We start from the raw sequence: 576,716 nt of genomic DNA, 5'->3' as shown, positions 1-576,716 counted from the left end.
GGTTTGATGTTTCATGTGAAAAGTTTAAAAGGCACTCTTTTAACAATAGTAAAATGTATACTAAAGTACAAGTATAAGTTTTGTGATTGTTAAAGTATAAGTCTAAGTTGTATTAATGTACAAATAAAGTCGTTTGAGACATGAAAAATGTGTGCAGTGCAAGAATCAATAGATTAATTTACGTGATTCATGTCACAAATTGCTGTGAAACTGAATTGGAAAGCCTACAGCTTGTCAGTCTTCCTCATTCAAACTTCTTTTTTTTGTTAATCACATCTTGTATTCTCTGATTTATCATTTTACCCTTTGACAGCATCTGCACAAGTTTTGAGACATTTATGGAAGTCTTTGTCAAGTCACAGACACGCATCCAAAGAAGTGAAAAGTTCTGCTTACGTTTAACTCCTGTGTAAGTACAAAATGACAAAGTTCAAGCAGCTGCACAAAGGGAAATAGAAATGGAGTGTCCAGTTCACTGAGATCTGAGCACTTGAATGCAACTGAAGGCACAGCTCTTAATTAGTGACCTGAAAGAGGTGAATATTTGTAAAACCACTTATTTTACATTCCATCGTTTTTAATGATCTGACCCTTCTTGAAAGAAATATGCCTTCACTTTGAAATTAAAGAGTATTTGGTAGCACTTTATAATACGGCCCGCGTCTTACAGAGTAACTTCCCTTCTCTTACAGTGTAGTTTCCTCAACTGTGAAGGTAACTGTCGGACATGTACAAGTTATTTCGCGGAACCCGACGAGTACTTACACTTGTGTCTGACAGCGTAAGTGCGGTTGTCTTACAGTGTAGTTTGATGTGTCTTAATAGGTAATTTCCTAAAGTGTGGGGGTAACTTTCATAAATGTAGCATGACATTTTACAGACTCTTATGGGGTACTTACGTACGTGTTTACAGTGTAAGTTCTGAAGTCTTACACGGTAGTTTCCTGTGTTTTACCATATAGATACTTGTCAAGACAGTGTAATTTTCCTGAACATATGTGTTGCTCCCGTAGTCCCCGGCAATGAAGATCCACAGGATGGATTTTTATTAGATAGATTTTATTTTCGATTCCGAACAAGGTTCATGACGTCTCCTCAGCTTCAACTGCTCTCCGACACTCTCAATGTGTAGTTCAAAGACGCTCGTTTTTCTGTGAGGCATTCAATGACATTCAGTGCCTCCAGAAACAATAAAATAAAATAAAATAAAAACACAGGATATGAATTAAACAAATATGGGGTGCCTACGAACAGCAAAAAACATTAACAATGGTTCACCCACTCTCGAAATAGCAAAAACTGTTCATATCTCTCACATATGCTTTTACTGTACAACCTTGATGTGCCACTTCCTCCTAAGAATCACCATGGACCCCTACAGATTGTGTGACCAATGACAAACTGAAATACTGTAACGTACTGATTAAAATGTGTTTCACATAATAATGACAAGACATGCAGACGTGCAAAACATCTTTATTTAATGTCTTCATTTTTCAGATACACCAATTCACCTTTTAAAGTTACCCAGCCCTGAAGATCACCCCTGTCTTTCCTTACTGTCTAACTATCCGGTACTTCCACTGCAACTACCGAGTACTTATCCGGTACTTCCACTGCAACTACCGAGTACTTACCTGTAACTACTGCTCAACAACAGGGAACCGGGCCGTATTCTAAAGCGAACACTTGAGGGCTTCACTTACTGTGCAACTACCGAGTACTTACCTGTAACTACTGCTCAACGACAGGGAACCGGGCCGTATTCTAAAGCGAACACTTGTGTTCTTCACTTACTGTGCAACTACCGAGTACTTACCTGTAACTACTGCTCAACGACAGGGAACCGGGCCGTATTCTAAAGCGAACACTTGTGTTCTTCACTTACTGTGCAACTACCGAGTACTTACCTGTAACTACTGCTCAACAACAGGGAACCGGGCCGTATTCTAAAGCGAACACTTGTGTTCTTCACTTACTGTGCAACTACCGAGTACTTACCTGTAACTACTGCTCAACAACAGGGAACCGGGCCGTATTCTAAAGCGAACACTTGAGGGCTTCACTTACTGTGCAACTACCGAGTACTTACCTGTAACTACTGCTCAACAACAGGGAACCGGGCCGTATTCTAAAGCGAACACTTGTGTTCTTCACTTACTGTGCAACTACCGAGTACTTACCTGTAACTACTGCTCAACGACAGGGAACCGGGCCGTATTCTAAAGCGAACACTTGTGTTCTTCACTTACTGTGCAACTACCGAGTACTTACCTGTAACTACTGCTCAACAACAGGGAACCGGGCCGTATTCTAAAGCGAACACTTGAGGGCTTCACTTACTGTGCAACTACCGAGTACTTACCTGTAACTACTGCTCAACAACAGGGAACCGGGCCGTATTCTAAAGCGAACACTTGTGTTCTTCACTTACTGTGCAACTACCGAGTACTTACCTGTAACTACTGCTCAACGACAGGGAACCGGGCCGTATTCTAAAGCGAACACTTGTGTTCTTCACTTACTGTGCAACTACCGAGTACTTACCTGTAACTACTGCTCAACAACAGGGAACCGGGCCGTATTCTAAAGCGAACACTTGTGTTCTTCACTTACTGTGCAACTACCGAGTACTTACCTGTAACTACTGCTCAACAACAGGGAACCGGGCCGTATTCTAAAGTGAACACTTGTGGGCTTCACTTACTGTGCAACTACCGAGTACTTACCTGTAACTACTGCTCAACAACAGGGAACCGGGCCGTATTCTAAAGCAAACACTTGTGTTCTTCACTTACTGTGCAACTAACGAGTACTTACCTGTAACTACTGCTCAACAACAGGGAACCGGGCCGTATTCTAAAGCAAACACTTGTGTTCTTCACTTACTGTGCAACTACCGAGTACTTACCTGTAACTACTGCTCAACAACAGGGAAACGGGCCGTATTCTAAAGCAAACACTTGTGGGCTTCACTTACTGTGCAACTACCGAGTACTTACCTGTAACTACTGCTCAACGACAGGGAACCGGGCCGTATTCTGAAGCGAACACTTGTGGGCTTCACTTACTGTGCAACTACCGAGTACTTACCTGTAACTACTGCTCAACGACAGGGAACCGGGCCGTATTCTAAAGCGAACACTTGTTGGCTTCACTTACTATGCAACTACTGAGTACTATGCCAGTAACTACCTTCCCTACCTATGCAGGTACCGGGTACTTACACTCAAAGTACCCAAGACTTACCTGTACGGGTTCTGTGATATTGCTTCCATTATTAAAGACATTTTTTTTCAAAATAACCAATTCACAACTCAGAGTAAAATAATCAAAACATGATGCACTATTGATAACTTTTACTTTTAAGAAAAAATATTATATTTATTTAAACTAACAATTGGAAACTACTACAAAAGCTAAACCACTATATAAATAATATTCAACTACTATATATGAAAGTACTGCTAATTTTCACAAAAAACATTGTTGTGCCCAATTCAACAAAATAAAAGTGCCACACAAACTCCACTAAAACATAGAAAATTACAACTGCAACAATAGTTTTTCATTCACGTAGATAGTCTACTTCTTAGACCTTTTCTTTTTTGATTTCTGCTTTTTCTTCTTTTTTTTTCTTGGGCTTCTTCTTCTTGGCTCCTTCTTCTTCTTCCTTTCATCCTCTGATGAGAAAGATATTGACGACGATCTAGTTGAGATGTCTTTTGGTTTTGCTGTTGTGAGTAGAAAAAAACAATACATCTTAATTAATGTCATCAATGTATTACAGCTTGATCAATGACCACATCACATGTTTAAGGCTTACAAGTATGTGTGCTTCTGTTACATCCTGTAAAGGGATAGTTAAGGAAAAACACAGACACGCTGCTTCTTGAGTCATATCCAAAGTATCTTTATAATGACTTAAGTCAAATTTAAACTATACAGTCTGAGTGTTTCCTATGGATTGACATTTTACATCTGCTAAAATTTACATATACCGTACTGAAAATATCAATTTTAGTCATGTATAGCTGTCATAACCAAAGTAATATCAGCATTTTACCCATAAAATATAAACACAGAAGCATTAAACACATTTTCTTATCAAATATGTACTCATCAAATGCTTAACAGTCCACAGCAAAATTATAAGCATTGCTCAGAACGCTGCTTGTGCCGCCAAGCAGTCAGCAAGGAATCTACAATGAGTGTGACGTTCACTTTGACTCTGAAAGTTACTGCAGACACCAGTATCTTACTTTCCACGTTTCTCTTAAAAAACAGAAAACATAAATACTTCTACACATGCATTATCATGACGCTTCTTACCTGTAAAGGGGATAATAAAGGAAAAACACAGACACGCTGCTGATGAACGAAGCAGCACGTTTCTTTCCACAGTTCAGCTCAGACATGAGCAATCAAACCCCGATCATTGAACACACAAAAAAATAACTTTCAAAGAAATAAAATTGTAGAAACGGAAACACTGCAGAAAACATCATTAAATAGGAACCGAATGCATCTTTCCAAATTATCTCACACATTAAATTATGCTGAAACACAGATTATCCCTGTTTGGCTGAACACTGTGCTTGTTTGAATGGGAGACCAGAGTAAAACAAGACAGATAACTCAATCAACAGATCACGATGATTTTTACCTTAATCTTTTTCAACCTTTGATGAAGTGTTATTTTTAACCAGGTACTTTCATGAATTCAAGCAATTGAAGTTTCAACAAGTTTTTTTCTTTGAAAGTTGTTTCTGTGCTCAATGATGGGTGTTTGATTGTTTATGTCTGAGCTCAACTGTGGAGGGAAGCGCGCTGCTTCCGTTCATCCATGATTCCACCGGATATGACTCAAGGAGCAGCGTGTCTGTGTTTTTCCTTTATTATCCCCTTTACAGGTAAGAAACGTCATGATAATGCATGTGTAGAAGTATTTATGTTTTCTGTTTTTTAAGAGAAACGTGGAAAGTAAGATACTGGTGTCTGCAGTAACTTTCAGAGTCAAAGTGAACGTCACACTCATTGTAGATTCCTTGCTGACTGCTTGGCGGCACAAGCAGCGTTCTGAGCAATGCTTATAATTTTGCTGTGGACTGTTAAGCATTTGATGAGTACATATTTGATAAGAAAATGTGTTTAATGCTTCTGTGTTTATATTTTATGGGTAAAATGCTGATATTACTTTGGTTATGACAGCTATACATGACTAAAATTGATATTTTCAGTACGGTATATGTAAATTTTAGCAGATGTAAAATGTCAATCCATAGGAAACACTCAGACTGTATAGTTTAAATTTGACTTAAGTCATTATAAAGATACTTTGGATATGACTCAAGAAGCAGCGTGTCTGTGTTTTTCCTTAACTATCCCTTTACAGGATGTAACAGAAGCACACATACTTGTAAGCCTTAAACATGTGATGTGGTCATTGATCAAGCTGTAATACATTGATGACATTAATTAAGATGTATTGTTTTTTTCTACTCACAACAGCAAAACCAAAAGACATCTCAACTAGATCGTCGTCAATATCTTTCTCATCAGAGGATGAAAGGAAGAAGAAGAAGGAGCCAAGAAGAAGAAGCCCAAGAAAAAAAAAAGAAGAAAAAGCAGAAATCAAAAAAGAAAAGGTCTAAGAAGTAGACTATCTACGTGAATGAAAAACTATTGTTGCAGTTGTAATTTTCTATGTTTTAGTGGAGTTTGTGTGGCACTTTTATTTTGTTGAATTGGGCACAACAATGTTTTTTGTGAAAATTAGCAGTACTTTCATATATAGTAGTTGAATATTATTTATATAGTGGTTTAGCTTTTGTAGTAGTTTCCAATTGTTAGTTTAAATAAATATAATATTTTTTCTTAAAAGTAAAAGTTATCAATAGTGCATCATGTTTTGATTATTTTACTCTGAGTTGTGAATTGGTTATTTTGAAAAAAAATGTCTTTAATAATGGAAGCAATATCACAGAACCCGTACAGGTAAGTCTTGGGTACTTTGAGTGTAAGTACCCGGTACCTGCATAGGTAGGGAAGGTAGTTACTGGCATAGTACTCAGTAGTTGCATAGTAAGTGAAGCCAACAAGTGTTCGCTTTAGAATACGGCCCGGTTCCCTGTCGTTGAGCAGTAGTTACAGGTAAGTACTCGGTAGTTGCACAGTAAGTGAAGCCCACAAGTGTTCGCTTCAGAATACGGCCCGGTTCCCTGTCGTTGAGCAGTAGTTACAGGTAAGTACTCGGTAGTTGCACAGTAAGTGAAGCCCACAAGTGTTTGCTTTAGAATACGGCCCGTTTCCCTGTTGTTGAGCAGTAGTTACAGGTAAGTACTCGGTAGTTGCACAGTAAGTGAAGAACACAAGTGTTTGCTTTAGAATACGGCCCGGTTCCCTGTTGTTGAGCAGTAGTTACAGGTAAGTACTCGTTAGTTGCACAGTAAGTGAAGAACACAAGTGTTTGCTTTAGAATACGGCCCGGTTCCCTGTTGTTGAGCAGTAGTTACAGGTAAGTACTCGGTAGTTGCACAGTAAGTGAAGCCCACAAGTGTTCACTTTAGAATACGGCCCGGTTCCCTGTTGTTGAGCAGTAGTTACAGGTAAGTACTCGGTAGTTGCACAGTAAGTGAAGAACACAAGTGTTCGCTTTAGAATACGGCCCGGTTCCCTGTTGTTGAGCAGTAGTTACAGGTAAGTACTCGGTAGTTGCACAGTAAGTGAAGAACACAAGTGTTCGCTTTAGAATACGGCCCGGTTCCCTGTCGTTGAGCAGTAGTTACAGGTAAGTACTCGGTAGTTGCACAGTAAGTGAAGAACACAAGTGTTCGCTTTAGAATACGGCCCGGTTCCCTGTTGTTGAGCAGTAGTTACAGGTAAGTACTCGGTAGTTGCACAGTAAGTGAAGCCCTCAAGTGTTCGCTTTAGAATACGGCCCGGTTCCCTGTTGTTGAGCAGTAGTTACAGGTAAGTACTCGGTAGTTGCACAGTAAGTGAAGAACACAAGTGTTCGCTTTAGAATACGGCCCGGTTCCCTGTCGTTGAGCAGTAGTTACAGGTAAGTACTCGGTAGTTGCACAGTAAGTGAAGAACACAAGTGTTCGCTTTAGAATACGGCCCGGTTCCCTGTTGTTGAGCAGTAGTTACAGGTAAGTACTCGGTAGTTGCACAGTAAGTGAAGCCCTCAAGTGTTCGCTTTAGAATACGGCCCGGTTCCCTGTTGTTGAGCAGTAGTTACAGGTAAGTACTCGGTAGTTGCACAGTAAGTGAAGAACACAAGTGTTCGCTTTAGAATACGGCCCGGTTCCCTGTTGTTGAGCAGTAGTTACAGGTAAGTACTCGGTAGTTGCACAGTAAGTGAAGAACACAAGTGTTCGCTTTAGAATACGGCCCGGTTCCCTGTCGTTGAGCAGTAGTTACAGGTAAGTACTCGGTAGTTGCACAGTAAGTGAAGAACACAAGTGTTCGCTTTAGAATACGGCCCGGTTCCCTGTCGTTGAGCAGTAGTTACAGGTAAGTACTCGGTAGTTGCACAGTAAGTGAAGCCCTCAAGTGTTCGCTTTAGAATACGGCCCGGTTCCCTGTTGTTGAGCAGTAGTTACAGGTAAGTACTCGGTAGTTGCAGTGGAAGTACCGGATAAGTACTCGGTAGTTGCAGTGGAAGTACCGGATAGTTTGACAGTAAGGAAAGACAGGGGTGATCTTCAGGGCTGGGTAACTTTAAAAGGTGAATTGGTGTATCTGAAAAATGAAGACATTAAATAAAGATGTTTTGCACGTCTGCATGTCTTGTCATTATTATGTGAAACACATTTTAATCAGTACGTTACAGTATTTCAGTTTGTCATTGGTCACACAATCTGTAGGGGTCCATGGTGATTCTTAGGAGGAAGTGGCACATCAAGGTTGTACAGTAAAAGCATATGTGAGAGATATGAACAGTTTTTGCTATTTCGAGAGTGGGTGAACCATTGTTAATGTTTTTTGCTGTTCGTAGGCACCCCATATTTGTTTAATTCATATCCTGTGTTTTTATTTTATTTTATTTTATTGTTTCTGGAGGCACTGAATGTCATTGAATGCCTCACAGAAAAACGAGCGTCTTTGAACTACACATTGAGAGTGTCGGAGAGCAGTTGAAGCTGAGGAGACGTCATGAACCTTGTTCGGAATCGAAAATAAAATCTATCTATTAAAAATCCATCCTGTGGATCTTCATTGCCGGGGACTACGGGAGCAACACATATGTTCAGGAAAATTACACTGTCTTGACAAGTATCTATATGGTAAAACACAGGAAACTACCGTGTAAGACTTCAGAACTTACACTGTAAACACGTACGTAAGTACCCCATAAGAGCCTGTAAAATGTCATGCTACATTTATGAAAGTTACCCCCACACTTTAGGAAATTACCTATTAAGACACATCAAACTACACTGTAAGACAACCGCACTTACGCTGTCAGACACAAGTGTAAGTACTCGTCGGGTTCCGCGAAATAACTTGTACATGTCCGACAGTTACCTTCACAGTTGAGGAAACTACACTGTAAGAGAAGGGAAGTTACTCTGTAAGACGCGGGCCGTATTATAAAGTGCTACCGAGTATTTAAGTGCTTAAAAAAAGCTAAATAAGTGTCACCTTCATTTTATGAATGACAGCAATCAAAAGGTAAAAACTCAAGTGAACAGTTTTTATAGATTCATTCAATGAATTGACCTCGTTCAAGAGGTGACAATCCCTGTCAAGAGCAAAGTGTGTTTTTTTTTATTATTATTCTAACAATCATGCTTGACAAAGAGATACATTTCTTTATTCTAATTCATAATTTGAAGCACTTTTTATGTTATCTCCATTGGTTCGGACTCCTTGACACAGGAGATGAAACGAGACCCATTTACCTTTGTAGTTTTCCTTCACATGTATCAAAATCTGGATGAATTGAAGAGCTGCACCCATCTCCTGACCTGAATTACCCATCAGGCCTTGCTGGGGCTGGGTTCAGCACGTGATCAGCTCCCCGACGGCCCACACTAATCACGTCTGCTCAGCGAGCAGCAGGATCTGCCAGCAGATCGTCCCGGTGCCCTGCCTGCCGCCCTGACCTTTGTGACCTCGCTGGCTGCCCTTTGACCCCTCGCCACATGATAAGTGTCTGTGACCTCTGACCCGCATGGATAATTAAAGAGGCGCAACCTCGGGGAGATGGCATTGGAAATCTGTCGTCGATGATTAGTGTGTTCGTATGAGGTAAGGGGGCAGAGATGAAGGCACGGGACGTTGTCGCGGTCGTTAGAGTCGACGTGTTTGTTTGTTTTTCTTCCTTTACGCTCTCCGTTCTCAGTCAACATCAGCCACTTAACCAGATTAACCTCCAGCTGAGGAAAGAAAATCATTTGTTTTGGGTGTGTGGGTGGCATATGTCATTTGGTCTTTTCTTTCCTTTCCAGACTGAAACAGCTCATAAACCTGCTAGATTCCTCACAAAATGTTTCAGACGGATTCAAGCTGAAGTCTTGTACTTTTGTTGATGGCTGGAACCCTCAGTGTCGACTCCCCACGGCCAAAATCTGGAGCTCATCTCGTAGATAATTCATGACACAGATTTCCAAAAGCAGCAACATTTCAGGTCAGAAAATCTCACCATTTCTCTGAATAAAAGTAAAATGAAACCTGCGGTAGGAAAACCTTCAGTGAAGAGGGATGTCTGCTTCTAAACTCTATAAATGATTTCGACAACAGAGAACTTTATCAGTAAAATTTAAAGAAAAATATTATCTTTCTACCTAATTTTTTTTCTTGGTATGTATTTTAATATGCTGTTTAAATCAACACTTTAATTGCTTTCAGTGGTAGTTATTGCATTAAGTGATGATTGTGATTCAAGAAATAGATTTTTTTGTGCTTCTACCAACAAGTATTTTTGGCATTTTCTATTATCTTCTCTGTGTTAGAGCCTATTTGATTTCAAAAACCAAATTCATTTAGGATGATTCTGAGAAGTGTGTGGTGTACCCCATTATTCAGCTGGGTTTGACTTGGCCGGCCTTGGCCTGTATTGTCTTCCATTACACAGAGGATCTCACCTTGGCGCGGGTAGAGTCATCGCAGCAAAGCGACCCGAAACTCAAGCGAGGTCAATTGTTATCCGCTGTGTCGCTCTGCTGCCTGCGTCAGGCACCGGCCAATCGCTGGCCGCCTGTTGGCTGGCATCACTTTCTGGGTCGCCCTCAGCCTGCTGGAACCTCAGCCGAGCCGGGACCAGCGGGCACCATGGAAGTATCTGGTATGAGGTACAAATATGTCATGGAAACATGCAGGGGCCAGGCCAAACCCGGTAGAGTGGGGGTCAGCAGGGACCAGGGGAAAATGGCCTTACAGTGTGTGTTGGCTCACTGATGGACTGGCGAGCTGTCCCGGCTGGAGTCCGCCCTCTCCCAGAAGTGGCTGGGATTGACTCCAGCATCCCGCGACCCTGAAAAGGATAAGCAGTACAAAAAATATTGAATGAATATAAATGCTATTTATTTATTTACAGATTTTTTTTTAAATTTTTTTTTTACAAATTAAATTTAAAAATTTAAATAAAGTATTTCTATTCTTCTTAGCACTGTATAGACTAATACAATACACCAGTTACAACAATGTCCATAAAAAAAGCATTTTAAATGTTCTTTCAAGGAATTTGTTGCGTACAGACTCAGACTGTTTTTCACTTTGTGACCCCATGTTGTGCAATCTGATGTCTTTTAAAATGCCTCTATCTGCATGATGACTTCAGGACAGGACCAAGTTTAATAACAATAGAAAGTTCTCAATAACGCTAATTAAAGAAAATTTCAACAATTGGACATTGTTTTGAGAAACTACAAAAGGCTCAGTTATTTTTATACTTGTGTTGTTTAAAATATCAACCCCTACTCTTAGGACAATAGCTTATACTGACAAGACAGTCGAAATCACTCCTTTTTCAACATTGCCAGCTAATAATATCCAAGAAAGACACGTTTTCCACAGAATACCTGGAAAACATAAAATTCAATGAACTCCAGCAGTGTATTTTGTCTACAGTGAACATAATATAAGTGTGTGTATGTTTTACAACGAGGACATTGTCACTTGTTCTAGTTTAACGCACACAGTTTGTATCTTTATGATATTTTTTATTTTCATATTAATGTACAATAGATAATACTGAGGTGCAGTCGTGGACTGAATTGAGTGTTAATGACTTTGTGCATGCAAACATCCAAAACTCTTAACATTAGAAGCATAAATCAGAACAACTCTGCGTTTTCACCAGTTTCAGAATGACATGAGCAGCATCCATTCCAATGCTTTGGTTTAGATAAACTTTTGATCAGATCGTATTCACACATTTCATCGCTAACATACACGTGGAAGATTTTGCACCATCAACAGAAACTCGCAATGTTTCAGAGCCATTTTCAGATGGTAACGAACACGAAGCAGAAAAAAAGGCCAGGTTTATATTTATTCACATTATCCTGCAATGTGTGAATGTGGCCAGAGTAGCCTGCGAACAAAGGAAGCTGCCGCACACAGAGAGCGGAGGAGCAGCGGCGAGTGTCTCCTGCAGACCCTCGTGGCGCTCTGCACTTCACTGCTTCACATGGTAACCGTTGCTAAGGCTGGAAAACTTTATCCTGCTCCAGCAACGTCAGAGGGACGCCGGTGTCCCCGTCAGCTTCCCCCTTCGCAGTGGACTCGGGCGCAAATCTGAGTTTTATCCCTCGGCCTCTCTGTTGAGGACAACAAAGGCTTTTGATCAGTGTTGAATTTTTTATTTCTACTCCCCGCAAACACAGGATCTTAGGACTACACTTACATCGGTCTACATTTAGACTTTCTGTGCCGGGGTTCTGAAAGACGTCTGAGAGGAGCTGAGCTGCACTTAAAAGATGAAGCATAAGAAATTTGCTTCAGTCTGATTCACGAGGTTTTTAGATTCATGTGTTATGATGCTGTAGCGTCACTGTTTTTGATATTAACAGAAATAAGTTGTTCAAGTTTCGATGTACTTGTGATTTTTGTACATGATCATTTCAAGCACGAATGCTGTTGCCATGCTCATGAGCAAACCAAATCAGTTTTTTTCAATGATCATAATTTCACTTAACTCCTGTTTACTGGAAGACACGTTATTTGTGAAAAAGCTCCAGTGATCCTGACACCATCGTAAAAGATATTTGACTGTAAGTGGGTTAGGGTTAGTCCAGAAAGCAGCTCCAGCTCGGACTCACAGTCCTTATTGTTGAATGTATTCTGTGGAGGAGCTGGAAAGTAAGCAACGTTTATTCAAAAAGTGATTTTCACAGATAAAAATCCCAAAGTGTTGTACAGTGCAAGATAAAAAGACGTGCATATCATTTTATAAATCCTGGATTACTCTGGTGAAGTATTTAGCCAAACGCACATGTATGAAAGGACTCGCTGGATTGAAGGAGGATGCGGAGAGTTTATTACAGATTAATTTAAAATGTCTCTTAGAGAATTCAGAGAGAGCAGAGCTACACAGAAGTCTGCCTGTTCCAATTCTGAGGAGTCGACCTTCAGGGAATGTATTCACCAAAAGAAGCAAAGCATATGAAATTGGTGGAATTTAGTCAAGGATGTGTATGGAGTGTGTGAGGATGTTTTGTCTCTTTCAGGACGTGACGATGTGTCCTCAAGGATATGGTTAACGGCCCTCAGACTGCATGATTCTCGCCAAAGTTATAAAGTGGCTCAAACAGTCTTTCCTATGATAAACTAGGTGAAAGAGCTGAAAGTGTGGACAAGAGGTCAGACCAAGTTACATTTCACTTTGTAATAAAATACCAAAAATGATGTGTGAGCATTGAAATTTTAGAATTTAAAGTGCCTACAATGATGCAAAAATAAGTATTGGACACACAACTGGCGCTCCACCTCACAGCTTCCAGGACCTAAAAAGGACGTGCAGCTAACACCTTCAGCACCCTGTCTGAGGTCTGTCGACCACCTTTTCCACTCGTACCTACTCGGCTCGACTCACTTCATTTTTTCAGGATTTTCATTACGTATTGGCACCTGATACGAGACACTTTTTGAGTCTCTGCTCGGCCGTGGTTCCCCGTGAGCCGAGTCGAGCCGAAAATATGACGTTGGCAGACGCCGCCATCTTTAAAACACAGTCAGAAAAAGAATGATTTTTTTTTTTTGCCATGAGTCCAAGACCCTTACATTGGGCCTATAAACTTGCTGTGGTGAGATAGTTTGAAGTGGATACAGATGTGAGATTAATGGGTGACATGATGTGGTTCGAGGAGGATCTAAATTTGTGACCGTGTGTCACCAGGTTCACCTCGGCGAGCTATAATTCATCTGACATTTTCCCTTGTGCTTAATTGCCGCTCATTCTATAATAAGGCACATTGTACTCGTAATGGCAGGAAATGTCAAGTCAGCTTTTAAAGGGGAGGATCCTTGCAAATTGCTTTCCTTTTAGATGAAAATATACAGATGAGGCTCCGAGCGGTGCGACTGGTCGACACGTGATTTCCTCCCTGATTCGCCGGGGCAGAGGTTGAGCTACTGTAGCTTCAGTCATGGCATTTAACTCAAACCCCCGTCGGCACAAAACACATAATTTACCACGCGCTCTGATTTAAAGGTGAGGGCTGCTGACACATACTTAGATCAACAGATTGATCCATTTTCATGATGGACTTTTGCATTTGATGCTCTGCCCGAGCTTGGTGTCACCTTTTCAAGTATTTCCCAAAACTTTCGGGCAATTTGATTAACATGAGCAGAGACGTCGGCGCAGGGAAAGGACAAAGAAATTATGATAATAAACACCTGCAGAACCGGAGCTCAAGGCGTGTAAAAGATGTAATTAAAGACGGTTCCATTGTGCAGCGTGTGACACACGTCCGTGACAAAAGGTGGAAGTTGTGATTTTCTCAGTTTGTAAAGAACAGTGAGATCTTCAGTTTCCATGAAACACAATGAGAACAGTTCTTTCTTTGATTATCACACACTTCGGTCAGTGCTTTAGTTTGGAAAATGTAGAATTGAGAATCATTCCTTTGAGGATTGTTTTCAAAAATCATCACATTTTCATAATAAAATATAAAAAGGCAGTGATTTTAAAATGGATTTTGACAGTGTTTTTTTTTTAATTAGGTGTAGCCAATGAAAAGTTTTCCAAATGATAGCACCCCCCCCAACACACACACACACACACACACAAATACACAAAACTGCAAAATTGCATCACAGTGAAAAATAGCATCTTTTTAATACGGGGGAAGCTCTGATAGTGAAAGTGCTCATGAAAACATGTTACACTCGCTATAAAATAGATGTCTTTAAATAAATGCATAGTTGCTGTATGGAATGCTTCACGTAAATCCATTTTCATTTCATTTATAATTTGTCATTCACACCCTGAGAGCTGCTCAGGTGCAGGCAAAGGGCCACATGTGGCTCCTGGCATCTGCTCCAGGGTGTGCTCATGTTAATTAATTAAGGAATTAATTTATTACAGGAGTACAATGATTCAATATTTGTAGCTTAGTACTCTCCTCTGCAGTAACTGCATCAAACATTGGTAGTCTTCTAAGCTTCTTCTTGTTTTGTTGCTTCTCTTATTCCGGTTATTGTTAATGAACCTGTTTCCTGATTGGACAGCTGAACTTCAGTTACTTCTCCAAGCAACTAATTAGTCTCGGCCTGATTAAGTAATTCTGCTTCTTTTTAAGGAAGTAACTGTTCACAACAAAGTTAATCGTGAGTATAAATATCCTTTACGCTTCAGAATCAGTCAGAAAATGCACAAAGATCACATCGACTGCTGAAAAGCCACAAACAACACGACATACCGATGGATGACTTGGACTGTGAGAAGAATGAAGAAAGAAGAGAAAAAGAGGGTGAAAGGAGGAGGAAGGTAAATGACATTCGACTTCAAGGTCCACCTCGGCCACCTGATTGTTCCAAAATGAGTGCAATGCCCGAGCTAGCAGGGAAAAGAAAGAGAGAGAGAAAAATCAATACAGTGCAATTAAACACAAAGCAAGGCTCTGTGGAGCTGAGGGGAATTTGTTATTTATTAAATTCACTCCTCCGCCTCCTTTGCCCCGAAACCCCATAACTGGCTGCAGTCTTTAATGCATGAGTTGCCCCCTTTGCTCTGCCGTCCTCTCTTCAGGTAATCTGACCTTTGCGGTTCGGACAGGACTGAAACGATTGCGAGAGAAGACCGGGGAAGTCAGGAGTGTTCTCACTTATTGATCCAAGCTCTCCAATCAGAAGGCGGGCTGCAGTGGTTTTTGAAGAGAAAAGCTGAAACAGGTCTGGAATATTTTTCTGTTTTCTTTCTTTTTTTTTTTTCTGTTTTGTGGTCACACTGCAGATCAGAAAGGGCAAATCTGATGGTCTCACAACAAGGACGAGCTTCGGCCGTGTTTTCCTCTCTTTGTCCGTACACATAACTGCTGTTCACAGAGGTGTGTTTGGGCATGTGCAAGCAGATAGGAAATGGCAAATGCAACACAATTTGCATTTATAAAATAACCTTGGAGTAGTCATGTATTGACAAAAATGTAAAAAATGAAAATGTTATAGTTGTGGCTTTTTTCAATGTAATAACATCATGAATTGATAAAAGTGGAAAAAGATATTTGATTCATAACCATCATGACAGAAGCAGACTAAAAGCATCCTGTCGCCGACACTGTGAAAATTCATAAATAAAACCCCATTTCAGACAAATAAAAGCCATATATAGTTGATAGGATGATTGTCATATAGGCTACATCCACTGAGGATACAAAATCGGCAACACCCTCAGTTATGGTTGAAAAAAAAATCTTTCAATATTTGTTACATTATTGGCTTCATTACATTCAGAATAGTGAAAATACTACATTATCTGTTTTTACAAACCAGTTTTTGAGATCATTTAAATTGAGTCAATCTAACTGTTGTATGCTCTTTACACAAAAATAATCCTGAACAAATTGGATAAAATTCTTTGTGGTGGATTTGTTTAAAAAACTATGTAATTACTTAGAAGCTGTGAATTTTATACATTAACTGAAATTATTAAATTTTTTTATTTAATTCAACACAAGAAACAACATTTATCAATTCAACGAGGTTTCTGTAGATTCAAGATGTAAAAATTTGACTTTTTATTCAAAATTTTTTTAAACTTCTAATATTGATGAATTTTTTTATTTTAAATAAAACACAAGGAATAGCCTTAACATTATCTGTTTAGCACTGAAGTGATACCAAAGATTTGAATTACTTTTGTGAGAGGTAAATTCTCTGTTTCATGTTTTCCACACAGTCATGTTCCTGTTCTATCCTCCAGGTGTTTAAACTGAAACACTCCATCCAGGAAACTCGCTCTCATCTGCTCCAGATCTATCGGCTGCCACTGTTCATTGCTGCTTTCCACACGACTGATGCGTCTGTTTGTATTTGTGAGGAATTGGCCTGCAAACTGCTGCTGTATTAAAGTCAACAGTCAATGTTGGTCATGACGACAAAACAACCCAAACAAAATAAGAAAGACACCTTTAAGGCGAGTTGGTGGGACAGAATAATCCGCTGAGTGCTGCTTGTGACCACTGTGACCCTTCAATCTGTATTATCAGAGCCCAGAAAACGACTAACTGGGGTATCGAACACAGACTAATACTGATAGGAGACTCCAGAGAGCAGTCTCCATCTGCAGATGAAAAAAAAAAAAAAAGGGACAGAAGTGTACTCTTTACAGGGACTTAAAGGAATACTCCGAAGATTTTGGACCCACGCCCTTTCCCTGTTATTGACGAAGTAAGACAACCTCATAAATACCTTTTTTGTGTGCGTGCTTCTAGTGGCTGGATCCCAGCTGTTAGCATCGTAGTTATCTTAGCTCAATATGCTGGAGGTGATTAGGAGACAGAGCCGGACTGACGAAAGTGGACAAAATACTCCTTCCAGTGGTCCAGGGGACGGCGTATTAGCACGTGAAGTAAATCCGAATGGTTGTAAAACATTTTAAAAGACGTGTTTTCTTTTCAATCCGTTAAAAATAACGTTTTGATACACACAGACCTGCACAAGCATAGTGCTCCGCGGAAGGATATACCGGAGCACAGCAGTAGAAGCCATAGACTCAGCCGCTGTGCGCCGGCTTTCAGTGACTACTTTTCTAATTTGCAAGCGTAGAAGAAGAAGTCGTTGTTTATATTCTGCTGTGAGTGACCGAGCTGTGGACAATCACAAAAGTGATTGGCTACTGTTATAAAGCTATGACTTCGGTGTCCTGCTGAAAGCGCGCAAGCGTCTGGCTTGGCCTGCCGCGGCTTCCGTAGTTCAAGGTGCGCGCGCAGACGTGCACTGGGGAAGTATGAGAGAGCACTGTTTAGGCTCTTAAAATGTACTAAATGACCTCGTTAAGAATTAATTATGGACGTTACCCGCTCAGGACACTTGGATTACAGCGGACGAGCAGTATGAAGAAAAATAGGCACCTTTTTTGTGGACTTTATAGACCTTTTTCTTTCGGGCTCTAACGGTCCCTGTTATATGGAAGTTTGTTGACAACGAAAATACCCCTGGACCTCCGGCTGCATTTGAGACATCAAAAAGGTGCTCCAGAGTGTTGCTCAGCATGAGGGTGAGTAGAAAATGAGGCCAAATCATTTTTTGGGTGAAGTATTCCTTTAAGATACAGCTGCCTCTCCAATAACTGCCGGTCGTGGTCTGTTGATATGAGCACTGCACCCCTCACCACCAACTGTAGAGACCTTCTGGAGAACAAAACTGCAGCAGCCAAGTTGGAAGATGGTCTGTGGGCAATGGTTAGAACTAAATCAGCAGGCAACGAGGGAGAGGAGCTAGTTTTGGCTTCAGGATGAAGGCCCCTCCTTTCTCTACTGGGCCTTCTTCACATGATCTGAGAGGTTTATATTCCAGGCGAGGGCAGCTGAGATGTGGACATGAAGGAGCGTGAACCCTTTAACTCCTGGCTGTAGAAGTCATCTGAAGTCCAGGTTATGATATTCATCAAATCTCTCATTTATTTGCTGAACATACACACCTTTGTTGGTTTGGAAAAATCTGAAAATGTAGAAACTATTAGACTAAATGTGATAAAAAGTTCAATTCAAGGTTAGATCTGACAGTAACAAATGCTTTTACAAGGAAATCCCTTTGAATAATTAAAAAATGAATACAGATTCTTTCACACTTTTATAAATAATACCTTCACAAAATAGATAAAAGTGAGAAGATGAAAAGGAATTTCTTCAGAGATTCAATGAAAAATTGTCTTTATTTATGTTGCTTCTCCTTTCCTCTGATCATTCTGTGATTGACAAGCTTGCAGGAGCATCTCCCTCTCTCTACACACACACACACACACACACACTTCTGACCTCCATGAACATCATCTCCTGCACCCCCCCCCCCCCCCCCCCCCCCCCCCCCCCCCCCCCCCCTTCCCCCAAAACCCAGAGGAAATTAGAGGCCTTGTGTCGTTGTTTTCAATGGACCTTGTTTCTTTTCTTTTCTCCCTCCTTCCCTTCTTTCACCCGTCTCCCTCACTCTCTGCCCTCCGTCCGCCTCCGTCGGTGAATTTGATCCAGGGCCGGGATGCCGGAGCGGGGTGAGTAAATGAAATATTGATCCGCTGCTCCGTGGCCTTGCCTTCACCTTGTCCTGCGCGCTGAGTTACCGACTCTTCCGTTCTGCTTGTAATAGGAATTATTACAGGAGGCCGGGGCGAGTAATTACTTGGCATGGCGGTGAGGGCGCAGAGGAGGGGCCGTCGTATATTCCCTCTAAAGAAGTTATTTACCGCACTTGCTACCTTCAACCCGGCGCTGCCCCCTCCTTCCCCCCTGACCGCCCTCCTGCCGCAGCCATGTCTTTCTTAACCCTAATTCAATTCTCTTAGCCCTCATTAATCATACAAGGCATCATGGGAACTTCATCAAATACTCCAGAATCCTTCTCATTTTACCAGCGACGGCTGAGCCGTATTTGTCTTTACTTCCTTAATGGCACTTGTGTTGTGGAGTGCGTCTGTACCATTATGGAGTATATAATGAAAGCGTGCCGCACGTGGAACATATGGAGGACCTACCCTCTCCAGCAGATAGTACATCTTAAAAGGCTTATCCTCATTAAAAAAAAAAAAAAAAACCTCAACAAGAACACGAAAAAGAAAACATCTGTGCTAAAATCTCTTGAATTTGGAGTGCAGGTGCTTTCCGTTGTTGAAGAGTGTGCAACACAGCTGAAAAGGGGAACTTAGAGATGGAAAATAAAGCAAGAAAACATCTTAATGTTTTTATCAACAACAGCAAAAAGTTTCTAAATTTTTAGATTCAACTCATGTTTACTCAAAATTGTGAGATTTAATTTCATCATAAAAAACAGTGCTCACGGTGTTGGTTAAGCATTGTGTTATTTACAAACAGGATCAACTTGTTGCATGTGTATCACACACACACACACACACACACACACACACACAGATTTTCATAAATATGGGAGGGGTTTCTGCTAATAGGTTTATTGATAGCTGCGACCGCTGATCCGTTAGTCTGATAGCAACTTGTCTCATGTGTCTTGCTGTGTTTGTGCGCAGGTTGGCTTTTTTTTTTTTTTTGGTCTCTCACTTCTAATCACAACTCCCTTTTGGAACCTTCATCTGAATTGACGTGTCTTTTTTTTTTAACCACCACCCCTCCCCCCCTCCCCCAATTTCTGTCTGAGTTTCTTTAACTCTGTTTCTTTTTCAAGACGGAGCGCCGTAATTGGCTGCCTGCGCGTCTTTAAAATCCAAGCAATTTCGTTGTAACTTGTAACTTCGGTAACTCGTTGCGATGACATTAAAGACTATTCTGATTCTGATTCTGATGTCCAGTGTGATCTGAAACATCAGCTTTCAACATGTTTGAAAAAGAACGTGGAAATCCAATCAGCTTCTTTTTGAAGACACTGCTGTTATTACAATGAAGCATTCCCTCTCCTGCCCCCCCAACGACTTTTATCTGTGGAGTTTAATATCAGAAACTTTATGTGTTGCAAACCTTCTTAGGCCTGGCCATATTTTCTGAATCTCTACTGCTACTGTTGCTCATCTTTTCTTGTGGTCATATTCACATTTGTTTGCTACAAAGCTCTGATAATGTTTCATAACCATGACATTTTGAGCATTTGGGGGCTCCGTCCGTTCACTCTGTGGTGAACCCAGAAACTGGATGCACTATCTGTGAATAAAGAGTTTAGTTTCATGCAGCCTAAGCATAATGAATCTGTAATTTAGATTGAAGAGAAATTCATGCATGCACAGGTAAAACGCCACAAAATAAGTCAGAGAATGTAGCCGTGCTAAATTCTGGGGAGAAAACTGATGAGCTGACATGAATCACATGTGGTATACACTGACCTGTGTGTTATCCTCGGCATGTTGGCTACAACAAATCTCTTCATGTACATACATTTTACATTCTTCATGCAGAGCAACCGCCATCATTTCACGGAGAATGTGATCCAACCTTTCATTATGTGCAGCAGGTATGCATAATCACCCTGTGGAGATGGACTGTGACCCTGCTCCTGCAGAATGGATACCAGTCTGCTTTTAGGCATGTAGCAAGAGCATATTAGAATACAACCATGAAAAGCAGGAGCTTATAATGTTGAAAATAATCAATTCCTTTGATACCAACCAAGGTCTGATTCCCCAAGTCCAAAATGGACAAACCAACTGAAATGGAAGTAGATAGTGTTCAGTCTGGGGATGAAGAGATTACATTTGGTTCCCCAATAACCAAACTAGTCATCACTCCTAATGACAGCAGCTCGTTATTGTTCTGGGCTCTAGGAGTTGAATTTGATTTAAAAAAAAAAAAAAGGTTTCCAGGAGAAAATCTCAGTTTACAAAAGATTATGCTAAAAAGAAAATAATAAAAATCCAAAAACATTAGAATAAATCTCTTAATTTGTTTGAATTTAAATGATGTTGGGAAAAAAAAAACCCCATCAAGATTTACAACTTTTACTTCATTTAAAATTTCAGAACATTTTTCAGTAGCTATCCTGCAAATCAGAATTTCAACTGCAAAACAATTATGTGGTTTTGGGGTTTAGAATATAATATGCTGTCTGTTAGTTATCTATAGGAATACGCTCGGGCCTGTGGGTCCGTGCTCTGACTTCATTTTATCTGTATTTTTCCTTGAAACTCACAGATACAGACCAAACGGTGCAGTACCACCAGGAGTTGTGGGGAGCAGTGTTGAGAAGCCAATGAGAAACGGTGAAAGTCTTTGAAGTTCTGCCGTGAATACAATTCTGCCTCTTTTTTCTGAGATCAGCATCACCATTAGAGTTACCGCCCTACCATTAGTTTTCATTGACATCCTTCTTTTCTTTTGTATCTTAGATTTATCATGACTGAGCGCGCCACCTTCTGGTAAATTGTGGCCAAATGCAAAATCCAACACAAAAAACTCATAGAAATATGAAAATCTATTGACTTTTACACTTTTTTGAGTTGCCGATATCCATTTGTGTACATATATTCATTTGTGTAGCAAAATTAAACCATATCGTAAAACAACAATGCTAACCCCCACACCGAATCACTAGCTTTGAACATTCTGAAGCTTGTCTTTGATTCCAAACCTCTTCCCACCACATCTCCATTTATCTTCCAGCAGCATTAGAATCTAAAAAAACTGTGACAAAATGTACTCATGGATGAGATATAAGAACAAAACTTCCTCCAGTAGACTTCAAGGCTTTTGTTCCCGTGTGAGTGAGGATCCGGTGGCCAGGACACCTGCAGCAGTGACCTGCTGTTGAGCAGAGTTTGATGTATACCCGCACTGCTCCGCCGCGAAGCGGCCGTTTGTTTGCGTGATAGATCCACAGCGGTTGCGTCCTTGCCTTAGCGGTGGCCCGTCTGGTGCTGCCACGCTGGGTGATCTCCCACTGCATCAGAGTCCCACTGAAGGTCACCGCTGATGGGACGGAGGAGCGCCGAACGATCCATCGTGGGACGAGGAAAAGGGGCTTAACAAGGTTTCCGGGCTGAGGCGAGCAGGTGCACAGCGATCAGTTAAACAAAACCTTCGTTTGTGTGGGACGGAGAGTTACTGAACCTAGAGCTGGAGTCTTTCCTCTTCTCAACCAGTAAATTTGACCGAAAGCCTTGAAAACTTTTTGTCGTCAAGTCAATTCAACCTGAAAAATCCTCTTCTTTATGTCGCTTTAATGGATTGTCTGATTTTATTCGATACTTTTTTATTTTCATTTTTTTCTCTAAAATTTCAGGTTTATTGAAACACAACCAATAACAAAGAGTCCTGTGGTTTATATTTTCTTACATTGCATTGAGTAAAATTTTACTGCCTCCTTCACTTGCAACCAAAGGATGTCCCCTCTTATTACCGTTTTATCCTTTTCTTAGGTTATCTGAAAGCGTTAAGGGTGAAACCCACATGATTATTCACACTATTTCCCTCACACAGAGAACATTTTGGGTGAATATAGAACATCTGTTTTTTTTAAAATTGAACATTTTCAAAGAATGAGTCATAAAGATGAGCATTAAGCAGCATTTGTTGACTGGGGTTTGTTACAAACCAGTGTGGGTGACTCTATGCATCTGACGCACCAGAAAAAATGCATTCTGGTCCAGTTTTTTCACATTCAGACAGCGTTTGTTCGAGTGTAGTGTGAGAATGAGTACAAGAGTAGGTAGCAGAGACACAAGATTCATTGGCTGTGTTGAAAAAACCTCAATTTAAATTCCAAATGTTATGTGTAAGGTAAAAGCATGATGTAATAATTAGGATTTCGCATAAAATTCAATTTCATTCACAGACATTTTCATGTTTCTAGAAAAAAAAAACTTTTTGAAATGAAACGGCACAGAAAGATGGTATGAAAACTGCTTCACATTTGGTGATGTGATCAGAAAAAAACATGTGGAGGAACATTTTGCCACAGAATTGCATTATATTAGATTCACTGTTCATAAATCAGACGACTATAGGTATAAAAAGAGAGTCACAATCTCTTAGAAGTAAAAATTGACGGATAATACGTATATTCAAAAAATTGTGACAGAAGTTTTTTTTTTAACGCTCCTTGGATATTGACAACTTTCTGTTGCACAAGATGACATCAAATATTTCCATGAATTCAGTGAGAAATCTGGCTGTAGGATTTCCATTTCTGGCCAAACCTCTTTGGAAACATGGTAAAACAAACTCAACTTCCTCAAGATGTAATTTGGTCAGAAATGTTTTAAATGTAATAAAGGAAACCGACGAAGTCGACAGACACAATTCAGCAGCACATTAACTCACCGTGTGAAGGTGGAACGGCGGGTCTGAGCCACATGAACGCAGCTCCAGGGAAAGATTGGGCAAAATGAGAGGCAAGTGAGCAGGGAGGGAGGTCCAAGTGACCGAGAAACTCAAGAAACAAAAGAAAATTAATTGAGATGATGCACTGAAAGAATCAAAGACTCTCTGAAAAATCAAATGAGTTTTTGAGCTGCATTGATTTCTTGCCTTTGTTCTTTCCTCTCAGCAACTTGAGAATAAACTGATAAGGATATGGTACAAAAAAAAATACACAAATAAAAATGACCTGTCAGTGATTTATTTATATTTTAGTTCATTCACGACAGTGGAATTCTTTAAAAATCGTTTTCTGGCTGTCAAGTGAAGCCATTGTTAGTTGGATTGGAAATCCAGATTATACAGTCTGTTCTCGTCTTGTGTATGAGACATTCATCATCTTCTTGAACTGCACAAAAGAGTCAAAAGAAATTTATTGGAGGTTTTTTTTTTTTTTACAGTTTCACAACCATGAAATGTCCAATATTTTCCTTTTTCAAACTTCAACGAAGTGTTGGTGTAAAAATCTAAAAGTGAATCCAACTGGTAACAAGAAACAACACCAAAGTCCAAGCTGATTTTCTATACAAAAAAAAGTTTGTGATGTTCACACAGCTGATGCTCCAGACCAGGTTTGATGCTGCAGTGCTGCCACAATATGATCTGATTATTATAAATTAACAGCTTTTGGATATAGAGCTGTCAGGATTTCAGTCTGTCATGAGAAGATTATTGTGGGGGGGAAAAAACTCAATATTGACAGAAATTAAACAATAAATGTTCCAACTGTCGCAAATTGTATCCAATCCATCAAATTGAGCTTTATCTTTGCTTTGCTGTACTTTGACCTATTTCTGAATGTCTCATCTGAGACAACAGTTTTGGTGCCTTTGTCTTTACATCGATCGTGTTATGATTTGCTGGAAGGAAAACTCAAGATGTCAAACTGTCATTGGTGAAACAGGAAGAAATTAACACAAAATTCTCAAAGGCACAGGAGACTGATGCTGACAAACTGACGAGCAACCCACACAGACAATCAGCCAGAACATGCAGAACATGGACAACAAACACCACAGCCACCAGGTGAAGACGATCACACGCTCAGACACAGCTGAAAGACATCGGAGCAGAGAGCAGCAAACAGACAGAGGAGGGAAGCCAAAGAGCCTGCAGGCGAGCATGACCCCATTCTGATTCTGCTCAGTAACCAATATCCAGTCTGTTTAGCGGCAGTGTGAACGGTGCGATTCCGATTTGTGCACACGAGATCCAGGTCTTGATCGTACGTGGTGCCATGCGTGAGTATCTGATGTATTTCAATGCGGTCTCTGTCTGATCAGACTTCAGCCCCGCTGACGTCATGAATCTGCAGCACATTCTCAGTCTCTTTCTTTCTTCTTTCCCTTCATCATTTTCTCTGAATTATGTTCGTTTCTATTACACGACCTCTTGAAAATCTGCATACATGAGCTGACCAGTGTAGGATCCACATTTGCTTCCAGAAACACGCTTTCTTTGGGGCATGCCGTTCACTGTCTGGTCGTATCACGAAAAAGAATTGGATCCCAGCAATAAATTTGAACTGAGCATCAAGACCTGCAGTGTGAGTTTAGCCTTGGACTCTCAGATAAAACAAGAAACAAAACATGTACCAGGACAGACGGGACTTCTAGATTTATCCCAGTGTTCAAGCTTACCATAATGAATTGGGGATCCAAAAGAAACAGTAAAAAAACTACAACCAATATTGAGTTTGAGATGAAATTATTTGTTAAAAACCAGATTGTTATTGCCTGTCTGAAGCGACCTGTTCACCTGGCCAGCACACAGCAGATTTTTCCCTCAACTTTCAAGACTCCACAAACATCACATATACTGTAACGCTAACTTTCTCGTTCATGGAACTCACTCCGATCTGTGCCAAAACCCTTCAGGGGGATTTAAGGCTAAAGGTCAGGGAACAGGTTCATCGTACATACGTATGCTTTACATTTGTGGCAGATGGATATGTTGTCCAACTCCCAGCCCACCTTGCTGATCCCAGAAACTCCCACACAGGCCGGTTCCGTGTTTTAGGGTCACAGAGACTTGAAGCAGGTGTGTCTATTCCTGTATTTCTAACCCGATGAAGGAATACTGCTTATTAATATCACAGTTATTGTCAATACTGTAGAGTTTCCGTTGGTTCAAAATACCTTAACTTTAAGCAGGAATTTATTTTATACAAATATGCTGGTATAGGTAGATCTGTCTTTATATGGAAACTGTGTGAATAGTTTAGTAAATTTAAATGGTTTGCAAGTATTATTACATGACATGTGTTGAAGGGTGAGTTGAAACTCGAAGCTATATCACGACTGGTGGATAAGGTTAATTTTTGTCTGCATTACATCATCAAATTAAATGCATTATTCTATTTTTTTTGTCCTCTATCTACCCCTGACATCTGTTCATCTCTTAAAAACAACCTCCCTCAGTCACATACAGCCTGTTTCATTAAGCTAGAGCTTGTGTGGACGTACGTTTGGTCAAGCGATTGACATGCATGTCTGTATTCTACAGTTCCGTTCATGAATGTGAAGGAAAGGAAAGCCTTCGTCCTTCAAGTTTTTTGCTCGGCACATCTCAAAGTTAAAGTCTCGAACAGTTCTTGCATGCAGACCCTCAGGATCCCGATGGAGCCTTTCCAGCCCGGCACTCTCTAACAAGATCAGACCCAGCCCGTATAGATTCTATTACCCCACCACTCTATTACATTACATCTCCATTTACGAACCTTAAGCAGCTCCGAGCACGGCTGAGGCCTCGACCTTGTCAAAGAGGAGAAACTCTGACCAGATCGAGTCAAAGAGGGAGAGAGAGAAAGAGAGAGAGAGAATAGAAAAACCTCCGAGGCAAACTCAACTGTGGGAAGTGTTTGAGAAGATGAGGGAGAGCTGGAGGACAGAGGAGAGAGGAGGGGGAGCACAGGGAAAATAGAAAATCGATAAACCGGGGGAGCAGGAGGATGAAGATTGAAGGATGATGTGGATGGAACTTGGGGGCTGGGGAAGGAGGTGGCGTTTAAGATTGCGGAGTAGCTTGGGGCTCCGATGGCGATGGCCATCACTGCAAAACGCATCGACGGAGGAGACGTGAGACGCCGGGACAGGAGAGCTGCTCCCAGAGGAGGCCGGCTCGTCTCCGGAGACTCTGCTGAGGGTCGCAGCTTCTTTAACTTCACCACAGACACCAACCCAGCCGCCTTTCCTCTTATTGAGACCTGTCAATTTTCTTTTTGTCTGATTTCAAACACGCCTGCGTGACTTGCCGCCGTGACACTCTATCAGCCTCATTGTTTCCAAGACGGAGGAGGACAATCACTTTGTGAGAGATTTATGTTTTCAAGGTGAGAGTGTGCCACAAAGAAAATAAGTTAATCTGTCAGTCTTCAGAGTCTGACGTCCTTGGCCATTGTGGTCACTTCACCAACAAACCAGGAAAGGAAAAAAAAAAAAAAAAAAAACATTTTGTCCTGAAAATCTATTATTGATTCATTTCACCGGGATTCTTTCATCCATAACGGGGCCATGAATACCAGGAAACAATCTTTGTTTTACTGTGGGGCAGAAGGTCACAGGACTAAATACAGAAAAGCAAACATTAGCTGTCAGTAAGTGCGACGTCTCGTAAAGGCTTCACTTCTCCAACCGTTTCATGTTTTGTTGGTCTGGAAAAAATATGTAACAGCAGAAGGTTTTGAAAATGAAAGCCTTTTTTTTCAACCAATGCATACAAAGACAAAGAGCTGAAAAATCCACAAAATTCTTCTTGGATGTTTAGGTGCCACATTTTTATCCAACAATTTTTATAGTTTGTCAAAATTTACAGTAAAGTGTGTGAATGACTGGTTAACCCTCTCACCTTAAAGCCAGAGATTCAGGGGTTTAGGTAAGGGTCAGGTTTTTTTTCTGTGTGGGGTTTGCATGCAAAAATAACTAACGTTATGTCTGCTAACTTAATGCCGAATGGTAAACGTTAAAAAAGAAAATAACATAAAGGCTTACAGAATTTAGCACTGGGATTGTTAAGATTTTCAAATGATTAAACACTGTAGGAAGAATGTACAAGTAAACATCCTTTATACAATGTTAGAGGCATGTAGTTATTTCTATAACTCAGGGAACAATTGGTAAACAGTTTAACAGTTTATCTGGTGAACAGATAAAGAATCACTGCTGCAGGGTAACAGTACAACAGCAGCAAACAGCTGAAGGTTCGCTGTGAGTGGGACACAGACCCGGCTGGACCCAAGTGATCCGGAGAAACTCAGATTCACCCGAGTCCATGCGATGAATCAGGTTTAGCAGCACAACTTCAGAGTCCCGTGTCTCCTTCTCCTCCCATTCATTAAAGTGTATTTTAAACCAGCTGTGCCTTATTTCAATCATTTTCACTCTGTGTGGGTGGGTGTAAAAGTTTAATTTGGCCCAAGTGTTTCTGTACTCCTGTATTCTGACCAGATTTCACGTTTCCCTGTGATCGTTGTTTTTTTTTTTTTGTTTTTTGTTTTTTTTGTCTGTTTTTCTTTTGCCTGTTTTCCCATATTTGCATTATGGCTGTTTAGTTTGCCTTGCTTACGTATGGTTTTTATACTTGATAAACATCATTTTATGAAGTCTTTTTTTTTTGTTTTGCTCCAGGAATGTAACCCCTGACAGTTTAAGAGTCTGGAGATCAGGGGTGATTGGAGAGGGATTCATCCTTTCATTTAATTAATAGAGCTATTCACTAAATCACAAAATTCATTGATTTCAAGTAAAAGATAAATTTTCAGTCAGTGTCACATTATTGTGAATCAGTGGTAGTAGGCGTCTTTGTAAGATACTTTTCAGACCACCAGGGATATTTCAGGGGTTCCTATGCTTCACTAGTACTGACTTTACTGTAAATGAACTCCAGTCATTGTACTATTGAGGTGGGAATCAAGCCTGATCAGCTTTCTCCACTGAACAGCTACTGTGGCAAACAACCCAGAGCTGTTCCAACCATTCAGATGCAAAGTAAGTCACAGAGACCCCGTTGGACAGAGAACAGTGGGGAGACTTATGAATTATTCTCCATTTGTCAGAATGAGTGATCGTAAATCGGAGGCATCCATCGGTGATGGTGATGCATTTCCCCTCCCTCCATCCGCACCGTGATTATAACTCTCATTTGGCTCTCATATTACATCAGTGGAGAGCTTGCCAGCGCTCAGGGCGTGCATTACTTATAAACTAATGTACCCAGATACACTTTCACCATGCCCTAATGCTGCCTGCTGCTCTGTAATACGGCCATTATTTGCCAGCATGCTGGTGATCTCTCATCATGTTTGGTAACAGAGGAATATTCTTCCAAATAAACACTTGCATGTGGATGCACTTCGTTTGTATTTCCTCCCCTCCCCTCCACCCCTACACACACGCACACACACACACGCTCCTGTTTGCCTGTTTCTGAGAAAGACCTAATGAATATTTCCCTTTGAGTGAAGGAGTGTAAAACAAACACCAGGCTGGATCTCCTCTCCCTTTGCGTGTTTCCTCGGAGGGAGAATGTGAGATGCATTCAAAAGGCTGCGAGACACGAGAGTACAGACAATGGTGAGTGACGTTCTCGCCTTTCACCAAATCTCCAAATCTCCCTCAGTCCTACAACACCCAGAACACCGCTGGCAGGGAACAGGACCTAGGTTCTATGTCACAGTGGTTTTTTTTGTCTAATTTAAAATAAATAATGCAGGTGATTGTGGCATTGTGACGGTTGTTTGATGATGAAAATCACAACTGAAAGCAAAGCGGGATATTTTTCTGGCTTTCAACAACCTCAACAGATGCAGTAGTGTTTACAGTTTGGGATCAAACCTCTTTGCTTTGTTTTGGTGCTCCATAATACAGTAAACAGATGAAAGCTGTCCAGCAGTTTCGTTTTTCTTTCTTTTTTTTTTTAATTTATGTTCGGTTTGATGCAAATTTTCCACAGTATTCCAGTTTGAGGGTGGCACAGTGTGTAGTGGTTAGCACTGTCATGTTTCCTCAGGTTAATGTTCAGTTACAGAGCTGGCATGCCCCCCAGATGGATGCTGTGGTGAGTTCAGGTGTCGGGTGCAACAGCAAGACTATTACTTTTTCTCTTTGATTTCAGCAGGCCAGTTAGTGGTGCGTTCAGGGTCTTTTATTACAATGGAGCAGTGTGTAATGAGTTTTGGTGTATAGACTTGGTACAGTTTGTAACTTTAGCATTATTTATATAACTATAAGGCAATTAAAATGTTTTTTTTTTCTGTGGTGAGTTTAGGTCTGATATCAGAGATGGAATTATGTGCCTGATATAACACTTTGTACATAGTTTAAGTGTCTGTCATCTGAATGGGGCAGTCGGCTGTGTCCATGTCTCCAATGACAGCAGCCCTCTGTGATGTTTTCAGTTTTCTGCTAAAACAACTGCTCCCATAAAGTTAGAGGTCTTTGAAACACCAGCGGGAAAGCATGTGGTGCGTTCTTCAGGAGTCTCCTACCACAATCGGAGACAAGTTTTACGAACAGCAGGGGGAGTCTCATGCCAAAATTGATGGTTACACATTTTTCTAATTTACATTTCATCTTGCTGATTATGATTTCTGGGTGTTGATGAAATTTACTTACAGTTGTTCCCATCTATCAATAGGTGATCTTCAGTATTTCTTTCACAGTGGTAAAGATGTTGCATGTATGTGACGGCTCTTCCCTGTTCACAGGATCATACTTAAATCTAGATCAGCAAAATAAGAGTGCAGGTTACATCAGGAGACACCAGATGAGGAGAAGGAACCCTGATAGAGTTTTGAATGCATTAAAAAAAAAATAATTCACTTTAGTTCCCCAAAAAATTAATTTTGATGTTGTTGCTTTCTCCTTGTATTCTGTTTGACTCATAACAAGAAAACGGTGCCAGAAAACGTATGAAGAAGCAGGACGTCAAGATGTGAGCATGGCTCTGCAGGAAGAGTGCTGACTTAGAAGAAATATGAAAGTAAGTGGTATCTGTGTTGACGAGAGCTTCATGCTGTGAGATACATATGAAAGGTAATTTTTTTTAGCGGGTCGGTGAAAACTCTCCACCACTGACTGCCTGGGTCTGTCGGGTGGATGGTCGGTGCAGCAGGCCTCCCCGTGGTCACGCCCGGTGCGTCGACTCTGATCAAAAGGGGTGCCAGAGGGCAGATTACCCACAGAGAGCGTGCTCGGGTCTGGGTTTCTGCCGGGCACAGATGGCACACAGCGAAGCTGGAGGCCCCGGGAAGGATCTGGTGAGGAAAATCAGAGGGATGCAGGAATGGTGGTGCTGCTGTCTGGGGAGAGGAGCCCCCTGGCCACTGACAGTCCATCCAAATGGAGGCAATTTTACAGCCCCTCAAGGGAACGGCATTGCAAATGTACCCATTCCCTCCTTCCTACTTGCGTGCCTCCATCTCGTCCATCTGATGTATGAATGAAGCCGAGCAGGAGCGAGGTGGGGGTGATGTGGTGGAGAGGCAGGCAATCTCTATGTGTCCTTTGAAGCTTGTCTTATGGCTTTTCTCTGTCAGGTCTGTCTCAAGGGACGTGGGGGGGAATCTCGCTCTTCAAGGCATCTGCACTCTGAAAATCCAAGGCTGGGTTCAAGCATCCATCCTAAAAAGTTCGTGCACCACAACACGACCCATGACATTCAAACTGCACTCAGTACAGAGACCGTGACATAGAAACAAGGCACAGCGACATGAATCCACACTATTTACTGTGAACCTTGGGTATAAATGTTATTCAAGGCTGGACGGGAGCGGGCAGCTGTTTCTGCACATGGAAATATGTGAAAGGAAGACTGTTGCCAGCAAAGATTTCACAATACAACAAAATCGTTTAACGGGATATTTTCTTGATAAAGCTACTGAATGTGGCACAACCTAAAACACATCACGCTCAAAGGCCCAAGCGTGCATCCTTTGCGCCCCCTGGCACTGTCACGCATTGCCTGTGATCCGTGATGTGGTTGTTAATCAATACATCCAGTAGGGGGCAGTGCTCAATGTTAGGAAATACATTTTGAATTGAAGCATAGATGAAACAGCTTCAGATCTGATAAAATAAGCCGTTGTGTCTCTTATGGCGTTTAGTCTGGGAGGATAACTCACTATTGTCATTGACGTTACAGTTTCTTTATCCTGATGTCCAGCTGAGGTCATCTTGATTTGTTTGTTTTCACACACACATTCACACATTCTTTCCTTGAAGTGATTCTTATCTGTGTTGTTCCTCCATGGTATGTTGTGTCTTTGTTCCTGTCTCTGGTCACACAAGTGCTGTTTTACACAACACTGCCCCCACAGGTCATCAGTGGTATTACTCCATATGTTTTATATCCTTAAACTTCCTGAAAAACTCCTAAATTATACACATAATGAACACAGAAGGCTTCGTCCATATCATCGGAGTTTTTTTTTTGCATCTATTGTATGCAAGTTGCTTGCCACGTCTCTGCAACATCGCATGGCGGTCGGGGACAGTGCCTCTGGAACAGCAGACTGTGTTCCAACTATAGGGGGATCACACTTCTCAGCCTCCCTGGGAAAGTCTACTCCAGGGTGCTGGAGAGGAGGATTCGACCGATAGTAGAACCTCGGATTCAGGAGGAGCAATGCGGTTTTGTGTCCTGGTTGCGGAACACTGGACCAGCTCTATACCCTCCACAGGGTGCTCGAGGGTTCGTGGGAGTTCGCCCAACCAGTCCACATGTGTTTTGTGGACTTGGAGAAGGCGTTTGACCACGTCCCTCGTGGTGTCTTGTGGGGGATGCTCCGGTCATACAGTCTCTGTATGACCGGAGCAGGAGTCTGGTCCGCATTGCCGGCAGTAAGTCGGACCTGTTCCCGGTGCATGTTGGACTCCGGCAGGGCTGCCCTTTGTCACCGGTTCTGTTTATAATCTTTATGGACAGAATTTCTAGGTGCAGCCAGGGGCCGGAGGGGGTCCGGGTCGGGGACCACAGGATTTCATCTCTGCTTTTTGCAGATGATGTTGTCCTGTTGGCTTCATCGAACCCGGACCTACAGCATGCACTGGGCGGTTCGCAGCCGAGTGTGAAGCGACAGGAATGAGGATCAGCACCTCCAAATCCAAGGCCATGGTATTCCACCGGAAGAAGATGGCTTGCCCCCTCCAGGTCGGTGGAGAGACTCTGGTCCAAGTGGAGGAGTTTAAGTATCTTGGGGTCTTGTTCACGAGTGGGGGACGGATGGAGCGTGGGATTGACAGGCAGATCGGTGCAGCGGCAGCAGTGATGCGGTCATTGTATCGATCCGTTGTGGTGAAGAAGGAGCTGAGCCAAAAGGCGAAGCTCTCGATTTACCGGTCAATCTACGTTCCCACCCTCACCTATGGTCATGAGCTTTGGGTCATGACCGAAAGGACAAGATTCCGGATACAAGCGGCTGAAATGAGCTTCCTCCGTAGGGTGGCTGGGCACTCCCTTAGAGATAGGGTGAGGAGCTCAGTCACCAGGGAGGAGCTCGGAGTAGAGCCGCTACTCCTCCACATCGAGAGGGACCAGCTGAGGTGGTTCGGGCACCTGGATAGGATGCCTCCTGAACGCCTCCCTAGGGAGGTGTTCTGGCCATGTCCCACCGGGAGGAGACCCCGGGGAAGACCCAGGACACGCTGGAGAGACCATTTCTCCCGACAGCTGCCCCCGCGACCCAGCCACGGATAAGTGGAAAATGGATGGATGGATGGATGGAAGTTTTTATTGTAATATTTTTGCTGCATTTTTATCCCTTTTGAAGCAGTTCCATAGAGCAGGTTTTAATCACCCTTTAATGTGATTTTGATCCTAATTTGAAGTTTAACTATAAAATCCAGAATGCAGGGTGTGTCTGTGAACCCCCACTTCATCTGTGGAATGAAGGTTTTTTTCTGTTTGGAGTTTATTCCTCTGTGGTTATGGGTTCTAACAACATACTCCTTTCCCAAACATGCACTTTACTACAAACTAGTGTTTGTAAAATGACTCGTGAGTGTGAATGTGTGATCGTCTCTTCCAGGCTGAGCTGCATCACTGCACCGCTCAATCAATACTGTTAAATGTTTCAGACAGCACCGATCAGTGTGTTTGATTGTACAAACCTGATTCCTTCTGACTCCATTTAGACATTCTGGTGACTTACAGGTGAGAAAATGATCTGCAGTCAGTTTCACCACTGGACGCAGACAAGACAGAGCAAGACAAGAATCTCAAGCTGATAAATAAGAGTTAAACTGGAGCACTCGAATGATAAAAATTAAAGTGTTTGATAGTTTTTTTTTTTCCTAAATTGAGAATCTATTTCCTGTTTTGTTCTATTCTTATTAGAGGTCTGATCAATTCAGAGACTCTCCTGTATTTTATTTGGCTCTGTAATAAAAAACCTGCTCGTGACTGTTTTCCTAAATAAACTGTCAGGTGTTGCTGTCTTATCAATGTTTTCTTTTTTCATACCTTGTTTATGTTTCATGCCTCTCATTTCCTTTTTTCTTGCCAGGAAATACTCCCCATCACCTCTCCACTCATTTCAGGTGTGTGTCCTGTCATGTTGTCCTCTGTGCTGATTTCTCCTCAAGTGTGATCAGCTGTGTAACGTCAATCCTGACTCGATTCAGTATGAATGTTCGGTGCAGCTTCCTCCTTTCAAACTTCCTTGTTGCAGTTTGTGAACATCTCTTTTGACTCTCTCCATCAGCGGATCACGTCTTGGATCCTCCCTCTCTGAACCGTTCTTGTATTTCCATACTTTTCCCCACACTGTGAACAAACTAGATCATTCTACCTCTCATGTGTTCAAAGTGTCTCTGAACAGGTCAAGAACAAGCAATTAAGCAAAAGAGCTGAAGTCTTTGTACACAACAAATATCCAGTTTAATTCACCAATTCATGTCAGGGAGAATTACAGCATAGAAAAGGGATCTTCAGCGTATTTTCCCATGTGAGCGACTGTAACACAATGAAATTTCCAGAGAGCTACTCACGATTTATTGAAATTGCTAATATCCAAAAAGAACAAGTTGCTTGTTTTTCAATTAGAAAAAAAAACCATTAATACAGATTAGTATCTATTAGCATTAATTAGTATTAATCATGTATTAAGTTAGATTCACATAATTGTGCTATTGTGTTCCTAAATATCCTTAAAACCTTTTCAGTACTTGTGCAAAGTGTGTAGAAAACTGAATAGCATACTCAAGTATTTGACAATTGTACTCTTACATATGTTAAACCTTTTGATTATTTCTAAAGTTGCGATATGGAAAAATACTGCATCAAAAGTAAAAAAAAATACACCTCTATGTGCATTTTAATCCTTTTTGTGTTTTATTAGTTTTATTTGTAGCAGATCACACATTATTGATTGACAACAAGATGACAAACAATTGTTTCCATCTAATCAAAATCACAGAGATTCCAATGTAATTTTGATTGGATGGAAATTTGGACCAGTTTAGTGAAAAACTCATCAAATTTGTGTTTTATGATTCACCCCCTGGTGAACTACTGGTAGCTCAAGAGAAGCACGACTCCTGGTATAAAGAAATATGAATAATGCTATGAAAAATCATGTTTGATCTGCAGTAATTCCTTTTATTGTAGCAATGACTCATGCAGGTAACCTCAAGGAAGATACGTTTTTTAAGTTTTTTTTTTGTTGTTGTCTTAAAATCCTGTAAATCAATGTAACACAATAGTAATCCAAGCCATAAACAAAAGAGTAACATGAGCTAACATCCTGACAAAAGTTGAAGGATCCAGTTCTTCAAGAGATAGTTTGTTTTGTTTATATTTCACACACAAATCTTTGTATTCACAGAAATATTAGCCAAATACAATATTAAACCATCCGTCATAACTGGTGACAGCCCAGCCTGAACGATCCACAGCGGTTTCTAACCCGAGAACCTGGGGCCCCTTCGGGGACCAGCAGAGATCACTGGGGGATCTGAGGATTCTCAGCACCGGGGCTGTCAAAGTTTAAACACGTCAAAGACAATCTTAATAAGACATTTTCTAGAATTTAAAGCAGACTCGGGAAATTGTTTATTGCTTTTTTCACCCAATCATCAATCAGAGATGGTTCCATGCTGTTCTTCGAGGCAAGCCAGGGGTTCTGAGGAGAAAATGACAAACGCCTCTGCAACATGTCATACGTATATTTTCCTCTTGATAACTGAATGTTCTGGCTCGTCATTGTCCTTCATCACTCGTAATATGCAAAAATACTGATATAATTTGGAAGTACTCAATAAAATATCAGTCAACAGTCTTGCTTTAGTTTTTATTTTTTGCTACATTTTTTTTTTAATCTGTGGTGCGAGTAGACTTGTGCTGAGGCAGCTCTCTTGTAGAATGCTGAATCCCATCAGTTCGATGTATATAAATAAACATTTTTACAAACTGGGCCTCTATGAGCTGTTTTCTGTATATTGATATAACTGTTTCACTATTACTTAGCATTTGCATTAAAGCACTACTTTGAAAAATATAAAATAAGAATTATAAAAATTGTTTTTTTTAACATTAGTATTAAGTTTTTGCTGTACACACTCAGGGTAGATCAGTGAAAAATGGTTGATCTCTCGTTTGTGAAAACTTCACTGTGAAGTCAAATGCAGGTGGACACACATTTTTATTGATATAAAAAAGCAGCGTTCTTTTAAAAAAAAAGGCAATAAGGAGTTTCCCAGGTCTCCTGTAGATTCTCAGAGGTACTTTATTTTGTTTTCTTTGACATGTGTAAACATAATTTTGACAACCTCAGAGAAGATCAAGTCTCAGATTGTCTGTCAGATCTCTGGCGCCCCCTCTACAACTACAGGTCTCTGTGCTTAAATAATGAATGGAGTTTCTGAGGGAGCTCGTGCTGCGTTAAGGTTGTGATAAAGAGTAGAAATGCCCTCTCTGAAATGTTGAGTAGTATGTCAGCAGAATCAGCAGGAAGGTTGCAGATCATCAAAACAAAACAAAACGAAAGGCCCGAGGTTTAAAGTCCTCCGAGCAGACCTGACAAGCGTATATGCCTGAGCTCAGGTCTTTTCTGCAGAGGTCTCCAGTCAAAAGCCTATCTTTAGCCTGCTGCGTGATTGTGGCAGAGCTCTGTGGGCCTTGTTTAGTCCCCCAGTGCAGAACTAATGTGCTTCAGATCAATAGTGGCTCAGAGGCATCGGCTGAGATGAAGTCTGTGCGGCAGCAACAGGAACACCACCCCAGAGCTGGCTTCACCTCATCTACAGAGACAGACACAGGGCGGGGTGAGGGCTCCACACTCTCGCTGTTTAATCTGAGTTTAAAAAGCTTCAATAAAACTGAGTGAGGCGTGGCTGCAGAGACGTACCGGGAATACCGGCGCGGTTTTTATTTGCTCCGCCGGTCTTCACTGTGACATATATTCTCCAAAGTGTCTCCTGTGATTGTCTTTTCTTCTTTCAAATTCTGCAAGGCAGTTCATGTACGTTATTCTTCAAGCTTCATCAGGGCTAAATAGCCTTATCTGGGCGCGCCTCGTGCTTTGTGTACGGCGTGTCAGAGCCGATTGTTTTCCGAGGACATCACAGGCAGATAGACAGATACTGCCGCATGCCGACTCCCTGTCAATTCTCCGAGCGGCAGCATGTGCGTTCGCTCTGTGTTATCAGGTAGGAGATTGATTTCTGTGTCCATCTTGTTTGCCCTTCCCTTTGTGTTTCAAAGCTCAATTTGGAGAGGCCTATGATGTATTGACGCGCGCGCCGTGAATTACCCTGCTAAAAGATGCAAGCGCACAGAACGCCTCGCAGAAACGGATAGGTTCTGTCCTTCCATTTGTGACGGCGGCCCGCTTGCCGTTCAGGGCACGTCCTCATTGTGAGGCGGCGTGTGATGTCTCGCAGAGATGAGGCTAATGTTTGGCAGCCCAACGTCTGACTGCGGCTGCACCAACAAGATCAAGCCGCACCGAAATGGGATGTCAATGGTGACTAATATGAAGAAACTATTCGCCTCGTGGCGAAGCTTTCTTTCTTTCTTTCTTTCTTTTTTTTTTTATTCGCAAACACATTCATCACTGGGCAGCACAATAAGCCAACAAACATCATCACTCTCTACAGCCGAAACCTGCACACACACACACACACACACACACACACACACACACACACACACACACACACACACACACTACATCCACTCTCTCGCTATAAACCTGGGCCTTTACTTCATTACCTCGACAGGCCGTTAGTAGGCCTCAATGCTGCACATCTAATTAAGAAACTTGCTTAATTAAAAAAGAGGCAATAAGCCTTTAATGGTGACTAAAAATAATGAGTATGTCACTGAGGGACCCAATAATGACCAAATGAAATACTCGTGCTGCAGAGGAATCAGTCTAAAGGGGGGCCGGTCTGTCGTGCATTCGACCGCCGTCCTCCTCGACCGCGGCCGGTCCTCCAAAACCCTCACGCCGCCGCTATTGTTGTTTGGTCAGGAGGACAAATGAGACAGTTAGAGGCTGTAATAGATGTGGCTGTAAAAGCAGCCATGGCTGTATTAGCTCTGCTCCCTCAGCCATCAAGAGCCGAGCCGAGCCGAGTATCAGCCACTAAAGGCCTTGAGGAGAGAGAGCGCGTCTGCAGCATACAGAGGAGCGCCCAGCTAAATGCCAGCGGGCCACAGTCATTTATCTCCACATAATGTTTGGAGACTATTATTATGCTCATTCATTCGCTGCAATATACAGAATGGAGGGTTCAGGGGTGTCAGATAGCACGGATGCGGGCAATTGTTGGGGGGTTTCATGCTAATTGACAAACATTTGACCCTGATCCCTCGGAGTGAGGAAAAAAGACTTGCGTGTTTGGTGATGACAGACATCTACGTTCATATTTTAATCTCCAGCAGCCTGAAATTGAGTGATCCTGTAAAGATGGACAATAAAACAAATCCAACATCCAGTCAAAGTGTGTGGCTGCAGCCTGGCGAGGATTGTCCTCTCTTCCGTCATCCAGAAAATCATGAAAATCATTCATCATGATCAGATGGTTTCTACACACGATCCATGATGACAAAGAGATTTCCCAACATTTCAAAAGAAAAAAAAACTGTGTTGACGCTGCAGCGACATATTTAACACTTTTCAAGTTGAATTTTGGATTGAAATGTACCTTCTTTTTTTTCTACTGGAGATCAATGTTAAATTATTAGCTCAATTATATTTAACTGGCACGAGGCAACACACACATTGGTTTGATTGACATATTTTAAATATCTGGATTCATCAGAACATTGCTCAGATAGTGCTGATACATGCGAACATATATTGTATGTAAGTTATTGCTTTATCTGTTTTGTAGCTTTAGACCTGTAATGTCCAGTTTCAAGCTTCAAATTTGCAAAAGGAGTCTCCCACTCGGAGATTTCACTGATATGTCAGATATTCAGAAAATTAATCAAATTTTCTTGCTTAAAAAATATTTGCATTTGTATTACTTGTCATCGTCTTGCTGAATTGGTAATTACAAAATTAATTGGTGGTTGCAAAATGAGAACATACTTATGTTGGTTCGCACGTTAATTTGTGTACGACCCTTTGTACAAGTAAGTCTCCAAAGAAAAATAAAAGAAGTTCCAGAAGAAGTAAAAGTGTACACCAGGGATGTGTAAAAATAAGACATTGCAGTTTTTTGGATTTGGAGTCGTGGTTTTTGCATTCATGTTGCTGGCTTGTGCATTTTAGGTTTGGAGGTCTCTTTTGATATTTTATATTGCAGGTTTTTGTGAAATTTTTTTGTTATTGTTTTTGTACTTTAAGTGTTAAGTGATTTATGCTCAAGATTTTGTGATTGCGCACCAAGTTTCTTTTTGTTTTTGTGAAGTTAAGTTTTCGGTAACACTTTACTTTTAGCACCCGGTATACCGGTATAACACATTATAAGTAGTTATAAACACTCCTACATTATCACAGTGCTTTATAACTCATTAAACAGCACTATACAGCATAGGATTAGGGTTAGGGTTAGGTCCTGGCATTGTGATCATCTATGAATGTTTATAACTATAGCTACACGTGTTATAATGGCATTATAATGCTTTATAAATGTACTTATAATGTGTTATACAGGGGGGCTTCAATTAAAGTGTTACCAAGTTTTCATGCAGCAGGCTTTTGGATTTGCATCATGAGATTTTCATTTTTGTTGCTTTTTTAAATTTCTGCAGCCAGAGAAACGCTAAACCACCTCTTATAGCAGGTCTGATAGCTGTATAATAGTCTCTTTTTCACGTTTTAACTTCTTTTCAGGTTTTTTTTTTTTTTTTTTTTAGCAATGAGCTATGATCTAAATACTGTACTTGTAATGTACTAGCTTAAGTGTACAAGTTGTGTCCTAGTTTGCAAGACTGTGGAAAAAGGACTGAATTATTTTGTGATAAAAAAAAAGTCTTTATTGATTTTGATTCCGATCCTCGAGGTATCTATTGGTTTCTGATGTCCCACACAGTGAGGCACGTGTACGATAATAAGAAAAAAAATTAAAATTGTTGTAATTCAGGTGAATCTGAAATTGATCTTTTAGACTTTATTATTTGTATGAATAGTTTAAATGCAACACATTCACATTCCACCTTCTTTACCTCGTCATTTATGTTTCTCACTGAGAAACAGCCAGATATCCAGTAATTCTTGAAAATTCATCACTGCTAAAGCAGAAGTTTAATACTTTCAACCGAGACATGTAACATTATCATTTAATGAGTTGAACTGGACAGAAGAAAAAGAGACACGATTGAAGGAGTTAAACAGTTAAAGGTCATCTTTTCACCCTTTGTGAGGAAGTTATTTGGTGAAGTGCGCCTTTAAGGAGACCCATCATAACTTTGAAGAAGGCCATAACTTGAGCAGTGTGCGGCGTGCAATATAAATACCCACGGCGTGGCTCGGAAATGCATGTAAATACCTTCATGAATGCTAATGGCACATTTACAATACAAAGCAGCGCGCTGAGGAAGGTGAAGGAGCTGGAGCGCCGTGCATTCGCTACATAACAGATGGCTACACGGGGCTGTAAATTTCCTCACACAAGGCTGGAAAACTCTGGCATGACGTGACCCAGCTGGTGAGCGGAGTGGGAAGAGGTGAGATGGAGGAGGATGAAGTCAAGGATGAGTGTGCTTCCGGCACATTGCGGGCCCCGCCGTGATTGGCGCGCTCCTGTTCAGCAGCATTGTTTGATGATGCAGTGAAGCGATAATCAATGACCGTCTGTCAATGTGAGGGACATTATTTCTGAGGGTGGAGAGGTGGGGTGAGGGGGGTGAGGGGGTGGGGGGGCACAGCAGCGGTCAGGGGTAGTGCTGGGTGGGCGACGGTCACGGCACAGGTCAAAGCGTTTCATGCATAAGAAGCGCACGGCAGTTGTTTCTTTTAAAAGTGAGACCTTGAAATTGTGATGAAAGTGAGTGCAGTCAGTCACATCATAATTACAGACGCCGGAGAAGAAAAGCCCGAAGAATTTACCTTGTTACATTCCCTGTCAGAAGAATACTCCTCAGCCACACAGCTCGCCGTTTCTTATTTCATCCAAAGGCGCCTCCGCAGCACTTTATTGTGCGCCACTGTTTCCAAGTTGATTCAATGAAGAAAAATGAGATGAGACACATTCATTCCCGCAGGACAGGACAAAAGCTCACCTGAGTTGAATCGCTGTCTGAAGCCTCAATGCAGAGAGAGATGGGCGAAGAAAAAAAAAAGAAAAGAAAATCCTCATGCATCAAGGTTGTTTTTTTCCCACTCACGTAAAACGGGCTTGTCACTCATTAAACTGATCACATTGAGTTTCTGTGTGTGCAGAGCACTGGCAGCGTTTACTGAAAATCTGAAGTATGGCTTCGCTTGATCCCTCTCCAAACTTCAGTCTAAAACATTTACTGGCAAGAATGCGCTTCGACGTAAAACTCTTAACAATCTCAAGTAAATATTCACTTTTAATGTATCTGAAAGCTGGAAGAGAACACGGTCGAATACTTTCACGCCCGATCTCCCTGACGCCTCTCAAGGGAAAAGGCATTGTTTTTGCATTTTAATTTCAGAAAAGTTTCGCATTTACATGGCAATGTTTTGAAAAAGTTTCCAATGACATGGCAGGAGTTTAACATTTAGTTTAGTTGAACTTATGGGTAAAAATACAGTGTGATCACGGATATGATTCAATATTCAACCAGTAAGCATGTTTTAAGGTGTGGCAAACAGCTAAAAAAGAATATTTCCATGATAGAAACTTGCCTCTAAAAGGCAAAAGGTCAACGGTGAAGCCAACGTATGGCACGCCTGTGAGCATGTGGTTAGGACCTGTGTTCATGTTCCCCTCCCTCCTCCCTCCTCCGCCGGCTCCGTCTGCCTCTGTGATAAACAGCCAGCTTTAACGCGGCGCTCTCGGCGTCTGATGAGCGCACGGACAATGTAGCGTTAATGGGTTTGTGAGTGCTGTTTTAATTTCCCATGCGGAGGCTGGGGGGAGCCCATCCTCCTGACCCTGGCGTGTGTCGGACAGCCCTTCCAGAGCTCAGCGGAGAAAAACGGCCTTATTAGCCCAGTTCATTAAAATCATTAATAGTCATGAAATGAGAGGCACCAGAGTCCAAAAGGCTTAATGCTCTATCCATATTAATTAGACGCCCACAAATCTGAAGTGAGGGGAAACCAGGGCTGCTTCAGTTCCTGATGCAAACACACACACACACACACACACACACACACACACACACACACTAAAGCAACCTGCCTACTGTGGCGTAACCTCCTCACACCCTCCCTTCGTCTGACTGTCACCGCCGCTACCCTCCTGTTACTGCTCGCGATTAAATTCCGTTTTAATTAAAACTGATCACATTAAGAAACTGATGTGGTTAATTAACTGGACTCTGGTGGAAGCGCCTTCCTCTACATGTGACGGCTGCATTGTAAAACACTTCCTGCTGAGGGGAGGGGCGCAGCGGGTGACACCGGCACCCCGCCGTCTCCCGCTTCAAATTCACAGCTAAAAGTCATCGGTGCTTACAACTCATTTATACTGCATTTCTGCCTTAATTCAAGGGAAGAGACTCGGCAGTGTGACTTCAGGTGCTCTTTTGTTTCAGGAATTTCCTGAATGTGAGCATCTTTAACCCTTTGTAGGAAAACAGACATTTTTAACTTTTGGAAGCTGAGGAAAGGAACACTCTGAATTATTTCTCACAGTTATGAATATGAAATATGTGTACATTATTTTTTTTTTTATTTCTGACAGCTTTTGAAAATAAATATTATCTTTTCTTCTCCTTGCTTTCTTCAAACTGACTCGTTCCTTGATTAATGTCGTCAGAATGTTTCTTGTATTCTCTTCTGCTCCATTCTATCAAAGGAATGGGTTGTTTAAATTCCATCAACAGTCCTTATTTTATATCATATACAGTCCAGTTTTATTGTTTTTATCACATTAGCAGTGATGTTTATGGATTCAGTTTGGCTTTTCTTTCTTTGGCTTTCTGAGGGTATTCTAATTTTCTTTAATTTTCAGTTTGAAAAAACATAGATGTGAGGTTGATATATGACCTGAAATCATCTCTATAAGGGACAGATAGATAAGATAAATAAGAAATATAAGATACTTCATCCTTATCGGTGTGCCAACATAATTATACACTTTATTTATTTGCAATAATTTAGTTTCGACGGGGATCCAGATTTGATGGTATGTCAAAGGAAAGATCAGGATGCCCTTCTTGAAACAACAGGAACTAGCAGAGAATCTCAATGGGAAAAAAAAGAGAGCCAACACTACAAAGGACATACATAAGTCTTTACTGATCATCAGTTTCAACATTACACCTTTTAGTTTGACGATCTCCAGTTTGAGTGGCTTCAGAGTGACTCCACAGTGAGATGTTTCCCAGTCAGAGAAAGCACAGATTCATGTGGTCTGCGACAACATCACAAACACAAGAAAACACAAGAAAACAGAGTTTTCTATGATGCCTCTTGCACATCTTCTCTACAGTCCTACATATTGCAGTTTAGAGACTTTGCTGCTGCACCTGTTTGAAGTGTACGAAACCTTGAAATTTCATCAGGAAGTATGCGGCGCACGCCTCCAGTTTATGGGGCCTGAAGACTGCAGAGCATGTGGGTTGTTTATAGGGCCTTTGAATATGGAGTTTGAAGCCTGTGCCTCTTTCCGGGAGCGTCTGGATGTGAGGAGACGTCCCGTTAATTAACCAGAGACATGTGGTTTCCCGTTCAGGAACACATGAGGTTATAAACCTATAGACACTCAGAATAAACATAATTAATACATCAGGGTTGCTTTCAGGAGAAAATATAGATAACAAGGAAACTCTTATCACTACAGTGAGAGCACTGTGCTGCATGAGAAACATAGCACTTTCAAAATAAGTCCTCTGCATCTGTTGCTCATGTTTCCTCTTCTTTGTGTTGATGCCTTTTTGAAGACTCTGCCATCTTGGTGTCTCTTCTTTTCTGTCCTTCCTCTTTGTTCTTCTTCCTCTTCATCAGTCTTTTGTTTTTGAAAACAAAAGTTATTGAAATAAAAAGCTGTACATTGTGGGTCGTGAAGTAGTAAACACAAAGACCACTTCTGATTGCTGTGATCTGCTGGTGTGTCATTTTTACTGTAGAATTATCAACAGAGTTACAGTAAGTAAAGCTTCAGCAGCTCATTTTTCACACACAAAAAAAAAACCCGCTGAGGCTGACCAGAAAAGAAAATCAAGGACATTTTCAGCTCAAACACCAATTTTCATCATCATGCATTAAAAAATGAGAAGATAAAAAAGAAGAACTATTTTGACAATGTTTATAGCAAACATGTGGAGCCAAGGACAGGTTCAGAAACAAAACAATCAAAATGTCAATCAATCAAAATGGCTTTAATTTGAGTTTTGACACTACTCTTTTTTCTCCCATCATCAATATCAATTTTACTATTTACTTAAACTCATATTCACTGGAGAACAAGTGTCTCAGTAAGCCAGAATCAGTTCAGTCTTTGTGACGGCGACATGAATTATCATGAGTGTGAGTTTTAGAAAACATTTGACCACAACACAGAACGTGTGGTAATAACATGATCACTCCTCTGAACCTCTGAGACTGATCCTCAACCTGCTAATGTGCCACAGCGACACTGTACTAATGGAAACAATCAGAAATTACGTGGGAGTTAATTCTTCACTGGAAAACATTTACAAAAGCCACCAGAGCCGGGACGCCTTTCTTTGTCAGAAATCAAGGCTGATTCCTGCACAATATCAATATCGTAGGAAAATGTTGACCAGCTGGGGAAAATAATGATTATTTCCTCGGCAAAACTCTTCTGAAATTCCTTCCTGTGTTCTTTATGTCTCTCATTCTTGATGGTTTTCACCTCCTCTCTTCTTCTGATGATGCCTTTTCGCATGCTTTCTCCTCTCGATCCTCTCGTCTCTCTGTCCTGTCCTTCCTCCTCTTTGTTCTTCTCTGCTCTTCATCACTGGCCCCCTGTCTTCCTCGCCGGCCTCCCGACCACACGACGCTCTTGCTCACAGTTAGAAGTTATGGTTTGTGGCTTGTGAGCTGACAGCACTACAGCAGAGGGCGAGATAAGGCTGTGACCTCTCTGGCCAGAGAGGATGAGATGAATACATTTACTCCCTGTGTGATGGGAAGCTGGGGCAGGAGGGGTGGAGGAAGGGAGGGGAGGGGGGAGTGGGGGGGGGGGGGGGGGGGGGGGGGAGCTGTCCCCTGATACTCCCACCTCCACCCGCTCCCACCCCCTCAACTAAATCTGCTATATCTGTAACAAGGGCTTCAGACAGGAGGGAAGGAGGGAGGCAGGGGAGGTGGGGGAAGGGGGAAGGGTGGGGGGGTGGGGGGTGGGGGGGTGGTGCAGGGCTGGGTAAATATATATGAGTGTGTATCGTCTCGTCTTTTTCCCCAAGGCCTGATATTGGATGATGTTCCAAAATCAAGGCCTCCTGCCACGAGGCCACAATTCATCACCCACAGTATAAGTGTGTGTGTGTGTGTGTGTGTGTGTGTGTGTGTGTGTGTGTGTGTGTGTGTGTGTGTGTGTGTGTGTGTACAGTGCATACATGGTGATGGTTTTTACAGTCTGCTAACAGCTCTCTATCAGACATCAGTAAATTCATTATATTGTCTTCTCTCATTTCAATTGATGCACATTCCTACAAATCCCGTCAAACCAGGAGATGTTTTTCATACAAATCAATGATTTACTTGAAGATTTACTTGAAGATGAAAAGAAAATAACATGCCTTCCTTTTTCTTTTTTTCCTTCTGTTGTGTGTTGTCTGCTTTAATTTTGTGTGTCCACAATTTTCCCTCTGATTAACAGGAATAACCCAATAAAGCTGTTGCTCCATATAATTAAAACTGAGGACGTTTCACCATGCCTTACCAAACTACATTTGGAAACCATGTAACTCACATTCAGTAATGTTTGTTTTTGAGTCATGCAGAGGGTAAACACAAATTTGAACAAAATAAAGCTAAGAAAGCCACCTGTGGCCCTTCCTGAGAACAAACCCAGATCTGATAAATACTATCAAATCAAACTGTCTCCAGACCATCATCTTGAGGGTCCATCATCATTACAGTTCACTGCTGAGAGTCCAGAAAGTTTCTTCATGTACATAAACAATCCAATATGAAGAAGATGAATCACGTGGTAATTTGGTGGCAATGTGTGTGACGTCTGTGTTTATTTTAATCTGACTGAAAAAATATTATCGAACCTAAGAGAAACTTTTATCAAATGTCTTCAAGGAGAAAACCTCACATTGAATAACAGATTATGAAACAAGTCACTCTTTCTGCTTTCTGAGTGAAGAATACAGTTATTCGAAAAGGAACCACTCTCGTCAGGACGTGGTCGACCTCGTCAAAACTCAGGATGAAATCAAAGCTCCAAATCACTTTATGATTCATCCAAGAATAAATGTGATTTTCTTAGAGAAGTCTACACTTAATTTAACAATAAGCTTTTCTTACTGGTGAAGGTATGAAAATCAAAGGTGGTCATTTTGATTTCATGTGCCTTAGAGGTTGATAATATGGTGATTATTTATTTCGATCATGCAGTGCGTCCATGTAAACCTACCCACATCCATGATGTTTCCCCTCTAACGTATTCTGATTTTCTTAATAATTCACCATTGACGTTTGAAGTCACCACTGCATTGACTTGTGGGTAACCTGAGACAGATACGGAGTAAATAATGCAGATGTGATGCTTTATAATATAACTCACATGACTATTGATTTTCATATCAAATAGAAATGAATAAACATTAACGGCTGCCTGGAAGAGAAGACGAACTGCTTGAAACCCAGCGGGAGAAAACGCTGAGTTCAGTCATGCGAAGCATCATCAGTTGGTCGTAAATGGACTTAAACATGCAAAAGTGCTGCTTTGATCCCTTCAGAGTGTCTTTGTGTGTTTGTGTTTCTGTCTGGGTCGTGTGTGTGTCCACCAAGGGCATCATTTATCCACCAGCCCGGAGGCAAAAACAACCTGCTGCCAGTATTGATGGTTCCTCCTGCAGTACCTGTGTGGATTGGGTTCAGAGGTCACCAGTCACAGGCAATCAGGAGTAAATGGAGCCTGTGTAACACTAGACAAACGGCTAAGAGCTTTAGAACAAAGCCAAGGCCGCCGTCCTGTGCGCATGTATGTGTGTGTGTGTGTGTGTCTGTATATTACCTTTATTTTGCTCAACCTTAGCTGCTGTAACAGGATTAATTCTTGTTTATTTCGGAGCGTCTGACCTTGCTGATGATCCCTTTATCCTTAGCTCTCCTCAGGATTGCAAACCTCACAAAAAAGAAAAGAAAAAAAAAAAGTTGCCTCGTTTTTATTTTTAACTGAATGAAATGACTGCTGGGTGAGCCACTCGGCAGCCAAAAACACATTCCCAATCCTTTTATCCCGGTGGTAAGGTTTAACACTCAGCTCTTACAGTGAGCCTCGTCCCCTGTTCATCCGCAGGCTAATCCAACGCTCCTTCATTGTCTTATTGACTCTCTGAGCCTAAACGCTGAGATTCATAACAGCATGTGGGAAGCGTTGCGAGGCAAAGCCGCCGAATTCGATGTCTTGGAGCGGGATGAGTTGAGGCGGGGCTCACTGGAGGAGGAAGACACATATCAAAGCGGTTTTAAAGGCACTGATCCGCCGTGCCTTAACTCACTCTTACATCATCATAAAGCATCATCCAATTTACCAGCACTGTCAGAGAGGAACCATAACACATCTGCATAATGCAGCGTCTTCACTATGTTAATTCACCCTCAACTCAGCCGTGGACGAGGAGCCCTCTTTCTGTGTTTGGACTTATTCTGCCTCTCTCGCTCCGTCTATAGTGTGCATGAGTGCATTACGCCGTGCTAGCATGGTGATGACTGTGAAAGATTATGGAGGTAAATGAGGCTCTCCAAAGCCCTCCAAGCCCTCCGTGCAGCGGTGTGATAGTCGGTGATACCGCGGGGTATCGCAGGAGGAGCAATAGAAGCACATTACTGCTGAAATCACATTGCTCTCCTCCACTGAGGGGTGTAAGTTACCGGGGGAAATGGATGGAGCACACAGGACGAGGGGAGAGAAAGGAGGGCGGTGAAGGTGGAGGGGGGTGAGGTTCAGCCTCTCCACAATTTGCATTGACACATGTGATCTCTTTTTAATTTTCCTGTCTGCGTGAAATATGGAAGATGACTTGATTAAATTCTGCCTGGGCGGGGTTCGGTCGCGTGCTGACTGACTGCACGTCCACCTCTGATGTGGAGGCAACTTCAATGGGGCTGAAAGAGGGGAGAAGACGCTCCTTCAGACCCTCTGACACTGTTTTATGACATCGATTTGCAGCTTTAAAAGGAGTGCAGGGAACACTGCGAGATGTGAGATGCTATCGCTGCTTGCTGTGCCGGTGGCTCGGCTCAGAAAATTGTCAGTCTGACCGCCACTTTGGCTCAGACCCAATTTGTTGTTTGACATTGTGAAGAAGCATTCAAGGCACTGCAAGTTTAAAACCTGATGACGCTTCCGAAATCGCCACACTGAGCTTATTACGTTTAGTTTTTCAGGAACTGGGTCATAAAGCATAACTTGAATTGCGGTGACACTTCGTTCATGTTGCCCACACTTTTAATTCCAGCAACTTTAATGATTTCCAGATGTTCCCGCAAAGTTTTCAGGTCCAATTTCTCATCCATTCCGTTAATGTCTCTATATCAGCCAGTTTGCATGGCAGAAAAATTAATGCAGACAGTTCTCATCCTCTGGGAATCGTTCTTATGATTTAAACAGTTCTATGGGATAACAGGAACTGGCACATCCTTATAAATATCTTGATGAATGCACAACTTTTCAGGTCTTATTTCAGTCTTCAGTCTGATTAGAAACATAAAAGCAAACAAAGTGTGCAAAGGATTACTATTGCAACAACACATCATCAGTAGGGTAAAACTAACCTGTCTCACGTCGACGGTCTAAACCAGCTCACGTTCCCTATTAGTGGGTGAACAATCCAACGCTTGGTGAATTCTGCTTCACAGTGATAGGAAGAGCCGACATCGAAGGATCAAAAAACGACGTCGCTGTGCTTCAGCTGCATTTTGATTTAATTGCAAATGATCAGCTCCCGTCATGCTAACCTAGTAAGCTGTAAACATGGGAAATCTGCGGGACATTTCAGTCTGATTGAATGACACCAGTCACTAAGGTCATGGAGATTTAACAGGTCGAAAAACACAATATTTTACTCTTTTTTTTTTAGGTGCAATCACATTAACTTCAAACAGTTAAAAATCGAATCTGCCAGTCTGTTGATGCACATTTTAATACATGTAACGACAGAGGGAGAATGTTTTGAATTAAGTAGTAATGTAATTCTGTGTGACTTTCAGGAACAACTTTTTGTTATTTTTGGAATTTTTGATTCGACCAGTACATTGAAAGCATGTAAAGCTTTGTAATTTTGACATGTCTTTGCAGAGACTGACCCCTGGTGGGCTAAAGGCAAATCAGACAAAAGCGAGAGGTGGAGAAATGACTTGAACTGTCTAGTTTTTAGCTACAGAATATAGCAGTATGTCCATATTTACAGAGTAATGTTCAGGAATATTATTGATCCTGTTTTTTCTTTTTTTCTTTTTTGCACACTTTTGTTGTGCTGATTTTGATTTGTTTCTATCATTGTCTTGTGAAGAGTCCCAACAAAGTTGGAACAAAGCCCTAATGAAATGCTGAACACATGATGATGGGGATGTTTTTCTTTCCCTTCACGTGACAGCCAATGACACAGTAAAAAAAAAAAAAAAGAAACAAACAAATACAACTCACAGTAAGGAACAAAATTCAGTAAAAAGATAAAAAATCAATAAATAGTAACAACAATTAAGAAAGCTGAAATCATGGAAACTGAATGAATAAAAGGGTCAAAGTAGAGTTTTAGATCATATCAGAGCTAATCTTCTTTATCGGACACACGACTTGTCATCACAATGTCCAGAACAAGATCATAATAAATAACAAATAATAAAAAAAATCAATAATAATTGTTGGGAAATGGCAGATATGATTTGGCTCCTTTTTCATTGGTGCACTCCACACCCTCAGCTCTGCTGCTCATCCCACAAATGCAGGTTTCTTACAAATACGTCGCCATTCAAAAGGCAACTGAATCGCCTTATACAATTTCTTGCAAATGGTCATTATTACAATCATCCAAAAACAAAAAATGAAGCCAAAGTAAGAGAATCTCATGGAACAGCAAACCCCTTTGATGCAAGTTTAGTTGTAGTTGTTTAGTTGTGGCTGAGGAACAACACAGACACAAACTCTTCCAAAAATATTGACGACTTCAAAGTACTTTGATAGGTTAAACTCAAAGCAGAAATGCTTGTGAACTGAAGAGTTTTACCACCATCTGCTGGAAACCAAGGTTACTTACATGTGTGGTGGTTTAATCCTGTTTTCTGGAAGTGACAATAACTTTGTGTTAATATTGATGCTTCTTTAGCGGCAACTGAACTTCACCAAGGGGCTCCTACATGTAACTTTCATTAAAATGGTTCAATGAAATTAAACAATTTTTGGTCTCCATACATTAGATTAGAAGTTTTTCCTCTCCATAGCCTTCTCAGGAGAAAACGTTCTTTCGTCTGTGTTCAGTTTTAGTCCTGAATCTGTAGAAAGCAGGATGTTAGCACTGAACATTAAACTGAACTGCACCCATCTGACCTGCTTCATGATGTTCAGCTGCTGCGGAAGCTGACAGCTGATTGAAAACAGGCCTCCTCTGTGATTTCAGAAGCCTCATCAGATCTTCAGATCACTCGGTTTTCCACATCATGAAACCTCCGCTCACTTGTTCACAGGATGAATTGGTTCATGAAAATGAACCAGACGAGTATAAAACAATAAGATGTTCTATTTAAAGCTCATCATGAATGAAAGTCTCCTTTCTACAAGGTAATAAGCTCCACTTTCTTCATCCTCTTCTTCCTCTATCCTGTTTTTCCTTGTTATCTTTTTCTCCCCACCCTCTTCTTCCTCATCATTTCTCCTCCTGTGTATTTCTCCATCTCCCTCTTCCTGTCTCTTCCTGCACCTCCTTCTTCTCCTCCTTGTCTGCTTACTGATCCACCTCTTGCATTTCTTCCATTGTCATTGTCTTCACTTCTTTCTTCTCCTTTTCTTCCATCATTTCCTCTTAATCTCCGTTCTCTGTTGGCCTCCTCCATTGTCTCTTCGACTTCCTCCTTCCTCTTCCTAATCCTCCTTTCTCTTCCTTACTTCCCTGTCATTGTTCTCATTAACCACTTCTGTCTCCCCTCTTCTCATTCTTCTCCATCTCCACCTATTTCTTTTCCTTTTTTGTTTATGTTTACTAGAATAAGCACTGAATTCGCACTGTGGGATGAACAGAATGTCAGTTAAAAGCACTTGATGGTTTGGAAGGATTTGGAAATCCTCAGATTTTACAGCTCCCTTTATTTCATTGAACCAACCAGAGGCAGCAAAGTAACCCGGCATGCTGATACCTCTCCCATGTCTGGCCACACACACTGCTCTTTTCTTAATGGGCTTCATGCGATGGCGCACAAACAGATCAATGTCCTGCATGAATTGTCCTGTTTTCCATGTGAATCTTGAACACAAGGGGTGTCAAACCTGTGGCCCACAATCCAAACTGGTCCACCAGATTGTTTTGATGATGAGGACTCAGACATCATGCTGTTAATGAAGAAACTCATTTTATTACCAAACACCAGGTGAAATCAAAATGGCAAAAATTCAAAAATCCAAGTCTTTCTTAAGGGAAAAAGTGAGCATAAGGCAATGGAACATGAAGACAGAGACAGGAAGACTGAGGCACTGACATACAGGAGAACAGCCACACAAAATCACAGAAACACTGACAGACTGACAGCAAAAGCACAATTTATACCGCAGACAACAATGACACAATCAGGCACAGGTGAAAGACATCAGCAATCAAGCAGGAGAGAAGGAAATCAAGGAGCCTGAGATGAGAGACAGAGTCAGACTCCAACAAAAACCACAAGACAGATCATGAACACAGACACAAATAGCTTAGTCCGGTCAAAGCAAGCAAAATTATGTGAGCCTCAAATTTATGCAGGGATGTTCAGTCTGCATAATTCCATGCAGACAACAGGCCATTGCCATAATTTGTAGACTAATGTGAGGCTATGGCTCGGTCAGCAGAGTGCAGAAGTAGTTTAAAAGCAGAGTGAAATCCATTTACCATCAAGAAGCTTTTCAGATTGCACTTTTCATAAGAAATTTTGACTTTTTCTTACAGCATTTGTAAAAAAATGCTTTAAATATGAATATTTTTTGGGAAAGCACTTGGATTTCTTGGCACTAATACAGAAATAAAACCTTGGAGTTGGTATTTATGTGATAATATGCAGCGATTTTACTACTTCAGTCCAGTCACAAGTGAATCTGGCTGACTGTGGTCTTCATTTCTGCTGAAATGAGTTTGGCAGTCCTGCTAAATTCAGCTGAAATAACATCAGTTAGTTTCAGGAAGATGATTTATAAACTGTACGTCAGAACTTCCCCAAAGAAATGGATTTATTTCTGAACTGATCACAGCAAGATGAAGCAGCAACACAACAGCTGAGATGAAATAGCATGCAGGCAGCTCTTATAAGGAGAAAGTAAAATTTGTCTGAGACTCGTGAATCACATGAACATCTTTCATTGCTGCTGCAAGGAACTTTTTTTTTGTTCAAGATTAATGTGGCACTTCTCCTCCAGGAGTTTAGTGAAATAAAGTGTGCGAGTAAAAGGTAAGGAAGGAAGGTAGCAAATATTAAGATTATTGAAAAATTAAGCAAAGATCAATTACACAGAAATATTCTGGGGGGGGATAAATAACGAATAAATAAACATTGTTTCTTTTTGTGTCAACACTTTACTACCAGAGGAATCAGAGTTACATTGATGCATTATTTCCAGAAGGGCAATTCACAACTTTAAAAATGATGTGGTTGGTTCACTCTTTAAAAAAAAAAAAATCCACACAGAAATCTCCCACTTGTGGGTAAAGCAGTTTCCCCTTCTTTGTAAGCCAGAGACACCCTCTTGGGGAAATTCCTTCAGCATCTACCCATCCTATTTTTAGAAAGCCACATCAGGCCGCCCCAGGGTGCTGACAGGGTTTTGCTAAAGTGCCCACAGTGAACCTGCTAGCAGTCCAAAGTCCACTGCCCCATGGTTCATTCAACTAATATCTTAAGATATAGTGAACATAAGTAGACAGATTAAACCATATTAACTTAGGAGAAATGCCAATATAAGTAAAACAACAACAAGAAGAACAACAATAACAATAGTAATTGATTGATGCTTTACAAATATCAATACTTGAATGTAAATGTTTTCAGTCCTGCCTTTAATCACACAATACATAACTATCTTTGAAAAAAAAAACATAAGAGTCGTAGTTATTGCAGTTCAAATGTGATGAAAACAGTTCGACGTCGTTTCCCCTTTAAAACAGTTTTTGTTGCAGCCCTGTCCGGAGCCGAGGAAGAGGAGGAGGATCAGGAGGGGGAGAGATCTCAGTGTGACAAACATCCACCGGGAGCAGAGGACAAGCGTGTTTTCTGCACAGACAGAGGCAGAATCGGACTGAACCCGGGTGACAGCATGTAGTCTGAGCTGCGCTGAGACTCTCACCGACGCATCTCTGCAGACATAAACAAAAACACGCAGGTAAGCCCGCTCTCGGCTCCTGAAGCAGAAACGAAGAGCTCCTTCCCTCCATCCCTGCATGAGGTTTTTTTTTTTTTTTTTTTTTTTTTTTTTGGTCATGTTGAGAGGTGAACTTTGTTCTGTGAATGTGTTTCATATGAGAGAGGCAGACAGAGAGGCAGGCAGGACGGACGTGCGGCTGAATTTTCAGCACCAAGGACAGCGCACCGGAGGCTCGGCGCAGACGATGTGCCAGTGACACAGCAGAAAGCTGCGCTGCCTCCTCATGCAAGGCAAAGATCAGTCTGTCCGCGTGCGTCGTCAAAGCTTCAACCGTATCCACTGCATTTCTTTCATGCAGCAGCTTAATTTTCTATTCCTGATTAACAGACGCCACTGTTAGGCTCCTATCAGACACCAGCATGTCTGGAACTAATGTCAGTCAGAGAAGCAGCAAAGAACCCCATAAAATGGCTTTATTGCTTTACAAATGCATGTCATTTGATGGAAATTACTTTTGAAAGTCAATTATTTATTTTGCAGAAATAATATACACAGATCATTGATAACCTCTTGACTAACATTGTGTGCCCTCCATATTCAAAAAACTGCAAAGCTCTGCGTATTCTGATATCTTCAGAAACTGCAAAGCTCTGTGTATTCTGGCATCTTTCAATAACATTCTGCAGCAGATCAAGCTGCAGTACCTTGTCTGTTAGATCAGGCCAGCTTTCACTTATTAACTGCATCAGTGGACTCCTGCTAGGACATGGGACCACAGCATACAAGAGTTTTTGTAATGATTTACCGGTATTGATAAACACTGAGAATGAGACCATGCCACAGGAGCAGGAAGCATCACAGTTTGGACTTTTTGAAATATTCTCAAATCAAGTCACTTGTCCATTGTCTCCTTCATTCTGCTCCTTAATTGCTGCCAGATATTTCACCAACCGTATCTACTGTATCCACTGTATCAGTGTTGTAACCATTGTTTCCATTAACAGTGGTCATAGTGTAGTAACTATTTACAGTCACTTTCTGCTTTTGTTTGTTTCTTTAAAATTAACTGATGTGAGGCCCCAAAAACACTGTGATAAATCAGGCGAGACAACAGGATTAGGAAAGCTTTTCTAATGAATCCAGTGAGAAAATTGACTTATTTTAAAATCATTTTTTACCTTATAGCTTCTGCAGTTTTACAATTTCTCAGAGATTTTTTTCTTAACATTATGTTGTGATACTCCAGACTTCCTGTAAAATGTTACAAAAGTAAAGAGACAGATCTTAGAATATTCTTACTATCACTCATTTGTTGAATTTCTCCGTCAACATTTTTTAAGGAGTTCCCTGTAAAGAATCAAGACTGTCACCTCACAGTGAGACAATCCCAGTTTGATTCAGTCGTGTTTGTGTCTCCACACTGTGAATATTTAAATTTTTTTTTCAAAATTAAAGGGAAAAATAAAAACATGCATGCCAGTGACTCCAGCTTGCCCGTGGTTATGAGCATGTTTGTGTGTCCGACTGATTATGTGATTTTTATAGGATGTAACCTGTTGTCGACAGGACTTAACCTCCCTGTGAACCCAACATAAAAAAAGCAGATATAGAAGACGACTCTGTTTCTCTTTTTTTTTAATCTTTCAAATTACTCCTCTTGTCGTCTGGTTTTAAAAATGAGTCTCAGATGTGCTGAGAAAATCAGGTTCACTCTGCAAATTGATGGAAAAACTGTGGTGCTGTTTTACAGGAGAACAAAATGGCGGCTGCAGAAACCTTCGTCTTCACCCTGTGCATCGCCTCTGTCTTCTCCACCAGACTTGGTTGCCCTGAAGTCTGTGTCTGCTCTAATAAATTTGGACGCTATTCAGCTGAATGTGCCAACAAACTCATAGTGGAAATCCCCGATGGCTTCCCTCCCAACGTCACCACCCTGAGCCTCACCGCCAATAAGATCCGTCTCATACCACCGGGGAGCTTTGATAATGTCACCAGAGTGACTTCCCTTTGGTTAGGTCACAATGAAATCCTGTCCATCGAACAAGGGGCCCTCGCACCTCTGATTCATCTGCGTAACCTAGACATCAGTCATAATAAAATCATAGACTTTCCTTGGGACGACCTGCAAAACCTCACCGCATTGCATCTGTTAAAGATGAACAACAATGAGATGGTGAACCTGCCGAGGGATGCCTTCGCCAACCTGAAAGATCTGAGGTCCCTGCGAATCAACAATAACAGATTTACGACCATCGCCAAAGGCACATTTGATGGTTTGATGTCTTTGTCGCATCTGCAGATTTACAACAATCCTTTTGCGTGCACCTGCGCCCTCGACTGGCTCCGAGACTGGATATCAACGACCACCATCTCAGTCCCAGAGAGGAGTCTGATCACCTGTGAATATCCTGAGAGACTCAAAGGGGAAATGATTGAGAACCTGCCTGATTCTGAGTGTCTGAGTCCGAACGTCACAATCAGAACGGAACCAAACATTCAGGACACGTATTTGTATGAGGGCAGTGAATTGGTCTTGACTTGTGAATTTAATGGAAACCCTAAGCCTCTGGTCATGTGGAACATTCACAGCAAAAGACAGAAACAAGAGTTGGCTTTGGGCTTCACCGATGATGAGCCTGGGGAATCAAACAAGAACTCTTCAACATCCCATAACTCTGTAAAAGTCTTCAATAATGGGACTCTTATTCTTTTGAACCTCAGGAAGGAAGATAGTGGCAGATACAGCTGCTCTGCCACCAATGAGTTAGGTCGAGCTGAGGACTTGGTATCAGTGGACGTGCTGGCCTCACCAGAACCAACAACTCATAGCATAATGACCACTACACCACCTTACATGCAAGCAAATCCATCAAAACACCACACAACGGACAGATTATCCTTTATAGATTTAGTGCGTCTCATTGATCTAAAGAGAAAAGACACCACCACAGACAAAATCCCCACTAACCCTGCAACTGCAGCCATCAGTTACGACTCTGAGGCGGTGACTGGGTCTCCATCGTCCTACAGTCAGTGTGGGGTGACAGCTAAAACCCGATACATTTCCAGCCATGTCTTCAATGGGAGTCTGGACGACATCAAGCAGTACACATTCGACTTTGGCGTCATCGCATTGAGTGTGTCAGAAACAGAAGCGACAGTGCGACTCAACCCCCTCCTCATGCCCAGAGACAGGAGCAGCAACCAGTATGATGATGATGTTGATGATGGTGAAAGTGATATACCTTCATCAGAGAGCAAAGAGCAAGGCGATGACTTGGATTTCTCAAAGAAGGTGCATTCAAACGGACTGTATCTGTGCGTCACTGCTGACCGCAAACACTCGGCCGTGCAGTGGTCGAGGATTAAAGAGGGCGTCAACACGTACACGTTCAGCGGTTTACGACCTGGCACCAACTACTCGCTGTGCCTGAACTACAGAGGCGAGGACTGCGAGGTCCAGGTGCTGTTCATCACCAAAAGGAGGGTACCCAACCTCCTCATCATCGTCTCGGTCAGCATCTGCCTCCTCACCGTGTCCACGGTGCCGCTGCTCGGCGCTACATGCTTCCACCTGGTGTACAAATACCGCAGCAAAACCTACAAGCTCATCCTGAAGGCCAAAGACCAGTACCACATGGAGAGGACTCTGGCCGCGAACTTCAACGTCCACGCGCCTCACACCGAGTCCCAGAGGAAGATCAACGGCAGCCAGCTGGACGAGGAGGACGAGGGCGAGGAAGAGGGGGAGTCGGAGAGTGTGGACGGGGAGAAAGAGGCTGATACAGAAGAGAGCCTGGTGACTGAGTCGTTTTCCTTGTCTCAGTGCAGAGGGAACGTGGACGACTGCGAGATGGGATCCGAGTACAGTGACCGGTTGCCTCTGGGAGCCGAAGCCATCAATATCACAAGCAACTTCAAATATCCAAATCAGTAGCTGGTGACTGTCGTGTTACCATAGATGTTTTCAGTTTGTGCCAGTGCTTTACATTCTTTTCAGAAATGCTGCTTCTCTGCACGATGATCCGACAACAATGAAGGTAAACTCACTCGCAATCTGAGCTGCAACATTTAGCAGCTAGCTAGCTAGCTATTCTGGTTGTCAACAGATATTTTTCATTTGTTGTGTTCCGCTCACATATTTCTGCATAGGTTTTAATTAGTTTCAGAAACCAGGCTTTTTAATGTTACGAAATTAGCAACTACTAACAATGCCCGTCTTTTAGTCTGCACTAACATGAATCTTAAGCTTTGTGTGATCAAGTGCAGCCTCATTTGTTGTGCGAAGGACCCAAAAACAGTTTTTTTTTTTTTTCTGTGAGCTACAGATGGATCCAGTTCTGCAAGAAAACACTAGTGGTGATAGACAATCATGGGTCGTCAGCCCCAAATATATATTTTTTAATTTATTTATCAGGTGTAATACTTTCAATGAGAGAAGTCTTATAATGAATGCCTTAAATCTCCAAATTCTGGATGAAATCATTTAATGATCTGGCCATGTTGTTTCGTTCATGCCCCAACTCAGCCACATCGGTAAACATTCTTCTGTCATTTCAGGGAAATTAAGAAAGAGGTGAAAGAACAATAACAACAACAACAAAAAAACCTCGGTGATAATATATCAAGGAGGCATCATCTCTCAAATTAAATGGATTTTACCTAAATGGCTCATTGTCACCATTACAGCGGTGTTGACATGATCTGTCACATTTAACTCGTCACATCACTGCTAAAGGGGTTGACACATGTTTGGGAGTGACTTGCATTCGGTGTCTTTCAAAAGGAGACTTAAGCGCGTGGACATGGAGAGATTTCAATCAAACGGTAGATCTTCAGGCTGTGAAAATGACCAGTTAAGCCAAAGTTACAATTGAACTTAGTGAAAGCAGCAGCAGGGCACCTCTCTTCCACTTTCCACTTATTTAATCACAGTTATGCATGCTTTAAAATCCTGCTAAATCCTGCAAATGCAAGCCTGATGGGATAAAGATAACAATAAGCTGATAATGCTACAGTGAAAAGGCTCAATTTGTCATTCAGCCAATTCTCTGCCGGTAGCTGATGTTGCACTCCCAGCTTCAGCTTTAGGGGGATGTGTGTAGGAACCAATAACAATACCTGTTGATAGCATAATAAATTTAACCATTTGAAATGTAATAAAACACAATAACTTCTCAATGAAGTAATAAAAAAGAGTGTTGCGTCATGTGTGTCCTCTATGAATGATTATGATGACAATAGTATACACGATATCTTATTTTGACTAATAAACTGCTCAAAAAAATGTAAAAAACAGTCAAAGAAAAACAGTCCAAGTTACATACATTTTTCATTTATTGCTAATTATATTGATTCATATATGTTATTATAGTATTGATAAGTGACTAAGCTACAGGCGTAATTATTTCTAAAATTTCCAAAATGATTGGTTATTGGTTGCTACAGACGTGGAACTCAGAAACATCCCATCATCTGGTTACATGATGAGCCCAGAATATGCTATTAATAAATGTTCCTACATTGGTTCATTAAAAATTCATTGGTGCATTCTCTTTTGGGGAATGAGAGAGTAAGTCGATTAAACTTGAAAGCATTGTTTGCTGCTTTAAACACAGTGGCGCTATGAAAACAATTTGATCTCTCAATCTTACCCTGAAGTTTGTACCAATGTCCATGTATTGATCAGCACTGAATAAATATAGCAATAATTTTGTTTTTTTTCAGACTTTTTCAAACCAAATTTTTGAAGACTGAACTGAAAATGCATTTTTAAGAGAGGATGTATGACATCTGATATAAAAATGAAGACATAAGGAATTGAATGACCACTAAGACAGCCCACTCCACCAACCAAGCAACTGAATCACTTATTGAAAGATTTTTGGGGAAAATGAATGTAAACTTGTTATGGTTGAAAATGTTAAGATTTCCTTTCTATGCTCTTTCTGTGCTCTTCCAAGTCAGAGGGAAAACAATGAATATAATTTATTTTCATTTTTATTTGAGATTAAAATGTCAAATATTCAATGTCTCTATTACATGGAAAATTACATGGAAAGAAATTCTTCCTGAAGATCTGTAAAAGGTTACAACAGCCTTTCTCCGTGTGTTGATGCATTAATGACTAAAACTGTTTAGATGCATTGTTCACATACTGTAACTTGCTGTAGTTTTATATGAACGATGCGTCAAATATGTTGCGAAAGAGGCAAAAAAGAAGAAATGCATTCGTCGCCTAACATGGTCACAAAGGAAACAGGCATCGGCAACACGTTCAAACAAATGTGCTTGTGTCCTGTGAAGTGATTAGAAACGACTAGATGTAATAGGCACGAGAAAACACAAATGTGCTGCTTTCTGAACTACTGAAGTGAATTTGTGCATTTGTATTAAGAATGCAGTGGCTTTAAAACTCTGTTGTGTTGTTTAAAGAGAAAAATGTGAAATTGTGCCCCTGCAGCTCAGAGCTACTTGTCCGGTTCATTTCTTATGCGGCGACTACAGTACCGAATCGTAGCAAATAAGTGTTTAAAATAAACACTGTTGTGGTGGTAACATGTTGAATATGAACTCAGCGAGTCCTGCTGTATTTCCCAGAGCACTGTGTTAGCAGACCCGCATGCTGCCCGTTGTAGTGAGTCGCAGTATGTCGTGACTGTTAAAAAATCACTGTGGGTCTGTGTTTCCTGCTGTTCCTGTTTCCTCTGTTTTATATCGCAAATTGCAAAGGGAATAGTATGTTTTTAACAAAATTGTGTCAATATTGTAGCTGTCCTAATCCTCCGTGTGCCTAAATAAAGTCTGAACAGAGGAAAACTTGGTTGTCTTATGTGAGTCAAGCATTAAATATTATTAATATAGTATAATATTAATAATACCCTGTAAGCTATAAAATAACTCCACAGTTTAAAAACTAAAACTAAAAGCCTCTTCCATGAAGGGAGCTGGGAACAAATAGGAGTCAACACTCGCCACTTCCGCCCAAGGCGACGATGACCTCTGACCCCTGATCGACACCCTGCTCCAGTTCTGATGCTGTCATCGATCGTCCGTGTCGATTTGCATCGTGCACATCAATATGAAATAGGCAGAAAAACCCACAGATGATTGCACACTGCTGGATTCCATTTAACATGGCACAAGAGAAATTCACATTTTAAACAGCTGCAGCTGATGTAGCGATTCAGGTGTCTTTTGTTGCCTCCAGGTTGTTGTTAAAGTTTAAATTCTTCCTCAATGTGTCATTTTTGTGGATTGTGATGGAGGAGAAATACTGATACCAAGTAATTTAACATAGCACTGCATTACTGTTGGATATTGTGGCTATAACAAAATCAGTTAAATGTTAACTATGGTACATTTCCACTGACCTACTTATTGTAGATATTTGAAAACTGTCATGGAGCCGCTATCTCTTGTTAGATCCATCTTCCAACTGACTGCTGGCTTTAGCATTGGCAGAATCTGAATTTTTTGTCTCCAGTAAAGACCGTCTTTGTGTTTTGCTGAGCTCCTAATTTACACGACAACATTTTCAAGTGAAAATGGAAATATTTCACTGCGTTTTAGGGGTTTAAACAACAACTTCTTCAAAATGCTCTGACTCCATTGGAGACAGAGGAAAAACACAATTTTCCTGGAATGCTGCTGCTGCACACCGCAGTTGCAGTAAATAGTTTCTGCACATGCAGACAAAATGACAATAACAACAACGGCAGCCTCCAGAGTGGCATCATGTACGCGTTCATATACATGTACTGTTCTCTGCATGCATGCATGATTCCAGATTATGACGCACTACAGCTCTACAATACACAACCTGCATTTAGAGAGACAGCAAACAGGAAGCCAAAAATTACTTTACAAACTTGCTATTTATGTAGAAACTACTTTACTAGATTTATAAACATATAGTAGGACTAATAACTAGTTACTTCTGTTTACCAGACATCAAGGATCTATTTTGAAAATTGATATAATTTTCCAGGTATAGGCAGCAATCATGACAATAATGACTCAGTTCATATTGGCGCCGAGAGAAATAACTCACGTGAGACAAAAAACAGAAAACTTCTTTTTATTAGATAAAACAGTAGTTGACAAAGTTTGTTTTTTTTTCTGTGCATCATTATATTCAACAGTATATTCCGCAATTTCCTAATTAAAGTCATACTGTAAGTTAAGGCCACGGATGTCTTACATGCAAACAGAAAACTGGGAAATCGTCAGAGTTCACAGAGATGAGCATTCGTAGCACAGGTGGCATCTGAGATTTTTGTCATTTGCAGTAAATAAATCCTGTAATGAACACAGATAATATGCATTCAGCAAATTTCACCCTTATGTCAAACTTTCTGGATGAATTTGTTTTTTTATTATAACGATTATTACAGCAATTCATAACTTTTTTTTGTTTTGTTTTGATTAGTCGAAATATTACAGCCAACACTCTTTCTCACACACACACACACACACACACACACAGAAACAAAAAACTTAATGAGGGCATTAATTTGTGTTAATATGGTTTTCTTTGACTTGCGAAAATCCCACACCTCTCATCGGGTATTCCAATCACGTACACACACATCGGACACTGTGCAGAACTGCAGGACACTGAGGATGTCTCCTCCAGATTTCATGTTTTCACTGAAGAAATCATTCCACCTGAACAACAACAGAAGACTTTAAAGACACAAATTAATGTCACGTTTTCAAAGAGTTAAAGTCCGGTTTGGTTTTGGAAAAGATCCTGATTTGGTTTGATTTGATTCAGCTTCTTCTTTCCAATCAGTTTTTACCTCTAGGAAGGTTCATGATCGCTCTCAGCAAACACTTGTGTGGATTATTGGAATTCTATAAATGGTTGAAGGGAAAAGGAATGGATTAATATTGATCAGTTTTCAGGACGGTCAGGGACAGAGGGTTACAAGTTGGTTCAGTTGAAGAAAACTCATGGGTCTCATTTGTTTTAAATTTTACTCTTCTGTAGACTACTCATTTTCCCTGATTAGAAATCTTCAGAAATGTCTTTCATTGTTTTGAAATGAGAAAATCTTCATGTTACTGCATCACTGACCTCCCTCTCACCCCTGATGGAAGACACACGACGGGATTCACATTCTACATTAAATAATACTGATCTTTTGTCATTTCATCTTTGTTTTTTCAACTGTTACCTGAGGACCTAGTTTGTTTAACAAAGCCTATTAAAAGTTCAAAAAACACCTTTACATCATTTGTTGTAACGTACTGAACACGGATGCTGACATCTGTCTCCTCACTGAAGTCAAACTTCTCTCTGTTGACTCTAAGTCCTCTGTGAAATCCACCCATCCACTCTATTCTCCTCCAAACAGAAACACAAAAGTTTGAAAACTCAGGATGTTTCCATGTTTTCCTCTGCAACCACTTCAAGTTATATCGTGTATGTTTTGTTTTTTGCAGATAATTGATAGTTTTACATTCACACCCCAAAATAATCACTGAGCAGCATTTATAAATGAACGTTGGTCAGATGCTTAGTCACATCAGGATCTTTCCCAAACCCAACATCATAATGTGAAGCAATAGAACAATGCACTTTTGTCTGGAGGACTCTACCAGCGGCGTGGATCGGGGGGCTCAGTCGGTTTTCTCCTGGCTCGTCGGGGCCTCGGCGGCCTGCTCTGGCTCCGCCGCCGGCTGGTCGGCCTCCTTCCTGCTGCCTTTCTTGGAGCTTCGGCTGGGAGTGCCGTTCAGGACGCTCTCGGCGGCCTGCATGGTCTGGAAGTGTTTCCTGGAGCCCAGCAGCGAGGGGTTGTTCACCAGCGTGTAGAGCAGCTGCCAGCGAGCGCGAACCCTCCGACTGCGGCTCTCCTTGCTGGGCCTGTTCTCCTGAGCCCCTGAAAGCATGAAGGAGGAGCAGGCTGAGGGCAGAACGAGACAGCGAGCTGAGGAGCCGAAGGGCCACACACACACACACACACTGCATGTACAGCACACATGTGGATGTTACTGAATTTCATTGAAGCTCTCCAGGTGGTGGGTGACAGTTGAATAAGGATCAGATCATCTGACAGCAACACTCAAAAGTAAAGCTCAACGCAAAAGAAAACAAATGAACAATACTGCTTCAAAGTTCAAAATTCAAAAAATTTCCAAATGAAAGTCATTTGAAAAAAGTACAAAAATTACTAAGATTTACTTTAAAAACAAGTCTCAACAATTTGCAGTCCGAATTTTTATGTAAATTTATTTGTACATTGCAAATCACAGTAACGTCTCATAATCAAGTAAAATGTACTTAACCACTTAATGTGTCAATTGGTGAAAGTAATGAGTAAGTTTTATCGAATTATACTGATGTTCTAATTTTATTTTATTCATACTAATTAAGTTAAATGCAAAAATTTGGACTAGTAAGATTTACTCTGAAAAAAAAAGTCTCATAATTAATGTGTTCATTCATGTTCTGGACCACCAGGCCCATGCAGAAATTCTAATGAGCTCCAAAAACTTATGAATTTAGTGTTGTGCGCAGGAACTGAAAAACATGTAAATGTTGCAAGGAAATCTTCAATAAAATGTACTCATTGAATAAAGTTAATTTAGATACATCAAAATAATAATAATAATAATGATAATAGATTTTGTTTATAATTCACTTTACATTTGATCCCAAATCTCAAAGTACTACAAAAGAAAAATTAATCCTGACATATACTTTATAATGAAATCTAAAATAAATTATCATAATTTAATCATGTATCATGTTTCATCATGTATGTACTGTATCCCAAAGCTAATTTTTTCACTGCTGGTTGAATTCATTGTTTTGTTTTGTTTTGTTTTTTTATTTTAAATAATTTACTATCTAAAGTACTGAATAATCAATCAATACTTTTATTTTTCTCATTCTTTTATAATACACTGTCTAGATGTTCTGCTGTATGTATTATCTGTGCAGGACGTTTGGCCCTGACTTCAACACCATGTGACCGTGCACAGGATCAGTGGTGTAAAAGCTGGATAGATATTTTCATCCACATCATGATTTGCACTCTGAAATTAATCCATAAAATGTGTCAATTTTAACCTGAAAAAAATGGCAATTTCTTACTTCCTGGTGCACTTCGAGAGAAATCACTTTCAAAGTTTGCTGAAATGTTTGTGGAGTAAGGTGTGAATGTGAATACATGGCATAAATGTGGCTGATCACAGGCGCTACCTGCTTCTGCATCCCTTATTTTCTGTCCCAACCGGCCGCCCTCGATCATGATGTCCAGCAGCAGGCCGCAGAACGCCTTCATCACCGGGTGAGTCTGACTCACTTCCACCTTCAAGAAGTGTGTGTAGTAGCGGTACGCTAGACGGAGTCAAACATCACACAATCAATGATTTAATCATCAAGAAGCTTAACTCGCTGATACAATCACATCCTGGTGATTCCATTATCTTCCAGTCTGCAGCACTTCTTATTTCATTAAAGCTGAAGGATGCTTACCCGGGTCGAACGACTCTGCGGTGCGATGCAGCAGACTGATGTCGATCCGGCCCAGGTGGATGATGTTGTACAGAGCGGTTATCACCATCCTCCAGATCGCCACAACCAGCCCCACCACGATGTTGACGAGGAACAGCAGGTAGGTGAGGAGGAAGAGGCTCTCCCTGAAAATAACAACACGCATCATTCTTATTACTTCTGACAGCTGCAGCCACAAAACTTCAGAAATGGTGTTAGAGACTTTAGTTCAACTTCAATATTCAACTTCTAATGCCCAGTAACTTTTGTGTCCCATTCTCATGTACTTCTGCTTGACAGATAAATTGTTGTCTTGTAAAATTTGAATTTCTTTAAAAAAATATCTTTTAAAAAAAGAAAAGAAATGAAAACATGATTCCAGCATCACTTACCAAGGATAAAATCACATTTTTGCATTCCAGTAGAACAGAGTGTTTTATTTGGTACGTTTGTCCTGACTGATGCATACTCTGTACCCCTTATGAAAGAAAATATCACAACAACACACACAGCCAAACACTTGAATGAAAGAGCTGAAATAAAGCAACACACCTGTTATTTAAGTCTCTGGTACCAGCGTCCTTTTTGATGAAAGCAAATTTTGCCGTCACATGTTGAAGCACCGTAACCAGAATCAGGGTGACCCAGGCCGGCCTGAGGCACACAGAAACAAACAAACCAGAAACATTCATATATTTAGGTATACAAATTACAAATTGAAGTGATCGATGTCGTCAGCTCTCACCATGCCTTTCCTGCTATTTCAAAGACCATGAGGTTACGACCGTAAAACACCGGGATGATGATCAGAAACACCAGAAATAAGAAGCAGATGAAATATACGACGGTCTGGATAGCCATTCCTGTAAAGAGAGAACTCTGCAAGTCATGAACAGGAACACATTTAAGATCTTATATTGAGTCTGTTTTAATATGAAGGATAAACTGTGCTGTCCAGCTCCAAGTCAGTAAGTTATTTAAAAACCAAACTGGAAAAAATAAACATGTTGTATTATTTTTGAATATATATTAGTGGTATCTGAAAAAGTAAATCTTTAAAAGCAGCACCCACATATACCATTTTCTTTTGGGAAGTTTCACCGTTGAATCTGAGTAAAAATCCCAAATACTATGTAAGTTGTGATCAGCTATAAACAACACATTTCCGGTGATGCATCAGTAGACAGCTGAAGTCAACATGAATCATTTGATGTTTTGGTGGAAGTGTTTTTTTTATGCATTTTCTATACCTACACATTGACTTACAGGTCCATCGACATGAATCTCCAGTTCTGGGTATTTATGCTTTAAAACAGGTGTTTGTCCATGAATACACGATAAACTGGAGGAAGTGTGTTTTTCAAATAAAGTTCTTTTGAAATGATTGTCTTCCTTAGTTCTTTGAGCTTTACCGAGGCAGACAATGGCAGCCTGGTATCCTGCCAAACCCATCCAACACACCACGCCCGGTTTGGACGGACGAATCGTCTTCTGGCTGTTATAGATGTTGTAGATGTCTCCCTTATACAGTCCTCTCAGGTTTGATCTGAAAAGGATTCAAACCAGAGATGCATCAGATAGAGAGAAACTGAGCAGGACATTAAAAGAAGAATAATGACTTTTAACTCCACTGCTACTTTTAATTCCTGACGCAGATGAAAACATTGTGGCTTTATTGTGCATACCTGTGGAGAACCATGGACCTCATGAGCATCACGATACTGACCAGACAGGACAGGGTCATCGCACACAGGTAGCACACTAACACACAACATGACGCAAAAGGAAAATTACAGGAGATTCAAACATTCACATTCAGATTCTAGTAAAATGTCACAAAAAAAAAAAAAAAAAAGAAGAGACCGACCTTCCAGCAACCAAGTGTAGAAAATCACAATGTTGACCACCTCCATCCTGTCGTCTGACAGGACGATGCCGAAGCCCAGCAGCAGGAAAGCAATGTTTTCATCAATACCAGCACGAACGATGTGCAGGGTGGGAATGACCAGCACGACTAACAACAGGGCGGTCTGCAGGGACGGATGAGGAACTCGCATCATCAGATAGCAAGAACAACTGGACCAAATGTTTTTTAGACTGATCTGAAAGATCTGAAAGAAAACTTGCATGATATATGGCCACGCTGGTCACAAAAGCTGACACTGCCAGCTTCAGTGGAAAACGGAACACTGAAACACACAGCGCAACGTCACCGACTTATGATCACTGACTTACCGGCAATTAAAGTTTATGGGCGTGAGGACACTCACCTTTTTCAGGTGTGTAAATGTAACTTTTGGGCACTTCCAGTATTCTTTCTAACAGCGTTGGTTTGTCTGCGGCTGAAGAGCTACGGCATACAAACAGAGAGAAAATAAGAACGCAAACAGACAAACTAAAATCACAGCTCCAATTCATCAAAGAAAACCCAAAAGAAGGAAAAAGTGATCCACGTTTAATAAAATACCACCTTGCTTAAATCTGAGACTTGTGTTTGAGTCGAGACTTTAAATGAAGGATCTACATGGCTTAAAGTGTGAAATAGTAAAGACAGAATGTCAACACATCCAGGTTTCACCGTTTTTTTCTGTTTTTAAACGGACCTTCGAGTTTCTTTTGCCCTTCATCAGTTCACTTCCTCATCCATATGAGCCATTATGATTCAATGAAGCCTGAAAGTGTCTCAACACCATTAAACTAGAAATAAAAACCACCTCTACATTTGTAGAAATGTTTCTAAATCTATACATTTTCTTAACAGATTTCAATAAAAAACATTGCATTGGAATGTTTACCTCTGTGTTAAAACTGATTATGTCAGTTAAGCTGAAAGTGACTTATACGTGACAAATTAGCAGCAATGGATGTATGTTTGGCATCGGACATCTACTGTCTCTTGAACTCTTAAAAAAAACTGAAGGAAAATACATCAATCAGGTTCTCTGACTGGCCATAAGGAAATATTTCAAATCAATGCAGCATGTTATAACCTCCTTTAATTATCATTTACCAATTATTAGTTTCAAATGAACACTTTTTTAGATGAAAAATGAAAATCAAAGTTAAAAAACATATTTATTTAATATATTCATATAATATAGAAGCATTTTTTGCTTATTTAAATACTGGAATTTTTATTTACTTGTGACACGAATAGCTTTAATACGCAAAACAATGCGATTTATACATGTACGTAGCAGAGGAAAATAACTTCCGTTTTACTACTAGAGTTTATTCAATGTGTACAACTGAGACAAAACTACCAAAATGAGAGCGTTGTTGTCACAGACCTGAAATATTTTCAACACATTAAAGCTACTGGGCACGACTGTAATTAGCAGCGGAGGTGAGGATTAGGTTCAGCTGCTGACCAGCGTCACGTCTTACGCAAGCAAGCTGTTTCCTGCAGTGTGGAGTCAAAATGTTGTTTTTTTTCTTTGTTCCTAATAAATATTCTGGTGATATCCGTATTTCTGCATGTCATCTCCTCTCACCTGCTGGCTGAAGACTTTTTCTTCAGAAGTGACTTGACATAGTCAGTGTAGTAGGAGCTGTCAAGATCCTGGGAGGCAAAGCATGTTGTGGTGTTACAAACATACAGAGTATTGTGTTGAAACGTGGCATAAAAACATGAAATTATTGATCATCTGTAGCAATAATTAGATATGATTTAACAGAGATTGAAAGAAAAAAAAAAACAGAGAGCATTTTTTTGAGGAAAATGTTTTTTCTTGCTATACTGAGGAAAGATTGAATAAGCCTCCTGTTAAAATGCTTGAAAAGAAAAAAAAAATAGTGCAGTCATCATAATCTCCTCTGGGACGCTGAGTTAAACCCACACAAGCCGCTTAGTCTAATCACAGCTATGTTTTACATGCTTGAAATTCATGTTTCTCACTTGAGCTGCAGCAGAAACAAGCCTCACGTTACTAATTAAGTGATGGCATTCAAACACATAAACATCAGTCTGACATGACATTATGACCACTGACGGCTCTGAATGTGTCTTTATCCTGGTATTTGTTGGGGGATGGATTATATTAAGCAGCCAGCAAACACTTTCTCCTTCAAGTATGTGTAGGTGAAAGGAAATGAGCGCGTAAAACAAGGTCTGAATAGTGAAGAAAGGGTCTAATCATCTTCAAAACTGCAGCTTCTGTCAGGCATCACAAGTCTGCAGTGGAAGTGGGCCCCAGGAAGGAACGTTTGGGTCCCATCTGAGAATTTGAAAGTTTTAAAGGATCTGTTTTAAACATCGTGGTGTCAAACTCTCAGAGGTCAAGTGGAGTGCAGGACCTAATCAGCCAGGGGCTGAAAAAACAAACTCGACATATTGAGTCAAAGGTAGTTTTTTTATTTCATTTGAAGAGTCAAATTAGCTTTTAAAAACTAATTCAGTCATTTCATTTATTTTCCCAAAAAGATGAAAATTATTAATACATTCCAGTGTTAGATTTGATTTGTTTGTAGCCACTTTTGTGTGTCAGCGTACATTCAGGCAAATCTCCATAAGAAGACAAACCCAGATAACCTGACACGACACCATGTTCGGTCTTAATGTTGTGGCTGATGGTCGTATTGAAAGGACAAATCAAACGGTGAAATCAGATTTCCTCACCTCGTCAGTTTTGGGTCCTTTGACAAACAGCAGAGGAAACTGGACACAGAGATAAGCGAGGCAGGCCATCTGAGGCAGACTGGCAAGCAGAGCGTAGAACTTATAGATCTGTGAAAACACCAGAAAAATACCAGTGTTTGCAAAAAAAGAAAGAAAGAAAGAAGTGTTTCATTTCATTTTGGAGAATAATCTAACAATTCTTTATGAAACTTAAAATATTTTTAAAAATTGAACAAGAAAAAAGTATTCTCGAAGGATAAAATCCAGCTGATCCATTTTCTATCTTTTTTTGCCTGCCAACAATTAAACGTGAATATACAATACCAATTACCCTTTTTTTAAAAACAGTGCTTGAAATACATCCTGTTTTAATACTAAGCTTTAAAACTATTAAATAATTGTGATAAAGTTGCAAATCCTTGTGACCACACTTTAGAAAAGGCTACAATCGAGCTAATACAATCATTTTTGTAGATTAATGTACAATGTTATTGAAGGCATTCTGTTATTGTATTGTATTCTTCTTTCCTTATATCATCTGTTTGCTCAGTTGGTTTCATAACCATATGTTTTTTACACTACAGACCAAGCAAATAGAAGCAAGAATCACATTTTACATACAAACACATTCAGGTAAATCGAACGTATTCAATATATCAGAGAAGTACAGCACAATTTCATACGATCTGCATAACTCATACAATTATCATAAAAATAGGATTTCTTCCAGGGCGTTTTGAAAAAAATACTGTAATAAATTGGTTGATAATCTCTTGTAATGAGCATTATGAATGTGTAGAAGGTGTTTTACCTCTGGAGTCTTGGGACAGTCGAACTTCTGCCACACCAGGACCCCGAAGTGACTGAAGGAGAGCAGCGTCCCGAACACGTACCCTGCTTTGTGCTGCAGAGTGCTGCAGACCAACAGAGGATAATACAGGACTGGATAGTAGAAAATGCCAATTATCTTCATGAACTCTGGCAAACAAGAGAGAAACAAAGAGAAAAGGGAAGCATCAGGCACTCATTTAACTTTTAGTAATCCATACTGACAAAATGCAAAGAGACAGCTGCCCCAGAAAAGGTTCTGAACTGTGTTTGTGGATCATTTTCTACTTAACATTAAACCAATGAAGCCTAAACATAAATGTACCGATCAGCTTCATAGACATATAGACATTTAAATAAAACTTTTCATGATTCTAACATTCTGTATGTACAGAAAAATAAAGGATCTAATAAGTATCTGAATGTTCAAAAAACATTACTATATATACAGGCTTTTAGGATTCAACAACACCAATACCTTCACACGTTTTAACCTTTTAGTGAAATTGACCATATATGGTCATATGTTTTTGTTCTTTTGTTAATGACATTAACACCATATAGTGTGCAAGATGACACAACGAGATGGTGACAGCTTTTTCAACACATCCAGAGCGAATTTAATTCCGTGTACAATTTTTTTCTTTCAATAAACTGTAAACGACAAAGTAATTTTACTAACGATTTGACGGTGTTTGAATCTTGAAATGGCCTCTAGCATTACCCAACACCCACCCCATTTACGGCAGAGAGAGTCTTTACCTTTAATGTCTGGCGACGTGTCTTTGGAGAACGGCAGAGGATCCGGAGCGATCACCAGCACCGCCAGCTTGCTGAACATCAGTCCAAACACGGCCATCACCAGGCCTTTCTTCTGGGTCTGGTCCAGAAAGTTTGCTGGACTACGATCAAAGGACAGCAATAGGCTTTAGAACATAAACACAAATCTGCCCTGTTTTCTCTCTTTTTTTTTTTAATCGTCTTCACCTGAAGATGCTGGAGGATCCTCTGGTGAAGCCCTGACACAGTTTATTTTTCCTGGTGAGAACGGCGAGGACCAGCACGACCACCAGCTACAAGGAAACAACGCCGGGACTTCTGTTATTTCTCAAACCACGAGGCATTACCACATCATAATAGTAGTTTTTTAACATCACATCAAAGATTACATAGAGACGTTTCCTCCAGACTATTTATCCAGTTGAAAAAAAAAACACATTGTTGTGGAATTATGGGAATTCACAGTGATACTTAAAAACAGGATAGTATGTGAGAATTGTTACTAGTTATCTCTTTTAAAAGTTGTGGAGTTTCAAAAGTATATAAACAGTATTATTGGAGAGAGTCGCTGTGACACATTAGCAAAGCTGTCAGGAATGTGTTTTTCAGTTTAATGTCTGATTCACTCATTGAGTTCAGCTGCAGTTGGAAGATCGATGTTTTGAGACAAACGTCTGAATTCTTGACAAAAAGAAGAAGCAGCAAGAACGCTGCTGAAACAACATGCAGGGAAGCTATTTGTATTTCAGGTTGCTGATGCAGCACAAATTCTGTGGATCCATGCTAACAGCGAGATAACAGGTTGTTCATGACAGGACAGCAATACTAAATATTGCTTTTTCTTCATTACACAAGAGCTCAGTGCAACAGAAACACAGCTGCAAATCAGTAGAGAACACAGCTTTGGAAAACAGAAGATTAAAGCAAACAGGACAAAAGGAGAGACAGCAGCTCTGCAGCTCTCCAACAATCTGTTGCTTCTGTGTTTGTAACTTTCTTAGAATTCCTTGATGTGAACTGTTTTCACAGGAATATGTAACATCACATCATCCAAGTCACAACTATTTTACAATTTATAAAAAGGTAAGCTATGAAGAAACTTGGAGGAAAATGACACAAACTCAATGTAAATGAGGTCTGCATTGTCAGTGTATCCTCATGATCTCAATTTAACTATAGGCTATGATGCATCGTAACCAAAGAGCAGAATTCAAATACACAAAAACATGAATATTTAAAAGAAATAAGCAAAAGAACAAGCAAACTAGCTTCCACAATAAGAACAAAAATTTTCTGAAACTCTGCTATACTGTGCATGTTATAGTAAATATTTGTTCTGCATAAGCAGGAGTAGATGGACAATAACAACAATGGCCGCCTCCAGAGTGTCATGACTCCTGGTCCATGTTCTCCTGGGATTTGGTAGTTTAAGGTTGTTGAGTCACTCATAATAGAAACCCAGCTTCACTGTCTGTCCGTACAGATGTAGTAGAAGTGTATATCCTGTGGTTTCATTATAAAAACAAACACCAGTGCCGACTATTGTCCTGACGTGCGAGCCACACCGCTTTCAATGTTTCTTCCTTGGAAACAGACTTCATTTTCAAAATGTTGCCCTGTGAACATGAACACTTTTCTGAAATGAAAACACAAAAAGTTTGTGTTTTCACTTGAAATGTTGAGAAAATGGGGCCTGATTAAACAAGGTGGTTTAAATTTAGGGTAAGAGAAAGAGTACTGTTATTTGAAAGAATAAATCTACGTCATCCACGTCGGTGTTAGTTTTTATTTAGAACAGTATAACATGTATTTTCACCTGATACTGAACAGCTCTAACAGAAACGATCTTTGTTGTTGTTGTTATTCCTCGCCAGCTTCAGCCTTTACATTTAACTAAAAGTCAACATCAGTGGAATGCAGGTCAGTTTTTTCCAGCATATCCTCTTCACCGGCTGTGTTCACTCTGGATAAATACTCATTTTAATGAGGTTCGCCTTCAGTTTGTCCAATTACAAGTGAGGCCTCTGCAGCGCAGCGCGTCCTCCTGGCCTACTTTCCTTCTTCAACCAATGATATGAAACAGCGAAGGAGAGCTGTGTCGCTGCTGCTGATCAGACATAACAAGACGGTGCAGCGTTACACAAAGCTTTCTGTTCTCCGACTTCATGAGTCACATCCAGTTTCAGGCTCCTTCAGTTAATCGACGGCACAGAATCATGAGATCTAAATCAGCTTTGACAAGACGTTCACCAAACAGATGTGTATGGCAGTAACGGCCGTTCAGCTTGGTGATGACTGACATTCAAGCTAATGCTAATTTGAGAAAAAAAAAATGTAAAAGGCTGAGTTTTTCTTGTAGTTTTGTCTTGTTTTTCTTTGGGTTCTTGTCTGGTTTCTGAAAGCTTATAGTTTTGTGGGTGGAATTGTTTGATCCAGGGTTTCCTGAACCCTGCTTATCTGACCGTGAGATTTAATAACCTGTGTTCACTGATCTGTTTCTGTTAGCAGTTAGCAGTCTGATCGTGTCAACAACACCACACGCTTAATGCTACATGAAAACTTCAAGCTGGAAAACGACATGAGAGATGGTAGCTTCTGTAAATTTCCTTTTCACAACTAAAACACAGCAGACATTTTTTGTCAAGTTTAAAGAAAAACAATATTTTCCGTGGGTAATTTCTACTATCACCATATTATGTCTTTTGACTCATCACTCTGCAGATTTTACTTACTGTAGTTCTCCACAATTAACAAAACATGCATTTCTGTTACAGGTGCTGACAGACTTTCTGAGGATACTCACAGAAATGGACAGCATGCATATGTTGAAGAGGTTGTCATCTGCCACGGGGTCACATGGTAAAATCACTCTGTGATGAAACGAAAAACAAAACAATCAATTACATGTTTGGAGCTAACCAGCAAGAACATTTCCATTTATATGGGAAAGAGAATATTGCTGATTCACAGTGAATGGTGATGTGTATATGTGTGTGCTAATGTACAGTATGTGTGTGCTTATAAGCAGCTGCATAGACATCTATGTCTGTGCACGTGCGTATTTGTGCACATGCCTGCTGTATGTATGCACAGCTATGCATGTGCACATGCCTATGAATGTGTTTGGGTTCTTATGATTGTGCACAACAACAGATCTCGTGTGTTTGTGTTTGTGTGCACCTGTGATTTGCACAACTATAAATGTGTGTGTGCATTTTACTTGACAGAAGAGTTCCAAACAAATTGATTAAATTAATTGACCATACATTTTTTGAATTTTTGCAATTTTGATGATTGTAGGATTTAAGCTTCAAATTGTTCATCAGATATATCTCAGACAAATAATCAATCCGGTCCCATTCATGACCTCTTAGTGAATCGATACTCACTCTTTAGGTGGCTGCGTTGGCTCTGCGTTGTTTGAGTACCAGTCTGAATAATCATAGTAGGAATACTCAAAGGGCTCGAACTCAGTCTTGCTCTGATTCATCTCAGCTGCTGAAACAGGTCAATTCCAGGGAAAAAAAAAAAAAGACACACAGTCCAGAGGGCCCCTGCTGATGCTCCTCCAGGTCCTCAGGACGCCGCGCTCAGCTCAGCCGTCTGCTGGTGCTGCGACACTTCGGGAAAGATTGGCCCAAACACCGCCACACATTCCAGCCCAGAAAGAGCTCAGCACAGCAGATTAGGAGCTGCAGGGAGGGAGGGAGAAACAGACACGAACCTGAAAAACTGAAGGACTGACAAACAGCTAAAACAAGTGAGAAGTGTTTCATAGTAAGTAGTTTAATGGCAGTAACAAGAGCTAAAGAAATGGAAAAGATATATTTAGTAAACAGTCGATGGCAACAATGACTGAATCCAGAAAAATGGAAAACAAATAATTAAAAAAAAAGTGAAACCGCTTTAACAATCACGAAAGGTTTGGCAAACATTTCATATTCACATTTTTAGTTATTCTTGGTATTTTAACATCATTAGCCACTTTTAGTCGAGCTATTTTGACTCTAATTGTTTGAAAAGTTTTTGCCACTTTTATTGTTTCAGCCTTTTTTTCTTTTTCATGATTTGCACTGTTTTACATTGTATATTTTTTGGTTTGTTTGTGTGTTTTGCTTTGCTTTGCTTTGCATTGCTTTGCAATGTTTTGGCAATTGTAGCTGATTTTGTCTTGCAGTCCTCGCTCTTTTAGTTGTTCTGGCTAATTTTGGCTTTTTGTTTTTTTCGTTTTGGTTTAGCCAATTTTAGCTGTTTTGGGTCAAATTTAGATTTCTACCTATTGAAACAACCACTGCACCCGGTCTGTCTGCATTATGGCCTCAGCTTTGATTGTGCAACCATCCATCATAATGTAGTGTAATGCTGGGAGTGTTCCTGCATCCCTGAGTCGATTCTCATTCAGATTAGGTAACTTTGCAACGTGGCTTCAACCTGTTTGCCTCCCTCCGCCTGTTACTCAACAGACTAATCTTATAATAAGATGGAAATCTTTCCTCCCAACAAAGGCCACCTTTGTGCGAAATAAAAAAGCTTAGGAGAGGCTATAATGAGAATGCTGACACGTGAGGTGAAGTTTTTATAGTTTAAAACTTCAATTGGAGGAAGAGTGGAGTTACTCTTCAGATGAACTTTACCTGAACTTTATCAACCTGACCCCAAACATTTGGATGTTTCTGCTTTATGCAGAACATTCACAGCGGAAATCTCACACTTTACTGTGAAATCTGGTGAATATCCTGCATTGAGTTCAAAGTTTCTTAAGCCGGTTCGGTGAGCTCGTTCATATGACAGAGGCCGCAGAGGGCTTGTTGATCTGATCCCCGGATTTTCCGACCTTGTGGGCGTCCGATGGGGCCTGGCACGGGACCCGCGACACTCATCTGGTGCTGTTTCAACACAGAAAGGCCTCCGCTGATGTGCTGGAACCTTGTTAAAAGTTCAGTGTTATGGAGCTCAGTTCAAGTCTTTGAACTATCCTTAAGAGGTGGGACCTTTTCTTTCAGGCTCCTTTACCTTTTTAATTGGAGTGCTAATGTTTGATTAGTCCTTTAAAAGGTTAAAAATGTCAATTTTTGAGTCTTTTTCCCCTTTTTTATTTATCTCTGATGGCTCTGTTTTCATTGAGTCAGAGGTCTCTTATCATTCGGATGTGTACTTTGGGGCACATGAAGAACCTCCAGTGCGAAATGTCTCATTTCATCCTCTGTCGTATCATTTGTTTGGAAAACTGTTACAGACAAACATATTGAATTGTGCTTCTGAGATATTTGGCTTTAACAAACGACCACCTTTAGAATAAACAACTTAAATGAAATTAGATTGTCATAAGTTTAAATCTATAACTGACATCATGAAAACTTGACGTCCATTCCGTACACTTTATAATCATGTGGATAGTCGAGCGCCATTTTGTTCTTGAAGAAGTTTTAGAAAGGTCTTTAATGGGCTCAACGTTTCTGATCTCAGCAGCAATTTCAACATATCAGAGAAGGTTCCAGTCTTACCTAAAGTTTGCTGAATGTTACTAACAAGCAGAAAAAGCCTCTTGTGCATACATAATGGGAATTTTGTCTTCACTCTTCAAAGTTGCTCATTAATCAGTTGTAAAATAATCTGAATTGCATTATTGCTGAGATTTACAAATAAAGCTTCCTTTCCTCACAGTGATTTTGGGCCAATCACCGTGTAAAAAAAAAAAAAAAAAAAAAAAAACTTTAACATGTAAAACTATACTAAAACACACTTATTCCAGAATTACTGCTAAATATAACAGAATAGATTAGTTACAAGACGTTTGAAGCAGCATTTTCATAACTTAACATCTCCCAATGTATAGCATGAATGTTTGATGCATCATTTGTTTTTAGAAATATGATGACTTTCCCCATAAAGGCTCGAGTAAAGTGTACATTTACCACCTCTGCTCATTACTTGTTTGCAGAAAAAACAAAACACTTTTATTCAAAGAACGAACTTAACTCCAGTTTATTACTTATTACTCATTCCCATTAACTTTCACCACACAAGGACTCAGTGAACAGAAGAGGGTGCTGTGTGGCAGCTCTATTTAATCTCATTTTAATCCACAAATATTTACATCCTCACGCAGGAACTCCGGTGAAACTTTTTCTTTTTTTTTTTACTTTATCAAGGCATGAAAACATGAAAACAATAGTCAGGGTTCAACTACCACCAAACAATAAACATCTCAACATTTTCACAAGAAAGATGGTAAAATACAAAAATAGTGACATCCTGAAGGGTGGAAAGTGGCTGGAAATCAGCAAATGAAAGTCTACGTATGATACAAAGAGACAGCGAGAACAGGACTGCATCTTCTCTCCATGATGTGGAAACAACAAGTAATAAAGTGACCTTTACAAAAATAACAGCACACAGAATCTCTGATCATGCAAAGCAAACACCGCCTGAAATGACGTGATGGAGGGGAGGGCGGGGTGGGGGTGGGGCCCAGTCAGTTTTTGAACATGTCACACAGCAGTTTCTCCATGGGAGTGTTTCCGATGGTCCTGTGGAAGAACAGCAGCTCTATTCGCTCCGAGTTGACGAATCGCAGCGACGGGAGGAGAAGCAGCAGCTTCCCGAACCTGGACGGGGAAAAAAGGAAAACATGAGAAACTCCCCAGGGGAAAAAGAAGGAGAGAACCTCACATCACTTCATCTTACTTAGTTCTTTAGTGGGGATTTTTCCTTGTCAGTCACCTGAAGTGCTTCACATAAACATTAAGATTTTGGAGTATTACATTGTAAATTGTGCACCAGAAAGCCTGCAACAGCTCTTTTTTTTATCATGTAATCAAACTTTTTGGGAAAGCTGAGGAAGAATGCTGTAAACTGTGACGCCCCCTGCTGGTGTTGAACCACCATGACACATACAATCCTAATTCCAGTGGTCTTGATGTCAAAGCAAAATTAAGTAAAACATAAACAAATAGCAAAAACGCAATAATTATTTGTGATAATTCTTGCACAATGAATTTTAAATTGTGTTTGTGTTGTGTTGAGTGTTTTGGAATCTTTAAGGATTGGAAAGTGGTTACCTGGCTGGCTGACTGGGGTAATGCGAGCGGATGTGCTGTCCCAGCATGACTTGGGACTGATCCTGCAGGTTCTCCACTTGTTCTGGATCCTTCAAACCGCGAGTCTCTGTGGAGGAGAAGGAAGACTGTGAAATATCTGAAACCTCCTCTGCATATTCATCTGAACAACAGCTCACATATAAAGCTGATTACTTGAGAAAATGAAGATTTATTGTGTTTTATGTCAAATTCAATCCGTTACTCTTAACAGGTGGACTTTGGAAATCACAAAAAAAAAAAAAAAACAAAAAAAAAAAAACCCGTGGGGTACAAGATGAATTCAAACTGAGGTTTTAAAGGTTTTTAACTAGTAAACATGACAGATTCTGAGAAAAAGTGAAAATGAGAAAACATTAATTGTTTCATTTCTCACTGTCACTCATCAATCTTCTTTACTGCTTGTCCTATTCAGTGACGGATTGTTTAATTTATTTTAAATATTTTTGTGAAAAAAATGAAGCTCTGCACAGTGAAACTATCATAAACCTGAAGATATAATTCAAATGCAAGATGTTTAATATCAAGGAATATTACTATTATCAGGCATCAAGTAATAATAGTTGTGTGACCATGACAACACACATGTAAACATGTTTTTCAGGTTTTGTTCAAAAAAACATGTTGATATTTAAATCCTATATTTTTTTGATTATATAATGTATTGACAAATTATACTGATATTAAAAATAAGATGTATGTTTTTTTTTTCTTTTAACTGTTATTACTGAAAAAGTCTTTGTTTTAACGATGAGCTTGTATAAGGGACCAGTGTAATTTGTATGTTGATTTAATACATTTGTTACTTCATCAAAATTGCTGATTTTTTTGTTTTAATTCTATGTATGTGTTGAATTAGAATTTAAGGAACAATTTTCACAAAGCATATTTAAAAAAGTTAAGCTTTTTTTTTTTTTTTAAATATATACTGCTGTCATTTAAATATACTTGCTTGCCTCCAGATGGCGCTACAGGAAAGATCATGAAGTGTTCAAAGTGCTTCTCCTCTGAGGAACACTACCATCACAGTTGGGATGAGGTTTTTAACGTGACAGACTGAGACCGCCGGAGGCTTTTCTGACCTGGTTTGAAGAGCACGATGGCCTTGAGGCAGGCGAACTCGGTGGGGTCGACGGCGAGGGCCTTGAAGCGGCTGAAGACCTCCTGCAGGAGGCGCAGGTCCAGGCTGGTGTAGCTGGTCTTGCCCTGCATGCCGGGGCAGAGGTCGGGCAGGGAGAGCAGCGGGGAGCCGTCCAGAGGCAGAGACCACTGGATGGCACAGAGCAGGAAGAGCTCGCTCCACGCCTCCTCCAGCAGGATCACCTGAGGAGCAGCGACACGGCCCGGCTCAAAACCACAGCACACACACCACTAGTACAACCGCTGGCCAGTCAACAACACTCAGCAAAAACAATCCTGAACTTCATTTTATTCAGTGGCACCTTTTTCTAGTTTGATTTGAACATGTAATCAGCAAATACGAGATGAAACTGTTACTTTAGCTGACAAGGATTTCAGTGTTGAATATTTGATTTGTCCAGTGTGATAATTACATTTTAGATTTTCAACGTCATTTGTCAAAAATGAGAGAGAAATAGTTAATAGTTTAGTAATGTATTATATTTGTGTGTGTGTGTGTGTGTGTGTGTGTGTGTGTGTGTGTGTGAATGCACATTTCTTTAAATATATAAATCAATCATCTACAATTCAACAACAGATAACAGGCATTTTGTTTCAGTTTGTAAAACAAATATTAAATCAACTTAGAATTTTTAAGTTTAACTTACATTTGTATATATGACACAGAAAAATTAAGACTAAATGAAAAAATAAATTTAAATAAATTTTTCTTTTTTTTTCATTTTACCACTAAAAAAACTCATAATATTTGAACAGGAGCAGCTAGCTTTTTATACTATGGGAAGAAGAATATCTTGGAATCTTAAATAATCTCACAAAAAGTCCAAATTCTAAAATCAAAATAAGACATGAGTTTAAAGCAAATTACAAAATGTATCTATAAAATCAAGAAATATCTAAAATATATCCATTTGCCCTCATTTATCATCTGCTGTTCAAACTCTCCTTTTTGTTTTTCACCTTTTTTAAAACAATATTTCCAAATTTTTTAAGCTTTTGTAGAAACAAGTAAATGTTAGTTCATTGTTAATTTACTTATCTAATAACAATTAACTGCCAATATTGTTGAATAGCTGGAATTATTTTTACCGCAATGATGCACATATCAAACTCAAACATGCAGCGAAGACGGTCCTTTAGAGAAAGTTAGGGGTAAAAAAAGTAGCATCACTCTTGGATCTGTTTAAAAGAAAGTGAATCTGAGTCAGAATGTTGACCTGGTCTCTGAAGGGCAGGTTGGAAAACACCGGCAGGTTTTTGGCCCACTTCACCGACATGAAGAGCAGCCTGGCCGACGTCTCGTACACGTTCTCCGAGCTGGACGGGTACAGAGCCATGTGGTACTCCGAGGACGCTCGCTCCGGCTCGTTGCTGGTCACGTCGATGTTTTCATCAACTGGAAAAGGAAAGAAACGCGTTTAAAATCAACCTGTATTTCAGGTTATGGTCAGTCCTTGTGCTTTCAGACTAAATTATTTATAGTTTATGGCCATAAGGGCCTCATATGAACCCCAGGGGGGCTGATGATCCGGTGTGACTAATGCACTAATGTGTCTGCAGGAGGGACGCCGCCCCGCTCCTCCTCACCGTCCTCGGGCTCCAGCTTGGCGCAGGTCTCGGCCGTCATGAGGCTGGCCATGAAGCGGTGGTTGTTCTGGGGACTGACGCAGCGCTGCGGGGCCACGGACGAGGTGATGGACATGGACGAGGTGATGTGGGGCCACGTGATGACGGAGCCGTTGGAGGATGAGGAGGAGGAGGAGGAGGAGGAGGATGAGGAGGAGGAGGAGGAAGAGGAGGTGGGCTCCCGCGTGGTGGCCAGGTGCTCCTTGTCGGGGTCGACGTCGATGGCGTCCAGGCGGACCTGAGCCGTGCTGCGGGGCTGCCGCTCGTTCTGGACAGCTGTGGCAGGAAAAACAGCCCGGTTCTGACTTTAGTCTTGCGTATTTTCATGCCGGACTGGACGACTTGTCGACACTCACCGTCTTTATTCATGCCGGCCTGCAGACACTTCTTCAGCCGACACGCCTGACACTGGTTACGGTGAGCTTTGTCCACTGGACACATGCCCGTCCCGGCCTGACACCTGTTAAACCACAGATGAGCTTTTAACGTGGGAATCCACTCAAAACTAGAACCATAAGACCTCCTGGTCATTACAGCAGGTTTGTGTCAGGCCTAAGAGCACTAAGGAACAGTACAAACATTTAGATTAAGCACAAATGTTTTCTTTAGTACTATTTGGAACATTCTGAATATAAATCTTTTATTATTCATAAAGCAAAAACAACCAAAAGATTTTGATAAATGTATTTTCATGGTGAGTTTTGTGTGAGACCAACATCAATTCTTTCTGTTTTGCTTTCTTTGGATCATAAAATCTGTCTTTAAATTGATTTGAAAGTGATTCTATGATTATCAATATCTACTACTGCCCTGAAAGAGTTAGTTAAGGTAAAAAAATAAAACCCTCTCCCTACCAGTTGAATTTCCCCTGATTTCCCATAATGCCCCTGCAGCCAGTCCACTTTTAACGGGCTTGATGAATGAACAATAACTCTCAGCATGCGTGCTTTCTCTTGCCTGTAAATGAGCCTCCTCCTCACACTGCGTTTGAAAAAGCCGCTGCAGCCGTTGCAGGCGTAGATGCCGTAGTGTTTCCCGCTGCTGGTGTCGCCGCACACTTTGCAGACCAGCGACGGGCTCAGGGCTTTTCCCGGGCCGGGACTCTTGGCTGCGAGTCAAAGCACAGACACACAGTGGGAGAGGTCAGTCGGTTAGTGTCCTGCGTTTGGGCCGGTATTGTCTTTGTGCGAGTGGCTGCCATCTGCGGCGGCGGCTCCGTCTGCGTGCCGCTCGGCACAATGGCACCACGCACCACACAATATTGCACCAGCCGCTTGGGCCTGAAAATCTCTTTTAGTGGATGATTATGAAATCATAACAAAATAAAAATGGCTGGAGGCAGATTAACAACTTAAATAAACAATGCAAAGATGCTGTAATTAATCTGAATAAACCCATTAATTATGAATAAACTCAATAGAGAATACCAGTGTAGAAGTATTTACTTCTCAAAGTGGAACTGTGGCTGCTCCTGGACCTCTTACCTCCTCTGCTGTCATCAGTCCCGCCGCTGCCCGACGACTCGGTGGGGGAAGACGAAGGAACCATGGGGATCTTCGCCAGGTGATCCTCCATCATTCTTTGCAGAAAGCCTCCCCTCGATGAACGGATCTGAGACTCTGCGGTGAAGTTGTGCTCCTCTTCTGCCAAGCTGTAGAGCGACGGCGTCCGGGATGAGATGCTTTTTGTGTGTGGAGGGCCTCTGGTGGTCCCCGGCGGACAGATGGCAGGTTGAGCCTCTACTGTGCCTCGGCCTCTGGTGTGGAGATGCAGATGGGTTGGGGTCCTGCCATGCGCTCAAGCTGACACTTGTTGCACTGGAGGTTGTGCGTGTGTGAGTGTGTGTGTGTGTGTGTGTGTTGGTCCTCTCTGCAGCCGTCGGGGTCCGTCACTGTCTGTGGGTCCTCCTCGGCAGCAGGTCCTCAAAAGGGAGCGCGGGGGGTGGATGGAGGGGGAGGATTAGTCCCAAGCGCTGTGTAAGCAGCATGCCTATTTGTCATCCTCTTAATCTTTACTGTTCATCTACTGGATCAATCAGTCACATTGCCAGAACGCTGGTGCCGCTCAGGCGTGGATCTTCACCAACGTCTGGAAAACAAAAACAAGAATAAACCCGGCGAAGCTCTGAAGTGGAGGAGCTGTAACTTTAACCCGGTTTCCCCTCCAGCTCCGTCTCCTCGTGCCTCCTCTCTCTCCATCACTCAACACTCTTCCTCACTAGCTGCATTTAAAGGGGTGATTACACGAAGCAGACTTTATTATATTTACCATTAATTTCTTCTTCTTTTTCTTCCTTACTCCTGAGTTCCAGCTCTGTTTCCCCTGCTTGTATATTTGATCTGTGTGATTGCCTCCCATTCATAATGACTTCCAGTGTTTGCTCGGGAGCTGCCTATTAACTCCCATTTCCCCCCTTTTTTTTTGGACAAACTGGAGATCATCATCTTCCCCCACTCGACTGCAGAAAGGGAAAAAAGGGTCACAGAGAGAATAATAGAGATTTGAATGACGTGACGTTTCGACAGCCACAAATTCACCTGATTCATAAGAGGGGGCACTCATTTATTATTAAAAAGCTAAAATGATCATAGATGTGGCATTTACACAGGCAGGCTTAAAGGGGAAGCGCTGCCATGCAGGAGCTTTGTAAACAGGTTTAAATAGTTGACAAATGTCAGATAATTTAGGAATAAATGACAAGTTGTGGACATTATTATCACATAAAGAGGAGTGAATGTCACAAGGAAAAGCTTAACTTGTAGCAGCTATACTTTTCACTCTATACAGTTATGTCATTGTACCGTAACTTTACTAGTTTGATATTTTAATTTCATTTTACATATTTATATATCTCCCCATACATAGTTCATACTGCAGATGAGCAGCATCCACCCTTGTCCGCACAGGATACTTCTGACTTAATGTGAAAATTACAATCAGAGATTTTCCCCTGACAATTAGCACTTTTTTGTGTAATTTAAATTAAATAAAATATTTCTTCAAAAAACAACTGATTTAAAGAAGAAATAGCTAAACAACAAATAAATGAACATGCACTTACAACAGAGGGAGCAGAAAATGTTTTAAAAACATGTGTACTGATAAAGTTTCGGGCCAGAAGAGATCACTCAGTTGTTTATTTCTTCATCAAAAAGATTTGATTTTAAATTTAAGAATAGAGGAAAAGATCTACACTTACTCTTTGCACGTCATGTACTATTATGCAATATTTGACATAAAATGAATATTTTCAGGAAATGAATGTGTGCTTTAATGTTGTACTTCAGGGAGAAGAAGGACACCCTGTGGCTCAGCTTGACACTGTGGGTCGGAGCTGGCAGGTTGAAAGATTATGATTGTTTACAGTCTCAGTCTGATGCAGACAGAGATTGTCTTTTTCATGTTATGTCTTGAACATAAGCAAGTATAAACTTTCATAATTCACATCTTAATAGAATAGAGGAAAAATAAATGGTAGAGAAAAGAACTCACTGTGAGAATTCTTTCGAGAAAGCGGAGGTTGAGTCTTATGCTGTCCTGTACTTACAGCATCCACACTTTTCCAGGAACAGGAAGAAAAAGATTTCCTCTCAGTTCTTCATCTTTCATCATCTGATTTTCAAACAAAGAATACAATTTCTAATAGCAACTGAAATAATTAGGTTTTATGATCAGAATTGATGTATTTCTCATATTGAAATGATCAGTCTATAATTCTATCACTGATACTATTTGACTGACACTACAAACAGAAACTGAAGGGCCTTTAATCACAGTTTCCCATTTCTGTTTTGGAAATTCTTCAGAAGCTACCAGGCTCTGGCTCCACATAAATATTTGAATATTGAAGAGAAATACTTAATGATTTACAGTGAGCTCTAAATGTGTGAATGACCATAACCTGCAACACCGCAGACTGAAGCATCAAGAAATATCACCTTTCATATGGATCAGCCAGTGGAACACTTGGGATGTGCAATAAATACCACTGCAAAAACATAACGGGTCTGTGTAAGTCTAAAGTGGGCAGTTAAGCCAGATGTTTCAGGACAAGTGGATTCTTTCTTATTCTTATCTTATTCAAATATTGATGTAATAGTCTACAAAAATCTATAAATAGCCACATTTGATATACTGAATCAATTAGCTCCTGATGAAAATCAGTCAGTAATCATCACTGGGTGTCCAAAAACCTTCATTTAGATTTGTTACCCAAAAAAGAAAATCAACAACTAGAATTTGGCTCTCAGAGAGCGCAGACCTCCGCCACAGGTCAAATCAGTCACCAAGCCGCGCCGCATGCCGCACGCCCCCCTGTCGGCGGGCCTGCCCAACTATGTGAAAGACTCCCTATCTCTCAATGATGAAGAATCCTTTAAAAAAATCCTGTATCCAGACAGTGATCCGGATCATCACCAAAATGTAATGGATTCTAAGTTAGCCCAAGACCAACGTTTCCACAAAGTTTCATTGCAATCCGTCCATTACTTTTTCCGTAATGTTGCTAACAAACCAACAAACCAACCAACCAACAAACCCACCTTGATTCCATAACCCCCTGGCAGAGGCAATTAACTCATTTTCATGGTTGGTCTGTAAAATACAAAGACTGTTTGTTCAAAACAGCTAATCATCAATCATAATCATGACACAGTGAGAAATACTTTACTGTCATTATTTTATTGGAATTATCTGAAAAGGTTTCACTCAAAACTTCTAACTGAATTCAAGTTTAATCACCTGAACTTTAACATTAGTAAGGCTACTGCTAAGTGATTATCTGTATTCCAACCCTTTATTTTAGTTTTTAATGGACTGATTTAATTTTATTTCTCTGGAATACGCCATGCATTGCCAGAAACTGTTGTGATGTATCCACATTACAACTTCTATAAACGCATCTTGAAAAAAAATAAATCTAACTTCACTCTAAATTTGACTATTTTAACAGAAGAATCAAACCCCTCAAAAAGATGTGATCAGATAGAATAACCTTTCTTCTACACTTTTAAATCCTGACACTGAGTTTAACAGATTTTACTGTCACTTTTAGACACACCAATGCTTTCAAGCTGAGTATATTTTCAAACAAAGCATCAAACTATTTAATGTTCATGTTCCACTAACAAACATCAGTGTGCTAAAGAAGCTAATCCGCAGTTCCTGACATTTTTCTTTACAGCCTTTCTGTTCATACATGACTGAGAGGCAACTTTATCTTACCTCAAGAAAACAAGTCAAACTATCAAACAGAACTTTGTGTAGTTAAAAAAAAATTATAAAAACCACAATAACTCACCTTTCAGCTCAACCAAACTTCTCCTTCACTCTTGATGCAGGAACTTTTTTTCTTAGTGCTAAAGCTAGCTTCCTTTATGCTACCTAGCACCTATTGAATTATTTAAATAAAACTGTTTTCTTTTTTTTTAGAAAACAAAGTAGCTGCTGCAAGAAAATATGTAGTCTAATCAGCAATAAAACCAAGTTTAGGCCATCATATGAACAAATTCCCTATTACTTTTAACATTTACAAATATTTAACACGAGGAAACACTTTCCTGATTTTAAATTCTTTATATTTTACCTCACTGTGAACCTAGTTTCTTTTTGAAGTGTTTTTTAACATAGATAAAGCTGAAGCAGGTGCAGCTATTACTAAATAAACTGGCTTAAAAAGTAACAAATGGTTTTTGAGCAGGTCAGTAAACTACTTTCTACTTACTTGAGCTGTTTTGATAAGAATTATTTACTTACTATGCAATGATTACATACTTTAAGTCCTCTCTTCACCTCTGAGATTAAAAATGTTCAGTAAAACAGATGGCAAAGAGGAATAAAGGCAAACAAACAGAAATATCTTTACAGATAGTAACAGTAACAGACCGTTTTTAGTTTTGGTGGATGCAAATAAATTAAAAAGCCCCCATACTTTTTAACTTATTACCTTTAAACTCCTATTTTCTTGCACTGCTGGTGGACCTCTGTGAAAGCCAACATGATTTAAGAGTGTCTCTGTTGTTACTGTAAATACAGCTGAGCATAACTTCCATCATTTGTCTTCTAACCACAGTTGACCGGTTTAAGTGAATGATTTTAATCTGAAGAGGACGCAAGCTGTCTGCTCGTGTCTCTGACATCTGTGGCTGGCATCTGCACTCGCTGGCTGTTTTTTGTTTGTTTGCTGTTTGTTCTGGAGCTGACGCTCACCAATAACTGCACCACAGCCTGATCTTAGACTGACTGCACATATCAACATGTCTGCCGAACTTCATCTGCTGCAGACACTATTCCTTCATTTCATTCGCTGATTTACATAATGTTTAGAATTCTTTTTTTTTTCTTCTTTTTGTTGTATAGTTTAATTAAACACATATTTTCCTTTCTTTATGAACAATGTTCTGTTTTTATGTTTCATCTCAGTGGAAGGGGCTGGATCGGATCTCAGTTGACTGTGAGTGAAGGCAGTTTACACTCTGGACATGTGGACAGTCCACAACTGGGAAAACACAGAAAGACAGATGATCACACGTTCACGTTCACATCTAGAAACAATTCATTGTCAGAAATTAACCTCAAAAACATGTCGAAGTACTTCACAAGACTACCCCCAAAAAACCATGCACAGGGAGGATAGGCAAACTCCACAGAAAGTTAAACTTGGGATCACTTATCTGTGTGTGTGTGTGTGTGTGTATGTGTGTTATCTACTACTCCACCATGGGGCCCATTCATCCGTTCATTTCTATTAGTTTTTTCTTCCATGAAAGTTTTATTATTGGATCATGTCTGCTGTTATTTTTTAAGAAAATTGTGGGGTTAAAAACTGAAGACAACATTGCTTAAATTCTTGAGTTTATGCCACAAAATTAAAAATATTAAACATCAAGCTGGGGTAACACAAGACCGACAACAAGAAGTAATCACTGGATGCATTAGATCAGAGAAGCATTGAGTTATGAAATACCAGTGGCAAATTTTTTACCAACTTTCTGAAAAGAAAGAATACAACAGCAATGATTTATGAAAGCCAAGTTATGCACAATGTTTATTTCATTTGCAATAACAATTAAGAAGGAAATGTGTTTAAATGGAGGAGGCCTTTGAGGGCCCATTGTATTTTTTACATGGATGGTTTATTAGGGGAAAAGTTGACATGGACCTTTCGTTCAGGTTTTGTAAAGATAAAGTCATGGGGATACGGTGCTGTAGTGGAGAGCACTCACACCTCATCATGGGAAAGTCCCTGGTTTGAATCTGGGTTCAGCTTAAGAGACTTTCTGTGTAGAGTTTTCATGTTCTACATGCATGTTTCATAAAAGATGCATTTCAAGCTGACTGGTGAGTGTTCACTGCCTGAAGTGTGTGTGTGTGTGTGTGTGTGTGTGTGTGTGTGTGTGTGTGTGTGTGTGTGTGTGTGTGTGTGTGTGTCTGTGTGTCTGTGTGTCTGTGTGTGTGTGTGTGTCCTGCAACTTTTAGTTGGATATAGCATATTAGAATATATTTGAAATAAACATTCAGTTTTATCAATTGATTTATTACATTCATTAAAATTGCTTGTAATGATAACTGTTGTATCTTTTTTCCATCAGAAATATCTCGTCTTTTAGCTTCTTCTCAAATTACTGTATAATGTATATATTACACTGTGGTTATTTATCAAATCATTAACATAAAAGATATTTACTTTTGTAGGTCAAACTATTGTATTTGCCCCTTTAATCTCCTGGTTGTGTCACCTCTAAATCTCTAAACATGTGTCCACCATGTCGGTTAAACTCCAAGTTGAAAATTTGCTCAGAGAGCAAAATTTATGTCGACGTCAGCGTGTTTCTGGCTCCACAATAACAAGGCCTGGCCACAATTGGGAAAAACAAAGTGGAGAGCAGTTAAGTAGATTAGAGTTTGACCACATTTTGTCTGCCTGGGCACGAGCTGCCTGTCAGCATGGGAGTTTAAAGAGGGGGGGAAGAAACACAATTAGCTCAAAAGATTAAAAGAGCACTGAAGACACACTTCTTGTGGGCATCTTTAGCCATATGGTGCCTACTCTCTTCATCCTTGGCCACCAAACTGTTGACCTTTGTAAGATTTAGCAGTTAATTAGTCGTCTGAGGTCAGCAGTCTGCAGGTCTTCTGCATGGATTCACCCGGTTACATCCCCAAGACTGACACTAAGTCACTGTGTGAAGTTCACGTCCACCCACCTGCTGCAACACTCATTACTGGTGCAGAGGAGGGCTGCAACACTGAGAAAAATGCACGAACGCGTGTCTGAATTGGAATTTATGTCATTCTGACTTGGTTTTCTTCATTTCCGTGGTCTAATTGGCAGATTTCTTTACTCACGACTCTTTTTCAGGCAATAATTTAAATATTTCACCACTCCCACTCTATTCTAATTCATAGCCTGTCACTATTGTCTGATGTGTTCTATTTATTTCTGTTATGCTTGGTTAGAGCTCTTGTTGGGAGAAGATCTGGGATTGAGTCTGGAGGCTCTCTGGGTGCAGTTTGCACATTCTCCCCATGTGTGGGTCAAAAAATATTGCAGTTATGCCTGCTTTGTTATTGATGTTATTGTCATATTTTCATTATCTTGCATTTTTGCATTTTTAGACTGTGCTGCCTGTTTAAAGGAAGTCCTGAAACATTATTTGTTTGTTTAGTTTTAAAATGTATAACTATAAATTTCATTTTCAAAGCAGCTTCTTGGCTAATTTGATTTGTTTGTTTTTTTTTATCAATCCTTATGTGTGCAGTGTCTCTGTTGAATGAACAAATGAATGCAATAAATGCCATAAAGTAACATACTCAAATCAAACATGAGGCATTAATGTGTTTTCTGAAATGTTTCCATATTCTATAAGTTTACATTTGATGCAGTATTAAAGATTTGTCTCCAAAATGTAAAGTTTTTAAAATGACCTTTCACCAAAGAGTAACACTCAAAAAACAGATCGTATTTCACAGCACAAACTCAACCTATGAGACACTTCAATAAATAAAATCATTTTTTTCATAGGTCAAGAACGAGCTTTGAACAACAGCCTTTGGACTGGGAGACTGTCACCCCTCATGTTCTGTTTTGGGACAATCGGTCGCTGGTTTCAGGTTCCTTGACCTCATCTTGGTTGCTGTTCTCTGCCCCGCTGTCCTTCACCTCTGCCTGAGTGTGATTGCCATCACCTGTACGCTTTGGGCTGTTCTCGTCTGCTGTGGTCGTCGGTCCATCGGCAGTGTTTCTGTGACTCTATTCTCCTGTGCTTCAGTGCTTCTGTGTCTCAGCATCTTTTTATGGAAATCGCTGTCTTGAACAGATGGGCTTAGGTTTTCTGATCTTTAGTTTCTCTTTTTGCCAATGAAATTCATTTTTCAAGCTAACATGGCAGTGTCAGACATCTTTAGTCCACATCCCCCGACTAAAACATGACAGAAGACGATCTGATCCGCCACATTTGCACGACATGGTTGAAAAGATTTTCTTACTTATGTTTACAATTAACCTCCGTCTCAACCATTCTTTACTTGGGGAGATCTGGAACCGATCCCAGCTGACCATGTGCGAAAGACAGAGATCAGATTGGAGAGTCCACTCAGGAACTAAGCTATCCTGAAACATGTCTTTGGACAGCTGGTCGACACTGGAGGACTTGCAGAAAACCTACATAAACACAGTAGAGCAGACTTAAATCTGACATCTTGTTGAGTCTGGTAACTACTACACCCGATCTAAGCAGTCAGTTTGCAGTAACGTCCAAAAAGTATTGATGACACTTATTCCATATATTGACATGAAACTCAGCATTGAGCTCAGGTGCCTCCTGAGAGGATGCTTTCAGTGACAGGAACAGGGGCTCTGGTCAGTGTAGACAGATGACTGACTGAAAAAAAAACCCCGTTCCTTAATGCTCTTCACCTCAGACTGGGGTGAAGGTTCATTTCCATCACAACAGCGACGTAGCCACAAAGCCAAGATATCGAAGGAGCGGTAACTGCGAATGTCGTTGAGTGTCCCAGCCAGAGTCCAGACTTGAATATGAGTGAACATCTCTGGAAAGCTTGGGAAATGTCAGTGTGCCAACACTTTCCATCCAACCTGATCAAGTGTGAGAGGTGCTGCAAGCAGGAATGGACCAAACTGCTCAAAGATGCCGAGCTAGTGGCAGAATTCTCAGAAAAGATTGCTGTCAAGGGTGCATCAACAAAGCATTGAGCGAAGGCTGTGATCAGACAAAAGTTTCATCACACTGTTAATGTCCTTCAGTCAAGAAAACATCTCTTAAATCAGATGAGTTGCTTCACCATCCTTCATATTTTATGCATGTTTAATGTCCTTTTAATGTGCTGCTGAGTTCTTTTTAATATATTATGAGCAAAGAAGCTGGTGAGAGCTTGTCTTATTGCTTTATTACTTATTCAAATCAATATTCTCAGTGTGCAGTGAGGTTAGAAGTGAAAAAAAACCCCTCCTGATTAAAATGAGTAGTAATGACAAAAGTAGTGATAGAAGAAGTTTGATGTTGAAGTTTTTAGGGCTTTGAAATCATTTTCCTGCAGATTTGCTTCATGATTTTAACCAAACAATTGTTGCCATTCAGTCCACGCAGATGCTTTTAGTCCACACAGCTAAAAAAAACAAAAGCTGAACACAAACCTGCTATTTCTAATATAATTTATTATTCTTTGTTTGGTTTCAAATATGTTTAAATATTTCTAAATGATTTGGGCGTAATTTATTAGGTCTGCTTGGAAATCAGATGTCTGTCCTGCACATTGTCTTTCCTAAATTATCTCCTGATTACAATTTCCATTTTCCTGTGTTCAGTTGTCTCCATTGTTACATTCGATACACAAAGTGAGCAGCATCTTTTCAAACACACTTTTAACACTTAAATATGGCAAGACATTTTCTTATTGAAATACTGTAATAACAATAATAGTAATAAGCTCTCAGCTCTCAGTGACACAGTCAAGTTTTAGGTAAAGACTTGCTTACATGAGCAGGCCATAGATTATGCCAAGACAAATAGATTAGCATGGGAGCAGTCTAATATTAGGATTCAAAGAATGATTAGAGGAGATGCGTTATGTAACGACATTAATGAGTCTCTCCTGTGCCTCATATGTGACAATGAAAACACACCCAATGATCAACAGTCCCTTTGTTTCTTTGCTGTTACATTCAAACTTTCAGGCAACAAATATTCACACAGAATCTGCAGGGTTTCACCTTTTCAATGGAAAAAAAAGAAAAATATAACCTTAATTTAATTCATAGGATTTCACAAGGTATGTAAAAGCTGTTTATCTTTTTTGTTTGTTTTGAATACTAAGAAAAAATTAAATGATTAACAATGATCAATTTATTGTTGCTCTATGTATTTATGCATTCAAAGCATCAATTTGTCTCTTAAAATCGTCCAGTCCTCTCAAGTGGAGTTTGTAGTTGACATTTTTTTTTTTTTTATCACAGCTTTCACAGACTGTCATATTTAATTAACAGTATCATAATGCGTGTGTGGTGTATGTGCAAACAAACACACACACAAACACACACCTGGATGTTGTTGATGTCTGAAAAAAGCCCCTCCTTTCCACATCTATAGTTCACGCAATGCAACACACACTTGATTACATCATCACCCTAAAGTAACCCCCACTGGCCTATGAAAGAGGATAACACACACACACACACACACACACACACACACACACACACACACACACACACACACACACACACCTCCCAATGTTTTTAATGTTCATAATGTTGTGTGTTTTCCCTTAAATCAAATGAAAATCACTTGTCCCCCATGAGTGTAGCAGATTCTCTGTCTTCAGGTTCCACAAACAGAGGAACCGTGGAGCGCCTGACACACACACACAGACATATGTGAGAGGAGTGTGACCACGGATCATGAAGGAAATTCAAGGAGGAGGTAACTGAAGGGAGGAGGGGCGACGGGTGGGGGTTTAAATCTGATCTCTCCAGTGCTGACGGTGGCAGTGTGTCATGTCCTCACATCAGACCTGCGCCTCTGTGTGTGTGTGTGTGTGTGTGTGTGTGTGTGTGTGTGTGTGTGTGTGTGTGTGTGTGTGTGTGTGTGTGTGTGTGTGTGTGTGTGTGTGTGTATGTTTGTGTGTGTTATATAACAGTGTGATAAAGCTGCCTTTGGGCTCTGACTGTGGCTGCTGAGCCTCTTACCTGTGTGTCAGGTGGAAAGCTCTGACAGATCTTTTTCAACACATCAATCATCTCGGCAGATGGACACTTCAGCACGAAGCAGGCAGTACAGCTCACACTGAGGCCTGTTGTGGCATAAAAAATAGAATGAATATACTCAGTTTCTTTTGGTTAGTTTAAAACCACGACAATAATGCTCACTGCTGGTGCATCTGCTTCAGTTTTAACTGTGAATGAGGGGACCCAGGTTCAAATCCCATTAGTGAACGGGATAGAAAATCAGCAAAAAATAGAGGGAGCAAGCTTTAACGACTTATTATTGTGATGATTATCAAAAATATAAAGGGAGCAGCTGGTTAGACACTTTTTTTGTTTTAAACACAAAAATGACTGAAGCTGTAGCAATGGCAAGGTCATAAAAAGTATTAGTTTTAATTGCATTCTATTCAAAAATCTTTCATCTTTTCATAACCAAGATTAATTAAAACATTAACAAACAGGTAAATCCTAAGTAAATAATGATAATAACAATTCTTATTACGATTATTATATATTTTCGTTATGCTTCCTTCTTTACATCCTTGAGAGTCGAGTCCAAACAATAGTCCTGAGGCACTAAAGGGTAGCTGTTACTTTCGACTTGATTGACAGAACCCTCCGTAGTAAGTGTGCTGTTCCAAGGAGGGCTGTCTTCTGGACTTCTTGGATGTTGATGTTGCCAGCGATCTTGTCGGTGTATTTCTCTATTCCCTTCTTCACAAGTCCAAGAGCCCCGATGACCACTGGTATTGTTGTGGTCTTTGTTCCCCACATCCGATTGATCTCAATTTCCAAGTCCTTGTATTTCGACAGCTTTTCCGTTACCTTGACAGAGGTGTTGCTTTCAGATGGTATGGCCATGTCTATGAGGCTGCCTTCCTTCTTCATTTTATGCTTGATGATGATAGAGGGACAATATTATTATTATTATTATTATTATTATAAATAAATGAAGTTATATTTCTCTTTAAGCAAGCTTCATTTTTCTATATATTTTTTTTCAGTGATGATCACAGGCCAGGGATTTTGTATAGAGGGTTTTCTTGACGCGTCATTAGGCGCGTCATCGACCCGGAAATCGCGATCTTGGAGGTACTCTGTATCAAAACAAAGCAAGAGTCCTAAGGAATAACCAGAGCGTTATCAAGAAAAATGGTCAATTATTGCCGTGTCATTGGTTTTACCAATAGGTCAGACGTATAGACGTCGCCCTACGACAGACTGGCGACCTGTCCGGGGCATACCTCGCCTTCGCCCACAGCAGCTGGGATCGGCTCCAGCCACCCGCAACCCCGATAAGCGGCAGAAAATGAATGAATGAATGAATGAATGAATGGACTTCCAAAAGTTATAAAAAAAAACCTGGGTGAGGAATGCCAAAAACTATCAGAGGAACGGAGGCGCTTGTGGTTAGCAACGCTTAACCAAGATCTACGAGGGGAAAATCTGAACAACATCGGAATTTGTTCGGCACATTTCTTGTCAGGTAAGTGAAACAGAGTGCAACAGTTTAAGCTCATTAATGACTTCATATGTTACTTTGATCATTCATAAACGTTTAGCTTCTACAGAAACTTGAATTTTTCTGTCCCTAGCCTTAAAGCTAGGGTCGATGATCTTGGAAAACTAGCACGCAGCACGAATGTAGCATCTCCCCAAGGCTCCGCCCAGCTCCCACCCCATTGGAGGAGCTCCCGTTGGGAGCGAACGCACTGGACGCGGAAGTGCCGCGCGCGAGTTTGTGATCGCCTCCAATGTTATTAACCTTTCTGACTGCCCGCACACAACGCGCATAGGAGCGCAGCGCGCCCGCTCCGCTTCCTTCTATTTTTCACGCGAGCGCCGAGAGCGCCTTGGCAACATGCGCGCGCACTGAACCGGGGCCAGTGCACGCCATTGAAATGAACGCACAGGGGGCTGGTAGAACGGCGAAGGGATTTGATTGGTTTCTTGAGAGCGGTCCGCGCGATACGATTGGTCGGAGTTTTTACACTCCTGTGGCCGCTACAGTTGTCAGATTTTTTCCACACTTTTTTCCGTCCACATAATGTATTGACTTCTCCCAGGGGGCAAGGAGCATTTCACTCAGTATGACAAAAAGTGCTTTTGGACAACATCGTCTGCCCTAACTTTAAGAGACGTATTACTCCTGAAAAAAACAGTTTGTGCTAGATTTTTAAAGTATTTTATGTAAAAAAAAAAAAAAAAAAAAAAACATATTTCAGCTATCACACTATTTGTAGCCATCAGCTTGGTAATATTTGCGTTTTAATCAATTATTTAGAACCCCAACCCCTACAAAAGAGCTGGTCCCCAGTGAGGGTCCAGGAGGTGGGAGCCAACTCCTGCCGATCTTTACCACCAATAAACCGTAGCTTCTCAAAATATCGGGCTTTCTCTTGTAATCCAAGGCCTTCCCGATATTCCTGTGCTTCTTCAGTCCGTTTTGACGAGCTTTCAACATGGCTGAACGCACTCAATAACACACAGTCGCGACTACTGTCAGTATGATTGTTTACACTGAGTATCTCCAGTATGGCGGCGCAGCGAGGGTACCGCCCAAGTCGTGACGTCGACGTAATCTATACATCCCTGATGGATTATTTTTTACTATTTGGTCAGTAAATGTCTTTAAATATGAATAAAGCAGAACAGCGACCTCTCATACATTAAGATGGAAACTAACTTGAATAACTAAACCTAAAACACCATTTGTCTCTACATTACAGTTGAACATTGAACCTTTTAAAGTAGAAGATATATCTCTTCTCTGTAATAAACACATGTGTAATCAACCTTTCCTCCCATCTTCATTTGTGATCAAACTATTCTGCTTCATCACAAACAAACTTAGAAAAAAGTCACTTGATATTAACAGAATTGATGACCAGTTTTTTATTGTTATTAATTCACTTCAGATATGTCAAAAAAAAACAAAAAACAAAGTACAGATATATACAAAAGAAAAGAAATGTATTTATAAACATATGAATAGATGTGTATATGAATATATCCAGCTTTAAACACACACACACACAGCTGTTTCGGCGGCTGTGCGGCCTGTGGTGGACCGTGCATCCAGCTCTGTCTGTCCGTCCTGACCTAGATCTCTGACAGTAAACAGCTGCTTCCTAAAGCGACGTGGCGCTGCCATCAGCAGAACGGCGCCGGGAGATAAATGTCAGATTGGACCTCGGCTGAGCCTCTTGATGCAGCTCAGGGTCCTGAGGTTCGTCTCGGAGCTCCACACACACTTTGCATGCAAACTGCTGCTGCTGTTTTCACCTGCCTCACACTGTTTGCATTCAGGGCACACAGTAGGTAGAAAACATCTTCAGTCAATGCTTTTGAGTTACTGAAACGTAACACAGCAGTGAAGGTGAAATCTGTTGTGTCCAAAACTGAACTCTGAAATCATTTTGATTAAGAGACACCAAAACCCACATTGAACTAGCTCCCTCCTGAGTTTACTGCATTATTTTTGGGCGTAGTGATGAGTTTTAAGACACTTGTGCTCAGGGAGAACATGCAAAGTGCACTGTGCAAGAACTCAAAACATTGAGAAAACTCCAACAGGAACAAAGAGTTGGGCTGGTCAAACACTCACGGGATGTGATGGAAGGTACAAGAACAGACAAACCGGAACCATCAGACACAAATTGGAGCTGAAGTCCAGTAAACTCATAACTCACAATACGTTTTTACAAAATCTGTATTGTTGCACTAAATCAGACCACAACGAGTCTGGAAGTGCATTAATATTGTTTTTGTGTTAAATCTTTCTGAAAGTGAAAAATTCTCTGCTATGCCACAACATTATGATCACTCAAAGGTGAGCAGTGATCATGGCTCATGTTGGTTTATGGGATACATCAGGTGGAAAGAGAACATTTTGTCCTCGGTGTTCTTGAGTTAATTGCATAAATAGTGAATATTTGCACTTCTGAGATGTTGGAAAGAACCAAGTTGAGATGGCATGAAGATCGAGTTAGAAACCCTCTAAACCTGAAGCTCTTGGGTGACATTCGTCAGTAAAAACAAGGAAAAGAGGTCAACCAGTTTCAAGTTTAATTGATGCATGGTGAAACTAAAGGTCGATCGAACAGACGAACAGACGAATTACTGTCACTCAGACTGCTGTGGAAATCAATTCTGCATCTGATGGAAAAGGTCGCAATTACAGTCAGTCACAGTTTCATTCTCATAGAGGAACAAACACAATGTGAGACAGCTGGTCCTGTTGTTATAGCAGTAAATATGTAAAAAATGGCCAAAAATTTAAATCAACAAGATTTTAGAGGCGATTGTTCTTTACAAAGTTGCAGACATACAGAAAAATGTGAAAAATAAAGAAACAACATGCATATTTACAATACAGAACCTGGTGTTAATGTTTTATTTGTACATTTATTCATATATACCTTGTAAATATAGGTGCTTGAGAGGTAAAGATTTTAAACCTTTCCCATATCTTGTTCATTTTTGTTGTCATTGTTTTCCTGGAAGCAGTTATCAGTTTGCTGCAGTATCTTAATGCTTTATTTGCCTTCATACTGAGCCTTTGCAGCTAATTCCAATTTTAAAACAAGTCCATCTTCCTGACTTGCGTTTGATTTGGTCATGAGGTATAAATAATGCGTTTGATATCACAGACATTTAAATCCGCAGTTCAACGGTGAATCAACTTAAGAAGATTTAAATAATCCTTTTCAATGTCAGCTATTGTCAAAGAGTAGGATTACACGTTACAGGTATTCTGTTATTTACCTTGTGCTGCTGCAGCAGGTGAATCGCGTATCATGTAAAATTTGTTTTATTATCACATAAAACTGAGATAAGATCATTTGTGTAGTTGGCAAAATTAAACCAATATTCAACAACAAAAAAAAAAAGATCAAATCATGTTTGAATTTTTTTCTGTGGGTTATTTGCTGTTTCTCTGCAAACTTACAAAGTAAATACACAGTACAGTTGAATTTAAAATAGCTGTTGCCCCTATACTTCCCTGAAGTTCTCAGATGGACAAAGGAAAATGATGAATGCCTCTCTGTGCCTTTCAATATAAAGTTTGCATGTTCTTCCAGCTGTGGCTCAGTTGGTAGAGGGTGTTGTCTCTGAGTGAGAAGTATGCAGGTTCAATTCCTTATCTACCCACATGTTGAAGTGTCCTTGAGCGAGAAACTCGTGGCAGCCACCTCCATTGGTGTGTGAGTATGATTAACCACTTTGGAGACTGCTCAAGTGTTAAAAAAAGCTCAATATACTGTCAGTGAAATCCAATAACTATTCCTATGCATGTTTTTCCTTCCAGTACCCCGACGACCCATCAGCATCAATTGGTGAGTCTATATTGCATGTAAATGTGAACATGTGTGGAGATTAGGAACAAACTCCAATGGCTCTAACGAAAGTTCAGGATATTGATGTCTAGCTTTATTACATGGAAAAAGATTGAAATCAAACTGTGGAAGTTTCCTCTGTTCCTCAGTGATAACTTCACGAATTACTCTTCAACCAACAGTGAGGGTGTACCTTTGATGCTTTTTTCTAAATTTCATTTTTGCCTTCAAAGAGTAAAACAGACTAATTAGAAACCTGTGTGGCAGATGGCTATCCGTCATTAAAAGGCCTAATTTACCTGCTGCTGCTGCTGCTGCTGCAGAAGCGGCTGCGGTCATGTTGGATTAGGCCAGATGACTTTAAACGAGATTAGGGCCCCTGTAGAAACACAGAGGAAACAGGAAGATTACAGCAAATGAGGTAACTGAAATGAGCATTGTTACAGTTCTGTAACACAGTGCTGCTGCTCTGTTTTAACAGATGGAGGTTCTTGGTGCTTCCTGAGATCATTAAAATTAAATCACTGTAAATGTTGAGAGGTGAGTAAATAATGCACACAGATGTGAGATATCCTAAAGATTATATAAATTGCTATAGTTTTGGTGATAATGTGTATGTTTTTCTGGGCGGTATAACAAAAAAAAAGCCCCGTCCTCATGTGGGTGTGTGTCACAAGTGTCTATAGCACGTTCATCAACAATGGCGTCCACTCGGCTTCGGTGGAGGCCTGACGCCCCCCCTGACCCCTCCGAGCTCATCTACTGACTGCTGACACAGGCATTACTCACCAGTTTTAAAGCGGCTCTTTTAGCCGACAGGCTCGTTAAGATTTTTGGGGAAGGGGGGCGTCTCCTGTGAGCGGAGTGCAAAGGGTCAGGACACGGGGCAGCTGGGATTATCACCGAACCGCCATCTGCCACCCAAATGCTGCAGTAATCAGAGTGAGGAAATCAATTGCCTGAGTAAATATCATAGACACATCAGCTCATTTAACCCAGCAAATTAAAGTGCGGGCCAGTTTAGAGAGCGTTTCACTGATCAGTGTCCTGATTGCAAATCAACCTGTTGAAACATTTCAGATATGATCAGTCGCTTACCTCTTTTTCTTCAGCATTTGATATCCTGTTGGAAATCTGTGTTTGCTTTTGAAAATTATAAACAGACTGAATGTATGTATTTTGAGAAAAAAAGCTTTGATATCCAATAGTTCAGATTATTAATAATGCTCAAAATGTGGAGGCTGGCTATCGTCTGAAAGCAAAAATAATGTATTAAAATTGTTATTTTTATACTTCAGGGACAAGATTAGGTAAATTGTTTTTGTTTGTTTTTTTTTTACCTATACACATCCAGGTGTTCAATCATTTTAAATTTTGTGCAATGTTTGTGGTTTTATTGGCACAACAAATCTTATCTGTGATCATTAAACTTGTTACAATAATAGCTTCGGCATTGCTTTGAAAAAAAATCCATCTGTCTTGATGAAAAACTCTCCTAGGTTTTTAATAGGAAATGAAACAAATTACAAACACCTTCCCTTCTTTAGTACTTCAGAGGCGTAATAGCAGAAACCCACAACTTCTCTTCTCTCTGAACACTTGGACCAGCACTTAATAGTGAAATCTGCTGCTTAATTTAAAGATTTCTAAACACATACTGTATATAGACACTCAAATGCATGGTCACATAAAAATGAGAATTTCAGGTGTCGTGGTAAAATGAAATAGTATAGTGTCTTTTAGTGTTCTTTCTGTGAACAGTTAAAACCAAATATCTTTCCTTTAGCACTAACACTTAGCTTCATTACACATTGTTTTTGAGGAACTCACAATACTCATACTGCTGTCCAGTTTTTGCGGAGTTGTGGATCTCAATAATGCTTGCATTGTCTTCCAAGGTTGTTTTCCTCTAAACTGCTCAGCACCTGCTCTGGGCTTCTTGGCAAGTCGGCTCTCTCCTATGAGAGACTCCTGTAGTTCGAATAAACTCCAAAAAGACCATTCGTTGAAGATTCTTTTTACCCAAAGCTGTCAGCGGTACATCATAGAATTTCCATGACACAGGTAAGTAGCTCAAATCACACAGTCTGTTAAGAAAGTGGGTATTTGTTGAGAGAACTCGAGGTCTTTCCTTGGAAACTGAGAGCCTCTGCACAACAGACAGAGGTCAGTAATCTATTACATCAAAAACCAGAGAGGAAAAGAGTCTGGCCAAAGACTCGGGGGCTTGTCAGTCGTAAATATGACAAAGAAGGTGGGTAAATTCAGCACTGTTTAGGTACATATACCACCATCTCAGCCATCCGTGCGTCCATCTGAGCCTTGGAGAAAATCCCAGCTAGCGATGGGCAAATGCAGGGTACAAACTGGACAGGTCCGATTAGGCGAGCAAGATTATATGAGTCACAAGCTGCATTTTTCCATAATACTAAATAGGACAGAAATCAGTAAAACTAGTAGTAGTAAATTTCCACACCCTTTAAGCTGACCAATATCATAAAATATGGTCAGATTTTTCAGAGGACGCAGATGCTGCTCCATATGAGTAATGCGAACAACATGCAGCCGCTAATCCAAACAGATGTCTCACCCGGCACACTTTTCCCGCCTTTAACCAATGCATCATATTGTTATCTAATCGGCTCAGTCGTGATTAAAATGATATCCACATCCTCTCTTTTGAAACATATTACCTTCTAACATTCAAACTGCCAACTGTCTTAATCCTCAGAAGACAATTAATTTGCGTATTACACGGGAACTTCTGCTCTTAATTCTGCGATGCTGTGCTATAATCTGCTCACACAGCAGCTCTGTTGTATGAGCTGAATGGTTACAAAAAAAAAAAAAACAATGCTACACAAGATATTGAACTTGCTGCCCTGAGGTCAGCGCAGGGCTCATTTATTGTCCTGTTGTTGGGTGTGATGCTGCTGAGGCGCGTCAGTGGAGGATAAGCCGCCACCGGCACATGTCAGGGAGTGAGAGTGTGGACCGGAGCGTGCCGGACAGGCTGAGCGTCATGGAGCTCAGAGCTGCTGACACACGACCGAGCACGCCGCACGCCGAGGCGGCGGCAGCGTGTCTTCTACGACATGATCCACACCCACACGCCCCGAAGGTTTTCTGCACGTGACACAGTGACATGTAAACTGATGACAGAGTGAAATGAGTCACAGTAAAGTCAGTAGCCACGCGACAGGAAGGCCATCAGGAAATACAGTTTACATATTAGTGTATAAACACAGTCTACAACAATGCAGTGAACAAGGTGGTTCACGTCAAAGTAGCATCCAAATGAATGGCAGTGTGTGAGGTCTCCCAGCAGAAAACCGCCAAAAACATCAAACTTCCTTCTATTCTTACTGCAGGGGTATCCCATGCTGGTTCTCCGGGGCCTGTTCACCTGCTTCAACCTACCTGGTGGTAATTAGCAGCCTCTTACTGGCGTTATTAGGAGTTTGGTGTTGACATAATCAGAATATTCTGGTGTGTTATCAAGGAGACATCTAAAACACAGACATGAGTCCTCAGTGCGTCCACAGTACACCTTGGTGAAATGTGTTCCCCACTTAAGAAGCATGTATGCACTTGACCATCTAGTTCATCTAAAAGAACAAAAAAATCAAAAAACCAGATCATCATATTCCATTGCCTTGTGCTCATATTTATGCAGCAACCAGAGGTTACTGCATAAAGGACACTCAGAAGCTGTTGTTTAACAAACTGGAATATAAAGCAATACACATTAGAAACATATTGTTAAAAGATAAGATTGGAGGTGAAGGTGACAACACCCCTCCATCTGAGTCCAGGGAGGCAGACTCTGTTAACACTGAATCAGTTTGACCACCATTTTTCTGAATTCCAGCAGTGTGCCTGTTGGATTGAAATACACAGGCTGACCTTCAGTGCATATGAGGATCACGTGACCCAGTCACCAGCTGGCCGCTTTCTCTTCTTTAGCCCACTTTGCAGAGAAACTGACTACTACCCAAAGGAGCTGCAATTTCAGAGACGTCTGATACCTGTTAACAGGGAGTATTGTTACTTCTGTTTGGTCATGTGGAATTGTTGATATTTCTGTGAGATGACTGTCTTGTATCTGGGGCTATATAAATTAAATTGAACAGAAAAGCATTTCTGGTCAGTCTGTCAACCCTTGATGACCCACCCATCCTCTTGTTCCTTTTCAGGGGAGCAGGGGGCTGGAGCCAGTCCCAGCTTGATATGGGCAAGGGCAGGGTGCAACCCGGACAGTTCATTGTAAGGACAACAAGTCACACCTAGGCTAAGGGCAATTTACAGTCACCAGTTAACCTCACCTGCATGCTTGTGGACTGTGGGAGGAAGCCACAGTAACTTGAGGGAGCCCACACTCATCAATGGGAGAACTCCACAAAGAAGGGCCAGGCCAATTTTTGAACCTTGTTGTTGTGAGGCAGGAGCGCTAATCACTGCGTCACTGTGTGGCCTTGGACTTATTAAAAAAAATAAAAAATTCAGCTTTCCAAAGTCATTGAATTAAAATGGGATGCAGTATGATTAGAATATTCAAGTACTGAGGGAAATGTTCCTGAAACAAGTCACTTCCTCCTCCTGAGTCCTGCACAGGGTTGATACATCCTATTTGCAATTCAATCCTTTTATTAATTCCCCTTACAAAGAAGTGCACACAAACACTGGAGAGCCACTCTCCCAAACAGCACGCCACTCTCCAGACTGAACTCTGCAGCCTGTCAGCCCACCGACTGCCCTAACCTGCTGTCGCTTCTGTAGAGCCTCACTCCTCCTGGAGCAGCTGCCTTTTAAACCCAGCCAGCTACTGGAGAGAGAGGGGAGCAGTAATCACTGGTTATTAGTCACAGGTGTTCCCCCTTCCCTTTCTCCAGCGACTTTGGGAAGGTCTGCTTCATGACCTCTCCTCCACAGCTGAGCTTAAACAACGCCCCACCACCACGATTCCCTTTTCTCATCAATAAGCTATGTTTTAGTTTTAAAGTAATCACTACTTCACATGGCCGATTTTGTTTTGTTTTAATAAATTTCGCATTTTTTAAGAGATAAAACTGATTTATTTTGAGCATCGACAGTGATGGCCCGCCTGGCGAAGCGTGTCTGGGACAACTCCATGCTAACCACCAACACCAAGATAAGAGTCTACCAGGCCTGCGTACTGAGCACTCTCTTATACGGCAGCGAAACATGGACCCTCTACTCCTGTCAGGAACGTCGGCTGAATGCTTTCCACCAGCGCTGCCTTCGCAGACTACTGGGCATCAGCTGGCAAGACCGTGTCTCCAATATTGACGTCCTGGCCAGAGCAGAAGTTCCCAGTATGTTTGCCATCCTGACCCAGAGACGTTTGCGATGGCTTGGCCACGTCACCCGAATGAACAACGGCCGCATCCCAAAAGACCTACTGTACGGGGAACTGGCTACTGGAAACAGGTCAAAGGGACGACCAGCTCTCAGGTTCATGGATGTCTGCAAGCGTGACCTTAAAGCTGGAGGCTTCAACCCTTCTGACCTGGAGTCAGCCACGTCTGAACGCTCTGATTGGCGGACCACCAGCAAGGATGTCATCAGAAAAGCAGAGGAGAGAAGAGACACCCGCTGGGGAGAGAAGAGACACCGCAGACAGCGGAAACCATTGACATCTCAACCACACCGCGAAGAGTTCATCTGCAGTGGCTGCGGCAGGATCTGCGGATCCCGTATTGGCCTCTACAGCCACGCCCGGCGCTGCAGCTCCCTGACTGTAAATCCACGGCACAAAACCCCCCCCATGATCTCTCGAGATCGATGGAGCCAACAATGACTTGTACCAACATCTTGCACAAAATGTTTTTATCCTCCATTGTCCTCGATGTAAGTAAAATCCAAATTTTTTTATCCTGGGTTTCCCCTTCGTTTTGACATGCTCATCAGCATCAATAAACTTTACGGGTCCTCTACATAGTGAAACAGCAGATGTCAACATGGTACAAAGAATTTTGGCCTCCTACTGTGAAGGAGTGTTCACAGATAAAGTGACACTGATTTCTATCTTAAAGCTAGGGTTGGCGATCTTGGAAAACTAACATGTAGCATGAATGTAGCATCTCCCCAAGGCTCCGCCTAGCTCCGCCCAGCACCCACCCCATTGGAGGAGCTCCCGTTGGGAGCGGAGACGCAGAGACGTTCGCGGCGCTTCTGCGTCAAGTGCGTTCCTGGCGTAACCTGTCCTCAGCGCTTCGTTTCTTCGTTTTTCTTTATTTGAACTACGCCAAGTTATGGCGCACTCAACGGTAAGTAAACCCCCAAACATTCTTCTCCGCCATTCTGCAACGACGCTCCATCCTTCTACGCGTGCACTGAACCAGGGTCAGTGCACGCCATTGACATGTACGCTCAGGGGGCAGGCCGAACGGCAAAGGGATTTGATTGGTTTAAACAAAGGTGTCCCGGCAAGACTATTGGTTGCTGTTTTTCCCGTTTTACTCCTGCTGTAGATAGCGGATATTTTCCAAACTACTTTAAAAACACGCTATGAATTGCTTCCCATCATTTTAACCAGTATTTAAAAAAATGTATCTCATTCAGATCGCCAACCCGAGCTTTAAGTCTTTGTTTTTGCCCAGACTAAGATCTGTGAACCACTAAAAATGAGCAGTGTCCTGCCAGTTGACTGATACAGCTGCAAAGATTTCTGTATCCATCACAGTTTGTTACACTCACTTGAACTTCAACACATCAAAGAAACGGACAAACCTCCCACCCAACGACAGGCCCCATGACAGAGAAACGATCAGTGTTCGATAGAACATACTGTCGCAAAATCACCATTTTATATCACCAAAGTATTTCCCCTCTGCTCTCCTCTTTATGTTCTCCTTATCAAAAATATTTGCATGATTTCAGTATGTATGTAGTTTTAGGGGAGCTTCACAAAGAATAATGCTATAAGTGACATCTGGAAACAGGAGTATTTTAGTTGACATTTTGTTGGCTATGGACCTTGTTTGCACGAGGATGAACAACTTGAAGCTGTATTTTGTCCATTTTGTTTTCTTGGGCTCCACATGGAAATATAGACACCTCCATTTAGGTGGAGTTGGACGTGTTGGGGTAGAACTTGTCAAACATATTAGAGCATTACAGCAAAACTCTCTAAAAAAAAAAAAAAAAAATATATATATATATATATATATATATATATATATATATATATATATATTAAAAAAAACAACTGATATAATGGGTCAAAAACTCAAAATTTCAGGTGCTATAAAGAAAAATATCTTCTAATAAAGTCTACGGTCAAACAGCAGCTGAGAAAATGCCTCTTTCTACAATGAAAGCAGCAAGTGAGTGTGTGTTATTTTGCATGTGTTTCAGACTCAATCCTCAGTGTGTCCATTCAAGCTTCCACAGTGTGTGCGTGCAATATCACGTGTGTGTCCATTTTCACATGCATAAAGCTTCAGTGGATCAGGCCCGGCGTTGTAACTGGCTAAATCAATGTAATCAGACATGCAGCTGAACTGAACTGCCGCTGAATCATTTGTGTCAAGCCAAAGTTAAACCACAGGGAGGGAATAACACGCTATTAAATTATCTTGTTCACCTTCAAGACCGAAACCTGTTTTCCTGTCTTCAGCTGATGTCCTGGGTAGGCTTGCAGCCAGTCCGTGTAATCAGGACGGGAACTCGAGCTGTCCCTCACCAGGTCGCCGTGGCCCCACTCATTATCTTATCTCCCATTGTAACCTGCTGTAATTCCCCCTCTCATGATTGATGATGTCGCTGTCTGATTACACCAAGACAAAACCCCCCTAAGATCACCTTTCGCTCCTGTGGCCAACTCCACGAGCTCCACGAGGTCTGCTGGGGGGGCCGGCGAGCTGCGCGGCCATGCCGAGCTGCTGTCACATGCAGGTGACGGTTTGCATTATTTCTCAGCAAAAATCAGCATCATGGGGCAAACTCAATATCTAATTATAGTATATCATGTTTGCACTGTTATCAGAAGTTGCATTCTATTAGGAAAGACAATTCAGGGGTTGGTGTTGGACTTTGCTCATGTTTGATTGATTTGAGCAATTTTCTTGATGCACCAAACTGAGCAAAGCGCTTGTGATAAGAAGCGCCGCCTGGTGCGGCACATAAAGAAGTAAGAAAGCCACGGCATAAAACATTTAGAGCGAAGGCTCCTCTGCTTCAGATCATGTCCCAGGCCCGCCGTGGACAAATCAGATAGGTAACCTGTGCTCTTTTTAAGAGAGACAGTGAGCCTCATCTCTCCGTGCGGCAGGTGGAGACAGATGCCTCATTATCCATGCCACGGGGGACAAAACATGCCTGGGACCTGAGGGCCCCCCTGCCGGCGTTTAGTTTCCAGCGCGCTGACACAAGGCGGCCTTGGACCATCGCCGGGACGCGCTCATCTCTGACCTCAGCGAGCGCAGGTCGCTCGCAGAGTCACATTAAACTTTCAGAGGACCCAAAGGTCCCCGTCAGGAGTGTTAACAGCAGCATTGTCCCGGCTCCCCCCTGACTCAAAGGGCCAAGTGTAACAAGGCACCCCCTCCTATGGTCAGGACCGCCCCCCCGCCGGGCCCACAGATACAGTGACACCCTTCAAATCCATCTCCTTTTCAGTCAGACAGAGAGGCAGAGATACAAGATTCAAGAGCGTGTGCTTTATTTTTCCTCATGTTTCTTTGTTTCACTGCTCAGGCTCAGAGGATTCCCACTGCTGGTCGTATTAAAGGAGCAACCCACATCTCACCAGACAACCTGCCGACTGCGTCCTTGAGATCACTACGTTTCAACATTTTGGAGTTTCACATTTTACCTTCAACTACAACAGATTAAAAAAAAAAAGCCACTTTTGTGTGTTAAATGAGTAAATGCTTAGAATTAAAATGGCTCATTGTCATTAGACCATGGTTTGAATCCTGGAATAATCCCTGGAAAAACTCCACAACAGGTCAAACACTTAAATTCACATTTAGAGGACATTACAGGCTCTCATTACTGTCATGTATGTTTGGATGGGAAATAGAGCCACCATATCACCTGCTGCTTCTTCTTTGTGTCCGACTGAGTGTAGACTACCTGCTACAACGACGCCAGTTTTTTTTTCTTAATTCAAACTTTCTTTGATTAAAAAAAAAAAAAAAAACGTTCAAAAGATTCAAATTAGTTTGTGATCTGAGAATCAACTGAAATCCCCTTTGCCTCATTATTGTGTATGGGGGGAAAGCCTGTCTGTTGCTTCTTAGTTTGCAAGATTTCTACAGCTTTCAGTATCTAACGCATTCACCCTCACAGTCCTGTTTGGACACTTAATGCTGCTTTGCTCACATAAACGACGACTCGCTCATCTCACGGCTCAGTGTCGTTATATGTCTGCTCCTCTTAACAGTACAGCCAGTAAATGAGAAACAGCATACAATTGCACTGATTTAACGTTTTATCACAATTTATCAACCTGTCGACCAGATTGGATTCTCCAGCAGGCCACTTTTGGTCCACGGACCACATGTTTGACATCATTCAAATGAAAATCTTGTGCCTATGTGAGTGTTTTTATGAGAATTGGGCCTAATTCACCAACAAAAACATCACACCGGTGACATATGTTGAAGGTGTCCCTGGTCCATTGAATCTCGGACCCCCCACAGTTAAAATACGATCTCGTTTGGGATTTACGGACGTCATATTCGGTGGACACAATGAAAACACCTGCTGCAGATTTGATGACCTCACTTCAACATGCTGCAGTTTGGCAGCCAGAAGCACAACAGAGCGTGAAGAGAAGAAACAAATCACTCGGTTATTAATCAGTGTGTGTTGTTTGTTACTGCCTTCATGCAAACACCTGATTTATGGATAATACATCCATCCATCCATTTTCTATAATTATAATATTATTATCCATCCATCTCTCCATCAATTTTTTATACCACCTTATCCAGTTCAGGGTCACAGAACGGTTGCGCTGATCCCAGTTCACTCATCCAAAGGCAGAGAACACCCCAGACGATTCACCAGCCCATCACGGGGCAAACACAGTAGCACAAAGTCGCACTTCACATCGACGAGCTATTTAAGATGACCAACTCCTCATACATCTGTGTTCTCGTGCCGTCTCTGGACCACTCAGAAAGTCCTGGCTGGATTTGAACCAACACATCCAGATGAGACAGGAAAGCCTACAAATGAATTGTTTATAAACACATGCACAAGCACAAAATGAAATGTAACACCATGATGGTGGAGGAAGTAAAAGAATCCGAAGAAAAAAGAAAAATGCCACATGAGAGAGGATAGGTCATAAGGTCAAAGTCTGAGGTCCAACACGTAAAACTGTGTTTTAGAGTCCACAAACAAAATTCATGGGGATCCAGCTGAGAAACGGCTTACAGATGTAGTAAATCACATTGCATGTTGCTCATTAATTCATCTGCGAGTACAGAAACTCCCCTCTGAAGCCAAACATGCTGCATCAATAGCGTCTTTTTTGTGCATCTTTCAAGTGCGATCCTCAGTGCCTCTTTGATGACACAAATCTTCATTTGCCCAAAGTAGATCAGGTGCATTAAAAGGCATTTGACTTTAGTTTTTGATCAACATCTGTCAATGCAAATAAAAGAGGTTAGTTGTATCTTCCTCTGTAGATATGAAGTAAATGCAAACCTACTGGGTTAGGAAGTAACGTTGAGATGTGATTTGAGATCCTGCAGCATTTCTTAACCGTTAACTGAAGAAACTGCAGAAACTGGTCATTTACTGCCAGCTTACGTCCTTTTTGAATTCTTTCTATAGCCTACTCACGTTAAAACCCGGGTTACGGTTAGCTTCCTTTCTCATCATTACAGTTCATCAAGTTGTACTTATACACTGTTTTCTGATCCAATTGTCTGTAGAACAGCTCAGAATCTAACACTAACCCTAATCCGAGTACCATTTCATGGTTAAGGCTTCAGACTAACTTCATGTCATTACACTGTAATGGAGCAATCTAAAAATAAAAAGATGTTTCCACATCAATGCATTTTTAGTAAATAGCAAAAAGAACCCTTTGCTTTTCTATTTCCTCTCTGTATTGACTGTTTTTGAATGACATTTTTTTTTTTTTTTTTTACAGAGTAACCAAGGGTGGAATAAATTTATCTCAAACTCTAAACAACACAGTCACTCAAAATGTGTGTGGATCTGAATAATGAGAGTTTTGCTTTTAGTGCAAATGTGGTCACTTCTGAATATCATCACGCTACTTTGGATTTTATTATTAAATAGCTGTCATACTTAGAATTTTTAAAAATATATTTAAGTTCCTGCAATAACAGATACTTGTATGTTCATTTTCATTAAACATGACCGATTCAGAGGTTTTAGGAATAGCATGACATTCATCTAACGTGAACAGACATCTGGAGTAAAACTCAGCTTTGAAATGAATTAAAGCACAAACAAGCACATTTTTTTAACCATTTATTGAAAAATAGTAACACATAATAAAATAAACTTTCATTACAAATTTAAGGGGTTTCAACACATAATCCTCTTTATAAGACAATAGCCTGTCAAGCCTTTCATGAATTATAATAGTCTTTATTCAGAGCATCAGCAAAATGATTTAAATAGTTGTGTGTGTGTGTGTGTGTGTGTGTGTGTGTGTGTGTGTGTGTGTGTGTGTGTGTGTGTGTGTGTGTGTGTGTGTGTGTGTGTGTCAATGATAATTTGAAAATGAGGGCATCAGCACTGCTCCAGTGCAACCTCCTTTGGGCTCAGTTCAAGCAGTGTAAAAAGCATGTTGTCCATTCACATTGACAAAACGGACAATTTGCTGCCATCTAGTGGCTCAGTTTGTAATCTCCCCCAACAGAGTTCAAAACCTGAAAGCCCAGGAACTGGAATGTTTCATGTTATTAAAATGATTGTTTTAGAAATAAAATGATCTTTTAACATTTTAACAGGAACAATAAGCTCCTCCTCCAGTTTCATTTGCTGTCCTTGTCGTCTTTGTTGGCGCGCCGCAGCACCAAGTAAACTAAAATAACAGCATTGATAAAGAACTGGCTGAAACCGATGGAGGAAATGCCATGATTCACGTACAGGTAGCCACCGATGGTCGGTCCGACTGTCCGGAGAAGAGACTGGACAGACGCACACAGTCCGAGCATCGTGCCTGTGTGTGAACGCAGAGAGACAACTGGATGAAACTCAACTCTCACAGTCTGACTGGACTCAATCTTTAACCGTTTTAACACACATCCGTAGATGTAGTGAGATAAACATTGTTCTGGTCAAATGTTTATGTTTATGAATCATTAAAGGTAAAAGAGAAAAGTCTTAATAACAAAATATCTGAGCATATAGTGATATAGATGGTAGATCTTTTTAAACATTTATCAAATAGAGATAAGTGAATAAAATACACATAAACTGTCTTTTTAAACCCTGTGAACTCCAAGTTCTCATGTATATACCGTAAATGTAATGCTAATGGAATAAAATATTCCAAAAAGGTGTATGCATTAAATGCATATTTACTGTATAAATCTAGATATCATATTAAATTTTTATACAATAGTTTCCTACTCTAATCGAGTTGTATGAATGCAAATTAATATCAGCTCTCCACATAAATATCAAATTATTACACTTTATGTTGGAATGCTTTGTTTTGATCACAATCTGACATTAACTGTCATGTATGGGGACTGGTTGGAGAAAAGCGGGACATTCTCACCTGTGTCCGAGGACGGGACGCTCTTGGTGAGCATGCTGTCAGTAATGACACCAAACAGGCTCAGGGAAAACATCATGGGGACGACGATCACACAGAACTGGGCCACGTTCTCCATGAAAATCTGCACAAGAAGAGAAATGAGAAAAGTAACTGGGTCAGTGTGCAGGAAGGCTTGAGTTCCTGTTGCTGTTTTGTTCTTTCAGCACTTTGTAAGCGTTACTGGAAGAGAAACGTTAAACAGCTCTGCTAAGCTGTTGCTTGTACATTTGAATTTTTGCTGAAATACCGTGTTTATCTGTGCAGGTTTTCCTTCTTGCAATGTTGTGATGAATCAAATAACTAAAAGCTGTTTTTTACTGAGGAAGTGACTCGGTGTGTTTCAGTTTTGGCTCCCAGTCCCCGAGGCAAGTGAAACGCAACACCAGAAAATTCACAACAATGAAAATGCAACAAATAAAACAAAAGTATGAAATGCAGCATTCATGCAATAGCTACAAAAATTACCGTACCAACCCATAAGCCATGAAGAAACAGTGAGTTCTTCTTTGGTGGATTGTATAACCAAGGATTTATTTCTTCCACCAAAATATTTGTTTAAATTCATGCCGTACATTTTTCCATTCATGTTGTGTTGATTTGTGTCAGCCACCGTTCATAACACACAGTCAGATCTGCAGTTGAATCCTGGTCAGTATTTGCATGTTCTCCCTGTGCTCTGGCTTCTTCTCACAAACCCTGAAAATGCTTGTGTGCTTCACTGTCCAATTTGAGCCGTATGGAATCACCACTTTTTAATATGATACACACTAATGAATGTAAAGGCCATTTAAGCTAATGCAAATGAAAATGACACACTGTGTATTTTACATCACTTGACAATTCTTGTCCAGTTTTGAGGTGAAATAATGATATTATGGGTATTTTTTTTACTGCAGCCAAATATCAAATATCTGGTGAAGCCAAACAGTATGTGAGGCTTGAATAAAAAAAAATACATTCTCACATTTTCTGTAATTAGTATTTGAGATATTCTATGTTTTAATCAAATTTATTAGTAGTCTATTATTGATTTTACTTCCTTTTGAGCTTCCTGACAGCGCTGATACAATGTGGTTTTTGCTTTTTTGCTTCTCTCAACAAAAACAAATGTGTATTGTAACTGTGCAAAATAAGAGAAAAACTACATCTTTAAGCTTATATCTGAGATGAAATGCAGTAACTAAACACACACAACAAGATGTAGAAAACAATGTTCTGCACCGCAACTTTGACTGTATCAGCAAAAAAGTGTATCCTTTCAAGGACAAGGGGAAGTCACATGGTAGAAATTTGAAACAAAAAAAAAAAAAACTATCTTACTATCTGAGCCACTCCCACCAAACAAGCAACTCCGATGGACAGAAGCAGCAGCGAATGCTCGGAGAATCTCGCCGTGAGCGGACCGATGACTCCTCCCTGAACGACCTGCACAGAGAGTCGGCTGTCAGGAGCAGCTGTGGCGTCAAGCGTCTTCTAAAAGCATCTCACTCTCACCATCTGCGTGATGCCAAAGTAGGCGAGCAGGTAGCCGTTCTGTTCAGGGAGCAGCTTGAAGAAGTCCAGAGCAATGATTGAGAACATCACCTGGAAAATGACTTTTAAAAAGCAGCAGGATTCCCATTAGAGCGACGCAATTCTCCACACAAACATTCACATCACTGAGCTCACTTTCACTGAGAATAATTGATTAAGAGTTCCTGGATGTACAGAAAGCCTGAGGGACATGGCATTTTGAAAAACATAAACTCTCATGTCCAAGGAGACAAATTGTACAGAATCACACAGACCAAACATGTCTGAAATGGGAAGTTCTGAGTAAGAAAGTTAAGGAATTTCCGACAACATGAATCTTTCAAACAGTAGGTCTGTTTTAAAGTGCAGTGGACTCTATGCACAACTTCCTGAACTTCAGGAGGCTCCTTGTTTCCTGTCTTTCATGATAGGACGAGCTGATTAATCAAGGTGTCCCTGACCTCTGTAACCACAACAGTAATGGTCAAACACACCTGCATTAATCAGCTCATCCTATCATGAAAGACAGGAGACAAGTTCAGTAGTGGTTGAGTTGTGCATAGAGCCCATATGTCACATTATTTATTTTCAAGTAAAAATAACTACTGTGATGTAGCAGATCAGTTAATAAGCTAACTAGCTACCTACAGCGTTATCTGTCTTGTAATACCACTTTATACCACAGGAAGGTGCAGTGAGGCTTTTTGTCCTGCCACTCCAAAGAAAAAGCAACAGGTAACAAGTCAGTGCTGAAAGTTTGAGTCTTTACTGCCACCTACTGGACAATAGTGACATTACCTGACACATACACACTGTACCTTTAAAATATTTGAGTCTTGCATTCGTATGTTTATCTTCAAAACTGCAAAGACTTTTAAATGAATCTGAAAATATCCATAAGCAAACTGTTTTTCACAATAACACTCACCTGATGGCAAACCTGAAACTATCTTGATCGTGAAAATTTTGGTCACTCTTGGAAACTTCCTCAGTCTTGTGATTTCTCCCAAGCTGAATATTGATTTCTTCTCATTTTCACCTGCAGCAAAATCAGAAATAATAAAACCGGTTAAGATCCTGAAATGAAGCCATGTAGTGACTGAGACTGAATGTTACTTTTTTCACAGATTGAAATAATCAATGAAATAATCAATGTATACCTCTTTCAGAATAATTAACAAAGTAAACACATTGTAATAATCCCACTTGGGGAAATTCCTTTTCTCTGCATTGACCCATCAGTGGGGGCAGGGACACATTACAAGGCTCAATCAGTTTTAAATCTTTAAAGGCCACTGGGCAAGTTTTCATCCTGAATCCTCAAAGAAATTCCACCCCTTTGCTTCAGTGGTGTAAGAATGATCAAAACCTCCGACACTGACAATAAGAAAAATGACAGTTTTTAAATATTTTGGGAACCTAAATTCCTGAAGATGCAGTTTGTCTTTTTTTTTTTTTTTTTTTTTTTTTTTTTAATATATATATATATATATCTGTTTGACCGGCTAAATGTTTGAAGAAAAACTGTAATGAGAGACTTTTGCTAACACTTGTGATCTGAATGTTCTGGAACTGTTCAATCTGTGATAGTAGTTTGCAACATTACTTTCTCGACACAAAGTCACATGCCTTAGTAAGGTTGTTGCACAAGACAATCTAAACAATGATGAATCGTGTATCCAGAGTTGGATCAATGGCCTCATTCGTATCGTTGCTGCCATCAAAGTGAAAGTTCAGAAGTTTTTTTCTTTTAGTAATGAAGCCATTTGTTCACTTACAGATAAAAACAAGGGATATGTCAGAGATCTCATGTACTCCAACACGTCTTTGTTAAAACAGGAATGTAGTTTTGACTGAAAAAGGTGGAGCTATAGTCACTGGTCAAACTGTACCTGATCCTATTGTTATGAAAGGTACGGACACATGGAGTCATCTTCTCAAAAGGACATGAAATCATTTGGAGAGTCATTTATGAAAAATATTCTTCTGACAACAACAATAAAGCATTGTAAAAATAAAATAAGGTTAAGAAGATAAATACATTCTTAAGGTGGGAAGGAGTTGTCAAAAACATTTAAATAAGGTGCTACAGAAAAAGAAAGCTAAATATTGATTCCAGTTGAGGACAGAAAGAAATCATGAAAATGTAAAGTCAAACGGAGCAGCAGAATTTGTAAAATATTTGTCTCTCTCCACTCCAGTAATGTTCACACGGTTGTTAAAGTTTGTGTTTTCCATACAGATTCATTCATTCATCCGCTGAAAACAGCGGGCGTAACAGACAGAAGTGCTCCTTACTTGCAGCGTTGCTTGTGGCAGACTCGACTTTAGTGGTTTTAGGGATGAAGAATAAGACCAGCAGCAAAGTGGCTGCGCTCCCTGCAGCACCACAATACGCAACAAACTCCTCCCTGAGAAACAGGCAGGTTAACTGTGTCAGCTGGGATAAACCTTTTCACACATTTCATTCATATGTTAGAAAAGATGATATAGAAAAATCCACTTTTTTCATTCTGTATAGATTCTGAAAGTCTTATTTTTTTGCTCCCACACATACACACTGTATGATCCTCACAGCGTCACTTACCCATAGAGTGTGTTTAGCTGTCCTCCTAAAGTGGAGCCAACGATCATACCAATCCCAAAACACATTCCCTGTTTGGCTAAAGCGTCAGCTTTTTTCTCAGGTTCTGAAAGGTCCGCAACAACCATCTGAGTCACTGCAAACAAGGAAAACACAAATCTTTTACTTTTGTGTGTGTGTGTGTGTGTGTGTGTGTGTGTGTGTGTGTGTGTGTGTGTGTGTGTGTCAAAAAATATCAGTGTAGCCATGTGAGAGAACATTTGGAACCAATAATTCAGATTTTCACATTCAGTTAATTTTGATTTGCTTTCTTTTTTTCTTTCAGGAAATTTGAGAAAAATTGCCTAGTTGTTAGTGCTGTCAATTTTAATCGCGATTAATCCATTGAGGTCTGCCAATTGGGTCAAAGAAAAGAACTAGAGGATAATAGTGTTTTTTCCTGACATTGGGACTGATTTATGAGGATTAGATTCTTCATTGCAATTAATCTCAGCTTTAAAAAAGTTCATTGCTGACAGTTCTCCATGAATTAATCACGATTAATTGCGATCAATGCGATTAAATTGCGATCAATGCGATTAAAACTGACAGCACTACTAGTTGTAGAAATTTCACCCACATACATAAAAAGAAAGGAGTATGAAATAAAAAACAGAATTATCTGGATTTGAGGTGCAGAAACATCTTGAGTTTCAAGGTGCCCACCAGGTATGACGTGCATGAAGAGAGTGGGGAGCTTGTGGATGAACAGCATGGCCGGATGGGTCGCGTTGGCCAGCAGCAGGAAGAAAGCGATGGTGGCAGAACACGCCAAGGTCAAAGCTGCACGTGCCCCGAAGAGATCCCCAAACCTGCAGACCAAGTGAAAGCCTGCAGTCAAACATACGAGCGTCACTCTAATTTGCATCGCCTACGGAGCAGAAACTCACCTTCCAAACAGAGGACCGCCGAACAGCTGAATGACACCCACTGTGGTTTGTAAATAACCGAACTGTAACGTGTCAAAGCCAAGTTTCTTTGCTAAATACTGAAGACAGACAGAAAGAACACACACAAATTAAACACTTTCAATAATAACCAAGCATTCAGGCTGAATCTATCAAGTTTATTTTTACTAATTTAATACACGTTAAATAGACGATTTTACAAAAGATGTTTATTATTATGTCCGCACAAGCAGTAAACATGCCACATGCAATACTTTGATTGAGAACTGTAATAACAGTATGATTTGAGATGAACAAGAGCTGACATGAAAGTATCTGTGCATTGATGGCTTCAAATAACAGTGCTCTTTCACTCCATCATAATGTATAGCATGTTTTTTCTCCCATATGTGCATCTAAAATTTCCACTAGCAGCATTTCTTTGTTTTTGTTTTGCTTCATTTTTAGTTGAATATTGTGCTAATTATTTCATACATATAGTCTGTCCAGGTATGAAAAAATGCCCCTGGAGTATGTCACAAGATGTCCAGGTCATGAAAAAGTTCTTAGCTCGCTTCAAGACACAAGAGAGCCGAGAGATGGTCCAGCAGCACCAGTCTGGGGATCTGCAGCGAACTCTCATTCAACCTGCAGCATCACCAGATAGAATCCACCAGGAGGATCAACATCAACAAAGCTGCTGGATGAGACAAGGCGTCAGGCCAGGCCTTGAAGTTCTAGCAGTAGGATTACAGGACCTCTCACTACACCTCTCCCTACCTCTCCATGTGTCATCCCCAAAAAGCCAGCTGTCAACTTTGAAAGGCTCAACTTGAAGCACATTAAAGACATAATGATCCCCACTTATCTGGACCAGTTCATGTAAATGGGGAACTGATCCACAGGAGATGAAGTTTTCACGGCACTTCATGCAGCCATGACTTGTCTAACCTAAGTCACGAAGCCATTTGTCGACTTCACTTTGCCATTCCACATCAATCATTTCAGACAGACTTGTGCTCAATGGCTTCATTGATGAAGAGCTTTCTCCCCAACTGGCCACACGTAGCAAAATTAGGACACCACACATCACCCACTTGGGTCTTGCACATAGGCACACCACAGAGTTGTGTGCTCAGGTTCTTCTTAAGGAAGCTCAGACAAGCTGAGCTCATTGGACCCCGGTGACTACCGACCAGTTGCCCTCATTTTCAGTACAACTCCGAGTCATGCCACCTGCAGAATTTTTCTGATGACTGGGCTGTTGTTGGGTGTTTTGGTGGGCGGGGAGGGGGGTTACAGAGCAGTGGTGGATAACTTCGTAGAGTGGGCTGGAACCAACCACCTGAGGCTGAATGTCAACAAAACCAGAGAGATGGTGATCGACTTCAGGAAAAAGAAGAAGTCTTGACAGCCACTGTGCATTCTTGGAGAGGATGTGGGGGAGGTGGAGGACTACAAGTACCTGGGCATCAAAATCAACAACAGGCTGGACTGGATATCCAACACTGACGCTGTGTACAAGAAGGGGATGCGCGACTGTACTTCCTGAAGAAACTGAGATACTTCAATGACTGCAGCAAGATGTTGGAGATGTTCTACCAGTCTGTGGTCGTCAGTGTACTTTTCTTCGCTGTGGTCTGCTGGGGGAGCAGCATTGGAGCCAGTGATTCCAACAGACTCAACAAACTGATCAGGAAAGCTGGCTCTGTGATTGGCTGCAAACTGGGCACTGTGGAGGTTGTGGTGGAGAGGAGGACACTGAACGAACTGCTTTTTACTGATGGATAACCCCGGTCACCCTCTCTACCACACACTGGACAGACCTCAGAGCTCCTTTTCCAACAGAATGTTAGCGCTCCGCTGTCACAAGGACAGATATAGGAAATCCTTTCTCCCACAGGCCATCACCCTGTACAATGACTCACACCTGGCTAACAGAGGAAACTCACAGCTGTGTGCTGCATAGGTTCTATTCTCCAGACAACACCCTTATTTATCCACATTCAAGCACTTGTTTTTCTTTTATCCTGCTCTGCACACACCTCTCTTCTTTTATTCAGCACATTTCTCATATCTTTAATCTCTTATTCCTTGGTTGTACTTATTGTATTTGTATGCGCAGGTGTCCTTATGTATACATATATCGGTGTTTGTTTCTGGTGCTTGCATATGGTGTTTGTATATGGTGTATGCATATGGGTATGTAAATATAAGTATATATAGTCTTCTCTGTATATGATTTTTCTGCATAAATCAAATATTTCTAGTTTGTTTGCTTTCCACTGATGCTGCTGCAATGACAGAACTTCCCAGTTTGGGATTAATAAAGTAACTCTCTACTCTAACTGCCATCTCAGTTTACCAGGCTTGTACTTTCTCTTTGTGGCTGTCTGGTAATGAAGCTGAACATTTCAGGAAAGAAATGACCTGAGTCAGGTAGTGAAAACAGCTCAAACGTCCAGCAGTTCCATCTACTGATTGCGCTTTACATTACTGCACACCTCGCGCTCTGAATGCGGCTCTTTGTTAATAATGAGGATTTTCTACAAAAGCACGTGCATTTAGTGAAACTGATCGTAATTGCAACCTTAAAACAACTCCACTGACCATAAAATATAAATGATCTTGCCATAAAATATTATACAAGTCTCTTCATAACATCGTGTGTTTCCCCTTTATCTGATGTTGGTGTGTTGCCTTCAAGGTTGGCACGGAAATTCCAGCTCCCAGCTCCCTGCTCTGACATAATACTCACCGGCGTCACGGCGAACTGTAGAAACATCCACGTGACGTCCAGAGCAGTGATGAGGTAAGTAACGCGAATCACCGTCCTCCTCCTCTGGGGGTCCATAGCCGAGGGACCCGGGGAGGAACCTCGCGAGGCTCCAGACGCTTCAGCTCTTCGGTCCATCTTTCTTTCTTTTTTTTAAGTAAACTTGCTGGACATCCGTGCGGAGACACGTTGACGTGGGCTCCTCACACACCAAGCACCTGATGAAGTCCAGCTGTCCCAGAGAGTCTCTGATATCCCTCAGCCCAGCTGAACTCTCACTCTCTCCCTGTTAGATAACCTCCAGCCGGCCGCCCTTTGGAACGGAGAGAGACGGAGAAGGAATGGGCGTGCCCGAGGGAGATTTAAACCGTCACTTTGTTAACAAACATTAACCAAAACAGCGGTGGGAGAACAAGTTTCCGGTTCGTACATTGTTCCCAGGAACAGGCGGTCCTAAACTTGACAGGATGATTCCTTGAAAGCAGTGAAAACAACGCGAGAGGACTTGAACGCCTCACAGAAGATCTGAGGGCAGAACGTCAAAAAGTTTGTACGGTGATGCGTTCATGTGCTCATATTAAGATGGGTTTTTTTGGGTGGTCTTCAACAAGGCTCCTGCATGTTTTAGACGTCTCCCTGCCTAATCACGTCTGAATATAATAATTATGTCACCAACAAGCTCATAAGAAAGGCCAATAAGAAGTCCTGCTCTGGAGCAATTAAGTTGTGGGTCAGAGATCAGTGAGTATAAAAGCAGCGCTTCCTGATCAACCAGTTCTCTTTTAAAAAAAAATGGCCTGCCCATTCTCAGAAGATCCTGTTGAGATTGGTACACAGATTCTGAGAGAAGCGCTAAGAACACAGAGAGTCTTTAGCGACAGATGCAATCCTTTCAATGTCTCCAATGACATCGTATTCAAAAGATACAGATTTTCATCGGACATTTGTCAACTGCTCAAGCCATATGTTGCACCTGTAATTCATCGCAGTTGGGTGCTCACTGTTCCTCAGACTGTGTGCATTGCACTGAGGTATTTTGCCAATGGCAGGCTAAAAAATCAATTAAAAAAAAAACATTTCTTATATAGGTTAAAATCACAAATAATGTCTTTATGGGCCTCACATCATCCTCTGTCCTTTATAACCTCACCCCCAAAAACATTAGTTGTATTGATTTAGCCTTTTGCAGTGACTGTGCTGATGGTGTCTTATAATCCTAAGTGGGATGGGTTGTAAAACAACACCCTAAATTTATTCATTCATTTATAGGTACTTTTTTGAATACCGTTGCAGATGCTGAAAACTTCAGCAAAAGCACATGTTGCAGAGCTATCCATAAAGTGGCGAGGGCCCTACAGGATGAATATATATTTTTGTCCAGTCGTCATCACACGGGTTTTCCGCAATAGCAGGCAAGATGATTTAGATGATATATGTGAAATACACATAATGTAGCCGTACATTAAATGCAGCATGTCTTTTTCACAGGGTTCCCCTGGGTAATAAGTGTCATCGATTGCACACACATACCTATCTGTGGAAGTCGGGCCAAATTTAATGTGGACTACTTAAATAGAACAGTTTCACAGCCTCAACATTCAAGTAATTCACATAATGCATAACTGTTTGCAATGCACAAACATTTAGCATTCAATTAGTTCAACGTCCTGTCTTGATTTCCTTTTTTGAAAAATATAACCATTTTAAGTCATAAACAGTCCACATATACAAAGAAGCACACACAACACTGTTAAACTATATTCAAGTCTTTTCTAATGTTAACCTCAAATGCTGGTGCAGATGACGTGACATCTGATGTTGGTCAGCAGTCTCATAGCAAAGTGGCCACATGACTCCCAGACCTTCAGGGAGTCTGCACTGTCCAATAAACATGAGCAGGGTGTGAACACTCCACGTTTAATATTTGAATCATGTTCATAATCTGTATTTTGTGGTACTCTTTGAGGTCTTTCCTTTTCTTCTTGTCAGTGGAGTGCTGTTAGGCCACAGGGGCGATGCCTGCTGCCAGCCCTTCATAAAGACCCCCTATCCTGACCCCGGTTCTGGGCCACAAACGAGGTTTAATGTGGTCCTTGGGTCAAGATAGAGATAACATTTGGGATCATTAAAGCACAGTTCAACTGCCTGAGAGGGCTGAGAGTGGTGCTTCACTTCATGTGTTGTCCTACACAATATTTCTGTTGTGAAGGAGAGGAACCTCCCCACCCACTGACCTCCCTCTCCCTTATGTGGTGGAGCCCATGTCCCTTGATCACCCTGTGCGGGTGGCTGTCAGAGATACAATAACACTGCAGTTTTTCAGTTAAACAAAATGTTTTATTTCTTTCAGTCGTTAGTATTTCAGTAACCGTTGCAGTTCCACCTCTCCCATTCCTGAAAAAGAGTACACAGTTTAGTTTCATTCAGGTGCAACTATTGAATTTTAATCTTGTGTTTAAGATGTGAAAAGTGCTTGAATTTGACCTACTAATTGTTTCACCATGCATGAAAATAAATAAGACTAAATCGTTGAATTACCATCTTTTCAAGTTCCAGTTTCTCCAGCTCCACCTTTGCTATTTTAATTTGTAGTTTTTTGTGTTCAATGTCGAGCTCTAACTTTCTTTTGTGGAGCCACCTCATTGTTATATCTCCGACCTGAAAAAAATGGAATACAGTGTTGATGCATGGTCACTTTTTAAGGCTTGTTTTAAACTAATGCCAATATCACACCAACCACCCTCACTGAATTTGAATTTAATTCTTCGGTTGTGGTGGGGGCCTCCGGGTGGGCCTCGGGCTCAGTAGGGCTTTCTTCTTCTCCTTCTTCTTCTTCTCCTTCTTCCTGTAAAATAAGCGTAGCCATTTATTATTTATAGGATGGAGAGCACTTGAGCACACTTAGTAAAACAAGCAGACCACCACCAAGAGTTAGGCAGCAAAAATACACCAGCAGCCACTGCATTATCCAGACTTCATCTGTGTCAAAACAGGTTTTTTTTTTCAAGTGCATGAACTCAGTTTTTCTTTCCCCTGTGAGCTGCAAACAACATTCAATTAAATTCCATCAATTTTATCCATAAAACTGAGATAGTGTGAAGAAATAAAGCCGTGTCACGGACCTCTTTGATGTATTTTTCTAATGTTGCGTTGTTTCCATCGTCATTTAGCTCAACTTTGGTTGGATCTGAAATGAAGAGGTTAATATTATTGGTCACACAGGGATTAACTGCAGAATTATGAATGTATGCAACACACAGCTGCTCATGGCATCATAGTGAGGAATCAATGTTCCAACACATAACATGGACAACACTGCTGTCCATTTCTATTGGAACACAACACAAAGTTACACATTAACAGTTAGCAATTTTCTGCCAGAATTCCTTAAAGGCTTTAGCTGCCAGCAGTGTTGCTTTTGGCCTGGATAACGGGTTTGAATTCATGCTTTTGAAGAATAATTGTTTGCGCCATCGTGAAGTAAGCTGCTCTGCAGGGATTCACCATGTCTGCGATTGGAGATCTTACAGAGACAGCTATCATAAAAGACTTCAACCTTTCTCATATTTCCTTTCATAACTCTCCAGCCATTCAAAATAATAGCCTGATGTTCATTTTAATGCCTTAATCACTTTGTTTTCATGTGCTTCGCAATCATAAACTTTGTTTAAACATAGTTCCTTGACTTGCTTGTAATCTGAGAAATTGGCTTGCCTGAATGGTGCAAAATAAACTTGCCTTACACCCAAAAAAGTTTGAAGATGCCAGGGTATAGTGAATCAGCGTCTTTTTTTGTTTAACTTTTCCACCTGAGTGAGTATATGTTGTATGAGAGCATTTATTTTTTATGCCTTTCACTTGAGTAAAAAGTAGTGGTGTCAAACAAATAAAATTTGCAATCAAAATAATCAGTTACTGTAGATTCATTTCAATTAAATATTCATTTTTAATCTATATTAATCACATTTAATTTTGCATGAGCAAACAGACTCAAGAAAGAAGGGAACATAAATGCACTTAACATGTTTATTAAACACTTTTAACAGTTCATGTGGGGGAAAAAAATCCCCTTTCCAGCCAGCAACAAAGGCAAAGTAAGTTGTTGATATTCTCCAAGAAGAGACTAGATCACTTATTTACAATGCTTGCCTGCAACATAGAACAGCCTCTCACATCGAACACTGGTTAAAGGAGTGTTGAGTTATTTGCAAGAAATGTTCAGCACATGCCTCTGCAAAGTGACCATCTTCATTATTCTCAATGTAAATGACTTTTCATGTGGCAGTAATCTGAAGTGCAGTAACAGTAATTTAAAGACAGTTACTGTGACTCATAGCAGTCCAATTGTTTTCTGTCCGGGGGCATGTTTGGCAACAGCTAAAGCCTTTTACTTTTTCCCCTTTTCAGTTTCACAGAGCCTGTGAATTTTTGATGTTCTATTTCTTGATGGAGCCTTGTACAATGCATCCTGAGAGGCAACTTTTACAGCCCACATCCTCCACAATATTAATGAGTCTGCAGTTTGTTGCCATCCACTTGGCAGTTCTCAATATTGTGGCCTTGTTACTTCTGCTCGACCTGAGCCAGGCACAAAACAAACCCCTCTGGTCCGTGTTGTAATTGGGAGACTGCAACATGAATCATCGCTGCTTGTTCTGTTTCAAATGTTATTTGTCCATTTCAGAGTTTAGTACCAGTGGCTTGAAGAGTGGTTAGAAATCAGACATGTCACCACTGCTTTGATGAGCTGGATGTGACGGTTCAGACACACTACAGGCTGAAACAAATAACAGACATGAGTGACTGTTATGACATGTTATCTGTGGCCTCATGGACTAATGATCCAACAGAATTATAAATAAATACAGATAAAGTTTTCATATGTTGCTATGTGGATGGGAGAGAATGTATAAGTATGTACATACTCATGTTTGCTATGTATAATCTGATGAATGCGTAAGAACAGGTGGAAAACCAGCTTTATAGCATAATACCACGTTTCAGTAAATGTGCTATTTTCAGTCGTGCTTTTAAATGTTTTCTCAGTAGATATGTTTCATATAATAAATTATTGGTCAATCAACCTTAAAGAGGATTTTTAAAATCCAAAGTCAATTTATGATTTCATACTCAATTTCCCACAGAACTGCATGAGAAGACGGTCCCTCGAGCTTCCATTCGGATTTTGCCTTTGCACCACGCTGTGGTTTGAAAAGCCAAAAGCGACACAATATTTTAGCATATCATTTCTCATTATTATGGTTTCGTTTTGTCAGTCTAATCAGTGCTTTGCGTCCCTCATACAGACACCACTGGCGTTTGTTTACACCGAGCCCTTCTGAACCGCTGAGCAGGCGCGACATCGAGGGTTGGGGTCAGTCAGCTGGTCCGAGGTAGACTTACTGGGGTGCTGATGTTCCATGAAGGTGGTTTGTGGAACGGAGGGCGACGCGTTAGCTGAAGTGCTATCAGAATCCGAGACAGATCTGTGCTTAGCGTTAATGTGATATTTCAAGCTGGAATTGCTTCGATGAAAAGAAAACTCCTTTCTGCAGTATATGCAAATTACTTTTTGTCGGTCTATGGTTCCGTCTGGGTTTCTCTTAAACTGAAATTTCCCACCGAGGGGTGCAACGAGCCGACTAGCGTCTTTCATGTTTTTTGTTTGTTGATTCTCGCGTCCAGATCGACTGGCCAATGCGCATGCACTACGGGAACTCCAAATGGACAAACTACCCAAAAAATGGTTGCTGCGGAGATTGAAACGATTTTGAGTTATTCTGTGCTGAAAGTTGGTTAATTACGTTCAAATTTCCAATGGAATTAGTCACTATGATAGATTGATTGGTGCTGAAACGGCAATTTTGACAACAAAGAAGCCCTGCTGGCGTTTATCTTATTTTATTTTGAAACGGTGTGGGCGGAAATACAGTCTTATTTTGAAATAGAGTCTCTCCTCCCGGATGTGCGCTCCATCCTTGTCTGTTGTCCGTCCGCACTGATTCAGTGTGACTGTCGGTGCGGGACCTCTGTTCGGGCTTTGGGTGTATTTCCTCCCTCGTGTTGCCATGTAGACATCTGAAGAAGGAGACGATGCAGATTTTGACTCCTCATGTGTTTTGGGCGCAGCGGCACGGAGAGATCCTGCTGCGAGTAGAGCTGAGCGACGCTAAGGTAGGACGACCACCGCGATCAGGGTCTTTTAAGCTCAACTTATCTCTTAATACTCATATAAACTGTGTAACAACAACCCCATTGTATTGTCTTCGTGTTTTCGTGCCGTGGGTGTAAAGTTCTAGGGCCAACTTTTGTCTCCGCTGTTGTAACAGCCTCGTTCACTTAGCTAGCTGTTAGCTTTATTGATGATGAAATGACCTCTAACATGGATCTGTTGGAAATAAAACTAAAAACATAACTCTATCACATCTTAGCATAGTGTTTTAACCATTAGGAAATGTGTGTTTCTCCCCAACTTAAGGGTAATCATGTGTAATTACGTAAGTCATAAATCAAGGGGTTTTGGTTTTACTGTAAATAAGATAAATTGTTTGAACTTTGACGAATTCAGTATGATCTGAATTTCTTTAGTGAGGTGGCTTTAAGTGAGAGCTGTAGCAGGTCTTCCTTGTTTGTGTTTCCTCACACTGCCGGTATCTTATGTGTCTCTTTTGGTTATTTTTGCACTTCTGATTATCTTTGTTCGCCTGTTCACCTTCTGTCAAAGCTTTCTTCATGTCTTTGTTGATGTTTTTTGTGGATTGTATCTCTTTGCTTCTCTTGCATTGCCACAAGTTGTCTTTTGTCATCACTAGTGGTTCTCTGTTATAATTATTTGTGTCTCTTCTTTATGTATGTGATTGTATTGCTCAGGTAGTTGATATTTTGCCTCTTTGCGAATATGCGGTTGTCCTTTATCTCCTCTGGTCTTGTTCTGGTTGTTTTTGATGTCTTTTATTGCGCCTGTGTTTGCAGTTCGTTTCTGCATTTTTGTGATTTTTTTTTTTTTTTTTTTGAATGGTAGTTCATTGTAAGTTTAGAGCTCTCATGATTGTGGTTGTTGTCTGTTTGGGTCTCTGGTTGTTATGTCTCTCCTATAAATGTTCTTTATCTCTTGTCTTGTTATTTCTTGTCTTCATGGCAGTTTAGATGTCTTTGTTCATTGTGGCCATTTGCGTCTCTTTGTGGTTTTCTCAATTTAGATGTAAGTCTCAATAAATCTACATCTGAGCAATAAGATGGGCTTTCTCTAGTGGGCTTTTTTACAAGAACTTTACAGCTTTCTTTCTTCATGAAGTGTTGTACACGCCTTCATACTTGATGAAAGAGATAAGAAAAGACAACATAACTGTTGTTTGAAAAAGAGTTAGATCAGCGTATCTGAACATTTGCTCTACAGCTCAACAGTACATTACATTTCACCAGCTGACTGTTTGTGTTGCTATCTTTAAATCCAGGTTTTCCTTCTTCTCAGCCCTCGCCGGCTGTGTCATCCTCATCCTGCACCTGTCGGACAAATGTCTTATCAAAGATTCATGATGGTTTATGGTAGTTCAGGTTCTTGTTCCGCCGCTGGAGAGGGAACGGCCTAATGGAAACCTGGCTGATGGCAACGGGGTCGCAACAGACTGAATTACTTTAAGAGAGGTGTAAGGTTAAACCTGGAGATGTTCTAGAGTTTAACACTCAAGCAGTCCTAAACAAACATGCACATTCTCAAGAAACTACACCAAGTAGTTGTTTTAGCAAGAAAAAAGACACTTTAAAAGGATCCAACTTTTCACATCATCAGTAGCAGCCAGTAATGCTGAATACCGGGAGAGTGGTCTGTCTTGCTCTTTACGTTGGATTTTCTGTCCACAGCAACTAATTTTCTTGTGTTACTTTGAGGTTAAGATTAGTTCTGTTCTGTTTTGTTTTCTCCCCCAGAATCTTGATATTAGCCTGCAAGAAAACAACACGCTTCAGTTCAGAGGTCAGTATTTTCCTTTTATAGAGATAATTACACAAAATATGTCTTGAATAAATATCTAATTGTCTTCAGTGGAGGAAAATAGAATGAAATAAACTCTGTTTATCGTATTTCTCCTACAGCACAGGGCCATGGTGCTAAAGGAGATAATGACTATGAGTTCAGTTTGGAGTTCCTGGAGCCCGTTAGACCGGAGGTAAATACTTTTTTTTTCCTGATCATTTTTCTTTGTTTCCTGTTGTTTATATCTTTTAATGATACTGATTTTCCTTCTGTGACTGATCTTTTCACATGAACGTTCATGCAGATGTAATTTTTTATTATATTTATTGACCTGCATCTCTTGGTGTCGTGTACTGCTGGAGGTTTTTCCAGTCTGCATCCATTAGCGTTGAAGATGACTTTAGCTTTTGACAGTTTAAAGAAAAAAGCCTCTTTCTGTGCCATCTAACGATTATCAAGTAGAGAAATGCTTAAGGATGGATGCAGCCTCTCAGAAACCGGCAGCTGAGTTTTCCCCTCATACATTTAATCCATTTAGGATGAGCCTTCATCTTCCTTTCAGCATCTGCAATCAGTGCTCGTCAGGAAGCTAACTCCTCCAACTTCCTGACTCAGCAACTAACTCTGCAAACGCACGACTCAATTCAAGCTGGAGCGGAGCACTTACTGCCACTTTACATCTCCTGCAACACACTGAAGTCAGCCATCATTCATATGCACGTATGAAGCAAATGCTTACATCGGAACTTAGTCCATTAACACAACATCTTCTGCTCCGTATAGATTGTTGAAGATTGTGATTGCTGTAAATGCCTAAATCACCGATAACCACCACAAAGCAGTGAAGTGCCATATTTGATTGTCTTTATCTTCACAGTTAACTAAGGCACATTTCCATTTTAATTAAAAAAAAAAAAACGTTTCTGACAATTGAATTCGGTGTGGAAGCAAACCCACAAAGCCAAACTGATCCATGACAGGAACTCCTTCATTCCTCCAGCTCTCAAACACAGCTGCCCCATCCCACAAAGCATGGAATTTCCATTAGATATTAATATTGTCTTCATCTGACTGTTTCCATGTGCTCATATGCCTCTCAGTGTTTTGTTTGTTGATGTTGTGTACTGCGCTGCACGCTCCAATTTCCTTGTCAACTAAATGCAAGTGAACTAATCTAGAAAAAGTCTATTCTGACCAAATGTGTTCATTGACTTTCCTGAAGCCTTCTCTTTGCGTGAAGTTGAGTTGAAGCCGATCTTGAGAGTTTGTTGAGAAGAGCCGTTACGTTCTCAGACTGAGCAGGATCACAGTGTTTCTGAATGAATGCTTTGAGTTCATGTCCAAATACTTGAGTTTAAGGTGATTGCACCTTGATCCAGTGGAGTAATTATGTAACTGTTTTTCCTTGCAAACCCTGCATGCTACTTTGTTTTCATTTTGTAGATTAAACATATCTCCGGCTCCCCTCTGCACTGTTTCTAAACTGCAATATTCTCAAGCTTTGTTGTCCAGACTACTCTCAGGTTCCTGGACGACCGCTATAGTTAGTGTAAATGGCAAATAGGAGGAGGGTTAGGCTAGGGTAGTGTCATTGAATTGTTTAACCAGTGAAACACATATGTCCTTTGTATTTACCAACTCATAATTTACGATCACGGTATTTTCTTTCCTCATTCTCCCTGTCCTCTTGTCATGTTCTTCTCCTCTGTTTCCAGATCAACCATAGGTCCACCCAGCGTCAGGTGGACATCAAAATCAGGAAGCAGGAGGAGCGGTGGTGGGACCGGCTGACGCTGCAGGAAAAGAAGCCTCTGTTTCTGGCTCCGGACTTTGACCGCTGGCTGGACGAGTCCGACGCTGAGATGGAGCTTCAGGCAAAGGCAAGAGCTCAAACAATCCCAACCCGGCAGGGAGACGGGGGGCGGCGGTTACGTCTGTCAACACTGATCTGGCTTGTTTTCTCAGTGTAAACAGGTTATGTTGGATTAGGATAACTTCAGTTTTTTACAGCCGGGTCGGTTTCACGCAGCGCTATGCAAAGCTGAGCCACCAACGAAGCGTTGCTCTGATGGAAAATCAGATAAACTGCCTGTCAGACAGGTTATATGTTGTGTGTTGCAGCATCCACGGTTTTTCTCTGCTCTGGCAGGTGAATTCTGAAAAGTCTGGTACTTTGACGCATTCCACAGCAGCGTTGATACGATTCAGAGTACAACAGTTTAAGATTTATTTATAACGAACTTTTCAGAAATTGATGAACTGAAGAAAAGAAAAGTCCCTCTTCGTCCTTATTTTGTGAAGCCAGAGCTTTTTCTTTCTGCTTTCTGTAATAATTTAAAATCAACATCAAAATGTTATAAATCATTCAGACTAAAAACCGATAAACCCCTCTGCTCATGGCTGCATCATTCTCTTGTGGGAATTTTTTTTTCTTTCAAAATACCAATCTCTTTTCAAAAAGTATTGTACTCTAAATATTGTGTATAGAATTATACAAGACGTCTTTTTCTTTATTCCATTTTTTTTCAATTAACTAACAAATGAACACATGAGATTTCTTCCCCTTTCTGAAGTACAAAGTACAGTAAAAGTGTCGACTGTCGATTGAAGTGAGAAGTGGTAAACTCCACGTTGTTCTTTCAGGAGGAGGAGAAGTTAAACAAGCTCTCCGTGGACATGAGAGTCCGTAAAGATCGTGAGTGGAAACCATTACCTCTCAAAATAAAGCACAGGAACCGAATGAGTTGATTCCATGAGTAGCTTTCCCCTGTTTTTTCAGACTATCTCGGACTGAAGAGGGGCTACCTGTTCATGTACAACCTGGTGCAGTTCCTGGGATTCTCCTGGATCTTCGTCAACATGACCGTTCGACTCTTCATCCTCGGTCAAGGTTCGTGCAACCAAAACGCCTTTTAAGGCGAAGAAAATCATCTGAAGAAACATGAAGCACGTCAGAGGAAACATTTGACTGATGCTAAATTTTACTTTGAGCTCTATTGCTTTCTTTCATGTGATATAATTTCATAATACGACATACGGTGCAATGGATGATTGGTTTCACTTGATCTCTTACAGCGTACATCTATATATCACCCAAAATTTAAAAAAGAGAGAGAGAGAGAGAGAGAGAATAACAACAAAATGTATCACCCAAAAGAGAATATAAATGAGAGAATATAGTCAAGAAAAAGAGTCCAGCAGGGTTTGGTTTTGTGAATGATGGCTGTGATTGAGAACGGCTCGCGTCGACTGATCACGTTTTGTCCGTCTCCCTTTGGCACAGACTCATTCTACGACACTTTCCACACCATGGCTGACATGATGTATTTCTGTCAGATGATGGCCGTGCTCGAGGTCATCAATCCCCTGCTGGGCCTGGTCAAGACCGGGTTCTTTCCTGCCATGATCCAGGTAAAAACCAAAACCCTTCTCATCTTACTTAGAGTTTGCGGATGCAATCAGACATCCACGAGAATCAACTTGAGGTGAATCATGGAGAGTTATGCCACACGCTGTCAGGAATTCACAAAATATCTAATATGCAAACTCAATGAAAGAACTATACAGGTATAGTTCCCCCTCCAACAAGGATCACACCAAAGATAGAAAACAAACTGACAAAAAAGAATCGACAGAGAAAGGTTTCTTATACAAATCTATAATTGTAAAATATAAACAAATTCTCTGCCTTGGCAGGTTACAGGAAGGAACGTCATTTTGTTCGTCATCTTCGGCAGCCTGGAGGAGATGCAGAACAAACCCGTGGTCTTCTTCGTGTTCTACCTGTGGAGCACCATCGAGATCTTCAGGTTTGCTCCGCCTCCGTGTGTCCGATCTCCGGGCGAGCGTGCCACTTCCTGCCGTGAACGCCGCGTCCCCTCCTTCCTGTCAGGTACCCGTTCTACATGCTGGCCTGCCTCGGCTCAGAGTGGAAGCTGCTGACGTGGCTGAGGTACAGCATCTGGATCCCCCTCTACCCCCTGGGGGTCATCGCTGAAGGTCAGTGCCTTCTCGGTTCCAGAGCAGACGGTTGGGTGCAGCCGGTCGTGTCGTCGTCGCTGAGCGGATGATGTCTGTTGTGTTTTTCCAGCGGTGGCGGTGATCCAGTCGCTGCCCGTCTTTGACGAGACCCGCCTGTTCAGCCTGCCTCTGCCCGCCATGCTGGGACACTCTCTAAGCTTCTCCTACACGCTGCAGATCTTCCTGGTCCTCATGTTTCTGGGTAAGAAAAGTCCACCATCGAAAAGTTGCATCTCGTTTTAATACTCAATTTTTGTTTTATCGAATCAATAAAAGCGTGAGTGTACCCGGACAGTGAATGATAATATTTCAGAAAACTTCATTTCTCCCTGTTCAGACAGAAACGTGAGCAGCTGAACACAGAGAAATTGGACTATTTTCACTTGTGGAAGCCTAAAACGACATCTGTAACACTGTGAAACAGTGAGGTTTTGGTGGCGCGAGGTTAATGCGTCAACTTCTTCTCTGCTGTCTGCCGACAGTTTGGTTTTCTAACTACTGAGGCGAAGCAAACCCAGCCTGACAATCTTTAATGATGAAAACATTCTTGAAGGGTTTTAACCTGAAGCTGTTTAGGAAGAATAAAGAGACATTCAGGCATGCACAAAACTCTGAAACACAATCCTAATTATGCATGCATCAAATGTCAGTGTGCTTTTTGAGGTCCAGTAAGTTAATTATTCAGCTTCTATCGATGGTTTTAAAATAATTAGCAAGAAAATCTAACGCAGTTATCAGGCTAATGAGGCAAGTTGGAGCGACATGAACCAACTGGACACTGGGTTTGTTCATCTGTATGTTCTTAAAAGAAACATGTTTGATGAGTGACTGAAGCTCTCCGTCCCCCTTCAGGACTCTTCATCAACTACCGACATCTGTACAAGCAGAGACGAAGACGATACCGCTCCAGGAAGAGGAAAGTCCACTAACCGACCCAGAGTTTCCCTCTGATTGCCTTTTACACACACACACACACACACACACACACACACACACACACACACACACACACACACACACACACACACGTTCATTTTTGTCCGCCGGATGAACTGAATCCTGTAAATCTTTCTGAGTCGGTGTTTAGCTTCAGTTCCATCAAATCCACTTTATTTAAACGGCGTTGAAAGACACCTCTCTGTCTCATCATCTGGTGTGTTAATTCTAGGGGTAGTCTGCGGTTGTTTTCTGAACACGCTTTTTTATCAACACGCTTTGCATTTCTTTTGCTTGTTTGCTCGAAGCACCTGAATGCACCACGAGAGGTTGGAGATGTTTCCTGTCGATGCTTGAAAATGCAACAAGACATAAACACACAGCGATACCGTAACATCAGGAGAAAGAACTGAGGGAGGAAATCTGTTATGCTGATGTGAGAAACTAAAGAGGTTAACAGCGATGCTGATAAGTTTAATTTCTCCCAATAACAGCTCCAGCTGATGGTTGGTTTGATGCTAACACACATCAAGATGTTTACAGCAACAACTGATTTTCATCTATATGTTTTGACTTCTGTTCTGTATATCAAATCTTCGTCGCTGCAGAAACACCTGTTGTCTCTGTAGCTGTACCATACACTAATGTTTACGGTTTATTTATCGCCGTGGCTCGTAGAAACACTGTCGTTTGAACCAGAATGTGAGCCAGAAGGAGAGTCTCCTGAACAAGGTCACACATTTCAGGATGGTATTGTTTCTTAGTTTTATCATGTGTGTTGTTACAGTTGGCTCCTGCAACCCGAAAGGGTAACTGTTAGAGTTAATCATATTACACTGAATTTATTCAATTTATCTGAAAGTCGCCTACCTATGGGAGGATCAGAGAGAGCAGGAAGTGGTTTTTTCCCCCACATGATGTCGTGGAGGGAAAATCTGGGATTCACCTGTGTGAACACACTTTCACTAAAGTGGAGCAAGATGACACTTTTTGCAGTTCGACAGCCTCACACACAGGCTATTGAGACACATGTTGCTGTCACAAACTGCTATAAATTGAATTTTGCATAACATGGGACCTTTAAATTTTACATACTGAGCCTGTAGTGTCATTTTCTTAAAAGGTCACAATTTCATCAGCTTCCCTTGTTGAACCCGACATGCAGGTTTAAAGTTACTCCTGGATACTTTATGAGGTCAGAAATGGAACCATTCATTGTTCTATGAAGGAAATCGGTGCTTAAGTTTAGTGTTAGTTTAATGTCCTGATGAGCCGCCCACATCCTGTTTTATTGGTTTTTAACTACACACATCCAAGCATGAGTGAGTTGACATTGTTCTTGTTTGTTTACCTTTTTCCCCAGTTTACCTGATTCCTCACTATTTAAAAGCCTGTCTTTGTTTTTTTATTTTTTTTTTATTTATTTACTTGTATAAACTGAAATAATTTCTTGCTTTGTTTTTTATTATTGTCTCTTTTGGGAGAGTTACACATGTGAGTACTTCTGTCTCTTTGTTGCATTGATTACTTTAAAATTGACTCTAAATTATGTTTTTATTCCTCATGATGTTCTAGAAACAATAAAAAAAAGAAAACCCATTTTAAAGAAGGAGCATCTTTTGTTGTTTGTTGTTTTGGTCTTTTGATAGTTTCCAGCATTTTAAGAGAAATGTAAAACTCATTCAAACTCAATGTACATTTAAAAAAAATGTGTGTTTAGTCAATTAATATTAATAATATTGTAAAGTGTCTTTGTTTCTCAGGAGCACTTGTAGAATTCACAGCAATAGTTTAATATTCGATTAAAATTTGTTCAATATTTTCTGCCACTAAACTGTTTACTGATGAAAGCTTTAGGGACTAAAATCTAGAGTTTAGAAAACATTCATTTTGATTAAATGAAGCCGTTTCCTCTGATCCGTCAATGTTTTGACAGATTTTAAGCATATTTCAGAACATAACTCTGCCACCCTGAGTATATTTACACTGTGAAACACATTTTTCCTCTGAACACGAAGACAAAATCACATTTTATTCCTTGTTTAGAGAATAGGAGAACTTATTGAGTTGTGTGAGTTTGTGATAGAGGAAAACACGGCTGCAAAGATCCCAAAAGTACTCAGATTACTTACTTAAGTATGAAAACATAAGATCCTCCAGTATGAAGAGTTTGATGATTCATGTTGAAGTAGAATATACAATTTTGAAATGCCTTCGGGCACAAAAGCAACGGGTAGTTGCGCTCACACACACACACACACACACACACACACACACACACACACACACACACATACACAGAGCAAATTATTACTTTATTAATCCTGGGATATAATTTACAGTAAATAGAAAAACTATCAAAGAAATGTTCTACACATGTTAAGACGTCAGTAAAAGATGGAATCAGTACACAGAGAGGCTCTGTGCAGTTTGTTACTTTTGAACTTGATCTAAGCTCCAGAAGATTCAGAGTTACAGTGAAGGGCGGTGCAGAAGTCCAGTTCAATTCAAATTCAATAGTAGTCGTTTAAAGAAGGAAAAAGATTTGAATAGAATTTGGTGTCTATCTCAAAGTTATGATGGAAGTTAAATCCCGATCTGTGTCATTAATGATTAAACTGTTGAATCCACAAAAACTTAAAAAGACAGTGTGTGCTTCAGAAGTATTTTTGCTTTATTTCTACTTCAAAGCTATTAAAAAAAAATCACTGATGTGTGTTGAAAATGATTAAATCACGGTTGTCTCATGCTGACAAACTAAGAAACTATGTTTTACTTTTAACTCCAGATGCCTCAAGAAAAAGCTTGTGGATCATTGATCATGGAGGGAGCAAGAGAATCTTATATGCTTTGTTCTTGAGGACATTTCTGAGACGTTTACCTTTTAATAAAACTAAAACGTTTAACCCAGTTCTTCCACTTTTTTTCTTTACACAAGTATCTCTACTTTTACTACTTTTTTACTTGAGTATTTTTTTCCACGTGCACAATATGATGCTTCAAGTTCAATTATAATCTGTATTGTTACTAATAATAATGGATTATCTACAGCAAACTATTGTTAGAGTCGTTATTTGTGAAAGGAACACTATTGGAATTAAAAGTGCAGTGTCTACTCTGCACACAACACATCCCGAAATTGAAAAGTATGTCATAAAATTATTATTATTATTACTTTTTTTTTTTTTTTTGTAGTGTAGTGACTCCTCCCTGACCGCCTCGTTCGGAGGGTTTCTGTGTTCTCTCTCCGCGCGGCTCGTGTGAATGTTGGCGTATTGATAACAGCGCTATGTGTGAGCGGGAAGGTGAGAGGTGTTTCTCCCATAATCCTCTTAGCGGCATTATGCTGATCCGCGCTCGAGCCCCGACATGCGGCGCGCCCTTGTAGCTCCGCGAAAACCGGAGTCAGCATCTCTGCGTGTCTCGCGCACAGCTGGAGGCAAACGGACGCACGGCGGCGCGCGCGCGGAGAGAGAGAGAGATAGAGGGAGCGCGCGGAGGAGCACACCGCCGCAGCTACAGGTAACCCGCGCCGCCACTTCACTCATTTCATCACCTTTTGGAACATTTTTCACTTCGTTAAATCATTTTTTAATGTCAACATTCACGAGCTTTCCTCTCATCCTTCACCGCCTTCACTTTCTCCACCATCAAATCTCACCCGGCTCGTTTCACTCGTGAATTCAATGTTTGTTAAAACAAGGAGAAAAAAAAAAATTAAAACCCTTAATTGCTTAATAAATTATTTTTTAATACCATAGACCGTGCGTGCTTTTCAGCACGCTCCTCCGTGGGCGCGCTCTTGCTGAAATAAGTGTTTATATAAAAAAAAAAAAAAAAAAAACATAAATCGCTTGATTTTCATGTTTTCATGGGTTTTCTTTCCTTTTGCTGCATGTTTGACGTTTTTTCAGTGGTCTCCTATTTTGTGCAAAGCCTGAGTGATTATGTAGCCATAGTAACAGGTGGCTGTCTGCATCCTCCATCACACACACACAGAACACACACACACACACACTTCTTAGACTGGAAGTATGCACACACAGAGGATGGTAACGCACATTTGTGATGATGCCTTTTGATTTAAATGTGCTTGTATTCTGTGTTTTTCAGGCTGGCGTGGGTTGAAGCCGTCCGCTGTGAAGCATGAAAGCCTCTCCGTGCGCGCGTCTCTTCTCCGTCAGGGGCGTCCTCCTGCCACATAGCAGCACGGGCTCCATCGGGGAATAGCAATGCATCTGACATAACTTGGAGCTTTCCAGGGTCGAGACAATGAACGTGCACTCGCCTCCGAGGAGGAGACTCCGGCGCGGCCGCGTCGCCTTCTTCATCTCAGGTGTGCTGCTGTGCTTCGTCTACACGCTGTCTCTGAGGGCCAGGCTGTCGGAGCCGCCAGCCTCCGCCCAGACTGGCAACGGCGGCAGCATGGAGGTCAACATCCGGGAGGTGATGGCTACCAATGAAACGCAGGAGGAGGCGGAGGTGGGGGTGGAGGTGGAGGTGGAGGTCTCACCTCAGAGCACCAGACCTCCTCTTGTGATAATCGTCAACAGGACGGACATCGAGCAGTGCATCTATGTGGATCCCCAGCCTCCCAAACCGCCTCCGACGCCCCCTCCTCCAACCACCCGCGCCCCTCCGCCGCCCCCGCACAGGAAGGGCGAGTACCCTCAGGACCTGTTCTCGGTGGAGCAGCGGCAGCAGGGCTGGGTGGTCCTGCACGTTCTGGGCATGACCTACATGTTCGTGGCCCTGGCCATCGTCTGCGACGAGTTCTTCGTGCCGGCGCTGGAGGTCATCACCAACAAGCTGGAGATCTCCGACGACGTGGCCGGGGCCACCTTCATGGCGGCCGGCGGCTCGGCGCCCGAGCTCTTCACCTCGCTGATCGGCGTCTTCATCTCCCACAGCAACGTGGGCATCGGCACCATCGTGGGCTCGGCGGTCTTCAACATCCTGTTCGTGATCGGCATGTGCGCCATCTTCTCCAGGGAGATGCTGCACCTCACCTGGTGGCCCCTGTTCAGGGACGTGACCTTCTACATCCTGGACCTCATCATGCTCATCATCTTCTTCCTGGACAACGTGATCCTGTGGTGGGAGAGCGTCATGCTGGTGCTGGGCTACGTCAGCTACGTGGGCTTCATGAAGTTCAACAGTCAGATCGAGCAGGTGGTCAAGACGCAGATCAACAAGCACATGAGTATCGTCAAGGTGTGGACGGCAGAGGAGCCCGAGAAGGTCAGTCAGCTTCCTGGTCGGACACAAATAAGCTGTTCGCAGACTGAAGATGTCGGTTGTTTTGAGCCCTGTTTCTTCAGCGGGGCTTGATAAAGCGGGCGTCATGGTGTCGTGGCTTGAGCTCGAGATCAACAAGACCATGGTTCAAATCTGGACTTCCGATGTGGAGTTCAGGCAACAGTATATCAGAAATTCATTTGCATCAGAAATATAAAAACATTTGCAGCATAATACTGCCAAATGCTGCCTGAGCTGCAGTAAATGAGAAGTTTTCATGTATTTTGCTTTCAGGCTCTGCATGTTAACACATCTGGTGAGTCAGATGGAGCCCTGCTGCACAACAGGCTTCTTTATTTCCATATCACACCAAATCTGAAAGCAAAAGAAAAGATCAAAAACAAGAAGCCAGCATGTGGTCCACTTTTATCTCCTTATAATTTCACCCAAATGAGAAAGAACACCTAACATGATCTCCCTCAACGTATGTTCATCGCAACACACTTTGTAACTGCAGTTCTTGATTCTATTGCATGTGCGATTAAAATCGAGCGGCCCGAGTGGAGTTTGCATGTTCTCCTATGCGTGCACTGAAGAGTTCTGGAAACAGCCACAGTCATCCTAGTCACAGGAAGCTTCCTCCCTCTGTTCTCGTCCGTCTGTTCCTGTCTACCAAAACACTGTAATTATGCCTCGACTGCCGAGCGCCGGCCTCCGCACATCTTTGTTTTGTTTTCCTTCCATCGATCTGCCAGTGTGTTCAGACTCCAGACCCAGTGAGGTTCCCCGTGGAGGCATTTTTGTCTTGCTTGTTAGTCATTCAGGCTGACTGACGTCTTGGAGATGTTCTTTTTTTTTGTTTTTTTTTTGTTTTTTTTTGTTCATTAGCCATGTGATGAACTGGAGCCCTTTCAAAGTTTTAAAAACCTGCTTTTTGTCCACGATAATACACTCCACGACACACATGTATTCACTCACAAAGTCAATAACAGAAAATTAAGAGTAAAAAAAAATGATTTAACTCGTAAAATACTCTATTCACTGTAATAGTGTGATTTAATGTGTTAGTTGAAAGGTTTAATGTAACAACTAAGGCTGAGATGTAACACGATCGGTTTTATCTAACGTTTAGAAATGTAACGTGAAAGTTAAAAAGATTTTTTAAAGTAATCCAAGTAAAAATTTAACTGTACCATCATTGTTAAAAAGTAATATAAAAGGTTAAAAATTGAACATAACCATTGTAAAATGGTCAAAAATGTAATTTAACAGGTGAAAATGTCATGTGACAGGTAAAAATTGTAACTACAAGTACAAGCACCAACAAATAATATTGTAGCGTTACGACACTGAAGCAAATACTGGGAACTACTTTTTCTTTTGAGATCACTACGCCCAGACGCCATATTTAGTAAGTAGTTCCGTCTTAGCAATCTTCACGTAAACAACTCAATCTGGTAATTTTGCATTAATATTTCACAGCGTAGTGAATGTGCGGATTATAACGTGTCCACCAAAGTGTTTTGGGGTTGTTGGATTTTGTATTTGATGAGTTTGATGAGGGGAACCAAAAATACCATTCACCTCCATTGTGTCTGTCCCGAAAACCTTCCCCGACTCGCCTCTGAATAAACAACAGCTCGCCCTCACAAAAAAAGTAAGTATGCTGTTCGAAATGACTAAGGAATTGCGCTAAATGGGTCAATTTGCCAAAATGTTGACGTATCCCTACAGGTGAGCTATTCCAGAGAGCTTTAAGATGGCACAGCTTTTAAACTTTACATTGTTAAAAAGTGTGTAGTAGTGGGTGAAAAATTAACATATCAGCATTTAATGAGACAGTAAATAAAAAAAAAATGTGACAGAAGGAAAAATGTCAAATTTTGATCATCCAACTTGTCAAAAATGCAATACAATGACTAAATAAAGTTTAATTTAATGGGAAAAAGCTATATTATTGTTGAAATATGTAATTTAAAGGTCAAAAAGATGTAAAAGGACAACCAAAATGTGTAAATAAAATCTACTGCTAAATAATGCAGTGTAACAGGTTGAAATGGAACGTTACCGTTAAATAACGCAGTGAAGTTTAATGTGTTGTAACAGTAATTTAACCGCTAAAAATTGTATCGATGATCAAGTATAAGGTACAGCTCAGCTGAAGAGCTGTATCATGACACATTTTTTTTAAATTTGTGTGAGAAATATGTGTTAACACCACATGAACACAGGCGGCATCCAGATGTTTAAACAGTGCAGATGTTGCGTCTGCATGCGGTGCGTTTTCCATCCTTTCATCTCCACACAGTTGTGACTCAGACGCGCTGAAAGAGGGACATTGATTTGTGGGTCTGAGCAGGTGACAGCCTGTATTTGTGTGATATCCTTTGATGGCAGTGAACAGAAAGGACTCCAGGTGTGGCACACAGCGCTCAACCGATGGAAATGTCACTCTGAAATACCACTGTACACACACACACACACACGCACACACACACACACACCTCATCTCATTCACAGTTATTTCAAATGAGAAACAAGGGAATAATTTAAAACACCCGTTTCTCTCAGACTGAATGTCTCTCTGACGGATGTCTGTAATCAACATGCAGGGCTGTGTTTCTGCATCACGAGCGCCACGAACTCGTCGTCCACTTCACCTGAAGCATGTCTGCAATCTGCATGTGTGAGTGGAAGAAGGGCAGAATAATTAGTCTGAATCATCAACATCCGCAAACCCATACTTAATGTTAATTCACCACAATCCAGTGCCTCTCCAAAACATCTTTCACCGTTCATTCATGTGTCTTCTCTATCCATCTCAAGAACAAGGTATAAGATGGAGAGAGAGGTCCAAACAGAAACGCAGATACCATCAACGAGTCACCAATAAGTCTGAAAGAAAACCAAATCACCTCGTGATAATTAGTACATGAAGACATTAATATTAACTTTCCGGCTCCCTTAATGTTTTGTTTCATTTTCCTGCTCAGTGAATCGGTGGAAGAGTGTGAGCGTTTAGGCGACAGATGTGAGGAGCAGCTTTATGCAGTGGTAGTAACCAATAAAGACACATCAGGATGAACTTCACCTTGAGTTTTGGGTACTTGGGTTTGAATCCCAGCATTAACCACAGACACTACACAAGTGTTGTAGTAATCTGGGTTTCATTCAAAACAGGCCTGCCAAACTCATTTCAGCTGCGGTTCACACAGAGCCCCCCTTTCATCTGAGCTGTGTTTACATGGTCACTTTAGATTGATGCAGATCCGATCGTTCTGTTTACATGAACACTGAACTGGTTTGAAGGCACCAGTAACACACTCAGTTCAGTCAGAGGATCAATCCCATTTTGTTTGGAGGAAGATTTACCCAGAAGTACTGAAGTCAGTTTTCCTCTGCATTGATCGGCTCGACATTTCTTTCCTCAGAACAGCTCGAGCGAAGCATCGTAAACATGATAAAGCTATGACAAGGCAACCACTCATTCCCTTCAGGGTTTAAGATTAGTCATATGCTTTTTGCTGATAGTGAGAAACTGGTGCAGGAGGTACTGTTAACTAGATTACTGGATTACACTGGGGCTTCTGATCAGGACCACCGGTGTGAAACCAGCACTGCACTTATTCACCTGGCAACAACAAGCAATCAAAAGCTTTTTATCTGCTGTTATTGTGATTGATAAATATACTGGGAAAGTCCTCATAATGGTTTGTTCGTGATAATTTTATGGGAAAAAGGCAAACAGATTATATTACGATTGAGAGGTGGTTGACATTGGTGTTTATTGAGTAATAAATTTTAAAAAATCAATTATGATTCCTCCCACAGATCCAGTGATGCTTCCATGTTTAGTGATGTGAAATTTGCTTCTTGGAGCTCCTCAAAAAAATCACATTTTCCCAGTAGGAAGTGAATTTAACAACATTCAGATTAATTTATTATTCTAAGAAGCCAGATTGTTCTTTCCCAGTTAATCCATCCGGAACCCACCATCATATAATCCCAGAGGTTGCTCCTTTTCCATCAACATCACAGAAATAACGTTTGCGCCCACTATCGTTCCAGGACAGTGAAGCACCTCCTCCTCCTCCTCCACCTCCCCCTCCAGCTGCTGCTCCGGCCTCCTCCGCTGCTCCTGCAGCTCCTCCACCAAAACCTGAAGAAAAACCCAAACCAGAAGCCTCACAGCCTCCCGGCACGCCTCAGCGCGGCAAAGCACCGGATCCAGAGGACAAATCAAGACTCAGGGTATGAAAATGAAGACACACACCCAGAAACACACACTGGGGCACTCTGCTTGATGAAAGCTGGACAAAAGAGTTTTTCTCAGGTCCAGAGTTCACATTTTTTGCTACACCTTGCAGACCAGCAGGTCTGAACACTCCCAAGTGCCCTTGGTCAAGACTGAACTGTCTATTTCTCTCAGTGCTGAAAGTGACTGGAATGTAAAGCATGTGAAGAATACTATTCTTATTTCTATTCTGTTTTGTTGATTCTCAATGCAATTTGAATCACATAAACTGGAATCATTTCTTGGAAGATGTTTATTTAAGTAGCTTCACTGGTTCTTTTACGTTTTTCATTGTGGTCATTCAAGGCCACATGAGGTTCAGAGGAGGCCAATTGTGAATGACCTTGATTCTAAGAGGCTGAATTATTGATTTTCCTCAGCAGTGAGAGAAATAACAGGACCGCACAGTAAACGGGAGGCGATATTGTGGCGTGAATCTCTTCCTCCATCAAAAGAAAAGAGACCTCTCTCAGTCTTCTTTGTCCATAATGTGAACATTGCGTGAAAACACAGCTGAATCTGGATGTTATGCTCTAGGATGGAAGGCAGTGTGAATAGAAAAAAAAAAAAAAAACTTAAGTGAGTCCAAGCTTTCTCAAAATAAGGAATACATTTGTTTGGCCACATCAAAAATAGCAAGACAAGAATGATCAGTCAATCAAACTCCCCCCCCAAAAAATGTCTTCTGCAGAGAGAAAACCAAGAGGTTAATAAAGCAAAAGAAAACAACGGCTCTCCTCACTGCCTCGCCTCTCATATGCCACACACACACGCACGCACGCACACACACTCCCAGAATGCAGCAATCACACCCACTTTATCCTGCAGCTTCAATCAGCCTGACTGACTACAGGTGTGACTTAAATCCAGCGATCTCCAAGGAAAACAGATCTGAAAACATTTCACCAAAAGAGAAAATATCCACACCCAAATACATTTTTAAATTAAACCATACACAGTCACCAAACATATTCACACCAGCACTGATTTAAGTGCCAGAGCAGGGGTCTGCAACCTGTGGCTCTGAAGCCACATGTGGCTCTTTCGTTCCTCTGCCGTGGCTCCACGGAGCTTTCAGAACATGAAATGTGGATCAACTTTGAACTTATTTTTATTATCGCACCACAGTGCTATTCAGAATGATTCACCTGTCTTCATTTGAAAGGGATTCAAAAAAGGTGCAAGTAAAATTGGAAAAAAAATTAGCTAAAACCACAAGAGATGGAGGGAAAAAATGATCGAACAGTTTAAAAAACCTGAAATGTCTAAAATTTCTTTGAGAAGAAAATGAATAACATTTGGAAAAAAATATGTCAAAATAGGTGAATTAGTTAAAACAGCTGAAGTGTTAAAATTGCCAACAAAAATAGCTTGAAAATAGAAACAAAATTGTTAAAATCAGATACAAAAATAGGTTAAATCTAATGAAATATTCACTATAGTGAACTGCAGTTAAAACTTAATAAATGCAATGAAAGACATAGTTTTTGTATTCACATCAAAACATTATTCAAAACTTAATAAGCTGCATTAGCCTCATTTTAAAGGTTAAATGTGTTTTACGTCTCCAGACCAATTTGACTTGGCGGAAAGTGACAAATATGGCTCTTTTGGTCGTGAAGGCTGCAGAGCCCTGTGCTAGAGGAATGTGCACCTTCCTCTAGCCTGGCATCTATGCCCTCATGACACTGAACCCGAGGAGGCACATCTTTTGTGTTACCTGATAGCAAGAAACTTAAATGATTACCAAAAATGGATCATAGCATTAATGTTTAGCACATAAGGATCCTTAAGTCCAAAAAGCCAGAGTTCCGCTTCTGGAGTTTCTTGTGTGTCACCTGAAAGTGGGAAGACGGTGTGTGATCAGGTGTCCGCCGGCCTGCAGGTGCGTCCAGTCCTGCAGCGAGGCGGCAGCTCCGCCTCCCTCCACAACACCTCGCTGCGGAGCACCATCTTCCAGCTGATGATCCACACCCTGGACCCCCTGGGAGAAGGTAACCAGCGTATTTCTGCACTGAGATCAGTGCTTCTGGAGCACTGTTGATCGTAACAATGAGTAAATGCCGTCAATTAAATCTTCCCAGTAATTTATTAGCAATAAAAAAATCATTGACGAGGTGGTTTCTGACACTAGTGGCTTCCAACCTTGAGTTCCTGGACCCCTTCAGGGGCTGCCAGAGATCACAGAGGGGCACCAGGACTTTTCCTGCCCTGACGTTATCAAGTTATATTTGCACATGTCCACCAGCTTTTGGCTTCTCTATAATGTTTGCTGCTGTTTGAGGTATTCACAGTGTAAACAGTAAATATTGCATGAATCATAAATTGTCTTGTTACATTCATCCAGTGAAATTTCAGAGTGTTTTTGTCCCTTTCTTCAGTAAACTGATAGAGACAGTGTCTCATGTTATCGCTGCATCGCGAAATGAATCCAAAGAAAGGTCGAAGCTGAAAAGGCTTAAAATTAATCAAATTATTACTTAATATGTGGAACGAGCAAGATTTTTCAATTTAGGAACCTGTTCATTTGAGATATAAAATGCAGGAAAGGCAGGTTTATTTCTTTCACCAGTTGAGGAATCGATGAAATGCTCGGTGGAGCAGAGCGTGATTCAGCTCTGTTCTCTCCTCTGAGTCAGCGTGGCGCGATGAAACCACATCGACCTTCAGCTCGTCCTTCCACTCACCGGGCCACCTCACTCTCTCTCTCTCTCTCCACACACTCCCTCTCCCTCTTGCTCCCTCACATGTACTCACACACACTCACACAGACACACACTCGCTCTGCCGCTCTCCCTCTCTCTCTCTCTCTCTGATCCTTAATCAGCTTTTCAAAACAGGCTAATAAAAGCTGGATAAGATCCAGTGTCTCTCGCAGTCCCAGCTCTTCATCATCGCTGCTGCATCGACCCTTTAAACTTCAACAGACTCTTCTTGTTGGTGTCTTTGTGCTCGAGGTTCCAGCGATTATGATGCTGAGTAAACGCTGAGTTGAGTAACACACCAGCCGTTCCTCTACATGTCCTCTGTTCTAACACACGAGTTCACAACAGGTGTTTTCTGCAGAGCCTGGTGATTCATTAGTGAGATTCATTAAGGAGGAGACGGTTAAACCTTGCAGGGCGACGGCCCTCTGGGACAGATATGAGCCAACAGCGTCCCAACTGACAGATCTGAGCATCTCAAGCAAAACGGATCATTTTCAAACTTGATGGTTTGTTTTGGTTTTCAGTTCCTTTGATTGTAGTTCAGCACAATACTTCAATTTTTTTGTTTTGTTTTTTAGACCAAGATTTTTTAAAATAAAATGATATATCTATCAACAGCTGGTACAGTGAGCAGGGCAGAGACAGAAAACAGCTTTGCAGACTTTTTCATTCACAACAAAACTCATAGCGAGCTCACGGAAACCTTCTGTAATTCTAACAGTGCATTAGCTGTGTGCATGTCAGTGGAAAAGGTGTTTGGGATTCAGTAACCTGTTATTTCCGACACGGCTCTATAAAATGAGATGTGCTGGACTCCACGATTCAACATCTTTGGTCTACAAGACAAAGTGAAGATTTGATTTTGCAGATTTTAAGTTCAACATGAAAATACCTGGTATTTGACCTAATTAAGATCATAATAGTGTATTTGTTGTTTGTATGTAACCTCTGAAGGTAAAACCGGTGATTTTACTAAAAACCACCACAAAAGTCTGATGGCCAAAGGGTTGAAATAGTCTCTGTGGTTCTTCCCTCCTAGAAGCAGCTCTTAGAGAGAACATTAAAACTCCCGGTCCGAGGAAAGCCAGGAGAGGTAAGAGGCAGCAGGCCTGGCTGCTCGCATGTGTTTTTGTGATCTGTGGTTGGAGATTCAGATTTTATTTGGCATTAATTCATCACAGCTCAGATTCTTAATTTACACATCTTAAGCTATCTGCTGTAAACGTCTGGAGGTACCACAGGGCTCCTTCTGAGGTTCTCTGTAGTTCAGGAATCACTTTATGGTGCTGTTAGTAAGTGTGATGATGTGAGATCTGAACAGACGTCCTCGGTTCGGTGTGAAGTTCATGAGTAAAGAAAGGGATTATTGTAGAGCGATGTTAGTCAAAGAAACTCTCAGCATCAGATATCTTCTGTCCATCTCTGCCAATCAGAGACCTCTTTTAATGGCGATGTGAGAGGCGAAGGGCTGCTGCAGAGGAAAGGTAAGATGAGTGAACTGTGGCAGCGTTTTGTGGCGTTCAGTCCGGTTCTGACTTGATATGTGGTGGTGATCTCTACGTTCAGTGGCTGTTTGTATTTGGAATGGCAGCATGCTGTTGTGTCACAATCTGTGATTACTGGGTTGTTTGTGTGCACTTCTGTTCTTTTATATATATATATATCTTTCACACATGGCTGTGCACAGCCTCAGATCAAACAAAGCAAAATACTGTAAATTCGAGCACGTCTCAGTGCACCACCATGAAACGGAGCAGGGAGAAGGAAATCTTACGATACCTGCCCCTTTCTTAAACCTAAACACACGGATAGATTGCTCAGATTTCACACAATGTTCATGACGTTTTGAATTTCATAAACAGACTGAGATCCCACTCTGTTTGAGAAAGATTAAAATTGCAACTTATCTTAGTCAAGATTCAGAACTTCCAAACTCTAAATAGTGTTACTTAGTTACATGTAAAAAAAAAAAAAGCACTAAAAAGTAGCAGATTATTTGCAGATGTTTTGCATTCGTTTAAATGATCTCTATGTTTAGGATTAGTATTGCAACAACACATCATCAGTAGGATAAAACTAACCTGTCTCACGACGGTCTGAACCCAGCTCGCGTTCCCTATTAGCGGGTGAACAATCCAACGCTTGGTGAATTCTGCTTCACAACGATAGGAAGAGCCGACATCGAAGGATCAAAAAGCGACGTCGCTGTGAACGCTTGGCCGTGTTGCACTAATTGTGCACAGCTGTGTTGAAGTCATGTTGCAGAGACACGTCAGCTGAGCCGTCAGCACAGTCTGATTCTCTCAGCTCAGCTGCAGTTACAGCAGTCAGTCGGCGGAAGATTGAAGTTGATACGTCTCACAAGTAAGAGAAGCATCAACAGCAGAAGGGTTGAGATAAAGTATCAACCTGCAGGCCTCGGCTACACGACAGTGTTTCAAGTGAAAATGCATCAGTTTTGTTTCAGAAGTGTTTCAGACGAGGGGCCACAGACAGCTCTCAGAAATACAAGTTAATGCATCTGGAGTGTAAAAACAGGAATTTAGTGATATAGTAGCCATTAAGACCTATTAAGATTTGGCCCGATAGAGAAAGCAGCTCTGCAACTGTGTTTCTAATGCCATAACAGTAATCAGTTACCTTGAAAGCTGAGCTCCGATCATGTTACTTAAAATAGATCATTTAAAAAAACTGAACTTGACCAAACTAAACTATCATCTCTACCACTCATGTGTGTGTCATGTTGAAAAAAGATATTGAAAATCAAAGAAAAGGCTTGTTGGTTGCAAAGAAAATGCCATTCTTTGGATCATGATTACAATGTTAAAAAAATCAAGAAAATAAGGACTCAAATCAACAATGCCTAATTTATTTCTCTGTTAATTTAAAATTGTTGACGTTTTTGCCGAGCCAATGAAAAAGAACTCGCTTCACCTAAAAAAACTAGAAAATTAGAAAATTTTCACAGTTTTCTCACTTCTGTGCTTTGTTGTTTCTGCTGCAGAACAGCCAGCATGTGTTTGTGTTCATGTCATGAGTCCAAAAACCAAAAACCTTTGGGTGGCATCACAGTTATATAAGCATCAATTGTCTTAATTGCAGCAAAAAACAAAGTAAAACCTCTGAATGAGCCGGTGACGGGAGCACAACAGGGCAAGTCACTTCACCACAGCGCCGAAGGTGAGTCGTATGTAAATACTGAACATTCCTCCAGCCGTTCGTCTAAAATACTCACCTCAGCTCGACCGCTGGTGCGCAAGTGTCTCAGCCCAACCCAACCCGAGGCGAGAGGAGGAGAAAGATGACTGTTCAGTTGTGGGTCAAGTCGTGATACTGAGTTTGAGGGAACCATGTTCAAATCCAGGTTTCAGAAGGAAGAAAATCTGAAACTTTGCTTTTTTCACTGATGTTAAAGTTGCGATAAATGAAGTAAAGATAATCTGTGTCTTTCCTGAGAATTATTCCCTCACATTTAGACAGAGGGTTTGTGGGTCACTGGTTTTTCTGATGCTAATCAGAGACGGCTTTGAGGTTTGAAGGACGTCGCCCTCCACAATCAGCAGAGACTCTCAGTCCGAGTGTTGGTACGTCACCGTGCCGTAACGAGGTGCTTCAGAGCTGGAGGTGCGCGGCCGAGAGGGGCCGAGAGGGGCCGAGAGGGGCCGCGGGGAGCCTGGAGAGGCCTCCAACAACCCCAATCAATCAGCCCCGAGGATTAGCATGCAGATGGGACGATGTGTGTGTGCGTGCGCTCCAATCAGCCGCTCCGACACTTCAACCCGCACCACATGATAAACACCGACCTCAGAGAAAATGAAGATATTCAAGTTAATGCCAGTTTGTAAACGTTAATGTCAATTTGCCTTGAGCTGGGGTCAGCTGGGATCAAACACGGAGTCGGATGAAGCTGCGTAGAATATGGATGAATGGATGATTCACTCTAACCACAGACGCTTCATGATGTTCTCCGAGTTGTTTGACGATACTCAACACTGCAAATAATGTCACATTTCAATTCTTAGCAGGTTTATGTGTGTTAGATTCTTCTTTATCTTCTTCATCCACAGCAGAAAACTCATGAATTCATATCATGTCACAGACACAGGAACGCTGTGTGACGCCCCTCTTTCAAGAAGCAGACCGTTTTTCTTCATCTTCTTCCTCTGTCTTCCTTCAGATGCCGATAACAAACCAAAGTCCGAACAGCCCCCCTCTGCTGCCGCTGCCTCCTCCGGTGGACCAGCGGGGGGCGCCGCTCCCGAGCCGTCCACCTCGCAGCCTCCAAACACTGAAGAGACGCCTCAGAAGACGTCCGAGCAGCCGGAGGAGTCAAAGGTACGAGGATGATGATGCTGAAGACGACTGGAGCTCTGTGGGCTGAATGCAGAGGGATGAGGGACGGGAGGGGGGCGGGGCTCCGGACCCTCACCCCCTGCTGCAGGTCCTTCCTGTCCTCCTGCGTTGGTCCCAGCTCTGACTGACAGAGGTCGAGCGCCGGGTGGCCTTCATTCTTCTGAAGTACCGCCTCTTTCTTGTTTCTAATGTGAGGACTGAGCTGTGGACGGACCACCCACCACACCTCAACAGATTTACCTCATGAAGGTGCTCCGGCGTCTGCTTCCTGCTCAGACTCTACAGTAAACTCCCTTTTAATCACAACTTGACATCTGGGAAACAAGAGGCCCGGCGAGCCGCTGGCGGCCAGGTTAATGTGTTCATGGCCGTGAATAAATTAGCCCAAGATTCATGTTTCCGCTTCCGCACCCCAGAGAGACGAAGCGTGCAAAGCAGAGTGACGGCAGACGTAACGTCCTCAGACAGAAAGCAGCTGAATGGAGTCACGTCTCCTTTCTCACCTCCTTTATGTGGTGCATAGTTCAAACTGTGTGAAATGAAGCTCTGCTTTACAGATTATTGAACTTTAGGAGAAAATAATGAGCAACACAATGTTCAGTTATAAGATTTGATCTCAAGATATTTTGTTTCTTTACGAAAACTAATGCAACAAAAATACTTAAATGATACCATAAAACTATAATGTTAACAAACAAAAAACAAACATGTTTACGGAAATTAATTAATTAATAGTTGAATAATGTTTAATCAATCAAAGTCATAATACATCTTGAATTTACCTTCACCGCATCATTGATGCAAATTAAATTGATTCAAAACAATGTATAAAATATTAAAACAAGCCTTTTTTAATTCCTGCAGGCGGCAGCAGACGGGGCATCGGAGGGCTCGGGGGGCAGCAGTGACGGCGAGGGCAGCGAGGAGGAGAGCAGCGACTCCGGCGGGAGCGACGACGACGAAGAGGACGACGCTGAGAACAAGGAGGAAGAGGAGAAGGAGGAGGAAGAGGAGGAGAATGAGCCCCTGTCTCTGGAGTGGCCCGAAACCAGGCGGAAGCAGGCCACCTACCTGTTCCTGCTGCCCATCGTGTTCCCGCTGTGGCTCACGCTGCCCGACGTGCGCAACCTGGTCGGTGCAACACGCCGTCGCCATGACAACCGGCTCCTCTTCCATCGTCCAGACCAACAGCCTGTTTGTGTTTTCAGGCGTCCAGGAGATACTTCGCCGTCACCTTCGTCGGCTCCATCTTGTGGATCGGAGTGTTCTCCTACCTGATGGTGTGGTGGGCCCATCAGGTGGGGGAGGGGCTCCTCACACACCTTGACTCATGACCTTGTTGTTTACATGTCAATACTTAAATGTAAAGAAGCCCGCTGAGGAGTTTCTGTGGACTCCTGCAGGTGGGGGAGACGGTGGGCATCTCGGAGGAGATCATGGGTCTGACCATCCTGGCGGCCGGGACGTCCATCCCCGACCTGATCACCAGCGTCATCGTGGCCCGGAAGGGCCTGGGAGACATGGCCGTGTCCAGCTCGGTGGGAAGCAACATCTTCGACATCACGGTGGGGTGAGTGTCCGTCTTCACGGAGAGGAAACGCTCCAAATGCTCCTTCAAACCCTCTTGCTCTTCCTCCTCGCTACGGTTCAGGCTTCCCGTCCCCTGGCTCATGTACATGCTGTTCCACAACGGGGAGCCGGTGGCCGTCAGCTCCAACGGCCTGTTCTGCGCCATCGTGCTGCTCTTCCTCATGCTGCTCTTCGTCATCATCTCCATCGCCGCCTGCCGCTGGAAGATGAGCCGCATGCTGGGCCTCACCATGTTCGTACTGTACTTCGTGTTCCTGGTCCTCAGCGTGCTGCTGGAGGATCGCATCCTCACCTGCCCCGTCTCCATCTGAGGCACCGCTGCGTCCGCACACAGGAGGACACACACACACCCCCGGAGCTACGTTTCACCTCGCGTCTGTACGGCAGCTGGATTATTACTCAAGATTTTCAGGTTTCCTCAACAGGATTAAATTATGTACTGAAGAAATATATCGGAAAATTATTTTAAACGAAAGATTTGAACATAAAAAAAAAGATACGTTTTTAGTGAATGAAGTAATTTTTAAATTACTGCTTAAAGATAGCTATGAATTTCTAAGCTTAATTTGTAACTTTTGGTTTACGGCTCATTTGTAACTCAACTGATTTCTGACTATAAGTCATTCCAAAACCTTTATAAGTGAAAAAAGCCTTTATAAGTTAAACTTGTACAAACATTGACTGAAAAACTTAAGGATAAAAAAACAACAAATAAGCAGCAAAATGAGGTTGTAAATGTGACTAAGACTTTGATTAATAGCAGCCAAAATTAAAAAAAAACAAAACAAATCCGAACACTGTTGTGAGGAGGGACCGATGAAGCTGCTCTGTTTTCACTGTTTTACAGCAGCTTCTCATCACACGTTTTGTGGTGAAGATTTTCTTTAATAATAAGAGTAATGTGCTTATGGGACATCTGAGAGGTTAGTTTAATAGTTTAAAACTTCATAATAATCAATAATACATGGTAATTCAATAGTCAACTGCTAATAAAACAATGAAATGGGCCTAATTAGAGCCTTTTTCAGCTTTTTTTAAATCTATATGCATCACTAGGGAGTTGGCGGACCCTTACCCAGAGCAGGAGGGGGCTCGTCTGGACTTCAGCATTGATTCCTGTTAAAGTCTGCACATCAGTGAGAAAACAAACTGCAAATGAAACCTAGATAAAGTGATCCTGGTGAAGGATCCTGTGCTGAAATGTTTCCTGAGATGAGGTGTTTGTCTTCGCTGTAATGTTTCTCTGATCAGAGGCTTCAGTTAAAGATGTCTGGACCCACAAAAGTGTTGTTTTACGAACTGATGCTGGTCATTACGAAGGGTTTGAACTGTCTGTTCCAGGTCACTGGCGGCGGCTCCTCATCACGATGCAACTTCACTTCGTTCCTCAACTGTCTCCTCTGTATTTCACCAAACTAGTGTTTGATCAGTGAAAAGTTTTTATGTGGGAAAAAACAAAACAAATGTCATCATAGTTGTGTTGGAGAGTTGGAGAATTTGTGTATATGTCTGTGTGTGTGTGTGTGTGTATGTGTGTGTGTGTGTGTCTGTGTGGTTTTATGTGTGTGCATGTGTGTCTAGCTGTGGAGGAAACCCAGAGCGGCGTCACATTGGTCACGTTTCTGTCGTGTTTAAATGTGTTGGATTGAAGTGGATGCAAATATGGATTATTGATATGAGAGATATCAATACTTCAAATGGAACTCCATGCTGCAATAAATTATTTTTTTAACAGTGAAGCAGAGATGTGTGAAGTTTTATTGACAAACGGCTGGATTTCGTGGATCAGACTGATGTCTGATTCCCTACTGAAGCAAAATCAGTGAGCAGGAGGAAGATGCTCCAAAATAAAGAAACAACCACGATAAACCATAAACACACACAGTAGACGGGAGCCAGCCGTTTGCAAGGTTTGCTTCATTTAAAACCGCTAATGCGAACTATCAGCAGACAAATGCTAATGCTACTCCTGGAGGTAGAGGCTTACATGTAGCAGTAAGCAGGAGTTAAGTGAAACAGTAACTTTTAAGAGAACAATTAGCTCAGGGAACAGGAAGCAGATCTTCAATTGTAACAGGCTGAGCCATCTTTTAACAGTCATTAGTAAACAGGAGTTCAGTGAAACAGTAACAGCATCAAGAAACGAAGCTATCCTTTTGCTTGGTGGCGAGCATTTCACCGTCACGCCGTCAGATCATCAGGGATCGACTTGTTGGAAAACGTGTCGACACACGGACTCGTCCTTATATATAATTCTAATATTAAAATATTTATTACTTGTGTTGATTCAGTCTCCAAAGAGGAAACTCGTACTGACGTAGTTTTGGTTTTTAGAAGAAGAGTCGTGTGAAGCCAGTGGTCAGAGTGTACATGATTTTATTTACATGTCAACAGTCCTGTGGATCTGCTCGCGGCGCAGAACCTTTAATACATCTAAAAGAGCCTCTGCAATCACAAATAATCTGATAGAAAATGTGATTTGTACAAAGGCCGCGCTGCAACGTGCACGGCCCAGATTCTGCAAAATCTCTCAATCATTTTGTACAATTTTTTTTTCAAACACGACATTAATTCACAGATGAATGCTGATCCACCAGATCTTTCTCACATTACCTTTTTTTTTTTTTTTTTCCCCCAAGAACAAAGTGCAACTTGCTGACGTTTCCAGTTTTGGTTTCTTTTGCCTCAAAATCACAAACATGGCGGACACTCATGAGACCTTGGTCAGTTCAGGCCCTCTGTCCGCCATCGCGTCGGTGTTCGAGTCATATTCATATTTCTATAAATGTGAAAGTCACGAGTGGTGATACAAACACACACACACGCCGTTATCCTGTGAAAACTCAGTTCTGTGCAGACGGGAAAATCTCATACGGTCTCCACGATTCAACACATCCCTCCTCCATCATCATCTCCTTCCAGACGATGAATGTGTCCAAAAAAAAACAGATTTCAAAGCATCTTCAGCTTCATTTAACTCTAAATGAAAATTAAAGTTAAAATGAACTCTGGTGAAACAGACTAATTACCCTTAGTAGGTAACAATCGTACTTTTACACTAAAATACATGTGAAAAGCACATTTCATATATTTATAACCTTACATTGGCTCATAGTAGCACATATCGAGCCACTGATGTAAATCTGAGTTTAAGGTAGAAATGCTTCTTTGAGCTGCTTTTGGCAACAAGATCAATGATTTAAATTCAAATGTTTGCAGCTTTTCCGTCAGGAATCCTGTTTCGTCAAGTAGAAATAAGGTCGTATCACAACCAGACAAAATCTAAATATTCTTAATATTTATAGCAATGTATTTAAATACCAAATGATTATTATAACAGAAATCCAAAGTTTATGTAAATAAAGATTTTTTTTTTTAATTTTGATTTAGAGTGCTTCAAGTGTGTAAGACTGATCTAATCCCATGTCTGAGCAGTAGGTGGCAGTAGTGAGTCCCTTTTGGATTTTATTGAATATCACCTGTTTTGTCAGAATCTGCTGTGTCAATCTTCTGGTTTGGTGGTTTGACTGTGACAATTACGTATTATTCCGTTCAGGTTTTTCCAGACTACGAAACAACAAACCTCGTTGCCTTTTTACAGTCATGTTATTTTAGAGTCTTTCAGAAAAATGTGTTTGTGCGGTGATTTAAAGATTTGTTCCAAAGCTTCTTCATATGTAGGCCAAACTCTTCATAATCTCTTCTTTCTTAACCTCTCAACTGAGATAAAACCCCAAAACAAGAAGATCATATGTTTGTTCCAGTTTGAGTATAAAGATGAAAAACTAATTCTTTAATACTGCATTAGTTTCTAACAGAACAATGATTTAAAATTATATTGGGGAAAGAAACGGGTCAGCGGTCTTCAATTCACTTATTTTTACTTTTATCTGATTTAAAACACCAACAGCTACAACGAGCTTCAACAGAGGAGCAAGCCGAGGCTGATACTGGACAAGAAAAGATGACGCAACCAGTAAAATAATCCTTTTGAAGGTCTGAATTTTTACCGTCTGTAGCTGGTGGCAGTGGATATTCAAGCTCACATTTACTGTATTAAATGATGGAAGCACTTTCCAGAAAATACAAGAAGCAAGAAAAACCTAAATTGATCATTTCCCTCTGGGATTAATAAAGTGTTTCTACTCTGTTCTACATGAGCTGACACAGGTGTTTTTGTTCCAGAGTGGATTTTAACCTCTGGATACTTAAAAAATGAAGGAAATCCATGTTTGGGTCTTATATGTGTCCACACCCACCACTGTTTTAAAATCTTCTGCAAGTCGCTCATATTTGGTATTACTGATCCAACAAGTGATTCCTTTGACTTCCTGCTTCAGTCTTTTTCACATTTTGATGTTTTGAGTGAGAACAAACAGAAAGCTTTTAGTTTAAAGCGCACACTGAGCACTTACTGCTACTTTTCCACATGAGCAGCGACGTGGAGACGACCACAGGAGGAACATCACACACAACCGAAGGACGCGACAATAAATAAAGCTGAGTCTGTATAAATAGAGTTCAAGTTAAAATACCGCTAATATTAGTCTTCATATGATGTATGACAATATAAATGTTGCAATAAAAAAAAAAAAAAGAGAAATCCTCTGCTTTGTATTTACAGTATATTTGTATAGTTTTCACAGGATGTTCAGAGAGACGGGGGGATGAGGGTGGAGCGGGGTTGGTGGCCGGTCGTGTTTTCCGTCGTCTCTCTCAGAGATTAAAAGTCCGGGCTACATTGAGGCCGTCGCCGTTGCCTGTGCCTCCGTCCGGCTGCTGCTCGCCGTCGTCCCGGCAGTTTCCTGAGCTGCTCCGAAAGCCGCGGCGAGCGCCGCTTCACAGGTAAGGCTCTCCGAACGTCCTGCGACACTCCATGACCCCCGTGCTCGGCGGCCGGTCACAGTTGTGGGTCAGCTTCACCAGGTTCGGCGTGAGGCGGTCGTACGCTAACTTGTACTCGCGATCGAAGGCGTCTGAGGGAAGACGAGGAGGCGGACGTGTTATCGAGAATAAACTGTCCCAATTTCACACTCGAACTGTCTCTTCGTCTTTAAAGTCAGACCTCTTCGATGTGTTTGTCATAAACAAATTCTACACATAAAAACATGAGCAGAAGTATTCTGTGCCCTCGGGAACATTTGAGCCCATATTTATGAACGCAAACACACCAAACTGAGTGTGTTGATGCAGTGATGTTTTCCACACATTCTATGTGAGCTCTGCATGTCGACTTGGTGAGTCTCTCTCCTGTACGCTCTTCTCCTCTCTCTGCACACATTTTCTTTAAATCTTCTTTAAAATGTCAAAATTAGACAACATTGCATGCCAATGTATAAATACAATATTTTTAAAAAATTCAATAAACACAAAAAACTAAATGTGAAGAATTGTAAAAACAATATTCCAATAAGACATAAATCATTAAAATAAGAAGGTACGACTCACCAATGTCAATGTTGTCTTTTCCCAGAGCCACCAGGGAGAGGAAGAGGATGTCTCTGTACAGACTCCTGAGACGAAGAGTCAAACAAGCAGATTTTTTTTCATCATTTCCAAACAAAACTGCAATTTTCATGAAGAACAATAAAGTGAACTGCATTAAAGGTGCCGTAGGCAGGATTACCTAAGCAAGATGGCGATTTGAAACCCAGCACAGGCCCTCCTGTCCTGTTTTCTCTGACATCACGCCCTTACGCAAGTTAAGCCCCTCCCACAAGAACGTGCGCGCGAACGCGACACAATGCCTGCCGGTATCAAAACACTCAAGCACTCAACGGCTTTACGACGACGAGCAGGACGACTTTTGCAGCGATGTCCGACTCTGAGGTGAGTTTTCAATGCTATACCATAACTACAAGTTGTGCTCATGAGGGTTTATCCAGCTTCCTCATGTGCGTTCACGAGAAGCAGAGTTTTACAACCAATCGTGATGAAGGATGAAGCGCCGCCCTTCGACCAATCAGGATAGAGCCTCAGGGGCTCTTCTGATTGGTCAAAAATACCTGGCGTGGTCGAGAATCCTTTTCAGCTCAGAACAGAGACAGTTGGAAACCCTGCGCCCTCGCGGTAGTGCAATTATACTACACCGCTAAAGGATTATCAATGGATACTCTAACATTTAATCCAAAGAAAACACAGAAAAATTAGCACTGACTAGCAAAATCCTGCCTACGACATGTTTAACTAAGTATATTTTCAGTCAAAATGATAATGAATGGACAGACTGGTTGGATCAGAACCAAAACTGAGATTTAACATCTGATAATAGTTTAAAGTGTGGATTCCCACGCTGGGTGTTGCTAACCTTTGCCGTTTGACGCCGAGCGTCTGTCCCAGCAGCTGCAGCAGCTGCGCCATGGGTCTGCTCACGTCGTTCCTCTGGATGCTCCTCACCACGCCGTGCAGCAGCTCCTCGCTGAACGGCCGCTCCTCCTCCGGGACCGGCCGGGACAGGGGGTAGCCCACGTCTGAGGAGCAAACACACACCGGGGGGTCAGGCGCTGGGACCCGGTGGCCGCTTCAGACAGAGAACGAAGACAGGGAGGCGTGAGGATCATCTGAGGAGGACAGGCTCTCACTGATGGAAAGCACTTGGGGGGCTGGGTATCTGCACCGGCGTGCGCTCACTGTGATCCAGAGAACGACAGAAGAACCTCCTGATTTCCAATTAAAAACTAAATCTCTTCAAATCTGAGGAACATCTGGTGTATTGATGCTTTGGTGCTTATAATAATATAAATGGACATCTAATTCAGCTAAATCTACAATAAATATTGTGGAGTAACAGAAAAAATAGTATTTATTTTTAAATAAAACAGACTTGAATAAGTCATCGGATGACTGCATTGTATTTGATGCTTTACAAATAAAACTGAACTGAATGACAAAATGTTAAAATTTTGATGCTGTCAAACATTGTGGAAACGTGATGATATTTATAAAATTTGAATTAGTGACGATGAAACATATTCTGACTTCAGTGAAAACTAACAGAAGACTTAAAGAGAAGTTGCTCCTCATAAAAATACTCACAACGATAAAGTTATGCATGAGATATTAATAACCTGCAATAATGTTCTTGTGAATTATGTTTATTATTCAGCAAATTTACAGTTACATTCTTTTTTTTTTTTTTAAGAATTTTGGCTTCACAGGAAAAATGAAAGCCCCAAACATAAACCTAGGAAATAAAACTGGACTCTACTCTCATGCATGAAACAATTAAAAAAAATTTACTTAACATTTGCTCTATAACAATACTGGGAATGCGTGATGCTTCAGTGTGAAATCAGACATCTCTGCTGTCTTTTTGTGATTTAGTTTTCATCCTCTTCTGATATTTCAAATGACATTTTATTGTTTTTACTATTTTACTCATTTGCTCATCCCACAAATGCATGCTCTTGGTGACGTGGTTGGTGGTGGGTACCCAGCCCTTTAAGCACTGCAGCAACTTTCAACCTCCAGTTGCTCCATAACAACCACTGAATGTCCAGGAAACAGGGCGGAAGATGCAAACTCACATTCAAATACAGAGCGGAGCTGTATTTGAGACAACAAATACAAAAAAAAAAAAAAAAACAGCCGCTACGTTCAAAGTCTGGGTCAAAGTTCACACTGCACAGACAGACTCATTCCGACACGGTGAAACCATGAGAGGTGGAGGCCGACTTCAAACAGAAAACACTGCAGAGCACACAGAACAGGAGACACGACAGCGAGCGACGACATCTGAGAGAGGAGACTCACTCTCTAACAACAGAGTACAATTAAGCCCTGAAACACAAGAGAGCAGACAGAGTCTGTTAGCACGAGGATTACCCCAACTCCCGGGAGGAGCCGACCCGCCTTCCTCCATTCAATTAAAAAAAAAAAAAAAAAAATCAATGACGGGAGTCTGAGCGAAGCATCGGAGTCGGTTCATTCAGAGATCACAAATCCACTGCAGGTGTTTCCAGGATGAACTCGGAGTTTAACTGAGTTCTGACGACGACACTGAAAATGCTTCTGGGTTTTGTTTTCTGTATTTTTTTGATTATTCTGACAGATTTACTTGATGCAGAAGGAAATATTTGTTTTCCTTACAATGCAGTGCAAACGTCAACTGCACTTCCAAAAATAAATCCACATTTTAACGCGACACGTTTGCTAGAAGATGGACTGGAGTTACAGTATATTGATTTCCTATTTAAAAAACCAGTTTCTGTGTTTTGTGAGACCAAAAATGGTGGAAGAAGTCATCTTTAAACAATGGCTCCCTAATGTGAATATAAGTAACGTTATTTTCGTTCCATGACATTAAAAACCATTTCAGTTTTTTCCTGATGCCATTCTGAGTATCTTTAAAGTTCAACCCGCCTCTCCACCTCTGATCACATTAACACACGGAGTTTGGTCCCAGCGAGACTCACTGTATGTGTTCCACAGGATGTAGAGGGGCTGGATGGATTCCTGGTGCAGCTTCAGGTTGTCCCACAAGATCTGGATCAACACGTGTTTACTGTCCTCCGACATCCAGTCACGAGGGATCTGGTGGGAGGAGCGCAGCACGCGTCACACCTTAGGTTATATTAATATTATTAGAGCGAGGCGTCATTCTGTTGGTGACGTTTTGCTGTCGGACCTGCGAGTCTCTGTTGCAGTGCTCGGAGGTGAGGATGAGCCCCGGCAGGCTGCTGGGCAGGTCCAGACGTCTGAAGTACCACAGCAGGTTCCAGTAGATGATGGGGTGGTGGTCCACCATGTCGGCCTCCGTGATCACGGGGTCACCCTCGTTCTCCAGCAGGCTCTCCAGCTCCTTCCACAGCACCAGCGGGCTCAAGTAGGGGACCGTCACGGGCTCGGGGTTGTGGAGCCGCCACTCCATGCTCAGAGGGTCCTGGTGGGAGGGAGAGAAATGAAAGAGAGGGATCAGCGCACATTTATGCTTGCAGGAAAATTCTACAATTCACCTCAAGCCTGCAGCAGAACCGAGGTCGTCTCATCATGAGGTGAGAGATCCAGCAACTACACCACCGCGTAGCCAGAGGTGTCGGAATGAAGAAACAAGCGAAATGAAGCGGTGCTCGATTCATCAAATCTGATCAATCAGTCACTCAGAGCACCAAAGTTCACTTAACGCACCACACACTACAGCGGGGACAATAAGTATCTGATACACTGCTGATTCTGCAAGTTTTCCCCCTCAAGATAATTTTTACCTTAGTTACACTTCAACAGACATCCAGAAAAATCTCATGATGATTTTTAAATAATTGATTTGTATTTTAGGACAACAGGCAAGCAGCTTGTTGAGAGGTCAGGAACTGAAACTTCAAAACCAAAATGAAAGGAACTCAAGATGAGTGTGACTCTCGCTCACTGTGTTAAAAGGTGATGAATCCTCTCAAAATAAAAATAAAAGAGGACCTGGTCAATCCCGCAACCCCGAGAAGGACCAAGCGGTTAGATAATGGATGGATGGACGGCTGGACCTGGTCAATGACCTGCGGAGAGCTGAGTCCGCAGCGTCTCCTGTGTGGACGTACCGTGGCTTCATTCAGACGGCTGGGCAGACTCCCTGACGTCGGCACGCCGCAGCGGCTGAATCCTGGAGCTTCATCCAGAGGGTCAAAGGCGCTGATGCTGCGGGCCATGGGAGCCCCCAGGGACAGCGCCCCCTGCCGGCGGTCTGCAGGGATGTTGATGCCGTGAACCCTGGTGGATCGAACCCTGAGAACAGAGAACCAACACAGATGGTTTTATTAATGAAGCCCTGAGATCATAGTGAAGAAATCTGTGCTCTTAGCTGTTATCTGTACACAGAGCTTTGTCAGGGCCAGGTGCTGCAGCTCTGCTCGCGTTCCTCTTTTACAATGCAGATGTGGACTGTGTGTCTGTGTGTCGGGTGCAGCTTCATGAGGTTTCTACTTCAAAAGCATTGTGCATTCACACAAACTGAGAGCTGCATAAAGAGTAGCTGCAAAAAATAATTGTGTAATTCAGCCGCACATCCAAGCGCACATAGCGAGCAACACAAGAACCTTCTGGATGCTTTGTTTGTTTTTGTTTTTTTTCCAGTGAAATCTGGATCAGACTTTCAGCTGAAATCTGAGTGTGTCAGCTCAGATCAGTTGATTTTCAGTCTTCAGTTCAATATTCTTGCCTGAACCACATTATCCAAAAACAAAATGAAATGCCAGTAGCCAGAGACATCTGCACATCGGGCCGGTTTTCCTCTTAACCAGGGTTCTACAGCAGGTCATGTTTTATTTGGTTTAGTTCAAGTTTCAGGCTGGATGCGAATGTTGGCAAAACCTGAACTATACAATAACTTGCAAACACATTCTGAAAAATATTTGTTATAGTTTGAATGCATATTCTTTAACAAATACACTACAAAAAATACGACTCATTAGATGATAAAATACTTTGAAAGGACCTGACCATCTGTTTTTATATGTGTGTTTCGGCTGGAACCTTGATCCATGTGTTAAATTATTCAGACGTTTTGTGCTGAATGATTTTAAATCTGTCAAGTGTCTGCATGTAATCCTCACACAGGGTCATTTTCAACCAAGGTATACTAGAATGACATGTTGCATCGGCAAGTGAATTAAAGTCAGATTACAGGACGAATAGAGAAACAGGCTGCTGTTCTACATTATTGATGCCACGAGTTATTTTGGAAGTGGAACTGAAGTTACTGATCAGCCTCTTCTTCACTTAAAATTCATTGTGAAGATAAAGATAATAGGGAGAGGTCCCCTTCATGGCCTCAGCATTTAGCTGTCCTCTAATCTTAATAACCTGAGGGAGTTTTGTTTCACTGAAGCTACTGAAAGCTTCAGTATGGTGATGTGTGTTTTGCTAGGACTTTTCTTCCTTGTATTTATTGCATTAGGGACGATCGTTTAATTGCAGACTGAAGGTTTTGCTCCTCGTTACATTTCTTTTGCTGTCTAGCAGTACTCCAGGACATCACCATGAAGTTCTCACCCTCATTAAATGATACAGAACGAACATTTTCCAATGAATAAACAAAACTGTCACATTTCTCCTGTGTTTACCTTCCTGAACACTCCTGCACAGTGATCATGGGGGAGGGGGGTGAGACGGCTGTCGTGGGACACGGTGTGGACAAGGTGGACGTCCCCGTGTCCAAACCTGTGGAGGCGGAGTAGGAGGACGTCATCGCCTCGTCCACGGAGGGGCTGCCCTTCAGGAAAAGCCTGCGGGGAAGATGGAAAGACGGAGTATGGGAAGTGAGGAGAATCTTTTCCTGGACATAAAAGCACATCTTCACCAGAATCACATCAAGTTTTTCTCAAACCTATACCTAATTATTTGTCAAGTTGTTAAATGCCAATATGACAACTGACCCCAAAGGTAATAAGCCGGAGTGAAGTAACAAATTCCTGATTAAAGAAGACCACATAAAATAAAAATGAGAAAATATTTGTTGACAGTAGTTTTGGTTCATTAAGCTTCTTGTAAAACGTCTGATGATTCAGAATTTATTATGTTTTCAGACATGCATTCAATAAAGATGCTTATTTTAAACAATGTGAGGGAAAATGAAGTATTTTCCAGAAATGATACAAGAATGCATGTAATGAATCTACTACATCTTTAAAAAGAAGCGCTTTCAAAAGTTTTAACTCTTCAGAGTTTAAGTCCATCTTCAGTTCATCTTTAGAGCAGCTCGGCCTTTAAAGCAAACTTTAATTGTAAAATAGCAAAAACAAAATTCAAAGCACTTTCCACCAATAAACATGGAATATTGTTACAGAGCAGAATGAAAGCAAATAATAGAATAAAGTTGTGTTATATTATGTTAGTGAATTGACTAAAATGTTTCCAATCGTATGCTAATTAATCAATAGGTAGTAAAAATTAAATTGGGATTAAAAATTGATCTAATGATACATGAATCTGTATTAGAAGTGTTTGTGTCTCTTGTACCTGCCGGGACCTCGCATGTCTCTGATCTCCACGTTGAGGAAGGGCAGGAAGGGGTTTCCACAGAAGGGGCAGGTGGTGTTCAAGTTGGAGTCGTCCGCCGTCCAGCCGGCCATGATCTCCTCGTCGTACACCAGGCAGTCACAGGTCTTACAGCGAGAGCAGCTGGAGATCAGCAGCTGGAAATCAAACACATCCAGTTCAGCAGTGAGCCTATCGGCCTTCTTTCCAAAAATAAACAAATATTTATTATAGTAACAATATTTCAGTTCAAATAATGACTATAAAAGCGATATAGCATAGTGTTTCTGTTGTCTTTCTTGTGCTTCTACCTCCATGGCGTAGTTGTTGAAGATGCTGGTGTTGCTGGTGTAGCGAGAGGAGCCGAGGTCTGACTTGTCTGGCAGAGGGAAGCCGGGCGGGGAGAGGACGCATCCTGCAGGAGCGTGAAGAGGACGTTATCACAGCACATGGCCTCAACACACCACTTACACACACTCAGCAGCCACTCCATGCAGCGCGCTCGACAGGCCTACATGAGCCAGTTTAACAGCTCTGCTACTGATTCTGCTCTCGCCAAGATAAACAAGTGCTGCTTTGTTTAAGATCACCAGACAATGTTTAAATCACCTCCTGTTTGCAGTGATCTTCAACTACAATCACTCATACTTTTGGGGTGTTTTCCAACTGATGCAGCGTGTGTCAATGTGTGAATTAGTTTGCAAATTCCAAATTCAGCAAAAATGATCAGCGATCACACCGAGTGGAAGATTTCCACTGTGCGGTTTTGCATTTTAATGTTTCTCTGAAGAGACGGTTTTTTAAGCGCAGCACACGGCGAGGTCTCTCCAGCTGTCACACTGGTTGTTGAAGATGGTGAAGTCACATGTGCCGCCGGCCGAGCTCACCGGGGAGCAGAGACGCTGGCCTCCCCTGGCCGGAGCCCCCAGAGGGGCTGCGGAGGGGGCTCCGTCTGGGGCTCCTGCGGGGCCCCGGGGGGCCGACGGGGCCGTTCCTTTGTGGCGAGACTACTGAGCACTCCGACGCTCCACAGTCGTCCTCGTCCAGCAGGGAGGAGCAGTCTGGATCTCCGACGCTCAGGCGATCGCTGTGTCCGTCCTGCAGGGATACGCAACATGAAGCCAATGCGAAAACTGCAAAATGCAAAACTTTGAAAGTGGAAGGATTCAGTACCATCATCAGTTTCTCACTCTTTAACTTGAAACTGGGAAAAAGAACATTTATAACAAGAGAGTCCAAATAAACCGAACTACGATTTCAACCATGTTTTAGTGTTGACCCAGTAAATATATCACATCAAAGGCCAATTTTACTGTTATTTTTCTTTTTCTATTTGACAAGATACAAGATATTCTTTAGCTGTATATATATCACAAATATTCAATGCCCCACAACAATCTCTACAATTTGTATTGAACATGTTTTCACCAACAAGCTGTGACTGAAGACTTCATATTATTTTGGTGGCAAAAGTTTCTGATCATTAATGCCTCCCATGCTGGTCACGTTCTCTTCAGATTCTTTCCGATTTTAAAGCAAATAAAAGTGAAGTAGAAGGTTATGGAGGGATGGATCAGATGTGTAGATAGACTACTTGATTTGGCACAAACTCAACAACTGGATCATCAGGGATTTATCTAAGTTTCAAAATACAAGCTTTCTTCCTTAAACTATCTTTTTGGGGTCACCACTGATTCCAACAGGTCAGCTTCAGCTTCTTCCTGATTGGGACAGTATGACTTAAAATGACTCCTAACAACCACATTATTGTTATTTGTTAGTTTTCTAGAAGCATGACACAAACACTGCACAGTATTTGCTTTATGGACAGTCGCTCTCAAGTAAAATAATAATTTGGACCAAAGTGGCCACTAGATGGCAGCATTATTCACAACTTTGAGCTCAGTTTGGATTTGGGCCATTTTGGCCACTGAGACAGACTTGTTGCAGTGTTAAAATGTTCTCACATAATTCTCCTTAAAGAGGCTTTGGCCAACATAACGGCTCAATTCTGCAACGCATTAGGAAACACTGAGAAGGAAAAGCTCTTTCCTCTATTAAATTAGGAATTACATATTGAAACTTGGACCATTTCTGCTGAAATTAAAATCTGCTGTTTTAAGCACAAACAGGTGAAGAAACCTCGCGAGAAAACTTCTTATCCCTAGTTACTGTGTCAAATTTGTTCAGTGCATTTTTCAGGAACTTTCCAAGTTAATTTTCCTGGGGCGTCAGTCCTGTGAAAATAAAAAAAAAAAAACTGTTTTTGGAGGGGACACTGTACCTTTGTGGGTGTGGTGTACGTGGCCAGGCGTGAATACCAGCGGCTGGCCTTCTCCGCCACGCCCTTCCCAGCAGAGACCATGCTGGTTTTAAAGACGTCCAGAGTCGGCGTGAGCAGAGTGTCCAGGGCGAAGGAGGAAGAGGAGGGAGAGGGAGAGGCCAGGCTCATCCTGTCCGCTCTCTCCCTGTAGGGGCTGGGCCGGGGGCTGGGCCGGGGGCTCGGGCTGGGCGTCGTGCTGGAGCTCCGACAGGGAGGAGACGACCACAGGCGCTGGCGTGCGATGGGCTGGGAGGGCGACGGGGGCTGGAAGGTGCGGGAGCGTGGCATCCCGGCGCTCCTGAGGGGGGAGTTGTGGGGCAGGCTGGCTCTGCGGGGGGCAGACAGCGAGGAGGGGTGCAGCAGGAGGGGGCTGGCGGGGTCCTGCAGGTCCATGCTGGGCGTGCGGCTGCTCAGCGGGCTGCCCATGTGGTTCATGTAGAGCTCGATCTCTCGGGCCAGGTTCCTGCGGGCGCTGGCCGTGCTGGCCTCGTCGCCCTCTGCGTACTGATCCTCGCTCTGCTGCTGAGACTGCGACTCGGCTGCCAGGAGCGAGAGAGGGTCGAAGCCGGTTTCGATGCCCGTTCGCTTCACCGCCCCTCTGGGAGTCACACTGCTCACGCCGCCGTAGCTGGCGCTGCGTTCCACCGGCTTCTTATGAGATTTGTTGTAGGGCTTGACTTGAGTGGTTGGTTTGTCTAAATCCAAATCTTCTAAGTCAAAAATGGCGTCTGTGTTGCTCCTGTCTTCATCGCTGGAGTCCTGCCCCTCTGTCGTCTCCTCCTCCTCCTCTTCCTCCTCCTGCCTGGGATCCAGACTTCTGCCTGCTTTTCCAGTCACCTCCTCTAATCCACCGAGAGTCAGCGAGTGAGGCCTCTTACTCTTAGTGAAGTTGGCGCCGGAGAGGATCTTGGCGTCTGCGCCCAGGTGGCCTGCGATCTTCTCCGGGTCCGTTTCAGCCTGACTCATGCCCAGGCCGAGGACGGTGGTGCCGCTGCCGCTGCTGCCGACGGTGTCGCCGCTCAGCCGGCGGCCCCTCACGCCCTGCCAGTCGATGGCCGAGCCGCTGCTGGCGCTGCCCACCACCTCCTCCAGAGTGCTCTTATGTCTCCTCAGCAAGCTGTTGCTGCGGACCTCGCCAATCTCATCCAGGGAAGTGGTGAAGAGGAGGCCTGCGACGTGGCCTGGAACAAGGACAGAGGCCGGTCGCTCATCATCAGTTAAAATGTCAGATTGAGTCCAATTTTTGTGGGTGAAAACCAATTTGACGACCTCAGCTACAGAAGAGTTCAACAGGCACAAGCTGTCCCTGTGTGCTGTGGATTATCTCTGGATACTGCGATTCCTTCCTGCAGTCCAAAAAACACTCCTCTATGGTTAACTGGTGACCCTTAATTGTTCTTAACTGTGAACGTGAGTATTTGTGGCTGTGTCCACTGGTGATCTGTTGGCACTAGTCTACCGGTATCCTAAATTCACACAATATGTATGCTCTTTGCTTTGCTTTATCTTCAATGAGCGAATACTGTATATATTGTACATGTGTTTTTTTCTATCTCCATATCTATAGCTGTAATTTTGAAGCTCATTGACCTACAGAAACTATATAACATTACAGAAAAACTAAACTAAATTTTCAATACAAATTGTAAACAATGTTCCAAAGTATGTTAGATTTCATTACATTAGAAGTAAAAACCACACTTTCTTTATTTTCCTGTGGAATTTATAGAAAAAACTCACACATTGGCTGGCACACACAAGTTTCAAAAAAGATCCAAGAGTTCATATTTCTGCAACACTATTTTGCTCACTCTTACTTTGACACTGCTCATTTATGCCAAATTGTCTGGCAACTAAAAATTGAATGGAAGGGCGAAAAAAAAAAAAAAAAAAAACACCAAAAGGGTAAAATTACTTTACAAATATATAACAGTGAGGTTGGGTCACCTGTGCTGGCGGAGCTCCTTGGTTTACTGGCTCTATCTTCATACGGACAACTGCTGCGAACGATGCCGCGGGGCTTGAAAGACGCATTGATCTCCAAGTCCAGCTGAGGGAGGCAGTCCTTACTTCCCTTCGTGCTTTCTGTCTCCGACACTACAAACAGAAACTGCAATTTAAAACCAGCCTTCTTTTTTTAAACACACACAGCTTGAAACACAACACTGCTCTTAGACCAATTCACTGGAGGACAACACACAATTGGAAATGCTTTGATGTTCGAAACCAAAAGGAATGATTTGTCTCAGGAGCAGACGGAGAGATCAAGGCAGAGGAAAGGGAAATCCCATGTGGTGACAATGCTGCCAAGCCAGGGTTTGTCTTTTGAGCGGGTCCGCAGAAAAATCAGGTGTCAGACGAGACGGAATACTGACGGGAGCTGCAGTCGCTCTCCTTCTTGTCGTCTTTGTCCAGAGGGGCGTCCTGCGTGGCGGCGTCTCCTCTCCGAACCTCCTCTTTGGACAGGGAGTTGTAACCCAGATCTGACTGATCTCCTACGAAACAAAGAGAAAGGAACGACATGAATGAAATACAAGAAAAGGGATGCAAGTATGCTGAGATGCGGTGGTAAACCACAGGGTCTCACAGCTCGAAGACACTTTGAAAGTGGATATAAAGATCTCCTCTTTTCTCAACATTACTGCACTTCAAATAGTCCGGTGTTTTGTCAGAATGCAGATTGTTTTTTAACTGTTTATTCACTGAATCCAACCAAAAATATTCATCTCTTTTAAGAGATGTACACAGATCAGCCACAACATTATGACCCTCACAGGTGAAGGAATCATATGTTGCGCACCAAATGGGCATTTTGTCCTCAATGTAGATGCATGAGAAGCGAGAACTAACGCATAAGGTGATGTCTCAACGACTGGGTGACAGCCTCTGCAGAACTTCAGCTCCCATATGGTCTTCCATGCCTGCAGCTATCAGGTTAAAGTGAACCAGTCACAGGGCCAGGAGCAGCCGGGCCTCACTGGGGCATGCGTGTGGTGTGGTGAAACCCAGATCAGTCTAAAGTGCTGCAAAGTTAACTCAGTGTCAGCAAACACAGCAGCGTATCGGTCTAGGGGCTCATGTTCACCACATGTATGAGAGCATCATGGAACAAGGTGGTCTGGTCAGAAACGTCATGTTTTATTTTGACATCATGCGGATGGCTGGTTGTGTGGATAATCCAGGGGAAACAGAGCATCAGGACGCTCTATGGAGGGGAAGGGCAACCAGCAGAGGCATTGTGGTTCTTTGCTCTGCTCCTGAACAGTGGGACACCTGCATAAGCAGACCATCATTTCATGGAAACAATAATCCCTAAAGACAGTTGCAATAATGGTTCAGGAACGGTTTGACCAGGTACCTTGACTTAAGTCTTAAGTCTCTAGATCTAAATCCAGTTGACCATCAGTACAATAAGATGAGCAACAAAGATTGATCCATCAAGGCTTTACTTCATAACTGGCAGGATTTACAGGATCTGCTGCCAGCATCAAGAAATATACATCCACTCGTATACACACACCTCGATGGGTCAGGGCCGTTTTTGGCAGCAAAAGATCATCAGCACAGTATTCAGCAGCTGGTCATAATGTTACGGCTGATCAGCGTGAACGAAACGCACATCATGGTGTAAGGGTAAAAAAAAGCAGCTAGGCCTTTCATTCCTTTGATCTGCTCAGTCCTGGGAGGCACATAGTGAGGAGTGAGGAGACAGATAAAGGGCTGCTCGTCGGGGCAGGCACAGATCTACACTTACTGTATGAAAACAAACTGCGTTTTCACAGCTGCTAATGAATTTGACTGCTCTGACTTGAAGCAGACTCCTCCGTCTGCCTCTGGAACTTCACCGGTCTCCAGGCAACCAGCTGTCTGAAGATTTGCTCTCCTCTTTTATCCTTCCTATGAACCTCTCTGATCGTCATCTTTAAATAAACCATGAGGCTGCAACAGCTCGGCTCTCATACAGTATGAAGCCATGTGCGAATGGACGCAACGTGACTCAACTCGACCTCCAGCCTCTGCGATCAGTGACTTGCACGTCGAGGTCCCGCCCACCTGCAGACCCGCGAGCCGTGGCTACGCCTCAGAGAGTCTGCAGAGATCCCGCCAAGGTTCCGTCTCTCCTCCATGATTAAAATTATTTCAGTAATCAAAAAGAACGTGCCTCTGGGTAATTACTCGCCACAATTGACAATGACAAATCACTCAGCGGTGAGGCGGGTAGTGAGGGGTAAGAGTGAGATGAACAGGAGAGGAGAGGAGTGTGAGAGGAGCAGCGGACTGCGATGTTGCAGATAGAAAGATGGAGCAAAGAAAAGAACCGACATCACAGTGGTAGAGAGAAGCCCAAGAGAAGCAGGGTTGTGAATAACACATTACTGTAATGCCACTGGTTTTGGAAGTAAAAAAAAAAAAAACCAAAACAAAACTATTATATAATGAGCAGTAACAAGTAACCTAGCTTTAGTGGTAGCTGTTACTTTTGTAACAGTTGTGGAGCTGCTGTTGCTCAGTTTCAGCAAACTCTTGTTCTCTGGAGGAGAAATGCCTCATTATTCTGATAGATACATAAAAGTACCTGGAACGTGAGTAAAACTAACATTAAAATATGCCTTCTTTTTTTTCAGAAAGTGCTGACCTTCATGCTGGAGCAGTGATTAGTGCTCTTGTCTCACAGCAAGAAAGTACGTGGCCAAATACCAGACAGGCCTTCGCTGTGTGCACTTTGCATGTTCTGTGCATGTTGTGTGAGTGGATTTCCTCCTGCAGTGCAAAAACAAGCATGTGAGGTTAATTAGTGGCCATAAATTGCTTCTGGTGTGAGTGTGAGTGTGTGTGGCTGCGTGTCAATGTGTTGGCCCTGCAATGGACCGGCAAACTGTCCAGGGTGTACCCAGACATTGCCTGTAAGTAGTTGAGATTGACTCTTGAATGAGACGAGCGGTAGTGAGTGGAGGGCTAACATTCAGATTATAGAGCATCTTCCTCAAATTCACTGGTGTTGAACTTCGACTGCACTTCACAGCTACAGCAACACTTCAGTAGTGCTGGTGTGTGCACATTTTTATTACAAGCCCAGAACAATAAATCAAATACAATAGGCACTTGTCAAAGTAACTGATACTTTTTATAAGTTTTCAATAACAGGTGAAGTGAATTATGTCTTGATTGCGTTTTAACCCCAGTTCCCATCCCGCAGGAAAAAAAAAAAAAAAAAACTGGACCCCTCTCCAACAGTCGACAGCACAATAATGTCCAATAATGGAATACATTCGGTATTTTTCAGTGTAATTAAGCCAAGAACATAATAACTTTCCAGAGAGCTAAAACGATATTTCATCCAATATCAGAATATCATTTTGCCAATAATGTAATAAGTTGCTATATTATTGAAAAAGTATTAAAAAATCCTTTAAAAAAATGTTAGAGCTTCAGAAAAATAATGCAATAATACAGAAATAAAATGCATCTCCTATGATTATAAGCTGTTTTTTTAAGTTTTGTGCAGTCGGCTTAAAAATAGGCATAGTGGATAAGACAGTCTGAGGATTCAAACTCTAACACTACTTCATGTGAGAAGTGTTCTGCCATTTTATTACATTATTGGCTTTATTACAATTAGAATGCTCAACATGTTTACGTTACTGTTTACGCCCCAGTTGAAGGGAGCAATCAGACAGTTTCCTTTTAAGGTTTTTTTAATTTTCTGTAAGTTGCACAATGTGGCTCTGCTAAGAAACAGCTTGGATTTTATTTATCTGATCTATACTTGTGATGGAATTTGCTAAATAGCAGCATCTTCAATAAGACACATACAGCAATACTTTCAGTAACTTTCACAACACTGATGAGTGGTGTCAACAGGAGTGAAAACAAAAATGTACGACAGCGGGTAAGATGAGACACGACCAGAGAAAAGGTAGACGAGTCAGCTGATAGAAAGGTTTACCTGGATGGAGGGTGGCTTCTCTGAGCTCACAGCCCCCCCAGAGTGAGTGGGCCTGCAGGCCCCTGGCGCCCACGCCGCCGCCCCCACGGCCAACTGCATGCAAGGGCAACACAGGCAGGGCCAGAGTGAGGGGCAGGGTTAGGGACAGAGCACAGCAGAAACCACAGCCGCAACACCAGGGACGGGTGAGGCACGCACACAAACAAAAAAAAAAAAAAGAGGATGAAAGGAAGGTGGAAGAACAGGCAAAAAGGGGGGAAACGAGGAAGAGTCCGGTCGGTGAGTGGCAGACATGAAGAGGAAGAAGAAGGATAACAGATGTCACTGTGAGAAAAGAAAAGAGATGTAGAACAAGATGGCTGCTGGTGATGAGAGGCGAGGCCACGCAGCAGCTGGTGGAAGTGTACCTGTGCTAGATCTATCGTCAGTGGGGTCTACTCTGGCGAAGGGGCCCTGCTCGGCCGGGTTAGTGTCGGCAGAGCTATCCAGGCTGCCGTGACTCACGGCGTCCAGGTCGCTGCCATCTGCCCAAAAACAACAAGGCGTTAAAGGAGGCCGGAAGCCGCTCAGTTTGACCATTCTTTACCTTTAGGAGTCAGTAAAAACCAGCATGAGAAACACTTGCTGTGCCAATTCTGTTTTTTTAAACTAAAGGAACTGAAGTTGATTGCCTATTTTCCTGCAGGATATAAAGAAGCACATGGTGGGAATCAATGCAAAAACAGGGAGGAAGACATGTTTTCAGTTTGCATTTTGAAAATAAAGCCAAAATATTTAATAGGAGGACATAAAAACTGAAGCCAAAAAGTTTGGAGAAACTGAAATGTAGACAGTAAAGTCAAATTTAAACTTTGAATTTTACCTTCATTAATAGTACATTCATGTTTATCATTGTTACTACTGATCGTCAACATGTCCAGCCATTACTCCTATAGTGTGAAAAACGAATGAAAAAAAATTTTCCATTTTGTCTTGTTTTTATTGATATGTTCTTAAAATGTCATCCTGAAACTGGAATATGCAGATCAATCTTAATGTTTTTTTTCAAAATAGAACAAAGTATGTACATCTGTACACAAATTGCACAAAAAATATGCAGTATATATGAAAATTTACTGAATTTATTAATGATCTCTCTTGTTACATCTGTCCGATCACTTTCAGAAATGAACTAGGAAGTTTTAAAGTCAGCAGCAAATCCCAACAAAACAAAAAAATTTGTGTCATAAATAATCTAAAATGCATAGTGTAGAAATCCTGCAGCAGCATGTGTGTGTAGGCGGGAGTGTTTGAGAGCGTTTTACACGATCCTCATCGATCTCTGTCGGACTGAATCAGCACCAGTGAGGAAGACAAGGAGTCAGCTGGTTATGGGAGTATTTTTTAAAAAAAAAGCTGGGAATATTTTTAAAAAGCTGGGATTAGCAGGTTTTGGATTACCATGCGCTGGGTGTGCGGGTTATTGCTGACATGCAGGAGAATGAAATCCCACCTGTTGGGAGGGCAGGAATCTGTTTTCACCTCTAATGTGTGCTGGTAATTCATCACATTTCACTAGAAAATCTAATTTAGAAAACTTAAGTTATTCCTCTGATCCTGGACTGGAGCCATAAAAGACAATACTTGATCAGTATCTTAATCTCGATCAACATAACATTTTCCTCATCACTCAATAAAAGAAAATATGTAGGTTGATAGAGAGTAAAGGTAATCAAAGGATGGTATTGATTCACATCTGCAGACTTGAGCAATTTCTTTCAAAAATAATACTGTCGTTTCCACATCAGTGGCAAGAGAGCGCAGTAAGAGGCTATCTTTGCAATTTATTCATTGAAGAGATATATCAACAAAACCGTATTTAAGATGAAGAGGAGGTGAAATTGAAGTTAAATTTGACAGAAGGCTTCTTTACTTTCTTTAAACTCAACAATGCGAAGTGAAATCCTAACATTGTGGGTGGATAATGATTCTGATCCTGCTCTGTCAGACTGACAACTCCTCTGGGTTTAAATGCTTTAAAAATATGAATGACTTGTATTAGAGTTTTTTTTTTCTTTGCCATCTAAAGTCTCTTCAAATTGGAGGCTTTTCTGATTGAAGGACAAATTAGGGAGAAGAGAACTGCCGACTGAAACGGTGCCTCTGATTTGCTGTTTTGTCGTGATGCTGGTAAATGCGCTGCAGCTGAGCAGCTAATTAGCTGCGCGGCCTGCAGACGGGTGCAGTTCTCCTGGCAAATGTGCGTTTGGTGGCTAATCCAACAAGCTGCGGTGCAGAAGGAGACGTGTGTTTACGTTGGTAATTGAGACAGAAGGGACACTTAAGCAGGAAAGCTCAGGAGAGAGTGTGAGGATGTTGGATTTTGTTGCGGGCTACAAATCTGGATGCACTTTATTTACTGTGGAAGTGTCAAGGTCTCTACGTTAACTGAATGCAAAACCCCCAGGAGTGGATGTAAACACAGAAAAATGAGGATGCAAGTTCCCCTCTTAAATAAGATTAATGAAACCAAAGTTACACAACCTGGGGTCCGGGACCCCAAGAATTCCACGGGGGGTCTTTTCCTACTGAGGTGGTCCAAATTACATTTGCACACTTAAAAAAAAAACAAAGCATAATGAGGCACTTTCTGGAAACAATAATTAAATCCCAGCTTTGTGTCACTTGGCAAGATAATTCCAGACGACGATAGTTACCTGACAGAGGGCTCTGAGTGAGGGGGGCGTGGCGGCGAAGCGCCTGTTTGAACTGCGCCACGCCCAGAATGACGTTTCTCAGCTTCATCCACAGGAAGTATCCTCCTCTGGTGCTGGAGGGCCACGTGCTCTCCAACACCGCCTGGAGGAGGAGGATGGTGATGATGAAGGCAGGTCACAAAAACAGGTTGTAGCTCGATTTTCAAGGTATATTATATATTCAAAATATCTGGAATAACAACATGAAAGAACAGTGTGAGATTCAGTGTTTTCATATAATCTGCCTTCTCTTATAAAAACTTGATAACATTAAAAAACACATCACTTGTTCTGGGATCAATATAAAAATAAATGGTATTAAACTATTAAGCTTGAACTACAAGCGCAGTTTTGCTTGACTTCCTGTCTCAGCCTCCACGTTTACATGACCCCTAAAATCCAAATTGTCGCATTGCTCCAAGTAAAACTTGACTTCAAAAGTGTGTTTTAGCAACACACCCAGATAATGACAGAGTGGAGTTACTCCCGTATGCATTCAGGAGTATGAGACGAAATGACTTTGCCCAAGTGCTTAAGCCCTGCAACCTAATCCTGACTCGGAAGTCCGACAGAATGCAAAAAAAAGGCAACCGGGAGTTCAAACAGAAGAAGCCAGCTGAGTGATATCTCTACTGACATGATGAAAAATACTTGAGTTTGATTTTTAGATGCCTGAATGTTCAAAAGTAGCTAAACTAGCCCGCTGAGTGATCTCACAAACATGATATCAAGAACATCCTTTTTGGATGTTTAATATTCAGGAGAGAATGCGACTTAAAACTATATGAGACTCCCCAAAAGGTTATGAAGTACGGGCATCTATGAGCAGTAAAACATTCTTTTATTCTAAATACATATCTCAATCTTAGGAGTCTGACTATTCTGGGAATGCAGCTCCAACTTCACTCAATTCGCCTCTAACTCAGCATTTAAGTGAGTGCACTCACACTGAACCAAACCCATGTGAATAAAAACCATCAAAGACATTGAAGTGCAGCGGCGTTCACGCCACAGTCGCACACAGCATCCACAAAGCCAAAGTGAAGGAAAGAGGCGCCGCAGCTGTTGGTGGCCAAGTCACGTTCGACAGTCTCTGTCTGCCACGAAAATAAACCTCTGCAGCCCCCGTGAGAGAAGCACGATCGGTATGCCACTGAACAGGACGGAGGTTTATTGTGGTGGCGGAGGCTCGGAGGGGTCCGTGCCGGCTGAAATGAGGCTGCGCCTCCTGGAGATGTTATCAGCGGCGTCGTTAGGAAAATCACAGCGCATGAACGGTGCTCAAGCAAAGACGGGAACCGGATTTGGCGTAAGAGGAGACGTTTGGTTATTAGGCCAATTTCACCTAAAATAGCTCTATTTTAGGAATGACTCGTGCAATCGTCAAATAATTTATTTCACTGATGGCTTTCTTCCACAAAAAATTTAATACTTTTGACGATAACCTCTCTGAAAACTGCTGACATGTGGCAGCTCTGGTTCAATCAGTCCATGAATCGGATCATCTGATCTGCAGATTGCACCAAAGAACCAGAGCGAGAGTCTTTAAGACGGTCTCGGCTGGAACAAATCAGTCCGGATTGACAGAAGTAGAAACATTAGAATGAAGGAAACACAGGAGAAGACAGTGTGCCGCAGTCTCCCAGCAGTATGTCTTTACTGCTTTGTGCAACTGAGAGTTTTTGCTGGTGTTTTCACTCCTTTATAAAGTTTATAAGCTCTTGGTTGAGCTCTCAGAAGCTAAAAATAGCACCACAATAATCCCACAAGTATCATTCTCCCAGCGCAGCCTTGTTACTGAAGTTATGAAAGTTCTCTCACATAATACATGCCATAAAAAGTTCTAAAATGTGATTTTTGCAGTTAAAAAAACAATCAAGCAAACTGGAATCCAATACTATAGTTTCAAAAGAGAGACGTAAATATTGAGAGTCGCATTACCAAAACTGGAATCTATAGTTCTGTTAAAAAAAACAAAAAACAAACAAACAAAAACACACACACACACACACACACACACATACAGAGTGGAACACTGCTGTGTCGGTGGGAAGGAACAAAATCCCTGCAGCTAACACCTCCTAGGGTCACAGATTAGCACATAACAGACTTTAAGCTCAGCGACTCTCATCACCTGCTCACTCTGCGTTTATATTTATCATACAGGCGATAACAGGCACACGGTTTGCCAATTAACACACTAACAACCTCATGAAGTCAAAAACACTCCACGGCAAAAATAAATGTTACCCGCACTTTTTAACGAAAGTCCATTTAAAAATAAAGTGGTGCCAAAATTTAAATTAAACAGAAATTATGGACAATAGCTCATGTGAGACGAAATTGGGGAAAAAAACTGTGTCAAAGTAAAATATACAATAAACTAAATAAAACTGAATTCAAAGCAAAATATAAAATAGAAGGATTGAAAACAATGGAATATATACAGTATTAAATAAAATGCCTCAAAGTTAGAAAAATACAATGTCAATAAAAAAATGAATTCATGAAATGCAATTAAAGATGATGTGAGGAGGAAAAAAGGTGAAAATATCTCGTTGCTCCATTTACGTTGGAAAAAGCTGTTGCACAGAAATTTCATTATTAGAAAACCATGAATTTTCTCTTCTAAAGTGATAAAGTGATCCAAAATTGATAAAAGCACATGTAAATAAAAAGCTGTTGTAAAGATGAATACTTTTTAGTACACACTACTTTAGTACAGTAATACTGTTCAATGGTTGAACTTCTCAGCTGTTTCCTCATCACCTACAGTTTGACATCCACTCTACAGTCTTTCCTCACACAAGTGTCTCGTTCTGCTGGGTTTTTTTTTTTTCTTTTTTCCAGCATTCAAACACTCGAAGAAGCAGAATTTTAAAGCTGTGGCTGGCTCCTCATCCCACCAGGCTGATGTTTGACTGCTTCGATCAGGTGTCTGCCGATTGCACCCAGCATGCTCCTTGTTTCTGAGAATCTCGTGCTGAGAATAACAGGCCCCTTAATATAAAACTACCCCACTTTTTCTTCACCTATCCATCCATTTCTTGAGGGTAAAAAAAGAGTACCTTATATCTGGACTAATATAGAACTGAAAATCCAAATTTGAAATGATTAAGTATTTCTTGTTAGTTAATGAGGAATTAATGCACAGCTGTGTGTGAACACACTGATAATAAACAGCCCGAAAGGAAAAGAAACACCTGCGACCGTGTGGTGAAGCAGCTGCAGTGAACACACACTTTGTGCCCGAGCGGGATTCGTCCGCCCGGCTGCCTCCAGGCCGTCCACGTCCAAGATGAGACGAGACCGTCTCAGGTGTCGGCGTGGACCTGAGTCACCTTGACTGTGGCCTTGGCTCCTGACAGCCTGCGCCCACGTCAGCCAATTTACTCCTCCGCGGCCCCTGATTGCCAGATCAGGGACGGGCGGCGGCGATAACACAGTCACCACTCATCCTGACACCTGGGGGTGAGCTCGCACACACACTCCAGCAACCCCGGGGGCCCGCCACAAATGCGGCTGATGTTTTCTTTGTGTTCGAGAGCTGAATGTGTGTGGAGGCGTTACTGTGATGAAGTGTCTCTTCCTTGTAAGTATCAACCGAAGGGAAATGAATTCTGAGCTCCCGAGCACAGCGGTGTAATAACTCGGATGCTATTATTTAAACTCTACTGTGAATCATAAAGACAAGAAAGAAAACATGAAGGCCGCTTTTTATGTTTCATCTGTGCAGTGAGGATGTTCTAATCCAGGACGCACCTCTCAGTCTTTTGAGACTTTTCATTTTATCAGGTTTGAATGTCAGTCTGAGGTCATTCCAATGGATCCAGACTGCCTCACTTTAAGGTATACCGTCCTCTTCACTGCATTTCTATCAAATAATCTGGAAGTACCTGACTATAAAAAGAACAGAAATGCCAAAAAAAGTGAAAGACTCGTTGCCATCCTTGTGTAAAGAAATATAAACATGGACGTCGATGTGTTCATATGCTTAACACTTCAGCCCCTCAACTCCATCATTTGTGAACCCTCCACCCAACAACTGTTTCAGAGTGTAAAAAACTCATCCCGAAAGCACATTGAAACCCTGGTTCCAGCAGCCTGAACATAAAAGGTTCCTTCAAGAGTTACCAGAATTACTCAGCAGGGATTGCTCTTTAATTATTATTGACCCGCTCCCGTTCTCTTTCCTCCTCCCACTCCTGTGCTTCGCTGTCTGCAGCTGTAAAACTGCATATTTGGTGGGACACATAATACAATTAAACCAAACAACCACAAATCCTAAAGGCTTGGAACTATGTGTAAAATGCACACACACAAACAAACCAAAAATTCTATATTTTCTAATATTAGTAATGTTGTAGATGTATTATACACATTTTATTCCGCAGTTTTCTACAATGCAACTGCAAAACAGGTCTCTTCTATTCCATTCTGGGAAAACCCTTTGGCTAAATACCGTGTTAATTCAGCCAGAAGACGGATCATTTTTGATTGTGCTATGAGGTGTGATATTGCATTTATCTAAATTAGGCAAATGTGACCTGATTTTCAAATCACTCCAAAACATGTTGATCTCTTTTTCTTGTTACTTTTTTATTTTTGATAACTTCTGCCAGCAGGTTCAAACCAGACACACTGTTGCTGTAAGGTAAGAATACTAAGGCATGTAATGTAATCTTGTTTTTTTTTCTATTCAAAGATTAACTGAACACTGCGTACCACGGATTTAAAAGCAGGTGGTTCAAAAATGCATATTTCCATCGGGATTCAGTCCTGGGAACAAAGGGGACACAGTAATTCTGTGTTTTCCAGCAGAAACACGTCATCCGTGCGGCACTCGGTCTGAATATTCATTCATCACTGTTGATGGGAAAAGAGCATCCCGGTGGACAGTCCTCCCGGAGACGTGTTTGGCTGTCATAGGTGTGCTCATGCATTAGTCAAACTTGTTGCAGAATCAGCAGAATATTCATGATGCACAGAAAAAAAAAAACATCCTGGTTTCTAGACTCGTATATTTTTATTAGTGCTGCTGTGAGACACCGCACTATCTTATCTTATCCACATCTAAATGTCAGGCGGCTCTTTATGCACATGAACGAGGGTGTAAATTTGCAGGTTTTATCAGGCACAAATGACAATACTTAGACATTTTATCATAAGCGGGCACTGTACCTTGTTGTAGTAGCCATATGTGATGGCGTTGGGGTGGACTCCGGCCTTCTTCATCTCAAACAGGACCCTGACAGCCAGGACAGGCTGACCGTACTGTCCGCACAGCTGCATCAGTACCCGGTAACACACCTGGCACACACACACACACACACACACACACACACACACACACATGTTGGTTTGTTCAGGCAGAAAAACTGCAGTCTCTAAAAATAGAGGTGGTGTTTGAGCAGGGGTGGGGGCGTTTTGTGCATTTACCTCATCAGGTGGCTGCAGCTTCTTCGCCTGCATCTTCCGGAGGACGTCGTACGCCGTGCGGAGCGCCCGCACTTTGGAGTGGCACACCTTCACGTACGCCGGCAGGCAGATGAACCACAGGCCGTAGCAGTGGCGGAGCAGACACTTGGACCACAGCTGAGGGATGGACGAGTACTTCTTGGCAATCTTCTGAGCCGATTTGATCTCCTTCGCAAGCAAAGGCGGTTTGGAGGACAAAAACATGTCACGCTCAAGGACGTGTAAGACCCCCAGAGGAAATGATATGAATGTGCATAAAACTGTCTGTCCCATCACCATTGCCTCAGAGAACTGGATCCATTTTCTTACAGTCATTAAAAGAAACTATAAAAGTTCTGGCTGCTTTTCCATAATGTGTGAATCCCTAAAGCATCTTTATGAAATGTTTGCCTAATGGGCAACTGCGATATTTACAACCAGCAAATACTGAAATTTTTGGTCTGAAACTTTTATAATAATCAGTGAGGCCAGTTTCTTCAAAATGCATTAAAATATATTAAAATAAAACACTGACAGACATTATATTTAAGATCATAAAGATGTTAAACAAAGCCAATGGAACACTGAACAGACATAAAAATAACAGTTTCAGAAGAGTTGATCGAACAGTGAGCAACATACGCTACTGTAAACAAGTCTAAGCCCTGATTTCAATGATCTGACAGTTTCAGTTTGTTCCATAAGTGGAGAGCAGAGAAACTGAAGGCTGCTTCAACGCAAAGCAAGGTCTTTGACCCTGAACTCTGTGTAAACCTGTTTCACATGATTTACGGTCTGAATCCTTTATAAGCTGCATTACAGACATATTTAAGCCCGAGAGACCATGTAGTGTTTTACAGAAAGAATTTAACAGTCTATCCTTTCACAGACAGGAGGTCAGTGCAGCGACTGAAGCACTGGTGACTTGCTCTCCTCTCTCTTGGTGTTGGTTTGGACTCTGACAGCAGCTTTCTGGATGAGAAGTTGCTGCCTGATGGGTTTTTCACTCAGGCTAACAAAAGAAATTGTTCCAACAGTCCAGCCTGCTGAACACGACAATGGTTGATTTCGTAAGTTCAGGGCATTTACTAGAGAATGGAGTCCTGGCAAAGAGGCAGAACCTCCAACACTAGAGGATGGATTAAAAACCATTTATAAAATCCACACAATGGAGAAACTAACCTTTTCTATTCAAATGTTCCTCTTTATAAGGAACTGTTCTGAAGGGTATTTAATGGGCCAGATTTTACTTTTTAAGACTTCATAACATCAGCGATATAAAACAGTAAAACCATCACGTTTTACTGCTTCACAATAAAATCTGTGAGTAAAATAGTAAAACTGACCAGAATCACATGAATCTCACGATTTACAACTTAAAAAAATGCCTGAATTAAATTCACTCCTCAGTGGATTTATAAATCTAAAGTAAGGATACTGTGCTTGAATTTTGCCACATGTTGGGAAAGTGGCGATTTTAAAACGCAAAGAAGAAAACATCACTTTTTAAAGCAGAATTGTCATGTTTTAACATCATTTACATTCATTCTGAAAATCCTACACAAGCAGCGCTAATCTCAACTTTGTGACTGTCTTTATTTCTATATTGAAAAGAAATAGAGTAGTTCCCAAATATGACATCTGTCTGAAGAAAGATTAAGAAAATATGGGTCAAAATAAACTGTTTACATTATTTTACCCAGATTTGGTCCACGTTAATGGATAGTGCTCTCTCCAATTAACGCTGAAACTCATCTATTATAGATAAATGAGTGTTATGTGAACGGTGCTGGGATTTTTATGTGGTTGAGGGATCAGATTGTCCTGTTCACATGAAGACTGAATGAAGTGATCAGATTAATGTGTGGGGAAGGCTGGTTGTGACAAACACACATGATACCACATTCAGCTTTACCCAAAAACTTGCCAATATACAAAATGGATTTTACTTTTGGATCTGGTTAAAGAACTCACTGTTAACTTTAAATCCATCGAGCCTTATAAAGTATTTCAAAGTACTTCAATATGTTCAAGAGCAGCATTGTCGCCAGCTTCAACCAGCTGTGCTTTTCTACCATCTTTTTATCTCCTGGAAGAAGCTTTTCATTGGAACGTTACATGACAGATATATACACACAGTTCTGACTGTGTTTTACAGGGTTACAACACTTCGTTAAATCCACTGGAACAGAGGATAATCTAATAATTTCAATCAGATCAGTGTTTAATTGGATCATTTTTATCCATGAAGCTCTGCACATGTACTCTTCTAAAAATGTGAGAAATGTACTGAAATTATCTCGTAAACCTGGAACGTGAATGGTTTCCCCTATAAAAGATCAACTTTTTGTCTGGCACTCTGAACTGTTCTCATTTAAGACATCAATAAATACAGAAAAAGGTTTCAAGAACATAATAAAACAATCACAGCTCCTCCACACAAACGAGCCACGAACGTCTCCTCCCTCCACACACACACACACACACTCCAACGGCTTTATGTGCCAGAGGTGTCCTAGAAAATGATGACTGTCCAAGAACTCAAAAATACAACACTATATGCACGGTAATTATAAACTGCATATGTCTCACAGTGCATTTACCAATAACAGAGCCTATTTTAATAGAATACACATGGAGTTGTGTAACGTTGTGTTTTCAAACCGTTCAAGTGGTCTGACATCAGTTCCACTGTGGTCTGAAAGGCCCGAGGGGGCTGTTCTGTGATTTACTGCACTGCTGACCTGCTTGGTGCGTCTGAACATGGGGGCCGGGCTGGTGGGGCAGCTGTGCCTGGCGGCAAGGCGGGACGAGGGAGTCCGCAGGCCCTCCAAGGGGTCGAACAGGTCAAGACTCAACACTGGGAAACCATCATACCTGAGGAGGAACACACAGTCTGACTCCCTGTTCTTCTACCAATACAGCAAGAAAACACCTTAGAAAAATAAACACATCTTAAACAGGTTGTAAATTTGATCATGTAACTTTGTCCGGAGTCAAAAATCACTGCAGAAAAGACAGAAAATCTATAAAAACACTGACTTCATTCAAGGTTATAGTAAAATGGCTTTTTTGTAATTAAATAGAAAAAGAACTAATAAAAATGATCTGTGAAGCTGCTGTTTTAATGGATTATCGTGATAGCTTAACTTAAGTGGTTATGGAAAATAAAATCTCTCAAGATAAATTATTCAGAGGGAATAGTGCAGAATACAAATAGCACATATTTAGACCAACGCAGCCCTGCAGTGAGGTTCAGTACAAGTCAGACTCCTGCTGGTCCTCAATCATGTGTTGCAAGAATAAATGAGACAACTTTTCACTCAATGTATTATTTAAATTGTTCCATTTTCTCCCTGCTGTTCGATCAGAGTTGGCATCCACTGAGTCCTGTGCAGAATTCCAGACGAAACAAAAACGGCATAATACCGCAGCAAAATACATATTTTCCAACTAAAGGATTTTACTTTATCGACAATTTCCACATGTTTAGTTATTCGAGAAGTGATTTGTTTTGTGTTTGGTCATTTTCAGCAAGAAGTACAGTGAAAGAGCAGCATTAAAAATATATTTGGAATATGTCTGCATTCTTCTGGACCATAAGAAACACAATCTTGTGTTTATTATATATTGCATTTCATTCTTAAATTTATAAATGAAAGTGCAACCAAAACTCATGCATATGAGTTCAAAACATAAAGAGACATGCTGATTAACGCTGCTTTTTAATATCTGTGTTAAATTCTTCATTTTTGCAGGAACGTAGCTGCAACATGAAGCAGATTCTTTCCCACTCAGTTTCACATGCTCAGCGGTGCATCGGTTAGAAGAGTCCTTGAAGGTCTTTAGAGTTGACTTATACACTCCTGTTCTGCAGTCACACAGCGACTTAAATGAAAAGGAGTTGCTACAAGAACGCCATAGTTGAAAGTGGAACTACAAAAAAAAGATCCAACTTTCTGTGACAAGCAGAGATGAAAGCTAAATTTCATTATTTCTTTCTTCAAATCAATTCTGAGTTGCTTTCATTTTTTTTATCCTAAATTACAAACGCATCATTGGGCTAAAAAAATCTCTTTAAACATTTTAGATGGGTTCTTTCTGTGTGGAGTTTGTATGTTTCTATTGAGTCCGTGTGGATTTAGTTTTGCCCTCCAGTTCTAAAAAAAACCCTGCATGGATGTAGACAACAGATTTGACTTATTTCATGAATTTTATCTTAATAAAGATTTTACTTTATTTATTCTCCTTTTAATGCCATCTGTAATCCCTCTGTTCTAATGTATTTCATAATCTTAATCACTTAGAACTTTTAATTGCTTTGTTTTAATGTCTTTCTTAAATTACCTCCGCCAAGGAGGTAATGGACGGATTGCAATGAAACTTTGTGGAAAGGTGGGTCTTGGGCTAACTTAGAATCCATTACATTTTGGTGATGATCCGGATCACTGTCTGGATCCAGGAATTTTTTAAAGGATTCTTTATCATTGAGAGATAGGGCAGTCTTTGACATAGTTGGGCATAACTCAACAATACATGACAAGGGGGCTTAGCAAAAAATTACAGTGTAAGTTCTTCATTGACTCTAAGAGAAATCAGCTGCTGATCCAGATCACGGAAGTATTACGGATACCAGGATCCAGAACAGGCAAAAATAGGGGGATTCCGGAGTGTCAGTCACTGTGAGGAAACACATTGAGATATGAACATGCAACAAACAGCTTTCTCCCATATATTGTTTATGTTGGGGAGAAATAAAATGTTTTTTAGTATATATGGAGTTCTTATTGTTGTTGGTGAGTTATTTGTGCTGTGGCGGAGGTCTGTGCTCTCTGAGTGCCAAATTCTAGTTTCTGTGTAAAACATTGTGAATTGCCTTGTATTTGAATGGTGTTCTATAAATACATTTGCTTTGCCTTGCATGTGACTCTGATTTGGATAGAAGTATAGAAAATAGATAATGGATTCTCTCTAAAAAATTTTTTTTTCTGAAATAAAGTTCTAATCATCACAACACCAAATTTACAATGGCAAGAAGTCATTCATTTGACCCATATATTTGTATAAACTGTAATTGGCTGTGAAGTCGCCCTAAAGCTACTTAATAAGTTACATAATTCAGGCTGACATGTTCATTTGCATTACATTAGTATTATTGCACTTTTACTTTCTTTTTGTTTTTTTACTTACGTCATAATGATTGGCGAAATACAATCTCGAAAACAGAAAAGCAGAAAAGCTCATTATCAACGCTCTGGGCTCCATGAGTGCAGATTTTACCTGTAGCACAGTGGATATTCCTCCCCCTCGGGCAGGAGCGGCAGCTCTGGGGGTGTGATGAAGACTGTGTGCTCACTGCGCTGGGATTCATCAATTTCTATCAGCCGGGACTCCTCCGGCCTGTCGCCGTCCACCTGCAGAGCGGAGCGCACAGACATGAGGGGAGACGTCTGCGTGGTGTTACTGTGACCCTTCATCTGTCACACTGATGGAAACAAGGAGGATCCTGCCGGGCGGGTGAGAACCTGCACACACCTCTGGACATTACAGCCCCTCTGATAAATGCCTCCGTGTAGGGAAAGCCGGGCGTAGGGCAGACGACGGCTGATTTACTTCTGGAAATGTTTTGTGTAATTCTAAAACAGCTTTGTAGCTGTCATCCTGAGAGCTGGATTCCTGCAGAATGAGTGTCTGCAGGAGGTGAGGGAGGATGACAGCAGGTGACCTACATTTCCCCCGTGAACAAGGCTTGCCTTTTCTTTCTTTTCTCTTTTCTTGTTCTAGCTCTCTGCAGCCTCCTGCAGTCCCTGCACACAAAGGTAAGACCGAGTATCTGTGTATTTCAGTTCCATTTCCCTCCGTGCTCTGCAGCTTTCTCCTGAATAACATGTGAAATGACACTGCTTTGAGACAATATATTAGAAGCAAACAAAAAACTAAGAATTTTCTGTCATATTCAGAGGGGTTGCACTGTTTCTGCCAAATTCCTGCATTACATGACGCCCCTCACCCCTAGTTTTGACTCGAGCTGCATTTTTCTAGGACACAACAGGACGCGATCACATCCATTGTGCCTGACATGGACGAAGGGAAGATGAATAGATTTGAATAAAAAGGCCAATTAGCCCATCTGAGATGAATCATGGGCAACATCTGTCATTCCCTCCACGAGACTGTAGGACATCCAAACAGTAGAAGATGCTATCACTGCCCACACCCCACAAGCATGTAGAGGCACTGTACTTTCATGACAGCAATCAAACTCCAGCTAGGTGGATAACTATCTGCTTTATTTATACACCGTCAATCAGCCACACGTCACACTGCATCATTCCATCAGTGTGTGTTTGATACACTGCACATAGGAGCTTGTAATCAGCTCAGCGGGAGCATTAAATTACTGTACAGCTCAGTCGCCACGAGCTGGTCTGCTGCTATAAAGCTTCACCCCACAAATTACGGCTGATTGTTGGTGAGGAGATGCCAAGAAAAGACTGAAAGACACCCAGGTGGAGAAGTGAGATGGCGTCACCCATCAATTCAAGCGACATTTAGAGTTACTGCAAAGATTTTATAATAGCAAAGCTCGGGAAACAGTTAAAATTTGCAGTCAATTCGCTCGAGGTCTGGGTGTAATGGTGTGTGTGTGTGTGTGTGTGTGTGTGTGTGTGTGTGTGTGTGTGTGTGTGTGTATACACACATATATATATAATATACATATATATGTATATATAAAAAAACAACAACAGTCATGGAGGATGGTGTCATGAATCAAGTAGAGCTTAATGACAAGCTTTAGTGCTATGGGCAACGGTTTCATCCCTGTTGGATGGCAGAGAGTTGAATCCCTTGGTTTAAGTCCATAATTCAGTCTAGTTAGTCTGATGTTAATTAAAGTTTGATAGCAGCCTCAGTCAGATAGAAAGAGGGGAAGCCTCCTCTCGGCTGCACACTGAAGAAAGCTTTCATTATTCCTCTTTGTCTAATAAGGCTCCACTCGAGTCCGACCGAAACTTCTGTGAAGTCTCTCTGAGAGCATTTTAAAGTGCGAGGTTGGAAGTTAACAAGATAAAAGACGAGCGGCAGCTTCAAGCACGACATCTCAGCAATCATCCCGCCGGTGGGTTGGTGATAACAGACGCAGAAACTCAGTCGGAGGGGTTCAGGTATCTAATCAGGAAGCCATCCTGGCTGAGGAAAAAGGGGACAGACACCGAACAGACTGCAGGGATGACACAGCCCAAGAAAGCTACAGCTGCAAAAAGTAGACAGGTTTGTGTTTTTTCTTAATTTTGCCATTTAAATCAACGTTATCGAAATAATACTTGACATTCATCTCATCCTGTCCATGTGTCCATGTGCACACCTATGTGTGTGTGTGTGTGTGTGTGTGTGTGTGTGTGTGTGATAGATTGTGTGAAGCATATTCAGAATGCTCATGTGATTAAGTTGGCCATAAACTGTCAGTAAAGTCCATTGGGAACACTATCTTTTTTTTTTTTTTTTTGTAGATAAGTTGCTCTCCTTTAATTTTGTCAATGTTGAATTCTTCCAGACGTTTAAGGGAAGACTTTGGAGAGTTGTGCCACAAAGACAAGAGAACGTTTTTGGGGTCCTGTGTACAATATTTCTTATTTTGGAATTCTTTGAAAGGTGAAACGACGACTTTGCTTTTAATTTATGATTTCTTTTGACTTGGTCACACCACAGAAACCTGTTATCTACGGCTTTCTTATTGAGTTGATTTACAGGCATTAAGCCCAACAGTCTCCAATGATTCTGCTCGTTTTCTATCCATTTAAGATAAAACATTCCAATCATTCAAACCTTCAATTCAAAGTCTCAGATGTGGACCTCAACCAATAAACTGCACCAATAAATAACACCCAAAGCTGATTTAAGGGAACCACTTGCAAACTCTTATCTCTGAAGTGTCGTGCACAGACAAACTAACATGTGGTTTATTCCTGTGGATGTTCAAGCGAGGGCACTTTGCTGCCTTCGCTCTCTGCTCCACAGAGACTAAAGACAGCTGTGATGATGAAGGAGCGATCTGTCTGACAAGCAGACTTTCTGTCAGTTCAGACAGAAAAAAAACCACAGGACAGGTGAGACGAGATGAGCGCATCTGGTCTGTTTCCCCTGAAAGGACACTGAGATAATGTGGATCACTTCGTGGGAGGCTCCCGCTGAATGACTGCTGATCGGCTTCAAAAGAGAAAACCGCTGTGATTTTATCTGTTGCTCTCAGCGACCAACTGTACACTTAGTATGTTCCACCAAAACTTCAGAATGAATGTTTTAACCAACCTATTAACACCTAAGACACTCAAATGAAGCATCAATTTACACCGAATTGTGACTGATGGCAGCAAACGTTTGGATTGCTAAAACATTATGAAATCAACTATGATTAATAATAAAAAATTGTAAATAAGGCGAAACGACAGTCCTGCTGAAATGAAAAGTACTGCCAATCAAATATTACTGGTAATGATTTATTTATTTAAAAAAAAAATCCCAGTTGTTCCTACTCAGTGTTTCACTTTTATTATTTATGATTTTACAACTTTTAATTGGTTAAATTAACATGAATACTTACGGTTACTGAGTCTTTTAAATCCTGCCAAAGTTGTATTTAATTAGTTTTAGTTTTGACTGCAAACTTCTTTACCTCAGGGATCGATACAGTTTAACCTTATTGTTCTATAATGGATGGGGGTGTGTGCGTGTGTGCGTGTGTGTGTGTGTGTGTGTGTGTGTGTACGCTGAGTGGTGCAGTGAGCAGATAATGTAATCCAGCGACAACAGGAGGATTTAATCGCCAGTAGAAATGACGCACAGAGAGTTGGAGAAGACCTGGGAAGACAGCGAGGGACGGGATATAGACGCTGGCCTCTTGACTCACTCCCACTATGTCTCAATTACAGCCAGAACACACACAAACACTTAGACAGTGAGGACAGCCAAGTCTATTTCAGAAGTTATTAGGAGTGACACCTGCACAGGCCGGAGACCTGCGGACGTGACTCTGGGAAACGAGGGGCTGCTTGGACTTTCAGACTGCAAACACACAGAGGTTAACCTTCACAAACACGAGCTGACAGACGAGCACAGCACTGTGAGCGCGGTCGGGTCAATCTACTCAAAATGCTCCCAGCGGAGCGAAGAAGATACACCGACGGCCCCTCAGCCACTTCATATTGTCACAGTGGAAGCCGCGATCCCAGGGGACGCACAAAGAAAAACACCAATATCAAGCTGCGTTAGTGCTCCGGGAACCAGCGAGGCGCTGAAAATCCTTACTCGCCAGGCTCATAAATAATTGAGGGCAGAGATCTTTGCAGAAAAACTGCGCTCATGGATTTTCGAGGAAACTACTTTCAGTATCTCTGGGCAAGCTGCTGTGGCAGCACATTCAGTGTTGGTCACGAATATTGAAAAATTCATTAGCAATAAAGGAAGTTTTGCAAAACAGATATGGTTGGGATCATAAAGGACTAATCTTAATTAAAAAACATTGAGTGGGATGGAAAACATTTGGAAGTTGAATCGAGGCTGCCAGGATGAAGGATGCTTTGTTGGCACAGTAGTGGTTTCTGGGTAACGCCGAGTCTTGTGCAGTCGTTTTTGTAATTGTGGTTGTATTCAGGAAACCGGGCATCATGCACAAATCCCTCAGCTGGAAAGAAGCCCAGCACAGGTGAGAATAACGGCCGACTTACCTTCCCTCCTTTGTCTGCACTCCGCTCTGAACTGTAAAGCTGCTCACAAACGGAGGCAGAAGGGGGAGAAAGAGAGAGAGAGAGAGAGAGAGAGAGAGAGAGAGAGAAGCAGAGTTTGGAAGCAGGAAGGAAAGACGCAGGTTCAGCTGAAGACAAGAGGAGAGCCAACGCTACTGATACCAAATAAAAACATGCGCAAAAAGTAGAAATATTTGATAGATTGTTTGTTAGCATAGTTCCTGGCAATAAATGCTACGTCGTTGGACAGTCTGTTACTTCCATTTTAAACGGTGCCACATTTTTTTAAATAAAAAACACTGATTTGTGGAATTAGCAGCAGGAAGTGCAGTTATCATCCAAAAACAAAAAAAAAAATTCTTGAACAGCTTACTCTGCAGCAGTGTCACGTTTTGAGCTTTTGGTACCTTTTTATCATATACCAGCGCAACCACGCCGGCAGGCTCTGGTGGAACGCTATCTGAAGAAGGCCATCCCACAGCAGTGTGTGAGGAGGCTGCTGAGCAGCATGTCAGGCTGTGTTTGATTCATCCACAGACTGCTGAGGCTTCTGTTTGATCAATGCATACATAGTCAGATTGCTGATACGTCTTATTTCTTCAAACAAGCAAACAGCAAAGACAAGCTGTTCGGCACTGGGAAAGAAGATTTTGACATGTATCTCTGCTGCACATCCCACAAATGCATGTTCTTTACAGGCACGGTGCTATAGGAGAAATAAACATGCCTTTCAATAATGTGACATTGTATATATATAAAAAAAAAAAAGCTAACCTATCAAACAAAAAGTTAGTTTAAACCACAACATAAGCATCTGCCCACTCAGAAAAAAAAAAACAACAAACAAAAAACAAACAGAAAACTGAGAAGACCACAAAGGAAAACCTTACTTTGTCCACACAGTCGTCGAAGAAAGCCAGGCTGGCGTCTTTGTCGCTGACGAAGGAGCACTCCTCGATGAAGCGGATGAACATCTGCGTCTTGGTCATGAGTGTGTAGAACTTCTGGTGTGAGCGATCGCGGCTCTTCAGGAACCCTGAGGAGGGAAAGAGTCTGCCTTGAAGGAGAGATAGTAGAAAATGTAGGGAGCGAGGCCGAGCTGAAACCACCATAACAGATCGAGGCTAAAATAAACTTTATTGATCACACTCTGCTGAAAAGGTCACAATACCTCTGGTATAACAAATAACAGGATTTAGTGAACGACGACACATTAAGAGGAGAATAATAGAAAAATGTGTCCGAAGATCAGCATTTTGAGAACTTTTACCTCCCAGTTTTTTTTTTGTTTTTTTTTTTGTTCTTGGCAGTACACCTGCACACTGTGGGAAGAAACCTTTCATCTTTAAGAATGGACTATAAATCTTAAATGAACATAGATAAGAATCTAGAATTATAGATTCATTGCTTTCAAATTTATCTGAAGTTTCAGTTTATTCAAATAATTTACATATTTTGACCAGTGTTTATTTTCAGTCTCACTGATTCATTATATTTGTTGAAAAGTGACCGTTTGTAGGATAGATTAATGTGTGGAAGCGCTTCCTCTTGTTGATACATGATTATTTCACACTGTCTGTATCTTTTCACGTTCACTGAAACATCAAAAAGTCAGGAGTGGAATTTGCAGCCTTCCTCCGAAGTCGTGTCATTTTGTGGTTAAAGAATCCATTACTCAAGAAAAAGACCTTCATGTCCAACTGCCTTCTCCTTCCATTTGTCTTGGTTTGGATAATGGATGCCACACTGTAATTAGTATAATGGCCAATTTGGGATGTTCAACAGCATGCTGAAAAGCTTCCTTAATAGATGCTGAAAGCAGCTTAACTGAGTAATAAGCTGCTGCTGTTACGAGGCTGAGAGCAGGACGGAAGGAGCGCTGCCTCACAGGATGGACGGCCGGGCCAAAATAACTTCCTGCAGCTGATGAATATTTTAATCCTGACACTGGTTTTGGCCACTTGTTGTGACCCTGAGCAGCAGCGCCGGCGGGTTTGGACCAAAACTCCTGTCAGTGTCTTCACTGTGTTGCATTTTCAGCTCTGTTTCAGAGCAGGAGCTGAATTCCACTACGATCCGAAACACACAAGATCCCGAAGGGACATTCTTAATCGAGAGTTAACGATTCGTCCATTTGTCTACCCCTCACGTGGTCATAAAAATAGCACTAAAACATAATAGATACGTACTTTGCTCCATTTTATTTCCCTCTAAAAAGCATTTAAATACAAACTGTTTTTTTTTTTTCTTTGCTTTGCACACTGGTCCTCTGACAGACTGAGGAGTGATTTATCAAACATTAACAATGAATATTGTGATGGACTGCTGACTTGTCCAGGTTGTATCCTGAATTGAGCCGCTGTAAGCTGGGATTGGCTCCAGTGACCCACAACCCTGCACAGTAATGACGAGACAGACGGGTAAAGATGCATGAATCTTTAGATCTTTGTTTTTTTTTGTCTGCGTTTTATCACACACTTTGTGACACTCACATCTACCAAGTGGGTGGAAATCTTAGAAAGTGCAGCTTCATCTGATTGGTCAATTATGTTGCACAGATACTGCATGGAAGCATAAATTACTGCAGCTCATCGGTGTGTGTGTGCGTGTCCATGTTTCCTAATGGGAACTGTTAGAACGTCACAAGATCGAAATCATAAATTACAATTGAGAGGATAAAAGACGCAATAAATGTTAAACATCAATTAAAATGCTGCTGCAATGGTACATTATCACCCACAAGTCAAGGTATGTATAGGCTCCGTTAGGTGCCGCTTCTTTGGATAAATTAGCAAAGATGATTGATTTTGCTTCAGTGCATATTCGGTTTGCTGTGACCGTAAGCAGCTGTCATCTAATAATTCCACAACATAAAAAGCTACAGCCTGTGTAAAAGTGTTTTTTTTTTTTTTTTTAATGGCTTCACTTAATAAAAATCTATGTGCCAGGCTGCATGTGAAACTGTGAAAGTGACAGATGTTTAGGTAAAAAGCACATTAATCATCCATCCATCCATCCATCCGTGAGACCTGCTCATCCTACTTAGAGAATCAAAGTCAACTCCAGCTGAGTGTCGGGGACACCTTGAGCACGTTTCCAGTCCCACACAGAAAGAGAGACATTTCAACTGTATGAAGAAGGAGAACAGCCTGACTACAACTACACACAGAGAGGCCGAGAGCCCAGAACAGGCTTTTATGGTTGAGAGGCGCGTGTGCTAAACACTACGCTGCTGTGCAGCCAGTCATAATATTCATACGAGGGAGAAAAATAAAGAGGGGAAAAATGAGAGTTTAATATATCAGGGTGGGGAAAAAAATGAGTTGGGTAATACATGTAATTTTTTATCATTATGGAAATCACATCTAAAATGAGCCGCGGGTCCACAGATGACACACGAGTCATTATGTAATGTGCTGCACTTGTTCCTGTTCGCAGTATCATATAACTCGAACTGAACTCGACCTTGGCTTCGACGATCCCCCAGCAGAGCGGCCGTGAAATCACCACAACTCCCCTCAGCTCCCCTCTGATGAGAACCAGCTTTCGGCTCCCATCCAGAGGCCGGTTTGGGGCCCCTGTGGCCATTTTTTATCGGCTGCGGTGGTAACCGTGTCAGCTTCAGCAGGCAAACATCCCTGAACCTCCAGCCTCAGCATCACCTCCAACACCAGCATTCCCACCCAAACAGTTTCTGAGTGTATTTACTCAGAGGTGGGGACAGACACTTATGAAACCTCATGTATTAAACATCTCCATCTGTTTTCGAGGTTGGCCAGCTGTAAAGATAACACAGTGTTAGTTTATATATTCAGAAAGTCATTAGTGCTCATCATGCGCTGTGACTGTACCACTGCAGCAGCACTGAACCAGCCACAGTCTCATTAACAGTGATGAAAAGGTGAAAATATTCAACTTTTCTGAACATTCTGGTCAAATTAGCTCCCTTTGAAAATTGTGTAGTGGGAAATGGACTTTCAATCACTGCTGTTTTACTTTCATAGCTAAATGAGATCTACTCGAGAGCATCGCAGATGGTTTGGTGCAGTGGTTTGCCCTGTCCTCTCAGAGCCAGGAGCACTGTATTTGGGGCAGTTGTATTATGGATTTTGCACATTTTGTTCTCCATATTTTTTCACTCCCAAAAAAAAATCCAAAGAGAGTTTTGTCAAAGGTAAATGCATGTTTTGAGCATGTGTTTGGTTATTTGGCTGTCTGTGTTTGCCCTGATTGACCTTTCAGCCACCCATGCTCTGTGTACTTTGCCTTTTTGCTCAATGTCAGCTGGGAAATCGTCCAGCTGCCACGTCCCTAACATGAAGAAAAGTGGGCACTGAAGATAGATGGAACAAGCTTTCCTGGTTACTTTCCATCTTTCCAAACACAATATCAGAATATCATTTTTAAATCCTTTTTGACAACTTTGATTACTTGAAAGATTTGTTTATTTTAACTGAGGCTGTCAATGTTGGGTGGACAGAATGATGAACAGATTAAATAAACAAAAGGAGATTTTCATGATCAGGATTTGAGTGAACATGTTCTCCATAAAACATATTTTACATCAGTCTTTTAAACATTCTCCCAGAGAGAAAGTTCAGTTTTATCCTGAAAAATAGTCATTAACATCATGTACTTGTGGAAACCTTTTCAAAACCGACTCAAGCTTCTTTATTGACACACTGTTTGTTGACCAAATACATAACCTCCTATGAGCCAGTAATTACACGGTAATTACTGTCATTTTTGTTGTATTTACAGGAAAGCACAAAAAAATTCCCACTCAATAGGCCTGGTCTTTCTGAAGAGGGCTATCTGGTGTTGGAACATGATGTGACTTTGCTCAAAGCTTGTGCAATTATGTAAACACTTCAGTGCGACTCATCTCCGAGAAACAATTCTCTCTGAGGGACAAGTTGGCTCATTGCACTGAAGTGGACTTGTGATGGTTCCTTTGTGAGGACTTTGAAGAGTCTACTGGGTAAAAGGGCCGCTGACTTAACTCATTCAATCTATTTCCTTTACCACTCTGCCTCCAGTTTGAGGACCTACAAGTGGCGGCAGCAGTCTTTTTACCTTGCAGGTCAAAGAGCGAGCTGGCGTCGGTGGCTTTCTCAGATGGCGCCTGTGTGATGGGGCGAAGGAACAAGCGGTAGCCTTTCAAAATGGCCGCCATGAAGCGCAGGAAAGCTTCCTGGATCTCCAGCTCCAGCGTGTGGAGGCTCTTTCCACAGCTCAGCTCGGAGGAATCGCTCATGCTCAGCTCCAGCAGCCCGTCAGGACGGCACTGACCTGAGGACAGAAAGATATGCGTTTTAGCAGCTACTGCTTCGAGATATACAGCAGGTTAACGAAGAGGTCACGAGTAAACAGGAAAAAGAAATGGAACATTATGAAATAGAATATTAGTGCTTTTTTAACTCAAGGGGGACATTACTTGGTGAAAATGAATTAGATGTAGAGTAAAATAGCATTGGATAATAAATAAATAGTCTTCATGCCTGCAAATTAAAGTTTGTACGTCCACCTGCTGTACTTTGTACAGTTACCTTGCTAACCTAGTTAAATTAGTTAGCTACAAAAAGCAGCAAAATTCTGATTCAAGTTGAAGCTTATATCGGTGACGACAGCATCATTTGTCATATTCCTTCAGATTTCTATACGACAGATTTGTTAGCTGGTTTTGTGGAGGTTCCCAACTGAAAACCTTTAACATTCCCGACTGCATGAAAGCATCAGATCATAACTCTAAACTGTGGTCTTTGTAGAAAAATCTGCTTTGTTAGCATTTTAAGAAAGTCTTAAAGCTCGGGTTGGCGATCTTGGAAAACTTGCATGTAGCACGAATGTAGCATCTCCCCAAGGCTCCGCCTAGCTCCCACCCCATTGGAGGAGCTCCGTTGGGAGCGGAGACGCGGAGACGCGGAAACGTTCGCGGCGCGCGCGGTGCGCGCGACACTTCCGGGTCCAGTGCGTTCCTGGCGTAACCTGTCCTCAGTGCTTTGTTTCTTCGTTTTTCTTTATTTGCACTACGCCAAGTTATGGCGCACTCACCGGTAAGTAAAGCCCCAAACATCCTTCTCCGCCATTCTGCAACGACGCTCCGTCCTTCTACGCGCGCACTGAACCAGGGTCAGTGCACGCCATTGACATGTACGCGCAGGGGGCAGGTCGAACGGCGAAGGGATTTGATTGGTTTAAAAAAAGGTGTCCCGTCAAGACGATTGGTTGCTGTTTTTCCCGTTTTACTCCTGCTGTAGATAGCGGATATTTTCCAAACTACTTTAAGAACACGCCATGAATTGCTTCCCATCGGGTCATAAAGATCATTTTAACCAGTATTTAAAAAAATGTATCTCATTCAAATCGCCAACCCTAGCTTTAATGATCAAAAAACATGTATTGAAAGGCCTTCAACGATTACAAAAAGCTTGCTGTTCTTCAAGCATTTGCATTGCGAATGATGATTACATAATTAAACCCAATGATTGCAGGTGATTTCCAGTGCAGTCTGAGAGGGTTTAAACATCTACTTAAAAACTCTGGCATGAAAATCAATATTCAGCACTTCTGGAAGTCACTTGCTAGATTTTCAACTTCACTGAATCAGAAAATCCATTCATTCAGTTTTTACAGCTCAATACGCAGCAGGTTTCACGGTCTCTCTGAGCGCAGAGCTCCACAGTGGGGTAGGTGGATAATTAGGGAATTATGATATGGTGGGACTATTGTTGGCTTTCAGGTTGTTAAATGAAGAACACAACAAGGCGGACTGAATGTAGAGCATACTGGAAAGATGATGGGGTCAAAAACCAGAATAGAAGAATTCAGCATCAGACAGAGGCACTTAATATAGGGATTTGTCTTTAGTTGATTATTTCTCTCGTTTAACACTGTTTCCATATGAATCTCATACTGTTGGAATGTTAAATGCTGCTAGATCTTGCCTGATAATGATAAACAGACTGTTGTGCTGTCACTCTGGTGAAAAGAAAAAAAAATACTGGCAATTCAAAAACTAATCAATTCAGTGCAGATAAAGTGCAGTGTGTGGAAAACCACAAAGCCACAACAAAGAAACCATTTTTCTCTGCTTGGTTTTTGTGCTTTTCATCATGTTTGAGAAAACATGACAAGAAAAACGCAGGAATGACAATAATACAGTGCCACGTGAGAGAAAATCTTGTCAGAGTTCATTCAGCTGAGTTGAAAACAAAGACAGCAACTGAGGCGAATGTTTACGTGACGCTTGTCAAGAAAATTCACAAATAAAAACAGCAAAGGAAAAAAAGCCTCACCATCAACCAGCTGCTGGTATAGATTGTTGAGGACATTCATGAGGTTTTTGCAGGCTTTCTTTGGCAGGATCTTCCACGTGAGGGCTCGCTTATCTTCGTTGCTGGAAAAGCAGAAGCATGCGCTGAGTTAGGAAGGACCTGTACGGCCAAAACCAACACGAGCAGCAGTGGGTGCCGGAGGACGAGGACCACCCCGATGCCGAACGGCTGTTAATGAGGCCAGAAATGATGTGAACCACAACTGACCTAACCTGACGGGGCAAAGCCTGCATACAAGGCTGACGTTGCAAAAAAAAAGTATAACCACCCAGTTTTAGGAAATGGGCCTCTCTTTAAACTCTCTAAACTTAGAACTCATTCCCTGGCACCTATGTGGTTTGGTAAAAAAAAGAAGAAGAAAAAACATTGTATGAAGGACACAATATTGAACTTGTATCCTTAAGTGCTGTGCAGAACTGAACTAACACAATATGTTCACCACAAGGACGGGATTTTTCTGTAAAACTCTGAAAACTGTCATCTACAGAAACTCCAAAAAAAAAAAAAAAAAAGCTCCAAGGTCTGCTCACTGGAAAATGGTGTTTGTGTCCAGATCCACGCAGCTCACGTCGGGCGGTGGGTCGTAGAGATCAAAGTAGCGAGAGTCGACTCCGACGATGAACGGACACGGGGCGCTCAGCACGTCGGCCAGCGCCAGGGGGCACAGAGGGATGTACGGACACGGCCAGTGGAACGGAAAAATCATCTGAGGAGGATGAAGAGGAGGAACATGAAGAGTGAGACCAAAAAGAAAACAAGAAACTGACCTTTAAAGATGGAGCTGCAGTGTGTTTTCTTTTGCTGCTTTAGAAGGGGGTCAGAGCAGTATCAGTACGATGACGACAGATTTAGTGTAGCTGAGTGAAGATAACACAGCTGAAAGTGAAAAGGACATTTACCCCAGAGCTGTTTGCCATAAATTTAACTGAACATTTTTCTTTTCTTTGGTGCGAAAATAAGATTAAAAAATAGACTTTGAAAAACAAACATAAATCCTCAAGGAACGAGTGATGAATAGAATAGAAAGTGCGCTTGAAATGTTTTATGTACAGTAACAAATCATCAACGCACTCAGATTTGTCTTCGTCTTTGTCATTTTCACTTTTTTAACTTAAGCCTTTTTTTTGTACCATCTTGTTCATCACCTTCACTGATTTTTTCATCATGTTCTTTTCTTCTTGTCTTTCTGCTGTCTTATTCATTATTTTGAACATCATCTTTATTCATCACAACCTAGTTGTCTTGTTCATCGTCTACTTATTTGTCATCTTGTTAGTATTTGTCTTTGTCATCCTGGTCGTCGTCGTCGTCTTCATTATTTTCTTTGATGGCTTTTTTGTAATTTTGATGCTCTTCCACATCTTCATCTTTGTGATTTGTGTCATATTCTTCATCCTGTTCATCACCTTCTTCCTCATTTTCGACATTGTCTTCATGTTGATTTTTAGATTGTTTTTCTCTATCTTGCTGTACCTTTTGTATCTGTGTTGTGGTTTTTATTCATTAATTTATTTTGTGCCATCCGTCTGGTCCAGCTGAAATCCCCCCCCTCAACTGACGTTTGCAAGTTGCTCGCTCAGTTTGCTGTGAACACATGTAAGCAAGAATCCAGCACAGTTAAGTGCAAGCCATGGTTGGTGTAACTTACTGAAACCAGAGCCTCTGTGACACTGGTGAGCACAGCTGGTCGTAACGAGTGAACGAGGATCTTGTGTTCAGTGACGGCAAACACCAGCAGGGTGACGGCGTTCTCTGGTCCGAGGTTCTGGAGCAGCGTGGAAAATCGCCCACCGCTATGGAAAACATAATGAAACAGGAAAACATTCTGAAAAGCTGATGATAATACGATGGTTGTGTTTTCCCCATGTTTATGGAGAAAAAAATTGAATTTGTCGCAATGCCAGCAGCAAACAGATGTCGTTTTAAAATGTTATTGAGCTGTCATTGTTTATTTATTGCACGTTAAAAACTGTCAGATGATGACAAATTCTCTGACTCTTAAAACCTTTCAAACAACCACGAGCTCCGACAAGCAACCAAAGAAAAATCTGAAAATTAAGGTAATTTACCCATTTAAAGCAGAGTTGTCGATAAAAACACATCAAAGTTGTAGCAGTTGAATTTTCCACAGTTCAAAATGTCATTGTACGACGGCAGCACAGGGGAGCTCACAAAGTTAAGACAGGATTTTGAGGAGCAAGAACAGCTTCCGATACAACTGGAAACCTGTTCATGCAAAGGAAAAGGTCAAAGTCTTCTCTTTAAGTTTAAAGGAGCTGCAGATAGAAGTTGTTCAGTGAATTTTCCAGCTGTTTTCATTGAATTTACAACACAGAGGTTGTTGACAGTTCGTTCAAGAGTTCAGCATCACCTCTTCCTCACTGCGGTTCCCTCTTATGAACCTTAAACAGACCTTAGAGACTAAACCTATTCCCTTAACAGACCTCCCACTCACTTACAGGGACAGAAGGAGTTATTGTCTTCCAATAGGGAGCATGTATGTACATTAATTTCAACACCACTGAAAACTCTTTAAGAAAACTTCTCCAGCATAAAGAAATGGTTCCAAGAAAAACAGGCTGAAGCGTTTGAAGCTGCCCTCTCATTACTTTGCCCTGAGGATCATTAAAAATCTGAGAGCAGATCTCAAACTTGCTTTGCATGCACGACCAAAATATCCCAGAATTTGAAGTGATCTGCAAGAAAGAGAGGTTACAAAATTCTGAACCCTGAACTGGATGCAAAGATCATCTGCAAGCTGTGATATGGGCCGAATGCCGGAATCACTGTTTATTTCCTTCAGCTGTTTGACATCATCCAATAAGAGTCACTGATCTGAAACATTGGAAAACGGCTGCTGGGGTTGTGTGCTTACTTTTTTTCGCAATTCAAAAGTCAACAGAATATGTCATTTTCCCAGAGGTGGTCAAACTTTCACAGACAGCTGTCGTCCTTCAAAACAGAGATTTCACTGAGTAAAGTGGGCTCCACAGCTGCTCTTACCTCAGTGGTAAAGGAGAAGACACCGGCTGGCTCAACATCAGGCTGTCATGAGGGGAGAGCTGAGAAAAAAAAAAAGAAAAAAGCTGGAAGGTGAGATAAAACCAACCGAGCAAAAAAAACGCCAGCAATGAATCATTTAAGTGTCCATCAATAATGGAGGACAAAGACCACCGCAGGCACTCACAAGACATCTTTGGAAAACTACACTGCTTTCTGAAAAATGGCTGACACCCACTTCTGACTGAATGCAACAAAAATCACTGAGTGGTTAAACTGTACCGATTAACTCACCTGCACCAGGATGCGAGGCCGCTGAGAGGAAGGGAAGGGAACTTTGTGCATAAAGTGAGAGATGTGCCTGAGAAGAAGAAGAAGAAGAAGAACAAGGAATTGAGTCTAAAAATAACAGCGGAGGGCAGATGGATAAATCGTAAAAGTAGCATTCTTGAGTTGTGAGCAGCTCTGAGCTTGAATGCTAATAAATAGTACATGACCGACATGATTGAAAGTAAAGTCCCAATCTGAAAGGAGTGAACTCTGGTCCTGTATTTTACTTTTATGCACTTTTTTTGTCATTTGTTTGAAATTTGTGTTTCTCAAGGTCAAAATAAAAACGCAAGAATGCATCAAACTCTTGATAAAAAATATGTGGGCCATAGGGAGGAACACCAGGTGCTGTTTCTGCTTCTCAGGAATAACATAATATCCACTTTGATTTAGGAAATGCAGGGGTGCTAAAACTGTAGGAGGATGAGAAGCCCTGAAAGAGCTTCAAACACACAGCTACTCTCATGCATTTTTTATCTCACGCGGCATGGTAATTTATGGCTGAACGCCTAATTTTTTAGTCTGTTTTAAAGTACACGATAGAATGGTTTACTGCTGTTGAGATCCTTCGGCAATAAAAACCATAAGTCTTCTATTGCTAGTAACGGGTTTTTAATTTAAAACTGGTAGATCAGGGGTGTCAAACACACAGCAATTTTAATGATACCTTCTAGAGTAAAAAAAAAAAAGTGAAATGCATGAATAATATTCATGGTTTTGTTCTACATGTGTTATTTATATTGCTGTCTTTAGGTTAGATCATGTTCGGTGTGTTGATGCTTCAGCACATCAACGTTAAGAACAATACGTTCACTTGTTGCTTAATACATCCAACCCAACGATAAAGAAGTTCATTTTTCACCTTTCAAAGATAGCAGTATCATGGCTGATTGGTGTGTATCTGGGAAGAATATTAACGTTCAATTCCGAATTGTACCAAGCAAGTTGGGCGTTGACAGGGTGGATGACATGAAGGAAAACTCACTTCTCGATGGGCAGGGCGTGAGGGCCGGAGATGGAGTAGCGATAGAGGAATGTGAGGAACTTGCGGAAAGCGTCAAAGAAGGGCCAGTGGGAGAGCAGGCAGATGCACTTGTTGGTGTGAACCGAGCGCGTCTCAGCGGCGCTCTTTGCTGTGCTGGTGCTTGAGTTGGTGCTGGCAGCTGTTGCGGTGGGAGCAGCGGGCTTCTGAGGATCTGGGCTGAGCAGACCCAGCTGGGAGAGCTGCTGATCGGTCAGGCACTCCAGTGGGAAGGGCTCGTAGAACTGAATGGCAGCACCGTAAACCTACAACAGGAGGCAGAATGCAGAGCTGAAAAAAAAACGCTCTTAACATCACGTCTGCAGTGAACCCAAATGACTCACACACACTGCACAAAAACAGAAGTGTAACATTGTATGAGTTTCATAGAGAGTTTTGGTTTGAATGAGCTTTTGGCAATCAATAAATCTTGTCCAAATAGTTCTTGCTCAGAGAGAAAAAAGACAACAATATCTATAATGGTAACAACAACAGGTAGCGCTAATGTTGATACTGATAAAGAGGCTAAATCGGAGAGAGTGTTTCAGGAGGCAGTGAATCATGAAGCTTTTCAAAAACCTGGCTCTTCAAAACATTTCTGTCATTTCTCTTTCATTTCTCATTTATGGACAGAAGGCTTTGTGTGTATCGACATGCCTATCAAATGTCAGGAATGATCCTTCAGGACAGTGTCATGAAAACAGCTTGTTATTAATACAATCAGATGCTTCATAAACGTAATTAACAGCTTCTATTCACAAGCAAATCAGTTAAACTCATTTCCATCTACTTATTTTGAGAGAGGAATGTTTGGGATCGTAACTGAAACCTCTCGTCCTCGTCAAACAATTTTCCAGATGATCTGGCCGACTCTCGATGAAAAGGAGACAGACAGCTCAGAAACCTCTCTGCTTGGCTCAGTAACTTCCCTGCACTCTTAAACTAAAGGAAACGTCAATAAACATTGAAATAAAGTGGGCAAGTGTAGTGCACTGTTGTTTATCTTTTATTGAATATCAATGTTGTGAGTGCAAACCGGGGACAAAACAAACGGCGGTTCAGATGAGCCGGTGCCAAACAAATCCTCTCCACTCGCTGGAAAAGTGAAGAGTTTCCCAGATTCATGCTCAGATCAAAGGTAACTGACTTACTGACTCCACAGCCTTGAATGTTTTTAACATTTTCCTCTGAGATGGACTGGTGCTACCCATGACTGTTTTTGTTTTTGCTGATGAGTGAAATGAGGATTCCTCCGTGTGTGTCCATGTGCGTTGTGTTCTGCAACAGGCCTGACTCATAACAGTGCTTTTCCTTTTCGGTGAACACTGCTTATTCAATTTCCTGACAATTATGACTTGAAAAGCGTTACACCTGTGACATCCCTCAAGCTGTGGAGATACCAAGAAAAACAACTCATTACTTGGAAAAATTTGATACCGGTCTGAATTTAAACGGCTTTCCGTTTAGGGCTGAAAAAGCAGAGTGAATTTATATTCAGGGGTTGATATTCAGAGTTCTGCATAACAACACCACGGGGGAATCAGAGACAAAAGGAACAAGTCGGGTCTGATCTGCAAAGACCTGACTGAGCCAGTCAAACATCACATCTGCACAATGAACATTGAATTGCTTTTTGTTCAATTGCTGCATGTCCGATTCTTTAGATGGTAGTAAGCATGACAAGATATGAAAAGAGCAGGCACAAGAACAGGCCTGAGAGTGACGACGTTGTTTTATACTTGAACCAATACAGTCTCTCTTATGCTATAACTGTCTTGGTAGGGGCTGTAATAATAATGTGAAGATCGCTGTAATACTGAAGCGTTGCAGTGATACATGAGCTGTTACGGCGCCATGTGGGTCAGTGTGATAACATTTTCAATTCATTAAGTTCAGCAAAATTTAAATCAGTTAGTGGGAGAAAGATGCTCTACATAATGGATTTTAGCACCTCTTGTGAGAAACACATTAAAGCACTAATGACAACAAGAGGAAGCTACAACAGCAGCAGACTTCTCCTTTAAAGTATGTCTTGTAAAGTTTATTTCAGCCTACTAATGCATCACAGGTATTGTGGATACACGTGCTGCAAGTTAGTCGCAGAATAATAAACAAAAACATTCAACTGCAGAATATTTACCGAGCATACGGGACAGGTATGATCTGTTGTCTGTGTTTTCAATCTTCACATCCAAAAAATATTTGCCCATCTTATAAATGTATTTGCATGAGACTGAATGTCTAGCTTTTGTGATTTTTTTTTTTCCATTTTTTCCATGATTGTTCAGATTGGAAATCGGTTGCGTTGCCATGGCTACAGGTTTTTCAAGGGGCGCCTCTAACAGCTGCGGCTGCTTCTCATTAATCCTCATCAGGATTACTGAGGCGCGTCTCCTCCAGCAAACAGGAGTTTATTGAAATAGTGACAGTTAAGACAACAGCTTTGACTAATGCTGGACAGTTGGCTTGTGAATACGATGGAATAAAAAGCAAATGTGGAGCTCTCAAATTGTTTTCATGAAAAACAAATTCCACAACTACCAAGCATATTGAAACTTCAGCAGTTGTAACAAAATTAACGATACTAATTTCTTGATATGAATTAGTTACTAGAGTGCTGTTGCCAAATGGGTGGTGTACAGTAACATGTCACTTTATTATAGATATTACTGCAGAGGCTGCTGGTTGTGGATTGGGAATAATGGTGTCTTATTAATATAGAGTCACAGTGTGGAAGTTCACGCAGGTCAACAAGTAACTCCTCATGTGAACATGACGTCTGCAGACTGCCAGAGTCCTGCCGAGTCTCCCTCTGACCTTGGCCAGTAAAAGACAAGTCAGCATACAACATGTGCTCGCCAGATATTCTGCACGCATTACAGCAAGCCCTCCACACGCGCACACACACATAAAAAGTGGAGTCAGCATCAGCAGGAGGAGCAGCTTGGTTTGGCACCAGCGATCGCTGATGGGCTGACCTTGTTTGATGGAGCCTGCTGATATTAAACATCAATGTTATTTCTTTTCAGTTACGATGGTGTTTTACCACGCTGCTCACTAATGTGTTTCAACACGTATCTCATTCCAACCAAGCCCACGAACAAGGGCATCAGGGTGCTTTTGTTCTTGAAATGTATGAAGCGCACACATGCTTCAGCTAAAACTGTGCTATTCTGATCGCATGATAGCTGGTATGTTTATAGAGTTTACAGTTATTTTTTTCACCGTCCTCCTGTGAAGATTTTCCTCTGGCTTGTAATGTGCAGCAATCAATGGCCCTATAGCAAACAGGATCAACCAATCAGGCGACTTGGCACAACAGTGATTCAACTGTGTCTCAGCAGAACTATAGATCAGGATTCATATGAAGCACGGCCTCAACAAACAAATCAATCCTGAAATGAAGGAAGAATTGAACTTCCTTGCTGTCTGTCATAATGACGGACAGTCACAAGAATCTCATCTTAATATTTCTGTTAAATGTCTTTGACTTTTTAAAATAATAAGGAGACACAGAAGCATTGTATCAACACAACAAAAATATTTTTTTTCCCCAACATATCACCAACATGGAAAATAAATTGTCATAGTAGCATGAAAACAAGTAGAAATATGAAATTAATTGCAATGACATGGCCGTGCAATGGTTAACATTCACCTTTTAAATCTTTTTAAAGTTCATCCACCTTCCTCCCACAATCTAAAGACCTACCACCTTTCCAAATTGCCAGTGTATATGAGTGATTGTCTGCCTGTAGCCAGGTCTGCAGTGCGTTAGCATATAGCTGTGAGTTTCTAAGTCTTGCTGCGTTGTTTTGTTTGTGTTGTCTCAGCAGGACAGATGGCAAACTCAAACATAATGAAGCTTGTATGCAGTAATGTGTTTACATCCCGCTACATTGTATGCAGCTTAATCAAGCATTGACCCTTTAGGGTGCTCACTGAAATATACCAAAGTGAAAATCTCATCCAAAAGATGCTATTGAAAACTATTTTGAGACTGTTTTTATATTTGGGATACATGTCATGCATGAATATTCAAATGTATGTTGAGTTTCTCATTAGTAGTGTAAATGTGTCAGATTGACTTACTGTTTCTGACACAGGGATAATGTTTACAGTGACCAGCCACACTATCATGATTTATATTGAAGCATCAGTCAGGTACACTGACTGGGAGTGAGAAACCTAAAGGCTGTGACGGCAGCACTTGTGGTATCTTGAACAATGGATATTTGTGAATTTCCCCAAAATGTCAGAAACCATCCAAAAGCAGAAGGAAGTGATGAAGTTACTAAATATGGCTAATGAAAGGTTAAAGGTAATTATGCCTCTGGAAGTGAAACATGACATTTGGATGTGAAAATAGACCTTGAAAGTATTGTGTATGTGTACTGTATGTCCATGGCTGAGAGTGTGTCTGAGAGAGAACAGACTTTGTCTGGGAAAAACCCATAAACCTCTGTTATTTTGTTTAACTATAAAAGAAACGAGTGTGTTGTTAACATGATGTTAATGTATTTAATTTTTAGGGATTAATCATAAAAAAAAAAAAAAATGCCTGCTTTAAAGGGATACTTCAACATTTTGGCAAATTGGCCTATTTTGCGCAATTCCTTAGTCATTTCGAACAGCATACTTACTTTCTTGTGAGGGCGAGCTATTGTTTATCCAGAGGTGAGTCAGGGAAGGTTTTCGGGACGGACACAATGGAAGTGAATGGTATTTTTGGTTCCCCTCGTCAAACTCATCAAATACACAATCCAACAACCCCAAAACACTTTGGTGGACACGTTATAATCCGCACATTCACTACGCTGTGAAATATTAATGCAAAATTACGAGATTGAGTTGTTTATGTGAAGATTGCTAAGACAGAAATACTTACTAAATATGGCGTCTGGGCGTAGTGATTTCAAAAGAAGAAAAGTAGTTCCCAGTATTTGCTTCAGTGTCATAACGCTAAAATATTATTTGTTGGTGTTCCACAGCGTGGTGAATGTGCAGATTATAACATGTCCACCAAAGTGTTTTGGGGTTGTTGGATTTTGTATTTGATGAGTTTGATGAAGGGAACCAAAAATACCATTCACTTCCATTGTGTCCATCCCGAAAAACTTCCCCGACTCACTTCTGAATAAACAATAGCTCGCCCTCACAAAAAAACGTAAGTATGCTGTTTGAAATGACTAAAGAATTGCGCTAAATGGTCCAATTTGCCAAAATGTTGAAGTATCCCTTTAAGACAGGAAACATCAGCTATGGAGCTGCAAGGTTTTTGCCAGACAATGGAAACAAGCCTGACCTACTTTCCTTCTGGCATGCAGCACGTTGTGGTTTTCCTTGTGCCCCACAGTGGTACGTTACTCTGTGGTCATGTCAGCTGTGAATATGGCAGTTACAGTTCGGTGCTGAGGTCTAACAGTCGCCGGCAGCGTCTCACATCCCCTGCTGAGATGAAAGTCAGTCGTCTGGATTAGTGAGAAGGAATGAAAGTGGGCCTCTCACCTTCTCTCCCGAGGCTCCGGTGAGGACGAACGTGGAGAAAACGGGGAGGGAGTATTTGGTGTTAGCCGGCCAGCACTCGATGGTGGCTCCCATCGGCAGGCAGAAGAGAGGGACAGACTCCGGCAGAGGGAAGGACTCATAGTCCTCCTCTGGATATCTGCTGAATAAACCTACCAGAAGCAAAGTAAACAAAAGATTCAATTTAGAGTGCAGCTGAGGGGGGGTCTTCACTCCTCCCACCACCAATTAAAAGCTAATACAGGTGTGAAATCCTCTTCCAAATAAGCTCAAAATGAAACAAAGCAAGTTGTGTTCGCCATAATCCGAATAATAATGATGCCCAACTTGATTAAGCTGGTGTCTCTTGAATTAGCTGGCTTCTTATTGAGCCATCAGTCATTCGTAGGTGCCTGTTAGTGTCAGCGGACACAAACTACAGTGAATAATGATGTAATATTGTTGGCTTAGTGCCACATCCAACACTGACTGTAGGTTTAGTCGGTTAATAAGGAGTAAACAAACAACTTTTCATTAACATCAATGACTTACAAAATCAAATCCATTCACCTGTAAGCAAAATTCAAATTGAAACATGAAAAAAGCTCTGATTTGGCACGTTTTCTTTTAAGACATTAGAGAAGCCAGATATGAAGTTCAATTGCTCATTTCACAAATGCAAGCTTCTTACAAATGCATCAGATTTATTCATCAAACAAATACTCTACCAAACACAAATTCTCCACATTTTTTAGCACAGTTTAAAATACATACAATACAAATTTATTCTCTTTTATCACGTGGGAGATCAACTGTGACGCACAACAGAAACATATATTTTGATAACCACATGATCATAATTATCATAATTGGATCTTACACGTTTCATGATGTGGCTAATATCCAGATTGCAAAAACATCTTGCTCTTTGGCTGATTGATTAGCATTTCTTCGTGAGCTAGCTGCTGATCATTTCAAACATCCTCTCTGAATATATTGCTCCATACTTTGAGGAAGTATAGGAGAAACATCACATTGGCTTCTTTGTTATCTTATCTGTTTTATTGACATAATAGATGTTGAAGATGGTTGTATAAACCTTAACAGCTTCAACTGTATTCTATTCACTTATTCTGCGATTTACATATAAAGTTATACATAGTTTCTATTTTCATGTGGGTGGTATTAGAATAAAAAATACTGAAACAAAAAGTTAAAGAAATACTTTCTAATGTTCTGACTCAAAGCAGGTTTCATGGGTTTAATTTAAGCTGTGAATGTAAACGATCTTTAAAAAGCTAAAAATTTCAACATCTTAGGACGATTGCACATTTCATTTGCACTTCATACAACACAGACTGTGAGTTTTTCTGAAGCAAAGCCAACTGACACTGCGTGCCGTCCCTGAGCACTGCTCAAAAAAACATGTAAAAAGTGAAAGTCTCACACCCAGAAGTGTCCTTGAACACCTCTGAACAGACACACAGATGTGGCACTTGCTGCTGCAGTTCACGCTGAGAGACACCAAACAGTGTGGTGAGTCACTGCAGAACAGAGTGGTGCAGTGGATCGCCCTGTCACTTCATAGCAGGGAAGAGTCTGATCTCCCTGTGCCTGTAGGGCTTCCTCTCAAAAACTTTACAGCAACTAAACAATGAAAACTTCCTATTTGGTTTACAATAATTTTACAAAACAAGATTAACCTGAAAACTATTAAGGAAAATAACTTCAATTTCAAAATTATGCTTTGTTTTTCTCCTCATCTACTTGTTAACCTAAAACTTCCCATGAGATTTTGTGGGGGATTTAAGAGAACTGTTAGAAAACAAACTTCATTTCTGTGTGCTGACTCATCCAAAGCTTTAACAGATAGGATCTTTCCATTCACAGTCTGCTGCACGTTCAACAAAACCTCACTCAGCCTGTCTGAGGCAGAGCCAGCACCGATATCAGCAAGTGACAATCTACAGGTAGATTTAGTGTAAAATAACCCTTATATCACCTTGGAAACTCTACAATCAATGTAAGCCCTTTAACGTGGAATTAGACGTGCATGCAGAGGATTATCTCATCAACCCGCTTCTGAGGAGACTACAGGCTTGAACTTGTGAGCTTGAGCTGAAGCAGAAAGTCCTCATGCAGAATCCCCTCCTCTCTGGAGACAATTCAACCAAACCACTTCACTGCAAATACAAAAACAGCGTCTGTGTTTGATGCAATAAATATTCATGACCACAAGATAAACTGTGAGTAAAAACAGTCCAAGCTACTGCTCAGCGGAGTGCAGGTAACTTCTGAACTTGTCCAAAACAGTATTCTCCTTAGTTTCTCTGTCCCATAAATGCAATAATTATCAGCAGAAGAGAGGAAGGAAAGAAGGCATTCACAGAGAATGTGTAACTTGATATCTCCGAGGTTCACTCAGTATCTCGACTAGTGGTTATGGGATTAGGAGGGTTTACCTGCTTTGTAGGCTATTGTGTTGGTTTTGGCCACAGACTTCTTGTAACACAGGTAGACAGAGGAGCCCCACTGGGAAGGAGAGCAAAAAGGGACAAGTTGTGAATTCAGAGCATTTTGTTTTTTGTAACATCGACAGGAGAAGACACTAAAATCATTCAAAATTTACCCCACACACACATCATTCAAATATTTCATGTTGTACAACCTGACCTCAAGTTTTAGTATTATTGACCTCACTGCTGTCGTGCTGTTTCTAAGAGTTTTTCTTTTACACATCACACAGAAGTAAGTTTTTTGTTTCATTTTGTTTTATTGCAATTGCTGGGATTTATGTTGTCATTTTTTGGAAAGCACTTCTGCTAATAAGTTTAGTATTTGTTGTATGTATATGTTGTTAATACACAATTTATAGTTTTGGCTGGAATAAAAAAAAGTCAATAATCAATTGTTATTAAAATGCTAAACAAATAATTTGCAACAATGAAATAAAATACCAAAAGGAACTGCTTAATGTAACTCTGGTACACCAAGACAATTACAGTAATTTGGTTTAGTTTTAATATTGTGTGGCATTTCTCTTAAGCAGTTTAGTGTTACATTGATTCTCATATTTTTTAACTTCTATACATTGTGTGCTACAAATTAATGTGATTATTTATCTCAAAAACAAAGGCTTAATATTTTTTTTTGAAAATTTTAGTATACATATTGTGATATGGCGTATTAATTTTTTTTTTAAAACACAAAAAAGTCAGTGAATTTAACTCATAAGTCTTTCTCCATCTCCCATAAATTTGTTTCTTTTTTTTAATGCAACCCTAAAGAATGACAATTAAACATGATCATGTCAAATACTTTTATTCAGATCAAAAAATATTATTTTGCTGCATATTAGAAATCTGAAGATCCAACTTGAAATCAATCAATCAAAAGGTATAAAGAGTAGTTTTTATCTGGAGGTGGTCAGCCTGAGGTCATCTGAACAGAACGGGCTGATGGTTCCTCAAACTCGTTTTAAAGCTAGGGTAGACGATGTTGTCCAAAAGCACTTTTTGTCATACTGAGTGAAATGCTCCTTGCCCCCTGGGAGAAGTCAATACATTATGTGGACGGAAAAAGGTGCGGGAAAAATCTGACAACTGTAGCGGCCACAGGACAGTAAAAACTCCGACCAATCGTAAGGCGCGGACCGCTCTTAAACCAATCAAATCCCTTCGCCGTTCTACCAGCCCCCTGCACGTACATTTCAATGGCGTGCACTGGCCCTGGTTCAGTGCGCGCGCGTGTTGCCAAGGCGCTCGCAGCTCGCATGAAAAATAGAAGGAAGCGGAGCGGGCGCGCTGCGCTCCTATGCGCGTTGTGTGCGGGCAGTCAGAAAGGTTAATAACATTGGAGGCGATCACAAACTCCGTGCGCGCGGCGCTTCCACATCCAGTGCGTTCGCTCCCAATGGGAGCTCCTCCAATGGGGTGGGAGCTAAGCGGAGCCTTGGGGAGATGCTACATTCGTGCTACATGCTAGTTTTCCAAGATCGCCGACCCTAGCTTTAAATGCACCGTGCCTCTCCTTCAGAACAAACTTCGGTAACACTTTACTTGAAGCCCCTCTTTATAACACATTATAAGTAGTTATAAACACTAATACATGATCACAATGCTTTATAACTCACTATACAGCAGTATACAGCATAGGATTAAGGTTAGGGTTAGGGTTAGGGTTAGGGTTAGGGTTTGGTCCTGGCATTGTGATCATCTATGAATGTTTACAACTATAGCTACACATGTTATAATGGCATTATAATGCTTTATGAATGTACTTATAATGTGTTATGCAGGGGGGCTTCAAGTAAAGTGTTACCCAAACTTCCTTTAGACCCGGGCTCTCTGGGTGCTTTCAAAAAGCATCTAAAAACATTAAAGCATTCCAGTCCAAACTGACTGAGCATTATCTTGGCTGTATTGGGTATTATGTGCTTCTTTATATGATCTCTTATTGTATCTTTATATTTCTGATCTTTACATGATTCTCTACTACTGTGAAGTACTTTGTGACGACTGTTCTGTGAAAAGGGCTATACAAATAAATTTTCCTTAGTTACTAGCACCTTGTAAAATAAATGAAACCATCCAAATAATACTTTTTTTCCACATCAAGAATATTTTTCCTCCTAAAAACTGAAAAACCTTTTTGTGCTGTTAATTCAGTCATTTTCAATTGAACCTTTTCAGACTGTTGATTATCTGAATCATGATTTTTTTTGAAGAACTAGACAGTACTAAACCGTGGCTTCATTTCAAAGATGATCTATCCTTAAGGTGTGTTTCCACCAGAACCGACGCAAATTTTTCCAGCGACAAGATTACAAACAAGGTAAATGTAATTACGCGATTCAACATTCAGCGGCGAGTGTTTCCAGCGAAAATTCGCTGGCCGCTTGACTTGAAATAATTGAACTTTTCAAGCAAATTCGCATGTTGTAACGCCATGACAGCCTATCAGCGTTCTCCTGATAGCCCTCCTCCAGGGCTTGGAGTGACGAGATGCCCCAGCGAGGGTTTTTTTGCAAATTTGTACCAGCGATAAAACTCGAGCGTCTAGCGCTGCGCAATTTCATTTGTCGCACGAATGAATTCGTGTTCACCACTTCTGGTGGAAACACAGTATTATAGTCTTATCACCTGTGGAAACTCTGATCTTGTGTGTTAAGTTGTGTGTGTGGAAAAAAGTTGGCAGAACACAAGAATCAACAATAAACAATCTGGGTTGACTAATGCTGGGCGGACACTGTGCGATTTTAGAAATCTGACTGTCGGAGAAATGCTCCCACTGCACGATTGGGTTCGTCACTCGTACTCTATCTGACCCGACAACATGTGCACTCATACTGTACGACTGCTGTCGGTCAAGATTATTGACAACCACGGCGTCAGTCGGCGTGTGACGGCACGACGTGCTTGAGTGTAAACAACGAAAAACCAAGGTTCCGTGTTCCTATGACAACCACAGCGTGCATGACAACAAGACGGCGAGCAGGCAGCAAGTTGTTGCAGTTGTGTGCGCTGTCTTCTGTGCTGAAACTGAAAAAAAAAGACAAGGATTTGGGTATGTGAATGGCTGAGGAGACGAGGTTGTTATGGGATGTCCATCCTTCATCAGGAGCTTGAGGTAACGTTAATGTAAACTATATATTGTTTTACTGTAGCTATGATAGTTTCACGTTAGCATTAGCAATTAGCATTAGCGTTGAGCCGCACTGAGTCAGCCAATGTTCCTTTAAACACTATACTACCTCGGCGAATTCCTCATCTGTAGCCGATAACGTTATGATGAATATAGTTAGCTCCACCGGCGTCTTCTGCGCAGGTGCGAACGTAGAATCGTGACGTAACACCACTCACACTGTGCGGGCTACGGCGAAAATTTCTGACATGCCAGAAGTTTGATCGGGAGGTCGCAGCATTATCGTTAGAACGTAGCAGCAATTAATCCTTCCTCGTGAGTGTTCTCACACTGTACGGCTCACGACCTCCCGACCTGACGTCCCGACGCTACGATGTTGCCACGATGACGCAGCGTGGTCTGCGACGTCAAAATCGTGGTGAAATCCCCTCGAAATCGCACACTGTCCGCCCGGCATGAAGGACATAAGATTGATTTTAGTTATTCACACAGTTGGAGCATGTTAAATGACTTATATGAGGTGAGATTTGAGTTGTAACAGCACTGTATCAACGAGATTACAGCACTGTTTTATTTGAGACATAGTTTTCCATCAATTGGTTCAAACCCATTCGTAGCGACTGAGCCTTTCGCTGCACTGAAGGATTTGCATAAACTGACTAAACTACCAGCATGCTGAGTGAAGCGGTTATGCCTCTGAGAGAGAAAACCTGATTTTAGGCAGCTCAATTTAGGGATGAGTTATTAAAATAATTTTCAAAACTTCTAATTTAGTCAGATTGAAAAATTAGTGCAGTGAAATCTACTGTGAGAGGCTCCTATTTTCCTCCAGCTCTGATGGAATGTGCAGCCACACATTCCAAAGAGAGGGCTGCCTGTTGGAGGAAATGGCAAATGTAGCCCAAGCTGACACAGCAGCGACTTCTACAGTAATTCAATGCGCGTGTGTGTGTGTGTGTGTGTGTGTGTGTGTGTGCGCACGCACGTAGTTGGGTGGCTGAGAGGGGGACACAAAAAGACATTAAGAGAATAACACAAAAAAGTAGAAAGAGCATGAAAACTGTCAGAATAGGAAGACAAACAATGGAGCTGAGACCACGAGGCCAGAGACACTCTGCTTTCCTCTTTGAAAAGAAGCAACATGAAAAAAAATTAAAACATACATGCGGCACTAAGAGACCACCGGAGGGCTTTTAGGATTGGCTTTCATAATTGGATGCACGAGTCAGTTTGAGCTCCTCACCTGGAGGCAGGGGCCTCTGTTTTAGCTGCTGAAAACCACAATTATAAATAATTATTTTTAAAGCAAGGGGGTTAAAAAGCCTTGAATAAGTCTCTTTTTTCTTTATCTGGTCTCGCGTTCCTCATCATTTCAGTACAAAAGAAAACAGAGAAACTGCAGTGAGATCAAGGCTGAGATTTTTTTTTTTTTTTTTTAATTCCTTAACAATAGTGAAGTGTGGCAGCTCCATTCGTCACTGTCAGACAAGGCTCCCTCACTCCTCTGAGCTCAGGCACAGCTCGCGATGCTGATTTCATCCTGCTCTTGTGATTACAACAAAGAGGTAACAAACTAGCCACTGATTACTATTACTAAATTAGTAACAAAGTCAATGTCAGAATAACTTAAGTTTCAGTGAGATTGTTACTTTTGTCAAACATGCAAAAATTTGCAGACTTGCAGTTTTTCTTTAAGTGTGAGTATGACCTGCTATCTTAAGTCTCACTATTCTTTTAAACTCCTGTTTACTGGTGAGATTGCCAAAGGTGCTTTAATGTATTTTAATCTACATCCTACTGACGTGGAAGCAGAAGTTGCTTTCTTTGTTTTTTGCAGCTGATTGACTCATCTCCCTTTGAGCAAGGCTCACTGGACGACTTGTAAATTATGACAATAAACCAAACGTAGAAGGGCTTTTGTTTGTTCGTTCCTCACCATGCTGCTGTTCAGGTTCTTCTCCACCTTGCAGAAAGTGTGCGGCGGCGTCTCTCCCTTGCTCGGGATGATGATGCAGATGTCGGTGACGGCCAGGGCGGCGTGCGGCTGGCTCTCGGGAGCCCGGCGGTAGGTGACGTAGATGCGCTGAGAGGAATTACCGCTGATGTTGGCAGGCCGGCCGGCGGGTGTGGTCTGGATGAGGTGGCAGCCCTGCTTCAGTCGCTCCTTCCACTCGTACAGCACGCTGCAGGAAGAGGCAGACGGCGCTGATTACCGTGCAGGATGATGGTATCACATCTGACAATCAAAGTCTTCAGTCAGTGTAAACGCTCAAAGTGTAAATGCTTTGTTACTGTGTTCAAACAGCTTTTTTTTAAAATCCAATAGTATTTCCTTCAATTTTTTTAACATATTTATTTTCACTTTTTGAGGCATTAATAAATTCTCCCATGACTGTAACCTTGTGTGAACAATCAAAATTGATGTCACACTAAAAAGTTGGGTTGTTTCAGAGCAGGACCTTCTTGATGATGGGGCCTTGATGAGTAGAGATAGCACGTTCCCTCCGTCCCCCCATAGTTTCCTCCCACAATCCACACACATGCTAGTTACGTTAATTCACCATCTTTGGGCTCGGAGCCGTTCGATATGGAATTTGCATGGTTTTCAGGAGATACTGCATTCCTCCCAGTTGTGATCAGCCTCAGGTACCCCAGACAGGTGCAGAGGAAAGCTGTATGAATGGCTTCAGTGTTACACTTGTGGTTTGGCTGCATTGTGCAAGTCCCCATCAGGTAATAGTTGCATGGCAGCTCATCTTGAGGGAGTCAAAAGTTTCCTCCTACAGTCCAAAAACAAGTATGTGAGGTTAAGTGGTGACTCTAAAATGCTCCTAGGTGTGAATATGAGTGGGTGCACTAGTCCGTCTCCATGTGTTTGCCCTGTGATGGACCGGTAATCTGTCCAGGGTCTATCAGGATAAATTCGTATAGAAGATAAATGAATGGATAATGGCACTGACCTCACAGCATTTGCATCTGCTTACCTTTAGTGACTGTAAATCCATCAGCAAGCTAGTAGAATACGTTCAACCTGAATACAACATACCGAGATGCAAAGAGCTAACCTTCAGAGGAGCAAAAGACTGTGACTTAAAGTTTTTAATCGCTCATAATGACACACATTTTTGAGGAAATGTTTAAAATACTTAAGTCTGAAATGTGCTTTGAAAAGTTTTGACTCTTTCGACCATGTATCTGTTTAGTGTACTCTACCGGTCTTGACGTTTTTCTTCACCAGAAACATCTCTGAAGACGACATATGTCGGAGTCGGCTTTTAAAAACAGCACACTATAAATGTGTTTTTTTTTATTTATACAAACAATGCATTTTTTTAAAATCAGGAAAAACATTATAAATGTTTTTTTCATTAAATACAGCATAGTTACATTTTTTTTCTGTGCACTCTGCCTGTTTTCTATTCATTCGTCCACCCAGAGGACAATGAGTTCAATGTACATTTGCTTCCTTTTGAAATACACTCTTTCTCTTTATTGTAAGAAACGCAGTCACTTGAGGGCAACATAGTATATGACAAATATTCATTTCTACTTTCCCTTACACACTTCACACAGGTGAGCATAAGTACAGTATACTGTAGGCTATTATTTATTAACCCAGTGCAACATTAGAATTAAGCAGAAGGGGACTGTGATTCAAGCCACTTAAAAGCAGAGTACTCAGCGGTGGTTGCAGTAATTTTCAACGTGCCACTTTGCCTTTCCATTATCCATCATTTCTGTTTTAAGTGAACTCAAGAGCATTTTGTGGCAATATCTGACAGCTGAAAAAGAACACAATTTCAAGTGGCTGTGGGATGTAGTATATACTTCTTTCCCTGTTTGTCATTCTGGCGCTCATTACGCTGGTGATTTCTCTCTGCTGCTGGTACACCAGAGGCAATTTTTTTTTCTGTCACTGCAGTTCCCCAACTGCAGCTGACATTTGTCGTTTTATTGACAGAACCAGCAATTCTGGAGAATTTCAAAGCGGCTTTTGTGTTTGCTAAATTAGACCTTGAATAGACTTCTCTAAACAGAGTTGTGTAAGGAGGTCAGAGATTTGCACGGTATTTCATTTCTGAAGAGCTGGTCTTCATTCTAGCTGGAGGCCTACCGCGAATACAAAATAACATGTCAAAACACTCAAGGACATGAAGATGTTATACCAACAACACTCAGGGAGCAAGTTGCCAGGAGGGATTGAATCCAGGATGTCCCCTACTCAGGCCAACAATTGTTTTTGTTTGTTGTTGTTTTTTTGTTTTTGTTTTTTTTTGTTCTTTCATAAATGAAATCTTTCTTTATTTTCACATTCAAAAATGTTGTAGATACACATGTACTGACTGGATCCAATGACACCATGAATCATCTGCCTTTTTGAAAAAGGTACAGAAGTTCTGGCCTATGGCTCCCTGTAGCAACTAATAACAATTATGAATACAGCAAAGCCAAAAAAATAATAAACTAGTGACATTTTTTTTACAACCATGTGATTGAGACAATGTTACAGAGTTTGTATCCTTGATGAATGAAGATGACAACTATCCCAACCACAATGTCTACTTTTTGTAATAAAACTGCATAAAATCAACAAAAAAAGTTTATACGTCCAAGAAGTGCTGCTCTGCTTATGTATTATTGCATTATTGGTTGCAGTTATTACATTTTGAAAAAAGTCTGCAATGTAAACTAATTCATTTTTTGTTAATAGTACACTTTTAACAGAGAATAATCACAAACTGCTTCACAAAGAGACATAATGCTAATTCAATCATGTAGTAACTTATTACAATTTTGACTGAATGTTATCATGAGAAAAAAACATACATTATTACTTGACTGGTAAGTTATTCTATAATAAGCGTTATTGCACTGAAAAAGGCCCAAGTTATTAAAATTAAATTGACACAAGACAAGACGGCAAACCTTCAATTATAATTGTTCCACGCAGGTGAAACAAAAAGGTATAAAACAGATGTAAAGTGATGAATATGCCTGTTCACTTAGACACACACACACACAAACACATCTTTCCATTAGTTGTGGAGAGTGCTGCATGCTGAGCTCTCAGCACACGGAAGCTGCTGATACGGTCTGAGCAGAGAGTCTATGTAAGTGCCTGATAAGCAGCGAGCTCTGTAGTGTCAGGGGCCAGCACCAGCCTCCTTAGCACTGTCACCACTCGCCTCTGCCAGGCGAAGACTGAACAAACGCTATTGGATTTGCATGGCTCAAAGGATGCTGCTGAGGACGACACCTGTAAAGGCGCTTCACTTTCACTTTTTGTCACTAAATCACAACGGGTAAACGGCTGCAAGGGAGACAGAAAACTGCTGTGCCCCGAGGATTTTCAGGCACAGCGGAGCACTTTCTCAAAGTCACGAACACTTCAGCTCTTCTGGGCTACTTTTCATGCTTTACCTTACCCACATGAACAGGAAAGAGCCGAGAGGGTTTCACACTATTGAGAAGGCTGCCAGTTATAGAAGCAACAACATCCACGATGCAGAGCTTCAACTCGTTGTTAATCTAAGGCAAACAATGGCAGCAAAACCAAGCTGTTCTACAGGTACAACAACAACACTGCAGTCAATAACATTTATGCAGGCTCAAGACTGTGCACTTTCTCTGCATCTCGCCTAAGCATGAAGACCATGAGGATGACACTCGTGGCATTTTTTAAAATAGCTCAACAACTCTTGCATGAATTTCTTTGAAAACTGCTCCACACATTGTTGTCTCCCACAGGATGAACTGTTTGAACTAGTTTCATCATCCATCTATTCAATCGTTTTTTTCTTTTTTTGCTGGAGCTTTTTCTTTCCATTTTCCAAAGCAGAAGGACACTGTGCCAGGGCTCACTGTACTCAAGGCCTTAACACACATAATGGATTGGATGTATGTGGTGATTTTTTTTTTTTCAAAGAAAGAATTTTTTTTTCTCACTTGTTTGGTCAAAGCTGTTTTTGTGACATGTATTCATATCAAGCACACATTGTAAGACAGACTTATAGCTTTGATGGTAGTATTGGCCATAAAATTGCCTGCTCTCCAATCCCAAGGTTCAAACCTCATGTTCACTTCTCCAGTAGCAAAAGTATTTCCATAGCATTTTAACCCTACTTAGTGTCCTGGGGACCTGAAACTAGAGTAATATCTTTACCTGACAACTGTAGATGATCTGCAACACGTACTGGTGACAAGCAAATGTAATTACATTTCTTAAAATGTGTGCAATAAAAGGTGATACATAACATATTATTTCTCCAAACTTGTACTGCCTTTAGTGAACAATCATATTTGGAGTATGTTAAGTTAAGGTCAAGATTTAGGATTTAGGGTTAGGAATCGGTCGCCTCTGTGGTATAAAATGCTAAACTTTTTCAAGAACAAGGTTTTTTTGGTTTAATACAAGGAGCAAAATAAAATCACTGCAGCTTCAGCATTACATTAGGCAGCCTCTTAATGTTTTTTTTTATTGCTATTTTTCAACAAGTGGTACTTGTAATCCAACAGGTTTTTCAAACTATCCTAAAACACGGAGCAGCAGCAAAGATGAACCTTCAGTCTCTGTTTAATGAGTGGAGCTCCTATTCTTTGTCTCTACCTATTGAAATGAGATGTACCCAGAATCTCCTGTGGGGCCTTCAAGGATATCAATCAGCAGAAATCCCAGCAACAAAAAGAATAAACTAGAGGATTAACTAAAATAATCTGTTTATCAGTGATGGAAAGCATTTTTTTTTTTTTGAATGTACAGTGATTTTCAAGCACCAGTTTTCAACCTATGTTATTTGCAAAAATGTTCTAGGTCATAAATATTTAAAGAAAGCACAAAAAATCTGCTGAATCCACCGAAGAATAGTATCAGCAGGCCACGACGACAAGTAAACCTTAAATATTATCTGCTAAAGATAGTGCTGCTGCTGCTGCTGCTGCCGCTGCCGCTGCTACCCCACTTCATTACACTGAGAGGACATCCAAAGCACTCCTGAGAATAACTCTCCAAGGCTTTAAAAGATTTGATTTAACAAAATCATATTGACTGGGCAAGGAAGCGTTTTCTATTCATGTTGATGGGGGCTCAAGATCAAGTCTTCTAGTACTCACCCCAGGTCAGTGAGTGGCGGCTTGTCACGGCCTCGCCTGTAGCAAAGGAATATCTGAGGTGCCATGAGGCCGCCATTGTTGAGGTCAGCCGACTGGCCCGTTGGTGTCGTCTCAATGCACGTGAACCCAGGCGGCACCTCCTCGCCCATCGACCGGATCACCAGCGCCACGTCGGTGATGGGCGCCTTGGGCTTGGCCGTCTTGTGGCAGACATCATCAAAGTGGATCTCCTGGTCCAACGGCTTGGACGGGTCCGTCAGACCGGCCACCACAAAGTAGTCGGCTACACGAGGGCCTTTGTCCTCCATCATTTCCCATCCCCGCCAACTGCCTTCAGAGAGGAGATAGGGAGACAGGACAGAGAGACAGGTAGGGGAGATTAGTTTTTGTTGTGGTAGTAGGTAAGTACAGACAGTTCTTCTGTCCTTGCATTGGCAGAACAATAAAAAAAATTAAAAAAAAAATCTGAAAGTTATAAATCTTCCTAAGGGGAGGCCAGGAGAAGGGCATGTGCAAACGGAGGGCAATATGTGAGGAGGAGAAGAGGGTATGTGCTTTGGTACCAAACAATTTGCAGTTTTAGGTACATCAATGAAGGTCTTCGACCAGAGTGCCTTCAGGTCAAGCGTCCAGCCGCTGGTTGGCCGTCCTGGCTCAAGGACACAGGAGGCTTTGGAGAGCACAGATCGGTGTTGGTATTAAAGAGTTTGAACCTTTCCCCGACTCTCAAGAGTGAAGGAGCGCAGTTAAAGCCTGGCTGGCTTCACAGACCTGAGCATGCATTTTAAAAAGGCGTTCACACTCACCCTCAATTACAGGCCACAGCCACATGAAAAACCTCAGCTTAACAGCTTTGTGTTATCACGGAGACTACTAAGGTGAGCCATCAAAGCCAAAACAATAGTTTTCTTAAGCTATCCGGTGAAGAGTGTGTTCTGACTGCACTACATAATCTTCCTGAAGACACACCAAAGCGAACACATACCAATAAAACACAGGTTAAGTGGCATTTAATGGAAAGAAGAATGAAAACAGGTCTTATTTTAACAATAATCAAGATGTCGTCAGGATCAAGTGGCAATCCTTTGAAAACTTGAAACAAGGTCCGAAATGACAAAGACAAAAGAACATGTTTCTGAGGACAGAAGAATGTCTGAGTCTGCCTGCTGCCTTTTGAATTTTCAGAGCAACGTCGATTCAGCTCTTCACATTAAACTGCTCTGGAACAATCGCCCTGTCAATCTCAGCAAAATAAATTAATTGGAACCAGTGAGGTTGGCAAATCAGACAAAACAACTTCACTTGCATTTGGACCAACATTATAAGAACAAACTGAATAAATGAAATAAGATTAAACTGTGACTGCAGGCATTCTGAATAAAAATGGTTTCTGAAGCTTTGTTGGAGTTTGCGGTTTGGTTTTGATGAAAGTATAACAAAAATGTAAATAGAGGCAAACAGGAGGGCAATGAATGATGTTCTTCATTACTTTATTAAATTTAAAAAAACGATAACTCATCACATATTGACAATAATTAAGACGTCAACAAAATCAACTGGTACTCACTTGGATGCTACCATTGAAACTACTTAAACCAAAGGCCTGATATGATTAATGAGGCACTACATTGTATATTTAAGTTTAGCTCAAAACTAAACTACTTGAGACTTGTTGAACACAGTATCTTGTTTATCTTACAGTGTAAGCCAAGCTTTCAGACACGAGCGTGTCTCTGAGGGTTAAAATAAAATGTTGTCCTCCTCTACCGATAAGTCATGAAGCAGCAGAAGAGCTCACTGGGTTTAATCAAAAGTTGGGAAATGTGCACATACTCAGCATATATACAGAACTGTGTTTAACTTTTCACACGAAATCAAAAATCCCCTTGCTGGCGTCAAACTCAGTGACCATTTCTCACTGGATAGCCTTTTTATTACAAACAGATTTTGTGATTCAAACATTTTTACTCAGCTTAATTGTGAGTAACTCAACCAGACAAGGCCAGTGATTCCAGCTGCATGCAGTAAGAGGGCGTGGGAAGAGAGCTTTAATTAGAGGGGTGTGTTGGCTTGTCTTAATGCACTTGCCCAAGGGGAAAGGGTTAAAAAACTCTGTCCGATGCTGTGCAAGTTAAACTTCAGCTGCCATCACATCTTCAGAGCACACGGTTCCTTTTACTCACCTCATCAAGAGTGACGGGGTTTGAGTCCCAAAAAAAAGATTAAAAGTGACAGCTACTTTCTCGATTGTGACCTCTGTAAGTGATTCACCATTCTCTGACAGTCGTTTTCTGATTTTAGCTCTCATGAGGACATTTTGACCTATTATCTGGCAAAAGACATTATTTGGCAATGTCTATGTATTTTCTTCAAAACTCAGACAGCAACAATACAGCGTCGACAGCTGAGCATAAATGAAGGCAGGGTACACCCTAGACCCGTCGCCAGCCCACCACAGGGCAAGCATGATGGGACAGGACCACACACTTACAATGAAAACCTACGGGCAGCTTAGTGTCACCAATTAACCTGAAATGTTTTTGAAACGTGGACGGAAACCAGGGCAGCTGAGGAAAACCAGAAATAAAAGAATATCCTGAAAAACAGGATAGCATTTGCGTTTCTCAGTTTCATGGGCCACATGGAGGTATAGTGGTTAAGTTCTCCGACCTTACAGCAATATGTTGAATATGGGCCAAGCCTTTCTGCACGGAGTTTTATATTTCCCATTGTAAAACTGTACAGAAAACGGTCTTTAAAATTCTTCAATTCAGATCAACGAGGGTGTTTTAAATGATTCCTGGTCTGCATGCTGCAACATAAAAAAAAAAAAACGGCTCAATTATATTTGACATCAAGTTATGTGGATTAAGAATTTAGTCATTTATGCTGCAGGCAGTAGCAGATGGAACAGTGTTCTCTTCATTAGGGAGACCAGATCTTTCTCTCTCTTCTTTTTTAATCCAATAAGTGGTTGTGAGTGGTAAGCTGTTTGGGCTCAACATTTGGTAAGAAAAAGATGGATGTTTATTAACATAATGAAATGATCTTCGCAGGGTTAATGAGACTCATTAACACACAAACACAGAGCAATGTGCCATTCTTTCTTTGACTGTCACTTCCAGCTTTTGACAGATGGTGAGAAAATGCTGGTTCACTGTGTTCTGGCTCCTTCACTCAGATTACAAATGCATCCCACCTCATCAATTCTTCACCATGAGAAAGCAGTGAGGAGACAGTCACAGTGCACCGAGTTGATTTTATGTGACAATCTATGTCTGGTCCGCGTTGATAAAACAAAACCTCAAGTTCTCATTCATTCACTTATCATCACAGCTTTGCGACCTGATCCTGAGTGTTTTCTACAGTTCATGCTCTGGAGAGCAAGTCTGTAGGAGGTTTAAATTTTGGTACATTTGTGCAGTTGAAGTCTGATGGAAATATGAACACAGAACAGACCAAAGAGTTTAAAGCAAATTATACAGAACAGAAGTATCTAGTAACTGACGCACAGAGCAGAGAAGTGGTAAATATCTCATCACAACAATCTGGCATCCATATGCTGCATTTAGCTCACAGTAGTGTTGTTATAATTGTGTCAAAGAAAATTTGCCACAAACACTGTCCAGCATGGGCTCTGTTCACAGCACAAACTGGATCTGGGTGCTAACTTCTTTTCTTTTCTTTTCTTTCATTTGGTCCAGACCATGAACTGCACTCAAGCGTTAACATTCTCTCTCTCTCTCTCTCTCTCTCTTAGGGTGGACTCAGAACCTCTGAGGGAAACACATCTGCACAACACACTCACTCTGACACCCCAGTCCAAGTTCAACGGCCAGACCAACACACACACAGCTGACCAAAAAATGCCCCTGGGGCACTCCTTATTGCAAAACATGAGTGTAACACTCACAGCACAGGATGTGGGACATGTGCTAACTTTTCTATATAGATTGGGGAATTGAACACAATGAAAAATAACCAGGTTATTCATTTAGTTTTAAGAATAACAAATGGATAACTTGGAGGTTTAAAAACTGTGCGTCTGTACACATAAAACATGTATTTGAAAAAATTGTTTCGATAATCTGTATCTGCATCTTGGTAGAGTCTGTGCTAGTAAAGGTCCCACAAAACACTGGCACACAAGTATTGAAAGTTTTGATGACTTCTCCACATTATAGCAGCGTCCAATATGTCAAATGTTGAAGGTCTGATGCTAGAAATTCCACAGCAACCACAAAGCAAACCAGACATAACTTTTTTAAGACTTCATTCCAGGCCAGAGAACTTCACAAGTGTGAATGTAGCTGCAAGTACGTGCAACACGAAAACAGGGTGAGACGCTTCACAACTTCAGTATATGTGCTTTGATCAATGTGAAGTCCACATTTATCACAGCCACATATAGAGAGCCAAATTGTGACAGAGCACTTCTTTCAAAATAGTGTGTCTTAAATACCACTGCTCATTATAGTTTAAAAAAATTTAATTTCATCTTGATTTGTTGCTGTGCTCAGACACTATTTACAATTTATACAACTGATGTATAAATCTACTTCAAGCAAGTTTTTGAAGCACATAAGCTATGATAACAATAAAGTAATTTCTTCTGGGAATTGGCTCACCGTCTACAAGGAAAAGCTGTCGAGGCTGCTCGTGGCCCGCAGGCCACCGATTGTCAACGTCGGGTGTAAAAGCAGCAGGTAATTGCAACTACCCAAAGTAAGCTCAGTCGTAATTCATTCTCATTCAAGGAGAATGCTGACTGCTCAGAACACTAGAGGACCATAACATGGGTCTGGAAGGAAGGGTGGAACAGCACAGGGTGTCGGCCAGTGCAGCAGCTATCTTGTTTCTTGCAAACGAAGGCTGCTTTATTGCACCGGGGGGATTTCGCATGAGACTTGGCTGACATAAACAGACGTGGGTATCGTTTCATGGTGCGCACAGCAAGTATACGCCTCGCTTATGACAAATGTAAAACGGAAAAAAAAAAAAAAAACAGACGGTGACCTAATTTATTTCAGTGCCTTGGATGCGGAGCTGCGGAGGGCTGTGCGGCGTCACCTCCCCATTCAGACGATGACAGAGGCACATGACGGGCCAAAGAATGATACTCATCCTGACCATGTCGTTGGACGGCTAAAAATACAAACCACACCGACCACAGCAGGATCACGACACACGAGTTACATAAGGATTGCATCTATAAGCACTGCAGAGGTGGGACAATCCTGGACGCCCCCTGAAATCAAACAATCTCTCTTATTTCCACCTTTCTCTACCTGCAAGCATTTTCTAGCAACAAAAAAAAAAAAAAAAATACAGACACATTATGACTGCAAGGAAAAAATGAATTTCTACTCTCGCAGTTAATGCCCACTAATCCCACAGTGAATGTTCTTGTAAAGGTAACTGCGAGATTTTGGAAGCAGATTCAGATCCATAATACATACTGTACTTCATACAAAAACAAGACAGATGGGAATAGTTTTATTGCCAATTCTAGCACAAGTTTTTATCTCAGCAGAATGAACAGAGATGCATTAAAGTGCTGAGAAGGCATAACAGTGAGAAACACCCTTCCACTGCAAGCCAATGGAAATTTTCATGTAAAAATCATCAGTGGATTCCCTTCCAAAAGCTGCGTCCCAAAGATCCAGATTTGTGACTCACGCCGCACACTGAACATAAAAAAATATTATTTACATCACAGCTTAAGTGGTCAGATATCGTAATTCATTGGCTGCTCTACTTCCTGCCCTGGCAGACTGACCAGAAAGAGAAAGCTGGACTTGGATTGGAAGTAAACGCCCAGAGAGAGAAGACAAACTGAATTCCTTTTTAAATGCCATTAGAGCCCATTACAGTGGTCCTGAAGCACTACAGAATTAACTCATATGTTGCTGAATTATTTATGATGTGGCTCCATTCATCACAAATGCTCAAAGAGATCTTTTCCACAAAACTTTCAGGACCATCTGTCTTTGTCAAACTGAGATCAACATTTGACCACTAAATGCTTTAAACAGAAACAGGAAAAAACATGACGTTGCACAACAGCTTCGCTGTGACAGTTTATTTGTAAATATCAGCAAGTAATCATCCAGACTCGAATCTGAAATGTGCTCACAAACCAAGTGGAAGTCTATGTGAGTGGTGGTTTCTGTGTATGCTGGTCAATCGGCCAAAGTCAATGGGGTCAAACTGAGCTTCCCAGAGAAGGCCAAAGCCACTCAGGCTGCAACGCTGACCAGGGAGAGAAATCACTGGTCCAAAGTAATCTGTTTTTCTTTGAAGAGCATCTAGACTACAAATCGTCTGCCTATTATGGGTAAGTCTGTCATTAAAAAAACCCATATTGTGCTAACAGCTCAGCTAAACTGCCACAGCAACAATATGATATGATACGATATGAGCACATCAATAAGAAAGCCATGACTGACTAGAACAACACAACACCAGAGTTACTTCAATGTGTTCTTTTTATGAGCATCAAATCAGTAAAAGTAACCACCACATTTTAATACTAGAGTACATCACGCGTTTTTTTACATGGATCATCTAATTTCTCAACAGAAGAATAACAAAAGAATTATAATCATCTCAAAAGGAATGGAGAACTAATAGGCATAACAATTTATACATCTTTTTTGAATCACTTTTTTCAAAGAATCATAATGGGAAGTGAACTCAGAGCACAGGGAGACAATGCAAACTTCACATGGAAAGGTAACAAACCGAGAATCAGGGCCATTAATGCTGTGAGGAAGAGAGTGTTAACCACTGCAGCACAAAAATCTTTCTACATTGCAGAGACCTCTGCCAGGGGGACTGCAGTACTGATGTTTAGTTGTTTGTTGCATTTGTGTGGGCTGTCAGTAAAGGTACCTCATACTATGACTCTGATTATCTGGCTTTGGAGGTTGACTGTTGCGTCTTCACACTAATTGTACAGGATAGAGAGCAGTGTGGGAGCCAGAGGAAGCGCCACAGGCCCAGAAATTTTAAACTTGGACACATAAAGGGCTTGGTGCCAGAGTCGCAGACAAGAGCTTCACAGTGACTTATTACCGCAGTAGGAGCCCAGGGAGGAGCTCGATAAGATGTCCAGAACCAACAGGCCTCCACTCACTTCCACAAGGGTTTTGTTAAAGTAAACGTGACAGGGGAAACTATTTCCAGCTGTCCCGACTTCACAGGAATTGTGGCCAATGAAATTCACTAAAGAGGTACTCAGCTTGAGGCCCCGTCGGGCCGGTCACCCCTCTCGGGTCCAGCTGCACCGACACTCGGCTCAGAGACAGCCACAGCAGGGCAGACACGTGGAGGAGGTGAAAAGGAATGTGCTCAAGAACATAAACACAACCCAGTAGGAAGTCAAGCATCTGCTTGTAGTTATCCCAGAGGGGTGGGCGTTCGTTCCTTGGTCTTTGGCCAGCATCGGGGTCATGTAACATTTGGGGGAAAGACGACCTTTGTGAGAAATCAGCTTTTGCATGGAAAACTGAAATCCCTACACCTGACTTGTTTTTTAAACTCCCCAGGAAAAACAATAAGAGACACTTGACTCAAACTCCTCTGATGCCTGTGAGAGAAATGCTGATCCTGACATAGCGTTGGCCCTCTTTTACACAAAGTTTTCAAGTGAAAACTGTAAACGTGCATTTTGGCTGAAAATGTGACTACGGTGTTGGGAGGCTCTAAAATGGAGGTTTTTTTGAAAACCGCTTGTAGAGTGCAACATTTCTTAAAATGCTTATATCTTCATCTGCACAAGGAAAACTCAGCCTTTCTGAATTGTGCAGTATCAAACATGAACAATGCAGTGAGTCAAAAGACTTTCTGTTCTGGTATGAATCGATCAAGAATAGAGTTCTGCTGATGCTGCTCCCTGAATTTAACAGCGCTCCTTTTTAAACAATTGCTTTGAGTTAGCCAACAAGCTAAACATGCTTGAGTGTTTTCATTGTATTCTTTGAGTGCATGTGTGTGCATGGCTACATGACAAAAAAACACCACCAACCAGTGGCCTACCATGCAAACTACAGCATGTTCATCATTTCATGCATTCCCGGGAGGACAGTGCTCGTATGCGTCGCCATCTAAAACCATAACTCTTCTGAAACAAAACCAAAAACCAGCAGAAAATTCTTGTGTCAACAGGGCCAAATTCTTCACAGTCATCCAAAGCTCAAAGAACGAAACCCAACAAATGGACAGTGGTCTAGTGGTTAGCACTCTTGCCTCATAATGAGAACATCAGTGGTTTGAGCCCATCCTGGTTTGGGGCAGTTCTGGTCAGAGTTTGCATGTTCTCACCATGTGTATTTCCAAAAACAAACATTTGAATTGAACTGTGTGTCTGTAAGTCTGTGTTTGCTCTATGATGAACTGGTGACTGGTCCAGGATGTACATGGCTTTCAGTAACAGTAAGCTGAGATCGACTTGCAACCCTACCTTGCATAAAGTGGAACAGAAGAAGGATGTACGACTTGAGTCAAGTATGACTAAGACTTTGACTATGTAGCTGGTATGTGATGATACATGTTGATGCAAAACATTTCTTTTGATTTAGCAGAGGAAATTATTCACCAAACAACAATTTCTTTGCAATTTATCCTGTTTATGAACCGATGCTCTTTGATGAAGACTGCTTAGTTTTCAAGGTAAAACCAATAAAAAATATGTCTCAAAAAACTGACACTGACTAAATTTAAGAGCATATGTTAGAGGAAATGGATTTGGGAAACAGCCATCTCAATGCACAGACCTTTTACGTCTTATTCTTCTCTCTCTCCATTTCGTCTCTTGAGGATTGCAGCAGACTCTGCTCTGACCTTATAAATAACGATAGTGACAGGACTGTCTCTACCAGTTATTAAAAACACAATATAAAAGTGCCCCAGCTTTGAAAAATGTGAAACAACAATCATGCCAACAAATAAACATCAAGGTTGGTTTATTCCCCAAAAAAAAAAAAAAAAAAGCAAAGGTTTAACTGTGGCTGCCATACTGAATCTGCAATAACCCTCCTCTGGACCGAGGACTGTGGCTTTACCCACAAACACTCTCTGCTTCCCTCCACATGAGCAAAGTGGCTATGAAACAGATAATAAAAGCAAAGGAAAGATCAAGGGGGTAGAAAATGGAAGTAACAGTGTCAAGGTTAGCAATTTGGGCCCCTGCAGAGACTAACCTGCACGGTATGAATATGCTAATGGGCCTGTACACTGCATCAGTGTGAATTGCATGCATTGGGGAGCATATCAAGTGCCTGAAGAAAAAAAAATCTAAATATATAAAAACTTTCTGCAAAGTCTTGACCTAAATTTCAGAGGATGTTTTTGAAATGCAGCACAAGTTTAATGCAACCTTTCTGTCTGGTCGGGCCTGAGCAGAGGACCGCGGTGTGTTTGTTATGGATAATTAAGCACACATCATGATGGATGAGGACTCAGCAGTGTGAGACACAGCAGACAAGCTTTACCTGCTGGCAGCTCATACCATTAACCTCACTATTTGATTATATCCGGAATATATAAATAAATAAAAGGGCAAATGAATTGGAGAGCATCTCCAAGCAGGCGGGTGCAGGTCAATGCAAACAAAAGTGAGGCTGGGCCTGGTTCTCTTTGGTAAAGGAGGCACAGCTAACAAGTACAAATGCATGGGCCAACAATAAGTCCGCCTTGACTTGAGAAAAGTATTGTACAACTTAATGACTTACAATCTAAAAAATGTGGTACGTCAATATAAAAATATGCATTATAAATGGATATAAGCACTTTCTGAAAAAAAAAAATAATAATAATCACAAAAAGAAGAAACGGAAACAAAAAACCAGAGCTGACAAATTATTAATTTTCTTAATGGCAATTACTCACGCAATTTATGTTGTTAATCGCAATTAATCACATTTTGAATTGCATGTTTATATTTGTGATCTTTTGCATTTCAAGGCAGTTTTAAGCCCATAAATTCATCAGTTCCTCCAAGAAGTGGCAACGCTGCAATTTCAACAATCAATTTAAATTCAACCAATCTCCACGAATTCTGCACGACTTTGTAATATTGTCCGATCATCTGCAACTTAACAAAATTCAGTCGACGTCAGCAGTCACCTCTGATAAAGGTAAGCTAGTGTTCATGCATCACCAGTATTGGAGATACAGGCTCCAATAAATACAACTTGCAGTTCAACATCATTCAGGCTGTTTACTTCAAGATTAATGAGGCACTCCTCCTTGAGTAAACTAGCAACTTTTGAGACAACTCCAGCCAGCAGTTAGCTCAATGAGCAAGAAAGATGTACAGTTGATACACAGGTTCACGACTGCAAACAAAAGTAACGCATGATAAGTCCACTGTAATCTCATAACATAATTATAAAATGTGTAGTATCACTGCTTGAGGCTTGATGAGTTCCCAAATAACAGAAGACAGAGTGAAAACTGGTGACATTCGCTGTAGTTTTCAATTAAATAATCCGTTTCATTGAACTTATTTTTTTAATATATTCATTTGTTTCATTTGTTTGATATTTTTTTATGTTTGGTATTGTGAAAACTCGCAATAAGGAGTGACTGATGCAATCTGTCAATTTTCCTTCTTTCTTTCTTTCTTTTTTTTTTTTTTTTAATGAACATCTGTTCAAGTTTCCGGAATCATGACATCCCAATGAAGCCTAAAGGAAAGTCATCATTGCCAAAACTGTGTGATGAGTCTGTTGTGTGCTTAATGGCTCCAGTCAGAGAGAAGAAGCACTCTTCACAGTTTCCACAGCTCTGTCAAATCACATCAACTCAACACACTTGGATAACTTGGATAACTCATGTTATTCTATACTAAGAATTTGTTTTTATAACTACAGCAAGTCTAGTGAACATAACCTCAACAGAGGCAAAGTGGAAGCAGAGCACATCGATTCTGTTGTGCAAGCAAGAACAATCCTGTTACTTCACTAAAATTCAAGACGTAATACACAAGTACTGCAACATTCCTACTTAAACTTGTTACCTCCACCAGGAGGTTATGTAATCACGTCAGTTTGTTGGTTGGTTGGTTGGTTGGTCGGTTTGTTAGCAAGATCACGGAAAAAGTAATGGACGGATTGCAATGAAACTTTGTGGAAAGGTGGGTCTTGGGCTAACTTAGAATCCATTAAAATTTGGTGATGATCTGGATCACTGTCTGGATCCAGGAATTTTTTAAAGGATTCTTTATCATTGAGAGATAGGGCAGTCTTTGATATGGTTGGGCAGGCCCACTGACAGGGGGCGACAAACGCCTGGTTCACACAGGACACGCTGCTTCCGACGCGGAAGTGGGAAGCGCCGCGCACCGACTGTCAGATCGGCGCCCCTGTTAACCTATCCGACGGTTCATACAAGAGGTGCGGGACAGCGCCGCGTGCATAGCAGCTCGCACTTCCGCCTCCACGCGCGGCGTGTCCTGTGTGAACCAGGCGTTTGTCCCACCCTGTCAGCGGGCCTGCCCAACTATGTGAAAGACTCCCTATCTCTCAATGATAAAGAATCCTTTAAAAAATTCCTGGATCCAGGCAGTGATCCGGATCATCACCAAAATTTAATGGATTCTAAGTTAGCCCAAGACCCACCTTTCCACAAAGTTTCATTGCAATCCGTCAATTACTTTTTCCGTAATGTTGCTAACAGACCAACCAACAATCCAACAAACCGACGTGATTACATAACCTCCATGGCGGAGGTAACTAGGAAAAGCACATGAAGCTCAACATGAAGCACATGAAAATTGAAAGATGACTGAAAATGTCAATCCAATGACCAACATGCCTCCTGCAACACTGTACCAGAATCATGTAAATATGACAAAATGAAACATCAATTACATTGTTTCAAAGCACATTTTAATAGACCAAGAAAACTAAAGCTTTAATTCTAAGTTGTTATAAAAGGGCATTTCACCTTCTATCTGTTGTGACTGTTTAAAGGTGCATTAAGGAGTTTTTCAACCTTAAAAATACTTATTTTCCACCATAAATATGTTACACATTTTTAATGATGTGTACAATGTGCCCTGACATATTCATTACAAGTACCTCTAACAGCGCTAAATTGTCACTTGAAAGTCACAGTGCCGGTCCGGCACCAGAATTTTTTTCGGGGTAATTTGAAAGGAATGACGTAATGCGCGCTCCGGCTGGTTAAGTTTCGTTTTGTCCGCCATTACTCCGCCAGATGCTTAGTGAGCAAGAACTGAGCAGGATCTTCCAGAAAGTAAGAAAAGACTGGCTTCTAGCACTGCCACAACTCCAGCACAGACTCCACCAGGTAAAAGAAACTTAAATTTTACTTGAGCGCTACAAAAAGAGCGAGGAAGGAGATCCCCTCTTCCGTGCACGCGAGCCACAGGCACGAGTTTTTCACTAAGCTGCATTATGCCCAAGGCCTGCAGGGGGCGCTGTTTTGCATAAAACGTGCTAACTCCTTAATGCACCTTTAATGAGATATATTTTGTTTAAAAAAAAAAAAAGTGCCACGTCAAAATGTCCCAAATTACACAGTTCGTCTCTTCCAGCCCAAACAATCATCCTTAAATAACTGAAATTTCACACAGGATTTCTGCAAAGATTACACAATCCTGTAAGTCTACCAAAGCAGTGAAGATCAAAGCATGGTCACATATTTACAGACTCCAAATAGATTACATAACCAACATCCAGATCAATGTTTAGAATGACTATTTATTAATGTGATTTGTGACTGGCATCAATCTACTGTTCGTAGTTTGGACAAAACAGACAGGAATGTGAAAAGTGCCAAATGCGGTACACTTTAAATTAAAATCCATTGCATGGCTACTTGTTCAGCCACCTCTACCTTGCAGAGACGATCTCGGAATCAGCAAGGTACATCAATTATCAAGATGGACGAGAGATTATGCTTTCTTTCAGGCAGCCAAGTTTGTATCTTCCACCATATTTTCTTGGTATTTAAAAATAAGATTCTTTTTAAAATTAAAACCAATTTCTCACTTTTGAAGTTGACTTTTATGATGATAAAATACCTAAATACTGTAGCTGCAAACATGTTGACAAGGTAGTGGATGTTGAATTTAAAACCAATTTAAAACCCATCAGTGTTTTCTGTAATGAATAAATAAAACCTTTGCATAACCCACAAATGTGCCATGAGCCATGATCAGTGACAACAGGAGCTGGTTCAATTAGGTGTTCAGCTCTTTTAATGAGTTGAGTTCATATTTTGAGGCAGTTTCCTCCAACCGTTTGTTCTGATATCTTTTTCAGCACTTGATGTTCCACTTGCTGAATTCCTCACTGCAGTCTGCTTTTAGCAGGAGAGACCTAGATATCAGTTGAACCCATTTGTGGAGCAAAATCTGCACACTTTATCTTGCATTGACTGATTTTGCACATAATCTCAGAGACACCTTAACAAGAGGGAGCCACACTTTAAAGCCTGCAATGGGGGACAAAAACAGCTGCAGGATGGAAAAATATTTTTTCTAAAACTGTTCACAGCGATTTGTCAATGGGTGGATATTAAGGTAAATTTGAGAATTAAACATAGCCTTTAGTCTTCTACAAGAAATTAGAAAGGATTTTGTATTAATTCAGGGAAATGCAAATGTAACGCCACGTAGGAATGAAAGACCTGGTCTTCAAGGAAACGTGATCTTACCGACTCACCTCATCTCCCGGCCTGATCTGTTAATTCCCTGGTTGGCAGCAAACTATTCTGCAAGCTGCAGCTTTACACACAAAAGTGATTTGTATAACCACGCCCATTAGTATCCCTCCTCTCATTCACAGCTGTTAAACTGTGGAGTATGGCAGTTTTGATTTAGCAATGTCTTTGGTCTCTCCTCTGATAAGCACCCACTTCATTTCGAATGATTGGTAATGACAAAGACTGTGGGGAATAATCCTTTACCCTTGTGAACCCAGCGGACCACACATTGGTAACAGTGATGTGAGAGTAAGACAATTACAACCTTCAGCAGTGGGTGTTTTGACATGTGGCAAGCCCACAGGGAACACAGTCTTAGTTAAAAGTAAGAAACTCAAAGTTTCCTCAAAGTGGAACAGAGCGGAAAATCAGATTTAAATGTAAATTAGCAGAGAGAAAATGCTTGTGTACATGGGCCTTGCCATATGTCTCGAAAACTGCTGAACACATGGGGTGTTTGTGGTGAGAATTGGAAATATTTCACCACTTTTTGTCCTTTCCGATTCAAGGTCCACAAAGGTTCACTGTCCTGTGATCACTTCATATTATAACAACAAAATATAAACCCTCGAGCCTCCCATTCAGCTAAAATTACTAAAATACCATCAATCACATATGTTTTCTTTACCTTTTACCTCATGTTCTTTTAAGTTCATGCTCTCCTTTCAGCCAATTCTTTATTTAAGTACTCTATATTTTCTTGTGAAATGGAAAGAACAGCACCATCGTAGCTGTACAGTAACACAATGCAACACTGCAAAGGTCAACCTGAGGTGCCAAATCAGTCCCGACTCATGGAGACATGGACTCCATGAGACGTCTGATGGTGTCTGGTGTAATCTGGAAACAAGAGGTTAACAGCAGATGTTTGAAGTTCTGCAACTTGCAATGTGGGGCCTAAATGAATCAGTCTTGTATCCAGCACATCACACAGATACTTGGTTGGATTGAAGTCTACACGGTTTCGAGGGCAAGTGAACACTCAAGTTAATTTTTGAGTTTCATGAAGCATTCTTAAACCACTTCTGCTTACTGGCAGAACACAACAGCCAACTAAAAAAGGTCATTCTTCTGTTTTTAATGACAGGTGTTCATGATTCCTGAGAGTGTTGAAGGGAGCGTCAAAGTAATATTCACATGGATGGCAGGACCAAAGGTTTCATGAAGGAACATATTCTAAATCAGCACAATGCCTGCAATAGCAACCAGCAATAATATCTGCAGCAGTTTGAGCCAAAGTGGCCTGACTGCTGGATTGGACTTCACACACCATGATTTGTGCTCCAAGTGCATCAGTGAGACTTGGCTGCTCAGGACCCCTTAGCCACTTCCCTGCTTTTCCTTGTTTGGACCACTGACTGGATAGATACAAAGTGGGAGCGTCTCACAAGAGTTGCAGTTTTGGAGAGGCTCTCACTCAGGAAAACAGTCATCACAATGCGGACCTTGCCAAACTCGCTCATATGTTTACGCTTGTCCATTTTTCCTGCTTCTAACACATCCACTTTGACGTCAGAGTGGCCCGCTGCTGCCCAATAGATCTTCCCTGCTGAAAGAACCATGATAACAAGATAATCAGTGCGATTCACTTCACTTCATTACCAGTCACAATATTATGGCCTCTCAAGCATGTCACACTCTTAAAACATTACTGAAACTGCTCTGATCCTTCTGACAGTACCAGACCTCATTTTTTTTAGTTCACACTTAGTGTTGTTCAAGATGTGATCAGCACCCAAATTCATTTTGTTGAACACCAGATGCCACCCACCAACAGAGGAGGCATCCTGCCTTTCTCCCAGCAGACAATACTCTGAGCTTACAGCTAATTAGTGTTTGTGGATGGTACTCCCTGGGAACGTGTTTCCTATTCTCACTCGTGCAACGTGCACACCTGTAGCACTTCCCTTTCACTTGTATAACATTACCTTTCAGCTGCATTAAAAAAAAAAAGACGAGAAAGCTGTGCGCTAACCTCCAGATTTTTCCATTCATTTGTGTCAGTTTCTTGAAGGGTCGCCAAATTCAATGAACCTTTCTCCTAATTGGTTTCACCTTTTAAAAATAAAGGAAGAAAACAAAAAGAACCTCAACAAGGTTAATTATAAACATGTTGTCCCAAACTGACAGAAGTACAAAGAGCTTGTGGATAGTTTCATCATGTGGGTTGCCTTCATTTCAGCGTGACAAAGCCTTTGTCATACTTCCTCAATGGCCATAGATGTCCACTTAGATATACTTAAAAGGCAAAACTAAAACAGTTCAACCTTCGTGACAACAGTTCTGACGAGAGGCCTGGTCTGTTTGTTCGTTTTTATTACATTTTTTCATAAACAATGTAAGCTCACGCACAGAAATAATTCAGGAGAAGGGATGAGCATTCTTTTTTTTGTAACATAAATAACGTGAATTTAGTCTGTTCAAACAAGGACTGGGCAACATGGCCATAAACAGATATTACAAACTTTTGAAAACCTCGATCTGATTATTGACTACAGACCTGTTACTACTGTCACATCTTTATATGAGATGACTAATGAGGCTCAACACTGTGACCACCGCTGAGTGTGAGATGCAAAACTATCATTTTTAAACCATGAGGACAGATATCTGGGAGGTCTGGAAGTGTCTATAAACATGTCATAATCAGGTCATAATATTGGGATAGTATCAATATATCATACAGCTTATGTAGGAACATTACCAAACGTATTCTGTGAATAGGTTAAAATAGAATTAAAATTAATACACTAAACATGACTTGTTGTAAGTTCATGATTTATTCATTATTTACATCTAGAGAGCAAATCTGAAACTCCAAAAGCTGTTGCTATGCCATATTTTGTTGTATCTGTATCATATCTGTAAAAACAGCTTCAGGGAAGTTTAACAACAGATTTATTTTGCCATGCCAAACAGAGAGGGAGAGAAACCTAGCTCCTCTCTGGGCCCACCATGTTGCATCAGTCAATAGAGCTGCAGAAATCACTGGGGACATTGAGAGGACAATTTCAAGGCTCAAACAGGCGGGAAATAGACCAGAATGTAAAAGAGCATGACCGTCATTTATTTTCAGCAGTTACATCTCTCGCTCTGTTGCTCTTCTCTTCCTTGTCACTATCTCTATCACTGCCTCGACGTGTAACAACGAGCTACAGCGGACTTCAATGTGATGACACTGAATGACATTATGGGAAAATGTAGGCCATCATGACTAATTCATCCATCCTTTATACAGGCTTTATACAAGTTACGATCTCAGGGATTGGGAGCCAATCCAACGTGACTGTATGCTGGGGGGGGGCAGCTGGAAAAAAGACTTTTCAATATCTGATTGTATAACTACTTTCCAACTATTTCATAGTATGAAAAATACATACACACAAACAGAACACACTCAACACTATTCACCCATTTGTTTCACCTCTCTTTCCCACCCACGCTCCAATCATGCCCTCCCATTAGGTGACATCCCATATCTCAGGAAATATGATTAACATGAAGGGAAACTGATGGCAGCTTTTATGAAAAATATAACTGTGTGTGTGTGTGTGTGTGTGTGTGTGTGTGTGTGTGTGTGTGTGTGTGTGTGTGTGTGTGTGTGAATGTGGGGACAGAGATTCTCATGGCGTTTCTGCTACAGGCTGATTAATACTGGCAGACGAGACAGTCAGGAGGAAGAACATTTAAACTGTCAAAAAAGAGCTGAAGGGTTGCCATATGTAGACAGTACTCAGAGGATCCCCTGAGTCCCAACTTCATCTTTTCTAATTACAAAGATGACATTGTCTTTCAGCCAGGCTGAGAAAGCATCTGCAGTCGCCAGTCAATGACTTCCAGGATAGAGGAAATCTTCTCCTCACTTCAAAGCATTATGATTGGCAGATGGGGTTTGCTGGAAGCCCACAGGTGACAATTAGGGGACAGGCCTCGCTAATAAACTTCAATAAGCTGAGAAAGAACCTCAAAAGGTAAAACCAGAATGTATAGAACGTAGGACATGACCAAGACATACGTAGGTAGACAACAGGTAGACAGCAGGAAAAGTGGATTCAAATCAGGGTGAATTTCACAGAGTTAAGAAGTGCTCTATGTGATACTTTTAGTTGGACCAGAGAATAACTTGATTGTACTTATTTCAAGTGTGAAAACAGGCATACTCGGAAGATGAGCATGAGATACTGTCATAACCAGACTCAAGACCAACAGAAAGCATGCAAGATGCCTAAATCACAACAAATTTCTAAACAGAAGCAAAAACAAATTAAGCTTGTGTACATGTATGTTAATCCCATGTTACCCCAGCAGAACACTTTGTTCGCAGAGTGTTGGCTTGCTGGAGGTTTCTAGACTTTCTAAAAGTAGAATGAGAGGCAGAGCTTTCAGCCATCAGGCTCAACTCATGTGGACTCAGTTCCTACTTTTAGTTAAGGAGGATAACACCATCTGTACTTTTAAAGTTAGGGTTGACACTTTTCTATTTGATAAAGTTTCCATTTAGGGCTATTTCAGGGCAAATTGCAGCAGTTTTGAATCAAGCTGCTATAGGTTTAGACCACTAGGAGACCTTAACCACACTCTTCTCTCCTCTTTCATACTCCATATATTCATATGTCACCATTACATGTCAGTACATGTCAGTAACTGTCTCCTGTGGTCTGTGCCCCTCCTCTCTGTTCCATTCTCACAGTAAAAGTGGAAGTTTGTGGAAGATATGAACCTCTCGTCCCCATCAAGTGTGTGGTGACTGGATTAGTTTGCCTTCTTATGACAACTTGTTTGTTTGTTGTTCTCTGCCAGGTTTTGCTGAGGCTTCTTCTTAAAAGAGAGTTTTATCTTTCCACCGTCGCCTCTGTTTGAGTGTGGAGAATAGTTGGTTTTTGTTTTTTGTTTTTTTTTGCAAAAGTACCTTGAGATTAATGTGTTGTTCTTGATGCTATATAAATAAAACTGAACTGAAATGAGAGCACAACTGAGCTGTACCTCAGGGAATTGTGTAGCTTTCTGGGGTGCACTGGGTGTTTGACATTTCATGCTGGAGGGAAACAAGTAAACTCTTAGAGCAGAACAGATCTGAAAGGACCCAAGTTCCGACTCAAAACTCAGGTCCCCTCAGCGTGATGTGAGAGAGCAAATACCATTCCATTATTAAGCACTTCACTTTAATGTGCACCTTTGCTACAAGTGTGTTGTCCCACAGACTCAGAGCGACTCCAGCTTATAATACCCTCGATTATGAGATGTACTTCAGAGCAATGTAAAACACAAGCAGTAGCCTCCAGCCATGACATCAAAACAAAGCAGCCTGAGAGAAACACTTTATAGTGCCATCACACCTCAGCTGAAGTTTCATCACAAAATAACTCCTGGGAGGTAATGAACTTGGCAGCATTTCAATTCTTCACTCTGCAAACACTGTTTGAGCTATGAGAGTGGGTTAATTCAATATTTTAGGGAAATCCATCATTTCTAGTTCAAAACTGCTGAAATCCGTGCAAATAAAGAATAGAACATCCGCAACAGACTGCAATCTCCCACCTTTTAGAGCAGTCGCTTGCAGTTACTGACACCGCTGTGAAGAGTTTTCCCCGCTTCATTCGACAGATTGCGCAAAATGGGAAAAGCATGTCCCATGTGTCAGGTTTTAAAACAATCACTGCCAGAGCATTTGGTGATGAACGCAGACGGACAGCAGGCTTTAACCTTGGTGTCAAGATAAGAGGAGCTGGGGTTACCTAGAGGCTTCCATCAGCTAAGCAGACGCCGTCCACCTCCCAGTCTGTCCCTTTGATCTCTACCTCGCTGCAGTAAATCCTGCACAGACATCTATCCAATCCGTCCAATGCCATTTGGCTCTGTTTTGGACCATGGCACGACTTGTTTTTTTGTTATCTAGCACTCCAGAGCAGCACCGTGATGCCCTCTGAGCAGGAGCAGACATGGCAACAAGAGGGATCGCAAACACCTTGTTGATAAAGTGCTCGGCAACAGAATCTAAAATCTCAGCGAACTGAATGAATGAGCCAAAAAAAAAAAGTAAAACAATGAGCCAGCAGAAGATTTATGGGTTTATAGTGGCTACCTTTCTGGTATGTGGAGCTGAGGTTTCCTAATGACAGGCTTGAGGGTATTTTTGTCACATGAATGATTTGACCAGACTTGCCTGGTCTGTGTGACACCACTAAAAGGGGGATTTCTTTGGTGGGGAAGAAAGCCTCCAGAATGTGAATCCTGATAGGAGCTGTCACCACTGCCGCTTCCCCTGTCTGACGTCTGCTGACAGGACTCGCGATGCCAGCTCTGCTCCTGCAGCTCGGTTTGCACACCTTATGCTGACACAAATGCCTCAGACAGATACAGACATTGCAAAGCATTTGCACAATATCACTGTGTGCATGACCCAAACTTAACACATTAGTAAGACCTGCGAGGGTGCATGCTCTCCCTAGGATAAACTCCGTCTCTCCGGCTGACAAGCACCGTGTATTCCAGTCTGTACTGTGTGTAAAGCAGATAAAACTGCAGTTTTTAATGCAAGGTTAAATGAGACACTGATGCAAAAAAAAAAGAAAAAGTACAAGCTGATCCACCTGGAGCACGGCATGTGCACAGAGGGGGAAGACTGGTCGCGTTTTGGGGTTATTTTTAGCCCTGAGCCGCACGGGAGACATATAACAGGACGACCTGGGGTTTAATGGTCACCGTTTTTATGATTGCAAACAACCTGTGGCACGCACGCACGCGCTCCCTCGCGCATAAACGCGCGGTCACGCACACGCTCGGCATCTGTAATGAAAGAGCGCAGAAAGCAGTGAGCGGCTCGAAATGTACCCGAAGCTGTCATTTATAGAGACACGACAAAAACACACACACACACACACACACGCAAAAACAACTGTAAACAGGCGAGTGTCGCTGACAGGACGGACCGCTAGCAGGTTATATCGCGGTAGTTAGCAGCCTGGCAGCTGTTCCGTAAATCCCCCCTCCGGGTCTTTGTAACGGCTCATCATCTCTTTACTCACCCCCGTTTGTGAACGTTGAAATTAGTCCTCACGCTCAACTTCGCCCCGTCGTGGCATAACGATGAGCTGAGAGCGGTGCTGTTCAGGTGCTTTGGGAAAATGTTTCTGGGAATTAAAAAAAAAAATGTCTCTCTCGCTCCCTTTCTCTCTCTACCCCTCTCTCTCCCGGAGCGTCACCGTTAACCGTCCAACCGAGCGAGGCTGCGTCTCCTTCTGTCAGTCAGTGCGCCGAGCCGGCTGTCCGCTCCGCCGCCATCTTGGTTGTGATGGGAATCCGCGGACACGCGGGCGGGTGGACACACACACACACACACACGCACACACACACACACACACACACACACACACACACACACACACACACACACACACACACACACACACGGGTTCGTGTTTCTGTCACTTCAGGGGACATTTCTTTGACTTTCATTTATTCCCCGCAGACTCCATAAACACACCGGTCAGCCTGACCCCAGTGACTCAGCCTGGAGGGGAAACACATTTCACATTATTATGCATTATGAGTGCAGATTTTTTTTTTCCTGGATTATAATGGGCTGGACAAATTTTCTTTTTTCTCCCTCTCTTTTTTTTTTTTACTTTGGAGTAAGAGAGCAAAATAAATGTATGTAGACAGCAAACTCAAACCAAAGGTTCTGCCATAATATTGTTTTATATGTTTTTTGTGTCATTGTTGTTGCTTATGTTGGCTAATGTTTTTTTTTGTTTGTTTGTTTTTTGGAGCTTTCATGGTTACTACTCCACATACTAAGAATTCCATGAGTTCAAATCCATACTGGGTTTGGATCTCATCCAACTACTATGCCACTATATCTTGTACAGTCAAAAAACTCTCGGTTCATCACAGGGCAAACACAGAGGGCACTACTGCACCAGTGTGTGTCCCTGGGCCAGCACGATTGACTCTCCACAGGTGTGAATGGAAGTGTGTCAGATAAGGCTGTACCCATGTATTCTTCCCCAGTCAGTTAGGTTTTACTTCTGAACTGGATAAAGATGTACACAGGATGGACGGATGAAAGATGGATGGATGCTTTTAATGATGCTCTCTCAGGACTGTGTGAAGGACAGGTGAAGAAGAGGACTGGATGAAGACGAGTGTCACAGAGGGATTCCCAGCTGGGTTTGAGGAGAATAGCTGCAGAACAGTCGTGACTCATGAGAGCATTATGTTGTTTGGTTTGGAGATGGCAGCACTGACCAAAAGACAGGAGGCTGAACCTTTGGAGCCAGAGCAGAGGACATTGGGGGTTTTTTTGTTTTTTTTTGAAGAATGAATTCTTTATGTTCAGTGCACAGTGCATGTAGAACAGTTCAGCGGGGAACAATGGGTTAAATTTGACACCTACATTTTCTAAAATTGATCACCCAGTCTTCTCATGTTCGACAATCACACTGATTATTTTCTGAAAGATTGGTCAATCTCACAAGAGCCAATCAAGAGATATTCCAGGAATAATTACTGTCACATGTTATTCATAGAAATGGAAACCCCCTTTATGACCATATAGATGAGTAGCTTTGATTTTGGCAAAATGAGCAAATTGCAAAGCACAAAATGATGCAGTCCCCGCTAAGTGACTGTCTCTGCAGCATATTACTGCGAAAAACAAACAGTTACACATTTACATCACAGCAGGCCCTCACAGCAGGAAGAAACTCAAATAATCTACCTGATGCTGACAGTGTTCAGATTTGAATTACCTCAGAATTATCTACTCATTCTCACATGAGGCACTTTTTTTATTAAGTGGCCTAATTGTGGCCTTAATTAAAGCAACAAGCTAACATTAATGCACAGGATATTTGATTATAATGGCAGGGAGATACAGATTTAGTTACCCTGCTGTCTTCTATTTTGAAATCACCTCATACTCTCTTCATACTTTGCCGATGAAGCCCGTGTCCCGTGGCTGGAGATAAACAGTCCTGAACTGTATTTTATTAAAATTTTGGAAAGTGCTAAAATTGTTCTTTTTTTTACACCTGTGTAAATGCTTAAATCCTGTGTCCATTTTTCAGTCGTAATACTTTTTGAGTTACATAAAAAAACATTAATTCAAAAGCAGCCTGCTGTTGAGGATAACATTATCTCTCACTGCTGCTTTCAGACCAAATGCATCAGAGTGAATTGTTAATGCAGGACTGTCTACAAAACAGAGCAGCATGCAGACCTGCAGAGTGGGTAAATACTCATACTACTTACTGCACTACAAAGTAACACAATAGTTTCGTCCCAGAGTCAGAGTCAGAGACAGATCGGGGAGCTGTGGAAGATTTTCCAGTCAACATAATGCATTTTTTCTTCTTGCAAATGATGGAAAATCAGGCACATTGAGCACATTGTGACTCGCTTCCTGTTTCCTTCTCATTCTATATCCTCTTTCTGCTAAAATTGTTGAGTATCTCACAGGCGTTGCTCTTTACTATCAAGCCTGTGTCTGCTCTGTGTCTCGGTGTTTTTAAACCATAAAACTGCGCAGTTTGAACAGATCTTGGAGACCCTGGTTTTGAGTGGTCATGTTCTTCCTGCATGGGTTTCTTCTCGGAAGTCTTCTTCCTGTGATCCACACACACATATATATGTATATATATATATATATATATATATATATATACACACACACACACATATATATACATACATATATAAATACATACATATACCTATATATATATGTATATATGTGTGTGTGTATATATATATATATATATATATATATATATATATATATATATATGTATGCTAAGTTAACCGGTGACTCTGGATTGCCTGCAGGAGTGAATGCATGGGCGGCTCTCGCTGCCTTTGCCCTGTGATGGATGATGTCCTGTCCACAGCGGGCTCTGCCTTCCCGCTCAGTCAGCTGGGATCAATTCCTGAAGTGACTCTAATGAGGATAAAACTGATATGTAAGATGGACGGGTGGTTGCTACAGGATCACTAAGAGCTGAGGCATTGTTGAGGAGCTGTTTAAAGGAATTTGCTTGGCATATTTTACGTTTCTGCAGCCACACATCTGAATCTAGTCAAGGTGCCATCACACTATGCAAGATATCTAATAATGAGTCATGCTTTGTAGTTAGGTGTGTCGGAGCAGGAAGATGTTGAAAACATGCAGAACAATCATCCTCAAGGACCACGATTCAGCAAGGATGAAGTAACTGCAGAGCTCTGAGCTTTATCTCCTTTCAGTGGGCAGCTTCATATGCTGTCCTCGTTTTCAGTGCCACACTGTGTAGGTGGACTTGGACTGTAAAACACATCAGTGTGTTTTGTTTGTACTGCTGTGAACTGGTTTGATTGGTTTTTTTTTTTTCTCTTGTCTTGCTCCCGGGACCTGCTCATTCTCCATGCGGTCAAAAACTTTTATGTGAATTTAAAAGGAGTACGAGCTGGCACACACTCCTAAGAGCCATCAAGTCCTGATCGGTAGTGAACAGCCTCATTGATTTTAAGTGACACCGTTCCTGTGGGTCATCTGCCAGTGGCTGATTTTTCAGGATGAATGGACCCACTCCCAGCTTTACTTGTTCAAAGGAAGAATATATGATGAAACAGTTTGAAAGAACTGGGTGGTGAGTAGGTGTTAGCTCTGTTTGGTGGGGGTGGAAGCTGGGAAAATATTCCCACTCAGTCATGCAGAGTCATGAATCCTTCAAAACTAGATGTCACCTTTCATTCCCACATTCACCAAAATTGCCAAGCATCTTTTGTAAAAAAAAAAAAAAATATTTTGAATGTTCATGTTTTTTTTTTCTGTCTGTCTAGTTGTTCAGTTGTGGTTGCCACATAATTCCTACTTTTTACTTTGTTTGAAAGTATGGAAAAGCTGTTTGCTGTATTAATTACAAAAGCCCATACAGACAAGGCTGAAAATTTTTCTGAAAATTAACAATACAAGCAATGGATAAAACAAAATACAAAGACTGCTTTGTTCACTGCTTTGTTCAGTTGTCTACAAAGCTTGGTTTAGACTTCAGTGTTGTAATTCTTTCCCTTTTTCTCTCTTCATACATATATACATCACCACATTGCTCCACCAATATTATGCACAGGTCTCTCTCTGTTTTTCAGGATCTCTGAAAGGGTATGAGCTGTGTCTTCTGTCCCTATCAAGTTTGCAGAGAGTAGATCAGCCTGCTGTCTGACATTTCCTGCTGATTGTTGATTGTTGTTCTGTCCGGTCCTCTTCTGTCTCACAATCCTCTCACAACATCCAGCGCAGAAGGAAAGCCTCCATCTCTGAGTCTGGATCTGTGAAGACACATTTTCCTTATCACTCTGTTGATCAAGTGTGGGCCAGAGAACTTGGTCTTCCCAGTGACAAAATATGGTGGTTGACTGTCTGGGACAATTTAGATAAAATATGAAGGAGCCTTGATCATAAACTCACTCACTTCAAACTCACTCATAGAATTTATCAAACACCAAGAAAATGACAACTGATGAAACTCATACACTCTCTTGTTTGTGATGTATGCTCTCTGGGTTATATGGGATCTTTCTTACATATGAACTGGGATTTTCAAGATGTGGCAGCTTTTGGAAATAAGCTTCCACTATATCAGCTCTACTGGAGGTGGACATACCATGTTCTCCTAGAACACTGCTTCTGAATGATACCTTGCCACTGAACCTGTCCTGTGCTATAACATACACTTAAACTGCAGCTAAAACAATGTGCTGGAAGCTTATTTAGTGAAATAACGCAATGTTACATCTGAACAGTGCACATTAAAATAGGTGGATAAGAATTTTTTTTTTTCCATATGCGAACTCTCTAGGTCACATTGTTAAAAGGATTTCATACAGTTGTTTTCTCTTGACCTGAAACATTTATCCAATGTCAATTAAATGAGCAGTTTGTTATAAATAATTAAAGTTCAATATCGATTTTTAAATATTACAAGCAGCTAAAATTGCATTTTTGATCATCTTCTTATTCCTGCATGTGTGTGGAATCAAACGACCGTTTTAAATATGTTGATGGTTGTGTGAAAAAGTTCAAATACGCAGAAATAATCCAATTTATTTTTGTTTCTCTGCTGCCATCTGCTGTTCACTCGTGCAAGACACAATCTACACTGAGGAGATTATAAAATGTAACTTTTTGATAAAGGCATAGTCAGCCTTTAAATGTCAATTCATGGGGAGCACATACACTGAAAGTGTGTTTTTAGTTCGATTTCAGGATCAGTGGTTGTTTTTGAAAAATTTTTTCATTTCTTTCGTGCAGTGAGCGAGGAGGAGTCACGCGACCTTCCAAGCTGTGGCAGCTGGAGAGGCACGTGCCCTTTTCAGTCAGGTGAGCTGGTGAGGAGAGGAAACAGTGACGTCATCTCGAGTAACAGGCAGCGGCTGAACAGGTAAATAAATCAAACAGATAAAGGTTGAGTTGTTGGCTGTAAACCCTCTTTTCCGCAGTTATTGTCAGCTAAGTACAAATACAAAATGAAATTGAATAAAATTTGTACTTTTTTGGAGTTTTTTTTCGCCAATCAAGGAGCAATGAAATATCACTTATGTGACTTTGTATGTGACTGTAACTGCACAACTTGAATGTTATTCAAACCTCCTGATTCTGCATTTTTGTGATCTGCAAGTTTATTTTTTAAGAGACAAATATATCCAGTTCAAAAATGAATACATTTCAGTACCTATTTTAAATGTTACATAGATTTTTACCAATCCTTGAGTACAAATTCAGCACTGTAATTGTAATAGCATTTGAAAACCGTTTTAAATACTCTTTGCACCTCTGTTCAACATATTTCATTCAATTTTTTGTTGGGGGTGGATAAAAGAAAAACAACTACAATAATGACATGTCAACCACAAAAAAATATGAAAATCCTGGCTTTTGTGGCTGCTCCCTGGCAGGGTTGCTGCTGCAGATCATGTGATCTGCATGTTTGATATGCATGTTTTTCAACAGCTGTCTTACAAGATGCTCCAGAAAATTCAAAGTCTAGTTAGTGGTACAGTAATCACAGAAAAGAATAGAACTGATGCACAGGTAGTTAATGTTTCAGGGTCTATGGTAAATCAGCACAGGATTACACAACAGTTCTTTCAACGTTAACTTTTTTCTTTTCCAAGTAGATGGTGCCACCAGGGAGTAACTTGAAAATTTCATCAGCAGTGCAGATAATAGATGGGACACAACAGGCTGCTGCTACAATACAGGAGTAGTTGATGGTTCTAGTGCTGATTAACAGTGCGTCCCTGCAGGTACCAGCCTGCCATGAGTGAGAAATAAACAATATGAGATTAAATATAAAGTATAGGAACAGGATTAATAATTGATGGTGGATAATACTGAGGTCATGATGTACTTTACATGATCATTAGGATGTGCTGGTTGTTTCCTTTTAAGCTTTGATTGATCACTCACATTTCCAATATGTCTTCCTTCTGAATGCATTTATCAGTTGCATCTTATTAATTGTTACTTAATAATTCAGAAGTCCACCAGATATAAAGTAGTACTAAACTAAACTAAATATCAACAGCAGTATCATGGTTGCTTGGATGCTACCAACAAATAATTTAAATAAACAATTGGTTTGGTCAGTTAGTGAAAAGTGGGTTTATGAAAAAGTCTAATTAAGCAGGTCTCATGGATGTGTGACCCAAGGTCGGAGGGGCTCCGACTCAGCAATAACGATGTTTTTTATTTTGGTCATATTAGTGCTTGGATTTTTACACAGAATACTCAGTGTCGCTGAGGACATGCATCCTGACTGGGTTTCGCAGCCGTGTATGTCCTTGTCACCGTGGTTCACGCTTCAGCTGTAAGACAAGCCGTGTGTGCAGATGCACGGTTACTGGAAATTCTTCCCTCTGCTATTGATTTTCGGTGGGGTTTGCAAATGTTTACACGACTAGTAAGAGACATACAAGCTTTTCCAAACGATCCCCTCCGCGTCTCTCCCTTCCTCCACCTCCTCGTCTGTGCATTAGAGGTCAGGAGACAGGCAGGATATGAGCCGTCCGATAAGCTGCAGACAGACAGACAGAGAGGCTGTTGGACGTTCAATCCGTCAAAATTCAACAATCCCGAGGGGGGAAATCTATTTCATACAGTTGGAGCAGCTGTGAATCTGCTTAAATGCCTCCAAAAAATTTCATCAACACTTAAAGTAGTTATATATGATGCTTAAAATAATCAAATCCATTAATCGATTCTTAGTCCAGAGACCCACAAGAAGAGGAGCCAACCACAGAGCTACTCTGCCGGTTTGTCCCCTGGTAGAATTATGAAAGACCAGGTCAGACCGCTGCACTGCCTTTAATCACACTGCTGTGGGAGAACATTTGCTGGGAAAGGAGGCCGACCTTATTTAATATGGGCCGGCTGTGCTGGCTGCACAATACTACTTCAATTATTTGTAATTTTCCCCCTCTTTAGGTCTGTCTCAGCTGTGTCGTTGGAGCATCGCTGCTACACCTCTTTTTACACATTCATTTTGGCAAAAGTTACATGGAGAGTTATTTGGAAAAAAAGCCACTCTGCAGTTCACGAGAGAAACTGATTCATATACTAATGACAAGAGGCAGCAACAGAACAGCTGAGATAAACCACCATTCAGAAAATGGCAGACACAGTGGAAAAAAATTAAATCTGTGAATAATCCTCAAGTTTCGGTGAATAATTATTTCATTAAAATAACAACAGCTATAGTCATGAAAACATAATAATTTTCTAGAAATGCAAGTTATTGTGACTCTGTTTAAGTAAAAACAGTTAATTTTATTGATCAGTGAATGAAGTGAAGTGCGCTATAACTTAAAGCTGGGTGTTTCTTTATAATGAGCCTCTGTATTTGTAGGAGTCGTTTCTGTTTTCCCTGAGTGCCTGTGATCCGGCAACATGTGGCAGTAATACGGAGTAATTCTGTTATCGTGTTGGAGTTTTGTCCTCTTCATCCTCTTAATATTGATCCAGAAGCATGATGGAGTGTCAAACAGGGCTGACTCACATCCGGCTTTCCCAACACACACACACACACACACACACACACACACACAAAAGCTAATAAACTTCACAATATCGGTTAACAGAACATGTAACATGCACTGATGTATTGTGACATTTACATTTGAAAAATGTGCATTATCATGTCACAAATTTACTATTTGTGAGCATTTGAGAAGCACAAAAAAAAACCCAACATATCAAGACTAAAACAAGAGCCTTTGTCTTTTTTTCTGAACTGGGCGTTGGATGGAAGTGTGCAGCTGAGGTCTGATCCTCTGATGGAGACATCCTGCTGCCTCATGTTGGATGTATATAGGATGATAAAAAAAAAAAAGACATTACCGTGCTTTCAGAACTAGCTTGTTTAGCATTTTTAAATCATTTCTGAATACATTTTCAACTATTAGGAATCGAATGTGCTGATTTTTGTCGAAAAGGTTCTTCACCAGCATCACTTCAAGGCTTTTTCAGTACTTCAGAATCACTTGGGAACTTGGCAAGAACAAGAGACAAGGCGATGAGATATTGAACCATCATACCTTTGGATAGTGACACAGCCAACTGAGCCAGATCATTAATTATTCTGATTGTGGGGTGCAAACTATTCTCTTTATTTCATTTAATTTAACTTGTCTCGAGTGGGGTTCAAACCAACTGATTTACCCTCAAGGTCACCGCAATAATCTTGTTAGCATTTCTTCAAAAAAGGGGGAAAAAAAAGTCTGAAACAAATCTGAAATATTCCTTTAGGGAGTCGAATGTAATAGTTCCTGAAACGTACTTTAGCTACTTATTATACCTGAAAGCCTTTTCAGTGCAATGTCAAACTTTGCAACTTCTAAATCAGTGTTTGCCAAACATCACGAGGAGGCCTAAAACCCTGGTTCTGACTTGCCAAAATAAGACTTGCAGATGTCAAGAAATCCATAAAAAGACATTTCCTTTAATCTTGAAAGTGTTGATTGTTTTTATTTTAACAGCTCCTGCCTGTGTGTACGGTGGGTGTGTCCTCAAGTGTTTGTCTTCTCTGCAATCTTTGCACAAATCAGCTGGAGAAGCAGTCCTGATGTTTTTTTTATTATTATTATTTATTTAAATATCAGCATATCTGTGAGGACTCCTCGAGAAAAAAGATAGAGAACCATCAGCTTGTAGTTTCTTCACAGATGGAGTTTGTTTCAGGTCCCAGTACAGATGAGGCTAATAGAGAAGACAACCTATCAACCCCACGCTTCTTTTATCTGCCACTGCAGGAACGTACAGACATGTACATACTGGGTAGACGTCAGTATATGCTATACCTTCACCCATGCGTGTGTGTGTGAGACCTGTCTTAGGTTACGCTCTTTCCAATGCGACGGAGAGGAGAAACCTCTCTGGATGCACCTAACTTGCGGGAAACAGAGCGGCTGCAGGCATAAATAAACCTCCCCCGAGGAAAGAGGATCCAGCGGCTCGCATGTCGGCAGCAGATGAATATCCAGGCCTGTCTGCGTCTTAATGGCTACAAAGCGCCGAGCATTTGATACACGCAAACATCTTAATATGTGAAAGAGCTACTCTGAATAAAAAGGAGAATAGCTTCCACGGAAGCACAACTAATCAACTCATTAATTTTTAATTTCTTTCTATAATTATTTTTTCAGTGATCAAGAAGCTGATAAGATAAGATAAGATAAGATAAGATAAGATAAGATAAGATAAGCCTTTATTTATCTCACAGTGGAGTAATACAGTGTTGTCAGCAGCACTACAGAGAGATTTAAACATACTAAATGGAAGAATATAAAAAGCAAACATAAGTATTAAAAAAATCAAATATGAAAAAATAGTGCAAGCAAAACATATTAAAAAAAACACACACACACACACATTAAGAAACTGCAAGTCCGTGTAGAAAAATCATTTTGAAAGTCAGAAATCTGATGCCGTTTTCACTGAATACGCCTTAATCCTTTAGCTTGTTTTTATCTCAAATCAGCACTGCTTAAAGACAATAAAAAGCAACAAAAGCATTCTTCAATCGAAAACATGAGAATGTATTTGTCTCTACTTGTGACTTCAAAGTTCATTATATCTCATCTGATCACAAGTTCATCCCTAAAACTGGTTCTAATGTCTTTGTTTTTTTCTTCTTAGGGTTAGTTTGAGACAGCCTAATCACAGTTATTTAGGAAATCAGTGTAAATAAAATGAAGAATGTTCACATCAAAATACCACTCGAGATGGTGCAATCACTGCAGACCAGTGGCGTCATTAGGCCTAATGTAGGGGGCTGAAGCACACTCTCACACTGCGCCACTGTGCGGCCCGCCGGAACAATCACGCCAGTTAGAATTGGGAGTAATTAGTTTGTTTAACTTATGCATACACTACTTTCATTAATTTATTATCAATTTATTTGGAATTTTTGACACCCCTGCTGCAGACTGCAGAATAGAGTACAGCTTGTCAAATGCCACTGAGTGAGAATAAAAACGGTAAAATATCTACATAAAACAAAATAGAATAAAAGCTTGAGTGAACTAATTCCTCAAACTTCTCAAAATATGCAGGATTCAGGTTGCTAAATGACATAAAGAAATATAAAACTGGAAGAAAGAGGGTGTGTTTATGTATGTGAGCTGTAATGAATCCCTGAAAGTGAGACATTCATTCAGCTCAGAGCTGCTGGTCAGAGAGTTTTGATACTGATCAATGGAAACAGCTGAGACCACTGGAGCCAGAGACTCTCTGCTGATTCAATTTACCATCTCTGTAACTCGCATGATCGTACTGCCATCACTACACACACCCACGCGTACACACACACACATAGATATTGCATTGACTCACATTCATTTCCTGCAGTTTCTCCCCTATCTCTTGCCATAAATCTAAACTAATTCTCGCCATACTCTGACTTTTCAACCTGTTATTAACTCCAAAAACACATTCTGTTTATAGGAATCTCCTTTTGTTAACCTCATATTTTTATCTATGTGAGTCCTACCCAGAAAAAACAAAAACGCATTCCCCATGTCGATACTCAAACTTCAAAGTGTTTGTTAATCTGTAATCATTTGTCACATTAGAGAAAAAATATTATTTACCGCTCAGCCGCATTTGAATGATTAAAAAAGAATCCGGTAGTACATCAAATTAGCTTTGCTTAAGCAGACCCTGGTGTTTATTAGCTCTCAGGTTGTGGAGGCGCGTCCCTGAAAGTCAATAAAATTGAACCTGAAAAAGATTAGCTGTGTCTCAAATGTCAACAACTACCGGCTGAATATGAATCATCCAGCTGTGATGGAAACTGATTATAAATTCTATGATCCGAAAATGATCTTTGAGCTTTGAACATACGTATCATTGTTCAGCATCACTGACAGTATAAGGTGACGAAATACAATCTCTAGCGCCATGACCTTGACCCACGTAAAACCTTACATCTAATATAACACACAAATTTAGGTCAGACCCCACAGGTGGCTTACGCTCTTGGAATTTTGGACCCCATGAAGTAGTTAAAGAAGCTCACACATCCACACATTTCATGCTTTCATGCTAGCATTAACAAACCTGACTCAAACCATAACCTCATCTTCCATTAAACCTCAATCTTCAGCCTTGCAAACCAGTGTGGGACCATGCATCCAGGAGCCCACAAGGTAAACAAAGCCATAAACGTGTGGTATTGTTCCACTTTTCAGCCCTCACAAAGACAGAAACACAACACTCAGACAGGAAGATCAGAAATGATGGTGAACTCTGTCGAGAATGAATGGCTGCATTACAAGTAAACGCGTATAAGAGCCACAGGAGGCATTGTATATGAAAGTTTGATACAGACGAGCTAAAGATGCTTGATTTCACAGAGTTGAGTGTATCCACGCATCCACTCCTGACTGCAAACAAACCCACTCAGACAGTAACACGTGTAGTTCCACTCTATCCGACTACATTAATGTCAATGAAAACTGTTTTATCCTTCATATAAAAATACAAGCGGAGCGGCGTCTCCGTTCATTCAGAGCTGCATCAATTATTCATGAGCGCTCCAGTCGGCCGTGCTGCTCGGGGGGATCGATGCCTCTGTAATGTGGACTGATATGAGCCCCCGGTCGAGTCCTGGCTGCACTGGGTTAATGGGCCGACTGGATTTCATCCACCGGTGGTGGAACTTCCTGAGGAAAAGTCTGCACCACACCCTCATGAGTGATGTACATGACAGCAACACAGTACGTATGTGGGTAACAGAAACAAATGAAGGCACCACAGTGCCCTGACACTGAAATATCCACAGCATCCATGGCTCCAAGGAGGAGTTGTGGTTGAGGAGCATTTACACAGCAATACAGAGACTGTCCACTTCCATCTGGTCAAGCACATGTACGGGTGATCAGATTATCTTCAGTTTAGCTCCAGAGCATCCTGCCTGCAAGCATACAGCTCAAAGTGCTTCACCAGTTAAAACAAGCAAATGAAACCAGTGAAGACAATTTAAAAACAGAAAAACAGACTTGTTCATAAATATAAGCCAGTCTGGAGAGTCTAATTGGTGGCTCCTTTTCACATGGGTCGCCACAACAAATCATCGCAACTTGCATTGTAGATTTTATGCATCTTTATGCTGGAAGTCCCCCCTGCTGCAACCAGGTTTCAACCCTGAATCCCCACATCGTGGTCAGAACTTAACCCAACGCGCCACAACAATAGGGACTTAATAAAGCTAATACCATACTTAAGGAAATTAGAGTAAAAGTAAACTGCACAAAACTCTCTCAACAACAGTAATGAAAAGAAGAAGACTTCTGATAGAGGCAGTGACTTCTGGAGAAGGTTGCAGGTTGAATCTCCCATCTGTTGATGTTGATGTTTATAAGATTGATGATGATGATTATGAATGTGTTAAACATGGATAACTGAAGTCAAATGGTTGATGCTGGGAATGAAAAGCAACAAGTCGCCATAAAAAATTCATGCCCTGCCCTTGGTGTATTTTTCAATACATCTTGACGCCTCTGATCTGAGGCTCAAATCTAGAGTAAAAACATACAATACATGACTGACTAGTCAGACAAGAGTGTATAACAGGAAGGTATAAAGATGAATAACTGTATTAAGTGTATGATGCAACTGCTGAAGCTAAACAAAAACACATTCTTTTTTCAGGTAGAACAAACACAACAGGCCCAGTGAAACCTCTCTGACTGTAACTGTACCTAATCTTATAATGTAAGGTGGCTTAATCACACACACACACACGCACACACAATGGCAGCTAGTCCCTGAATAAGCCTGCAGCCTGCATTGCTCTAACCATAGCCATCAATAAAACGGTTTAAAGGCTGTGACTATAGACACGGCCCTGATCTGCTCATTATGACAGACTGAAAGACTAAAGGCTCATCAGTCCAACAGTCACTCACATAATTCAGCTCTGAACAAGATGAACACAAAGCCTGTAGTGCAGCTGGTGAAATGTAAAAGACAGTATTTTTTTTTTTGATATGTCAGCTTTTCCAGATGCTGTCTGTTATTGGCTTTGTAATGTGATTACACAATACTTCTACTTAGGGCTACTCCTACGAGGCAACAGTTTCCTCCTGTCAATCATTGATTCTCAGAAACTCCTCATTTACCGCACTCTCCATGAAACATTCAGCCTCTTCATTGAATGGTAGATCCAATTGATTTGACAGAATAATGGACTGAGAAAACACACACTCCGAGTGATTGTGAGCCTCTGCAGACGTCCCATTGACTGACGCTCATTTCCTGCAGACTTTACTGTAACCTTAAACATGTCTACCGCTTGCCAAGCCTCAACCTTGTTCCCACCTTGGAACTCGCAACATGTCTTAACTCAACATGTCTTAGACCAGAGGGTTTGAGAATTGACACTCATAATGTGAGTGTGGTTCAGATCTGCACAACAGGAATCATGACACACACATTTATCCTGTGTGTGTGAGATACAGAGATTTATGTCTACAAACCTTTGACTCCAGGGGGAAAAAGTCTTTTACCCACTTGTTTCCAGGGTTTGGAGTCAAATGAATTGATCTGGTTTCTTGCCAGAACATGTGGCGTTATCGTCCTGCCCGGCTGTGTGATAATGTGAAGAGCATTAAATATTCAGTTAAGAGGAAGCTGAGTGTCACTATATTATCTGGGATGTCAGGCATTTATTGATGACCAGCCTTTATCTGCTGGAGATGAAAGGGGCATGCAGAAACACACTCAGATACACCAGGGCACACACTCAACCGCTGGGAGTCATATTATTTGTTGGATAGATGTAGTCTATTTGTTTCATGAATTATAGATCTTCTAAAATGTCATCCAGAGTGAGTCCAACTCTCACGCTGTGTGCATGACTTCATATTGATAGATGAGTCCTTTCAGTCGGACTCGCAGGAAGTTTTAACTGGGAAACTTAAAGCTTCCTCAATCAATAAGTGGAGCTTTTTAAAATGTTTGGTTGTTTCCTACTCTGGACTGCATTGTTAATCAGATATGTGTAATTCCACCCAGTCTGCTAGTAAACTGGAGGAATAATCTGGAGGTTTTGGCGTCCTTCACTTATGACCTTAAACAGATTCATGCAATGTACTTTGATGCTTTGAGTTAAGCTACATGCCTGATGTAGTTAAAATTACTCACATCAGCTTCTCACAAATCGAATTACAAGCAGGAATAATTCACTTTGTGTATGAAAAAGCACTCTCCTGCTGCTCTCTTTTGTTTTTTGTTTTTTTTTTTTTGTCAGTGGATGTGTAAAAGGGGGATGTGAAATGAAGAAGAGGATGTGTGACCCCGCCCTCGCCTCACTGCCACCACCCCACCGTTCATTCATTCATTCATTCAGAGCCGGCCCAGGCTGAGAGGAAACTGCTGCCCCCTCGGGGACGTGGCATCATAATTATATAGGAAGCAGGAGAGTCTGCCGTCTGTTAGAGGAAAGAAAGGCTGCAGGCTGCTCACGCGTGCCTGCCAATGTGCGGTGAACAGCGGCTCATCACATGGACGTGGAGCTCTCGTTCTGACCATGTTTGGAAGGTAAGACAATATTTTGGAAAACTCTTCAAACACGGAGTCTAAATCAGCTGTGATGATAAGATTCCTGCTGCTTACAGCCTGTTCATGGGATTATTTTGTATTGTCAGTGACCATTTCTTGAAACTGATCTCAGATATATAAAACAAAAACTGAATATCTGGTGGTAAACTTTTTCTCCAAAGCATCAAAAGGTTTGTTACAAGTCGACTTGATGAGGCCTTATCAGACTCGCTTCAGTCCTGGGGATAAAATCAGCAGGACTTCAGCCTATAAGTGAATAACTGAATTCTTTTAGAGCTGGCTTGAAGAGATCATGAAAAGTTTGTGATAGGTTTTGTTGTTGGATGATTGAAGTGAATCTGGCGGTTTGGTGAATCACTGTGTATTTGTTGAGTTGTAGTTTTCTTAAAAAAACGTATCAGTAAAGTTCAAAACAAGGTTCAACAACAAAACAGATATTTCTGGAAGTTAACATTTCTCTTCTCAGAGCCTTTGAATGTATTTTCTTTTACCTTAAAACTTAAGAAAATGAGAAAGAGTAGTATTTACATCATGTCTTAATATATAAACTACAGTTTATAAGCAGTTAAATGAACTGACGTGAAAATTTAAAGATTTAAAAGACAAAACAGGAAGCAGTAGGCTTTGTCGCTGTAGATTAAAGGAATATCAGAATGAGTGTGGAGGAGTCTAAAACATTACCCATTCGGCAGTTGTTGAAACTCTGCATGCAGGCCTGACGACAAACATTTATCCTTCAGGTTTAACATAAAGTGTCTAAGAAATCCTGACATGATCCCATAATGAACTCAGTTGTTTTCCTTTGACTGGACTACAGGTGAAAAGTGCACACAGCCATGTCAGAGAAGAAACCGCGAGGCTCAGACACCCGTCCCAAAAGCGGCCTTCGCAGCTGGAGTGCAGACAGCTACATCTGGCGGGGGAAGAAGCGCTCCCGGAGCTCCCGCAACGGGTCGAGCCCCGGCGGTCTGGAAGCAGATGGGCCGGAGGAGCTGGGCGTGCGCTCCACTTCCTGCCCGAGGCGGCGCAGAGAGAGAAAGTGTAGCTGCAGCACTCTGGGGGACTCGTTGACTGCCGCAGATATCGATGTGGTGTGTCGGAAGGCCTTGTCTCGCCGCTCGCTGCGGCAGAAGTTCCAGGACGCCGTGGGCCAGTGTTTGCCGCTGCGCTCCCACCAACACCACCACCACCACCACCACCACTCCGCCGGCTCCTCGCGGCCCTTCTCCGTGCTCTTCTGGTCCAAACGCAAGATCCACGTGTCGGAGCTCATGCAGGACAAGTGTCCATTCTCACCCAAGTCCGAACTGGCCCGATGCTGGCACCTGATCAAGAACCAGACCACAAACCCAGGCGCCCTCAAGGACATGGAGGCTCCCCTCAAACCCAGTGTCTCTTCTTCTACCTCCACGCCACAGACGCCCCTCTCCTGGGACGATATCTGTTGCTCTCCCGGGCCTGGAGGCACCAGTCTGGAGGACTGGGACCCCTCTTGTCCCCACGGGGGAGGAGAGGGGAACTGTGGCCACACGGACTACATCCTGGTCCCAGATCTCCTCCAGATCAACAACAGCTCCTGCTACTGGGGCGTGCTGAACCGCTTCGAGGCCGAGGAGCTGCTGGAGGGCCAGCCCGAGGGGACCTTCCTGCTCCGGGACTCGGCCCAGGACGAGTTTCTCTTCTCGGTCAGCTTCCGCCGCTACAGCCGCTCCCTGCACGCGCGCATCGAGCAGAACGGGAAGCGTTTCAGCTTTGACGTGCGCGACCCGTGCATGTACCGGGACGCCAGCGTGACGGGCCTGCTGAGACACTACAGCGACCCGGCCACCTGCCTCTTCTTCGAGCCCCTCCTCTCCAAGCCGCTCGCCAGGAACTTCCCCTTCACCCTGCAGCACCTGTGCAGGGCTGTGATCTGCAGCTGCACCACCTACCAGGGCGTGGACACCCTGCCGCTGCCGCCGCAGCTCAGAGACTACCTCAGACAGTACCACATAAAGTGTGAAGGGGCCTGTGCCGTGTGACGGGCCCACACTGGCCCAGAGTAACTCTGGACAAACAAGGGCCGCTTCTTAGGACAAAGAGGCGAAAATACGGTCATTATTTTCAAGTACTTTGCTGCTGCTAGCCTTAAAGAGACAGAATGAGAGCCTCCATCAAGAATTTAAGACCGGACTTACAGGACTTTGAAGAGTAAAGAGGAAGATCTGGATTCACATGATGAAGACAAACAATTGCCTGCATCTGACATTAACATTATCTGAAGTCCACGAGACCTGCTGTTGTGTGAAATTAGAGACAGAAACAAATGCGGACAAAATAGATTATAATTAATTATCTGTAAAAACACGGTCTCCAGCCGTCCTGTGTCGTCTTCTGTTGACGTCTTTATAGCTCAACATTGTAAGTTCTATAGTTTCCATTTATTCTTGAATAAACCTGCAGTTTAACCAGTCCACAAATTCAAACCAGTTAAATCTCTAATGGATCACTCAGCGCCAGTAACCTCACCGGAAAGCTGAGTCACGTAAAGGACACTTTAAGCTGTAAAGGCGTGTCGTATTTCAGCAAGAAAAATTGGCGTTTTGATTTACTGACAAACGGAGATGTGAGGCTGGTCATCTGAGGCGCTGAGCGACGTTCATGAACCCAGGAGCTGCTCTGCGGCAGCACACTGCACCTGGAGCGTGTAGCTAAGACCAACTCAGAACTGGAGGGGTCAAATGCAAAGGAATTTTTCCCCCAAGAGGCATAATATAGTGTAAAGCCAGAGTCTGGCTTCACTGTGATGTGTTAGTGGATATGAGAATAGAGGGGGTGTCCAACTTTTTTTTTTTTTTTTAATAAAATTAATGAGTCAGAGTCTATTTAAGTTCTATGTGTTTTTCTTTTTATTCAAACACACAAAATGTTTTCAAGCACACACGATCATACAGCCAAGAAAAAGAAATATGCTTAAATAATGTCACCCTTTACTGTGTGCTCTACAGTTGGACAAGTAAATATTACACACTCACTAATAACAATTTATACTGAATTCATGTATTTATTAGAATTACTCAACTACATGCATTACTATTCAACAGCTCAAAAATTTAATGTGGCAGTGATCTTATTGTGTCTTGTCAATACTGTGGGTTTTTCAGTAAAATGTGTTTTTTCCCATTTAAAACAAATCATATTAGTAGGGCTATGAAAAAACATTTGAAAGCCAGAGTTATGGTTTTACATTCAGTTTTACATAAAAAGTCCTGGCACAGTGGTGTAGTAGTTCCCAACCCAAAATGAGACAGAATAACCCAGGTACTTCATGTTGCACAGCAGTTTTCTGTCAAGCCACAAGAGGGCAGCACAACAACATCACATACAGCATGAGTCTGCTCCTTGAGCAGTGGCTGTCACTGCAGGGCATTGCAACTCCCAACCATAGTCTGGATGCAGTTCCTGCAGCAGCTAGGATTCAAAACTTCATCAAACAGAGAACTGGAACTTTCTCTCCTTCGCCCATCTCTTTTCAGACTTCTCACATGCTTCTTCACCATAAAAAAAAGACCCTTGTAAATCAACATATTACTATAATTTGTGCCTAAAAGCTGTAGTACTTGCAGTAGTTGAGTCACCACACTATCTGCAAAGCTCCAAATCACTGTGACAGCCTCCTAAAGGCATATGATGAATTCACCACACTGATGCAAAAACCATATAAAAGCCATTTACACAGCCTCTGTAGTGTGACTGTTCCTCTCATCTTTTGGGCGGTTTCAATGGCACAGTGTGAGTCGTGCTTATCCGCGCCTGTTCAAAATGCAGCTGCGGGCTGTGTCACAGTTAGACAGGCTAATGGTATGGAAAATGCTGCTTTTGAAGTATCACTCTGAAAACAATTCTTCTCACTCAGCGCAAAGGACACCTCTAAATGCCAACAACACTGCGTGAGAGATAAGCACATGAAAAAGACCATTTCCTCTGCAACTGGGGGGATTCAGCTTGTTTGATTTTATGATTATTATTATTACTTTGTCATTCAGCTCCTCACTAAAACACAATGTGGTTTAAAAAGATGTACAGTTTTTATGAAGTAAAGTTGACATACAGAAACTGATGAGCGGAATACTTCAAATTGAAAAGGCAATGATAAAAGTACAAGTACTCCTAATTACAGTACTGTTGGTGTCTGTAATTCTCTGCTCTTTCACCTTGACATGCATTGGAAATGGTGTGTCGGATGTCTGACATCCACATGTCAATGCTCCGGACAGAGGAGCCACACATATTGATTTTCCAGAACCGCATACATAAAATATTAAAGAGGTCTTGTGCATCTGGTTAGAGAGCATCACTCTCCAGTAGCCACAAAGCTAAAATTCTGTGCTTTCTGAGACTCCATAGAAAAATATCATATTTTGTGGGGTAAGTGCAATGGACTTGAGGTCGAGTTTGATGAAATTAGCATTAAATAAATTGTTTTCAATAAATAATGAATGATTAAGAAATTGATTAAATAAGGAAGGATAGGTGGGCTGCATCTAAATTGCATTGAAGACACAATGCAATGTCATATCTGAATGAGAAATGAAAAAGAGACAAGAGGACTCCAAACCCGTTTCATATGTCTAAACTCCTGTTGCCACTAATTCATGAATATAACTGGAGTTCAGAGAAATTGAATTTAGACCCCCAGCTGTCAGCCAACAGAGTGCTTCCTGTTGCACTGATCAAATTCTCCACAGAGATGATGCTCAAACTGGCAAGAAGACACTGACAGTGGGAGAGATTCTTATGACAGCTGGGAATCCAAATATAGAGTATAGAGGAGTTTGCATGTTATCCCTGTGTGCGCATGTCGGTTTCCTCTGGGTACTCCGGTTTCCTCACACAGTCTAAAATCATGCATGAGACGTTGATTGATGACCCTAATTTGTCCATAGGTGTGTGAATGTGAGTGTGTGTATGTGTGTGTGTGTGTGTTTGTCTTGTTACAGACTGGCAACACGTCCAGTCTCCTGCTTTGCTTTCACTCAGAATCAACTAGGATTGGCTCCAACACCCTGCAACACTGTATGGGATTAGTCAGAATAGAAAATGGATGGATAATTGATGTAGTGCAAAGTAAAATATGGAGGCATAAGGTGAAGTGGAGTAAGCAGATGCATCTGTGCAAGTACAGTATGTTTGAATGACTGACTGGCTTTGGGGATAAAAATCAACACTTTAAATGAAAACAGAAAGCAGAGCATATCTCTTCAGAAACAGTTAAATGCATGGATTAAAGAGGCAGATTGTCAAATTTTAAGAAAAATCTTAACATTCTGAATGTGATGAACCTGAAACTTCAATCTTGACCTTTTTTTTTTTTGCTCTTTGATGGAATTATTGATGTTTAGACATCATGTAGATGAAAGCATTTTGAAAATGCTTAAACTTAAACCTATTTAAACTTATTTAATGAAAAAGCAACTATGGTCAACAAATAACAAAATAAAACAATTTGTTAACTCTTATTCAATTCAGGTTTTGTCTCCATTTTGCCCTCATCTCAGCCTGATAAATTGCTACATTTTAAGTACCATATATTTATTTTACTGCAAAAACTTATTTATATGTACCTTTCAATACCTTTTGCACCCCCTGTGTGTTCCACGAACCATTTGCACCTGTAACTTTCTCCACTGTGAGACTAATAAAGTCCATTCTATTCTATTCTGTTCTGTTCTATCATTTTAAACGACTTTCAAACATGGGCGGGACTTACGTGATTCCGTCATGACGTCGCTGGCGGGAGAAGTGACGCACGTTTCCTTGTTTTCAACGCAGCGCGGGAGATTCAGGGGAAACTCTCCTCGGGAGCGCTCAGCGGAGTAGTTGTAAGTTGTCAATTTATCTTCCTTAGCAAGACGTAACACCACCGAATATCTTCGTCCATTAAACGAAGCTTGCGGATTGAAGCGTTAAAAACTGTTTAACTGTTTGTATGTGAAGTTTGGAAACTTCTGACTTGCTGAATGGCCGTTCTGTTAGCCCTAGCTCAGCGCTTCAGCAGTGGAGGCAGCAATAAGTAGATTGAGCTGGGAGCTGTGTAGCTAACACATTTCCATCCTGAAATAATAAAAAGTCTAATTTCCTTCTCCTCAGTTGGGAGGTTTGTGAAAATGCCTTGTGAGAGGAAGACGATGCGTTATGGACACTCGGAGGGACACACAGAGGTCTGCTTCGACGACACAGGAAAGTAAGTCAAATATGAACATCTGATTTATCCTCAATCTGTGTCATCTAATGTTTACAGAAGGGTGACTTTTGTACTCGAGTTTCACTCAATGTATTTTTTTCTTGCAAGCAGGATCATTACACACTTAATTATACATTTCAACTGTTCTCACTGTATTAAAGCTTTTAATAAGCTTGGGATTCCGCAGTGTAAGTAATGCCTTCGAGGTGAAGTGATCATTGTAACATGACTTTTACTATTAACTCACATAAAGCAGTCCGCTTTCTCTGGCGTCATCTTTAAACTCCTGTGCCATAAAATACAATATATTTACTGTTGGTCTGGCAAATCTTTAGTTATTTATGTCTATAATGAGGTTTGTGAGACTTAAGTTGTAGTTACAGTTGCTTTTATAGATTAGCTATTTTAACATTTGTGATAAAGTGCAGCTAATTCAGACTAAAACACTATGAATTAACATAGAATTACATTTCATCATACTTGCAATGTAAGTGTGACTTTATACTGCCAGTTTCTTGAAGGACTCTGTAGTTGTTTGTGAAGAATAAATCACACAGAAAACTGAACCTCCAGCAGCCTCCCACCTCAGTCCAGGCTCTACCACTGGATGGAGTTTACATTTGATAACCATCTCTTAATTCTGACAGGCCATTATGTGCAGGTGAAAACAAGACTGAAACTCAGCAAATGCATTTTATCTTTTTTTTTTTAATAATGTATCTCAGTGATTCATTTGATTGGTCAAACGTGTTGGCAGCTTGATAAAGAATTCTACTTCTGCACAATTTTCCACAATTGTGATTTTCTCAAATTTTCCACAGGTTCATTGTTACCTGCGGGAATGACGGCGATGTTCGGATTTGGGAGAATCTGGATGATGATCCAAAGTTCATCACGGTCGGGGAGAAGGCGTACTCTCTGGCTCTCAAGGTCGCTCACCAGACTCTTTCTCTCAGATTATTGCCTTCTGTTCAGTTGTGATCAGTTCACTCGAGATGTGATGGATCACACTGAATAAAATACCATGTATCTGTTCCTCAGAACGGCAAACTGGTGACGGCGAGCTCCAACAACACGGTGCAGATCCACACGTTTCCTGATGGAGACCCAGACGGCATTCTGACCCGCTTCACGACCAACGCCACTCACGTCACGTTCAACAGCAGCGGCTCCAGAGTCGCCGCAGGATCCAGGTTAGAGAAAAGAAACGGATAAAAGATCTGTAACTGCTGCTGTCAGTAATTTAACAGACTGTGTGTTTCCATAATGGGTTCATACTTCCAGGCTTTTATTGGAGTTAAGCTTTATTTTTATATAAATAACCAACAGACAAGGTATTTAAACTTGCATTATCAATGATTGGTTTAAATGACCGAGAGCACCTTTCAACAGTGACGCTGGAGTCACTAAAATTGCTGCTTGTGCGATTAAATAAACAAATAAGAACAATTATAGTGGAAAAATACGATTAATATTTGAACAAGTTGGTTTCAATGTAATTTATTTATCAATAAAATTTACTCTGCCATGTCTGAAAGAAAAGGTTGGGAAAAAAAAAAAAAAAAAAGCACCCCCAAAAGGAACACAAAGACTTGAACTGTTTTTCTGAATGCGGAAAATAAGCACAGATTTTTATAACGTTGCAAATTTATTGCATTTTTGGCAACATAATGTTTTTATTACATTTAAAATTGCAATTATTATTCCATTATTGGCAGGTTTTTTTTTACTTAACGCTTAATTCTTTATTGGTCACTGCAATCATTAACGTGCTCCTTATGGTGAATAATGTAATTAAGAAATCTTAATATCGGATTTCGAGTTAAGTTTATTTAATGATCACAACAATAATCAATCACAGTATTTGTCAACATTCCAGTTGTTATGAGATTTGAATCTGGACTCGTGGGAAACGCAGACTTCAGATGATGTTACGTTTCCTCACAGCGTCCAGCAGACTGAACTCATTCATCCGTTCCTCCTCTGACTCGATGTCAGTTTCACTTCACTAAACGCGGCGTGTTCTCTCGCCCGGGGCGGGACCTGCGGGCTCCTGCGAGGCAACGGCGCGCACCTGTGGAGTGTGTGGGCGCCGTGACCTCGTCGGGATGTTCCCGTACCGGATGAGTGATGTTTCCATCTCAGAGATCCACTTTGGATCAGTTTATGATGAGTCCTGATTAGAGATAATCGTCTGTTTTCTCCCAGCATCGATTTGGCAGCAGCGGCTTGATCACAGGAATCAGAGCTCAGACCATGCAGCCGTATTGACGCTGATGTTTTCACACTGCTGTGATATTGATTGTTAAAACTTTGGCGTCTGCGGCCGTTTAGGGCGAATTTGATATCTGCATTCTGACCGACGTCACAGGAAATCGCAATTACTTTGTTTTCACCTGCTCATCGATCGGATAATTCGCTCCCGTGTTCCGGCACTGCTCTGTGAAGGTCGGCGTTCGTCTGCGCACGTCTGTCCTTAATGCTGCTCCCTGTTCTCCTGCAGCGACTTCATGGTGAAGGTGGTGGAGATGTCGGACAGCAGCCAGCAGAAGACGCTGCGGGGACACGAAGCCCCGGTTCTCAGTGTGACCTTCGACCCCAAAGATGAGTTCCTGGTGGGTGAAACCATTTTTCTAAGGCGTTCGAGGTTCAAGTGAGTTCTTGTGGAATTTTGGGAATTGGTATAATCTTCCTCAGAAAACAAGAATCTGAACTAAATGTGTGTTGTTCCCTTCTAATGAAATCTTACTTTGTTCCTTAAAACCAGATCTAGTTCATTGGTATTGATCAGTCTGTGATCACTCGATTCGAACTGAGGCCAAAATTCTCTTTATCTGAAAGGACGACAACTTCCTGCTGCAGTTTCTGAGCTGTCCACCAGCTGTAGCACTGCTTCAGTAAGATTAGACATATGATAGACCTCAAAATTAACAGTCTCAAATAAGAAACTCTTAACCCAGAGATCAGTGGCACAGCGTTGAAAACTAACCAAGCTAAGCTAAGTTCTTATTAATAGTTTCATTTTCATAATTTATTTCATTATTGGTATCGATCAGGCATCTGGACTAAATCAGGTTGACCTCTCATGTGAACTCGCCAGTATGTGATTGTTAGAATTGATAAAAAAAACATTAGTGAGACCGATGGTTCTCTGAGAATCGCAGGAATGTGATTTTCATTCAAACACACAACTCTGAAGACGGTAAAATGATCATCAATGATCCTAAAGTCCGAGTTTTTACATTCAGGAATATTGAATATTGATAGAAATTCACCTGTGCCTCCTCTCCCAGGCCTCGTCCAGCTGTGACGGCTCCGTGGTGGTGTGGAACATCGAGGATCAGGTACGTCCGTGTTTCCCAGTGTCGCTCCGGGAAATCCTAAAAACCAGACGTGAACGTTTTCTCCTCCGTTTTGCGTGGCGGCGTTCAGACCCAGGTGATCAGCTGGCCTCTGCTGCAGAAGACCAACGACGTCAGCAACGCCTCGTCTCTGTGCCGGTTAGCCTGGCAGCCGGGCGCCGCCAAGGTGAACGCCGACCCCGACCCCGCGTGTCGGATCGTCGCCGCGGTTCAACACTCGCTAAAACACCTTTACTGTTTTGGCAGCTTCTGGCGGTTCCTGTAGAAAGTAAGGTCCACCTGTACGAGCGCGGCTCCTGGGACCACGTGAGCACTCTGTCTGACGACCTGCTCACTCAGGTGAGGTCTGGCTTTAGTTCACCCTTCAGTGGCTAATGGGAAGACAATAACTCTTTTTTTCCCCTCCTGTTTCTTAACTGATGACAGTGTTTAGTCTGAGGATTTATGATGGTCAAGTTTTGGATGATTTCCAGACTCTTGTTGGAGATCTGATGAATTTAAACTGTTGCTATACCTGTTTGAAAATAACATAATTTCCTGTTCCTGTAGGAGAATATGTTTGGACGGGTTTGTAGATGAAGGTGCATCAAAGTGAAAAGTCCACAGATGTTTAATGACGGCTGGTTGAACCAGTTAGTGCAGGCTGAGAGTGGTGGGAGAGCGGATTCACCTCCTGATCTCAGCTGGAGTGTGTTAGAATAGAGACGATGTGGCATGGTTTGAAGATACTGAAGTTTTTCAACAGGAAAAGCATCATTCTGCTTTGGTGTGAAAGTTTTGCTATCCCAGAAGTGTGTTTGTCCTTTCTTAATCTTCTGACCCTCCACCCCAGCCCCTGAACGTGGTGGTCTGGTCCCCGTGTGGACGCTTCCTGGCCGCCGGCAGCGTCGGAGGCTTCCTGAACGTGTGGGACGTGAACAGCAAGCTGTGCATCGAGAGGTGAGAAACATGGCCGCCCGCAGGCGGGAACAAGCCTCTGAGGCCGAGTGACTCCGACTGGCCTCGTCATCAGCTATGTCTTCCTGGAAGGAACCACCTCAACAAAGAAAATCTAAAAGTTTAAGTTTAAAAGTGATCGAAGACACTGTTTCACCGCTCCGGCCCGCTGGAGATGAAACCTCCCTGAACATGGACGCTCCTCTCAGCTGCACGTTTGTCGTCTGTGCTGCAGGCAGAAGCATGAGAAAGGCTTCACGGTGTGCGGCTTGGCCTGGAGTCCGTCAGGAAGCCAGATCGCATACACGGACACGGAGGGCTGCCTGGGCATGCTGGACGGACTGGGAACGCCGCCCACAGACGCCGGCGCCACCAAGGTAACGCAGACTTCGCTCCCTCATGGAGCGCTGCACCGTTTTCTTGTTTCCTCATGGTTATGAAGGATGAACTGGAATCCATCACTTCCTGCTTCCTGCAGGCTCCGGTGAAGAAACCTGCTAAAGATTACGACGCTCTGTTTGACGACGATGATGACGGCGTCATGGACGAAGGCCTGAGCGACGGTGCCTCACCGGTGAAGAAAGCCGTCGCCGCGGACGACGAGGAGGACGACGACTTCCTGATGCCCGCCACCGGGCGTGTGAGGAACAGAGGAGCGTTCCTGGACGACGAGAACTCCATGGGTGAGTGAAACGAGGAGCTTCAGGACGCTGAAGCGTCGGCAGCAGCTGACGCCGTTCGCTCGCCACGCAGACACGGGATCGCTGAAGCTCGGCCAGGACAAATTTGGGGACGACGACGACGACGCCGGCAGCGCCGTGCTCGCCGCGGCCGCCCCGCTTTTGCCGCCGCGCCCCGTCTACGAGGGTCCCCTTCCCTCTGCTCCGCAGAAGGCCTTCCAGCCCGGCTCCACCCCCGCCCACCTCACACACCGCTTCATGGTAGGACTCGAACCCGGAACCCTCCCCCGAGTGTAGGAACCGCCTCAGACGTGCGCTAACGGCCGGGTCTGACTCAGATGTGGAACTCGGTGGGAATCGTGCGAGGCTACAACGACGAGCAGGACAACGCCATCGACGTGGAGTTCCACGACTCGGCCGTGCACCACGCCATGCACCTCACCAACTCGCTGGGCCACGCCCTGGCCGACCTGTCCCAGGAGGCCGTGCTGCTGGCGTGCCCGAGCACAGACGAGCTGGCCAGGTAACGACCTCGACGCCGCTCAGCTTACCAAACGCATCCATCTATTTTTTTGCACATAAGTTGTCGATGTGTGTGAGAATAATACTGAACTTCACACACGAGTATTGAAAGTAGCTTCATTAGCTTGCAGTAAATAAAAAATAGATAAAATAGATTTGACTGTTGTGTTTATTGCGTCACCCCCTCCCCCCAGTAAGCTGCAGTGCCTCCACTTCTCCTCGTGGGACACCAACAAGGAGTGGATGGTGGACCTGCCGCAGGGCGAGGACGCCCGGGCGCTGTGCCTGGGGCAGGGCTGGGCGGCGGTCGCCACCAGCTCGCTGATGCTCCGCCTCTTCTCCGTCGGAGGAGTCCAGAGGGAGATGTTCAGCCTGCCGGGGCCCGTGGTGTGCATGGCCGGGCACGGCGAGCAGCTGCTCATCGCTTACCACCGAGGTTTTATACGCACACACACACACACACACAAACAAAGGAGATCACTTTGTTTGGAACTGAAAACGCAGCTTTACTGTTTGGAACATATTTATTATGGAGTATTTTGATTCTTCTCCTTTTTCTCCTCCTCTATTTCAATTCTTCACTGAAACAACCTGAACTATTCGAATGAGGATTAGAAATGAGCCACATCGAATCAGATGTTTGTTTGTTTTTTTCCTGGTTGATGCTTGACGGAGCCTCTCATCAGTGTCTTGTTCCTCCAGCGACGGGCTTCGATGGCGAGCAGGTCCTGGGCGTCCAGCTGCTGCAGCTCAGTCGGAGGAAGAGGCAGATCATCAGCGGCGAGCCGCTCCCGCTCTCCCGCCGCTCCCACCTGTCCTGGCTGGGATTCACCGCAGAGGGTCCGGCTGAGCGGCCGCAACATTCACTGCTTTTTTTTTTATCATTATTATTTTAAACACACGTGTGAGAAGTCACACTCCTGGTGTTCGTCCTGCAGGCACGCCCTGCTACGTGGACTCGGACGGCGTGGTGCGGATGCTGAACCGCTCGCTGGGCAACACCTGGACGCCGGTGTGCAACACCAGGGACACGTGCAAGAGCAAGTCCGACCACTACTGGGTGGTGGGAGTGCACGAGAACCCTCAGCAGCTCCGGTAAGCTTCAAACCTCAGATATGTGTGTATTTAAACAGGAAATCTGATTTGTTTCATCCTGTTGACGTGTTGGATGAGTCCCTTTTTTTTATATATATATATTTTACTTAAAATTTTGTTTTAAAAACCTCAGATAAAACAAAAATTGACAAGTTTTGGAGCGATCTCTCTCTTCTGATAGTTTTTATTAACAAGAAATATAGAGAGTAGAACATTTTTGTTCTCTTGAAGCGTGAAACATGTAAGAGACGTGTAAAATCGTTCTTGTTTAAGACTGTAACTCAGGCTGCAATGCTTTAGAAGAGGGGGAAAAAAAAACAAATCAATTTTTGCTCCATCAGTTGTTTGGTCGAAAGATTTCAGGTTCAGCTGAATGAACTTATTGTCTTGTTGCTGTTCGTCGTTCAGGTGCATTCCCTGCAAAGGCTCCCGCTACCCCCCCACCCTGCCCAGACCCGCCGTGGCCATCCTGCCCTTCAAGCTGCCCCTCTGTCAGACCAGCACCGAGAAGGGCCAGATGGAGGTGAACAAACACACACTGTCAAGATATCAGCATGTTCTAGAAGGAAAAAATGTTATTAATTATAGAGTCAAATCTTTATCGCTTGTTATGTTGTGAGGGAAAAACATGTAGTTTCTTAAATTGGATCATGAAACAGTAAAAGCCCCCCCGCCCCTCATTCTCACCCCCTCAGGAGCAGTTCTGGCGCTCCGTCCTCTTCCACAACCACCACAGCTTCCTGTCGTCCAGCGGCTACGAGGTGGACGAGGAGGCCCGGAGTCAGTCGCAGAAGGAGCAGCAGGAGCTGCTCATGAAGATGTTCGCCGTAAGCCGGAGCGCCGTCCGTCTCTGCGTTGGGCGGCCGTTAGGAGGACCGCCCCTCTGACCGCTGTCCGCTGCTGTTCCTCCCCCAGCTGTCCTGTAAGCTGGAGCGGGAGTTCCGCTGCGTGGAGCTGGCCGAGCTGATGACGCACAACGTGGTGACGCTCGCCATCCGATACGCGTCCCGGTCCAGGCGCTTGGCCCTCGCCCAGCGGCTCAGCGAGCTCGCCCTGGAGAAGGCCAGTCAGATCCAGGAGGAAGAGGAAGAGGAGGAGGAGGAGGAGCAGAGCAGCAGCAGACAGACCTCCAGGTTTAAACAGTAAAACAGTGAAGTGTTGAAGCAGGACCTGAAAAACTTGTTCACACTTTTACTGTAAATCCGTTTGGCTTCCTGCGTTCGGACAGGAAGAGACAGACTGCTGGGTATTCAGGACATCGGCAGCAGGAGGAGGAGGAGGGAGAGGAGCGGGAGGAAGAGGAGCTCCGGGAGGAAGAGGAGCAGCAGGAGACGGAGGAGGCGGCAGAAACCAAACCAGGTCAGTTCCACTTCGTTCACTCATCTGAGAGCGAGAGGTCGACAGAAGCCGCTGAATCGTCTCTTTCGTCGTGTAGGTTTGAAACCGTTCGCTAAAGAAGCCGTTTCACCTGCGACTCTGTCTCTGACGCCAGGTGAGAAGTCTGTGAAACCCTTATATACACTGTCAATGGTCCCACCATGTTTCTCAGTGAAGAAAGCTGCTATTGGCTCGCAGGCTAGTGATGTCATCACCTCATTAGCATAATGCAATGAGTGTATTTTGTAATATTTTAATAAAGGAGAGCATAAAAGATACAAATTGAACTCAAACTTACAAAAGCGTTTTGAAATGATGAACAGATTCGATGAGGTTGATGAAGATCTTCCCATCATGCCTTGCAGGCGTCTGCAGAAACCTCATTGACTTGCCCTCATTTAACAGTCAGAATGAACGATTAGCTCATTTTGCTAAACTTTTAGGCTGACTCTTGTTCAGGTTTCTGGACTTTACTTCCTCCTCATCTTCTCATCAGACTGACGCGATCAATAGAAATCACGACCCTGTGCACGTGATGGGCCGTCACTTCTGATTCTTATGTCCAACTCATCCAGTCTTTCACATTAAAGGCAGAAATTCAGTTGATTATTTATCCCCAAATGAAAAAAAAAAAACAGGTTATGTATTCAATAAAGTGTGGTTTGGGTAATTTAAAAATGTTGGATTTGACTTCTGTAGTTCTCTGCACTGTCAGATAATCCAGAGATGTTTTAACGATGTGACATGTTTGTTTTCCAGTCGGCAAAGCGGGACGAGCGAACCCTTTCAAGGTGGGAAATTCTATTTTATTTCAGGAAATGGACTTGTCACATTTCTATTTTTTTTTTCTCTATAGATTTAGACAGTACTTCATTTAATCAAACACCTCCCCGCCCCGAAAGTATTTGGATGAGTAGAGTGTTTGATGTGCAGGTTCTTGGTTCGGGGAAACCTTCAGCCTCCTCCGGTCAGCCTCGGGTTACAAACATCCTGGACAGCATGACGGCCGGCAGGAAGTCCGCGGCGCTCGGCGGGTCTGCGGGGAAAAGCAGCAAAAACCCCGTCCTCAAACCGCTGGCCCCCCGGCCCAAGACCAAGGTACGGCCGTCCACAGCAGTCTCTGTTTTTGAACACGTCATATTGACAGTATGGTGAATCATACTGAGGCACGTGATCAATTATCGGCCCTTTTTGTGAGAATTAAAAAAAAAAAAAAAAGTAATGTCTGTGATAATAAAGAAGTTAATATGTTGGTAATCTCAAAAGTATTAAAACAAAGTTTGGCCTCTTTGATTACCAATAGTTGATATCAGCCCTGAAAAAAAACCATATCGGTCTATCTCCAGAATGGACCACATTTACCTCCTCTGTAGAATATGAAAAATTAAGTTTTCAGGCATGTTTATAGTAATTTGTGTCAAAACTTATTATAAAGTACAGGATAAATACGATACACATTATTGGAATAAGACTGAAAGCTGCAGATTTTAGTAGAGGTGAATGATGCAGGTATTACAGCCAAAACAATCTGATCTAGATCATCAGGTTTAGTTCGACACAAATTTTTTAAACCAGCAAATAAAGATGGAATTTTGATTTAATCAACCTAAATAAAACAAAGTTTACACATCATCAGCAAAAGAGAACATATTCCTTAAACATTCAGGTTTGTTTCTTGATGGTTTCACAAGGTTCGTTTTTGAAAAACAGGTTTTAAATGTACAACATGTTGTGAAATTGGCAGGAAGAACATGCAAACTCCACACAGAATTTTACCTTAAAGCCTGGAATCGAACCGGGCTTCATCTCGCTGTGAGACTGAGCGCTCTCCCCGTGTCTCTGCAGACTCAGTCCACCCTGCTGCAGCTGACCGGCTCAAACAAGACCAAGAAGAGTCAGGAGAGCGCCGAGCCGCAGGTCCCGCCTCCTGCGCCGCCCGCAGAAAACACTGAAAACCAGAGGTGAGTCACAGCAACAGCTTGTGTGTGTGTGTGTCTGTGTGTGTGTCTTTTAAACGTGGCCGTGTGTTTGCAGGCCGAAGACGGGCTTCCAGCTGTGGCTGGAGGAGAACAGGAAGAGCATCACGGCAGAGCAGCCGGACCTGGAGGAGATGGACGTCATCAAGGAGGCCATGGGGCGCTTCAGGGCGCTGTCCGCAGAGGAGCGGCTGGTAGGAGGACCGGAAAACCACACGTCCTCATAACACGTCCGTCTGTCTTAACGCTTAAAGGCAGTAGCTCTCTATTCAGACCTAACGTTCAACTTGAAAACCGCATAAAACACAAAGTAAAAACCTCAGGACCATGAAAATCCAGCAATGAGAAGGCGTCTGATGAATGTGTGGAGAAGCGATTTAAAAGAAGAGATTACTCCAGCTGGAGATTCTCAGGTGAAGAGTTCAAAGGTCAGATCAGCTTCAGAGGCAGGTCGGCTCAACTCAAGACAATCCATTTCAATAAGCTGAATCCAAATTCTTAAGATTAATTGTAAAACTCAAAGAAATCCACTCAGTCCAGGTATTTCAGACTTGGTTCTTATCGTGTCTTATCTTGTTTTTGTTTTGTTTTGTTTTTATGTTTTTTTTTTTAAGTCCTGCATGACACTGCAGGCCTCGCTCTCAGGTCCAGTTCATAAAACATGAAATCATCTGTTCCTGAACTGAGCTGTGAAATTCCGATTTTCTACAGCTGGTCAGCAACAGTAACATCCTCCACTGTAATGATCCCACCACGACCCTCGTCTTTTAACATCTGCTTCCCAGAGGATGGAAATCACTCAAACACACACACACACACACACACACACACACACACACACACACACACACACACACACACTCCTGCAGTGAAGTAACTGTGAGGGGAGAGTTTTTCTCCCATCACAGGGAACGCTGTGGCTCACACTGTCATAGAAAAGTACGTATTTGAAGTTTTCTGTTTTTCACACTGAAATAAACCTGATGTTGGTACATTTGATCTCGGTAAATCCCCCCCCAAAAAAAAAAAAACTAAGAAAAGCATCAGTTTAAGCTAACTACTTTTCAAGATTCAAGGCTTTCATCTTGGTGTGTTTCAGTGGAGTGTGCTTTGTGTTTTAGCTTTTCCCAAAATTTTCTCCCTGAAAATAACAAGAAATCAGGATAAAACATGCCTGTGTGTTGAACATTTGATTTTTCTAACACAGGTAACCCCCGTCAGCGGCTCGGTCAAAAAAAAAAAAAAAAAATCAGCTTTCTATAATCAATTTTTACTCAGCTGTTTTATACACACACACTCACTCACACACACACACACGAGCTGTGCTCGTTGGATGGGTGAATAAATGAGGGTGGTGGAGTCAGTAATGACCCGCCTCATCCTTTCATCCACCTGAGGGGGTCTGCGGCGGTCCGGTCCTGACCCCGCATACATCAAGACGCTCATCACAGTGCCGAGCGACAGAAAACAGAAGGGGGGAGGAGGAGGAGGGATGCCCGTTGCCTGGGAACCCACTGGAGTGTGTTCTTGCCAGTGAGGGCACAAAGCATTGATCTCATGATGACAATCAGACGGTGAGCCGTCACTTCGGTGGCAGAATGATTATGACTGGCTCTGCGTTTCGGGTCACTTTAAAGTCCAGATCAGAAATGATTTTCAACAGTGTACTTCAAATTAGGAGATTTCTGAGCTTTCATGGATGTAAAAAAAAAAAAAAAAAAAAGTAGCAACAGTTTTCGTATTTTCACATTCAGTCCCCTCAGTTTTTGATCTTATTATACAACAAAGTTAAATTCATTGAACTCAAGTGTTTTCCTCTTTCTGTGCCCAATAGAACACACACACACACACACACCTACCTGTTTCATGGGGTTCTTATTTCAATACAAAACTGCTATAATTATTATTTTCTGTCAAAGAAAACATCACATTGAAAAGTGTTAACATGTAAAAATAGACTCATCTCTTATTTAAAATACAATAAACAGCAAACCTCAGAAATTAATATGTACAAAGTGCAGCAGCAGCAGTCAGCAGTAGAGCGAGGCTGATGTTAAATTACAGGAACTTGATGCTGCATGACTGCTGGTTCCTCAGGTAGAAAACTAGAAACTTGGCCTGAAATGAGAAAAATCATCTTATATCCCTGACCAACCTCACAGTTGTGTCATTAAAGCGATGAGAAGTTGGAAAACTGTGTTTAACCTCCAAGAAGAGCAAAGTGTGTGCAGGTTTGAGTGTGTAGCTGTCTTAGCGTTGCTGTGTCTGTGCGTACGTACACGTTTGTAGATGTGTCTGTGTGTGTGCTGTTCTTTGCCTGTAGGTTGTATTTTTGTTGGTGTGTGTGTGTGCGCACGCACAAGCAGCTTCTGATGACATTATTCCGTCCAAATACAATAAAGCGAGGGGTGAATAGTGAGGCGTCGCCACTCGCACCGACTCAGATGGTGTTTGAGTGAATATGCATGGGGTTAATGACCGGCCGCTGGAGGTGAAGTGTGTGTGTGTGTGTGTGGTGTGTGTGGCCTGCGCACGGCTGTTGGTCCACTCACAGACCCGATGATTCATCCTGGCTCCATTACGTCCAGAAAAGCGCTTCCTTTTGTCTCGACTCAGAGAGAGAGAGGGGAAAAAAAATGAAAGCACGAGGAGGGGAAAGCGCCAGCGGGCCGAAGAGATGCAGCCTGTCAATAGTGATTATACATGACAGGATGCAATTTCAGCCACACGCCTGAGTGCGCACGCGTGTGTGTGTGTCTGTGTGTTGTGTGTTCAGTCATGGCCATGTAGGTGTTTGGAGCCTGAATAGAAGAACAATGCAATTTTTGTCTTTGGTAATTAACATGTGCGTCTCTTCTCCTTCCCGTTTCAGTCGTGGACGGAACGAGCGAAAGGCCAACCTGGAGACGCAGCAGATCTGAAGAAGAGGAAAAGATCAGAAACAGGAGGAGGAGGAGAAGGAGAAGAGGCGGAGAACGAAAAGACGGAAGAGGATGAGAATAACGCCAAGAAGAAGAAACCTCTCGATACGTCATCCAAACTGTCAGCCTTTGCGTTCAACAAAAACTAAACACATCCTGTTTCCTCTGGTGTTTCTGTTTTGAACATGTTTCTGTATTTTAGCAAGTTTAATAAATGCAATTGTTTGTTTATTTACATTTTTTTTTTCCAGAAAATAAAAGTTGAAAGTCAAGAGTCGATGAATCTTTTGCTTCATTCCAAACCCGTGGTCTGGGGCCCCTCCGCAGGGACGCAGAGAACGGGGCCAAAGCTTTGATCGCTCTGAGGTTGTCAAATTTTGATTTGCATGTGAACACTGGTGCTTTATTTTGAAGGTTTTTAAAGGTTGGAAAGGATTGGTGTGGTGTCCGTCGTTTGATGGAGATGTAGAAAAGTTAGTCCGACTGAAGCCGCAGGACTTGGAGCCTCCTTGAAACGATCACTGTTATCAGACTACAAGAGGAAACTGACAAAAGTCATGTGCGCAAAAACACAAACAGGAAGAACATGCAAACTCAAAGCCCCAACCAGGAGTGTTGCGCTGTGTTCACAGAATTTCAGTACTTAGTTACTCGCTTTTTAATGGCTTGGGGACGTGGCCCCGCCCCCCGGGTCCGTTCGGCCAATAGGAGCGCTCCCCGGATTATCCAGCAGGTATAAAGCGGGCGGATGCTGAGGCTGCGCGAGGAGCGCACCTCAGCGAGAAGAGCTGCGAGCAGCCGCGGAGATCAACAAGTGCTCGGCGGACAGAAGTGATGGAGCGCCCCAAACAGCCGCAACTCGCCTCCGGCGACAAGAAGGACGCCGGCGACGCCTCCTCCGTGCTCAACGGACACTTTGACGGGATGGTGAAGCGGCCGTCCGGCGGGGGCAGCGGCGGCGGCTCCGGCCGCCCCGCGGCTCCTCAGGTCCCGGGGCCGGCAGCGGCGGCGGAGCCCGGGTCGCACCGGGCCACCGCCGCCGTGATGGAGAGCTGGAAGGAGGAGCGGACCCGCAGCGTGGAGGACAACGAGATGAGCCTGCCGTCCCTGGCCGCTGCCTACACCACCATCCTGCGGGGGCTCGGCGAGGACCCGCAGCGGCAGGGGCTCCTGAAGACCCCCTGGAGGGCCGCCACCGCCATGCAGTTCTTCACCAAGGGCTACCAGGAGAAGATCATCGGTGAGTGTAAATCCACAAAGCCGCTCACAGCGGGACGCTGCGTGGATTTTCTCCCGCAGTCAACAGGTGGTCTGAAAGAGAAAACTACTCCTCAAACTCACTCCGCCGGCTCTTTCAGCTCCGACAAGTCACTTATTACACTTTTCACACACACAAATACAAATATTTAACGGATGACGTGATAAAAGTGCATTTCATAAACTTTTTTCTTTTCTATTTTGTTGCCACTTTTCACTTGAATTCCAGTGGGGAACTTGTACTTTTTAATACACTGCTTTTATTTTACTTGCATTACAATGTGACAGAATAATTGAGTCGTTGATCAACCAGTTCTTGTGAATTAGCTTCACCAGATGTTATTTTTAATATTACAAGCGCTGTTCTTCACTATCACTACACACCTCACACACACCTCTATCTCTTGACGTCCTTTGTGAATTGCAGTTTCAGGTTGGGCTGCTGTAATTGATAGTAATAAAAACGTGCTTGACAAGATGTGCAGGTCGAACCATTGAAACCAGACTGCAGTAGTCTTTCCTTGCCTGAGATCTATATGATTGAACGAATGAAGGTACATAAAGCTTTGAGCTGACAGGATTTTGCTTGATGATTTTTCTCAAATGTCAGAATCATACGTGTTAATTGTTTACACGGAATAAATAATTATTTTCTTAGCTCTTATAATCTTGTAATCTAAACTTGTTTTTTTTTTTAACAATCCTGTAGTTACATGTTTGTTGGTTTTTAGGTATTTGCACTATAAGGGCAATCAGTATAAGTAATCTACAATATACCAAATAAACCTCCAGATGTTCATAAAATTCACACCTATGTTTTGATCCAAATAGAAAAAAAACAGCTGTCATATAAAATAAATACAAAGCAGAGGTTATGAACATCAAAATCTTATTTCTGCTCGTTCATTTAAGCAAGTCCAGCTTTTGAAACTTTATTATGGCATTTCTTTACTTGTCATCTTTATTTGTTGTACTTTATTAGCTCTATAAATGCATGTTTCGGCAGACTGTGTTTCAGTGGTCCTCCTCCTCCCCGGTGTGTTTCTGGTTGTACCATACAGGACAAACCTGCAGCAACAGGGTTTGCGCAAATTCTCGCTCCTTCTGGTTGCAACACTCCGCCTCACGCTGGAGGCAGAACCGGGAGATCGACTTCGTCATTTACACTGAGGTGAAAGCAGGTCCACATGTTCAGCTTTCTCCACGCCTGCCGGAGTTGCTGGACTCGGGGATCTGCCCCCTTTCCAGATCTCCATCTGGAGGTAGTTTGGCTGTTTTGAGGGCCCTGGTGAAACCCTGACACCAAACAAGAGGAATGCAGGGCAGAAAAACGTGAGGGCTGCGACGAGAAGAGATGATTCATGTTTTTTTTTTTCAGCCTCTCTGTGAACATTGGTACAGCACGGCGACATCTGCCAGCAGCTCTTCTCAGCTCTGGATGGTGGATGTTCCAGATAATGACAGTTTATGCGAGTGCTGCCGTTCAGGCGGCGGCGGCGGTGGTGCTCCATCTTTCTGCTGATTGGCTGCTGGCCGGAGCCTCCCCTTCAATGGGGAAGAACAGAGGAGAAGACAAAAAACACATGTTGACTGAAAGCTGAAGCAGAGCTTCACTGCATGTTTGTGGAGCGTTAACAGTGTTGTGGAGCGTCACCGTGTTTGATCGACCTGCTCACATGCTGGCATGCGTGCAGGCCGGGGGCTTGGGTTTCATCACGACCTGAGCTCGCAATCCTCTTGCTTTTGTACACATGACCAACAACTCTGTATTGAAGAAAAGTTCTGGAGAGATTAAAGCGGCTTCATAATCTGTATTGTTACAAAATATGCTGAGTAGCTGGTGTGCACACAGCTTTCCCCAATTTATACCATTCAGGCCAAAAAAAAAATAATGTTTTAAATTCTGTAATCATGATAACAGCGTTAACATCATTAAAAATCAATATATTAATGAAAACAAAGGTAATGTGTTATTACTTTAGGCAGGCCCATAAAATATTGTGGCGTCTTGTAAGTATGGTCTCCATGATTTTTGATTTATTTTTGTTATTTTTGATATATACATATATATATATATATATATATATATATATATATATATATATATATATATATTTATTTATTTATTTATTTTTTTTTTTTTTGCTTTTCCTTGACCATGCTGGTGGATAAAAATGACCCTGTATATACTATATACTCTTCTAAAAAGACATCTTCGTTGATGTAAATTCTTTACTCTTTTTTTTAGTCACGTTTGTGGGTTCCATGCAGTCCTTTTCAACTTATTCTTGCCATTAATTTAAATATGCACGCACACCTCTCACATTGGGTAGAGACAAGAGCTGTTCTGGAGCTAATATTTACCTTCTGATGTATTTCTAACAAACCTGTTTTATTGGAGCAGCTCCAACATGATCTGCCACCAGAGAAGACAGCCGGGGCTTCTCTGACGCTGCGCGTCTTGATCGCCATGGAGTCCAAGACGCGGTTACGTAGAAGATAATGTCTTTTTAGAGGAGTAAAATGCATCCCAGAAGAATGTACAGGGTCATTTTCCTCCACCAACATGGTCAAGGAAAACGCTGTTTCCAGGTGTCTCTGACTGTATGGTGTATGAGGAGACCACTGGCAACTGAGGGTCTACTTGAGACAGTCTCTGTAGTGTTTCTTGGTGTCCCTCTGTCTCAGTGGACATTTCACCCTCATCAGTGACTTTACACAGGTAGGCATGCCCTACCCTACCCTTTATGGCTTCACTACCATGACTTGAGTGTTGGTGATGCCAGCCTGCACGATGGTCATGAAGCCATTATTGTGTAGTAGATGCCAAGTGAGTGTTGATGGAAGGAGTTCTTGGTGTCTGCAGTGCGTGACTCAGGAATCAGAACCAAACAGGAGAAGCCCTGCAAACGGTGATCTTTGTGCTCTTCCTTGGGTGCTTGGTGTTTTGAATGTTATGTTGTTTGCCTTCGGCAGTCCATCGTTGATGTCTTTGTCAATCCGACTATCTAATGAGATTCTACTCCAGGTGAGTGAACTGCTGAACTGATTTCAGTTCCGTTTTGCCAATGGTGGACATGAATGGAGGTACAGGTTGGTCTAAGACCTTTCTCTTTTTAAAGTGGACTTCTTTCCCAAAGACCTGAGCTCGCAATCCTACAATACAGGGTGGAATACACTGAAACATCCTGAATCAGAAATAAGGAAGACATCATCTGCAAAGAGGAGGTTCAGAGTAAGTTCCATCTTGATTTTCCTGAGGGCCTGTAGATGTTTTGAGGTGAACCAGTAACCGTCAAGATGGTACCTGATGCAAACGCCGCCTTCATCGCCAAAGTTTTCTGTGGCTGAAGAGGATTTTGAAGGGCGTTCACCAGAACACAACCTGGTTTTGACTCGCTGATGGTGAATGGCTCCATTCAGTTTAAATCCAATCACACCTGACCGTGCTGGTTTTCATGCAGCCTGAGGATCACATAAAAAAGTTTCTTTTCCAGGCTTGAGTGTGAAAAGATATCAGCTCTTTATCGATATGTTTTGGAAATGATCCGTTATCAATATGTTATTTCGATATAACTCATGCTAAAAGAAAAAAAAATACAGAAAGTTGCACACTGTCCTTCTTTCTGGGGAAAAAAAAAACTTCATTATTGATGAACTTTTTGGGACAGCTGAGTTCTCCCACGATCTGTCATTTTTTTTTGCTCAAAATATTGACTTTGAGCAGTTGGAAGAAGGTTCTTATGTTCCTGAAGTTCCATCACTGGGAGGTGGCCTTCCCTGAAGAGCAGTACCAACCTCTTGAGTGGTATTCTTGCAAGGATTTTTCTTGCAATGGAAAGCAGAGTGATCACCTGGTAGTTGGAGCAGTCTGACGTTTCCCTTTAGTTTAGGGTGATGATAACTGTATTGAAGAGATTTTGTGGATGTGATTGACTTTGGTGCTTTTTCAGTAATGTTTCATGTGGAAAATAAGTCGCACATACTTGTGCAACCTGGTGTCTTTAGCTGCTTATGCATAAAGATCTGTCAAAGGTTAATGAATGTAGTAATGAAAAATATACGAATCCTTTCTTTGTGTTTTTTCTCTAGGAATTATATTCCCTGATCTTGTGTATTAATGCTTTCTTCAACTTAGTCATTGCTATTGGAGACTGTGGAGGGATGAAGCCTTTGTGATAAAAACCTTTCAGTGAATCTTCAATAACAATCAAAGGTACATTATACATTTTCAATTTTAAACACTAGTTCACTACTCAGTATTCAAAAGTGATATTCAGTGTGTTCAATTCGAGGCACAATGTTTCAGTGACTGACAGCCGATTGCCAGCTGTTTGTGTGGTTGCTTCACAATATAAAACCCTCCGACCGTAATATAGCATTGGGCGTCAGGGAGTCGTCAGACTGAGCAAACGTCTTTTTAAATGAGCAGTTTTCTTGAGACTGAGCAGATATGAAAGAACCGCAAAGATTTAATATGATAGGTTGTGAGTCTGGGAAGGAGGGAGCTGCTTATAAATCAAACACACTGAGTGCATGTCAGTTTAAAGGCAGGAAGTACAGTAGTGACTCATAAACACACGCCGGGAGTCATGTCTGCATTTGTGTGTACATCGCTGCACAAATGCTTAAAGGGGCTGTATCATGCAAAATTCACTTTTTGTTTGTTTTAACCTTGTTATACAGTTATGTACTCACCAAAAACACCCCCAAAGGGTTTTTTTTCCTTCGTGCCTGCGTGTTTGAGCTTTGCTCGTTGTTGTGCTGCTCAGAGAGGCAGCCCCTTCCGCACCAGTGAAAACGCTCTGTTTCCCATGTTCACGTCACATGGAGAAGATGGCTCCCCTGAGCCCCCCCCCCCTCCCGCAGGCTCTCGGCAATCAGCGTTGCCGCTTTTTGTAACTCCGATTACAGAGATAAACTTTAACCATCGTCTGAAAGCAACAATCAAGCAAGAGCAAGAGTCTGAAGGGTCTGCGCTTGGTGAGTTTCTCACAGGAAAAGACGTTTTTGCGTGTCTTTGCGTGTAAAGAAGCTAGAGCTGAAGACCTAAAGCTTGGCAGCATATTTGTTTTGAAGCGCTGATTGGTTGAAGTACGCTGTCAGTCAAAGTCCACAGGGGGAGAGGCGGGATTTTCAGTGAAACAGAGCGTTTTCTCTTCCGGGTTTCAGAATTAGCCCCAGAAAATCTTTCATTTCACACAAAAGGACTTTAACTTAGCACCAAAAATAAACTATTACCATGTTAATGTCATTTCGATGGTTTGGACTAGCTAAAAAAGCATGGTACAGCCCCTTTAAGCCAGGTAACAATTCGTAAAATTAATACCATCAATGACTTTGTCCACACACACTCGTATGCTTGTAGTTTATGAAGCACACAAACCAGGTTACTCTCATAACACTTTATTTAACAACAAATTTAGTCCCCATGCCACAATGTGGTGCATTTTTATTTATTTGTTATATCTCATCTCACATGGTTTTATTCCCTCTGCCATTAAATAAAATGGCTTAGACTGTTATGACTCCCAAGCAATGTGTGATTTTTAACCTGTTTTTCATATCCTCTCTGTTTATAAAGAGGTTGTGTCCCTGAATAATATATATATGCACACACACACACACACACACACACACACACACACATACGTATATATATATATATATATATATATATATATATATATATATATATATATATATATATATATATATATATATATATATAGGAAAAACATACATGTTGAAAGTTGCAAATTGTCACAATTAGAGCCCACAGTTTATGGACAATTCAGTATATTTTGCACAAATTATCATAGTTTCAAAAAAATGGAAATTGTTAACTAGGATGCAAGCCTGAACAGGTTAGAAGATGGATGCGTTGATGGATAACGAAACACTCAACTTTGCATTAGCACAAAGGGAAGTTTTGGAGCTTCCCAGAAAATATGTCTCTCATGTCATGTTGTAGCTCGTCCCAGCTCAACTTCAAATTGGGCTGTATGTGGCTTTGACAGTCAGACCTGGTTTAGTTACTTACGTGATTGTTCCTGTCCAACATGTCAAAAGACACCCCTGTAAATCACTCAGACACAGACAAACACACACAGACGCAGTGCTGATGGTCCCGCTATCGCTCCCTGATAACCACCACACCTCGCTGTCACACACTGCAGGTCCGGGTCAGGCCTCTCCAGCTGCACTGTATTTAGACAAGCTTCATCATGTTCTCTTCAGTGTGTGTGTGTGTGTGTGTGTGTGTGTGTGTGTTCTCGTATTTCTATCCTTGTTGGGGCCAAATGTCCCCACAAGGATAGCAAAACGTGGAACGACGTGCCTTGTGGGGACCTTTTTCCGGTCCTAAGTAGGAGAAACAGTGTTTTCTTGACCATGTTGTTGTTACTGAAAAAAGTAAAAGTGCAAAAACATTTCTTTAGGGTTAGGCTTTGTTGTGGTGTGGGTTAGGGTTAGGGTAAGGGTCAGGGTTAGGGGCTAGACATGAATGGGAGTCAATGGACGGTCCCCACAAGGATAGAAATACGAGACTGTGTGTGTGTGTGTGTGTGTGTGTGTGTGTGTGTGTGTGTGTGTGTGTGTGTGTGTGTGTGTTTATCTGTGTCTAATGCTACTTTCTCTGTAAGAGTCTGTTATAAGAATTGATCTTGAATTCAGTGTAATTGAATGTCCTGAAATGATTGTTCTGTCACTAATTACAACATTTACAAAACTCATCATGCATCAAGCTGTCACTTCGGTTCTCGTCACAAAACCGCGATGAAATTCACACTGGGTTAAACGTATTAAAGAGTCTCTGTGTGAGACAGAATTAAAGCATCTTAAACACATTTTACAATTCAAAATGATTAAAAATTTAATTCCATTAAATTCAATACTTTTTTTGGTGTCTTTTTCAAAATTAAGGCTGACCCCAAAAATATTTTTAATTCTGAATATCAGTTTCTTTTAGCTCTGACCAAAAAAAAAAAAAAAAAAAAAAAAGAAATGTTGTTAAATTTACGATAAAATTATAACCAATTAGGTTCCAAGAATATATTTTTAGAGGCATAACTATGGTTTTGATTTTGCCCCCTTTGTGTAGTGTTTTAAAATAAGTCTTTATTCAAAGACTCAAATTTGTAATTGTATTCAAAATTGTAAATAGAAATGTAAAATCAACCAGTGTCATTTTTTTAACTTCTGATTTCCTGATCACCTTTTCATCGATAAACACTGTCAAAACAGATTGGAAAAAATGTTCACATCTTTAATTCCATAATGATGATGTTTAATGTTTTTTGACTACCACGCTGGGATTTTAAAATCTAATTTTCTTTTCAGAATTCTGGTCCCCTTATAATACAAATGCCGCTGATTGTGAGTTACAGCTGCGATTTCACGGCTTTCAGTGAACTCCTTTCATTTCTAAGTGAAATGTGTGGAGTTGCCAAAGTTCAGATTTTAGAGCATCGTCCTCCAACTCACTGATGCAACTTCAGATTAATGGTTAACTCAGTCATCTGGCTCATATGTTACTGAAATAACTCCACTTTTTTCTCCACACTAATCGACTCTTGCACAATACTGTTATTAACCTGTGTTTTTTTCTTTCTTTTTTGATTAGTTTTAGTGTGTAGAAATCATAAAGTAAGCTTCACATGCCTGTTCATAGTGTCTTGGAATCATCCAGTTTTTACTTTATTCATATTTTAAAGTTTGGTGGACACATATTCTTTGGAATATGTAGGTTTACTGGAAACATGAGACACCTCTGCAAATCTCTCAATGAGGTAAATAAATTATTGCCGTTTTTAAGAAGATGTCAAGATTTAAAAAAATGAATATGTGATATTCTTTATCTTAAAACAGATATTTCTACAATTAAATGTATCAAAAATAATGATGACCAACTGAATTAAATGCATAAACTATATTAAAAAGTCATGTATTTGTATGATAAGTGCAGAGGTTCGCTTATTATTTATAATAAAGTCCTTTACCGGAGTTCGTTTTCAGAAATTGTTTTTATTTCCAGTGTGTCCTGAAAAGAGTCTGGAATTTGGAGAAAAAAATGATGAAATCCTGCTTTCAACTACAGATTACTGCTTGGCATGTGACATACGCATTGTTTCAGTGTGAGTTTAAATCCTGATGTTTGAGATTTTGACATTTTTAGCTTTTAGAATCAATTTATTAGATGTATTTTGTTGTGTGTGATAAAATGCAAACATCCAAGTAATTCTTCAACTTTTTCCTCACATTTCTACATCACGGAAGAGGAGAAAAAGCAGTTTTATCAGTATGTTGATCTAAGTTCTTACTTTGCTCCTGATTGAGAAACTTCCAAACTGGATTACAGCTTTATTACAGTCTGATCCTTGAGGCAAACCTCATCCACAATCCAGTGTCCTGGTGCAGCTGAAAATGTGCACAATTCCAGGCGTAATAAATTCAGTAAACTGTATTTAGATAAATGAAGAAGTGAGAAAAGTTCTACTAAGAGAAGGTCGCTTCGCTAGGTGAGCCATTAAAAAAAGAAAAAGTTTTTTTTTATCTCATAACTGTTGAAGGGATTGTCGTAATGTTTTTTTCTGCGGATGTGCCACCATCAGGAGAAAGTATTTACTTAACCAAGTTACTGTGGACTAAGTCCAGGGGCCTACAGTTCACAGATCAATAATCTTAACTACTTTAGTGATTTGATTTTCTTTCAACACCACTAATGAAACCTCCAAACGTCTGCTGTAGGAGAAAAAAACTAGTAACAATTCTTCATTTTTTCCTGCCCACTGCCTGCTTTTTCAAACTTGTTTTAGGAACAAAAGAAAAACAAATATACAAAAGAAACAGAAAAAGAGCCCTTAAATAAACCCATGACCCACCTGCTTCAAAACATGGTGGCGGCACCATCATGCTGTCAGGCTGTCACTGATCCCGGAGATGCTAAATGTTTTTAAGAAACAAAACATAAACATGAAGATTACCAAAAATTTGGGAAAGCAATGTGTGTGCCGGATTGAGAAAACCCAACTTGAGATAAAGCGCATGAATAAACAACTGTTTTTTGATGCGATACGCATGTAGTATGATACAAGTACTTTCATCTGAAATGCTCAGAATGGACACTGTAGTGATGAAACATCTTTGTATCTGTTTTATACTTAAATTCAATGTGTTTTAATCTTCTGTCTCAAAATGGTCAGTGGGGCTAACAGTTCTATCGGTAGTTGTTTTTATTTGAACGTGATCACATCCATGAATGGAACCTAATTGGAGATTCGGTGCGTGGTGCTCACAGAGCTTGTGAGGCGTCAGGTGGCGGCGAGTGTTGAGCTGCTCGGTGGTCGTGAACAGCAGCTATCGGGTCAATCTAGGTGGAACATTTATCACAGCCAATGGACCTGAAATGAATGCTGATGGAGCTCCGTCTGAACATGAGGAGGGTAAAATCTTCATAAAGGAAAACCTGAACACCATGTTTAAAAACCACACACACGCACACTCGAAAAAATGTGAAAGAAAACAATAGAAAATAAAACCTGAATGTGTTTATGGGATAAAATTTTCATGATTGATTTGGTTTAACAAACCACACGTTTATAAAAGTAAAGGTAACAGGAAGATAATGTCTTCTGAAGATGTATTAAAACGGAGACTACCTGTCATCCGGTTTCCACTAAAGTTATAAAATCGAGTGAAGCAACAGGTCAGTGTGTGGTGTTGTTTCGGTGACCTCGCCCCTCCTCGCTCCTCCTCGTGATTCCTCTGCCTCCTGCAGATAGCCTGTCAGGAAATTAAAAACCTGCAGCGGTGAGAGTGCGAGGCGTCTACGTCGTGACAAACAGATAAAGCCGTTTATTGAACACCGGGCGACCAAAAAATGCAATAAAGCCACAGCAGGAAGGAGGAAGCCGGCCTATAATTAGACAGCGGTGTTTGCTGTGTAGGAACAGTGAAGTCCACGATTAAAAAGAGCAGGTCGAGGTGAGCCGGGGGTCCGACTGTTTGGTTTCCATCCGTCTGTCCTCCACCTCACAGGAAGAGCCAAATATGGACGGGTTAAACAAGGCGCATGAATGAGACGCTCCGATCCAGCCACTCATTCATTCATCGTCTCACTCTCAGGGTGACTGATCGCTGGTGACAACGGGCGGCCGCTCTGTTATAATTCACCTCTGTTAAACACACTTGGCTTTCGACCGCAGTTCGAATAAATCAGCTTTGAGGACAAAGTGTTTCCCTTTTACCTTTTGAATTAGTGCAGGGTTTACACTGAGATGCTCTGACTTCCGCTGAGAAGCTGAGTGTTTCAGTGGACTCAGCGAACTTTGGGTTACAAGCTTGCTTCCCTAACTGCTCTTTACACATTAAAAATATTTTCTGTATAAATACAAACTATTTTAATTTGCTTAATAACATTGCTAAAACATCAAGTTCTTGGCCTTTTACCCCCAAAATGAACTTTCTCCTTCTTTATTCTTAATCTGCGACTTCTCGTCATATTTCCCACCTCCATTGCTCTTGTCATGCTCACCACGACCACCAGAGGGCCCCGTAAACCTTTCTGTTCATGTCTCTCGTCCGCAGACGTGCTGAACGACGCCATATTCGACGAGGACCACGACGAGATGGTGATCGTCAAAGACATCGACATGTTTTCCATGTGTGAACATCACCTGGTTCCCATCTTCGGCAGGGTGAGACGACCACAGACGCACATCGGCACACACTCCCGGTGCTCTCACCAGGAAGTAGGGAGTAGCAGCTTCAGAATGAAAGCTTGTTTCAACAAAAGAACAGATCTAATGCAGACCTGTTGTACTCAACTGTTTCAGCTTTTAACTGTTTAACTCCGTGTGCCACAAATCATGTTCAGGTATGCTCTGTTTTTCTACTCAAAAGTGTTTTGGATGAATTTTATGATTTCAATCATCAGAAAAGCTCATAGAGACCTCTAAGAAACAGTTTGGTTTTTTTTTTTATGGTATTTTGCCATTAATATTTTATTCCTCTATCAGCACTCAATTGATGAATTTATCTTGAAAACTGTGTGAGAAGTAATCAATAATGTAGGTAACTTTTTTAAACAAGAAATGGTGAATTCTATTTTATTTAAGTGAGTTTTATTCCACTTTACAAGATATTTGATTCTATGTAATAGTAAATTGTAAGCATCCCTAAGTAAATGGACTAAATATATATAGCACTTTTCCTCTGCATTAACAGACCCCAAAGCGCTTTACACTGCATTATCACGTCTACCCATTCACACACACATTCACAGACCAGAGGAAGCGGCTGCCATGCAAGGTGCTCAGCCCGTCCACTGGGGGCAATTTAGGGTTCAGTGTCTTGCCCAAGGACCCTTCGACATGCAAACAGGGGGGAGACAGGAATCGAACTAACAACCTCCCAATTGTGAGACGACTGCTCTCCCCACTGAACCGCAGCCGCTGTCTCATAAAGGCTTAAAGGACTCACAAACTGGTAATTTTCTGAGTTCGCTGTCAGCTGGACAAAACAGAAAACTCAATCTTAAACTGGTGTTTTATCTTTTCAAATGAAAGCTGCTTTTTATTTTCAGGTGAGTTTCTGTTTGGTGCCCAGAAATGGTCAAAGACGTGCGAGCAGATGTGTATCTGAAAATCCACTCTGACGTCTGTGCTGCCGGTCAGAGCAACAGGCTGCTTCAGAAACAATCAGATTAGCTGTGATCTGTTTTTTTTTTTTTTTTTTTTTTTTTTTTTGGCTGTTGTTTCCAGGCTCCTCTTTGCTCCTTTGACATCATTACTGTCTGCTTCGGGGTCCGCAGCCTCCTCCCTCTCCCCTCGCTTTCCTCCGTCTTCGCCTGCAGGTGCTCGTCGTTTAAGACAATAGAGGCTGGCAGCTGATCCTTTTCCACCGGTGTAAATGGGCTCTGATGACAGCAGTGACTCACCACGCCTCCCTAAACCTCCCCCTCCCTCATCGTCCTCACTGTTTCCTCTCTTCCAGCCTCTGTGGACAGCTGTCTTTCTGCTGCACGTCTCCGTCCTCCTCATTTGTTGCAGGTAGCTGCAGCTGGCTGATCCGCTCTTTAAATGTCTTCTGCACAACGACACTTCATTGCACGTTGTCATTTGAAGACATTTAAAGTGGAAAAAAGATCTGTCACTTGGTTTGGGGCACAATTACTTCATTCCTGTGTTGTTTGTCTGATGGATCGAGCCTCTACAGTGTTTTTATACTGAAACTGGATGAAAGCTTTAAATGAAAAAGCAGTTCCAGCTGATAAGATTCCGGGCTGATAGGACCATATTTGGTCATTTCATCATGTCTTCGTGTTTCTTTCTAACGAAAGTAGCTGTGAGACACATTGAAATCTCTGGTGTGCTTCAATGTGTGTGTGATTCAATCCTTTGTCAATTTAATTTCTTTTGTTCTTTCAGTTTCTGCATGAAACAACACTAATTACAACATAATCACAAGATCTCAGATTATTTATGGTTTTCTAACCAACAAATTATTAATATGTTTTTTTGAGAAGTTTGATGAGATAGGATAAAATATTGCATAAGTAAATATTAATATGTACAAGGCTTAACAATGAATGGATATAATACAATATGCGCTAATAGGCTTTGCAGTAAAAACACTTTTTGCAAGGAATATTACAGGAAACAAACTGACGTAGTTGAAAAAAAGTGTGAAATTTTCAAGTTTTCTGCATTACTTGGTCATTAAGTGTTATTTAATTTCTCTTAAATGCCAAAAAATACAATGTGCCTTCTGAACAATCAAAACATTTAATTTTTTTTTTATTGAACACAGCCATTATATGACATGGAGAAATATCATCAAATTATTGAAGCTTATTTCCACATTTCACTTTATCAGTGTATTTTAATGACAATTTTATATTTTAAGTTACAGACAGTTTATGTCAGAAAAAAACAGTACATAAATGAGACAGTAAGCATCGTCTCCAAATGTGATTTAAATGTGATAAACACTGGGGTGTTTTTAACACCGGCTGCCGTACCCCTGTTGATTGCTTTATTTACTTCCCTCATTGACCCGCTCAGCCTGCTCCTCTGAATATGAACAGATAAGTGAGGAAGAATCTGTCACAGTGACCCTGACTGATGTTTGTATATCAGGCTGCTGCAGCCCACAAAACTGGAGAAAAAGAGCAAAAGAGATCTTTGCACGCTGCTTACTGCTGCCCTTTCTCCCACCTCTCCAGCATATTGCATTTGACATTTGAATGGAGCGTGTGTGTGTGTGTGTGTGTGTGTGTGTGTGTGTGTGTGTGTGTGTGTGTTTGCGTTAGAGCCTCCAGCAGTGATTCTTCAGCTCTCCCTCTTCTGCTCTCATCTTCATCATTTTACACCGTATCTTCATCGTACAACGTAATAATATTTAGATTTCGGCAACCTCTTTTTAAATCGTTTTGATTGAAGGCTTTAAACTAGTTGCAGAGAACAATAATCTACAGATTACAGTGAAGGGCATCAACTTCAGATCAATATCATAGACCAACTGTTTATTATTTTTATTTTAGTAAATGTTTGTAGTAGCTTTTTTTTTCCCCCAAAGAGGAAAGCTTAATGCTTGACTACATATCCAACCACTCACTCTCACACTGCATTCACTATTATGGACCCTGACCTGAAATTGAATAACCTCATTAAGATTATAATAAAATCAGCTTACTTCTGTCTCAAAAATATTTCAAGAACTAGAATTTGGCACTCAGAGAGCGCCGCGCCGCATTCCGCACGCCCCCCTGTCGGCGGGCCCGCCCAACTATGTGAAAGACTGCCCTGTCTCTCAATGATAAAGAATCCTTTAAAAAAAATTCCTGGATCCAGACAGTGATCCGGATCATCACCAAAATTTAATGGATTCTAAGTTAGCCCAAGACCCACCTTTCCACAAAGTTTCATTGCAATCCGTCCATTACTTTTTCCGTAATGTTGCTAACAGACCAACCAACCAACCAACCAACCAACAAACCAACAAACCGACGTGATTACATAACCTCCTGGTGGAGGTAATTAAAGGATTTCAGACGGAACAAGATTCAGACAAACATTATTGTTGCATTATTGTTCAGCAGGCAAGGTTTTTGCACTGGTGTGTTCACAAGTCTGACCGTCTGTCAGACAGCTGCAGCTTTTCCAGAGTCTTCAGCACAAAGCGAGTGGAGCACGCCACACCGGAGCTTCCACCTCTGCACTGACAGCATGTGTGTCTAATTCTGACTTGTCTATAAAGCTTTGAATGGTCTCGTTCCCAAATACATCTCAGACTTACTAGTAGAATATGAAATCTCCAGACCCCTGAGGTCCCTGGGAAGAGTTTGACTGGGTGTTCCCAGAATCAAAGGTTCCTGGTTTCAGATTCATTTCAGACTGCTTTCACGCTAGTTTCAGGGCAGTATCATCGTTTCTGGGTCTTTAGGCGTCATTTATGCAACGCTCTGAAGGTTCAAAGAGTCAATGTACTGCAGGTTTGTATTTCTATCCCTGAAAAGAAAAGTAATCACAGTTCATGTAAATATTGGATCTCAACCGTGGTCCATTCCAGATAGACAGTAAACTCAGTACAAGTCAAACAGCTGCAAGTAACAGATCAGAGTCCACCAGATTATACACATTAAACGGGAAGGTGTGTGTTGTTTTTCTGGGGTCATGGCAAACTGAATGTCTTTTTTATTAAAAGTAAAGTTTTCCAAGAGCTCAGTTCAGTTGAATTTGGTCTTTTCCACTGTGGTCAGATGTGATGTTAACAGCTGTAAACACAAGACTGCAACTGGACTCACATAGAAAACTTTGTGTCTGAGAGCATTAACCTTAAACCTTCCACTTTGTGCAGGTTCACATCGGGTACCTTCCCAACAAGAGAGTTCTGGGTCTCAGCAAGCTGGCCAGGTGAGTGACTTCACTTGTGTGTGTGTGTGTGTGTGTGTGTGTGTGTGTGTGTGTGTGTGTGTGTGTGTTTAAGCTGATTAATAAAACTTGTGTGTACAAGTGTAGGATCTGATCCCAATGACCCCAATACCCTCGGGCTTATCGTACTAACACTCTCCCGGTACCGGTCAGTCGTACACACTCTCACTGTGATGACAACAACTCCATCATTCATATTTTTGACAAAAAAAAAAATCCTGCATTTGCCTTCTTGAACCGATCTCTAGTAACTTCTGCAGCTCTGTGGATTGGAAAGAAATACGGTGGACGGTGCTCACTAAGAGCTTTCTTTTCAGGTGCAATGTTCTGCTGTTGTGAGTAAAATGATGCGCATAATACTTCGGACCATAGACATCATACATATATGTTTGTATATATCTATGCCTCAGACTGCTCTGTTTCGTCTACACTCCCGTGCCAGGGGTACGGCAGGCACACAGGGACAAAAAGCTCGCTGCGCTTCTCCTGAAGCTCTCTGGCGCCCCCCAGGGGAGGCGCGCCTCACACTTTGAAAACCGCTGGTTTAAGTGATAAAAAGTAGATACTGTACGAGCACTTTTATTTTTCAGAGCTTTAAACACCATTATATTTTGTGAAAGTTACAAGGTTTCAGACATTCTGTTGCACTGCTTCTCTTCATTTTCAGTTGAAATTAAAGCAGGCTATGGAACATTGTCCACGCATCCCTCTATTTTGTTCTTCCTGTAGGTAGGCGCGGGAAAAAAATATATTTAAAAATGTGAGGACCAAGCAACAACCCAAGGTTCTCCCCTGAGAACCAGACAAAAAATATTATGTGCACCCCTGCATATATACTCAATTAGGTACACCTTGCTAGTACTGGTTTGGACCCTCTTTTCCCTTCAGAACTTCCTTAACCCTTAGTGGCATAGATTCAACAAGGTACTGGCAACATTCCTCAGAGAGTTTGGTCCATATTGACATGTTCGCACATCCATGATGCGAATCTCCTGTTCAACATCGCAAAGGTGCTTTATTGGATTGAGATCTGGTGACTGTGGAGGCCTTTTGTGTACAGTGAACTCATTGTCTTGTTCAAGAGACCAGTCTGAGATGATTCTAGCTTTATGACATGGCGCGTTATCCTGCTGGAAGTAGCTTTCAGAAGATGGCTACACTGTGGTCATAAAGGGATGGACATGGTCAGCAACAATATTCAGACAGGCTGTTGCAGTGATGCTCCACTGGTACTAAGGGGCCCGAAGAGTGCCAGGAAAACATCCCCCACACCATTACACCACCACCGCCAGCCTGAACTGTTGATACAAGGCAGGATAGATCCATGCTTTCATGATGTTGACGCCAAATTCTGACCCTACCATCTGAATGTCGCAGCAGAAAACGAGACTCATCAGACCAGGCAACGTTTTTCCAGTCTTCTATTGTCCAATTTCGGTGAGCCTCTGCGAATTGTATCCTCATTTTTCTGTTCTTAGCTGACAGGAGTGGCACCTGGTGTGGTCTTCTACTACTGTAGCCCATCTGCCGCAAGGTCCGACGTGTTATGCGTTCAGATATGCTCTTCTGCAGACCTTGGTTGTAACGAGTGGTTATTTGAATTACTGTTGCCTTTCTATGAGCTTGAACCAGTCTGGCCATTCTCCTCTGACCTCTGACATCAGAAAGGCATATTCGCCCACAGAACAGCCGCGCACCGGATATTTTCTCTTTTTCGGACCATTCTCTGTAAACCCTAGAGATGGTTGTGCATGAAAATCCCAGTAGATCAACAGTTTCTGAAATACTCAGACCAGCCGGTCTACAACAACAACCATGCCACGTTCAAACTCACTTAAATCACCTTTCCTCCCCATTCTATTGCTCGGTTTGAACTGCAGCAGATAGTCTTCACCATGGCTGTGTTCGAAACCGCATACTTACCTACTACTCATACTAACTTATTGAGTATGCAGTGCGTTTACACTGGCAGTATGCGATTTTGAGTATGCGAGAAGTTCCCGGATGCATACTGCATTCGCCAGAAATGTTGAGTAGACATTATGTGTTCACTACTCATACTGAAATTACCCAAGATGCAACGCGACGGACAGCGGTTGCGCCAGACAGAGCTTGCTCCGCCTGGCGGCCGGCGGGTGTGGTGGAGGGGGTGGCTCGGGTAGGGGGGCGGGCCCTGGCCCCGTGATCTGGGTCTGGCCCCGGAGGGTGTGAGAAACTCTGTGCTCGCCGGCGGGCCCGCTGCTGGGGGTGGCGTGCGGCACCGGGGGGCCCAGGGGTCCGCCACCGGACCTCTGGAACCGCCTCAGTGCGACACCCGGGGCGGGCCCGCTCCGTAGGACCGCTGGGTGAGACCGCGCGTCTCGGTCCTGCTGCCGAGCGGGTCGGCGGGGAGCCGGTCGGAGTGGCAGGGGCGGCCAGCGGTGTGATCCGCGGTCGCTTGCCGCCAAAGCCCGACCGGGCCTGGAGGCTGGGCCTCCGGGTCGGGAGACCCGACTGCCACGGCCACGGCGCTGAGCGCCGTGCCGGGCAGAGGGCCCCCGTGGCGGGTCCGGGGTTTGTGTGTGCTCTGCTTCTCTCCTGCTTCTCTGCTTCTCTGACACCTCCATGCTGGAGCCGCTCACCGCGGCTGGCTCACATTTCGCCGAACTCGTCCGAACAAAATCATAAATGGCTGGTATTTGGACAAATAAACGACATAGTCAGCCTCTAAACGACCACTTTGTCGCCTAATTAAAAAAAAAAATCTCGATAAAGTTATACATTTGAAGAGTTTAGAGCTAAAGTGAAATCAGCTTTAGCAGGTCGATTTCGGCTCGGGGAGGAGTGCAATGCATTATGTAGTATGCTGTAGTGTAAACGCTTTGCATACTGTCTGATGGACTGAGTAAGCAGGATGCAGGATGGATAGTATGAGTATGGAAGGATGTAGTAGGCAGTATGCGGTTTTGAACACAGCCTATGTCTACATGCCTAAATGCATTGAGTTGCTGCCATGTGATTGGCTGATTTGAAATTTACGTTAAGGAGCAGTTGGACAGGTGTACCTAATAAAGTGGCCAGTGAATATACGTACATATTTGGCTGTATAAGTCACGTGAAGAGCCAAACAACTAACAAAACAGATTTATAGTCCAGAAAATTTGGGTCGTTCTTTTAACATAATAAAGTTTAAGAAGTAGCAAATGTAAAAAAGTAGATTTTCAAGTATTCTTTAAAACCCAAATATTGAAATAATTTTTTTCAAACTACATTGACAAGAGGGAATGCACCAGAGTGGAACAATTCAGTGTCAGAGTGTTGGAAGCAGCCAGGTTTTCCTTTATGTGAGCACACAATCAGACCTCGTGCCGCACGTCTCTGACATTTCCCGGGAGGTGATCGAGGTCCAGTTTGTCCAAAGTGTTTTCACTCACAGAGACGATCAGCGGGTCAGAGGTTGATCCAGGTCCTTCCTGTGATTCAGAGCCACTGATCGGGTTTCAGGCTCGTCGCAGTGGATTTGTGAGTTTATCAGATCTGACATAAGTGAGCTTCACAAAAATGGTACCAGTTTGTTTCTTTGGTCACTCCATAGTGAGGTTCATAAGAAGAGGAAATAAGCAGGAAATAAGAGATGGCTATTGTACCGGATCGTGCTTGATTGCACAGGTGAATATAAGCCGACATGCTGCAGCAAAGTATACTTTATCGGCTGAATGATAAAATCTTGACTGCAATGAAGGAGGCATTAACGTTTTGTCTTCTTCTCTCCTCAGGATTGTAGAAATCTACAGCCGCCGACTACAAGGTAACAACCAAACTTCTGCAGATCACATTTTGTGAAAACAAGCCTCAATCCAATGTTATGGTTCTTAAAGGGATAGTTCAAGATTTTTGACATGAATCTGTATAGCATCCCCGTCAGCAGTGTTGTGATTCACACAGACTTACCCCTGACAGCGTCCAGTGAGCGGATATCCTGTCCGGTTTTGGTCCAGACGAAAGTAGTCCGACAAGTTTGCTGGGGTCACCAAAATAAAGCGTTTTTCTTCTCAAACCAATATGTGTTTGAAAGAGTGATATATTTGCATCACAAACCATTGTCGGCGAAAAAGTCAGACCTCGTAAACGTTTAGCACTATTTTCTCTCCCTTCATATCACTTCGCGCCGCCTGCAGCTGGAGACAGCGTGGAGTGATATGAAGGGAGAGAAAATAGTGCCAAGCATTTACGAGGTCTGACTTTTTCGCCGACAACGGTTTGTGATGCAAATATATCACTCTTTCGAACACATATTGGTTTGAGAAGAAAAACGCTTTATTTTCGGGACCCCAGCAAACTTGCCGGACTACTTTCCTCTGGACCTAAACCGGACAGGATCTCCGCTCACTCGACGCTGTCAGGGGTAAGTCTGTGTGAATGCACAGCACTGCTGACGGGGATGCCATACAGATTCATGTCAAAAATCCTGAACTATCCCTTTAAATGTTTGTCATGGGAGTTTCTTCCCCAAATACAAACACCAAAAATATATATGCTTTTTCTTTTTTTGCAAATAATCAGCGATAAATTGTTCAGTTAAAACAACTTAACATGAGCAGTAAGACTATCTTTGGTTTGGATTTTTGACAGAAGACATGGGATTTCTTTTTTCATTGTTTTTACCTGAATGTTTTTTTTTTGTTTGTTTGTTTTTTTGCTGAACTTTGACTTGTGTTATACATGTTTTTGTTTGGAAACTGTAACCTTCACTTTAGTAAATGATCTGACGATCTCAGCTCTATCGTTGAAAGCTAGCAGCTTTTTTTTTTAATGTGTGTGTTTTTGTTGTGTGTGTGTCCACAGTTCAGGAGAGGTTGACCAAACAGATTGCTGTGGCGATCACTGAGGCCCTGCAGCCCACTGGGGTCGGAGTAGTCATCGAGGCAACGTACGTCACTGTTTGTTTGTGTGTGTGTGTGTGTGTGTGTGTGTGTGTGTACCTGTTCTTATACCCTCATAGGGACACGCATCTCATCGCAAACCAAACTTGTGAGGACTTCACTCACTGCAGTGACATGGAGTTTTTCCTCAAGTTTGGATTTGCTCCATACAAAGTGTGTATATGCGAGATGCTGCAGTCCTCACTGCCTCTTACTGGTCCGACACGGCAACTCCATTGTCGAATATATGTAGGATTTTGTGCAATTCATCAAAGGTACATATTAGCTAATTGATAAACATAAATAAAAGTTCTCCTCTTTCTCCTCCTTCCTTTTCTCTACAGTCACATGTGCATGGTGATGCGAGGTGTCCAGAAGATGAACAGCAAGACCGTCACCAGCACCATGTTGGGAGTATTCAGGGAAGACCCGAAAACCCGCGACGAGTTCCTGACGCTCATCAGGAGCTGAGGAGGCGGAGCAAATGCCTCCTCTTCCTCTTCCTCCTCCTCCTCCTCCTCCTCCTCTTCCTGTGGCCTGGGATTACCTCCACTTACACGGACCAGCTGCTGTGCTCCCTGTGTGTGTGTGTGTGTGTGTGCGTGTGTGTGTGTGTGTGTGTGTGTTTGTGTGTATGCACGTGTGTATTTTCCGGTTGTTGACAGTCCACAGACTTTAACCCTCTTTGATCCACGTTTCGCCTGTTTGTCAGTTAATTTGGTCAGTTAAACTGGCTTCCACGAAAAACCCACAAAAGCAAAGTTTTCCTATAATTTCCAGTAGCTACACTCACATTTTAAAGCCCCTTTGTTACTGAATTTTAATTTCTATTTAAATAGCACTTTTAAATCATTCTAAATCGAATCAAACGTAGGAAAAAAGGACACAAAACAATATTAATGCCCCAGTCAGACTGTTTTCAAACTAGACATGCTGTGAAGGATCCTCTTTCAATCTTCAGTCTCTGAGCAGATCCGCAGTGTGAAGATGAGTAGAATGTAAAGTCGTGAATAAGATCCGAGAATAAAACCTGAAACAAGGGGAGCCAGTGGAGAGGCAAACATCCAAGTCATGTTATGTTAAATTGTGGGATTTGACTTCATAATGTATCTCAAGCAAACTTGAACGTGTCAAATACACACTTGTTCTCATTTCTTAAAAAATATATAAAGTGTTTGTGTGAAGATGTACAACTTGAAGGGAAAACTGGATCGTGAGTTATGAATACTGAAGTTGAAATAATCAGCAATCAGAAATAATCCCTTGAAAGTTTCACTTTCATTATGAACTTTTCCTCCATCATGACACAGAATGATCCTCATCAAAATAAACATTAACATAATTTTATTGTACGGAGCATTTTTTTAATCATGTAAGAGGGGATAATACCTTTGGGAGACCCCCAGCCGACCACCACAACCCCACAAATTCTGCTATTTGTTATCTAAAAATGGAAAAACAGGAATTTTTTTTTTCCATTTTTAAATCTTTTTTTTTTTTTTTTTTTTTTTTTGTGGTCCTGTTCAGGACCGGCCTTCACGTGCCAACTCGCCTCTCCATTAAACCCAAAATGACACATTTTTGTGGTGATGATTTTTCCATGAGAGGCAAATGAAATGTATGTGTGCGCGAGTGTGTATGTGTGTGTGTGTGTGTGTGTGTGTGTGTGTGTGTGTGTGTGTGTGTGTGTGTAATTAAGTGAATGTTTGTCTTCACCTATGTAGCAAACTGTTTTGCATTTCAGTGCATCGTAATGTCCCCAGATTGATTTTGGGAGGTTTTAACCTGCGTAACTCAACTGGAGTCTTTGCGTGTGTGTGTGTGTGTGTGTGTGTGTGTGTGTGTGTGTGTGTTGGAGGGAGAATGAGCGCTGACACACAGCTGTGATGTGTTTTTTTGTTTTTGTTTTTGTGGCCTTGTTGAGAGGGTCAGCCTGTTTTTGGCCTCCTTCACCATCATTGTCACTTTATGTACTGTGCTCATTTAAAAGACTTTTTAATGGAAAAAGGAAATAAATCTCTATGTGAAGCAGACGACTGCATGTTTATTCACCGCACACCTACCTAACATCTGATCTAGCACACTGTCATCAGATCTGAAAACATCAGAACACCTTCAGTAACCGATTATAGTAACTGGATTCTACTGGATTTTACTTTTAGACATTACCATGCAGGACTGAGTTAGTCTCGAATGTATGAGGCACAGCTCCTCCAGTAAACAGGAGTTTAGTGAAGTGGTGACAAAGCTGCTCTTCAACAGCCTCAAGTATGACTGAAGGTAAATCTACCAGCAATTCAGATTTGAATTACATTTCAGGCTGATTTACCAGATTGCATGCAGTTCACTCCAGTTATTATTTAACTGTGTTGTTTCAGTCTCATCCTCCGTAATTTCATTTAAATGAATGATCACCAGATTCCATTTTTATAAGCAGGCAAAATAGCTTTTATTGTATGTGCAATGAAAATTGGCACACAACAGTTTTGGTCCTTTTGGCTCCAACATGAGAATAAAATGTGAGTAAAGTTGAGTTTTCCATTGCTTGAGCGTGTGCCTGTTTATGCACAAATCGAGTGCAACAAGTTCAGAACTCTGCAAGGGGAAAAAAGAGAAAAAGTGCTGAATCATATAGTAAAGTGGAAACAGACGAAGAGGAGGCCCTATGGTATATTTCAGCTCTGGTAAGTATGAAAGGGTTAAAATGGCATCGGGCCCACTGAGGTCTGGATGTGTAGCAGCAGCATGACTCAGCAACTCTCTCCGTTTTGTAACTTCACATTTGTGCATCGTCATTGACACTTAAACAGGGTCAATGCTCCGACCACATCTATTGACTAGAGAAGACACTCCGAGACAGACAGACTGATCAATCTGCTGCGTATTCTGCTTTTCATTCAATTACATCAATGGTCCAGGTGTTCAGATATGATCTTTTCATCTTCATGATGCCTTCATGTGCAGGAAACATCTAAAAGAGAAAAAATATAAATGAGATCAGTGAAAAAAATAAAATTTCAATTAGAAAAATGATCTTTTAGAGCAGATCCAGATAAATAGTGACTTGTGGATCACGTGTGGCTCCTCATCCTCTTTAGCTTGTTGTTGAGTTATCAGGGGATCATCACTTCATTTTACTTTGTTTCCAACATTTCACACAAAATCAGAGTATTGGACCATGATCCATCTGAATCTCCCTGGACACACTTGTACACTGACAACCAACCACTTGGGGTCTTTAGTGGAGGGCTTATTGTCAAACAGTGGGGACATAAAAGAAGAAAATACATTTTACAGTATGTCACGTTAAGCTTAAAAGTGAATCATAAATGGTTTGGGAAATATTAGATATACTTAAATGTGAATTCTGTACTGTTGTGAGAGGGACTGTGTTAAAACAGAAAGTTCAGTCTTTCTAGCACACCATCTTAGAAAATTAGACAGATTTGATCAAATAAAAAAAAATATCTCTACAAACATCCTTTATTTTCTAATATTTCAGTCCCGCTCTCATTTACTTTCAAATGTCTCAATAAAAACTGAATTATGCAAAACTACATGAATGCTTCATGGAGCTTCACAGTCAGTGAACTGAGTTTAAACCTGTAAAAATTGCCAAACTATAGCTTTAAAAAGAATAAAACCAAAGCATATTTTTTCAGCCAGTTTCAGGGATTTAACACTGCTGCCCTCCAGTGTTTGTTTTAGTCAAGGAGCTTCAGTTTACCATTTTAAAACAATCCAGATGGGTGGAGCCCTTTCATTTGGTACCAGACCGAAAAACTACAATAGAATAAAGAATGGAAGATTTTTTTTCTCTCTCTCTCTTTTGATTTTTCTCAGGGGGAAACATTAATACTATTTTTTTCAAATTACTCATAACAAAAGCCAGGGAAGTAAATTGTCACAGAGGATGTAATGACTATTTGTTCAAAAAGCAGGGATGTTTTACCAATAAAGCCCAAATAGACAGAGTCTGCAGTTCAGTTTTGATTTAAAAAAGTGAAAAACCAAACAAGTAAAGTTTTTTAATACTCCATTCAGCAGGTTTTTACCAGTTTTTACAGATGAAAAGTGAAATTGAATCACAGAAACCATGAAGAACTTACAACTTCCTCTTTTTAATATTCTCTTTTTAGTATACCAGGGTAGGCCAGGTTACAGCATTCTGGTACATTTTGACAAAAAGTACAGGAAGACAGAAAAACAGCTGAACTCTCTTTTTCTCTCTGGGTGTTTTCCCCCCCTGAGCTGGATTTTATTCTGGATTAAATTCTAAGATACACTCCTCTTGCGTAATTTATCGCATGTTAACTCCAACAAGAGACTGTTTAAGAGAGCATAAATAAAAATCAATTTCTATTTCAGAAAAATAAGATTTTTCTTATTAAATATTTTTGGGCTCGTTTTTCTGAATGATTGGAGAGCTGTACATGAGGCTTTCAGATACGTTCGTGTAATAACTCATAATATCCACACGATGACGCCAAAAGACAGTTATCTAAATGTATCTAAAGCGCCAGAGAGAAGGGAGCGAGACGTGTCGTTTTAAAAGTGATGGTTCAGGTTGTTGGGTTGTTGTTATTACCATGAGTGAAATTGTAGATTTTTCATGAAAACATTTTAGCTCTTTATCCATCAGTAGGACCAACAAAATCAAAACAATCCTTGAAATGCGTTTAATTGAATTTCTTCTTCTTATCTATGTCATCATCATCATCATCATCATCATCATCATCATCTTTTTTACTCGCAAAGTGCTAAATTTAAAGTAATTAAAAAACAAATCATACATTAAGGACCGAATTGAATTGAACTGATGGTGCATCTAATGATGGCATGTGAAGAAGGGGAATTGGCTGTTTGGTATTTTGTTACTCAATTGTTATGGAGTTTTGCGTTTTTTTTTTAAGGTGTTAAGATTAGATTAAAATGCATTTTATGGCATATTGTGTACAGGTTTCAGTCGTACAGTTAATGATGTTGTTTTATTATACACGTTCAATGATGGCCTGTGATGTGATGAATAACGTATCTTGTATTCTATCTATTGTGGAACAATCCATTCAAAGTAGCAAAATAATAGGGCTAATTGTTATTTAAAGACAGGTAAATTTATATGTAGAGCATAATTCAGATACAAGGAAATTCACAGTTCTTTACAAAGAAATAAAACAAATACATTAAAGCAAGCAATAGATTAAGAGTATGAAATACATTGAAACCTGTCACATTCTCTCTCACACACTCGTCCTTTTCATCAGATCATCTTTAAGTGTACATATAAATATCTAATTACACAGTTAATGTAATTTACAGACATGAAGTTACAATGTAAGTAATTGTATAAATTGCCAGAATCACGTTTTTTAGAGGTTTACTTCAGTTTCCTTCTCTCTTATGACGTAGACCTTATTCACTGTGGAAAACTTTTCTTTTTCTCACATTTCTTACAGTTTGCTCGCTGCTCGACCCCCTACACACGCACACACACGCATACACACGGTCTCTCTCTATTTTGGTGTTTCCTCGCGCTGCCAAGCCTCTGACGTAATGCTCCGCTGTTAATGATTAGCATGTGGAAACGAGCCGCGCGACGTCAAGACGGACGACACGCGCCCCGGAACACGCTCCGTCCCGCCTTCACATTAAACGCACATCAGTCTGAATCAGCGCGCAGAGCAACTGTGCTGTGTTGTTTCAGCAACGAAGTAGCAATATTACAAAACACAGAAACTGTAGCAATTTGAGAATGATGTTTCAAATGGTTTATTGTTCATACATCCACCATCCATCCATCATCATTATCTTCCATCCATCCATCATCATTATCTTCCATCCATCTATCCATCCATCCATCCATCCATCCATCCATCCATCCATCCATCCATCCACTGTATACTTGCAGGGTTTTGAGGGACTGCAGCCAAATAGAAAGATGAGAGGCAGTACAACTGAAACAGTAAAAATTTAGACAATTGTTTATAATAGATTACAATTTTCAAAAAGTTTGCTAAGCTGGGCCCTACAGATGTGTGTCTCTTGTCTTACAGAGGTGGACGTTGGAAGAGTGGTTGTCTCTCAACTGGAAAGTTGCAGGTCTGAAACCCCCCATCTGTACACATGTTGAAGACACTGAAAACCAAGTTGTTCCCAATGGATAGGATGGACTGAGTGCCTTGCATGGAAGCCGCTGCCCAGTGGTGTGTGAATGTGCTTGATGTAAAGTATTTGGGGCTGCAGTTCAGTACATTTAACACTGACAGAGAGCTGATCCACAGTCCAGTTACTATTTATTTATTTTGATTAGTAATGGGATTATTTGATTATTGATTGGAAGGCTTTTATGGGTCCCTAGGGTTTCTTTCCTCTCCTGCACATTGTGTATGTGTATGTGCGCGCGCGCGTCCTGAGACCAAGCCCTCCACCTTCACTCTGAAAGCCGCTGCAGGAAGTCGCCGGTGTGTCGTGTCTGGCTTGACGGCGCTGCTTTAGAGCAGAGGAGCGGTCTGCTGGGAGAGACACACGAAAAGTTAGTCAAGATGGCAAATCCCTCCGACCCGGAGTGAAGGGGCACCGCTCCCCCGGAACCACAGCCGAGCCTGCCGCCCGCCCGGAGACCAACCGGCGACAGGTAGGAACCGGAGAGCGCCTTTAGCAACTCTTTTCTCCCGTTATTCACCTACTCGCACTCAACTTTTGGGGCCTTTTATGCAGTTCAATTCCTTAAAAATAGTTATTGCTTTTCAGAGCCGTGTAATTCCAGCCTGTTCGTGCATTCCCACCCCCCGCCCCGGGTGTGTGAGTTAGCCGTGTCGGTGTGCGTCCCGCTCCGCTAGAGGTGTCCGCCGCTCCGCCGCTTTCCCCATTGGAAAGTTATAGATAGGAGAAGGGGCCGAGATACGCGGTTATATTTATTCCCTTTCTTTTTCACACACTCCAGCGGTGGCTGGCCGTGTGCTGATGAAGCACAGTGACAGTTTTAGACGGTGGCTAACGCTCCCTCTCCCCCGCCCTCCACCCCCGGAGACTCCCGCCGCCGCCGCCGCCGCCGCAGCAGCAGCTCTCCGCGGCTGGAAGTCGCTCCCCTCAGCCGGTCTCGGTCTCCCCGCCTGGAGGTCCCCCCCCCCCCCCCCCCCCCCCCTCAGCCCCATCCCTCCCCGGCTGGGTGAGGTGCAGCAGTGGCCTGCCGGTGGGATACCGGAGGGAAGTGTGTGCTCGCAGCCCTGCCAAGCAGCAGCAGCAGCGGGAGCAGCCGGAGTCTGGAACCCGGCGTCCTCTGGAAAATTCCGGGATGCAGCGCCAGTAGTAGCGACAGCTGTATTTTTAGGAATGGGTGGATACCAGAAACGAAAATTATTTATTTTCGTCTCGGCGGTGAATGCCACAAGCCTATGCGCATAGGCGACGACCGAAAAGGCGACCTATAAATGCAAGTATGAGTTTTTTTTTTTTTTTTTTTTTTTTTTTTTTTAAGGGTGGGTGCTGGAAAACTGGCCCATTGCAGCAGCAGCACTGCTCCTGCAGAGCTGAAGCAACAGGGACACTGTCGCATTTCTGCTGAGGCTTTCCTCTCTAGTGTGAAAGTAATTACACATGAGGTGGGGAAGAAGCCACAGACTGTTGTCTGTGCAGTGTGCTGCCTTTTTCCCCCTTCCCCTGCCCTCCTCTAACGTCTGACATCCTCTTGCAGGCCTGAGAGGGATTCCCTGAAGAAAAAATGCCACTGAAGCTGAAGTGACACAGCGTGTGCCGGGAGAGAGCTGACTCATCAGATATCAATCCCTCTGAGAGCAACTACACAGCAGAGAGCAGCTTGTATCACTTAATGCCTTGCTAGAAGAAAGAAGACCTCATACCTTGCCCACCCTCGCAGACGGGGATTATCAAACAGGGGGGGGGGCAGTGTGGAAATCCCTCCAGCAGGAATACACCCAGCACAGAGACTAACAGCTGTCTTGCTGTCTCAGCTAATGAAGACAAAGCTAAGAATGATGCTACAATACTTCAGCTGAACTTTACCGGCTGTGCTCTTCTTCAGTACGACACCAGAGACCTCAGAAATCACTGCAATCCACTAATTTCACCTGAAAACCATCAGTGTTAAGCTTGGCCGACGTTGCTCTCTGAGTCATTCCCGCTCAGCCCTGCTCAGCTCAGCCCGGCAATAGCTGCTGCAGTCGGTCCATTTCTATCCCACCTTGCAGATCATGATGTTTCGCGATCAGGTGGGCGTGCTAGCCAGCTGGTTCAAGGGATGGAACGAGTGCGAGCAGACGGTGGCTCTGCTGTCCCTGCTGAAGAGGGTGAGCCGCACCCAGGCCCGCTTCTTACAGCTCTGCTTGGAGCACTCCCTCGCCGAGTGCACAGAGCTCCAGGTCCTGGAGGGAGAGGCCAACAATCCAGGTAGGACAGCCACCTGCTCTACACTGTCAACTGTTACACTGAGACATAGTGAAGATGCATTGACAGGCTCTGACAGACTGAAGGTATCGATCAGGTTCTCAGGTTGTTTCTGTCTCTTCATTGTGACTGGAATGAACAAGTGGTGTACAGGAAAACACACTATAGTGTTCTCATTCTGTTATTTGTTTTTACTAATACAAGAATAGATCAATACACACATTGGTGATATTTCTTAATGGGATGCAAAAAAAAAATGCAGATTCTCTCTGTCATCATTGGTGTCAGACTTCTGTATGTAGCAAGTCAACATTTTGTCCCAGATGTGGGTGATTTAAAAGAAGGAACAATGACTGAGTGAGTTTAACAGCAGACAGGTTAGCATGACAAGATGACTGCGTCAGAGCATCTCCCAAACTTTTTGGGGGGAATTCCCAATTGTCAGTGGTCTGTGTGTCCATCATAAATGGCCCAAGGAAGGAAAACCAGAATACAGGAGATGTTTGTAAGTGGCCAGTGGTCATTGATTGTGGTCCCATCGAGATCCCACCTTACTACAGCACAATCTTCTGCCGACGTCTTGGTGCCAGATACCACAGCACACCTCCAGAAGTCTTGTGGCGTCCACACCTCAACAGGTCAGCGCTAATTTGGCAGCAAAATTGACTTAGACACGAGTAGGCAAGTGATCATTATATTATGGCGGATAAGTATCGATAGATTAATGTCCATAAAACTTCTGGATCCCACAACAGACATGGACAATCGCTCCTAGTCTTTTGACAAACATTCCTCTCGACACATCTTGAAGATCCATCGTGAGTGATGCATAGCTGCATCATTGATGGGTTAAAATGGTGCAGTGTTGTGCTGACCTGTAGCCAGCCGGCAGAAGAGGGCAGAGGGAGGTTGGGGTCATGTAAAGCGTTAGCTCAGCTGGCACTGTGGCTCAGTCGGAGATGTCACTCACTGAGCCGGCCTGCCAGCCTATCACCGCCGGCTGAAGCGCTGCCTGGTCTGGTACCGTGCCAAGGCACCCAGGGGGACTTCTGGCTGGGTTTTGTTGCATCAGACTGCAGCGTGGCCATGGAAACAAAAACCCTGGCAACCGACTGGGCTCATGAAAAATAGAAATGAAGTGCCGCTGCGATGGAGAGCGGGCGTCTCTGCGTACCTATGGCAACATCTGCATGCAGCAACGCATCTGCTCGCTCCAGCCGGGGTGACATAATGACCCTGCCCGGCAGTGACACCCACATGTTTTACGGAGTTTCCATCAGGCTTTAGCCATGGGAAGTGGCTCCGCTTAACACAGCCTGTTTGGTAAAGTGTCGTGAGTTAAAACTCAAAACATCAAAAGGAATTTATATATGACATTTATAGACTTTCTTTCCAAACTCAGGCTTATTCAGATTGCAAGATCAAAGCTGGCAGGAGATTCGGGAAAGCAAGAGAGAAAGAAAATTGTAGATGTGATTTTGCTCTTTCTTCTTCAGAAGACACCCTGATGTGGTGGTTTAGTGGCAGTGGTTTTTTTCATACATGATCAGCAAAGCATAAGTAAAAGAATGTGTGTTTGCAATGTTTTTTTTTTATTCATGTAATCTCTTTGAATGACAGACAGCAGAATAAATGTTGAAGGATTCACATCAGAAAGTCATGTGATGATCAGTAGTAAACATTGTGTTGTCAGAAAGCCTGTTTATCTTTCAAAATTGTAACACATTTGGACGGAACATGCTTTTGTGGGATGAGCAGCAAAGTTAAGCATGCGGGTTGCAACCATAAAAAATTTGTCAAACCACTGCTGCTACACAGTGTTCTGAAATGAACTCTTTGGGAAAAAAAAAACAGGCTTTGCAATAATACAAGCTACTGCTTCGAATCATGACAACAAAACAGAACCAGAAAAGTTACACATTTCCTTGAGTTTTTGTGCTTTTATGTTAACTGAGTAAAATGAAAGATGGCGTCCCGTGGAGATCCTGTCTCACAGCTGCCAGGCTGAGAGGGATCTTCTGTAGACATCTTGGAGCTAAACATCTCAAAACACCTTCCGGGGTTTAGTGGTGTCCATGAATTGATGAGCCAAAGCTGCTTTAACTGCAAATGAGACAATATCCAGCAGGTGGTCCAGTGTTTTGGCTCATTGTTGAGACCATAGTCATTCAAAGAGCATGTCAGTGCCTGTCACATCCAGATATTCTATGTTTATTTGTATTCATAAAAGATTACTTTAATGTTGGACCACACCCTTCTGTTTTATCCCAACTCTGTCAGCTTGTGGTTGTTTTTTCTTCAGCTACTGATTCAGCAAAGTAATGTGGAATCAGTGGTCCTTTCAGTGCTGCAGACGTCTCATCAGAACACATGCTGGTTTAGAAAAAAAGGTTATAAGGTTACGCGATCGTTCTGGAATGCTGCGGTGGCTTGTTTGAGTACTTATATGCTGGGGTAAGGCTGATATGTCAGTTGAGCATTTTACTGGGCCAATATTGGTATTTCTTTTTAGAAATCAGAGTACTGTAGTGTTGAGTTATTTGTTATTGCAGATCCTTTAAAGCCTAAACAAGATGAGGTGATTTTTTTTTTTTTTATGGGAACACTATACATGAAACAATATTCAAACAATTTGAAAAGAGGACTTTTTATTTGAAGTTTCGTTTTATTCTGCTTTCTTATTTTTCTAATTTTAGTTACTTGGTCATTGGCAGTGACAGGTGTCCATAACTTGATTTTGTGGTTCAGACTGAAATATCCCATTAAATATTCCTTTTTTTGTGTGAATGCAGATGACTTTCATTTTTAATGGCACATTTATGACAGCCCAGTGTAAAATATGATGCTCCAGCTTCATTAGTATACCTTTTTGAAGACCTGGATTGACTGAACAGAAAAGAAAAGGTTAAAACAAGTTTATAACCTAAACAAGAGCATGTAGTATCAACCTCAAACTGCTCATCATGTAAGTCATTGAAAAGGCAGTTGAACAGATAGGGAAACTCCTCATACACAGTAATTGGGTCATTAGCTGGTTATTAAGGGCAGTGTAACCTGATGACGATATGGAAATGAAACTTGCCAGCTGGTGAAGGGTTAACTTACAGCTGGAAGTCTTGGGCTGAGTGGAAAAGCGCAACTATTTGGAAAGCAGTGTACAAATGAATGGAATCCTCAGTGACCTACTTCTCGAAGCGGCTCTGAGGCGGCCTTGTTTTTGGACTCAGCAAGTGATGTGACTTTTTCTTGCGACTTCAGATGTAGTCCTAGTCAATGGGATCACTATTTCTCTGAATCACATGAAGGAGTGCATATAACGCTGACCTTAGATATTATGCTGTTCCTTTTATTGGCAAATAGATTTTTTAAAAATATTTATTTTCTTTTTCAATTAATCTGATGACCAATGCTTTTACATAGGTTGATTGACATGTTGCTGAAAAATAATCTGAATTTTGAAGTCGATTTTGTTTCTGTACAACTGTTAATGTTCAGAACTCCCAACTTTGAGAAACGTGGCCCAACAAACACAAGTTCAACAAAACTTTCTCGTATTTGGCATTACTTGTAACATCTGGTCACAAATCTAGTCACAGTTGATTGTGCCCAGTAGAGTCTTTCAAGTGTCTTTGGGCAAGACTCTTAAAACCCAAGTACGACTGTGAATGTAGAAGTGAATGGCACAGTGAACCAATCATGTAAAGTGTGTTGAAATGTCTGAAATGGCAAAAAATACTAGTGAAAATGATTTACCTTTGTGATTCAATGATTTAAGGATTCATGTTTCCCCCTTGCTGAATCATCATGGAATATATTTAGCTAAGCAAGAAAGCTCTCTTCTACACTGCTGACAGCATGCTGGACTGGTGTGGTACTGGTAATGGTACCGCTGTATTTGTCCTGTATTTGAGACAAGGAAACAAGTAATGACAGCTCAGTTTTAGTGGGTCAAACATATTGTTTCCAATTAAATATGTTGGGAGATGATTTGGGTTATGCTCACATGATCATAGCCCAGCAACCCACAACATCCTGCCACTATCATTTCCTTAAACAGATCCAGCAACTCATTTTCCTTAATCAGGTTTCACTTGAGCTGTAATAAATCATTGGCGCTAAATCATTTCAAGATGTTTCCACCTTTTGAAAAGTTAAATACTTTTTACTATGTTCTTTTTTTTTTTTTCAAAGAAAGTGTAGCCTGCTACATTTTTCATGTGATGACTAAGTAATGTAACTTCCTGTTTTTCATCCCTCGTGAGGAGAACAAAACTTCTTTTGAGCCAGCCTCATGAGGGACAATATTGGATTAAGTTGAGAGGACTCGGACAGTGAGAAGATCGCTGTCTGAAGGATGACATGCACACACACACAGACACACACACACGCAGTCACACACAGGGTTCAGTGGTTGGTGTAAGGGGTGGAGTCGCGGCAGGACAGTGGGCCTGGTGTTCAGAATGACTGGCTTCATTTTCATGTGGCATACTGCTGACCTGGCCTGTATGGCCATTTCAGCTGTCAGGGTTTTGATGCTTCCAGGCAGATGCGACTTTGAATAGATAGTTGAAACTGTCAATGAGGGTTCATTTAAATTACAGTTATTAAGTTGTGTTGTGGAAATGCTGCAGTTTGTTTGATTTGCATCTCATCCCATCTCTGCATCTTGAACGCACTCAAAAAAAAAAAAAAGGAAAAAGAAAAGCTAAGGACAAGGCTTGTACAGACTACAATGATGACCCATAAGCTATTACCCAATTAAAGGGCCTTTCCTTTGTACGTTGAATTTAAAGACCCATGATGTTGATGACCATGGCGCAAAGTAAATCCAACAATTTATCCAACAAGTCCAACAAGTTTTAAGTTCTTCACTGTACAGATTAAATCACGGTTCCTAGGCAATGCAGCTTGAAGGCCCGAAATGCCCAGTAGTCTGTCTCAAACTACTCAGCCATCAGAGAACCTGAACCCCAAAGACTGAGAGGGCCACAACCTTAAGGGTTGCAGGACCAAAATCAAGACACAGCTATGAATTTGTTACACAGGTATAATCACTTATTCTTTCTGAAAAAAGATTTACTGAATCAGTGTGACAGAGTAACCTAACCCGAGCCTTTTTCATTTAAAGGTCATACTTTTCAGACATTTCATAAGTGATATCGCTATATTCAGTTTTTGTGTTAGGCAATTGGAGAAAGGAGTTGCGAAACAAACAGATTCAGATTCGATTTTTTTTTTTCTTCAAATGTGTTTTTGTACAGGTTAGCTCTTTGGCCTCAAAATAAGAAGACTTTTTTATTCTTAAGTTTTCTGTGTATAGTTTGCATGTTCTTCGTGTTTGTTGATTCAATGGTGACTAAATAAATTAGAAGTGTGAATGTGTGTGCGATCTGTCCTCACGAGTCAGCCCTGTGCTGGTGACCTCTTCATTATCAATGTTTGAAAAAAGTATTACGAATTAGTAGATAAAACTGACTTTAACTACACATGTGGGATATGACAGGAGAAACCCAACTCAGCAACCTGCAAAGACACCTTTGTTCACATCTGAGAGTCATATCGCCTCTTAAAATCTGAATGACAAGGAATTATGGATTTACCATGAATGTAATCAAAAATATTACTCTTAGTTTAAAAGAAGAACTTATTTACTTGTCATCCATGCTTTCAACATAAGTTCTCGGTCTGATATTGCAAAACTGAGAAAAAAAGCATAGTTCTCAGTTTGCAGGTATATAGGATGACTGACATGGAGGGAAAGTCTGTGTTTTATAATGGCGAGTAATACTCAGTGAATTCCTGTTGCACTCTGTGCCTAAACTAGGTCTGATGAAAACCTGGACTGGAAATCAGCATTCCTAGCCGAGGCGGTAAACGGTTCCTGTGCTGGGGATACTGTCTAGGAATGTGGGCACGTTAGAGCACAGTGGAGTCAGGCGATCAGCGAACAGGGGCTTTTCCAGTGTGGAGGGAAAAAGACACAGTGGAAAAGGAAAGCTGATTCCACCCTCAGTGGGGAGCGAAGGTCTCCTGAGTACATCGCGGTGTGGAAGAGAGGAGGAGGGGCAGGAGGGATGGGTGGGACAAAATAAGGAAAAGATGAAGACTCAGGAATACTGGTGCCATTTACTGCTGACAACCATTCACCCGTTTCTCTGCCTGATCAGATTTTAACTTGATCAGAGTGTATGTGTTCCACCCTCACTGAAAAGCTGTCCTATACCCATTCAGTAAAACCTTGAGGGTTTTTTGTTTATGCTTCTTCTTTACAGTTAAATCTAGCGTAAGATGATCAGCATTAACATAATAGTGGCGTGTTTCTGTAAGCATGCCTCAGCACTGCATGGGCAGCCATGTTGACAGTGTACAGGAGCAGAACGAGGCAGGCAAAGTTATGACATCCCCTTGAAACCAACACCAGTATCACCCTTTCGTTTGAGTCTGATGTAGTTTGGATTTTCTGCCAAAGGAGCCTCTAAAAATACCGGTACTCATAGAGATAAAACTAAGAAGTGGAAGTGACCTAATCTTATTTTTCACACACTCATACAGATTCAGTTTGTCAACAGCCTTTGTGCCTTACTGAACATCTCATTGGAGAAAGAGAGAGAGAGAGAGAGCTCTTGTCTCTGGTTTGGGAGCCAAACTATTTCATCGCACCCACGCATGAGCAAACAGTTTATTTCTGGAAGTTGACGGCGTGTTCTGTGAACTCGTACTGAACCTCAGGAATGGGGACAGACAACCTGCCAAAACGACCAGAGGGGAAAACGAAATAAAGCTAGTCTTTTTCCCCGGGCCTCTTCCGCAAAGGCTTTTTCTCTTTCACTAGATTCCAGGTGTGTGTGTGTGTGTGTGTGTATGTGTGTGTATGTGTGTGTATGTGTGTGTGTGTGTGTGTGTGTGTGTGTGTGTGTGTGTGTGTGTGTGTGTGTGTGTGAGTGTGAGTGAAAACAAGGGGATGATCTGAGAACCTGGGGTTTCGGCCGAACTGCCAAAAGGACTTATAGAAGCTGCTGGAAGCCTGAGACATGTCAGGGTCTTGATATTATCTGTGAGAGAGGCAGACGAGGTGTCACTGATAGCAGGGATTATGCAATCAAGCGCTTCATAAATCCTGGAGGTTTAGTTTCTCACTGAACCCTTGTGTACGTCTTTCCAACTTTGATCCCAGCTTTGCTTTCCCCAGCATGTTGGATCACTGCATCGTGTATCTATCTGTGTGTGTGTTTACTCCCAGCCTCCCACTGAATACACATGCCACCACTGAATATGTTATAGAAGCATATTCAGCAGTAATCAACTGTTAACTGTGTCAACACATTTATTTATGTAGCTGAAAAATGGCCAACTTTTGGTTTTAGGCCAGATTTCATTATAAACTATATAAAAAGACAGAATGAGTTTGTTTGTTGTGCTCTGATCTCCTTTCAATACTGAAGAAACATCAGCTGTCTCTGTTTTCAGTTAAGAATGCATGCCATCATTTTTGACTGTTTTCTTAGCAATTTTCCCTTGTAGACAAGCTGACTGGTCTTGAATTAAATTTGAAGCTAGTCATCAGAAACATTCATAATCCAAATGCTCAACAGTCTCAGGGACACCCATGACAAAGATAAAATGGACTTCAGCTACACAGAGAATTTTCAGCACTTCAGATATCACAAATGAATTTACATTTTGTCCCACTTCCACACCAATGGAGACCAGGACCATCAGATGGGTTGCTGAGGCCTTGTTTGCATGACAACATTTTACGTGAAATTGCACTGTTTGGGGTTGCTATTGCGGTGACTCTCAACTGTAAAACTACCAATTCCCAGGAGAATAAGGACCAGGAGTCATGACACAACAAAGTTTTTCCATTTACCTTACACATGGTGTCATGTGAATGAGGTCTGAGCTCCAATAACCTACGGGGCCCTTGAAATTAGATATTTGAGACATCTGGTCAATGAATGTTAATACGAAAGATTTTGACTTGCTTTTTTCACTCCTTTAAAAGGTGATTGGATAGTTCTAAATGATATAAACTGGAGCTGTTTAACTAACACAGAACCAACAAGTCATCATGGAAAAACTTGCATCCTGCATTTTCCTTATAAGACAGTCTTACTTCTAGATGTGTGGAATATTTAGTTCCAACTAAACCGGGCTGCACATCAGCCAAATGACCAAACAATTCTGTCCTGTTTGAACACAATCCATTTTACATGCTTAAAAAAGATCCCCACTGGTTTCCCAAAGTAATGAATGAAATACTCTGTGAACCAGCTTGGTCCACTTGATTCCTAAGTATTGCATATTCCTAGTAAAAGCACTTCAAAGTAAAAGGGGGTGTGTTCGAGATAGTCAGTAACCAATCGTGCTGAATGAGACTTACACACACCCCTGGGAGTTTGAGACAAATCTGAAGGCAGCTCTGCTGGTGGTGCAGAGGAGGAAACCCCACAAAGCTGCACATGCATTTAGGAAGAATTAGGAAACGTGGGTACAGTATGAGTCATTTGACACTCGGCAGTGTTTTACCGTAAGTGAGAAGGAGGGAAAATATTCCCATGACTATTTCTTGGAAAACAACAACTAAAAAAAGACTTCATGATGAAAACGAACAACATGAAACTTAACTGGGTTACTCATTTGTGTATGTATGTGTGTAATAGTGGATTGAGAGCAGGGTGAGAACAGGTGAGGGATACCAGTCTGTCTCCGAGATGAACCCTCCGTCGCGTCCTGACCAGACCAGACATAGAGGCGTATAATGTTTCCCCATATAGCCCCCGACTCTCAGCCCTGCCCTTCCTCATCCCAGCCCCGCTCTCAAGCAGCTGGCTGTGCTATACACTACACTACACTTCTTGTGTAAGGAGACTGTTTAAGCTCGGGAACCGCCCAATCCCAACTGCACAGGCTAGCAGATTTGTACAGACGAGGCAGCGGACGCAAAATAACACAAGTCTGACTTGTACACTGTACGCAGTTGGTCAGTAATGCATCTAATGGTCACAGGCTGTGGGTGGTGAGTCTCATGAACACCTGGGGCTGACATTTTACACAAATACAGCTATTTATCACAGTGTAGCTTCAGTTTGTCTCTTGTTTCAGGTTTCATAGAGAGACGTGTGATCACCCCGTGCTACAAATGTGAAACTTTTTGTAGCATTTTATTAAAATAACCATCTGTGTCCATGCTCATGGAGATTTAATTTAGTAATTTAATGGCTGTAACCCTGACCTTCACCTTGATTTGTAAGTGAAGTTTAGACAGTAATAGCAATAGTTTGAAGTTAATAAAGCATGTCTGGTCGATTTAAACTTTATAAGCATAAGTTGTGAATCAGATGATACAGAAGCCAGTGTTGACCGATGTGCACCTTGAGACTTTTCATTTGAGTCTTTGACAACAGTTTCTCTCATTCATCCCATGTTTGTAACAAGGTCTTAATATGCAGAGACTACTGTTTGAAAAATTATTCTTGGCAAGGACAGCTTTAGTCCGCCATCCCACAGCAGCTGAGCCAAAACCTTCCTGTGGGTCTCCGGTCCGCTCAGCTGTGTCTCTGACTGTCCTCTCTGTCGTAACATGAAAGGACGATGGCAGCGGGGGCACAACGCGGCGCCACGGCCGCACTCGTTCACTTTGAATCGTTTGATATGCTGTTGGCCGCGACGGGCGGAGTGACATCAGCAGAACCAGTCACCGTGACAGCCCCATGGCAACGGTTGCTGTGACGGCCATACAAGAGGAGTCTTTGAGTCCCCGGCGGGAGGAAATGACCTCACCCAAACCAGACCCCTCCAGGAAGCTAACCTCAGGATCCGAGCTCATCACGACCAGGTGTCGCTGCGATCGCTTACGAGTCGCTTTGAGGAAAAGAAATAATTTGTCATTCAGGGAACGGTTCAGCATCAACTGAGGTTTAATGCTTATTTTAAAATTAGACACAGAGATGATTTGATTTGAGATTGTACATTTAAGTTTATGCATTTCCTTCAGAAAAGCTTCTTCACTCTGTATGAGTTAAAATATGTAAAACAAAGTCACCAATTCCTGTCTGATTAGAAAAAAGCTAGACCCACAAAAATTCCAATTTATTTATTTTTTTTAAGGTGGGAAAAAGGGATCAGATACACAGAATTGATGTTCAGTGAGCTATTTTCTGCTATATTAAATTCTCAGACAGAACTCAGTGAAAGCCTAAATGTTCAATTAATCTAACATTTGTTATTTTAGAAAAACAAGCATTTATCCTCTTTCATCTTGACTCAATCATGGAAAATGAAACCATGAAATGAACCTTTTGCAAAGCATTTCCATCCCTTCATGTCTTCACCCGTGACAATGACACTAATCCTACAACTCACCAGCTCAAATCTGTAACCTCTGATCGCCTCGTGAAAACTAAGTTGAGGTCTCGTGACCTTGGGCCGCGCTGCTGTCATGAATTTGTGAATGGGACTCTGTGTGTGAGTTTGTGCCTCCTCGACTTTACAGCTGGAATGCTGAAACTGTGTCCTTTAGGCTGTTGACAGCCGAGGATGCTGGGTAAACCCTGAAGTATCATACTCACATACAGAACTTCCCATCGCACTCAGATTTACTTTACAGATTCTCACCGCTCTGTGGACAGTATACATATTAGTGTGGTCAAACCAGTTAAGTGCTGATTGTGTTGTTATCACATGCTGAGCCAGAGTGTCTTTGTGTTACATTAGCTATGTATGCTGACTGGATTGAGTACGTTACACCAGTTACAGCTGATTTAGTCATTTACAGTGTTTGGACAACCCTTGTTTATCGCTCCACGAAGCAATTAACCATAATGTATACTTCTAATGGATGTGGTAGATACACAACAGACCACAGCTGTTTAAGTGTGTTAAAGTGGACGTATTGAGTTTCATAGTAATGTCGTTTTGTAAGCCCGTAAAACTTTTGTTCATTGTAGTTTTAGCAAGTTTCATCTGATTTAATTAAAAAAACTAAATATCCGGTTTTGTTTGGCTGAGATAGGCTCATCATCTTTGTTCAGCTTTATAGTGGAAAAAACAAAACAAAAGGAAAACACTGTTAGTAATTAGTAAATATTAATATTTTTTAATGGAATTGTCGGTAGGGTAATAAATATTTAGAATTTTTAAGAAACAGCTTCAGTTTTTATGTCAACACAGTTGAGTTATTGGCCCGAGTATGGAGCCGCAGGACAGGTGTGAACATCACATTTGTGATTTGGTGTGAACCAAAACACCTCGCCAATGACTAAAAAGGTGCTGTCAGATCCTTTTTACGCAACGATGTTTCGAGAAAAAAATACATTGTTTTTGCGTTTTTGTTTTAGAAAAATTCCGTGTTTACATGGCAGCATTTCGAAAACGATTCTTGTGGAAATTGGAGAAACTATGTAGCTTTCCTGTTGGGCCTCCAGTGGTTTTTGTTAGTTTATGTCATGAAACTGCAGACAACGTGACTGTGAGCACATGGGCATTTGTATGAAGTTGGATTTCTGTTACGGGTAACGGGAAACTAGAAAACTACTAAGTCATAGAAGAATACCTACGCAGTCAAACCACTCAGGAGTCCTCCATTTTAGTTATTGTCGAAAAAAGTTATTGTCAAAAAATACTTGTTTACTTTGTGGTGTGCATTCACTGTAGCGTCTCAGAAAAGTTGCGCTTTTCTCCGTTTGCACGTAGACGGGGTTAAAATATTTCCAGGAAGCTGTATTTTCCTCTGTGTCCACGGAGATGGAGTCATAGCGTTTTCAGAAAGTTCCACATCTGTTTTCCAAAAGTTTTGTTTTCAGTGGCTCAGAGAACCCAAAACGCAACAAAAGCTTTCTCCTTTCACTTGCATATATTGCTTTGTAAATAGGGATGATAGTGCAACTGGAACAGCTACCCCAGGGTGTTCTGCAAATGTTTAGATTTATGTTTATTCAGTACATTGTTTACTTTTTTAATCAAGATTGGGATCAAAAATAAGATAGAAGATCATCAAATCCCCTCAACATTGACTTTACAGCTACTTTAGCACTTACTGTTTTTCTTTCTTGCAGTTGTTTTTGTTGTTGACCACATCAGAAAGATAGTTTGCAAAGACACGTCCTGATTAAACTCCCAAAGGTGCCGGAAACAATTACCCCAAACCACACCATCGCCACACTGCTGCTTGTTTGTGCACACACTTTCCTCTTTGCCTGTGTGTGTTTTCCTCTTTCCCAGCAGGTATGTGTCTAAAGAAATCTCACACAAAGGAAAATAATGATCTGCCGTGTATGAGGAAGGAAAGGAGGATTTGATCAGAGGAAAAGACAGACAGAGAAACGAAGAGGCAAAGAGGCGGCCGATGGGCCCCCGACTGCCATTTCCTTAAATAGAGTTGTGGGCTTCTCCGGTCCAGTCCTGGCAGAGCGTAGGCCCACATTCCCAGCATAGCTGCGACTGCCACATTCAGAGCCTCCCCAACGCTGCAGCGCTATGCACACGTCTGCAGGTAGACAGCTATCCATTCGCTCTGCTCTCAGCCCCCCCGCCCCGTTTCCTCCAGAAGTCCAACTGCCAATTACTTCAGCAGCAGGGGAGAAGAAGGGATGTTGAGGAAAGACGTGAGAGGAAGTGGCAGAGGAGGGGGGTCGGAGGGAAGGATAGCCAGGGATTGTCCTTCATTCATAGAGCAGGCGTGCTCCTCTGCTGAGAAACATCCCCCAATGACAAATAAATATGGAACAATGAATGTTCTTAGCTGGCCTTGTGATTCATACAAAACATACATGAACTTTGGACACAAGAAACTTGACAACAGATAGATTATAGTGATTTCTTCTAATTTTTTTTCTCATGAAACCCCACATTAAAGTAAAGCTAAATCTGGCAGACACACCTACCCAGGAAAATACGAAAACAGGAGCCTTCAAAATAATCTACAGTGACTACTGTAACCTTGACCCTAACCCGGCGATCTCTGGTGCCCCCACTTCCTCTGCCACCAGCTTCTAAGGTTGGCAACCGTTACTTTGCCGTACTGATAGCAGTACTGTAGTGCTGTTCCTAACTTTTGCTGACCTGGTTTAATTTCTATTCAGAGTGGATGTGGAAAGACATGAGACACATTAAAGAGCACTTTACTCTGATGAGGCTCCTAAGGCAGGATGTCTGCATCCATGGTGTTCCTTTTCCTGTGGGAACACACACACACACACACACACACACACACACACACACACACACACACACACACACACACACACACACACACACACACACACACACACACACACACAGCTTGTCATCAGGCAGGTGCTTCCCACTTCACAAGTATAAGCCATTACACTCTCACACTTGTGTTGGCTGCTGTTAAAAACATCACCCAGTATAAATAAATAATCGCCACAGAGGAAAAGACTTACTTTACACCTACTGTACACCAACAGTATACACACAAACACACACACACACACAGATTTACACATAATGTGAACAGCAGATGAATGCTGTACTTTTTATACTGTTCTAAAATTTGACCAGGTTCCCCGGCTGTGACGACGCAGCACTGCTGTGAGAAGTTGTTCCTTTTCCTGTTCTATGTTCAGTTGTGGGTCACAGGAATCCGTGTTTGCTGAAGTGCCTTTTGAATCTGTCTGTGAGTTCATTCAGCAAGACGTACTCCTGTGAGCTGATCTCAGAGCAGCTCAAACAAACACTTGTTCTTTTCTACTTGAAGCGAATGTTAATGACCATTTCAAGGTCATCGGGCGCTATAACAGATATTGCAAACATCAAATGTGGAGTCGTATAAAATCTGTGATATTTTCCTGGTCTGGACCACGCAGAAGTAGCTGTATTAACCTGAATGTTTGTGTGAGTGTTGAGACTTGCCCTGCTTGTCAGCTGAATGTTTTTTTAATGTAAAACTTTAATCACGTATTCCATTTTGACATAGACTTGTTTTTAAATATTGTCTTAGTTTCTTCATGAGTGAGGAAGACTGTTGCAGGTAAACTGAGGAGGAGTGTTAGTTTACTTATACTACTGGAGCCAAGATGCTTATTTTTATCAGCCGTGTAACAGATCAGGAGCCAAAAGCAGCTCCTGGACATTTTTATGTTTTGTTGTGTTAGGTGGCAAAGTGACTGTGTAGACATCTGCAAATAGAACTTTGCATTAAAATGGAGTGAGTCCGTCTTTGTGCTGTTATTTATTGACTGCATTTTTTTTTTAGATATACTCATTATTTGGTTGATAAGGTGATAACTGCTTTGATGGTGCACAATTTGTGAAACATCAATGTAAATTTGAGTTCTCACCATGTAAAGCATCCACCAGTCCACTTGTAAATCCGTGCCTCTATCCACTTTGCCGAGTGAAAAACATGTTTGCATTGATCTGTGGTTTAAGAAAGCAACTTCCTGCAGATACTTGACATCTGTGAGTGCATACACTGCACAATCAAACTAAACAGATGTACTGGAGCCATGTTTCTTCCTAAAAACCCAGATCATGGAAGCATGTGCACGTTGGAGAGTGAGCCAGTGAGAGCTGTGTAAATCACCTGCTGACTGGTTTCCTGACAGTTTGACTGCCTGCTTCCTCTCACTGAGCTCCACCTGTGTGACACGAAGACTGACAGAGCGATTATTTAGATGGACAGGGATAGATTTTCCCCTCCCTGCTTGATCCTTCCTGAGCCGACCCTTTTTGGTCAACTTCAAAGCCTAAGCCTAAATATCTACAAAGACAAGAGACACTTTTAACATGAGCATCTATACATGGTGTGTCAGCTGCAGCTATATCCATACAAAACAGCCTTTCAGCGGTTGTGTGGTGAAGGAAAAGTGCAGCATCACTCATTCTAACAGCTGACATCCGAGGCTTTTTGTATTCACAATGTGTTTTGTAGCTTGTCATCATGACACACGGTCACTTTTTTTTTTGGCGTGTTGACTTTAAAACGAGACAAACAGGAAATTATGCGTTTTTCTGATCCCCATATTCCCCTCCTCCTCCTCCATTATTTCTTCCCCTGGATGTGAGACCTGTCGGCACAGGTGAACTCCCCAGCCGATTACAGAATGTCTTGTATCCACCCTCTCCCCTCTCTCCTCCCTGAACTGCACAGGCTCCCATGGTTTGTGTCGAGGCCTGTAGGAGCCTGCCTGCACTTCTTGTCAGGACATGGACTCACTTGCTTTGGGCTGAGTGATGCAGCACTTGATGTGAAATTATTTGATTGTATAGCTCTCCTACTATTCTGTCATGTACCAACATATACACACATGGTTTGATGACTGCTGGTCAAAAACGACAGGAAGTCATGGATTAGTTGGTGTTTTTGCTGCTGATCTGACATGGCTGAATCTGTTATATCATCATTCGCAGTGAAGCTCCACCAGTTACTGTGGATTACTCTTATGGTCTCTGGTTGTCTTGAAAACTATCAGGTTTAAAAAACTTACCATTTCTTCACGCTGCAGTGACTTGCTGTGGCTATCCAGGTCAAATAGACTCTTCACATTTAACTTTACAAGATTTTCACTTTGCTTCTGCTCTTGGTTCAAGTTGTCACTTTGACTTTTTCTGTTTTTCTTTTTTTTTTTTGTAATTTTTTTTTCATTCCTTTTTTCACGCAATATTTTGCCTTTTATTTGCATCATCTCAGTTTGTTCACTTTTTGAACAGCAATCTTTTCTTAAAGGTATAATGGACGATGTTTTAGCCAATGAATGGCGTGATGCGAGCGTCGACTATTGGTCCTCCGACATGTCAATCACGCTGAAGAAATGCTTGCGTCACGCCGTCAAGCGCGCTCGTAGGAGCAGCAGAGCAGGTACGATGGTCTGGGTCATGCGCGCTTTCAAAAAGCGAGTAACAGACGTTTGGCTTCGACTTTTTCGAGAAAATCGTCCATTATACCTTTAAGTAGTGCCTCAAAATGTGTCTGAAATGTGAACAAGCTGAGTGAATGAAAAAAAACAATTCCTTTATGTTAAAGTTTCATCAGATGTTGTAACTGTATTCTGAGCCTGACTGTTGCTGAAAGGTTCATTGAGGACAAGGTTTGATGATTGAAGACGGAGGAGGTTGAAGCTGATACCTGCGGGGCAGGGATTGCCTCGGTGCATGCCATGAAAGGAAACCTAGTTTTCTGCAGAGGTTGCAACCCAGATGCAAGTTGATATAAGACACGAAGATGGGTTTATTTCCACTTCACTGCATTTTGTTCAACATTTCTGGCATTGTATTTTGAAAGACCCACATAATATCACTTCAGTTGTTTAAATTAATTGCTCATAATTCTAATTTTAATGCAGCTTCTTTAAAAAAATTATTAATCTATCAGTAAGCAAAGAAAGAAGCAGACACTGAACCTTACGATCAGTGCTGATGTGGCTGAAAACTTGAAAATGTTCTTGTTTTTATTTACGTAAATACATATTTTCTGCTTGTTTCACAGCTTGAAGCAGCCAAAAAAAGACTAAGTTTATTTTTGTTAATTTTATGTTTACATTCCACTGCTCCCAGTATAATCGGATTGTAACATAGCTGTGTGTATGTGGTTGTAAAATGAAATTTCCTATCAAACGGAATGGGAAGGAATTAAATGCAGCTCAGATATTTAATGATGTTCCAGGTCAGGCTGGACACAGTAGGACGGAGATACTTGGCGCTATACAGAGATACAATAGAGAGTAGCGTTGAAACTGGAGCTGGGCCTGTGTGTGTGTGTATGTGTGTGTGTGTGTGTGTGTGTAGACGTGTGTGTGAGAGAGAGCAGATCCATCAGGAATCACTGCATTCTTCAGCAGCAGGCTCTGTGGTATGCCAGTACATTCCCCACTGCTGAGCTGGAGAATCCGCTCGGAAAGCAGGAGCGGGAACTTTTCCTTTACTACTCCCCCCACCCCTCACTCCACCCATCTATTACTCCACCGTCTCCTCAAGTAACCCCCATCAGGTCCTCTGCTTCTCAACTCTGTCTTCCAAGTTGCTTCTCTACAGTGACACACACTCCTCTGAATCTATTAGGCCATGTTCTTTGAACTTTTTATAAAATTAAGAAGTCTATTAACTACATTAAGACATTTTTTCTACTTTTTGTCGACTGTCTTTTCGCCCCAGCAGTTCCTCACATTCTGCTGTTTTGTCATATCAGCCTCCTTGGTGGGTCCTTCCTTTAAACCGAGCCCGCTGCTCTGTTTATTGTGGGTAAGCTCTCGCTTGCCTTTTGCCTGGTTTGCTCTCCTCTGATTGGCGAAGGGAGCACGCTGCGTTGGACGTGGTGTTGAATCAACAGCGGCTATAGCAGGTTGCCAGCAGTGGGACAAAGTGAGCCAGTCTCATGTTTGTTTTGCTAACAGGAAAAGTGCAGGACAGACGTTCAGAGACCGGACGCGCACACGTGAAAACACACGTTTAGAACAACTCCACACTCTCTGAAGCACGTTTTATGGGCTGTAATCCCTCACCCTCCTTCATCTCTTAACACAAATTGAGCTTAGAGAAATGCAATTCTAATGAAAGATTTCTTCCAATTATAAGTTTACTTTTAAATTATTTTTGCAAGACTTTTTTGGCCTATAAGTGATCCTGTTCTGGCTGACCTACGATACATTAATATGATTCACAAAATACACAGCTAATTTTTGTTTAAACATGATTTAACATCAGATCTTGTCAAATAAGAAGCAGAAAACCCCAAAATACTCTTCCAGATAAACTGATTCCATTAATTCAGAAAACAGCTTGAATGTAAAACACTTCGGTATAAATATTGGGGTTACCACAACAAAATCTCTCTTTGAAAGTACAACTGAAAATAAGTATTTTGATTTACAATATGTTATAAATTATATGGAACACAAAATACTGATTTCTATCAAAGCAACTTAACAGCACTTAAAGTGTTGGAAATGGATCTCAGTGAATTCATACATATTTGGTAAAGTGCATGAATTAAATGCTCTTCTGTCTTTTTAATCTTGACCTGGTCAAGAGTTTTAATTTCATCCCTGTGGTGGTTTAATCCTAATTTATAAATCTTTATTTGGATAACGCGTCATCACTGTCCCTCTCTGTGAGTTAGAATTTTCAGTTTGTTTGATAATTATGATATAAAAATATCCTTAATTTGATGTGATATGTTTTTTTTATCAGTTCTTTTCATGAGAAATAAAGTCCATTTATTTCTCTTCCCAAAGTGATGCGGGTGACGGCACTGTTGTGCAGTGTTGTGTCATTGTTTGTGTGTTTGGGCATTGATGTGTCCCTCTACTAACCACTAATATAGACTTATCTGTTGTGCTCGCTGCCTTTGTTGTGGCTTTGCGTGCTGTTGACCCGTCTATATTTAGAAGGAGAGGAATCATGTGTCTCCACAAGTGTGAGAGATGTGTTTGTGTTTGCACATAACCAATGTGTAACAAATGAGCTAAAACAATCACATTGTTTCCACCACGGTCTCTTGTGTCTTGTGATTAGAAAGGACACGTCGTGTCCTGCTCAGGGTCAGTCAAACCCACACAGCATCTGCTGGAGCTTCTGGACCCTTCTCATCCTGCAGGAGAGTCACGTTACTTGTAGAGTCCAGTTATTAACAGTGATTAAAAAGACCTTCACCCTTTATTAGCTGCATTTACACAGACACTGAATTCTTTGTTCCTGAGAGATCTGACTGTCTTGTTGACATGATTTGTAAGCTCCGGGCTCTATTAAACAGGTCGTCATTGCCAGCGTTACATCCAGTAGAGCTTGGCGATAAATCGAATCTAAAGTAAAATCATGATGTGAGTCAGCGATTTGACGGACTGTGATTGGAAAAATTGCTCAACCCACCCTCCACCTGCCAGTCCATGTAAATATAGGCACCGCTTTTGTGCATGATGTGTTCAGTAACATCTCATGTAGATTAGATTTAATCACTCTGCTTTATGTTTCATGAAGATGAAAATATTTCTAATCACAGGACAAATTGCAATATTTAAAAAAAAAAAAAAAAATGCAGTTATATATATTTTTTTCAAAATAACCCTGTCCTGCTCTTGTCCTTTCAATGCCTTTAAAAGCAGCGTTGCCTCCTACATCGACTAGTTTTGATTTGCCAAGAACATTCTTCGAAGTCACTGTGGTGAAGTGTTAAGTGATGCACACAAAGCAGTGAGAGACCATCTGATCTCAAAGTTACACACCGCCTCCGATCTGATTGTCATTAATCGATGGACAATGTTACTTGTTCTTTTTTCTTCCTCCAGAAAACCTAAAAGTTGAGGTAACCACTAGACAATAAACCCCTCAAACTTCTTTGTCGATCGAATTTTGCTGAACATTTTTTAGTTTAACGTCCACAGTTTCAGTCAACATGTAACTAACAACTGAATGTATAATTTTCGATGTTAAATTCAATTTTAGCTGCAGACAGCAACAGCATACACGCGAAGCAGAAATGCTTCGAAATGAGTCTCATCAGAATGCTCAAGTGGTTGGTTTACTTTTAGGTTGACTGTCCTGAAAATGTCAGCATGGGACCACTCTGCCTTTTTCCACACAGAGAGATGATTCTTTTTGACCCAGTCACGCTACTTTGGGGTTTTCTGAGGATGTGGCCATGCTCAGTATCGTGTTCATGCTGCAGTGTAATGTCTCGTTTTGTGAAGGGCTTTAATTTTCTCCTCCTGAAGGTCCCACATTCCCTTTTACTGAGTTGTGTGCTTGTCTGTCATAATTGTGTCAGAGCTTCTCGGAAAACCTTCAGAGGACGAGAGGGAACTTGTTGCTTTCAGATGAGTGTTGCACGCTGACTTCAACAGGATCGTATTGATTGATACTGCTGAGCAAGATGTTTTACTCTTTGGGAAAAAATGAGTCACATCCCTCACCGAACACAGTGCTTTGTCCTGTATGTGGATTCCGAACTCTCCGTTGGAAGATTTTACCTCTTCCCGTCATTTCACATGTTTCTGATGCTGTGGTTGATGTTTATTCCATCTAAAGCTGGACCTGAAATGAGTCCGTCCTGTGATCCAGGGTTTTACCAGTGACAAATTAACACAGTCCAACATGGCTGAAATGAATTGGTGCTTGTTTTTTTTTATTGTGCTGTGTTAACTTAATTCAACTTCATTCGTAGAGCAGCTTTTGTGTAAGTTGACTTTTTCACAGGAAGATTGATACAGTGATTAAACAAGGAAACACAAAAACTGCAATTGAAAAACAAGGAAAGAAACAATGAATTTAACTGGTCTGCAAAGGAAAAGGAAAAAAAAGGAAGATGCTAAAATTCATGGCTGGCTGTGTGAATAGGACTAAAGAAGTTTTGTCAACAGTGAGAAGCCTGCTAAAAAGTGTAAATATTAAACAAAATAAGGCAACTGTTAAAGCTGTAACTTGACAGATATGATGTAAGGATGGAAGACTGGATTTGACTAAAATATGCAGTGCAACTTATTGGAAGTGTGATGATGCAGGTTGATGCAATTTAAAAAAATGTATTTTGATATTTACTGTGGAGAAAGATCTAGCCTAAAAAATCGAATGTACTATTACAAATATTCCATGAATATTGTAAAATCTTATAGAACCTTTCAAGAAGTTGATGTAACTGCCATTCAATATGATTGCTAGAAATCTTATGTCTCTTAGAAATATGGAAATAATCAGTCTTTTAATGCAAAGTAACACTTAAATTGTGATGTAACCTAAATGCATGCAATGTTACCTCCAAATGTAAGGTACTTGTTGTAAACTGTAATATAATTGTTGAAGATAAGAAAGAAAAAATAAAAAAAATAGACATTATTAAAGTGAAAAGAACAGAAGTGGATTTTAAAAGCATAAGACAAACAGCTGCAGCACAAAATATTAAAAAAAGAAGAGACCCCTGAAAATGAAAAAAAAAATCAATTTCTGAATAAAAGTAACTTTGTAACTTTGGTGTGTTGTATTGCTAAAGGCCTGCTGACCGTGTGTGTCCGTGTCGTGTCTCGGGCTCCATGCGAGCGGATTGATGCGGGGCCGTCTGCAGAGAGAAGCCAGCCTGTGCTGAAAGCAGCACCCTGGTCTTGGCGCCGCAGAGGTTGCCAGAGGGCAGTGCCAGGACTGGATTGCACACAGAGTTCAGCAGCAGACATTGTTCCCATCAGAGAATGCTGTGTCAGCCCCCCAACAAGTGACTCTCTCTGTCTGAGGTTTCACTGTTTGTATATGTCTAACTTTCTTTTTCAGCGTCTCGTCTCAGTGATGCCGATGTGATTCATGAGCTCCCAGAATGCCCCAGTCTCTCAGGCTGACAGGAAGGAACAAAATCAGCTTGTTTTTGTTTATGACCTCTGAGAGGCTTTGTCTCGCTTTGACATTTACACACTCTTGTTTGTTGAACACATCACACTTCATGGGAAATTCACATCATTGGTTTTATGTCTATGTTGAAATAACTTGTCACGCCTAAAGCTAAAAAAATAGTTGAAGATTTGTCAGATTTTGGTACTTCCTGTCACCTGCTGCTTTCACTCCGTTCATGTGAGACATTCAGAATCAATGCCAATTTGGGGAAAATCTTTCAGTGTTTGACACACTCTTTGGTCTGTCTTTAAATATTTGTAGTTAGCAAAACACCTCAGTGTAGTTTATGACTTGTTTCACTCAATTAGTGAAGGTGTTAAGAAACATTCAGACTTCACCGCAGTCGTTCCCTGGATCCTGGAGTGCGGCCCTTAATTCCAGTGAAGTTTACAGTGAAACTCTGAGTCAGAGAGAGAGAGAAAAAAAAACAGGGAGGATAAAGAGGTGTTGGCATTGTGTAAAGTGGAAAAGCAAATCAGTGTTTCCACTGTTGTAAGCGTAGGTTCACAGCTCCGCCTCTCATTCCCTGCCTTTTTACTCACTCACATGAGGAAAACACTTTCCCTTTAAAGCTGAGGAACAGAGGAAGAAGCTGACATGCATGGGAAAACTCTCTTATCTTTCCCATTTCCATTTAATGTGACTAAGATTGTTTCTTAAGTTAATATTGGCAAAAATTTAGTTGGAAGATTGCTGTACTTTTGTGTTTTTTGTAAATTGTATCGGCATTAGTCATTAAGCATTGCCTTTATTGTGGTTCTACTCTTGTGCAGTGTTACAGCCGCACTCATCGTGGATGACTGGAAGTTTCTGTTTGGACCTTTCACATCTCCCCTCTCATGAGACTGAACTACAGGTGTAGAGACTATCATTAAGCCTGGCATATGAGAGCCTTTACTTTTGAGATGTTTCATTTGTTAAACTGAAATCATTCCCATTTGAAGGGAATTGATTTCAAATATGTACTCGATTCTTGAAAAATGTCCCCCTCCCCTTCTTTTCTGTAGCTTTTCCATCCCAGTTGACTTTTTACTTTGTGACCACCCACATCTAACGCTCCTCCTAAACATCTGTGCATTGTAGCAACATTCAGTCACACTGCCTTTCCAGCCTGCTGGCTTGAATCAACCCTGTTTATGTAACAGGTAGCCTAGTGTTTCCCCAGGCAGTTGAACTTTGACCTTTTGGGTGTGACTACTGTGACTCATCTTTGAATGGTGAGACATGGGGAATGTTTGCTGTGTGGGGAGCTGCTCCATTGATTCCCTCCTTGACCTTTTAACCCTGAACTAAACGCTCAGTGAGCCTGAGATAGCATCCTGACTGTGGTGCTGAGTTTTAAAGCATTCACAGTTTGTGAAAAAGTATGAAAGCAGGGAACATCTTTGAAAGTTACCCATTAGCTTCTCTGCTGGCTGTTCACCGGTCATTCCGAAGGTTGTTCAGGCATCTGTTGAAGATGCCCCCCGGTCTCGCCTCCCATTAGAAGTCTTCCAGACATGTCGTTCTGGGAGGAGGCCATGACGTCAGCCTGCACGACCTGCTGGAGATGCGATCTCCCGGTTGGACTGGGAGCGGCTCAGGGTCTCCTCTGAAGTGTTGCAGAAATGTGCAGGAGAGAAGGATGTCTGGGCGTCTGCCTTTGCTGCAGCTGTGATATAGCTTTTCCACTTGGTGTAATATCGTAACATCATTTATCCAACCAACGGTGGCCTTTTTTGTAGCTATGCAATCCTTTCTTTACATCCAAGTGTCGGTGTTGCGTTTTCAAAGCAGTGAGAATTTTAGAGCTGAGTGGGCATTTAGGAACTACAGTAGCTTCGACTCCTTCATGAATGTCCACAGTTACAGTTTCCAGCGGACTGTCCACGACGCGATGCGACCGCCCTTTGGTTTTGCAGTAGTTTTAGTACTCGTTAAGCCAATTGTTCACCTTCCACATGTTTGTGTGAGATATTTAGGTTCGAGTTGGTTATTTAAGCTGTGATGATCAGTGGGGCTGGTAACTGATCTCTGCGCAGTTTGCAATCGTTTCTCAGGCTGCCAAACACGCATCAGAAAAATGACAACACGTTGATGTCAAAAATAGATTCTGATGTTTAAAAGTTGGCATCACATCAACATTTCTCTGAGATTCGTCAGAGTATTCATCAGAGTTTCTGTGTTACATCTTAAACTTTCCAGTTCCACTTGGAAATAAGCGGGTCTTAATCATGGAACCATTCCTGTTCCCAGATGGACCAAAGCTTGCCTCATTCAGAGGAATGAGGGATTACATCACTGTTGGAGCAGAGCGGAGTAACTCCCCGGCTCCCTTTGCATACCTCCTTCCCTCATTCCCTCTTCATTTCCTCCCTCTAACACTGTCACACACCCATACCTCCATTTTCCCCTCCCTCCTCTTACCCGGGCTTTGTGTCACTTTGACTGCCGGCTTTTTGAGACCTTTGAAGTGACCCATCGATATGAGCCGACATGACTCTGAAAGTCTGGGCAAAGTATCAGTTTTCTGTCTGTTTACAGATATATATGTATAGGTCTGGGTGTCGGAGAATGACCAACAAGTATCGACCACAAGGCATCAGACTGTGACTAAAATGTCTCGCGTTGTCTCAACAAGAGCCCACGCACAAAAAGATAAACATTATTTTACAGACTAAAAAAATACAGAGCGATTTCTGTTCACATTTTGAAATGGGCAATGTGTTGGTGATTATATGATAGATACGACAGAGGAGGAAGTATGTTTTAATTTATTTACCTTATTATGATGCTACAAACAAAATTATATGTTGCAGTATTTTAAAAATAAATAGAAAATTAAAAGAAATCTGCAGGCACATATATTTTTGTATTTTTGTGCCATCAGAATTGTGGAATTTGCTCTTTTGTTTTCAGGCTCCAACATAAAAATCTCAATTAAGTGTAGAAATGTTGGTAGTGTTAAAGTCTATTCTCACATTTATTTATTTATTTTTTTGAGAAGATGATCATAACTATGTTTATAAGGTCTTTTTCCTTCTATTTTCTGTCAATCTCATTGATTTTTGTTTTATGTAGCAGCGTTGTCTTGTGCACCGACCATTTGTGCTTTCCCACCATCCTGCCATTTTTCTAAAAGCACCATGTGAAAGTATCGCTGTCCGCCTCTGTAACAGACAGATACAAACAAAAATCTCAGTGTAACGCAAACCTAAAGATAATCTAATAGTGTTACTACTACTTTTTAATCGTATCTGTGTTTAATCAGACAACTTATGTTCCATGTAACCGCTGCTTGTGAGACAACGTTAATCTCATCAACAAGCTGAACTGGAAAACACTGATACATTGATATAATTTCAATTTCAATTTGAAAATCCATGCAGTAATTAACTCTCCTTTACCTCGTGTGATTCGGTCATTTTTTTACTTATATCAAGTCATTTCATTTCGCCCCATAAATGACCTAGTCTTGAAATATATTTCCCCCAATATTTGTCAGTTTTCCACGAGATGAAATGAATGTGATCTTTGCTTGGAAGGCTTGAGGGCTCGTGGTCTTCCATCTGTCCCGTCAGAGCTGCAGCTGTCCCCTCCACGGGGCCGAGAGCTGTACATCACCACCGAGTAGACTGTGACATTGGGTTATCTTTGGACAGGACGGCCAGCAGATGTATTTTCTGGTTTCACCTCCTATGTCAGGTGTAGAGGGTAAGATCTGCAATCATTAAGAACGACCGCTGTGGTCAAATCCATGCGGAGACGTCTCGTAAGTAGGAAGTGAAGTCATCCCTGATGTGTCCTGTCTCTATTTGCGTGGCTTTCCAAAGCGGTCACCCTGACCTGGAGGTATCTATAGCCTCGTTCCAAGATGATTGGAATGGACCACTAATGGCTGATGACTCGGACAACAATAGAGATCCATGACCCTCAGGTTAGCTACAGAGCTGTGCAGCTTCTATCATCTGCAGTCCAGGAGCAGAATAGAAGGATGACGGTAGTGCACCTGACATCATCCTGTTGTTTTCTATTTTTAACAGCACATCTTCACTAATTTGTATCTCCATCTATCAATTACAGTCTCCTCTGCTGACACTGAGGATATCATGCAGCCGGACTGCTTTCTTTGGCTCTGCAGGCCTGATTGAGTCAGAACCCGTCTGTAGTTCCCTATCTCTGCTTGCTCTTGCGATCCGATTGTGGTTTTGATTTGTGCGCATCTTGCACATGATTGAGAAAGAACAGTATCATGAGTGAAATCATATGCAAACAGCAGTATTCAAATAAGGGTCTTGCACTCATGACACCCTGTTTATATCTGCTAGAAACCATGTTGTGTCTGTGCTTGCTTAATTTGCCATCGGGTAATCAAGCACGAAGCCCCAACAAGCGCAAAATGAAAATGTGAAGCCGAGAATTTGGACATGTTAGTGGATGACATTATCAAACACATTGGAGCTTTTTAGCAAATAATCTGTGGTGTGATTGGTCAAAAAGTCAGAGCGAGGGAGGAAAAAAGTAAGAAGAGGAAGAACAAAGAAGTACACAAATAAAGAAAATATTTCATCATACAGTCTGTATATAGTCACGAGGAGTGCGCCAGAAACACGCCAACATCTCTGCTAAGGGTCAAGTTCATTTGCATTTTCTGTCAGTGTCATCCACAATCAGCAAGAGATCAGAGGGATCTATGTTTTAATGCTGATAGTTATACAGCCTAACACTCATATCACGCTATAAAAATTTGTCGAAAGCGTATTTTGAAATGTTTGTAATACTAACTATGGTCAATTTTCTTCTTATATTTCTTCACAGGTATAATTAGCCAGTGGCAAAGTGAACCTAAGGAGCGTGTGATCTCCCTGGTCCTCACCCATCTCCCCTTGCTCAAACCGGGCAATGCTGAAGCCAAAGGCGAGTACATGCGCCTGCTTCCACGTATCCTGGCCCACACCATCGAGCATGGCCACCACCTGGAGGAGTCGCGCCAGCTGCTGTCCTACGCCCTCATCCACCCCGCCACCTCCCTGGAAGACCGCGCCGCCCTGGCTCTCTGGCTCAACCACCTGGAGGAGAGGGCTGCCGCACGGGGAGACTCCCTGGAGAGGCCTCCCCCGGCGGGACCGCACCACCACCATCACCACCACCAGTCCACGCCTCCGTCCACCCTCACCTCCTCCGGATCCTCCTCCTCCACTAACACCTCTTCCTCGGGCAATCTCTACTCGCTGCACCACCACCAGCGCTACGGCTCTGACGACCGCCTCAATGGATGGCAGAGGGACTCAGGGATAAGCGGGGGCTGGCATCAGCAGCAGGGCTGTGAGAACGGACACCTCCTTCTCTACCCATCATCCTCTGTGCCTGCGACCATCAACACAGTTGGAACTGGCGGGGGCAGTAATGCAAGTAAGTGATGTCCTGCTTATCATGTTTATCTTAAATTGTGGTTGGCTTGTTGTGGTTAAACATGCAACCTGAAGATGCAATCGGTTGGCCGTTTTCAGTTTCAATGTGCTTCACATCATCACATTTACCCACACTCGGTGTTCAGTGGCTTGCTCAAGGAAATTTCAAAATATGGTGAAACACTTTTTGATCTTCATTCGTGCAATTGGAAATCAAGTCGCTGTCATTAGCCACAGCAGCCCACAAATATCAATTTCACAATTTACCACAATCATTCACACATTCACACACCAGTGATGACAGTTGCTTTGCATGCCATTGGGATTCAGTGTTTTGCCCAGAGACGCTTGCATATTTTTAATGGTTAGGTGGAAGATTGAACCTTCTCCTCTCTTCTCCTCTGTTGTTCCCAAATGGTGGAACGAACTACCTAACTCGGTGCGTTCCGCCAAGTCTCTTTCTACTTTCAAGAGACAATTGAAGACTCAATTGTTCAGAGAACACCTAGGGTCTTAATCCGACCCCATGTTTGGGGAAGAATAGATCAGGTGTTCTAAAACCCAGCACTTATGTACCACTGACTAAGTTGACACACACACACAAAAAAAAAAAAAAAAAAAAAAAAAGGGGGGGGGTAGTGGCTCCTCTTCTGCAACTTGATGGCAACTCCCTTGACCAATCGCACTTGAAGCAATTGAAGCATTTACTAATGGTTTCTTTCTTTCTTATGTCTATATTCTTGCTTGTGTTGTACGTCGCTTTGGACAAAAGCGTCTGCTAAATGAAATTGTAGAAATTGTAGAACCGAAAATGTTGGGATTAGAAGATGGTCTGCTTTACTAACTGAAGTACAGTCACGTCAATGGCCTTTAATTAATGACATATAACCAAAAAGTCTCAGAAGAAGTTGTTGATTAGTACTGGCATCTCTCATCAGTCAGTTTACTAAATCAAAACAACGCAATATTAATTATGAAAAGTGTCATTGGGCTTAGTTTACTATTTGACTCATTAGGGCCTCCAGCAATTTATAAGCACTCCTGTTTATAGTTAGATGTGACACGAGCACACACTACTATTGTTTCAGGCCCGTGACTCGCATGGTGATCTTCGAGAAGACGTGTTGAAAAAGCAAAGTCATGTTGCATCAGCGCTCTAAAGAGAGAAGAGGCACATGAATATCGCAGATGGTCATAACAGTCAGTGTTACAAACAAATATTGGCAGGGAATGCAAAGAAAACCAACATAATCAAATTAGTTAGGTTTGTTGATTGTGTCCCTGCTTTTGCCCAGTTTTGATGTTTTAGTTTATGTTCTGTATTTCAACTTGGCCCAGTTCTTGAACTTGTAAAGCTGAGGTGGCCTTAACCACTACCTCATCTGAGGACATCTTAGTCACTGTGCAGCCACCTAGTCTGGACTGTCCTAATGATAGCCGTCTGTTTTTGACCACCTGATTGCGCAATTTCCTACTAGGGTCTCTAAGCTTTAACTCATGGGGTAATCACCTCGAACAAGGCAGCTTTAGCTGTCAAAAGGAAGGATTTGGCTTTGCAAAAACCCATGTGACACACAACCGGCTGCATGACAAAGGGTTTTACCGATTGTAGTGGAAATTGTGAGTTTATTTTGGGGAAATTAGCCTTGATTAAATCTTCATAGTGTACACTGAACAGAAAGAAACATCTGTGTAGCATTTTTGTGGCACAGTAGAGGCAATGTATATCTCTAAAATTCTTTGATGCCATAATTTTGAACATGGCCCAAAAACAAAAATGACAAATAGAGTCAAAAGAGTAAAAACATGTCAATCAGTCCAACTGTGTTCAGAGTGAACCGCACAGCAGCTACAGAGGTTGTGATTGAGGTGGAAGACAACACACGGAGAGGGCAGGGCTGTTGAAATTGAACATAACTATGGTCAGAGCAGGATATTTCCAGACAAGAATGCAAGGGCTCTGTGTTTTTTTCTGGGAGATGAAAGAAACAGCTGAAGGTTTATAAATACAGGCACATTTAAAGCCCCGCTCGCTGCTCCAAGAAAGATCCTCTTGTATTTTTGACTGCTAGCGGCTTCGATCCCACACAAAAGACGAGAGGATTTCACAACCGATAAACTAGAGTTACCCCGGCCACCCGGCTCAGGATCAGTGGAGACGGTGGAAGAAATCAAAAGAGCTGCTGATTACTCCGCAGAGCTGGAACTTCATGTAGAGTATTTCTACATATCGACATTCAAATATGTTCACAGAGCAGCGCACACAATGACTTCCCTCTGGAATTATTCCACATTTACATTACTCATGTCACTGGGAGCCAGTCACCAAGTCTCCACTGTGTCCGTCCGGTCAGGAGGATGACCACGGGGGTATAATTGTCCAAACACATCAACCTGCGTGCTACTGATAGAACATCCCGGTGACCCCCCACCCAAACTCTCAGTCTTGGTCCAAGCCACAGAAGCACATACCATCCATCCTTTCCCTTGTAAGGCAGCCTTTGTGGGAGACTGTATTTAGGGAAAATGGCTAATATTTAGGGACTGGAACTTGAAATGTTAGCTGGGCACCTATTTTAAACGGGGCCCATGAAGTCCTATACATAGCGCCAACAGTAAGAGGACCGCATATAGGAGGAGGAGGAGAGAGGGAGAGGGACCGGAGTATTGGTGGCAGCTCACCCCGTCAGAGGGGCGACACAAAAGCTCTTTGGCTCTCCACCTTTTTATTCTATTTACCCCTTTCAGCACTCTCAGGAATAATCTGTGTTGTCAGAGGCCGTTTGAATAATGAGAAATAGCTGCTTTACACTGACTCCTTCATCATAAAGTCTACCTGAGCAGCAGATGGAGAAAGAAGGACACAAGACATAAATTGATTACATTTAATTGTGAGAAAAAGTGAGAAATGAATTCTTGTATTTTTGTGTTGAGGGTGTTTTCATCTTAAATCTCAAAATTCACCTAACATGAAAGTGAATGAGAACACCAGGGCTGTTTTTTTCTACTAGTAATCAAGTTGTAATATTATGATTGCAGCATATCTGAAAGTTAAATTTTGAAACATGAATGAAAAGTCCATCCAAACACCTTCTACACCATTTAGTCAAATTCAAGGTTGCAGGGTTCATGGGCAAACACAGGATTCACAGACAGACGACAGCAAACCCTCACATCTACAGGCATTTTTAAAGTTGCCAATTAGCCAATTGGACAGTGAAAACCCTCGCCAGCACGTGGAAAACAACGCCACACAGCAGGCCCACAACTCACTGCATTCATCACTCGACTCTGAGGCTTCATCTTCTCCGTCCGAATCACCCTGTGTTCAGCACGTCCACTGTCCCTCCTCAGCACATGTCCAAACCATCTCACCCTGCTCAATGCTGGTTGTGTAGCAATATGATACAACTTACAGCTGTGTCATCATGGGTGTCTTAATTGCAATATTAAGACACCTTTTCTCTTTCACACAATAGAAATTCAAATTTCTCACTTTCAGTAATTATCAGGATCACTCTGAGATTTTCACATCTGGAAACGTACTCAGCCCATAGTGGAATTTATGAAGACTTCATATAGTGGATAAATTCACACGTTCAGAGTCTGAACTCTAATAAAATGCCCGAGGATAAAGGTAGTGCAGCCTGTAGTAAGCACTGGGATTTCCTGCATCCTTCAAGGGAACATAAACCTCAGAGTCATGCTCATTTCCTGTTTGGCCCCTACAGGTAGCACACATATAGTAAAATCCTTTCAGTATCCCTTCCATATTACTTTTACCGGTTATCCTCAAGGTGTCCAAATCTTGGCAAATCAATGAAACATTGTCTGTCCTGGTGAAAGTTTCTCTCTGATATTTCCAGTCCTGACCAGTGGAAGTGGCAGCCAGCAGCACAGTCCCCTCAAGCGCTCTGTGTCCCTCACGCCTCCCATGAGCGGCCCCAGCAACCAACCTCTGGGACATGTGTGGCTGTCCCAGGAGGACCTGCGGACCGCCAGGGGCCCGGCCCCAGACCACGCCCCCCTGTCACCCCAGAGCAGCATCGCCTCGTCGGGCAGCGGAGGCAGCGAACATCTGGAGGACGCTGCTTTAGGAGGAGGCTCCAGTCTGCATCGCAGCTCCTTCCATGAGGAGGGCAGCGGCATGAGGGGTGAGTGAAGAGGAAATGTGGCACACGCAGTTTTTGTGAAGGAAGAGCATGTTTTGGTGACTCCATTAAGAGTCTGCAAGTGACTTTGCATCTGCAGCATTGCATGGTGGACTGGCTTGGATTTATTGGCTCTGAACAAATGCAGGTTTCACTTCACGAGACATAAAATACTTCCTTTGAGTTATTTTACTACAGAAGTGGGAAATAAAGCATTTACTTCACTTGTATGTATTTTCCTTAATTTTTTTCTCTATCTTTTTAGATTTATTCCTCTCATTTTAACAAACACACAATGTGTACTGTGTCTACTCTGTCCGCTCTTAACTTGTTTTAACCTCTTTGACGACGATTCAGTCGCAGCGAAAGTATCAAAGTAACTGACTGTGCTAGAGTTGCAAAACAATGACAAATTCAGGATAGATTACTTAATATTTAAATGAAATTGAAAGATGTTTAAGATTTTTTTAAATAAAGTCCTGCGGATTACTCAAAAGATGTTTCTATATTTCTAGTTTCTTACTGAAAACTATAATACGAGTTTGATCCTGATCAGTGTGATGTGTGTGCCTGTGTGCTCATGAGCATACATGTTTGAGCCACAACCAGAAAAAAGGGTGAGGATACCTTTAAAAAGTATTGTCTTTAAATAAAATGTAAAACAATTTTCTTCTTTTTTTTTTTTTTGTTTGAGCATGTTCCATGATGTTTGCTTTTGAAGGAGTTGAGCCCACACTTTGACTTTAACACATTATCTGGAGTTTTTACTCAAATCAAGAATATGAGTTTGTCTATAGCTCCTCCATCACGCGTGCAGCTTTACAACTAAACAAGAGAATGAGGAAAAAAAAATTTTGTGTGAAAATAGAAGCACTTTCAACTACTGATTTCTATTTATTCTGCTCTTATTTGTCACAAACCTACAAGGTGTTGACAGCCTCACTTTGTGAGTTTGGGGGCTTGATGAATGGAATCGATGGGATTATTGATAGCTTTGAAAAGATTTGTTAAATCCAATATTTTTGTTCACTGAGAAACCTTTTAAACTGTAAATGGAAACTTGAATGGTTGTCTGTTATCCAAACACATGGGATAACAGGCAGGATCCTCTCAACATATGGATCGGTCAACTAATTGTTTGTGGTAGATAAATCGACCAGTGGAGGTAAACCAGTATCACATTTTACTATGAAACTTATTAACATCATATTTTTGAGCAGTGGTTTAGTGTCAATTCATGCCATTAAGATATTTCACAATAAAATGTGATTACATAATATACTGAGGGAAAATAATTCTCAATATAAAGTAAAACATTTCATATCCCATCAGACTTTTTATATTTTATTGTAAAATTGTTTGACCACTTGACCACTGTTAAGTTTTGACTCTGAGGGTTCAAACCCCTGTTGTCGTAGGAAACATATTTGGAGTGAAACAACAGGTGAGTCTATGGCGCAAGTCTCGGTGTCTCCCTGTAAAAGGAAGCAGCCGAATAGAAACTTGTAGTGTATTACCCCATTAAAACTTGATACTAATCCACAAAACTACCATTGCAGTGTATGGGCTCCAAGTGGTCATATTTATGGACTCTGATGGTAATTAAATGAGTAAGTTGATATAGCTGTGGCAGTAAATGTGTCTTTACAGCATATAATTACACCTTCCACTGAAAGTCATTAGCCAAGCAACACTATGCAAAGATTCTGTTTCAACAAGGACATTAATTGTCCAATGAAACAGTTTTTAATACCGTGTGGTGTTTAATAGGGGTCTGTGAAGATGAAGGTGGAACAGTTCATTTGTTTTACCGTTCCTCGGTGTAGGGCTCTCGGTCAGATTTCCTTGTTTGTGAGGAAACTTGAAATCCTGCCTGTTGTGTGTGTTTGCGTCATGTCACGGCGTTGAGCTTGAGGCTTTGGAAAGTTGTTGATCCGGTCCAAGTAGTTTCTCGGAGGAAGCGGAGGCCTGAACTGCTGACCCGAGTGACCTTGTGCTGAAGCTGCTGCTGCAAATTATGCTGTCATTTGTGTTTCATTATAAAGAAAAATATTGAAATCATTTTCTCGGACAATGCTCGGACTTATTAATTAATGTTTGGACTCTCAAAAAAAATATTTTGGTTGAAAAAATGCTTCAGCTTGCAGCATTAGTGTAAATGTATGTCTTTTATTTCCCAGATGTTCCTGCTTGGCTGAAGAGTCTCCGCCTCCACAAGTACGCCGCTCTCTTCTCGACGATGACCTACGACGAGATGATGTCGCTAACTGAAGATCAACTAGAAGCACAGGTACACACACACACGCGCACACACACACACAAAATACGGCTGTAAAAAAGTGGTACGTGACAAATTTAGCCATCTCTGTCTTGTGTCTTTGTGTGAAAGTCATTAAAGAGTCTATTCTGAAACGGAGGAAGCGGCTAAATTTACCGCCGCTCCGGCTCAGCGGGAAGCTGTCCACTTCCTCCAGGTGCTGCTGACTGTCTGAGGCTCATATGAAGCACAGCCACCCTGAGACAAGCCAAACAAAAGATGGAGAGGTTGTCTGGTGTATTCTGTGTTTATTGTAGTGTCACTTTTTGCTACCAGTTCTGGACTCAGCACGTCAGAGGTGGGACAACTGAGATTATTTTCTCCATTTTTCTTTATCAGAATGTGAGTCATTAGTCTACTAAGAATAGTACAAAAAGAGAGAAACCTGCACTGGCTAGACTGTTGAAAGGATCATTCTGACTGGCATCCATCCCACAGCAGCGTGTGAGAAGCATGATGTATTTGGTTCTTCCACACACTGCTGATATTCCTTTCAGTGAAGTTGCCAAAGTGTCTTGTTCAATAGGAGAATAGGCTGTCTGGCAGTGGCAGAGAAGATTCAGTTCTTTCTAAATGTGTGCACCACACAGGCAACTCAGCTGCACATCCCACAGATGCACATCCCTTACAAGTGTTGCATTGTTCAGTTAAAAGAGGAAAACAAATCTGTGGTTAGCAGGACTCTCACCTCTTAACCTCATTGTCCCTTCTTCAGATGAGGCGTGGAGTTTGCATGTTTTTTTTGGGGGGGGGGGGTTTTGTGTTTTTCTGGGTACTCCAGTTTACTCTACAGTAAAATGTTTTTAACGATATTTGGTCACAGTGATTTGCCCTGAGGTGTTAATTTTAGTGTATGCCTTTCTGTCTTTTTTTTCCCCCATAACATCCACTTGCTTTTTGCATTGTTCGGTTAGTCTGTCAGACAAACTCTACTTTACTATCACACTCTGTAAGTTTGCAGCTTATGCTGGGAAAAAAAAGTCACTCTTCAGAATCATGATTTTACTGACAAGTTAAGCAACGTTTAACTCTGACTTGTTTCCTCCAACAGAAAGTCACTAAAGGAGCGAGACACAAGATCGTTATCAGCATTCAGAAGCTCAAAGAGAGGCAGAACCTGCTGCGCAGTTTGGAAAAGGTCAGAATGACTGTTTACTTTCCTCTTCCTCACACTCTGAAGACACATGCTCTGAGGGCTTGTTTGTTGTTCTGTTTTTTTTTTTTTTTTTTTATGATATTGGTGATTGAACTTGTCACCTCAGTGGACAGTGTGTGGCTCCACCTTCTCTCGCTTCCCACATTCGCGCGTGTGTGTGTGTGTGTGTGCGCGCGTGTGTGTGTGAGGCAGTGGTCACTCTCAGTCGGTGTTATGTATCCGAGATGGCAGCTAAGGGAACACCTAATCCAGGAAGGAGATTTTTGGGCTCCGAATTTAAACTCATCCCACCGCCGCCACCCTCCGTTCACCCCCCTCGTCCATTCAGCCATCGAAGCAAGACAATGACGCTCAAGGGCACACCGCAGGAGGGACATCTTGGGCCAGCTAAATTCAGGCTTAACCTTTTCACCATGCTTCAGTTTAAAATGTGTTAGCGCTGCATTTGTAGGCCTGGCGAAACAAGACACCTGTTGCTTGGTATTTTGGGTTTACACAGACTCATGTGCAGCGTCGCTCTGAAGGCTGATGTGATGCATGTGGACACAAGCACACTCCCCGTGGGTCGTTGAAAACATCTTAAAACACCTTAAAGGATTTTTAAACATCCCTGTAATTGTAAAGAGGAAACATTAGATCTTTTTTTCTCCATAATCCTTGTTTTTTTTTTTTTTTTTGTTATTTCCCAAATACTGCTCTATTCATAACTTTCTGTCTTTGTGTTCCTAACTTATTTAGCTGAAGTATGCATTCTTTATCGCTCTTAGTGACATTCTAAAGTCTTAACCTCTGTCGAAACATCTCCTGCCACCAGGACGTGTTGGGAGGGAGCAATCTCCGCACACCTCTGCAGGAGCTCCACCAGATGATCATGACTCCCATCAAGGCTTTCAGAGGGGGTGAGGAGACCTCACTGCAGCGCCCCCTGCTGAGCCCCGAAGGCAAGAGTGCTGCACCTGGCTCCCACCTGACCGGCGGCGGCGGCGGCGGTGGAGGAGAGGCTGAGTCCAGCACGAGCGTGATCGCCGAGGGGGATCTGCCCGGTCAGTTCACCCGTGTCATGGGCAAAGGTGAGCTGCACGCACCGACATACAGATGAGCATGTTTTTAAAAGTAAATAGAGGCTTTATTCCATTTTTTTTTTCATTCAGTTTGTACCCAGTTACTAGTATCGAGGTCGGACGAGGACAACATCAGCTCCTACCTACAGCTAATCGACAAGTGCCTTATCCATGAGGTAACCACTCCTTCCAACGCGTTTCTAGTGTGTTATTAGTATCAGTCCCAGCATGTCTGCCAATACGTTGCCTTTCATCAAAATCATCAACATTTTTAGTATTAATGCATCTTCTTGTTCAGTGCATGCATCAATCCTGACCTGAGTCCTAGTAAACGCCCATCTGTCTGGCAGTATATGCAATTGTTTTTCTCTTTTATTGATGTTCTTTAAATGCATTGTGATGAGCCTGAAGGACACTCTTGTTCAGCAGACGGGTGTATTCAATAAGACAACACTTTCACTTTGTTTCATTTATATAGGTGAGCTTGGTCTCAGTCTGTTCGTCTCTTCCTGTCTGTCAGAAATCAATCACATGAATAAATTATAACTGCTGTAACATTAAATTACCTGCTCAAGTAGATAGATCGCAGGGATTGGTATCAATAAAATACAACTCCTATTACATGCATTTAATATTTATACATGTTTTAAACAATCATTTGAATGAAATAATATCTGTAAGTTTTTTTATGTATCTAAGGAACATTATATAGATAAATGTCTGAAAGATGGACCAGTCCGCTCATTTGTTGGAACGAATAAGAAATCACTTAGCTGTTATTTATGGCTTTATTTTTATTTTATTTATTTTAAGACAAAAAAAAAAAAAAAGAAAAAGTTTTAGACCCGACTCTGATAATGATCCTCGGGGTATAAATCTCAACTTCACATATGTCTGTCTGTCTGTCTGTCTGTCTGTCTGTCTGTATGTATGTATGTATGTATGTATGTATGTATGTATGTATGTATGTATGTATGTATAAGCCGCGGCAACTTTGTGAAATTAATATCACGTGCATCTTAACAACCTGAAAAATCACAGGAATCACGGTATCACGGTAATCCCAGCTTTAATCCTCACTCATGTGATAAAGTATGACCGAAGATACTGAAATACTGAAACTCTGTGTAATGAGCTCTGGTGTAGATGCACCACTTCATGTGACTTGTGAATCTGATAGAAAGAAGTCATTGCTCCTGAAGAATATTGCTGTTCTGCAGAGAATGGAAGCCGCTCGTTCTGTCTCAGCGTGGTGTTGTAAAATGATAGATCTGTTTTGATGAAGTGACAGTTCTGATGTGATGGACCACACCTGAGAATCTCCTCAGCAGTCACGCCTCATTTCACAGTTGATCCACTCTAACTCTTCACCCCACCCCTCCCTCTTCCCGTCAGTCCTTCACAGAGACGCAGAAGAAGAGGCTGTTGTCATGGAAACAACAGGTCCAGAGGCTGTTCCGGTCCATTCCGAGGAAAACCCTCCTTGATATAGCAGGATACCGACCGCAGAGGAGGTGCGCACACCAATACACGGCACTCTGCAGCTGCGGAGAATCCAAGTCAGTCTACCCTTTATAAAACACTCTGAAAATTTCAGCTTGTGAAAAAAACTTCTTCTCTGTCTTTTGGATACTTCCTTTAGAAAACTGTGGGGAAAAAAAGTAATTTACCTCTAAATGTCTGTCATATTTAATTGCAGTGTCAGAGCAGTGTGGGTCAGTCTGTGAGCTCAGCTGAAGTTGCATCACTTATTTTATGGAATATGGTCTTTAACCTGAATTAATGAATTTATAATGAGAACAAGATGTAACAGTACAGATGTAATAAACTACAAGCATGCAGACAGCTGTTATAAAAAGCAATTAAGCTTTATTTATGACGGATCTGCTGGGAATGCCAGCTACCGCTACTGTTAACTTTGCATTTGTTTCATGTTGCTGTCATGATGGCCAAGTTGATCGAGGTGAACACAGGGAAGAGCAGTGAGAAGCTGCACTTCTACAGTTATTTTTTCATGTATGAAAAAGTCATGAGTCAAGAGTTGCTGAAAAAATGTGACCGCAGAGCAGATGTTCGTAAATGTGTTGCTGGAGGGCTGCAGTCCTGCATGTTTTGGGCGTGTCGCTGCTCTAACACACCTCAGCCTGATCGATTTGTTCATCCAAGCTCTGCAGATAGCTGAAACAAGTGAAAAACAACAGAAACGGTCTCAAAAAAAAAAAAATGCCTGTCAGGCACTTAAAAAGTCAATCCAATGCCATCTAATGACTTGTATTAGCTTTAATGTACTTTTCTGTGATTGATTTTATCACAGACAATGAGAGGAATTGGTTTTGTGGGTGTTTTATTTTCTGAAGGTGTACTTTCTGAAGTTTATCCAGTAGAAACAACTCGGCTATAAGTTCACATTTATAACAATAGCTATCCTTTTTTTCCACTTGTAGTGATTAAATCAGATTGCCTTCACCTATTTGTTCAGTTTTGAGGTCTTTAGTTTGAATAGAGTTTGTAGTTTTTCTAGATTTTCCCATTTTCCTCTTTCAAGTATTTTAATTGTCATGTATTTCATTAAGGACGGCAAAATCTTCTGAACTCATCTTAAAATAATTCAGTCCACTTCAATGCAACAGTAAAATCAAAGCAAAATCAAAATAGCTTCCAATTGTATACTGTATGTAAAACTGAAGCAAATCTGTCTCAACAGATTGCACACACAAGACTAATTCCTCTTTTTTCTGTATTCAGATTAAGTAAATAAACAACATAAATATTGATAAACAGGAGTCAACTGATTATTTGAGAAACACATCAAATGGGGATTATAATTCAATGTTACTCAAAAGTGAATTAGTATTTTAAATTACTTCTTCAAGCAGACATGAACTCAGGTTGTGTTTTTTGCTCTGGTACAGAAATGCAACTTCATCAAACATGATGAAAATAGTTTCATTAATATCATTTATTATTTTTTCCATCACTAACTTTGGTTTTCCTCTCCAGGTTTCTTTTCCATTCATCACTGTTGTTCCTGTTTCTTAACGTCTCGTTTTCATGTGTTTGTATTCACTCCCTTGCTGCAGCCGTTTTGGCCAGTCCAACTCTCTCCCCACCGCTGGCTGTGTCGGGGGCAGCGTGTCGGCCAGGAGGAGCCTTCACCAGTTCCAGATGCCCTCCAGGAGCTTGCCTGGTGCCAGGCTGGGCCTGCTGGGCAGCGCGGGGCTGCTGGGACCCACACCTCGCAGCTCCAGCAGCACACCCACCGGCCCCAAGCAAGGACGACACGTGAGTCCTCCACAGAGCCGGATCACAGGATCAGAGGCCAGACTCACAACACAGACTCTTGATATCATCACACGGGTTGTCAGATAAGGTTGAGCGTTAACTTCTGTGTTTTTGGTTTTTGAGTCCATTCAGTGGATTCACACTAGATTGAGGAGCAGTGTTAAATCCTGAAAACGTCTTTCATGAACTCAAACCACTTCCTAAGCAAAGATGCTACATGCATTCACAGTGGTTATTCTAAACAGCATAAATACGATTGTTCACACTTTTTCCAAAGCATTAGATCCACAAATATGTCTTCTACACCCACTTCATTCAACCGTGTGTTATCTGGAGTGATGGACATGAACAGGGTACACCCTTCTTATAACACGTTCTCTTGCCTGGTTTTTACACCATCTGTGAATGGACCATGTTTCTCTGTGTTAGTTTTCACTCAGTTTCTGACCTCAGACACTGAAATCTACCCAGCGGGCGCCGGGCATCCATCTAGTGCAGTAGGGCTCCATCATGCCATATATGTTGACATGCAAAGGATCGATGCAGAATGCTTTGACACATAATTTATTGCAGTTCAGTGTTATAATATTATGATATTGTATATTGTGCATTGGATTATTGAGGCAATCCGTAATAAATAGTAAACTCCAAACAACAGAGCATGCAGTGCTGCGTCTGCTCCATGCATCCATCCATCCTCTATAGTACTTTGTCCACTTTAGGGCCAGATCTGATCCCAGCTGATAGCGTTCCCAGGTTGCTCCTTCAACAGGTTGACAGACCGTCACTCACATTCACATCTGAGAATCTGAGAATTTTAGAAACTGGTGTACCAAGAAAAAACTGTGACACAGGAAGAACATGCACACTCACAACACAGGCAGTCTTAGGCTTTGTCTAAAAAAGGATGAGAAGCACTGGAACACACGATCAGAGAGATTAATAGCCCATATGAATTTTGGCAGACTTGAAATATTGTCGTCAGAAACTTTCAGACAAGCAGTTCAAACCCAAATAAAAGCTGAGCTGGATTCACTGCGACATGTGAAGATGAAGTCATTGTGATGCTGAACGGCGGCAGAGGCGATCGTGACTGCAAGAAGAAACATCATGAAATGTATAATAATACATTCCAGGATGTTTACAGTAACCTGGCGAGCAGAATTCCTCCTTCAGCACGTATTCTGCCTGAAATAGGCTTTTTATTCCATGACAAAGAAATGTGGGGTGAGGAAGAGGAGCAGAGCGGTGGTGTCTGGCGAATGAAGTGAGGTGAATGGAACTCGTAGGCAGGTCGCCCCGCATACCAGAGGCCCTGCGTCAGTGCCGAACACTGAAACAGGAGGAGCCGTGGAGCTGTTTCAGGCCCGTCCTGGCACACTTTGGTCTGGGCTGACCCAGTTCACTGGAAACCTCTCTCTCTCTCTCTCTCTCTCTCTCTCTCTCTCTCTCTCTCTCTCTCTCTCTCTCTCTCTCTCTCTCTCTCTTTCCCTCTCTCGTCCGTTACAATAGGAGGAAATACCTCTGTTCCTCCGTGTCACACCGGACCCTCTGGTCGTGAAACTGGAGGGAGGGAGATGGAGAACCAGGGTGGGAGGGAAGTTTGTGAGTCATAGTTTGGGAGAGGTAGCTGTGGTGTTGGAGGGGGAGGGGCAACTAGTGAGAGAGAGAGAGAGAGAGAGAGAGAGGGGTTTATATGAGTATATATGTATGAGAGAGAGAGAAAGAGAGAGCCAGTCAGAGGCAGTGAGAACAGTGCACAGGCATTTCCTGTTTTTCCCTGGCCCGCGGCACTGGAGGGCCGTGAGGAAGGGGGAGCCAGGGGTGGAGGTGAGGGGAGGGGCGTGTTGTAGTGGTGTTGGGGGGGTATAATGGGCAGGTTCCAGCCAGGAATTCATGTGGTGAGCGTCTGAGACTGTCATTAGGTGTGGGCCAGACATCCAGACAGGAGCAGGGGCGACAAAAATGTGCAAGAATCTGCGGTTTCACGGGACTTCTTTCAAGCTTGCACATTTCATGCAACCTGCGTTTGATGAGTGAAAGTTTCAGCAGTGTGTAATCAGCGAAAAGGAGTGATGTCGGGACCAGGGAGCCGGGTTACAGTCTTGGAGAATTACTAGTCGTTAACCAGGTTAACCACATATCACTGAAACGCTTGGTAGAGTCATGTTGTTGATGCTGAATTAGGAACATAGATTAACACTTCTTGTCTTCATCTCATCTGGTTTCATCCTAACTATGGTAAATTAAAGAAGATAATGGAATATTGGAAATGCTTGCTTTTTCTCTTATTCCCTTTTCAGTTTGTGCACCTTACGATGTATTGTGTGAACATACAGTACGACACAGGAAACCCTTGGAAGTGGCTGTCTCTTTTCTTTAAGAATACACCTTATAAGGCATCTTCAAAGTATTTTTTTTCATAAGTAGCACGTTATGTTGTAATGCAGGAGTTTTTAATAATGTATAGGTAATCTTAAAGTTTGACTGAAGCCCCCTGAAACCCCTGAAGACTGAAGTGTGACTGAATTTAGAGGAATTGTGAAATATGTGTGATTTTTCAGATTCTGTGATACAGTGCAAGAGATATGATAGTGTAATTGGCTTGTAATGATGGAGCTTGTAATGCAGTGGTGATTCTTTGCATTTAGTATTATCCTTCAGCTACTGTCACCTTGTAAAGATAATTTATTATAGTTCCACAGTGTCCAGATTCACACAAATTTTACAAAAAGAGTTGTGAAATCCGTGTGCCTTGAAGATAGTTTTAAATTTCTGGAGTGTTTCATACAAGTTTTAAACCCACACCATTTTATTCAGTATAGGAAATGTTCTTGAAAATTCTGAAAATGTGTTATTTTTCTCCATGTTTGATGACTAGTGCTGTGCTGTGCTTTAGAGGCTACTGTTCAACTATTTAGAAAGAAAGAAATGATTGAAGCATTTATTGGAAAAAGTGTGCAGGACCCAGAGTGAATTATTTTTTGTTCTATCAATTATAAAATTGAGCTTAAGCTCATAAAACATGTCAAGTGAAAAGGAGATGTAAAAGTCTCCAAAGTTTGATCCATTTTTTTCTTTGACAGCTGAATGTTTTGGAAGCAGAGGCAAAAATTTCTCACTTTTTTGTTACTTTTAAGCTATTGACACAGATTTTATGAAATTTGGTGCACAGACGTGGCAGCAGCTCTTAGTTTTTAGCCACTGACTGTAATTAAAACAAGTTGGTATTCACCGTGGAGTTACTGTTGTTTCTCCTCAGGGTCCGTGGTTCGCCAACCCCGGCGGAAGCAACAGCATGCCCAGTCGGACCCACAGCTCTGTGCAGAGGACTCGCTCGCTGCCTGTTCACACTACTCCACAAACCATGGTCATGTTCCAGCAAGCCGGTAAGACACGTGCACAAATGCACGCACAAGCAGTGATGTAATGCAGCATAGTTTTTAGTTTATGTACAATTCTCCTGTCGTGACAGGGACAGACCATGACTGGCTGTTTATGTTAAGATCCTCCAGTATGATGTGTTTTCATTTCAGCCCAGAATTGATTTTTGTTTTTTGTTTTTTTTTATTAATGTTCAGCGCTTCTTTCAATCCAAAAATCTAAAGGTTAAAGGTGTTCAGTCCCCCATCCTCACCTATCAATGTGTGGAAGCATCCTTGGGAAAGACACTGAGTTCCTGTGTGTGTCAGCTCCTCCAGTGGTAGCCATCACAGGAGGTGCTTGTGTATGAATGTGATAGATCAAGTAAAGAGTGCTGAGGCTACCCTGGAGGTGAAAAAAGTGCTGCGTGATTAAAGATCGTTCAGATTTGAATGGTAAACCTGCAGCCATTCACCTTCTTCAGCTCCCTCTTTCTATAAATTAGCTCAAGATGACTACCGATTTACGTTAGGTGAAGGGCGGTGTGCCCCCTGGAGAGATCGCCACTCCATCACCTGGTTAACACAGTGTGACATCCCATCACACACATTATCTGAGAGCAATTTAGAGTCAACAATAAATCTAAGATGAATGTCACACAGGGGAGGGAAGCCAAAGTTCCCGGACAACATGCCAACTCACCATGGTGAGGAATTTCCAGAGAAATCAAACACTTCTGTTCTTTCTGGAAAGTTTTGCTTGAAATTAGATCAATGAGAAGCAAGTTTCTGATTTATTGATGTATCAACTCAATTTTGAGTTATAACACTATTTTCAGACACATGAAAAAGCCCATATGATTCAGACCATAATGAATAAAAAGCTTTTCTACCATAACAAAAAAACCCAGGAACATTTAAATATTCAATTGGATATGGAAAAAAGCACAAAGAGCCTAAAGTGTTTCCTTAGTTTACCAGTGCTGTTTTTGTTCCAGGACATCAGCCTGATATCTGCGAACAGGTGTGAGCTGCTCTCCAGGGACGGAGGGAATAAAGTAGAATCCACACATTGTTTAATTATCTCGCCCAGCCTCAGATGTTGGAGCCTCAGATGATATCTCCTGCACTCAAACAGAGCTCGTATCACTCCAGAGTCTTTTTCCAGTCTGTCAGTCTTGCTGGTGTGATGTCTGGATGAGATACAGCTAGGCCCACATCAGGAAGGAGTCTGTCCACATTACGTTTTACTTCTAAATCCACTTTGGTGGTTTTTCCAATGTCTTGGTGGCCAAAGAGAAGACCAGGTGAGCTGGTCACCTTGTAATCCGTAGGTTCACGCAGACCATGTGTCAAACTCTTCTTGGGCAAAATACTGAGGTTTCTCCCAATGCTGCGAGCAGCTTGTATGTTTGAATGAGTGAAGTTCACTGATAATATAAAGCAGACTATTTCCCACTACTTATTGTATTCACTGCATACATGCTATGCAAATCTTGAAGTTCATTACTAAGAAAATGCACTTGATACAGAAAGAGACGCTAAAATCCACATCTACAAACGCACATAACGCCAACTGCTAATAAACATAACATGCATGTTTAGGAATTGTTCAACAGGGCTGGAGTAATTGAGGAACCACTCACTCACAGGGAGATGATGCAAACTCTACACAGAATGGCCTCAGTCAGGGTTTGAACTTTAGTTAACACTGCTGTCTTCCTGGGAGGCGACAGTGTAATCCATAGCTGCATCCAGTTCACAGTCTTGTCATTAGAGGCCTAAAAATAAAAGTGGGCATAAATGTGAACAAAGAGTTAATCATGCTTCGAAGTGGCAACGTAGACTCGAGTCTGACCAGTGATCTGTGCCGAGCGGAGCGACCTGTAGTAACCTCTGTCGACTGGACCTCGTCCCATGGGAACAGTGGCCACTAATAGGCCCCCTCCAGGACTTTCTGGGACTTCCTCTGCTCTGCCAAAAAATGTCCTCTTTTAGAAGGAGGAGGGGAAAACAGGTTTAAAAAAAGCAGGAGAGGGCAGTGCAGTTAGGTGGAGGGAGAGAGGAGACTGTGTGAGAGAGGAAGAGATGGAGGCAGGGAGGAAGGAGTCAGCGGAGGCTCACAATGAGGCTCTTTGTGCACCGAGGATGGGGCTCCCTGGCCCGCTTTCCTCCCCTTCACTCTCTCCCAGACTCCTCACTTTCCTTCTCAGCTATTCCCATCTCTTTATTCCTCTCACTTTTTCCCCATCCGTCCATCTTTCATCATCCCTCCCCCTCTCCCTCTCCCCTTCTTTGACAGCTTTGCAGAGTCATGCACACCCTCGAGGGTGGCTGTAGCTGGGTTTCAGCCAGGGTCACTGATTTGAAAGGCCAGACACCCACTATGCTTCCAACCCCTCGGTCTGTGTGCGCATGTACGATTATTCTTTATGTCCGCCAACAGATGGATAAAGGGCCTTATTAAGTGAGACAGGGATGAGAAAGCAGGAGGATGAAGGGACAAGTGTGTGTTTGTGTACTACGTGCTTTTCTTCACTGTGTTTGTGCCTGTCTAAGAGTGTGTATACAGGGGGCGGGTGGGCGTGCAGGCTGGAGGGGGGGTCTGATGGGGTGGATTTGAAGCCTATAAATAGCCCAGTGTGGACTACCGGGCCTAACTCAGCTTGTCTCTCTGGCCACAAGGGATTTTCACTGCCTGGCCTGTGGCAAAGACTCATCTGAGGACTAAATGGCTCGAAGGGGTTGCTAGGCTGCGCTCTGGACCAAATACACAGCCCACTGTCACCCCTCAGCACACACATTCTACCCCCCCACACCCTTCCAGCACTCCGCAAAACAGTATCCACCCTGCTCACAGCTGAAACAAGAGAGCTAAAGACAACTAGCACCTGAGAGCTGAAAACAGGAGACAGAGCAAATCTGTTCATAGAGTTTTCCAGGAGGAAAATGTTCTCAAAATCCTTATAATCCTGCCATCCATGTCTGAATCTAAATCCATCCATCCATCCACCCATCCATCCAGCCATTCAGGAACCATTTATTCTACCATTTGTCCATCACAAGGCTAACAGACAATCAAACAATGATTAGAAAGAAAATTCCCACACTAGGATAGTATATCTATTTATCTAACGACATGTGTTACTACTTGCAGACAACTCATCAGTTAACCTAACAAGCCTATCTTTTATTTGCACATGCAAACCAGGCTTAATTGTGTGAGCATACAGAGGATGGGTTATGCACTCTGTGTTTTTAATGTTATTTAAGTTTATTAAGGTTATGGGCATGCAATTGATTAAAGAAAATCAAAAAGAGACTCATTTTCATTATTTTAATTTGTTGTGTTGGAAATGAAATAAAACAAACGAACAAACATAGGAACAAACTGGTAATCAACTAATCTCATTTGTATTTTTCTGCCAATGATTTGGAAAAATGGAAAATACTGTTACACAGACATATAACAAAAAAAAAAAAAAACAGCCCCGTGGTCTTCTAATTTGCAATTCTTTCAAAACATTTTTTTAATTCAGTTACATTTCATTTTGTTTCTGTGGTGCCAAATTATTCCCGGTCATTTTAAAGCACCCAACAATACCACATGAGCAGGAGACAGTGAGAAGGCACAGCTCAGGTTTAACAGGAAGCAACCAGCAGAACTAGACTCTGAGGTGGAGACTCTCTGCTTTTCAGGCTGGGGTTGCAGGGTAGAGAGAAAATGGTAAAATAGACGGACAGTCTGTGGAAGAATGTTTCTCAGACTGACCTGTGTGCCTGACTAAAATATCATCCGATCAGTGATGAGCTTTGTTTATTAGTAAATAATTAACTAAATAAATTGTTATTACAATGTGGAGTACCACTGTAAAGAAGTAGCAAGTAGTAAAAAACGTTTATGTTTGATTTGGCTGGCGATGGAGGCTTTCTGTTTTCTTTGCAAGTTTTTATGCGTGCACAGTTTTACTGCATTTCTCCCTGCGTCAGCTGGTGGTGTGAATTAAGCAGGTATGTCAGATGGATGCTCATACAGTTCAGAGTGCAGCTCATCATGTAAACACTACAATAAACATTACCAACATCAAGTAAATTACAGACATTGAGTATATATTTTAAGTTCTTCATACAGTTGCACCTGCTCAACACTTACTCAGAACCCTGATTTCATCACTCCAGATATCTGGACTACCGCCATCTCTGCTCTCTCGAAGTATTAACCAATGGAGTCATCATGACGTGACTTTGTGAAGATTTTTTCCCTGCAACACAGGGCAGCAGAGGCACGCACATACCTACAGAGACACCGTGTTGTGCTGCAGTGGTGCACTCATTGTTCGGATGTGGCGTGTGTCTCGGTGCCAGAGTTAACAGAGTGGTATAATCTGATTATCGAGGCCACGCTCTGCTGGAGTGGCGACATTATCCCAGTGGATTTCTTAGCTGCTCTCAATTCACTTCTTTTGTCCTTTGCCAACTTTGTCAGATGTCGAATCAATTGTGAGAACACTTTTAATGAATTTGTTTTGCCTGCTGACCACACCACAGCGTTTAACTTTATCAGTTTGTTTTGATTGCTTTTACACATCTGATACTAATGTGTCTTTAAATGTGTTTTTGTGTGCTGCACAGATCTTCAGTTGCCAGTGACAGAACCAGACATCAACAATCGCCTGGAGTCTCTGTGTTTGAGTATGACGGAACACGCCTTGGGAGGTAAGCCGCTCGCTGGTATTCATGATTAAGATAGTTTAGATAACAGAGATGTTTTTTCTGAGGATAAAATGTTCTGGAACATGGTTGTCACGCTGTCATGTGACTCACTTTTTAATCAACATGGGCATCAACAGGATCCTTTCCTTTCTAGCTTTCTATGTGACAGTGAGTGAATTTGGTGACTGATTTGTCATTGGAGACTTACTTAATGTTCATTTTATTATTTGGCGCTACGATGTGATGATATTGCATGTCGCCGTCACCTCATCTGTAGGAGGAACATAAACTGCACCTACAATACGATGTGACATTTCACTTTATGTGAACGTAGACAGCCAGCCCTCCCTCGCCATTTGCACATGCTGCACTTCCTGCAGTCTCTGTCTGCCTGAACAGTCTGAAATCCCTTGATGGAGATGTTATGTTGGGAATGTCTATGTGAAGCCATCTCTAAACTCCTGGTACTCCGTTTGCACCCTTGATGATCACTGACAGCTCATCCATCTTATTAGTCGGTGATCTGACATTGCTCATTCGAAGAGTTTCAGTTGCACAGTGCAGTTCTGCCACACCTGGTCAAACCTGTATTTGCAGAACTGTTTTATCGGTCTTGGACTGCCTTGAGAGCTACTACACTTACAATAGCTGTCTATTAAATAAAATTAAAATAAGATTATTATTATCTTATTACTACTAATTATTAGTACTAATGTATACTCATCACCACTTTATTAGGTTCTTTTGCCCTCAGAAATGCCTTTATCCCTGGTGGCTGAGATTCAGAAAGGTGCCGGAAACATTCCTCACAGGTTTTGGTCCATATTGGCATGATAACATCAGACGGTTGCTGCAGATTTCTCAGCTGAACATCCAGATGTGAACGATTAGATCCTTTAGTCGCTAGAACAGTTTCATGGTTTTCACATTACCATACATCTGTTGTTATTGTTGATAGATATTTTTGGATGTAAACTCTTTCATCACGAGCTTATCTGCAGAACTGTTGTGCTCTAGTTGGATTCAGGTACACTTGACTTTATGTTTTCCTTAATGTTCAACTTAACTTTTTGTGTGAATGATTTAAAGCATGCAGATTGCTGACTCCAGACATTCTGACCGGCACTTTTTCACGCCTTTGACTTCACCAGATCCGTCAGGCTGAAGCAGGTCCAAAACTCACCAAGTTTCACAATGGACAGTGGATCTGGCACAAGTTAAAGCAAGTTTAGAATGAGTGATAACTCACATATAACTTACGTCATCCGATATGACTTGCCGAGAGACTTTATTTGTAGGAGTGCATCATATTTGAAACAGGACAGGATGAAGTTAGCTAAGATGCTAAATTATTTATATAATGTATAAACATGCAATATTAAAGTAAAGAACATAGTTGAAACATGGACTTTGATGGGTTTATAGTGACTGATAGAATGCCCGTGAAGTTGTGGAATTGTCTTATTTTATCTTACCATTAAAAATTAATTTTGAGTTTCGTACACCTTCACCCAGGTGCTCATCTGTGGTGACAGACGTCTTTTTGTGGTTGTTTGGACGTGTGGCAAGTTTCCTGAAGTCTTAAATGGGTTGATGTTGTCCTGGATTGAGTCATTCAGTTAGTCACTGGGGTCGCGCTGGATATTCCCATGTACAGTGAGTTTTGGCCTGAGTCAAACTCTTCAGCTGCGGTGGAAACAGTAGGTCTCAGTGCAAAGCAGACAACTGCTGCTTTATGTGTGTGCGCGCTCGTGTGTGTTTAGGCTGAGAGCACGAACGAAGGAGTGCATTCACCTGAAGAAACTCCCTCTTAGTCAACATATTTCGGCCTGTTTCTCATCTCTCACACCAAAATCCAGCTGAGTGTGCTGAAGGCTGGAGATCGGTGGTCATCTTCAACTCTACGGGCTGAAAACTAAATCAGCTATACAAATATTACAGTGCAAATAAGTTCAGTGAAGATTGTCATTCTACCCTGTCCTTACACTCAGGAGATTTGACTGGATTATTTTGTCAAACTCAGCTGACGGTAGACAGGTTTCCATACCTCTCTCTGTGCTAACACAGAGACAGTCCTAACAGGGACTGGTTTATCATATGATATATTAAATACATAACCCACCCCCTGGAGGCATATTGGTATAAGTCTTGACCTGAAGTGTGAGGATTTGAATCCCGGTTGCAACAGGAAAGTTCATGTTGCAATTTGCAGTGACCTCCAGTGGGGAACCTTATGGAAATGTGGAAGCCGTTAAATAGACTTGACATGGTTTAAAAACCCCAAACTGACTTGTATGTAAAATAAAATGTAACTAATGGCAAATTGGACTTGCTGTTTGCCATCAGCAGACAGATTGGTCCATTCATCTTCTGTAGCCGCTTTATTGACTTTAGGGTTACAAGGCAGATTGAAGTTACCATTAAGCTTCATGCTGTACTGCACACAGGCTCTTTAGAGACACAAACTCCCCTGAAAGGTTTGGAGCTGTGTGAGAGAGCTGGTATAGAGAAAACACATGTACACAAGAGAGAGAGACAGGGAGAACATGCAAACTTTTCACTTTAAGAGAGTGCTCACTTCTGCCTCTCATTACAGCCACGTTTCATTAAGGTTTTTGTTTTTCACCTATGTAAATAAAACCTTTATGACCTGGGAAGTGTGATGAACCAGACCACAACGAGTAGGCAGAGTTTAGGAAACAGTTTTTAAGAGATTAACTGACGGTGTTGAACATAAAACCTGTGCCAAATCCAGCTCAGTTACACATTTCAGTCACAGGTTTAGCTTGTTCTTTGTTTTTAATTAAAAGCACACAATAATATTCATCTTTAATGTGTTTTAACTCTGATGGAGGGTTTTTTTTTTTCTGTGCGTGTGTGTGGAATAGAAATGTCTGCTGGTGCAGAGGCTTGATTAGGTTTTCTTCCTCTGCCACACCAGAGGCAACAGCTGTCAGACTGTTGTTTTGCTCGGAGAGACTCTGTCAGTATTTTCACAGATGTGTTGTTCTCCCACCATGACAGTGTGGGCCCTGCACCGCCCGCTGTGCACCAAGTCAGAAAAGCTCCAGGCCTTTAGTTCATGGCACAGTCAGATCACTACTACTGCTCTTCCAATCAGATGAAGCATTCATCTCCCTGTCCATGTACAACCAGCAACTGAAAATAGCATAAAGCGTAGCAGACATCACATTTAATGTAGGTGAAATGTTGAATGGAGGAAATCAGTGTGGAGGAATACTTTCTTTTTTCTAAGACGTCACAGCAGATTTGGAGATTACTGGGTTTTCAGTAGCAGACGGGGACGTAAAACCTGAACTCTGCTTGTAAATCCCATTGAGCTCTTGGAGTTATAAGGACTGATCCTTAACTGGTGAGACCTGAAATCCTTTTCTGTACCAGCTTATTCATATTCAGGGTCACAGGAGGCCTGAAGCATGTTGCAGCATGCATTGGCACTAAGAGGCACTGTTACAAGTGTTGAGGCTCATGTCTGCTTACTGTGTTTCTTCTTATTTAAGACTATTTACCAGATCATATCCAGATATGCTTTTACCTCATAACAACGACACATAATAAAACAGATCCAGTATCTTGCACATTGTAGGAGCACTGATCCACACTGGGTTCATTTTCTTTGGTCTGTAGTACTGCAGTCTGATGCTTTGCCACACAAGTGTTTTACACTAAAAAAGATGGATCAAGTTGATGTCCAGTTCATATTGTAAAAAAGATATCACCCAACCAGACTCAATTTTTTGGGGATACAAGCAAAACACTTTCCTCTAATCATTTGCCTCCTGTTTATTTGTCAATTATAATGCATCCTAATTAGTTTTTCTGAAGACTTTAGCCTCAGAAGGAGATTTTCCTGCCAGAAGTTTTTTTCTAAGGTTTAACATGTAAAACTGAAGTGACTGTCCTTCAATCGCTACACTTTCAGAACAGCTCGCTTTTCATAAATGACAAAGCCATTATAGGCATAAAGACTGTTTTTGCAGAAATATGTGTCTCCTTTCACACCACTGTCTTGTCCGTTATTGTATATTTAGTCTAAATTGTTTGTGCACCTTGCATTGTTTTGTCCTCTGTTTGAATGTCTGTCCATATCATATTTTCACTTATTTATCAATTTTTCATTATGAAAATAACTAGGAAAAATTTATTACAGTCAGACATGTGAGATCTGATTCATAATTATTTATAATAAAAAATTTTGCATCCGTCCATCCATTTCCTTCCACTTATCTGGGGCTGGATCACTGGGGGGACAGCAGTCTAGGGCCGGAAGGCCCAGACTTCCCTGTCCCCAGACACTCTCTCCAGCACTTGTTGGAGGATGCTTAGGCGTTCCGAAGCCATCCGAGAGATATAATCTCTCCAATGTGTCCTCCCCAGGGAGGTGTCCAGGAGGCATCTGAAAAAGATCCCTGAGCCATCTCAGCTGACTCCTCTTAATAAGGAGGAGAAGCAGCTCTACTCTGAGCTTCTTCCTGGCTCCTCACGCTGTCTCCGAGGGAGTGCCCAGCCACTGTCCAGAGGAAGCTCACTTTGGTCGCTTGTATCCAGGATCTTGTCCTTTTGGTCATGACCCAGAGCTCATGACCATAGGTGAGGGTAGGAACGTATATTGGCCTGTAAATCGAGACTTTCGCCTTTCGGCTCAGCTCCTTCACCACGACGGACCATTACCATGACCGTATCACTGCAAAAGCTGCTCCGATATGCTTGTCAGTCTCACGCTCCGACCTCTATGCACTCAACAAGACCCTGAGATACTTTGGTCAGGATCCCTCCGCCGACACGGAGAGGGCAGACCACCTTCCCCTGGTCAAGGACCATGGCCTCGGATTTGAAGATGCTGACCCTCATCCCCGTCACTTCACACTTGGGTGCAAACCGCCCCAATGCGTGTTGCAGGTCCAGGCTTGATGAAGCCAGCAGGACATGATCTGCAAAAAGCAGAGACGAAATTCTGTGGTTCTCAAACCGGACCCGCGCCAGGCCCCTGCTGCACCTAGAAATTATGTCTATAAAATTTATGAACAGAACTGGTGACAGCCCTGGCGGAGTCTAACATGCACTGGGAACAGGTCCGACTTCCTGCTGGCAAAGCAGACCGGACCCCTACATTGGTCCTACAGTGGTTGGATGTCCCTGAGGAAAAGGCCCTTGACTCCATACTCTTGAAGCACCCCCAAAAGAGGTATGCAGTCAAATGCTTTCTCCAAATCCACAAAACACATGTGGATTGGTTGGGTGAACTCCCATGAACCCTCAAGCACTCAATGGAGAGTATAGAGCTTGTCCCGTGTTCCACAACTGGGACGAAAACTGCTTTATTTCCCCTGGATCCTCGGTTCGACTATTGGTCGAATCCTCCTCTCCAGTACCCTGGAATAAACATTCCCGGGGAGGCTGAGAAGTTTGATCCCCCTATAGTTGGAGCACATCCTCCAGTCCCCTTTTTTTTAAAAAGGGGGACCACCGCCAGGGTCTGCGAATACAGAGGTACTGTTCTCGACCGCCACACCGCATTGCAAAGATGTGTCATCCAAGACAGTCCCTGCACATGCAGATACTTAAGGTACTCACCCCAAATATCATCCACCCCCTCAGTGCCTTGCCACCAAGAAGCTTACCAACCGCCGCATTAACTTAAGCTTGGGTGATGGGTGAGTCCACATCTGAGACCTAAGCCTCTTCCTTTACGGAAGATGTGCCGGCAAGATTGAGGTTCTTGAACTTCCACTGTCCAATGACATCCCCAGTAGAGGTCTGCAGCGTCCCACCTCCACTGTAAACAGTGTTGGTGGAGACCAGCTTCCTCCTCCTGAGGTGCTAGACGGTGTGCCAGAATTCCTTCGAAGCCAACCAATAGTCTTCGTCCATCACCTCCCTGAACTCCTCCCAAACCTCAATTTTTGCTGCCACATACAGTTAGGCTGCAGCCAGCTTGGCCTGCCGGTAATCGTCAGCTGCTTCTGGAGTCTCACGAGCCAACAAGATTCTATAGTAGGGATGTTCAACTGCATTCCTTAAGTTCCAACATCCTCCATGTTTTAGATGTCTCTCTGCTTCAGCACACCTCAACCTCATGCTGATGACATCCATAAACTTGGAAAAAAGCCCAGTAACGAGCTCTCGTTGCATTCAGCTGTATTGCAATCGGAGAGAACTAAAATATGCAGAACGTTGGCCGTTGAAGACTGGAGTTTGACACGTGTGCTCTATTGCACCTTCTTCAGCTTGACGGAATCCCTGACCTCCGGTGTCCACCACCGGGTTCGGGGGTTGCCACCATTACAGGCACCAGAGACCTTGCAGCCACAGCTCCAAGCAGCAGCCTCAACAATGGAGATGGAAAACAGGATCCACTTGGACTCAATGTCCATAGCCTTCCTCAGAATCTGGGAGAAGCTCTCCCAGCCTGAGGTCTGATGACACAAGAACAGAGTCAATCATTGACCTCCAGTCAAGGGTGTCCTGGTGCCAAGTGCACTTATGGACACCCCTGTGCTTGAACATGGTTTTCGTTATGAACAATTTGTGGCTAGCACAGAAGTCCAACAACAGAACACGGCTTGGGTTCAGATGGGGGAGGCTGTACGTCCCAGTCACCACCGTCCAGGTGTCATTGTAGCTTCCGATGTAGATATTGAAGTTCCCCAGTGGAACAATGGAGTCCCCAGTCTGAACACTGTCCAGTAGCCCTTCCAGGGACTCCAAGACGGCTGGTTACTCTGCACTGCTGTTCAGCCCAAAGGCAAAGACAACAGTGAGGCACCTGTCCCCGACCCAAATGGATGCAACCCTCTCATTCACTGGGGAGAACCCAACACAGCTGAGCTGTGGGACTATAAGCAAGCTCACACCAGAACGCCACCTCTCACCATGGCCAATGCCAGAGAAGTGGAGAGTCCAGCCCCTCTCAAAGGGTTGGGTTCCAAAGCACAGGCTGTGTCTTGAGGTGAGGCTGACTTGCTCTAGTTGACCTCTCAACTTCCCTCAAGCTCAGCCCCCCCCCCAGTGTTAAGAGCACTGAGATTCAAGGTTGCTACCTCATGTCTGCCAGACTTTGTGCAAAATGCACAAGTTATGGTTCGGGTTTTTTTGTTTGTTTGTTTGTTTTCACATTTAACTAAATTGTGCAGCATAACGTAAATATAGTTTTAAAGGTGCTGTAGGCAGGATTTTGCTAGTCAATGCTAATTTTTCTGTGTTTTCTTTGGATTAAATGTTAGAGTGTCCATTGATAATCCTTTAGGAGTGTAGCATAATTGCACTACTGCGAGGGCGCAGCGTTTCCATCTGTCTCTGTTCTGAGCTGAAAAGGAATCTCGACAGCTCCAGGTATCTTTGACCAATCAGAAGAGCCCCTGAGGCTCTAACCATGATTGGTCGAGGGGCGTTCGTCGCACATTCTTGTGGGAGGGGCTTAACTTGCGTAAGGGCGTGATGTCAGAGAAAACAGGACAGGATTGGCTGTGCTGGGTTTCAAATCGCCATCTTAGATGGGTCAAATCATCCCCATCCCCAACCTAAGCAAGATGGCGGTGATGCTGAATCCTGCCTACAGCACCTTTAAATTTTGTGTGTTTAATGCTACAACAGAGAAGAACTCTAACGTTAAAATTTAAAGGTTATTATGGCACTATTTTATTGTTCCAGCCCACTGAAGAAGAGAAGCTGTATGTGGCTCCTGAACTAAAATGAGTTTGACCCCCGTTTTCTGATGTTTTCTTTCTGCTGTTCCTCCTCAGATGGTGCCGACCGCACATCAACGATATGATCGGAGTACCTGAGTGAGAGCTGCGGGATAACGCAGGTTCACAAGGCTCTCTCACAATAAGTCACCTCGAGGTCACCAGCTCTCCCGTCCCCTCTCCCTGTAGCCAACGGTAGAGCTCAACCAAAGGACCGGGCGGGCGGGATCCAAGAAACACGCCACAGCTGATCACCACGCGGCTAACAACAAGCTATCAAATTGGCACCGTCCATCACGATGGAAAAACACACCTTCTGCTCCGCCAACATGCTCACAGTCACCTGTGTCGGAGGCGAGGAGAGAAAAGGAATACAACGTGGTCTGGACAGTGTGCGAACAGTGCCCCCCCCCCCGCGCCCTGGGCAGGCGAGAAGCTGTACTGCAGTCCAGTCAGCCCCAGCTGAAGGGAGACGCTGGCCGAGGATCGGGGCTCAGTGAGACTGAGGCCCTCTCCCTCTCCCACACCGTCTGGTCCACTCACGTCGACCGCAGCTCGTGGCATCGATCAAATCCATAACCATACCTCAGACCCCAAAACAAGACGGGACAAGCAGTGCCACAATTATTGAGAAGGAAGTTTGGGATTTCCTGAGCTGTTTTCTCTGGGGATTCAGCTGGTAGAGCTAGGGAAGGTCTCCTGCTCACTGTTGGGTGGCAAAAAAAAAGCATTTATTTTTTGTATGTATGTTTTTATTGTTTACATATTGATGCTACTTTCAGAGGGTACAGTAAGAATTTCAGGTATGACTTTTGTGTAATTTTTCTGTAAAGCCTTGGCTATCTACAAGCTTTACGTCCCACAAGTAGCCATCACACTAGTTTACAACTAACGTGCTTATTCTTTATTTTAGCAGCCAGCAAAGAGAAGACATGTAGATCTGTGGAGAGCCAGAGGGAGGACAACGGGAGAAGGCAGAGCAGCTGTGTGAGCAGGGATGAGAGGAAGAAGGTGATGTGGAGAAAGACAAAAGAAAGTAGCAGATGGAAGAAGTGAGCTGGTGTGATGCTGGGAAGGGAAGCGGATGTTTAAAGGAGGAAGACATCAGAGGCAGGACCTTTGATCATGCAGTGATGACGGAGGAAGATGACGTTGTGGTTAATCATGTTGTGAGTCCGTTTTTCATGTGAGTGAGTGTAGGAGGAAGTTAGTTTGGCACCGCTCAGTCACATATTGATCATCCATAGTAAGTACTGTATGAACTCTTTGAATTCAGAATATGTGGCTTTTTATAAACTGGGAGATTGTAAAGTCAGTGGGATCTGTCTGCATGTTCAGATACTGGGTTTAGTGTTTTATTGTTTCTTCTAAAGCAGGGTGATATGCTGAAGCTGCATGTTACAACTGAGTTTCTTTCTTGGAGGAAGATGCTGAAATGTGGAGTGGACAGAGCTGCAGAGGAGACACGAGGTGGATTCCTCTCTGTGGCGCAACATCAGAGAGATCACACACTGTCAATCCATGAAGGGTTGTTTTCCCAGAGATTGTCCCGTTAGTGTGTACCTCCACCTGCTGGCCACATGCAGCAATGGCACAAAAAGTACTGAGGTTCTCGGACAGAGAAAAGCCGAGCAGTTGGTTTAGTCATGGTTGCAGGGTTCCCCTCACGTGTGTCATCGTCCTCTGTCTGCTCTGTCCACACAGGCTGACATGGAAAATATCCTCTTTTGGTTTTTATTCTGAGTCTCATGGTTATTCTGTGTCTTAATATTTATCCTCAGTTTTTTTTTGTGTGTGTGTCTGGAGTACAGTCTTTGTAAGAGTAGGTTTATATTGGAATAAGCTGGTCAGGGGGCTCCTTCCTGTCTGAGTCCTGACCCCGAAAGGTCACCTTTGAGCGATTATTGATCTGTATTGTTTAGTTTCTTTGTTAGTTTTTTTTTCAATTCTCTAGTACTTCGTATGTATCCTGCACTTGATATGATAATGTGATACTCTAAAATCCAAACGTACAAAGGCTCCAGCACCAGCGTCGCGCTTCAGACAGAAAGCAGAATGAAGAGATGAGACTGAGACACGGTTTGAAATCTCAGAGGACAGATGACAGTGGGGCGGGGATGAGGAGCTGCCGAGGCCTCTGAAGATGCACGGAGGACTTTAAAATGCTCTCAGCTCAGTCTGGAGGACCAGGCCAGTGTCTCTGCAATGCATGTTTTAGTTTCCCTACGCTGAGCTACACAATCTGTCCCCTAGATTAGTTCAGATACTTGATCAATCACAGGAAAGCTGCAGTAGATAAAATAATTTCTAGTTGTTCATCAAAATGATTGCAACAATACTGACGGATAACTACACACCCCCATGTTGACATCTGTTGATTTAGTTTCACCTCTACTGCTAGTAAGTAGCTCAGGTTAGCTGTGATTATGGCGAGTTAGATGATTTCCCAGTGTAGATCGATGAGAAGTTTTTTTCTTCAAGTATCTTCAAATGCAGCAAACTGGATTACTCAGATGTTCTCTGCACAGACAACAAACTCGATCTAAAAAACCGACTGAAATAAGTTTCATTTGCAAAAAAACAACCGATGTTTTAAAACATAAAATACCTGAGTGTATCATCCTAACAGGATTTGTTTTGTCTCAAGATCCTGTAACATGTTTTGCTGTCACAGAAAAGACAAAACTGGTTCTTATTAAAATATCTCCTCCTATAAATATCCAATAAGTTACTCAGATACATGTGTGATATTTCCTTCTGTAGCGCAGATATGAGGAGGAATATGTAGGACAGAGCAACGGAGACGCCTATAAAACAGAAGCCTTGAAAAGCAAGACGTGGAATTTTCACGAAAGTGACACAAACATCCAGACACTCTGTTCTGGTCCTTCACCTGAGCTGATCCCTCCAGGTGAACCAGTGCCTTACAACCACACTCTGGATCTGTTCGCTCACACAAACAGGATGAAGTGAGTGTGTGTTGAAACTAGTCGGGCTCTTCTAATTTCCGAGTGTCTCCTTTCTGCTCTTGTCCTCCGGCTGTGCGAGCTGCTCGGGCGTCTCGTGTACGTCTGATTCCACCAAAGCATGAATGATCCCAAGTGAGGGAAAAACTGACGTCACGCCTTTTAATGTGTTTGTTTTTACTTATTTTCTTTTCTGGGTTGCTCCTCGCTGGGAGGCAGCATCAGTATCTCATTATAGTCACTGCCATGTGAATCAGTACTTAAAGTAGAAACTTATTTATTCTTTTTTTCTTTTTATTTTTGCAGAGGTGATACTGATCATTTAGGTGTATTATTATTTAAAGTACCATATGTATTAACATGTTATGGCTGGTGACCATACGTACATCTCAAATATTAACATAGTTGTTGCTGACAGACTTTTTTTTTTGTTTGTTGATGTTTTTTGAACTATAATCCTGTTTGTATCTATCATTGTCATGATGAGTTTTTCACTTGGAGCTTTGCAGCTTCCGTTCAGTTACAAAACTCAAAACAAAGCAGCGGTGTTGTTTGGGAAACCAGGAAGTAGATGGGTCCCTCATGGATTTTCTGGACATTAGATGAGTTGTGGAGTGTGAACTTGGTGCTGTGTGGTCCTGTTTGGGAGAGGCTCAGAGGTTTCTGTTACTCTGTATTTTTCTTGCTCTAAGAAAATCCCATGAAAAGATGCAACAGTGTATTAGTGCCGATCATGCAGTTTTGCAGCGTGGATCTCAACGCTCTTGTCTGAGTGCGATCAGTGTTTCTGTCCTCAGGTTAGTCTCAGTTTAGAAACAGACCTCAGCGAGCTGTGTATTCATGTGTATTAGCTTTGGCTCAAAGACCCCATGAAATGACACAAGACACACTTCCCTACTTTTTATCCAGCTGTTCTGAAACAATTGTTCATTTTACACCATATCTTTCCTTAATAATATATTGTCCCATCAAATTCTCCCTCTTGCCGACAGGCATGGCCTAGTTTTTTCAGTGAACGTTTTCAGAAAATCAAAGCAAAATCCACATAAACCTAAATGTTATTCTATCAAAACAGAATTTAAAAAAATGAAAAGCTGATGAACTGAATTTATCAAACATGTTACAATGCAAAACCAACAGACTCAGGATGAATACTCATATTTTTGACTTAAAGTTCAGGATGTATGTTTGATGTCATGTTTGTCCACTGGGTGGCAGCAGTAGGACACTGACTCACTGCACCATCTGCTGGTACTAAGTGGTATTACAAGACAAGTTTGGCTTGGCTCGGTTGCTAGCTTCTGTATTTTTCACCACTGTTCTGATTAAGTTTAAGTTCCTTTTAAATGTTTCGGAGTAAAAGTTGCACACAATCTTGTCAAGAAACCCTTTTATAGCCTGTGTATCAGGTGTTGACAACAACTTTTTTAGCATAAAAATGCAAGAAGAGCAGTGTCTCATCAAAATCTAAAGATAAAAAGACACATTCAGTAGTCACAAAAACGGAAACTGTCGAAATTGGCTCAATCCCCCCTCCATCCTCTATGAAGCATTTTCACCACAAAAAAAACCTAAAAATACCAAATGAAATCCAGTTTCATGGGGTCTTGTCATGGTGGGTGGCAGCAGCAGAAAGTCCAGTTGAATATCTCAGCTCTGTAGCACAGAATATCTTTTATCAGTGTGGATCTGCTCTTCTTAGGATTTGTTCAGAATAAGAAGAATCTATCAAACCTGCAGCAGTAATGTAATCAAAGGGAATATTCAAACTAGTATATTGCAGTATTTCACCTATCACTGTGCCATATTTGTTCTGTTACAATAGGGTGATTTCTTTGTTTTTGCGTTAAAGAGAAAAAAAAACACAATTTCTCCTTTGTGCCACATTTCCTTTAAAACCTGAGCTTTGAAATAAACCTGAGTTCATGTGATCCGTGTAGGTGAGTGAACAATGAAGCTGCTTGATTTGTATTTTGAGTACAGAAACACAACCAGAGGCCTCTGTTTAGTTTGCTCCGGGGGTCACAGAGGCGTCGCCCATCTCCTCAAACCAAATGTGTTTGTTTCTTTTTTAATTTATTGTATTTTTGTTGTTGTTTTTAAATGCATATCAGCTGTGTGGGTGTCCAGGAGAGCTTCTAACGCCGTGCACACTGCAGTATTAACAGTTAGATAATGCCTTGATATTCCAAAAAAAGAAAAGAAAAACACCATTAATGTACTTCAAGATGAGACATGTATGCGGTTTTGTATCTTTTATTTTTGTCATAGTTTTTGCAGTTTATGTCAATATGGGATGCCAAGACTCTTTTGTTGTTGTTGTTGTTGTTGTTTGTTTTGTAAATTCAGCAGCATCTACTCAGTAACACAGTGTTACCGCTTGACTGTGCTCCTTTTACTTCATTTAGTTTTATTCTATCAAAGAGCCGATGTCCTGTATTGACTGCAGGCTTACGTATATATTTGACAAAAGAATATTGTATGTTTAATAATAAAAAAAACATAAAAAGGAAAAAAAAATGAAAACGCTGGAAAAAAAGAAAGGAGAAAATTGAAAAAAGGTGTAATTTATATTTTAAAAAATCTGCATGCACGAGGCTGGGAAAGTCATATTTAGGATAACAAATGGCTGTGCCTTTTTGTACTCAAGACATTTACCCCAACTGTAGATGGGTTTTATATGGACTTCAAAAGAGGAAGCGGCTGCTTCGGGTCATGTTCACACTGTTCGGATCACAAAACCATTCTGTTCATTTAAAGTACTGAGAGTTTTGATAACTTCTGTTTGTGTTTGTGTTCCTGTTTGTTCACAAACACACAAAAAAAAAGAACAAGTCTGTGTTTTTTTTAAACATGTTGTAATTACAGAGGTCACTCTTCATTGTTCCAGAAACCAGTAAGTCATACAGTTCCCTGATTTTATGTTGTTTCCCAGCTTGAAATTGTTGCATCCTGACTCATCTGATCTCTGAGAAAAAATGATCAGATGGACTTTTCGAAAACCCACAAATTCAGAGGTGCCAACACAGAGTAACCAACAATATTAAACCTGAACAGCGATAAAAGTGGATTTAAACAAAGCAGAAAAGGTGAGTTTCAGCAAGAATGGGAGCGTCTTCTGGTGTTCTGGAGAAAAGAAAAAAAAAAAAACATTGTGAAAACTTGTTTTGTCAATTCAGAAGAACAAGAGTTTTTTACTTTGTGTGTAAATGCAGCGACTGATCTGGTCCTAAAAACTCTCCTGTTGAATGTTTGTGGACTTTTGGAGCTTGTAAAAGGAATAAATAAAGTATCAATGATACCCAGTATGGAGTGAATGAATAATGCAATGTAAAGCGTCTTTGAGTGTTTTGAAAAGCGTTATATAAAACCAATGCATTATTATTATTATTATTATTATTATTATTATTATTATTATTATTATTATTTAATTGTTGTTCAAAAAACCTTCTTGAATGAAATGTTTCTCACCTTCCTCATTCACACTATTTCACAAAGAGGGGAATATTTGATAATTCCATTCCAGAATGATGTTTAAAAATGGTTTAAGGTAATGTAGAAGGGCCACAATGACTCTGACAAGTTCTTCAAGCTCATATTCCGGGAATATGACATATTCTAGAGCTTTGGCACACTTGATTAAACAAACCCTAGAACTTTGGCCCTCTGTGTGTGTGTGTGTGTGTGTGTGTGTGTGTGTGTGTGTGTGTGTGTGTGTGAGAGAGAGAGAGAAATATTCCTCTGACACAATGTCGAACACAATGTTGAACTATGACACATGACAGAACGCTGACACATTAAGACACACTCCAGCGCCATAACAGATTCTGTCACTCACATTAAAGACACACTGACACAGTATGGAGCTCGGACTCGTCCTACTGCAGTTTCACTTTAAGCAACACACTTTACATCTGACACGCTGCACGACTCTCACATTCTGGAACTTTCTGAGTTCTCGAAACCTTCCAGCTCGTTCTGGAGCTCTCGGTGGACTCTAGAACCCTCAATAATTTCTAGAAGTCAGTGTTTTTCTGGAACTCTGGACACACTTGGGGGAATTCGAATGTTTTAGCCTTCGTTTGAAGTTTCGAGGAAGCCGCGACAGCGTTCGAAGTCGCTGTGCGGGTGGTGACGTCACCGTGCGCGCATCTGATTGGAGCACGTATCGCACGTAGAGGAGCGTCGTGGAAACGAGGAAATGTGAGGAAAGCGCCGATGATCGCCGCCTCCTCGGCACGTACACAGGCTCCCTGCTCGGCTCCCGGCTCCCGGCTCCCAGACCTCCGGACGGGTTTGTGCGGACATGAAGCTGCTGGTCCTGCTGGTCCTCCTCCTGCAGGCGTCCCGGTCTGCGGACAGCAGGTGTTTCTGTCAGGTGAGCCCCTCTCGCGCTCAGCATGTGATTGTCTTCTTACTTCCTGCACTCGTCGCTACATCTTGTGTTTCCGTTAGTTTGTCATTTTGAAACCTCTCATCTTGAAGTTATTAGCGTTTACCTGAATATGATTTTTGTGAATGACTTTCGCTTGTTTGATTGTGCAGCGCGTGAGGTCTTGTAGTGGCGAGGAAGCAGCTGGTTTAATCCACGATGCTCTGATCCCTGCATCAATACCCCGATCAGCTCAATCTAGGCTGAATATGTCCAAATAATACAGCTCAGTCAGTGTCAGGGCTGGCTCTGGATTTCTTCAGTTCCTAGACAGAATAAGTCTCAGAAGCCATTCTAGATATTAAACAAGTAAAAACACTCAACCAAATAGTGTTTACAGCTATAAATATAACCCCTGTAAACACAGGGCGCCATAGAGCACTGAAGCAAACTCAATGCAGCACTTCCTACATTCAACTGCCTAAACTGTTGAGTGTTGAAAGGTCTTAACGTTGATTCTTCTTGACCACTGGACAAACGTAGTGTCACGTGAAATATTTAATATCTACTAGAAATCAAATAATTGCAAGAAAATGTTATGGTGGTGTTTTTATTTGTATTTTTAACAAGCCATACAAAGTGAAAAACGACCGAAGCTGTAAAAACAACAATTTTGAACAAACCTTCAAGCTGTTTACTGCTTCAACAAGTGACACATATATAGGATTAATATACATATCCAAACACAGAATAAAGTATAAATTGCACTGAAGATGTTTCTTTAAAAGAAAAAAAAAATGCAAATTCACACACAAAGTGTACCAGAGGAAACCTGCAATAATTATTGAAATGCAAAAGTAGACAGTATTTACAAAGTGTTGAACGTAATAATGAGTTATTAACTTGTAAATGTCACCTTTTCTGCCTGTACTGAGGATGGCAGAGGTGTCTGATGCAAGCACAGACCCACACCTCTCTTTACCTTATCTGGAAGCCTGGTGACAGTGGAGCTGCTGTTTGTTTATGAGGAGGACCGGCGATGCCTAAGGCACTGAAAACTCCACAAATCCTTCTTTTGTGTGATCTATTAGTCCTCTTTGTTTTCTTTTTCTATTTTAGGCTTTCACAACATCAACCCTCACAACAAGAGGAATCTTGAATAGATGTCAATAAATAGCATTTTAAAAAGGCATCCATAAGAACTGATTGTTTGTTGGTGATATAACCGTGTCTATGTGATTGTTCTGTGGTTCACTGAGGCTTTTTTTTGGTCATTGAGAGACAAGATACAAAAGACATTTAGATATCAGTGTCTTCTTCTTTGTAATATTCAAAACATTATTATAGTAAGTAGAGACAGTAATAAGTTGTATTTTGGTTTCAGTATAATTATTCACATATTGACTTTTACACATTTCCCACCAGAAATCAGCCTCTTTTAATTTTTTTTCCTCATATGCAATTGAGCACATTTTGGATGTTTCTTTCTGTTTGAAAATGATTGAAAAGACAACCGCCAGCAAAACGCTGAAAATGTCTTCGGAGAAATGTGTCTGTATTCCGTCTGAGTGATGCCTTCTGTTAAACAGAGAGGTGTGCCTTGTGTTTTCCATCAAAGGTCACAGGTGATCTGGAGGACTGCGCATGTGATGTAGAAACCATCGACGGATTCAACAACGATCAGCTTTTCCCCAAACTCCAGACTCTGCTGGAGTCCGACTATTTCCGCTTCTACAAGGTAAAGCGACTTTTAGTCAATATATGAAAATTGATTTTGATTTTTTTGTCCCAACAATAAAGACGACCTTGTTTCCATTGAGTGTGTAAAAAGCCCGATTGCACATGATGTCTACGCACACAAACACACACACACACACTTCCCACAGAGATTTATGTACATGCCGTTATAAAAGGACAAGAATCAACATTGTACTTTCAAGCCTTCTGAGGACAGGGCAGTGACCTACATACACTTCCTGCTGTTAGTGTTGAATCAATATTGCAAACACACACACACACACACACACACACACACACACACACACAGTTTGTTCTCATTGCTTTGCAGTGACTTATGTTTATCTTCATTAATCAAACCTAAAAAAAAAAGGACAATCCCCACGTCAACATCGACATCAAAGTGATCCTCATATGTACATCAACCAGCTCCTTGCTTTCTGATCATCTGCAGGTGAACCTGAATAAACCGTGTCCCTTCTGGAAGGTCCAGAGTCACTGTGGTCTGAAGCTGTGCGCCGTGCAGCCCTGCTCTCCGGTCAGTTTTTCCCTCAATCCGTCCCCCTTTGTATCGGCTCTGATCTCTATCCCAGCATCCATCTGTTGATGCACTTGTGTTAATGGAATTTCAGTGTCTTAATGTGATCTGAATGAGAAATTAATTTGACATATGTATTTTCCCTGAACTGACTTGTTGAAACACGGTGAAAAACAAAGCGGTATTAAACTCCCTAAAACCCCGTCTGTCCACAGAACGAGGTGCCCGAGGGAATCCGGTCGCCCTCCCACAACAAGGTGAGTCTTTCCAAATCAAAGTCCTGCAAACTTACGCCAGATGTTGGATCATTTACAGTGACATTTATCGTCTAATCTTAATATTTTGAATTTTGGAAGCAACAGCACTGAAAGAAAGAGGATTTCAAGTGAGCTACTGTTCCTCATAGTTTCGAAACAACCACCACTGCAGCAAAGTGCTGTAGATGGACATAAAAACCTAAAAGCATAAGGAGTGAGCAATAATATAATAAAATGGCGACACTAAAAACAGGAGCACAGTTCTCGTTTGACCCTGCTGATGAGGTGTTGTTGCGACTGTGGTCCACACAACACTCGTCCTCCTAGTGGCTGAAAAAAGAAAGGAAATTATTTGTTTGAAAATTCAATTATTTTAATATCTTGTGTTGTAACATAACGTGAAAAGTTTTAACTTTTATGTTAGTTTTAACTACTATATTTTTATGCAAAATTATTAGAAGTGTTTGATCGAATCACAGACGAGCTTGTGGACTTCACTAAACCTCTCCAGTGTATTTACGCTGTCCCTTTTAATGTGCATAATTTGGCACATCAAAGCAGTTTTTCAATGACACACACTTCCTGTGTAATTTTAGTATTCAGCAGAGGCCAACGACAATCAGGACACATGTGAGCAGGAGAAACACCTGGGAGCGGTCGACGTCTCACTGAGGTGAGTTTGATCAGTGAGCACCACTCTGTGGAAACGTTGGAGACATCCTTCATGACGAGTTTGATCCGCTTTCGCTTTCAGTAACGAGACCAGAGAGGCTCTGCTCAGCTGGAGCAAACACGACGACGAGGCGGAGCGCTTCTGCGTGGTCGACGGTACGGTCTGTGGAGCTCCGTAATCAGCTTCACGTTTTCAACACATTTTACTCGATATGAAACTATAAAGTGTGAAAAATGATAAAGTATAAAATAATGCAGGCACAATGGATTGTTCATCCTTTACTCTTACAGTCAGCTGTACCGATAAAATTGATTTATACATTTACAAAAATATCCAAAAGAAACAAACAGAATGCACTTGAAAATAATCAAATATAAAATGAATGTAAAATTCCCGCTGTATTGAGATGCTTCACTGTGTACAGAAATTGTATGTTGCTATTGCAGTCAGTTGGATTAAAACAGGGTTTATAAAGTTTTGCACACATTCCAAAAACTCCAGAAATACCAGAATTACATCAGTATCTAAAATCAACAGTTAATAATATGACAGATTTTCTTCTGGAGCTTTGGTGATATAAATTTACCTCTGTATTAAAAGAGACATGATGCTATCAATTGTTTTAACAGACATGTAGACTTGAAATTGCAAAGTCTTAAGAAAAAAAGATCACATTAAAACTTGTTTCGAAGATATCCGTGGACGTGTGTTTTCAGGAGAAGCTTTAAATCGATCTCGCCGGACCTTGATGATGCTACGCTGACTGTAGATTATTGTGAATGTTATTACTGTACCGTCAACATCAGAGGAAGTCATATAAACTGTTCCCCTTTTAAATGTGACCAAAACGTGATGCTGCAGTAACTCCGAGCTGACTGAAGTGTTGCCGTTTCCCAGACGAGGAGTCGCCGGACTCTCAGTATGTGGACCTGCTCCTGAACCCGGAGCGCTACACGGGCTACAAAGGACCGGAGGCCTGGCAGATCTGGAACAGCATCTATGAGGAGAACTGCTTCAAGTAAACACACCCCGCACGCCCGGATACCAGCTGTTTCCGCTCAGTTTCAGTACCGCATCAGTTTGAGTCCATATCAGTCAGTCAAATCTGAAATGAAAACTTTCACTCGTGATTTCCTCAAGTATACACTGATCAGCCATAACATTATGACCACTGAGTCGGTTGAGTGTGTCTCCATTATACGCACACAACTCTCTCCATTGTGGCATGATTAACCAACGTCAGCTGGAAAAGAGATCAAAGAAAACAAACAAACATGGGCTCCGAGATGAGTGGTTGTTCAGTGGGTGTTCCTTCCAGCGTTTGTTTTCACTGTAAAGTCTTATTGAATCAGAGACTGAGAGGGAGTCCTCAGCAAGAGAGACGTCGATTGCATTAATGAGGAGGCTTTGTTTGGCATGGAGTGAACATTTTGTTCTTCAAGTTGATGAATTGGAAGCAAGAAAAATGGGAATTGCACGTATTTGAGCAAGTTAGACTGATTCATAAGAGCCACCCGAGTCTTCCTGGTCTGCAGGTGTCGGTATTAGTCAGGGAGAAATGTGGTGAACCAGATCCAGAATGAGCATCCAGGCTTGTTGATGCATGTGGAAAGAGATGAGTTACTGTAGAAAGTTGACTGAACTTTATCAGGATGCACAGTGAAACGGTTTGTTACACTTGGGGCACCTACTCATTACACATTTTTTTTAGTGGGTATAAAACTGAATGCATTTGGGAACCCCTGATCTAAAGCTGAAGTGATGCAGAGTTAAAAAAAAAAAAAAAGTGCTTTTGTTTCTCCTCCACAGACCGTCCACCATCCAGCGGCCTCTCATCCCCGGATTGTTTCAGAGCAGCTCAGGAAATGAAGGTTGAAAACCCCTCATCACAATATGATCATTCCAGTTTTTCCACCCTTCTAACTCTGGTTTTCTTGACAGCGAAGAGCTTCTACAACTGGCTGGAAGGTACACAGACGTTTCACCTGAAGAGTATTTGGTGGAGTTTCTCTGTTCTTTTGCGTCATTTCTCTCTGTTTTTACCCCGCTCAGGTCAGTGTGTGGAGAAGAGAGCGTTCTACAGGCTCATCTCCGGCCTTCACGCCAGCATCAACATCCACCTGAGTGCCAGATACCTGCTGGACGGTGAGACACACACAACCCGTGGATTTATCTTCCTCTGCCTGAACCCCAGATGTTAAAACGTGCAGTGATCCGTCTCTCCACTCAGGAACAAAACCACCTCGCTGAGCTCATCCGCAGTGATTAGGTGATAAAAATGCAGACTTTTCTGTGAACGATTCAACCAAACCAAGTCGCATTAACCACTGCCGTGATCGCTGTCCAGATATAAACACGCTCAGTTGAGAAGTGAAATTGATTAAAAAGAAAATCAGCTGCATGTGAACCACCTGCTGCTTTCTTGGCTGCCTTTCATCCTTCATGCCTGTCTGGGTCAGTTTAAATTTTTTTTTAAAGGAATTTAAACCTGTGTTGGCATGAAATGAAATGTTGCACCTTCTGGCAGGTCTTCAGCATTACCACGGTTTCCATCCAGAGCGGTTTTCCTTTCAACACACTTCATATCATGATTTTGTTTGTTTGTCTGAGTGAATTTGATACATGAAACACTCTTGGCTGAATAAAACAGCGACACAAACCCGACCAGCTAATCTGAGTTATTCCGTTCTTATTAAAACGGAGAACATTTGAACTCCTCCCTCCACGACTTCCTGCTAGGATGATGCAACTTTCAGCAGACGTGCATAATGTGCCACGACACTGGCGGTGCAGTGGCTGATCTGTGCTGACACACACCTGTTTGCATGACAAAACACACTGCTGCACGCTCCCTCCCTTTCTCTGTGCTGCTTCCCTCTGCTCAGCTGCTTGTGGGTGTAGCTGTTGAATCGAGGCTTATGGGACGTGGAGCGAGGAGCGTTGTTTGACTCACACTGTTGTTTGGTTATCTCTAAACCTTTCTGGTCATTTATGGTGTAAAAACATGAATAAAAACATTAAACCAGAACGGAAAGTGAAAGGTCAAAAATTGATTTTAACGTTAAAATGCTCTTGATTTAGCTCATTCATTCTTGAAGTGTGATACCTCTGAGCTTCTTTCTCATCAAATACCACTTAAAAGCATAGCTGGTACCACTAATACAGACACAATAGTGATGCTTCGTACAAAAAAAAATCTAACATGAGTGCCACCTTGAACTTATATGGGAAGAAACAGGATACAGTAACAGGCAGGAAATGGCTAGAATCAATCTAAAAACAACAAAATTCAGCAAAAAAAAGGCGCTTGGACGAGGCTGAAAAGTGCAGGAAGTTGGGAAAACTTGCTCTTATGGAGAAACCTGAATTGGAAAAATGTCTGATACAGCAGGATGCTGACTATTGTTCTGCGTGTCTTTCCTGTCAACCCTCGGCCCTCAGACAGCTGGTTCCAGAGGAAGTGGGGACACAACGTGACGGAGTTCAGACAGCGCTTCGACTCCGAGCTGACGGCCGGCGAGGGGCCGAAGAGGCTCCGCAACCTGTACTTCCTGTACCTGATCGAGCTGCGAGCGCTGGCCAAAGTGCTGCCGTTCTTCCAGCAGCCGTCCTTCAGGCTGTACACGGGCAGACCGGCCGAGGACCAGAAGCACAAAGAGCTGCTGCTGGACATCCTGCAGCAGGCCAGGTCCGGCCCACTCCTCCGCTCACACACTTACACACCACTCGTGCTGAAACACACACTCGTACAACTTTTTATTATTGAGGAAGTCGATCACAGGTTGCAACGACACTTAAACTATAAAAAATGTTTGACCGATGCGAGCTTCTAGTTGTAGCACTGATAATCCTAAAAGCTGTCTTCACTATCCTGACTCGCTGGTTTTATAAGAACACTTTTCCCCTCAGAGGCTGCTGCAGACTCTGGGCTTGTGGTGTGACCTGCAGCCCATCGTTATATCTACTTTATATGCTGTAATCTTTCTCTTAATTTCTTGTCTTATATCCAGAAATTTCCCTCTGCATTTTGACGAGACGTCTCTCTTTACCGGGGATGAAATAGAAGGAGCCAAACTGAAGGTGAGCAAACAAAGTGACCAGAAAATTAATAATTGTTTGGTTTCTAATACATTGTGTATGGGGCGGGGTACAGTTTAGTACACTGTATTAGTGGAGTTTTTGTTCATTACATTGAATGAAACTCTACATCTGTTTAGTCTTTTTCAGTTTGACACCCATAGCTGTGTTACTATTGTTTCTGTGACACATCAGTTTAACAAATAATGATTCACTCATTAAGTTCTACTGAAGTTGTACGTGTTTGTGGGAGGAAGATGCTCTAAAATCTGGATGTCAGCGCTTCTTGAAATTAACAGATTGTCGAACTAATGACAACGAGCTGAGATGAACCACCAATAAGAGACTAATGCAAATATTGACTGAAAGGATTGAGAACTGATGCGGTGCTCCTCCTGTAAACAGGAGTTTATGGAAATAATAAGCCTTGTTTATACACTGGCTTAGGATAATGCTAATGCTAACAGAGACAGCAGCTCTACAATTCTTTTCATCTACATCAAGTAAAGAACTCCAATGAAACTTAATTAACTTATTCTTTTTCTGATTTTACAATAGTTATTTACAAATGACCATAAAACTTATGTGATGATGTGGTAACTTTTTTTGTTGTTGTTTTTTTTTTTAATTTCATACCTATTTTTTTGTAAGCAGGGCTGATATCATTATTTTAAATTCCTCACAACAATCCTTTCACCCTGATCGTTTCAGTTTGTCCGGGTGAAGCTTTACATCAGAACAAGGTTTTGTGGCTGAACGCTCTGCAATGTGGAAAATGAAGTTTAAAAAAGTGGCATGACGCCTTTTCCTGATGTGTTTTGAACATAAGGAGGACATCCGGCTGGCTTTCCTCAACATCTCCCGGATCATGGACTGCGTCGGCTGCTTTAAGTGTCGTCTGTGGGGAAAACTGCAGGTAACAGGCGTTTATCTGCCTCCTTCACGATTATCGATACAGTTATCGTTTAAGTAAAACCCTCTTCATTTACCGTAACTCAGTGGTTATCTTAGATTTTTTTATTTTTTTTGTTTTCATGCTTCAGCTCTTCCTTTTTCCACTCTTATGTTGCATGTTGTCATAAATCCAGTTTGAGCTGCGTTTTTCTACTTAAACTTTCATTGTTTGCCTCATTTGTTTTTGTAAAAAAAAAAAGTGTATTTTGAGCTGCAGTTTGCATAAAGTGACTAAAACAACTTATTACAGTGTGACTTATTATACATGCTTAGTTTTTTAAAAGTTCTAAAACCATTTTGGTGTGATATTATTGTGTGTATGGTGTGTGTGTGTGTGTGCGGTTAAAGCTTTTAAAATGAGCTCATTCTGGAGACGAGGAGGACGCGATGCTTGAAGGCAGATGTGTGCCATTAAGAAGAGCCTCATTGTGGTTTGCTCTTTGTTTTGACCTCCATCTCTCCCTCTCTCTTGTCATCAGACTCAGGGATTAGGCACAGCGCTGAAGATTTTATTTTCCGAGCGGCAGATTGAAGCTCTGAAGCCCAAATCCAGCGGCGAGCGACCCAGTTTTCAGCTCAGCCGGCAGGAAATCGTGTCCCTGCTCAACGCCTTTGGAAGGTGAGTCAGTCTTTTTGTCCCTCTTGTGACTGCTGCCTTGTGAAAACATCACGTCTTTGTATTTGTTTCTGAACTTTATGTTTAGACTTTTTTCCTCTCCACGTTCAAATGGTCCCAGATAGTTTTGAATTGAACCAGATGTGCAATTCAAAGATTTTTTTTTTTTTTTTTTAAATGGGATTCTACATTATGAAGTGTTATGAATATTTTGGACACTTGATCGTTATGCATGATTGAGGGAATCGAATAAAAATAACAATAGGCTCATTTTCTTTCATCATAAGTTGGATTTGAGATTAATGAGATTTTCTATTTGTGTGTTCTTTATATGCGATGCTCTCTAAGGAGAATTATTGTTTAATGTTACGGCCTGCAGGATCTCTACAAGCATCAGAGAGCTGAAGAACTTCAGAGCGTTGCTCGCAGAGGAGCGGTGAGTTTCGCCCGGAGGAGTCCGCCTTCATCTTCGACTCCTCTGACGGGGTCAAAGTTCAAATGAGCACAAACTGCTGCCTGTCCGAGTGTGTGAAGTCCTGCTAGAACTTGAAGAAAGATCAGCTTTGATTGGCTGAGAAACTTGTTTGTTTTTCTGTTTAAAAAAAGAAAATCTTTTGTTTTGACCTGAAGTGAAGTTTTAATTTGATGGGAGTCACGCTTAATGATATGAACGGTTGAAGCTGAAGAGACGTTTAATATAAAAACCTGTTTGGAAAGTTTCTTTGACCAATGAAATGACTTTAGATTATGTTCTTATTCAGTTTGATTCACTTATCAGAGATATTTTTTGTGATGACATTTCTGTCCTGAGGATGGCGCTGTTTGTACACTTGTAGTTTTTTTTCATGTCCCTTTTAATAGGAAAAAAAAAGGAAAATGTTTTGTTTCCAAAAAGAAATCACTGATGAGAAATAAAATGTGTTTTAATGGTTTTCTTTAAGTTCTCTACTTTTTCTTAACTCCATGATCTGGCTTAATGGTGCCTTCAGTTGATACAAATTAATAATTGAATGTATTACGATTGTAAATGTATTTTCCTTGTGAGGGAAGTTTTAAAGACCCATTTAGTTCATTTTTAGATTAATTTATACTTCTCAAATTATATTTATGGACCATTACAAGTTTAATCTGGTTCAGCCTTCATGTTATGATGAATTGGTTTACAATATACACAATGTTTGTCTTTTGGAAATACATTTATTTTTATCTGTAATTATAAAATTGTGCATGTGTGTCTGTGTACATATCTGTGCTTCAAGCTGCTCTCATGAAATGTTGATGAATGCACTTAAAAATACTTCATGGTTAGTAATGGTTTCATTTGGTCGACTCATAGTTTGTGGATTCCATACGAATTTTCCTCATAATTGGCAAGTTAATTGATAGTTTCAGCTTGAATTGGTATTATTTCAAATTGATCTGACCTGCTTTAGTGATTTCTGCACAAATGTATTCATTAATGTGCTGGTTGAGTTGATTTATGGTTTCATTCTGCTTATACACAGCAGTGTGTGCATTGCATAACTATTCACAACTGTCAACCCACTTCTAATAAAATTGTAAGATGAGGTGGTCTGGCTCTTAGATACATTTAATAAAGAAATACTTTTTTTTTGTTTGTTTACAATCTGTAAACATTTCAGCTGCAATTTTCTGAACAGTTATCACCTTAATAAAAATTCTTGAGACAAAGCTTGTTTGTGAAATATTTCAATATTTAAAATAATTGGTGGGTTAAAATAGTGTTTACAACAGTGCTTGTGAGGCTGTGAAGAGTTGAACCTGTATTAGGATGAATGAATGACTCGATGTTGGTTTGTCCTGCGGAACATGGAGGGAACACGGGTTGTGAAATCCGCCACGGGATGAATGGATGCTGTGTTATTGTTTGTCCTACAGTCCTTGAATGCAGCACGGGCAGTCAAGGGGTAAAGCTGGAGTGAGTGGATCCCGAGATAGTGGTTTGTCCGGCAGTCCTTGAAGGCAGCGTTATGGGCAGTGAAGGTTTATGAGTGGATACTGTAGTTTTGGTTTGTCCGGCGGTCCGTGAAGGCAGCGCGGCGCTGCGGGCAGTGAAGGGTTAAAGCGGTAATAGGATGAATGGATCCTGCGGTGAGCAGCATCTGATTACAGAGACGCCAGCAGACACCGGAGAGAGAGAGAGAGACGGCCACTACCTACCACACCAAGCTGCTCCTCCAGAACTCCCCGAGGAGCAGGAACAGGCTTTTTCTCAACTTTTCCGCTCACAGAGAGGAGAAACTTCACTTTTACACCGCGGAGAGGAGAAGAAAAACACCCCGAGCAGGACGCTCTTTTTGCAGGGAGGAACGGAGTGAATGGCCGCGGGGGGCCGACGGGTGGCTGCGGAGGAAACCTGCAACATGTCGCAGTTTGTGGAGGCTTGAAGGAGGGAAAGGGGGACCTGAAAAGCTTCGTCTGCAGCCTGGGCTTGTTGAGGCTGGAGCAGAGCTGCTCCTGCGGGCTTCGGGCTGTGGTTTGCTCCTCCGGGTCGGAGCTGAACAGGTAAGCCGCTCACCTGCGTCTCTCTGCCGCCCGCACATGTTGACACCCCGAGGGAAGCTCAGCTGGGAACTGGTGGCTCACTTTAATCCCTCACGATATTAATTTCTTTACCATTTTTTAATGGCTTGTGTCCACCTCCTCTTCAGATACTCTTCAACTTGATTTTACCAGGTCTTAACATCATGTACTCTTCGTTATAAACCTTAGAAATAAACCTGTTAATACCAAAACATTAAAGCTGCATCCACCCAGTGATTTGCATCCAGCAGGGGGCACCAAAACCAACCACCATCATGTTTCACCTTTCTGCTTATTCACTACTTCCCAAACCGTAAACAAATAATAGAAATAACACGAGTCATCATCGTTTGGATTCTTCGGTTGCTGAGCTGTTTGTTCTATCCTCTGATGCAAGTTTAACGCACTATCTTGAAGTTTTCCCAAGCTTTTCTTTTACATTGAATTTGTACCTCTTTTTAGATTACCGATACTGAACTTTTTCAAGCTGGAGTCATTGATTCATGGCCACCAGCAACAGAATCAACCCTGATTATGTCCAATATCAGTCTCTTTATCATGCAAAATGCACAACTTATTGTAGTTTACTTTATTTCGTTTGTTGTTTGGAAATTAATGTTGGACAGACTTAACTGTTACGCCTACTGCCTTGATGTCTACCCAGCTTTTGTTTTCGATGAATTTCTTAAAACAAGCAAAACTTGTTAATATTTAACAAAATGAAACAGTGCTTTTAAATTTAGGTACTCGTGCACAGTAGGGGGCAGCAAATCCAGTCTTGACCAATTTCAAAGTCACAAACGTTTTACTTTCAGTTAGGTTCCATTCACATGACAGCGTTTCAGGTGAAAGGGCATCGTTGTTGCGTTTCTGTGTCAGAGAGGTTTCACATTTGCATGCCACGATTTTGATAAATATGTCGGTTTACTCAGAAACTCTTAAGCAGATGTAGTTTGCATGCCAGGCCACCAGTGGATGCTCTTGTTTGGTTGGTTTTGTTATTCACCCATCCATGCAGAGAAAAAAGTGCTGGTATGAGCGTCAGCATTTGTATGGACATAAGACAAAGTTGGTTTGCTATTACAGATAACTGTAGCTATAAAACAACCAACTCCCAGGAGGATATGGACTGAGAGTCATGACACTCTGGACGCTGCCATTTTTGTTATTGTCAAGCTACTCATGCATGTGCAGAAGAACTAGCAGTGTTTCAAAAAGTTGTGAAAACTGTGAAAAGTTGTGTTTTTCTGTTTCCATGAAGATGGACTTGGAGTGTTTTTGAAAAGTTGCATTTTCTGTGTCTCTGCACACCACTGTCACATGAACTGACAGCCAAAATACAATCAGAGTTTTGTTTTTACTTGAATACTTTGCATATTTTGAGCCTTTTTCTTTCTTTTCTTAAAAGTAAACAAACAATACTGCGTTTCTTTAAAAAATGGTGATGATTTACTGTCTTTCATTGCATATATAAACAGATAACAGTGCCAATTTTGCACAAACCACCTGTAAACCTTCCTTTCACATCTGTTCAATTAGCTAAACATGTGTAAACTTCATATCTTTGCTCAAATTTTAAATTATAATTTAACTTAAGAAGTTGCATCAAAAAGTGGGTGAAAAATGTTACTCTGAAACAAGCAGCGTGAAACAGTACACCATGTGAATTATTGTGATACTTCACATCACACTAAACAGGAATTATCACTTTCATTCAACACAAATCCAACATGGACTAAATGGATCACTACTCTGCCTCTGTTTGCCACGGATGCACAAAAAACCTATACAAAAACTGAAAGTAGAGACTCCACTGATTGTGAGAGTTTAAATTTCTATAATTCTTGAGTTGAAACCTAAAGTATAGGTTCAGTTTTGAAGAGGTTACAATCTTCAGGCTGCTGTTCTCATCGAGGTAGTCGAGCTGTCGTTTTCTGCTCGTGTGAAATGAGATTCTCTTCCCCAAAATGAACTGTCTTCATGAATTGATGGGCTTCACCTAATTTTGGAGAACAACAATAAATTGGTGGCCTCGAAGGATCAAAACAAGGCAAACAAATGCAAAACTCCTGATCTGTTCTTCCTCTAAACATATGATGAGTTCAGGTAAAATCCTTCTGTTGTTCTGGCTGACGGAAAACCAAATATACACTGAACTGATGCTTCAGACTTTTAAAAGTTCCTATTTGTCGGGGTAATAAAGCTGGCTTAGTGGCGGGAGGGTGGGGGCAGGTCGAGAGGAGAAACCTCCCCCGGACGGAGGTTAACAGCTCCTGCTGGGCAAGTGGAATTTCATGGAAAGATGAAATATGTCAGCGCAGCCTGTTAACTCCAACTCGACCTTAAACTCTTCCCTGACCCACCCTCGGGTATTTCTGGGCTTCTTTGAACATAAATGAATATTGACATCTCACGTGGGGGGAAAAAAAGGCTCACTCACAGGTCATTCAGGGACAGGAGGATTAACTCTACCAGGCCGTTTTATTTTTATCATGACTTTTATCATGATTCGTTTCAGTTTAAAAAGAGGAATGAGTATAGATCTTTGAGAAGACAAAATTAATCTTTTCTACAGCATCATATAGTTTAATATTTACAGAAATTTTCTTGTTGCAATATTCTGAAAGAGTTCCTGATGTCGCCAAACACCTGTTTATATTGTGATAAGAATGGTTAATAACTTGAAGGAAACCATGAGGAGCCAGATATTTTATCCTCAGCATAAAACCTTCAATCTTGGCTGATTTTAATTGTGTTTAAAAGAGAAAAACCCTCATTAAGTCTACTAACCATTTTAGAGAAGACGTGGAGCATTTCATCATGGACCAAATGAAGTGCCATGAAGTTTATGGACTGTTAATTAGTGGTTTTATCGGTGTGTTCGTGAGACCTTCCATCAGAAACTTCCCGAACGCCCTCAGAGACGCTCAGTCTCGTGTTGCACTTTCTAGAAATGCAGCTTTGTGCAGCTGCATGTGAACAGCCGGGGAATCAGGTCCTGGGTTAATCTTTGGCCGCGTTGCCCGATATGTGCGGCAGATTGTAGGTCTGTGTGCCGAGCCGCGGGGAGCAGGGGAGGCGGCGCTCGCCCACCAGCCAGGCCTCACTGATGTGGATCTGGTTAGAAGCAGCCAGAACAGCTGTGTGGGAACCAGGCTGAGTTGTCCTCTCCGCCTCTGTGCAGTCTGCTTTGGTTTCTCTTCTCGCCTGGATTCTGCCGCTCGGCTGTCACACGGCGTGCTGACAGTTAGGCGCACGTCCTCGGGCTGATGACACATGCCACCCAGTCACAAGCAGGAAGTGAAGAGAGCTCAAAAAATAAGAAAAGCCTCATGAAATGCTCCTTTATTTTGATGATGAGGCTTTCATTTAATGTGTTGTCTTTTTTAAGAGGTGTGGCAAAGACGGCTGTGCCTGAATTGAACAGATTATGGTAAGGCAATCTAAGGTAACAAACTAACATTTAAAACGAACAAGAAGTTTTTTCCTGACTTTAGAGATGTCCAACAGCTTTCGCTGAAGATCAGAGATGGTCGTGTTTCTGCTTTCGAGCTAAAAGAAGAGATGAATTGGAAGGAGTTAGCCACTCATTGGGCCAGTGGTGTGCACTCTCGTGTGTGTTCCTGGTTTGAGTCCAGGTTGTGTTTGAGGTGACTTTAAATTGCCTGCAGATGTGAATGTGGATGGATGATTCAAAATGGCTTTAAAGATCAACATTTATCAATGAATCAGAGAATCTTCGTCCTCTGCCAGGCTATGCTCGGCTCACCCAGCAAAGACTTTGAGATGTTTTTGAAATAAACTCTTCACAATAAACCGTTTACAACTTGAAAAATCTTTGTATTTTAGTTTTAAAATGGTGCCACACTATTTGTGGGATTAGCAGCAGAGCTCCGTTCATGATCTGCTCTCATTGGGTTATTTAGACTGTGTATGGTTCTTTATTGAGGCTCCTGTTTGTTCAGTGAATCAGAAATGTATGTCTCTGAATAAGTTTCTTCAAACTTCAGTCATCCAATCCATCAAGCGACAGCGAGGAAAAGCTGTTTGTCTGATATAAATGTAATTTTTTTGTTGGTTTTAATGCTTTGAAGTTGCACAGTTCATCTTTTACAGCACATTAAGCTGGCTTGTCGAGAAATTACTTTGCTCATCCCACAAATGCCTCAAACAAGCTCAATGCCATGTCCGGTTCATGGATCCCAGCAGCTGTCAATGACAAATTTGTAATGTGAAACACATGAAATCAGAGACATTCAAATTATTATTTCTTATTAAGGTCTCTCAAAACCTTGAAGTTGACAATAAAGAAGTTAAAGATAAAGTTCATCCATTTTATTACTGATAAATAGTGTCAACTAGAGTAGACGGCAAATAATCGCAATATGCAAAATGTAGCTCGATTTTTTTAATTTTAAATTCAGACTGTCAGTCCATTGACTTTAAAGATAAACTGAGTCACACCAGATGAACCAGTGTTGTTTAAATTGCTTCACCTGTCTTCTCTCTAATGTTCGCTGGCTCGCGTGCAGATTTGTGTTATTTGAAGCAGCGTTGATCAGCAGCCGGCTGGTTTCGTTGTTTGTGTTCTGGGAGAAGAAGGTGTGGCTCTCTGCTCTCGGCTCGTCAAGAATTTGCCGTTCAGAAGTGAAACTGGTGTCATCGTGGGAGACGCTCGGAGAAGAAAACTCACTTTATATTCCAGAAACATAATCTGAAGAAAAGTGTTAATTTAAGTGATTGTCTTATGTGAAATTATCTCCGTACTTACATGAGCTTCACTTCATAAAATCCATTTCTGACTTCACTGGTTTGGCTGTTTCGACTCTTCTCAAGCTGAAATCTCTTTACTTAATACATTTACACTCAAAAATATCCACAGAGACCTTACTTTTTATCATGAGATATATAGTGCAAATAACTTGCTATTGCAAAAATATCGGCTAATATTGAGAAAAGATTTAACGTCTGTCTCACAAAACAGATGCTGATCATTTTGAAACAGAATATTTCCAGGCTGCAGCTCGCCTTTGTCATTCAGTGTAGTCTCATCTGATGAAATTGGTGTGTCTGGTTTTAGATTTTCAACCTTTAAAATGTAAGAAAATGTTGAGAAATCATTCATTGGTCCTTGATGTGGACAAACATGTGGAACAGTGAAGTGGTATAAGTGAAGTCCGTTTGTATCTGATGCAGATTCATGGTTTAACAGCCTTACACTCTCTTCCTAAATGGCTGCTCGGCCAGGTAATTTTAGAGGTGCGAGTTCACCGCTCTGACCTCCTCCTACAACGGCCGTTCTCCTCCGGCGCTTTCATTAGATTTCCACTACACTCCACGTGTGGCATTTCGCCATCCCTCCCAGAATGTGCCACCCCGCAGCCAGCGGCGAGCCTTATAACGGGCGGCCCGTCCGTCCGAGCGCGACGGGATCTGATCTCACCGCTTTCTGCTGCGCTGGCTAACAAACCTCTTCTGTTTCCTTCTTCTGGCTTCTGCTCTCGAGGGATCTTCTCCTCTCTGCCTCTTCCCTCTCGCCTCTCAGGCCCGTGGAGACAGAGGCTGTCTCCTGTTTGGACTTCTGTCCATCTTTGTTTTCGTCTCTGATCAGGTAAGCGCTGTTGCACGTGTGTTCATTTGCTGCTTGTAAAAACGCTTGTTGTTCCAGCTTCAGTTTGTGGAGTTTCACGCTCTCCTGTTGTGTTCAGTCCTGCATGTTCTGGAGTCTCCAGGCTCCAGCACACATGATTGTAGTTTGTCTTGTTATCAGGCCTTCTGCATGGACTCACAATGACACACTCATTTTCAAGCGAAAACTGGCAGAGCGCAACATAACACACATCGTACTCGGGTCTTTCTTACACGTCCTTAAGCAGAGTGGTTTAGTCAGCTGACACCTCCAGCATCGAGGCAGGGTTTGGTTCTCTTCATTCCTCTTCAGTTCAGTCTTTGATTTTAATGAGTTGTGTCTGAAACAGACGCCTCTTCAGCACTGACACGTCGCAGAGAGGGAACAGAGCGCAGCTGATGTAGGTCGTGTGGCAGAGCTCCAAACACATCAGCATTTCAAACAATCCGATTCACATTGACGGGCCTTTCATCAGGACTGTTGTGACTGATGGAGCGTTTGTATCCATGGGAGTTTTGGGGATCTGTGCTCAGTTTGACTCACATTTTGGGTGAATCTGGGACATTTTCTGTTTTTAACATGAAAAGATCTCCTCAGCAGTGACAGCTCTTTGGACTCTGGCATAACACTGTGAATCTCAGCACATGACAAAACGACCTGGTCACCAAAAGGCGACTGTATGGGGCAGCAGATGTGTCGTGCCACATTGTTTGATGGTTCAGTGTGATGCTTCTTGTTTATCTCATGACCTTTTAGTGCTCTGACTACTTCACACAGTCTTAGATTGTAAGGTAGCTTTAAATTAGCTGTAGGTATGAATCTGTGATTGCTGTCTTGTGTTAGCTGTGCGATGGACGTGTGACCTGCATTTATCGGAGCAGGAAATAAGTTTCATCTCATGAGGGGATGGCATAAAGAGGCTGGTAAAGCGCAGTGGTCCTCACTGTCTTTCTGTGATGTCCCTCAGGCTGCCTAATAAATATTGTGGGCTCTCGCTCTAATCTCATATTATCATGAAGCTCGATGTTGACAGACACACCCCCTCTCCTCGGCATCTGCCAGGCTGACTTTGATCTCTGTATTTCTTCTGAGGAGAGCCCAAACCCACTTTAAAATTTTTTTTGAAGATATATGAATAGGAGATGGTCTGCGTTCTTCTCTAAACTTCAAATTAGATACAGAGTTTGAATCACAAAAAGAGTAAAACTGAATTTAAATGATAAAATATATTAATACACTCCAAAAGTTGTGATTGGTGTTTTTGGTTGTGTTTCTCATCCTTCTACCTGCCCAATAATGTCAAGTTAGGAAACACTTGAGAGTAATATGAGATTAACAGATTAACAGCATAGGAAATAAACTATGAAACGCTGCCTGAATGAAGCTTTCAACACATGACGCCGGTGCATGAGCTCAAATATAAAAATTCATGTCAGCTTTTGCCCGACTCTTTTAGTAAGTCATATTTGTAGTACAATACTTACTCTTTTAGGAGGAAAAAAATTATACGTGAGCTAAAGCTAAAAATGATCAAGTATGTGTGATTTTGGTGCTTTTCAACATATTCCATTATGTGTAAATTGACTTGAAGTATTGAGATGTCTTTAGCTGAAACTCTGGGGATCAAATCCCTTTAAACGATTAAACATCTTCACCTTTCAGGCCTAAAAGACGGCTTCCAGGTAAAAAAAAAAAAAAGTGTAAAATACTTTCCATGTCATCTTGCCGCTTTTAATGTGTGCCAAAGGTGTGCTACCTTTTGGGAGACATTTCACCCAGCTGTCACATTGCTCTGGAAGGTTATATCTGTGTTTGGTTGCTGTTCAACAGAAGCCTGACAACACGCCAAACGTAATTCTAGTCGGCAGCCCGTTGACTCGAGGCCACAGAGGTGTGATGATGGAGACTTTTTCCTCTTGCCATTGTTTTCCATTAGCGCGCTTGTGCTAACCTGGTAGTCTTTAACCAGGCTGCAGTTGAACACTGCTCCAGGCTGTAAAACCAAAACAATTCCCATAAAAACAGCTTGCGTTCAGCCTAATCCTACAAATAACTCCATCCAAAACACTGACTTTACCTGTTTTCGTTTAGTTAGCTTTCTTTCCCTCTGCTGCCATTCCAAAGAAGAAATGAAAAAGCAAAGGATTTTTCAAGTATCCTGTAATTCAGTCTATTTTTGCTCCCGGTGTTATCATTCTGAGCATGGTTATCGTCTTCTTTCTTTAAACAGAGCCTCTCATTTCAGCTGCAGCTGGTTCCTGACTCTGAGATGCAGCCAGCTGTTGGCAGCAGCTGCAGCAGAGGACAATCTCCCAGTGCTTCTGTTTTTAGATGCTTGCAGCCTCCAGGCCCCTCATGTGTCTTTGCAGTGAATAACTAACTGAAGCTTTGCTGGAATGCACAAGAGCTTATAGGCTTGTGTGGGCCTCTGCATATGCAGAAGCTTGCAGAGCTCGGGTCGGGCCGCAGGGAAACTGTAGGTTTACATTAATCAGATTAATGGACGTGAGTTTTCCAGTGGAGCTTATGAGGTCTGGACCTGGCTCGCTCTCCCCCACTCCCTCCTCATCCCTCCCTCAGATGGTCTATCCCCTCCTCCTCCTCCTCCTCCTCCTCCTCCCGAGCCTGACCCACTTCTCCAGTAAACCAGCGAGCAGGATCTCCTCCTGTCACACTGGCCAGTGTGGTCTCTTCCCTTCATCGAAGCGTTGATCTCTGCAGATTGTTTAACGGAGGAGATGATTGACGGCAAATCATCTCTGATCCTCTTTTGTTGGTCGGAACAAAATCTAATCAAAAAATGAACCACAGAGCTCGACTTCTTAAGTGTTTTTTTTTTTTTTTTTTTGGCAAGTGACTATTTTCGATAACGTCTGCTTGTCTTCAGATTTACCACAAAGTAACAATTGCACTTTAATGACAGTTGCAGATTGAATGATTAGCCCCCTTACACGGCACTCAAATGGATTCAAACGGAAAATTGTAACTCCAGACTGTCAGAAGAAAATAGTGTTATAAACATCTCTTATGTACCAATTATAATTAATGATTTTGTTGGAAAGTATTAAACTGAACAAAATCACACAGAGGTGAGAGAGGTCAAAGGTTTTCATTTGTCATTCCTCCGCACAGGGTACAGGAAACGAAATAATGTAGATTCAGATTCCCCTTGTTGAATTTTGGCTGTTTTCACATTAAAGAGCGGCGTCATGTTGATATCTGTGATAGGTGTCCTGTCATACAGTGAGACGGGTTGACAGACAACATGAAATTATCCTCTGACATATGTGTGGGTGCCGGTACGATACAACCAGCAGAAAATAAAATGATAAGTGATCAAAGGGACACTAGCTAAATAATAGTTTGCCAACGGACAAGCAATGAACCAGATACATCTGCTTACACCCCGAGCTTTTCCTCTGCTCAATTCTGTGTTTGCTGCTTTTTATCTGTTTCATGCAGACACCAGGACTTTGTGTAAAAGATGCACAGTTAAAGATGGCTTCTCTTGAATCCTGAAGTAGATTGTGGCGGTTTAGAGTAACATCATGGAGTCTACAAAATAAACACAGATATGTTGTTAGACCGGTGGTACTCAACAGGGCCCAGAAAGAACCTGATGGAGTCTGATGTGCTCCTGTTTGGTTGGACTCCACCCATTTCCTCAAGTGAGTCCACCTGTAGACTTGGTGAAATAGGTGGAGTCCAGCTGCTCTTGCTTGGTTGGAACAAAAACCAGCAGCCACTGCGGCTCTTCCTGGACCCTGTTGAGTACCGCTGTGTTAGACAATGACAGATTTTCAAATGCAAGTTAATTGTCGTATCACCTCTGTTGTGATCCATCCACAGTGGCGGACCGTGCATTTCAAATTAAGGCCTTCAGAACAGATCCGCCTGAACCAATCCACCTCTCAATAACTATTTTGTCTACAAAAAAAAAAATCTTATTATGCAGATATGCACATAAAGAGTTGTTGCACAGCAGATAGATACTTGTGCAGTCAGAATAAATGCCTTTGCTGAAGTGCACAATTCTCCTACTACATTTGTGCACACACAATGAGCATCAACAACTTAATAAAACAGCAATATTATTTAGGAAAAGAGGAACATTTTACTCACCAAAATCCCGATTATTTGAAAACAAAATACATCCTCCTTTCCTTCCTCAAATAGAGTTCAACTGCTCTGTCATATAGATTATCCGTGCGTTTCAGTTCCATAAAGCCAGGGCTGAAAGTCCAGCTTGCCCTGTGGTATTTCTGGCATAAGTTTTATTTCTCTTCAGGTCTTCTTCTTCTTCTTCTTCTTTGGAATAATTGAGGTAGGCGACCAACAACTTAGGTGCATACCGCCCCCTACTGTATCTCTTGGTGAATGTAAATCAGAGGGCCTGAATATGCTGTTGTTAGAAGCTAGAAGGCGCTGAGTCGCCAACTCGAAATCTGATTGGTTGAAGCAACTGTCTGATTGGTTGAAGCAGCTGTCTGATTGGTTGAAGCAGCTGTCTGTTTGACGCTTCACTTTACTTCACTGCGCCATCAGGAACGGTTAGCGAAGGCCTCGGGCAGATTTCTTTGACCCTAGCAACAGATGATGCCTGAAATCTGATTGGTTAAATGATTTAATATGAAAAAAACATGTCTGGAAGCAGCGCAACCACGGGAAAACTATGAAAGGAACTGGAACATACCGTTTGGAATCATTTATTAATTATTTATGGACAAAATATAATTTACATCAGTCTGTAATTCAGATAATTTTTAGGCCAGCAGAGAAGGCTTTGCAGGCCCTGACGGCCCACCACTGTCCATCCATGACTCAGTTCAAGGCACATCAGATCTGTGATTCATGTGCTTCTGTGCAGATTTCATGCACACGTGTGCTTCATTGTTTTTAGCTCAATAACCAAGCTTCACATCAGCCTTCTTGTACATATGTTGTGCTGACCACATCAGAAGCTGTCAAATCAAACCTGCGCCTCCTCTTTCTCCGTAACTCAGAAACTCCTCCAGACCCAGGTTCGCTGGTCTCGATGCTCAGCTCTCGGGCTTCACATTTTACCTTCCTCTCATCTTACCGTCTCTCCAGGCCTCCTTCTTTCCACCAACTTGTCTGTCCTTTGAAGAGTCCTCCTGTTTTCTGCCGGTCAGGCCTGACGCCCCGCGGCTCTGTTTGGATGTGGACTGAGGTGATTGGACTGAGTTGACATAGAGCTACAAGTTGAACAGAAACATTCATCCAAACATCTGTGATGGTCTTAATATGACACATTAACCTGATGAAAGCTTTGTTTTGTTTTTGTTGAGCTCTACAAATACAAGCTTTGAAAATGGCAATGACAGACTATGGTCAACATGATTGGAAGCTCTCTCATGCCTGTACAGTCTATTAGGCCAGTGGCTGTGCTTAAAGACTGAAAACAAGATGAAACTGTAAAGTTCAAGTAGTTCATCCACCCCTGTGGGGAAATCAGTCCTCTGCAGCTGTCCCATCGCATTCATACCATGATTAACCATACAAGGAGCAGTGAGCGGCTGCAGAGCAGTTACCCAGGAAACTGCCCCCTTTCTGTGTCAGCATGAGGAAATACCAACCGAGATCTCCCATGAGGTCAATCTGAATCAAAGATTGTCAGGATTCATCCTAAATGAAGAGCCGTGTAATCATGTGCATAATTAAGCTGCAGAGGGTTGTATCTTCTCTTCACAATTTTGCACCCAATGCAAAATATTCAGGATCCCATCAAAAGTGTCATGTTTTAATGTAGAGCTGCACAATATTAGAAAAAGTGACTTTGTAATTTTTTTCTAGCACTGCTAAATATATTGTGATATTTAAAAAAAAAAAAGTAGGATTTTTTTATATATATGTATTTTATTGCTCACTTTTATTGTTCTGGGACCTCAGTACATATTTTGTTCTATCATGTGTAAGCATGGATTGTGTCTTACCACGAAGGTTGAGTTAATTTGCCTCCAACACTGCAGAAACCTGTTCGATGCGAAAACAATATATTGTGTGGTCCTATTTTAATGTAAAAATATCCTTAAAATATCCGTAATTGCATATTTCTTGAGTTTGCAATATTTCATTGATTACCATAATGAAGTTTGCATGTTCCTTCTTTCTTGTGTGGTCCACACCAGCCTGTCTCCACTGGTACAAAAATATGTCCATTAGGTTTATTGATCAATCTTAGTTCCTCATGTTCGCGTGCGTTTTTCTCCCTTTGTTGGTTTAAGACGTTCTGTAGTCACAAGGTATCAGTGGATAGATATTTTAATCTCCTGTGTGAAATGATTTTAAAACTTTCTGTTCACCTAAACAAAGATTAACTCTCATGGAGAGCGATCTCCTTTAGGTCGTCACACTGGAACAGAAAGCCTTGTCCGTCCTCTGATAAGTGTTTACAGCTGGGCAGGCTCCTCGCCCTGGTCAGAGGTCTTTGGCGGGATGTCAGTCAGTGTGTCCGTGTGGGATTAAACTGAGGGGATTGAACCCACGTTCATGGCCTGTGAGCCGGTAGAAGTAAACAACCTCAATAAAAACACAACACTGTTTCGTGGCACGTCTCCTCTGACCATCTGTTCATGGGGAAAATGAAAGAATTACTGAAACGCTGAATGAGGATTATGCAGAGGTATGTTTAATTCCGTCACCGTTCTGCTGTAAAACTCCAGATCCCTGCTGGCTGCAGGCCCGAATATAATGCATGCACAGGCTAGTGCGATATTCTTCAATGACTGAAGGCAGATTTCCCGCTGAGCTGCGTGTGAGTACAAGACCTGTTTTAGACTAATAATGGGAGACAAATGATGTGCAAATTTAGATGGAGTTTAAAACATTTCTGTTTACTGAAATGTGTCTCTACCTGTGAAATGCGTTAAGGCCCCATTTATACGATGTTTCAAGTGAAAACACACAATTTTTGCATTTTAACTTCTGAAAAATTTCTCGTTTAAACAACAACAGTTTGAAAATGGTGTTTGTTTACACGGAAACAGAAATGCTGAAGATGCTGTAATTTTCACGTTGTTGCTGTTTTTTTTTTGTGTTGAAACCACACACATGCAAACAGTGAACAATGTGCTACAAACATGATCAATGGGAATATACAGACATTCATATGGACAGAGATGAGGATGGGTTGTTGTCATGTGTGACTCATCTATAAAACTACCAATATCCAGGAGAATATGAAATTTCAAAGCAGTTGTGTCATGTTCTGTCTGCATGGAGTCTGAACTTTTTCAAAAAAATTGTTTCTTCAATGGCTTTGAGCACCGTTATGCAGTCCTGCATAATCCTCATTCATAATCTTCATTCTTGTAAATAGACAGCAGAAGTTTTCTCTTTTCACTTGAAACCATTTTTGGGTAAATGGGCCCTAAACGGGTCTCCAGCCACCAAAAACATATTTATCCTGGGCCTGAAGTGCTGCTGCTGTGCTGTTACAAAAATAAACAAATTGAGAAAAAAATTCATGAAAAAAAAAAAACAGAAAACATGAAACTTGTTTCTGCACTTTGGGGCTTTTCCACTTCTGTTTGCTTCTAAATCTACAACCTGCCCTCTGAAGCCTCCTCCAAGTCTAAATTCTTCAAATTTCCCATTCAGTTTTGAGCTGTACAGTTTTGGGAGTCATTTCACTGTGACTGTCACATGATCTGTAAGCATTGTGGTTAAATTCCTGCAGAGGGGCGGTAATTAGCGATCTGTGGTGAAGTCGGTTCTCTCATACTCACTCATGCTCCAGCACGCTGATGGCAGATGCCTCTGCTGCTGTTAGCATACTTACCACTCACCTGTCTCACACACACACACACACACACACACACACACACACTCTCTCACGTTGGTGTCCCTCTGTTGCCTCCACCTGCCTCGTACAGTCCGTGCGAGCTAATCAGAGCTCAGCTGTCTGAGGTGGATTAGCTGTTGGAGAGGTGTGATGTTGTGCTGCTGAACGTCACCGCTGGGTTAATCCAGAACGTCACTTGTCACCTCAGACACCAACAGGCCCGGACACACCTACAATTACACACTATGTTGTGCGGCGTTCACTCGGTTTCAGAGCAAGTGAGCACACGCTCCTCCTCCTCCTCCTGCCGCTTCTTCCACCGCCGCTCTCTGAACTGGGGTTTATTTATACTCACTCCCACATTGTTCCCTGCAGATTTCACCACGGCTACTGCTGTACACAACGTCTAATTTAGCAGCAGCCGCCTCCCAGCGTTGATATATTGAGAGTCAACCAGTTATTTACAGTGTGAGAGAACATTGTGAAATGATGGGCGGAGAAAACGAATTGGGAACTTCTCACCGTGTTGTAAGGTCAAACTGTATGTTGAACAGTCATGTGCAGAAGCATTTCTGAATGGTGATGAAACTACTTAAGACTGTGCTGTATTTCAATGCAGATATTTCCATTGCTCATACTACGTACAAATAGTTTCAGTATTTTCAGTTGTCTTGAGAAGTGCGATGAATGATGTCTTCCTCTCTGGTTTATCTCTCACTACTTCTTCTACTACTGTTTATCTCAGACTCGAGGAGATAAGAACATAAACATGTCAAACTGGCCTGAGTGGAGAAAGAAGCAGTGTCAACAACAGCAGGCGCATCGTTTGGTGAAGGTTGATGCCAAAATATTTTGGTGCTGGTTAAGCGTGTGGGCACGTGAGGTTTGAAGGGCACCCTGGTATTTGCAAGTTTTCAAGTTACAACACAAAACTTTCGTTGCATTTTGGATGTCTGTTTACACAACAAGATGGAGCCTCTGAAAACACAACTTTTTGAGCACTGCTCCCAAGATTGAACTTGATGAAAACGCAACTTTTTGAAATCGCTCCAATTCCATCTCCATGTAAATAGCCTTATTAATATTGTATATAGGCAACATGCAACTTTTTTGAAATGTTGCTACTGTGTATCCACACGACAATAGTAATAAATAGTAAATAGTTCTTCTGCAAATGCGTGAGCAGAAAAACAATAACAACAATGGCGGCCTCCGGAGTGTCATGACTCACAGACAGTCCATATTCTCCTGGGACTCGGTAGTTTTATCGTTGAGTCTCCCATTATAGCAGTCCAGCTTCTGTCCATGTGAATACCTGTTATCAACCTGTTAATGTTTATACCATGTTGTTCTCTGCATTCATATCTGTGTAGTTTCATTACAGAAAACAACCAAAATTCTAAGCTGAGAAATCCCCCCACCTTGAGTCAGTAGCAATGAGAAACGGTCAACAAATCAGCCTCAGAGAAAATCTGTTGGTAAATACCAAAAAACGTGCATGAATTAATCAAAAGAACTGAAGCACGAGAAGTTAACGTCAATAGATGCTGCTTCTGCAAATATGGCTGGTTCTTGTAGTTCTTGCACACCACTTGAGTCTTCATTGTTTTTTAGTTTGTCACATCTGGTTTATTACAGTCTGACTTTTTTTTTTTGGAATATATATACTTTATCCTTGTAGATGCATGAATAGTTTTGTTACCTCACAGAAAACTTTCATCTCAGAATTCTGAGAAACTTTCCTCTTTCCCAGTTTGTTCAGATGTGTTTTCCTCTCCAGAAGAGGAGCCGTTCCCATTCCCCAGTTACTCATGAACGCACATCCCTTCACTTGTTAATTCCTAACTTTAAGCTCAACATTTGCTAAAACGATTTCATATTAAACCAGGAAACTCTTCAGGTGAGGAGCAACTTCTGGGTTCACCAGAACAACAAAATAGTTGCTGCAAAATGACGAAATAAGTTTTGTTTTGTTTTGTTTTTGTCAATGTGAACAAGTTGAAGGAAAAGAAATGCAATTTAAAGGCATGATGTTGTATTTTCACTGATGCCTCTGGGTGAACAGTGTCTTTGAATTTCTATGCATGGTGAAAATGTGATGAAAGAGTTGATCCATGATGCTTTCATTCCAAACACTTTTTGTTTGACATTTGTGCTTTAAACATTTGCACTACACAAGTCAAACAGGAGATTTTGCACTAAGGGTGCTGTGATGGATATCCTTTTTTCAGATTTACAGAGTGTCTAAAGTTGGATTAATTGATTCCGTTGTTTGGGGAAGTAGCATAATGTTCAGTGTCTGAACAGGCTTGTCTGTGCCATGATCTCAGTAGAAATGGTAAAATGTGAAACGCTCAGTCCTGCTGTCAGTGAGTTGAGCGGTGGGCTTCTGGTTCATTACAGGCTGATGATCTCAGCCTGTTTTCTTCCCATGTTGTGTCTGCTAGAGGAAGTTTTCAGGCCTTGAAGCGGCGTCTCGTCCAATGGGGCGACGACACAGAGGAAGTGGATGTATGGGGAATGTCAGGTCGCAGCCGGCCGCTGGCCAAGGTCGTCAGCAGCTGAACAGCCCAAGAAGTAAACTGTGAGGCTGGAGAGCAAACCAAACTTTATTTCACTGCTTCATGCAAAACAAACCATCACAAGGCTGCATAGAAGAGGGGAGTCATTTTTTTTTAACTTCAGTCTGACTGAAGTGTGCATGTGGAGTTTTTTTTTTTTTTTTTGACCTCCAGTAGCCTCCAGGATGAAGTTCTTCTATATTAGAACGCACGGGAACAAGTACATGCAAGATCATGTCATGATGCACATTTCTGCCAGTGAAGTTTTGCAGGTTGGTGGTAAAACTCAGACATGTTCAGAGTTGAATCCATGCTATCGAAAGCATTTGATTATTTTCAGTCTCTTTTCAAATTATGTTCTAATTGTCTGATACCATTTTCTGTTATTAATTAATAATTGAGCATTCAATGTAAGCAGTTTTTTTGTTTTTAGGCTACATTTCAACATTTTCTACTTCCACTGGCAAGTGAAAAGAATTCAGTAGCCTCGGTGTCACTTATCATAGGTCTTTAAGTGGTGTCATCGTCAAATTCTTTCACTCATTGGTGTGAAACGTGACTTTGGGAACAAAATTTCTCCTCAGGATGATTCAATCTGGTTCACAGGATGAAATCTATGGCGCTTCTTTCCACTGAGGTTTTCATTATATCATGTAGCGATCCAGAACTGTGTTGCAGATTGCAGAAGCGCTCTTATCAGAGATTGATACTTTATTACTAGCAGGATAGCATCAACATGAAGCCGTCCCCTGACAGTCGCACATGCTGAAAGCTGCAGAGGCAACGTCCTTAAAAGAGAATCAACATTCTATGATTCTACATTGCACTTTTATTCCAGAACTTAATAATAAAAAAAACATTGTAAATGTGAGCTTGTTTATGATGTATAGTTTTTTTTTCTTTGCATTAAAACACGGGACACATATTGAAGCTGTTGGTATTCCTAAGTTCTAATGTTGTCATTTTATTAGTCCAGCCCAGTTGAGACGAAATTGAAATGTTCTGCTCCTCAAATAAAATGGTTTTGACCAATGAAGCCAAACCAGAAGCTTCTGTTTTACAACTTGTCAAAGTCCCTAAAACCCACAAACACTTGGACACGCTTTTTTTGTTTGTGTCATAAAAGATTTGACAAAAGCCTAATCTGTAAGTGTGGTAAAATAGAAATACTTTTAAAAGTACTCCACTGCAGCATTGAGCACTTTTCTTCTATTTGGAGGGATTTTATTAAATCTTTAAATCTCTGCCTCTCTGCAGATTTTGGTCTCAGATTTGGTGAATGTGACTCAGTACAAATGTTTGCGCATCCTCTGATGAAAGAGGCTCATTGTGCCGGCTGCAGTGCGGACTGGCTGCTGACACACATTCCTGCCTCGGTAATGGAGCGGATGAGTGTGACAGGGCATCGCTGTTTGTGAGGCACAGACGATGCAGTTGTGTGCAGAAAGGGGAAACCAGGCTGTGACGTGGAGCGGGCCACCCTGTGGGCAGCGGGCGGCCTGCAGGAGACTCTGAAGGGTTCTGTGCTGGCTCACATGAAGCTGTGTACAGTGGAACAGTGGAGCTGAGGAAGGGAAGGGTTACAGGTTTGTTCCCTGAGAAATGGCACGGATTCATGTAGAAATATCTTACAGTGACTTTATAGGGGTCCCTGAGCTTTCAAGGTCAAATGATATATTGACATATATGTTGTATGTTCGTTATGCATACTGACATTTATTTTATATGAAGTATGATATACTGCAATTTATCTCCAATTACATAAAAGTTGCGATCATTACTTGGGTTGCACATTATACAGCACAATTATCATTATCTTGATATTGACATGTCTAATATGCATATTGCAAAAGCATGAACTATTCCTAAACTGTGGTTGACTGCCAGAGAGAGAGCTGTAGTTTGGGAGAAAAAAATGTTAAGTTTATCTAGTTAAGTTTTAGCTTTAATCATTGTTCCTGCTATGTTAAACATTTCTGTTGCATGTAGACCTATTGCACTGGTTTGGACCAGAGATGTTGGATGAAGAGCTCAGAAAAGATTCATGGATGTAGTGAAAGAGGATGTGTGGATGGTTGGTTCAGTTGTGAAGCTGGCAGGAGGTACGGTGAGATGGAGGTAGATCCACTGAAGGAAACGCTACAAAAAAACCTGCATTTCTTGAGCAAGACTTTCCAAAAGTTTTGACTAATCCTTTCATTTGAAAAGTAGAGCACACACACACACACACACACACACACACACACACACTGCAAACAATGAAACACAGGTAATGTAATGTATATTGAACCAAATGAGCTGAATACGGCTTGTGAGAGAAAGCTGCAGTACCTATATTAAACACACCCATGCTCAGGGAGAACATGCCAACTCTACACAAGACGGGATCGAACCCAAAACAAACCGGGGTCTTCTCGTTTTGAGCTGTGTTCTAACTACTCCTCTGCTGTGCCATTTAAAAATGCATATAAGATGAAAATGAAATGCTGTGTTTAAGACGCTGATCATGAAAGACACATTCTTCCTCTGAACCATGGAGCTGCTCCTCCAAACCATACACTTTACATTTTCACAATACATTTTTTAACCGCCGTTTTTTTTTTTTGATCGGTTCTGATCTGAATTCTTCTGCAGGCATCAGTCACATGCTGCTTGTGTCTTATTTTTAGACAGTGTACTTCTCATTCTCTTGAATGTGACAGATTTTTTTTATACGTGGAATCATGAATAAAGCGTGTTTAAAATTCAAGCGCGACCTGACCTGTCAGAGATGTGTTATACAGGCCGTCAATGGAGAATTTACATGCTAATTCTGATAAACCTTTGCACACAGAAGTGTTATACAAACTATGACAATATCATATGTATTAACTAAAATGTACATGTAATACATTTCACAGTTGTATTTTGGGCTTTCTGTGTTGTTTTCATGTGAGAAACCTGGATGGGCTGGAGTTTCGCCAAAGCTTCATTCAGGATGATCTGTAGTTGCTTTTACCTGAAGTGTTTTAAGAGATCAAACGCAAACAAAGCAGCTGTGTGCATCTTTGTGTGTTTTCTCCTGTAAGACCTGGAGAAGTTTAACATAGAGAACTTTCAGTCGTGTGCTCATAAAGTTTTAATTTAATGAAAGTTTCCATGTGAAATGAGATCTCTGTGTGTAAGTTAACTACTAAAAGGCTTTATTCCCCCCTCTTTTTTGCTGTCTGCAGTTTTCTCTGTAGCCGCCATCATTCTGTGCTGTAAGGCCGACCCCAACATGTCTTCCAACGGAGACCTCAGTGACCTGGGGACCTCTGACAGCTTCTGGGAGGTACAGCAGCAACACGTTCATCACTTTTCAGATCTCGTCATAGACCACACAGCCACCTCGTTGCACTTTACATTCAAATTAAATATGTAGTGGGTAAAAAAAAAAAAACAACCAAAAAAAACCATCTACTCGGAGGTGGAGAACATCTGCGTCAGCCAGACGGAGGGCTATGCCGACAGAATGAGCTGCTGATTGTTGGTGTGTAGATGTGACGGTTGTTAAGAGCTTTGTGCATTAGGAGTTTTGATTTAATTATAGTTTTTTACATTTGGTGAATTAGGAAAAGGAAATCTATGAAGAGTCCTAAGTCTCGCTGTCTGTCAGCACTCTGATGCTTTCTGAATGAATCGGACTTTTCAAATGATTACTATGACTCTCTGATGATAAGGAATTACAGAAGTACTGCTGAAAGATAAACAAGGCTTTTTCCTGAAGCGCTCCATATTGAAAGACATTGCTGAAACCTACACTTTGGGATCTTTAGGCAAAGGCAATAAATTTTCTTTGCTAACTTGTTTAAATAAGAGGCTTCTAATGGGATATCTATAACGGAGTAAAACTTCAGATGCAGCATGTAACTGTTGCTTGTCAGATTTTCCCTCATTCTTTTATGTGGAATTGTGTGTTTCTGCAGCCGGGCAACTACAAAAGGACGGTGAAGCGTATCGATGACGGCCATCGGCTCTGTAACGAGCTGGTCAGCTGCTTCCAGGAGAGGTCCAAGATAGAAAAGAGTTACGCCCTGCAGCTGAGTGACTGGGCCAAGAGGTGGAGGGGCGTCGTGGAGAAAGGTCTGCCATGACACCAGCAGCCAAGCTTTCACATTTCAGACGTTTTACTCTTCATTCATTACAAAATTTTAAATAAATGTCACTTTTAATTGTAAATTTAGTTCATTGTTCACAAGTGAATGACTTTGAGCATGTGCAGCTTCACGGTGCTTCTTCTTTCAGGGCAGGGTGTGATCTGGTATTTTTTAGGACTCTAACTATGAGATGAGCTCATGTTTCATCTTGTGCTTGAAGGAGAAACACGCAAATATTGCAACTAGCTGCAAAGGGCAAATGCCATCAGTGTTGTAATGTGTAAACAAAATTTCCAATCCATGCGGTAACACACCTCTACTTGATGCAACATTTGTCTTTCTGGTGAAGCTCTTGCACGTGGTGTGATTGATTTCAAAAGTCCTGCACTGATAGGTTAAATCACTGTAACTTAACACAAATCTGACCACAAGTAAACCTTGTGCAGAAGAGATCACACTTACATTCTTTGGGTGTGAATAACCTCTTTGCCTCGTACTATATAACCACAATGTCGTCTACCTGGAGATGACTTGTTCTGTAGCTTGTTTTGACCCCTGCTTTTATTCCAGTTTCACATGTCTCTTCTTTCCCATGCCGCCTCCGCAGGGCCGCAGTACGGCACGCTGGAAAAGGCGTGGCACGCCTTTATGCAGGCGGCGGATCGCCTCAGCGAGCTCCACCTGGAGCTGCGGGAGCGGCTGGCGGGCGAGGACAGCGAGAAGGTGCGCAACTGGCAGAAGGACGCCTTCCACAAGCAGATCATGGGCGGCTTCCGGGAGACCAAGGATGCGGACGACGGCTTCCGTAAAGCTCAGAAACCCTGGGTCCGCAAGCTGAAAGAGGTGAGGGAGCGGCGATGTCGCTCTGTCACATGCACTGCACGTAAAAAGCCCAATAAAATATGATGGATTAATGGCCAGTGTCGCTCAGATCCTCTCTGGCACCACATGTGAAGCATACTTCCTTTAAAACCTCTTTATGTTGTCGCAATGTTTAGATTTTGATCTTATTTGTAATGTTTAGCTGGAAAAAATGCAAAAGTCAAATGTCCAGGTAGTGCTGTAGGAATTAAACTTTCTCAACCTGTTGTACAGATGTGCTGCTGAAATTATGTTTCATTAAATCACTGAAGTCAACCCAATAACTCACAAACAAGCAGGAATAAACCTTTTAAGATGTCAAATAAGATCTTTCTCTGGGAGAAGAGGCGATAGAAGAGGCTTAAATAGATCTGTGAATAAGAGCATTAATAAGTGGATGAAACAATTGGTGCGTGAATCCATGCATGGATGGCTGTGAGTGACTGTGAATGGGTTAATGAACCGATGAAAACAGCATCATCGCTTCTTAAAGCTCGTGTCCGGCCGGAGTTTCCGTTCGTTTCCAATGTATGTATCGTTTTTTAACAGAGCTTAAATGTGTCAGTCTGGTTCGATACAATAATATAATATTAGGATAAAGCAATATAAAAATGTATTTATGAGCTCCGCCTTCGTGTCATAGACCCCCATGTTATCCGAGAAAACGCCGGTCAGCTTCAGCCAATAGACTTCGAGCTTCCGCCTTGTCATGCTGTCATGCTGTCAATCTGTCAATCGTGTGCGTGCAGCCAGAGAGCACGCGCACTCGCCCAGGCAGAGGTGAGTTCGCTACGCAGCAGCCGCCCCCGCTTACCTCGGATATATCCATTGTCTGCTGAACATCCACTGTAAACAGCTAAACATGTAGGATGCTGTAGGACTCAGAGGCTCTCATTTTCATCCCACGGGTAATGCACGTGCACAATTAAAGGGGCGGGGTTTATGAAAGCAGAGGGAGGGCGGAACCTCGAGACGTTCGATTAAAAAAAACTCTCATTCCTTCAAAACTCCGGACACGAGCTTTAACGAAGTTTATCTCACCATTGCAGGATGCAGTAACAACCTTAAATAGTAACCTTTTTTTTGTCAAGTCTGTTTTTAGAAACAGTCACCAGTAATTACCTCCGCCAGAAAGTTATGTAATCATGTCGGTTTGTTGGTTTGTTGGTTGGTTTGTTAGCAAGATCACAGGAAAAGTAATGGACGGATTGCAATGAAACTTTGTGGAAAGGTGGGTCTTGGGCTAACTTAGAATCCATTAAATTTTGGTGAAGATCTGGATCACTGTCTGGATCCAGGAATTTTTTAAAGGATTCTTTATCATTGAGAGACAGGGAGTCAAACGCCTGGTTCACACAGGACGCGCCGCTTCCGACACGGAAGTGGAAGCGCTGCGCACCGACTTTCAGATCGGCGCCCCTGTTAACCTATCTGACGGTTCATACAGGAGGCGCGGGGGACCGCCGCGTGCGTAGTGGCTCGCGCCGTGGACCGCGGCCGCTCTGCTCCTCTCTATTTTCTCCGCCAGCCATGACATAAACAACATAAATTATGTTGCTTTTCGGTTTTCCTTTTCAGATAAACACACACACACACACACACACACAGGGAGAGAGGGCGACAGGGCGACAGACAGAGGCACCGCACGCCGCAGCGCTCCGCTTCGATCACACCCCCGATCACAACGTTGTTTGATTATATATGGTGTTCTTATGGTTGTTGGTGACTGATTTGAGCTGTGGCGGAGGTCTGCGCTCTCTGAGTGCCAAATTCTAGTTTCCTTCTGATCTTAGGAAGATTTTCTTTGCTCTGCATCTTCAATTCAAAAGATACTTAGGACTTTTGCAACTATCTTTGGTAACACTTTATTTGAAGCCCCCCTGTATAACACATAAGTACATTTATAAAGCATTATAATGCCATTATAACACATGTAGCTATAGTTATAAACATTCATAGATGATCACATCGCCCGGACCTAACCCTAACCCTAATCCTATGCTGTATAGTGCTGTTTAGTGAGTTATAAAGCTTTGTGAGCATGTATGAGTGTTTGTAACTACTTATAATGTGTTATACCGGGTGCTTAAAGTAAAGTGTTGTTATCCTATCTTTTTTCTTGGAATATGTCTTCTTATACGCTGGAACAAATGTACAAAAACAACCAAATTGTTTGGAATGAATCTACCTGCCTATATCAACCTGCAAATAACAGTTTTCATCTTTAACAAATTTGTGAAATGTTATTGTCTGTTGTAGAGAAGTAAGGACTATTTAAAGTGTGTTGCTTTGAATAGTTCTTACTCATTGCCTTCAAGATGATTCATTTCTTTATTTTTTTGGTATTTTGTGAATATGTTGTGATGAATCATGTATCCAAATGTCATTCATCTGAAAGTGAGCCATGTTCTCAATATTACATTATTGCATGAACTCAGTGAGCCTTCATTTCAGGAGCTGAAGGCTTGATGGAGGCTTTCATACTGAATTTGTCTCATGTTGAATTGAACGAAGGTGGAGTCCAGTAAGAAGAGCTACCACCAGGCCAGGAAGGAGGAGTGGTCGGCGGTCAACAGGGAGACGCACGCCAAGGCCGACCCATCCAAGTCACAAGAGGAAGTCCGCAAGTTTACCACCCGGGCAGAGCGCTGCAGCCAGGAGACCGACAAAGTACGAAACACACACACACACACACACACGCAGAGTCCCATGCGGAGCTTCACTTGTGTGCATGGGTGTGTCAGGGAGTCCAGAAAAAACATACCTGTGTGTTTTTCACTTGAAAACATGACCGGGCTTGCCCCCTTTGTTCCTGCTCCTTTCTGCACAAACCTAACGGCAGAAAAGGAAATGAGCAATCAGGAATGCAAAAATTTCCAGTTTTGAAAGAAGCGCAGCTTTGACAGTTTTGCTGATGACAGAATTTGCATGAATTAACAAATATCAAACTACAGTGTGTGCATAAGTAAGGCTGACTCTTGTCTTATAACAGTGAGACAAATGACACAAGTTTTTTTTTTTTATTTGACTCAGCATAATTGTGGTTTGAACAGCTGTAAATAAAAATTTGCAGTGTCAGTATTCAGGATTAGTGGTTGTAAATTTAGCATTGATCTAAACTGCTGGCATGAAGCTTTTCTTCTTTAAAGGTGAAGTGATACGGGTGATTATGCACTAACTCAGTGTTTGTTTTATGTTTGGCTGTGTGTCCTTTTCCTTCTATGCTGGTGGGGACTGAAACTTGACTACATGTGGGGACAAAAATGGAAGTTCCCACTTGGATAATCTATAAACTACGAAAACATATATTTTATGATCAGCCAGTGATTCAGTTACAGTCATAGGTTAAGCTTGAATTAATCATATAGGAGTTAGGGGTGAGTTTGAAATTAACTGAAGCCAGTGCATGAAGCATAGAAACTTGTGTGTGTGCTGCAGGCGAAGGAGCGCTACTCAAAGGCCCTGGAGGAGCTGAACCGCTGTAACCCGCGCTACATGGAGGACATGGAGCAGGTGTTTGACCTCACCCAGGAGGCCGAGCGCAAGAGGCTGCGCTTCTTCAAAGACGTCCTGCTGGACATCCACACACACCTCGACCTGTCCGCCAAACAAGGGTAACACACACACACACACACACACACACACACACACACACACACACACACACACACACACCGTCAGAAAAAAGGGAGTGATTAGATGATTCATTGCGAAGGCATGCACCTCTGTACCGGCTCTATGTGCGTGTGTGAACATGTGTGTGTGTGTACACAGGGGTTAATCGAAAACGCGCACCGTTGTCCATTAACTATTGACCTCAGCTTTTATTTGAACTGGACACCCTTACCATGGCAACCGTCATCAGCCAAGTCCGATGACGTTTAAATATTTACCAAATTTCATTAATTTGAAGCAGCTCTGGGAGCGGGACCTTGCTGCATCGTGCTCTGACGACGTTTTCCCAGGATTGAACCTGGGATAATCTGGGATGGCAGCAGTGGGGGCTTTACACTGTACAGGGCAGGGGGTCGTAATCTCATGTGTTTTGATTTTGATGTTGCATTATCAGCGTGCCGATGAGTTTGGCAGTGCAGGCCCAGGTAATAACAGGCCGCCTGTCTACAGCCCTCCCATTGTGGCTTCACTCAAACCTTTAAATCCTGAACCAAAGTCATAAACTGCTGCTGCCCTCAGCTTGTCATTTTCAAACTTGACCTTATAAACACACCCAGCCCATGGCTGAAGGCGCTGATTGTTTTTAAAGTGTTAAGCATCGATCGGCTCTGTTTCTAAAGAGCTTTAAGTCTGCGTAGTGTGAATTTCACCCTGAGTGCTACATTTACAGCAGATTTCTGTGCTGTCAGAGGAGACGTTTCTCTGACTGGTAATCCATAAACTTCTCACTCATTCATCTTTAACACCTTCTTCTTCTATTGGATTTGATTTTTTTTGTATTGATTTACATCTCCTCACTATTTACACTGGCTAGTCAGTGCTGGACTCCAGTTACATGCAGGGCTGCATTAGATCAGGTGAACATGTGACAGTGTTGTCAAATAATGTAGTTACAACACTGCAGTAAATCCAAACACTTACTCTGCTTAAACGATGTTAACTTGCATACTTTTGGGATTTGCTTTGAGCAGTAGGACTCAATCTGCTCAGCCAGATATGTTGTGTAGAAAATGAATTTTATTGCATGAGTAATACGCACACTTGAGTTCAGTCAGCTTTGTGCAGCACTGGTTACTTGTTCCCTTCTTTACCTGTGGGAAAAAAACAAACAACTCAACTCAACTTTATTTATATAGCAGTTTAAAAACAACTAAAGCTGGCACAAAGTGCTGTACAAAGACACAAATATATATAAGTGCAAGAGTAAAACACATTAAGAGCAAAGAACACAAAACAACAACAAAAAAGAGAGAAATAAACATTAAAAAACCAGGGGCGGAGTCTCAGGCTGAGTTAAAAGCCAGTGAATAAAAATGTGTTTTAAGATCTTTCTTAAAAATGGACAGTGAGGGGGCCTGCCTGATGTGCAGTGGCAGCTCATTCCACAGCTTGGGGGCCACAACAGAATAAGCTCCGTCCCCTCTGAGCTTACGCTTGGACCTCGGCACCTCCAGGAGCAGCTGATCAGCTGATCTGAGGCACCGAGCAGGAGTGTAGAGGTGAAGCAGCTCAGAGACGTAAGGTGGGGCGAGACCATTCAGGGATTTAAAAACAAATAAAAGAACCTTAAAATGGACTCTAAAATGCAGAGGCAGCCAGTGGAGGGAGGCGAGGATGGGATTGATGTGGTCCCTCTTACGTACTCCAGTTAGTTAACAAACATCCATTTACTTGGAAAAGCATCTACTGTGTCACTTTAAAATGTCTATTCTCTTTGGCTCTTTATATCTCACACGTAGTTTTAGCTGAAACTTCAGCAGCGGTTCTTACAAGATGCTTACATAAAGCTATGGATGCATCACTGCACTGAACATGCAGTGTGCTTTAATGTTTTTTTATTGTGACACTGATGTGACTCACAGGAAATATCAGTGCTTGTAGATGATGTTCATGCCTTTGTTCTTCCAAATAACAGCATCATTACTATTGATGTATTATTAATCAAAAGATAGTTTCACTCATCAAGTTCAGCCTTTCTCTGTCGCACGGTTAAAATTTCAAATTTAGTTGATCACACAATTTTTATGAATGAGTGTGACTAATGTGCGCACTAATGTGTGAGTGTGCACTTTTCATGTTTAAAAATCTTTCATTTTTGAGTTTGCAGTTCACAAATACACAGTGAATGAAGACTTATGTATAAAGTGCATGTTAATGATAAATTTGCAACATATTCTGCAGCCACACTGTGGAAACGGACTGTTAGCTTTCTCACAGTAACTTGAAACATGAACATTTTGTTAGATAAGCAAAATTATGTAAAATAGCTTTATTATATCACGCTTAAAGAACAGAGAGACAGCCGCTCTATATATATGAGAAAAAGTGTAGCTCTTTTTTCTCTTGCTGTCTCTGAAGCTGCACAGATATACGTTTGGGTCACAGTGAAGGAGGCAGATGATGTGACGAGCGATGTTTGTGCTCCAGCTTCACAGATCTGTACCGGGACCTGGGTCAGACCATCCGAGCGGCCAACGACGCCGAAGACCTCAGATGGTGGCGGAACACCCACGGGCCGGGCATGAGCATGAACTGGCCCCAGTTTGAGGTGCGGAAACACACAAACACGTGCGCGCTGTGTTGAGACTGGACGTGAAGTGTATCGCTTCACTCATTCATACTTTTTGTGGTCGGGGCTGAGCAGGAATGCTGTGCATGCTACTCGCGTTGTCGGGACATTAACCCGTTTGCACTGTAGTATGATGAGCTCTGTTCTTCTTTCAGGAATATAGAATACGTCTTCATAATGGGAAACATTAAATCTTCATATGAGGGTTTCAGTTTAATTGATCACAATTTGCTTTTGTCTTCAGTAAGTTGGTGTGATGTCCTCTGAAGTGAGGTAAACATGAGTGGTTCAGAGCGACACACTGAATATTGAGCACTCTGCCAGTGAAAGCCTTGTTTTGTGGCTGAGAGCTCTGAGTGGGGTGAGGAATGTCTTACACACACACACACACACACACACACACACACACACACACACACACATGGACACACACATATTCTTGGGTTTATTTTGCCGAGTTGGTTGGAAATCTCACTTCGTCTGTGGAGCTCAGGCTGCTGAGGACAAATAAATATTTACAGAAATGAAAACACAAACAACAGGTCATCCAGTGAAATGTGTCTCTGTAGAGCAGAGTAGAAGTTTGATGCCATCAGGGCCAAAAGTAAAGGCAATTGATTTCTTTTTTCCCTTCATTTCAGGCTCAGATGACCAAGTTGCTTAACAGAACTGAAAGTTGTTGAAAGAATATTGTAACTTATGCCCTTAGAAGAGTTTATTATGACACTGTTGAGAAAGACCTCTGGAAAATGTGAGTTTCAGGGAAAAAAAATTAAAGTGTCTGTCCTGTCACCATAGCATTTAATGTATCACAGAAAAACATAACTTTGTACATCATATGTGGCTTTGAACACCATGATATAGTGGGATGTAATGTAAACCAGCAGGACCTGCAGTCTAACATAATGTAAACATGGCGAGAAGCATTATCTCATGTCACACAGTATCATGTGAAGGGAAATAACACAGCACAAAGTAATCTAGTGTATCATCACATTATATGGCATAATGTAATCAACAATTAAACATAAAGTCAAAACAACAGACCAAGCATATCAGCATATAGCTTCACATTGAAGGAATATACAATATCAATGTAAACTGACATTATGTGGCGAAGCTTTGCAAAGTGTCAGTTGACATAGCATAACTTTGCATCACACATTATAATATAAAACTCATATAACATGATTAAATGAAGCAGACCAACAGAGCCTATTGTAGCAAAGCAAAATGCAACATTGTTACATAATGTAGTTAATGAGGCATTTATAGTGCTGTACTGCGGGGTGTAACACACTGCAGCATAACAATGGAAATGTAGCATTTTGGAGCTTAATCAAGCGCAACATCTTAACATGATTGAAAGCGATATGATGAAGCATTAGATGAAAGGACGCTTGCTCAGCTGTTATTTTCGCATTTTACTTATACACTTTTTTTGTTTAAAGCAGCTGGATGATAAAGTCAGCTGTTAGACTAATGATGATCGGATATTTCTACTTTGTATTAGTTTTGGGCTATTGCCAAGTGCATCAGTAAAAGTTTGAGATGTTTTACAATTAGATGCAGAGTTGCTGCCTTTTTTCATTTGCTTCCTGGAGGTTTCTGAAATATTTCACTTTCCCAGTGGGAAGTTCAAAGTTTCCCACTTCCTCACAAACATATTATCTCTTGAATTTTACAACATAGAACGTGTAGTTGTTTCACACGTCAGTTGTTTTTAAAAAGAGTCTTTTCTGGCAGCTTTGTTTTCAGCCCTTTCCCCTTTTCCAGTAGCACACAGAGTTCTTTCATCCGCTCTGTATTTTAGTAACCTGAGGATTATATTGCTGAAATGATATATATTTTCTATCATTTCCACACCCTGTTGTCTCTCCACTCCTGAGCAAACCTTTGTGAGCGTTGTATTGTCCACTTTAGAGTCGCTGACAAGATCTACAGCTCCAATTATTAAAGTGACAACGGACATACAATCACCTGAATTCCTGTTATCCTCGACTTTTAGTGAGTCTCTATGTATTCGTGTGTGTGTGTGTGTGTGTGTGCATGTGAGTGATTAAATTTCAGCTCAAACAAATAAAGCAGACATGTGATCCTCCGGAACAGTGGAATCAAACCTCAAACTGTCTGAATCAAGAATTCACATTTTCTGATCTATTTCTAGATCAAAATGCATTGAACTTTTGCAAATTAAATAAATACAGGTGAAAAGATTCTCCTTAGTGCTCTGCTGGCTCCATTTGGATGAAAAAACAAACATCTTCCGCTTTTTGTATGAAATAAGGATGGCAACTATAAAATAAAACCGATCTCTTGTCAGATTTCTAAATGTTTTTCCACATGAACAGTTTGACCGGTTTTACTTGCCAACACCTCGTTTAAAACACAGGGATGGAGAAAGTAGAATGTCTTTATTGTCATTTTAACTAGTACAACGAAATTGCACGCTAAGTTCCAATGACACTATCAAGAAAACAAGATAAAAATGAGTAAAAACAAGAATGTGGTTGGTCTTGCTCTTTTTTGCCTTTTGTATAAAGAAATACTTATCTCATATGCTACTTCATACATGTGATTTATGCTGAACATAAACTATCAGTTAATAAATTAAATGTTACGTACGGCTCAGGAACCCGAATTGAAGTTCTTGAATTTCCATGATTGAGTTTGACGAGCAGACGTGACATCGGTATGAATACTATTTCATATTTTTAAGTTACTGCATCACTTCTCCTCTCTGTAGGTGATTTGTTTCATACTTGTGTGGACTGCCGGGTGGAGTAGTGGTTTGTGCTCTTGATTTACAGACAGAACATCCCTGATCTGAGTCCAGTTGGGAGACTCTGTGTTGATTTTGGATGAATGGATGAATATTCCTGTGTATAAGGTGCAGTGATATTTGTGACTATTTCTTCTAACTCTGAATCCTCGGTGGGATGCACAATGTAGCCAACAACAGGTTTTCCATTGTCTTGTAGTTCCTTTCTGACTGTGCTGCTTGCTGTTCTTTTTTTATCGTTTAATACTGATGGTGAGGGGCGGCACGGTGCAGCAGTGGTTAGCACTCTCGCAGTAAATTAGTGTCTCTGTAATCCCTGTTGGTGTGTGCCTCTCTCTGTCCTATGATGACCCAATGATCTTTACCCTGCTTTCACACACACATTTAACTGACAGCGGATTTTAGTAGTTGTACAGTATTTCTGCATCTTATGTATATTTTAGCAATCAAATGACTGAAAACTGCAACTGCACAATATATTACCAATTTATCATCACATGTGCAATAAATGCACTTTGCCTTCATCCTCTGAAAATTCAGATTATTATGTAAATAAAAACAAAGTTAACAAAATTGTCATTTTCTGAAACGTCGCTGGATGAAACTGCAGATTGACATGTGATTGAAACGCAGCCCGTTTAAATTAGGGCCAAGAGAAAAGGCACAAAATGTATTTGTATTGTATGTCCTGCAAAAAATACTGTTACAATGTTCTGCAACATCGTGACACAAATGTCCATGTTATCATAAAAGTGAATGTTTTTCCATATGAAGCTTTAGCATTTTGGATGAAAGCAAAAACATTTTTCATTGTATCATGCATTTTTTGAATTTCTGCTTTGATGACAATGCAAAAACTCATTTTTGTTTCCAGTTCTGAAAAAAAGAAACCTGAAAGCTTTGTGAAAACTGAAGAGAGTGAAAGAAAAATGTTGGCACAGAGAAATGTTGTGTGTCCTCTGAGGAATCTCCAGACCGTTCCCACAGTGCTGCTGACAGGCTAACAGAGAGCTATTGTACACACACACACACACACACACACACACACACACACACACACACACACACACACACACACACACACACACACACGCAGCACTGTGTTTGAGGTCTTCTCCTTAGCATTAACTCTCTCCAGCTCCTTACTGCGAGTGTCTATGTAAACTAATCTTAACCTGTTGCCTTGGCAACAAAACCACATATTGTTTCTTGGAGACTGAGGCCATAATATGATTATGATATTTTTGTCGGGTTTTCTCGTTGTCATAATACAGTCCTTTTCTCCTCCCTTTGACCATGGCCACCACACAGTAATCCTGACTTGCTCTAATCGCAGCCTCAAAACTAAATCTCAATTTAAATGCCGTATCTGTGTGTTTTGTAAACTTGACTTTTGATCTGAGAATCTACATGGGGAAGGTGGGTTTTTTATAACTAAAAGAAAAATATTTCCAGTCAACTGGCAGTGCACATGTTGTCTTTGAAGACTCTAGATAAGCGGACACTGAAGTTGTGATTTCAACTTGAACGGTCATGAAGTAACACAAAGGAAGCAAACCTGTATAACAACACTGGAAACTGTTTCATGATGACGCACACTGTTGTCTTTAAAAATGTCTCATTAGCCAAGAAGCTACAAAAAGTATTTCTGTTTGTATGATTATGTCGAACACGCAAGCCTCAATTAATCACTATATGCTTGTTTATGTATGACGAGAATGTTTGTAGTTTTGTTCTTTACGTGGAAGTGGAAGTTTTCTAACTCAATCCTGTATTTTCCAGCCACAACACAGGTTTTTTTGAGACTTTGGTCAAAAAACTTTGTTGATTTTTCTCCATACATAAAACAATTAGATTCTTTAGTGCGTCATCTTTGAGGAGAGAAAAAAAACCTCGCAGTTATGCTGAACATCAAATGCTTTGTTTAAACTTTTTAAAATCACATTAGGGGGTTAATATACAATTTGATGATTTCATTTGACATGTTTTTTTGTGAGTACTCCACAGTCCACTCACAGCTCAAAAACTGTGAACGTTGAAATCCGTGACTCCATCATGTCTGCTTATTATTCTCTGTGTGAAGAAAATCCTATTAGCTTATTCTGGCACTTCAGTCTGACTGGTTATCTTTGGCCATTCCCATGTTCATAGCCAAGTTTTTGTAATTTGACACCAGCCTCATTGTTGTAGCTGCAGCTGCTGTTCCTGAGACAGATGAGTCAGGTCAGCTCATGCAAAACTCTTTCAGAGACCTCTAAATCCTAATCTCTCATCCAAATAAATCACTTGATCATTCATCTGGCACTTTGGACACATTTTGAGTAAAACTACAGAAAATGAGGTCAGATGAGGGGTCAGAGGGGTCACGTGGGTCTAAAAAGAGGCCGTCAGTTGTGGGAGTAATGAAACCTTTGCTTCTGTGCTTGCAGGAGTGGTCTCCAGAGGCGAGCCGCTCCATCAGCAGGAAGGAGCGAGGAGGTCACTCCGAGGAGAACGTGGTCACTCTCACCAACATCGTCTCCTCAGGCGGAGGGGACGTCCCGCCGAGTCCCATCACCGTGGACGCCAGCAGGTAGGAGCGCCGCCGCTAAAGCCGAAACACCGAGAAAAACTCATATTTATAAACCAAAGAAACCTGAAGGAGCACAACGTTTAATAACACTGTGCTGAAGTGTTTATTTGTATCGGTTGCATCTAAAAACTTAATTTTGTCCTTTTTGTCCATTTTTTTTTCAGCTTTCAAACTGCATGTTTTAATAAATTCTTCCTATCAGATTAAATATACTGCTACGCCCCGAGCAACAAGAGAGTTGATTTTCTTTATGACTGCTACACTTCCTGAAACAGCTGCAGCTGCTGAACAAATCAGCAGACTTATCTTTTACCATTTTTAAGTTCAGTCCCCTTTCTTACTTTTACTCTACATTTGTGGGCTGAATTGGCCCCTCGGGTTGGCTGGTTTTGGCGTGTGTATTAGACGCCCTCGCTCTAGTGAGCCAGTTTTGGCTGCCGTGATCTACAACCGTACATATGCTATGTTTGTATTTTTTTGCATTTTATTTTTTTGAAGCAGAGCTGCCATCACAGCCTGCCAGCAGATTGTTGAACGCCACATCTTTCTTGTACAGGCAGAAACACTGTGACTGAAGATCCATTCATTTTCACTGTAGACAATAGATCCTTTTGGGTTTTAATATGCGTACAGACATGTGTCCAACAGTTATATCTTCCATACCACCCTAAAGAACAGAAACGAGACAAATGTGTTTCTTGAATCTGTGGAGAAGTGAGCGCTTCTCTCGGTGTTTCTGTGTAGAAAGCCTCCGGTGTTCTCCTGCTTCCTGTCCGTCTGCACACAGTCGGATTCACACCAGACTGATTGTGATCAGATTTGGGATGAGAGCAGAAGAAAGGAGAGCAGAAATGTGGAAATAAAGTTCTCCTCAATTACATCTGGGTTTTATCTGCCAGCAGAGAGTTGACATGGATCCAGTAGTGGAACCGCAGCAGATTTTCTTTTTTCCAGAGATTTTCCGTGTTAGAAGAAAGAGCTTGTGTGAGACACACACACACACACACACACACACACACGTCTATGTGCTGCTTGATTACAAAAGAGGAGGCTGTGTTTGAAGCTTTTGTGAAGTTTTAAAACGGCACATATCCGAGGGCCGTTTCAGACTAAACACACGAGTACATGTGCATCCCCTCAAGCCACGTGTGTGTGTCTCAGTGGCCGGGAGAGTTTGTGTGTGTGAATGAGTGTGTGTGTGTGTGTGTGTGTGTGTGTGTGTGTGTGTGTGTGTGTGTGTGTGTGTGTGTGTGGGGGTGACAAAAATAGGAACAGCATGTAGTTTAGTTACGATGTTACCTTGTAGTCACCCTGAGGAGTTCACATCCTGTACAGAACACTCTGTAATTAGTGTGTATGTGTGCATGTGCGAGTGTCTTTGTGTGTCTGGGTGTGCTCGTTTATCTCCATGGAAAAAGACAATAAAGGCCCATGAGAAAAATACTTCCATTGTAGGCAGATACATACATTGAAGTTAGAAATGAAAGTAGCAGTAATCATGACTGAGGTTGGAGTTGGTCCTCCGGTGTTTTTCTGTTCTGGTGGGGACGTCGGCCTGACTGCACTCTGACCTGGAGGGAAGATGAAAGACCTCATCAGAGGATTGAATACTGTTTAAGGTGAAGGGGTGAGATTACAGCAGGTAGCAGTTACGGTGCAGAGTGCAGGAAATGATGCATGACTATAACAGTGAGGGGTCATTTTCCTGATGGAAACCAGGGAGTCCGGGACAGGGGACTCTCAGCTGTTATAGAAGTCACAACAGTTTTAGGAGAAGATCTGTCTTTATGGTGGTAAATATGACAAAGTCCTGTTTTATATTCTATATTTGAAACATGTTTGTTCATTTATTCATTATTATGTCCGGATTCAGTGTCTGGCTCCATTTTCTTTTGTTTACACCTCTGATAAACTCTGAACACAGCTGGTTACTTTACGAAAGAAGTGAGAAATGTCACATGGAAAACATGCAACAGCCTCACAGCTGCAACACCGTCACATTTATTACAGTTTTATGAAAATGTGTCATAAACTTGGTTTAAATTTTTGGTTAAATGTATTGTCACTCGGTTGCTCTTTTGCTTAACATAGTTTTATTTGTATGTGTGCAGGAAATTGACAGGGGTTGTATTTATCCAGAAAGGTTTATAAAAACTAGGCTGCTGGAATCGAGTAAACCTTTACATGTGAGAGGAATGTTTCGATTTGTCTTATGTTAACCTAATTTTTCAGTCTGGTAACGGCAGCGTGCAGCGACTGTTGTTTCCTTTATGTTCCTCCTTAATAACAGTGAATTGAGTCTAAATGATTTCTATATAAATAAACAAACATGTTTGCACCATACAAAGCAGCACGAATGAGATCAATAACTTCTTTCTATCAGCTGCTGTGGGACTTTTGGACAATGCATTTTCAGAAAACACATTTCTGTTGTGTATTTCTCATTTTTCTTGCAAGTTTGTGGTTATTATTTTTGCTGCAAATCAGGTTGCCGTTGGTGATGATAAACGGGCGACATGCACTCACTGCTTTTTGTCCTTCACCCCTTTTCACCACACTTCCAAATTGCACCATCAGTCAATTACAATTTTCTTTGATACATTTAAAATTCTGTTCTTTTGAATCTGTAGAGCAGGGAAGTTCAGTTGAGTTACAATAAATCAATGATATACTGTAATTCTGGTGTTCTGTAATGCAAAAAAAGCCGCTAAGAAAAGAATGTGTTGCTTCAGACTGGACGTCTGCGTCTGTCAGCTGCTCACCTTATTCCTTTCTCTCTCGTCAGGGTGAAAGATTATTCCTCCGACTGGTCAGACGAGGACAGTCCTAAGAAGGCGCTGGCGGTGAACGGCGTGAGGGAGGCGGAGGACGAGGAGGAGCAGGTAGAAGGGGTGCGAGTACGAGCGCTCTATGATTACACGGGCCAGGAGGACGATGAGCTCAGCTTTAAAGCAGGTATTAACCCTTACTAATTGCTTTTTTATATCCGGAGGAGGCATCACAGGTACAGGCTGGTCATCTCTGAGATTGGTTTTGATAAATATGCTACAAAAACTGGGAAAAAACTTGGCTACAAATAGAACTTTCTATTTTTCTGCATAACAGAGCTGCTCTTGCACTGTCGGCTCAGTGAGTGAGACAGTGAGAGACAGCAGCTGTGCAGCTCTACAACAATTGTCATGCTTAATTAAACCATCAAGCCCTCTAAAGTTGCTAATTTCATCATAATAATCAGTTATGTGAATGAAGCTCCCATAAATAATGAGGTTAAACACTGGTGTGCTTCATTCATAACAAATTCATAACTTAAGAGTCTTTATAAATGAATACTTCTGTCAAACCTTTTATTGTTTACACGTGAAATAAAACCGATAACATAATTTATAGAGTTGTAGAGCTAAAATGAACATGAGTATTTCATTTATTTGAAGAAACCTGAGCCAAAAGTTATAATTTAATAGATTTTCAGTGTCTTTTGGCCTTCGTAGCTGTTTTGTGTATTTTGTTGAAACCATATTGATCCAGGTTTGTATCGGGCAATGAGCTCGTCTCATTTCCTTTCTGTGATGCCTCCTCAATAATATGTTCACACACTCATGTGAGACGCCGCGCTGCAGACATGAGCTGTGATGATGCAGCACTGTGAGACTGTAACACACACACACACACACACACCTCTTACCTCTGAGTGCACATCAACATTCCGTCCTGACAAGTGTTTCTTGAATGAGTCAGAAACATTTCAGCTTTTATTCTGTAGATTAACTCTGTGACGTTTGATCTCAGGGATTTTCTTTCCAAGTGAAACTGAATCTAACAGTGTTTGTGCTGAGTCATTATGCAATGACTTAAAGGTTAAGAAAAGTAACGATACATCAAAATATCAAACCGAAGTTTTTTCTAACTCACTTTGATGCTCATACAGCTTCATCCAGAAGTGTGTCAGGCACTATAGTCTTGACGGGATGAGTCAATCATCAGATAGTGAAAAGGAACGGCAGCATTCTGGTGACCTCCTTTCAGGACACACACTGCACATAGCTGCATAACTTCTATTGTTTCAACAAGCACACAGTTACCTTAGAACAAGCCTGCAGAGTGTAAATATTGGCATTTATCATCGATCATAAACAAAGAAGTTTCATTTTCTGTATTGAGTTGCACATGATTGCTGCATGTTGCACATTTATACCGTTTTAGTCATTTTCCTGAGTTATAATTGACATTTGTACTTAAATGAAGCTGCTTTGTTCCTGTGACATAAGCTGGAACTCGATTTCCACTTGTTTGACTTGTAAAGTTGCTTGTGACGTGCACGGTGTGGTGTGGAGCCTGCGGCTGTGACAGATGTGAAGCGACGGCAGCTTGGCATCTTCTCCAGCTGCTGTTTGGAAATAAAAGCATTTTGAATCCGATCAACTTGTTGACAGCGAACCGATGCTTTTATTTCAGTAGGATGATTTGTTTTTTCTCTTTGGAGTAAAAACTGAGCTTCATTAAATATTGACTTGCCTCACAGAAGATATCAGAAGCTTCTCATCGCAAACAAAACCTCGTCTCGGTGGTTTTACCCTCCTGATCTTGTGAATGTTTGAACACCGAGAAGCTGCATGAGTATTAAAATGACTGTTTATATCAGAGTGGAGTTCCATTTTACTCTCAAACAGGACGGTAAGTAAAGTTCTTCAGAAGACGTGGAGCAGAAATGAAAGCAGTATATATGTGTTTTTACATCTTGAAGGGTGTTTCCATGTTTCTTAGAACTCTTTTGAAGTTTACATGATGCTGGCCGATATTAATTTAGCATTAGTGTTATCTGAAGGACAACACTTACTATTGAACTAAACTCCTGTTTACCGATGGTGGAGAGCCTCTTTAATCCTTCAATAGCTCCGTCCTCCTCAGAGCAACACGACAGATATCCTGCTGCAGCGACCTTTACATAAACATGACCTTTATGAGCGCGTTCTGTCTGCATGCCGCACGCATAAGAGGACATTCAGATTTTAAAGCAGGGGGGTCGAACACATTTCAGTTGCCCAGATTTGAAGTGATGATAAAATATTTTTGCAAACAATTTCTACTGAAAATAACGGCATTGTCAGCATAAAGCTAATTTTAATGATACCGTCTGAAGCACAGTACGGTGAAATGTCCAGAAGACGTCTCCTCCAGCTGCTGCATTCTGCATGTTTTCACTAACTCATCCAGACGGCATGGCTTTGAGGCGAATGCCAGTTTGCTTTAATCTTCAATAGCAGCGTCACCGATATCTCAGCTGCAGTCTCAGTGTTGTGTTGTGTCTGCTGCTCTTAATAAATCTGTTAAAACGATTCAGGTTATGTCCACTGTGATGCAGAAACGTGATGCAGCCAAACGCCGCTCTGGTCGAAGCCCCCTGGATCCGCCGTGACGTGTTGCTTTCCCGTGATGTTTTGAAGCTTCAGACAGTGACGCTGCATGCGGGGTCAGACAGGAAAGCGGGTTAATGGGACCTGATGGGACCACACAGGGACAGCCTCAGTTTGGAAAAGCTTAGCCCAGCTCAGCCCGGCTTAGCGTGAACCAGGACCAGATCCCCGAGGAAGCCAGACAGGTGGCCTCGTCCACCGCAGTTTCTATTTTCCCTCCTTCCTCTTGTGTGGCTTATTTTATACACAGAGGCTCTGCAGATGACTCATGCAGCTTTATTTGAGAAACAAACATATGTATACTTGGAAATAGAAATCAGGTGTTTTAATGAAAAATACTGCTTTCCATGGATCAATACTGAATATGAAGATACAGGCTGCTTTTAAAATCAAACATCTGGGAAGTCGCTGTCCATGTTTTTCTTGATTTCTGACTCTGTTTTACATAATAAAACCACTGTTGTTGCTGTTGTGTTCGTCATTGTAACTAGTGGTTCTCTCATGGAGTTCAGCTGGTTAGTTTCACAAAGATGCCGGGTGTGTTGACGTCTTCTCTGCGTCTCTGTCCCTCCAGGCGAGGAGCTGCTGAAGCTGGGCGAGGAGGACGAGCAGGGCTGGTGCAAAGGGCAGCTGAGCGGCGGCCGGATCGGCCTCTACCCCGCCAACTACGTCCAGGTCATCGCCTCCTGATGCCCCGCCCCCCGCCGCTCCCCCCAGCCGATGGTGAAGCCACACCCGGGATGCCAGGACCAATCAGAAGCTGTTGGTGCTCACATGTGGACACCCAAACAGTTTTGGTTTTCTGATATTTTTTTCCTGATTTTTGAGAATCAGCTCATCAATAAGCTCCTTTTTTCTTTCTAATTCCTGAGCCCAATAACTGTCACCTGGAAGAAGCTTCACCGGTGAAAAGAAACCGATAAATCCCACAAACTGTCTAAAGGAGAAGCTGGACATGATTTAAGTTTTGACACTGATTTCTGAAAGGACATGTTTTTGGGTCGGTTAAATCCTTTTATAATCACGGGACACAATATTTGAGATAAGAAGCAAAGAGCATCTGTCAGTCACAGCATCCAAAAAACCCGTTTTACTCTTTTCAAAGACATATTTTCTGATTTATTTTGAGTTTTTTTTTTTTTTTTTTTTTTTTAAATGAATCACTTCATTAGATGAGAATAATCAGGACTTTGATTCCAAAACCTGCTGCTGGAGAGCTCAGATTAGCATAAAGACGTTTAAAAAAGAGCCACTGGAAGATTATTATTTGCTCCTAAATGAAGCTGAAATAATTAAATTAGATGCTCACAGGTAGATTTCTGGCCTTTGTGCTGCTGTTTGTCCTGTTTTCAGTCTTTATGTTAAACTGAAATAAAGCCCAGCAGCTTCTGGATTTGACCTTTGAATAAGCTTTGACAGCAAATTCAATATCTAGCAGCAATTAAAAAAAAACAAACCAAAAAACTATTTTTTAATGTTTTTCATTTAGAAGTAAGTTGAAGTAGCTTCATTTCCAGAGGGGTAAGGTGAGATATTAGTCATTTAATGTTTTTCAACCCTTCTGCTGCAGTTTGGTGTGTGACAGACTGTCAGTGCCTTAGGACTGAGCAGCGCCGCCCTGCTGGCCGATGGTGGGAGTGTTCTGCCGCTCCTGGCTGCTCTTTTTGACAGATAACAGGAGCGACTCCAGTGAGCCCCGCTGTTGGACGGGAGAATTCCAGTGGCAGTCTGAACCCAGTAGAAACCAGTAGACCTCGAGAACTCTTCCCTCTCTGCTCGGTTTTTCTTTTTTGTCACTGAATCATTTTATATTTTAATTATTAGAGCTGTTTGTTTATATTAAGTCAGCAGATTCTGAATATGAACATTTGTAAATTGTTGCTACCTTTTTTTCCTTTGAACCCTTCCTTTTTAATTTTAGAATTTTTTTTACAGCGTTTTCTTCTTTGCTTTCTAAGTGATGTCCCTCTTTCTTTCGCCGTCTCGTCTCTCCTGAGCCGCCGCCTCCTCCATGGCGGTCAGCAGAGCATCCTGGGCTGTTGGCTTTGCTGTGACCTGTGGAGGGTGGCTGGTTTGACGGTGCAGGGATCAAACTACAGTCAGATCAAAATGAGCGATCTTCTGTCTACATGTTGGGGATTTGAGGGGATTTTTTTTTTTTTTTTTTCTGTTTTAAGTTTGTGGTTTGTTTATGAGGACGCTTCCTTCTGCCCTGCTGATCTGAGCATCGCTAACACTAACCGACAAAGGCGTTTAAAAGATAATAACAGAGGTATATATTAGAGAAGTGATTTAATGCTACCGCACTGCTCCTGTGGCTTTTGTTTCTTTGCAGATTTGTGTACAGAACCTAAAGTGGGAAGCAGCAATAAAGGGCTTTCTGCAGCGGGAAGTTTACACTACTGTTTTTTTTTTTTATTTTAACCTCCATGTTTGATCATATGTTGTTTCTTTAGTTCAACTAAATCTACGACTCTATAACAATTTAGCGAGGAACAAGGAAAGCAGTGGACTTCTGTTAACACCATCTGTCTCACACTCCCGACGTCTGACTTGATGTCAGTTCTGATGGAATTGGATCAATTTTTATTGAATTTGAAATCAAATGTCAGATAAAATGATCATTGTAGTACAATTTAAATAAATTATACACTTTCTATGAATAAGCTTCATGAAAAAAGAGCTGCAAAAGGAAACGTACCAGTAGAAGAAGCAGAGAATGTATCTGCAGTGGCAGTCAAAAACCAAACGAGAGCCTTTTTATTTTGTTGAATATACAGAAAATCAGATTTTTAAAGGAGTCTCCGTTGAAGCAAAGTTATGAAAATCTGCAGACATTTTTATTAAATTGACAAATTTTGATCTGTACAGCAAAATCAAAACACACAATGATAAATCTGTTACATCATGATCATTTTACAGGTCGTATCCTGAAAAGAACTGCACACCGAGAACGTACAAAACTGACGATGGACGCCTTCTTTCTCTGCTTCAACCCTTTGAAAGAACTTCAGACGCGGGACAGAAACGAAAAGCTGAAACCAGTGAGCCGTCAGTTTCTCCCTTTTCAGTCTAAATCTTCTGGAAATGCCTCCAGCTTGGCGTTTTCGGTGAGAACATTTGTGCAACGACCGCTTGCTTCAGTTCATTAATTGATATTAAAGCAGAAAAAGCTGTTTGTTAAATTAAAAAAGGAGCAAATTAATGTGCTGATCTCTGACCATCAACTGAAGCGCAAAATTTTAGTATTCATCACTGATCATTCATTGGTCTGAATAACTCATTTGGGGCTCAGATATTTGAAATATTTAGTTTAATGTAACTGTGATGAAAAGTCAAACGTTGGATTAAAGATCTTCTCTCAGGTGCTGCGTCAGTCGTTCATTACAAAGACAGGACTAAAATGGACTGGTGGGTGTGCAGTTCTACACACACACACACACAAAGAATGATGGCAGGCAGTCGACAGTAATCGCAGTCATTTTGTGACGTTCTCGTTTCAGTTCACAACTTTCTGATGAGTTTCATATCCTTTAAGAGCTCGGTTTGTGTCTCTTGGGAGATTTTTTTTCTCTGCTGTTTTACTTCTCAGGCTGTAGCCAATCTCATTGTGACACTGTTGCATTTTAGTCATTTCATTCCTCTTAAAATTTTCTGAAAAAAGGACAAACTGGTAAAAAAAAAAAAAAAAAAAAATTCAACTAACTGAGTCAACAGCCTCTAAAACAAAACTGGAACCACATATGAAACCTCCAGCTCTTGCTTTCTCCTGTGGATGTTTTGTATTGTAGCTGCACATCGATGGACCAGAAAATCAGAAGTTTGTTTATTAGTAGTACTTATTTTTGAACAAAAGCATAATGGAGGGTTTGTCTGGATGTGTCTCTGAGTCTCCAAAAGGACACTTTGAATGAATTAACAACTTAAGAGTATGTTTTGTAGTGGAAAGCTGAGTGTGCATGTTCTCCCTGTGCATGTCGTCTCTTTGTTGACTCCGTGCACGCTTGACATCTGCCGAGTCAGAGAATCATGATCTGACAGTCTGCTGAACTCCGTTATGAAAGGGTTTCATTGGGTGCTGTTGCCATGGTTTCCATCCAGTAAGGCCACTACAGATTGTTTAGTGTGTAAAATTTGATCCACGGAAACAAGAATCTGCAAAGTGAGTCTGAGTGGAAATGTTTTGATGGATTAGCAGTTCGTTTCAGGCCTGATGGTATTTTTTTTTTTTTAAACGCCACTGGCAAAAATGTGAAAAGTTTATTCATTTAAATTAAAAAGCAGCTTGTTGGTTCATGAGATGAAATATTAGAAAGTGAACGAACCGCTGAAGCTCTCCGGACTGAATCTTAAAGCTGAGCTGCTCTGCATGTTTCACTATAAACTTTCAGCACGGTTTTCTTTTTATCTTTTCAAAAACTTGTTAAAAAATGTTCCAAGCAACTTAAAACCCCATCCAAGCTCAATCAGCTGTTAATCAACAATAAATAAGGCATACAAGTAAAAAAAAAAACAACCAAAACTAAAGTGCAACAAAATTAGCATTTAAATACATTTAAAAAAAACAAATGTGCACACAACATTCTTGTTAGATGAGACCAACTCGACCGTCGTTTCCAGTCTGTAGCGAGCTCGAGGGCCGGATGCACAGATTTCACAACAGATGAGAGAAATATTTCAGAACAGGAACACGTCGGAGGTCTGCCTTTCAGATCCCCCGTGTGCGTTTCGGGCGGTCCCGTCCGTCCGGAGACGAGGCAGCCGGGCGCTCCGCATGCTCCCGTCTCCGTTAAACATCACCAAAACAACCGGCTAGAAAAGCGTCGGGACTGGAGGAACGGGGAGAAACGGTCCTGACCTCCGTCAGTCAGGAGCTGGAACCATGCTGGACATTCAAACCCGGGTAACATCCTCGGCAACAAGCGGATCTGCTGGATGGGAGTGTGGATGGATGGGGGGGGGGGCAGAAACTGTTTGAATGAGATGATCTGGGAGTCTCTCCAGTCTGGAGATTCCCACACGGAGATCAGAGGACGTGAAACGGAGGAGGGAGGGGCTCTGGCGTTGGCACTGTGCAGGTCGGCTGGTTATAAATCAAGCATCTGAGAGCAGGAGGAGGAGGAAGGTGTGTGTGTGTGGGGGGGGGGGGCGGGGGTTCAGTCCTCTCTGAAGCGTCGGGGGTCCTCGTCCTCTACCGGTCCTTCAGTTCTCTCGTCACCCGCTTGGTGATGCGGCCGCACAGCAGCCCCACTAGGAAGAGGACGCACACGCTCAGGGCGATCATGAACAGGATGTAGTTCTTGGAGGGAGAAGTCATCACCTGCACCGCCAGGTCCGAGAAACCCTCTGCCGGCGCCACCTGCAGGACAGATGGAGGACCACGGGGCTTAGTACGCGTGTGTACACAGAGACGTGAGGATCTAAAAGGACCTGTAACTATCTCCTCTTTTCAACCTCTCACCAACAAGTGGATTTCTTCTGGTGAGCGATGATAAGTCTTTAAACGGGATTGTTTGTCCTCAGTCTAGACTCAGACTCACTCCGGTCCGATCCAATAATGCTATGTTTGTAATGACTGAGCTCTTCTTGCGGGGATGATTAGTGTTATGGAGGCTGTACTGCTGAGGAGGCGAGCCTGAGCCTGCCAGTCTACACCCAGGACAAAGAGAGACCAAATTACGGACCAACATTTGTCATGGCGGGGAGCAAATCCCACCTGTCAGCCCACTGAGAGGCTGACCAGAGCTGCAGGAGAACACAGACACTCACAGGTAAGGACAACTTGAAAAGACACACACACACCTTTTTCTGTAGTCTTGCTGTTTGTGTGTGTGTGTGTGTGTGTACCTTTGCAGCATAGCTCCACATATCGATGCGATCTTGAAGTCTTTTCTTGCATTCGGGCTGCAGACGGACTCTTTTGTCCTGTAACGCCTCCATGAGACACGACATCTCTGCAGGATGAGAGACGACAAGGTTCAGGCTGGAAGAATCTCACTGAACCCTCAGATGAAGAAAACAGGAAACATTTTTTCAGAGCCAAATGAAAGATTTCTGCAATATTTGTCTCGATTCTGCAACAGGATGCGTCGTTAAAAAATGGCGAGTCGCATTTATTTTCCTTGCATATGCATCGAGACAGTTGTGTTTTCTGACAGATGGTGACTGAATTGGCTGTCGGGGTCGTGTTCAGCTCTACTGAGACTCACGGCGGCCGCGGCCCGGCGTGATGGCGGCACAGTGGTGTTTGAGGTCCAGAGCGCAGGCTGTGTGCAGCACCGGGTCCACGAAGATGTCGGCCTTGCTCTCCTTCAGCATGTTGAGAACCTCCTGCAGGAAAAACACAGAGCGGCCGAACCTGCTGGACTTTTTACATTCACACTATTTATGGACCTCAACTTCAAACACATGGAGCACTGAACTCCTGGAGTGAGTTGATCCCCGTGTTCAGGTTAGCTAAGATCTCAAACATAAAAAGTCCATATGAGACATTTAAAACAGGAAATAGAAAGAGCAGATAGCATGTTTGAGCACAAATCTACAATTTAAGGACTAAAATGACTTAATGAAATAAAAATAAATAAATTGCATAAAAGGAAACTAAAACCGAGAACTAACAGATTAAATTACATAAAATGTATAATTCCGCTATATGCAATACTTAAACTGAAACACATTGAATGACTGTTAAAAGAATAAACTACATAATCAAACTTTTAATTAATACTTGATTAAACATGAAGGTTTGAAGTTTCCTTTAATAAAAGGAAGCTGATAGATGAATAGTGTGGCTACGTGCCAGTATAGCAGATGAGAAGATAAAGCTCATGTTACCGATGTTGCTGTCAGAACTGAGTTAGATTAATGAAGTGTATTTGTATGATCGCCGTGCTCATGTTGTGGTTCAGAACGGATTCTTTTTTTAAACTAATTGGCACCTTTAAGGGAACTTGCGTCCCGTTGAAACGTCGCTCCACTCAGTGATTTCACTGCTCTAACGTACCTTTTTGCAGGCCTCCTGTTTGATTTTCAGCAGGTTGACTTTCAGACACTCCTCCACCTGCCCGGTCTGCTCCTGAGCTGCAGCCTCCTCCGCACACAGCTTGGAGATCTGGAAAATGAAGACAGCCGGGGAAATCACCAACTGATCCACAAGAATCAGGCCATTAAATCAGAAGAGTCTCACATGAAACAACTGACTGTCAGTTGAAGTATTTATGTCACATAGTCAACATCTGTAAATCCACCAAAAGAAAATATAAACACTTACAGGAACTTGTTGATCTGTTAGCTGTCAAATGTTCTGCTAAAGTGTGTGTGTGTGTGTGTGTGTACCTCATCAGAGCAGTGCATCTGCAGCTGTGGGTCCAGTCTGTAGTCCAGTGCAGACTCCTGGAGGATCACTCTGATCTGGTCCTCGCAGTCTGGAGAAAGCCTCTGAACCAAAAACCGGCCCAAAAACATAAGAATACCAACGATTAAACACCAGACCGCTGATGTAGCTGCTCTTTAGTTTTTAATTCTATTTTACTTATTGTTGTGATCTGACCTGGTCGGCGTACTTGAGCTTGAGGCAGGCGATGACCTGCCCCTCCAGCTCGCTGTCCTCGCCGGCTTTGTTCAGGATGGACTGGCAGAACTTGGGGATGTCGGCTCGACACGCCTTCCTCAACACCGGGTTCAACCTGTAGTCTGGAGGAGAAGAGCCAACGGTGCTGCACAGCTTTTTACAGACCTGTGAGTGTGTGTGTTTCTGCATGTGTGTGAGTGTGTGTGTGTCTACCTGTGTTCTGGGTGATTTGCCTCTTGGTGATCATCTGTTTACATTTAGGATCCATCAGCTCACTGTTCTTGTTCTGCTTCAGACACTGAAGGACGTTCCTGGCGTCTGCTTCAGTACAGAATCGCTGTGGCAGAGAAGCAACGATGGGATTCAAGTTCTTCTCTTAACATCCATGCTGCTCCAGACCTAAAAGAGCTGTTAGCCTCCTGCCGTCCCAGCAGAACAGCCTGTCTAAAAATGCAGGTTTCACTTCCGGAGGTAAACACAGCCTCTACCTGGAAGACCAAACTTCCCTACAGCTGCAGCCGGGACCAGTTTCTCTAGACTCTTTCCATCTCAATCACATTGCAATATGTTTAAGCTTTGATGTCTTCATCTAGCTTTTAGCTTGTTTAGTCTTTATTTTAGCATCTAATTAGTCTGTTAGCAGTCAATTCGTCCCCACACTTCTCTGTGTCACCTTGATCATCTGCTTGCAGACTCTCATCAGCTGGTAGTCGAGCTCCGGGTCGCTCATCTCCACCTCCTGCAGCCTGAAGATTCGCTGGTGGCAGCGCGGACTCAGCTGCTTCTTCTGCTCCTTCAGGCACTCGATCATCTGAGGAGGAAGCGCAGATGAAGATGAACATCTCTGATGTTCAGGGATGAAATAAGCTGCAGGTAATCTGGATTTTACCTGAGCGTTACCGAAGCCCACATTGGGACACAGATGGCTGATGTCGGACTTGCAGGGATCGTACAGCTCGGGCTCCAGACGGATGTCCTCCGACTGAGACGAGAGGAGAACAGAGAGGCTGCACTGACTGAGGGATCGGTAGAACAAACTCAACTGAATGTATTACGAACTATACTGCAATACGTAGCTGAAACATATCATTCTTATTCAAACTTCTCAGTTTGAGGTGAAGCTGAAATCTGAAGATTTTTTTTCATCAGTGATGGAATAAATCAGTTGAGGAGAAACACTTCTTAGTTTCACTACCTGTTTTAAAACTCCTAAAACTCACTTTTATTAAACAGGCTTCCATGTCGTCATTTCATTCACATAACTGAGTTTTTACATTTGTCATTTTTTGATAACTTGTGATACTGACTTGTTTTGATGCGATAATGATCATTTCATCAGGTGATAAAGTTACCAATACTGAGCTTATTTTGTGCATATTGTTTAATTTGAACCATTTTCTTGAATTCTGATGTACCCTCATAATTTCCCAGCCACCTATTATTTCATCTCTTCCTTGTATCCAGTCATTGAAGTTGTATTAATTCTCCCACATTCTTCATCTGTTTGAAAGAACCAATTTGATAACGTGTGTTGTTTTCCTTTGGTACAGCAGGTGGCAGTATATCACTGAGGTTGTGAACTGCGTGCAACATGGTGAAAATGAACACAGTAGAGATGCTTAACACTTTATGGAGTGGTTATTAATTTACAGTGTAAATGCATTGACCTTTATGGCTGTGATACAGGAAGAGATATCACAGTGTGTCAGTGTGTGTGTGTGTGTGTGTGTGTGTGTGTGTGTGTGTGTGTGTGTGTGTGTGTGTGTGTGTCTTACCATCTCCAGCTCCTCCACCCGCAGTTGTTTGCGACACTTGAGGGAGACGCGCTGCTCTCGGGCCTCCTGCAGCGTGTCGTTTCTCACCGTGGTGCTGAGACAGATGACCACGTCCACCCTGCAGGGACACAGGCTCGCGGTGAGAACCGGCCCGGGTCAATCTCGATGCACAGACACAAAGGGGACCCAGCCAAAAATACGCCGTCTTACTTCTTCTTGATGTTTGGACACAAACGGAGAACGTCCTCTTTGCAGGCCATCTTGAATTTGTAGGAGAAGCGGAAATCCTTCATTTGAATCTGAAAGTTGAGACGAGGGTCATCGCACAGGGAGCGGAGGCAGAAACTTTCATGGTGTCTTTCATAAACCGCACGTTTTCTATAATGGGGTTGCATATCTGCAAATTCATAATGCAAATGAAAATCCACCTCAAAATATGACAAATTCTTAAGAATTTCACATTTTCATATATTTCAGATGCATAACATAGAAAACATTTTTTTTTCCTTTGTTAATGTTACATAAAATTGAACCTAACAAAAGTACTATTTTTACACAAAACTATTTAACAAATGTTCTATAAATATAAAATATATATTTATAGTATTTGAAATATCTTTTTAACAGTAAATCTTAGACATAAAATAAAAAGCAAAAAAAATTCTCATTTCATTTTTGCTTGAATGTGTTGTCTGAAATAAAATAAGGAAAACATATTTTTGAAATATAAAGAATACTAATATAATTTACAATAAATAACATTTCATATTATTTCTGCACCAAAAAGTAAAATAGTTTTCAGGATGAAGAAGAACAAATTAAAGAATATCGAGCATTAAAAACTAAAAATACGAAGCAAAACATACCATAGAAAAAAATCAAGCATGTTTTACATCCAAAACTCTGACAAAAATGTGAAATAAAGTTAATAAACTGAGTTTGGGAAGAAAAACCTTTAGAAAAAAAACAAACTGGATCATAATGAGGAAAAAAACCAGAGGAACTGACCAGCTGGAAGTGTGTGACGCCGACCAGACACTTATCGTTCATTTCCTTCTGGTGTTTGTGCTGCACCAAACACTCCATCACGTCGCCGGTATCGATCTGGTTGTCGGCCACGTCCTGTATGAACACACAGACACGGTGACGGTGGTTTCCGGCCTTACAGTCCGCCGTTCCCACTGCTGTGTTTCCCGTGTTGAAGCGCTCACGTGGCAGTGGGTCTGGATGACGGGCTCACACGCTCGGATGAGCAGGGCGTCGATCTGGATGTCCTGGACAGGGAGGCGGCGGGAGACCATGTGAGACCGAGATGTTTGTGTCAGTTTGAGATCCACTCACGTCGGCTGACCGGCTCTCACCTCGGACTCCAACTCCGTCAGGTTTCCCACAACTTCCCTGCAGGCGGACACCAGGTCCTCCAGGTGGTCCTGCAGACACTCCAGCTCCTGAACCAAACAATGGCATGATGAGTTTGAGGAGAAAGTTCAGGAGGTCAAAACCTCAAGTTTGAAGAGCGTGAGGTGTCGGATCCTGGACGGCCTCACCTGTCCCGTGTCCGTCTTGTCGCTGCACCACTTCCCGAGGTCGATCATGCAGCGTTTCTGCAGCTCCGGGTCCAGCTTCACGTCCAGAGCCCTCTGATGGAGGATCCTCTGCACCTCCACCTTACAGTCCCGGGATAACTGCAAACACACCAACACACACACTGAAACAAACGCCACAGCCTACGAGGACCCACATGCAGATTGTTTTCTGATTGGTCAGATTATTTTCATGCAGCATTGTCTGGAGGAGTTCCTCTGTGCTTCTTTAACTGCAGCTTTTAAGTGGATGCTGTTTTGGTGCTTTGTTTGCATTTGACCACAAGGTGGCGCTAAGTGGCAGATCACTGACTGAGCAAATCACTCTGATTTATTGTAATTTTTCTATGAGAAACTAAGTTAGAAAAGCAGACAAATCCCCAAAACATCATTATATCAAAACATTATATCCTGTAATCTTATTTTAATATCTGATGACATTTTTTTAGCTGGTTCCAGGTTGAAACTGTTTTTTGAGAAATTTTTGTTCGATTTTTAATTAATTTATTTCTTCATTTTAAATTGGTAGAGGCATAAGCATGAAAACTGCCACAGCAACCTGTCTCACACAGAAACAATCACAACTGCATATGGTGTTGTGCGCCTGTCTTCTCCAAATACACATCACGCCACACTCACGGTCTATTTTTATGGAAGATCAATCCACAACTACTATAAACAACAGGGCCTTTTCTCATTTATTGTATCAAATGAAAAAAAACATGAACTATTGACTGTGGAAAAAAAACAGAGTTCAAACAGGAGGCAGATGGATTTTAATTGCTTTGTTTCACAATCAAAAGTCTGAGTAAGTGTACCGTTAAAAACCAAAAAAGCAAAAGGAAACACTGTTCTGTGTGGCTTCATTCTAAGATTTTATTTTCATTTTGTAAATTAACCAAGCACAAACTGAACCCCCGTGCGTGACCCCGCCTCAGTGTTTGTATATATTTACAGTGTGTGTTGATTATCCTTTGAATCATCATTTTTTGATGTGTAATCACACACTGCATGATTACTATCAAGGACGTGTAATCATGAGCAGTTGGGCTCTTCCACAGACTCTCTGATAAATGTAATTACTAGAACAAGGACCAAGCAGGCTTTCTGATGGCCTGGTTTTGTTTGGAGAGGCTTCTGATGACTTGGACATGAAGGTCAAGCAGAGGCAGACCCCGTAATCCAGAAATTCAATCATCAGTTTGATTTGCTTAAATGATAAAAAAAAAAACACTGTTCAATGATTCAAGGAAGAGAAAACATATGATGTGGAGGATTGAGACCTACCAGGATGATTATTTTCTCCTTTTGTTTTCTAAGAAGGAATTAAATAAAAGGAAAACTAGAGGGAAGTAACATTAAATATATTTCATCAACACAAACTTTATTCCAAATCTATAAATCTAACAGCTTAATTTAACAGTAAAATATTATTAATGATCAACGAGCAGCTACGTTTGCCTTTGATCCAACATCCGGGTGAAGGCAGAGTCCATCCTGTACAGGCCAGCTGACCATCACAAGACTAACTCACTCACACCAATAAAATCACCAACCAACAGGGTGAGAGAGCGACCGTCTGTCTCTCTGTGTGTCCTGTATCGACTGATCTTGGATCAGCTCCAGCCTCAGGTTGATTGGAAGATGACTGACCAGTCCAAGAACTCAAATGTTTTTAATGCTCTATCATTTCACAGCTGAAATAAATTGATTCTTGTGGTAAAATGTGTTGGGTTTTTTTCATTTCTTAATGTGTGAAAGGGAAGCGAAGACACAAAATCAACTCATCGATGAAGTGAAATGAAAAGAGTGGAATCAGATGTCATTAAGGATCAATACCCTCATCATTATCACCAGTTAGACCTTCCACCAGGATCAGTGCAGATGTGCACCTCTTACCTGCTCCTCTGGCTTCACCTGTTAAAATGAAAAAGATCAGAGTGGAGAATGAGACAGTCCTAAGACAGACTGACGTCTGCAGCGTTTTACTGAAAACCTCAGAACATTTGACTGAAGCATTAAAAAAAAGAAAGAAAAAAAAAACACTCAACATGTTTATAGTGAAGAAACATAGAAAAGTTCCTGTTTTATGTTGGAAGTATTACATTTTAAGTAAGAATTGCTGTTTTTAATTAATGTTTTTAGCCAGTCCAGATAAATAAAACACAAAAATCTAATGAGAATTTTAAAAAGGTGAGACAATGTTTTTGATAATTCAACAACAACATGCCTGTTTGATTCCTCCAGACGTGAATAGAAGATGAAATAATAAATCTTTGAATGGTCTGGCTCCTTGCCTTACCTCCACACTCCCGCTTGGTGCCACAGGTCAGCTAATCAGCTGATCAGCTGCTTCTGGAAGCACCGAGGTCCAAACAGAAGCTCAGAGGGGACAAGAGATTTTGTGTTGCTGCTCCATAGTTATGGAACCAGGGCGCATCAGACAGGCCCCTTATTTTGAAATCCATTTTTAGTCCTTAGCTTTGAACCCAGTTTGACACTCTGCTCCTGTTTTTATTGTTGCCATTTTATTGTATTTTTATTGTTTTATTGCACGCATGATATGCTTATAGGTTTTAATGTCAGTGTGCAGCACTTTGTTGGAGCGGTGGCATTGAAAAGGTTAAAGATTTAACACGAGCAAAGCGTACCCTGTGAATCTGTCTGTAATTCATCAAGCTCTGAAGTTTTTCTTTTTTTCTTTACGCCATCCTTGTCTGTTGACAGTAATGGTCTGCAGAGAGGTGCCAGGAAATGACAATGTAGAAGGTGAAGCTTATTTTAGGGGACAAACAAGTTTTTTTTTTTTTTTTTTTGAACGCCGGTTATTTTATATAATTTGTCACCTGGAATTCTTCTTCATGTGTCATTTAGAGAGAGCAACAGAGAGGACAGCGAGTCACGTGTTTCACTCCCCCGGCTGACGCAACCTCAGCCCAACAATCGTCAACAGGCTTTTGTGTCGCTGCGTTTCGGTGACAGTGATCCGTGCAGTGTTGTTGTTGTTGTTGTTGTTGTTGTTGTTGTTGTTGTTGTTGTTGTTGTTGTTGTTGTTGTTGTTGCTGTTGTCCTACCCGGCGGCCCTGCTCCTCGGTGCGGTAGGCGTGGCGGTACAGGCAGGAGAAGACGGCGCCCGGCGGCATCAGCTCGCTGGTCTCGTTCCAGCCGTGTGTGTGGCAGAGCCGAGTGGCGTCGCCCTGACACTTCTTATACAGGATGGGATCCAGTCTGAGGGGCGAGAAGAGGGACCCTTTTAATCACTCTATTCATCCTACCAAGTCAGTCAAATGGACAAAGCTTTATTTTCTTGATGTAACAACTTAACTAATAACACTTAAAAGTAACGGGTTAACTTGTCAGTCTTTATTTTCAGTGACTTTTGTGTTACTTTAACTTGTTTCCCTCCGCTAATCTGGAGGATTGCAGAGTTGCTGTGACACATTATCTGAACTGGTAGGACTGCTTGCGTCTAATAACGGATTCACTCGTTCATAAAGGTCGGCGAAAGTTAAAGCAGTTGTTTGAAGGAAGATGTCCTCTGACAGGGGAGTCAAACTTAATTTAGTTCAGCCCGATGTGAGGTGGACCAGAGAAGTAAAAAAGTACACCTCCTCATGCTTCTCTGTGTGTTCACACAAAGAGGTAGGAGTATGTGGGGAAGATATCATCATTCGTTTCAAATATACTTTTACAAAACCTAAATGAGTTGATATTTTCAAACACAGAGAAAAAAATGCAATTCTAACATTAAGTCGATGTTTTTTTTTAACCGACGCCTCTCAAAATACAACAAAAGCACAGGTCCAAATGCTAACATTACTGGCAGTCATACATTTTTCAAGTTGCTGCTACGTAGTTTCATCGTTCCGTCTCCAGTAAAATAATAGCAAGCAGCTTTTACAACTCCACCACAATAATGCAATACTGCCATATTTATAGGCTTTACAGTAATCTGTTACTTTAAACACATTCAAAACTGTGCTTCAGAGTCACATTTAAAATATATGTTGAATGATGGATTACGATTTAAATTATGCACTTGTGTGTTCTGCACTGGGTGCTTTGACTTCTGGGACTCACATTTCTCAGAGGAATATGGGCGTACAGGGTGGAAATTGAGGTGTTTGACGGTTAAGCCACTGACTAATAGCTTTAATTCCTCACGAGTGTCTGTGAGAGATTAACTCTAATGCCAGGGAGGATTGGCACCTATAGTGCGACAGTCACACGGATGATAATTTCCTGTCTCAGAACAAAATGTCCTCAGCAGAGACGCCGATTTAACACTTAACAATCTCCAAATATTGATGAAAACTCTGGTAAAATAATAAGCTTGCCATGCCTGTGTTTTCTGTGAAATGATGAACGTGTCACCGGTATAAAAAGCTTGTAATGTTTTTGTCAACATTTGTTATTGGATGCGAGTCACTTGGAGAGAGTGGGTGATGATGAAGTTAGCTAAAGGTCAGATCTGATGTATTTCTGTTATTACGAGCGAGCAGACTCACTTCCAGTCTCTGGATATGAAATACTGCAGCTCCAGCAGCCGGTGCTCACAGTCCTCCACCATCTTCTCAGTGTACAGGTGCTCCATCAGGCACGACAGGATCCTACACAAACCCACAACACAAAGTGATCCAGGCTAGTATTTACAGCAGAAGCTAAAATGAAAACTGAACTTTTTGATCCCTGTAAATTCGATGTGGTCTGCTCACATTGGGTCCCCGTTGCGGATGTGTTTGCAGGCGGTCTGGATGACGGACTCGCAGGCCTCGTTCAGCGCCCGGTCGATCCGGTAGTCGGCGCCGGGGTCGGCCGACTGGATCAGAGTCTGGAGCTGCAGTCAAAACAACATTTAAAAAGGAACATTTTAGCCCTGAAACTACATTGATTTCACTTTTTTATGATCTATTGATTCACTTCTAACCTGTTGACACTCTACCTGGTACATGATCTCATTACAAGGTCTTTTCTTTACTGCGAATTTTCTCTGTAAATCTCTTGAATAATGTCTTATTCTCCTGGTGTATTTGTAAAAAAGTAGCAGATCATGATTATTGATTGTCTTAAGATGCTTTTTTAAATATTTATTTCACGCAAATACAGGAAAGAGCCTTTAGAAGCTTTAAAACATATTCTCAATTTTAGAGTCATTTGCATAAGTGCAAGATTTGGAGGCCAAATGACTGGTTGAAGGTGGTTGTGTTCTTACAGCTCTCTGGCACATGCTGTCGACGGCGGTGCTGCGGTCGCCGCGGCCGATCCTCATCAGGCAGTGCAGCGTGCGGCCTTTGCGGTGCAGCCCGGAGCAGTGGGCCTCGATCTCCGTCCGGCAGTGGAGCACGATCTCCGGGCTGAGAGAGAAGTCCTCCATCAGCATCCGCCGGTAGTCCAGCATCTCGCCCTGACACTCTCCGCTGACCGGACGACCTGCACAGCGCCGTAAACCATCATTACTCACACAATTCAGTCTTTACAGAATATCAAGCACCCAGATTATCAGGTTCAGTCTTAAACTGCATGTGCATACACAATTCATCCACTGCGATGAATGCTAATTTCTGCTAACCTATAGTGAATGAATTCCGAACTCTTACATAGACTAATGTTAAGTTAACCGCATAAATTTCAAGTCAATCGTCTACTCTTTTGACCACTATCTGATGATAATATATTGTTTTCCTTTCTCAGAGAATGCTTCATTGTAAGCCAGCTGCTCGCTGTGACAACCTCTTTTCTGTGGGGCATAAAGAGCTGTTTTTACTGCTGCTGCTGTGAAAGAGTCTGGAAGAATATGAACAATAAACACACTGTCACTGCAACGAAGCAAGCTTCTGGATACAGCTGTTAAGGTTTTTTTTTTTATATCTTTATACATATTTAAAGTTATACCTCATATGATTTAGAAACATGCATTCAAAAAAACGAACAAAAATGCATTGGACTCGAAATTTATAGATTTGCTGAATTGTCAGAAAGTTGGTGTTTCTTCTGTTTTTTTTTGTACAACTTCCACTTTTCCGTTGATGTTATAAATATGTGCCCGCTGCTGAATCTCATCTGTGATGAGATGTCATGCTGCAGAAGTCGTTTAAGCCTCTGCAGTACATGAATGCAAAGCTTTATTTCTCTGGTTCTCGGCAGTTGATGAAATTTTCAGTTATCATAAAACATTCAGAAGTTATGGTTATGAAAAGTATGCATATCTAATATCGAAATGGACAAGGTAGAAGAAAAAAAGGTCCATTAAACATATTGCTTTTTGTGGGCTTCAGCAATTTCTTGGTCTCCATTTCTAAAAGACTACGGAAAGTTTAATGCTGTGTAATAGATGTCCGATGACTGAGCAACTGTAGAAAAGAAACCCGAGAATTTCTCAGCATAGTCTAACAAAATTTTTTTTTGCAATGCAACCACGATATTTGTAATTTATTTAATTTACAAGTATCTTTTTTTTAAACTCACTGGAGTTACTCAACAAGCCTTTACAATATCAATATAGTTAATACCATATTGCAGAACTATACAAGTACTATACTAGTTACTGAGACTGACGGATCCCCGACAGCTTCGGTTAAAGCTCATGCTAACAGTGATCTCTGGCAACTGAACAGGAAGGCTTCAGCTCTGCAGGGATTTATAAGAGACATCAGAGTTCCCAATGCATTCCTGCTAAAAGTTACAGCAACACCAACAGTGAGTAATAAGTTAGTTTATAAATTCCCTACACTGCTGATCTACCTGGAGTTTCTTAACTCAGCAATGTTGAGCTATTTTTTGGAGTGTATTGGGTTTTCCTGGCTCAGGATGGTGCAGGTGGAGAAAGAGAGCCCGGCTCATTAAGGGGATGATTGGCAGGTGAGTGGCATGCCGCTGCAGAGCAGAGCTGCCAAACTGTGTTTGCTTCGGCGTGTGGATGCCTGCAGAGACGCCACTGGTAGGAGGTTTGTTTGATCTGATGGTGTTGTCTGGCAGAAGTGGGTAAATCCTGAGATATCTGCAGTGGTGGAATTTAATTTATAAGCTTGCCTTAAGTCTGAGAAGCCCGTGAGTAGTAATGTTAATAAAGTAGTAATCTGAGAGTAACGTTGTCCGGTGCTCTCTGCTGCCATCCTATGCCCCCAGTAAAGCACATTGTTGATCCTTAACACCGATGACTGCGTCGCTGCTCCTACTCACCGCGGTGCACGGCGGCCTCCAGGCACAGCAGCAGGTACGAGAGCCGGGCCTCGCGGGCTCGCGGCAGGTTGGTGTCCAGGCTGCAGTGCTGCTTCCTCAGATCCACCTTGCAGGCTTTAGCCAGAGAGTAGCTGACTCTGTAGTCCTGAGAGATCAGCTTCTGACGGGTGGTCAGGGCATCGCGGCACTTCAGGGAAGAAGGGAGAAACAGCGGAGATGTTCAGGACAGGATGGAAAATAGAAGTGAGAGGGAGACAGCCCGGGGGTTTTACCTTTTCTGACATGGCTTCTTCAAACTTGTGATTAAACAGACATTTGTAGACTTTTCCTTCTCCTGCTTGAGTCTGTAGAGAAGATGAAAATGTTATAGCAATGATTGTAATTAATACCAATTTGATTCTCATCGTCAGAGAAAATTCTGATGCAAAGTAAAGAGTAAAATTAGTATCAGATCTATTGAAACACAAAGAATTAAAACTTCTTCCTTCAGTTAAAATGAATGTTAACTATTCTTTCATTCTGCTTCATATCTCTCACTTAAAAGGCTTTAAGACTAATATGAAGGTTAGAAGCTCCACTGTGTGTCAGTATAAGACAGTTACACAACCTTCACATGCACACACCAACCAACACCTAACCCACACACACAGGCACAGAGTTCCCAGCAACACATCGACTCAGAGAAAAGATCAAGGGACGCTCCATACAGCACAGGATGAGCATTGTGTTCCTGTTAATGGAACAACTCTTGTCCAATCAGCACTCATGAAATGGGTACTGTCTGTTTGAATTCTTCTTTCTGGACTACATGTCTACACAGATTCTCATTTCATCATCACAGATCAACTGGACTGGGTGATAAACCTGGAAAGATGTTCAGTCCCCCATCCCCTGACTACGCTTGGCTGGCAGCCACTTCAGAAACTTGAAAAGACAGGTAAGAAAATCACTAAATTTAGGGGCAACTTGTGATTCCACTTGAGATGCAGACAAACCAAAGTTCTACAGTTACACCCATGTTTCAGTATCAAAGACCACAGAGTGGCTAAATCCTTTACGACATATGACCAAATCCAGTCAGATTGAATTTCTCCGACAAGTTTAAAACTATATGCGGCATAATCTCTACTGTATTTGAATGTAAGACTTTTTTTTTTTTTTGGGTGCAGACAGCAGTGACATCCTCTCACATTCTGGCAGAATCTCTCCCGGTCGTCTCTGCAGGAGAAGTAAAGGTGGCGGTCGAGGTGAAAGTCGTCCGACGACAGCTCCGCCACCCGCAGGATGGCTTTCTGACACTCCTCTTTGATTGGCCGGACGTGATCCTGCTGCTGCTGCTGCTGCTCCGCCTCCCTCACCAACGCCTTCTCCAGACAGGCGATCACTTCGCCCTGGGTGTGCACGTCCTGACAAGAGACGAGCGGCCACGGGGCGTCAGAGGAGACTGCTGCAGCGACAAGCTGCGAAGCCCTGAAGTGAGTCACCGAGGCCACTCAACTCCGCTGAACACTTATTATCACGGGAACAAGAAACAAGCAGTTACACGGAGGGAGGACATGATAAACACGACAAATAGTTCAATCCAAACTTCGACAGGCTCTGCTGATGAAAGTGAAGCTTGAAAAATGCACAGAAACATCTCGATCATCCACAGCTGCACAAATCCATCACAGCTGAAAGAAGCATCGATCACAGAGAACCTGTGCTGCCTGTCGAGGACTAATTAACATTCAGAAGCCACTGCATCCCACAGAGAAGGAATTACACAAGTAAAACTACATTTTTTTTGCATTGATTAAAAATGGTGGATGACGTGTTAATTGGTGAGACGTGGAGGTGTTGATTGGTTTTGTTTTTAGCTTCCTAAAGTTGACTTCCTAAAGCAGCTTCTAAAAGGAGACGACAATAATTATTCAGAATATTCTTCAGATTGAAGTGCGAGTTAACAGTAGTCTCACATTACATTTATGCAATAGACGAAAGATAAATGAATAACGTTTATACCTGTTTGTGAAGGATCCATTGTAATGTGTTACATTAAGTGTCAATATTAATCGTCATTCTGAAAGCAAGGCGATATGCACAGTTGGATTTAACTGCAATGAGGGAAAATTTGTAAAAAAAATGAAAAGTAGCACTGCATCTATATTCTCATCTAATCAGGGTAATACAATCTGGATTTTTAGTTCACATTCTCTCTGAAACATTCAACATCAAGCCTTCGGCTCGGAGTAAACCGGCCGCATTCTTATTTTTCTTTATCTTTCAGCTGCTCGTTCAGGATTTCTGCCTCATCTACAGTTAAACCTTCCATCTCAATGTCCTCCTTCACTACATGCATGAATCTTCTCTGAATTCTTCACCTTCTCTTTGACATATTAAAATCATCTCCACCTGAAGCCTCTACCCTTTTCTCTAAAATCGCTCAACCTTTGCTTCCCCTCTGATCTCTTCATATTACAAACATCTCAGCATCTCTTTCAGCTGCAGGCCAGCCTCCGCTCTTTTTAGAAATAAGAAATTCCACTTGTTTTACATATAAAGATCAATCCAGCCTGCTTCGACTGTGACGGCCCTCTCCGTCTGACCTTGTGTCCGACGTTGATGCTGCCGCAGTGCAGGTTGTTGATGTCTTCTTTGCACTTGTCCATGAAGCCGCAGATCAGCCTGTAGTCGCTGAAGATGATGCTGGTCATTTTGGTGATGTACTGGTTGCACTGGAACTCGCTGATGTTCACTCGGTGATCCACCAGGCAGGACACCAGGTAGCCCCGCCCTCGCTCCTCGTCGTTACACTCCTTAATCTGCAGGATGGGAAACGTCGGGTGGGTCAAAGACAACTTCAGGATAAAAACCAGCTGTAAGAAGAGCGTGGCTGCGGTCCGGACCCACCTCAGCGATGGTGCTTTTGCAGACCTCCGTCGCCACAGATTCGAACTTAGGATCTGTGGTCAGATTGAATTTGTAGTTCCATAGAAGCTTTTATAGAAAGAGGGACAGTAAAATTTCATGAACGTACAGAGCAGAAAAACATTCAGCTAATTAAATAATCAAACAAGCCAAAGTTCAAATCCAAGTTAGAAGCATCAGCGGGTGGTGGTTATGGTTTGAGCAGATCTGTACTTAGAGACTATTTTTTAGCTTTCATGATGTTTTTCCATTCGACAGCACTCGTAAAAGGATAAAAAGAAAAAACATTTTTAAAATTACAACATGATAAAATAAATTTCAATTATTACAAAAAAAATTTAAAAAATATATAACTAAATTAAATGTAGGAGGTAAAGTATGAAAAAAATATTAGTTTTAGTGTTTAAGGTCCTGCTCTAATGAATGTGTGATATAACAGAATTTATTAATCATCCTAAAAATATTAAACTAAATATAATAGTTTCAGTGTCTGTGAGGATGAAATACCAGAAAACACTACTAACACAGTACGATCAGCTATAACAGCTGAATTATAAAGTGTGCTTTTATTTATTCACCTCCTTTTTTGTTTAAAAAATCTTTACATAAAAACCTCAATTAATTGACATACATTAATTGTTGTTATTGGTTCCAAATAAATTAAACATTTGTAATACTTTAATGGTTATTTTGGGTTTAGCTTAAGTGATAGATGCCAAAAAAAATAAATTTAAAACAGGTTTGGCGATGCTTTAATAAATGATAATGAACAGTAGAACTAGTAAGCTTCTCAGCAAGTTTTGGGTTATTTAATAACTTTAAAGTAATAATATTTAACACAGATCCCCATCCCCCCCTGGGTATCCCAATTTAGAGGAGATGTGAAGCTCCTCTTTTGAGAGTGCTAAAATGCTGGCGTTACGGACTGACTCACAGCAATCTAAACTAACCCAGCAAGTCATTTCAGAGTTCACTCAATCCACCGTCGCCTCCAAACGCCTCCTTTGTCTTCAGATTCTCTTGTCTTCCTTTGTGTGTTTATTGTTTTCCTGGCAGCGCAGCTGCAACTGCAGAAGCCAGAGATAACAGCTCCTGACAGTCCCGCCACCCAGAAAATAGGACCAAACCGATGAGCGTGCGCACGTGTGACATGTTAATTGCAGCCGGTGCTTTCCGGTGCTGCAATAAAGACGGTCTGAGTGGTCCATTAGCCTTGTGGAGTTTCATAAAGCCGTCTGCCGTTAGCCACCCTGAACTCCAACACTTAAGGTTTATCATCCAGACACTTAAAGGACCTCGCACAGCCGAATCAGGGCCGACCATGCCGGACGTTAGAGCAGAGGGAAGTTTGTCAAGGTCATCGGCCGCGTTGGGAGGGAAGCTGGGAAATCACCGGATCTTTAAAAGCATCTGTGACAGAAATACTGGGGAAGCATCACTGTTATAGTGCACCACCGACCTATTTCGCACTAAATATTGATGCACGTTTCTTATATGCATGTATGTGTTGCTATTCCTATATGATTCCTTCTTACCTTTTTAATCTTATTCCATTTTGAGTCGCCTTTTTAATTTTTTATGTTCAACTCAGGGAGTTGTACCTTGAAGAATTTACAAACACAAACATGTGGAGTGAGTGAATTAAGTGTGTGTGCGTGTGTGTGTGTGTGTGTGTGTGTGTGTGTGTGTGTGTGTATAAAGTGAGATACTCACATGGTTACAGTCAGGAGCCAGCTCGCTTTCCTGTAGAAAAACAGAGAGAGAGTAAGAGCATGTGGTGGGATAATGAAGAGAAAGTGAGAGTAAAAAAGAGAGGGAGGGAGGGATGAATAGAGAGAAAGTGCTAGATAGATAGATAGATAGATAGATAGATAGATAGATAGATAGATCTCAAACTTAATTATCTAAACAGCACAAAAATTCAAGATTATTTCTTTTTGTGATAAGAATTCTTCAAAAATCATGCATTTGTGGGATGAACCGCAGAGCTGAGTATATGGGTAGTGCAAAAAAATCAAATTTGCCAGATCTTTTCGGTATGAAACGGCACAGGTTTTTCAACCAATGGGAATCTAATAGCTCCAGTCTGGGCTCAGACTCTATCAACCAAGGCGACAGCGCTCGCCCCCACAAAGCTCATGCAAAGCTGGGCAGCACCACTCACAGCTGAGCTGTAAATAAAAGGGGAATCAAAAACCCTAATTTTGGGAGAAACGAGAGTTTCAGCACAATCAAGTTCTGCAGAAAACACATCCATCACATTTTTAACTAAACCTGACTTCCATCCATCCACTTTCTAAGTCGCTTCATCCTTTTCAGGATCACGGAAGGCTGGAGCCAGTCTGCATGTTTTTGGACTGTTTGAAGAAGCCAGAGAATCTGGATGGAACCCACACACACACAGGGAGAACATGCAAACTCCACGCAGAAAGACCCCGAGTCCCGGCCAGTACCTGAACCCAAGACCTTCTTGCTGTGAGGCAAGAGCGCTTAATCACTGCACCAAACTTAACTCTGAGGAGTTAAATCAGTCTTTGTGTGAAATAGTGTTTGAGAGCAAACTCCACTCCTTGGGCTGTCCCTTTTAATTTGCCTCACAAAGTTGACACCAAACTAAAAATATAGCTGGGAAACCCTCAGCACCAATTTCACACTGAAGCAGCATAACGCACTTTCTCTCCAAACGGCTGCAGTTTATTATGAAGAGAGCAGCAGAAGGCGTCCATAAACTCGCCCACAACATCCTCGACTATCAGAGGAAACACAACGGCACAGCCTCCTCTTACTGCCTCACATCACTTTGCAGTAAAAAGACATAAAAGCACTTTGTGATAACTCTGCTCTGCCCACGGGAACGGAGACAAAAAAGCCTTCCTCTGACTTAAAAACCCTCATTTCCACTAAACGTTGCACTGACAGAGGAATGACTGTAATGAGGATACAGACGCTCGGCGGACTCCTCGATAAAAATGACCAATTAGTAAGACGAGGAGTTATTAATTAATGGAGAGCTGCTCTGTTCACTTCAAAGGGTTTCTGAATAAAGACCAGATTATTTGAGAAGACTGATCAAACTGAAGCGGGACCAGAGGATAAATGTGCGGGAGAAGGATGAAGTAACGTGTGATGTGACAAGCTCAAAGCCAATCGATTTCACGGTTCCAGACAAAAAAAAAAAAAAAAAAAAAGAATCTCACAGGTTGGTGAAGGTATATTGAAACTGCCTTTGATCTGCGAATATAAGCTGTTGAATATCTGTATTCAATGTAAAAGGAAGGAGTGGCTTGCAGTGATGAAACCACAGAAAGTATCCTGGACTCAGCAGTATGGCTAAGCTTTTAAGCACCTTTTACTCCATAATTGTGGTTTTACAGCACAATTACTGCCATGGTGCACTCTCCTTGACCTTAATTGCACCAGCAAACAGGAACAGATATTTTCCCTGCAAGCAGATGGAGACAAAAAAAAAAAAAAACAGCAGGTGGAAACCAAACCAACTAGAAATAACTTAAAAAACAACACTTATATTCATTGTACGCACGAAAACAAACTGGGATTTTAATGCTAGCACTGTGACTTGACACAGCTTTCATAAAGATACTTATATCTGTAAATTCCCCCCCAAAAAATTCTATCAAAATCAAAAAAATATACATGACTGTTTCAGGAAAAAAAAATCACAGGAGAGCTGGAAGCCACTCATCTCACAACTTTACAAAGTGTCATATAAACAAAACACTTTTTAAACACTTAAATTCTGTTATACTGGTCAACTGAAAAAATGCACTGAGTTTTATAACCTGACTGTGTTGTTGCTGAGAAGTGCATTTACAAATACCAGTAATATTTAAAATATTTCATGACCAACTTATCATAATCCATCAAGTTAAGCAGTAATTTAAGTTAATGTAACACAGTTCCTACAATGCAATCATGTTCATAATCTTAATATTAACATATGTGATTATAATAGTAAGATATAATATCTACTACAGACTTGATTCAATAATTCTAAACTTGAAGTAAATCAAAAACAACTCAACAGATAGCTTGGATTTTCATCTAATCCTCCACCAGTAGTTGAAACAATTTTACTAAATGGATACGTTTCGGTAACCTTGCTGGCAAGCTGAATTCTCGCGGTATTTGTTCTCACACACCTCGAGAATCCATCTTGCACCGCTCGAGCTCAATGCGCTCGGGCTCGGACTTTTTTCGGTCGGACCAATCACGCGTCGTTTAGGGCGGGACATGAAGCTTTGACGGAAGCAGGAAGCGACGGACTGCTAATAATATTAGCATGGCTAGCGAAAACAATGGATATCCCGACAGCGATTAAATCTGTTTTGGATGAATCCTCTATTGCGTCTTTGAAAAACGATCAGCAAGAGGTTTTTTTCTTTGCAGTGATTGGCTGAAACCAAACATGGTTAGGCGGGCGCACTGTGTCCTTCCGTCCAATGAAAACAAAGAGTTCCACAGCAAGTCCCTCCTTCCCCGAACAGATTTGCCGAGTGAAATCCCAGACTGACATGTGAAGCAATTCGTTGCTGCACATGTCAAAATGGCTTTTGCCAGGTTAACGTTTCGGTTCGGGTTAGACACTGATAGTTAACTCTGCCTTTTTAATTAGATTGTTTAAATATATATTTTCTTCTGGGGGCCTGCACAGTGGTGTCGCTGTCCCAGTCTGGACCCGTGAGGACTTTACACTCATCATATATTTCAGATCAATATAAGAATTGAGATTACTTTACTATAATCTGACCCTTGGTGTGACTGACTGATGACTTGGTCTTGGTGTACCTTCCCTTTGTTAGTCACAGTTGAATACAGCGGTATAAAAGACAGCAATGACAAGCCAAGCGGTTTGTTGATGTGCTTGTAGTAAAACCTCACCTGCCTTTCTTGTTAGAGGATATCATAATTAGTAAAAGCCGCAGGGTTCTGTCATTTCAGCATAAACACACCAGTCAATGTTGGTTCCTGATGTCAAGTAGCGAGTCACACAAACAATTAAGATGTCAACAGGAAAAAAAAAACCTCTTACAGCCTCAACAGCCTTGACTGGTTTATTTGCTGATTAAATTGTTAGAATAAGTGAAGACAAAACTTGAGATAGAATCAGTGTGTAAGCAGAACCCCTCCGGGTCTGTATTCCCAACCAGACGTAAAATCAGCAGCCACTGCTGGTGCAAACAATCAGGGCCAGTCTAAGCAGAAACATAGACATTATAAACAGAAAAAAAAAAAATGCATCAACACAGAAATCAGGCTGCAGACTCCACACGCTGCAGGCCATCAATCCCGAGTTTGTGAATGTCAGGCAGACTCTGGCACCACAGCTGGAGACGTCAGGGGCCGACTGTACCGAGGCAAAGTAGCTTCCCGTCAAGCAGTCAGTTCGTAGCTGCGGTCGGTGCTCAGACGTCGCTCAGCTGTCGGATTTCAGGGCTTAAACCGCCACAAATAATTTCTCAGAACGCTGTATTGAAATTGCATGCTGCTCAACTGCTGCGAAGCTGCGTGTGTGTGTGTGTGTGTGTGTGTGTGTGTGTGTGTGTGTGTGTGTGTGTGTGTGTGTGTGTGTGTGTCTTTATGTGAGGGAAGAGGCAGATTTATAAGAGCCATTTACCTCTTCAGGAGGCCACAGCTGTTATGGAGTCCAGGCGATGTAATTATCTCAGTAAAGAGGGCATCGCTCAGGGCCAGAGGAGGGTGTGTGTGTGTGTGTGTGTGTGTGTGTGTGTGTGTGTGTGTGTGTGTGTGTGTGTGTGTGTGTGTCAGCATGATGCCATAAAGCCAACATAATGGGTGAAGAAATAACACCAGCGAAAAGTCTCAGATACTGAGAGGCTGTGCATCCTGTTATTGAAAACACTTCTACCCTGAGATTTAGCATTTGCACCGAATTAATAAAGCTTTATCAGGCATGATAGTCTAGTTATAAGATAATTTTAGACAGGCATTGATTCATACCTTTCCTTAGAATCCACCCATTTTCTCCTGCTCCCAAAACATTCAATATGATCCCATCTCTGTTTTAATACAACACTGTGCAGCAGCTGTTATTAAAGCTGTAAAATGGGTCAATATTTTTGTCATCAATCTATCTGATGCTGTTTTCTGTTGTTTAAAAACCAAGACACAGGACTAAATAGAGAAGAATCCACATGTCAGGAGACCATTCCATTATTGACTGATAAATACTTTCATGCCTCATTATTCTCAGGAATATTTTCTTAATGAAACCAGTGAGAAAAGAGACACACTGTAGTAAATTTGTGGGGAGCTTTAAAACAGCTTCAATAAGAGGTTGCAATCTCTCCACAGATATAAATAAACAGTGTGATTATGTGATAGAAGAAATAACAGAAAATGAATATTTGTGATGTTGGGACTAGAAAAGTACTTTTGCTACAACTGCTGCAAAAAAACCTTCAGCTCAGGAAAAACTCAATAAAAAGCTTTTAATGACACTGTGTGTAGTAATGTTAGTGTGATGGAGAAGGAAGGACAGACTCCACATGATGGATAAAGAAATAAAAATGCCAGTGAGGAACAGTGACTGATACTCAATAATTTAGCTTTTATTAAGTGTTTGTTATGTAGTTGTGTGGAGCTTTGAGGCATTTTTAAGCCATTATTTTGCTTTTTTACAAACCTAAATTCACACTACGTCTGTAGCCATGAATACACTATAAAAGGAATAAAAGGAAACCCTGACACAAGCTTAATAAGTAGAAAATTGATATCCTTCTTATATGTACGGACACACTTCTGTCAAAATCTTTAAATGAAGAAAAAAATCGAAGGCAGGAACAATGGAGAGACAGAATTATGGGATAAGTCAATGGATGAACAGAGCTGAAGGTCTGGTTGTTAATTAACATTGAATAGTTTGCTCATCAGATGGGAAAACAGAGCCGTCACTCAGCTGGAGCACAGAGATTCACACAGCCGAGCGTGACTTAAACAAAGAAACAGAATGAGAAAATAATAAAAATAAAAGAGATGAAAATGAATCCGAGTGTGTGGGCGGTGGAGGACCAAGAGTGTGAAAGATGGCTTTGTTTGTATTTTCCATCACGAGGACACACACAAACACAACAAAAGCAGCAGGTCTGTGTTTGTGGGTTAAATTCAAGCAGCGAGTCACCTGACTGCACAAACACACATGAACTCACTTCGGAGCTGAGCAGGTTAATAATTACTGCCGTGACAGGAACTCGCAGTAAACTCACCGAGCTTTCAGCACGCAGAGGTGCGAAAAGCTCAAAGCACATGACACCTTAAACTTAGTAATACCATGAGGCATTAACAGGTGAAGAGGTGGAGAGGCGGGAAAGCTCTTCTCACCCAACAATACTTTAAAAAAGGTAGCGTGCAATTTGAATGCGGAGGGGACACAAAACATCTCGGGTTCATTAATCCTTCATTTCGCTGAAGCACTTCTATCACAACAGATCAATAAAAAAGCAGTTTCCATTGTTTGGAGTGTGGAAGTTGGAGCTTTTTTCTCTTTTTTTTTCCCAGATGCTGATGTCCTTTCAGCAACGCCATGTGAGTGCCTGCAGGATGACCCATAGCGTATGTGTGAAGATGATGGGATGCAGATCAGCACCTCAAAGTCTCAAAGTCTGAACTACTTCAGGTCGAATTTGAAGGAGCTTTCAGAACAGTGAGTGTGAACCAGAGTGCACATCTATTGCAGACTGAATTGCAAATGAATTGGAGAAGTTTGGTGTAGCTGCTCTCACACTTTTCTTTCTTTCTCGGCCCTAAAATCTCTGAAAGCTATACTATGAGGGTGAAGCGTCATGTTTCCATGACTACTGGATATGGCAAATGGGAAGTGGCATGATCATGTACGTCGTTACAAACTGAGTATTTTTGTTCTGTTATCAGAAGTGATGCCAAGTCATTGTTTCTCAAGTCAAAGTCGAGTCTTTGCACTTGAGTCCTGAATATAAGGATTTTTTTTTTCAAAAACATTCCTTCAAACTTAAGCCCCTAATAGTAGCTTTACAAACTCACAGCAGCTTGAAAATCTGCTATTGTCACTGTACAATAAAAAACTCTGCATTGGGGTTGTGATTTCCAAATCAATTGTCCAGTTTGTTCTCAACTTTTAATTCATTAACTGGTTAAATATGTAAATTTGGTTCACAGTGTATTGTGGTTGCTTTAAAACAGCACTGAAGTTGTACCAGAGTTCAGCTGCAGCCGCTCTGAGACATCCTAATCAGTTCATCCTTGGAGATGTTGCTCTAATGTGGCCCACAGTTTAATTTTGTTTTCATACTGGCACAGCTGCTCTGCGCTCTGACCAAAAACTCAACTAGGCTGATCAAAATACATCTGGTGGGAAAGCATTCAAAGTGACATTCACAAGCGATGGGAAGAGTGAACAAAAGATTGGCTAGAGATTAAGGATAGTGACAGCGGTAAGGTGGGTGCGGTGCTGGGCTTTAGTAGTGCAGCACAGCTCTCTGTTTACGATTCGGTCTACATCGGCATCCTTATGTACACTCAGACACCGGGGTTATAACGGAAACAATGAGATCACAAATACAAGGAGCTTTTTAATAGAGCCATTACTCCACATGGAGTGAGGAAGTTAAAGGTGGTTTGGGCTGCTGATTAGGACTTTCCCAGGCCATTTTCCATTAAAGCAAATCTCCAGGTTTGTCTAGAAGTGGCTTTGGTTCCACCGAATGTTAGATCTCCATGTTGCGACCATGGATCTCAGCAGTAAGAACAATGGACGGGAGGAATGAACGCCCAGACCCAAACACCATCAGCGTATCAACAAAACAAATCACATTTTCAATCTATCATCAAAATCACTGCTTAAGTTTCTCTTCTCACAGCAAATCATTTTAAATCACTTTCAGATTTTATTCATTCAGCGTTGTTCCATCTGAGTGGTTCTACAGGCAGCGTGAAGAGATAAGTGTTTAAACCATTCAGAGAAAATCAACTTAAACTGCAAAGTGAATAAATAAAATATGAAGAGAGCTGTTAAGTGAGTCAGAGGAGAGCAGTCATGACCTCTGTTAACAACTTAACCCAAGAGGCTTGTTTGTTTTTTTTCTTCAAACACTTACAATATATAGCTATGTAATTCAGAACACCTGTTGTGTTCTCACAGCAATTCAGTGAATAACCAGTTCGCTTAATTACAATTCTATGAAGGGGACAGAGTTATATTTACATTTATGTAGCATTTCTGCTGTAGATGTATAACATGTATGTAAAATATGTTTCTGGGTTGAAAAGTTGTTTTTCCTTGAAAAATACAAAACAAAAAGCCAAGAGCTAAAACCTTGAATTGATGGCCAGACTCACACAGAGAAAAAAAAAAAAACCTTTCAGTCACAGGAAGCTCCATCATGTGTCAATCTGACACAATCATTTGCACAAGAAATTACTGAAAGCTGAGAAAAACCAAACAAAAAGATTATTTCATGTGGCAGCAAACAAGACCAATTTTCACTACAGTCAGCATATTCTAAACATAATAGAGATTTTTTTTTGGATGATCTGAGAAGTCAGTTTGCGCAAAATATCTAGATGAGGAAAATAATACTTTTATATATATAAATACTTGATACATAACAATGAAACAATTTTGAAAAGTCATTTCATATCGCAATAAGGCTTTTTAACCTGGTTAAATACAGGATATAAGAACATGACATATCTGGTCTTTTAGGATCATCCAAGTAGAAAACAATGCTTTTCATTACACCTCCTGACGCTGCTTAGATAACGCTTCTTTGTCTATGAAACTCTCTCCATCATAAATGCATCAAAGGTTGCATGTGATAATTGCAAATAGTAAATGCCCTCAAAGTCAATCAAACGCATTGCTAATGACTAATTAGTAACTGATTATCATCACTGCTATAATGTGTTCAGTAATCATTGAAATGTATGTAAACAGAGGGAGATTTTAGCGGATATCTACTGTTTTAAAACTACTGATGGATTATTCAAAGACAGCGGCTAAGTCTGTATTCTATTCGCGTTTCATTGTGTCTTTATTTGAAATTTTTGGAGGGTTTTCTGAAGTGTGGCAGGTGGAAATCATAGGGGAAGCCACAGCTCTCTGGCTGAAGAGACTGTGTGGTGGAGACACTGGAGCAGGTGCAGATGTTCCCCTCCGCTGGCAGCCGGAGCCGGGGAGCGGGGGAGCGGGGTCGGACCCACCGGGGCGACACACCCAGCAGATGGAGCCCGGGACCTGTCAGCTCCGTAGGGCGGCCGCTTACCTCTCTGCGGTCCTGCAGGCACTCCAGCACGGCCAGGTTGTTGGTCCAGGTGTGCTTGGGACAGAGGCGCGTCAGGTCCTCCCGGCAGGCCTCCTCCTCCGACAGCTTCCAGCCGGTCGCCCTTCGAGGCTGCGAGGCCCCAGCGGCGGCCGCGGCAGGTGCATCTTTGGCCGGCGGATCGGCGGGCCGGAGGACGGGCGCGTTGGGCGGCTCGGCCGGGCCGCTGGCTGGCTTCAAGCCGAAGACCGAGCCGAAACCGCAGAAACAGACGGAGAATAAAAGCAGCAGTTGCAGCTGAGAGCGACTGTACGCCGCCATCTTCACTCCCACTGTCAAGCTAGCCCCTAGACTGCACCACATCCGGTCACCGCCTTCATAACAAGAGCCTCATTCACAAACATCACAAGGAACTTCCGGTCATTTTTTTTTTAGAAAAATAAAAGCCTTAATCTGAAGTACACGCTTTGAAACAAGAAGGTGCATTTGTAAATACTTTGGGACCGGTAATCCTTAATTCAACAACTTACGTTAACTGTTGCAGCTAATTAAATGGAAAGAACAAAGTGGATCTCTTTAATTTTAACCTGTAAGTTTTAGTTTGTTTGTTTTTTCAAATTATTCAGTTATATAGTTTCCGCTTATGCTTCAAATCTGTTTGAAATAACAATCATCACATCACCTGCAAAACAATTTTTTTCAGGAATTTATTTTAGGGAATTGCCTAATATGATGACCAGTGCTGCATGTGACCTTTGCATGTCTGTTTTAAACAAGGAAGACCCTTGGTGGTGATCGAATATTTGTCTGTTTAGTGAAAAATGCACTTTCTTCATGATAAAAAATATACTTTTTGTGTTTCTCCTTTTAAATTTTCAAAGTCTAGGTAGGTGCGCCATAATGCAGTGTCTCACCTGTAGCTCAGATTTCACTCAAATTTAGAGCCTTTTCAACAACTTAGTCTATGTAGGCAATTACTTATTTCACGAGTTGTACGGGAACTCACGGGGAGGCCTGATTTTGCTCTGTATATCTTTGACAATAACCCGTTTGTTTAAGGACAATATGTTATGATGCCAGTCGTTATTTATTGTCACCCTATCTTCCCCACATGATATCTATCATCACTATCAATTTCAGACTTCCTTAGAATGAAACAAGTTGGGGGTCTCTGCTTGTCAATTGCTGTCTGAGGCTGAGCCTGTGAAACATGTTGAAAACTGAAGTACATATATCCATGAGAGCAGAAAAAAGAGAAAAATGGTAACAACTACACAATGGCTGTCGCACGTTTAAAACAGTTATGTCACTTTTTCTGTACATACATACCACCTTAATGACACTCTAAATTCCATATCCAGTGAAAGCTCTCTGACTCTAGGGGAACCAGTGTCATAAAAGTGTCTCAGTTCACATTGTAGTTTGCATTTTCATGTTTTCAGAAAATAGATTTAAAAAAATGAAATGCAGAATTTTCCCCATTAGATCTCAAATAGCTAATCTAAATCAAGATTGTGAGTTTTTTTTAATGATATTCTTGAACGGGTCCACAACCTGAAGCAAAGTATGGCTGGAGAATTGGTAGTTCTGCTGTTTGGGTGTGAATGTGTGAATGAGTGATTGCCTGTGTTTGTGTGTCAGTCCAGTGATTGATTAGTGACCCGTCCATGGCATAACCTGCCTTTCTTCCAAAGTAAGCTGGTTGGCCTGGCTACCGTGACCCCAACTTGGATAAAGCAGACAAGATGCTTCGATATTTTGGGGTAGGTCGGGTCAGGTCAGGTGAGGGGCACGTACAGCTACACCCCTCTGCTTCACTTGCTGAGTCCCTGGGAGAAATGGATTGCTCCAATGTTGGGCTCTTTGACCATTCCTCTAAGTGGTTTTCCATCAAGGTTGACCGTGATGCAGCACACGGTCACTGACCGATGCATCAAAACAATCTTAAACCACTGCTCCAGCTACCCCAGATGCAAAGCTTGTTGTTGAAAAGTTCTTCATTGGAATTTCCAAACCGTGAGACGTGAGGGAGCAAATTTGAGTTCACCATTGCTGCTGGTTGAATTCTCCAGTTTAACAAATTCAGCTTTAATAAGGGATACAGTCTCAGTGATGACTGCATTTATGTTTCAGGAATCTTAGATTATAGCCTTTTAGAGTTTTTCCTCTTTTGTGTGTGGTTGAAACTTCCAGATATAGATCCAGTGTGATTCTGATGCAACATCTCCACCTTGTGTTGAATTTCCAACCTTTTTACAAAGCGTTTTAGAAACTGGAAGGTTAGAAATGGAAATTAAAAGATTGAATATTCAACACGAACAAAAATACTCGTTTTGACATTGACTATTATTACTATTTTCTATAGCCGTTAGCATTTACTGAAGCTCTCTTCAAACAAGAAAATGTGAAACATCTATTGAAAATGACCGTTTTACAAGCTGGCACTGCTTAAAATAATAGAGAGAAATGTGAGAAATGAAATCATTCAGTTGGTTTTAATATCCTCTATTTCTTGAATAATTTTTTTTCCAAGAATATCTGTGAAATTGTGCTGTTTGAACAGTTTTTTTTTAATGATCCAGTTTTACCTGACACAACATTTTCAGTGGCATTCAGTTTGGCCTTATTAAGCTGTTACTGAAGATTTAAGCGTGTAATTGCAATCGTCAATTGAAAAAATCCAGCAAATCACACTTTGCCAGACTCTCTCAGTGTCGTTTATCCACCAGTAAAGTGGAAATACTGTTTTGAATTACTGTGGTGACAAGAAGGATCACTGCACTGTGTGAGCATTCATGTGTGTCAGTGAATGTGTGCAGGAGTCCCGTCTCTCCCCGGGAGTCAGGGCAGCTGAATATGAAGGTGGGAACTAGAATGAACCATAAATCCTCCCGGTTTAGAGCTGACAGCTGCTGGGAGGCTTTATTTGGTTCACCACACTCTCATCCTGCTCACAGTAACAGATACAGGTTTCATGTTGTTGATTTAAGTTAATATGTTTCGTTTTAAGGTTTTATTTGTCCTTTTTTTAACAAAAGTTACATCTACAGACATTAAAAAAAACCTCTTTTTTGGCTGAACTACATTACTATAAAAACTAGAAAGCTTTAATTCTATATTGTCATGTAATAACATGATGAATGACATTTTACGCAGTGAATAAAGAAATAGAGAATGCATAAACAACAATATGCACACATGAAGCTTTTCAGACTCAGTTGAGAACTTCAACAAATCAAAATTGAGGGAAAGCTCTGCCACGCCTACAAATACATGCAAGGTAATTTTGCATTATCAAAGACAGAATTCTAACACCAATCAAATACATTTTTTGAAAGCAAAAATCCATACTGGGTCTTTTCCACAATCCACTCACTAGCACTGTTACTTCATGTCACACTCACAAAACTACACACCAAAATCCAGCAGTGTATGAGAATCAATGAAAACTTAAGTAAGTTTCATCAGAAGCCAAAAAATGGCATTGGTTTCAGAGGGTGGATTTTTAGATTGGCAAATCAACACCTGGAGATACCAAGAGCTGAGATCCCCTGTATTGCTCTAAATAATAACCACCAGGCTTTCTATTTTATCTTCAATCAAAAGGAAGACCTCCGTCTTGAGGGCAGGTCAAATATAACATCTAGATTCACTCCAATCATAAATAATCCTGCCTTTCAACCAGGCTCCTCAGACCCTGGTTTCAAACAGTGGATTAGGAAAAAAATGACATCCCTCAATAATCTCTTTTCAGATGATACACTTATGTCCTTTGAACAATTAAATAGCACTTATAACCTCACCACACAGGATTTCTTTTGGTTTTTGCAAATAAGACATTATATTACTCATAGCACAACCCTTATCAATCGCCCTGAAATATCTGCTATTGAAAGAATGCTGTTTCAACAACAGAAAAAGGGTCTCTCTGAGCTCATTTTACCACGTACTCATCGGTCTTTCTACTGCTGATATGCAGAGGGTTAGAGGAGTTTGGGAGAACGAGTTATCTGTTACTATAGATGAAAATACATGGGACTCTATTTGGTCCAGTGCAAAAAAGATTTCAATTTGCACCCGTACAAGAGAAATTCAATTGAAAATTATGCATAGACTACTCATATCACCCCATCGACGGCATCTCTTCAACCCCTCCCTCTCCCCTCTGTGTCTTAATTGTAAAACAGGAGTGGGAACCCTAACCCCTTCCTTTTGGTCTTGTCATAAACTTCAGAGATACTGGTCTGAGATTATAAGGGAATTGGAGGCCATCTTACACGTTCAAATAGAAATGGACCCCATTGCCTTGATCCTCGGATTCCCAAACAAATATGTAAAAACTTCATCCAGCAAGAGATTGTTTAATGTTTTAACTTTTGCTGCCAGGAAGAATTTTCTTTTGCAATGGGTTTGTGATTAAGACACCATCGATCATAGGCTGGCGTAAAACAATTTTTGAACTGATCCCCTTGGAAACTAGCATTATACATTCTAGTGTGGATCAGTTTTATAAAGTGTGGTGTCCATACCTGGATTATATTGGACCTGATCTTTTGTCCACCCTTTTAAAAGGACTTTTATGTAACTAAATCGTCTTTGTGAAGCTTAAATGTTATCCACCACCTACTACTCTATTTTTGTAAACCAGCTGTGTGATTTACATCTGAATGTATTTGTTTTGTTTAAATGAAAAGTTAAAAAATTGAAATAAAAATAATTATTACAAAAAGGTTGACATTCGCATAAATGAATGTATTTGATCAGGGCTTTTAAAAATACCGATCTCATTACTTTGTAACATTTGAAAGTTGGTCTAAAATCTGAAACTCAACGAATTTACACATTTTCTTCCACTTTTACAAGAATCTGTGTCCATTAAAACGTCTTTCTCTTCCGTGTTCACAGAAGGAAACAGGTGAAAGGAGCAGTCAGCTGTTTGTACAGCTGAACTGACCCAGAGGAAGAAAACAGAAGACAGAAAAAGTCCTTCACGTTTAAGTAGAAACATCAGCGTTTTCAATACAGTGTGATATGTTACTGTAACAACATTTTAATAACTGATTACTATTTACACATTGCTATTATTTTTTACAAGTACTGAAAACTGTTCAAGGCCCTCTTTCTGTCTAAAAGAATAGATCTATGACCATTCCATCAAACCCCTGTTTACTGGAAGACTGTCTCAATGTCTCTCAACCCTGAGCAAACTTATTCCTCCTGACTGCCGCATGACAAATACCAACAAGAGTAGAGTAGCAATGGTATGAGCTGATCAGCAGTGATTGTTTCACAGTATAAACGCCATCTTATAATATGTTCCCTGCTGTTTTAGTTGTTTATTTCAGCAGTTTTTTTTCTCCTTTTTGTGAAGTTTGTAAATCTCTTTCCTTGATGGACTAAAATCCACAAAATAGAGCATCTTCCACTCACTAATTAGATAACTCACATTAAGGTTGAGTGAATCAGTCTGAACCACACAGTGCTGGCATCTCAGTTCAATGTGTCAAAGCAAACCTACAACAATGCAACCATGTGCACATTGATAGGCAAGCTGGATCAAAGTACTACAAGAATTCCTGTACCATTTAACCAGTGACTTCTTTTATGCAGCAGGTAATTAAGTACGTCAACCTTAAAAAAGAAAAAGACATTGACAAGTAACAATAATCATTTACTAATTTTAGGAAATGTAATGAACAGCTGGAATCAAGACGTTTAATGAAACAGGATAAAATCTCCCATGTTTTTCAAAGTCCTTTCATCATTTTATCATGCAGCTTAGTGTTCAGCTTAAGAATTAATTCTGTAATTACCCTGTGTCTGTTGCTCTGAACGATGTTTCTGAACAAACCTGCAATGCTTTTAAGCAATATTTTTTGGACAAAGTTATGTCTATTAGGCAAGCGATTACACCTGTTCCTACAGCCTTCACATCCATTTCTGCTGCACAATGTGTGTTTGAGAGTTTTGTCCCTGTTACTCTTGTGGACCTCAAAATAGCTGTCCAGGGGTTGAAGTCTACAACCTGTGCACTAGACACTGTCCCTACTCATATTATGAAGGAGGCTGTTGACATCTTAGGCCCATGCCTTATTTCCTTCATAAACAGCTGTTTTAGTTTGGGCATTGTGCCAGCTGCTCTCAAGCACGCCATCGTAAAACCATTGCTTAAAAAACCCGGTCTGGATCCCTCCCTCTTATCTAACTTCCGTCCTATCTCTCACCTGCATTTTTTGTCCAAACTGATGGAGAAGCTTGTTTTTTCGCAGCTTCTCTCTCACCTTAATTCTAATGGCATTGCGGACAAATTTCAATCAGGCTTCAGGTCGAGACATAGCACCGAGTCTGCGCTGTTGAGGGTCCATAATGATATATTGACAGCTCTAGACAACAGAAGTTCTGTTGTCTTGGTGTTATTAGATCTAACCGCTGCCTTTGATACCGTGGATCATTCCATCCTCATTTCCAGACTTCAACACACTGTAGGCCTGCAGGGTGCGGTTCTCAACTGGTTTTCCTCTTATCTCTCAAACAGATCTTTCACGGTACATATAAATGAGTTTGCGTCTTCTGTTGCTCCTCTCTCGTCTGGAGTGCCTCAAGGCTCTATCCTTGGTCCCATTCTGTTTTCATTATATATGCTACCGCTTGGTCGACTTATCTCCAGTCACAACATCCAATTTCACTTTTATGCAGACGATATCCAGATTTATCTTCCAGTTATCTATAATGATCGCTCTGCGTTAGATCCCCTCAATAACTGTCTCCACACCATCAAACAGTGGTTGTCACAGAATTTCCTTCATTTGAATGGGGAAAAGACTGAATATATCCACTTCAGTTCTGACCCAACCCACAGTTCCCCAGATTTTGGTTCATCCACCCCACAATTTGCTTCTGCTGTTAGGAATCTGGGTGTGATTTTTGACAATTGACTTAACTTTGAAAAGCAGATCAGTTCTGTTGTGAGGGCGGGCTTTTTCCAACTAAGGCTTCTGAGCAGAGTTAAACCATTCTTGTCTCGGGCAGATTTAGAGAAAGCCGCTCATGCTCTCATCAGCTCAAGACTTGACTATTGTAACGCCCTTTACGCTGGACTGAATCTCTCACTCCTCCATAAACTTCAGTTGGTTCAGAACGCAACAGCTCGTCTCATCTCCAACTCCTCAAAATACTCACACATTACTCCGGTCCTTCAGGCTCTCCACTGGCTTCCGGTGCGGTTCCGAGTCCAATACAAGATTCTGGTGTTTGTGTTTATGACTACTAATGGGTATGCCCCCCCTTACATCTCAGAGCTGTTGCAAATTTATCAACCTGCCAGGACTCTACGCTCGTCAAGCCACACCTCCTTGGTTGTCCCCAGGGCAAGATATATAAAGTTTGGTGACCGCTCTTTTGCTGTTCTTGGCCCGAAGCTCTGGAACTCTCTTCCTCTGCATTTAAAGTCTATCACTGCACTTAATGTTTTTAAATGTCATCTGAAAACGCACCTTTTTCATTTAGCGTTTGATGTTTAGCCCCTTTTAGTACTTTGTTTCTTAAAGTGTTTTTACTTATTTATTTTGTTTTACTCTGTTAAGCGCCTTGTGCTCCGTTCGGCAGTTGGAAGGCGCTTTAGAAATAAAATTTGATTGATTGATTGATTGATTGAAAAAATTAAAGTATTCATTAACAAAAGAACATATCGCTTGCATTTAATTTTTGAAAATACTGTGGAAAACAGTGGAGCTCTGTCAATGGACTCCTGTCACAGCTGTGACTAATCCTTAGTCACATACTTTAAAATGACCCAAACCCTAAAAAAAAAAAAAAAAAAAGTCAGACCACTGAACTGCAGAGTCCGTTTCCCAGTCCCAAAATATTACAAGATGCTTCCAGAAGAAAATTCCTGGAGCATTTGTCTGAGGTTCAGCTGCTGCTGTTGCTGACCCCTCCATCCCCTCTGTCTGTGACCAGCACCCTCTGAGGACAACTGGTGGTAGCCCATCACACACACACACACACACACACACACACACACACACACACACACACACACACACACACACACACACACACTATAAAGGGAGCAGAAGAGTGGCTGTGGCATTTCCATTCATCCCTCTCTTGGTCTGAAAGCTGCAGGCAGGATGGCAGAGTAAGTCCACACATGATGACTGGTGACATTTATAATTTCACTGAGAAAGAAGCATTTTCTCATATCTTACCTCGTTTGTTTTTATCATAAAGGAAAAAGATGTCGCTGAGCCGGAGGAATCATCTGAAGGTATGATAGTGTTGACTTTCCAAAAACTGTCCTGATCTGTCATCAGCATGACATTACACATTAGAGAAAATATTGTATTGTTTTGATAAATAATATAAAAATAAACTATTTCTACTCTTTCATATTTATCTCTGGTAAAGAAATAATAATAATAATGATGATAATATTGTAGCCTACCAACATTGAATGTAAAGATTTGTTTTTATGCTGAAAAAAACTTATTTGAATGTGTACAAAATAGTACAAATAATAACATAACGTTGTGAAAAAAATGAAAAAAAAAGTTTTAACCCTGATTGAGTACATATCTGAATAGGACTTGCTGAGTAAGAAAAACTCAGTATTATTAAAAATAGAAACAACTAATATATTTTGGTGCAAAACATTGCAAATTGCTGGAATAAAAGCAGAAACAAGTGTTTATAGGGATTTCAGAGATTTGAGACACGTGTGTCATTATGTTCATTTATCATTCAGTTGTTTCAAAACACAAGAGAGATTCTTTTCATGAGGATACCCATCCACATTTGTCAGTTTCCTCTTGTTACCTCCTAAAAATAGCAGCAGCGATTTAGTATTTCCATTATATGAGGATGCATTATGGAGTCACTGAGTCACAACTATTGCTAAAAATTGAATAAAAGCTTAGAAAATGTGCTGTGTGCATGTTTTTTTTTCTTTTTTCTGGTTTTCATGTCATGACCCAGCAGTTTTAAATCACTTCACGGGTCACTGACCTCCAGGTTTGGCACCACTGGTGGTCTGTAAAGTTTGGCTATTTATATATTTATAAGGGACTGTTTGGACAGAAGTTAATTAAAAACTTTACAGAAGCACATAATGTTTATAACATTGCATAAAAGCATTTAAATGTCATCCAAAATAAAATATGAAACCATTTGATATGGTTTTCCCCATATTCTGAACCTTTAGACAATAAAAAGCAGTTTCGAAGTGACTGTGTTCCCCTGACAAATGTAACAAACTCAACATACTCCACAACACATAAACAAATTGTTGAATCATTAAATGTTTGTAGAGCTGTTTCCAGGGCTTTGAAATATTTTCATTGATCCTCAAGAATCCAGTGCAAATAACTTTGTAACTCTTAGCAAGTAAATGTATTGTTGCTCTAAGAACAGTAGGAGCAACATTAAAATTTAGTTTGCTGAGCACATTTAAGAGTTATAGAACCTATAATAGTCTTCTATTAAATAAGCAATGGGGTGAATTTGTTTTAATGGAAAATGCTACAGACACGACAAAACTTTAAGCCGTCATTGTATCCTATTTCTCAGACTAGCTGCACAAAAATAATGAATAACGGTGAATAGGTAGTGAATGGAATCAGAAATCCAGCATGACTGCATGAATGAGATCGAAAGGAGCTTCTTAATGCACAGATAATAACACCTGTTCTGGTCAAATTTCTGGTGCTTGTGAGACTGAACAGCTTCCTCTCGCTCCTCTCAGAGCCTACTGCTGCAAATCGGCAAGTCCATGATTGAAGAGGAGGCGCGGCAGGCAGAGAAGGAGAAGATGAAGTACATGGAAGAGCACTGCCCCACCCCGACCGTCCCCACCTGCATGCAGGAGCTCCAGGTTAAAAACACAATTCAGTGTCTCCTCCTGCATTCTGACACTAAATAAGTATGACATTTGATTAAAAAGTCAAGGAATAAAGGATGTTTAGTTTTTCATCTTAAAGCAACACTAAGGAACTTTCAGTTTTCATTGATTTTGGCGGCGCCAGTGGACAAAAGCGGTAGTGTTTTTTGCCTGAACGAATACTACAGTTCCCATTTGGACTAGCGCGTGGCATCATAAAATGCTGCTCCAAGTGGCATGCTGTCGGACTGAACTCGCCTACATTTGTTTCCAGTGGCTGTGTGAAGGACGGATAGCGACGAGGTAATGGATCTAATGGTGGCTAAATAATGTTATATCATGATGTGACGCATGCCGTAAAGCAGTCCGCACATTTGGAGTTTTTTAGTGTGCAGGGTTCCTACCACCCTCCTCACAGCTGCTTAGTCCAAGTGAAAGCAATACTGACGCCCTCAGCCCGTGACAGAGGGGTCATTCAACTAGTTGTAAGTCGATGTATCATCACAAAAGATATTAAAATGTTTTATTAAGGTTGAAAAGTTCCTTAGTATCGCTTTAATAACTTTCATCCTTTGTGTGTCCTGCATACTCAGGACCTGTGTAGGAAACTTCACAAGCAGATCGACTTGGTGGATGAAGAACGATATGATATGGAGTTCAAACTGACAAAATCCAACAAAGAGGTGTGTCTTTTACAATTTCCTGGTGACTTCTGTCAGGTTTATTGCAACTTTGAGCCATTTCAAGTCAATAAAAATATAGGTCAGGGGCAAAAAGGAAAAAGAATTATAACTGGCTGGGTTTATTCGACACCATATCTAATGATATTAACAAAGTTAACAAAGTTATAGGCAGCATTAGAAATTAATGCACCTTGATGATTATGAGTTCCGTGCTTTGCTGTTTGAGTGACTGTCTTCTCTGTCAGATCGGTGACCTGAAGATAAAGGTTCAGGACCTGAAGGGGAAGTTCAAGAAGCCAGTCCTGAAGAGAGTTCGGATGTCAGCTGACGCCATGCTGGCCGCTCTTCTGGGCTCTAAGCATAAAGTGTCTCTGGACCTGAGAGCCAACCTGAAGCAGGTCAAGAAGGAGGTGAAAGACGAGGTGCGAGAAGTTTGATTAGACAATGATAAACACTCACACTGTAGCAATTTTTGACCAGTGACTACCAGATCGTGTCTGAGACCGATTCCATGACATAGTCCTGAGAGCCACATCATTACTGCAGGTACTTACCTTCATGAGGGGCCAAAGGTCATTATGTGATCAAACATTTCTCAGTTCACCAGAAAACAAAGAAAAACAAGTAATTTAGATCAAACTAATTGGCGCCCCTTTCAAGGGTAACCAGCAGCACTTATATCCTGAGGGATATAAATGAATAAATATCTTTGAGCATGGTCATACTGCAGGTGGCCTGTAGCAACCAAGCTGTGACATAGGGGTGTTTATTTCACCCCTATGTCATAGGATTGTGAATTTGAAAAGCATGCTCCTGTCATAAAACAGTATGCCTTTGCTGTGTATTTTAGAGAGGACATTTTATCACAGTCCCTCAAACTCACTTTATTGCTATTCAACCATTTGCATGATCAGAATTAAACAACATTCGTAGGTCTCAGACCACATAAGTGTTTTTGAGGGTAAGAATTCACGAGCAAAATAAAAATGAAGTGGAATAAAATAACATTGCTAAGGAGGAAAACTATGTAATAGAATGTATTTCAATAAGATAAGAATTCTTTATTTTTCTTATGTCATCAAAAACAGAATTGAATAAATACATTGACAATGTTCAGTATTGCACTATATTCAGCAGGTGCTTAATGTGGGGTCTGCAGCAGTGCAAATAGAGCAGTGGAACATGATCAGCAACATTTCATAGACATGGGTATGTTACTAAGTTGTTCATGTGCAGTGTACAGTGTTAGATTTTAGAGTCATTTAGTCAAAAAAAAATGTCTTTCTGGATATTTTTCCTGTCTGCAGCACAGCTTCCTTCCAGAGGGCAGAGAGGTGAATAGCTTCTGTGCATGTGAAAGGAATCATCTGTGATCGTAGTTATTTTTACTGTACACAACAAACAGTTGGCTCTTGCCGGTAAAAAAGGGGCTTTAGTGAACCATCAAATCGTTCATAAGGTTTCTCAAAATATCAAAATACAGTAATTGCCTATTATCAGTAATGTGAACCGATCTGCTTCTTTTCGTTACATGTGTTTCTCAGGAGAAGCAGACAAGTGACTGGAGGAAGAATGTCGAAGACAAATCAGGCATGGACGGCAGGAAGAAGATGTTTGAAGCAGAGGCTTAAATTATTATTTTTTGTTCTTCTGCTGTTGACCAGCATCATTAATTATTATATGCCTGCTAAAGTGAGTCCGTGTTGTTTTCATGCTGTACAAATGAGAAAAGGAATACAAAGTGTGGTGTTTTCATATGTTTAAAGGTACTCGCTTGAGGAAATATTTAATTGCTACAGGGGACAGACTGCAAAGACCACATGAATTATTAAATAAAGATTGGTCATTATAAAAGCCAATAAAGTTGAGGTGCTGTTTAACAGTCATTGTGTGTGTTTTTATGGTGAAGTTTGATTTTTGAGAACAATTAATACAGTAACGTTGTGCAATTTTTTTTCTTTAATTTCTTATAACTTTGTTGTAGTTTATGTATTCAGGTTCATTTTTTGTGTGGTGGTTCTGTGTACTTTTCTGGTCGTTTGGTATTTCTCTACAATTTTTTCTATACTTCTTTGTGGTGATTTTTTTTTTTAATGTTAATTAGCACTAATTTGTTTCACTCTGCTAATTTTTCTTCCTTTTGCTGGTTTTGGTTTGTGTATTTCTTGTTAGTTTTTCTAATTTTTGCGGTGGTTTTATGTCTGTATTATATTGTATTGTTTTTTTTTCTTTTTTTCATCTTTTTTGCTGTACCTAAACGCATTTTCTCTTCTTTTTTCATCTTTTTGCAGAATAAGCCTATTGTATTTTTTGTCGTCGTTTTGTGTTATTTTTCAGCCTTTTGCGTGTCTTTACATGAACATTGTTAAATTTTTTTCAGTTTCACTGTACTTTTTCATTTTTTTGCAGCGGGTTTGTGTCTTTTTGTGTGATTTTTTCCATCCTTTAGTAGTTTTGTGTCTTTCTGAACCTTCACGTACTACGTTGAACCAGGTCACGCGACGCCGTGACGTCACGCAGACCCTGTGATAGCCGGCTGATGGAGCTTCATCACCAACAGCCGCAGGAAGAAGCCGCGACTTTATAAAGTTAAAAGGAATCTTCTGCAAACCTCTTCAACCACATCAAGACAACGTGCTTCAAACTGCTGATTCGTCCCAGGAAAAGCCACTAAAATGACGGCCGCGGTGTTTTTCGGCTGCACCTTCATCGCTTTCGGCCCAGCCATCGCACTATTCCTGTTTACCATCGCCCGGGAGCCGCTGAGGGTCATTTTCCTCATAGCGGGGTGAGAGTTACTCTTTCACTCATCATACCAGATTGAATGTGTTTCTTTATTTGTCTCGGCAATAAATACACCGGTACCACTCACTGCCGGAATGAGATAAAGCTCGATATTCGGTACAGCCAGTCAGCTAGCTAACTTACCACTTCCTTAGCTGTCTGCTGCTACAATTAGCTTCGATTTCCAGGCTTCTTCATCCTCATCCTTCACCCTGGTTTTCTGTAGGATTTTTTTGTAATAACCACCCACACAAAGACAGTAATTCACGCTACTAGATTTACAGTGCTGTGATATATGTGGTTTTCCACCCGTAACCAATGCTAAATTAGCATTTTGGCTACAGACCGAGAGGTGTTTAAGAGTTTACAGTTTTGCATCTGCTTGTAGTTTTTTCACTGTGGATGTTGATCGACCATGTTTGAATGGGTCCTCGGTTATGGTGTTTCTACTCTTATAAATGAGCCATATCTGGAGCCTGATGATTTATTGAGAACTTGGAAACATCAACAGAAACATTTGATGTTAACAGCCCCAGGTTGCTTCCTAATCCCAGGAATTAAAAAGCAAAGTGGAAGATGCAATAACAGATAATCCGATAATATTACAAGTATGTCTTGTCATCTATGAAGGCCAAAGCATCCATCCACCCCTCTTTCATACTGATTCAAACAATTCAGGACCGACTGGACCTGATTTCAGTTGACTATGGGTAAATGGAAGAACACACTCCAGACAGATACAGTCTCAGTCACATTCACAACTTTGGGCAATCGAGAGTGACTATCAAACCTCACGTGCATGGTTCTGACCAGTTGGGTGAACTGGAAGTTCTTGGAGAAAATCAACTGACAATGTGAAGAACATGCAAATTCCAAAGAGAAAGCCTTGCAAGGGGCAGCTTGACTAGAGAGCTTGTTGTGCCGTGAGGGAGCTAACAAGTATGCATCCTTGCAGAAGAAACATTGTATTTTGTCTTATTAGAAACTAATTCAAATTGGTAAAAGGGCTCTTTTATATAAACTGCAGATAAAGGTTGACATTTTGACATCTGACAAAACATTTTGGGACAAAAATGAAACAAAAAAGTACTGTTGATGTGCTCTGATTAAATTTGTGTCCTTGACTTTTGGTTTATGCTTTACAATTTCTTTCAGGGCATTTTTCTGGCTGGTGTCTCTGCTGCTGTCATCCCTGGTGTGGTTCATCTCGGTTCAGATCAGTAACAAGGAGAGTGCGGCTCAGCAGAAAGGACTGCTCATTTTTGGTGTGGTGCTGTCGGTCCTGCTGCAGGAAACTTTCCGCTTCGCTTACTACAAGCTGCTAAAGTAAGTACCCGATACAGTGTTTCACATAGTGTAAATTAAGTTGCTCTTATCCAGGGTAAAAGCAACCTGCACTCACCGGCGTAATCATTAGGACTGAGCAAATTGTTTTCAATACTCTGCATCTCCTCCTAGTAGGGGTGCAAAAAACTGAAGCATCGTTGCACTCAAGCAAAGTACAACATGAACATGGTGAACTTTGCAAAATATGTAAATGATGGTGGAGATATTTCACATTTTATTGTGGAAGTGGGCAGTGAATGTATGTACACACAGATGTTGATCATCAAACTTTGCTCCCACAGTGCGAAGTCTTGCTGATTGTCACAAGGCTTGAGAATTTTAAGTAGTTTCTATTAATTTGTGTGTGTGGTCCCTACGTAAAAACTAGCCAAGTTTATGGTGCAGATAGTAATGTCTCATTGTGAAAACCGCTTTAAAAAAGGAAAGGCCAAATAGACAATCATAAAACACTTTTCAAAAAGTAAATGCTCCTCATAAAGCTTCCCAATTGAGGAAAAAAAAAATCCTACTTAAACCATCTTAGATTCACAGCATAAACAAATCTGAGAGACAGTTCATGTTTTTGAGCATTCTGTGGCCACTAGAGGGGACTAAAATTTCATGAAGTCCAGTGTGGCTGTAACTGTCCAGTATTTACTGTAACACCATATGGACCTCGGTGAGGGGATACATGCATTTCTGTTACTAATTTCAACAGGTCTAGTCATATCTGTGAATCTCACAGTTTTGATAAACAAGGCAACATCAATGCATATTTGTGGACATTATCTGAACAACTGAAGCAGTTGAACACCGTAAGATCAGAACAGGTCTCACTTTCAGGTGTATCTGAGCAAGTGACAACATGTCATGAGGTTGTAGAAGCCGTGTCATTCATTGATATTGTGAAGGCTAGAGGAAGGTGCACATTCCTGTAGCACCTAAATCAATATTCGTGTGAATATGTTTGATGACTGTTTACGGTTTCATTTAAAAATATATTTGGGTGTGGATATTTTCACTTTTGATGTGATATGTGTTCAGATCTGGTTTTTTTTTTTGTTTGTTTTTGTTTATCTTTGTGATCACTGCTTTTCTTAGAGAGTACAGTCACACCTTTCATAAAGATTCTAATGAATTTGTTACTCAGTGCATTCAGTGTGCAATTAGAATTATTACTGAAAAGCAATTGCTGCTTCCCTTAAGCAACTCTTGTAAAAAAAAAAAAAAAAAAAAAAAAAAAAAAAAACACACCAAAAAAAACAAACACAAAAACCGAAAAACAAGGACACTCCAGATGGAAATTAGCTGTGTAGCTATAATCTGGTGCAGAACATCTCTGTCTTGAACTTAATGTCTCTGTGCATTGTCCCTTCAAATAAAGACTAAACTAAACTAGGATACAAACTGATAAAGGTGAATTTCTTACATCATAAACACAAATCCAGCATAATTAGAAAACTCAGAGAACAAAGAAAACATTCAGGAAATAAATATAGATGTACTATCTTGACTCCACAAAACTATTCCTCTGTAGATAATCAGAAGCACAGGTGTACTTTATCATTGTTCAGGTTAATTCAGTCTGTTGTGCAGAAATGAAATTGACACAAGTCATACTGAAGACGATAAAGACGGAAACCATTTTTAAGATCTATAAATTGAAGTACAATTACATCATGAGGTGATTGGATTCAGAATGCTTTGGAACCACACCCTGCTTTGTAGTTTCAGCTTGTGGAGGAATAGCCTGTCCCACTTCAACACTGTCGTCCTCTGAACTGTTGAAGGCTCTTTGTTGTGGCTCAGCTCTTCTTTCACTAAGTGACAATCAGATTTCATCTTGATGTTCTTGTTCACACTGAATGATATAACTAGGAATGAAGACTCGGCGTAATTTGTTTTGTTTTTTCCTTCAGGAAAGCAAATGAAGGCCTCCTCACTCTCAGTCAGGAGGAAACCATGCCGATCTCCATCCGTCAGCTGGCTTATGGTACGTTCACTCTTCAGCTTCAGTCGGCACAGTGGTGACTTGTCCAAACAAATCAAAAAACAAACTTTCACTTTATAAGTCAGGTCTGGGAATCGTTCAGTGGCGAACATGCAGCCCTTTGCTGTTCCTGACTTCTCATCCAGGTTTTGACAAAATTTGACTGAAATAAGAATTTTGCATATGGCAGCTTATTTTTTTCTTGTGTAGACAATTTAAACTTGTTCATTTACCTTTACTTATATTTGCTGTTTTTTTGTTTTTTGTTTTTTTAAGATCTAGCTTATCAAAATCATGCAACACAGTTTCTAAACGTTGTATCTTCATATTGAGCAGATACTGCTGGAAGTTGTGGCTTCACCCACTTTAGTAGTTGTTGTTTCTCATCTGACCTCTTTAGGAAAAGGAATTGTCCCAGAATCCAAAGCAGTACTGGAAAGCTACCTATTAGTTTTACTTTAAACACTGAACCTTTTTAAGAGTGGATGAGCAGAACAAACTTATTCTACACAAAACATATTTTTATCTGTTTTGCTGTTTCTTTTTCATCCATCCGGAATACTAAGAGGAGCTCATATCTTCTGCTTTGAAATCTTGCTCCACCCAGTCTGAATGTTTCTTTCATTGTTGTTTGGCCCTCAGTGTCCGGCCTCGGCTTCGGTTTCATGAGCGGAGCGTTCTCTGTGGTCAACATCCTGGCGGACTCGGTGGGCCCGGGCACCGTGGGGATCCACGGAGACTCACAGCACTACTTCCTGTCCTCAGGTGCCTGCACAAATACACACACTGGTTGAAACTGTCATGGATTTTCTCAAGGTTTGACTCCCATTTTTATTGTAGAATAAGAGCACAGTCCATAGGCAAGATGTTTTACTGTTCAGTTGGAGAGCAGCCGTCACAGTAATTTCAGAAAGCGTCTAAAATGACTCGCTGAAGTGGCTTTGCACTGACTCTGTAAAGTCTTGTTTTCAGCTTTCATGACCATGGCCATCATCCTCCTACACATGTTCTGGGGCGTGGTGTTCTTCGATGCCTGTGAGAAGCAGCGCTGGTGGGCTGTGGCGGCCGTCGTCATCAGTCACCTCGTCGTGTCCTGCCTGGTGAGTGGCTGAGCTTTGGCTCCATGCGAAGGCTGAAAACATGGCTTCCAACAGCCATCTGCACTCTGAACACACAAAAACAACAGCGTTAACTTCAGCTCTTTGTTTAAACTATCCTTCACTTTAATTACTGTTATTTTTTTCTTATATAATTAGATTTTCATTCCTTTTTGTTGTGAACCTTTATTGTTGTTTTAATCACTCAATGTGTAGTTAATAACGATCATATTATTCTTATTACAAATGATCATGAATACCCAGTTGTATGAAATAAAACATGTGGTAATTATGTTGTTTTTACTGTTTAGATGAGACTTTTTGTTGCTCGTTCTGTAATGTAACCAGCAAAGTTAAAACAAAAACTGCATATGACTCTTTTTGTTCCTCATAAATGTGGCATAATTTATAAAAGGGATTAAAAATGCTTTAAGTGTACTTGGTTTAATTACCAAAAAATTAAAATTAAACACACGTTCCCTTACTCTATGTGCTATTTTTTATTATTTCAAAGATGTCTGATCAGAAACTGATAAAGAAACGATGTTGACTACCACGTTATTACATATGATTGATTTCTGCATCGCCTCGTTGCAGACCTTCCAGAACCCCGAGTACGTGGCCAGCCTGGTTCCCACCTACGTCATCATGTTCCTGATGGGCGTCTGGGCGTTTTACTCGGCTGGAGGTTCCCTCAGGAACCTCAAACTCTGCCTCACCTGCAAAGATAAGGACTTCCTGCTGGCGAACCACCGGGCCAGATAACCCAGCACGTCCAGGCAGCGTGCAGGACTCTTTATCCAAAGACCACCGAGTTCACACACACACACATACGCACATGCACACACACACACTCACTCACTCAAGAAGGAAGGAGTGCTGAAAGTTAGTCTGCTGTACTGTCTAAAATGTGTAATAATGGATTCTTGTGTTTCATCTGTTCAGTCTGTTTGATTGCTGATGTCCTGATGCTTCAGAGGAAACAGACTGGAGATGTCTTTGCATTATGATCTTAAAGTGGCAGCACTCTTTCACATCCTTCACATACACTCATGTTTTTAACTTCTCTGACAGCTATCTACTGTCAACTATGTCCAGCGTTTTTCCCACATGTGGATTTTTTTTTGTTTGTTTTTGCTGCGAAATATTTTGTGTAAATAATCATTTTTGAATGATCGTGATCTGTAGATAGTGAACCATTTTTAAATGATGTCTGCTCTGAGTAAAAACTTGTTAGTGTGCTCACACTTATGCTTGGTCCAATTTAAAAACCAGCCCAGTTGTGACTGTGTGGTCCATCAGTGGAAGTGTGCTTGCAGCTGCTTCCAGATTTGATTGTCTGATTGCAACAGAGTTAACACACAAACACGGTGTCCTCTCAGCAGAAGGTAACTGATGTGCACAGCGATGGTATCTTGTCTCTGTCTACATTTTGAGATCTTCATCCTTTCATCCATCTGTCTTCTCTGCAGCTTTATGTTGTGGAAAGTGGCTGTGTTGGGTGCTGGAGCTGATTCCAGCAGAGGCAGTTTACAAACACACACTCACCTTTATCACCGGGCTGCTTTTTAGAGGTACAACTAACTTCTTATCTGGAGAAAACGGAGAGAACACAGAAAGGCTCAAAGAGACCGACTTTGAGCTGACAGCAGTCACCACGACAGCTTTGTTCAAATCCCAAATAACTTTTTAAGGAAGGTATGTTTGAAAATATACATCTTCAACCATTGCTGAGTATAGTTTTGTTTCTTTACCTAATGTCATAAAGTGATCTTGTAACACCAACCCCACCCTTTTTGCGCAGAACCAATAATTATACATGACGGATGAACACTGTATTGTTGAGGCTTTGTCCAGAGTTCCTTCCGAGTGGACCAATCAAGAACATGAGTGGTTTTTGTGCGTTTTATCCAAGTTAGCTCAAGGTCACAACCTAATTAGCTTCTTAAGACTTCTGAAGTGAGAGAGCCACTGAGTGATGTGGACTGGGACTGAACAAAAATTCAGATTTATCTTCAGATCTTATAGGATGAAAATATTCAAAAGTTGTCATCTCAATGCAACTGAAGTCTAAAAAAAATGATCTCCCTTTAAATACAGGGTTGCAGACACTATTTGTTTTAAAAACTGTAAATGTGAGCACATTTTTTTGGATTGCTTGGTAATCTCTGAATGTTTCTTTGTTGCCTTTTTTCTTTGTTGCAGGTTTTTGTGGATGAGTGAAAGGAGCCGATGTGTCAGGCATATTAGGAATGATGAGAATGAGTGGGCTTTTCTTTGCAGCTGATTGTGTCCTGTTTATTAATCACTTGTACAGTGTTTGATTACTTTTCATCGTGTTATTTGTGGATAGCAAGAATGTTGGTTCAATATGTACATTTTGATGATGGTCCTGGCACTTTACTCCATGACTGAATCTGAGTTATGTAGAGGTAAAAAGGAAAAAAAAAAAGACTTTGGGTTGCTGATTTATTAGGTACTCTTAGTTAAAACTACAACCTCCATTAAATCATATTTAGGTTTTTTCTAATTGTTGAAACTGCAGAAGACGAATTGGTTTGAACATTTTCAGGTCAGTAAAGTAGGAGAAACCAGTCAGTGATGCAAAAATCAGAAACTACATTAATTACAAGTTTCCTTTTGTTCAGTGTAAAATTTGAAATAAAAAAAACTTTTCAACTCATCTTGTGTGTGCAACAGTTTTTTTTTTCAGTTTCTCCAGCAGTTTGTGCTAATTTCTGTTTTCAAATATGTATTTATAGATCTACTTACATCAGGCTTAATCGAGTAACTTTAATTGAGCATGTTGTGTACACACATTGATGTGAAAGGAATCAAAACCTGTAAAATGAGGTCAGTAAATATCATCCCACTTATCCACAGCATATATTCCACATTATTGCATGGTAACTCAAAAGGCTGTGAATAGTAGAAATGGCCTGGGATCATTTTAATGAGCAGTCTGCAGAGAACAAAACAGGCGCCAGGTTTCCACTGCATTGCGTGTGTGTGTGTGTGTGTGCGTAAGAGAGGGAGTGAAAATCAGTGTGTGTTTCAGAGGGATGCTTTCATAGTCAGAAAGAGGCTGTAAGGAAACGAATGTGTCAGATTAAGAGACTGATCTCATTTATAAATCATGATTACATTGTTCCATGATGTATCTTAAAGCCACTCGGTTTGTTTTCTTTCCCTTTGCGCTCCACTTCAGGGCCTGCTTCCATTTATGAAAGCAGATACCACCCGGCAGGGCCACACAAAGCCTGCCGGGGTCTCTGAGGACTTTGGCTCCGTCAAAGGCCTTTTTACCAAGCCGGCGGACAGACGGATAGACAGACAGACGCAGGGAGCGTTTCCGAAAAACAAAAAGCAGACTTTCATATGCAAATGCCACTCTGTGCCGCCGGTGACACCGGGGTCAACGCCGCAATATTTGAAGTTTCACTCTCGAGGTTTGTGTTTCCTGTTGAGTATCAGAGGGTCATGTGTTGAGGTTCACATTAGCCTGTCATGGTCTGACCAGCAGCAGGAGGAGAAGTCTCAACAGGACAAAGGAGCAGCGCTCATTTAAATGATAATTAAAGGGGATCAGTGGTCCCTTGAAATGATTTTATTCATCACAATGCAAATGCATAAAAATGAAAAAAAAAATGGTTGTAGGCTTTTCTGCTTTGCATGGTTGATGCCTTTGCCTGCAGGTGGCAGTGGACCTGAAGGATAAAATAACAATTCAAATATTAACTGGAGAAGTCTCAAAACTGCATTTAAGTACAGTTCTTAAGTAAAATGGATGCAGTAATGTAAAATTGTTTAAATTCTGTGAATACCTTTAACAAAAAAATTCATCCATCTCCCCACAGATTTATCTTAATCAGTGGCTGCTGGAGCTGATCCTGGCTCACTGTGTGTGATCTGCCCAGGTTGTATCTAGTCGAGATCGACAGCTACACTCACATTCACACCTCAGGATCAACTCCGTGTCTCGAGGATCAACGTCCTGTATGTTTTAGGTCTCTCCCAGTTGCACAGCAGATCATTTCTGAGCTTTTCTACAAGCCTGTAATGACATGAGCATTAGATTGAGGTGTCCTGCAGCAGGGAGAGAGCTACAACATGCAGGACACTCACAAAGCTTACACAGAGAGAATATGTAAACTCTACAAACACAACCCCGCCGATACACCGATGTGATTTTCAATTTTCTTTCTCTAATTTGAGGAAAGTGGGCCTTACTACATAGAATGAGCATCCTAAAGGCTCTACATGTATTAACCAAGGATATGTTTTTCAGTGGTTTTTAGGCATGGGCTTTAATTTGGTACCCTGCAGCTCAGAAAGTTCAATTTTGGTCAGCACTGGAGCAACCTGAAAGCCAGTTCTTTTTAAACGATTGGAAAGATCAACTCTTATAAACTAATCTCCAAATGGTGGCTGCACTGTATTTAATTTATTTTAAAAAAGCAATTTTTGTTCTATTCTTATCTGCTTTAACAGTCTTTCCGATTTTGTTTTCCATAACCATTGCATTTCTTATTTTAAAAGAGAGATAAGCTGTTTTTATTTGAACATAATATGTACAATCTATGCCAACTCAGTTGCTTGCTTAGTTGTTGCTGTAGTGATTTTTTGTGTTTAAGCAAATTTTACAAACAATTAATATTTTATTGTTGTTGCTGTTCTTCTTCTTATTGTAAATTACTAAGGCAGAGGTTAAATATTTATTGAATCAGTTGAGGATATTTTCATACATTGTTTCCTTTTCTTTTTGGGCTTACACCGTCGCCCACAAGTGGGCGCTATTTATTTCCCTTTTTATTAGTTTGGTATAATTAAGTCAGATTAATAAAAATTTGAATGAATTTTGCATTTCTCTACTTTCTTTCCCGTCCTATCAATCATTATTCTGGTTTATTTCATATTATTGAGGAATTTTGATTTTGGGGCTCCTGACTGCAGGGTCCATCACCCAGGGTCCATCTTCTGGCCACGCCCCCTGGTCCCACCTGTGCATATATTATGTTAATGAGCAGGTGCGCGCTTCTTGAGGCGCGCTGCGGGCCGCTCGCGGAGGAGCCGCATGGAGCAGCGCAGGGAGCAGCGGGAGTCCAGCCGGAGGGTTTTCGCCAGGTGATGCTGTCCAAACCCGACTGACTGCGGATCCGCGAAACACGAATGGATCCCTATTTAAGACGTGGCTGGAAAAGGCTTTTTCACTTATTACCTTTATTTTTTATCCTAATTTATCAAGGTGAGTCACCTCCAGCTGGGAGAAACACGCACGCGCCTCAAGAAGATGTCAATTAAATCACTCATAAAGAGTTCATTAACGATTACACGCAAATAATGATTACCAATTCATCATTTGACTTTCCTCCAGTTTGGAAAGTCTAATTCAAAATGAATATATTTGTGATTTATAGTGGTTGTCGTTTTAATTCTTTCCAGCGCATCTTTCCTGGGGTGTTGAGAGGGTGAACGTTTCTGAATGGGACGAGTTTAAAAAGTGAGTGGCTTGATTCTCATTTTGATTATTGGTAACTTTAATGATTACAACCATGTCTTGAGCTGTCATGTGTATTCGCTGTTATATGTCGTTAAGAATTTCATTACGTTAATACAACATTATTCTGCTACCTTTTAGATTACAAATGTAAACGTCATCCTCATATTGATTCTCAAATGTGATTACTTGATATTTTCTTTTTACTTATTAACTGTTTACACAAAAATCATATAAAGATTGATGATTGGTGTGAAAAAATGTGACATGATCCTTCAATTGTTAGAAAAATGGCTTCACAAATGAAAAACAGAGTGATTATTAAGTATCTATCAAAACATAAATATATATAGTGTTTGTTTGGGTGTTTGCTTGGGTCTTAGCTGGTGGGTTTGTGGTGTTGGGGGGAGAAAGCAGCAGAAGGAACAAACCCCCCCTTGTTCTCTCTGTCCCAGCAGCGGGAGCAGCAGGATAAAGCAGCAGAAATGGGACACCGCTTCCCAGGGAGGGCAGGTAGGCAGCAGCATTGATCACTGATGCTGATGGAGCTGCTTCAAGCAGAAAACACATAAACGGAGATCACTGAAAAATCTACAACGTTCACATCAGCCATGGAACTCGTTTTCTCAGAATTTGCACACAGTTTATACATTGTCGGCATTACTTTAATGGAAAATACATTATTTCATCAATAACTGCACAGTAATTTTCAATGTACTGAAGATAATAACATTCATGAACAATATGCATCATTTTGTTTTAAGATATATTTAGGAAGAAATGTAAAAAATGAAGGAAAAAACCGGTTTTATTGTATAATGTTAGCTTTGCCATTAATAAAAAATGAGTCCAAGCAACTCAAACATATTTTCTATACAAATACACAAGAGGCTCCACATGGTTCACACAAGTGAACTGAACATTTATCTCCGTAGTTCCCATGTGATTAGGCTGATATGCTTTGACTCAATGACATATTAACATACATCCTCATTTCATTGTGTACAAGTTGCCCCACAGTGACATTTGTTCTTCACAAACAGACATGTGAGGTGGTCCCAGCAGGAATATACAGTGGCTGCTCTGTTGTCTTGCTCGTCATCTATCTCAGCCGTGATCAGCCTGAATGTGTTTGCCCTTTTTTTTTGTCTGACTTCCCTTTGGCACAGAGAGGCGTGAGAATCTGGTCCAGACTATAGGAGTCAGTAAACAAACAAAGCAATTAGTAGCACAGGTTGTAGGTCACAGGTGTGAAGAGCTGATCTATCTCATGTTCAGATCTTTAAATACTCAACCTCTTTAAGTGTGCACGTGGATCCATCAAAGCATCACAATGTCCAGGTGACATTCTGCTCTGTTTTGTGTTCTCTTTGACTTCAAAGGGCAAAAACTAATCAATGATCAATAATTCATGGCCACACAGTCCTCGTACAACTTTTCTTCACCCCCACCATGTGGTTTGATATTGGACTTTGAGATGAAAGCCTGGAATTGAAAGCTTGTGTGGTCAGTCAGAGAAGCTAAAAGTGTAGATTAATTCTGAAAAGTTTTAATGGGAAAATGTTAAAGAGTAAAAAAAACACAATTAAAGTGTTAATACTCAGAAACATTGCAACATCAGATCGAATGACCATCTTGCTTTGTGACCTATGTCACATTTCACTAATATGTTTGAGAAGCTTTGTCTTGGATGGAGTCAAACTATTTCTTTGAGTGGTGAACACCGCCTTTATGGCCATATGAGATTATTTCAAGTGGACGCCAGCTCTTTATTATCTACAACCATGTAGTGCTTATTACAGAACTCCAGGGTTGGTGTTACTGTGGTACACAACAAATCAGAAACATTCTCCTCAATTATCACAATTTAAAAAAAGATCAGTTGTGACGACTTGGTGGCGATAAGGGACGATGAGGGAGTTTTCAATGTCGCTATCGAGAATTTATTCAACATGGATGCAAAATTACCTTGTGGCTTTTTGAATGTGTAAGAAGTGATGTAGTCTAAGGATTCAAATAAAGTACTCTTGATAGTTAAACCCATACCTGAAATGATTCAAGGCCCTCGATGGGTTGAGGTTCTGCCCCTGGAGTAAATCCTGGGTCTAGTATTTGTATCTGGCGCCTGCCTACTATTTAGCCCCTGTGTCCTAAACTACCATATTGTTTTCTTGGGAGGCTTCAGTTTGCCAACCACCCAAGAAATCAACAGGGGGATGGGGTACAATGCAGACAGAAACTTATTAGTTGTTGAACATCCTGGATGCCTCCTATGAAGTGTACTATGGAAACCTAATCGATCACTTCAGTTTGGAAAGATAGTATTTCCCGTTTGGCCTGGAAGCCACTTGGACCTCACCCCAAGATGAAGTTGAGGAACTTGGAACAGACAAGGTTGTCTGGGCTGATTTACTCTCTTTCTTACCAAAGTAAACACGGATTAAGCTGGGCAGACTTAATGGATGTGAAACTTGGTTTTCTTGAACAACCTCTTGGCTGTATGAAAGCAGGTGGATTCAATTTCAAAAGGTGTGTAAGTGATCACAAGTCCTGCCCAAAGTACCTGCTGACATGATTTCTCCTCTCTTTGAAGGACCTCCAATCAGCATCTGCTGCGTTAGAAACCAACAAATCTGCCTCCAGTCATTCATTGATCAGCCGGACTGCTGCATCGCATCTGATATCCTCAAGTACAGAGAGGACCGCAAATGCCTCATGGACACTCAGCTCTGATCAATCATCAGCTAACATAGCACCATCTGGTCAAACACCATCAAGAACATTGTCATCCAGCCACAAAATGCACAGCAGTACAGCACATTTCAGCCAATCACAAGGCAGCATGACCAAAATCAGCCAGTCACAAGACAGGACAACACAAACCAGCCAATCACAAGGCAGCACAATACAGACACAGAAATTACAAAGCACCACAGCATCAAATAGTCAATCATCAGGCAGTACAAGACAAACCAGCCATTTTTCATCCACATCAGAATCGGCTAGTAAATCACAAAGTGGTCCAGTATCAGCTAGCCATTCACCACCGCTTTCTTCATCCATTAGTCAATCACCAGGCAAAATATCACCAACCGTCACAGCTACAAGCCAATCACCACATACCGCTGCATCTTCCAACCAATTGCCAACCATTACAGATTCAGTGAGTCAGTCCTTCAGCAGCCAATCACAAACGACAGCTTCGCCATCTGGCCAGTCCCTAAGTGCCGCAGGATCAACCAGTCGATCAGCTACCACAACACTAGCTGGACAATCACAAACCACCCTAGCACCAGTGAGTCAAAAGGAATTCATCATAACACAAGCCGGCCAGTCGACCAGCACAACACAAACCAGCCAATCCTCAATGGCACCACCAGTCAGACAATCACAAACCACAGCAGTGCACATCAGCCAATCCAAGACCAGTTTTGTACCAGCCAGCCAAACGCAAGGAAGTCCAACATCAGTCAGCCAATCAACATCAACTGCCAGACGATCTCAACAATCACCAACATTTACGTTACCATCCCTTCACACGCCACAGAGTGCAAAGCTGCCTGACCAATCACAGAGTAAGGCAACAGCGCCAAAAGTATCACCAACCTCCACAATACCAGACAGAGAATCACCAACTATTCAGATTGCAGCAATGACAGAGGGCCAATCACTGTCAAGGAATATATTAGACAAGGAATTGCAGGGTAGAACAATACCAGCCAATCAAGCAACAGGAAGCACAACTGGAAAATCAGTCAGTGGCAGCACAACATCCAGACAGACATCAACCAGTGGAGCACCAGCTAGCCAATCAGCAACAAACACAGTGGATCCAACAGGTTCATCAGTAAAATCTCATGAAGTAAACATAGAGTCAGCCAATCAATCAGCTACCAACAAAACACCTACTATCTTATCTGACCATTCAGCTGTTGGTAGGACAAATGTTAATCATTCATCATCCAAGCAAACACCACACAATGAAATAACCACTGTTCCCAAAACAAATCAGTCTTCACTCACCTCAGCTTCATTTCATCAGCCAGTATCCACTTTAATATCAGCTAATGAATCTTTGATCAGCTCAGAAACATCACACCACAACTCGACGTCTAACTCCCATTCACTGTCAGATTTGCCATCATCTGGCCAATCTCCGACCAGCTCACTACCGTTACCATCAAACCAATCATCATCTGGTTCAGCATTACCAGGAAACACAGGAGTCTTTCCACCGGAGCCTCCAGTCAATATTTCACTGCTCACCAGGCAGGCGAAGGAAGCTCTGAAGTCATCGAACCGTAGGATTCCAGGTGGGCAACAGTTTCACAAGTCTGTATAAATGAATGAAACATGGTGTGTTTTGTTTTCACCACATTTTCTATGTTTTGTTATGTGTTCATCAATTTTAATCATCTTCATTCAGAAAAATGAGAATTCTAGTGAAACTTTGGTGCAGGTTGTGTGTCCCTACTCAAGTCTGTGGATACAACGTAATATTTGTGAATAAGCTTATTGTGGCACATTACTGGAGTTTTCAGCTCTGTATATATCAGTTTAATAACTGATTCCCTGTTAGACGCCTGTTTACCATACATCAGTCGCTGTAGCGGAGCCAGAGTCGGGGCAAGGGCCCACAAGGTCATAGGGCCCCGTTTCATGTGATGTGTTCATATTTACTCGTAAATAAATTATTATAATAAAATGTGCAGTGAGTGCGAGAAGGTATACGTATATGATTGTGGGCTCCAGTCTGTCAATTCTTACATTATGACTGTCCATGAATGCATCACAGCTGTAAGCCAGCACTGATTGGCTGTGCAGCATTAACAAGTTTTTTCTTGATCTGAACTCTTTGGAGGGAAGTTAAACAGTATGCTAAACACTATGCTAGCCGCTAGCGGTACTACCCAAAACCTAACATCGGAGCCATTGGTGAGTCAGTGAAACCTTCAAAAATATTATCTTTATCAGAATGCTGTGGTTAAACACCTGCCTATTTGAATGTGCCTTGTGTTGCAGACCGCAGACTCTATTTTTTTCTCTAATATACGTGAATTCCAAAAGATATAGATAGCTGTGTCTATATCTATCTGAATAGATTGTGTAATTTTAGACCAGCTGTGTTCATTTTATATTTAAGCTGTATCAAAGATGGTACAGATTTAGCCAGTGAGTTTTTATCTGAGTTTTCAGCACCATGGACAGCGGACGCTCTGAGATTGACACCTGTCAGGCTGCATTTGTGTGTGTGTGTGTGTGTGTGTGTGTGTGTGTGTGTGTGTGTGTGTGTGTGTTCTCGTATTTCTATCCTTGTTGGGGCCAAATGTCCCCACAAGGATAGCAAAACGTGGAACGACGTGCCTTGTGGGGACCTTTTTCTGGTCCTAAGTAGGAGAAACAGTGTTTTCTTGACCATGTTGTTGTTACTGAAAAAAGTAAAAGTGCAAAAACATTTCTTTAGGGTTAGGCTTTGTTGTGGTGTGGGTTAGGGTTAGGGTAAGGGTCAGGGTTAGGGGCTAGACATGAATGGGAGTCAATGGAAGGTCCCCACAAGGATAGAAATACGAGACTGTGCGTGTGTGTGTGTGTGTCTGTGTGTGTGTGTGTGTATGTGTGTGTGTGTGTGTGTGTGCGTGCGTGCGTGTGTGTGCGTGCGTGTGTGTATTTGTTCTTCAGAACAAGTTTGTGAACTGGCTTGTGAGTTTATTCTGCTTTCTGAGGCGTATAGGTTTGCTTGGCTCAATAAAAGTGAGCATTAGGGTGTTGTTTGATGGTAGCATGAGGTATTGTTTGAATGGTAAAATTACTATCATAAGGGCCCGTCGAGAAAGCTCTGCCCCCTCTGTACTGAGACCCACGCTCCGCCTCTCATCAGTCGGTTGGGGAAAGATGCTCTATGAGAGGCTTAGTAAAAGCTGCTGGTCACAAATGATTCTGACTGATTTTTCTGAGGTCAGTTTGATATGAATCTCATAAGCCTTTTCTTGAGTCCCTAATGCTGCCATAAGGTTTTATGCACAGCACTTGATCTTACTGCTGCACTGTCCTCAAACTCAATGATCAAAGGAGAAACACCTCTTGTTCTCATTCATCAATGCTTCCCTTTGCCGACCATAGAGCCTTCGTCTCACCTGTGTTTCTGTGCGACGTGGCTCACTAGGCAGACAAGCTGTCAGCCCACTGAGCAGATGGTGTTACTGCAGGAGGGAGAACCATAATTTGGTGGTTGGTGATGCGTTCAGTGACTGGAGTGTTTGTTGGGGCTCTACTGCTCTGTTCAGGGACTGATAGGAAGTGGGAGTAAGGTCAACAGATCAAAACGTTCCCTTATACTCAATACTGGCCATCTGCTATTCTGCTTTTAGATTAGGATGATATGATTAGACTGTTTAGATGAATTTTAGTTGACATTAGGCAAGGTGTTAAAGGGAAAATAATGTGTTGTATTATACAAGAAGCACTCCATAACAAAGTTGATTGTTTAGGTTTCCAGTCTGATGAGCAGCAGTGTAATTGTTTGCTGGTTTGTTTTCTCTCAGGGGAGCCGTGTGGGTTTCCCTGCCTGAACGGAGGACAGTGCATTCAGTCACAGTCATGTGACTGCAGCTTGTTTCAGGCCACTGGTCACAGATGTCAGACAGGTAGACCTGCACATCACACCTGGCATTTAAAATACCTTCAACAAGAAGTACAGCTAAATGCTTTGACAATAACAGGAGCCAATGTTAGAAAAAAACATGTTACATTAAGCTATTTTACAACTTAAGATACTGACACTCCAGATTCTGTTTGCAAAATTCCATTTTTAAAGTGTTCTAAATCAAGTCACATCTTAAATTAAATTTAATCAGTCTCACATATAGAGACACACACATCCATATTTTAGAGAACTGTCTTGCTGCTGCAACGAAATACGGAAAAAAATAACAGGAGACACACATTATTGATCTAAAGCTACTTTTAAGAAGTATTTGTAATATTTGTACCTTGAATTTACTGTGATGTTAAGCGAGGTAGGATTAACTCATATTATATAAACCTTAGTACTAATGTAATTTCATCTAATATCTAATGGAAATATATTTGTAACTTCATGATGTATTGTAACACTGGTCATTTGACTGTATTCGGATTCCAAAGGTTTCCTCTTGTCAAAGGCATTTTAATGTATGTTGGATTATTTTTAGTGCTACAGAACTCCTTTCATAATGTGTTTTGTCATGTCTTTGTTCCCAGTTCCAAATCCTGGTTTTGAGAGGGAGATGACGTGTAGATCTTGGGGTCAGTACAACTTCGAGACCTTCGACGGCCTCTATTACTACCTCCCAGGCCGATGCACGTACACTTTACTGAGGGACTGTGAGGAAACCACCCAGGCCAGCATCGTTGTCCAGGTGCGCTCAAACTCACCTGTGACGATGATCAATATAAGCTGTACAGACGCCTTTTGGTTTACTGTCTGCTCTGACTTGAGAAAAGTTTGTCCTTCAGCTTTAGCATTCTCTCTGCTTTCTGACTTTGAGCCTCGGCCTCCCCAGCCCAAGGACAGGATTTGCTCTGAAGATTAGTGAAAGCTATCTGGTTATTAGAGTCAATTACCATTAAATACTGCAATTACCCAGTATGCCTTGAAAGTATCTGCAACAGACCAAGACTTTGTTCCGCTGAGAAGGCAACAGATACTGTATCTGCGTATGAGAAAACCAAAACCGAGAGCATGAAGACGACCTAACACTCAATGATTACTGCTGAAACGCCTAAATTTTATTAACAAGGACAATGAAAACTGTCACGCTGCGACAATATCAATCAAAGTATACTGGGAAATGGTGAGATGACTTTTTCTTTTGTTGGAGTTCAACCAGTGCTCTGCTCAAGAATGCCTAAAATGTTAAATTGAGGTATTTATGTTACTTTAGGATCCAGTTTCAACTTTTAAAACAGCTTTGTAGTGAAGGCTAAAGTTGGAGAACCAATAAATTTATATTAGGGTGAGGGTGGGGATGTGCTTTGTTTGTTTTTGTTTGTTTTTATGAGTTTAAATGTCAGTAGACGCATTTAAAGAAAAAGGATAAAAACAATTAACAGCTTGAAAAAGTGAATTGAAATTATTGTGAATATGAGTGTGTGTTTGGACAATGTGAATATGATGGATGGAACTGGGCTGACCCACACAGTGCTGACAGCTCAGTGAATCTTCTCTTTCAAAGCCACGACTCTGTGTTACACATTCTTTTCACTCTCAAAGCTTTAAAACCGATTGCTTTATTTAGAAATATACAAATCTAAATACAAATGTTTGAACTTTGTATTTCCTGGCTCACAGGTACACAATGACCCCGGCTGTGGCTCCGCCCCTTACACCTGCCAACGATCCATCAGTGTTTTCCTGCCGTGGGAGGGCGAAGTCCGACTGCATGCCACTAATGTGACCTTTAAGGGTCAAAGGTCAGTATCACAATGCTGCATGTTCTGCCCATTTGAATTGTTTATTTGAAATATAATGTGTTTCTTTTGACATCTCTCTGTTTAGCTTGCAGTTGCCTCATCACATCCATGACCTGCAGGTGGAGCGGATCTCACAGTACGTCCTAGTAACGCAGCAGCATGGCTTCACGCTGGCCTGGGAGGGCCGCAGCGGCTCAGTCTACATCAAACTCAGCCCAGAGTTTGTGGGCAGAACCTGTGGCCTGTGTGGGAACTTCAATGCTGATGTCCAGGATGACCTGAAAACCAGCTACGGTGAGATCTTTATTGTAGAATGTGAAGAAGCTGTGATTTGCAACTTTACTTAAGAGGATTTAAAGCCAATCTACCCAAAGAGCAAAGCAAAGAATTAAAATGAATGCTGTGTTAATTTTATAAAGCTTTATTTTCTATATATAAGTTACTTGTGACATCTCTCCCTGCCACCTGTAGCAATGATAGACAAGTGGTATCTTTTTCAAAACAAGGCATGAATTACCATTCTTGTGGAGTCTATTTATAGTATATGTACTGATATAATGACAGTTTCAATCAAAGAGTCTTGTGATTTTAAAGCAGAACACAACAAAATGAACTCATAAATGATGGGGAAATTTTGTTTTAGTCATAGGGAGGTGGACTAATAACTCCAGCATCAAGCTGTGGCTTTATATTTCAATTTGGAAACCTTTCACAACTATGAATGCAGCTTTATTTAACTGTAATCAAAGGCCAGTGACTGTATGAAAGATAAGTATAAATGCATTTAGTATGCCTGTAAAAGCAGTGAAGTGAGAAACTATTCATTTCTCACTTCACTTCAATTCTGATAAATCATGGACCACAAATGACACAACACACCAGCAAATACCACAACACACCAGTAAATATTACAGCACAGCTGAAAATGCAACACAACACCAAAAGTAATAACATAGCAAAAAAAAAAAAAAAAACATAAAAAAAGTCACCATACAACAGCAAATAGTCACAACACAACAAAAACGTTACGACTGAAGTGGAGAGCAGGCTTTGTTTCCGGGGGACAATATTTTCTGACGGACTATTTGATTGAGGGAAAATTTTACGAAATGTAAATAAAACATAGCTGCTCGTTGAGTGCAATTAATGTGTTTTTTTTTTGTTTGTTTTTTTAAAATCACTAATATTTGTCATGGTGCTGAAATAGCTGAAAACGTTATGTATGTGCTTTGCTGTCAATCGTTTGGTTCCGTCAGAAAATATTGCCCCCCAGACCGGAACCAAAGCCTGTTCTTCCGACCACACTATTGGGAGAATTTAATGACTTGTAAGTACATTTAATTAACTTAAATTAAATTTAAATATCTTATTATAACTTCTACAGAGACAGTGAAATGAAAAAAATGGATTTAATAATATACAGTTTTGCTCAGAAGAAATGTTACTCACTTTATATTTTAACATACTCAATTCAGATACATTGCTTCCGTTGACGACAAACTACTTTAATTTTATCATTATACACCCCAATTATGTTAGATACTTAAAAGGACAGTAAATTTCATTGTGAAAATAAAACAAGTACTCACAATGGTGGACATTTCTATATGTATAAATAACAGATATTAGCCATTTAAGCTTAAGGAAAAATACACACCTCTGTTGACCTGACATTAAAAAAAGCCTGTTCTCCACTTCCATTGTCCTTTTTGTTGTTGCATTATGACTTTTAGTTTGCAGTGGTGTTGTGGCATTTGTTTTGTTGTTGGCCCTTCTGGCCTGCTGTACAGAGAGATTATTATACAACAAGTAAAAACTAAACAAGTTTATATAAACATGCAGAGAGGAAGACCTCTAGTAGACGAGCATCTGCCAACAGCAAATCAATCAGAATGGGAGAATCTGCTTGCTGATAAGGTTTTTTTTTTTTTTGCTAAACAGATAGAGGTATTTGTTTGCACGATGGCACATTCAGAAATGTGCACAGCTTACAGGAAAGAAATACATGGTCAAAGGCATGCACTGTTAATATCTGAGTGAATAGAGTGTGGAGAGGAGAACTCTTATTGCATTCAGTGAGATCTGCCAGGAATATAAACCTACACCAGCTTAGCCAAAAGAGGAATACAGGATGATTGAACTATGAACCAAATCTAATAGGAAAGTTTGTGGCAGTTTTAGCCTCCCAAACTGAAAATAGCGACTGTCTATGAACATTCAACGGTCATGCAGCATCATCAGATAATTTCTCTGTCATTCAGGTGTGCTGACTCATGAAATAGAAATGTTTGGGAACAGCTGGGTTGAAGCCGACCCACACCAGGAGAGATGTCCCATGGTCCCCTCTGGTTTCCCTTCACCCTGTGCTGCAGTTGAGGCTCACGTTCTGTTGGTAGGGAGTTACAGAAAACTACAAACAGAACATTCAATAGAAATTATTGACACAAAGGAAATGCTTTTTTTTTTTTAATGCTGAGTAAAAATCTGTGTTTGTGTGGCTACAGAAAGTAGAGGAAGTGTGTGCAATGCTGCTGGATCCACCATTTCAGAGCTGCCATGACTTTGTCAGCCCACTGTCCTACATGGCCAGCTGCTCCAACGACCTCTGCATGTAAGAATGAATGATTAAGATCTGATGCTTGAGATGGTTTTATTTTGTCCTGGTGAAAAGTTGAAAAAACCAGCAGGGTTAATGCGTTCTGAAGCACAAGTTTTGGTTATCAATTTTTGCAAAACTGTGTTTGTATGCTTTTGAAGTTGTCAGTAAATATTTTTAACACACACATGCACGCGCGCACGCGCGCGCACACACACACACACACACACACACACCCACACACACACACACACACACACGCACACAGAATTAGACTGAGAGTCATAGAGGTAAACATACTTGAGTGCTGCAGACCATGACTATCCAACATCTATCCAGCTGCATCATCATCGCCATCATCATCTTTCCAGGCATGTTTTCAATTTCATGTTATGCACCTGATGCACCTGTGTGTGTTTTCATTTACTTGCTCTCTGTGGGAAATCTGAGAGGAACAGTTGTAAAAGTTCTGCAGGCGCTGATCCAGCGATTCCTACTGGCAACAATATGCCCTTCCTCCCTCTCACCATTTGCACAGACTCATACCACAACATCTCCAAGGAACCATTGTGTAGCCATGCTCAAATCTGTTAGAAATCTTTCTTTTGTTAAACTATTTTTGTGGTTTGGAGATTATTTGACTTTTGGTCTTTTTAACCCACAGGAAAGACTTGGAACAATTATTCTAATCTCAGCTAAATGACCCACTCAGATAGCTAAAGATACTCAGTTGTGTCGTTTGGTGGCTCAGGTCCATGATCCTCCTCCCTCTTCTGTGGGTAACATTAGCCTTGGCAATCTCTTCCTACAAATGAAGACCAAACAGTTTGCCATTTGTTTAGTGTCAACTTTCTGAGAACAGTACTTACACAGCCAAACTTTAATGCACCTTCTCCAGCTATAGGCTTATTTATTTGTTATTGTGAGATCATGATGTTGTTGTGGAGTTATTTATTTAAGGACAACGGAGTCTGATCAGCCCTGTAGCCACTCCTCTCCTGGCTGCACTCAAAGAGTCCTTCTCTGTTTTTTTGCTCTCCTGAAGGTCGGGTCCCAGCGGTGATGTGGTATGCCAGGTGTTCAGTGAGTATGCCCGGGCCTGTGCCCATGCTGACCACCCACTGCACGACTGGAGGCAGCACATTCCTCAGTGTGGTACGTTTCTTCAGGTGTTTCAACTGTTGTGCACCAAAAAAAACTCTGGATTTTTCACATCAGCCAAACCATACACAAACTGAATTTTATGGATACGGTACTAGAAAACCTAAAAAAAGCTAAATAAAATGAGAATGTCATTGATCCGCTTGTATCGTCATGCCAACCATCACAGTTACTGCTGACTTTAATTAGTCTTTCCAGACTTACATATGCAATGAAGAATGTTCAGAAAGTAGTATTTCCAGAGATATTATATTCACACACGTACAAATATGAGCTCACAGTGACTTTTGATTTTTGATCATCAAAATTTGACAAGATCATTCTAGATTTCGCAACATTTGCAGTAAATAACTGCTGAAATAGAGGAATTTTAATGAATTTATAGCCGTAAAGCTATTTTGAAGTAGGTATCATTTCAAGAGAGTGACGATAAGGGTGACAAAAAAAAGTTGTGAAATGTTACAAAGTCACAGACCTGAAGAAACATTGAAAACTGTTCTACTCTTAACTCTGAACATTCAAACAAAAACTGAAAAGATGTCTCTTTTTCAATCTAATCTGACTGCTGAATGTGCAGCTCCTGATTTCAATCTCTGTAGACAAAATGTTTTTAACTTGTATTTTATGCTGTATTTTGTGAAACCAGTGAAGCAGTGCCCTTTGGGACTGCAGTACAGGGAATGCATCAGCTGCTGCCCCGAATCCTGCAACCTGGAGCGAACCTGCATCGACAGCAAGCTGGCCTGCCTGGACGGATGCTACTGTCCTGATGGTGAGTTTCTGTTCAGATCCCAATGTCAAGTGTACATTTATTCATAAGTAATTAAGCTTCTGTGTTGTGTTGATTTAAAAAAAATAAATAAATAAATTTGAATGAAAATAGTGACAATAGTAAAAGAAGAAAAGACACCAAAATATTTACGATATTTTATGAGCATGTGCATTTCTCACACATTGTATAAACCAGCTAAGCTGGCCTGCCAATCTGAACGAGTCAGAAATATTCAAAATATTCATATTACAAACCCACATAGTCAACATGCCTCATCTGTCTCCCTCAAAATTCCCAATTTTGAGTCGTATGACCCAGCAGTGTGTTGACTGAAGGAAACCAGGATGAGCTTCCATTGGTAAACATTTTTTTATATTAGTCTAGTAATCTGTGATTTTTAAAATTCTTTTATTAACTACTGTTAAAATATCTTTGCATGTTTAACTGGCACATAGAGTCATTTATTTCCACAGATTTTAAAGTATTGATATAATGTTAAATAACTTTCTGGGGTAAAGTATTTCAGTGAATACCCAGTAAATGGTGAGTGTCTAGAGTTTAAATACAGGTTCTGACAAGTTGCAGTTCAGCACAGTAAAGTGCCAGTAAACCTACACACATCTATGGATGTTTGAACTAAATCAACAGAGTCCTCGCCATAAAATCACCCTATTTGCTAAATAAACATGAGCGATCCCCATCTTGTCAGTTCTTTTAATATCTCATCTCCACACGATCTAAATGTGTGTGCACCTGTCCTTCACAGGTCTGATTTATGAAGATGGAAGCTGCGTGGCGCCCTCCGACTGTCCCTGTGAGTACCACGGCATGTTTTATCCATCCGGACAGACCCTGCAAGAAGAGTGCAACAACTGGTGAGCTGTTCTAATCATCTCCCGCCTTCGTCCTACCTGCTGTGTGAGCCTCGCAATGACGAAAAGACGGCTTTGGGATGTGAAAACTTTGTCCTCACAGCTATTTTTTGTCTCTTAGATGGACATGTAGCCTCACGAGAGACTGTTGCATTATATTTCATCATCATGTAGATGCTTTTATTTTTTGCAGACTCTGTGCAGGCTGTTTAATCTTCACTGATCTGACCACCTGGGCTCAGTGTGTCCAGTTTCTGTTAGTGATCCTACTGATTAGTTCAGCCTTTCATGTTTCCAGAGCTATTTGTGACCGTCTCTGCTTTCTGTTTCAGCACATGCGTGGGTGGAGTGTGGAACTGTACTGACTACAGCTGCCCAGGTTGGTGCCTTGATGTTTACTGACATGAGCAATTTGTACATGGTGACATCTCCAAAGAGCAAGTTTTCTAGTGAGTCAAAACCACGAAGGTGGAACATGCAGCAAGTCTGTGAAAGAAGAAGTTGAACGTCAACACATCCTTTTGTCTTGCTTCAGCCAGTCCCCGCTGAGATCAGAGAAAAGAGTACAGAGCAGCATGAAGAGATTCACTTACAGGGAATTTGGAGTCACTTAGACAATCAACAGTGTGTTTGAAATGTGAAGTTAAGAATGCAGCACAGGTAGAACATGCAAACCCCACATATAAAGGCCCCATCCCAGCATGGAGCCTGAGTCTTTACTGCTATAAAAGAAGTGTGCGCATTCCACCAAAGGTAGCTGACCCGGTGTGTGTGTGTGTGTGTGTGTGTGTGTGTGTGTGTGTGTGTGTGTGTGTGTGTGTGTGTGTTTGTATGTGTGTGTGCGCGCGTGTGAGCGTGCGTGCGTGTGTGTGTGTGTGTGCATACTGAATTTGAGAATTCTAAAACAGGGATGTGTTTTGTCTGCATGATCTATGAAATCAGATTCTAAACGCATTCCCTTTATAGAAATTTATCAAATCGCTCAGTTTCAAAAAGGTTCATGACTCCTGGACAGCAGCATCGCAGCTACCAGTGTGTTTGGTAGATAGAAATTAAAATATGACGTCACTGATCAATTGTGTTGGACGCTGGAAAGAATTAGGAAAGCTTGACTTTGTCACTAATGAAGTTCATTATCTCACACAATAGCTAATTTGTTTTTCATTAATTGAAGACATCTGTGAATAAGTAAACAAAGTAATCAAAACATGGATTTATTTATATGTATTTATAATTTGCATGTGTATTTGTTGTTTTGTGCATCACCCTCTTCACAGGCGAATGCTCGGTGACGGGCGACATGTATTTTCAGTCCTTTGACGGCCGGATCTACACCTTCCCTGCGACTTGTCAGTACGTCCTCGCCAAAAGCCGAAACTCAGGGAAGTTCACCGTCACGATCCAGAACACCCCCTGTGGAGCTGTGAGTTTATTTATATCATTTGTTCTGCTTCAGCTCTGACATCTTCTGTGTGGAAGTTGTGTTTCTGCACCCTGGAAGCTGCTTGATTCTTCTGCTTTAGCTTGCGGTGTGAGATCAAGCCTTGGTTTCTGGCTCGCCTTACAGATTCGGGCAATTTGTCTGTCGTGTAGATCGTATCATAATTTAAGTGCTCAATAATCCCTTCCAAGCGTTTTTTTTTTTTTTTTAACTCCAGACTCACCCTGCGCCGCTCGAGCAGATAATGGCAATGAAAAGGGACAAAAGACTTCCAGCTTCTTCTCCTCCTCTCTGCCTGCCTCCAGTTTCCCAGCAGGAGGGGGGAGGAGGGGCGGGGGTCGTGGCGAGATATAAGATGTCCCACTCATCAGAGCAGGGGCCCAAGACCTCTAACAGCCGACTGAACAGGATTAGCTTATCGGGCCTGATTGACAGAGCTGCCAGCGGCTTTGTAGTGCAGAGCGAGGTGAAGAGAGGTGCTGCAGGGGTCCCGGGGAGGCGTGAGGAGGGGGGCCGGGGGGGCGGGGGGGCGGGGGGCGCGGACAGAGAGAACGCTATGTGAAAACAACAGGTGAATGATGGGAAGAGCAGGAGGAGGGAAGGGTGGAGGTGGGTGCTAAAACCTCTCGACGATGAGGCTCGGACCCTTATGAAAGAGACGATTCATACGGCCAGATCGTATACTGTCAGCGATGAGCTCACTTCTTTTAAGAATGTCACAGTGGTGTGATTCTCATGGAGGGAAACGTTCAAGATCACAATAAAAAATGGATAAAAGAATCATGCCATAAACATAGACTTGAGTATACTTGTTTGTATAACAGAGAAAAACATGGTTTATAGGAAAAAAACATGTTTTTCCTCAGTAGTATGCACTGATTGATCATAATAATATGACCACTGACAAGTGAGATTAATAACAGCAGTTTAAAATGACACTCAGGAGCTGGATTACATTAACCAGGATGTTAGCATTTTATTCTCCTAATTAATTCAGTTGAAGCTGAAAAAAATAACCAGGCAAGCCAGTATATAGAGATTTGTTCTTGCTCCCAGAGCTGAGATGAAAGAGCGTCTTTTCTTGCAGCCCTGGCTTGAGGGTTTGTGCAGCTTGCTTTTGACACATCAAGGCAGAATTTTTGTCTTGAGTGGTGTTGGACATATACTGTGTGATTGGTTACAAATACAAACCTGAGCCACAACCACCCTGGCAAACCAGGAAGTTAGCATCTCCCTGGCTCATCAACAAGAAAATGTACTCAAAAAAAAAAAAAAAAAAAAAAATTCTGTTGCAAACAGACAAGCTGCACTGAAGTTTCATGATATTAGAAATGCAAAAGGAGTAGAAAACATTTGTGTCATCATTCTACATGTTTCATGACTAATCTCAAGAGACTGCTGTAAAGGTATTTTAGTTTTTATGTCAGGTTGTTTTTTGTTTTTACATAATCTGTTTTTCCGTAATTTTTAATTTGTTCTCTATAACGGCAGACCGACTATCAGAGAAACACATGAAACACGTCAGAGTTTCGTTCAGTTCAGTTTTTTCTCTCCTTTGCTGCCTTAATTCACTCTGTTTGTCCCGATCACTCTCAGTGTGCATCTGAATTGCTGCTGCTTGAGGAAATGTCAACAATAGTTTTTTTCCCTTCTTGTCTTGTCTCCCTTGCAGAATTTGGACGGGGCTTGCATCCAGTCAGTTAACCTGGTCATTGACGAGGATCCCAGAACGGAGATTACACTGAGTCACATCGGAGAGGTCTTCATGGCCGGACAGTACCGCATCTCGCTGCCCTATTCTGACGGTAACCCCCTCGCGTTTTTTCGCCCTCCAACATCGTTCACATGCAGATCTGACTTCTCTCAGCACAGTAGGGATCACAGTAGAGACAGGCTGAATGTCGACTGTTGTCAAACAGGATTTTTCCTGGAACTGTGCTGGGTTGGCGCTTGATTTGTATCTTTGCTCTTGTGCACCAGTGTGACTGGGTTATAAGAGTCTGTCTGGGAATGATCTGCTACTTTGGACCTTAGTGAAAAGACTTGAGCATAATTTATGTAATATTATTATGACACATGAGAATAGTTTGCACTGCTTAATGCAGATTTTCTGTAAGATGAAAAGATGATAAAACCATACTTTTGAGCAAACTCATGTATATTCAAGAATAATTGAACTAAGATTAAAAAAAATCAATATTTTATAAGTTTGCGTGAGTAAGTTTGAATATCAGATGAATGAGTAACCCTATTTATCAAACAGTAATGCGTCCTGTTATGCATAAGCAGCCATATGGGCTTTATGAGAGCTGCCTGAATGTTATTTCAGTGGTATTTTTACTTTGTTATTCTATTGTCATTAGATCATGATTCTGTTTCTTTCAAGAAGTTTTAACATATATATTATCAAGGATGTTCCTTCAACAAACTCACTACTTCAGAGTAACTCAAAGAGTGAGTGAATGAATGAGTGGTTGACCTACAAAGTGCTGAAAGCGCAGCTCATCTGTCAAAGCAACGGTGTAATGTTAGTGGAACTAATGCAGGCATCTCACCTGGAGAAAATACACAGATATAATGTAGTTTATTTGTGGAAATATGAGCTTGGTGAGCTAAAATATATCTTGTAGCAGTGGATCCTTTGTGTTCGCTGCACTGTAAACCTGCATGATGTAAGTATGTATGGAGGTTCTCAGGAATATACATGCAAACCACAGCATTTGGAAGTGTTTAACCACTGGAGGACAGCAAAAACAAGATCTTTAACAGTATCGAGTTACCTGTGCATTTTTTCAATGTCTGCCTGCTCCAGATGTTGATGGTGAAGGACATTAATAGTTGACGATTCACGAGTCTCAGTGTTCTCCTCTCATTTGTCTTGCAGACGTTTTTCACATCCAGGAGCTGTCGTCCATGTTCCTCCAAGTGAGGACGACGTTCGGCCTGCGTCTGCAGTACAGCTGGAAGGACTTCCGCCTCTACCTGCAGGCCGACGAGCCGTGGAAGGACGACACTGTGGGGCTGTGCGGCACCTTCAACGGCAACATTCAGGACGACTTCCTGTAAGTGTGCGCCAGCTGACCTTTGACCTGCCTTAACCCCGCCCGTCCTCGATAATGAAAAGCTGGCGAGTGCTCCTGTTTCAGAGGCAGAGAGGGAGGTGATGGGGAAGTGCTCCCTCTCTCACACTCCCTCTCTGTAATGCACACTGAGCGGGCGGCTCAGCATCAAAAGCCTCGCTCTCTGATCGGCTCTTTTAGGCGGGCCAGATGAGTGCCCGACTGGACACGCCACTTCAACAAGGAATTTACTGTTAGCGGAATAGGGGCTCCACTGTACCGCATCGTAATGGCTGACCATAAAGGCCGGATGTTGTTAACAGCTGTAAATGGATATACATCACAGTTGGTGGCTGCGGTGGTCGTTTGCTGCTCGGAGGAAAACCGGAACTCACTTTGCTTTCAGAAAAGACTCACAGCTGAAGTGATGGTAGCCGTGTTGTCATTTCACAGAAAGCACAGAGCTCTCTTCTCTTGGCTTTATTTATTTTAAATTTAAAGACGTTTGATTTATATGACATTAAAGCTGAAATCTATGCAAAAGAAGGGCAAAAGCTCTCTTGATCTTGATTTTCAGTATGAGTACAGACCGTGAAAGCGGGGCCTCACCATCCTTCTGACTTTTTGGGTTTTAAGCAGGTGTCAGAAAAGTTACCACAGGGATAACTGGCCTGTGGCGGCCAAGCGTTCATAGCGACGTCGCATTTTGATCCTTCGATGTCGGCTCTTCCTATCATTGTGAAGCAGAATTCACCAAGCATTGGATTGTTTGTTCACCCACTAATAGGGAACTTGAGCTGGGTTTAGACCGTCATGAGACAGGTTAGTTTTACCCTACTGATGATGTGTTGCAGTAGTAATTCTGCTCAGTAATCAGGATGATGTGTCAGGATCAGAAAAACACAGAAAGACGAATCAGTGAAAATGATGTGGTGAATGGTGGCCGGAGCAGAGATGACAGATGAACAACGTACAGTTGATTACAATTAAAAAACAAAATCCACTTATGTTAATGAATGTGTTTGACAGACATACAGCTAAAGTGTTAAGGCTGATCAGCTTATTAATCTTTTTATTTAATTTCATGGGAAATAGAAATATCACGAGTATGAATTTCCTGGACCTTTATGCCTTTAGTGAGAGGAAGGTGCTATTGAATCCCTATGTACGTCTTTATTTGCAATTTTAAAGATGAGAAGTCTGAACTTTTGAGGTGAACGGCAGTCATAATTATAATTAAGGTCTGCTGTTTAGGTTTAAAAGAAACAACTCACACACAGATCATGTAGCATCTATCATGAAGTTTTAGCTCTTCAATCAGAGATCGTGTAGGAAAATACAGAAAGAGAAAGCAGAGTGTATTAAAAGGGGCCTTTCACCAGTCTAAATGTGACGCAGTTTAACTAAGAACATATTTTAAAGTGAGCTGAGTCAGCTCTCACTAAGAACATCGGAACACTTTAAGCCCCAGTTTTCAAGCTACGACCATCAAATTATTTTACTGCCATTGTCAGCGATTGTGTATCTTAAGAAGAAACATCTGTATTATTATTCATGTTGATTTTTTAGCAAAAGACATCAACATTCATGTGTAATAAAAACAACAGTCATGTTATAGCAGTTTATCATTGCTTTTTTTGTTTTTTTATGACCCTGCTACTTGATGGTAACACTGGCTGATGGGTCATTTTATTAGCATTGCTCTATAAAAATAACAAAATGAAGGCCTTTTCATGGAGATTAGTAGTTTAAAGTGCTTCACAGATGACTGACAAGGTGATAAGAAGATAAAAAGAGAGCAGTAGTTACAAGCCACGAATGAAAAAGCATTAAAAGGTTTACTCACAGTGGTTTTAATGCGCCTGCGCTCCTGTTTCCCTCAGGTCTCCCTCAGGAATGATAGAAAGCACCCCTCAGCTGTTTGGAAATGCCTGGAGGGTCTCGTCAGCCTGTTCGATCAGCCTGAGCACGCCTCAGCTGGACCCCTGTGATACGCACCAGCAGGCCGGTTAGTCACTCTGATCCTCCTATTCTCTTTTCAGTTTTGTTAATAGAAACTATAAATAAAGGCTACTGAATTGCAATTTTTGATTGCTTCTGTATATTTTGAGAGTTTTTAAAATAAATTCAGAGTTTACATTGTTACAAGTGGAACTTCGAACTTTTGCCCAACCTTATTGTGAAGTGTCAAACAGGACTGGTTTACCTTGGATTAAGAAGTCTAAATCAGAGGTGTCCAACCTTTTATCTTGTGTGAGCGAGTTTTGCTCAATCTTTTAAGCAATACTCATGTTTAGTAACTTTCATTCTATTTCCATATTGAACAAATACATATATTGAAGTGTTATTGCAGACCATAACATTTGTTTCTGTATGTTCTAATCCTTTCAGTTATTAAAAAAATACAAAATAAGAAAGTGGTTTCAAGAGTATGAGCATGTGCGTATTGTGTTATTCAATAGTTTTGAAAGTTTTGAAATTTAAAAAATATCAAAAGTATCAAAAAAAATAAGTGCATTTAAATCCTTTAGCTAATTGATAAGCAGCTGTTTTATCTTTAGAGGGGGCGGGGCATGTATGAGTTTGATTGACTTGAATTTTAGAGCTATTTACTGAATCACAGATCAAATTTGTTTCCATTATTAACCCCCGAAGGAACTACTGGACGCTCACAAGTGATGTGTTTAGGCCCATGCTCCAAATGCATCCTTTGACCTGTATTTATTTTCTTGCTCGTCTCTCCTCTGCAGTGACCTACGCCTCTGAGATGTGTGACGTGTTGAATCAGGATCTGTTCTCCGCCTGTCACGAGTACCTGAGTCCGACCCCTTTCTACCAGCAGTGTCGCTCGGACACCTGTAAGTGCGGGACGCCCTGCCTCTGCTCGGCGCTGGCCCACTACGCTCGCCACTGCCGTCGCTTCTCCATCATCGTTGACTTTCGATCGCACGTCTCCGACTGTGGTGAGTGCTTAATCTTTATCTGCCAGGAAATGTTCTAAGTTGACCGCTACTGAATTTATGGACGTCATTATACATATTTCTGCCAATATTTTCTAAATTTCACCACTGTTACTTTTACACTTGTAAAGTTGTGTTGACGTCCAAAAGGCTTGACGTGTTTATTTATTTACCACCATTCAGACACTCAGTTGCTCAGGGTTTGTGTGTTTATATTTGTTTTGTTTATGATCTGAGAGGTCTGAGTTCTTCATAACATGCACCTAAATCAGATATATATTCAAGCTGTGAATTATGACCGTTTAGTTCTTTAAAGAAGGAGATAATAAAGTCTATCCTTTGACTCAGAAAGCCAGTGCAGTGATGGATTGATGAAGGTATTGCTAAAATAATCCAAATCGCCAAAAATGAGAGCATGGAGAAGTTTTTTTTCTTGTATCTTTGAGGTGAAGGGTAAAGATGTATATAGCTTTCCAGGCATAAATTTAATGTTGTAGTTTAATTTAATGTTGTGATTTAGAGCATTGAATCAGTTTGAATTTGAGTGTGTCTCCGTCCTGTAGCCGTCACCTGTCCCGCCACCATGCAGTACGGCACCTGCGTGTCGTCCTGCCAGCGGCGGTGCTCCTCCCTCTCCGTCCCGCAGCACTGCGGCGAGGAGTGCGAGGAGGGCTGCGTCTGTCCTCAGGGCTCCTTCTACAACCACCGGACACACGTCTGCGTGCACAGGTGAGGCTGAGGCAAAAAGTCACGCATGACAAAATGACAACAGCTCCCGTTGAATGCAGGGAAAATGTTTCATTTTGTTGCATCTAAATCCGAATCGAGTCGTTGTGTTGTTGTGTACGAGCTTCTGCTGTGGAGGATTGAAACCAAATGGCTTACTGGCTGGAGTGACTCCACCTAACAAATCCCCCCCCCAAAGTGATATTTGTATCTGCTCAGGAGTTTAGGTTAACCTTTAAGTGGAAAGTCTTGTCTCTCACCTGCAGACGTTACAGAGCCAGAGGACCTCGGTAATTGCGCCCTCCTTTTCAGCCTGCTCTGCCCTGGAAGACATGCGGCTTAATTCCCCTTAAATGTCCCAGGTTTTTTACATCCTCGCGCGGCGCGGGGCCTTACTTACCATGTGATAGAGTTACATCAAGGAATTCACCGTGAAACCCCTCTTTCATTCCCACTCGGGCTGGGGACGACACAGATATCTGATAACCAGTGAGAAAGAATTTGTAGTACAGAGGCTGATGTGTGGCTCTGGCCTATATGTTACAAAAGCTTCTGGCTTGAGTGAAACCCGTTAAACACGCTGTCATTTTTTTATTTACTATCACAAAAACTCTATCTAATCTCATCATTTGAAGCAGGCTTGGTGATGGATTAAACCCCCTCTTAAAGCCTATCTGCCCTCCCTGTCTGCTTACCTGTAACTCTGTGTTGAAGGTAACAAAGCCCTCTTTAACGCAATCCTTCACACAATAAGGAACAGGCTGTGAATTGCATCAAATCCTAATAGCTTTAACATCTTTAGATGTTTGGCTCCACATTCTCTCCATTTATTTTACTTTTCCTTTCAGATCCTCTTTCATGTGTGCAGTACAGTCTGTCTTTTAGTGCAACAAAATGTCAAAATTGGAATCACAGTGAGGTTTTAATGCTTGAGTTTATGCATCTCACAAGGCAAAGCAGCTGAATTTTTGGGGCATATTTCAGCATTAAGGCGATTCAAGTTGCTTCACATTAACATCAATTCTATAAATATGAATGCATCATTAGAAATTAAGGCCAAAAGTTAAATGTTAAAACAGTCTTTACAGACACAAACATCTGTCCAGGTGAGCAATCTTTGTTTTCAACCCTCTTTTCTTTTTTATGTTTTTTAGGAGCGAGTGTCCTTGCAGTTTCCTTGGAAGCGATTATGAACCAGAAGATGTGATCATGACTTCAGCAGGTGTTCAGTAAGATCCTCCCTCCAGTTTTACAAAAAGCACTGCATCCATCTTAAAGCACATATTTTCTATGAGGTTGTTTTAATTCAATTAATAATTTTGAAATGATTGAATTTGATAAAGGTTGTTTTAGATAGTTTGGTTCCAAGTTCAGAGTGAGCATAAAAAACATGTGGAGGTTCTCGTATCTGGTTCCATATTCAGATGACAGATGAAGATAAAACTCTCTGAAGTGTCTGGTTTGATGTGGGTCAGATTGTGTGCAGCTTCTCCCCCTGTTACTAACAGAATGAACATGCAGACAAATTTAAAACACTCTTGATAAAGTGTAAACTAAATAAAGGTATATTCTTGTGACAGTAGGAGAAAAATTGTTGAGTGTACAATGAGTAAAATAGAAAAATGAAATGGAAAGAATAAATCTTTGTCACAAAGGCAAAACTAAAAAAAAAATGACACTTGATTGAAACTACAGCGGTCGTCTGTGTGAACTTCCTTCAGATGAAAGTGGAATTTCTGTTGTTGTTCATCACATAAGACCTTTCTGTGTTTTCATGCAGAATTTGTCTGAATGGAAAACTGGTGTCCCAAACCGCAGACACTGGTAAGTCCCTAAGGAAAAAGTTATTGTCCATATCTTCTTTAGATGAAAATATCTGATCTGTGGACCTGAAGAGGCAGAAATCTTTTTTTGAAATAGCACATAAAAATGAGTGAAGATTTCTTGTTAAATGAAGTCATTATTATCTGTCTCGGCCCTCACTGCTTGCAGACAGGTTATGTCCAGTTGGTCAGCTCTACCAGAACTGCTCGGAGGGGGACGCCGACCTCCTGGCAGGAAGGGGCGTGGCCTGTGAGCGAACCTGTGAGTCCTACCTGCTCAACCTCACCTGCTCAGCCCACGAGCAGTGCGTGGCCGGATGCACCTGCCCTCCAGGGTGAGTTCCTGAAAAGCTGCCGCTGAAGCCCTCATCTGTCTGTGGTACTGTGGCATTGTACGGCATTGTATAAGACGGTGATGATTTAATTTCAGTCGCAACGTAGTTATCTCTATGCAGCCTAAATTTGAATAACATCCATAAAGAAACTTAACAATTCCACATAAGCAAGCAGACTGGCTCCCTGGTTATTCTGCAGTGGCTCAGGCAGAAGTACATTTGTTACACTGACATAAGTGATGATTTACACGAATTGTTTTGAATTTCCACAGCGGGTGGAGTCATTGTCGTAGAAACTCAATCAGTGATTCTGAATCTGCAGACTGCTTAACAGATTATTAACTGCTTACTGTGAAGATGAAGGTTGAAAAGGGAGTGTGTTGGCTGAACTTTAAAGCTTTAAGTGAAACATAACCTGAAGTTCAGACTGTATACGGGTTAAAGACTCAGGAAATATCATTCACGCAGGGAACCTTTAGACATCCACGTTGCACTGCTGAATGCTGAGTGGAAAAAAGAAAAAGAAAATCCCCTGCCTGCTTCACTGATTAGTCAGAGTTTGTAATCTTTGATCGACTGCTATAAAGTAGCAACTTCTACCTAAATTGTGAGTAAAATGGCAAACACTTGATGAAAGTCGCATTGTTTGTGGATATGCTCAATCTATTCTACCTATCTATTTTGATTTAAAACTTTCTTTTGGGTTGTTTGGAATCTGTGAAGTTGTCTTTACTGATAATCTGTTAAAATTCACAAATTCTTTGCAAGGTTAATCTCAGGATGAAGTATTATTTCGACTTGTCCGTTCACTCGTTTTGCATTAATTTGCTGTTTCACCACATCAGTGCTCAATATTAACGTCTGCTAACCCACCGATTGCAGGTCTCTTTCTCAGTGTGAACATGAATGCTTTGTAAATAGTTTCACAAAAATACCTGAGGGATGACCTGCATCCTTGATCAGTTGTTGTCTTTTTATGCGGAGTTTGCATGTTCTCGGTTCTTGTTCTAGGTGTTCATCAATTCTGTTTGTACTCCTTACAGAGAGACTCTCAGAAGTTCATAAGAGTCACTGCGAGTGTTTGGATGATTGTGTCTTTCTCATATAAGCAAAAATGATGACAGTCAAAGTTGAATTGTGTATTGTGTTTTGGACGCCTCCTTCCTTTGTCACAACAGTGGATCACGTGACCGTCCGAGTTCGATTTGACAGTTTCATGATTCTTTTCCTGACAGGTGGTGCAGATCAGGACTTTGCTCACGTGCTTTAACGACTTTGACCAGCAAACGTCCAGTCAGACTCTTACTTCCTTGACTTCTCAGTGTTTACCCCAAAATAGTGCACAGTGCCACAGTCTGAGTGTCTACAACAGTGCTTAGTTGTTGCTCTCACTCTTTAGCTCTTCCTTCAGACTAAAATATATTTGAATTTTAACCCTCTTTTCTTGTTGGTTGATATTCTGCAGTTCTTTCAGCCAGTGAATAATATGCAGATTGCAATGTTTGGTTATTTCTCTGTTTCCAGTTGTACTAATAAATCAATAGAGCAAGTGCCAATTTCCAGGAAACTTCTCCCTCTTCACCTAAACACTTTCACGTTTGTCTTTCACGCAATTCCCACCTGTCTCGTTCAAACAAGAAAAGACAGAACCAATTAAATTAACTCATAAATGAAAATACACTACTTTCATTGCATGAAAATGCAAATGAAACAATATATATTTTATTTCAATTTGCAAAACAGTAATGATAAAATTGTTAAGTGACTAATGCTGTCAAAAAATTAGTCAAATCAAAATACAGTATATTCACTATAAAGACAATTATAAAGACAAAATTGCACAATAATTTAAGTTATCACCCAAAATAACTATGTTTTTTTTTCTTTAATGAATGACGACAATAGTCCCATTAAAGGTCTGACGTGGTGACATTAAGCAAAAACCTCCAGATCATCTGTGGGAGATAAAACTGCGTCTGAAGCCCCGATGAGGTGGACAGACAGACCGAGGTAGATTACAGTCATCTGATCCCTCTAATCCTCGCTGGCTGTCGGCCTGAATGGAGGGTTAAGTGCTTTCATTATGGGACGTCAACCAAGAGTCATCCTGATTACGATATGCACATACAGAGGTTAGTTTAAACATGGCCTGACTAACGGTGACTGGAAACTTTGCTTCATCACTGATACAGCTCTTCACTCATTCATTTATGCATATATTTTTGTTAATGTAATCACCTATAGGGCTTCATAGTACACCTCCCAAAATACAGGCCGACGATCCGTGTGATGGCAATCACATTTTTAATCATGATGTTGTTGTGGCCATAAATGAAAACAAGTTTGATATCCCTGATATGGAGGACTTATTAGTTGTTTGTAAATAAAAAAGCTGCTGAGCTGCTGTTGCTTGTTCTCTCTTCTCCTTTCTGAATGATTTTTACCATGAGATTTGACTTAGCTGGAGCTTTTTGTGCTATTTCATTAAACTCCTGTTTACTTGGAAAAGGTTCCTTAACTCAAACTAATCACTTGTCAACAGCATGAAAGATGTGCCTGTGTAAGTAAAAAAGTTTGTGGCATGTGTTTGCATAATGTTGACATTACTTTTGCTTATTTCAAATGTAAATGACTGTATCCATGTAGCGGGGGAGCAAATATGGAGTAAAAGGTTTACTGTGCAACAAAAGACAAACATTTGATCAGAAGGTTTCCAAAGCAAACTGTCAGCAAAATCAGTCAACCGTTAATTTTCTCTTTATTCTGCACCTTCATTAGATCTTTTACATCCGTTTGTCAGTCCTTGTACATAAATAGCTCTGATTTTCAACTTGATTTTCATTTAATGTCCTGAAACACAATGATGAAACCAAACGGTCTTTACGGGACACAGATTCCTTCTGTTTGTCCGAACTTTCGATTCCCTCTGCTCGCTTCACTGGTCTCATTAATGTTTCCATGTTTGCGTCGTCACACTGAGATGACCTTTACGGTGACAACAGCCACACATCTCCTCCATCCTGCCTCCAGAGTGCCAGTATTGGTGCAAGTGTTTAATTACTCACTGAGACCTGAGACTTTATTGACTCATTCTGTAATAAATTTAGAAACAAAGAGATCCCTTTCAGCTGGGACTCTCCGTGACTGCAGTGATTGGCGGGTGATTTTAAAGATTTCTGTGTATGACTTAAAAAAAAAAAAAACCCTATTTTTCCCAGCTTTGCTGGTGCTCAGAGCGTGTTATTACAGAGGAAGACTTTCATTGCTGATCACATTTAATGAGTCTGGCTGAAAGCAGATGACTCTCCTCAAGTGATTCTTTATCAGGTTGATCACTGATGGCCTTTATCTTATTACAGCAATGAGTAAGACTGAAGTTTTTTTGGTAGATGATTTCCCTGCCGCGGTCCTTCTGGGTAAAAACAATTGGAAAGGCTGTATATTTTAAATTATGCCCCTTTTGTAGGGATCATACATTTGTGGGATGAGCAACATATCTTAATATATGAAACGTGCCAATAAAAGAAACGGCCAAATCTTCCCTGTAATTAGCATCTCATTCTGTGATTGACTCTTGAATATCTGGTTTCTAGTGGCCTGCCAGCAGACTGACTTTTGTGGCTTTATGTGGTTAATCCACAAATTACTGACACTCCAATCTGATTAATGAATCAGTTAATAACTTGGCAATTTATTTTATTTCTGCAGGCTTCAATCATCCACTACAATTTATTTATTTCTCTGATTCATGAATTTGGAAAATCACAATTGTTTGATTAACCAAAAAGTAATTAAAACGCTAAAATCTTGCAAGTTTTGTCCATCGCAGACATAAATATGGCTGCCTGGAAGTTGTGGCACACATTTCAATACTTCATATTTCAGTAAGTATTACTATTACCGAGTATTTTAAAGTATATTGGTGTATGACATAAAGACTTGCAATATTATTGTGATGCAGTTTTTCAATCTTGAGGTTCTCTTTTAAATATTTTGGGTTTTAACCAAATTAAGTTTGCCCTCCTCAGCTCCAGATTTTTCCATTTCCCCTCTCGTTTGCATGTCAGTCTGTAACATCGTCATTCCTTCTGCTTGCTGCTTTTAGCTCTTTTGTCGTCAGACAGACAGCAGGTGATTAACAGCTGTCTCAGCTGCCATATCATTGCTACACCTCCACGTCTTACGAGGAGAAAAAAAAAATCCCCACTCAGAGTCAACTGCTTGGTATTCATCTGCAGCAGAACTTAAAAACCTCTAATGGGAAATAATTAGCCGTGCCCGCTGACAGAAGAAGCCATTGTGTTTTCATTCACAATGGGACACTTTGTTTATGATCAAAATGTAGACCATTCATTCATTCCTTCTGTGCCAATTAGACAAGCTGAACTCGCATGAACCTGAACTTTCAGGTGCAAAACTGAGGCTTGCTGCATTACTGGAATTCGGTTCTGGTTACAGTGCATACGTAAAGCCGCAGGGGGAAAAAAACAAGGCTTCAGAAGATTGTTGAGGTTTAGATAGGTGCTATGAGCAGATACAGTGTGGCCTGCCTGTCAGTGAAGATGTGAAGTACTGAAGATGACATGCGAACAACACAAACACCATTAAAAGTAATGGAGAAGTTACTTTCCCCTTGAAGTACTTCCTTTATGTTTGCAGTTCCAGTGAAATAGCTCCACAGTTTTCAAAGAAGTAACTCGTAACTGTAATCAATAACTTGTATAACAAAGAAAACAAGTCATTTTAGAGGAACATGAGGTCAGAATGTTGAAATAAAAAAAGGCAGATACAGGGATAAAAGGCACAACTAGCAAGATTATGGAAAAAGAATGTCTTTATAATGTGCACGGCTGTCTGGCGAAGAAATGATTTTCCAATCTTTGATCGGAGTAATTGATACAGCAGGTTGGCGTGTGGATAAAGGAAGCTGTTAACGCCGTTTTATCTGTGGTGTAACTCTACTCAGATGAACCTGGAGGTTTGTGGAGGGACCATTCAGTGCATCGCCTCATTGTCCGCGGCCTTGCCAGTCGATATAGCTCAACCCTGGATATTACAAGATACTTATCAGCTTCGTCTTGCAGAGAGGAAAGCAAATGGAGGGATCCACACAAAGGCTGTTTCTCTCTCTATCTCTGAGAATCCTAATTGTCTGGTTTTCTCATGTAGCCAATGAGTGCTACAGCTTTTCATCCACAGTCGCCCGCCCCTGAAACGGGCTCTCTCTCTCTTTTCCCGGCATGTCTCCGCTCTGGAAGCGGACCTGCTTTGGCTCTGCCTCTGTCGTTCTCGTATCTGTGTTCGAGATGAACACAGGAGCTCTGAGTGATGATTATGTTATAACATGATAGCAGCTGTTAGCCTGCAGTTGTGAACTAATAACAGCCGGTTGGTTTGAACCAGAGCTCAGTGACTTCAATTGGGGATTACCATGAACAAGTCATTGAGGTGCATCAGGACTCTGATTGTTCCGTTTTATCACATTCAGTTTTTGTCCATCTATCAAACCATTCAGGCATCAGTGATTCCCAACCCGTTGTTAACTTAGACGATCCATTCCTCACCACACAGTGAACAACTTGCAAATATGAGACAGGTTTACTTCAGATCTCACTCTCTGTTGTGTAAAGTCATGAAGTATCTTGAGATTAAATATCTTGAGTTGTAAAATTTAACATCAATACAGCCCAAATTCTCCATGGAAAGGCTTGATCTTTCATGTGTCTTTTGTTTTCCCCAGCCTTCTAAAACATGGAGATGAGTGCTTTGAACCTGCAGCCTGTCCCTGCCTGTGGAAAGGGAAGGAGTATTTCCCCGGTGACAGAGTCTCCTCCCCGTGCCACCAGTGGTACGTTCACACTGTTTAAGGGAAACCGTGATTGTGATCTTCAGATGGTTTCGGTTACTTTTCCTCCACTACGTTGACATTGAATGTCATAAGTTTCCCTCATTTCTCTACGCGGGCTTCACCCACTTTACCATGATGCCTAAATTTGTTTTGCCCCCTCCAAACTGTGGCGACAATCTCCACTAAAATTGAGACAAATCTCCTGCAGCATCGCCAATTTTTTAAAGTGAGATTGAGCCTGGAAGAGTCCCGTGGTTGTCAGACCATCGAAAGTGGGCACCTGATATCTATAATTCCCTGTTATCACAGGACAGAAAGCAAGGGCCAGAAACAGAGCGGGCCCTTGTATGACTCGCTGATTCCCTCTACTTGAGACTGTGTGAAAGAAAACACTCTCCCAGTGATCTCAGTCTTTCTCCCGTCACTCCATTTCTTCTTGGAGAAGATGCAGATGACAGCCTAATAGCTCAATGAGCGGCGATTCAGCCTTTTGACAATTCACTGGCCACTTTCCTGCTGTAAATCTGAGGCTCTCGACACAAAAGGAGGCCATTAGAAATGGGGAAAAAAGCTCCCCCCACACTAAGTGGGAACAAGTTGTTGCTGAATCGCTGAAGCTCCGCTGTTTTCGCAGTGTTTGCCAGCACGGGACGTTTCAGTGCGTGTTCCGCCCGTGTCCGTCCATGTGCACGGCTTACGGCGATCGCCACTACAGGACGTTCGACGGACTGCTGTTTGACTACGTTGGAGCCTGCAAAGTCTACCTTGTAAAGGTACTGGATGTATTTATTTAGAATGAAAAGAAACAAAGTGTTTCTGAGGATTTTATTCAGTCAGCTAAGCACCTCCACACTTTTTTGTTTTGAATGCCGTGTATTAGGTCATCTCAGAAACAAATCTGGTAATAAATACAAACATTCAACAAGAACACATTTTACTTTGGAAAAGAAAATGTAAATACTGTAGTTTTGCACATTTTTGAGTTTTTGAATGCATGTCTTTTAAACAAAGTACTTGTTGATAAAAAAGAAAATACTCATTGTTTAAGAGCTTCAGAGACACTTTGACTTGGATTAGGCTCATGAAATTATCTTGGAAATAAAATTAAAATTAAATGGAATCGAATTGCAAAGAGTTTAAAAAAAATGAAATCAGTTTAACAATATATATATTTTGGAGGCAAAAATCTAGATTTTCTTTGTATTCTTTATCCTCTAAGATGGTTGAGATAAATAAATATACCTAAAGGTTTTTCTAGGATAAAATGTTAATTAAGAAATTATTGAAACAGAGTTTGATCAGTTTTCATTTCCATATTACACCCATCAAAGTATGGATCACATGGAGATCGTATATCATAGAATATATAACTTCCCTTCAGATTGTAGGCTCTGTAGATCATATTTCAGCAGCAGCTTTCAGTTTTAGGTCATTTTCAGCCTGGCGGTGTGTGTTTGGTCTCCTCCTCAGAGCAGCGCTGATGTGATGCTCAGTGTTACAGCTGAGAACGTCGACTGTTTCGACAGCGGAGTCATCTGCAGGAAGTCACTGCTGATCAACATCGGAAGATCCTTCATAGCGTTCGACGACGACACCGGGAAGCCGGTAAGAATCTCTACGGATAATTTCTGTTTCTGAAAGTTCATTGAGTGTTTTGATTATCCTTTTGACAGTACAGTATTCCCAAGTGATGACACTTACAGCAACATCAATCAGGTCAAAACAAACTCCTCCCTCTAACGTAGAATCCGTCCAGCGTCATCGACAGGAAGCAGAGGATGTTCATCTGGCCGGCGGGATACTTCACAGTTATTCAGTTCCCGAAGGAAGAAGTCACCGTCCTCTGGGATCGGAAAACCACCGTCCACATCCAGGTTGGACCGCGCTGGCAGGTACGACGTTGGATCAGTGACTTGTTACTGAATCAGAGCGATCTTGACAGCTCATGGCATTAAGAAAAACAAGACTTAACAAGGATATTTTGACTATACGAAGAGCTGTTTGGCTAAAGGGAGATGTTATTGATGTGTTCAGGGGAAGTTAAGCGGTCTGTGTGGGAACTTTGACCTGAAGACTGTGAATGAGATGCGGACCCCTGACAACATCGACTCCCCGACACCACAAGAGTTTGGAAACAGCTGGACTGCAACAGAGGTAAATCACCATTATTCACACTTTCAATCAAACAACCACCTTCTGTCCTCCATTCATTTATCAGCAGGAGAGATGAAACCCACCCCAAACGCACACACACGACTCATGGCAGCTCTGAAGTAGTTACAGGTCCACCGCAACAAACACACACAGACACACAGCCAGACGACCAATTCAGAGCCACAAAGGAATCAGAAAGCAAGTTCGTAGTTTGTGAGTTCATACTAGAATATACACGTATTCACAGGGACAGCATTCAAACCCCAAACAGAAAGACCATGGTGGTCAGCAGGTTTGAATCTGAAGCCATTTTGATATTAAGCAACAGCCCCACCCTCCACCAGTGAGCTCTTATTCCAGTGATCCGGTGTGATACCATGCTAAAAGCACTGATCATTGATTGGTGTCGGGAATAACCTTTTTCATCGCAGTGTTATTGGGCAAGTGGCCATATTTGGTATACCAAATTCTCACATTTCTTCTTGTTTCTCCCAAACTCACAATGATGGCTTCATTCACTCTCATAGTACAGGCGGTAGTACAGCAGGTGTGAACAATGATGCTTCTGGAACTCTGACATTGTTTGAGAATTCTTGAATATTGATACTTTTGCCAACAACCGAGATTGCGGCAGTTTATTTGATTGTTATGGTGGACCTCTGGCTCAGATGTCATCTGTAGTTGACTCTCTTTTGTTTGTGTATTTTTCCATCCCCAGTGTGTGAACAGTCCAGATATCAGACACCCCTGCAGCCTCAGTCCGCTCAGAGAGCCTTTTGCAAAGCGCCAGTGTGCAGTTCTGCTCAGTGAGGTCTTTCAGGCCTGCCATCCAGTGGTGAGTAACAATACTACAGTAAGTTCATGAAATACACTTCTAATTTTCACAATGTTTGAGCTCTTTAGCTTATCATTCCCTTCCACAGCTGTCATCCTCATGATTATGCATGTTTGTTTCTGTTAACTTAGAATTTTACCTCTAGTTTGTTTTTGTTTGTTTTTTTTAACAAGTATTCTATATTTTATATTCTGCTCAGGTGGACGTCACCTGGTTCTACATGAACTGCCTGGCAGACACGTGCGCCTGCAGTCGTGGAGGCGACTGTGAGTGTTTCTGCACCAGCGTGGCGGCGTACGCACAGCGCTGCTGCCACCAGGGGGTTCCTGTCGACTGGCGTGCCCCCTCCCTGTGTCGTGAGTCTTCACGTTTACTCAACCGTCACCTTTCATTTTGATATTTGAAGGTCTGTTAAAAAGTATAAAGTACTATTCAACAGCTCTGTCATCTGAGGTTACGAGGCTACATGATCATTTTAATGATCAAACCATTGTTTTTTTTATTTGATGTGATCTTTAAGAATACTATTTGATTGTTTTTTTGTTTGTTTGTTTTTGTTTTCTTTCTTTTGCAGCATATGATTGTGAATTCTACAACAAAGGTACAACAGTCTGTTAACTTATGTGCAATCTGCAATACAAGCGTGAACTAGGATCCTTGCAAAAAGCTTAACCTCCCATAGTATATTGTGAAATGTGCCCTCATACTGGAGTGGTGCCAGTTTCCATGTGGCCCCTATTGCTGTAATTTCACTGTTACCTGATAACTGCTGTGCAGAATCACTTCAAAATTTCATGTTATGCATTTGATGTTTGAGCACGCTCTTCAAGACAAGTTTCCACAGGCTACAGCTATTTTTTGTACAAACTAGGTCTGAATTAAAACCAACAGCTGCTTAAGATTCTACAGAAACAAAAGTAACACAATGCGATGATCGATCATCTGTGGAAAAAGTGCTGCACTAACACGAGCACGCCTCTGCAGTCCTGGGTAAAGGTCCCTTCAGGCTCTTCACCTTCAGGGACAGGACGACGTCGCTGGCAGCTGAAAGGTCCAGCGGCTCCGTGTTCCTGCTGCGAGGCAACGTCAGCTCAACCACCGCCGCTGACATCCTGTCACAGTTCATGATGACTCCCGGCCTCAGCAGAGCTCGACCACATGGTGAGTGGATTCATTTCTGGATCCGACTAAGAAGATTCACTGCATCTCCTCAACTCTGTGTGGGCTGTTCTTTACTGAATACTTTAGACTCCAGATTAGTGCTGTGACGTTCAAGTGGCTCTTTTAAGTGAACGACGAGAGCCGGTTCACAGCTGTCTGAGAGCCGTTCCTTTGTGCAAATTGTCCATGCGTCCTTCATGTGTCTCCTGAGTCCCTCCTGAGTCCAGCCGTCACACTGCCTTCATGTGAACGACCGAGTTTCAGTGTTCCGCAGCTCGCTCCAGTCACCTGAACGCAGCAGCTAACTAGCGGAGGGGGAGTGTCTCGAAACCGGAGCTGAGCCGGTGTTTTGGAATAACTGGTTTCCTTATTAATTGGCGACTGGGTTTCTTTCTCGTCCCTTGTTGCTGATAGATGCTAAAAACCAGACAAAAAGCTGTGTCCGACCTTTTATGAGTCTGATTTCAACATCTGCTGCTACGAGCAGCAGCAGCAGGAAGTGCTAAAGGAAGTCAGTCACCAGGTAACAAGGAAACCAGTTAAATTGTAACACTGTATTGATCGCTTTATCAGAAGTTCTAGCAATGGAACACACACACACACACACACACACACACACACACACACACACACACACACACACACACACAAAATGCTCAGTTAAAGGACACGTAGCAGCATTTTGAAGCTCTTTTCTGGGGACAACGTGCAAGGTAAGCCACAATGTAATGTGTATCAGAAAAAAAACATGTCTTAAAGCTGCTGTAGGCAGGATTTTGCTAGTCAGTGCTAATTTTTCTGTGATTTCTTTGGATTAAATGTTAGAGTATCCATTGATAATCCTTTAGGAGTGTAGCATAACTGCACTACCGCGAGGGTGCAGCGTTTCCATCTGTCTCTGTTCTGAGCCGAAAAGGAATCTCAACAGCTCCAGGTATCTTTGACCAATCAGAAGAGCCCCTGAGGCTCTAACCGTGATTGGTCGAGGGGCGTTCTCACACGTTGTTGTGGGAGGGGCTTAACTTGCGTAAGGGCGTGATGTCAGAGAAAACAGGACAGGATTGGCTGTGCTGGGTTTCAAATCGCCATCTTAGATGGGTCAAATCGCCATCTTGCTTAGGGTTACCTAAGCAAGATGGCAGAGATGCCGAATCCTGCCTACAGCACCTTTAAATCTGTGTCATTAAACAAATTAAAGCACCAGATAACAACTCATAACTGACAGTAACCATGTCAGTTGTCAGAAAGTAACGGATTGCCTCTGCACTATGAGGGTAATATCTCTAATAGAGTCACGTGACGTTCGTCAGGGAGCCAGTCTTTTGAGCGGCTCTTTCAAATGAACGGCTCTTCAGGAGCCGGCTCCCTTCAAAGAGCCCGAAATCCCAGCTCTACTCCAGATACTTTACTCATCAAAGCAGGATTTTTATATTCCCTATTCAATTCGTGATTTTATGTTTTAAGCAGTCAAACATCACATACAGTCAGGAGCTTAGCAAATGTGGTCACATGGACACAACATGTAATGAAGACGTAGCTTCAAGTTTATTGTCATGTTCCTTCTAATGCTTTATTGGCAATTAGTCATAACATACTTAGAAAGTTCAGCTGAATAACATTTTCTAATTCCTTACAGAAATCAATGAAGAAGTGAATCGTACTTATACACATTTTACAATAATTAATGAAATATGCGCTGTTTTGGCAAGGCTTACGCTTATTGCATAGATTTCATAATAAATGTGATTAATAGGCTTTTTTTTTTAAGTTTGTGTTATTAAAAATTTCAATTATAAAATTTGAGCCTTGAAAAACCCTCAACAGCCCCAGGGGTTTAATTTTTCTTCTTTCTACTTACATATATTAATGGAAGATTATGGCTGCACAATACATAGTAAATTCATCATAACTGCATTATCTTTATCTACAATATACATACCACGAAACATGAGAGAACTGCACTATATTGTGTTTTCATGTCGGCACGTTCAAGCTCTGAATTACAACATATTTGAGAAATGAGAATCCTATTTTACTCCATCGTGTTGACGATGAAACACATTTTGCTTCATCATTTTGACATTACATCACACAAACAAGCAAGAAGTCAGAAGTACGAAAGGAAATGGAGGACTTTCTTTTGTTAACATTAATCGAAGTGACCTGCTCTGAAATGCTGTTCGTGTTCATTGCTCTCATGTAAATCATAATAGTAAGCTCCACAGTTTTCCCTCCTGTCCAATCACTGTTGTGTTGTGTGCAAATACATTAAATCATGAAAATTGGCCTTGAATCTGGTGTGAAAGTGAGTGTGGGAAACTCATGAGCTTTATAGTTTAAATTTACACTCCTTTGGTGTTGCTGTAGTAAAAAAAAAAAAAGGCAGTATCTGCATTACTAATGCAGGACACTGTTATCAGTGCATGAAAGGGAAGGACTGTAGTTGGGTTTGGGAAAGTTTGATCGCTGTGTAGATAAAGCAGCGATATGTTTTCCCGTCAGAGGAATATGCAGCACTGATGAATGGAGACACAAATGTTTTGGCTTTCAAATAACCTGGGAGTAGCCAGCATGTAACCATGAGGAGAACATATTCTCTTTCTCTCCAAGAGGTTGTACTCTCCTAAATTCACAGTGGAACTCCTTGTGGTGGTTAAAAAAAAGTACTGTATCACTGTTAGCTCAGCTGTATAGTATGTGGGTTTGCATATTCGTAAATTGCCTCAGTAGTTTGCTTACCATTTTAGCCATTTCTATGAAGACACACGAACATCCAGACTTTAAAGCCGGAGTAACAAACACGAGGCCCATTCGCCAAAACCGAACCACAAGAGACTCCAAGCCAGTCCGCCAACTAACTCAAAACATAAACAGCATTAACCATGCTGTCAGTGCCAGTTTGCAAAAGCACGCATCAGCAGCTATAAAAGGAAAGGTTTTTTTTTTTAGACATTTCACTGTATTTTGCATCAGAAAGAAACAATTAAATTGGATTTATGTTGATTTTGTAGACATTTTCTGCCATAATTGTTTGGTTTTTTGACAATATCATATTTTTTCACCTATACCCTGTGTCACACACAAAAAAGAAAAAGTTTAAATTTAAAGGTTATTATAGATTTTTTTTACTGGTCTGGCAAAACTCAAGATGAAATTGGGTTGTACATGGCCCCTGAACTGAAATGTGTTTGACAGCCCTGCTGTAGGGCTTCATCCTCCCACTAAATGATGAAACTTGAACTTAATGAGTGAATCAGCCATTACACCGAATCACAGTGCTGCAACACTACATTTATACAGCTCAGCTATACTCATTAAGAGAGACAACAGTCTTTAAAGAGACATTTCTCCAGTTGCAGGTTTTTTTTTCTTTATAATAATTGAAGTAATTTAGAAACTCATGTCAGTTACTTTTAGGGCTGAAACGATTCATCGAATAAATCGATTAATTCGATTATAAAAAAGCTTCGAATTAAATTCTGTTGCTTCGAGGATTCGTTTATTAATTGTGTACAGTGAAACTACCGTGAAACCGCTAGCGTGTAGCGCCTGGAACTAAAGCGCAGCATGTTTCCGCACGAGAGTGTAAGCCGCACGGACATGTCTGAGCAAGCAGATGGAGCACAGCGCGGTGAAACGACGCGAGAAATGGATAATAAAGCTGCGTTCACACCGCCAAGTGCTTTCCGCGATTGCGTCAATTGAAAACAAATGGGAACGCGCGTTCCACCAGCGACAAGACGCGGACGCGTCGGACGCGGCGCATTGTTGCGACGCGTCAGACGCGTTTTCGCGGCGCGTCGGGGCGTTGAAGAGCAGAATGAAGAAAATGCTGGCGAAAAGGAGGAAGCACAACAAAGAAAACGCCAGAAAATGTCAAAAGTTTGGGACAACTTTCAATGAAAAAAAGGGAAGAGCTCGGTGCAAAGTTTGCACTGCCAAGCGGAGCTGGCTTATTATAACAGCCAGGGCCGCCTAGGGTGCCACGTCCCGGGGGGGGGGGGGGGCGCCGCAGCCGCACAAGGGGCGCCACGATGCTCCGTGTTCCGTGTGCCCCGGTCTGCACTCTGCAGCGGTCTGAAGCACCGCGCTCCTCGGAGCTCCTCGGCAGTGATCGGTGTTGTTCAGCATCGGTCCGCAGCACCCCCCCCAACAACTGTTGGAACCGCTCGAAAAACACGCTCCCAGGGGGCGCTCGTCTCGGGCTCGCCTAGGGCGCCTCTGAAGCCCGGGCCGGCCCTGATAACAGCACCACGTTGACACTTAAAAAAAAAAAAGTGACTGTATTCTGAAATTGTTGTTTTGCACTCCTTTGAATGCAGTTTAAAATTTTAGGGCAGCTGTCAGTTTAAAAAGGTGAATGTGTTGTTTTGGACTCAGCCTGAGTATTCTTATTTTTGTTTGTTTTTTGCACAAGACAGATGGCAAATTAATATCGATAGGAATTGTTTGCTAATACAGAATATTGCCTGCCGTACTTGAAGTGCTCTTTAATAATCAGCTTTCATGTGCATTTTTTTATAATGAAGGTAAGGCCTTAGCCCTCTCTCAGGTATTTTATTTATCTTTTATTTAAATAATTTGTGAATTTAAAGTACAATGTTCATCCTAGCAATGAGTGTTCCAGTTTAATACATGTTACTGCAAGCATTAATAGTAGTTAATTTTTTTGTCCATGGTGAGTTTTATGCTCGCCAAAATAAAAAGAAATGTAAAAAAAAAACATATATACATATATATAAAATCCGATTCATCGATTAATCGACCAAATGAATCGATAGATTAATCGATTACTAAAATAATCGATAGCCGCAGCCCTAGTTACTTTAATAACTGACATGGTAATTGTGTTTAATTCAATAACCAATACTGCTACTACAAAATATTTCATTTGAAGCGCTATCAGTGATTGCTTGAGTGTGATTTCTAGTGAGTGTGATTCGTCCACTGCTCCACTGCGTCATTGAGAAGGTTCATTGTGCTCTCTGGCTGCCCTCGCTGTGTTTCTTCACCTCCAGCTAATCGAAGAATCAGAGAGAGAAACTCTCTGTGCAGCGACTGAAAGCCCGCCAGCCACTGTTCTCCTCTTCCTCTGTTGCCTTTCGCTGGACAGTGTTTGGAATGATTTTGGCGCTTCAGTGAAAACACTTGATGGAGGAGATGGAGTCTTATTGACTTACAGTTGCGGAGGAGTCCAAAGATCAGATTGCTGAATGCTAATACAGCAACCCGAGCTGCAGGCTGGTCAGCAAGCCAAGACTGGAACCTTTTGAGCTCCGATACTGCTGCGCTCTGGATCCTTTTCAAACCAGCTGCAATTTGTACCCTTAAATAAGTTACCCGCAGAGGCCATGTGCTGCTTTTTCAACAAGAAAGATGATTCACGGCTTCCGTCATAGTGTTTGTTTTTGGTTTGTTAAAACTATACATGATTTCAAAAGCAGACTTTTAGATATGGAAGGAAAATGCAACAGTCATTAACTTTGAGTCATACTTGTTTTTTAACAGTTTGGCTGATCATGAAATAACTTATATATGGAAATATAAGAATACATACCATCTGGGGCCATCAGATGTCACTGTATAACAGCAGAATGCTGCAATAGTACCACAGAAGAGCCTCTTTAACAAGTGTATTTCCCTGACAAAGCAAGCAAAATGCCACCAAAAAGAAAAGTCGCATAACAGAATTTAGACTGAAATGTTAAAAAATTGCAGAACAAAACAGAAACAGAGAATCATAAAGAGTTCAGAATGTGTTACAAATTTGTGAGGACTGGAAAAAAACATAGTGTCTGTTACCAAGATGAAGGAAACTAAGAAGGCTAATCATGGGCTAATCTTCAACACCAGTAACACATATGCTTCTTCATGAAGCATTTATTGACAGATGTTAACTTATTCTCATCTGTAGCTTATATTACAAGATACATTAATCGTGATTAATTCACAAACATAAGTTGTTAAATGTATTAAAAAAAGTTGAATTGGTTGACAGCTTTGATTGTTTCATGTCTTGTGGCCTCAGGGAAAAGGTCAGAAGTAAGGAAAAACAAAAGTCAAGGGAATATAAAGGGGACCAAAAAAACAGTCAGCAAATTGTACCATTTCTGAAATGCTGGCAGAAAATGCAGATCTGCATGTGACGGAAAGCTTAAATAGCAAAGCGGGTGAATTAAAGGCAGAAAAAAGAGTGTGTTTATCTCAAAGAATAAACTTAATATTAACACTAGAATCAAACACAAATCATATAATTATTGCAATGCTCAACACTTCCGCACATTTCACCAATACCATGTATCCTTTACTTTTGTTTATTTTGTTTTTTCTAAATGTCCATGCCTGGTTTGTCCATGCCTTTTTTTATTCCTCTTCCTGTTGATGAGTCTTTCTGATCTTCTCCCACACAGACACATCGCGGGTTTCCTTCGAGGCCGCCGACAGGCCAAACTATTTCCTGTTTGCGAGCCGCGGCGGCCAGGTGAGGTTGGCCAAGTGGGAGGACAGCAATGCATTCTGGGATGGAGCCACGTTCGTCCTCCACAGGAACACCTGGATCCCCGGCTACGACTCGCTGGAGTCCCACGCAAAGCCCGGCTTCTTCCTGCACGGCGCACCGCCTCGCCTTCTCCTGCTGAAGTACAGGCACACCGACAGCTTCCGCAAGGCCACGCTGTTCAGACTGACAGGTCAGCAGCTCAGACACAACTCTCACACAACACCAGGGTTCAAGAGGCTACGGCAGAACAGGCGGCGGACGACAGAGCTGTCTGTCACTCCATCCAGATTTATTCGAAACAAGAAAAACGTTCAATAGAAAAACAAATCATTCTTATGTGTTTGTTCAGTTAATGGACCAACACAGTATCATAGAGTTAAGCTCAATAAAAGGCATAGACTTCAGGATTAGTCTCTTTCTTGTTGACTTTTGAGTTTTGATAACACAGACTGTTAGAATCCATCAGCGATCAGAGGTTAGTCTGAGTGGTTCCCCAGCCTGCATGCTTCACTCTCTGAGCGCTCAGACTAATCACTCATGCTAAAAATACAGAAGCATTTGTTTTACTTAATGGAAATGAAATGGCGTGGCCAGAGGAGGTTGAATTTCCTGCTGACAGTAATGAATGGCGTAAGAGTAAGAGGTGAAGTCCGTCACATTACTGCTCTGAGGAAACATTTGTGGATCAGAGCCACCTCAGATTAGTAATGTGATATGCTGTACATTTCCTTTACAGGTTTTATCCTGCTGGTTAATGTTTTTATTTCCTTTTGTTCTTTTTTTTTTTTCTTTTTTGGGTCAGTTGTTACTCGCTTGTGTTTCCATATTGACAAAAAATATTCATAAAACAACTGAAATATGACAATTGCTATCAGTGATTTTTTTCAATAAAGCTCAGAATCAATTGGAGATAATGAAACGGTTTTTTAAACTTGCTCACAGCAAAGAAGGTGTACACTGGGGACAGATTTCCCCACAGAACAGATGGAGACACATTCACATCTACAGGCAATGTACAGAATCAGCAGTTAACCTCAAATGCATGTTTTTGGAATGAATCAGAGGAAACCAGAGTGCTGGGAAGACGTTCACCCTCCACATGAAAGGCCTGGAAACACCGACCAGCGATCAAACACCGACTTTCATCATTGTGCAGCTTTATTAACACGGATAATGATCCACAGCTTTGAAACTTAAAGCAGAGTTTGATAGATGACCCCTCTACGCAACAGCTATTCCTAAATCTGATCTGATGACATAGTTTGAATACAAACTACAACAAGCCCTGAAATGTTTTTCATGTTGACTTTTTAAGTTGTGTTATTTTAATGTTTGTGTTTGTGCAAAGAAGTGTAAGAAAAGTGGACTGTCTCTTCAGGAGAGGTTTCATACTGAAAGTGAGTGTTGTGCGTTTACGATCAGGCCCCGGGCCAGACACTCCAGCGCGTCCTCAGTGTCAGTGGAGGTACGACTCCTGCGTTAGCCCCTGCTTCAAGACCTGCAGCGACCCCTCAGCTGAGGCCTGCGTCACCATCCCACAGTAAGAAACCCAAACTTACACTCAACTTTTTCAAAAAAAGAAGGCTGTAGCCTCGTAAAACACATTAAATCTTTCTTTGATTTCATGCATTTTACAGTATTGCTTCACTTTTCCAAAGGTTTGTTTCAGTCGGAAAAATACTTTTCTTCCTTCTGAAGCATTTCTTGACTCGCCTGCTGTGTTCTAAAGTCATTGATGTAAACAGGTTTTAGTCATAGATCTGTTGTGGTCTGTGCAGAGTGGAGGGCTGCCTTCCTGTCTGCCCCCCTCACATGGTCCTGGATGAAGTCACCCGACGATGTGTTTACGTGGAAGATTGTGAGTATCTCCTTCTATATTTTAGTGGGGTTTGAGATATTTCTGTGTGTGAAAGTAGAGGGTTATTGAATAATCTGCACTGAGCTAGGGTTAGGGTTAGGGTTAAGGTTAGGAATGGTACAGTGCCTAATCTTCACCGAATTCCCTTTGCGTTTAAAAATGTTCTTGAATAAAATATAAATGCTCACTCATCTGCAAAGCCACATTGTTCACAAAAGAGAGATTTACTGCTTTCAACCCAAAATAAAGTAAACCTGTCGTGGAAACAAAATGCTATCCTTCTGTCTTTTAAACTGCGCTCCTCTAACAGACTCTTCATTGGCTGGTTTCAGGTATCAAAGCTCCAGCTGTTGTTCACCCCGGAACGTCGACCGCTGTTCAGCCGACCCCTGCAGCTGTCACTTCAGCCACCACCGCGAACACCACTGCCTCCTCTACGCCTTTCAAACCCATCATTTCCCCCACCACACCCTCTACACCTGCACACGCTTCCTCCACGCCTAAAACCACCACCACAGCTCCAGCTGTGAGTGTCCAGACCAGCTCATCCTCCCCTGCCGAGCCAACCCGTCCTGCCTCTACCTCTTCTACAGCTTTTACACTTTCCAGTACAGCAGGATCGCCATCTCCTCCCATAGTGCCCCCTCCTTTGAGACCAGAGGTGGTGGAGCCTCTGCCTACTGTCAGAGTGACAGAGGCCCCGCCCACAATCATTACTGATACAACAACAACAACAACAACGACAACAACTGGGTCACTGAGCTCTGCTGTCAGTCCATTTGATGAAGCCACCTCTGGGACGAGCGCCGCTCCCTACGCCATTACCGCTCTGCTCTGGCTCACCTCCACCAAAACAGTCACAGAGTCTATCCAACCGCTCCCCAGAACCTCGGCTGCAACCCTGCAATCAACCACCACGCCCACAGGGACATCAGCTGCTGTTGAGGGGCCGACCACAATCAGGACTGCTTCTGTCGTGCACCCGTCAGAGGAGACAACGGAAACCACGACTCGATCCGCAGTGGTTCCTCCAGTTGTCACATCCTCCAGGCAAAGTCCTGCTCCAGAGACTTCCACCATTACAGACAAGACTTCTGTTTCATCGACAGACACCACCACAAAGGCAGCAACGACTGAGAGAATACCCGCAACAGAAGAACCACTGCCTCCTGGTTTACCAAGCACAGCCTCCACCACAGCTCTACCTCCCCAAACCTCACCTTCTGTTGAAACTGGAACCGTATCCCTGCCAGCAGTCACTTCCCACAGACTGACACAGTCGGTCACTCCAGTTGCACCTTTTACTACCAGTAAGACGACGCCACGCATGAGCCTAGAAACATCAGCACCGGGTACCACAGCTGGAATTTTACACCCCATCTCTACTGATAAGACAACTTCCTCAGCCAGAGTTTCTGAGTTACCAGTTACAACTCTTTATCACGTTTCACCGACATCTGCTGCGCCATCTCTCCTCACCTCGGCTACGACAGACTGGGGAACCACGACAGAGAAAGTGACCACACCTGAATTCTCAACATCTAAAATACCCGTGGCTACGACAACAACAGCTGCACCTCCTCCCTCAAAGATTACAGATACTCCAACATCTCCAGTGTCGACCGCCTATAGTGAGAAAACTTCCTGGTCTGCATCAGTGACAGAGAGAACCACCACCAGTACCACAGTCGCAATGAAAATACCTTCAGACACTGTAGAGACAACCACCTTATCCACAGGTCCTCTGGTGACAGAGGAAGCCACGTTGCCTTCAATCCCTCAAACACAAACAGCTGTTGTACCAACGTCAGTGAAAACGGAGAGTTCAGTCCATCCAGTTTCTACTGAACGTACCTCTGAGCCGTGGCGTCCGCCCCACTGGGAGACCTCCTCCACCCCTGTTTACAGACACACAGTGAGGACGACCCCAGAGGTCACATCTGAAGGTGTAGGGCATGCGGTCACCACTACTGAAACCACACACATCCCTCATATTTCAGTCACTTCTATCACTTCTGCAACATCAGCAGCTTCCTCATCCACCACCACTCAAACTACAACACCTGAAACCTCTACTGTAGAAATTGTCCCCACCACCACCGTAAAGCTGCTTACACCTCCACTTCAACCTGAGGCTGGCACTCCCGAGACCCACCTCACCACGACTCATTCCAGAGCGCCACCTGCTGTCGTCACCACCACTCTCAGGCCGGTCGTCATTCAGCCGGTTACAGAAACGACTCAGCCGGTGACGGGTAGAGTGCAGGCAACCACCAGAGCAACAACCACGCCACCCACGTCATGGTCCCCTCACCACAAGACCACCTCTGTGGCTGTCCCCAGGACGACGGCGGTCTCTGACAGAGTCACCACACGGCTGGTGTCCACCTCCAGGCCTACGCCTGATTTATCAACCGTGACTGTCACACGCACGTCGCCCCCCAGGACGACACCCAGAGTTCCTGTCACAACGAGAGTGACCTCCAGAGCCACGTCAACTGAGAGGTCATCCGTAAGGCCGGGCACTGCGAGGGTTACCGTGACAACAAGACCCTCAGCAGAAGTAACCACAAGATCAACCCCTCCTGGTCCCTCAGCAGCTACACCAAGACACAGCATGACGACCTGGTCAGGGCTGACATCTACTACACCGGTGGAGCCGGTAACAACAGCCACTACAGTCGAAGACAGCGATACAACCACGGCAGGTCCCCACCTGATCACCACATCCACTCCGGCAGTACCCGTTTCTACGGCAACAACACACACAGCATCTACAGACATTCCAACCACAACCGCCCGGGACTCATCTCAGACAACTCCGATGTCACCGTCTGTGACGCAGCCAGCGTCCCCTCCCTCCAAAGTGCTGACCACCACCCAACAGCCTGAAATATCCATTCAGACTACAACTTCATTCCCATCATCCACCTTGGTATCTACGACTGTTGACCGCACTAGTCCAGGTGCAACAACACCTCCAGCACCGGAGTCTCCTCGCACACCAGCAGCAACAACCAGACCTGCAGCTGAACACACATCTATGAGTGTGTTCCCTACGAGGATGTGCACTGTGAGTTCACCCGAAGCTCAGATTTGCTTCAGTCCTGCTATTTAAAGTCCTCAAAGGAGAAAACCCTCAATGAATTTAAGATTTAGCGTTTAAGTATTATTTACTGACGATATACTGTATTTACTGTTTCTATCACTTTACTGATATGTCTGTCCAAATAATGGATGCAGAGCATATTATGGGTCAAAAATTTTCATTTTCTCAAGCTGTATTTTCTGATTTATTTATTTTTTTATTATTTCTTTTTGATCTGCACCTTTAATGAATCATATTTCACAGATATGATTTCACTCTCAAACAATGTGAAAGTAAATTAGACACATTTTAAGATCATGCTTTGGAGTTGCAGTTAGAGTATTCTTCAAACTTGCTTATTCATGTCATAGCAATCGATTTTTTGCTGTTTGAATCCTGGATTTTCTTCTTTTTTTTTTGTTCTGCTTTTGCCTCCAGCCTCCGTATGCGGAGATTGTTGATGAATGCACAAAGTACATCTGTGTCAACAACCAGCTGATCCTGTTCAACAAATCTCTGAGCTGCCCCTTCACTGCCGACCCGCCGAACTGCGGCCTGCTGGGCTTTGCTGTCCTGGTCAATGGAGACAAGTGCTGCCCTCAGTGGGACTGTCCATGTGAGGAAAACACAGTTTGCACTCATGATGAATTATCGAGCTGTTTTACTAAGGATTATTTTAAAGAAAAAGTTTTGCCCTCATCATTTGTCCTGTGCTGGATGATCATCGTCAGCTCTTATATTACTATTTTTAATTTGTTACAGAAAATGACTCAAAAAGCTATGTCGCATCAAAATAATGTGTTCAGATGGTCATTCTTATATCTTTGCATATCTTGCTCTGTGGGTATGAATATTGATAATGTTAGTAATTTTTCAGTCACAAGTTAAGAAATAATGATTCAATCGATCAGTCACCCAACTATAACCATCCTCCTTGTTTTCATTCTCGGTCTTTAGCTGTGATTTATTTCTTAAATTTCGTTTTGTGTTTATCTCTGCCAGATAGTTGGCATTAGCTTGACTTGAATCATCTCCGCTGTTTGTCCCAGGTCGATGTACGGTGTTCCCTGATCTGAATGTGATCACCTTTGATGGAAACAGCGTCGCCGTTTACAAGGCAGCTTCTTACATCGTGACCCAGCTGCCCAATGAGACCGTCAGCATCCTGGTTCAGGAGTGTCCTGCTGACTCCGAGTCACCAGTCAGTAAAAATACCCTGTATCAGATTCCTTTCAGCACCTTTTGGGGATTATTCTAACAGTTTCAATACAATACCGTTCATTTCAATTTCAACAGGGTGTTATGGATGGTGATGGATATGGATATGGATGTTTTTTTTTAGTTTTGTGGCATAAAAAAAATTAAAGACTACATGAAAGAATTTAAAATATGAAAATTGTTAGGAGTCCTACATATGTCATGAATAATCAATTACACATTTATGTAAATGCAATATTTTTCTTACTGGATTCCAAAAAAACAGATAATCTAATCATATAGTCACATCCTTTATTCTGCTGAGTATTACTGACCTGACAATAGATCAAACTTGCTGATCAAGTTAAGGACTGCTGTAAAATTAATTCAATTTACAAGACTCAGTGATCATATGTTTGACAATGAATACAGAGATTCTTGATCTTGATGCACAGACTGCCTACCAAATAGTCACTTTCCAAGTGAAGGATTAAAATATTTGCTATCAATGTTGGTGATTTGAAAGATTTCACTTGGTTAAATTGTCCTTTTCTTTTAAGCTCCTCTGGAATTTCACAAACCTCTGTCTGGTGGCGCTCAACATCACCCACAAATCCAACCACATTGTGATCAACAGACTGCAGAGGAGGGTGAGAATCAGCTGAGAGTCCGCTACGCTCAACACATTGAAGCAGAGTGGCTTCAAACAGATAAACTTCATCTGGCGACTTTTCACTTTCAGCTGTACGTCAACACTCGCTATGCCAAACCTCGATTCAGAAAGTACGGCTTTGAAATCTACGACACGGGGAACATGTACCTGATCCGCAGTCCGTCCGGCCTCAAGCTGCAGTGGTACCACAGCACGGGCATGATGGTGATCGACACGGACAGCTACACCAACAAGCTCCCCACCATGGGCCTCTGCGGTGAGAGCAGACTGGAAACACAAGAAGACAATAACGTTTACTGCGCTCATGGCTTCTATACCCTAAATGTAGTTCATGCGTAAACTCAAACCTGTATCCACCATAGGCTTCTGTGACGGAGACCCGACAAACGACCTGACCATGGCGAATGGCACAACGGTGGGAGGAGGCGAGGACCCGGCTCTGTTCATCGACAGCTGGCAGGTTCCCAACACCACCAGCTACATCAGCCACAGCCGCCGCCGTGAGCTCAACTGCTCCACCAGCGACTGCTCCACCTGCCTGGCCATGCTGGAGAAGCGGGCCTTCATGCCCTGCCACGCCTTCGTACGTCCGTCTGCACACACATTTCCGAGAAAGAGAGTTGAAGATATTACTTGTTGTGCCCATATTTCCTCCATCACTGTATTCTGGTTTAAAGTAATATGTATTGGTTTATAGAAATGATTGTTCCATTGTTTGCAGGTCCCACCAAGCACGTTTTGTGAGGTTTGGGTCCGAGATGCAGAGTATGTGAACAACCAATGTGTGGCGCTGGCTGCTTATGTTGCTTTATGCCACAAATTCAATATCTGCCTTGAGTGGAGGAGTCCAGACTACTGCCGTAAGTCTCCATTCACCAGTGAAATGTACAGTCACAGCAGTTTCCTGGAAATATTTAGCCTGAATAGTTCATTTAATCTTAGATCATACAATTTTTTCACCTTATACTTTAGGCATCATACCCTCATTTTATTTCAAACATAGAACTCAATCTCTACTTTGACTGTTTTATGCTCTTGAGTTTATTTGCTTCTTCATTTTTTTTAATGAGTTTTAATTTCTGTTGGTTCATGATTTCTTTTACGTATCATATAAAGGACTTTCTGCAATCTGAGTCTGAAGGGTGCTGTAAAAAATGTTTTAACAGTAACACAAGTAAAACAAGATTATACAAACTGCAGTTACAAAAGTTGAGCAGTTCACTGAATTATCTTCATAACCGAGACTTTGGAATTGTGTAAAACAATTATGGTGAAAATAACTTCTCCTCTCGCTGATTTCCTTTCACCATAACCCAGCGATGTTTGATATCCCGTGATTTATTTTAAAGTTTGAAGTTTGTGTCTCTGCCCGCAGCCTTCGTGTGTCCGGACAGCCTGCGGTATCAGGCCTGCCTCCCGGCCTGCACGTCTCAGTCCTGTCCCAACCACGAGTTCGATTCCGACCCCGACCAGTGCTCGGGCCTGACTGAAGGCTGCGTGTGCCCTGAGGGAACACTCCTCCACCGGCCCTACTCCGCTCTCTGCATCCCGCCTGATAAATGTGGTAAGACCCCGATTTGCAACTTTTCAGGAGGTCTCTGGACGTGAGTTAGAGTCAATAGTTATTTATAATTGTAACAATACTCTTAGTGAGCTGGAATTGATGTAGAATAGAAGATAACGATTTAATAACTGTAACAGTAAGTAAGACACAGACACAGCACTGATCTAAGCTCCAGTCTCGGTGTGTTTGCAGCTTGCACCGACAGCTCCGGCGTTCCTCGGTCGCACGGTGAGGTCTGGAAGGCCTCAAAAGACGCCTGCTGCATGTACCGCTGCGATAACGACACCATCGTTCCCGTGGAGTACAACTGCTCCAGCATGGCGGCGCCGGTGTGCAGCCGAGGAGGGGAGGTGATCATCGGCCTGGCCGACGACACCAGCTGCTGCCCTCGTAAAGTCTGCGGTGAGGCCTGGAGGCCTCCTCCACACGATGCATGAGTGACGACACCGCGAATTCAAAACCGATATGAAGTGATAATGGCGTGTTGATGTGTGATTCTGCAGTGTGTAACCAGACCCTGTGTGACCAGCTTCCTCCTGAGTGCAAATATGGAGAAAAGCTGGTGTCGTACTACAGACAGGACTCCTGCTGTCCGGACTACGTTTGTGGTGAGTTCAGATGGTTTCCGCACTCTGATGAAACATCTGTCTGACCGCAGGACACCGAGGAGAAACACTACTGGGTCCAGTGTTTAGTGCAGGAATGTGTTTAAACCATAGCTGTAGCTATTAGTGACTGAGTGCATCAGTCAGCATGTGAGCACTGATGTTTATGTTCCTGTCTTCATGCCACAGAGTGTGATCCGGAGCTCTGCGAGTCGGACGTTCCCTCCTGCAGAGACGACCAGACTCTGATCGCCACCCGAGCCGACGGCAGCTGCTGTCTGGCCAACATCTGCAGTCAGTTTCAAACCAACCAGATCTGCACATGCAGACATCACCGACTCATCGACCGGTCCCTTTTTAACCAGGTCGATTTTATTTATTGTGTGTGTCTGTGTGTATTTCCTGCAGTGTGTAATCCCTGTATGGAGACGCCTCCCGTCTGCCAGGACGGTGAAGTTCTGACTGTCGACAGCAACACGACGGATCGATGCTGCCCGGCCTACCAGTGTGGTCAGCACACACACACACACACACACACACACACACACACACACACACACACACACACACACACACACACACACACACACGATATACGGCATAGTTCAACTGTAAGATAACCCAAAGCTGCCTTAAAGATATGTTTATACAACAATTCTTCTCTTGGAAAACGGATTTTTAATGTGTGAACTGATTATGTTTCTTACAACAATATTAAACAAACACACTCCTCACACTTTCAGAAATGAGAAGATGTCATTGTGAGGCTCTGCTGTCAACATACTGCACATCTTAGAGTTCAGAACCTTAATGTAAGCTTGTCTTTAGGTCCACATCCTAACTGAAGCCCTCCATATTGCACCACGCTGAACACTTGCTAAACGTATTTCTTCATCGCTCTTCATTTTTTAAAATCTCCTTCCCCTTTGCGTTTTTTAATTTCATGATTCTAAAATATGCATAAACAGCACAGGATTAACATTGTGTGATACTATGAGTCTAGCAATCATGGGCTTTGTTCTTTGTGTGCGCGCGTGCGTGGTGTGTGTGTGTGTGTGTGTGTGTGTGTGTGTGTGTGTGTGTGTGTGTGTGTGTGTACCGAGCAGTGTGTGAGCCTTACAGGTGTCCTCAGATCAGCTGTCCTATGGGGATGTCGGTTGTGTCCACTTCCAGCCCGAGTCATTGCTGTCCCAACCAAACATGTGGTACGACGCAAAACCGACCACAGCAGGAACATTTCTCAGATGCACCAGTCCCAGCTTATTATACAGTAATATAATGTTAGCACCTTGTGCCCCTTAAAACAACACGCTCAGCCATTTGTTAAAAAACATGTTACTTCAACTTTTTTCTGAAAATAAAAGTGTTATTCTTAGGAAAATTGGATTTCTATTAAAATGAGAAAGCTTTTGGCTTTTATAGGCTTAATTGAACTGCCTTTATTTACTGTGTAATGAAACTAGTGTTTGGTGTTTGATGTGAACAGAGTTCTGTTTGCTGCACAGAAGAGATTGAGGTAATTCTCACATGTTTTCTGCTTTCAGAGTGTTCCTGTGAAAAGATCTCCTCCCCAAAATGTGGTCTGGTATGTACTTACATTTTGTATTTTTCTTGTCTTTGAAGCAAATCCCTTATGAGTGCCACCTTCACAGCTTTAATCTATCACGATACAACGCATAACTGATTCCTAAGTGTTTATTTGCATGCAACCAAACTATTTCAAGTCTTATTTTCTTGCTCACACTGGCTCTTTTTGGATTTGTTCGATTATCTCGATGCATTTATTCGTTTTTTCCCGTCATGATGTGTGCAGGGAGAAGCTGCCCAGCTGGACAGAGCCTTTCTGTCCGACCCACAAAACCAGTGCGCGTGCAAGAGATACAAGTGTGGTGAGTCTTGCTGGGATTTATAAAGGTTTCTATCTGTTTTCTCTTTCAACAGAAAATCCTCTTTCGTCTGTTTATCTTCACATTGCAGGGTATACATTAATCACTCCGTATAACTCCTCTCAGTATTATGCACTATCTGGAAAACACAACTTATATTCCAGAAAGGAAAGAAGGAAAGGCAAACGTGCTGAATTGTGTGTTATTTTGTGTACCCATCAATCTCCATGTGTGTGAACAATATACAGTTTGTACCTGTTTTTTTTCTGATCAAACTGTTAGTGGATTAGGTTCTGATTGCCTAATAATTCTAATAGTCTTACCAATAATAATAATAATAATTCATTATTCTTGTGGCTATATTTACAGGTTTACATCATCTTCCTTTCTGAAGTGTTGCAGTATGTGTTCAGTGCTGAATTTTGAAAATGCTCTTATTTTTATCTTATATCTGAACTGTCATGATTTTTCTCTTTGCCTCCATTAATCATGAAATGTATCTTTTAAATACATTTTTCAAAGTTAAATGCTCTTTGTTCATACTACTTCACCACTGCTGTATGTTTTTGTTTGTAAACTCTAATCTGTAAATTGTCACCTTTGACCTCTGCTATGCTCTGCTCTGTCTATGTCTGCGCATACGCGTTCAGTGCGCGAGGCGGTGTGCGTGTTTGGCGAGCGCGGCGTGCTGCGGCCCGGTCAGACCCTGGTGGAGCACGGAGACGACGGCCTCTGTCACAGCCGGCAGTGCAGCCGCAGCCTGGACCCGGCGAGCGGCTTCCACCTGCTGCGCACCAACAGCATCAACTGCTCCGCCCACTGCCAGCCAGTGAGAGCCCCACGCTGCAGCACACACACAGCCAGCAGAGTCCTTCCAGTAGCTTCTTGAGCACTGCTCGTTGCAGTGGCTACAAGAATATTATTCTCACCACCGAAGAGTAAAAGCTCATTTCATGAACCAGTCTAACTGTCAAACACTCACCCTCTCTTTATAGAGATTCAACCAAAAAGTCTTTTCTAATGATTTTCTGTGTTGTAGAACCAACTCTACATTCCTCCTAAAGACCAGTCGACATGCTGCGGTGTCTGTAAGAATATCTCCTGCCTGTACGAGCATGAGAACGGGACCGCCGGTCTGTACAAGGTGAGATCAGTCAGGATGGTGAACAGACCGTTACACTCAAACACCCTGATTATTCCATGATTCTCTGACATGTCATGCCATCAACAATAATAATGATAACAGTGAGAATTTTGTTTAAAGAAACCTTTTATATCATGTTTTTAAAGCACTGATGTCACATGACAGATGATTCAGCCAGCTGGTGAAAGGTTTGAGGGTTAAAGCCAATCCCTGTAAGAAGTCTGAAGAACATAAAATGAATCGATTGTTTTATAATTGTTATCCCTTTATTTATACTGATCAATATGATTTGTTAATGTCAGTCACAGAAACATACTTGTTTTTCAAAAAAAAAAGTTCCATTTTGAATAATACTGGGTTTGCTTTATTAGGGACTGTGAGTGCAAAGTTAGTAGATTTTGAAAAATTTGTGTTACTTCATTAACCCAACACTTAAATATGATGGACTTTATTGTGTTTTTGTGAAAAAAAAAAAACAACCCAAAAACAAACCAAAAACACAATGTTGCTTTAAGACTGATACATTGTTGCCAACTCCTCAATCAGGAAGACTCTCAATGGGTCTTGGTATCTGCTCATTTGCTTATTTAGGTCAAATTAGATGATGACATCATTTAAAACTGATACATTGTGTCTTTCAGTTGTATAATAAGTAAACTTGCATCTTAAAGTTACATCAAGAGGGGATCCAAACTCTCTTACATATTTCAACACGTTTTTTTTTAAGTAACGTAATGGTTACTTTGCCAAGTAACTTGTTACTTTTAAAATATTATGCTTCAGTTACTAACACAGTTACTTTTTTAAAGTAAAATTGTTAGCTATAACTAATTACTTTTTAAAAGTAACTTGCTCAACTGTTTTTAATAGTCTCTGTTTTAACACATCAATTTGCCAAGTCTGCGATTGATAAAGTCTCATCTCATCTGTAATCCTTGTTTGATGAATGAGTGTGGGTCAGCTGAGAGCTGCTGTGAAGCGTCTGCAGTTCAACACCTCATACTGTCGTATGTTTCCAGCCGGGAAAGTCCTGGGTGTCGAACTGCATGAAGTTTGACTGCGCCGACACGCTATCAGGCCCCACGCTCATCTCCTACTCCTTCAGCTGCCCCCCCTTCAATGAAACCGAGTGCACGAAGGTCAGCATGCAGCGGCGCACACACAAAGACACATAGAGACAAACAAAACAAAATATAAAATTATTTGTGATATGTATATTGTCACATTTTAACTCACTTCTGCTCCCAGATCGGTGGAACTGTCGTAAGTTACATGGATGGATGCTGCAGGACGTGTGAGTATCTGACCTGAGCGTAGCCGCAGTTCTGTAGCGATAGCGTAGAGCTGTAGGCTGCAGCTGACACTGAAGAGCGCCTTCACCTGCCGTTCAACATGTTCCCAACATGTTTGCCCTTCAGTTTCAGTCCGAAAATGCTCAGCCACATTGTGCAAATCCAGCCCGGATCCCAGATGTTGTTTTGTTCCTGTTTATCTTCTGTTTTTTTTTTTTTTTTAGCTCAGACAGATCCTCCAGTGTGCTTTTCACTGAAGGCAGTTGGATAATCTTCCAAACATGCCAAAAACTCAATAATGCCATCAGTGAAAAGCATCTGATGATATTTCAGTGGGTTTGTGGTTTATGTACTGCAGCTTACCGTCATGTACCGATCCCACCAGGTACTGGATTCCCTCTGTTCCCTTTCCCCGTTAGCCCCTTGACTCCCACAGTTAACACTAACTGTGAAAGAGGTACAACAACAAGGCTTGTCAGTGCCATTGTTGATATTCAACAATGTACTCCCTCCAAAAAATAACGCAAAAAAAAAACAAAACAAAAAACACATTGAACCCCAAAGTCTGACTGCAATCCACTTCTCTGTGCAGAAACATCCTCTCAGCTGATGTCTCATTTCTGGTCCTGGTGAAAAGAAACCTCAAACCGTAAAGATTATTTCATTAAACCACTAAATTATGTCGATACCTCTGGAGTAATTCACTGTTTAAAGAAATCAGGACATAATATTTATTCAGGCCAGTAAAATGATGCCACACTTGAGAGGACAGATCTGTTATTTTCCTTTTGCCCCCCTCCCCTCCGTGGATCACATACATGTACACGACAGATATACTCTTTCCCCATTTAGCACTGTCTGGGCAGTGCATTGTTGATTGCCAACAATGTACTGTTGGTAGTGGCCCCGTAGCGGGGCTTAGACGTCTGCATGTGTCTGTAGATGCTGGTGTGGGGAGTCTCCTTCAAACATGTCGAAGATCTGTGTGCCGATGTCTAGAAAACCGACGATGGTCCGTGGGGCATTTCATCAGTTTCATTTTCTGTCAGAAACAATCTCTTAAAGAAGACAAAATAAGTGAGATCTTCACCTTCTCCATATGTCAGCTCACAGGTGTGGTGGCATTGTTAAAAATCTTGAACCTCCATGCACTAATTCTTTTTTATCCTTTCAGGTGAACATAATCATTTTATTATATTCAAATTCAGATTAAAATGATGTGATCCTTCTTGGGTTTTGCCTTCTATTTACAGTTCCAAACAGGTCGGTTGAAATGGAAAATGACAAAAACAAACTAAAAAAAAAAACACAAGTTGCAATGATTTGCAGTTCTCACAGACCCCTTATTTTATTTACCATGGGAACTATACCATTTTGGAAGGAAGATGCTTTCACTGTGTGTGCCAGCAGCTCATCTCAACAAGTCAGGACAGGCTCAACAAAGTGAAAATGAAAGCTTGAGGGGCATTCTACCTGTTGTCTACAGTAAAAGACGGCACTTTAGGCTCTCTGTGTGTCTCTCTCACAGGTAAGGTTGAGGTTTACCATGTTGCAAAAAAAACTGCATAAAAATTGTGGAAAACCTTGAAAGAAATGTTCCTTAAAGGTGCATTAAGGAGTTTGCACTTTTTATGCGAAACACCGGCCCCTGCAGGCCTTGGGCGTAACTGCAGCTTAATGAAAAGCTTGTGCCTGTGGCTTGCGTCCACGGAAAAGGGGATCTCCTTCCTCGCTCTTTTAGTAGCGCTCGAGTAAAATTTAAGTTTCTTTTACCTGGTGGGGTCTGTGCTGGAGCTGTGGCAGTGCTAGAAGCCGGGCTTTTCTTACTTTCTGGAAGCTCCATCCTCAATACTGCTCAGTTGCTGCTCGTTAAGCATCTGGCGGAGTAATGGCAGACAAAACGAAACTTAAGGATATCAGGCCAGCGGGAGCGCGCATTACGTCACATCATCTCAAATTCTCAGCAAAAAAATTCTGGTGCCAGACCGGCACTGCAACTTTCAAGTGACAATTTAACACTGTTAGCGGTACTTACAATGAACATATCAGGGCACATTGTAGACACCACTGAACATTTGTAACATATTTATGGTGGAAAATAAGTATTATTAAAGTTGAAAAACTCCTTAATGCACCTTTAACAAGAATTTGCCAAAAAAAATTCCCAGAATGTAGAAAACATGAGGATGGCTGGGTGTCGGTATTGGTTGGTGTGGATCTTCGGGGCCTCTGGCGGCTCTGCTTTACAAAGCTTGAATCTGGATTGAAAAATCAGGAACACTTCCACAAATCACTGTCTGTGAACACAGGTCACAATTCAAAAATATACATGAAAACTGTGTTATACCAAGATGTCAACGCGATTAAAAACACTGATGTCTTCTCAGAACCAAACAGTTCTGTGATGATCTCAATCAGAATTCAGCTCATGTCCTTCATACTTAAAAGTAAAAGGACCAATGCTTATTATCTGCCTGCTGCTGAAACGCCTGTACCTCTGATGTGTCTGCATGGAGAGAGCTGCTCACACATCTCCAAAGGTTACTGCTAAACGTGAAATAGCTTTTTTTTTTATAGAACAGCATCCAGAAAACATCTCTTCCAGGAAAGACCTTCATATTTCATCAGCACTGAACGATTTACCTGCATTCAGCTCACAGTGGAAGAGTCCTGGTGTTGAGCTGGTCTGCCAGCAGTCCACCAAAAGTCATGTATTCTGAAACTGCTAACTTAAAACAGTTATTTTTAAAGAAATAAGAGCTGGAAGTGACCATATCTGGTTAGTTAATTAACAATATGTTTCTGCTCTGCTCTGTTCTGATATGTTGTTTTCCTTGAAATCGTAAAATACTATCTCACGTTTAACTTCTGACAAATAGTCAGGGTGTGTGTGAATCAATGGGTTTATGAGAATTGTGACTCATTAAATCCTATTCCTACCACCATCCTTAGAGCGTACTGGAATTTGATTTTCTATAGCTTTGTTTTTGTTTTTTGTTTTTAATAATGTGGGGTTGTGTTTTGCCTCAGTTCTGATTTGGTGCTGGTGGTGAGCTTCCTCTTGACAGGCTGGACACAGAAATATGAAGCATCCAAAATTGAAGGTGCAAAAACTTCCCAGTAATTTTAGTAATTGGCTTTAGTGAGCCCTGCCTGTTATCCAACACATGTGTTTTTTATATACAGTAGAGATGTGTCGGTCCCACAGCCACATACACATGAGACTGTCACTTTCTCACAGGACAGAACAATAAAAATGGACCCTTGTTTTGTGAAACACACCTAAAATTGCCAAATGTTAACAGTTTCATCTATAAACAGCATCAGGTAGATTATCCAGTAAACCTTCCAACTGTTACATTGTTTCAAAAGTCACACATTTTTTTAACTTAAAATGGCTAACACTGTTGTATCATGTATACTTCAGTAAGGTTATTAGTTACTTCAGCAGTTTTAGATGGTCTGTCAGAATTTTTCCATTAAACATATGATTCATACCGTTTTGGCATTGAGTTTTTTTAATGTATGACAAAAACAAATGCCTCATGCAGCATCGTTTGGTTTTCTAAGTGTGTGTTGAACACTTTTGCTCTTGATTTGGAGTTTTATTCATTTGTACTGTTGAATTATTTTCAAATGCAAAATCTAATCACCTATAGAGGCATGAAGAATCCAGTCTGCATCATTTCAATGTGTTTTCTGTTTTCCATTTGTTGATTGTTTGTGCTTTCTAGAGTGAACGTTTTTGCTGAAAATCTTCTTAACTTGATCAAATCTTTATTAACCAAAAAGACCATTTCCCCATGACTGACAGTTTCACTTCTTCCTGTCCTCGTTTTTCTTTCTCCTCTTTGAAGATTTTGCTTGTGAAGATGGTTCACTCCCATTGTTTCCTGCTTTGTTTGTTGTGATGGATTTCTTTGGTTTGATTTGTGATTGGAACAGGTAAAGAAGATGGAAAGTCCTGTCAGAAGGTGACAGTCAGAATGACCATCAGGAAGAACGACTGTCGCAGCAACAGACCGGTACGTTTCATCCGCTTTCATGAGCTTCATGTGACTGACCACTGTCGCCTCGGAATATGATATGAAAAAAGAATTCAAGGGGATGAATGCAGTATGATTAGTTAGTATCTAATTTATTAAATGTCGACAGACTCAAATGAGAAGCCTCAGTGCAATGAGGAACAGTTTGATCTGGGCCTTTTTCTCGTTCTGTCATGTTCCTCGGTACTCCTGCACTGACTCTCTGTGCGCTGCAGGTGAACATCGTGTCCTGTGATGGGAAGTGTCCGTCCGCCAGCATCTACAACTACAACATCAACACGTACGCGCGCTTCTGCAAGTGCTGCCGGGAGACGGGGCTGCAGCGGCGCTCCGTGCAACTCTACTGCAGCAGCAACGCAACCTGGGTCAGCTACACCATCCAGGAGCCCACCGACTGCTCCTGCCAGTGGTCCTAAACGAAAAAAACACCTGCTCGCAATCACAGACACACAGTGTTGGAATCTGCAAGAACTGAAATCGCAAGTCGTCGAGGAAAAAAAAGAAGAAGGCGCCTCAGCTATGTTGCTTTAGAGTTTTAGGGTACTGGGACAGAGAAATACTGTGATTGGAAGGAGTGCATGATGATGATCACAGAAGAGGTTGTTTGGCGGCCTCTGCTGGCAGCTAGGTGGTACTGCAGAGCCGATGACCTGGTTTTCCCTCAGGAGGAGTGTGTCAAACACAGGCGAAGGAGCCCAAAGGCTACTTTTCCCAAAAAGCATCAGAAAGACAGGAGTGTATCCGACAAACACCACAGTGTGGTCTTTGTCCTCTGTACTATTATTATTTAAAATAACCTATTTTTAGCTCTGACCGTATTAAATGTAGAATTATCTTTGTCTTTGCACCAGTTGTAGCTTGCTGTGCTCATACCCTCTGTTCATCCTCTCCTTTTACGCAAATAGGCACAAAGTCTGTGGTTTTTAATCTCCCTCTTAAGTTAAAGTTGAAGTGAGTGAGTTAAAGGGAAAAAAATAAACTTATCAGCAGCCTTGCACTAGAACAGAGGTCTGCAACCTCGGAACTCTGCAGCTTTCAAACATCTTACTTCATTTCTGGTTTATTGCAATCTACACTAAATATTATGTTCAAGGTGAAAAATATGACTTTTTTTTTTTAAAGGTTCAATAGTTTGTCAACTAAAATGTGCTTCATGTCCCACTGTGTCACCTTTCACCTCAGGTGATCAACTACACCTCTTGGTAACCTAACTGTGATTAAATCCATATAAAAGAGGAAAGAGGCCTTTATGTTATTTATGTTTAGGTTATAATAATCTAAAGCTTACAACAATCAAAACGGCCAAAAGACACAGGTAAAACAGCTCCAATGCCTTTAGTAACAGAATAAGGGTAATAAGAGAAAAAAACTTAAAAGGTTGAAGCTGGTAAGACTGCTTGAAAAAGTAAAAAAGAAGAATCGCCAAAATGGTTATAATGCTATAAAAGAAAAAAAAAGGCAAATTCCTAAAATAAAGAAATTTTTTAAATACCTGTAAAAATTAGCTTTTAAATTAGTGAATCAGCCAAAACGGTAAGAAAAAATCATGACACTGCTAAAACTGATCTAATAGATAAAATGGCAATAACATTGAAAATTCACTGAAAAATTAATAAAAAAAATTAAATGCTAAAAATTAAATCTTCTGAGACAGTTCTAAATAAAAGTTAAAAAAAAAGTCCAGAAAAAGGGCCAAAACCACTACAAAATGGAAAAAAAAATTACTCTTCTTAGATGTGTAACTTCAAGAGTGCAACATCAGATGCTCACTGTAGTTATAGTGAACTATTTACAGCTTTGTGAGCTGTGTCATGCTCATTGAATATGCTTTGTGTGCAAATTTTATCTTCCCGAAATTGACTGAAGCAGTTTCTCCAGTGCAGGTTGCAGACCCCCTGCACGGCCTGGCAGCGTTAGCGCAGTTCAGCCAAATTCAGAGTGCTGCCGCCGTGTCAGTGCGACTCTGACAGGACAGACATGAAGGATGGAGTAATGGAAGTGAGTTTGCGGCCCGAGAGACTGCTTTCATTTTGTGGTCGTTTCAGTTCAAATTTCCCTCCTTTTCTGTGTCTCTGTGCAGCGCTGTGGTACAAGCTTTTTCATGGTGACTGTAATATATATGAAAACCTGTGATTACGCAGGTCCTGATACAACTTAAAAGCACTGACACGACCTTATAAAAAGCACATTTTGCTTCGAAATGTTGTTTTGTTGTTGATCTTAACTGAGATTTTTGGTTTTTTTTTAATGGGTGCAGTTTCTTATTAAAGTACAGATATAGAATTACCAATAAATACTGGTGAACAGTGTTATTAGTCACAGCAGTGATGGCTTTATAGTGTCACAAGAAATTTGTAACTTTTCATTCTTTAATGAAACACACGCCTACTGAATTTTCAATTTTAAGAAAAAAATACACCAACCAAAAGATCAGCTGCAGATGACAAATGTTTATTGAGTCAGCATGTAAAGAACTAACTGCTAACAGCTGGTTGCCAGCTGTTTAAAGCATCCTGGAGTTGGAAATCAACCAAACACATCGGTGTAAACGAAGATGAAGTCATGCTCTGTTTTCACACACGTCTCTTCTTTGGATCAGTGGAAGCTTCCTCTTCCCGGCGTCGCTTGTGTTCATGTGTTCACAGCGGAGGTCTCCCCATTGACTGGCGTGACATGTGAACACTGTCTGAGCTCTCACACTGAAATTCACAGGTGCATTTCTACAACTAAAATATATCAAAAGAAAAGGTTTCAAGCATTTTTAAAACATTGAAATTCTAAGAGGAAAGGCATTGTATAAAAAAGAAGGAAAAATAAACTAATGTTTCAGATACTAATTTGAGCTTCATGAATACAAATGTTCAGCTCAAGTCGAATAAACTTAGAAAAAATGGAAATTGGGCTGCTTTAAATAAATTATGGCAAAGAAACCCTTTCCATATCATTCAATTTGTATGTCATGCACCTGTGGTTAATTGTGCACTGTCTGATTACATCTGGTAGAGCTTGATCTCCCAAAAACAAGAGGATCTCAAAAGTCAACATGTACAATTAAAGCTCATAACATCTTATTCAGATCTACCAGACATTTATTCACCACCACCCCCCTCCACACACACACACAAAAAAAGAAAAATCAACAGTGGAGCTGTGGTTTGTGTGAATTATAGTCGAGTACAAACTGAAGTCGTCATGAAATCAAACATTTGAAGAAAGTCATTGCGTCGGTGAAATCCTCACCAAGAGACAGGATGTCTGTGGAGTGAACAGGAGGAACTACAGAAAGTATTCATGCTGGAAACATCAAACCGACATGAAATTCAGTGCACACAAACAGCATCTTTTCAGTCATGAACCAATGAACACATGTCCCAAATGTTCACAACTTGGCTCCTTGATATTAAAAATGTCACTTTTTAATTTTCTTTTTTTGTTGACTGAAAAACCTCCAACACAATCTGTACATGTTCCAGTCTGTGAAAACGCCTTACTGTGTTTGTAAGATTGGCTTTTTCAAACACAGCTCGCTGCTTCCGGAGACGATGGGCATCTGGCTCTCCATGTGGAAACGCACCAGGTGGCCCACACTCAGGAACACCTGGTCCCGGGTCCGCACCTGCTCACATACACACACACACACACACACACAGGTGGTCAGTCCAGTCCTCGTGTCTGAACCAGAGGGCTCCGGCTGTACCTGTCCGTGTGGATCCACCAGCAGCAGGTGCCGCACCGTCGCTCCCTCCATGCCACTGAGGACGTACTGACCGGAGGCCGAGCTGCTCTCTCTGACCAGGAAATCCCCGCTGCAGGTGAGGAGGGACTCCGCCTGCTTCCTCTCTAGCCTGGGATGAAGGCCGCAGAGTCACATGTGGTGAACGACTGATAGAAAACTGGAGAAAAATGCCAAAACGTGGGGATTCCCTACCTGCCATGAAACCAGCCTTCTTCCTGGATCAAATCTTGATCGTGGATCTCAAAGAAAGACAAACTCTGTTCAGCACTGGCGTCTGGCGGCCCTGAGTCTGACGGACACACAATAGAAGAGCATCACTAAAATGCATACACCAATACAGTAGGTGGACTTTCGATCACTGAGAAACACCAAACAGTGAGTATACACACATGCACAGAGACAAAAAGGTGCAGATAATTACACTGGTATGGCTGTTAAAAGGTTTTCTTTTTTAAATTTTGATTACTCGCACAATTCCCATAAGTAATTGCGATGAATCACATTTTAAATTGCATGTTTAGAATTTTGTTATTTTGCATTTCATGGCAATTTTACGCTCATACCAGAGTGTCTATTAGGGAATCGAACACAAGAATTCTGAGTTTTTGTTATTTCTTTCTTAAAAGTGCCATGGAGACCACATCAATATGTCTATGAGAAATACAGTTTTATGCATTTATTTATACAGTTTTAATTGAAAAAGTGCCTGGAGACCCACTTGTCTACTTCAGAATGAAGTAAAGACAAAATGCTCTGACAGTGAGGCGATGAAACCAGGACAACACAGTGCTGACTTTAATAGATTCACTATATCAGGTCACTCTCTTATGCTCCTTTAAAAAATATGTAACAGCAACGTGAACAAAACAATCCTACTAATCCTAACCTGAGATAACAGCAAGCAGGTGATCTGAACACTGCTGTGAGATTTGAACTTCTCTGATGACATAGAAAGCCACAGTAGGATATTTATAACATTTTCAAGCTTCAAATGAAGAATCATATCCTCATATTTCACCTGTACTGAAAAAAAGTGAAAAAAATAATGTCACAATGACAGAAAAAAAAGAAAACCTGAACTACATTACTGTACATGAGATTCAGAACTGTCTCAGTTCTACGTTTTCTCTCCTATTTCTTTTCTTTGAGTCAATTGCTAACTTTAATCCTAATTCTGAGATTACTTTTCTGCTGGCTGAGCAGGACAGAAAGAGACAGCAGCTCTGCCGCTTTTCTACTCATAATAAACAATAAAAGCCACAATTGAAGATATCAATGACACTGCAACAAATGTAACTACAGCCCTGCTTTCATTATGATCACTCATTAACCACATGTCACTGTCAAAAGTGACAGAGTTACAGACTATTTTACTGAAACTGAGACATCAGAACTTTGGAGCTGTTGTGGATGGTCTTTACCTGCAGGTGGAGCCAGAGCTCCTTCTGTGAAGGCGCAGTTCTCATACAGTGAAGCAGGGCCAGACAGGCAGACCTGGAACAGCAGCAGATGAGTCACACACACAGGACCAACATCTCCAACATCTCAGTGTGCGTGTGTGTGTGTGTGTGTGTGTGTGTGTGTGTGTGTGTGTGTGTGTGTGTGCATGTCCTGGGCCGGTGCAGTCCTAAAGGGTAGAAATGTCTGAGTCAGCTCTGAGAAGTGAATGAAAAGCACAGATAATGCGGCCACTTCACACTCCACTGCTTCTCTTCAGGAACAAACTAATTTACATTGCATCATTTGAAAACAGTGCATTTCAGACTAGTTAACATTTTTCTGAATAAAAATAAAACATGCTCATATTTGTCTGACTTTCTATTAAAATGAGATCAATTTTCCCTTCTCAACTGTGTTTTTTATGCCTATATTGTTGCCATGTACTGTAAGCCCTTTATCATTTAGAGATAAATAACAAGGATTATCAGTGTAAATTTAAACTTGGTGTTATTCCCAGTATTAGACATATTACTATGTTATGACGTTATCTAAATGACAACGATATCAGCTTTTTAAAATCTCTTTAATCTGTTTTTATAGTCTAGGGTTCATGCTTCCGTTGCTTTTACTGTCTGATCTACACGTGCAGTTACTGTTTTTTTTTTTTTTTGTTTTTTTTTTTTTTTAAGGTTAAGGATGGATGTTTGCCCACCTGAGAGTGTAGCTTTAAAAAGGTTTTTCCTCCTCTGTAATCTGGGATCTGACCCAGCGACCCTGAGTCGTATAAGGTCATATAGTGGATGGATGGAAGGAACATGTGATTATTAGTGTGGGTTGATTTAATTTAATAGAGAACTTCACCTCACTGTGCTGAGCAATGCGAAAGGACAGGATGATGCAGTGTTTTATCAATTATTTATATTCCTATTTTCTGTACTCAGACTGAGTTCATGGGGGGTCAGTTCCAGCTAACATTGAGTGAAAGGTCATCTGTCCATCACAGGAAAAACAGAGAAATACACACACACACACACACACACACACACACACACACACACACACACACACACACACACACTTGTTAGTTGACAAAGGTAATAACTGTAATAACTGCGTCATGGCGCTGTACGGACCTAATTAGTTGCATTTCACCAGATTTACATGACAGTGACGCTGTCTGTGGATCACAGCTTCTTGTTTGATGTCCGTTCGAATGTTTGTCTCTTTCTGTCCCATCCTTTCCCAAATGAAGCTGGTTTCCAGCAGAATGTTCCCACCTCTGGGTTTGTATCTACAGAGGTTCATCCACTGACGCTTGAACATTTTCCTTTTATTTTGATAAAGCTAAAGTTTGAATAAAATTGAACTGAATCTGACTTTTTACTCAGCACTTTCCGTCTGCTCCTGCGTCACATTTATAGCTTTGAGATGTGTTTTGCTCCTGTTTTCTGACTGATTATTGTGTATTGTTATGGTTCACACACGTTTAGTCAAATTTACTACAAACTTTTACCTCCTGAATGTCAGCATCCTGTCTGCCCTCCTCCTGGGTGATCCGTACATCCTCCACTCCCCCAGCAGGGGGCGTCTTTCCTGGGATCACATTGTAGTAGTCGTGCTGCCCTCTGACACGCTGGAGCTGCTGGTCTGTTTGGTCTGTTATCGGCTCATCCTGGAGCCATTTGTCACAGACTGTCACTGCCGACCTGAACAGGGGAGTCTGCGTTGTTACCACATGTTCTGGATGTTGAGAGTTTACGTGGCTGTGAGTCAGGAACTGAGAAAACCTGGGGCTGGATGTCAGCAGAGAGGGAGTCTGGCTGAGCAGTTGGCGGAAGCGAGTCTCGAAGGCCTGACCGATGCTGCTGATGACCTCGCTGGCCCGGCCCGGAGGACACTCCAGGATGTGGCAGGCTGCCGGGGAGGCGGCGAGACGGACAAATGTTAGACAGTCAGAGTTTCCAGAGTAACAGTGAGGCCAAGAAAAGAAAAAAACAGTGCCCTACCTCTTTTATTCATAAGGTCCTTTGCAACATATGCAATGTAATCTGCCATGTCCTGGAAGCAAAGAAACACAGCTATTCAAGTACATGAGTTTTTGCTTTGTTTTGTTTTGTTTGTTTGTTGTTTGTTGTTTTGATGTCTGGGTTGTGCTCTTGGGGCCTTTGTATGTGGAGTTTGTATGATCTTCTGTGCTTGTGGGTTTTCTCCAGGTTTATCCCACACTTGTTTTTTTACATTTTCATCGAACAGACAGAAATTTATTCAAGTATTTCATTGTAAAATTGACTTAATTGTAACAGCAGGAGTTATTTTGTGTGCATACGATTATAACTGCATGACAATTTTAATCATTTCTGCTGTCAAACAACCAAACAAACCTAAGAGCATGAGTTTAGGAAGTATATCACTACATGACCTCAGGTTTTACGTGCTCCATGTTCAAAGTGAGATGAGGTTTGAGTAAGAAGTCATTTCCAGCACAAATGAACCAGTTTTGGCTACATGTGCAGAATGCAGGATCACATGATGTCTGAGGACACCAAGGACATGACTGATTAAAAAAAACCATCATCTCAGAGAAGATCTGTGACAACAACGTTACAATAATGGATGAAAACAGAGGACTGACACAAGGATATAATACTATTGTGTACAATATCAGCTGCCTGTGCTGTTTCTCTTCTTTTGTTAGTTTTATATCAATTATCTTTATTGTGATTGTGACCAAAATGTAATCATTATTTTGTGAGCTGCTGGGCACCTTAAATTTCCACCCTGTGAATGAATGATGATGAATATATCTAAAAGAAAATCTGTGTGTGTATATTATAAAAGTAAAACTTGCTATATATGAAGCATGAGGATTTATGGGGTATGAGTTAAAATAGACACTGTCCAGTCAGTTAGATGAGCCTCCTCAAAGGGCCACATTGTGGTCATTTTTGTTAATAACTTCCTTTGTCATGTACAGTATTGAACTCGAAATGTCTTTATATACAGGCCACAACTCTTATGTGATATGGTTTCACATTAAAGCTTGTTTTGTCATTTTCATTCATTTCCATTACGCGTCTTTCAATTCATAAAAGTTTTGCTCTCCTCTCATTAAGATGTTTATTTTCTCAAACGTTAAAAGGAAATCATAATCATGAGAAAAGGCATTCCCCTGACCCTTGCTTTTTCTGGTAGCTCTGCTTCCTCTGAAGCTCTCTGCTGCCCCCTATAGGGGATCACCTGAGACATTTGGGCTCCTTGATTTACCTCCAAGTGTAAACATGCATGATATGTTCTGTCAAAACAAAGCAGAGTCATCCAACTCAATAAACGGGTTTCCTGTATTTCTCTTACCCGTGTCTTCACATGGATTGAGTTCCTAACATGTACATGAGGTTGGTTTAATCTATAATCAGCCTGTCGATTCATGGCTTTGCTTGGTGGCAGGCGGCACATTTAATTCCCTCAAAGGCAGCAAGTATTTTCAGCTGATGGTCATCCACGAGTATTATTTATTTCATTAATTCACTTCCTGTCATCCTGATAGTAATACAAGAGCGGAGTCAGCTGAATGTGCCTCAGCATAAAGCCTCTGTGGCAGACTGATTTTAATTCCCTCCACTATCTTCCACCAGGCCCGGCCAGCTGAGCAGAAGCTTAGAGCACACGACAAGATTATTTTAGCTAATTAATTAAACAGCCAGCTATAATCCCTCCGTAGCTGTGCTGGTGTTGTGTTTCTAAAGGAGAAAATACCTTCGTGCAGCCAAACGGCAAAGAAACGACTCCAGAGCTCAGACCGTTTGACTTCACTCTTTGTTCGAGTTTATGAATATAAACCATGAAGCTTGTTAGTAACACGGTTAAAGGGGTTTGTTTGACCTAGATTGAGCCGTCCCACTGGCTGTTGATGAAAATAAAAGCTGCATTGATTTCTACATGCATTACAGGCATTAAGGCTGCAGGAAATTTGCACACAGCATGAACTTCCCAAATTCTTTCACATGGAAATAATGTGGTCATGAAGAGGATTTAATTAAAACACAGCAGGGGGACGTAAAGATGATGGAAATGGCTCAGACGAGCTTGATGACTCTCATGAACGATTTCATGATTTGTGGCTTTGATTAATAAATGACTCACATTTAAGAGCCAAATAAAGCCTGAAATAAGCACTTAATGAGTGTGAAGGTACATTTATTATGTCGGCTGCTCCCGAGTTAAAACCCGGCCTTTAATAAACCGAGACGGAAGATTAAGAAGCATCGTCTGACAAAAAAGAGGATAATGGTCATAATTATGTTTTCATTAGTGTATTACCACCCACAATTAGGATTGGTTGTTTAGCTGTAGCTTCACAGCGACAATAAATATGCATGAAAAGCTGGTCCTCTTCAGCAAAGTATCTTTAAAGCAGAGAGATGAAGCCCTCGTGCTTCCTATCGTCGATAAGTTATTACACACTCACAATCTGCCATTAAATCAGACACACTTTTTACCTGAAAATGTGCAAAAGAGCTCAAACACACACATTATTCTGTTGTTATTGTTATTGCATTATCATGTTTGTCAGTGTTCATACAAAAATTAATCATTAGTAGTCACATTGATCATGGTGGGATTTGTATCATAAACTGATAAGCTAAATTATTTTCTCAGTAATAAACTGTCTGTCTTTTTTCTTTTTAAAGAAGAAAGTCTTGAGGTTAAATCATTATCAATGGAACTTAATGGCTCTAAAAATCCATAAATCTATGACCCTCAGTCATGAAGGTGTTTATTATTATTATTATAATTATTATTATTATTAAAAAGTAGGAAAATTTTCAACTTAATTCTAGTTTCAATTGCGTGATAACTCCCCAAATAAAGTACAGACTGATCAGGAGTTGGAGCTGAAAACAATCAAACCAAGTGGTAAACAAAGTAAATCAAATTAGTGTGTGTGTGTGTGTGTGTGTGTGTGTGTGTGTGTGTGTGTGTGTGTGTGTGTGTGTGTGTGTGTGTGTGTGTGTGTGTGTGTGTGTGTGTGTGTGTACCGGGTCTCCTCCGGAGGCGAATGAAATGGCCCTCATGGGGTGGTAGGCCAGCTTCTGCAGAGGACAGAATGAAAACGCATAAAGACAAGGACGGTTCACTGCTCCTCCCGCGGTCCACCTGTGTGGCTGCTTCAGAGCGGCAGAGTGTGTATAGGAGCCATCACCTGCAAGGAGGAGGCCGAGATGAGAGTCAGACTGTCTGTGGAGACGGTGAGGATGATCCTGCTCCCAGAAAACTGCAGGTTGATTTGACCCAGAACAGCAGATAGGCCCTTACACACAGGCTGTAATGACAAGAAATCACTCCTGTTATGCTCCGGCTGATTGCTTCAGTGTGTGTGTGTGTGTGTGTGTGTGTGTGTGTGTCTGTGTCTGTGTGAGTGTGCGTGCCTTGTGTCTTGTGTCTGCCTTACCCTTTTAGTTTTCACTGATGCTTTTCCAGATGTCGTCTCACACAGTCTGCTGATTGCTTCTCTGCACACACACGGTGATAAACATGTAGACACACACACACACACACACACACACACACACACACACACAGAGAGAGAGAGAGAGAGAGAGAGAGAGAGAGAGAGAGAGAGAGAGAGAGAGAGAGAGAGAGAGAGAGAGAGAGAAAAAGCACAGAGATACCTTTGTGAATGTGTGATCTGGTGCTGTGGGCTGACATGTGACCGCCATGTGAGAACATGAGAGGAGGAAGAGGCTCCTCCACTGTACCTCTGTGGCTCCCAAAGCGAGTAATCACAATAAATACGCTGTTACAGAGTAGAACTGAGTTACAGTGAACCACAGTGTCACTTCACAGCAAAAAAAAATCAAAAAAGGATAAAATAAACACAGCAAGTTTAATTAGTTAGGATGTTGGGATGTTGGTCCTGAGCCCACCACTGGTTTATCACATTAAACAGAGTATCAAAAAAAAGTATATCACATTAGGATGTACATCAGAGGCTGTGGAGAGACAGACTGAGGATCCCAGTCTGGATAAATTAGGAATGACAGACAAATGGACAAGTGGAGAAACTGCTGTCTTTTTAAAACAGTTCGGTAGTGACAATGTGGATGGTTTCCTTCATTAAAAAAATTACTTCAAGAAAAAAAAAAAAAATCATTCTTCAAAATCCTGAAAAGCAAATTTTACATCTGGAGCACACAGAGCCTTTTGTAATGGAATCCAGGAGAAAAAAGTGCTCTGTAAAATAAATGTATACCTATAACATTATTATGATTGTACATTACTATTTAATTTCTTATACAGCGTTTCGAACGTTACTCTTTCACTTCTGTAAAAAATGATCAAGTTACAGCAAATAATCATTCATAACTACCCTTTTCCATTTATGTAGTGTTGCTGTCACACAAAAGCTGAGCCGTCAGGATTGTCCGGGTCAGTAAAATGAAGAATTAACTCACTGAACTGAAGTTAGATTTGCTCCCACACATGAAGGAGCAGCCGTTACGAGAGGTTTACCGTTCTAACAGTCATGTGCTGCATGTTGGGAGCTTATCTCAGCTGTTTGGAGCAGCTTTTTCCTCATGTCCCTCCTCCACCTGTTTCAGTTTTAGATCAGGTATAATGCAGAGTTCTGCACAACTGGAGCTGAAAACTGTGTCCTTCCCAGAGAGAGTGGATCACAAGCAGCTGGAAACATTAGATTTTAATAATAATGGCCGAATAACTCAAACAGACCAAAAATAATCAGTGAGCATCAACAGCTGGCTCCAACTCGTTGATGTAACTTCAGTAGATCTATAACAGCAATAAAACTCAGACAGGGACAGACGGCACTATTTTTTGTTTCAGGACCTCCACTTCTTTTTGAAGAAGTAACTGGTCGGAGCAGGAACAAGCTTCACAACGGTTCTTCGACTCTTTGCTGACATGGCATCACACAAAGCACTTTTTACACTTCCCAAAGCATTTTGCACTGTCAGTCACATGGAGGAGTCTGTCATGCAAGGTGCTTAATCCGTCCCCACTGGGAGCAGCATCAGGCTCAAGGACACCTCAACATGTGGAATCGAACCAACAACCCTCCAATGACAAGACGACCGCTCTATCAGCCGAGTCACAGTCGAACAAAGACTAAAGACTCATAACATGAAGGCATCAGGCAGTATGAAAAAACGCCATAAAAAAACATTCAAACAACATAAAATGATTTGAGTGGAACTTTTCACTGTTTGTAATGTTCCAATAATCTTCTTCATCAACTTCAGAGCCCCTTTTAAAAAAACATTTTAAAACAGTGATTGGAAAGAGAAGAATAGAAAACAAATAGTAATGATAGTAATAATAATAATAACACAACATGTTGATATTACAGCTTTAAGTCTAATAAACAGAGCTCAGCTTTGAACCGCAGGCAACAAAGCTCAGAAAATAAAAGATCTACAGTCCTTAAAGATGAACAGAGGGCAGAGAAAAAGTCTGAAAAGATTTCTGCCTGCTGTAATGTTAAAACATTCCTCCACAGCGCCGGTATGCATGTCCACATGAAGCTGGGAGCCGCTGACATGTGTGTTTTCAAAGAGCTGCTGCCTGGGTCGCAGAGGTCGTGGCGTACAAACAGCCACACATACGCAAAAGTAACATCCCGCTAACTAGAAAGCGTGACTGTCTCCTGTCAGTGTTTCTTTTCCTTGAAAACAAACTGTATGTGATGGATGGAGGGCTCTCTCTCTCTCTCTCTCTCTCTCTCTCTCTCCTGCTCTCCCTCTCTTAATAAGACTAGGAGAGATCATTAGGAGGAAATTCATCTAATTAGATTTTCTTCCTCATCATTCAGCAGCATTGCTGTGAACAGAGCTTTCTGTGTTTCGGCATCCTGCACTAGAAACTCAATATCAAATGATGAGCAGAAAGCCCCAGTTTATGGAACATTATACATTTAATTTGATTTCCCTCTTTGAATTATTTTCTAAATAAGCTACTCATGTCAGGCTTGGCCAGTACATATTCACTTCTTTTTGGCTTTTGCTATATAATTTTTTTTTCTTTGATGCACATGCACAACAATCTTATATGTGTCCAACTGTCCTCTGAGACTGCAAAATGCACAATAAAATATTCTTTCATCGTTAATATATATGTGTGTATATGTATAAAATGTCTGTGTCTTCATGTGTGCAGCGGTAGAGGGACTTCCTACCTTGTGACTTGCATTCTTGTGTTGAAGTCAAGAGTTCTCATGGACTGGGTCACCTCCACGCTGCCCATGTACTGTGAAGACACAAATCTTTTCACTTTCTGACTACACCGAGAAATAATATTCAGTTCAAGCTTTTTTTATTGACCTCTGGCAGAACGCTGATGGAGCCAATGTTTCTGTCCCATTTCACTGATTTAGCTACCATTCTTTAGCGCTCATAGGCTGGAAAAAGAGAAACAACTTTAATCATTTTACAAGACATTTCTGTTGTAGTCGTTTCTTCTTTGTCCATTCAGTGACTTTAAAATGTATTATTCAGGACACTGCTGTTGATATTATTTATGAAAAAAATACACGATTGAATATTAATTCAGATCACTAAAAACATTAATTATTGTTGATTTAATTTCCTCTCAATGTGATTATTGGAAGCAATTAAAAAAACATTAAATGATTCTAGCTTCTGAAACTTGATCAGTGTTTGAGATTTCCCAGAAGACGTAAGAATCTTTCCATCCTCTTTCGTGATTACACGTTTCTTGAGTTTTTGCTTTCTTTTGTCTGCCATGTGCATTTCACAACGCTTTGTGGTGTGCCACAGGGATTAGTTTTTGGTCCCTTCATATCCATAGTGTATGGATTCAATTCACCAAAGAACTGTGGAACAGTTTAACGGTTTATGATTTTAGACAATAATGATCTTGTTTCCCCAACTATAAGTTAAACTTTTGATATAAAGCAGCTAAGATTACAGCTGATGAATTAAAAATTGATGGTTAAAACTCTGTGAGTTGAACAATTGAACATTCCTGTAATCGAAATTTTTTGAAAAATCCTTTACATTTGGCAGAAAATCATGTACGACGCAGAGTTTTAACTCAGTCCAATCTGACAGAAACAATGATGCATTTTTATAGAGATGAGTGCTGATTCAGCTAATTTATTCATGTTTCCGTTCTTCACTTAGGAAAAAGTATAAATCTTATTTTGAACGATCGATTCCTGCAAATCAGCTTTAAAACTCGGAGAATATTGACCATAAGCATGTAAACTTTCAATTACAACAACACCATGCTATCAAAACAGCAAGGCTGTTTCACAATTTACCATCTGAAGTGACAAAAAGGTGAAATTTTTCAGATGGCTTTGAAACTGAATCACCAATAGACCTGGTTTGGACCGACGAGTCACTTTTTGAGAAAAAAATGCATTTGACTGCTAATGTGAAGAAGAATCAATTCATGCAACCAGGCAACATTCAGGCCATGTGCTCGGATACACTTTGTGCAACCCCGCTTCTATTGGTCGGGGGCTTCAGCAGAGCGGACCTTATAGGCTGGGAGCAAGATGAGTAAGTCCATTGATAAAACCAGACTTAAATCAATATGTGTATATGAGGGAGGGGTGAGTGGGCGGAAGCGTAATGTATGTGTGTGCTTGTTTATAGAGGACAATCAGACCGTCCGCTCTCATTCCCATCAGCGGTCAGTTAAGGGACCCTGCTCCTAATCACCCATGCGGACAAAACCTCCGGCTCCAGGACAGAACGGGCTCTGCCGAAGCCGGATGCATTCACACACAAGCAGAGCTGATCAGGAGAGGAGCGGGGAGCCAGGATGAGTCACTACTGCCTACACAGGAAGCTCTGACCGAGAGGGAGGGTGGGGGGGTGAATGTACGAAAGTGAGCGTGATGGTGTGGATGGAGTAGAGAGAGGCCAAGAGTGCGCTTCCCGTGCGCACGTGCATGTTGTTTTGCCACCGGCGGGGATTAAGCTCCACATCTCAAATCAATGGTAATAGGTAGACTTACTGCACTGTGGCCTAAAAAAAAAGCATTTGGACAATCAGACAGGTGATAGTCTAACACAATCATAATTTTAAGAAGAGTGTCAAAATGAAGGTAATGGAGACTGTGCTTCAGAGAAACTACAGATAAACTGCTACAGGAACATCTGAGCTTGTGAACAGCACCCCTGACGTGTGTAAAGATATACCTTCATATGATGGTGAACCACTCGGCCGTCTGTCCCCGCTACAGTACAGCCATCGGCGGCAGAGGAAGCTCCGCTCTGCTGGGAGCAGGGAGGGCAGCCGGGGGTCCAGGGCAGGCTGGCCATCCGATGCAGGGTGATGGGTCGCTTCGTGCATCGCAGAGCCGGGTGAATCAGGTTTTGTTCAGGGGACAGAGGCACATTGAGAGAAGTGCAAACTCTTTCAGCGTTTCCTGAGTTCCACTCTGTCTGGGTCAGGGGTTTTTTAGTGTCTCCCGGGATGCTTTTGCCTCGGGATGCATCGGCCTGCCCCCTCAGGCCCCTCAGGAAAAGAGGACTCTGCAGTCGGATGTTGGCCACACGGGGGATGAAGTCCCTCAGAGTGGAGGGTCCGTGGGGCGCAGGTGTCTCCGGGTCCAGCTGAGCAAAATCTGAGTCCAGGCAGAGGTCAGTGGCCACGGGCAGCATCCTCTGAGGAGGATCCTCCAGAGACGTCAGCGAGTCGTTGCGCAGTCGACTGTACTTGGTGCGCTTCAGCATACCTGTGGAAGATGACAGAGCCCAATCAAGTATGCATCGCAGTGATTTTAGAGGCGCTGATTATGTCTGAAATGATTACCTGCCTGATGAGAGTCCTGCCTGTGATTTAAACCTGGACGAGGCTTGCTCTCTCATAATCAGGGAACTGAAGCAGAGGAGAACACTGGGATGAGGACCGAGAAAAAAAAAAGACAAACCTGTCTCACACTTTTCATAGGAAAAGACAGAAAAGACATGAAAGACAAAGTTTTGATCAGCTGATATCATGAGAACTAAGCTGAGCAGTTTGGTGGGATTCCTGCTGCACGTCACACTCGATTGAACTCACCAGCGTGGGACTGGGGTTGTCCTGTGTAGTCTTGAGTCCAGGCTGCTCCGCTCCAGTCATGCTGGACACCGTCCCATCCTACTGACCCACGCAGCCTCTCAGTCAGCCGCCGGGATCCTCAACTTTCCTTCCCTTCTTGTCTTTTCTCTTCCTCGGGCACAGCAGATTTGTGCGGCTTTTATGAATGAACTTTCTCCCTCTCTCTTTTTTTCTTTTTCATGAATGAGAGGCACTCTCTCACTTCCCCAGCCTCTCTGTGATGGTGTATGCAGATGAATGTGTGAATGGAGTGGAGCAGAGATTGACAGACGGCCCCTAAGGCTCTCATTCCCCTCCCTCACCCATAAACTACCGTCCAATCAAAGACGGGCAGGGTGACTCATGCTGTACACACACACACACACACACACACACACACACACACACACACACACACACACACACACACACACACACACACACGCAAGGAGTTATACACCAAAGCAGAGCCAATAGAGTACATGAGTGCTCTCTTCCTCTCTTCAAACATCAGTTGCAGTGCAGACGTGTGTTATTAACACATTATTTGCTTGGCTTACCCCTTTCTCGAGTGTTTACTCTTAATTTGTGGAAATTGGATAATATCATTTGCTGTGCACAAAATGCTCAGGCCTGCAATGACGTGCGCGATAAGAGAGCTCTCTCCAGCGCCGTGTGAACATTCAACAAGGAAGGAAACAAGCTCACCTGAAATATTTGCATTTCCCTGTGATTGTGATCAAAAAAAAATGAATCAGGCGGCAGCTGATGAGTGCTTTACATACTGATAAAGATTATTTTTGTTCAACAGCAGAAAGAAGACAGACCGTAGCACCAGCGCTTCACTTTTACCAAGCAGAGACTTGATGACTGTCTTGTTAAAAACTGGAAAGTCTCTCTGAGTTCATGGAACAGCGTGCAGAGGAGCTTTGTCTCTTCCTGGTGGCTGGACAGACACACTGCATCGGTGACCTGCAGCCTGCTTCAACCAACCATGTGTAGTGGACTTCACAGTGAGAAGTGAGGAAATTGCATGTTCTCCCTGAACATGCATGGATTTTCATGAGTTACTTACTAATTTCTTCCTACAATCTGTGAGTGTGTGACTGTCTCTCAGTGATGGTCCTTCTTTACCAGAAACATTCAGTTATATTTGCTTTTAGTACACTTTGCAACTACGATTATTCCTCTGGCCAGTTTGGACTCTCTGGCAGACCACTTTTGGCCCACACCCCATATATTTGACACCTCGGCTTTAATCCCTCTTTAACTACCAGCCACTTCATTATGTACACTTCATTCTAATGCAGGCACATCAGATATTTTTTTAAGATTCTACACACAACCCAAACTCCTGTCCAGTAAAATATAAAAACCTTGAAACAGCATGAAAATGACATTAAACATTTGGAAACAAATCCTGAAAGAGTTGACATTATAGAAGAAACATTTGCAGCATTTCAACAATGAACCCAGAGGCTGTCGTTGCCCTTCAATGACAAAGGAAATCTAAAATCTGAAATTTTATGATGATCCCTGTTGTAAAACATGGAAAAATGTATAAAAAAAAAACTGCCCTTAATTTGCTTTTCTCTTTCAATCTCATTGCAGTTAAAATTAAAAACAATTATTTAACTGCTTGGTTCATAGTTCCTCTTCGTGCTGCTGAAAGTTAAACTGTACATTCACTTTTAAGCGAGCACAGCAAATGCAAACAGCTTTTCCTCTAGAGCAGCATATTATCGAAAAGGAACGACAGGACTTACCTGAGAAAGTGAAGGAACTTTGGTAACACTTTACTTGAGGCACCCGGTATAACCCATCATAAGTAGTTATAAACACTCAGAAATGATCACAATGCTTTATAACCCACTATACAGCATAGGGTTAGGGTTAGGGTTAGGTCCTGGCGTTGTGATTATTTATGAGTGCTTATAACTGTAGCTACACGTGCTATAATGGCACTGTAATGCTTTATAAATGTACTTATGTGTTATACCGGGTGCTTCAAGTAAAGTGTTACCGGAAATTTCTTATGAAAATATTAGAGCCTGATTTCTGTTTTGCTTTTACACTGTTCAAATACCATACAGTTCTTTCATACCGTGTAGATTAAATGTATTTAAAAAAGCAGGACTTGTCCAATTTATGTTTAGTATATTTGATATGTATGAAAATTTAAATTTGCCAAATATAGTTTCAGCATACTGTAAGTATACAGTAGTGTAATGTAACCCAGGGTTGAGCATAACCCTAACCATAAATCTATGGGTTAGAGTTTGTACAGCTGCTTCACCAAAATTGTGTGTCCCTACTGAGGTACTGTATTTATGTCTATATTTTTACTGTAACTAATAAGCACAGAAAGAATGGGATCGATTTAATGTAAAACAATGTCATCCAGCATTCACTTTACATGAGCCGGAGTCATGTTTGCCTGAATCTACACCAGCATGCATGGAGGCCCAGCATTAGGGGGCACTAGAGAGTCTCAAGAGGCCACAACTGTGGGGGCGGCATAGCAAACGGACCTCTAAAGTTGCACTTATATATATATATGCATATTTTCTAACTATGTGGCATCAGGACGTCCAGCACGGAGTGACATAAAGCTTGAGCAGTTGGGCTGCAAAATACTGCAAATATCACTTCTGATGACCGTCTGTTGATCAGTGCACACGCAGAGAACCAGACATCAGTTTACTTAAACAACATTTTAATGATGTTAATCATCAGTTCATATAGGTTAAGAGGGAGAACAGGATTATGAGAAACGGCCTCTAACAATAGTCGCTAGTGATGTACAATCCGAAGGAGACGCTCTTAAATATCCATATAAAGACGAAGAACACGCTGATAAAAATTACTTCATTGAACCGTTTTTTTGTTTTTTTTAGTTCACATTAGTAACAAGACCTTTACCAGTACTGTATTTACATAGTGCAAAAAAAAAAAAAATCACACTTTCTGTCAAAGAACATACGGCGAACACTGATGGATGTTGTAGCAACAAAAGGCCGACACACAGCGTACCTTCTATCAAAGCCAGTAATACTTTCATGATCTGTGATGTGCGGTGCCGGGGACACCGCCGTCTCCCTCCGTGGGGCTTCACATTGCAAACGGCCCGACACGCTGCGTTGTACTCACTGCAAGACAATCCGCAGGCTGAAATCTCACTATGAATCACTACCAAATATCAAATCTGATTCCAACTGCGAGAATGTTAAACTATCAAATGGCTTTGAGAAAGGGACAATAGGATTATTTTTAATACAATGAAAAATCAAAATCTCTTTTGTACACTTGTATTTACATGGGCGTGTGTGCATGATTTTGTGGTGACTGGCGGCGATCGCGCGGCCCCACAGAGGCAGCCTATCAGCTGAGGTGAGTCTAAATGTGATCCGCCTGTCAGACCAGACGGGCCCCGCAAGGATTCAATAACAAACACATAAGACTGATTTCTCGCTTCATCAATACCAGTAAACTCCGGCTCGTCTTGGGGCTTTACACTTCATTTCATAGTGATGTAAACTACAAACACAGAGCCGTGTGCTGACACTTCCACTGCTAAGTTCTGATAATTCACCACAAAGATGGAGACGGTGGGGGCGATAAAGATTAATGCTTGTAGTCCTAGTAAGAGGCAGAACAGAGGTTCCCCCCCCCCCACCAGAAGAGAACAGAACAGGAGCAGGATTCTGATGAAGCACAGACAGCATCTGGTAACTCAGGACAAGTCGATTCAGAGAGAGGAAACAAAACAACCCTAAACAGTTTCACACGAGGCAAGATCAATATGACAAACCATTACATAGTGAAGGAGAACCACCTAGACAAAGGTTATATTCACAAAGCTTGTTCTGCTTCTTAGAAGTTAAATCATTTGAATCTGAATACAGAATGAGACACACATTATTTCAACATTTAAAAAAAAAAAAAAAAAAAAAGAAACACTTTCTGAAGACTTAGTGGAGGGAGTGGTTTCGGTGCGGAGACCCCCGACACTTTATTATTCTGTGAGGAAAGAAGTTATAAACAAAAAACTCTCCTTTTTCATGAAGAACAGCGAGGTGAAATTTCATACACACACACACACACACACACTCGTTATTTACAAGGATAAAGCCAACAAACACACAGCAAAAATAAATGCAAACCATGTTCCTGTAAAAACACACAAATGCTTTGCAGAGCTGTAAACCTTCGGCGCTCTGACTGAAGTACGATGGGACCTTCCTCCTCCACTGGAGCCACACGGTAACTCCTGGGTTGTCTTTCCTTTATTTATTTAATTTTTTTGTCACGCTCATCACTTGCTCCCACAAAACGTTGTAGACTCTCAAAGAGTTCAGGTTCAGAGGAGAAAAATACATCTAGTTTCCCTCTGAATTCAAGTGTTGCAGGTAATGGGCGTCGACGTGAATCAGGAGGTGAAGGTTTTCCTCTGTCGCTGCTAGTTTCTATCCCTCACACCATGCTAGCAGTTGTCTGGTGTGTGTGTGTGAGTTGGTCGGTTCCTCTGTGACGTGCTGGAGGTGGTGTGTGTGTGTGTGTGTGTGTGTGTGTGTGTGTGTCTGTGTGTGTGAGCGTTGGTCAGTTGGTGGATACCTGAGATTATGTCTGGTGCCAGGGATTAGAGACGAAAGGCTGCTGGTCGCCGTGACGACGATGAGTGGGAGTGACGGAGGGAATGAACGGAGAGCGGACTTCACCCGACCAGCTTCTTGGCCTCCGCTTGTTCTGAGACTTCTGACCTGGTCTCTGCCGCATCTGCTGAATCCAGGTCATCTTCCTCCTCGCTCTGTCCTCGCTCCTCTTCCTCGTCCTCCTCCTCATCCTCTTCCTCCTCCTCCTCCTCCTCTGTGCTCTCTTGGCTCTTTCCCAGCTGCAAGTTTTCCAAGGTCTTAGTCACCCATGATTCAATGCGGCTGTTCAGGGTGCGCACCTCCACAGAAATGGGCTCGGGAGTGTAGTCCTCCTCCTCCTCCTCTTCCTCCTCAGCCTCCTCCAGCATCCCCGGGACCAGAGTGGAGGTGGTGGAGGTGATGGAGGAGTTGAGCGGCCCCCTGCAGCTGCCGTCCAGCGAGGCGGTCTCGGTGCTCTGCTGGGAGGCCAGCTCCAGCTTGTCGTCCGCTCGCACCTCCTCCTTCTCCCCCTGTGCGGGGGGTCCTGCTCTGGGCTGGGGGGCAGTGGGGCCGGGCGGGGCGGAGCTGGACGAGGCCGCCGGAGCCTCCGAGTCCCTCTGAGCGGCTGCAGGAGGTGCGGGCCGACTTGGTTCGGCCTCGACAGGCTCCAGGGCGTCGGAATTATCCATCATACTTCTCCAGTTCGTCTCTGAAAGAGAAACACGGCGTTAATGTGTCAACGCATTTTGTTAAATCACATTTTTTACTGACAGTTTGATGTTAGTATCTGGCTTCAGTTGATGCTTTTTTGTCTTGAAGTTTTTGAAGGCTGCCACAGAACAAAAGTGTATCAACCATTTCCTATCAAAACACCGTTTTTACTGTTTCAGATGTTGTGCAAAACAACTGAAGTGTAACATGAAAAAGAAAAAATTAGTAGTTCTTGGGGTTTTGTTTTTTTTTTGGGTGTTGATGTGTGATTTGGATTGAATAAACGTCACTAAGAACACAGGTTAAAATAAAGAGCAGCGCGCTCACCATACTCCTTCTCATTGACCTCTGAGATGGGCTCAGAGAAGATGGAGCAGAAGGAGATGGCTGAAGCAGCGGACGGGTTCCGGGAGTGTCCCATGTGATGGGGGACTTTCTTGTCGTTTTTCACGGCCTCCTCGGCCTGCTCCTGCTCCAGAGCTGACACCATGTCCTTGTAGGCCTTCCTCGCCTCCTCCGTCAGGGACACCAGTCGATTGAAGAGTCCCTGAAGGAGAAAGATGGATTCATCGTTTCATTCAAACTGAAACAGAACGCAATGTGGGATGACCAGGAGCTTCAAAGGCCACTCTCATCCGCTCTGTCTTGCTCCTTTTTCCTGAACTGACAGATACTGAAGCACAGAAAAGCTCAAATTGAGTCCGAAGTCCACTTCAAAGACAGACAGAGTGCAGAGCTCTACCCCTCCTCTCCGTTTACGAGTTATGCTTATGGCAAGAACGCACGCCAAATCCTGATATGCCAGCATTAAAGGGTTAAAACAGCAGTGTAATAAAATCAGCCAGATCAGGTGGCGTGGCAGCGCCTCACCTCAGCTCCAGAGTAGTTGAAAATTCCCACAACGCTAACGGGCACGAGCTTGTTGACGCAGCGTCCGAGGGCTTTTCTGCCCAAGGCGAACACAAACGGGATCTCCTGCTCTCTTGCCATGGCGATCACATTGTACAAAGCTTCATCGAGGCCACCTGCAGCAAAGAAACTATTAGAGACTCGCACGTTTCACATTTAAGCAAACACACATACAAGAACGTTAGAGAGCAAAGTCTATGCTGAGTGAAACAAAGCATCTAATAAAGTGAAATGCTGACTTTTCAAACATTTGCTTATTTGCAGAACAAGCAGCAGAAATGTAATGAGTTAATTGGAGTCACGTTTCTAGTCGTTGGTAAATCAATTTTCATTCAGTCCGGCATAAACATGTTGTCGGTCTTGAGGGAAAAGTTACAATTATAATTCTGTGTCTATTTGCTGTTCAGATGTGAGTAATGAACATCTAGTTTCTGTGATTTTAGTTCTTGCTTTATATCAAAATGTGCAGAAAACAGAAAAGCTCAACAATCAAAGAAACGTGTTTCGTTACAGGAAGGTAATGATTTTTTACGGCATGTTACTACAAATACGCTTATTTTGACAAGCTGGTGTGACTTCCATTCTTCACTACAACTCCAGATCCTGCCTGAGCTGCTCACATCTCTGGATGCTGATAACAGGATAAACTCCCACATTCACCTTTGGCCTGGATCTTCTCACAGTTGGGAGAGATGATGACACACTTGATCTTATGCAGCTTCATGTGTTTGGTGACCTCCCGCAGGCCCATGACCAGGCGGCGTTTGGATTTGGCTTTTGTGGGATCCTTCTGGTAGACCCGCTCCTGGAAACGAACCAGCTCCTGCAACAGCAGTGTCACGCTCTCATCGATCTCCTTACTCAGCACCTGGTTACAGTACCTGTAAATGAGGAAAGAGTCACAACAGGGACCAAAAATTTAAGTTACAGATGTTCAAATATATGTGGAAATATATATTTATTTTTCTATAAAAATATATTTTGTGGCATTTTTTTCTGTACAAAATATTAATTTTTTTTCCATTTGGAGGCAATGTGTCTATTTTAGTGCCATCAAAACCACACAGCACTAATGAGTGCCATATATTTGAATTTAACCTGGAAATGGAGGCAAAAGCACTGACAATTTGCTTTTTGAAATTCTAGATCTAAAAAAATAAAAATCCTCAGACTGAACTTCAGCAAATTGTTGCAAATTCACCGGTCTGCTGGTGTTGACCTAAAAGGTGAGGGTATTTTAGACCTTTTACAAAAAAAAAAAAAAAAATGGCGGTTTGATGAAAATGGCTCTGTGAAGCCACACAGGCTTCAGTATTTGTCATTCATAAATTACTTTCATTCACAATTTATGAAACAATTCATGCCAAGTTCTCCAGTTGCATGCTTGCCCTGCTTGTGCTTTTACACGTCGGCATCATCGTTCACCTGAAACCTGGCTGCAGCTTTGCATACTTAGATGAAATATCAGACGGTGTGAGGGAAAAAGTGTCCCGACAGTCTGAGTTGAGAGGAGGAGCTTGGCTACAGAGGCCTTTTGGAAGCTTCAAATGCAAAATCTGTTAGAGCAGGGTGGGCCGGGACAATAGGCCCACAGCGGAGGACACAGAGGGACAAAGCTGTGTTTGTCACAACTGGCGTCCATTTTTGCTGAGAATGGACAATGCGCTAGACATCTGTGCCATACTTTACAATTCTTTATTGTACAGTTCCACCCTAAAAACACCCGCTTACTTCCAGAGGGGGCTTCTCACAGCCGAGGCTCTGTGACGGCGGAGTGGGCCAAGCATTTGCTTTTCTAACCATTGTTTTGGTCACCACGTTGTGCATTTCTCAGACATTCCTAAAGCCGGGGTTCCTGCTCCGTTCGGCATTCTGTTTGTCGCTCGGTGAGGAGTTAGCGGGTGCACTCACTCTCTGAAACGTCGGCTGTGGATCTTCGTGATGGCGTTGGAAGCCATGGGGCTCCCGATGCCAGAGCTGGCAGGGGAGCCCTGGGAAACCGGGGTGATGCTGTACGGAGAGGCCTGACTGGCCGGGGACAGGGACGCATCGCTGGGCATGCTCAGACCGTTCTCTGTGACAATAAAAAACACATACCAGAAATAAACTCAAACTGCACAGTGGATACAAACACACCGTCACAAGTGTAAGGATTTCTGTCAGAGATGAGCTCCCTTCACCTTCTTGGGACACGGGCTCTCGAGAAAGCTCATCAGTGAAGTTCAGACACTCATCCCCGGGCTCCTCATGGCCTGGTGTCTCTTGTTCTACACTTGGTTTCCCCTTCTTTCCTTCCCGTTCTTTTAAAATAATCTTTTCATATGGAGAGTGGGAAAACAAACAAGCAGAGAATTGTGAAGAAGCTGGATAATGGTCTGGGTCATTTATATGAAGTTTTCTTTGAGACGAGCATTTCTGCAAAAAAAGTTTTATGAAACCAGAAGCATGAAATTACAAACCTTCTTCAGGGCTGTTGGTCGCTTGACTTTGGGGATCTCCCTCTCCTTGCCCCTCTTCATACGGGGTGCCGTGGAGTCCAGGGTGTTGTGTGGGGCTGAGTATTGCTGCTGATGAGCCTTCATCGTGCTGGTGGAGCCTGAGCTGTGGAATGGAGTGGTTGTTCCAACTGGGGAGAAAGACAACACCACGACATGTTTGTGTTAGATGGATTCATGGAGGAAAAACTGAACATTAAACTGAATTAACACCTTCGTAACCGAAGATTCAATAAACAATTTCAGGTTTTCTTTTATGCATTTTTAAGACACTCAAATTATTGTTGATTTGACCCTTCATGCTGGCCTTAAAGACATCACTCTTAAAGACATAAACAGCTAAATGCGTTTTCAACAAATGTCTAACTGAAAGTAAAGAATACCTGTGAAAGACAGCGGCTTGGTATTGGTGAGTTGCCTGGCCTTCATAGCCTGTTGTTGCTTCTCCAAAGCTGCCAGCATGTCTCCCAGGTCCAGCTCCACAGAGGTTTTACTCTTTTTCCCTGCAGCTTTGGTAAATGCTTCCTGTCAGACCACGGGGAGAGGCAAACAAGGTCACACCGGCAAAAACAAGAAAAGAAAACCTAACAACAACAGAGGCAATAATGGGTCAGACAGTAGCGTTTTAATACCTGTAATTTCTTCTGCTCCATGCTGATTTCCGAGTACTCCTGTGCAGTGGCCAAAGCAGCAGCCAGAGCCTTCTTCCTCTGGCTTTTGGCCCTCTTGGGAACAGAGGTGGTGATGGGGATAGGAGTCTGCACGATGTTGATGGGGGAGTTTTCTGGGAGGTTATCCAGCTGTGTTTTTAAATGAAGATACAGGATTGAAGATGTAAGGCTGATGAAATGACACAAATTCTACACAAAATTGAAAAAACAACATGTATGTGACAAAGGAAGCTTTTTTTTTGTCACTACATTATTTTGGTATGAGTGCATCAGATCTGCACCCTTTTCTTATCATCACTCCCCAATACCATTTTAATTACCCATCACTGACGGATTTTATATTAGTATCATTGCGTTATGTAATCTGTTTCCTCAGCTTCAGCTGTCCCCAAACCTCATCACATTAAGCCAATCACACCAATGTCAATGGCTGCCATTACAGAGGAAGTGATTTGGAGTTTATTGTCTTGCTTCAAGGGTACTTCGTCATACAGACAGGAACAATGTGACTGAACGATAACCGACTCAAGGGACAGCTGCCCCAGAGAACATCGCAGATCATTGCAGAGCTCTACGTCACATTATATGACAAAGACTTCCTTTCAACACATTATGTAAAGACAAAGCACTCCTTTACCAAGTTTTTGGGAAGTTTGGGTTGAGTGTGTGTCTGAGCTGGAGGCTGGGCAGAGTCAGGTTTATTGTTGCGTTGAACTGCCCCTCCAGTAGGGAGCTCTGGAAACTCATCTTCATCCTAACCGACAGAAAGCATGTTAGCATTACACATTACTTCAATACTAAGCACAGCAGTGTTACACTGAGAATGAATTCGGAATGGAATTCAGCAGGAAGCCATGTCTCACCTCAAAGTAGAGGGGCTCTGGAGTGAGGTTTGTGACGGCGACGGCAGCGGGCTGCAACCGCTCTGACTGGTTTGGAGGCAGACGTCCAGGATAGCCGCTGTGGAAATCCTGAAGAGCAAGGTGAACACAGGACTCACACAGGATACTGTTTAAAGGCACGTTCAAAAAAGCAAACAAACCACAAAATATGAGGAGCTCATTACTTCTTGTCAGCTATGCCCTTATGCTGCCAACTTCTGGGTTCATCACGCCAGATTATGTGGTTTGCATTCTTTGATTTGGCACAAGCTTTATGCCACATGCCCTTCCTGGTTCAAACTGAGCAGTTGAGGGGTAAGGACATTGCTTGGGGACAAACTTCCACTAAAAAGCTTACCGCCAGCAATGTCAATAGTTTTTTTTTTGACAAAATATATTGTCTTAATATTCAGGATGTTCAGTTTATCAACAAGTGTAATGGCACAATGATGAATCTATACTTACTAGATGACTATTTTATTTTATATTAAGTGCAACAGTATATTTGGCCAAATACTTACACAAATATATTATTCATCTGAGATTATCTTCAATGCAAATTCAGACTTTTTATCTTTTTCTGTGCATCTACTGTAAAATGGTGGGATAATTGTAAGAAAGGAGGCCAGACCAACTACTTTACCTGTGAGAAGTTTCTCTGTTCAGGATTCTTCCTCTGATCGGCTCTGTGATACTGGCCATTTCTGTCTCCCCAGGACTTTGAGGTTGCCTGAGAGGCTACATTTACCCAGGAACCTCCTGCTGGATAAAAATAATAATTCTCACATAAAAGAGGAAGACTTCTGATGACTGGTGAGACATTAAAAGGTGAATATCAACTATAAAAAAACACATAATGAAGTTAAGCATAGTGAACTAAACGTACCTGTCATGACACCAGCTTCTACTCCCTGTAAAGCAGACAAAAAACACGGAGTTAAAATGCTTGTTCAAGAGAACCTGTGTGGAAGAAACATCAGACCATTGCAGCTCCATTGCCGACTGCATCATTTCAATCACTCCCCTTTAAACCCTACTGCGTGTCCTGAGTCACTCAAACATCACAATAATGCATACATCTCGTTTTTAATGCTGTTTTTATGAACTCCAAACTCAACACTCAAGGGGTTTGGATTTTACAATACATCACGTGTGTTAAAAGAAGTAATGGTAGGAATGCAGCATACCATAGGTGTTGCTGTGTTGTCTGCTGTCCGTTGTGTGACCCCAGCTGCCTGGTTGTGTTTCGGGCTGCAGTAGCCACTATCGCTATCGATGTCTGCCTCGCTGGCGCCTTGCTCGTTGTAGTTTTCCGCTGGGTGGGAGGCCCGTCGTCTCTTTGTTCGGTTCTTCCACAGCAGGGGACTAACCCGCTCAGCAGCACACCGCCCTGACATCTCTCCCGGGAAATCTGACAAGAAAGAACCCAGTTAGACCTGAAATAGCAAGTCATTAATAAAATGAAACAAAACTGCCGCCGTTAACCATAAAGGGGTAATAAATGCTTTAGATACATTTTTGCACACTCGCTGAGTGTGTATGACACCCTCAAGTACGTTGAAGTAAACTTGGCAATCGACAGTCACTGTTTTCCTGAGACAGAGATATCATTACCGACGTCACGTCTGCGACACGTGTCAGCCCTTCTAACTGGAAACACAGCATTCCACCTTCTTTCAAATACCCAGCACAAGAATCATCACCAGAAACCTGGGAGACCTTTTACTGGCAGCGTGCGTACTTCACCGACACGGCATTCTCGTTCTCAGTGAAGCAGATAATTTCAATAAAGTCTGGAATGTGCAGAGCTGTATTTTCATTTTAGACATGTGACTCAAGATCGTCACCAAGGACTGTCCTGCTCAAACATGGATTTATTTTTTTTTTGTCAAGTAAGTTTGTGAGTAGTTATTTGTATGCAGCTCCAATGACAGGAGAAATATGCTGCGGTTTTCTTACCCGTCTGCTGCGCTGCATCCACTAACATGACAGTCTTGACAGGCCCTAACGCGCACACCTCCTTCTGCACGGCTACATTTCTGGTTGGAGGCCTGCGACCCCGGGGAGGCTGGCACACACCTAAATGTTGCTGCTGGTGAAAGAAAACATGGCATACTCTGGTCAATAAACAGAATGAGTGAGGAAGAAGTGAATAATAAGACAACACGGAGTGTAAGCAGTCCACAGTGAAGTCATGAATACGCCGTACCTTAGGGAGAACATTAGACCGGACCATGCCTCTGCCCCTCTGACTGGCCATTCCATAGGCTGGCCCCAGAGGCCTTTCACCAACATCTGCTGAAACAGGGTTGACCATTCCAGCTTGGACTGGGCCTGCTGCATACGTGCCGGGGAAGGGCTGATAGAAGCCCATCACGGGCGGGCACGGGGCAGGCATTATCTGGTAGTAAGCGTAGTCATTGGACACGGGAGGCTGGGGGGAAGACAGGATGGGGTAGGCCAGGTATGGACCTCCAGGGGTGGGGTTTGGCTGCTGCCAGCGCAGCTCCCCTCCATTGTACATCGGATGTTGCCTGTGAAGCAGCACAGAGGTGGAGTCATCTCGTCAGTTCCGCTTTGCACACAAAGAAAAGCCAGCATTATTTGTGGATTGTCGGCTCTTCAAGTCCAGTTCAAAACTTCCTGCCAAAACAAAACAACGCTCCTTTCTTGGAGGATATTACAACGCAAGATTTCTTTCTAATGAAAGCATAAAATGATGGTTAACACGCAGTTAACACAGAAATTAATCTAGCAAAACTGCTAACTTTGTGCTTCCTATTCAAAATGACAGTGTTTGCAAGACTATTTACTACACTTCTTAAAAAAAAAAAAAAAAAAAAATCAAACAACAGTAACCACTTTGATTCCCTTGGAAAGAGACGACCTCGAGGGAGGTGAACATCTGCGATGGTGCAGTGATGTGCACGATGGTTGTTTTATCACAGGCTGTGTCTGTAGTATGCACAAACCCTGATAAGGATCCAGATGACATTTTCACAGCCACTCTACTATAGCGGGCACTTCCTTGCATTCAAATAGTGGGGAAGGAAACAAAGGAACGGATGTGTGCAGGATACAGAAGATCACTCTGGACAAAGAAAGAGCCACTGGAAACACAGACGGTGGTTTCATGTAAACTCTCAACAAGTGGGGAGGTTTCCATTCATAATTGAGCAGTCTTACAAGACAAAGCAAATCGAAAGGACCGGACAATGCTCTGTTTAGAAGATCTGGTGTTATTGCGTGAAAGAAAACATTGGAGGTAAAATGTTCTTTCAATGTAATCACATTTATTGTGAGATTAAGAGATGTGAAAATAGAAAGAGCAGTCAATAGTTTAGAGGAGAGCGGATTTTTTTCTCTTGAGATCAGTTTGCAGCTGCTAATTTAAAAAGTTTAATTTTTTTTCCCCGATGTCTACTCAGTGTGCCACAGTGAAAGTACCTGTTGGGTTGGTTCTCTTGAACGAAAGGGTAGCAGGTGATGAGGTAGCTGGGTATGGGAGTGGTCTCCACCCCTCCACCGCCTCCTCCTAGGCCTCCACCGCCTCCTCCTCCTCCACCCGCCTCGCCAGAAAGACTCATGCTAACAAGGGATCCTTCAAGACCTCTCTTCTGTGGGATGAACGGTTCCACTTCAGGTGAAAGCTTCACATCCTGTGCAGAGACAAGAGAACAACCATTACTGTCACGCTGTGAGCAACGGCTGCCAATTACTGGGGACGTGATCGACTGGAGGGAGAGGAGGAGGTCGGCCCCCAGCAACGCATATCTGTTTGTCAAACTGCCAGACGTCAACTTCTCAGCGCTCCCCCATCAAGTTCAGTGTTCACTATTTCCATAACAGCATCTAAATGACACACCGGAACATTTTATTATTATTGCCACCCACACCTATCAAATGAGAAAGTTGTAAAGTGGAAATAAAAAGTTATAACAATTCAGTCATGGAAAAACATTTACATTCTTAAAAAATGACTTTGGAATGAACTAGTCTGTTTGCAAACTGTATTAGAGTACTGGTTCTCAGATCTTTTAGAAGATCACTGATACACTTTGTAACATAGAATAATCAAACTCGAGTATGACAGTAAACAATGTCACTCCTCTCTAAAGGAGAGAACTGCTGCAATGTGTTACAATATGCAAGACTAACAGTTATTGTGTAGGTCAATAAATGAAACTGCCAGTGACCTCAGGAAATACATAAAACAGAGGTAACAAAGAACCGTGTTGTTGCTTTAATGTCCAGAGAAAGCTTCAGTAAGGAAATACAAAGAAAAACTGGATGTGCTCCAGTCGTTGACCTCCAGGGGAATTTTAAAAGTTTTGTTTTGATCATTGTGCCATTTTCTGCTGCGTTTCTATTAGTTGCTAGTGCCTGTAGCAGCAGTTAGTTATTTATATTTTGTCTGAGACAGCCATAATTGTGACTCAAGTTTTGAACCCGAGAACACAGGAGAGTGTTGCTGTACATAGTGCACCGACAGACAGGTCAACTACGTCACACCTCAGCATTGTGCAATGTTACATTGCTAGATTTATAGTCTTTAGCCTCAACAACAATCAATTAAAAAGCACTAGAAAACAGTACTTAGAAAACAAATTTAGAATTCAAATATGATGAACAAAATGTGTAAGTCGACTGTCGCTCGGCTGGTAGAGTGGTCATCTTGCAATCAGAAGGTTGTTGGATCAATGCCCCATCTCCTTGTCCACATGTCAAACTGCACTTGAGAAAGACACTGAACCCCAAACTGCACCCAGGATGGATTGAGCGCCTTGCATAGCAGACACCTCCACTGCTGTGTGAATGGGTGAATGTGACTGATGGTGTAAACCGCTTTGGGCTCTGCTCAAGCAGCGTAAAAAGCACCATACAAGTGTCGTAAAGAAACATACATACAAGTAAAGTACATTAAAAACAGAGACATAAATGCAGAAATATAAATCTTTTCCACTGAGAGGAACATCTGTCACTCAAAATATGATGACATTTCTGAGGGGCATTTATGTTGCAATTATTAATTCTCACGGTGAAAATAACCTCCAATTCAAAGCGAATATTGAGAGGCTCTTGCTTTATTCCCTCCAAGATGCATGAAGCACATTGGTGCAAACATTAGCTTCACATTCTTTGTTTTAAGACAAACTAATGGTTTGTTCAGAAGACGATGGGAGAGTGGTAGTTTGGTCCTGCAGTCATCCACTGTTTTTAAATGGGGAAAAAAAAAGATTTCACTGTTACAAGAACAAATATCTGTAGATTTAGGTCATTGTCATATCATTTTCAACTGCAGTCCAACATCATCTCTAATTCTCTAATGAATGATTTTGTCCTAAGATATAAAGGGCAAGCAACATAAAAAATGGTCCTGAGGCCCACTTTTACGTTTTACAGGTCAACGAATTTGTGGTGCAAAAACAAGTCAATAGACGAGTTTCTACGGTGCAGGGAATGAAAGAAAAGACCAAAGACAGACTGGAGATAAGATTTGTATGCGTTTTGTGGCTTTGGACGACAAGAGTAAAGTCAATAAGCCACTCAAAAACAAATGCTGTCTGAAGACGTGGAGCTGCTTGGGTAAAAGATCTGCTTCGTGATTACACCTTTTAACATGTTGAACAAAACTCAATAACACCATGGTGTACTGTACAAAAATCACACTACATGTAAATAATAACAGATATTTACATTTTAACATAAATAATCCTTATTTGCTGTTGTCTTTTCTAAGGTCATTGTATTTGATAGTAAAGGCCAAATTAATATGTTAACTTTCACCAGACTTCCATCTTGCTTTTTATTAAACAAGTAATAACATTATTAAATACATTCAAAGACTGTATCAACAACAATTGAGTTCAAGTGATTCTACTCAACATGTTATGGTTGTATATAGTCGGTCATTGAAAGCATCGTCTCTGACTTTTCTTTCAGCAATATTGGTCCTAAAGCAACACAGTTTAATCCTTCAGTGCGCATCCTTATTTGACTCCGTGACACTGTCTCGCTCGATCTTCTCCTCTGCAAAGGATGAGTAGAGGTTACAGGGTTCAGAGTACAAAGATGCCCCCTCACTTCTCTGAAACTGTGGTGCGGGACGCATGAATAGAGTATCAGTGCGGCCACTGGATGTCAAACAGGCAGCTATTGTCTCCCACTGCTGGTGTTTGTGGGAGGTTCTCACTTCTTCTAAGGTGATCTATAGATCACATCCCATCTAAACAGAGTCTGCTCTGCCAGCTCAGAGAGGAGCGCCAAATCGCAGCAACAGCAGCCACCATGCCGGGGCTGCCGCTGCAAGCATTCAGGACGAAAGCGGCTCGTCTGAGCACGTACAATGGTACAGTATAGCTGATAGGGTGTTGTTATAGGATTAAGTTTGAGAGGATAAAGTAGGGACAGTACTACAGGATAAGCTAATTATGCAGCAAGCTGTAACATGGAGGCTTTGTGTTCACTTGTGACGAATCTTGAATTGTGAAGAGAGGTGGGGAAATCCCACTAGAGTTGGCTAAAATATATTTTCTAATGATAGTGTGCTAAGAAAAACGTCTTTTTTCTTATTTTTCGGACTTGCATTACAGAAAAGCGATGCAATTTTTTAAACTTGGCAGACTGGCGCATTATTTCATCACATTAACAATAACCTCTTTTTAAAAATTGGAAATGTTTTGGAAAAGCATCAATAGTGAACCCTACAATCTCATCACAAGATGAAAAGAACCCCAGTTGATGAAATTCACCGCTCTTATCACACAGCATTAAATCCAGCTGCTAAAAGACAGAGCTGATCAGGATTCATCCATTGATTTGAAAAAAAGAGAAGAGAATCTGAACATGTGTGGCTTTGTCTTTCTATGCATTTGTATGAGACTGAGTGAGAATAGCTGTGATTGTGAAAAAAGGCAATGAGGTCAGACACAGATGTGCATCCGCTGGGGATGACAGAACCCAGAGTGATTAGACCAGGGTCTACTGATCTCACAAGCCTCTGTTTGTGCTGGCATTTATTTCCACATCAGCTGCAAACACGCTTTCTCAGATTCTGTACTGATACAAGACAAAACATCAAATCAAATTGAGAAGGAACTAAAAAACTAAGTGTTGCCATTGAACTAAATGTATTCCTCACATTTTGAAGTCAACTGATTGATTGATAATGAAGACAGTCAGCATATAGTGGTTCATCGTTTTCCCACAATATTAAACCACTGATTGCCACTTCCTCATCGAACATCTATGATCCTTTTAGTTTTATGTCTAAATGAAAAATGAGAACGTTTCTTTGATTTGTGAGAAAAAAAGAAAAAAAAACAAGTTGTTATGCTCCTGACTGTGGTGGCAAACTAAGCACTGTTAAAAGTACTGGTGTACCCAGATCGTCCCTGTGCCAATAGCTCCATTTACAAAGGAAGGCAAGGCAGGCTTATCTAAACAGCGCTTCTGAGAGCTGAGGCAATTCATGATGCCAAGAACTTGGAAATGAAGCATTAAAAGGAAAATTAAAAAACAAAAAGGTTAAAACGTTACAAATTTAGCATTTAACAAAAACAGACATAAAAAAAACAGATGAACACAAAAGAACATCATCACATTAATCTATTGAAACCAAAAAGCAATTGGAGATACTATATATAATCCAAAAAGTAGAACACACACAGACTAGTCCCGAATAAAGATAATCATCATGTAGTAGTTTTGTAAATGCAGAAACAACCTGCTTTAACACGTTTTACGTAAATAAGGATAAATACAGTTCTAACTTACATATTTTGAGTGAGATCATCGTGGTGTCGTCCCGAAAACAACAATCACTGCGTTGTGTAAGAGGATGAACTGAAAAAAGGGCCTCGGGATACCAAAGTCAACCAAACCAAACTAAACTTTCTACATGTCTAAGAGCGTCAGAGGAATGACATACATGCAGCAGAACCAGATGAGCTACAAACACCCTCCCAGCCTCTCCCGACAACAACACACATGCACACATTCCAGCCAACTCAAACCTTTCTTTTTTTTTTCTTCACCCATCAGGTCTGATTGAGAAAGTAAACCCAGCACATGGAAAACAGAGCTAACCCCAATCCTCTGATTGAAAACCACAAGCGCCGTCAAATGACAGCTGAACGCTAGCTTCAGCTGGTTAGCCAAGCTAACCATTAACCATGCTTTGGGAGCACTGTCACACGAATAAATGTAAACCACGTCGAAAAATGATCTCACACTCATGCTCACAAGTCAGAGGAGCAGAGAGGCAATGTGCGCTGTCGATGATAATCAGCTTTGGTTACCGTTAGCTGGTGAAATGTTAGCCTGCTAGCTGATTTAGGTTAACAGCTAAAACCAGCAAACGGCGTCAGTAATGACTAATAACATATACAGCTCGCTTTATTCAACAAGTAGCTCTGCTTTTGCTAACTGCAATAACAAAGAAAGCCTTTCCGGGCCTTAAAACTAGAACGTACGTATCCCATCTCCAAACAGCTAAAGGGTTAGCAGGACCCCAACAACAACAGAAAAATGCCATAAAAACTGTACCTTAATGTCACTAGCATCCATGTCAGTCACCGACGCCGCGACAGACTGTCATTGACCACAGCGTGGACGTCAGGATGGAGGCCTTTTTAATTTCTTCATTGTAAATAAAGATCAGTAAAGGCTCGGAGTGACTCACACCCAGCTCTAACCGAGCGGACCCTCCGTGAACTGAAGCTGGACGCTGCTGCGTCAGGACGCCGCTGCGTCAGCTCGCTGGCTGCGCCCCTCACGAGATGCGTCCCTCCCTGCCCGGACCAGCCCGGACCCTCGCCGCCCGGACCCTCCGTGAACTGCGTCAGGACGTTGCTGTGCGTCAGCTCGCTACGTTCCTCTCCGAGCCGCAGTCGTACGAGCTGCTGTCACCCTGCTAATGGGAGTCACCTGGAACGGAAGCCGCCGAGGGCTATAAGGCTTAAAAAAAAGAGCGACACAGAAACTATAAATGAGCCATTTTTCACATTTTCTATTAAATGAAACGTCATGGGCCTAAAAACACGTTTATAAATGAAATAACACGGACCATTAAGATACAGTAATATATATAGTTTTACTGTGCATACATAAACATTTTTTTTTGTCATTTTCCATCACTCATCTTCTATGTTGATTTTTCCTGTTCAGGTCTGTGGTGTTGTTGGAGCCAATCCCAGTTCATTATGGACAAGGGCAGTGTATCCCTGGACAGGCGGTCAGTTCATCACAGGGAAAAACACAATGACAAATAACCACTCACTATCACATTCACACGTATGGGTAATTTAGGGTCACCAGTTAACTTCACATGCATGTTTTTGGACTGTAGTAGGAAACCGGAGTACCCAGAGGAAACCCACACACACGAGGTATTGTTTAAAGTATGGAAGATTGATGAACGTGTTGAGAGGGGTTCTCAATAGGCCATCCACACCAACAAAAGGATGAAAGCAAAACAGCCTGATGATATCTTTAAACATTGAAAGAGCAAGAAATGTATACTCACTGTCTTATCAACACCAGAATTCAGTAAAAGTCAGAGAGGAAATTCAAGACCAGGCACTTGGAAATTGAGTAAGACACAGTCAGGGGACCAAGAACTGAAACTACGTCAATGGTCACTGGGGCATTAAGGTTAGAAAGAATCGCACTGGATACCTACACTGAGCCATGCCACAGAACTATGAAGATGTAACCAATGGAAATCCATACGAGTACTGATATCACAGTCATCAAAAGCAGTGTAATAAAATTCACTGTGCATACATTTCCTGATCCTTCTTTGCAGAACCCGTCCGCTCCCACCAGGCTCCAGAAATCTTCCACGAGGTTAAAGGCTGCACTTCAGTCGGCCCACTTGAGAACATTCACAGTTGTCTTGAAGCAACTGCTCTGCCCTCTTGGCTGTGTGCCACGTCTGACTCATTCGGTTTGGAGATGAACCTTCACCCCAGTCTGAGGTTCAGAGTGCTCTGGATCAGGATATCATCAAAGATGTGTCTGTACTTCACTGCAGTAGAAAAACTTCAAAGCATGATGCTGCCACCACCATACTGTACTGTGGGAATGCTACTGGCCAGGTGATGATACCAGAGATGACACTTGGTATTGAGGACAGAGAGTTCAGTCTAGTCCTCTAAGGAGACACCTTTGCTGGAGCATTATAGGATAACAATGACTTCAGCACTTTCTTAAAAACACTGTTGACAGAGTGTAGCTCCATAATTTCTCTGCCAGTCTTGGTGTTGTTTGTAAATGTTTCTGAGCACTTTGGATTACTCTGATTAGGTCACCAGATGGTCTTGATTTATGCTTGTAATTCAAAAATATTACAAGATTCATAACAACATCAGCTTTGAAAGACAAAATGCCCATTATAAACCAGACACCAAATAGATCCTTACTATTTGGTCATCTGAAGGGAAAGTTTCTTAGAAATGACTGATATTGGAGACAGTCGTACTCAGTACAGTATAGATCAGTGATTTCCCCCCGTGACCAGTTTTTTCATTCAACTACCCTCTAATCATGCTGAAGCATTTTTGGTTGAAAAAAAAAAAGAGATAAATAAAATACAGCACTATGTCATCAGTTGCTGATTAAATACACTTTATAACAGTGTGAAATATCGCTCATTTGAAGAGGTGTTTCTTGAACTATTTTGGAAAAAAGATATAAAAATAAATGAAAGCTGAAAGAAAAAAGTGATTCAATTATAAAGGTTCTACAGATATAAAAAATAATCAACTTAACGTGCCCTGTTTTGGGGTTATAATAGAGAAGCATCTGGATTCAAGAATTTAATTCTGAACATAAAGAACGTGGCAGGTTGGGTCAAACCATGGTGGTGTGGGGAGAACTCTGGGTTTATGGGAATGGAAACTCTTACATTCATATTTTAAGTATTATATAATACATGTATTTTGAATTGTTAGTTTTAAAACATTTTTTAAAACATTAAATCTCAAGTACCCCCTGGCATACCTTCAATAGCCCCATTTAAGAACCACTGGTATCGATTGAGAAAAAAAAATGTATACTCTAAAAAAAAAAAAAGGGGGGGGGGGAGAAGGATTCATGCAATTTTACAAGATTAAAAACTTGAGAAAAACATTTTTGTTATTGAAATAGTTCAAAATCTACCAAACTATTTAAGTGAGTGAAAAAAAGCAAGTGATAGTTTAGCTTTGTAATCAGACAGTTTCATTATTTCATTAATTCAGTACTTTCAGGGGGGGAAAGTCTTAAGATATTAAGGGTGTGTTTTGAGACACTGCGTTGTCTTATTTCTGAAAAGCAAATGATCTCTTCACAAAAGTTCACACTGGTTTGATAAAATATTTAACTGCTGCTTTCTAAATCTTTTAAAATGTCAAAACATTTTGATGTTTTTCACTGAGATGCCTCCTTTTCTATTTTGATAAATATTAGCATTAAAAGACAAATCTCATTTTGAGATAGGACATCGATTTCATGACTTAAAAGATCCTTTATTTGTTGATTTTGTCACAGATTTGAACAAAAAGGAGCCAGCACACTCTGAAATCATTTGACTTTCTCTTGATGAAGTTTGGCCCCTCATACAGTTTAAACTTTGAATCTAGTCAAAAGGCAGTTCGATTCTTTCAGTGCTGAGAGAAATCAGTTTATTACCAACAGGCAACAGTATACATTAAAATACTGTGTACACGCTTTTATACACATTTTGACTTTTTTTTTTTTTTTTTTTTTTAAACAACCGAAGCATTTGTGTGTAGCACATGGAAGAATCCGCCAATCGGGAACATGAATAACAAAAATAAGTGTTAGTGATTTCCTCTCACCAAGACAAAACAAAACACCCTGAACATCATCATCTCGGGGTTCTCGGAGTCTTCTTGAAATTGACGCATTCTCAAAACCTGTGCTGTGCATCTTGCCTCAGAGGATATACTTGAAGAAGCACAGTAGCATACTTTATGGATGTATTCGAACATGCCACTTTCCTTGTCTCTTGACGTTACATGCCATCATGTGAGCTTGCTAACGATGGCTTGGTTCAAGGAGTTCAGCTGATTTGTCCATTTGTCTAAAGCTGTGTAGCGGGCTCCGCCTCGCTTCTGGTAGTCAAGTTCTAGTAGCTGGTTGACTTGGTCGATTCGTCCGTGAATTGTGCTGTTACAGGCAGAGGGGAAAAAGAGAGAGAAGAAGCATTAAGAATAAGACTGGCTGTGTGTGTGTGTGTTTTTTTTTTTTTAATGGTTCTGATGAGATTGTTCTTGCGCAAAGACCATGGAGACTGCAGAGTAGACATGAGCAGGTTATGGTCCGTGGGCCAAACATGACTAGTTTCATAGGTTATGCTGAGGAAAATGTTATTTGAAGCACAGTGTTGACAGAATGAAATTAAAAATGTATTCTACGTCTGAGAAGTATGCTGTATTTAAAAATAGCAGTAACAGCAGTTTCATTTGATGTGCTATAATTCCAAAATTTTTATGTTCATAAAAGGGGGAAAAAAAAAAGAGAGAGAGAATGGGTTTCCAAAAACCCATTTCTAGACATTAACCTACTGGTTAAGTTATGATACAACAACAACAACATAAAATGACCCAACATTTTGCAATTTTCAGAACACAGATCTGGCTCATCACTCAGATTAAGAGTTTTAGTTTCACAACATTTTACTTCACATGCCTACTTCTGAAAGGCAATACTGACAGCTACTTGTACTTCAGCAGCTCAACTGTAATCATCGAGACATAACTCTTAATATCCTGAAAGAACCCTTCATTGTTTGACTATTTGTAAATAGAAAACCTGAACAATAAGGGAACATTTCAAGGTATGGTGGTAATAAAAACTGAAGAACAAGGTGGAGTCTTGTGCTTTTTTTTTTTCAGTTCCTACCAAGCTATTTAAGTGGCAGAACCAGTAGCGCTGGGGAATGACGTGAAACGAGGAACACATGACTTACATCTGATCATTATTCACAACACTAAAATGAAATTGTCACTCCTTGCCATCTGATTTCCCGCAAGTTGACGGACTGAAACTATGAGGAAGCAGAAGTGTTTACAGGATGGAAGAAATGTTTTTGGTGCGTGTTACTTCTCGTTAGACACAAACTTACTTATCCAAGATGCATTGTACCAACAAACTCTCCACGTCGCACACGTCAATGTTTAGCTCCTGAAATGCACAAAGAGATGAGAACGGTGCTCACACCTGTCCAGGTGTTTGACAGCAAGTGTGATTCATCGTTAACAGTTTACAGTATGAGTGTTATCTCAACACATTTCAGTACTTGGAAATGAAAATAAAGACATGCGTGCATCATTTAAAAGGCAAACGATAAAATACGCTCACAAGTATTGACAAGAAAAACCCCAAACTATTTCTACTGTAAACTTCACTGGATTTTTATGCTACTGAGCGCCACTCTCCTAGTATGGAAAAAATTAAATTTATGACAATGTGCGAGTCATAAATGACAATACAAGGAATTGATGGGTGCCAATGATTTAATATACCATGTTTAATAGAGTTTAACGATATACTGAGTACAAAGGAAAAGGTAAAAGAAGTGAAATGAGTTTCATACTAATTTGTAAACTGCTGATGAAGTCATAAATGGTGATGAACGTCACGTATCCAGTAATCCAAATGATAGTTGACACATAATCACTCACTTTTTCAGATTTTAACAACTTTATTAGGAATGACAGAACCTCACGTTTGAATGACCTGCACAGTCTACAAATTTGTAATATAATGAAGACATTAGTCAATTCAAATAATTAAGATTTTTCCTTCATCTTTCCTTCTCCAAATTCAACATTTTGAGTGAACACTGACTAACTCAGTACCAGTGACAGCGTGCTTAGCACTGCCCCTTCTCTGAATACATGATTTGATGATTTATATTTCATATTTATATTGACTTCCTGAAGTGTGACTCATATTGACACTGAAACTGATTCTCATGTCCTGATTACAACATAAAAACAAATCAAATATCAATATAAATTTGTAAGTTTTCTTCAAAGTTGCTTTCATGGCTTTAACATCAGTTAAAGAGGAAGTAGTCATGAAAGGAGCTGACAAAGTCACGTGACCATCAGTGTTGATGCAGGGAAAATGATCACATCAGATATTAAGATTAAAAAAAAAAAAAGCACAAAAAAACTTTTTTTAGTCGCCAGCACTTACCTTAGAAATGAAAGGGATGTGTATTCTTGTGTATGGTTTGATGAGTTTGATAAGTACTTGAGTTCTAATGTTGCGCAGCAGCTCTGAAACACAGCATGACATGATCAGCTGGGAGCGACTGGCATTCGAGCGCCATGTGAAGCGACGCCACGTTCAGCACTCACCCTCTATGTGCTCTCTAATGAAGGGGTCGTCCATTATGTTACTGTGATTTGTTTTCAAGATTTTCTCAAATTCAGTGATGTCATTGTTCTGGTAGGCGCTGGAGGGAGAAAAACAGTCGCTGTTATTAAAAATGTGTACATTGTGTCAGAGTGCAGCAGAGAAACTCTCATCCTGATCGCTGTCAAACACTCACCAAAATATTACACATTCAGACAAACACTATTCTCATCACAGACATGGGTGTGTATTCTTAGTGTCTTGTTTATAAGATAAGAATCTAAAAATATGCAGTCAACCCGAGTAATTTGAGAGGGTGCCAGTTATGTTTCGTAAATATGGGAACTGAAAGAGCAAACAGGGAAGCAGAAACTCATGAAAACTTTGGCGAAGACAATATTCCTGCTTGAGAATTTATACAAATACCAGGAAATGTATGTTAAACTCAGAAAAGTGATAAGAATTGATATAAATGATATTTAGATCATCACTGTTTGTTAATGTATCACTGTAAAGTGATTTATGCAGCGTGCAAAGCAGGGAGATCCAGCAGTGTGTTGCAGGTTTTTCCTTCATGTGTATTAGTTACAGACAGCAGCACACCGCTGCAGCGCCAACCACAGCGCTTCTATTTCATTTTATCCACATTAGGGTTGCTGGAGTGAATCCCAGCAGAGTGGACAAGACGACCACATACACACTCACACTTCAGGGCAATTTTAGAGTCACCAGTGAATGTAACGTCTTTACTTTTGGCTCGTGGGAGGAAACTGGAGTACTTGGAGAAAAGCCACACACACACACACACTGGAAGAATTTGTAAACTCTATGTGCGGCCCATAAACTTAGGTACGACTCGGTTTCTGTGAGCTGACACTACTAACCATGAATCCACGGTGAGGCATTTTGATCAAAATTAGTTAAAATGAAGACTTAAGCCTCACTTGAACAAAATGTTTCCTTTATCAAGCGTCACAATCACTGAGAATGTGTTGTGATCCTGAAGCGATCACAGTCAACACCACATGTGGATTGTTCCTTAAAGCTTTGTTCCATATAAAGACAGATCGATGTTGACTTCATTCCATAAATATCATCCAAACCACTTGTTGAATAACATAAAGAACAAACCAGAAGGTTCTTTGTAAATGATCTCTGCAAAACATTAAGTTTTTTTTAGCAAAGTGGTGGCGGCCGAAAGGTGAGACTGTCACAGATGTTCAGTAGTCAGACATTAACTACCACGTTCGGCCAAACCAACCTGCCCACAACTGTCATCAGACCAAAAACACCAAAACTAAATGACTCCAGTTAGACGATAAGTCAACATGTGAACACACACTTACCTTACTAGGTTGGTCATTGCTAGGATCTCTGGGTCATTCTTGTACGGTTTGGCCTTTAAAAAAAAAAGAAAAAGACAGAAATTGATCCAAATCCACTCTGCAAATTCTGATTAGATATAACAAACCCGTGTTTTGAATTTTACTATAAACACTACAAAATGTGTACTTTTTTTCATACCTCTTGAGAGTCAAAAGGGTTTATTCCTGACTTCATCAGCATGTTTGCTAGGACCAGGTACTTCAGGCATGTCGTCCTTCTCGGGCTTCCAGACTCATCGTAGTTTTTGAAGGCCTCGAAGAAGTCTGTGTGGGCCTTTTCAAACTCACCCTCTCTCAGATGCATCTTCCCGCCACACTCTGTTGGAGACCAAACAAACAATTTTTGTAGCTCATTGTGCAACAGGCACATTTGAAATAAATCAAAATATGCAAACCGGGGAGCCAGACTTACACACCTCTGATTACTCCCATTATGAGCGGGTGAGGAATGGCAGATTTAATATGAAGCGACTGCTCGTACAAGGCTTTTAACTTCTTGTTGTTTTTTTGTGCTGTGTACATCTGGATTTCAAGAGCGTAGATCTCCAACAGCTGTGTGCCTTTCTTCAGGTCATCCTCCCCGTCATCTGTCTGTAGTTATCAAAAGAGAGAAAAGCAGAATAACATGTCATAAAAAATATATTTACTTGCTGTTTAAAGAGAGAATTACCACAATTATACTAGCAGTGACTCCTAAAAAGTAATACAAAAAATAAGAATCTACAAAACGCATGAAATCTGCAATTGAAGTATAGAAACTTCATATAGTATTAAACCAGTTTATCATGTGATTCAGATTCAGCTGAAAAATAGCTGTTAAGTACCTGACATGACTGGTGAAGCTGCCGAAGGATCTTCTGAAGTTTTCCGTACTCCTCTCTCTCCAAGTACAGCTTCCCCAACTGCAGAAAATTAACAAACCACATGACCACCTGCCAATTTCTTTTTTTGGACATGCAAATAATTAAAATTTACATTCAGCACACCTTTGTGTTTGTTTTAAACCAAAGTCGGTCATTCTTTGCATCCTTCAAAGCCTCCAATGTGGTTTCATAGAATTCCTGTAACAAGTCCATCTGGGGGAAAAAAAAAACTCTTTATAAACTGTATGAACACTACAGATGCAGGGTTAAAATGAATCTCAGGGCGTGAAAGGTTTGAACATTATTTGAAACAGGACTTCATATTTCAATCCTATCTGAATGAAATACTTATACTTGTATTACTTATATTTGCACTTTATCTTTTAATCTCAGAGAGGAATAGAAAAAAACATTCTCACACACAAACAAGATTTTCAGGCATTTCCCAGTAAATAGCTTTTTTTTTTTAACAGGTCAATCATAATAAAGATTGACATAATGAGGGCAACTCGATGAAAGGAGGTGAATCACGTTAATCTATAAAAACAATATAAGTTAGATCAAATGGAACTGATGAAGATGGTCCAGTTGCATGTCCATTATGAGTGCTCTTGAGGACGGACAAGGATCATTATGACCAGGCTGCAGCTCCAATGTTTTGAGATCATTCTATCTTGCCTTTTTTATTCTTAAGACTGGAACATACAGATCTGAACAATGTATCTGTTGTAGACACAAGATGTTCTTTTTTTGTTAAGCATTAGACATGAACCACTGTATGCTGGGAACAACCTCAACACCTATGAGCCAGTTCTCTAGCCATGGCTTTAACTCTTATTGTAGTCGCATATTCTTCCCATTGCCTATTTTTGCAGCTTCTAAAACACCGACAGAGACTGTTGACCAACTGACTGAAATATTCAGACATTTGACAGTTATCAATATGACCAAGACATTAATCATTTCAATAAAAATCAATTTCCATCCTCACCTGTTTGGATGTAGAGATATAATCCAAGATGGAGTTGATGGACTTCTCTGAGTAGTTCCTGGTGACTGCACTTCTGATGTACGTGAGGAGCTGCTTGTACCGGTTCATCATCTCTGGAAAGTTGGTCTGCAAGGTCCAGACAGGGTAAAACCAGTGAGCAATAATCATATCTTGTCTGTATGGATGCATATGCATGCGATTTGTGTCATAGCATACCAGCTTAAAGTTGATTTTGATCATCTGTTTAAGTGCTTTGAATCCCCATTCACCTTTCTCTCCTTCCAGTTCCAGCACCTGAGCCAAAACAATACCAACAAATAATGGTAAATGCTGTGTTTGTTCTGCACAGAGAGCAACAGATTGTTTTTAAAAAGGAGTAGGACTCCACCTTCTGGAAACTGCTGAGTGCTGCTTTGGGATCATCCTCCTTCAGTGCTTTGGAGTTGTAGTACTGGTTCTCCAGGTCCACATTTGGCTCTGAATTGCTGTCCTCTGAATATTCCTGATTTTAAAACAAACAGATGTGCAAAAGTTCACATCACGAAACCCCACTCAAACACGGAAATCAAACACCGACGTGAAACTCGCAGGAAGCTAACAGACACCGCTACAGGAAGCATGGCAAATTGCCTCTCAATGTTATTCTGCAAATTTGAGCCACGAGCTAAAGTTAGCTCGGACTTGCTAACGTGCACTGTGGTTTCATTTTGATAGCAGGAGTTAAAATAAACCACGACTGGCCCCATACAGCTCAAACGGGCTACCAACCGCGTTTGAGGTTTATTAATGCTAGTCGGCTGCACAGTACCTCAAACTAAACAACGTTAGCAGGCTACGAGGCTAACGTTTATTCACCCGCTGTCAGCCTGGCGTTAGCCAACAGGCTAACTCCAACAGCTAGCAGCAGCTAGCTTGTGCTGTCGGCACTTCACTCAGCGGACAAACGGCCGATTTTCTCAAATAAACAGAGTCATTTCAAGAGCAAATACCAGGTCGTAATCTTCCTCATCGTCGCACATGAAATCGTCCTCCATGTCAGACATCTTGATGGTATTCCTTGGTGTTATTCGGAGAGAGACAGCAGCCCGGCCTGTGCTGTGTTTTGCAGCGGTGAGGCGGTGACTTCGGGCGGCCAGAAGCACTGATAGGAGTCCGCCCATAGATGGCGCTGTTGGATCGCGTCTGATATCCTCGTAGCGTTTCACTGCAGTAAACTACACGATGGAAACCTCCACACAGGCTGTGGGAATCTGTGGCGGTAGATGGTAACAGCAAGAAGTTCTTCTGCATTATTTAGTAATTTATGGAATTGAAGGATGAAGCACTTGAAGAGTGTTTGAACTGATGAATTTCATAGACAAATCTTTTATCAAAAGCGGCTGTGGTCAATTCAAACATCAATCGTCTGTAGCAATCAATCCTGTGCAGGGTCACTGGGGCCGATCTCAGTTTACTGTGGGTGACCTGGACAGGGCGCCAGTCCAGAGAGGCCAACAACCACACACAGTCACGCTCACACCTGGGGGCAATTTAGGGTCACTAATTACCCTCACATGCATGTTTTTGGACTGTGGACTGTCCAGCGACTGTGTGGACGCATACTTGGGAAGAACATGCAAACTCCAAAGAAAGGTCCCAGTCATGTATTTAAACCAGGAACTTCTCGCTGTGAGGTGAGAGCACTAAACACTGCTGCACTGCACAGCCTCGATTCAATTCAATTCAATTCAATTCAATTCAATTCAACTCTTCAGCTGTACAAAAAAAATCTCTCTGTCTACAGAGAATGCCAGCCATATAGAACGGCAGGTAAAAGAAAACTGTGCAATATGGGTTAAGGGTATGTACAATATGTAAACAAATCATAGTGTTAGGTCAAAAAAAAATTCCAAATAGCAAAATAGAAGTAAAGAAAAAAAAAGCAGCATGAATAGTCTGCAATCAGTGGAGTGCCAAATATGTTATTTTAGTGAGGTAAACACTGAGGTTAACACTGTCACCTCAAAATGAAAAGGATATGGGTTTGAGTCTAAGCCAGTTTCTTTGTGTAGAATTTACTGCTTTTTTTTTTTTTTCGGTCTAAAAAAGTTTTGTCCGTGCATTTTGTTTTTCAGGACCCTAAGTTGAATAAAGGCAACACTGAAGGTGAATGAATCACATACACTTCATGAAATTACTTTTGGATGATCAGCCTTCATATAAAAGGAGTTCAAATGTCTTCCTTTTTTAGACACATCTGATATAATATATAAGCAATGCCTTGCAGTACTTTTAGGTGTATGTTTGTGAGAAGAGTGCTTTCAAAAGTATTTTGTCTGACAGTGTATTTTTGATCAAATGATAAACAACTGAATGAAATCAATAGTTCAAGTGACCATCAACAACATTGTTACTTTGCAGTATTTTCCCCTTCCCTCTAACAACCTTGCATATGTGCTATATAAATAAACTCGGCATTGACACAGTACTGTACATTTTAGCATTCATGGTGAACACAAATGAATAGACAAATATTCTTTGAGCTGTGCATCCTTGATGATGCTTAATGGTTTCAGTTATGAATGTGCAGTAAAGTGTCCTTTTATCCAATTTACACCATGTTTGACTACGTGTTGATTTATAATTATATCTGGTCAAGAAAGAGAGAAAAAGCATGTACTGGACCTGTCCTGGATGAAACCTGCCTTCACCTTCAGTCAGCTGAGATCGGTTCCACCCTCAACTGGATAAAGGGGTTTAGAAGACAGATATAAAAGTTTTACTACTTTTTTCACATTGTACATGAAAAAAAAGCACTTTGTTCTTTCCCACCAGTGTAAATGCATGTAAATATTACTCAAACTGAAGTTGTTCATGTCAGATTTCAGTCGGCCTGTGAATCAGGTTTATGTCGGGGGGATTTCGTGACTCCTCAACAGTCTTGGCGGCCACACAGAGAGAACATTGGCAGCCTCGCACAGCTTTCCAGCCTCGCCGCCTCTCTCCAGGGGTCAGTCCACCGTGAACCACGTGAAAGCTTTTATTACTGTAGAGATTGAGTTCCTGTTCCGAAAATTTACGCAATCAACTTGTGTGTCATCGAGTTATGTGTCATAGGTTTATTTCAAAAAATTGATGAGTGTGGGTGAAAAACTCTGGTCCATCATCCAACGCAGTCAGTTCGGCCATAATATTTACAAAATCCAGACATGAATCACTAACACTAATACAAGGGAGAAGAGCTTACTCACAGGCTGATTTATAACTTTAAGAGAAGCAAGAACAGCCAGCGTGAAATCACTTTTGCGAGTGTGTGTGTGTACAAATGTGTCACAAACAGGGCACTCTCTTCAGCCATACAATCCTTCATGTTCACACTGACAGAGGGAGTCCATTATTTTATATAATGTCCTGCTGGGATTTATCTGGTAAATCAAAGCACTGAGAGCAGCTGACCTAAGTGCGGACGTGTGTGTGTGTGTGTGTGTGTGTGTGTGTGTGTGTGTGTGTGTGTGTGTGTGTGTGTGTTCTCGTATTTCTATCCTTGTTGGGGCCAAATGTCCCCACAAGGATAGCAAAACGTGGAATGACGTGCCTTGTGGGGACCTTTTTCTGGTCCTAAGTAGGAGAAACAGTGTTTTCTTGACCATGTTGTTGTTACTGAAAAAAGTAAAAGTGCAAAAACATTTCTTTAGGGTTAGGCTTTGTTGTGGTGTGGGTTAGGGTTAGGGTAAGGGTCAGGGTTAGGGGCTAGACATGAATGGGAGTCAATGGAAGGTCCCCACAAGGATAGAAATATGAGACTGTGTGTGTGTGTGTGTGTGTGTGTGTGTGTGTGTGTGCTGAGTCTGTGCGCACCCATTTGTTTGCATGCATGTACGATTTGAGGAGCAACGGTGTGTCGTGTCTGTCGCCATTTCATTAATTGCACACAGGGTTCGCGTCAACACGAAGGCTGTAAACAACAACCCAGAAAAGCTGTAGGACACATGAACACTAATACGTCTTGATTTATCATAACAACCTATTTAAATATTATGGAATTAGGCTGCTTCACATGCATGCAATACACACTGAAGCAGAGTGACTCAATATGCTGACAGGTGGAGGTTTTATCGTATGCATTCTGTAGTGCAAAAGAACTACAGCTACAGCTGTACAGCACATCGGGAACCAGCAAAAGCTTGTATTTATATGACTGACTCAGGGGCATGGTGTGATAAACACGTTCATCACATTTGACCTTGCCATGTAAACCTATTACCTTTACTTAGAGATCCAAAAGTGAGGTATTAAGTCTTATAAACACCTAAAAGCAGCAATTCTTCTTCCAGATAACGGTTGATGATTCACTTGATGAAATTAGTGGGGTGATATATCTTGGAGACAGTGTATGTGTATTGGCCTTTAAAAGCGGTTTAAGTTTCAGATGCCAAAAAGTGTTTTATGCCGAACCTAATAACCTTAATAAAGGTAATATAATCACATTCCTGACAGTCCCTTAAACAAAAGACATGAGTTGTCTGTATATCTCCATCATAGCATCTGGCAGAAATAATCAGTGTGCCACTCTCAGCAGGCTGCCCGCTTCACAAATGGCTTTTGCACTAAAGTGCTCACACAAAGGTGCTAACCCTGGTTGTCCTGCTGCCAGCTCCTTTGTAGATGATTACTCATACATTAACACAGACACACACGCAGTCACACCCTGGGATTGCGCACAGTTGCCAGCGTGGAACAGCCTGCCCTCGGGCCTTCATAGCTGCTCTCACTTCTCAACTTACGCAAGATGCGTGACTAGCCAGTCTGTTTTTCTCTTTTTAATTTTTGTTGCTGTTTTCATCTTTACAAGGTATGTAGAAGCGTGTCTCAATTTTCTGCAACAACTTCCATCATGTGGGGCAAATGAAATCCAACTTCCCAAGGCTGTAACAGTTGGCGCTGCCAAGTCCACACTCAGCCCCTTCTGCATCACACGCTAGCATGTTGTGGTATGTGTGTGGTATGTGCTCCGCTTGGGGTATGTAGGTTTGACGGTGTTGAGATGTCTGGGGAGTTTGCATGGGTTATATATGTGCAGAGGCAACATAAATACCGTCCCGCGAACACTTTCGTGATAATTACTTGGCTGTTTGCATGACAACTACGATCCGGTGGCCTCAGCAGTCAGAGCAGGGGAATCGGACTTGGTGGTTCAACTTGAACTACACTCTACTGCACTGAGCTCATCTGGATCACTGGATGGAGGTTTGGCACCCAAACTGTCAATATTGTCTCAACTCACACGGTAATAATATTGAAAAACATCTATACATATGGATGCAATAAGCGCGTTCTTTTTTTTCTAAGCCTGCATCAAAGCTGTGACAATAAAACTGTAAGACATTACTAAACAGTGTGTTTCTGTTAAACTACTCACTTACAGATGTCTTCACATCCATTTAAAATATGACTTCCATCAGATTTTTGAATTTCAGAGGACTTCATTCTGCACGTTGATATAATATATAAACATTCTTCTGTAATCATGTATTACAGAATGCAGCCACCTAAAGCTTTTACTGTAGTGCAGAGCACCTGAACATCCCACCCACGCTCGGCGAGGTCTCTGCCGCCGACAATGGGATGGCAGGCGAAGAGCTCCGAGCAGCTCTTTTATTATTTTCTTGACTTGCA

At 41.6% G+C, this 576,716-nt stretch overlaps 21 protein-coding genes and 1 long non-coding RNA gene across 32 annotated transcripts; 12 read left to right on the top strand and 10 right to left on the bottom strand.

Annotated features, from left to right (window-relative positions):
• The first annotated feature begins 55,499 nt into the window (after window positions 1-55,499).
• LOC115387473 (immunoglobulin superfamily containing leucine-rich repeat protein 2-like) lies at window positions 55,500-57,685 on the top strand. The gene has a single exon (XM_030090191.1). The coding sequence runs from the start codon at window positions 55,506-55,508 to the stop codon at window positions 57,681-57,683; it is 2,178 nt and encodes a 725-aa protein (XP_029946051.1). The 5' UTR covers window positions 55,500-55,505; the 3' UTR covers window positions 57,684-57,685.
• A 5,688-nt stretch (window positions 57,686-63,373) lies between these two features.
• On the bottom strand, window positions 63,374-75,004 carry LOC115388180 (receptor for retinol uptake stra6-like). Its single transcript, XM_030091180.1, has 17 exons — window positions 74,868-75,004; window positions 74,282-74,348; window positions 71,686-71,771; window positions 71,461-71,600; window positions 70,682-70,848; window positions 69,871-69,978; window positions 68,747-68,814; window positions 67,523-67,602; window positions 67,380-67,441; window positions 67,120-67,282; window positions 66,938-67,013; window positions 66,665-66,798; window positions 65,998-66,115; window positions 65,805-65,906; window positions 65,235-65,398; window positions 64,959-65,096; window positions 63,374-63,633 (listed from the first exon to the last, which is right to left on the bottom strand). The coding sequence occupies exons 1-17, from the start codon at window positions 74,966-74,968 to the stop codon at window positions 63,374-63,376; spliced, it is 2,034 nt and encodes a 677-aa protein (XP_029947040.1). The 5' UTR covers window positions 74,969-75,004.
• Window positions 75,005-77,953: 2,949 nt separating this feature from the next.
• On the bottom strand, window positions 77,954-82,919 carry LOC115386929 (photoreceptor-specific nuclear receptor-like). Its single transcript, XM_030089397.1, has 8 exons — window positions 82,826-82,919; window positions 82,299-82,449; window positions 81,698-81,801; window positions 81,303-81,617; window positions 80,933-81,111; window positions 79,658-79,898; window positions 78,540-78,645; window positions 77,954-78,086 (listed from the first exon to the last, which is right to left on the bottom strand). The coding sequence occupies exons 1-8, from the start codon at window positions 82,917-82,919 to the stop codon at window positions 77,954-77,956; spliced, it is 1,323 nt and encodes a 440-aa protein (XP_029945257.1).
• Window positions 82,920-110,538: 27,619 nt separating this feature from the next.
• slc67a1 (solute carrier family 67 member 1) lies at window positions 110,539-119,988 on the bottom strand. The gene is made up of 10 exons (XM_030091308.1): window positions 119,468-119,988; window positions 116,713-116,810; window positions 116,489-116,634; window positions 115,787-115,919; window positions 115,498-115,610; window positions 114,128-114,238; window positions 113,182-113,282; window positions 113,008-113,112; window positions 111,649-111,769; window positions 110,539-111,084 (listed from the first exon to the last, which is right to left on the bottom strand). Exons 1-10 carry the CDS (start codon window positions 119,621-119,623, stop codon window positions 110,897-110,899), a joined length of 1,272 nt encoding a protein of 423 aa, XP_029947168.1. The 5' UTR covers window positions 119,624-119,988; the 3' UTR covers window positions 110,539-110,896.
• Window positions 119,989-121,814: 1,826 nt separating this feature from the next.
• On the bottom strand, window positions 121,815-125,158 carry LOC115389947 (zinc finger protein 687b-like). 2 transcript variants are annotated; one of them, XM_030093546.1, is made up of 5 exons: window positions 124,889-125,158; window positions 122,608-122,672; window positions 122,232-122,330; window positions 122,024-122,143; window positions 121,815-121,879 (listed from the first exon to the last, which is right to left on the bottom strand). In XM_030093546.1, the coding sequence occupies exons 1-5, from the start codon at window positions 125,139-125,141 to the stop codon at window positions 121,847-121,849; spliced, it is 570 nt and encodes a 189-aa protein (XP_029949406.1). In that variant the 5' UTR covers window positions 125,142-125,158; the 3' UTR covers window positions 121,815-121,846. The 2 variants fall into 2 exon arrangements, with proteins under 2 accessions (XP_029949406.1, XP_029949399.1); XM_030093539.1 differs by lacking the exon at window positions 121,815-121,879 and having other exon boundaries at window positions 121,889-122,143.
• A 284-nt stretch (window positions 125,159-125,442) lies between these two features.
• On the top strand, window positions 125,443-134,003 carry LOC115393819 (very-long-chain (3R)-3-hydroxyacyl-CoA dehydratase-like). The gene is made up of 11 exons (XM_030098932.1): window positions 125,443-125,659; window positions 127,412-127,457; window positions 127,577-127,650; window positions 129,173-129,337; window positions 130,101-130,152; window positions 130,237-130,347; window positions 130,741-130,868; window positions 131,154-131,266; window positions 131,350-131,456; window positions 131,548-131,679; window positions 132,330-134,003. The coding sequence occupies exons 1-11, from the start codon at window positions 125,579-125,581 to the stop codon at window positions 132,404-132,406; spliced, it is 1,086 nt and encodes a 361-aa protein (XP_029954792.1). The 5' UTR covers window positions 125,443-125,578; the 3' UTR covers window positions 132,407-134,003.
• Window positions 134,004-136,643: 2,640 nt separating this feature from the next.
• On the top strand, window positions 136,644-150,907 carry LOC115386509 (sodium/potassium/calcium exchanger 1-like). Its single transcript, XM_030088848.1, has 11 exons — window positions 136,644-137,654; window positions 141,720-141,902; window positions 143,831-143,939; window positions 145,693-145,746; window positions 146,087-146,137; window positions 147,756-147,833; window positions 148,831-148,988; window positions 149,871-150,137; window positions 150,215-150,304; window positions 150,410-150,576; window positions 150,658-150,907. Exons 1-11 carry the CDS (start codon window positions 136,686-136,688, stop codon window positions 150,905-150,907), a joined length of 2,376 nt encoding a protein of 791 aa, XP_029944708.1. The 5' UTR covers window positions 136,644-136,685.
• Window positions 150,908-153,160: 2,253 nt separating this feature from the next.
• Window positions 153,161-239,516, bottom strand: LOC115386896 (C-myc promoter-binding protein-like). Its single transcript, XM_030089355.1, has 35 exons — window positions 239,474-239,516; window positions 232,598-232,600; window positions 218,712-219,038; window positions 213,538-213,784; window positions 208,421-208,490; window positions 205,962-206,131; window positions 200,418-200,719; window positions 199,397-199,463; window positions 199,106-199,164; window positions 197,751-197,895; window positions 196,633-196,808; window positions 196,064-196,164; window positions 193,842-194,057; window positions 189,656-189,801; window positions 188,748-188,786; window positions 184,303-184,436; window positions 181,767-181,899; window positions 179,005-179,211; window positions 178,747-178,875; window positions 173,527-173,668; window positions 171,238-171,354; window positions 167,259-167,378; window positions 166,831-166,980; window positions 164,845-166,064; window positions 163,448-163,658; window positions 162,872-162,975; window positions 162,543-162,718; window positions 161,648-161,809; window positions 160,127-160,310; window positions 159,223-159,477; window positions 159,011-159,128; window positions 158,349-158,375; window positions 156,904-157,066; window positions 156,045-156,109; window positions 153,161-155,572 (listed from the first exon to the last, which is right to left on the bottom strand). Exons 3-35 carry the CDS (start codon window positions 219,020-219,022, stop codon window positions 155,436-155,438), a joined length of 6,003 nt encoding a protein of 2,000 aa, XP_029945215.1. The 5' UTR covers window positions 219,023-219,038; window positions 232,598-232,600; window positions 239,474-239,516; the 3' UTR covers window positions 153,161-155,435.
• Window positions 239,517-255,380: 15,864 nt separating this feature from the next.
• On the top strand, window positions 255,381-256,565 carry socs4 (suppressor of cytokine signaling 4). The gene has a single exon (XM_030095869.1). The coding sequence runs from the start codon at window positions 255,381-255,383 to the stop codon at window positions 256,563-256,565; it is 1,185 nt and encodes a 394-aa protein (XP_029951729.1).
• Window positions 256,566-260,341: 3,776 nt separating this feature from the next.
• wdhd1 (WD repeat and HMG-box DNA binding protein 1) lies at window positions 260,342-273,882 on the top strand. The gene is made up of 26 exons (XM_030091463.1): window positions 260,342-260,405; window positions 260,674-260,767; window positions 261,589-261,697; window positions 261,809-261,960; window positions 263,271-263,382; window positions 264,061-264,111; window positions 264,200-264,295; window positions 264,376-264,468; window positions 264,962-265,068; window positions 265,301-265,442; window positions 265,544-265,748; window positions 265,819-266,006; window positions 266,084-266,268; window positions 266,462-266,703; window positions 266,970-267,107; window positions 267,206-267,362; window positions 267,771-267,885; window positions 268,058-268,189; window positions 268,278-268,495; window positions 268,591-268,721; window positions 268,798-268,854; window positions 269,499-269,530; window positions 269,673-269,837; window positions 270,585-270,700; window positions 270,774-270,909; window positions 273,588-273,882. Exons 2-26 carry the CDS (start codon window positions 260,691-260,693, stop codon window positions 273,783-273,785), a joined length of 3,354 nt encoding a protein of 1,117 aa, XP_029947323.1. The 5' UTR covers window positions 260,342-260,405; window positions 260,674-260,690; the 3' UTR covers window positions 273,786-273,882.
• Window positions 273,883-274,443: 561 nt separating this feature from the next.
• gch1 (GTP cyclohydrolase 1) lies at window positions 274,444-296,138 on the top strand. The gene is made up of 6 exons (XM_030091822.1): window positions 274,444-274,876; window positions 285,481-285,590; window positions 289,753-289,808; window positions 293,582-293,613; window positions 294,651-294,735; window positions 295,072-296,138. Exons 1-6 carry the CDS (start codon window positions 274,471-274,473, stop codon window positions 295,196-295,198), a joined length of 816 nt encoding a protein of 271 aa, XP_029947682.1. The 5' UTR covers window positions 274,444-274,470; the 3' UTR covers window positions 295,199-296,138.
• Window positions 296,139-301,224: 5,086 nt separating this feature from the next.
• On the top strand, window positions 301,225-363,778 carry samd4a (sterile alpha motif domain containing 4A). 2 transcript variants are annotated; one of them, XM_030091809.1, is made up of 13 exons: window positions 301,225-301,361; window positions 302,421-303,133; window positions 329,258-329,851; window positions 333,717-334,004; window positions 336,182-336,291; window positions 337,370-337,456; window positions 338,289-338,544; window positions 338,626-338,711; window positions 339,931-340,049; window positions 341,616-341,817; window positions 345,080-345,206; window positions 349,812-349,895; window positions 357,656-363,778. In XM_030091809.1, exons 2-13 carry the CDS (start codon window positions 302,938-302,940, stop codon window positions 357,682-357,684), a joined length of 2,178 nt encoding a protein of 725 aa, XP_029947669.1. In that variant the 5' UTR covers window positions 301,225-301,361; window positions 302,421-302,937; the 3' UTR covers window positions 357,685-363,778. The 2 variants fall into 2 exon arrangements, with proteins under 2 accessions (XP_029947669.1, XP_029947660.1); XM_030091800.1 differs by having other exon boundaries at window positions 339,931-340,094.
• A 979-nt stretch (window positions 363,779-364,757) lies between these two features.
• ero1a (endoplasmic reticulum oxidoreductase 1 alpha) lies at window positions 364,758-375,471 on the top strand. The gene is made up of 15 exons (XM_030097762.1): window positions 364,758-364,942; window positions 366,555-366,674; window positions 367,128-367,211; window positions 367,427-367,468; window positions 368,065-368,141; window positions 368,223-368,296; window positions 369,039-369,159; window positions 369,951-370,012; window positions 370,083-370,109; window positions 370,194-370,286; window positions 371,583-371,829; window positions 372,152-372,221; window positions 373,048-373,134; window positions 373,652-373,791; window positions 374,168-375,471. Exons 1-15 carry the CDS (start codon window positions 364,871-364,873, stop codon window positions 374,226-374,228), a joined length of 1,377 nt encoding a protein of 458 aa, XP_029953622.1. The 5' UTR covers window positions 364,758-364,870; the 3' UTR covers window positions 374,229-375,471.
• A 386-nt stretch (window positions 375,472-375,857) lies between these two features.
• pacsin3 (protein kinase C and casein kinase substrate in neurons 3) lies at window positions 375,858-416,710 on the top strand. 2 transcript variants are annotated; one of them, XM_030088706.1, is made up of 11 exons: window positions 375,858-376,314; window positions 381,878-381,943; window positions 395,539-395,639; window positions 396,274-396,430; window positions 397,052-397,287; window positions 399,820-399,975; window positions 400,744-400,919; window positions 403,408-403,528; window positions 408,761-408,903; window positions 411,689-411,858; window positions 414,889-416,710. In XM_030088706.1, exons 3-11 carry the CDS (start codon window positions 395,586-395,588, stop codon window positions 415,002-415,004), a joined length of 1,329 nt encoding a protein of 442 aa, XP_029944566.1. In that variant the 5' UTR covers window positions 375,858-376,314; window positions 381,878-381,943; window positions 395,539-395,585; the 3' UTR covers window positions 415,005-416,710. The 2 variants fall into 2 exon arrangements, with proteins under 2 accessions (XP_029944566.1, XP_029944558.1); XM_030088698.1 differs by lacking the exon at window positions 381,878-381,943.
• LOC115386423 (Golgi apparatus protein 1-like) lies at window positions 410,125-445,926 on the bottom strand. 2 transcript variants are annotated; one of them, XM_030088686.1, is made up of 27 exons: window positions 445,609-445,926; window positions 437,045-437,074; window positions 435,314-435,400; window positions 435,010-435,225; window positions 433,612-433,827; window positions 432,694-432,765; window positions 432,422-432,608; window positions 430,455-430,672; window positions 429,958-430,079; window positions 429,751-429,852; window positions 428,317-428,470; window positions 425,207-425,344; window positions 425,021-425,107; window positions 424,871-424,933; window positions 424,668-424,781; window positions 423,870-423,958; window positions 423,660-423,777; window positions 422,774-422,866; window positions 422,558-422,695; window positions 422,098-422,221; window positions 421,864-422,006; window positions 421,650-421,751; window positions 421,318-421,425; window positions 420,524-420,644; window positions 420,162-420,268; window positions 419,502-419,673; window positions 410,125-410,156 (listed from the first exon to the last, which is right to left on the bottom strand). In XM_030088686.1, exons 1-26 carry the CDS (start codon window positions 445,924-445,926, stop codon window positions 419,506-419,508), a joined length of 3,435 nt encoding a protein of 1,144 aa, XP_029944546.1. In that variant the 3' UTR covers window positions 410,125-410,156; window positions 419,502-419,505. The 2 variants fall into 2 exon arrangements, with proteins under 2 accessions (XP_029944546.1, XP_029944538.1); XM_030088678.1 differs by lacking the exon at window positions 410,125-410,156 and having other exon boundaries at window positions 417,066-419,673.
• A 7,811-nt stretch (window positions 445,927-453,737) lies between these two features.
• On the top strand, window positions 453,738-457,796 carry LOC115387147 (troponin I, fast skeletal muscle-like). Of its 3 annotated transcripts, none has more exons than XM_030089765.1 (6): window positions 453,738-453,745; window positions 453,838-453,874; window positions 455,348-455,476; window positions 456,076-456,165; window positions 456,411-456,596; window positions 457,719-457,796. In XM_030089765.1, the coding sequence occupies exons 1-6, from the start codon at window positions 453,738-453,740 to the stop codon at window positions 457,794-457,796; spliced, it is 528 nt and encodes a 175-aa protein (XP_029945625.1). The 3 variants fall into 3 exon arrangements, with proteins under 3 accessions (XP_029945625.1, XP_029945617.1, XP_029945609.1); XM_030089757.1 differs by having other exon boundaries at window positions 457,716-457,796; XM_030089749.1 differs by having other exon boundaries at window positions 457,710-457,796.
• Window positions 457,797-458,681: 885 nt separating this feature from the next.
• On the top strand, window positions 458,682-465,839 carry aph1b (aph-1B gamma-secretase subunit). The gene is made up of 6 exons (XM_030098059.1): window positions 458,682-458,953; window positions 460,105-460,275; window positions 462,195-462,268; window positions 462,908-463,030; window positions 463,238-463,365; window positions 463,960-465,839. Exons 1-6 carry the CDS (start codon window positions 458,841-458,843, stop codon window positions 464,125-464,127), a joined length of 777 nt encoding a protein of 258 aa, XP_029953919.1. The 5' UTR covers window positions 458,682-458,840; the 3' UTR covers window positions 464,128-465,839.
• Window positions 465,840-468,436: 2,597 nt separating this feature from the next.
• Window positions 468,437-527,321, top strand: otog (otogelin). Its single transcript, XM_030091065.1, has 58 exons — window positions 468,437-468,486; window positions 469,315-469,372; window positions 471,453-471,621; window positions 472,993-473,172; window positions 475,402-475,503; window positions 476,099-476,256; window positions 477,189-477,310; window positions 477,396-477,604; window positions 479,572-479,702; window positions 479,815-479,921; window positions 480,952-481,061; window positions 481,714-481,839; window positions 482,606-482,714; window positions 483,044-483,090; window positions 483,989-484,134; window positions 485,825-485,957; window positions 487,037-487,214; window positions 489,095-489,219; window positions 489,962-490,174; window positions 490,735-490,900; window positions 492,052-492,126; window positions 492,678-492,721; window positions 492,890-493,055; window positions 498,796-498,903; window positions 499,538-499,676; window positions 500,374-500,508; window positions 500,649-500,795; window positions 500,938-501,057; window positions 501,776-501,892; window positions 502,092-502,248; window positions 502,467-502,493; window positions 502,877-503,053; window positions 509,464-509,742; window positions 510,975-511,092; window positions 511,331-511,410; window positions 511,743-513,915; window positions 514,008-514,242; window positions 514,937-515,114; window positions 515,548-515,699; window positions 516,256-516,345; window positions 516,438-516,624; window positions 516,731-516,951; window positions 517,090-517,228; window positions 517,744-517,932; window positions 518,125-518,334; window positions 518,436-518,540; window positions 518,727-518,831; window positions 518,946-519,047; window positions 519,644-519,742; window positions 520,082-520,122; window positions 520,351-520,426; window positions 521,074-521,252; window positions 521,463-521,567; window positions 522,587-522,706; window positions 522,816-522,861; window positions 523,245-523,316; window positions 526,805-526,884; window positions 527,121-527,321. The coding sequence occupies exons 1-58, from the start codon at window positions 468,437-468,439 to the stop codon at window positions 527,319-527,321; spliced, it is 9,633 nt and encodes a 3,210-aa protein (XP_029946925.1).
• Window positions 527,322-530,392: 3,071 nt separating this feature from the next.
• Window positions 530,393-542,943, bottom strand: LOC115391465 (SHC-transforming protein 4-like). Its single transcript, XM_030095743.1, has 14 exons — window positions 542,885-542,943; window positions 542,269-542,807; window positions 540,273-540,343; window positions 537,531-537,591; window positions 537,282-537,401; window positions 537,118-537,171; window positions 534,088-534,139; window positions 533,869-533,995; window positions 533,595-533,787; window positions 532,063-532,135; window positions 531,356-531,358; window positions 530,834-530,915; window positions 530,603-530,750; window positions 530,393-530,521 (listed from the first exon to the last, which is right to left on the bottom strand). The coding sequence occupies exons 2-14, from the start codon at window positions 542,803-542,805 to the stop codon at window positions 530,393-530,395; spliced, it is 1,650 nt and encodes a 549-aa protein (XP_029951603.1). The 5' UTR covers window positions 542,806-542,807; window positions 542,885-542,943.
• Window positions 542,944-546,029: 3,086 nt separating this feature from the next.
• secisbp2l (SECIS binding protein 2-like) lies at window positions 546,030-562,310 on the bottom strand. Of its 4 annotated transcripts, none has more exons than XM_030087989.1 (18): window positions 561,997-562,310; window positions 556,897-557,108; window positions 555,659-555,983; window positions 555,409-555,541; window positions 554,637-554,860; window positions 554,336-554,360; window positions 554,093-554,211; window positions 553,432-553,539; window positions 553,206-553,322; window positions 552,530-552,697; window positions 552,281-552,422; window positions 551,862-552,028; window positions 551,583-551,715; window positions 551,314-551,476; window positions 550,063-550,283; window positions 549,364-549,518; window positions 548,821-549,040; window positions 546,030-548,491 (listed from the first exon to the last, which is right to left on the bottom strand). In XM_030087989.1, exons 1-18 carry the CDS (start codon window positions 562,015-562,017, stop codon window positions 547,866-547,868), a joined length of 3,279 nt encoding a protein of 1,092 aa, XP_029943849.1. In that variant the 5' UTR covers window positions 562,018-562,310; the 3' UTR covers window positions 546,030-547,865. The 4 variants fall into 4 exon arrangements, with proteins under 4 accessions (XP_029943849.1, XP_029943856.1, XP_029943866.1 ...); XM_030087996.1 differs by having other exon boundaries at window positions 554,093-554,208; window positions 561,997-562,309; XM_030088006.1 differs by having other exon boundaries at window positions 555,409-555,538; window positions 561,997-562,309.
• On the bottom strand, window positions 546,030-574,549 carry LOC115385934 (uncharacterized). The gene is made up of 2 exons (XR_003931216.1): window positions 574,509-574,549; window positions 546,030-547,731 (listed from the first exon to the last, which is right to left on the bottom strand). It is a non-coding gene; the product is annotated as an uncharacterized LOC115385934 (long non-coding RNA).
• cops2 (COP9 signalosome subunit 2) lies at window positions 565,093-572,239 on the bottom strand. Of its 2 annotated transcripts, XM_030088029.1 has the most exons (13): window positions 572,051-572,239; window positions 571,450-571,563; window positions 571,278-571,355; window positions 571,062-571,187; window positions 570,194-570,283; window positions 570,032-570,109; window positions 569,624-569,798; window positions 569,347-569,525; window positions 569,169-569,221; window positions 567,825-567,922; window positions 567,661-567,743; window positions 566,582-566,640; window positions 565,093-565,623 (listed from the first exon to the last, which is right to left on the bottom strand). In XM_030088029.1, the coding sequence occupies exons 1-13, from the start codon at window positions 572,219-572,221 to the stop codon at window positions 565,479-565,481; spliced, it is 1,449 nt and encodes a 482-aa protein (XP_029943889.1). In that variant the 5' UTR covers window positions 572,222-572,239; the 3' UTR covers window positions 565,093-565,478. The 2 variants fall into 2 exon arrangements, with proteins under 2 accessions (XP_029943889.1, XP_029943881.1); XM_030088021.1 differs by having other exon boundaries at window positions 571,062-571,355.
• Window positions 574,550-576,716: the final 2,167 nt, after the last annotated feature.

The sequence above is a fragment of the Salarias fasciatus genome, chromosome 1 (assembly GCF_902148845.1).
Source record: "Salarias fasciatus chromosome 1, fSalaFa1.1, whole genome shotgun sequence".
NCBI lineage: Eukaryota > Metazoa > Chordata > Actinopteri > Blenniiformes > Blenniidae > Salarias > Salarias fasciatus.
Note: the sequence above shows the minus strand (reverse complement) of the source record. Positions and strands in the feature narration are given on the sequence as shown.

What these genes read in the sequence shown, in the direction of transcription:
- LOC115386509 (XM_030088848.1), top strand. Translation starts at nt 136,686, where the DNA reads ATGAACGTGCACTCGCCTCCGAGGAGGAGACTCCGGCGCGGCCGCGTC. An exon ending in CCTGGACCCCCTGGGAGAAG is followed by an intron (nt 143,940 to 145,692) that starts GTAACCAGCGTA and finishes CTTCCCTCCTAG; the next exon opens with AAGCAGCTCTTAGAGAGAAC. An exon ending in TGCCCGACGTGCGCAACCTG is followed by an intron (nt 150,138 to 150,214) that starts GTCGGTGCAACA and finishes TTGTGTTTTCAG; the next exon opens with GCGTCCAGGAGATACTTCGC.
- otog (XM_030091065.1), top strand. Translation starts at nt 468,437, where the DNA reads ATGGAGCAGCGCAGGGAGCAGCGGGAGTCCAGCCGGAGGGTTTTCGCC. An exon ending in CAAGAAGAGTGCAACAACTG is followed by an intron (nt 482,715 to 483,043) that starts GTGAGCTGTTCT and finishes TTTCTGTTTCAG; the next exon opens with CACATGCGTGGGTGGAGTGT. An exon ending in GGATGCACCTGCCCTCCAGG is followed by an intron (nt 493,056 to 498,795) that starts GTGAGTTCCTGA and finishes TGTTTTCCCCAG; the next exon opens with CCTTCTAAAACATGGAGATG.
- gch1 (XM_030091822.1), top strand. Translation starts at nt 274,471, where the DNA reads ATGGAGCGCCCCAAACAGCCGCAACTCGCCTCCGGCGACAAGAAGGAC. An exon ending in GGTCTCAGCAAGCTGGCCAG is followed by an intron (nt 289,809 to 293,581) that starts GTGAGTGACTTC and finishes TTCTCTCCTCAG; the next exon opens with GATTGTAGAAATCTACAGCC. An exon ending in CTACAGCCGCCGACTACAAG is followed by an intron (nt 293,614 to 294,650) that starts GTAACAACCAAA and finishes GTGTGTCCACAG; the next exon opens with TTCAGGAGAGGTTGACCAAA.
- aph1b (XM_030098059.1), top strand. Translation starts at nt 458,841, where the DNA reads ATGACGGCCGCGGTGTTTTTCGGCTGCACCTTCATCGCTTTCGGCCCA. An exon ending in CATCCGTCAGCTGGCTTATG is followed by an intron (nt 462,269 to 462,907) that starts GTACGTTCACTC and finishes TTTGGCCCTCAG; the next exon opens with TGTCCGGCCTCGGCTTCGGT. An exon ending in GCACTACTTCCTGTCCTCAG is followed by an intron (nt 463,031 to 463,237) that starts GTGCCTGCACAA and finishes TCTTGTTTTCAG; the next exon opens with CTTTCATGACCATGGCCATC.
- ero1a (XM_030097762.1), top strand. Translation starts at nt 364,871, where the DNA reads ATGAAGCTGCTGGTCCTGCTGGTCCTCCTCCTGCAGGCGTCCCGGTCT. An exon ending in CTTCTACAACTGGCTGGAAG is followed by an intron (nt 370,110 to 370,193) that starts GTACACAGACGT and finishes TACCCCGCTCAG; the next exon opens with GTCAGTGTGTGGAGAAGAGA. An exon ending in TGCCAGATACCTGCTGGACG is followed by an intron (nt 370,287 to 371,582) that starts GTGAGACACACA and finishes CTCGGCCCTCAG; the next exon opens with ACAGCTGGTTCCAGAGGAAG.
- LOC115387147 (XM_030089749.1), top strand. An exon ending in GCCGGAGGAATCATCTGAAG is followed by an intron (nt 453,875 to 455,347) that starts GTATGATAGTGT and finishes CGCTCCTCTCAG; the next exon opens with AGCCTACTGCTGCAAATCGG. An exon ending in TGACAAAATCCAACAAAGAG is followed by an intron (nt 456,166 to 456,410) that starts GTGTGTCTTTTA and finishes CTTCTCTGTCAG; the next exon opens with ATCGGTGACCTGAAGATAAA.
- LOC115386423 (XM_030088686.1), bottom strand. Translation starts at nt 445,926, where the DNA reads ATGGCGGCGTACAGTCGCTCTCAGCTGCAACTGCTGCTTTTATTCTCC. An exon ending in GCAAAAGCACCATCGCTGAG is followed by an intron (nt 435,226 to 435,313) that starts GTGGGTCCGGAC and finishes CCCATCCTGCAG; the next exon opens with ATTAAGGAGTGTAACGACGA. An exon ending in GGGTGGAGGAGCTGGAGATG is followed by an intron (nt 422,867 to 423,659) that starts GTAAGACACACA and finishes CTCTCGTCTCAG; the next exon opens with TCGGAGGACATCCGTCTGGA.
- slc67a1 (XM_030091308.1), bottom strand. Translation starts at nt 119,623, where the DNA reads ATGGACCGAAGAGCTGAAGCGTCTGGAGCCTCGCGAGGTTCCTCCCCG. An exon ending in CAGCTAAACACACTCTATGG is followed by an intron (nt 115,611 to 115,786) that starts GTAAGTGACGCT and finishes CCTGTTTCTCAG; the next exon opens with GGAGGAGTTTGTTGCGTATT. An exon ending in CGTCCCGTCCTCGGACACAG is followed by an intron (nt 111,085 to 111,648) that starts GTGAGAATGTCC and finishes GTTCACACACAG; the next exon opens with GCACGATGCTCGGACTGTGT.
- LOC115386896 (XM_030089355.1), bottom strand. Translation starts at nt 219,022, where the DNA reads ATGATGGAGGACAAAGGCCCTCGTGTAGCCGACTACTTTGTGGTGGCC. An exon ending in TCACAGAGGCTCTGGTTTCA is followed by an intron (nt 196,809 to 197,750) that starts GTAAGTTACACC and finishes CATCCTCCTCAG; the next exon opens with ATGATTTTTCCGTTCCACTG. An exon ending in CACTCAGAGCCCTCTGTCAG is followed by an intron (nt 171,355 to 173,526) that starts GTAACTATCGTC and finishes GTTTTTGGGCAG; the next exon opens with ATGGCAGCGACCTGGACGCC.
- secisbp2l (XM_030087989.1), bottom strand. Translation starts at nt 562,017, where the DNA reads ATGGATGCTAGTGACATTAAG. An exon ending in CCAAACTTCCCAAAAACTTG is followed by an intron (nt 552,698 to 553,205) that starts GTAAAGGAGTGC and finishes TTAAAAACACAG; the next exon opens with CTGGATAACCTCCCAGAAAA. An exon ending in CACAGCCGACGTTTCAGAGA is followed by an intron (nt 550,284 to 551,313) that starts GTGAGTGCACCC and finishes CCTCATTTACAG; the next exon opens with GTACTGTAACCAGGTGCTGA.
- LOC115393819 (XM_030098932.1), top strand. Translation starts at nt 125,579, where the DNA reads ATGCAGATTTTGACTCCTCATGTGTTTTGGGCGCAGCGGCACGGAGAG. An exon ending in CAACACGCTTCAGTTCAGAG is followed by an intron (nt 127,458 to 127,576) that starts GTCAGTATTTTC and finishes TTTCTCCTACAG; the next exon opens with CACAGGGCCATGGTGCTAAA. An exon ending in CCTGGGGGTCATCGCTGAAG is followed by an intron (nt 131,457 to 131,547) that starts GTCAGTGCCTTC and finishes GTGTTTTTCCAG; the next exon opens with CGGTGGCGGTGATCCAGTCG.
- wdhd1 (XM_030091463.1), top strand. Translation starts at nt 260,691, where the DNA reads ATGCCTTGTGAGAGGAAGACGATGCGTTATGGACACTCGGAGGGACAC. An exon ending in CTGACGACCTGCTCACTCAG is followed by an intron (nt 264,469 to 264,961) that starts GTGAGGTCTGGC and finishes CCTCCACCCCAG; the next exon opens with CCCCTGAACGTGGTGGTCTG. An exon ending in GCTGGGATTCACCGCAGAGG is followed by an intron (nt 267,108 to 267,205) that starts GTCCGGCTGAGC and finishes TTCGTCCTGCAG; the next exon opens with GCACGCCCTGCTACGTGGAC.
- pacsin3 (XM_030088698.1), top strand. Translation starts at nt 395,586, where the DNA reads ATGTCTTCCAACGGAGACCTCAGTGACCTGGGGACCTCTGACAGCTTC. An exon ending in CCTCTGACAGCTTCTGGGAG is followed by an intron (nt 395,640 to 396,273) that starts GTACAGCAGCAA and finishes GTGTTTCTGCAG; the next exon opens with CCGGGCAACTACAAAAGGAC. An exon ending in GACCTGTCCGCCAAACAAGG is followed by an intron (nt 400,920 to 403,407) that starts GTAACACACACA and finishes TTTGTGCTCCAG; the next exon opens with CTTCACAGATCTGTACCGGG.
- socs4 (XM_030095869.1), top strand. Translation starts at nt 255,381, where the DNA reads ATGTCAGAGAAGAAACCGCGAGGCTCAGACACCCGTCCCAAAAGCGGC.
- LOC115386929 (XM_030089397.1), bottom strand. Translation starts at nt 82,919, where the DNA reads ATGATGGAGGATCACCTGGCGAAGATCCCCATGGTTCCTTCGTCTTCC. An exon ending in GGCCGGCATGAATAAAGACG is followed by an intron (nt 81,618 to 81,697) that starts GTGAGTGTCGAC and finishes TTCCTGCCACAG; the next exon opens with CTGTCCAGAACGAGCGGCAG. An exon ending in ACCTGCCCTTCAGAGACCAG is followed by an intron (nt 79,899 to 80,932) that starts GTCAACATTCTG and finishes GCTGCTCCTCAG; the next exon opens with GTGATCCTGCTGGAGGAGGC.
- LOC115388180 (XM_030091180.1), bottom strand. Translation starts at nt 74,968, where the DNA reads ATGAATCAGAGCAAGACTGAGTTCGAGCCCTTTGAGTATTCCTACTAT. An exon ending in GGCTGCCATTGTCTGCCTCG is followed by an intron (nt 66,116 to 66,664) that starts GTAAAGCTCAAA and finishes CTCTCTTTACAG; the next exon opens with GAATGGCTATCCAGACCGTC. An exon ending in CGCAGAGTCGTTCGACCCGG is followed by an intron (nt 65,097 to 65,234) that starts GTAAGCATCCTT and finishes GACTCCGTCTAG; the next exon opens with CGTACCGCTACTACACACAC.
- samd4a (XM_030091800.1), top strand. Translation starts at nt 302,938, where the DNA reads ATGATGTTTCGCGATCAGGTGGGCGTGCTAGCCAGCTGGTTCAAGGGA. An exon ending in GGGAGAGGCCAACAATCCAG is followed by an intron (nt 303,134 to 329,257) that starts GTAGGACAGCCA and finishes ATTTCTTCACAG; the next exon opens with GTATAATTAGCCAGTGGCAA. An exon ending in TGCTGCGCAGTTTGGAAAAG is followed by an intron (nt 337,457 to 338,288) that starts GTCAGAATGACT and finishes TCCTGCCACCAG; the next exon opens with GACGTGTTGGGAGGGAGCAA.
- LOC115387473 (XM_030090191.1), top strand. Translation starts at nt 55,506, where the DNA reads ATGGCGGCTGCAGAAACCTTCGTCTTCACCCTGTGCATCGCCTCTGTC.
- LOC115389947 (XM_030093539.1), bottom strand. Translation starts at nt 125,141, where the DNA reads ATGAAAGACGCTAGTCGGCTCGTTGCACCCCTCGGTGGGAAATTTCAG. An exon ending in TAGAAAAATACATCAAAGAG is followed by an intron (nt 122,331 to 122,607) that starts GTCCGTGACACG and finishes CTTATTTTACAG; the next exon opens with GAAGAAGGAGAAGAAGAAGA. An exon ending in AAGAATTAAATTCAAATTCA is followed by an intron (nt 122,144 to 122,231) that starts GTGAGGGTGGTT and finishes CATTTTTTTCAG; the next exon opens with GTCGGAGATATAACAATGAG.
- cops2 (XM_030088021.1), bottom strand. Translation starts at nt 572,221, where the DNA reads ATGGGCGGACTCCTATCAGTGCTTCTGGCCGCCCGAAGTCACCGCCTC. An exon ending in ACCCTTTTGACTCTCAAGAG is followed by an intron (nt 569,222 to 569,346) that starts GTATGAAAAAAA and finishes TTTTTTTTAAAG; the next exon opens with GCCAAACCGTACAAGAATGA. An exon ending in GCAATGACCAACCTAGTAAG is followed by an intron (nt 567,923 to 569,168) that starts GTAAGTGTGTGT and finishes TTCTCCCTCCAG; the next exon opens with CGCCTACCAGAACAATGACA.
- LOC115391465 (XM_030095743.1), bottom strand. Translation starts at nt 542,805, where the DNA reads ATGCTGAAGCGCACCAAGTACAGTCGACTGCGCAACGACTCGCTGACG. An exon ending in GGACCTTATGAATAAAAGAG is followed by an intron (nt 533,996 to 534,087) that starts GTAGGGCACTGT and finishes CCTCCCCGGCAG; the next exon opens with CCTGCCACATCCTGGAGTGT. An exon ending in AGGATGCTGACATTCAGGAG is followed by an intron (nt 532,136 to 533,594) that starts GTAAAAGTTTGT and finishes CTGCTGTTCCAG; the next exon opens with GTCTGCCTGTCTGGCCCTGC.